Genomic DNA, 576,716 nt, shown 5'->3' with positions numbered 1-576,716 from the left:
GACACTAAAATCAAGAGAAGCATCAGAAGTTTTGGAGTTCTCACTGTTCTTGCCCCAGGGCCGCAGAGCCTCAGCTACCTGCTCCTCCCACAAGATCCAGATAACTCTCAGCCTGCCTGGAGAGGTCCTTATTCTTCCAGGCTCTCAGCCACCCTGGAGGAGTCCTTATTTTTCTAGGCCCCCAGGGGTTCTCAAGCCTAGACACATTAAAAATATCTGAGTATTTTTAAATAATCCCAATGCCTGAATCCCTCTCCTAGAGACTCCGATTTATTTATTTATTTATTTATTTATTTATTTATTTATTTATTTCCAGACAGGGTCTCGCTCTGTCACCCAGGCTGGAGTGCAGTGGTGTGATCTTGGCTCACTGCAACCTCCGCCTCCCAGGTTCAAGCAATTATCTTACCTCAGTCTCCCAAGTAGCTGGGATCGTAGGTGCCTGCAACTATGGCCGGAGAATTTTTTGTATTTTTGGTTGAGACGGGGTTTCGTCATGTTGGCCAGGCTGGTCTCAAACTCCTGACCTCAAGTGATCTCCCTACCTCAGCCTCCCAAAGTGCTGGCATTATAGGCCACTCCAGGAGATTCTAATGTGCAACCAAGATTGAGAACTCTTGAGCTGTCTGGCCTTCAGACTTTTAATTTTGCATTCCCTCTCAGCAAATCATGAAAAGCCATGTCCCCCGTCATCATAGTTTAAATAATTTAAAGTGGTTGCATGGAATATTATTTCTAACCTATTATACATAACTATGAACATTTTTAAACAAAGCCATTTTAAATTTATTTAAAAACATATCCAATGATATCTAAACATCATAGTGATTTGATATCTATTATCCATTTAAAAGTACATAAACAAGCTGGGTGCAGTGGCTCACGCCTGTACTCCCAGCACTTCGGGAGGCCGAGGCAAGTGGATTACTTGAGCAAGACTTCATCTCAAAAAATAAAAGAAAAAAGATACATAAACAAGCTCCTTTATAGTGGTCTAAAATTTGACACTACTTTTTTTCTCCTTGAACTCATATTTTTATTGCCTTTCCCTAACGTATTTTTATACTCCAATGCCTGTTGCCCATCCTGTTTTACTTCTCTGCCACAAAAATATCTACGTAAATTGAAAATTTTGTAAATAAGACGTTTTTCCTGCATCCTTAAGCCCTAAGTGTTAAAATATTTCTTCTTGGTCATGAATGTCACTAGTCATACCCATTAATCAGCATAACATAAAAATATCACAAGTTATTAAACATGAATATAATTTTTAAATAGGAAAAGTAAAATTGCATTTGAAATGAATTTCTCAAAGAGCTAGATTAAAGTGTTTGTGTTTTCCGATAAGCTCATGTATATGGGAATGAATGAGACAGAGTTAGGAACAATTTTATTTTTACCCTTAATTTTATAGATTCAGGAGCTGGGAAACATTTGGTTACATAAATAAGTAGGAGGAAAGAGAAAAATTTCTCTTATGTTAGTAACACTCAATTCTCTAAGCTGCTTCTAAAGTATCTGCCAAAAATCATATTTTCCATCCCTCAGTTGACAGTTCAATTAAGTACTCCTTCAATTTTGCTCAAGGCAAGGAACTAGAAACCATTTGACTTGCAGAAGGATTTGTTACTCAGTCATTAGAACCACTCATTTCTCTTACTCTCTAGGAAGTACACCAAAAAGCTTTACCAAGACTTGCCAAGTGATTCTTAATTATAACAGTTACTTTGGAAGCATGTTTTCATGCCTGGTATATTCAGAAAAGGTTGGAAAGCCTGAAATATCATTAATTCCAATTCTTGTTTATAACATAATTTTAAAATCTATACTTTTTAAACTACGTACTTGAACATGTGGGCTCACCCCACCCTGCCCTCCAGTTTCAGTCATTCAATGTACAGAAAATGTCTGCTGTGTAATCAAAATAGCAAGGCTGGGTCTCATTGTCAAAACAGACTTGCTTTCTGTTAGAAAATATACAGCTTTGCCAGGCACAGTGGCTCATGTCTGTAGCCCCAGCACTTTGGGAAGTTGAAGTGGGCAGATTGTTTGAACCCAGGAGTTCGAGACCAGCCTGGGCAACATAGTAAGACCCCCATTTCTTTCTTTCTCTCTTTTTTTTTTTTGAGACAGAGTCTTGCTCTGTCACTCAGGCTGGAGTGCAGTGGCACAACCTTGGCTCACTGCAACCTCTGCCTCCTGGGTTCAAGCAATTCTCCTGCCTCAGCCTCCCGAGTAGCTAGGATTACAGGCACCTGCCACCACGTGTGGCTAATTTTTATATTTTTAGTACGGACGGGGTTTCACCATGTTGACCAGTCTAGTCTCAAACTCCTGACCTCGCGATCTGCCCACCTTGGCCTCCCAATTTCTACAAAAATAACATTTAGCCAGGTGTGGTGGTGTGTGCTTGTAGTCCCAGCTACTCAGGAGGCTGAGGTGGGAGGATCACTTGAGCCCAGGAGGCCAAGGCTGTAGTGAGCTGCGATCTCGCCACTGCACTCCAGCCTGGGTGACAAAGTGAGATCCTGTCTTAAAAAAGAGAAAAAAAGTGTTCAACTTTATTTTTTAATGCAAATCTTTCTGTTGACTTGCATCCTCCGTGATGGCATCCTTGCATTTCTGACTGAGACAGGGAGTGCTGGGCCATGGAGCCCCACCATGAATGTCCGGGTGACAGCGTAATGGGGTCCAAGTGAAGGAAGGCTCAGCTCTGTCAGGGCAATGGCTTTGTGCCCATGGGATCCACCTTAGGAGGGCTGCGGTCTTTGACAGCCAGGGCAGGGGGTAGTTTATGGTGGAAGAAGGGACCCGTGTTTGGGTGGGTTCTCCAAGAAACAGATCCACAACGAGCTTACACACGCAGAGACTTGGCATGCAAAGATTTCATTAGAGGAATCAAGGATGAGAGAAAGCGAAGGTGGGGTGGCGGTGCTGAGGAAGGCTGGGACCAGTCAGATGGCAGTGTGAGTGCGAGGCTTCATGAAGGGGAGAGGGTGAAAGCATCCTAGGCTGCCGTGCACCCTCAGGAAGTTTCAGCAAGGCCACCAGGGAATTTGCGAGTCAAGGCTGGCCGTCAGAGGTGCCCTGAGTCTCCCAGGAGCAGATCTGCCTCAGTTTCCCAGTCACATTCAGCAGTTGGCTGAGAGCAGCTCATGGTGATGGAATCATGCACATTTGTGCCAATGGATTTCAGAGGGCAGGAACTGGGGCTCCTGAGTCAACTGAGCTCCCTGGAGCTGGAGTTCTGTGAGGAGTCTTCTCATAGCCACTCCGGGAAATGTTTGAATGAAACTTGGCATCACTTCTGCCGCCCTGGTCTTGAACAGATGTGAAACAAGAGCGTGACAACACGGACAAAACACCATGGTTCGTCCATTAGCCACAATATACTTAAGATGGAACCAATCATGGGCTTGTAGTATCTTGATTGAAGAAGGCCAAATGCCAATATTTCACATTGTTCTTGTTTGGCAGCTGGGATGTTTTTAATACCCCTGGGGCAACGTTCATGCTCAGATGCTGGAGAAGTGAAAGGGATCTCCTTATTCTGCACGGTGGGACCGAGGAGATTATAAACGGGCAGAAGGGAAAGGACTCCTTTTACATAAACTAGGACGTCCCTATGTAGAGGTTCCCATGGACATCCCAGAGGGGCAGTGTCAGTTCGGGTCAGTCTGCTTCTTAAGAAGGAGACACTAAGATGGAATTAGATACACAAGAGATTTATTGACTGGGGGACACATCTGTGAAAGGTAAAGAGAACGCCTTCAGAGTACAGCTCAGACCTGATACCTGTGGGAGGATGGAGGGGAGGAAAGTGGCATGGGGAGGAGGAATCTCAGGAAGCCCAGCAGATGGGGATCTTCAAGGCAAAGGAGCATTCACTCTGCTCAGTGATGGGCTGGGAGCAGCTTGAGGAGTGCAGTGGGGGTGCTGGGGGCTCAGTGTGAGGGCTGAAACGGATCAGAATATGCAGAACGCTGTACACCAGTTTCTCTCCGTGCGGCAGGTTGTCTTGAAGGGAGATCAGAGCAGCATACTTTGTGGCTGTACAGTGTTCCCTCCTGGGGACGTCTCTTTCCTCCCATTGCCTCCATCTCCCTCTCCCCACACTGTGCGGATCCTTAGTCTCTTCTCTCCTTCAGGCCTCAGCATCCCCTCTCCCTGGTCTGTCCGACTCTCCCGCACCCCAGCCTCCATTTGTGTCATGAAAATCTATGGGCCCCATCCAGGCGTACAGAAGTCACAGCTAGGAACACTCCTACCCGCTCTGCTGTGTGGGGGTGGAGGGGAGAGCCCTGAGCCCTGAGGATGGAGGCATGGAGAAAAGAAATTGGGATGGTCTTGACTCAAAGTAGCAGCTCACTTTTCTTTTCTCTTTCTGATTTTCCTTTGTCAGCCTTGGACAACTGAATATAAACTGGTCCTCTGGCACCGTGAGGGTTAATCTCTGCCATTAACCTCCCCTGGCCTGCAAGATATGTCCTTCCTGTAGGCACAACAGTGGGACACCACGTTGCTAATAGAGTCAGTAACCTGAATTGCATTACAAAAGGCTCCGGTAAATTAGCCTTGGGAAGTGCCCTGCCCACTTGCTGGGTATATTTTTCCTTGTATGTAGCAGGGGGAAGAGGGAAGGGCTGTCCAGCTCCCAAGCAACTCCTGAAACTCTGTCTTCCATTCAGAAGGCTGGACTTTGCATCACTCAACTTTGGTTCTTTTCACGTTCCCAATTCTAACCCTGAATAGATTCAATACAAAATAAACGGCACCCCAAATTAAAATAGTATATTATTTGTGCTTTACAGGAGTCTCAGAAATCACTTTCAATAATCTCTGTATAAAGTTTTAAAACCCTAAACTAGAGTTAAACTTGTGGAAAAGAAAGGAAGAAGTGAAGGGTTAACATCAATTCACAGTAGGTATTTTACTTTGTAATAATACTGCTGAATTTCTTTCTTTATAAAAAAAGCATGCATTTACAATCCTTGATGATCACAACTCCCTTGGTTATAAAATTAAGTTTATGACATGTATTACTGATAACTTTAAAATGAGGCATCTAGAGCCCAGAGTGATTAAGCAACTTTCTCAAGGTCACACAGGAAGTGATTAGGAAAGCTGGAACTACTGCTCTTTGGCCTTTTGGATCAGACCTCTGCTGAAAAAGAATCCTGAGTTTCAAGTCTGGAAGATGAGGAAGGAAGCCGTGATGTTTGGGGACAGAGTGTGCCTTCTATAGCTCAAGATAAAATTCTGTTCTAGGAAGCAGCTCAGATTTCTTCAATACCAAGATTTGATCCCAAGTCAATGACCAATAAAAGCTTATTATCTGCAACAATGTCAGACTCTGGCCCAAGAGTTTAATCTTTATAATCACATATTCTATACATTATTCAAGAAAGAAAGGTCCAGAAAAGCATCCCTAAAGACTCAAATATTCCAAGGAGCAAAAAATATAGACAAGACAAAGCTCCAAAGACTCCTAACGGTGGAAATAGCTGTCAGATGTTATGGGGAAGGGAGATGATGGGTTCCCACAGAGTATTAACAAACCATGAAGAAATCCCTTAGCCTTCGGACCTGGAGTTCTCAACCCTGGCCGCACATTAGAATCACCTGGGAAGGTTCTGAAACTCCCAATACCCAAGACATACCCAGGACCATTTCTATCAGAATCTTCCAGTGATGGAAGCCTGGCGTTGGAAAGTCTTTAAGGCTCCCAGCTGACTCAAATGTGTAGCCAAGGTTAAGAACCATGACTCTAGGACCTAACACGTAAGTGCTTAGTAAGTATTGTTGAATGAATAGACAGATGAATGAATATCAGCAACAGAACTGAAAAAAGAAGAAACAATTAAGAAACTAAATTTGAAGTTATTTACTCAGATGGCAGACCCTGAGGTCCTCACTCAAAATGCGTATGCTGTTCATGCAGAAGCAGTTCTATGAAATTTGGATGTCAAGATTCTCAGCTCACAACAGAGATGAGAAGAGAAGATTGTTCTCTGTGGAGCGGAGTCACCAACAGCAGCAGGAAGGACACATGTGACAGCCTGAAAGACAAGTAAGAAATGCAAATCCTACTGCTATGGTTGCACGTGTCCCCTCAAATTCGTGTGCTGGCAACTGAATCCCCAATGCTAGTGTTGAGAAGTGGGTGGTGTTAATCACCTTTAAGAGGTGATCAGGTCATGAGGCTCTGCCCTTATAAATGGATTAATGTCGTTAGGGTGGGAGAGGGTTAGTTATCACAGGAGTGGGTTCCTCATAAAAAGGATGAATTTGGCATCCTTCCCCTTTCTCTTTCTCACATGTACTCTATCGTCCTTCCACCTTCCACCATGGGATGACCAGCAAGGCCCTCACCAGATTGTAGCCTCTTTGACCTGGGTCTTCCCAGCCTCCATAACTGTGAGAGATAAATCTTTGTTCTTTATAAATTACCCAGTCTTTGGTATTCTATTATAACAACACAGACTAAGACACCTATAAAGCAGGAGACAGAACTCAACCAAGAGTTGTCTGGGGCTGTTTAATACCAGGGCAAACTGACCTACCCAGCCCAGTTTCCCTGGAGGCATCATTGTATTAGCAGAACAGTGCAGTTAATTGGTGTTTGGGTGCCTGCGTCACCCAGTGGAGGCAAAGTTCTGTTCTGTCTACGCTGTGTAAGAACTCACAGGAGGATGGGCAGAGCACTCGACTTCCTCAGCACTAGATGTCACAGACTGCCCTCACTAGAACTGCATCTGTTTTTGGAAGCCTGGGTGGGTTTAATAGTTGGTAAAAGCAGCACGTTAAAGTTGGCAGCAGAAACTGCCTCCTAGGAGAATCACTTCCTAAGAGGGGAATATGAAATTTCTCATTGAGGCAGCCTGTCCCCTTCTGTCCTTTTGTCAGGGAAAGTTTTTCTCTGGAAGAAAGAAAAGGTGGCGCTAGGGGTGCATAGACCTCTGCGGAGAGAAAACCTGAATTGGGCAAAGTGGTCCTATTACAGATTTCTTAGACTGAGGAATTAAGCTTTTTCTTGGTTTTGCAAATTCCGTGTCTCTTTTGGCAGACATTTATTATTAGAAGAGATCTGTACTTTCTCAGCAGGGAGTGACATTGCTCTGTGTCCTTAAGATACTGCCTGTTCTGGGGAGTCGGGTATGGTCTCCAACAAGCTGGAGACCTACATCTGTGTTTCCGTGGGAACAGGAGGCCTCTGCAGACTTGAACTTGACCTCACACTGAAGGAAAGTCTGTGTGAAGGAAGTGGACTATCCTAGTGGCAGTCATTTAAGTCTGAGTGCCCCAGAACACAGGGATATTGGGTACTTTCCGGTGCCACTTCATTTGTCCCACTCAAGGCCGTAATGCAAGCTCGGGGAGGAGGCAGTACCCCAAGAAAAGAGACCATCCTGCTGACAAGCCTACTAAGCTGATTCTAGGTCGGTAAATGAAAACTTGAAAGGTGAACTTCAGACTGGGGAAGGCCGCGGGGAAAGGGACTCATGTCTGTTTTTCTGGGCCCCAAGGCAGTGCAGGCAATGTGGGGCTGGCACTGCATCTGGAAGACAGTTAAGTGCCAAACATGGTGAGGAACTCTGGGGCTGGGTCCAGGCTGGAAGCTCAGGGCCACATCTCTTTGGAAGTATCAGCTGTTCTTTGGGTTGTATTTCCTTTTTTCTGGCCCCTGAACAATATATCAAGGAAGTTTGGCTGCAAGTAACTGCCTGGCCCCTAAGATGCTTTGGGGAGAATGGGGAAGGCAGGTCCCACATTGGAAGGGAGCATCAAAGATGACGAGAGAGTTGCTATGAGCAGGGGTCACCAGCAGAGGGCAGAGGGCAGAGGTGCCCAACGGAGGAGAGAGCGCTCAATGGCCGTGAGCGGCAAAGGGTGCAGTGGGATCGCAGTCAAAATGCAGGCTGAGGGGGACCTGGGCATGCGGGCGGCAGCGCCAGGGCGCTTACAGAACTCTTTAGAGAACAATCTGAAGGGCGCCAATCCCTGACAATTAGCAAGCCAGGATCGAGGCCCATATAATTCGAGTGTTTCATGGAAACAATCTCTAACTACAGTTGGCTCTTCAACATGTGGGAAACACTGGGGATTGAAGACTTGTGGTCAGAAATTCTATCCACCAGCTCCCAGCTGTGGGACTTCAGGCGGAGCACCCGCGCCTCCCAGTCTCAGCGCCTCACACGACAAACAGGTGCCTGACATTTACCCTCCAGACCTCTTGAGGTGGTTTTAAGTAGCAAAGGTGAGAAAGCTCACGTATATTTTGTAAATGGTAAAATACTTTGCAGACTTAACAAATTATTTTATCTTGGGAAGTTTTTCCAACTGAAATGATGAACCAGGTTAAACATTTTTTGACTTTTACCAGTGACCCTAACAGGCACTCCGGGGGATTCTATCTGGCAAGTGTGGGAAACACACATCTCTCCTGGTCCACTGGCCTCCCATGGAGGGAAGGACAGTCCCTAGGAGGCAGCCCATAGATCTGGGGAGGAGCTGTGGGGTGGCACACTCATCTCTGACTTACAGGAAAAACAGAGGCTGTCTGTAAAGCAAATAAAATGCAGAAAATGCAGCTCAGCATATAACCAAGATAACCAAGCAGAGAAAAATATTTTTTAAGTCACAAATTGGCAGTTTAAGGAATATTAACATTCTGAGGGAAAATTCAGGAGACAGTTGAATCCACAAGTTCTTACTCAATTAACTTTAATTGGCTAGTATCTGATAGGCAGCTGTTTGAGGCAGGGCACTATGGAAGTTATAATGTTAAACAGAAATAGATGTTGGCTTTGCCCTTAAGGAACCATATGTATGTATTTATTTATTTTTTTTAGAGACCGGGTCTTGCTCTGGCATCCACGCTGGAGTGCAGCAGCATCATTACAGCTCACTGCAGCCTCGAACTCATGGGCTCAAGCAGTCTTCCCACCTCAGCCTTCCAAGTAGCTGTGACTACAGGTGTGTACCATCATGCCCAATTAATTTTTAAAATTTTTGTAGAGACAGAGTCTTGCTATGTTGCCCAGATTGGTCTCAAACTCCTGGTCTCAAATGATCCTCCTGCCTCAGCCTCCCAAAGTGCTGAGATTACAGGAGGAGCTGCAATTTTGGGAAGAGAAAAATTTACATGTGCAAGAGCAGCAGTAGGCCAAACATGAGCCATGAGATCCTACACCTATGCCATCCAATATGGGAGCAGGCCATGAGCCACATGTGGCCAGTGAGCTCTAGAAATTCAGGCCACTTTGAGAGGTGCTGCACATGTAAAATACACTCGAGTCCAAAAGCTTGGTACAAAAAAAGAGAATGTAAAATGTCTCGTTAATCAATTTCACACTGATTACATGTTGGAGTGATATTTTTAGTATATTGGGTTAGATAAAATATATTAGTAAGTTTTTTTAAAAAAAATGCTTTTCAATAGATAAACATCAGTTATCTGATACATTTATTTATATGGGATCCTCCTACCCAAATAAGCTTTAATTAGATGTTGTTATGCTCCTGTTAAATTCAGTTCTGTGGAGTTTAGCACCATTGCCAAGAGCCTCTTCTTCCTCCTTTAGCGGCAGTTCTCAAAATGTAGTTAGAAGGCGGAGACTCTGTTTTCACCTGAATTTAATCTAAATCTGATTCCAATCAAGATCCAGATAAAATGCTTGTTACTTATCCCAGGAGCTAGTTTCCCAGATTCAGGGAGTAACATAAAACACCTGCCTAACAATAGCAGCATTCTAATATTTTGAATGCCCTGGGCCAGGGACACTTTTGTCACTATTCGGTTTCTGCCACCAATGAAAGCTTCTTCTCCTTAGCTACCTGGTATGGATGGTTGACTAACTGGTTGACTAACTGTCTAGAGTCTTTGAAGCTTCCTGAGGATGTGTACCACTCAGTCATACCTTCACTGTGCTTACAAGAGCACCTGTTGCGTATGTAGTTGATGCCCCACAAGTAGTTGTATTGATAAATTCTAAATGTTGCTATTCTTTAGAAAAGCTAAAGTCCAGCCCCTGAAAGAAGGCTGGAGGCTAATGTTTTCTCTTTCAAATGGTTAGTGATGAAAAGTGAGCCCTTTGGAGATTCTGATTTTATTCTGCTTATAAAAGCAGCGCTACACTTGAACTTCACTGGATAGGGCAGATTGTATGCAGGTCCTGATAAAATCCCTCCACACTTTCCCTCCTTTCTAGGCTGACCTGCCCTGCCTGCAGCCCACGAGCCACCCCCTTCTTTTCCCACGCATGGTCCAAAGCTACGAGCTCTCAGAGTTTTCCTTTTTGCAGCACGAGATGACACAAAGATAGGCTCTGGCAGCTGCAGGTATGTTCACCTCAGCAATTCTAGAAAATGCCTTGTAATTACAAAGCAGAAAGCACGCAGTCTGAGGGGGCTGGAGAACTAAGTCTTCACATAACAAAATCTGCTTCCCTTTGGCATTGTGTATCTTCCAGTGTGGTGGGGAGATGAGAATGCTTTGAATAGCTGACCAGATGAATTTTAAACCAGAATTGGTAAAAATTGCACTATTCGAGATTTTGAGCATTTTCTTGTGGATTTATTGGCCATTTGTGCATCTTTTGTGAAGTGTCTGTTGAGGTTTTTGTGCCATTTTAAATCGGGTTATTTGTCTTTTTATTGTTGGCTTGTATGCATTCTTTAAAACTTGAGATGTAATTAAAGCCTAAAAGCATTCTTTATATATTTTGGATACAAGTCATTTGTCAAATATATGTGTTCCAAGCATTTTTTTTCCCAGCCCAGTGGTTTGGCGTCTCTTTTCATGAGCTGAAATTTTACATTTTGATAAAATCCAATTTTTTTTATGGTTAGTGCTTTTTGTGTTCTGTCCAAGGACTCTGCCCACCCCAAGGTCATGAAGTTATTATGCTGTATTAGAATAATTTTGTGGCTGTAGTTATTACATTTAGGTGTATGTTCTATTTTGAATTAACTTTTATTAACGGAGTGAGATAGGGATTGGAGTTCAATTTTTTCCACACATGTATCCAGTTGTTCCAGCAATATTGTTAAAAAGACTTTCCTTTCCCCATTGAATTAGCGCCAACAACTGGAAGCAATCCAAATGTCCAGATATAGGTAAATGGATAAACACATTTTAGTCTTTTCAGTAAAATAATGGAATAATGAAATACATTCCATCATTGGATTCTAATTCCAATAATAGAATACATTCATGGAACAATGGAATATATTCAGCAGTTTTTTAAAGAGCAAACTATAAATACACGCAACAAACTGAATGAATCTCAAAGACATTATTTGAATGAAAGGAGCTAAAAGCAAAAGAGTTCTTACTGTATGCTTCTACATACGTGAAATCCTAAAACAGACACAACTGATTCTATAGTAACAGAAAGAAAATCAGCAGTTGCCTGATTGAGGGTAGGGATGGAAACTTTTCAGGCATGATGAAAATGTTCTATATCTTGTTTTGAGTATTGGTTACTTGCACATTTACAATTGTCAAAGTTTATTCATTTGAAACATCTAAGAGCTACACATTTCATTGTGTGTTAATTACACCTCCACTTAAAATATATTTAAAGAAAAAAAAAGGATCAGAATGTGAACCTTCCTAGACTGTACCCAATAAATAGCAAAATTCCTCTCTCTCCACAGATGCCTTGCTGTTGAAGGCTGGGAAAGGAAGATGAAACTGTGCAGAGCCCTTGACTTCTCCCTCTTCTTAAGACTGTGGGATAAATTTTTCAAAACATTGGCTAGGAGACTTGCATTCAAAACCAGCTGAGTAAATAATGGGGCTTTGGTGAGTTGTTTTTTCCCCTCCGTGTTTGGAAATTTGAGCCTGGTGTATCTTTTTCAAGCACATCTCATTTAGAGGATAATTTACATTTGCACAAAATCATGGCTACAGCCCATCTGCTCAACGATTATGTAAGATCCAACACTCATTAGAGTGTGACATGCATTGATCTTAGTGAGCATATGAACCTCTGTGCTTGGGATTCAAGTTCTTCTAAAATAACTTCCAGCACCAACCAGCTAGCATAGCCTGTTGTTTCTGACATTTTCCTTGAAACATGACAGTTAATATCCATTTGAAAGGAACTAAATTATTGGGGGGCTTTAAATTCCTAATGGCTCTAGCAGATTTTCTGGTAGAGTTAGGCAAGATTGTGTTGGCAGTTGTGAAAGGGTGGAGGCTAGAAGGAGAACTGTTTGTTATTTATACCTGATGGTTTTATCACCAGAGAGTATTTGCAATAATGAAACAGCTGGAGCAGTAACATGATTCATATTAATATATGCATGTAAATGGGTTAGGACTGGAATTAACATAATTTCTGTGCTCTGGTTTTCCCTTAGAAGTGGAGACTACTGGTTTATTTACAGTCTGCAATGAGCACAGCCAGGCAGTTCTGCTGCTGGACAGATGGCAGGGAAGGCCAGGCCATGTGCTGTGGATCAGGGGGTGAATGTGAACATGACAGTGGATGGCACAGCTCTGCAAAGGGGCTGGCCAGGAGCATGGAGCAAATGAAAACAAAGGTTCCTTTTGTCTCCCAGAGTTCTTAGCCCTTCCCATTTAGTCCCTTTGTCCTAGTTCCTCCTGCCAGGGCTTAGCAGAGAAGAGGAGTGGGGAGACACAGGGAGAGGTCAGGACCAGGGGTTCCAAGGCAGAACCTCGTGGGAGGAAGTGACCGGAGGAGGGGCTGTAGCCACTAGACTCAGGACACTGGCAGGAAGCAGAAGCTGTGACCAGGTGAGAAGGTGGGCTCAGAGACACTGGAGAGAAAGGACAGGTCAGGGAAATGGTCCACAGGCCAGTCAGCCTCTCAAAGCTGAGGGAGGTAGGTGGTGAGAGGGCCCAGGAAACACCCTGCTGTCAGGACAGAAATCTGGCCGGGGGACGGGAAGTTGGGTGTGATGCACCAGGAGACTTTGAAGCCTGTGATACCAAGAGGAAATCCTAGGCCATTTAGCAAAAAAACAGAATTTGGCCCCACGACATAGAGGCCTGTGGGAGAAAAGTGAATGCCTAAATAGAAAACAGGCCTAGGAGGCCGCTATTGGCTGGTCGTTTGTATTTTTTCCCTCTCTGTCTTCCATTACAATTCATCTCCTTCCCAGGCCAAGTTCACTCCCACAATAAGAGAGGCAGAGCCCCTGGTTGGAAGGGAAGAAGCCTCCATCCCCAGCCCATGTCTCTCTGTCTCATTTGTGTGTGTGTGTCTTGGGAGGAAGTGAATGGAGAAAGATACCGGAAGTGTTACAGGGATGGTTGTCACCCACGTGGGAACAGGGAGCAAGAGGGAAAGTCATTTGAGGGACTGCCCAGCTGTTCTCTACCATGGCTGCACCATTTACATTCCCACTAGCAATGTATAAGAATTACAATGTATCCCCATCCTCACCAACACTTTTTATTTTCTGTCTTTTTCATCTTAGCCATCCTCATGAGTGTAAAATTGTGAGTTTAATTTGTATTTTTCTAATGACTAATGATGCTGAGCATCTTTTCATGTGCTTACAGGCTATTTATATTTCTTAGAAGAAATGTCTGTTTAAACATTTTTAAATTGCCCATTTTTAAATTGTTTTTAAAAAATTGTTAAATTGTAAGAATTCCATGTATATTCTGGATACAAATTCCTTGTCAGTAGACAATGTGCAAGTATTTTCTTCCATTCTGTGGGTTGTCCTTGCACTTTCTTGGCAGTGTCCTTTGAAGCACACACATTTTTAATTTTGAAGGACTCCAACTTAACTATTTTTCTTTCGTTGCTTGTGCTTTAGGCATCACATCTAAGAAACCATTGGCTACTCCGACGTAATTAAGATTTATGTTCATGTTTTCTTCTGTTTTACAGTTTTGTCTTTTACATACAGGTCTATGATCCATTTTGTGTTAATTTTTGTATACAGTGTGAGAAAGAGTTGAAAATTCATTTTTTAGCCTGTGGTTATGAGTTGTCCTAGCACCATATGTTGCAAAGATTCTTCTTTCTCCATTGAATTGTCTTTGTGACCTTGTCAAAAATTAATTAACCATAAATATAAAGATTTATTTCTGGACTCTCAATCCTATTCCATTGTTCTATATATCTATCCTTAGGCCAGTATCTTCCAGAGGCAAAAGATCATCAGGGTGGCTTTTAGCAGTGGGAATCCCAGAAGAGCCCACACGGCACCCAGTGGAGAGTCGTTTCAGAGAGTACAGAGCCAGCTCCCATGATACCAGTGAAGGACCCTACAGGTACTAGAAGATTTCTGGATGTACCATGAAAAGGGGACAGGACTCAGAGGGGAATAGAGTAGACTTTTCTTCACTCCCCGTTACCAACAAGGCGCAGGCAAGCCTTTGCACTCAGCAGTAACTTGAGCACATGAGTTTTGCTCTAGACATTCTAAAGCATTGTTTAATGACAGAGGATATGTATAGGACTTGATTACAGTTTTGCTTTGACTCTGGCCATAAGTACTTTTCTGGCTACATCTTACTCTTGCACTTGTCCTGCCTCTGTCTTCCCAGCAGATCTCAGACTCTCTATCCCTGCCTCTCCCTGGCTCCGTGTTGCACTGGGGTCCACAGTTCAGCTCAGCCAGGGTGTGTGATGGCCAACTCTCCTCACGCCTCCAGCCATCCCCTGACCATCTCCACTCTGGTATTCCCAGATGCACTGACTTCCTGGGCTGTTGTAAGAAATTATCACAAACTTAGAGTCTTAAAACAACACAAATTTATTCTCTCACAGTTCTGGAAGTCAGAGTTTGAAATTAGTTTCATTGGACGAAAGTCAAAGTGTTGGTAGGGCTGGTTCCTTCTGGAAGCTCTAAGGGAGAATCTATTTCCTTGCCTTTTTTACTTCTAGATGCCACCTACATCCCTTGGCTCAGGTCCCCTTCCTCCATATTCAAAGTGGCCGTGAAGCATCTTGCTTCTATAGTTGTATGTCTTCTGTCTTATATGGTCAAATCTCCTTCTGCCTTCCTCTTATAAGGACACTTCTGATTACATTTAAGACTTGGATAATCCAGGATGATGTCTCTATCTCAAGCTCAACTTAATCACACCTGCAAAGTCCCTTTGCTATATAAGGTAACATTCACAGCTTCTGGGGACTAGGACAACAGGGCATTATTCAGCTTTCCACACCAGGTGGGATGCATGCAGCTGTACTGGCTAATGAGAACTGATGCCTGTTCTGACTGGTTGGGTTCTGTGCCAGGTGTCTATATTTTACTTCACACCAAGCAGTTGTCAAACATTTTGAATATGATCCTTGTTATCAGCCTTCTTTGTTAAAGAGATGAGTAGATATGAATCTGTAGAAGGCTGGGGAAACAGTGTGAAACTGATTGATGTCCTCCTGTAAAAAGAAAGGCAAGTGTGAGTCAAGAAAAGGAAAATCACACACTAGAAAAGTCCAGGGACAGGTCAGTCATACAGATCTGAAAATCTGAGATGGTTAAGAGAAAAGCCACAGGAAAGTGAAGAGCGAAGTGTCCTGGCCTGCTGAGTGGATAATAAACAACAGAGAGTTTCCTGCAGTTTCAATTTAACCTGAATCCCACGTAAAGATACAGCCTGGAGAGCCAACAAAGAAGGGATTGTTTCTGTGCAAGAAAGATATGGCAGAGCCTAGACCAGCCTGGAAACTGGACTCCAGATGAGACTGAACAGAATGAGCTAGAACTGAGATGCAAATATAGGACATTCATTTCCTACACAGGTCTCTGAACCTGTACGGCAACTCCTGGCCTCCTTTGGTGGCGTTGCCTCCCAGAGAGTAATCACTGGATCCATTGGTCACACAGAATCATTCCGGAGAATGGAGGTTCTGGGCCTCTTCCTATAATCATCGGACTCTTTGGGGGTGGGATTCTGGAATCTACATTTTAATAAGAACAGATAATTCTTAACATGCTAAAGTTCCCAGGCAGGAACACTGTGACTGTTATATATTGAAGAGACTTAGGAACATAGTCTTTTCATAGGATTCTGTACAAATGGTTTGAGTCAGCCATGAATGCGAGTGAAATAGTCATAACCATCATGGGACGAGACCACATAGTCATGTGAGACGTGGAGGTTTCTACCGCACTGGCCAACTGTGATTGATTGATGGTGGATACCTGGATCATGGTGTTGAGATACATGACGAGGCTTTGCCTGAACTGGGACAGGAAGAGAGCAACAATTCATTAGTAATGTCTGCCATGGCCATAGGTTGGGGATGGTGGTTGGTGGTGAACAAGTGCCTCCTATCTGCCGTTTTCTCCTAGAAAGACCTCACTGTACCTTCTCATTTTATGTTGAGATGAAATGTACATATGAAACACTGGATAGAAACATACATGTACAGTTTGAAGAACAAAAATAAAACAATTCTTTAAAAATTGTCTCTAGAGAGCTGGTTCCAACATCTCCTTGGGTAACACGTTGCATTGTCTCACAACTTGCTTAATGTCTAATTTAAATAAATCCCTTTTGGCACAGTTTAAGTCCAGTGCCTTTCATTCTATCCTCAAAGAAAAACAGAACAGCTGCTCCTGCTCTCCTATTCAATATGCTTCCCTATTTTAAAGAATTCAGTTCTTCAGAAAAAAATTAATGAGACTCTTCTATTTTAATGAGTTACTTGTTTGGTGGATTGGCACTTTTCCTCCCCCAAGCTCAACATTCTTGGTTACAGAAATGAATTAGAATAGAACATTGAGAGTAGAAGGAATTTAGATGTCATTCAATTCTCTGTTTTCACAGATGGGACAAGAGGCCCAGGGAAATGGAGGACCTGACTTGCTCACACAGCAGAATCAGAACTAAGACCCAACCATCCTACCTCTCAACTGAGAGTAACTTCTGCCAGATCACGGTATTTGGACACTTAGTGTGTTTTGAAGTTGGAGAAGAAATCCAAGACCAAACATGTACTGGGGTTTATTTTCCACCACCTCAGTGGCTTCCAGTCTCCAGCTTCTGAGTCTTTTTGTTTGTTTTTGTTTTTTTGAGACATGGTCTCACTTTGTCACCCAGGCTGTAGTGCAGTGGTGCGATCTCTGCTCACTGTAGCCTTGATCTCCCAGGTTCAAGTGATCCTCCTGCATCAGCCCCCAAGTAGCATGGACTACAGGCACATGCCACCATGCCTGGCTAATTTTTGTATTTTTAGTAGAGATGAGGTTTCACCAAGTTGCCCAGGCTGGTCTTGAACTCCTGGACTCAAATAATCTGCTTGTCTTGGTCTCTTAAAGTGCTAGGATTACAGGCGTGAGCCACTGCTCTGGGCCTGGCTTCTGAGTCTTTTTGCCAGAGGTCTTCAGACCCACACCTGGGGCAGGCCAAAAGCACTGGAGGCTTCATTCCCCAGGAGCAAAGCTTAAGCAGTGTGGGTCGGGAATGGGTGGATAAATGCCCCTGATTCGTCCCCACTTCCGTGATGTCATGATTCTGGGGTATGTGTTTTCTGGTGACTCAGAGGCTCCTTAGCAGATCTGATCCCCAGTGACTCTCTGGTTAATGTGCCCTTCATGAACTTCCCTCCTGCCCTCTCGCACTGCCCTACTTCCTCATTATGCTTTCTGAGATTATCTCTCAAATAAATTATTTATACTCAAATCCTTCCTTCAGGACCTTCTTCTGGGGAAAAGCAAACTAAGACCATACTTACAAGAAAAGAGGATACCAGGAAGCTCAACCAGAGCTGTGAAGCCAGAAGATTGCCTGTGAGTGGATTTCCAGTGCCGTAATCCTCAGGATCAGCTTCGCCACTCACAGAGCCAAGTACAAAGTGAAAATGGGGAGTCCCTGGTTGGGAAAGCACTAAGACTTTCAAGATGATGACAGCAGAGTATTAAACCACGGACAGAGGCCAGGCATGGTGGCCCACGCATGTAATCCCAGGACTCTGGGAGGCTGAAGCAGGCAGATCACTTGAGGCTAGGAGTTTGAAACCAGCCTGGCCAACATGGTGAAACCCTGTCTCTACTAAAAATACAAAAAATTAGCTGGGCATGGTGGCACATGCTTGTAGTCCCAGCTACTGGGAGGCTGAAGCAGGAGAATTGCTTGAACCAGGGAGGTGGAGGTTTCAGTGAGCCGAGATCACGCCACTACACACCAGCCTGGTGACAGAGCGAGACTCTGTCTCAAAAAACAAAAACAAAAACAAAAAACAAAAACAAACGAACAAACAAAAAACCACAGCAGAGCTGTCCTGGGTATGCAGCCTGCAGCCTGAGTGACTGCACAGGTTGCACAGCCAAGAAACTGGCCCCACTAATGTTTCTCTGTAAGAATTACTGTAACACTGATGACACCATCTGCTGAGTCACTACTGTGTGCCAGGCAATGTGCTCGACTCTAGATTGCATCATGAATACTGTAGGGGAAGAAAAGATGTTTTTCCTCGCTCACCACAAGGTTTGTGGCTGAGGCCCTTATAACAAGACAGATTAAACCACACAGATTTGTTTAGTGTAAGTTTCACATGACACAGAAGCCTTTAAAAATGCAGGCCCAGCCGGGTATCGTGGTGTATGCCTCTGTTCCCAGCTACTCAGGAGGCTGAGGTGAGAGGATCCTTTGAACCTGGGCGGTCAAGGCTGCAGTGAGCCGAGATCGCACAACTGCACTCTGATCTGGGGCACAGAGTGAGACCCTCTGTCAAAAAAAAAAAAAAAAAAAAAAAAAGAAAAGAAAATTCATCACTATCCAATGATAGTCACTGTAAATATTGTGTTTCCTTTCAGCCTTTGTTGTTGTGTTGTTACTGTGTACTCTTTTACATCTACCTTTATCAAAGCTAAGATGGTAGGCAGCCTTTTTCATTTAACAATAATGTTAAATTAGTATATTCCCATTTTATTCAAGTTTTTGAAGACCTTTTCGCATAGCAGCTTATTATGCAACATGTGAACAGTGATTTAACAATTCTCCCATTCAGACATGTGTAAATTTGTTTCTAATTTTTCAATGTATCAATGATTTACTGACGCAGCCTTGCACCCCCACTGCAGTGTAACACACTACCCTATGACCTTGTTTCTTTTAGCCTTGGTATAAATTTTTAAAAATTTTTTGGATAATTTTATAAGCAATTTATAATTTATAATTTTTATTTATTTATTTCAAGACAGGGTTTCACTCCTGTCACCCAGGCTGGAGTGCAGTGGTAAGATCACAGCTCACTGCAGCCTCCGCCTCCTGGGACCAAATGATCCTCCCACCTCGGCCTCCTGAGTAGTTGGAACCACCTGGCGTGTGCCACCACACCAGGCTAAGTTTTCTTTTTTGATTTTTTTTGGTAGAGATGAAGTCTCGCTATGTTGCTCAGGCTGGTCTTAAACTCCTGGGCTCAAGCGACCCTCGCACCTCAGCCTTCCAAAGTGCTAGGATTACGGGTGTGAGCCACCTTGCCTTGCCTGAAGGCATTTTTTTAAAGGCATGTCTCAGAGACGAGTTTTGAGTAATGGCCTAATGTGTTGGAACTGAGAATACATAACTTCACAAGGTGGCTATTCGAAAGAAAACCACAGATACCTGGATACAAAAGTTTTGAAATATGGATTTTTAAAAACCCGTCTATGACTTTGCCATCATCCCCATAGTTAATACTGTAAATGATCGATGACAGAAGAAAGCAGGATGTTCTGAGCAGGATCTTCAGTGTTTGTAAGGAAACCTGCAGGATGTGTGGCTGGGCTGAACTGTGCCCAAACATGCTTTGCTCAGTGCAGTTTAGAAATGGCTTGTGATGGTTGGGTACTGTGTTGCCCTCTTTGCTTTCTTAACACTTTAGAAAGCTTTGCACTGTGTGGTAATAAGTAGGTTTTTCTTCTTTGTCTCTCTCTCTCTTTTTTTCTTTTTGCAGTTGCATTTTGTTGTTGTTGTTGTTCCCTCATTTGTTTTTGTTATCTTGCATCCAAATACCCTTCCTCCTTGGCAACAATGGTAAAATATCAGGCAAGTAGGTGCTGCACCCCATGATGTGAGGAGAATGGAGGCAGAGGTTCCCTCTCACTACTCCCTGGTGATGAGAGATGAGCTTAGACCCGGCCAATCGTGTTCTCCACCCAAGACTCTGACTCTCAAGAAGTGATGCAAAGATACAGTGAAGACTGTCCCCAGCCAAGGCAGCATCACCTGAGGTCAGGAGTTCGAGACCAGCCTGGCCCATGCGGGAACGTCTGGGGGTAGGGCTGTGATGCAGTGGCAGTGGCCTAGCAGATGGTCCCTCCCTGTGGATTTTGGCAGTGTTCCCGGCTGCTGGTGCTCCTTTTATTCTCAACCCATTTCCCAAGCCATGCTCTTCAGTGTTCATTAATTCCATACATCCTTTCCATACATCATGTTTCCTACTTCAGTTTGCCAGAGTTGACTTGTGTTTGTTGTCACCAAGAAATCCGGACTCTGCTCCTTGTCAATTATGGAGTTTATTTTAATTTGTTTCTAAAACTTCTTTCTTTCTTTCTTTCTTTTTTTTTTTTTTTTTGAGACAGAGTCTCACTCTGTTGCCCAGGTTGGAGTGCAGTGGTGCAATCTTGGCTCACTGCAACCTCCGCCTCTCAGGTTCAAGAGATTCTCATGCCTTAGCCTCCCAAGTAGCTGGGACTACAGGTGTGTGCCACCACACCTGGTTAATTTTTGTATTTTTAGTAGAGATGGGGTTTTGCCATGTTGGCCAGGCTGGTCTCGAACTCCTGACCTCAGGTGATGTACCCACCTCAGCTCCCAAAGTGCTGGGCTTACAGGTGTGAGCCACCACGCCCGACAGCAAACACCATTTTTATGGGAAAATAAGATGGCCCAAAAGCACCTTGTTAAGGATCATAGTCTGGCATAAGCACAGCCTGTTTGTGAACTGGAAGCACTTGTCTTCACTGCCTTTTGTCAATACTAAATCCCATTCTGTCTTCATGGTTTTTTTCCACATGGTTTTTTCTTTTATCGAGATTTATTCTTAAAAAAGAAAAAAAACCCAAACCTTGTGACATCTTTGTGTCCACGTCCTTTGCCAAGAACTCTGTGCTCATGTTCTTCACTTCTATAAACTCAGCTTCCTGACTCCACTGCCAGACCCTTGCCCGGGACTTTGAACATAGAACCCCTATTCTTTCCAGCCCATGATGAGTTCTCAGAGAAACCATCAAATGCAGAATTTGATCTCCTTCCACCAAGTGTCCGCCCCATCCGCAAGCCAGGTGCTAGGCCTGACCTTGTCAGTCATGACCTCGTTTTGCCCAGGCCTAGCACAGCAGCACTGACCAAAGAGTCCTCTGTGTTCCACAGCGTACGAGTTTATTACCAACCAAGTATAGATGTTTCCTATGTCCTCCAGGGAAAGGTTCTCCAAGTATTGCTTTTACAGTAGGGTTTATCTGGAAGAGCAAATATGCAAGAACAATACATTCAGGAATATTCTGAAAGAAGAGTAATGGAAACGACTTGCCCTACTAGCAACTACAATTTGTTTATTTATTTATTTATTTATTTATTTTTTTTTTTTTGAGACGGAGTCTCGCTCTGTAGCCCAGGCTGGAGTGCAGTGGCCGGATCTCAGCTCACTGCAAGCTCCGCCTCCCGGGTTCCCGCCATTCTCCTGCCTCAGCCTCCCGCGTAGCTGGGACTACAGGCGCCCGCCACCTCGCCCGGCTAGTTTTTTGTATTTCTTAGTAGAGACGGGGTTTCACCGTGTTATCCAGGATGGTCTCGATCTCCTGACCTCGTGATCCGCCCGTCTCGGCCTCCCAAAGTGCTGGGATTACAGGCTTGAGCCACCGCGCCCGGCTAGCAACTACAATTTGTTAGAAAGCAAACTCATATCAAAATAGGGGTATTGTGGTAATAAACAGGGCAGTGGAACAGAGCTTCAGAATGGGAATTAGAACCAGCAGGGAAAGGTATGTTCTTTGATACATGGCATCAATGGACAGTTGACGAGCAGTTTGGAGAAAAAAGTTCAGCAGGCTCCAACATGGGAGGGTGATGTGCTTGATGTAAAGGTGCCAACCAATGTAGCCAAGGATAGAAAGTTTCTTTAATGGCAGGGGATACTGAAAAGTGTCTGAAAATCATGCCCACATATGAGGGCAGTACGTGCCCAGGTGGAGGCTCCCAGGCGCCTGAACTCCCCTTGAGAACACAGGGGCCTGGAATACCAATCTCCCAGTAAGAGAAGCGTGCACCCTCCTGTTCTTGGGGGTCTTTTTGGCCTACCTAGACTCTCCTGCCTGTTCTGCAGACCCTGGCTGTGTGTCTGGTATTCATCAGGTCTAAGCAACTTGTTCAAAACAGCTCCAGGACTCTCTTAAATGTTTGCCGCAAGGCAAGGTAAATTGAAGCTCGACTTCTCAAGATGTGACTGTCCTCTGGCAGGACCAGGCCTCAGGCTTGCTGGAGAGCGCTTCCTCCAGACTCCCATCTCACTCCTTATGTCAGAATATCTTCCAGCCAGACCAAAGCTTGATATATAATGAATACTGGCAATAATAGTACTAACGTAGAGAAAGCTCTGAGAAAAGCCTGAGTAACACATCTGAAAAATGGACAAAGGATATGAAAAATTCAAAGAGGGCAAAATACAAGTGCGAGTACATGCATGAGAGATGCTGTCATTCTCAAGTGATTACATAAATGCGTTTCTAAACAGTGACTCATCATGTTTTAATGATTAGACTGGCAAAGATTAAAAACATTGAGAATCTACAATGTTGGTGAGAGTGTGGTACATAGAAACTCTTATTTACTTTTGGAGAATGTTAGTAAAGTTATCTTCAAGAGGAATTTGGTTGAAACTATCAGAAGTTTAAGGGTACATTGCTGGTAGGAATTAAAAAATGGTACAACCATTTTGGAAACTAGATACTTTCTTATAAAGTTAAATATACACCTACCATATGAACCAACCAGTCATTACACTCATAGGTGCCCAAGGTCCATGAAAACAAATATCCACACAATACCATGTACAAAGATATTTGTAGCAGCTTTGTTCATTGTAGCTTAAAACCGAAAACAACCCAGAGGTCTGTCCACCAAAAAATGCACAAACAAATTGTGGCCCTTTGTCTGTCCATTCCATCCACTGGATACTACTCATCAATAAAAAGGAAGGAAGTACTAATATGTGCAACAACACATGAATCTCAAGGGAAGCCAGAAGCCAGAGCCCATGCTGTAGAACTCTTCTTTTTAGAAGATCTAGAAAATGGGCCAGGCACACTGGCTCATACCTGTAATCCCAGTGCTTTAGGATACCAGCCTGGGCAAGATAGCAAGACCTCATCTCCACTATAAATTTAAAAAATTTAGCCAGGTGTGTTGGCATGCACCTGTAGTCCCAACTACTTGGGAGACTGAGGTGGGAGGATTGCTTGAGCCCAGGAAGTCGAGGCTACAGTGAGCCGTAATTATACCACTGCACTCCAGCTTGGGCAACAGAGCAAGACCCTGCCTCATAAATATAAAAATAAAAATCTAGAAAACATAGGCCAATGTATAGTGGCAGAAAGCAGATCAGTGTTTGCCTGGAGCATGATATAAATGGGAGGATAGACTATGAATGGGAAAGAAGAATGGAAATATTATGTATGTTGATAATGCTAGCAGCTTTACAGGTGTATATATTAATATATATTCACAAATGTGTATACATAAACACAGGTATTACATACATATATGTTAAGATTCATTAAATTATACATTTTATATAGGCCCATTTATTTATGTAAATTATATTTCAACAAAATTGATTTTATAATTACATCAAAAAGATACCTGCATTGCTATGTTTATTGCAGCACTCTTCACAATAGCAAAGAGATGGAATCAACCTAAGTGTAGAACAATGGATGATTGGATAAAGAAAATGTGGTGTATATATACCCTGGAATGTTACCCGGCCATAAAAAAAATGAAATCATGTATTTCAAAGCAACATGTATGGAGCTGAAGGCCATTATCTTCAGAAATAACTCAGAAATGGAAAGTCAAATACCACATGTTCTCACATATAAGTGGGAGCTAAATAATGTGTATATATGGACACAGAGTTTGGAATAATAGACATTGGAGACTTTAAAGGGTGGGAGGGTGGGAGAGGTTGAGGGATGAGAAATTACATAATGAATACAATGTAAATACACTATTCAGGTAACAGTTACACTAGAAGCTCAGATTTTACCATTATGCAATATATCCATGTAACAAAATTTCCCTTGTACACCTCAATCTATAAAAAATTTTTTAAAATGGAAAAAAATGATTTAAAAAGTTCAAGAATGCATTCTCTTTGATCCAGCGATTCTAGTTCCAGGAATTTACCATACATAAATGCTCACACAACTGTGCAAATATGCAGGTGTAAGGATGTGCATTGCAGGATAGTTTGTAGTTGTGCAACTATTGAAAATGGCCAAACTATCCACCAAGAGGGCAGTAGATAAACAACCAAAGGTGAAAGAGCTGTTATAGCCTATCCTGTAAACCCCAAGAGGGCTGTCTCCAGACCTCACACAGTGCTGGGCATACTTCATGCAGAGATGTGGAAAGGGAATCAAGGTATACTAAGTAAAAAAAAGAAAAATCAACTTTTAACTTTTAGGAATAGATGAACCCACCTAGAATGGAACTATTTATGTTAGAGCCAGAGTTAATTTGGTGTCTTTAGGATTATGGGATAAGACTGAGGGTCTTGTAGGAAGACTTTGTTCTTGGGTGAGGCTGAGACATTCCTAGGAGTGTTGAAACAGGACGAGCTGCTGTTAGAGGCAGGGAGATCAAAGGAAGAGTTCAGATGCGGACGAGTGAGGACTAAGTTTCCACCATAGAGGGGCTTAGTCCACTGCAGTGCCCTGTGACAGGGGCCTCAGAAAGCCACAGCAACACACGTCTGTCGGAAAGGGAAAAGGGTCCATGCCCTACTCACTGGGACCTGGGACTTTTGCAGGTGGATCCTAACGAGGTTGGTTCAGGTAAAGGCAATGCGCACCAGGGGTTTGGCCTGCTTGGTTCCTATCCAGGTCGTCATTGGCTCCAGCAGGTCTCATCTAGGGGGCACAGCAGGGAGACCAGAAGCTGTCTGGTGTGAAAATCAGGCAGCACTGGGCATAGGGAGATATGGCGCTGAGCGGCAGTAAGGGAAACCGGAAGTAGGGTCAAGAGGGGGACAAGGACTGTTATCTGGGTTGCTGGAGGCACGAAGGACCGGGGCAGGGGCAGGTAGGCTCGATCCCAGGTTTATGGCTGTAGCCAGTTCTGAATGACAGGAGGGAAGCCTGCATGGGCAACCGGAGTGCACTCCTGGGCTGGGCTTGTTTCTTTACCAGAAAAGACTTGGGGTGGCCTAAACAAGTCCATTACAGCCAGACCATGGATTCCAGGCTTTAGGAAAACAATTTAATTTGATATTCTTTAGGTGTGGCTGAGGCATCTGATAGAATTTCTCCCCAGCCAGAAAGAAGCCAGGGCAGGGCTCAGCCTCCAAGTCAGGGACCTCAGCATTTCAGCAGCAGATGGAGAGGTGGGAAAGAGCAGAGGAAGCAAAGGCAGAATAACGTGCTGCACGAAGGAGTCTGTTTCCCAAGTCCCCAGGGTCAGAATGTCTTCTGCAACAGAAATGGGATTGCGGCCAGACTCAACTCCCCTCTCTCCATCTCTCCTCTCTTCCCCATCTCCTCTCGATGGGGAAGGCCCAAGCTGAGTGCAGAGCAAGCAACGAATCACTGCATGATGAGGAAGGATGGTGCCGCCACATCCAGCCTGGTCCTCTGGGCTTCCAGGCCTGGTCCTATAGTCATGAGGCTCTGGAGCCAAGGAGGGGAGGAGGTCTGTATTTCAAAGTCCTCTGTGCCCTTCATTTGCATGGAAGGTGATGGTTTGTGTTGTTGGGATCAAGTTATCATCACTAGGAAGGTGTGCTTAGCCATAAGGGTCATGGAGAAGCACTAACACGTGCCACTGGATTGACGGTCTTGGTGCTGGAAGAGAGTCCAGAAATTTTTTGGAAGGAAAAGTAGAAAAGTGATATCAAGTCAATGCTTATCCTTGGTCTGTGACTTTCAGAGATTTCCAGGAGCTGCTGTTTGTTGATTTGAGGTCTAGAGGCTGCTCTGGCCTGTAGTAAAGACAGACGCTGTAATTTTACCCCAGAGACCATGGGATGTTCCTAAAAGTAGTTATCCTTGGCTGGAGCACTAACTGGTATCAGGAAAGCTGGTAAACTTCTTGGATGGTGTACTGGGTTGAATAGTGACCCCCTCAAAATTCACGTTCATCTAGAACCTCAGAATGTGACTTTATTTGGAAACATCTTTGCAGAGGTGATCAAGTTAAGGTAAGGTCATATTTGATTAGGGTGGGCCCTAAAGCCAAGGGCTGGTGTCCTTATGAGGAAAGAGATATTTGGAGACACAAACACAGAGACACACAGAGAAGGAGGCAGTGGGACAACAGAGGCAGAGATTGGAGTGATGTGTCTGCAAGCCAAGGAAGTCCATGGATGGTTGGTTCCAGCAGACATTGAAAGGGGCAAGGAAGGATCCATTCCAAGTGTCTTAACAGAGTGCCTGGACTGGTTGGCACCTCGATTTCAGATTTCTAGCCTTCAGAACAGTGAGGAAATATGGCTGGGTGTGGTGGCTCACTCCTGTAATCCCAGCATTTTGGGAGGCCGAGGTGGGGAGGTCACTTCAGGCTAGGAGTACAAGACCAGACTGGCCAACATGGTGAAACTCTGTCTCTACTAAAAATACAAAAATTAGCCGGGCGTGGTGGTGCACACCTGTAATCCCAGCTACTTGGGAGGCTGAGGCACGAGAATCACTTGAATCCAGGAGACAGAGACTGCAGTTAAGTGCCACTGCACTCCAGCCTGGGTGACAGAGCAAGAGTCTGTCTCAAAAAAGAAAAAAAAAAAGAAGAAAGAAAGAAAATAAACTGCTGTTATTTTAAGCCACCCAGCTTGTGCCACTTAATGGCAAACCAAAGAAATGAATATACAATACATAATAATACTAATATTAATATATAATTCTGATACTACTTATTCTAATATATAATGATAACCCTAGTTCTTGTGGAAGGAGGTATGAAGGAGTACATCACATTACTTTCAAGGGCAAACAGTGGTGGAAAAAAGCTGAATTTTAAGTTACTAAATTTAGAGAATTAGTAGGAATTTGCGTCACACGAGGGTGTCTTTTACTGTCAGATCAGCAATTAGAGCAGAGGCTTGGGTCTGATAGACTTGGGGTCAGATGCCAGCTCCCTCACCACCTGTGTGGCCTTGGGGACATAGCTTCTCTGGGGGTCAGTTTTCTCATCTTTAAATCTAGAATAATGATAGTTTCATCTCAAAGTGTTGCTGCGAGAATTATATAAAACCAAAGTATGGCACATCATGGAGGGATCTGGCCCCTCAAAAATGTTTATACGTCCTGTTGCTATTATTGTTTTTAAGTTACAGACACAATGATTTTTTCTTCAATAAACTTGATTCAGTTGGCACACATGCACACAGAATCCATAGATCTTGACCAGGCCAGCACGTGGACACAGTCTTTCCAGAGCTCATGAGATGCCAAATCCCTTTATTGGGGTATTAAAGTCAGGTCCAGGAGATTCAATATTCAATCCACTCATCAAGGTCGTCTATGTAGACAGCCATTCACTACCTATAGACGCCCCTCAAGAAACAGATGCTTTCTAGTTTTCTGCCAAGAATGTTAACATCAGATTATTCCTAAGTATCATTCATTTCCATGCGAATCAGACAGAACGGTTATAAGTGGTTTGGGGCCACAGCTGGCTCTCAGTACTGCTTCAACTCACACTCTGAGAAGACACGACAGTTGACCGAGCCAGCTTCCACACCTCTCAAGAGGGATTGCTGGTTTATTCCAAGGGGCAGTAACGGGAGCATTTCTGCTTGCTGCGGCCCCTAAATGTGCAGCATTCTTTAGACCATCATACAGTGCTTCCCCCTCTCAACATTCAGAAACGTTGAGAAGGAAAGAGCCTCATCCTATTTTTTAGCTTCTTGTAGGTTGCAGTTGCTATCTTTTTTCTCCCCTGGGATATATTTTTCTCTTGCCCATTTTTTGTGCTGAATTTTCTAAACTCCTTTAGAATGCTTTTGCTGGTGAGTTACCTTTTGAATGAATCAAGTACTTTCACTTTCTCTATCCAGGAGGGTGGTTCACATTTGCTACCAGTCTCTTGGGAAGATCTGGGCTCAGGACATACCCCACAGATTACTGCAATACTTTCTAAACATTTGCATTTATCCTGTAACCACCGATTACTGTAACACTTTCTAAAGATTTACATTTATCCTGTACCTAGATATAATTTAAGGTCTGCTTACACTCTGGACTATAAATAGATTCGCACCTGTTGGGCTGGTTTCCAGGAAAGATGTAGGGCCCAGGCACCTAGTTCTCTCATTGGTTAAAATATAATTAGTTCCTTCTTCCTTCTTCCTTCTTCCTTCTTCCTTCTTCCTTCTCCTTCTCCTTCTCCTTCTCCTTCTCCTTTCTCCTTTCTCCTTTCTCCTTCTCCTTCTTCTTCAAGAGGTCTTGCTTTGTCACCCAGGCTGGAGTGCAGTGGTGTGATAATAGCTCACTGCAGCATTGGACTACTGGGCTCAAGCAATCCTCCTACATCAGTCTCCTAAGTAGCTGGGACTATAGGCACCTGCCACCATGCCCATCTAATTGTTTTATGTTTTTGTTTGGTTGGTTTTTCTTTTTGTAGCAATGGGGTCTTGCTATATTGTCTAGGCTGGTATTGAACTCCTGGGCTCAAGTGATCCCACCTCAGCCTCCCAAAGTGCTGAGATTATAGTTGCGAGTCACCATGACCAGTCCCCTTCTCCCTCTTTTTTTTCTTCTTAATTAAAAGTAATTTACATGATAGGCATTCTTGTACCCACTACCCAGATTTAACGTGTTAACACTTCACCTTATTGCTTCAAACATTGCAGATACAACTTGAGAACCCCTGCCCCTCCTCTTTCTTGTACCCTCAGAGGTAATTATCATCAATTATATTTTCCCAGAAATGTTTCTGTATTTTTGTTCCACTTAATGGCTGAGGGGCTGGGGAAATGGTATTATATTCATTGCCATTTCCTTCTTTCCATTTCTTTTGGGGACTCTGATTGTGCCTTTTTAATGAAAGGAAATACAAAGGGACTTCACAAAGTTCATGGAAAAATGGAATTAAAAGCTAAAAGTAAAAAAATATAAACTTTATTTCTCAACATTTGCTCCATCAAGTTGAAGACACTTGTAAGCAATGATACTAACAATTTAGTTTGCCCCTAAAAAATTGAGGGTCAATGCCAGGCATGGTGGGTCATGCCTGTAATTCCAGCACTTTGGGAGACTGAGGCAATATTGCTTGAAGGAATTCAGACCAACCTGAGATACATAGCAAGATCCCCATCTCTAAAAAAAAATAAAATAAATAGCCAGATGTGGTGCGTACCTATAGTCCCAGCTACTTGGGAAGCTAAGGCAGGAAGATCACTTGAGCCCAGGAGTTTGAGGTTGCAGTGAGCCATGATCATCCCACTGCACTCCAGCCTGGGTGATAGAATGAGACCTCATCTCAAAAAACAAAAAATCAAAACTGAAAGAATTTAAGCATGTCAGTGTAGTCTGTTTTACATTAGTAATTGAAGAAAAATGTTGTCTTTTAAAGTTTTTTTTTAAGATTAGGAAACAAAAAGAAGGCAGAAGAAGCCAAATCAGGATAGTGTGGTGGATGCCTAATGGTTTCCCATCAAAACTCTCACAAAATTGTCTTTGTTTGATGAGAGGAATGAGCAGGAGCACTGTCTTGGTGGGGAAGGGCTCTCCCAGGTGTTTTTCTGCTAAAGCTTTGGCGAACCTTCTCAAAACACCTCCTAACAAGCAGATGTCATCATTCTTTGGCCCTCCAGAAAGTCAACATGAGAAATGGCTTGAGCATTCCAAGAAACTCTTGCCATGACATTTGTTTTTGATGGATCCATTTTGGTTTTGACTGGGCCACTTCCATCTTTTGGTAGCCATTGATTTGATTGTGCTTTATCTTCAGGATTGTGCTGGCAAAGCCGTGTTTCATCTCTTGCTACAATTCTTCAATTAAATGCTTCAGGATCTGGATCTCACTTGTTTCAAATCTCCATTGAGAGCTCTGCCCTTGTCTGCAGCTGATCCAGGCACAATGGTTTTTGGCACTTATGGAATGGAAAGTTAGGTTAGCTCAACTTTAACTTTTCAGTCATAATTGTGTAAGCTGAACCAGTCCAGATACCTGTGGTGTTGGTTATTGTTTATACTCTTAATCATCAATACTCTTCAATCAGGGCATGAACAAGATGAATTTTTTCCTTGCAAATTGATGTGGATGGCCTGCCACTAGGGACTTCATCTTAAATGTTGTCTCATCCCTTCTTAAAGTGAGTTATCCATTTATAAACTGCTGATTTCTTCAGGGCACTGTCCCCATAAACTTTTCATAAAGCATCAATGATTTCACCATTCTTCCACCCAAGCTCCATCATAAACTCAATGTTTATTCTTGCTTCAATTATAGCAGGATTCATGTTGCTGTGATGGGAACTCTTTTCAAACTGATGTGCCTCAAACCAGATCCTGTCCAGCCATGTTACAACAAGTTAGTGTATGTTTATTTTGGTGCCAAAAAAAAATAATTGAAATCCATGCATTGTTTTTTCAGAATACACATTTTCTGTGAACCCCTTAAAGACCCCCTGTGGACCCTGAGTGTCACTTATTAAAGATGTGGCTTATTAGGGTCTCTGATCAAGTTGCAAATAGTCTAAATTTAATTTTAAAAGAAATAGGCTGGACGCAGTGACTCATGCCTGTAATCCCAGCACTTTGGGAGGCTAAGATGGGCAGATCACAAGGTCAGGAGATCGAGACTATCCCGGCTAACATGGTGAAACCCCGTCTCTACTTAAAATACAAAAAATTAGCCAGGCATGGTGGCAGGCAGCTGTAGTTCCAGCTCTTTGGGAGGCTGAGGCAGGAGAATGGCGTGAACCTGGGAGGCAGAGCTTGCAGTGACCCGAGATCCCACCACTGTACTCCAGCCTGGGTGACAGAGGGAGACTCCATCTCAAACAAAAAAAACAGAAGCAACAACTTGGGTTATAGTTGAAGGGTCCTTTTGACAGGTCCATCGAGCCCCTGAGTATTGCCTATTTTGCTTAAGGTCAAAGACTGAATTTATAATCTTAAATTAGCCTCTGAAAGGAGACTGAAGTCAATTTAAGCCCACAAGATTTTTCCATTGTAAATTGTTTGCTCAATGCTGTTTCAAGTGCCTGGGAGGAATACAAGAAAATGGCAAAGTGCTACTTAAATTAATTTTTTTAAATTTATTTATTATTATTATACTTTAAGTTGTAGGGTACATGTGCATAACGTGCAGGTTTGTTACATATGTATACTTGTGCCATGTTGGTGTGCTGCACCCATCAACTCGTCATTTACATCAGGTATAACTCCCAATGCAATCCCTCCCCCCTCCCCCCTCCCCATGATAGGCCCCCTTTTTTTTTTTTTTTTTTTTTTTGAGACGGAGTCTCGCTCTGTGCCCAGGCTGGAGTGCAGTGGTGTGATCTCGGCTCACTGCAAGCTCTGCCTCCTGGGTTCATGCCATTCTCCTGCCTCAGCCTCCCAAGTAGCTGGGACTGCAGGCGCCCACCGCCACACCTGGCTAATTTTTTCTGTGTGTGTGTTTTTAGTAGAGACGGGGTTTCACTGTGTTAGCCAGGATGGTCTCGATCTCCTGACCTTGTGATCTGCCTGCCTTGGCCTCCCAAAGTGCTGGGATTACAAGCGTGAGTCACCATGCCTAGCCTAAAAAAATTTGTTTTAAATTATTTTATTTTACATTCCAGGGTACATGTGCAGGATGTGCAGGTTTGTTACATAGGTAAATGTGTGACATGGCGGTGTGCTGCATCTATCAACCCATCACCTAGGTATTAAGCCCAGCAAGCATTAGCTATTTTCCTGATGCTCTCCCCCTCCCAGTCCCCAGAGTGTGCTGTTCTCCTCCCTGTGTCCATGTGTTCTCATTGTTCAGTTCCTATTTATAAGTGAGAACATGTGATGCTTGGTTTTCTGTTCCTGCATTAGTTTCTGAGGATAATGGCTTCCAGCTCTGTCCATGTCTCTGCAAAGGACATAATCTCATTCCTTTTCATGCCTGTATAGTATTCCATGGTAAATATGTACCACATTTTCTTTATCTAGTCTATCATTAAATGGGCATTTGGGTATTTGCTCTTGTGAATAATGCTGCAGTGAACATGCATGTATCTTTATAATAGAATTATTCATATTCCTTTGGGTATATACCCAGTAATGGAATTGCTGGGTCAAATGTTATTATTTCTGGTCCTAGGTCTTTGAGGAATTGCCACACTCTCTTCCACAATGGTTGAACTAATTCACATTCCCACCAACAGTGTAAAAGTGCTCCTATTTCTCTGCAGCCTCACCAGCATCTGTTGTTTCTTGACTTTTTAATAATTGCCATTCTGACTGGCATGAGATGGTATCTCATTGTGGTTTTGATTTGCATTACTCTAATGATCAGTGATGTTGAGCTTTTTTTCATGTTTGTTGGGCGCATGAATGTCTTCTTTTGAGAAGTGTCTGTTCATGTCCTTTGCCCACTTTTTAATGGTTTTTTTTTTTTCTTGAAAATTTGTTCAAGTTCCTTGTAGACTCTGGATATTAGACCTTTTACAGATGGATAGATTGCAAAAATGTTCTCCCATTCTGTAGGTTATCTGTTTGCTCTGATGATACTTTATTTTGCAGAAAGCACCAGTTTTTGGGGGATTGACATATCAATTAAAATGAAAACATTTTTTGTTAAGGACAGCCAGAGAGAAAGGTCGGGTTACCCACAAAGGGAAGCCCATCAGACTAACAGCGGATCTCTGGGCAGAAACTCTACAAGCCAGAAGAGAGTGGGGGCCAATATTCAACATTCTTAAAGAAAAGAATTTTCAACCCAGAATTTCATATCCAGCCAAACTAAGCTTCATAAGTGAAGGAGAAATAAAATCCTTTACAGACAAGCAAATGCTGAGAGATTTTGTCACCACCAGGCCTGCCCTACAGAGCTCCTGAAGGAAGCACTTAACATGGAAAGGAACAACCAGTACCAGCCACTGCAAAAACATGCATTGTAAAGACATTTGCAAAAAATAATTGTAAAGACCATTGATGCTAGGAAGAAACTGCATCAACTAACGAGCAAAATAACCAGCTAACATCATGACAGGATCAAATTCACACATAACAATATTAACCTTAAATGTAAATGGGCTAAATGCTCCAATTAAAGGACACAGATGGGCAAATTGGATAAAGAGTCAAGACCCATCAGTATGGTGTATTCAGGAGACCCATCTCACATGCAGAGACATGCATAGGCTCAAAATAAAGGGATGGAGGAAGATCTACCAAGCAAATGAAAAGCAGAAAAAGCAGGGGTTGCAATCCTAGTCTCTGATAAAACAGACTTTAAACCAACAAAGATCAAGAGGCAAAGAAGGCCATTACACAATGGTAAAGGGATCAATTCAACAGGAAGAGCTAACTATCCTAAATATATATGCACCCAATATAGGAGCACCCAGATTCATAAAGCAAGTCCTTAGAGACCTACAAAAAGACTTAGACTCCACACAACATAATGGGAGACTTTAACACCCCACTGTCAACATTAGACAGATCAACAAGACAGAAAGTTAACAAGGATATCCAGCACTTGAACTCAGTTCTGCACCAAGCGGACCTAATAGACATCTACAGAACTCTCCACCCCAAATCAAGAGAATATACATTCTTCTCAGCATCACATCACACTTATTCCAAAATTGACCGCATAGTTGGAAGTAAAGCACTCCTCAGCAAATGTGAAAGAACAGAAATTATAACAAACTGTTTCTCAGACCACAGTACAATCAAAGTAGAACTCAGGATTAAGAAACTCACTCAAAACCGCTCAACTACATGGAAACTGAACAACCTGCTCCTGAATGATTACTCGGTACATAACGAAATGAAGGCAGAAATAAAGATGTTCTTTGAAACCAATGAGAACAAAGACACAACATACCAGAATCTCTGGGACACATTTAAAGCAGTGTGTAGAGGGAAATTTACAGCACTAAATGCCCACAAGAGAAAGCAGGAAAAGATCTAAAATTGACCCCCTAATATCACAATTAAAAGAACTAGAGAAGCAAGAGCAAACATTCAAAAGCTAGCAGAAGGCAAGAAATAACTAAGATCAGAGCAGAACTGAAGGAGATAGAGACACAAAAACTCTTCAAAAAATCAGTGAATCCAGGAGCTAGTTTTTTGAAAAGATCAACAAAATTGATAGACCGCTAGCAAGACTAATAAAGAAGAAAAGAGAGAAGAATCAAATAGACGCAATAAAAAATGATAAAGGGGATATCATCACCGATCCCACAGAAATACAAACTACCATCAGAGAATACAATAAACACCTCCATGCAAATAAACTAGAAAATCTACATGAAATGGATAAATTCCTGGACAAATACACCCTCCCAAGACTAAACCAGGAAGAAGTTGAATCTCTCAATAGACCGATAACAGATTCTGAAGTTGAGGCAATAATTAATAACTTACGAACCAAAAAAAGTCCAGGACCAGACAGATTCGCAGCTGAATTCTACCAGAGGTACAAGGAGGAGCTGGTACCATTCCTTCTGAAACTCTTCCAACCAATAGAAAAAGAGGGAATCCTCCCTAACTCATTTTATGAGGCCAGCATCATCCTGATACCAAAGCCTGGCAGAGACAACAAAAAAAGAGAATTTTAGACCAATATCCATGATGAACATCGATGCAAAAATCCTCAATAAGATACTGGCAAACTGAATCCAGCAGCACATCAAAAAGCTTATCCACCATGATCAAGTGGGCTTCATCCCTGGGATGCAAGGCTGGTTCAACATATGCAAATCAATAAACGTAATCCATCATATAAACAGAACCAAAGACAAAAACCACAAGATTATCTCAATAGATGCAGAAAAGGCCTGTGACAAAATTCAGCAGCCCTTCATGCTAAAAACTCTCAATAAATTAGGTATTGATGGAACATATCTCAACATAATAAGAGCTATTTATGACAAACCAGCAGCCAATATCATACTGAATGGGCAAAACCTGGAAGCATTCCCTTTGAAAACTGGCACAAGACAGGAATGTCCTCTCTCACCACTCCTATTCAACGTAGTATTGGAAGTTCTGGCCAGAGCAATCAGGCAGGAGAAAGAAATAAAGGGTACTCAAATATGAAGAGAGGAAGTCAAATTATCCCTGTTTGCAGATGACATGATTGCATATCTAGAAAACCCCATTGTCTCAGCCCAAAATCTCCTTAAGTTGATAAGCAACTTCAGCAAAGTCTCAGGATACAAAATCAATGTGCAAAAATCACAAGCATTCTTATACACCATTAACAGACAAACAGAGAGCCAAATCATGAGTGAACTCCCATTCGCAATTGCTTCAATGCGAATAAAATACCTAGGAATCCAACTTACAAGGGATGTAAAGGACCTATTCAAGGAGAACTACAAACCACTGCTCAACAAAATAAAAGAGGACACAAACAAATGGAAGAACATTCCATGTTCATGGATAGGAAGAATCAATATCATGAAAATGGCCATACTGCCCAAGGTAATTTATAGATTAAATGCCATCCCCATCAAGCTACCAATGACTTTCTTCACAGAATTGGAAGAAACTACTTTAAAGTTCATATGGAACCAAAAAAGAGACCACATTGCCAAGTCAATCCTAAGCCAAAAGAACAAAGCTGGAGGCCTCACACTACCTGACTTCAAACTATACTATAAGGCTACAGTAACCAAAACAGCATGGTACTGGTACCAAAACAGAGATATAGACCAATGGAACAGAACAGAGCCCTCAGAAATAATACCACACATCTACAACCATCTGATCTTTGACAAACCTGACAAAGACAAGCAATGGGGAAAGGATTCCCTATTTAATAAATGGTGCTGGGGAAACTGGCTAGCCATATGTAGAAAGCTGAAACTGGATCCTTTCCTTACACCTTATGTAAAAATTAATTCAAGATGGATTAAAGACTTAAATGTTAGACTTAAAACCATAAAAAACCCAGAAGAAAACCTAGGCAATACCATTCAGGACATAGGCATGGGCAAGGACTTCATGTCTAAAACACCAAAAGCAATGGCAACAAAAGCCAAAATTGACAAATAGGATCTAATGAACTAAAGAGCTTCTGCACAGCAAAAGAAACTACCATCAGAGTGAACAGGCAACCTACAGAATGGGAGAAAATTTTTGCAATCTACTCATCTGACAAAGGGCTAATATCCAGAATCTACAAAGAACTCAAACAAATTTACAAGAAAAAAACAAACAACCCCATCAAAAAGTGGGTGAAGGATATGAACAGACACCCCTCAAAAGAAGACATTTATGCAGCCAACAGACACATGAAAAAATGCTCATCATCACTGGCCATCAGAGAAATGCAAATCAAAACTACAATGAGATACCATCTCACACCAGTTAGAATGGCAATCATTAAAAAGTCAGGAAACAACAGGTGCTGGAGAGGATGTGGAGAAATAGGAACACTTTTACACTGTTGGTGGGACTGTAAACTAGTTCAACCATTGTGGAAGACAGTGTGGCAATTCCTCAAGGATCTAGAACTAGAAATACCATTTGACCCAGCCATCCCATTACTGGGTATATACCCAAAGGATTATAAATCATGCTGCTATAAAGACACACACACACACATATGTTTATTGTGGCACTATTCACAATAGCAAAGACTTGGAACCAACCCAAATGTCCATCAATAATAGACTGGATTAAGAAAATGTGGTACATATACACCATGGAATACTATGCAGTCATAAAAAAGGATGAGTTCATGTCCTTTGTAAGGACATGGATGAAGCTGGAAACCATCATTCTCAGCAAACTATCGCAAGGGAAAAAACCAAACACCGCATGTTCCCACTCATAGGTGAGAACTGAACAATGAGAACACTTGGACACAGGAAGGGGAATATCACACGCCAAGGCCCATTGTGGGGTGTGGGGAGGGGGAAGGGATAGCATTAAGAGATATATCTAATGTAAATGATGAGTTAATGGGTGCAGCACACCAACATGGCACATGTATACATATGTAACAAACCTACACATTGTGCACATGTACCCTAGAACTTAAAGTATAATAAAAAAAAAATACATAAAATGAAAACATTTAAAAAAATAAATATATAAAATGAAAACATAATAATAAGAGACAGACCATAATCAAACTTGAAATTGCGTGGGGGAAAATCTGAGAGCCAAAGGAAGTAAGAAAAGAGTGAATTGGGGTGATATCAGGATACGAGAGAATAATGGCAGAGCAGAAACTTGGCAAAGCGGGAGGAACACGGTAAAGAATGATGAAAGTCATCCTGTAGGCTGGGTTTCACTTTTCTAAAAACTTTGCTTTGAATAATTCACACAGCACTCGACAGAGTGCCATTTTCGTTTTTAGACCACTTAATAAATATCGATTGTAATGGCAGAAAATGTAATTAAAAATTAAAATGCTATTGTTCTTGAGATACTGAGCCTAGCTTCCAAATATTATTTAGTTAAATGTTCTCACAGTCTTGGACACAACTTCAGCGTGACAGAGTGAAACCTTCAATATCACTTGAATAAGTGCTGAATAGAATTGTAAAGAAGAGCCACTAAAAGAACAAATTTCTCTCCATAGTGTATTTGCTTCTTTTACATGCATACTTTCAAGTAGGTATCAGAAGCCATCTTTTATATTTTAAAAGGCTCTCCTAGGAAATTTTCAGAAGAATCCAAATATCAACATATCCTCTAATTTTAATTCTTCCCCATTAGCAGCTTCTTCTGCTGTGATGGAAGCAAAGTTTTATGTATAGCCATTTTTTGTTTATATTCTCAGATTGTAAAGTAAATTTCAATAAATTCAATTTTTTTTTATTACTTCTTTTGATGAAATTAAAGGAGCGTTTCTTTGGGAAAATGCTATCAATATATAGATTTGCAAACTTTATGTGCAGCATGATAAGCTAAGGAGCTTACAGGCTGTTGCAAACCAATGTCTTTTAAATTAGCATTTTATTTCTTTACTTATTTGAGACAAGGTCTCACTCTGTCACCCGGGCTGGCATGCAGTGGCGCCATCTCAGCTCACTGTAACCTTGACGTGCTGGGCTCAAACGATCCTCACACCTCAGTCTCCCAGCTGGCTGGGACTACAGGCGTGCACCACCATGCCTGACTAATTTTTAAAATTTTTTGTAGAGATGGGATTTTGCCACGTTGCACAGATTGGTCTCAAACTCCTGGGCTCAAGCGACCCGCCCACCCTGGCCTCCCAGACTGCTGGGATTACAGGTGTGAGCCACCAAATTTTTTTGTATTAAAAATGATACATGGTGATTCTAGAAAAATTGACAATATGGAAATTTTTAAAAAGGAAAGCAGAAATCACCCGCAATGAATATGGATAACCACTGGTAGCATTTTAGTTTATTTCCTTTTAGTTCTTCCTATTATATATGTAAATTTTTAATAAAATTAGGATCCTATTGCATGTGCAGTTTTGTTTCCTGCTTTTTCCACTTTTTACTATGTCCTAATCATTACCTATGTTATTAAATATTATTTAAAAGTGATTTTTCAGTGTCTGTATAATATTTTCCAGTATGGACTTATAATTAATTTAAATATAATTGTATTATTGGATATTTAGGTTGTTCCTAACTATTTACTAAAAAATAAGGCATTTTCTTTACATAAATATCTTTACAGCAGCTCCGAATATTTCTATAACATACATGCCTAGAAGTGGGATTATAGAGGCAGACACTATGGACATTTTAAAGACTTGTTAAACTAAGTTCAACCTAATGCTGCTTCCTTAAATGTTTGAAGTTCCACCTAAAGGTTCCTCTGTACCTCGTGAACTACAACCTAAATGGAGTTGTAAGCAAACTGTAGCCTACTCTTGTGTCAATCACTGAGTTTTGGCCAATCAAATGTGGCCAACTGTTAAAACCATGTTCAAATACAGCAAACGCCAATCTGTAACTAATCTGGCTGTTTCTGTACCTCACTTCTGTTTTCTGAACGTAACTTGCCTTTTTCTATTCATAAATCTTCTGCCACGTGGCTGTGCTGGAGTCTCTGAGCCTCTTCTAGCTCAGGAGACTGCCTGATTCATGAATTGTTCTTTGCTCAATTAAACTGTTTTACATTTAATTCACCTAAAGCTTTTCTTTTAACATACTCTTAACAGTTATGGACAAATTGAATTCTACAAAAGATGTCCTAATTTGCTTTCCTACCAGCAGTTTATAAGATGTCTATTTTACTGCACCCTTGCCATCAACAAATACGATTTTTAAAATATTTTTCAAGCCAGAGCCTCGAGATGGATCCAAGAATCAGAGCTTCAGAGATTCAGTGCCCATATCAGCGGGTCCAAATGAGGTTGTGAAGGGCACCTGAGAGAGAAAACAGGCTGCAGACACACAGAAAGGTTTGAAATCATTCCTACAGGTACCATAATACCCTGCATGTCCACTGAGTTGTTTCATGGCCTAGCAGGCTGATGTGTGCCTGGGTGTGCTAGGCTAGCTTAAAGGTGCAGAGCAGAGGTAGGCACCTGTAGGAAAACAGCCTGTTGCATGGCAAGAGTGATGCCATCTTGAAGCAAAACCACCATAATGACCAATGTTTGACTCCGGCACACCAAGGCGTTCCTGTAGCAAAGTCAAGAAACAATACCTGTAGCTTGGATAACTCCTCATGAAGATGCTTATCTCACTTCCCCATTGGTCTTAAGTTTCGCAGGAGGATCTGAGATATGACTAGCTGCATGCTTTACCCTAAAAGTTTGCCATGTAAAGAATACTTTCTGGAGGGCCAGGGCAGGGATCCACTCTCTCATGGCCACCAGAGACATGGCTTCTACTCATAAGCCCCTATTAAATGTTTCTTTCGAAAAAAGTGGATTTATCAGCTTCCTTCTTCGGCCTCCTTCTTCAGCCTCCCAACTCCCTCAGCCTTTTGCAGTAGGTGTGCATAGACCTGCTCACCGTAGAACAGCACCAAAGGCATCTTTCTGACAGCTCTTCCCGATTTCTCTTTCCTCTGCCTTCTCTATACGTCCTGTTGGCACAACCTACTGACAACCCTACAACAACCAAGGGCCCAATCTCATGTCTGCTTCAAGCCCATCAAGCAAGAACAAGAGGGATATAAACAATTCCTGTTCCATCGGAAGTAAGCCTGGAATGAAGGCCCACTTCCATGCCCAGGAACCAGTGAGCCCCAAAATAAAACGGCATCTCCATGTCACATCTTGGATCACCTCCATTTCCAACCAGATTCAGAATCCAATGCTCAGGGATAAAGGAGGGTGTCCAGCAGTTTCCACCGGCCTCCCTTCCATTTCTCCCTTATTGTCTGTCCCTCCACCAGGGGTGTGGCCTGTACCAGCTTGTGAAGAGCTGATGGCTGAATGTCCAGGAATTTTCAGAGGCAATTGTTAAATATAGTTATTAAACAATTAAATTATGTAAACTTTCACTAAATAAATTATATTAAAACAAAGGTAATAAATACTCAAAACTCACCACTTTGTGATCTTACTACACTGTGCTGTCGTTGACATCTGTCAAATCTGTGCAGGGGAAATACATAATGCTGTGCTGCTGTGCAGCTCCAAGTTCAGTGACGTCAGGGTGGTAGCTTGAAATCGATGGTAGTAAAAGTATTTACACCATAGAAATTGGCCAATGCTATAAAATGGGGCTTGATTTACTGGTTTGTAGATTGTGTAGACTTAAGAAAATGATAAAGTGTTAAGAATGTGGATTAAAATTAAAAGTGTAGCACAAATGCAGCTGTTACATTCTGAATAGCAGTAAAAAATTGATGAAATAGTGTTTCAGTATTGAAAACTACTATCTAATTTGGGAAAGCAGTGGCTCCTGTCATGAAGAATTAGTGACATTCCAACATTCATCTTCATTGTTTCACTTTCATCTTACATGTTAAAGTACATGAAAACATCAACCAACATTCATCTCTTAACCACACTCATCCATCAATGATATGAGCAACTTCTTTACTGAATTGGATAGTTATTAAGCATTTATTCATAGTCTGATTTTATGACACTGTTGTCGATGATAGAATTATTAAAACTGATAATGGATTTTGAGGAAATTGCAAGTCAGAGTAATTTGAGGTATACACTGAAAACTAAGGTAAGTATGTTAGCTTAAAACTTTTTTCTGTAATTACATGAAGAAATTAACAAAATTTTACATTAATGCTCACTCAGTCTTATGACTTTTACTGTGTAACATAAAATTACTTTTTAGATTAAGATCCCTAAAATGCCAAAAATGACAGAGGGATCTTGTGGTAAAGCTGAAAGAGGTTTCAGTTTAATGAATATAATGTGTATAAGAGTGAGAAAGTCTGATGGTAGATCACATATTAGATTTAATGAAAGCAATTTATTGGGGAAATAGGTATCAGATTGGGATACAACTCCACTTACTCCATTTATCAAATGATCGTTGACACAAGCATAGGTTGACTATGAATATAAGAATTTGACAAAAAAAGCAAAACTTTCTGTGAGGATCAAATGGCCATATGGAATCTATAATAAAGAGCATTGTATATGTTACTATTACTGGTAAACTGTCTGCTACACATTCTCTTTTTTATTTTTTATTTTTTTTGTGACAGAGTCTCACTTTGTCACTCTGGCTGGAGTACAGTGGCGTGATCTCAGCTCATTGTAACATTCTCCTCCTGGGTTCAAGCGATTCTCATGCTCAGTCTCCTGAATAGCTGGGATTACAGTCATGAGACACCAGGCCCAGCTAAGTTTTTGTATTTTTAGTAGAGATGGGGTTTTGCTATGTTGGCCAGGCTGGTCTCGAACTCCTGTCCTCAACTGATCCACTTGCCTCGGACTCCCAAAGTGCTGGGATTACAGGCGTGAGCCACCGCGCCTGGCCTACACATTTTCTTTATATCAGAAAAATGTATAACAAACACATACACTTTTTTCCAGAGAGCTGGTTGTTAAACATTTACCGGCACCCCACTGCTCCCCATCCACTTCACCCTATGTTGACTGTCCTATCAGTTTGAATTTCTGTCTAGGTTCCTCTCCTCAGTTCTGATCACATTTCATCTTCCAGGCCATTGCCTTTACAGCAACACTTCAATGTCAATGCTATTCCATTTGGCAAAAGATCATGTGCATGTCTTGGCTCTGCACAGCATCCTTCCCCGGGCTGGACTAGGCTGCAGTGACCCCCAGGTGTCTGGCTGAGTTCCTATCACTGCAGAGAGCTCTTCCAAGACTCAGCCATTGCTTCCGAGTGTTGGGCTCTAGAACTTTTGACTAAATTTTAAAATAGTTGTACAAATGTCATATCATATTTTTTCCCCAGAAGGAGCTGCCAACTGTATATTCTCTAGCCTTGGGAATACTTATGTTTGATGCCTTAACTTTTTGAGAATGCTGAGTTCTGAACAGTGCATGATGAGTTTGCCTTATATGAGTGTTTTTGAGATTGAGCAGAGTCTGCTTAGCCCACATATGCAAATACATGCTGGTGTGAAGTGGTAATTTATAAGACCTTTTATTTTTTCTCCACTGGGCCAATAGGGCTTTGTCAAATTATTCCAACAGTGAAGTCTCGTGGGCCATGGTAGGAAATAATTTCTCTGCTGACCACAGTTGAGAAACCCTAAAGAAATGAGGGAGGTGGGCAGGAATAATCAGAGTTATCTCAATAACCTCCTCTTCTGCGTTAAATTTAGCAAAGATCATTGCTTTAGACAATCCAAACCTCTTTATTTTATTCCTTTTACACGGATTGATTTCCACGGTCATACATTCCCATGCTCAGTGCCAGAAAACTGATCACGTTGGTGTTTTTAGAATTAATTTGTGGGCCTCTAGAGACCTTCGACATTGTCTCCTTTGCTCAGGTAACACAGGAACTGGCTGAGATTTTGCAGCAGACAGATGTTGTCTGGAACATAAAACAAAATGCCTATGCTACAAAATAAATGCAAGGTTTGAACAAACAGAACAAACATTATTTTTACCATATATACAGCATGGGGGAATGAGGTAGCTCCATCTAGCTTTGGGACCAGAAACATTTCCTTTTATTTTTTATTTTTATTTTTATTTTTTTGAGACAGAGTCTCACTCTGTCGCACAGGCTGGAGTGCAGTGGTGCGATCTTGGCTCACTGCAACCTCCCCTCCTAGGTTCAAGCAATTCTCCCTGCCTCAGCCTCCTGAGTAGCTGGGATTACAGGCATGCACCACCGTGCCTGGCTAATTTTTGTATTTTTAGTAGAGATGGACTTTCACCATGTTGGCCAGGCTGGTCTCAAACTCCTGACCTCAGGTGATCCACCTGCCTCAGCCTCTCAAAGTGTTGGGATTACAGATGTGAGCCTCTGCGCCCAGCCAGCATTTTATTTTTGTTTGAAATTATTATATTAGCTCAGAATCATTTACTTTTTAAGAATAGTGTATATGAATCACCTTAGAGATCAATTGGGGGCATAATTGAACATCTTGAATACATTTATGCCCCTTAGAGATAATTGGTAGATACAAATTTGACTCCCTTTTCCCCTCAGTCTAAAATTTCATAGAGAACCTGAAGACCAGAAGGAGGGTAAAGTGTTGCTAATTTTTATCTTGTCTTAGTAATTGAATTAAGATGAACAAGACTCAAAATGCACCACAAGCTGTAAGATAAATACCTAGGAGGATAGAGTTTCAAAAAGAGAATTCTTGCAACAGTGTCATTAAGAAAATTAGCCTGATTGTAAATATTACCTATTGAATCTGTCCTTATGTAACTTTGTTAATCACACAAAGAGAGCCACACATCCATATTCAGAAGCTAAAAAGAGAAAACAGCATATGGCTGACAAAAGGCGTGTACCCAGTGAAAGATTTTTCAGAGAGCACATTCCCAGCAAACACAATGTCCTCCTAGCAGTTCCAAAAGGCTTAAAGTAAGGCGTCCTGGGGTCCAGGGCCAGGCAGCTGCAGGGGTGGGCCCTCCACCTGCCTTGGCTCTCCAGGGTGGGAGGCCACTGGCCTCTTTCCCACTTGCCCTGAATTCTTGCATCTTCCCCGGTTGCTTAGCTCCACTCAGCGTAGATGTGGCTAACCCCAGGACCTGCTGACGCTTGTCAAATACGTCACTACCTATTATCCTTTCTCATGAAGGAGAAATTTCCAGCACTTATTGTGGGGATAGGAAGTTAACAAACTGGCAGGTGAATGAACCTGCTGATTACGTGCTAACAATTAAGATTTTTTGTTCCTCTTCTCACATTTCTCATCTTATACTGACATGATACAAGGGTATGTCAGGGACTGGGTTTTCTGCCACTTCTCTGCCAGTTACAAACTATGATTCAGAATCTGTCCTCTTCCCTCCCCCGGCCCCCCACACATATGAGAGCTCGGTTTCCTCTTTTGTGAAATGAGGTAGGTAGGATTAAAGGATCCCTGGGGACAATCCCAGCTCTAACAGCTCAGGAACTGGGACTGCACCTCCACCTTAGAGGAGAATTCCTTTAGGGGGATTAAAACCAGCCCAGACATGTGGTCTCTACAGTAAGAACAATGAAAATGCTCGTTTCGGAACCCAAACCCCCATCCTGATGAGTTGTCACTCTCCTGTCGGGCCAGCATGCAGCATTTCCATAGGGCCCCTTCCTCCTTAGAGCACCTTCACTCCCTCATCCAATTACCTTTGCTTCGTATCTAAGTTCAATTAAAGTAATTAAAGCAGCTAGCAGATAGTTGATGAGGAAGAAAGACGAGCAAATTTTCCTGGAATAATTCTTTAAGGAGTGACATAAAAGACTGAGGATTGTGAAAAATAGAATTTTTCTTACTGGAATTCCCCAGTCTGGGAGCCCATGCACTTCCCAGAGGTTTCCCATGATTTTTATGGGTGCCACAAGGAAATTAACCAAGCAAGGATGCCCAGTTACTTCTCTATGCAAATGAAGAGCAGCTCATGCAAAAATAGCCATACCCCACTGTTCCAGTTATCTATGGCTGCCTAGAAAGCTAACCCAAAATATACTGACTTCCAAAGCAACCTTTCATTTTATTTCCCAATTATGTGTATCAGAAATTCAGGCTGAGTGTGACTCGGTGATTTGTCCATTCTACATGTCAGCCACAGAGGTCATTTAGTAACTTCTTGGATGAACTGGTCTGGAGAGCCCAAGATACCTCATCTTGTGCGTCTGCTGCCTTGCCAGGGATGGCTGAAAGGCTGAGCTCACCTGGAGCACCCGGGCTCTGGTGGCTTAACTCTGATAGTCAAATCCTATTTGGATTTTCTCTTTGCTACTTAGCCCAACCTCTCCCTCCTTCTCCCCGTTTTTCTTTTTGTATTTCTTTTAAATATTATGATGTCTATCCTAGTCGTCTTGGGCTGTATAACAAAAGTAGCATACCATGGCGGACGTAACAGCAAACATCTATTTCTCACAGTACTGGAGGTTGAGAAGCCCAAGATCAGGGTGCCAGCAGATTCGGTGTTTAATTTGAGCTTACCTCCAAGTTTGCATCCTCACATATTTCAGAGAAAGATCATCTCTCTAGTCTCTTCTTTATAAGGGCACTAATGTCATCAGAAGACTCTGCTCTTATGACCGAAGGCTCCAGCTCCTAATCCCGTCACACTGGGAATTAGGCTGCAACATGTGAATGAGGGGCAGATGGTACAAACATTCAGGCCACAGCAGGTGTTCTTTTTATCACAAAGTACTACATGCTTACTGTAGAGAATTAAAAATAAAGAAAATACAAGGAAGAAAATGACTCAGACTGTCACAATCTAGAAATAACCACAAGTAACGTCTTTCCATTCTTTCTTCTGTGTTCATGTACTTAGATTTCAAATTTAGATGATATTCAGTTCATGTCTTGCTTTTAAAATAAACAATCAATGACTGTTTTCTTAAGTGATCAAATATCCCTTGCAAACGCTGTCATTATTATTATTATCATTTTGAGATAGGGTCTTGCTGTGCCACCCAGACTGGAGTGCAGTGGCACCAGCATGACTCACCACAGCCTTGAACTCCTGGGCTCAAGTGTTTTCTACACTTCAGCCTCCTGAGTAGCTGAAACTGTAGGTGCATGTCACCATGCCCAATTAGTTATTTAAATTTTTAATAGAGAGAAGGTCTTGCTATGTTGCCCAGACTGGTGCTGAACTCCTGGACTCAAGCAATCCTCCTGCCTCAACCTCCCAAAATGCTGGGATTACAGGCATGAGCCATCATGCCCAGCTGCAAATGTTATTTTTAAATGCTCACATACTACTTCATTACATGGAGTGCCATAATTTATTTATCAGTTTCCTAACTGTAGTACACTTAGATTGTTTCCAAGTGCTGGCTTAGGTAAGTAATACTCCGAACACTCTTACACATCAAATTTTAAATTATTTCTTTAAGGGAGATTCTGACAAGAAGAAATCCTGGACGGCCGGGCGCGGTGGCTCACGCCTGTAATCCCAGCACTTTGGGAGGCCGAGACGGGCGGATCATGAGGTCAGGAGATCGAGACCATCCTGGTGAACATGGTGAAACCCCGTCTCTACTAAAAAAGTACAAAAAAACTACCCGGGCGAGGTGGCGGGCGCCTGTAGTCCCAGCTACTCGGGAGGCTGAGGCAGGAGAATGGCGTGAACCCGGGAGGCGGAGCTTGCAGTGAGCTGAGATCCGGCCACTGCACTCCCGCCTGGGCGACAGAGCGAGACTCCGTCTCAAAAAAAAAAAAAAAAGAAATCCTGGATGAATCCTCTCACCTTGAAAGTCTTCCTTCCTTTGACTTGTGAGTCACTTTTCCTCCAGGATCCCACTATCTTAGACAATTGCTTCCTAACATAAGCCTTCATGTTTTCTTCTGCATATGGCTGGTTGTTAAAGCCACGGAACCTGGTAAGATGTGCCAGGAGAGTTTAAAACTCTAAAAAAAGAAATAAAAAGATGGTTTTCAAATGGCAAAAATGCGTTTATAATAAACCCAAAGAAGTAAACGCAAAAGTTAGTAAAGACTAAAAGTTCAATAAAATGTCTGGTTATGAGAGCTATCTCCAAATTTCAGTTCCATACCAAAAAAGAGAAAATATAATTAAAATACTATGATGTTTTTAAAAGCAGGCAAAAATATAAAATGCTTGGGAACTGACCTAATGCAACTGGAGCAAAATACCATGTTCCTTAAAGGAGAGGGAAATACAGTAAACATGATAATTATCTCCAGTTACATGTCAGAGTTTTAACACTATTCCAGTTAAAATTCTAATAGCTTACTTTATTGAACTTAATACAATAAACCTAAAATTCATTCAGAAAAATACAGAGAATATTGATGCAAAGAACAGTGAGAGACAACTAGCTTTACCTGAAATTGATTTTATTATAATACCGAAGTTGGCAAAATGATATGATTGGTGAACATTTTGTAAGTAATGGAAGTACTTGCAAAGAAAAGGAAATTTTTAACACACTCAGATCAGGAGGGAGCCTATTCTATTTGTCCCTCTTAAATGAGAAAACATGTTATTTCATGATCTGGAAAGTTCTGGATGTTGTCATACCTCCGGGTCCTGGGGAGGCATAGCTACTTACTTTCAGGCAAGTGGGGTATAAACAAAATGGATAAAAACCTGCCTGTGGACCTTCCCTCTGGTGATGGGGAATCCTGTTTAACTCAGATAGCAGCATCTGAAGCAGGGTTGGTGACTAGCTCAGTGTTCGAGGCTTTGAGTTCCAAGATAAAGTGGCCACTACCCCTAGGAAAAGGTGGAGATTAGCAAAGCGGTTTGTAGAACATTTCTTAGGAGCTCAGGAAGGTAGAAAACAAGGATCTGTCTGTGGGTAACAAGGTGGGCCTCAGAGGAAAGTCATGCGACTGGAGTTCAAGTTCACAATGTTTCTACATTATGCCTCTTATGAGATTTCAGGGATAACCATGACCCTCAAGGACAGCTCTGGTGGTGAGCTATGGCTGGAAGAGGAGCTGGCCATCACTCACCAAGAACATCAAAGAAGCCACAGGCCTACCAGTTGTCTTCCTGGAGAAGTTGAGGGCAGGTGAGTGCCAGGTTTTTGGGAACCAGGTTGGATCACACCCATGCTGATCCCAGCAATAACCTGTGCCTACCAGAGGGCAGAACACCTCTCTTTATCTATTTTCTTTACTGTTTCGAAAGGGAGAGAAAAGTGGAGAAAATACACTCTGTACCCTTCCCCATCGCAACAGACATCTTTAAAAAAGGAATAGCTTCACCTGTCAGCATAGCACATATTTTAGGAGACCTACATTTCTTTATGTGTCAGATGTATTCTTAACACTGTGTGTGCAAACACATTTTTATAAGAGGGCATTTTCTTTTAAATACACACAGAAGAGTTGACTATATAAGGGAACCCTATGGTGAAACCATTTGTAAAGCAAATAATCACTTCCTGAGTAAATCTGTCTCTAAGTCTGGATTTTCATATTTTATATCAGATTTGCCTAAAGGAAGTGTTCTCTACAAATTTATCCTCTGTTCAAATTAGAATTTATCTGTAGCCATGCAACCTTCAGAATATAATTTCTATAATAAGTTACCAAATGCATATGACAGTCCAGCTCCATCAATAACTTTAGCTCTTTTTTGCCTTTTATTCATGCTTTAGAAGATATGGGTATCTGTCTTGGTTAGTCCAGGCTGCTATAACAAAGTACCACAGTCTGTGTGGCTTATAAACAACAGAAAATTATTTCTTACTAGAGACTGGGAAGTCCAAAACCAGGTGCCAGCATAGTTGGTTTCTTGTGGCGGCCACTTTTCAAGTTACAGACTGCCAACTTCTTGTTGGATCCTCACATGGCAAGAAAGAGAGTAACAGAGCTCTCGGGGGTCATTTTCATAAGGGCACTAATCCCATTCATGAGGGCTTTACCCTCATGTCCTAATCACCTCCCAAAGGCCTCACCTCCTAATACCATCACCTTGGCAGTTAGGACTTCAACATATGAGTTATAGGGAATGCAAGCATTCAGTCTATAGTAATATCTTATACAGAGAGGTATGTTTTGCTTCTTTGTAAAACCTCAGGACTTCATCCAGAAAAGAAGGATACAAATGGCCATTCATATGTGAAGAGAAGCTCAGTCTCACTAGTAATCAGAAAATGCAAATTAGCCAAAACCATGTACTATTTTTACTCATCATACTAGCAAGATATTCATAATATCCAATATTGAACAAGCTATGCAGAAAATGTATAAATTGTAACAGACTTTTTTGGAGGACAGTTGGGCAGTATCGGTAAATGTTTTAAATACACCTACCTTGTGACCCAGCAATTTCACTTCTATGAATTTTCCCTACAAACACGCTTGTGCCAGTGCACAAAGATGCATGTATAAGGATGTTCATTCTGGCACAGTTTGCAAAAACGAAAAAGCTGGGGCAACAAACATGTCTCACAGTAGAAAACTGATTTAGCAAATAATGTCCAGGTTGTGCACGGTGGCTCATGCTTGTAATCCCAGCACTTTGGGAGGCCGAAGCGGGCGAATCGCTTGAGGCCAGAAGTTTGAGAACAGCCTGCCCAACATGACAAAACCCTATCTCTACTAAAAACACAAAAATTAGCTGGGCATGGTGGCACATGCCTGTAGTTCCAGCTACTTGGGAGGCTGAGGTACAAGAATCACTTGAACCTGGGAGGCAGAGGTTGCAATGAGCCAAGATTGTGCCACTGCACTGCAGCCTAGGTGACAGAGTGAGACTCTGTCTCAAATAATAATAATAATAAATTATATCTATGCTACAGAATACTATCCAACAGTTATAAAGAACATGGAAATTGCAAATGTACTGATATGCAAAGATTTTCAGGACACAGTTTTTTTAAAAAAGCAGGTTGCAAAGCAATGTTTATAGTCTATCTGGTTTATCAAAAAAAGAATGAAAAAATCAGAACACTAAAATTATATAAGAAATACAGGCGGGACGCAGTGACTCACGCCTGTAATCCTAGCACTTTGAGAGGCTGAGGCCAGTGGATCATTTGAAGTCAGGAGCTCCAGACCAGCCTGGCCAACATGGCAATACCCCATCTCTACTAAAAATACAAAAATTAGCCAGGCGTGGTGGTGTGTACCTGTAATCCCAGCAACTCAGGAGGCTGAGGCACGAGAATCACTTGAACCTGGGAGATGGAGGTTGCAGTGAGCTGAGATCGCGCCACTGTATTCTAACCTGGGCAGCAGAGTGAGACTCCACCTCAAAAAAATAAAAATTAAAAAAAAAAAGAAATACAGGTGATGGACAGATAGATTTAGTTAAATGTAAACACATATTAAGAGGCTGATAAGAATACATCTTAAAATGCTAAGCGGTTAACCTTCGAAGACTGAGCAGAATGGAAGAAGTAGAACTATACTTTTTAATTCCATCTTTTATATTGCTTGATTTCTCATAAAGGGCTTATATTTGTGTCACAGTATATAATTGCATAAATTTTAATTTATATAAAATTTAGGACATTTGTTATATAATATGCAAAAGGGAAAAAATCACTACTAAAATACATGCTGGATGATGTACATACTAGGTGGAAAATACTGGAAACTCTGCCCTTGCACCAGATTCTTTCTCGTGATTGTAGGAAAGCTAATCTTCAGTTCTGAGAACCTTGCAGGAATTCTGTGCACTAAAGTTGCCAGGGGAAGAGAATGCTCTTTTTCACCTCTACTGTTCCATTACCTTAAGAAAAATGAGCCCCAGAGGATTGTACTCTTGCATACCTGGGGAGGCTTCCTGCCAACTGAGCAAGGTTTCCAGGTAAAAAAAAGGGCATTGGCTGGATGTAGGAGAGGGCAGAGAGCCTGTCTCTACTAGAACCCTGAAATGGTGTTGGGGAAACTGTTCGGTGGGCTGGACATGGGTTAAAGAGAGAATCATTGACCTTTTTTACTTCTTCACCCCCCTTTCCAACTTCCTTCCTACTTTGCAGTCCATAGGTTTCCAGCTTCTCCCTGTTCTTTCCCATGCCCAGTTTTCTCACAACCTCACAGTAAAAGCCTTGCCCAGCCAAGCCTTGCACTTGAGGACTTACCTTCCCCACCCTCCTCTCCATCATTTTTCTTCCCTCACTTACTACTAGTGTAAAGGGATTTCCTATAAGGGTGCTCTAGATAATCTAACAAGCCAATTCATGCTTAGATGTACTGATTTGAGCAGAGACAGCCTCCCATACCTCTACCTCCATATTTACTTAAGAATCACCTTTGGCTGCCCATCAACAGTAGATTGAATAAAGAACATGTGGTACATATACAACATGGAATACTATGCAGCCGTAAAAAGAACAAAATTATGTTCTTTGAAGCAACATGCATACAGCTGAAGGACATTGTCCTAAGAGAATTAATGTAGAAAAAGAAAACCAGGCTGGGCATGGTGGCTCACGCCTGTAATCCCAGCACTGTGGGAGGCCAAGGCGGGCAGATCACCTGAGGTCAGGAGTTTGAGACTAGCTTGGCTGACATGGTGAAACTCCGTCTCTACTAAAAATACAAAAACTAGCCAGGCGTGGTGGCACGCGGCTGTAATCCCAGATACTGGGGAGGCTGAGGCAGGAGAATCGCTTGTACCTGGGAGGTGGAGGTTGCAGTGAGCCGAGATTGCACCACTGCACTCCACCTGGGTGACAGAGTGAGGCTCTGTCTCAAAAACAAACAAACAAACAAACAAGAAAACCAAATATTGCATGTTCTCACTTATAAGTGGGAGGCAAACATTGAGTACACATGGACGTAATTATGGGAACAATAGACTCTGGGGACTACGAGAGGGAGGAAAGAAAGGGGTGGGGACAAAGATTGAAAAACTATTAGATTCTATGCTCACTACCTGGGCAATGGGATCAACCGTACCCCAAACTTCAGCATCATGCAATGTACCCATGTAACAAACCTGCACATGCACCCCCGAATCTAAAATAAGTTGAAATTATTAAAAAAAAAAAAAAGGCCAGGCGCGGTGGCTCAAGCCTGTAATCCCAGCGCTTGGGAGGCCGAGACGGGCGGATTACAAGGTCAGGAGATCGAGACCATCCTGGCTAACACGGCGAAACCCCGTCTCTACTAAAAACACAAAAAATTAGCCGGGCGAGGTGGCGGCGCCTGTGGTCCCAGCTACTCGGGAGGCTGAGGCAGGAGAATGGCGGGAACCCGGGAGGCGGAGCTTGCAGTGAGCTGAGATCTGGCCACTGCACTCCAGCCTGGGCGACAGAGCGAGACTCCGTCTCAAAAAAAAAAAAAAAAAGACACCGTTGGTATTAAGGGATTAGAAACACGGAGAGTGAGAATCTAAAGCAATAGACCTGCCCCACACGTTGGAATTGGAGTGTTCTCTGGGATGACCTGCCTATCCCTGAGATCCTATCAGAGAAGGAGAGAATCTGCTCCACCTTTCAAGTCATGTGACAGCAGAAAGACCACTTTCCACAGACCAAACTCACAACCACGTTCCTACATTTCAACGTCATGTCTGTTTTCTTGGGGCACATCAGTCTCATCACTTCTTCAATGAAGAGGATCAGGCCAGATAATCACTTCTAGCTCTGATGTCCCATCATTTTATTATTTGTTTCAAATCTTTTTTCTTCCTGACAGCATAGGAAAGATCATTTAGCCATTAGACCATTTAGCATAGGAAAGACCATTTGCTGTGGGAGGGAGTACAGTGTAATGGTTAACCGCCTAAGTTCAAATCCCATCCCTTCCCTTACTAGCTATGTGTCTTGGGCAGGTTCTTTGACCTCTCTGAATTTCAGCTGCCCCGTCTTTATAATGCAGCTAAGACAGTCATCCACCTCCTGAAACTGAGGAGAGCTGAAAGACAGAAGGAACTTATCACAGCATCTAGAACGAAAGAAAACCTCTGCGCTCTTGGATACAGCAGTCAGGATACATATCTCAGGGTTGAATCACTTTAATACTTACAGTTAGATAATATTTCACCACTTATAAAAGCATGCACACAAGCCCAAGTTCATTAGATTCCTTAAACACCACTTTGAGGATGGGTCAAATGCTGGGAAGCTGTGAAGCCAGAACACAGACACGTCATTCATTGTTCATTTATTCAAAACATTTGAAGGCCCACTCTCTGTTGGACAGTGTGCTACGTATAGGAGTAGAAAGATGAGTAAGGCCAGGTTAGAGGAGAAAGTAACAGCTTCCCACGGCAGAGCTACAAGGGTAAGCCTGTTACAGTGCAAAAGCTGGACTTTGGAGTCAACTGTCCCCTGCCTGAATCCTGGATCCAGCACTTAGTAGGGTATTACTGGGGCAAGTTACTAACAGCTCACTGCCTCAGTTTCCCCATCTTTAAGGTGCAGAGATGATGTTTACTTGAGGCTCAACAATGCAAGAGTGTTGTGAGACAATTTTGCTTGCTGACATGCAAAAGTACTTCACAACATCATCATGATGAATTCCCCATGGTCCAGGTTAGAGTCTTCAGCGTGGAAATCTTCAATCCCTGGTTTTCTGGGCAGCGTGAGACCCAGTTCTTAGCGGAGTCCTCATAATTAGCCAAGCCTATGGAGACTGATGGTAAACTTCCTTGGTAACTCATAATTCATGATGACAAATAAAATGACATATATCTAAAAATACTCAAGTCATGATGAAGAGTGCATGGTCCCCCACAGGCAAAGTAAAACTAAAAGCAAATGAGCTATGGGAATTGAGTGCTTAATGGCATCAGATCTATTCACTAAACATGTTTATCTCCACAACAGAGAAGTTGCTGCCCAGTGGCACACCCGGATGCTTGATGGAAGGGCACACCTCTGGGGTGGTGCTGGGTCAGACTGGCAGGGTATCCACACTTCTCCCGATGCTTGCTTTCTTTAGGCGCTCTATTAGCTCATCCCGCTTCTGATGGACACATTTTTCCCTCTGCTATGTCAACACCATCACTAGGATCTCATCCATCAGGTATATTACTAAGCAAGAAAAGAGACTCTGTCTTCTAAACAATTCAAATCAGACCTGGTACCTCTTCCACACAACAGTTCCTTACGTGTTTCTGCAAACTGTAAGAGTGCCTTCAGAGGACAACCTTTCTCCATCACCCCCCTAGGAGGCAGAAACACCGAACAGAAGCTACCAAAGTGACCAAACATGGTCCAAAGCTTTCACAGCTGGGAGTTCTGAGAGTTGGAACGGAGACTTTGCAGACACTGCAGCTGGGCCAGGGGAGATGGTATATTAACATATATCTGAGTATCGAAATATTTGAATTTTTCAAATCCCAGGATATAAAGGGTTCACTATGCATTTACATTCTCCCTTCCATGTATAAAACCAGATCTGCCCAAGATAATATTTATTTTAACACATCATTTGGAAATATCTGCTTCATTTCACTATCTCTGTTGAATGAAAATGTTATGTCATTTGGCCTTGAGCCTCAGCAGAGAGTGCCCTGTCATTACAAGGCTGTAAAAACGACCTCCTCTTCCTCCTCTCCACCCTGTGTTCCCTGGACATCTACCTGGTTCAGGTTTAAGTTCTGGGCTAGGTCAGTGACGTCTGAGAAGAGAGACTTCAGGGTGCCTCTTGCCCTCTTGTTAAGCAGAGCGTAGTATAAATACCTCAGCAGCATTCTGGACTGAATCTCTGTCAAAACAACCGCTACTGAGTAGTTTAATTTGTGGAAAGGAAATCTTATTAGGAAAAATAAAGTTCTTAGTGCCTTGCAATATTCTCACACTGTGGTAGGGCTCAGAGTGCTGGAGAAAGCACTTCGAGATCGAAAACCCAGCCCCATTATTAGTCATTCATTTGCTTTAGGACATGTGGGAGATAATGTGTTCCTTGGCTTTTGGGTCCAGGTGGGCAGCTCTGCCAGCAACAGCTTGGAAACACTTTAGAGCTGAGTGCTTTGTGGGCTGCGGCAGGGTGGTAAGGAGGCTCCCCTCCTGCCGAAGCTGCGAGGGCAGTTGGAATGGCGCTGCTTTTGCCTGGCAAAAGCAAATTTCCAGGCTTAGCTAAGCACGTTGTGCAACCTAGCCCTACTGAGTGCCTGTGGGAATGCCCTAAGATGCCCTGTGAGCATTCCTTTGTGCAACAGTGCATTTTCATTTTCCACCTAAGACTCTTTTGAGCCCAGTTCTTGTATCTAAGGGTCATATGGTGTCAGGGCCGTGAGGTTGGGTGGGGCCTGTGGGACACAAGTTAAAATCTAGAGTGGGTTCCTGTGCATTCTCAGCATATTCCATGCCAGACTATGGAGATGAACCCTCTGCAACAGGAGACACCATTACTTAGTAAGTGCACACGTAAATTAATCAGATAATCCGCGAATCATCAATATTTATTCAATTGTTAGTGGTAATAGAGGAGAACAATACTATCACTCACCTATTTTGGACACTTGGGTATCCAACAAATACTTTTCATTAGTTGATTATTATATAAATCAGTGGCTGATAATATAAATTCACTCATCATTTATCTTTAGGCTAGGGTTGCGTGATGTGATGTCCTCCCACAGTTGGCGTGCCATTTTTTTGAGACAAAGTCTCACTCTGCCGCCCAGGCTGGAGTGCAATGGCACTATCTCTCACCCAGGCTGGAGTGCAATGGCACAATCTTGGCTCACTGCAACCTCTGCCTCCCGGGTTCTCCTGCCTCAGCCTCCCAAGTAGCTGGGTTTACAGGCATGTGCTGCCATGCCTTGCTAATTTTTTGTATTTTTAGTGGAGATGGGATTTTGCCATGCTGTCCAGGCTGGTCTCAAACTCCTGACCTCAAGTGATCTACCTGCTTCAGCCTCCCAAAGTGTTGGGATTACAGGCATGAGCCACTGTGCCCAGCTGGTATGCTTTTTTAAAATATATTTTTATTTTTAATTTTTGCAGGTACATAGTAGGTGTATATGTTTATGGGGTGCATAGATGTTTTGATACAGGCATGCAATGCATAATAATCTCATCATGGAAGATGGGGCATCCATCCCTTTGTGTTACAGACAATCTGGTGTGCGGTTTTTTTGTTTTTGTTTTTGTTTTGTTTTGTTTTGTTTTGTTTTTGAGACAGAGTCTTGCTCTGTCGCCCAGGCTGGAGTGCAGTGGCATGATCTCGGCTCATTGCAACCTCCGCCTCCCAGGTTCAAGTGATTCTCCTGCCTCAGCTTCCCGAGTAGCTGGGATTACAGGCGTGTGCCACAATGCCTGGCTAATTTTTTGTATTTCCAGTAGAGACAGGGTTTCACCGTGTTATCCAGGATAGTCTCTATCTCCTGACCTTATTATGATCTGCCCGCCTCAGCCTCCCGAAGTGCTGGGATTACAGGCATGAGCCACCATGCCCGGCTGGTGTGCCCTTTTAAAAAGTATTTTGCTCAGGCTGTTGCTGAAATGAACTCGCATTTCTCAGGATGGTACACACCAATTAAGGGCATAGAAAAGTGGCCAGGAAGTGTGCTGCATCTGAAGAGTAATCGAATTTGAGAGCAACCTTTCTACAGCATGTGCTCCGCCCGCGGAATGCTCAGAGACCCCTTCTCCATGCAACATTTCTTAGACTGCCTTCCTGCCAATACCCCAGGGCACAAGCAGCTGGTTTTTCACCCACGCAGAAAATGGCTTTGCTTGCATTATTGTAGCACTTTGATTCCAAAATACACAAAAAATGTCTTTCATACATTTCTTATTATTGATTCCCCCAACAAGCAAGTAAAAGATGTGAAATCACATATTACTGTCCATCAAAAGACAGTGGTCACTGATTAGTGGAACAGTCTGAGGACAGTGCTGTCCAAGTGTCTATCCATGCCCCCTTGAAGGGGAGGATTGAAATCATGCTCCTCTAGTTTTTAGACATCTAGCCAGAGGAGGGAAGAGTGGTCAGAACCTTAACATGTCAACTCAGAATCCACCAGGACCATGGGAAGCCCAAGCCCTTCCAGGAAGCTTCCCTGAGCCCTTTGACCTCCCTGATGTCTGCCTTTCATGGTGTCCTACTGCACTTAGTGCTCTGCACCCCTTCTCAGATGGTGACCTCAGTCTCATCCTGTCCTATAACGTTTTCATGAGTGTTTGTCTTCATTCAGCCATGGGATACAACGTTAGATTGGGTGGTCAGCCCTTTCTGAGGGGTTGACATGGGGCTGATCCTTCAATGATTAATATCATCAGTTGGGATCCTTAGGAAACAGACTCTGGAATGGAGATTAGCACACAGGAGGTTCTCAAGGAGTGCTTGTGGGATCAACACCCATGGAATGGAGAGGAAGGAAGTGGCATTGGGAAGAGGGAGAAGTTGAGCCATGAAGGCCTCAGCCAACCCCGCAGGGGCTCTGGAGCTGAGATAGTCTTTTAGAGTTTCCCTGAGTTGGGGCAAGGGGACAGGCACATGCCCATGATATAATCAGTCATTGGATGGTGGCTCCTCCGAAAAGGAAGCATGACCTTGCGGGGGGCATCTGTCTTCGGCAGAGGCAATGCCAGAAGATGGCTCACAGCTGAAGGCTATCTGCTGGCAACACTTTGAGCATCTGGGAGCAACTCATTGTTCTTCATTTCTGCAGAGGAATCTCAGCATTGTGATATAGCAACCGTAGCAATGAAACACAAACATATAAAGGAAGAGTATTCCAGGTAGAGGAAACAGCAAACACAAAAGCCCTGTGTTGGAGCAAAAGGAACTTTCCATCTGAAGGTTTGCTCTCTGAAATAGACTTGACTTTAGACAGATGAACAGGAGAAAAGGCATACAAATTTATTAACCTGCAAGTGCACATAAGCCACACAACGTATGAAATTCAAAGAAGGGCCAGGTGGCTGACGTTTAAATATCTTCTTCATAGGGGAGAGGGAAGGGAGGATATAGGCAATTTTAGAGGAAGAGCAAATGATTTTGGGGGGAGATGAATGGGCTTGAATAATAGGCAATAGCGTGGGCTCTGGGTATGGAGTCTACTCTAGTCTTTCTTCCTGCAAAGATATTCGGTTGATGAGATATCTGGGGAAGGAATTCCCAATAATTGGATATCTTCTGGAGGATCTGGCATTTAGGTAGATAGGGGAACTTTAGGGAGAACCTCCTCTCCCCACCATATTTGCTGCTTCCCAGATGCACTCAGTTTGAAGTCCAAAGCGGCATATTTGACATATTTTGGGGTATCTATTTTTTTCTTTTTACTTTTTTTTTATATTTAGAAGGAGGGTCTTGTTCTGTTGCCCAGGCTATAGTGCAGTGGCCCCAGAACAACTCACTGCTGCTTCAAATTCCCAGGCTCAAGCAATCCTCCCACCTCAGCCTCCCAAAGTGCTGGGATTACAGGCATGAGCCACCGCACCTGGCCTGGGGTATCATTTTCTAAACCCCAATGCTACAACAAGAGTTAGCTTGGCATGTGCATGCAATGGGGGAAAAAACCCCAAATCTATCAATAGGAATGTCATAAAAGATAGGGAGTGAAGAGAAGGCAGGAGCTGATTGTCCATGAGTTCAGTATTTGTTCTAGTAGCAATGGGGAGTTTTTTGAGAATTTTAAGCAGAGGAGTAACAGGATTTATTTATACTTTCAAAGATTGCCCTGGCTGCTGGGTGTGCATGGGCCATAGGGGTGAGTGTACAGCAGGGAGACAGCAAGGCACAGTTGTAGCAGTCGGGGTATGAGGTTTCAGTAACTTGGTTGAGGGTTACAGCGGAGAAGCTGATGAGGAGTGGCTGAACTCAGGATTTATCTTGGGAGATAGAGCCAATAGGACTTGCCGATAGGTTGAATGTAGGCTACGAGAGGGAAAGAGAACTAAAGATGACTCCTAGGTTTGTGGCCTGCCCAACTGGAGAACTGGCTGGAGCGTTAGCTAAGATGGGGAAAACTGGGAAAGAAAGAGTCCGGGTGTGGGTACGTGTGGAACGGAAGAAAGATAGAGGGGCAAAGGAGGATTCAGGATTGTTTTGAACAAGGTAAGTCTGAGATGCCTGTCTTAGTTTTTGTTCCCAAGGACAAATTCTGAGACAAGAGTTTGAATGCCAGTTTATTTCATTAGTTTATTGCATTTATTGTTATGCAAACAATAATGGGTGATGTGGAAGTAAGACAGGGAAGAGAGGGCAGGCAACAAGCTGGTGACTTTATTTCAAAAGACACCAGTGTATATACCAGTGGAGTTTAATACCGCTGGGGAACTCTGGAAAACAGTATAGAGCATGTGCCTAACAGTGCTTCCCTGGGAAAGGCAAGGAAGCTGGGGTAATTATCAACCACTCCCGTCAGTGCTCCGGGATTAATTGATTCCTTGGGGTGACTGATTCCTTCTTCCATGTAGACTGGAGCACAACAGGCTCCAACAGCCAGAGGACATCTGAGGCAAAGAGGCAGGGGCTGGCAACTTGAAGCCAGGCTGGTGGGCACTGAGATGGCAAGGGCTGAAGGGATACCGGTGGGCAAGAAGAGCTTCATAGTTAAGGCCTGGTTAGGACACCAGATAACACAAGGAGAGGGGCTGGTATTCAGGGAGGTAAGGTGTAAGGGCCAATATCACAGTTCAGTCTGGGGTCACAAAGAAAAGACAAGCAGCAGGTGAGGCAGCAGTTATATCAGAGTGATGCCCACGGACAGAGCTTACGGGCACTGGCACATCTTTTGAAGACCCTGAGTCAATATTAAGAGTGGGCATCTCCAGTTCTAGAATCTTAGTGGATTGACTGAGATTGGGTGCATCAGCCAAGGATGTCAGAGTTACTTCTGTGGGGAACTTGCCTAAAGATTGATTAGGTGACTTTTCAAGGCTGCCAGCAGACCTGAGCTTCTAAGAATTCCTCTTTTACAAATGCAGAAATTGTGATGCAAGAAAGATAAGAAAGGCCAGGTGTGGTGGTTCACGCCTGTAATCCCAGCACTTTGGGAGGCCGAGGCGGGCAGATCACGAGGTCAGGAGATTGAGACCATCCTGGCTAACATGGTGAACCCCCATCACTACTAAAAATACAAAAAATTAGCCAGGCGTGGTGGCAGGTGCCTGTAGTCCCAGCTCCTTGGGAGGCTGAGGCAGGAGAACGGTGTGAACCCAGGAGGCGGAGATTGCTGTGAGCCGAGATTGCGCCACTGCACTCCAGCCTGGGTGACAGAGTGAGACTCCATCTCAAAGGAAAAAAAAAAGAAAGCTAAGAAAAACCCTTAGACTCTAAAAGTGTGCTGATGCCTCTAGCTAAAGAACACCACACACATGAAAGCTCATCTCAGTGACTTTTTCCACAAAGGAGATGTGAATATTTTATCAATATTCATGAAAAATAATTTTGTAGGGTAAGCATATCAAAATATGTCAAGCCTGAAGGTCACATTATCCAGAATTCTTTTTGTCTCATATTGTGCTTTAATGCGGCATCATCTTTCTGTCCAGCATAAGTGCCCCAGGCAATGGTAATCACTTCATTACTTAATTGAGGTCCTAAGTGGTCCTGTCTTCATTACAACCATAAATAAATGGAAGTGTTGGACTTTTCCTACAAGAACAGTTGAATTTTACTTCTCAGTCTTTCTTTCTTTCTTTCTTTCTTTCTTTCTTTCTTTCTTTCTTTCTTTCTTTCTTTCTTTCTTCCTTTCTTTCTTTCTCTTTCTTTCTTTCTCTTTCTCTCTCTCTTTCCCCTTCCTTTCTTTCTTTCTTTCTTTCTTTCTTTCTTTCTTTCTTTCTTTCTTTCTTTCTTTCTTTCTTTCTTTTTCTTTCTTTCTTTCTTTCTTTCTTTCTTTCTTTCTTTCTTTCTTTCTTTCTTTCTTTCTTTCTTCTTTTTGTTTTTTGAGACAGTCTTGCTCTGTCACCTGGGCTGGGGTACAGTGGCGTTATCTCAGCTCACTGCAACCTCCACCTCCTGGATTCAAGCGATTCTCCTGCTTCAGCCTTCTGAGTAGCTGGGACTACAGGCATGTACCACCACGCCTGGCTAATGTTTGTGTTTTTAGTACAGATGGGGCTTTTCCATGTTTGCCAGGATGGTCTTGAACTCCTGAGCTCAGGCGATCTGCCCACATTGGCCTCCCAAAGCATTGGGATTGCAGGCATGAGCCACCGTGCCCGGCCAGACTTCTCAATGTTTCATTTCCCACCCCAGGTCATCCTACCTTTTTGAGCTGGTAACTAAATTCAAGACATGAAGGCTTTTTAACCAAAAAGAACAAAAACTTTGCAATTTAAATATAATCAGCCTCCCATTTGGGAGATAATCTACAAACATCTTTGTGACACTCTGCGACAGCCTCTGTTGTCCTCTTGGCTCCAATCCCTACACTTAGCAGTTCATACTTGTGTCCTTTCATGGTTGTTTGGCTTAGCTTTACTCTTTTTTTTTTTTTTTTTTTTTTTTTTTTGAGACGGAGTCTGGCTCTGTCACCCAGGCTGGAGTGCAGTGGCGCGATCTCGGCTCACTGCAAGCTCCGCCTCACGGGTTTACGCCATTCTCCTGCCTCAGCCTCCCGAGTAGCTGGGACTACAGGCGCCCGCCACCTCGCCCGGCTAGTTTTTTGTATTTTTTAGTAGAGACGGGGTTTCACCGTGTTAGCCAGGATGGTCTCGATCTCCTGACCTCGTGATCCGCCCGTCTCGGCCTCCCAAAGTGCTGGGATTACAGGCTTGAGCCACCGCGCCCGGCCTGCTTTACTCTTAAAAAGTGTTTTTGGGCCAGGCACAGTGGCTCATGCCCGTAATCCCAGCAGCTTGGGAGGCCGAGGCAGGAGGACCACTTGAGCCCAGGAGTTTGAGACCAGCCTGGGCAACACAGTGAGACCCTATCTCTACAAAAAAATTAAAAATAATTAGCTAGGCATGGTGGTGCACGCCTGTAATCCTTACTGCGTGGGAGGTTGAGGCAGGAGAATTGCTGGAGCTCAGGAGGTCGAGGCTACAGTGAATTATGATCATGCCACTGCACTCCAGCCTGGGCAACAGAACAAGACCCTATCTTTGAAAGAAAAAAGTGTTTATGATCCTCCCCAAATAGACTCCATCTTTTCATTTCTCACTGAACTCCCAGACAGAGGTTCTGAAGCTCATGAGTCCTGCGAATTTATAAAACCGCTCCAAAGACTCCACAGATACCTCGAAATTATAGAAAATTTGATCTAGCTTTGCATTTGAGCCTCTCCAGGATAAAAGTCTTTCTACAGCTTCTCAAAGGAATAGGTAAACTAAAACCAGGCAAACTAAAACCAACTAAAAAAAAAAACACCCCAAAACTTTGTTGTTTTAAAATCCCCATTTTTAAAAAGGTTATGTAAAAATAATTTTTCTTTTTTCATTTTGTTTTCCTCTTTAAACCAGCTCTCCAGAGCCTCAGCCAGGCTGCCTCATCGTCGAATCATCCTGAAATAACTTCCACAAACCAAATAGCTCTCAGCTATACTCCAAACCCATGCAATGAAGTAGAAAATTACATTCCTCCCCCTCCAATTCTTAAAGTGGTTAATTTTTTCCTGGAATGGACATTATTAAGATTTCAAATTTGTTCTCATTGCTTTATAAACTGTAACCATGGATCCAGCTCTAATAAAGATGTCCCAGTGAGTTAATCATGCTAGGGAACAGAAAAACTCAGGGACAATCAGAATCACAGCCAGAAGGGGGCAATCCTTCTCACGTCATACCTAAGACTGCAGCTCCTGTCAGGCTGCATGTTCATGTGTAAGGCACCACAGGCCTCGTGGTGCCAGCTCACCAGCTCATCTTGGTGCCAGCTCACCAGGTCACGTGTTGACTTTACCAGTACATGTATGCTAATTAGTTATCATCCGATTGTCTGCCTCCCTAAAGGAATGAGGGCATCATCTCCTAGAATGTGTCTTCTAAGCTCTTCTCTTGACCCCGGAAAGAAATGGTGGACGTCATTGTTCTAGGGTGTTTCATTTTTGGAACATGAACTGCAGATGGGTTCGTGATTGGCCGAGAGGAGCCAGACCAAGAAGTTTGGCTATTTTGTCAAAGGCAATGGGAAGCCACTGAAGGTTTTAAGCAGAAAATAATGATCAGATTGGCACTTGAGAAGTATCAGTTTGGAGAACAAATTAGGAAGGCATAAGATCTGGAGGCACAGAAGCCAGGTGGAAGGCTGTTTCTCAGGCTAGAAAAGTGGTGGTCTGTTGTAGGTTATATGCAGTAGATTTGGAGAGAATGGGTTAGATACAGGGATGTTTATGAAATAGGAATTGACTGGCATTCTGGAGGGAATGCGAAGGGAGGCAGAAAGGAGTCACAGATGACATCTTTATTTGTAGATTGGGTTGGGGTAGATGGTAGTGTCAACTAATGAGACAGGAAACCTAGAGAATGAGCAGTTTATTTATGGGGGAAGAAAGATATGAGGAATTGAACTTGGGACATGCTGATCTGGACGTGCCTACAAACTATCCAAGAAAAAGTGTCCCACAGACAATTGGAGATGCAAAGCTTGGAGCTAAGGGAGAGGTCTGGGCTAGAAACACAGACCCATCCCCTCCATGGAGATGGTAGTTGATACCATGAGAGTGAAGATTACCCAGGGGTAGGGATGATGAAGACGGAACAGGGTCCGGGAGGAGGGAACGCTGAGGAAGACCAATATGAAGACATGATGAACAAAGAGGGGACTAGAAAGAAGTCAGAAAGGGGACTGGAAAGAAGTCAGCAGAAAGATGTGTTATCACAAAGGTAAGCCTTGAGGACATTATACTAAGTGAAAAGCCAGTCACAAAAGGACAAATACTGTATGAGTCCACTCACAGGAGGCATCTGGAACAGTCAAACTCATAGAAAGTAGAGGCCAGTTGCGGCTCATGCCAGTAATCCCAGCACTTTGGGAGACCAAGGTCGAGAATCACTTGAGGCCAAGAGTTCAAGACTAGCTTAGGCAACATAGTAAAACTCCATCTCTGCCAAAAACAAAAACTAAAAACCTTAGCCAGGTGTAGTAGTGCATGCCTGTAGTCTCAGCTACTCAGGAAGCTGAGGCAGGAGGATTGTTGGAGGTTGCAGTGAGCTGTGATCGTACCACTGCACTTCAGCATGAGCAACAGAGGGAGACCCAGTCTTGGAAAAAAGAAACAGAAAGTAGAATGGTGGCTGCCAGAGGTTAGGGGCAGCAGGCAATGGGGAATTGTTGTTTAATGGGTATGGAGTTTTGCAAGATAAAAAGAGTTCTGGAGACAGATGGTGGTGATGGGTTATGGCCACACAGCAATGGGGATATATGAAATGCCACTGGTCTGTGCACTTAAAGATGGTTATGATAATAAGTTTTATGTTTTGCGTATTTTACAACCTTTTAAAAATAAAAAGTGTATGCTACTGTGGGAGCCAAGAGAACAGAGCATTTGTGGGGGATGCAGTATAGTCAGGAAGCGTGCCAAAAGGCAAGCGTGATTAGAACTAAAACATGTTTATTTATTAATACTTTACCAATGTGGTGACCACTAATGTTCTTTTAAAAAGTAGTTTTCTAGGCATGGTGGAGACAGAAGTCAGGTTTCTATGGATTAAAGACTGGAGGGTTTCCAGTCAAGTTGGCCTTGGAAGTTCAGGACTTAAGGTCTTCCTCTTTGCTGAAATATGACAAAACATAAAAACATATAAAAACAAATGAAAACATAAAAATAGGCCAGTATAAATAGCACACACACACTTGCTGCAATAAAACCAAGCTACAAAGCTTTCCTGACTGTTCTTAAATATTCTCAACAGCATTATGGGGCAGTATTTCCTTGTCCTCAATACAAGACCTGAGCCAGTGGTGAAGTCAATTGTGAAAGGGGAGTGAGAGGAAATGAGAGAGAGAGAGAGACAGAGAGAGAGAGATAAATTATCCAAAATTCCATTGAAATTAAGCCAAAATTCCAAAATATATGAAAACAATTAACAAAGGCATCCAACAAAATCAACAGTCAAAAGATAAATTCATTCTACATGATTGCAATAATAAAATATTATTAAACTATTTAAAAAATATATATATTTAAGATCTACAGAGTAATAAATGAAGAACTTACATACCTAATAGAAATTTTGCAGGCAATAAAAGGAATAATGAAGAGAATCGTGAAAAGAAATAACCAAGAAGCAATATTTGAGGAGATGATGGCTGAGAATGTTCCATTATCACAAACAAGTCCTTAGATCAAAAGTGCTCTCCCCATGCCAGAAGGTTAAATAAAAATAAAATCCACCTAGAAATAACATAATGAAACAGCCGAATAAAAATTCCAGAGAGGAAATCTTAGAAGCTACCAGAGAAATAGCAGTCAGATTAGCTAAAAAGGAATAAGAATTAAACAGCCCCATGCTTCTCATCAGCAATAACAGAAGCTAGAAGACCATGAGGTGGTATCATCACAGTGTTGAGGGTAATATAAATCATTTTTCAAGTCATTATTCAAGAAGAAGGACAAAACTAAGACATCAGGAATGCACCAGCCACCAACATTCCCTATTAAAGGAGACACCTCAGCAGAGAATAATGTGAACCCAAAGCAACAGTGTGAGACACAACACGCAATTGTGTAGACAGACATCAATAAAATAGTTCAGAAAATCAGTGTTTTAAAAATTATCTTTCAGGTTTTAAAAAGGTGGAATTAAAACTCTAGAAACAATTACAAATATGTATAAGAAGGTTCATTGCAGTTTTATTCATAGTGGTTAAAACCCAGAAACAAGATAGGTGTATATTAATAGGTGAATGGAAAAATAACTTGTGATATATTCATACAATAAAATATTACTTAGCAAAAAGTACACAAAAGACTGATAGGTGAATTAATACGAACAAATTTTGCAGACATGTTGAATGAAAAAAGCCAGACCCAAAAGTCCACATCAATACTCCATTATTTCATTTATATAAAGTTTAAGAACAGGCAAAAGAAATTCATGGTGTCAACACAGGGGTTATACTTACAAGGGGAATATTTGTTGGGATGGATTACAGGAAGTCTGTGGAGTAATGTAAATGTTATATATCCTGGATTACAGGAAATCTGTGGAGTAATGTAAATGTTGTATATCCTTTTTTTTTTTTTTTTCTTTTTGGAAGACAGGCTCTCATTTACGATGGAGTGCAGTGGCACGATCGTAGCTTACTGCAGCCTGGACCTCCTGAGCTCAAGCGACTGTCAGGCCTCAGCCTCCCAAGTATACAGGCATGCACTACCTCGCCTGGTTAATTATTATTATTATTTGTAAATTTTTTGTAGAGACAGGGTCTTGCTATGTTGCCCAGGCTGGTTTCAAACTCTTGGACTTGAGTGATCCTCCCACTTTGGCCTCCCAACTTGCTGGGATTGCAGGTGTGCCCAGCCAATACCTTGGTTTTTACAGTTCATTGAACTTTATGCTGAATGTTTATGTACTTTATGTAAACTGTAGCTCAGTTTTTAAGAAACCTGCCAGCATTATAAAATTGTGGGAGAAATAATGGGTACGGTCAGTAAAAGTTCTGCAATTAATCATTTTAAACTCATGATCCCTAATAACCAAATAGTGGGAAGTAATTATGATGAAAGAGATAATGATGTAATGAGTAGAAGAAAATGCAAACAAACAAACAAACAAATCCTTCACTTTCATCCCTATCTTCAAAAGATAAGAAAGGATGTTGCATATATGAAGCAAGGTCAGGGATGCTAAACATAAGGAACATTTTGAAAACAACAACAACAGAAATTGTTAGAAATTAAAAATATAATTTTAAAAACTTCAAAGTATTAGAGAATAAAATAAAAGTCATTTATTGGAAATCAGAAAAAAAAAAAGGCAAAGACAAGAATAGGGAGAAAAACAACAAAATTAGAGGATCCATTTAAGAGATCTAACATCTGAATCAGGCATTCTTAACCTGGGGTCCCCAGACTCCTAAAAGGTCTGTGGAATGAGTTCGTTCATAAACCCATATGGTAAAATAATACATCTTTATTTTCCCTAACCCCTGACAAATACATAACATTTCCTCTTTTAAATGTCCAGGCAGCCAGGTGTAGTGGCTCATGCTTATACTACCAACACTTTGGGAGGCTGAGGTGGAAGGATCACTTGAGCCCAGGAGTTCAAGGCCACCCTGGGCAACATAGCAAGACCTCATCTTTACAAAAAGTAACAACATTAGTCAGGCGTGGTGCTGTCCCTGTAGTCCCAGTACTTGGGAGCCTGAGGCGGAAGGGTCACTTGAGCCCAGGAGTTCGAGGCTGCAGTGAGCTAAAATGGCATCACTGCACTTCAGCCTGGGAGACAGAGCAAGACCTTGTCTCTAAACAATAAATAAAAATAAGTAGGAATAAGTAAGCTGGGCGCGGTGATATTTGCCTGTAATCCCAGCTACTTGGGAGATTGAGGCAGGAGAATCGCTTGAACCTGAGACGGGGGGAGGTTGCAGTGAGCCGAGATCTCACCATTGCACTCCATCCTGGGTGACAGAATTAGACTCCATCTTAAAAAACAAAAACAAACAAACAAACAAAAAACAGTAAGTAAATACGTAAGCAACAAAGCACAACTTTACTGCAACTTTGTCACCAATAGAAATCACAGATATTTTACAATCATATTGCAGTTACAGATATCTTAAAATTAGTTTGCATTTAACTTTATTTTAAAATGGTAGTTTGTTAAACTTACTATTGTTTTGTTATTTAAAAACATATATAACTCTATAATGAATTTATTTCTTTTTTATTTTTATTTTTAAAAATTTATTTCTTAATGTTTTGTCAACTGTACCTCAAAAGAAGTGTTTGTCTTTGTAATCCTATGCATTTTATTTTGTGCATCTAAGAATATTATTGTGAGAAGGGGCTCATGATACAAAAACAAGAGCGTTTGATCTGAAAAATATAGTTCCAGGAGGAAAGTAAGATATCAGAGACAATTAATTTAATAAATGAAAGAAGAGGCAGGCCGGGCGCAGTGGCTCACGCCTGTAATCCCAGCACTTTGGGAGGCTGAGGCGGGCGGGTCATGAGGTCAGGAGATCGAGACCATCCTGGCTAACACAGTAAAACTCCGTCTTTACTAAAAATATAAAAAATTAGCCAGGTGTGGTGGCGGGCGCCTGTAGTCCCAGCTACTCAGGAGGCTGAGGCAGGAGAATGGCGTGAACCCAGGAGGCAGAGCTTGCAGTGAGCCGAGATCGCACCCCTGCTCTGGGAGACAGAGCGAGACTCCATCTCAAAAAAAAAAAAAAAAAAGAAGAGGAAAAATATATTCAGACTGAAGAATATGAATTTCCAGATTGAATGGGGCCACCCTGTGCTCCGCACAACAAATGAGAATCAAAGAAAGATCCCAGAAATCTTCCAAAGAGGAAATAAAGTGACATATAAAGCACTGGGAAACATGAGGCCATCAGAGTTCTCCTCACAGTATTGAAAGTCAGAAGACAATGAAGCAAAGCCTCTGAAATTCTAAAGGAAATCATTTCCAATTCAGAATTTTATACATAGCCAAATTATCTATCTTAACTGATAGTAACAGAAACACTTCAGCGGAATAAAATTTAAAAGAGTTTAATTGAGCAAAGAAAATCCACAAATTGGGCAGCCTCCGGAGCCAGGGTGGGTTCAGAGACGACTCCAGCACAGCCACGTGGTGGCAGAGGATTCATAGACAGTAAAAAGGAAAGTGAATTACAGAAAACAAAGTGAGCTACAGAAACAGCCAGGCTGGTTACAGCTCGGTGTTTGTCTTATTTGAACATGGTTCGAATAGTTGGCCACATTTAATTGGCCAAAACTCAGTGATTGGCACAAGAGTAGATGACAATCTGTTTACACTGCCAGTTGGGCTATAGTTCACCATGTAAGGAGAAACCTTTAGGCTGAATTTAAAGTATGTAAGAAGGCAGTTTTAGTCTAAACTTGATTTAACACTGTAGAGTAAGAAAAATTTCAGATAATCCAGGAGTCAAGAAATACGTCTCCTGTGAAAACATCGAAGCTTCTGCCCCAGCAAAATGAAAGAAGAAATCACAAAAGTGCAGACATGGGATTCAGCAAATGGGTAATCCAACATGGGGAAGAAGAGAAACAAATTCTCCAGGTTATGGTGAAAGTTGTCCCAGATCAACATCTGTACAGCAGACCTAGAGCGCAGGCAAGAGGATGGAGGATGTGCACACAACAAATGCAAATGATCATTTATTTGATGTGTTTCAACATATTGGGAGATTTCATCCCTGGCAGAAATTTGAGGATAAACGGTTACTTTTAAAATAAAACAAGGCTGGACACGGTGGCTCATACCTGTAATCCCAGCACTTTGGGAGGCTGAGGTGGGTGGATCACAAGGTCAGGAGTTCAAGACCAGCCTGGCCAAGATGGTGAAACCCTGTCTCTACTAAAAATACAAGAATTAGCTGGGTGTGGTGGCAGGTGCCTGTAATCCCAGGTACTCGAGAGGCTGAAGCAGAGAAGTACTTGAACCCAGGAAATGGAGGTTGCAGTGAGCCGAGATTGCTCCACTGCACTCCAGCCTAGGCGACAGAACAAGATTCTGTCTCTAAATAAATAAATAAATAAATAAAACCAAAAAAAAAAAAAAGAGAAAAAATTAAAAGTTGTAGTTTTAAAAATAATTTAGAAATATGGAGGTTAAATACCCAGAGAAAGAGCTAGAAGAGTGATTGATTATTACCTTTGGGAGAATGGAATAGAACAAGATTTCTCAACTTTGCTGCTATCAATATTTTAAAGTGGATAAATCTTTGTAGTTGGGGGACTGTCCTATCTTTGGCCTCTGTTCATTATATGGCAGTATATCCCCTACTCCCAGTCATGATAATCAAAAACGTCTCCAGACATTACAAATGTCCGGGCAGGGGATTGGGGAAGGCAAAATCACCCCTGGTTGAGAACTATTAGAAAAGGAGATAAGGAAGAGGAATGTTTTGGTTATAAGGCTACTTGATTCTTTAAGTTATGTTCATGTACTATTGTGATAAAACTAAAAATTAAATTTAAAGTCAATAGCATTCACAGAGATCAATGATAATTCATTAGAAAATATAATTTTAAAATAATACTGTTGACAATAGCAACAAAACTGTAAGTTACCTCAGGATAAATCTCAAACAAAAATGAACAAGACCATAATGAAAAGAATTATGCCCATCATTAACTGATACAAGAAAGCCTGAATCAGTGAAGATGTGGTTTGTTCATGTATGAGAAGACAGAACTTCATAAAGAAGGATACTCTTCCAAAAGTAATTTATATATTAAATTGAGTTCTAATAATAATTTCCACAGGATTTTTGCTGGATTTGACAAGCCGATTTTAAATTCATAAGAAAGAGAAAAGGGTTAGGAATATAGAACTAATGAAAGAGAATAGACAGATGATTCCACTCACACGGGGAATTGGTCAGCAGCAGAGATGGAATTACACATCCCTGGAGAACGAATGGCCTGCTCAATAAATGGCCTGGAAGAATCAGCTATCCGTATGAAAAGTAAAGTAGGCTCCCTATCACATACAGAAATCAATTCCAGCTATATTAAAAGCCTAAATCTGAAAAGCAAATTGTGGATAAAGACATAGGAGAATATTTTAAGAGACAAAAACACCCAGCCTGGCCAACATGGTGAACCCCTGTGTCTACTAAAAATACGAAAATTAGCTGGGCAGGGTGGCACATGCCTGTAGTCACAGCTACTCAGGAGGCTGAGGCACAAGAATCGCTTGAACCCAGGAGGCTGAGATCACACCACTGCACTCCAGCCTGAGTGACAGAGTGAGACTCAGTCTCAAAAAACAAAAACGAAAACAAAAACAAGGAAACAAAAACACAAATTTTAGTGGAAATTATCTATATATTTGACTAATTTGAAATTTAAAATTTCTTATAACCAAGGACATCAAACATAACATAGAAAAGACAAGGCGCAGCCAGGAGAGGTGGCTCATGCCTGTAATTCCAGCACTTTGGGAGGCTGAGACAGGCGGATCACCTGAGGTCAGGAGTTCAAGACCAGCCTGGCCAACATGGTGAAACCTTTTCTCTACTAAAAAAGAAAAAAAAAAAAAAACACACACACACACAAATTAGCCAGGCATCGTGGCACGCACCTGTAATCCCAGCTACTCCAGAGGCTGAGGCAGGAGAATCACTTGAACCCGGGAGGTGGAGGTGGCAGTGAGCCGAGACTGAGCCACTGCACTCAGTCTGGGCGACAGAGTGAGACTAGTCTCAGAAAAAAGAAAAACAAAAGAAAAAAAGAAAAAGAAAAACAAAAGAAAAAAAGAAAAAGAAAAAGAAAAGGCAAAGTGCTCTGAAAGAAGACACCTGAATGCATAGAAGTGACACAGGGTTAGTACTCAGTGCATTTAAGAACTTTTACCAATCAATAAGATAAGGATAAACTTAATTGAAAAGAAGTGAAAGGAATAAAGGAATAAGCAAGTAATTCTAAAAAGGGGAAATGTGCATAGTCAGTAAGCATATGGAATGGTGCTTATTCTCATTGGTCAACAGGAAAAAGCAAATTAAAATACCAATAATCTACCGTTTCTTACTTATCAGAGCCTTGATTTTGTTCTGATATTCATTATCTCCCCTAGTCTCAGATAAATCATGGTTCTGGGAAATATTTTCTCATGCTAAAAAAAAAAAAAAAAATTCCAGGCTGGGGTTTCATGCTAAATAAATAAAAAAAAAAAAAACAGAAAGATATCCAGGCCAGGCTCAGTGGTTCACGCCTATTATCTCAGCACTTTGGAAGGCTAAGGCGGGTGGATCACCTGAAGTCAGGAGTTCAAGACCAGCCTGGCCAACATGGTGAAACCCTGTCTGACATCGTTCAGCTTCGGAATTAACCAGCCCTGGGACTGCCCAATAAGACAGCATGTGTTGCAGGTGTGTGTGTGTGTGTGAGAGAGAGAGAGAGAAAGAGAAACAAGAAACAATTTCCTCTTTGTTGAAGACATTTTGAGTTGGGTTTTCTAATTTACATCAAAAAAATTTTTTTTTTTTGAGACGCAGTCTCGCTCTGTCGCCCAGGCTAGAGTGCAGTGGCACCATCCGGCTCACTGCAAGCTCTGCCTCCTGGGTTCACGCCATTCTCCTGCCTCAGCCTCCCGTGAAGCTGGGACTACAGGCGCCTGCCACCACGCCCGACTAATTTTTTGAATTTTTAGTAGAGATGGGGTTTCACTGTGTTAGCCAGGATGGTCTTGATCTTCTGACCTCGTGATCCACCCGCCTCGGCCTCCCAAAGTGCTGGAATTACAGGCCTAAGCCACTGTGCCCAGCCCCCTAAATCAACATTTCTAATACCACACGGTAACATTTAAATCATCCTAAGTGTCTCTGATGCTACACTGTGAACTGCTCAAGATAAGGAAAGCACCTTGTTCATCATTATTCTCTGCACTTCACACAGTGCTCAGCAGATGCTAAAAAATTATTTATTGAATAAAGGAGAGAATGCTCAGACTGGCTCTAGAAAATGTTGTAAAGTAAGTGAATTTTCTTGGTATTTCTCTTTCTTGGTCCCCTCTTCTCCTTTATCACTCCACACCCACATCCTCCCACCGCACCCACAAGGGCCCGGCAAATTCTTCTCATGCAAAATGACAGGAGATAAAAATCTTCCTTCTTTCTCTATGCCCCTTATTAAAAACACACCTCTTTTATTCCCATCCCCTTAGCCCCATTCATTGCAAAGTTAATATTACTAATTTAATTGCACCAAAATTAATTTCTTAGATTCCTTGTGAGATCACATTTCCATTTTTGCAGCTACCTGCAAAACCCCTCAACCAAACAGGAAGCCCATGGTGGGCGGATGGAGCCCAGTGGCAAAGTGAGTGGGTGAGATGTTGAGGAGTTTCAGGGTCTTCTTCTAGCACCTCCTAGCATCCACCATAGAGGCAGCCTTGCCTCTCACTGGCCGCCTTCCTGTAGAATCCATCCCAGCTGAAACTCATGAACCAGGGAGTGACACAGGCATCTCCATCAGAACCAGGTGGAGGAGGGAGTCAGGCAGCACTCACACTGCACCCGGAGGTGGAACACTAGTGTGTGAAGAGAGGAACATGAAATTCATTATTCACCTCAACTGGGCCAGCATTTGAACTGTGGCTAGCCTGTTGCCCAACTGCAGGTGGCACCACTCACAGGGAGTTTTATTTCCAGAGGAGCCCATCCCAGAAAACAGGGCGTTTACAGTGCCCCCGTAGTTATGTGAGGATACCATACTAGTTTGGATTCAACAAACAATTGAGATGAACATGGTGGCCTGGAGAAGATCTCTCTTCTGTTGGTGAGTGGGCGAACTCTCCAGAACCTTCCAATGCAGCCTCTTGCCCAAGAGTCTTTTTGTGGTGAGGCAGTAGAGAAATGAAAGCCATGCAGGTGGAGAGCAGAGACCAGAGGCAGGAAATGTCCCTCTAAGGCGTTGTTCTCAGCCTGCATACTGGAATCACCTGGGAAGCCTTCAAAAATACTGGTGCCTGGATGTGATGTAATTGATCTGGGGTGGGGTTGGGGGCAGCCTGGCCAGCCAGGATCTTGACACACTCTCAGGTGCACCAGTTAGTGGCTAGCGTTGCCACCACTGTTCCAAGCCTACTTTAGCAGGCACCCCAACTCCCACTCCCACCTACCCCAAACCTTGTCTGGCAATGGAAGTGTTTTTACTGTCACCTGAGTTTATGCTTTTTAATATTTCATGCTCTTTAGTGAATCTAGTAGCTAATGAGCACTCCTGTAGCACAAGTTAATGCTGTTTGTCCATTTTTTGATAGGAAGAAACCCAGCACTGAGAATGTAGGTGTTTATGTTTGGGATTTATAGCATGCCTTTCTTCTTTGGTGGTTATTTTGATTCTTAAAGTGAAAATGTTCTTTCTGCCTAGTCCCTAAGGACAGAGCAAGAAGGTAAGAATTTGAGTACTGTAAAAGGATATGGTAAACACTGACAAGGACTTTGAAAGTTGAAATTGTTAAACATTGAAATGGATTATCTTAGGAAAGTGTGGATCTTATTTTGTAGGGACCTTTATTTGGTATAGTTGAAGTTGTTCATATTTAAGGCAAGAGAATTAACAAAACTATCACGTAGATTTTTCCAAATCTGTGACTTGAAGGCTTCCACTGCCCTTCGTGTTTCTCTCTGAAACACATTTGGTAAGCAGCAGTCTATATGCACGTGTGTGTATTATATATAATAAAGGCAACCAATGAGTAGATTAAGGCTGGTTTGATGAACATAAAACACCTTATCTTTTTCTTCGATCCTCCCACCTCAGCCTCCCAAGTCGCTGGGACTGCAGGCGTGTGCCACCACACCCAGCTACTTTTTCTGTTTTCTGTAGAGATGGGGTCTCGGTATGTTGCCTAGGCTGGTCTCAAACTCCTGGGTTCAGGTGACCCTCTTGCCTCAGCCTCCCAAAGTGCTGGGATTACAGGTGTAAGTCATCTAAGTGTATTCATATAGGCCTGGATGTGCTTTTAATCCTGCAAGTATAGCCATCTACAGTGAATTCAGCATCCTTTCCTCAGGATGATGCCTTTACATCATAGGTGTCCAACCTTTTATGTTTCAAAACAGATTGACAAAATCCTAGCAGGGCACAGTGGTTCATACCTGTAATCCCAGCACTTTGGGAGGCTGAAGCAGGCAGCTCACTTGAGCTCAGGAGTTCAAGACTAGCCTGGGCAACATGGCAATACACAGTCTCTATCAAAAATACAAAACATTAGCTGGGCATGGTGGCATGCGCCTGTGGTCCCAGCTACTCAGGAGGCTGAGGTGGAAGGATCGCGTGAACCTGGGAGGCGGAGGTTGCAGTGAGCAGAGATTGTGCAACTGCACTACAGACTGGGTGACAGAGTAAGACCCCATCTCAAAAAAAAAAAAAAAAAAAAAAAAGGAAAAGAAAAGAAAAACAACCAAAGTCCTGTACAACTGCACACAACAGATACATTTAATTGAGTTAATTTTTATGTATAATAAAGGCAACCAATGAGTAGATTAAGGCTGGTTTGATGAACATAAAACACCTTATCTTTTTCTTTGAAAATAATGGCAAACTTACTGAAAGTTGCAAAAAGTAAAATAGCATAGAGAATTCTGGTATATCCTTTACTCAGATTTGCCTATTGTAAACATTTTGCTCACTTGCTTTAGCATTTGTGTGCACTGTATTTGTGTGTCTTTCTCTATATACACACACAGTATTTTTCAAAGGATTTGTGACTAGGTTACATATGTCATGACTGTTTACCCCTAAATACTTCAGTGTGTGTTTCCTAAGGGTAGAGATATTTTATTATGTGACCATAGTACAGTTACTAACTTGATAAATTTACATTGATTTAATAGTCTACCATCCTTGTTCCAGTTTTGTCAGTTGACCTAATATGTCCTTTATTACATTTCCCCCTCCACTATAGGATCCATTCTGGAGCCAGTTATTTCATTTCATTTTTGTGTCTCTTCAGCGTCCTTTAGTCTGGAGCATTTCCATAGTCGGTCTCTTATGCCATTGACATCTTTAAAGAACACAGTCCTCCCCTACCTCTCTGTCTCTTTGTTGTTGTTGTTGTTGTTAAAAAAAAAAAAAGAACGTTCAATTTTTATTTTATTATTTATTTAATTTATTTAATTAATTAATGTAGTATTATTTATTTATTTTGAGATAGGATATTGCTCTCTCTCCCAGGCTGGAGTGCAGTGGCGTGAACATGGCTTACTGTAGTCATGACCTTCCCGGCTCAAGTGATCCTCCCCGCTCAGCCTCCCAAGTCGCTGGGACTGCAGGCGTGTGCCACCACACCCAGCTGCTTTTTCTATTTTCTGTAGAGATGGGGTCCCAGTATGTTGCCCAGGCTGGTCTCAAACTCCTGGGCTCAAGTGATCCTCTTGCCTCAGGCTCCCAATGTGCTGGGACTACAGGTGTTAAGTCACCAAGCCCAGCTGACTTTTTTTCTGCAATAGGACAGTCTTCGTTGTGTGTTTGTCTGATGTTTGCTTCTATGTGATGAGATTGAGGTTCTGCACCCTCAGCCAGAATGCATAGGTGCTGTGGGGTCCTTCTCAGAGCATCGCATCTCGAGGTACATCTGATGCCCTCATCTGATGCCTGTCTGCCCCTTGTTGGGAATGTTAATTTTGAGCACTCGGCCTAGGTGTAGCCTGATTTTTCCATTAAAGAATGACTGCTTTCTTCCTCCCATTGTAACTAAGGTGCTATCTCTGGGGAGAAACTTCAAGACTATACAAACACTCTGCTCCATATCAAAATGTCCACCTATACTTAGCATCCTTTCATGATTCTCACCTGTTCCAATTTTTACCTAATGTTTACAAAGTGAGGATGTTTTAGCTCCAGCACCCTTTCCACATTTACCAGTTCATTTGTAGCCCTGGTAAACAAGACAGCCTTCCCTCGTTTTCTGTCTGTCTGCCTATCTATCTATCTATCTATCTATCTATCTATCTATCTATCTATCTATCTAAATTTGTGAATTCCTATTTTTAAGTTGTTTGTACATGGTTTTCATGCTCAATCATTTTGGTGCTCAGATTGTACCAGCTTTGGCTAGGGGAGCCCCTTCAGGCTGGCTCACATGTCCCCCTGCTCTGCCCCATCCTTGGTTGGAGCATTTCCTTACATTCTGGCCTAGAGGACTATCCCAGGCCAGTACTGCCTTTAAACCCAGGCCAGTTCCTGGTCCAGCATCTCAGGAGACTGAGTGCTTTAAAACCACTATCCTCTTAATTTTCAAAGTCCTCCTCTGGCTCCTGGCACTCACCGGGGCTAGCAGTTTCACCTGGCTGGGGTGCTCTGTCTCCCCTTTGGGGTACTCTGACCTCACTCTCTCCTCTCCTTGTTTCTTTCATGGGGTCACTCAAGATTGGGCTACCAGAAAGTGCTGACATGCTTATTTGGGGTGATTCTCCTTCATTTGGACCCAGGATTCATTCAGAGCTTTGAGCTACCTGCTGTCTTGACTCTTGGACTTGAGCCCCTATGTGCCTGGGGATCAGGACCCACCCATCCGTGTTCTGCTCTACAGCACATGGGCCTCACCATTTCAGCCAAGGGCTGGTGAGACCCTTGCTCTGTTCTCAGAGTTGGCCGAGCTGCAAGGCCTAGGGGAACAGTCTTATAAGGCTGCTCTCACTCTGACACTATTTGCAAGTTTAGGGTGTCCTAAAACCACCCTCAGTTCTGATGATTCACTAAAAGGGCTCACAGAACTTATTGAAAGCTGTTATACTCATTTGTGGTTTATAAAGAGGAAAAGGCACAGATTATCATCAGCCAAGGGGAGCGACATGCAGGCAGCATCTGGGAGGGGTATGAATGCAGAGCCCTGACTGTGCTCTCCCCATGGAATCATAGACAGTGCTGCCTTCCCTTGGCTGCAGTGTGTGCCAATACAGACTGAGGATTGCCAGCCACGGAGGCTTGCTCTGAGCCTTAGATGCCCACAGCTTTTATTGGGGCTCGTGCCTGTAAGACTGACCTTTAGTCTCCAGCTTTTCCCAGAGATCAGGCTAATACCTTTAGTCTCCAGTCCCTCCAGAGATTAGGACTGATGGAGTGGCCCAAAGTCTATCTCATAAATTACATATTTGGACTGTCTGGCAGCCAAAGCACCCAGGCAAACACAAATACTCCCTTCAGGCAGGACGTTCCAGGGTGATCCTGGAGATCACTTCCCAGTAGCTGATGGCGAAGGCCAGATCTCAACTTGGGTAAGGTAAATTCTCCTTCCATTTTGTCCTCTCTTGCCTTCTGGTAAGTCTGAAGCTGTCGTAGAAGAGAGATCGGCATTTCCTGCATAAGTGACACTGCCCTTCTCACACCACCCATGAGCCCCTCGTGTTTCCTTCGTGCTGTTGGTGGTCTCTGCAAGGCAAAGGTGCAGCCAATATTGAAAGAGTGCAAAGTCCGGGAATGCAGTGATTAAGGCCTAAGGAGGTCAACAAAAGACATGGTTGGAAGACACGCCATTTTACTTTTAGGCTATAAAATTCAGATGGTAAATTTAACATGCGCAGAATGCAAGTAGTAGTTGACATTTTTCTGCATCCTTTAGGCATTTGAGAACATCATTAACAAAGCACAGGAACAACATTTGATTGAGTCACCGGAAGCCAGCATTCACAGGTGGCTCAGTGGATGATACAACATCCAATGTGAGTAAATGGTACCAGGGAACTGCAGAGGCAAGAGTTCTATCGTTTCAATACTAACAGGATATGAAGAACTATGGCATTATGAGTAATAAGAGTTGCTCCCTTTTCTCTGGTACAAATTTAGCCAGGGACAGCACTTTTGACAATAAAGAACCGGAAGAGACAGTGCCTGGATGCTAGGAAGGGTCTTCATGGGTACAGTTTGAACAATGAACATAGGTAGGAAGCTCTTCTCTATCAGTCTAAATACATTGCTATCCCTTACCTGGTCTCGTGAATTTTGCAATACATTTTTAATCAAGTATTTTATATAGACAGAGAATTTACAGAAACTATTTGCCTGATGTCCCACACATGTAGGAGTAGCCACATTCTTGACCCATCTTGTACCCCAGTCCTGGAATCAGGCTTTTCTCCATGAAGCCTGTTTCGTGCTATCAGAGACCAAGCTCTAGGTATTGGGTGAACTTGGTGAACACAAAACTTTGAACTTAGGAGTCATAGTTAATAAGACCACATGATCATTGTGGTTTTTTATCACATTATTGTCTGTATTGAGTAATTGTCATTTTGGGCAGTCTAGCATGTGAGCCTCTCTTCCTCCTGCTAGTACCCCATCTGCTGTGGAGTGTACCTGTTGTGTACAGTTAGAGAGAAGTGGTAGCTCCATTGCTATGGGAATCAATGGGGCTACATGCTCCTTCTCCTTACTCTAACAGACTGTCTAACAGACTCTCCTTACTCTGACAGCCGTAGCCAACTGGAAGCTTTCCCCTAGGAATTTCAGTGTTGAGCCAGTGTCACAGGAATGTGGGTGAACCCAGTGGCAATAGTGTGCAGTAGAATTGTTGCTTGTGTTCCTACTGCCTCACCCTCTGAGCCCTTTTGGTTTCTGACCATTTCCCAAGATTCTTTTCATCTACTACCTGTTGATTTTCTAAGCCCCCAGTATTAATGCAATAAATGTCCAAAATCTTTTTGCGTAAGACAGTACTGGTTTTGTTTCTTAAAACAATGAATCCTGTCTGAATCAGCATATTATTTATTTCTGGGTTTTGGTTTTGGTTTTTGTTTTAGTTTTGGTTCTCTCTTTGGTTGTTTGGTATCAAGAATATCTCTATTCACTTAGTTAAATGTTTGCAAGTGGTAATAATTTAACAGCTTGTCTTGCAATCTCAGGATGTACTTCAAGTCCTCCTGAAGCTTAAGAGTAGAGTTATAGGAAATTTCCATTTCAAAGTCAAAGCATGTAGAGTATCTACCAACAGCTCAGAATCCTTAACTGGTGATTGTTTAATTTTGAGAGTGTTAATGAACAGCTTTCCCAGCCACTTAAAATTTTTTCTGTTTTTAGAAAATACTTTCCAAATACATCTTATACCAATACGAAATGTTCAGTGGCATAAGTAAAAATAAGTTCAAAAATCTCATTGCTCATTTCTGACACACTTATTCAAAGTTTCAACACAGCCAAGTTTTGCAAGAAAAACTTTAACTGAGTTAAAACAAAAGAAGTTTTAAACAAAATAAAGGGATAAACTTGATGTCATTCTCCTCGTTGGTACATTATCTGCATTTGTAAGCATAGTAATAAAGAGACTGAGGTCAGCACCAAACAGGTTAGCCTTTTGGCACAGGTAACACATTGCAGTCTCCATTATTATGTACATTTGTGTGCATCACATTGTTGTGTATATAAGTATGTGTTTTTACAGTTCTAAAAAATAGTTATTAATAAAATGGAAGAGGCCGGGTGCAGTGGTTCATACCTGTAATCCCAGCACTTTGGGAGACCGAGGCGTGTGGATCACCTGAGGTCAGGAGTTTGAGACCAGCCTGGCCAACTTGGAGAAACCCCGTCTCTACTAAAAATACAAAAATTAGCTGGGCATGATTGTGGGCGCCTGTCACCCCAGCTACTCAGGATGCTGAGGCAGGCGAATCGCTTGAGCCTGGGACGCAGAGGTTGCAGTGAGCAGAGATTGTGCCATTGCACTCCAGCCTGAGTGACAAGAGTGAAACTCCGTCTCAAAAAAAAAAAAAAAAAAAAAAAAAAGAATAAATAAAATAAAATTAAAATTAAAATAAATTATAAAATGGAAAAAAATAATATTTGAATTATTGGCTTCTATGCAGAATCCTTAAGAATCTGCTGGAAACCACATCCCTGCTGGTAATGTTCTGCTTCTCCTGTTTAATTTTTAAAATTGTGCTATTCTAGGCTTGGAGAAAATCCCACTTCCTTGCTGACATCTTCTCTATGCCCAGGCTAGAGGGAGCCTTCTCTCTTTAATAATCTCTTAAAGTGATTACTTTCCTTTCATGGCAGAAAAAGGGGAAAGACACGCCCTTCTCTGACTGTTCATCATTTTAACTTGTGATATATTTATTTTAGTTTATTGTCAACTACGTATATGCCTTGTTTTCCCAAACTAAAATGCATTTTATGCTCCTCAAAGGCATGAGCCAGGCCCTATACAAATATTTGCCACTCGATTAGGATTAAATTCTACTTTCGCCCTTCAGACCTATTTTTATCTACTTAGTACTGTGTTTTCCAAACATGTTACCTGCTACCTTTTACCAATTTTGCCTTATCTTCATACCACGTGTGCTATTTTTACTAGACACCTTTTTATTGCAAATAAACTCATTTTTAATCTAAATTCATTTAAAAGGAAGCTTTCAATAAATGGAAAGCCAGTATTGTTTGCCACAAATGGAAGGTAGCACAAAAATAAACATATTTTTAAAAAAACACAACAACATTGCTACTTACTGAACTCTAGCCAGCTACTGTTGCCTTTGGGTTTTGAGCCTAAGGGAAAAAGGGAGATCAGAGCGTGTTACAGAAATTCTTCCTTAGCTAATCAGAGAGGTTCAGAAAGAGTGTTGGAAAGGGAATACATTTCTTTCTCAGCATGGGATTCAATGTTATTTGCATTATCCACACCTAACTCAGACCGCCCGGGTATTGTGGGTGGCAGATACTCGATGAAAAGCACTCATAGAAGATGAGCTCTCGGAGCCTGAGAAACATGTCCTGTACTCAGCGTTCTTGCTTTGCGCGTCTGCACAACTCATTCTCCAAGAGCTTCCCCGCTCTCCCTTGCATATCTCCTCATGATCTGGGCCTTATTTTTCTTTTCTTTTTCTTTTTTTTCTCTTGGCTCACTGCAACCTCCGACTCCCTGGTTCAAGCCATTCTCCTGCCTCAGCCTCCAGAGTAGGTGGAACTACAGGTGAGCGCCACCATGCCCGGCTAATTTTTGTATATTTAGTAGAGATGGGGTTTCACCATGTCGGCCAGGATGGTCTTCATCTCCTGACCTTGTGATCCGCCCACCTCAGCCTCCCAAAGTGCTGGAATTACAGGCATGGGCCACCGTGCCTGGTCACTTTTCTTATCTATAAAATAGGAGAATTCTACCGGATGCCCTTTCCCGTGGCTTCCAGCCCTGACCTTATCAGGGTCTGTAATCACAAGATCACTGGCATTAAGTGTTCCAGATCCCTGTTTACCCCTAACCATCCAGCAATAGATCACTAGCCAGTGTTCACCACTGAAGTCGGATTGGTGGCTCATTCTTCTAATCCCAGCTACTCAGGAGGCTGAGGCAGGAGGATCGCTTGATCCTAGGAGTTCGAAGCTGCAGTGAGCTATGGTCATAAGTGTCACCCTCCAGCCTGGGTGACAGAATGAGACCCCTTCTCAAAAAAGAAACAGTACTCAGCACTGACTCACTCATCTTCACTGTGGAAGATGACACTATCCTGTCCCTTCCCAGAGGACCAAAGTTAAACCCTGGAGAGATCGTTTTTCCTTATGACAGGCAAAGTGCTCAAGGAGTATAGCGAGGTTTGAGCTTGGCTCTACCCCCAGAATTGCCACTGTTCTCCCAAGTGCCAATGACTTCTGACACCCTGTACATTTAATTTCCATAAAGGGAAGAGAATCATAGACAAGCTAAATATATTTTAGCGTGTAATCCCCGTTTAAGTTAGTTAAACGGCAACCGAGCTATAAAATTTTGCTGAAATCCTTAGAAATATATATATATTTTTTTCTTTAATTGAGACAGAGTCTCACTGTGTTGCCCAGGTAGGAGTGCAGTGGCACAATCACAGCTCACTGCCACCTCCACCTCCCAGGATCAAGCCATCCTCCCATCTCAGCCTCCTGAGTAGCTGGGATTACAGGTGAGTGCTACCAGGTCCAGCTAATTTGTCTTTTTTTGGTATTTTTTGTAGCAACAGGGTTTCGCCATGTTGCCCAGGTTCGTCTTGAACTCCTGGGCTCGAGCGATTTGTCGGCCTTGGCCTGCCAAAGTGCTAGTATTACAGGTCAGAGCCACCACACCTGTCCACCAGAAATAATTTTTTAAAAAACAGAATGTCAGGGACTAGTAGGATGAGTGGGAGTAAGAATATGCGGATTGTATTGCTGCTGGTCCTCCCCACTTCTGGCAACATGAACTTCTTGAAGTGCCAGCTTCCTTATCCTTCCTTGAGGGATTTGGGCTTCGCTAGAAGATTTCGTTTTCTCTCCTAGCAATTACCTTAAATATTTACAGAAACTCTTGGATCTGAGAAAAAAACTTACGAATCAAATTTGTATTTGGTCCTGAAACCACTAAGTAATACAAAATGCAAATAGGAGTTAAGATTTGGAAACTGGCCTTTATAGAGCAGTTCAAAAAATCTTACGGGATTTACATTTTTAAAATGAGAATTTCTTATAAAATGAGAGAATAGTCAGGCACAGAAGCTCACACCTATCAGCCCAGCACTTTGGGAAGCCAAGGGGGGAGGATCACTTGAGCTCAGGTGTTCAAGACCAGCCTAGGCAACGTAGACCCTGTCTCTATATTTTAAAAAAAGAAAAACAAGAAAGAAAGAAAAATGAGAGAATATATACTTCTTCAACATGATTCATATTAATATATAAAGTTATCATTTTAATGTAATGTCATTTCCAAACAAATATCTCATATTTCATTCTAAGCAATATTAATGATAAGAATGTTTGCCTGCAAATACATATTGAAACATTGACTGACAAAATATTGGCAACACATAATATTAATTAAGCCGGTAAGCTTGTTTGAGAATGCGTCATATTTCAAAACTAAACAGTTAGGCCAAGTCATCTGGTGAGTCATTTGTTTCTTTAAAATTCGGCCATGATGCAAGGGTTACCTACAGACTTTAGAGACAAACTCCAAAACTAACATGCTCATCATCCTAGGAACATTGTCACGTTTCAGCAAGAAGCAAACCTCTGGATCTCTTATACTAAACAAGCTTCTGGTGAGGGGTGAAGCTGGGGTTTCTATTTAGCCACTCCTACCATTATGGGAGCTGCAAGTCCAGGCGTGTACTGGTAGACCTCATGTTACAATCACTATTGAAGAAGGTGGTTAGAAAAGAGCAGAGTATGGTTTTATCTAAGTAAAATTTGTTCCTGCACAGGAACAAGCTCAGATCTACCTAAGAAATGAAACAGCCATTTTTTTTTCAACAGTCTTTTCTTGTGTGAACCCAAACTAAAACAATCCTCTGTTCTTTCTTGTAGCCATCAAACCAATTAATTAGAGCCAAAAAACTGATAAGAACTCTGTGTACTTTCTCTCCACTTGAAGGAAATCATACAAAACTATGCACAATCTCATTCACTCAGACCTGCGTTGGGTAGAAATTTCTTTGCTCTATCTATGCTGACAAGGTTTGCTAAGCAAACTAATAAGGTAAACAGCACAGAGGAAGGGGAGGGGGAAGAAATATTAACCACTAAGAGAAACAACTTTTAACCACTTTAAAGCATGTTCAAACCATCTACTTCCTTAAGAAATCACTAGCACACCGATATTTTTGTTCATTAAAGCAGATGAATTATGGAATTATTATTCTAATTACTAAAGAACTCTTCCCTTTACCAAAAATTTATGCAAAGTTCCTAGAGAGACATGACATTTGAATGGAATTCAAGTTATCAACTTTGAGCTACACACAATGGATGATGAATCTAGTTTAGATACTGAGTGACGGGCTCATGCATTTTAGATGAGGTGGCAAATTGCCATTGGGGATATTAAAAAGCTTCTAGAAACACTACAATGTCTGGGATTTCCTTCAAAGTAATCTGGTGGGAAGGAGAGGTGGAAAGAAGGAGATATTTAAAGATAAATAAGATTGGCCATGAGTTCATCAACATTGAAGCTGATGATGAATACTTGAGGGCTCATTACACTATACTTGATATTTCTAAAAATTGTCCACAAGAAAGCATTTAGAAATGAAAGAAGGAAGGAAGGAAGGAAGGAAGGAAGGAAGGAAGGAAGGAAGGAAGGAAGGAAGGAAGGAAGGAAAAGAAAGAAAGAAAGAAAGAAAGAAAGAAAGAAAGAAAGAAAGAAAGAAAGAAAGAAAGAAAAGAAAGAAAGAAAGGAAAGAAAGGAAAGAAAGGAAGAAAGAAAGAAAGGAAGAAAGAAAGAAAGAAAGAAAGAAAGAAAGAAAGAAAGAAAGAAAGAAAAGAAAGAGAGAGAGAGAGAGAGAGAGAGAGAAAGAAAGAGAGAGAGAGAGAAAAAGAGACTGAGCACCATGGCTCACACCCGTAATCCCAGCACTCTGGGAGGCCGAGATGGGAGGATCCATTGGAGCCAAGAGTTTGAAACCACCCTCAGCAATGTAGTGAGACCCTGTCTCTATCAAAAAAAAAATTAAAAATTAGGCAGCTGTGGTGGTGTGCACATTATTGCCAGCTACTTGGGAGGTGAGGTAGGAGGATCGCTTTTCCAGGCTGCAGTGAGTTATGATTGTGCTGTTTCTCTTTGGCCTGGCTGACAGAGCAAGACCCTCTCTCTAAAGAGGAAAGAAAAGAAAATAGCCCACAGAGGGCAACTAGGCAAGTGGTCAGGAAACTGGTAGGGACTACAGGGATGCAGGCAGCGCTATGGCTGAAGGGAAAGCTCGGGAAAGAGGGAGTAGAAGGCCAGCAGAGCAGGTGTGGGCCTATCTGGGGTCCTCTCCTTGTGTTGCAGTTTGCATTTTTGTCCCTCCATAGCAAGCAGGAAGGAACAGAAAATGCCTGCCAGAGCCTGCCCTGGGTCAAATTCTGATGAAGGCAAAAGCTGCCTGCAGTGTTCCCAATATGCTCAGCCTCTGCCTCTACCTCCCCACCAGCAATGCCATGTTTTCCTCCACGCATACCTCAAGCACACGGCTTTATCAAACCCCATTCAGAAACACTGTGTTCCCAGCACTGATGTTTTTAAAAAACGGTGACAGTGACTTCCTCATTTGCATTTCGTGTTTATGACCTTCTCCTATTGGCTCGACACATAGCAGGAGCACAGATTAGAGCAGCACTGCTATTACAACGAGAGAGCAAAGACAGAAGAGATCGAGATCGCATTCAGCTCCTGGCATTTAAAAGAGGATTTTGCCCAGAGATCCAGTATGACAAGCCAGCTTTGCTGAGATTTAAAAGCTGTGTAATTATGATTCACAGTTTCTTTTTATCTCCTCCCAGGGACGATCAAGAGCCAGGCCTGGCCACCTGCACTGTGGAGGTTTAGGTTAGAGATGGCCTCATCCAGCCCAGGGGAATGCAGGAGAACCAGGGAGCCAGGCAAATGCAGAGGGGAAGGCAGGTGCTCAGGTTCTCATCTTCCCTCCCTGCCCCCTCAAGGAGTCAGTTGGAGGCAGCTTTGGAAATATCTACAAATGTGCTAAAAAGCTGGAAGGCAGAGAGGCATCTGTCCTGCCTCCTGTCCATGGCTCTAGGCTGCCTCTCTCCACCAAGTTGGAGGTAGCTCCGTCAAAATGGAAGCAGCAGTACAATAGGACTAAGCAGATGGAGGAAGGATGGTGCTCCACGTGGTGAAGCTGGAAGTTCCCACCTGTATCTGAGGCTTTAGGGAACTCAGAAGACAGCTAGCATGAGGCTCAGTGGCTGGCCATAGGCCTTGCAATGGCCAGGGGTGAGGGGACCTCCCAGCCAAGGTCAAGTGGAGGAGGCAGCAGAAACTCAGTCAGGTCCATGGTGCAGGTAAAAGGAGAAGTTAGGCTTGGCGGAAGCATAGGCATCAAGCAACCAGCCTGGATGAAGCTGAGACAGCAGTGGGTCAGTTCCCAGAGCCGTGATGGCCAGCAGACAGGCAGAAGCAGGGGAGCAAGGAGCACCACTGCAGAGGCTGGGGGAGTTGGGAGGACCACCCAGATCCACCTCCTTTCCCCAGTACCTCAAGGGTTTCTGATCCAAACATGAAGTACCTTCCTGGAAAGAAAAAGAAGGGAGAGGGAGGAGAGCAAGGAGGATGGAAGAGAAGACAAAGGAGGAAAGGGAAGTGAAAGAGAGAAAAGAATGTTTCTGCGATGCTCATCATTTTTATATAAAGAAGCTGTTACAATTATGACATCATACTTAGATCAACAGATTAATCTGAAGCTTGTTAATTTTTTTTGTGTTATGTAGTAAGTGGGTCTCTTGAGGAAGACCCTACATTTTATCTGAACGTCTGGGTGTAGCATCGGGGACTTTGGGATCCTGCACATAGATTTTATGTGAATTTGAGTGCAGTTGTTGCCCCTTGCAGACATTTCAGCTTTATAATTGAGGAAAGAACAGCTGTGACACCTGGGGCCCCAGACACCCTGCTCTTGCTAACTATCTCCTCCGGGGTTCAGGGTGCTGCGTCTCACAGCTGCCGCCCCCCAGGAATAAACTGACTACCCACACACATGCCACTGATGTCACTCTAGCATCCTCTTTGTCTGGATCTCACCTACTGCCCCTTCATCCTCAATGGGTCTAAATGCTGCCCCTTACAGTGACCATGTCACAGCTAACATGGACTGCCACCTGCAAAGCGTCAGTCATAGGACCAAATGCTTTGCAACATCATCATCATCATCATCATCATCATCATCATCATCAGTTTTAATCTTCACATTTACCTTAGGTACCAATAAAATCAACATTTCCAAACGGGGAAATTAAGGCTTAGAGAGTTTAAACGGCTTGACCCCAAGTAGGAAGTGGCAGAGCTGGGCTTTGAACCCAGGTCATTCGGCTTTAGATCCCATGACTGTTAGCAGCTTCCACAGGCTATGCTACCACTAGGCAATATGGGGCTTAGGTCTGCCAGTGACTCTGTCTTCCTGTGCTTGGAACCCGGGCTTGGGTAGCCCCTTTGTCCAGGAACGTGACCTGCTGCCCACCCAGCTGCTCTCTTGTCCCGCAGCATTCGTTGTGGAGGTCCTTCCATGATACCCCTTCTTCTTCACCTCCCATGCATCACTCAGACCTCTGACATCACTTCCTTGTTGGTAGAGCCTTCTGTGAGTCCTCATGGCAGCAAGTCATTCCTTCCTGCATGTTCCCTTGGCACTTAGCCTGTAGGCAGTGCATTTCCCATGGAAACATAATGGCATATTTATAGGCCAGTCACCTGAGCTGAACTAGGAGCTCCTCGCAGGCAGGTGAATGCCATCTTCATCTCTGAGTTTCTAGACCGGAGAGGATGCAGCAGAGACCATGGGCTGCCTTGCTTAAGGCTCTTCCAACCCCTGACTAGCTTGTCTTTCAGTGCAGCAGAGGCCAAGAAGCAGAAAATGACAGGTGAAGCCAGGTCCCCATGTGTAATTTAGTTCCTGCCAATCAAATGCATTCATGTGAGACTGATTACAGACTGAGCTACAATGGGCAAAAGGCAAAGGGCAAGGCATTCATTTTGCTAGAGTGGATCTTGGTTTTTAAACTGTCACAGCAATCTCCTCAGTCAGACAGATCTATCTAGTGTGTAGTCCATTTATATTTGTAATGAAAAAAGAAAAAGAATGAATGTAATAAAACTGCCCTCTTAAAGGTTGTTAATAACCTCCAAGACTCAATTTCAATTTCCATCCACTTGACTTGTTAACCATGACTCTCTTACTTTTTCAAAGATACTAGGTTATGCATTGCCGCATATTTAGATCAGAAATTCTTTTAAATTTGTCAAGAATTCCAGCTGTTAGAAAGAGAGTGGGAAATAGCAATGGAGAAAGACAATGTAATCAAAAGGAAGGATTACTGCTGGGCAGCAAAATCCAAAAATGTCCACTGAAGGGTTGGGCATGGTGGCTCATGCCTGTAATCCCAGGATTTCAGAGGCCAAGGTGGGAGGATCACTTGAGGCCAGAAGTTCGAGACCAGCATGGGCAACATAGGGAGACATTGTCTCTACAACAAAAACTAAAGAGCTAGCTGGACATAGTGGCACACGCCTGTAGTCTCAGCTACATGGGAGGCTGAGACAGAAGATTGCTTGAGCCCAAGAGGTCAAGACTACAGTGAGCTATGATCTTGCCACTTGCATTCCAGCCTGGGAGACTGAATTATATCATGTCTCAAAAGAAAAAAAAAAAAAAAAAGGAAAGGAAAGGAAAAAAATCCACGGAATCCCTCAAATCAAACCAAAGAGGCAGGAATCCAGGCTTGCATGCAGCACTTGGCCTTATCTTTTACTTGTGTTCTTTACTACGTATCTCTCCACTTCTAGGATTCTGTGCATCTACAATATCTCTGATGTACCAGAAAACTGTAAAATGCACGGGAAAGCCCCTATGGGGAGCAGAGTGAAGAGTGAGTAGAAGTCCTGGTAGAATTTTATCAGTGAGGCAAAGGGAGGCTCAGGGATTGATTGGAGATCTAGTGAGTTGGCAACCAAAACTCAGGCAAGTCTCCTGACACCTGCTCCATTGTTCCTTTACTGTGTTCTTTATAATTGACTTCTCAGTAACAGCTGACAACGGCCATAGCAGGTGCCCCAGAACCAAAAAGCTGAGTCTCATGAAAACCTGCCCAGCTCCAGGGGCAGTCAGATGGGGACTGGGAATGATAGAGGATGGAAAGTTTTTCATCACAAGGGTTTTGGTGCATCGTGATGGGCAGTGGTGCGGAGGACGCATCAACAGTTGAAAGAAACTTAGTTTAAGAATTGTGTAGGCTGAAAGTGATTGGTCCTTGACAGCGCTATACCCACTGCTAAAAATAAAGTCTTAATTTTGAGGTGGTGCCAACAGTTTGCTGCACTAGGATGGCAGGGAGCGTCCTTCGGTTTAAATATTTACATTGCATTTTCGGCACCACTCTCAGCCTTACTGTAGCAGGCAACCACTTAGTGGGTGTTTGAAGATGACAATGCCCCCACACTCAGCCCTTCTTTAGCATTAATGGACAAGAGCAAGCTGTATGGCTTCTTAAATAAAACAGCAGCCTTTTGTGACCTCCCCTTTCACAGGCAGCACCAACTCAATTATTCACTCAGAATTGCAATGAACATTTCAGACATTACTCAAGTATTCATCATCCACCCCCACCCCCACAAATGATAGAAAGGGAAAATAATCAAAGACATTTAAATAATCACAATTTTTTAAAAGTATAAAGCAGAACAGACAGTTTTATTTTAGATCTTAAGTGAAAGTGGATTAAGGTTTTCCTTAGAAAACGTTTATTGGAGAATTTCGGGTGAATTTCAGTTTTGCCGCCTGGTGTCGAATCCTGCTTTTTAAACCTTGTCTCTGCAGAGTCACCCCCTTTTTCTCCAGTCCCACTCTCACTGCTGTTGGTCTGACCCTGTATGTCTGTGATTGTATAGACAACAACTGTCCCTAGGGAAGGCGTAGCATGGGAAAGTGTGGATGTCTCAGTGTCCCTCCTGAGATTCACTTCTATGACAACGACTGCATAGCCACCGCCATGGCCAAACCGCACCCATCTTGCAACACCCAGCCTCTTCCCAGGCCCTCCCATCAGCAACTGGGGCTGCCCATTCTCCATTCATGGCTTCCCCATTGCCTGGGTCTTTGCTCCAAGGTCTTTGCTTTTCTTACTAAGGACTTTGCTTTTCTTAGGTGCATCCACATTTTAAAAGCAGGATTCTTATCCAAATAAATAAAAGGGAACGATCCAGAAAATGTATTGAATTATAGAAGTAATGAGTTGGTATAAAAACGAAAGTTCAAATGTTGTAGAAGGTTCTTGTATAAAAATAAAATGCCCTCCTCCCTTTGCCCCTCCCAGTCTCACTCCTTAGGCAGCTATTAATACTTTTGACCATGTTTTTGGTAAATTATAAGAAAGTACCCCATAACTCTAAATAATATGATATGCCCTATTTCTTGATTTATCTCTTTAAATAGTATCTATCCACTTTTTACCATGAAACTGAAGAGTTTGGTTCATCTTCTCCCTTTTCCCTCCTTCATTCAATTTTTGTTTATTATATTTTTATCTTTTGGTCCTTCTATGAGTCAACTGTAAAAATAAATAAAGACCAATCACATGAGCAAAGTAAAGGCTATTTATTCTGAGCTTGCTGTAGCAAGGGAGTCAGCCACCCACCGTCACTTACATTTTGGCAGAGACTCAAAGGCAGGCAGAGGAGTAGGAAAGCTTTAGATTAGAGAACAAGAAAGGCTTCACCTACGGTTGGATTGAAGGCTGCTGGAGTGCAGAAGCTATAGGTGGACTAACTAGAAGTAGGGTGTCCTATGTGATTAGTTAGGGCTGCATATTTGGCCTCCTCTGGTTGGTCCTAAGTTGGAAGCAAGGATAAAAATTCGGGAAACTCTAACAAGTCCTGGCCATTTGGGGCTGACTTATGCTGGCTGGCTTCTGTGTTGTTTATGGTAGAAAAGGACATTGGTTTCCTGGGCAGGTCGCTGCAGATCATGGGTCAAAGTTCATCTACATATACATGGCCTGGCCATTGCCTGCTTGGATATTCAGTCTCTTACAACTTCGTAACTTTAAACAATAGAGTTAAACTTCTATTTCGTGATCTTCCAAATGTAAACAGTATTTCTCCCCATTCTGTAAGATACCCACCCCTACCACCAGCTAATCTCCCTCCCTCTACCTCTCAACTTCTTCCAGCCATACCATTATTTTTATATATGAAAATTTGCTATCATATTATCCCTTTGGCATATGTAAATATTCCATGATATGTCTATAGGTCAATTTTGAAAATCAAGAGCCAGTAAGCAGCATTTACAATATCATAATTGTATAATATAAATATAAGTAATAACATAATTTTTTAAATTTTATTTTATTTTAAGTTCTAGGATACATACATGTGCAGGACATGCGGGTTTGTTACATAGGTAAATGTTTCATGGTGGCTTGCTGCACCTATCAACCCATCACTAGGCATTAAGCCCCTCATGCATTAGTAATAACATAATTAAATCATATAAGTGTTATTTACTAGTTGAAAAAAGCAATGAGATTTCATCCATAATTGAACTTAGTGAAAGTAACTTTTTGTCTGTAAGCCTGTACCACTGGAAGCATAATATTTTAAACATCAATGTAAAATTGGTTCTCCTTTATGATACATTTTTTTTTTTCCTCAAAGGCCTACATGTCAGATAAACTGTCTTGGTCTTGAATATCTGAAAATGTCAGTGTTTCTATTTCACATCTGATTGATAGTCTGGTTGGATATTTAATTCTAAGTTCCAGGTGTAGGACTTTGAAGACATTGCTTGATTGACATCTACTATCCAATATTGTGGATCAAGTCATCTGATATCAATCTGATTTTCATTCTTTTGTAAGAAATTCACGTTTTTCTTTCCAGAAGCTCTCAGAATTGTCTTTTTATCCTGTTGTTCTAGAATTCCACGTGGATGTATCCTATGGACTAAATCTTTTTGTCCACCCACCTCACCCCAAGTTCACATGTGGAAATCCTAATGCCCAATGGGACACAATTTGGACGTAGTATTTGGGAGGTAATTAGGTCTTGCAGGTAGAGTCCTCCTTAGGAGATTAAGGCCCTTATTAGAGAAGACATTGGAGAGCTTGCTCTCTGCCATCTGCCATGTGAGGAATCAGTGAGAAGGCAGCTGTGTATGAACTAGAAGGAAGGCCTTCGCCAGGAGCTGACCATGCTGGCACCCTAAGCTCAGACTTCAAGAACCATGAGAAATACATGTTTGCTTTTTAAGCCACCCAGTCTTTGGTATTCAATTATAGCATCCCAAATTGGCAAAGACAAGGTATCCAGGAAATTATTTTGGATAAAGCCCTGAAATCCTCCTACCAGTTATTCCACCTGTGACCAAGGTTGGCTCTCTCACCAGCATTGCTATAATCTCCTCCCCTCAGACAAGGAATCTTCAGATATTAATTGGCAAGCTTGTCTTCTAACTCCACGCTTTGACTATGCCAATCCTATTTTAAGTAACTCTTTGAGAGACAGCTTGTTATATCAGAAGGAGAACCCTGTGTGATCTCAAGGGAAGGTTATTCAACCTCCTAAAACCTCAATTTTATTATCCATTGGATCAGCAGTCCCCAACCTTTTTGGCACCAAGGACTGGTTTTATGGAAGACAATTTTTCCACCGATGGGATGGCAAGGGAATGATGGTTTGTGGATGAAACTGTTCCAGCTCAGATCATCAGGCATTAGTTAGATTCTCATGAAGAGCACATAACCTAGATTCCTCGCACGTGCAGTACAATAGGGTTCGAGCTCCTGTGACTCTAATGCTGCTACTGATCTCTCAGGAGGCAGAGCTCAGGTGGTAATGCTTGCTCACCCCACTGCTCACCTCCTGCTATGCAGACAGGTTCCTAACAGACCACGGACCAGCACTGGTCCATGGCCCAGTGGCTGAGACTCCTGCGTTAGGTGGACATAACAGTACTACCTCTTAAGAAGTTTGTGAAGCATAAATTACAGTAAAATTTGAATACAACTCACCACAAATGATAGGAGTTATTAGGAGCTAACGAAGTGAGACAACATATAAATAGATATGTCTATATAGATGGTAACTGTGGTGTGTGTGTGTGTATGTGTGCGTAATAAGTGTTTGTAAACTACCATCATATACCCTTTCCCCAAAACAATGTACATATAAGAAGAAAAACTGGCCTTGTCCCTATATAAATGGAAGAAAACTTAAATACAGCATTTTTAAAGTGTAGAAGAAGCTTATTAGAGTGGTTTCCAAAAACATAAATGAGACCAGGCATGGTGGCTCATGCTTGAAATCCCAGCATTTTGGGAGGCCAAAGCTGGGAGGATTGCTTGAGCCCAGGAGGTCAAGGTGGCAGTGAGCCATGATAGCACCACTGCACTCCAGCCTGGGCAATGAAATGAAATACACACACACACACACACACACACACACACACACACACACACACAAAGATTGTGGAGCTCCAAAGCAGATATAAATGGACGACAGAACCACATACAGGCTAAGCCGCAGAAACTACTATCTGGGCCAAGTGTGAAAAGATAGTCTCTGGGAGGGTGTGCGGACCCTCTCTAGGAATAAAACAAGTGCAAGAAGATGAGGGAAGGGGGCGTTGAGAAAGAAAGTGACCTGGGAGAGCAATAACAACTTCTAAGCTGACAACAGCTAAGATAGGGAACATAGCATGTTTGTGTATGCACTTGTGTGTGTGTTTATCAGTATGTCACAGGCCATGTCAAGGGAGGAGAGAAAGAAAATAGCAATGAAAGCAGAATGCAGTAAAATAAACGATGGCAGATAAAATGTGAAATAGATTTGGTGTTTTTGAAACATTGTTGACAAAAAAAAAATGACTAGTAGCCTCTAAAAATTTTGTGTAAAGGAACATTTTCAGGCCGGGAGCAGTGGCTCAAGCCTATAATCTCAGCACTTTGAGAAGCTGAGGTGGGCAGATCACCTGAGGTCAGGAGTTCAAGACCAGCCTGGCCAACATAGTGAAACCCTGTCTCTACTAAAAATACAAAATTAGCCAGGTGTGATGGCACATGCCTATAATCCCAGCTACTTGGGAGGCTGAGGCAGGAGACTCATTTGAATCTGGGAGGCGGAGGTTGCAATAAACCAAGATTACACCACTGCACTCCAGCCTGGGCAACAGAGACTGTCAAAAAAAAAAAAAAAAAAAAAAAAAAGGAACATTTTCAGCATATACAGAATTATAGAGAACAGTTCACCACATATATTCACCACTCAGCTTCAAAAACTATCAACTCATGTCCTGTGTCAGCCATCATCCAATATTTGGTCTTTTGTGACTGGTTTATTTTTCTTAGTTTAATGTTATTGAGGTTCATCCATATCATAGCCTGTGTCTGCATTTTATTCCATTTTAATTGGTGAATAGTATTCCATTGTTTGGAGCTACCAAATTCTGTTTATCCATTCATCACTTGATAGATCTTTGGGCTGTGCCTGGTGTTCGGCTGTTATGAATAATGCTACTATGCACATTCATGTATAAGTCATTCCTGTGGACATATGTTTTCATTTCTCTTGGGTGGATTTTTTGGGTGGATTCTTGGGTAGATTTGTTGGGTATGTTTGTGTTTAACATTTCAACAAGCTGTCATGCTGTTTTCCAAAGTGGCTGTACTCTTCAATATTCCTGCCAGCCATCTATGAGGGTTGTAGTTTCTCTCTGTGCACTTTGCATTCTCTCTTTTATTGTAACCATCCTAGAGAGTGCAAAGTGGTATCTCAATGTGGTTTTAATTTTCGTATTTCTAATAATCGATGATGTTGAGCATATCTTAATGTGTTAATTAGCCATTCCTAAGCTGTCCTTGGTGAAATGTTCACTCAAGGATTTGGGTCATTTTAATTGGGTTAATTGTCTTCTTATGGAGTTGTAGAAGTTCTTTTTACATTCTTGATACAAGCCCTTTATCAGATATATGATTTGGAAATAGTTTCTCCCAGCCAGCGGTCCGTTTCCTTCATGATATTTTTTGAAGTCAAAGTTTTTTAATTTATTCAACTTCAATTTATCAATTTTTTTATGGCTCATGCTTTTAATGCTGAATCCAAGGATCCTTTGCCGAAAGGTCACAAAGATTTCCTCCTGTGTATTTTTCTAGAAGTTTTTACTTTTAGCTTCTACATTTTGGGCTATTATCCTTTGTGTATGGTGGAGGTACTTTTTTGTTGTTGTTTTTGGCATATGGATATATAATTGTGCCATTTGCTGAAAAGAAATCCCATGGAAATGTTTTGATACCTTTGTCAAAAATCAATCAACCATAAATGCCATGAATGCAAGGATTTAGTTCTAGACTCTAATCTGTTTCATTGACCTATTTGTCTATCTTTACATAAATACCACACTGCCTTAATTAACAGGGCTTTGTAGTAACTTTTGAAATGGGGCAGTATTGCTGGGTACCGTGGGTCATGCCTATAATCCCAGCACTTTGGGAGGCCGAGGTGGGCAGATTACGAGGTCAGGAGTTCAAGACCAGCCTGGCCAATATGGTGAAACCCTATTGTCTCTACTAAAAATACAAAAATTAGCCAGGTGTGGTGATGGGTGCCTGTAATCCCAGCTACTTGGGATTACTTGGGAGGCTGAGGCAGGAGAATTGTTTGAACCTGGGAGGCAGAGGTTGCAGTGAGCCAAGATCGTGCCATTGCACTCTAGGCTGGGTGACAGAGCAAGATTCCGACTCAAAAAAAGGAAAAAAGAAATGGAGTACTATAAGTTCTCTAATATTGTTGTTTTTTTTTTTTTTTCCAAAATTGTTGTTTTGTGATAAGTGATCATTTATACCAGAATTTCAACTTGCTTTTAAATTTGGATGCCTTCTCTGAGACAAGCACCGTGTCTATCATGATTGTAATTCAGTCTATTACCTCAAGCAGAGACATACATGTTCACAAATAGCATGGCCCTGGTTCAGCCCTAAAGTTCAAGAGCACACAAGTCATACATACAAGATGCCATGGCAGACAGGGCTAAGAACAACTCAATCTGCTGGAGTTCGTTTTAGGAGACTTCACGTAGGAGACGGAGGCTGAGAGGGGCCTTGAAAAATGGGTCATCTTCATTAAGATGAGCTGAAGAAACTGATCCAGGGCTGGGAAGGAAATGGGAAGAGGCAGCAGGGCTTGAAAGCAGATCGGGGGGTGATTTTGGAGAAGTGGCTAGGGGGAGATCACAAGACTGGAAAAGTAAGGTGTGCGCCTCAGGCTCAGAAACCTCAGGCAATATTTGGAGCAGCTGAGGGAAGCAGGGACCCAAGGGGGTGAAAAGGCAGCCAGGCCATTTTTCTGCTCTATGCAAAGGATACATCTTGCCAGGTGCAGTGGCTAATGCTTATAATCCCAGCATTTTGGAAGGCTGAGGTGGGAGGATTGCTTGAGCCCAGGACCTCAAGACCAGCCTGGATAACGTGGTAAGACTCCATCTCTACAAAAAATAAGAAAATTCACTAGGTATGGTGGTACATGCCTGTAGTCCCAGCTACTCGGGAGGCTGAGGCAGGAGGATCTCTTGAGCCCAGGAGGTGGAGTCTGCAGTGAGCTATGATCATCTCGCTGCACTCCAACCTAGGTGACAGGGTAAGACACTGTCAAAAAAAGAAAAAGAAAACAAAAACAAAAACACATTCTATGCCCCTAACCCTGTTCAATCCTCTCAAAGAACACTGTATTCTGGTAGGAAGGGGACAAGGAGGGAGCGTGAGCCACCCACACAAATCTTCTGCTCCTACAGGAAGAATAAATAAAACCCTACCAATGTGAGTCACCAATACCATCTTCAGCCGTAAATGACAAAGCATTTTTATTGTTCTTTACCCTGCATGCTTGAAACCTGGCAGGTCTGAGGATTAACACGAGCCACTGTCCTGCCTGAGCAGAGGATGATCTTTGCACCACCCTGGCAACTCCTATTAAAGCCTCAAAGCTTATGCCCTTCTCTTGCTCCTTTTCCAAGTTGGCTGCGTATTTTTAAAAACTTAACTTTGCCTCTAGAGCCTTCCTATCAAACACTGGTATGGGCCAAAATGACCACCATAAATGTGATGTCTCCTTTTTGCTAAATTTTCAGACTCTAATCTAAAATGGAATTGATTTGTGTAATGTCTGAACCCTTGAGACTATTTCTGCTTGGAATGGAGATTGACTCCTTTCACGTTTTGGGAATGGCAGGCTCCCAGAAATCCAACAGTGTCCTCGTCATAGATTCCTGCCAACATGGCTCTGCCTAATAAATACAAACCCAAGCACCGGAGACCATTGATCCCCATTTCAGCCTTCTGGGAGTCTCAGAACATATGTACAAGCAAAGCACCCACATCCTGGTGGCTCTGGGTGCATTGTGTTGAGATGGGATTTGAGTGAGATGTGTAGGGAGAGGAAGTGGGGCAAAGACAGAGAAATCCTTTCTCCATTTTTATCAGATCTGCTACCTTTTGCTCCCTTGGAGATTCTGAGAAGATATAGTTAAACATTTTTGAGTAGTCAAGAGTTACTGATACCCATGGTCAATTGGCCAACACACAGCCATGCCAGCCTCTTTCTCTCATGAGTGACATCCTGTAGCAAAGCTGAAAAAGTGAGTCCTTCCTCACCCAGCCTTCCTTGCAGCTAAAGACAGCTATGTGACCCAGTTCTAGCCAATGAGATATAAGAGGAAGGGTGACAGAGTCTTTTGCAAAAAAATGTTTACTGATAAAAGAAAAGAGGCATTTGAGGAAAAGTTATTTTGTTGTTAGTTCATGCCCCTCTCCCACTACTTCCTGTCTTGGAATTCTGTTGCAATGTCTGAAGCTGTAGCACCCATTCTGTAATCAAGAGGCCTCAAGCACAAAGATGAAAAACCAACACACGGAAGATGGTGGAGAAGAAAAGATAGAAAGAGCCCTGTTCTTTGATGCCATCCCTGAGCTGCTAGTCCAGTGCTGGTCTGGATTCCTCCAGACTTCTTGTTTGGTCAAATAACAAGATGCCATCATTGTTTAAGCCATGATTAACAGAGTTTTCTATGGCTGGCAGCCAAATATATTCAAGATAGTGTAGATTCTACTACTTTCTCTCTCCTAACCTCTGGAAGTTGCCTTTACTTACACTAAAATGTACAGAACTTTCCTGGTTCCTGCCCAGAAAATCAATTTAGTAAAAAGAATGGCTGGACTTCCAGTAAAATGCCCTAGCAATAGATGACTATTAGATGGATGATGATATAGTGGTGGTAGTGAAAAGGGCAGGTGCATGGCTCGGGGCCTCTGTGTGATAAGCAGCCCTTGCCTTGCCCTGACTGTTTCACGAGAGATACAGGAAGACCAGTGTTTTCTTTTTCTTGGTCCCTATCTGGTTAATGAGTGGGTTTAATAGTGACTACCCAGAAATATACACCCCGTGCGGAGCTGAAAATCAATACTTCTAGAGGGAAGGGAAGAGGAGTGAGGCAGGAAGGGAGGAGAGAAAGAAAGGAGGAAGGACGGGGGAGGGAATAAGGAAGGTGATAGGTTCAATACAACATTGAAGATATGGGGGACAGCCGGGGATAGAAGAGCTGTGGAACAACAAACAATACCAGGATTAAAATCAGAAGCTGAGGAGCAACATTTGGCTGATGTGGTAGTTGAAAGCAGCCACATGAAGGGGCAGGAGGGCTGTCTGAAGTGAAATTTGTCCTGCGGGGTTTGAGGATGAGAATAAAACAATGTCTTTTTTGTTTGTTTGTTTGTTTTGTTAACAGAGTCTTGCCCTGTCACCCAAGCTGGAGTGCAGTGGCATAATCACAGCACACTGCAAACTCTGCCTCCCAGGTTTAATCAATGCTCATGCCTCAGCCTCCCAAGTAGCTGGGATTACAGGTATGCACCACCAGGCCCAGCTAATTTTTGTATTTTTAGTAGAGACGGGGTTTCGCCATGTTGGCCAGGCTGGTCTTAAACTCCTGACCTCAGGTGATCTGCCCACCTTGGCCTCCCAGAGTACTGGGATTACAGGCGTGAGTCACTGCGCCCAGCCTAAAACAGTGTCTTAAAAACTAGTTCACAAAATCTTATTGCTTCAGGGTTCGAGGGCTTTGAAGAGAAAAGCTCTAGCTTGTTTGGGAACGAGGCAGGCAGAAGCAGAGAAAACAAATACCCTAAGAGAAAGTCAGCAGGTAAAATCTAAGCCCAGGAAGGAGCGGCAGTCCAGGGAAGCGAGTGCCTGCGAGGTGTACAGCTAGCAGGGTGTCCCCCAGAGTCTCAGCCATAGCGCCTCCCGCAACCTGTGTTTGGAGGGTGAATAGGTGGGTAATAGTGTAGCACCAGGAAAGGCAAAGTGCAAGCAGAGTTACAAACAACGTGGTCAATGATTCAGAGCTAAGGAGAAGACACTGAAAAATAAAATGGCATTAACTATGTCAGTGGCAGGCCAAGGGGGAGCTTTGGGGAGGGGGCCTAGCACCTCCATAGTCCCCACCACTTTGTTTTTTGTTTTGTTTTGTTTTTTGTTCTTTTTTTTTTTTAAGCCAGTGTCTTGCTCTGTCGCTCAGGCTGGAGTGCAGTGGCACAATCTCAGCTCACTGCAACCTCTGCCTCCCAGGCTCAAGCGATTCTCATGCCTCAGCCTCCCAAGTACCTGGGACTGCAGGCACCCACAACCACGTCCGGCTAATTTTTGTATTTTTAGTAGAGACGGGGTTTCACCATGTTGGTCAGGCTGGTCTCAAACTACTGACCTCAGGTGATCTGCCCGCCTTGGTCTCCCAAAGTGCTGTGATTACAGGCGTGACTCACCATGCCTGGCCACTTTATTTTGATATGGACAGTTGACTGATGTCTCACATCATGTAAAATGATCTATATATATTTGGCCTACAACCTTGAGGCACAGCTGGTTTTCTTGGAGCAACCTGTATTCCAATCTGTATGCCAGAGCTTCCGTAGAAAAATTCCACAGACTGGGTGTCTTAAACAACAGAAATAAACTTTCTCACTGTTCTAGAGGCTGCAAGTTCAAGAGTAATGTGTCAACCAGTTTGGTTTCTTCTGAGGTCACTCTCCTTGGCTTGCAGATGACCACTTTCTTGCTGCATCCTCACATTCCCTTTCCTCTGTGCACACACATGTCTGTGTCCTAACTTTTTCCTCTTACAAGGTCACCAGTTGTGTTGGACCAGTTGAGGTCACCATGTGACCTCATTTTACCTTAATGACCTCTGGAAAGGCCCTATCTACAAATCTAGTCACATTCTGAGGTAGCGGGGGTCAGGACTTAAACATGTGAACTGGGGCAGGACACAATTCAACCCATAACACCCCTCTAACAAGTTGCCACAAACAGTGTCTTAAAGCAACACAAATTATTCTTACCGTCCCGGAGAACTGTATTAGTCTGTTTTCATGCTGCTGGTAAAGACATACCCAAGACTGGGCAATTTAAGAAAGAAAGAGGTTTATTGGACTTACAGTTCCATATGGCTGGGGAGGCCTTACAATCACAGTGGAAGGCAAGGAGGAGCAAGTCACATCTTACATGGATGGCAGCAGGGAAAGAAAGAGAGCTTGTGTAGGGAAACTCCCATTTTTAAAACTATCAGATCTTGTGAGACTTACTATCACAAGAACAGCACAGGAAAGACCCACTCTCATAATTCGTTTATCTCTCACTGCATCCCTCCCACAATTATGGAATTCTGGGAGCTACAAGATGAGACTTGGATGGGGACACAGAGCCAAACCATATCAAGGACAGAAGTCCAAAATCAGTTTCACCAAGCCAAAATCAAGGTGTCAGCAGGGCTGCAGTGCTTCTGCAGGCTCTCAGGGAGATCTGCTTTCCTGGATTTTTCCAGCTTTGAGAAGTCTCCTGCATTATTTGACCTGGGACCCTTCTTCCATCTTTTAAGCCAGCAGTGGTTGGTCAAGTTTTTCTCACAATGTGTTACTCTAACACTCCTATTCTGTAGTCAAATCTCCCTCTGCCTCTCTCATTTAAGCATGACATTTAAGGCCCACCCAGAGAACCCAACATAATCTGCCCATCTCAAAATCCATAATTTAATCCCATCAGGAAAGTCCTTTTTGTCATAAAATAATATATTCACAAGTTCTGGGGATTCAGAAATGAAACTTTTGGAGGCCATTATTCAGCCTATCATGTGTCATAAATCCACATCTGCCCCCAACACCCCACAGCCAATCTGCTTCCTTCCCCTAAGGACCGTCCACACCTTCCAAAGGTGCCACTGGTGCATGTTCTTGAGGACTGACCCAAATGAGGACCTTCAGAACATGGCAGCCAAAGAGATCATGTTTAGAGCAGAGAGGTGTGGGTCCAATGACTCGGATGCTTACTTAAACCCCATTTGGCACTGTGCACACTGTAGCTGCACCCCTGAGCTGGCCTGGTGACACCAGAGCTGGTGCCGCTGGTGCTTTCCCCATCACGAAGAGAAGAATCTGATGAGTGTGTGTCGTGTTCTGGGGGGGTGAGGCTGAGACTAGTTAATAAACTCGATTCCTCTAGTTCTGTAATCCCCATATACCTTGTGAATTAAGTGGTTTAAGGAACTCCTTTAGGTCCCTGGAGCCCACTAAATGGCACTCTCCTGAAGACCCCGGAGATTAAAAAGTAATGAGGAAAAACAGTGAGGAGAGGGAGTTTGCTTGTCCCTAAAGAATCAGTCACACAGCTCAGCAGTCGAGCAGTCGTAATGGAACACCAAGAATGTAGCACTTTGCTGAGCCAGCATCCGCAAATCTGAGCTGAACTGCTTCTCCAGCAAAGACCAGTTCCCAAGGTCCATCCATCCACACACTTGTTTCAGGACCTCATTCCTAGGTGTGCCCAGGACCAAGGGCAAGCCACATGCATCTTTATGTTGATGAAACGATCCTATATGCATCTTTATGTTGATGAAATTGGGTGAAAATGAGAGAAGATTGGGAGATGCTGAAGGTAGAGGAATAGGCCCGTTTGCTTTTCTTTGATGATAGAGAACTTTTGAAATCAAATGTATATATAAAACCCCCATGTATTTTTTTAAAAGTCTCACCTAAGAGATACCTATGATCTTTTTCTATTTTAAAATATTTTAAACATTCAGAAAATTTTAGAGAATTATTAAACACAGATACACTCAGTCCAGCTGTCAGACCTTAACATTTTGCCATACACAATTCATCTCTCTCTTCTTTTTAATAAATAAAGTATAACAGAAGATTTTTGGAGTAGTTTAACTATTCTATATGATACTATACTAATGGATACATGTCATGATGCATTTGCCAAAACCCATTGATTATATGACATTAAGATTGATGCTAATGTAAATTATGGACTTTGAATGCTAATGATGAGTCAATATAGATTCATCAGTTACAACAAATGTACTACTCTGGGGCAGGATGTAGATAGTAGAGAAGGCTGTGAGTACCTGGGGGCAGGGAATATATGGGAAATCTCTGTACCTTCTACTCTATTGTTCTGTGAATCTAAAAATACTCAAAAATAAATTTTATTTAAAATATACATATAGACTGATCATGGTGGCTCACACCTAAAATTCGAGCACTTTGGGAGGCCGAGGCAGGAGGATCGCTTGAGCTCAGGAGTTGGAGGCTGCAGTATGATCATGCCATTGCACTCTAGCCTGGGCAACAGCGTGAGACCCTGTTTCAAAAAATAAAATAAGATAAAATAAAATTATATATATATATATTTATATATAGTGCATATACACACATATAAGACAGTTGAAGTACCTTGTTTACCTTTCTGTGATATCATATTCCCCTAGAAGTATCTGAATTTGAAGTTTATTATCCCTATTTCTGTCTTTATAATTTTACCTTATGTATAAATATCTGTAAATAATTAATTGTATGTATACATATACACTTATATTGTATATTTGTGTTTTATTTATTGTATAATTACGTTTTGCATCTTGTTAACTTTGTTTCAATGGTATACTGTACTTCACTGTATGACAAAACCACAGCTTATTTATCCACTTCCCTACTGAGGGAAATCTAGGTTGTTTCTAGCTTTTGTGCCATCGCCAACCACACTGCAAAAAACAATGTCGTACGTTTCTGCTTCTCTGACACAGACTCTTAGGAGTGAAAATGCTGGATTGTAGGAAATGCACATCTTCAGCATTAAAGATGTGACCAAATTCCTTTCCAAAGTGATTGTACCAATTTACAGTCCCACTACCAGTACATGATAATCACCGTTGCTCCACCAATAGACCAACACTTGCTGTTGGCACTCTTTTTAATATTTACCAATCTGTTCAAAATAGAATGGCAGTTGGTTTTAACAACCATTACCTTGGGTGTTAGTGAGAGTGAGCATCATTGCTATATGTTGACCACTCATGTTTCTTCTGTGAATTCCCTGTTCTTGTCCTTTGACCATTTTTCCCCATTGGGTTGTTTTCCTTTTTCTTATTGATTTGTAGGAGTTCTTTATATAATCTGGATATTAATCCTGTATTAATTATATTCATTTTAAATATTGTATTCTATTTTAAGGCTTGTTTGTTAATTTTATTGGTCCTTTGTTGCACAGAAGCGTTATTTTTTTATGCATTGAATTTTATCAGCAAGTTTATTTATTTATTTATTTATTTTTAATAATAGAGGTGGGGATTTTACTATGTTGCCCAGGCTGATCTTGAACGTCTGGCCTCAAGGGATCATCTTGCCTCAGCCTCCCAAAAGGCTGGGATTACAAGCATGAGCCACCTCTCCCAGCCATGTTTATATTTTTTTAAGGATTATTTAAGAAAGCCCTTTTGGCTAGCATGTCTTAATGATGTCCTTTTAATTTTGAAACGATTTTTGCTTTTTCACTTAGATGTGAACCTCCTTGGATTGATTTTGATGTAGGGTTAGGGATCTAGTTGTATTATTTTCCTTATGGAAAACCAATTGTCTCAGCATCATTTATTAATTTTAAAAAATATTTCTCCAGCACTATTTATTAATTTTTTAAAATCCCCCAATTACTTTAATGCTCTGCCTCTGCCATTTATCAAGTGGCCAGAGCGAGCCTATTTCCATGCTGATTCTGTTCCATTGGTCTATTTGCCTGTCCCTGCCATCACGTCTTTTATTTATTGCTGTGGCTTTTTAATGTCTTATCTGATAGAGCAAATCTCTCTACCTTGTTCTTCTACATTTGTCTTTCTTTTTTTGACCCTTGCTTTATCAAATAAATTTTGGAGTTGGTTTGTTAAGTTCCAGAGAGAGAAAAATTCTCTGTTGGGATTTTAAAATTAATTTGGGGAAATTTATCGATAAATTAGGGGAACTGTGATACCTCACAATACTGAGTCTTTGCCATACTATCTTACTCTTTAATTTTAAATTGTCTTTTTATCAACATGAGTCCATAATCCTTAACTGAAACTCTTAGGGTAAGCATGTTTCAGAATTCAGAAATTTTCAGATTTAAAAAAGGCAAAAGCCAATATTATATCTGTATAATATGTTACGTATTATCTCCCAGTGTCAATGCTATTTACAATTTTCCTCTTATTTTGGTTGAGCACATTCTCAGGTATAGTGCTGTGCAATAGAAATTCTGCAGTGATAGAAATGTTCTGTATCTGCACAATCAAATCAATGCTTGGGCTGGGCGCAGTGCTCACACCTGTAATCCCAACACTCTGGGAGGCTGAGGTGGGTGAATCACTTGAGCTTAGAAGTTGGAGATCAGTCTGACAAAAATGGTGAAACCCCATCTCTACTAAAAATACAGAAATTAGCTGGGCATGGTAGCATGCACCTGTAATCCCAGCTACTCGGGAGACTGAGGCACGAGAATCTCTTGAACCCAGGAGGTGGAGGCTGCAGTGAGCCAAGATCTCACCACTACACTCCAGTCTGGGCAACAGAGCAAGGCTGTCTCAAAACATAAACATAAAAATAAAAAATTTTGATGCTCACTAGCCACATGTGGCTATGGAGCATTTGAAACGTGGGTAATGTGACTAAGGAAAACAATTTTAAATTTCATTTAACTGTAATAAATGTAAATTTAAATAAGCATCTATGACAAATGCCTACCATATTAGACATCACGGCACTAGCAGTTTCCAGAGAAAGGGTTCATAGGAGGGAATGTTTTGAGTCCTTACACTCCAAAAATATATTTATTCTACCCTCACACTTAATTGATGGTTTGGCTGAGAATAAAATTCTAGGCTAAAAATAATTTTACCTTAAAATTGTGAAGGTATTGCTTCATATCTCCCTAGCTTCCAGTATTGCTTTCTGCTTTTTTTTTTTTTTTTTTTTTTTTTTGACAGGGTCTCTGTCACCCCCAGGCTAGAGTACAATGGTGTGATCATAGCTGGCTGCACCATTAACTCTTGGGCTCAAGTGATCCTCCTGCCTCAGCCTCTGGGGTAGCTAGGACCACATGTGCATGCCACCACACCCAGCTAATTTTTCTAAATTTTTTGTAGAGATGGGGATCTTGTTATATTGCCCAGGTTGGTCTCAAACTCCTGGGCTCAAACATACCTTCCACCTTGGCCTCCTAGAGTGCTGGGATTACAGGCATGAGCCACTGTAAGCAGCCTAGTATTGCTTTTGAGGGATCAAAAGAACATCCTAATTCCCTGTTGCAGGATTGTGATCTGCTTTTGGCCTCTGAAAGTTTTAAGGTTTTATCTTTGTCCCAAGCATTTTTGGGCTTCCTGATGCCATGCTTTGGTTGTGGGTTTATTCTCAATCAGTGTCCAGGGCATTTGGTGGGCCTTTTCAATCTGGAAATTCATATCCTTCAGTTCTGAGAAATTTTCTTGAATTATCTCATTGATGATTTCTTTCCTTTGTTATCTTCTGTTCTCTTTCTCTAGAACTTCTGTTATTCAAATGGTGGATAATTTTAATTTTCTTATATTTTTCTCCTCTTTCCATCTATTTGTTTTACTCTGCTTCCTGGGAAAATTTTCAGTTATATTTTCCCAGACTTTTTATTGAGTCTTAAATTTGTGTCCTCATATTTTGAATTTCTGACAGGTATTATTTTTGTTCCCCAAGAGTTCTCTTTTTATAACATTTTTTTCTTGTTTCATGGTTGTGATATTTTCTTACCTCTCTAAGAATATTGGTAGATTTTTAAATGTTTTCTTCTACCTGTTTCCTCCTTTTCTGTTTATCTGCACTGGTTTCTATACGTCTAGCTTGAGGCTTTCCTTGACAGCTGGTAATCCTTGGTTGTCAACTCATATACATAAGAGCTGGGAAAGGCAATGTTCTTAGAAAGCTCTGGGTATGTGCCTGGGGTTTGTCACCCATTAACCTCACTGTGGAATGATCTGGCTACACAATTTAGTTGAGAAACCTGGTGTCATCTGTGTCTTTAGGTGTTTCCTCCTTGCCTGGTGAGATTCTTCACAGCCCAATGGTTCCAGTCTCATGCCAGGGAGGCATTGGTCCAGCTGCTATTTTTCTGTTACTCCAGAGAAGAACGAGGACAGAGGGCTTCAGCATCCAGTACATATGGCTTACTAGGTCCTCCCTCCCCTTTTCATTCGATACTTCTGTACTTACTCCAGAGACTATCTTGAGTGGAAAAACCTTGAATCTTCTGCCAGCATGAGGGGATTGTAGGGGAAGATCTAGGGATCTGACTTTATTTTTTTTCTTTTCTTTTCTTTTTGAGACAGGCTGTCACTTTGTTGCCCAGGCTGGAGTGTAGTGATGCAACCATGACTCACTGCAGCCTCCACCTCCCAGGCTCAAGCAATCCTCCCATCTCACCCTCCTGAGTTCCTAGGACCACAGGCATGTGCCACCATGCCTGGCTAATTTTTAGAACTTTTTTGTAGAGATGGAGTCTCACCAAGTTGCCCAGGCTGGTCTCGAGCTGCTGGGCTCAAGTGATCCTGCCACCTCAGCCTATCAAAGTGCTGGGATTACAGATGTGAGCCACCATGCATGGACACTGATTTTTAAACAGCCTTTCAGATAAACCTCCGTTCTTTAGCAATCTTGTTTTATTCCATATTCTCAAAGGTGCCTGATGCCACCTATTTTGGGGTCATTGGGTCATTTCTTCTGTGTTAGAGACCAGGTCTCAATTTTCTCCAGTGCCAGCTTTGAATTCAGTTTTTTGTTTTGTTGTTTTGTTTTTTTGAGACAGTCTTGCTCTGTTGCCCAGACTGGAGTGCAGTGGCACAATCTTGGCTCACTGCAACCTCCGCCTCCCAGGTTCAAGAGTGAATTCAGTTTTTTCGGCTCTGCTAAGCCCATTTATAAGCATTTCTCCAATTTCCAAAATTTGGAAATTGTTATCTTCTATTGTTGTCTGTTATCTTCTCTTTCATGCTCTTCATCCTTATGGGTTTATGTCTTTTGAAAACAATCTCTTTATTGCCATTTTTGCAAAGTTTTGAGAGGAAGAAAAAGTCAATGCATTTGTTTCCCATTTTGTAAATGCCAGATGGCAAACCAGTTTCCTTTCTTCCTCCGCCCTGCAAAATTGGCTGATTCCACAGCACAGCATCTTTAAATGCACAAACATTATTATTAAACAGCTACTATGGGTCAGTCCTGTGCTTGTCACTAATCAGGGACAAATGAATAGACATTGAATAAAAGGTTGCTGCCTCATGAAAGTTCTAAAGCAAGACATTTAAGCTGACTGTTGGAGTCTCCTGACTCCTGAGGTCCCCCTGACTCTTGTCCACTACCCTACGTGGCCATGATTAGCTCTTCTGGGATAGTAGCCTGTTCCAGGTTCTGGGCTGGTAGGGATCAGACACATTTTATCTAAATCTTATTAGTACTCTGCTCTGACCAAGTGCTCCAATGAAAAAGTATAGACTTTTAATTCTTGCTCACCACAAATATTTCCCACAAACATCAAATGAAAGAAAAGGGCAGAAGCAAAGTATGTTAAATATAAGTCTATTGAGTCACTCTCATTAGTCACCCGGTTTTTTGTTTTTTTTTTTTTTCATTTCATTTCAAACCCTATTGAATTGACCTGAGTCTTTCTAAACCAAAGTAAGCCATAGGGTCCTAAGGATCCATTGTGTGTAATTAATATGAAATGTTGACGATTCACTTGTTGAAATGGCATATTCAATGTGACATAAAATATAAATGAACTTGAAACTAGATCGATGGCTGCAGACTATAGGCCTCTCTGAATGGGTGTTGTCTGAAGTCTATTTTTAATATATTTACTCTATATCAGGCAGTATTTAAGTACTTTACAAGTATTGTATTACCTGATTCAATCTCTGTAACATTATGAGAGAAGTACAACCAATATCCTCATTTTACATATTTAAAAAAGCAGGCCCAGAAAGGTTAAGTAACTGCTCAAGGTCACACAATTAGTAAGAGAAAGAGCTGGGTGCAGTGGCTCATGCCTATAATCCCAGCACTTTAGGAGGTTGTGAGGTGTGAGGCTCACTTGAGGCCAGGAGTTTGAGACCAGGCTGGGCAACATAGAGAGACCCTGCCTCTACAAAATAATTTAAAAATCAGCTGGGTGTGGATACACATGTCTGTAGTCTCAGCTCCTCAGGAGGCTGAGGTGGGAGGATCGCTTGAGCCCAGGAATTGGAAGCTGCAGTGAGTCATGATCATGCCACTGCACTCCAGCCAGATGATAGAGAGACCCTGTCTCTAAAAATAAAATAAAATAAAATAAAATAAAATAAAATAGCTGAGATTCAAACCTTAGCAGTCTAACTCCAAAGCCTAGAAATGTATGGACTCATGTGCATTACTCTAAGCTAATAGTTCTCAACTGGGGACAATTTTGTCCCCCAGGGAACCTTCGGCAATGTCTGGAGAAATTTTTGGTTGTCACAACTTGTGGGAGGGGATTCTACTTGCATCTAGTGGGTAAATACCAGAAATGCTGCTAAACATCCTATAATGCCCAGGATAGTTCCCCACAACAAAGTGTCTGGGCCAGATGTCAGTAGCACCAAGGATGGGAGAGCATGCTGGTGTGCTAGTCACTGATGCTCTTCTCCCAGTTTTACAAGTTCTTCTTCCAGGCATATGGTATAATTTGCATTTGTTAAAGTTGGTATAGGAATATATCTTGCTTTAGCCAATATAAAGTCGCTGCACTTCTGGACAAAAATTTTAAAAGCCAGGGCATAACACTCTGTATCCTTTTTTTGGACTTTGGCCACTTTGGAAATCTTGGAAACACAGAGATGGGACTTCCGTCTGCCTTCATCCTTATGTGAGGATAAAGCAGAACAGAACCTTAAGAATGACCCATGACAGAGAAGTTGCCTGAACTATAAATACGTTGTATTAATAGTTTTAAGCCATCGGGATTTGGAGTTGTTTCTGCAGCATGACTCAGGCTACCCTGACTGATGAGGACTCCATCCTCATATAAGTACATATGTCCCTGTCTCATGTAACCTGACTCAGGTCTTTCTACTCACTTCCCAGGTTCCTCACAAAGGTGAATGATTTCCTGCTATAAAGCCTGCGAGGCATCATTTTTCCAGTTAGAAGTGTTGCTTTGTCATTGGACTACATATATCTAGATACCATGATGATAATGGACTTGCTTCCCTTTTAATTTCATAGTAAGCCTCCGACGGAAGTTGCATAGTACTTGTTGTCATAACAACCATGCAACTCAGATTTTCCAAAGTAAAGCACATACTTGCTAGTCTCACTATACTTCAACCAGAATTATTGACATCAGAATTATTGAGGTCAGAATTATTAATATCATCAAACCTAGGATTACATGAACCTTAAATCCCAGAAGGTGTGGGCAGTCATTAGTCACAGTATTCAACTTTATTCACAAATGTCCTCAATGCTTAAGAAATCTAAGTGTTCTGGCTGGTTGCAGTGGCTCACACCTGCAATCCTAGCACTTTGGGAGGCCAAGGTGGGTGGATTGCCTGAGGTCAGGGGTTCAAGACCAGCCTGGCCAACATGGTAAAACCCTGTCTCTATTAAAAATACAAAAAAAAAAAAAATAGCCAGGTGTGGTGGCACACACCTGTAATCCCTGCTACTCAGAAGGCCGAGGCAGGGGAATGGCTTGAACCTGGGAGGCGGAGGTTGCAGTGAGCTGAGATTGCACCACTGCACTCTAGCCTGAGTGACAGAGCAAGACTCCATCTCAAACAAACAAACAAAAGAAAGAAAGAAAGGAAACCTAAGTGTTCTGACTTTACAATTTGTAGACCTTACTTCATATATCAAATGAATCTACCTAGTGATAAATTGGAATTTCACTGGAGTTTCACCCAGTATGATTGATGTGAAATGAATGTATGGCAAGCTGGCAACATAAATCAATAAATAATCCACATAACAGTGTATTGTTTCAACTAACGAAAAATCTCGATACTCAGTGTAAAATGTATCTAGATTATAAAATTGGTATCAAATGGATATACAAAATTTGTGGAATCCAGTAGCCATGGAAAGATAGTAGAAGAAAAAGACCATTGTTACTACTTCTCCATGGAAGAAAAGCTTCTGCCAGGGGTATCTCATTAAGGTTCTTAAAATGCCAGTCTTCTCCTCTCTCCAACCTCTACATAATTTTGTCATACTGTTCTTCTAGTTTGAAATGTCATCTTGTCTCCTCTCACCCAAATCCAGCAAATCCCCTCTTAATGTCAAGTTCATGTTTCTCCTCTTCTGTGAAGCCTTCCAAGCCAATACTACAACCTTTCTTTTCTTAGCATTTATAATATGGACCATGTATTTTAGTACTGGACTGTAAGTTCTTTAAGGGAAGAGTTCTTAGCATATAAATCTTTAATTTCCCCACAGCAAGATAACTTATATTCATTCATTCCACATATTGAGCATTTATATCCTGAGTTAGACCCAGACTGACAAAGGCACTGACATAGAGGAGCTCATGGTCTGATGGGGCTAACAGGTATGGAGGTGCATAAATACATTATGGCAAGTATATAAAAGAGCTAAGGCTGTCTTGTGGCTGCCTGAATTTTACTTGTGTTCCAAGCAGAGTTCTGTTGGGTCAAAGTGGGAACAGCATACAAAGTATGGTACACCACCCGGAAGCCTGATAAACATAACCAAGGGGTCCTGAAGCCAAAAAGCAAGAGCTGATGAGTGATCAGTGTCAAGAGGATAAAAGCCATCATAAAAAGTTACAGAAAGTCAAGGAAATACACCAGGAAAGGCAGGTCAAGGTGGAAGCAGGTCTGGGAGCTTACCTATACCTGTTCCAGTTACCGTGGCTGCATAACAAATTACTTTCAAAATTTAGTGACTTCAAACAACAGATTTAATTTTGCTCATGAGTCTGCAATTCAGACATGGCTTAGTGGGGATAGCTTGTCTCTGCTCTACTCAACATCATATGAGAGGGCTTGAAAGCTGGGAACTGGCATCATCCGAAGGCCCATTTACGAGCCTAGTGGTTGATGCTGTGGAGACTCAAACAGCTGGGGGCTGGAACAGCTTGGACTCCTGGAGCTGTCTCTTTGTCACAATGTGGCCTTTCCAGTGTGGTCTCTCCAGCATGGCACCATCAGGGTAGCCAGGGTAGCCATGGCACCATCAGGGTAGCCAGGTGCTGTAGCTGCACAGCAAATCACCACAAACTCAGTGGTAAACCATGCACACTCATGTCACAGGTCCTGTGGGTCAAGCTTAAGCCATATCTTTTAACTGGATCTTCTGCTTAAGGTGTCACAAGGCTGCCATTAAAGTATTGGCTGGGCTGCATTCTCATCTGGAGACTCAAATGGGGGAAACCTGCTTCTAAGCTTTTTCAGGTGTTTGGCAGAATTCATTTCCTTGTGTTGTAAGAGTGAAATGCCCAGCTTTTGCCTGGTTGTCGGCTGGAGGTCGTGCTCAGTTTCTGCCCAGATTCAAGGGAATGGACTATAGATCTCACCTTTCAGTGGAAGGAGTATCCATCATGTCATAGGAAAAGCATATGGGAGTGGGAATCTACTGATTTAGCTACCTTTGGAAAAGACAACCAGTCACTGTTTGCCCTTTGGCCACAACAATCCACATCACTCCCACATGCAAAATATATTTATTTCCTCTCCCTCCATCTTTGATTTGTCTACCGAGATATGGTGCAAGGGAGTGCTGCTATAAGTTAAGAGTCAAATGGAAAAGTTTTACTACTACAGTCTGGGAGAAAACATTTCAAAAGAGGATTTTTCACCTGAGTTGAATTCAGTTAGTGCTATATAGGAAGGAGTTTGTTGAATGAGTGATATTCACTTTAGCACCATTGTTTGTAAGGTCTGGTATTGCTCTCTGCTTTATTTCTGTCTGTTTTATCTCCCTGACAAGACTATATACTTTTAGAAAATACAGACATTGCATTTTGTGTCTTCTGTACTCCTTGAGTAGTGCTAGTCCCAAGGGAGAGACTCAGCTCGTTCCTACAAAATACATGAATTCCTCAATTCCCTGAGGCCCCAGTGTATAAATTACTGCCAATCCTTGGAAAAGTCTAACTTGAAAAGGCCTCTATTTGTCAAGTCCATGAATCACAACAGCCCTGTACATCAAGAAATGCAGTGTGATTTTTCAAGTGTCTGTATGTCCAGTGAAATTTCTTCCTTTTTGAATGTCTCCACAAGGAGAAGAAGGAAAAAAGACAAACATAACAAGGAATTTGACTGTGCTCACACAACATTTGGATAGCTAAGGGAAGGTTTAGTCTTGCAAAATGTCTTCAAGGACCTCCCTCCTCCCATCCCACCCCATCCCTAGTGGAGATAATTTGCAGTTTGAGGAGTTGAGCTGGTGAGGTGACTTAAAGAACAATTCCATTTGTTCATTGTACAGAAACATCTTAAAAGGGATGTTTAGAGTCTTAGATATCTTTAAAGAAGATTTCAAATAAAAGCTAGCCAACCCTCAGCAGAGCTTTGATGAAAAAATTTTCCCAGCTGCCATGGTGGCTTACGCCTGTAATCCAAGCACTTTAGGAGGCTGAGACAGGAGGACTGCTTGAGCCCAGGAGTTTGACATAAGCCTGGCAAAACCCCATCTCTACAAAAAAATACAAAAATTAACAAGGTGTGGTAGTGTGCATCTGTAGTCCCAGCTACTCGGGAGGCTGAGGTGGGGGGATCACTTGAGCCCAGGAGGTCAAGTCTGCAGTAAGCACTGCTGCATTCCATCCAGCCTAGGTGACAGAGCAAGATCTTGTCTTTCCTCAATGCATTCTACGTTCTCACTTGTGTTATTTTTTTAAAATCTCACCTCTCCCCAAAGTCACCTCTTCCCAGACCATTACAAAATACCCTTCTGGCTGAACGCAGTGGCTCATACCTGTAATCCCAGAATTTCAGAAGTTTGGGTGGGAGCTTGAGGCCAGGAGTTTGAGACCAGCCTGGCCAATATAGTGAGCTCTTGTCTCTACAAAGAAAAAAATAAATAAAGTTAGCCAGTCTTGGTGGTGCACACCTGTGGTCCTAGCTACTCCTGAGGCTGAGACAAGAGGATTGCTTCATCCCAGGAGTTCAAGCCTGCCGTGAGCTATGATTGCACCACTGCACTCCAGCTGGGGCAACAGAGTGAGATTCCATCTCTAAAACAAAATGAAAGCAATCAAAATATTCTCCTATATTTAACCATAAGTTCTCTTCTTTCTTCCTCTTAAATACGTAAAATCTACAGTAAGGAAAGAACTTGAATTTTATTCAGGTGAAAGTGGGAATGACGGCAAATTGCCTTAAGTTATATTCTCAAACTCAAGAGTGTCTAAGAATCATCTAGGCAGCTTGGTAAAATCACGGGTCCCTGACCCTACCCCAAACCCCTGAAGGAGAATGTGTGCATGAAGGACCTGAGGAATATGTGTTTGTTGTTGTTGTTTTTGAGATGGAGTCTCACTCTGTCGCCCAGGCTGGAGTGCAGTGGCACCATATTGGCTCACTGCAACCTCCTCCTCCTTGGTTCAAGTGATTCTCCTGCCTCAGCCTCCCGAGTAGCTTGGATTTCAGGTGTACACCACCACATTCAGCTAATTTTTATATTTTTAGTAGAAACAGCGTTTCACCATGTTGGGTAGGCTGGTCTCAAACTCCTGACCTCAAGTGATCCCCCTGCCTTGGCCTCCCAAAGTGCAGGGATTACAGGCGTAAGCCACAGCACCCAACCAGGGATATGTGTTTTTAATGAGCACTGATCTAGAGGTGGTCTTCTTCTCTGTGTTTTCCCAGGGTCACCACTAAGTCTGAGGGGAGTAGCTTCCAATGCTTGCATAGCTAATTTTCTTTTCCCTCCTCCACATCCCAAGTTTGCCTATGAGAAGAACAGAAAACAAAGGGTGAACTAATTGACAAGGATCCTTCCTGCTCTAACAGCTATGATTCTATTAATTATATCTGCCCACAATTCCCAGATGTTCATAGTCTCCCCAAAAGAAGGGATTTTTCTCTTGAAACCAAGCTAGGCAGCTACAAATATGTTCTAAATTTCACAGGCCCTGTTCCCTATGGAAACACTTCTGATTAAACCCAATTCCCAATTCAAATTAAAATTTAGCATTAGGGATTGAAATGAAAACTAAAGAGAATGATCTCAAAGTTGCTGATTTTTCTTCCCTCCCAGGGTCCTTAACACCATTGCGGTTTTGCTAATAACATCCTTTCCTGACTCATCTTGCATCCTGGGTAATCTTGGCCCTATAAGCATCCAGGGGATAAAAACACTTTTCACTGCCCCTCTGGTCAATAGCTTCTGTGCTGTCCACTATAGACCCATGTGTTACAGCTCCTGGGCAATCTCATCGACAGCACTGACCTCAATGGATCTGGCTGTTTCCTATTATTCCTGTGGTACAACAGCTCATTCATTCGTTCATTGTGCCAACTATTCAAAGGATGATGAGGGAAGGCTGGAATGGCAGACATGTCTCTGTTCTTCAGGAGTTCATAAGTACTCTATCCATAAGAATAGGGGGCATGGTTGGGGACCCACTCCTTTCATCGTGGGTAAAGATCAGGGACAAATGAGAAAGGAAAGCCAGGTTCAAGAAATTCGTTAACTGTTTCCATTTATTATATGGATCCTTAGTAATAAAATAGAGCATCAGTCTCATCATTTTGCAGATGATGAAACTGAGACTCAGAGAGATGGAGTAATTTGCCCAATATTACATAGCATGTATCTGCAGCCTCCTAATCCAGGACTGCTTCTGCTATAGCAACAGGCTAAGAGAAGCCAATAATTGGCTTATATTTGCCAGCTGTTTTCATCAAAATCTTCTTGGTTACCCAAAGGGAAAAATGGCTTTCTACATTTTGTGGTAGGTCAATCTAGAAAAGGAAGATGCTAATCATCACCAACCATAAAACAAGCAAGTAATAAGCCTTCCAGATTATCTCTTCCAACCATTCTCCTATAGATCTGGACCATGAGGCCTAGAGGGCTGGAGCTTCAGCTCTCAAAGCTATGTGGGAGAGGCAGAGAGATTGGATTCCAGGATCCCGATCCTTAGCAAATGACCACTACCACACTGCTGCATCTCTGAAAAACATATCTTGGTGTTGACCCAAAATACATTTAAAAGCTTTGTCACATTTTTTAAATGTCTGTATGTGTACGCCAATGATTGCACAATCAATACTGTGCTTTGATCTGTCACACTTTGGTCCTTAGTGCTGGTACATATCTCAATGGTGACAGGCGTGACATTCAAGGAAAAATGACTCAAAGATGCTTTAAAGTTTCCTAAGAAGATGCTCTATAGATGAATCGCTTTAGCATTACTTCAGAACTCAAGAACTTTAGCAGATTTCATATTTAATATAATGTCACCACTAGTTCAAAATCTCTATATCATAAGATAGAAAAGGGCACCACCGGTGCTGAAAATGTCACGTTGAAGAGAACAATGGAAAATACACAATCATCTACAGCCTTCTCACTCAGCGCAGTCAGGAACCAACAGCACTGGCACTACCAGGAGCTTGTTGGAAATGCACAATCTTGGGTTCATCCCACATCTGCTGAATCAAATCTTTATTTTCACAAGATCCCTGAGGACTTGCATGCAGGTAAGGTTTGAGAAGCACAGGTCGAAGGTATTTCTCTATCAATGAATGGAGCTATGGGTAAAGCTGATGAGAGGCCCAGAAACTCAGAGTTCTGATGTTCCTTGCATGGCCATTGAAAACTGTCCCTCGGGCCGGGCGCGGTGGCTCAAGCCTGTAATCCCAGCACTTTGGGAGGCCGAGACGGGCGGATCACGAGGTCAGGAGATCGAGACCATCCTGGCTAACACAGTGAAACCCCGTCTCTACTAAAAATACAAAAACTTAGCCGGGCGAGGTGGCGGGCGCCTGTAGTCCCAGCTACTCAGGAGGCTGAGGCAGGAGAATGGCGTGAACCCGGGAGGCGGAGCTTGCAGTGAGCTGAGATCCGGCCACTGCACTCCAGCCTGGGTGACAGAGCGAGACTCTGTCTCAAAAAAAAAAAAAAAAGAAAACTGTCCCTCACCTCTCTGGGTAGCAGCTGCCTCAAGTATAAACTGAGGCTCTGGTTGAAAAGGCTGTTGTCATAAGCTGCTGGCACAGAGCTTTTTTCAGTCCCAATTGTGTAGGGCAGTTTGTGTGATGAGAATTGAATGACCCGCATATCACACACTTGATATGCTCAATGAATGCTATTAATAAAATTGTGAATCACAAATGTTACTCCCATTTCCTTCCCAGCTCAGGGAAGAAACAGTATGCATGACATGATTCATTGAACGGGGCAGCCTACATCTAGTTTGCCTCCTGAGAATATCCTGAGCATCAGGCCAGTGTTGGCTTCGCCAGGAATCCTGACTCAGGTTTTCAAAACAAAATTGTTGCTGTTAAAAAGGTGACATGGGATTTTTCTGTTTCCTCATTACATTGCTTTAGTAATGCTTTAGTAATGCCTGAAGCTTCTTTAATCTGTAGGCTTTGGGCACCACCTTTAAAGTTTTGACTCACATTATCTATCCCAAAGTAAATAATGACTAAGGTGGTGGCAAAGTCAACACATTCTTTGAAAGACAATGAATCCGGGTGTTGAATGAAATCAAATGCCAGGAATATATACATTATTATTATGATGCTATTACACAACAGGCCTTGGAAGAATTCCCTTTCTCCAGGTAACAACTACCCCCATACCAGTTACTCTGAGTGAGGAAAGGCGTCTATGTTTGGCAAGGACTAAGGAATATTTGACTTCATGAATCAGTAACTATTCTCAAAGCTGCTATTGACCTCTGATCTGCAAATCTGTCAGCAAAGAGAGATTATGGTAACCATACCACTAGTAAAATGCAAACCTGTTGGTTAAACATTTGCTGAAAGCCCTGCTAGTGACCCCTGTTAAAGTGAACCAGATTTGGCCATGTGTTCTTGCAATGTTCTGGAACATCGGAGAAAAATAACTACCTGACCCAGCACAGCTTAGCTCCTGGAGAGCTAAGAGATTTCTTTGGGCCAGAAGGGTTGGCAGGGATCATCCCTTTCTCAGTCTTTCTCTTCTACCACTGGACCCAAGGTAGCGAGATCTGTTAGGAGGTTTTTGAATAATGATGACTGTTCTTAATCCTTCTGAAGATTCTCAAAATTAATTTCTTCTCAAGAGTGCTTCTACCCCCCACAAAGAAAAGGTGCAAGAATGTTTTTTCTTATTCCTTCATCTCCCTCAATGCCTATCATAGTGTTTGGCACACAGTAGGTCTTAAACACTTTAAAAATGAACAAAGTGTTCTTTCCACTGTGCTACACCTGTACATTGTACAATCATCTACTCGAACACTTGCCATACTGAATTATGTGGTTTATTTATATGGCTATTTCACTTTTTTATTTTTATTTCTCAAGATAGATTCTTGCTCTGTCACCCATGCTGGAGTGCAGTGGCACAATTATAGATCACTGTAATTGCAAACTCCTGGGCTTAAGTGATCCTCCCACCTCAGCCTCCCACAGTGTTGAGATTACAGGTATGAGCCACCATGCCAAGCCAGCTATTAATCTTTCTGTGTTATGTCTTTCAAAAGAAAGATTCTTTGTCCTATTCATCATTGTTTCTCCATCACTTGGTATAGAACCCAAGGGTTGTGGGCTTGGTTCATCCTTTTTGAGGAAGTGGGGTAGCAGATGATAGCAAGACAACCCTGGTTTATAAATACCTTAGTGATGGACTTAATCTCTTCTTTAAAAATAGAAGTGCAATAAGACCTTGACTAAAAGAGTAAGGTTCAGAATTTCCTCATAAAAGGTTCAGCTACATGTTAAAAGGAGAATTGGATTCCAAAGTTTAAAGTAATCTATGAAAGCCTTTATTAATATTTTCTGTGCACTGAAGGAAAATGAGCAGCTGAGAGCATACTAAATAAGAAGATACCAATGATGCATTACACATCTTTAATTAGTACTAATGCATGCTATGTAATTAATCCAATTTAGCATCCCTTCTCCACTGGAAACATCTCTCTTCCCTGCAGTCTCCACAGAATGGTATAAATGTGTCCTGATTTACTGCAAATAAGGTGCTTTCACTTCCTCACAGTGGTTCCCTGTCATGCAAATGCTTGCCACCTTCTGTTCTTATGAGCTGGGGCTGGTCCCTTGGGTCACCTGCAGGAGACCCAGATGATTTGGGGTAACTTTGGTTTCCTCTAATTGGCCTAGCTCAGAAGACATTTCTCAAGTTCCTTTTCCAAGATTATGCAGATTCAACTCCATCCCTGCTAACTTAAAAGTCCAACTACAGAGGCCACCCGTTCCCCACTCGTATCTCAGCTCCTGCCTCATACTAGACACCAGAGTACACTCCAACTTCTGGCCTCATTTTCCTTCAATATAATTAGCCCCACATAAATACCCTTCTTTATTTTCTACCACTAGTTCCCATTCTGAGAGTTGTAAATGATCTCAGCTTGAATTGCCCCTCTTTCATAATATTTCAAGTTGAGTTATTAACCAACTACCATCCTTATTCTCTAAAACCCAGGCAATATAACATGACAGTTGATGATATAGTGAATTGCTCGTTTGATCAGGGACTTCAGATAATACAGCATACAAAGTTGAGCAGTGACTATCTTTTGGATATAGTAGTTAAAAAAATCACTTCCATGCTTCAGAATGCAAAGCAATGTGCATATTGCATTACATACTCTGCTAAGATAAAAAAGAAGATGAAATTCCCTTTTCCACCCCAAAACGTATTCAGGAAGGAAGAGAAAAGAACAAAAATGACTATAGAAGAAGACAATAGCAGAGTCTAGATCAAGGACTAAAATTGGCTATAATCAATCTCACATGAAACAAAAACAAATGTGTGTTAATTGTTTCTTAGGAGCATGACCTTTTGGTTGCATATGGAGAGAAAAGTCTGGAAATCTGACCTTTGGCAGAAAAGATGAAAAACTGATCTAACACCATTTTTCTTTGAGAAAAGCTCTTCTCTATACTACATCTGAAGAGCAAAACTCGAACTCCCCTATGTCAGGGCCAGGGCTGTGACTAGTCATATAACTTTTCTGTGGGAATTTTTTTTTTTTAATTGCTTTCTTTCTTCTAGCCAGATGCAACCCCTCACCAGGCATGTGGTCTGCTAGATTGAACACAAGCCACATTTTAGCCCCTTTATCCCCTCAGCCAAAAACCTTTGAGCAGTGACTAAAATGCACCATCTTTCATAACAATCCTCATTAATGTCCTACTCAAATTCTTTCAATGTTTTTTTACTGCTCTCAAGATAAAATTCAGGTTTCATATTGCAGCCCCAATCTCACTCTCCTCACTTCTGGAACTCTGACAGACAAATGTGAGACTTTTTAATTCTGTGTTTTGTATCTTATCATGCCCCCTTTATATTTTTCATCTCTATGTGCTGCATTCTGCATAATTTCTCCAGCCCTGTCTTCCAGTTCATTAATTCTCTCATTAGCCATGCCTAATGCTTAATATACCCACTGAGTTTTAAATTTCAATCATTTAATTTTTTATCTCTGTAAATTCAAATTTTAAAATCTGCTATATCATTTTTATTATTTTCTATACCCTGAAGATATTTTCCAGCTTGTCTATTTGTTTATCTGTTTCTGAAGTAGTAGGTTTAGTATTGTAAGAAACCTTTTTTCTTCTTCTTCTTTTTTTTTTTTTTTTCTTTGAGACAGGATCTTGCTGTCACTCAGGCTGGAGTGCAGTGACATGATCACAACTCACTGCAGCCTTGACCTCCCTGGACTCAAGTGATCCTCCCACCTCAGCCTCCTGAGTAGCTGGGACTACAAGGGAGCACCACCATGCCCAGCTAATTTTTTAATTTTTTGTAGAGAGAGGGTTTCACCAATGTTGCCCAGGCTGGTATCAAACTTCTGGGCTCAAGCAATCCACTCGCCTTGGCCTTCCGAAGTGCTGGGATTACAGGCATGAGCCACCATGCCTGGCCTTAGGTAATTTCAATATCTAAAATTTTGTGGGTCTGTTCTGCTGTGGGTTGTTTGTTTTTCTTTTTAGTGTTTATTCATTCATTAATTTATTACTGTGAGCTATGCATTTTCCTTAGAAAATTATTTGAGGGAATTGCTTGAGGCTTCAGATGAAGGTGGGGTTCTCTGATATTTACATTTGCTTCTGCCAGGTTCCTGAAACTATTACCAGTCTCGGACAACTCTAAAATAAGTTTATAGCTTGAGGTTTTCTGGACCGCCTGAGTGATGTGAATTTGGGCTTCTAATCCATGAAAAGACTTGTTTTCCATTATAACGTCCTTGGGTCAGAGGATTAATTCCTCCTGTTGTGCTCAGGTGTGAGAAGACTTTCCTGGAAGGCAAGCCTTTTTCTGGTTCATCATTAGACATGAAGGGTATAGTCCTTTAGGACCTCAAGGTTTTGTGTGGAAGATCTTATATTAGATTCTTTGCCTGAGCAAGCCCTGGGCTTTGTTTTTTTGTGCTCCTTCATCCAAGGGACCTTGACAACTGAAGTTCAAGTTCAGAAAGCACTCTCCATGTTCTATATATTTTGGAGGGTTTCTCCCTTTATGTACATTTTTAAACTACTAGTTCTTTGTTATCATGTCAGCTCTAAATGCTTTCAAGAAGGAAATCTCAAAGTGAGACCTTGGGCAAGTTACTTAACCCAGCACTGCTCAGTTTGCTTCTCTGTAAAATGACAATAATAGCACTAGCTCAAAGAACTGTTGTGAAGAATATAAAAAAATGGCAAATGTGAAGTGCTTAGAACACTCATGGCACATAGTAAGCACTCATTTTGGGTTGACTTCTACTTTTTCAACCTGCAGTAAGCCCCTCACCACTGTCAGCTGCTCTTACTTGTCACTCTACTTTCCTTCTTGGCTTTTTGTCACAGTTGAACTTAATAGTGATCTCTGCAGCAATTATAGAACACCTGTCTTCTTTCCAGCTGGACTGTAATCTTCAGGAAGAAGGGACTGTAACTGTCTTATTCAATCCTGTACCCTAGTTTCTTCATATATGATATGACATGTGTTAGGTACTCAACAAACATTTGCGGAATGAGTGGTTATGTATATCTACATTTTTAAGAGAGCACAAGCAGAATGTGGACTCTCTTTAGGTGGAGAGGGCTCAGTGGGTAATTCCTAAGCAAATAAGTTCTGGAGTTGGGTCAGGTGCAAAGATACTAAGCTTTTATATCTCAGTTTTCTTTTCTATAAAATGGGGACAATAATAGCACCTACTCATAGGTGTCTAGTTAACAACTTGCCCAAGGTCTCATTTTGAGATTTCCTTGCTGATACTAAGGCTAGCTAGAGGTTTTGACTGCCCTCCTGGTGAAAACAACCAAAAAATATACCGGATTAAATTATACAATTTAAATAATAGGTTAAATAAGAAAAAACTACAAACCACTTAGTACAGTATCCAGCGTGTGGTAAGAACTCAATAAATGCTAGCTGGGCCTGGCACAGTGGCTCATGCCTGTAATCCCAGCAGTTTGGGAGGCCGAGGCGGGAGGATCTCCTGAAGTCAGGAGTTTGAGACCAACCTGGCCAACATGGTGAAACCGCATCTCTACTAAAAATACAAAAATTAGCCAGGTGTGGTGGTGGATGCCTGTAATCCCAACTATTTGGGAGGCTGAGGCAGGAGAATCGCTTGAACCCGGGAGGCAGCAATTGCAGTGAGCCAAGATTGTGCCTCTATACTCCAGCCTGGGCAACAGAGCGATACTCCGTCTCAAAAAGAAAGAAAGAAAAAGAAAAGAAAATAATAAAAATAAATGCTAGCTGCAATTATTTCTACTATTTTTTTTTTTTGGTTACTCATGAACACAGTCTACTTTTAAAAAGCACAGGCTAAAAAAAGAGGGGCTAGAGACTATCTGGAACAGTAAAGTATGTCGATGTTTTAGCTTTTCTTATTTCTGAAAATGTGTGTGATGTGTTTAGATGAGAACCAGAAAAAGGCTTTTCACTGTGTCTGTACTGTTATTCTTTTCATTCCATGGAGTGTTACTTTAGTACTTAACTAGAGAAAATGTACACACAGTTATAGAAAGAGCTCGGGGCTCCTCATAGCCCATCAGATTCCACCATTTGATTTACACTGAGTGAAATGGAGTATAAACATTTATAAAAGTCACCAGAGCAAAGGAATAAAGTGTCCTGAGGAGCACAAGGAAAGGAATCAACCTTTTAGATGGGAAATATGCTCACAAAGCATCTGGGCAGTAAAATGCAAACCACAGTATGTGCAGTTTGGAAATACTGTATTTGTTTTATATATCAGCCTTTACACAGGTCTTCCAAACTTGCAGACCTAGGCTTTAGTTGATTTCCACTCATGTAGGCCTTATTCATCATCATTTCACATATTGCCATCACTATATATTACCATCTTCCACTATGGCTTATACATCATGCTGCCTGGATCAGGGATGTTATGGAAGTGAGTTTGCTCCTTCAGTGGATTTCAGGCCAACTTTTCCCATCTCATGTCTAAAGTCAAAAAAAAAAAAAAAAAAGGAAATAATGTTGTCAAATGGGTAACACTTCCCTATACTGATGCTGCAGTATGGTAGTTATACGCATGGAAAAAAAGAAAAAAACTGCAACAAAACAAAACAAAAAAATGAAAACCTGTTTTGTTCCTAGTGAGATAACGTCCCTGGGCTGTGTCAGTCAGCCATGGCATAACTGCCAATGTGCTGTCAGTCACATCTGCAGGGAGAAAGAGCATGCCTTTGTTTATCTGCATGACTTGGCTATTTTTTAAGTCTCCTCAGGTTATTGTAACATGCTGGAAAGGCTGAGAACTGCTAACATAGACTCTCATTATTGTGGAGTAAATTTTAATAGCCCTTAGGCTTGACAAATCATTTTTCTAGCTGATAATAGGAGAGATATTATTATCCCCAACTTACAGATGGCAAAGCCAAGGCTCAAGTTATTTAAAGGTCTATTAGAGCTTAAGATTAATCACTGCTTAAGTACCAAATGAAATTAATGCCTTTGAGGAGAGCACACTTCCTTAACTTTTCCTTCATCTTAAATAAAGGGCCCTGGAATCAGATACGCCTAGAATAGGGAAGGACTTCAGCTGTAATGAGGAAACTGGGAATTAGAGAGCCAGAGCTTATCTTGCCCATCTTTATGTTCCCTGCACTCCCTTGTCCCATGAACTCAATAAATATTTGATACACTAAATGAAATGAGGCGACCAAGGTCACACAGCCCCCACACCTAGCTTCCAGTCACCAATGGCGCTATACCTGCTCCATACCTGCTCCCCCTGCAGAGGTCATCTGTTTCTGTGTAGCTGTGGAGACCATACCTCCTACCTTGTGTGGGTGAGTCAAGGTTTTAAATGGTCTGTCTCTTTCTTCCCAAAGTACACTTGTTTTGCTTTTCCAGCATATGCAATGATTTTTTTATTCCAGAACTATAGTAGCTGTCCACGACAGAAATACCTGTCACTAAGTCAGGGTCTGGAGTGCCCACACATCGCCCTCTCCTTCCATTATAACACTTTTTAAATATGTAAGAAAAGCAAGCTGGCTCACGCTTATAATCCCAGAACTTTGGGAGGCTGAGGTGAGAGGATAGCTTGAGCCCAGGAGTTTGAGGCCAGCCTGGGCAACATAGCAAGACCTCATCTCTACAAAAATACAAAAAAAAAAAAAATTGCTGGGCATGATGGTGCTGCCTGTAGTCCCAGCTACTCAGGAGGCTGGGTGGGAGAATAGCTTGAGTCCAGGAGGTTGAGGCTGCAGTGAGCCAAGATTGCACCACTGCACTCCAGCCTGGGCAACAGAGTGAGACCCTGGCTCTAAAATAAACAAATAAATGAAAATTAAAAAGAAAAAAAAGGAAAACAAGTTCATAAATACTCTTGGTTTTGTGCAGGAATTGTTTACTCATTCACACGGACCTGTCACTGCACCTGTTGCAAAGAGCCATGACCAGGAATATCTCTGCGGTTCTCTCATGTACTGTCAACTTTTTGGTTTCTTATGAATTGCGCTTCTCCTCAGGTTTCACATGTTATTCTGTTTCTCCAGCCCTGTCTGCGGGCAGTGTTATCTCTCATTCACACTTTTGGGCCCTTAGGCACTGTGCAACATCATCCACTGCTTCCTCCCATACCTACCACCACGTTCATCCCCTACCCAGTCCAACTAGTTCACCTCCGAAGGCGATGGGAGTGAAGCTGGCCTGGGGTTTTCACTGTAGTAGACTGGAGAGTCTCTGAAATTTGGGCCACAGGAAGAGTGAGGAGTGGGGCAGACAGAAACCAAAGACGAGGAGAGAGATGGAGACTGTTTCCTAAGCTGTGGGGAGCTGCCAGGGCTTTGGGAATGTAAGGAGAGCTAGAATATTCTGTTGCTGTTGTCCTTGAGTGCAGTGCCCTGGGTAGGAGAGCCATGGGGGCGTCATAGGTCTGGATGACCCTGCCACCATCAACTAGAGAAGAGTCAGCCTATCGAGGAATCCAAAAGAAAGTGGATTAGCAGGCTGTGCAGACAGACCAGTCTTGAAGAGAGGGAGGTCTCTCAACACCGAGATGGCATTCATGGACGGTGCGTGTGCCGCCACTCACCCTCCAACACAAACTCCCAGAAGATGACTACTGCCTTGGTGCTGGGCACACGAGCTCAGAATGTATGGGGGATGTATGTGGCATGGAGTGCAGACACTCTATTGTATAGACACGGAGATAAAAACAATCACGGTGCAGATTGCATTAGGAGTACGGAGTCAGGCTTGCTTGGGTTCTAATCCTGGCCATGTGACCTCAAGCTAGCTCCTTAATTTCTCCGGACCTCAGCTTCCTTCTCTGTAAAATACTGCCTGCTGTAGAGGGTGATTGCTGCTGCTATGATTTTATACAAAAATATATTAAATTCCCCAGGTATAGATTTTTGTATTTGGTACTAAGATAAACAAAAGAGATTTACAAAAAATACCACATTCTGCGCATGTAACAAAAACTCACATATACCCCATAAATAAGTAAAATATTATATATGAATTTAAAAAAGACAAAGTAAATGTTCTTTCACTGTCCATTTTGTTATCTGGAAATCCATAATAGAATATGAAGATATTTACTATTAACTATAACCCTTAAGAATACTTTCTGCCAGGTGTGTTGGCTCATGCCTGTAATCCCAGCACTTTGGGAGGCCAAGGTAAGAGGATCGCTTGAGATCAAGAGTTCAAGAGCAGCCTGGTCAACATAGTGATATCCCATCTCTACAAACATTTTAAAAAATTAGCCAGGCATGGTGGTACATGCCTGTAGTCTCAGCTACTCAGGAGGCTAAGTTGGGAGGACGCTTGAGACCAGGAAGTCAAGGCTGCATGCAGTGAGGCATAATTGCACAACTGCATGCCAGCCTGGGTGACAGAGCAGCTCTATCTCAAGAAAAAAAAAAAAACCTTTCTGAATTGTTAATATAAAGAGTAATGTAATCAGTATAGTTTACTAATTGTTATATTTCTACTGAATTCTCATTTTTAGAAAATTAATAATTTGAATATGTTATCTAATGTGTTTCTGCTTATCTAAGTGTTTAACCAGAAAGTCAAATTTTGGAGCTGTGCTGAAGAATTCATAGTTGCACATGTGGTATTATGTCCTAAATAAGTAAAAAATTGAGTGGGAGCAAGAACTGGTATCAGACCAGGGATTCTGGTCATCTCCCTGGAAGACTTACTGTGTACTGTGGCTTTGTGACTGATGGAGTGTGTATATGTATGTGTGAGTTGCTTAAGCTAGGATTCAGGAGATACGAATAAAATAAATTCAAAATGACCTTACGGCTACTAAATTTTAGAAGTAAGAGCTAAAATCCATAAATTTCAGGCACAATGGAGACAAATAAAATTTTGTAATATTTTTTATTTTACTACTTCAAAACACCCTTTAGTAACATGCTCTAATTAATCCTAAAATGACTCCTACATGAAGTTTACTATTATGATCTCTATTTCCTGCTGGGAGAATGGAAGATAGAGTGATTAAATTATATATTTAATTAGGATCCAAGAATTTTTTATATTAGTCCACAATTTTAACTAATAATTAGAAAATTATTTTGGTTTTTTAAAAAGTTGTTGAATAACATTTTTGACCATTATTTGTTTCAGAATGGCCTGATCATAAAAAGAATTCTAGCGTTTTCTTGTCTTAATAAAAAACTGTTGTCATGGAAATATTTCAGATCCCTCTATCCTCCAATTGGCTGAATCTGAACAGTACATAAACAAGCAGATTAACTGAGGCTCAGTGAAGTCTTTTATGGTGGAAGTGAGGTCTGGAACCAGCTGTATTACAAGCCTTTCCAAAGTCCATCTCCCAGGATAGGGAAGAGAGAATAAAAGAACTCTTTTGGAGGTTCAGCTGTACTAACAATGGCTTCTTATCCCAACTGGCTGAGTTCTCTCACACTATCTAAATCAAATACACTAAATCAATTACTGCTTCTTGTGCAGAAGTCTTGTCTATTTTGATTGGCAAATAAAAATGAAGTTGTTTACTAGGAATGCTGTGGTATGACAATATTTTCCAGGCAGTTTGGGCCTGGGGCTTGCATTTAATTTAATCAAGTGATTTTGTGAACTGATAGTGCCATTCATTTCAGTCAGGTTGGGGGACCTGACCAACGCATGACTTTATATTCACAACAAAAAATATTCTCCTTCATTCCCTCAATACAGGAACTCTGCATCAAATCGCATTCCATGAATTTGTTTCCATGCAGTGGTGTGGAAGAGCAATTATACAACTTAATTCAGAGCAGGAATGTTTTATATCCTGAATGAAGAAGAAAGGGGAGATTGGAGGTGCTACCTTAATGTGTGCCTGGATCCATCATTCCTGAACATACTGCTGTTTTATTTCATTCTGATGTGGTGTTTCTCCAAGCTTCTAAGCTCCTTTTGGCATATATCCTTTTGCAGAACTGGAAAAACTTGCAATGAGAAAAAATGAGTTGTGGGTGTTTTTTGTTTTGGTTTTTGTTTTGGTCGAAATGGGGTTTTAGCATATTGCCCAGGCTGGTCTGGAACTCCTGAGCTCAAGGGATCCGCTGGCCTCAGCCTCCCAAAGTGCTGGGATTACAGGCGTGAGCCACCACACCCAGTCTAAGAAATGGGTTTTGTTTTTAGATTTCCACAACCATACCAGAAGTGGCTGACATCCTGGGAGTGAGTGTGGAAACTTCAAGACTGGCTTTTGAGACCCTGAGTCTAGGAAGTGTATCTGGTGCTTCTTATGTTTTCATGCTGGCTTGTGTGGGAAGACAAGATATAAGACAAAAAGACACACATAGCTGCAGACACACACATACATCTGTATACACTTTGCTGGTTTAGAAGGCCTTGAGCTTTTGGGAGACTGAGGCCAGAGGATCACTTGAGCCCAGGAGTTTGAAATCAGCTTGTGCAACATAGTGAGACCCTATCTTTACAAAAAATCTTTTAAAAATTAGCTGGGCAAGGTGGTGCACAGCTGTGGTCCCAGCTACTTGTGAGGCTAAGGTAGGGGGATCTCTTGAGCCTGGGAGATGAAGGTTGCAGTAAGCTATGATCATGCCACTGCACTATAGCCTAGGCAAGATCCTGTTTTTTGTTTGTTTGTTTGTTTAAAAAAAAAAAAAAAAAAAAAAAAACAAGAAGAAAGCCTGGAGTAACATAGGAAAAGGATTATATTAATTCTTCAAGAGAGAGACAAGGACAGTTTGTCTAAACTTGGAGCACTTATAACTAATATGAAAAATCATTCATATAATTTCCTTTATAATGCTAGAGTTGAAGAACTAGAACAAATAGCTCATCCTATGAGGCCAGGCTGGTGGTGAATCAAGCCAGTATTCTGCCAGCAGCATGAAAGGGGTATGTCCTGGGACATCATAATTACCCTCATGCTAAAATGCTAAAACCTCAAAAGGTTAAAGGGCCCTAAGTGAAATGCCCAACACCTTGTGGCTCTTAATAAGGGTTTGCTGTAATGATAAATGATAAAAGCTATCTCTAAATCTGTTGCTCACTGACTTAACTAAACTTTTCCTAATTTATTTTCATGCTGAGGCTTTTATCTGGGACTAAGTTTCATAAGCTTGCAGTCCATGGTCTAAAGTATAAAATAACTTATTTTAAGCTTCAAAGGATGTTCTCAAACTTGGGTGTTCAAGAATTTAATGAACAGACTGAGCCTGTCCCTCATGTGTGTTTATGAATGGATAGGCTTGCTTTATTTTAACCTGATAAACCTGGAGACTCATCATTTTCAAGAGTTTGTCTCATGTGAAAACACATCTATATCAAGCTTTTACGCAATGCAGTTATTACATTTTGGGGAATGTGGTTGTATGTGTATTATTAAGCATATCCTAAAGTCTACCGAGTATTTGGAATTTATAAATACAGTCAGCCTTCAGAAATATCATCTAATTTATTCACATACCCACTTTGACAGGCAGGAAAGGGTAGGGTTATGTGAGTATCCTCATTTTCCTTACTGAAGTCCTGGAGGAAGGATCTACATAAGAGAGACATTCATTGCCTTCCGGTGAGTATCTTTGAGTCATAGAAGAGTTATTTGCCTTGAGGGGCCTTATATTGACTGAGAAATGGTGGGGGGGGGGGATGAGGCATGCTGACTTGAAGCAAGACAAAGACAATAAACTCATTGACTTTTGTGATCTTCAGGCCTGTTTTGCTGTCGAGAGAGTACATCAGAATACTGTTTGGAAGCCCCTTAGTAAGTGCAAACTGGATCAGAATTTCAGAATGACATTTGCCACATCAGTTGCCAACATAATAATCACTTATTGTGTGATTATTTAATAGGTACCTCTTATGTACAAGGCAGAAGCTCTAAGCCGGGGCTACAGTGGGAAACTTAATCTCCACAGTCCCTGCCTCCTGGAGCTTACACACTGATGTTCCAGGGCACAACAAAAACTAATATATATGTGCAGCTTAATCTCTATGCAAAGAGGTTCTTCTTTAACAACTACCAGTTTTCCCCTACAATCCCAGCAATTTGGGAAGCCAAGCCAGGAGGATCACTGAGGCTAGGAGTTTGAGACCAGCCTGAGCAACATAGTGAGACCCCTGCCTCTACAAAATATATATATATTTTAAATTAGCCAAGTGTGTTGGTTCATGCCTGTCATCTTAGCTACTCAGGAGGTTGAGGTGGGAGGATTGCTTGAATCCAGGAGTTTGAGAGCAGCTTTATCAACAAAGCGAGACTCTAGCTCTACAAAAAATTTTAAAAATTAGCCAGGCATGGTGGTGCACACCTGTAGTCTCAGGTGGGAGGATCACTTGAGCCCAGGAGGTTGAGGCTGCAGTGAGCCGAGATCACGTCACTACACTCCAGCCTGGGCGACATAGTGAGATCCTGTCTCCTAAAAGGACAAAAAAAAAAAACCAAAAAAACAAAAACAAAAACAAAAAACCCTGCCCCTCTGTGGTCTGATCTAAGGCCAACCTTTTCCCTTAACAATCTCAATTGGGAGATCCTGGGAGAGAAGAAGAAGTGGGGCCAGCAGGGGATGTGTTTATACCCTGTGGCTAAATGCTGCCTCTCCCACGCTCTCTCCTTGAACTCTACTCTTCATTTGTCTACTAGCAAACAAGACCAAGGACATCTCAAGTAACTCCTTGAGTGCATTAGAGCAGGCCAGAAGAGCTCAGAATCCAGGATTCCAGGAGCACATGATCATGGAGGGTGGGCGGGGGGAGCTATATCTGTGTTTCCTCTTTTGAGAAACTACAGGAATTGTGATAAGAGATAAAGAACTAGGACAGTGTCAATAGAGCAAGGGAGAAGGGTATAAAGAGAAGATAAACATCACGGGTATTTTTGTGGGGGATAAGGTAGGTGAAGTATCTAAAATGATTCCTTGCTTTCCATGCAACCGTAAAATAATGGAACTGATTCATAAGGAAACAGGTTTTGGGTATGGAAAATGCTTGATTTATTCTGGCTATGTTTGCATTCACGTGGAAATGTCTAATGATTGTTGATATATGAGTCTGGAGCTTCTAAGAAAAGCTTGGGCTGGAGATTACAAATTGGAGATCGCATACTTCTTGCTTCTCCCTATCGAACTTCTGTGATACCTGCCATTTATGGTTTTTCTTCTATCTCATTGGCCACTGCTTTTCATTTTCTTTCATGAATGCATCTTCTAACACCTTCATTTACATGTTCTTCAGGCACCAAAACCCTTCAAACCCATCTATCCAAAATTAAACCAAATCATCCTCCATACCACTCCCAGGCCACTGCTACTGGCCATCTACTGCTTCCATGCTCCCTGTCTCGAGAATGACATAATAATCTGCTTAGCCAGCTGATCCAGAAAACTGGAAAGAGTCCTCATTCTTCCTTCTCTCTTGTCTCCAACTAGCTCCTTATTCTTGAGAGCTTACCACTCAGATTACCTTTCAGATATTTCCTCCTCTTTCTGGATCTTCTATAGCGATCTTAGTTCAAAGTCCTTACCTGGGTCACTGCATCAGTCTATTGCTTTCACTGTCTTCAGTGGTGATCTTTCTAAAATGCAAATAGAATCTTATCATGCTGATATTGCCTTCTTAGGTAGGTCATTCCCATGTGGTGGTAAAGATGACCGCCAGTAACACTAGACTTGCAACCTATGTCATCATCTTTGGAACCTCAGTGGAAAAACCAAGCTATTTAAACCGTATTCCAGTAAAAAGTTCAGCGTATGACTCTTACTGACCCACTTGGGTCATGTGCCCGTTCCTGAACCCATTACTGTGGCTGGGGGTCTGGAGCTCTGATTGGCCATCCTTGGGTCCAGTACCTTTCTTCAGGGAATGGAGTCGGCCCCATCCAAATCAAATGGATGGAGAGAGAGGAAGGGTCGACTCCCTCTAAATAAAGAGCGATCTGGCTATGGAAGAAATAATGAATGAAGGGTGGGCCCAAATCACAGAGGTTTCAAAAATCTTTTATTTCACTTTTAAGAAAACCATTCCCCACATGTCTACCCTAACAGAGTCACATATGGCTCCTAAATTAGGCTTCTCACTCAGACTCTATGTGTCTGATTATACTACTTGTTCTATCTGGAGTTCATTTGGGGGATAGGTGCGTGGGAGAGAGAGGATAGTTTCAATTGAGGACATACTGAATTTGAAATGCCCAGGCATGGCTATGTGGTCAGCTAGATACATACACACTAACTTGGAGGTCTGGGACAGAGACATGTATTTCAGAGTCTCTGGTGAAGACATAGTGGTTAAAGACAGAAGAGAGAAGAATCTAGCAATGAGGTCCTCGGAGCTCGATGGACAGAGGAGAAGAGTCTATGATGGAAACCGAATAGAAGAAACCAAAAGGGTAGAAGGGAAAGCAGGCAAGTGTGGCATCAGTGAGTGTAGGGAATACAATAGAAAGTTTCCAGAGAAAAGGGATCTCTGTGGTGGATACCATTAAGAGAACAAATCAAATAAATAGTAAAAAGCATCCCCTGGCTGAAGTGGCATATGTATTTTCATTGAAGTTAATGAAAGAAATGTCAGGGGAGTATGAGAACCAGACTGAAGGTGAGGGGATAAATGGTAGTGAGGAAGTATAGACATTTGATTGTGAAGAGAAGAAGCAAAATAAGGTGATTATTAGAAGAGGATGTGAAGTACAAAGAGGGCTTTTTAAAATTTATTTTTTTAGGTTGGAAGTACATATCTTTATTTTCAGTTTTTAAAAATTTAATCTTTGCAAACTAGGGAGGCACAGCCTTCTATGTGAAATGAAGGTGAGTTCCCGGTTAGAAGAACATTTAAATGCTGATGGAAAGGATCCAGTGGGCAAGAGAGAGTATGCCTGGGAGAGAATGCGTTCTAGGTTTCCTTGGGATGACTGAGCTCTAATAGGAAAAGGACAAAAAAGGAAGGAGTACAGGGTGTGGATGAGGATGCTTTCTGGGTGTGGCTGTGGAGATCTGTGTGATGGTTTCTGTTTTCTCCTGGAACTAGGAAGCAGAGTGAACTGTTGAGAGTGCAGAGAAGGGGAGGGAGCTAGGGATGATGGAAGCCCAGGTGAAGTTGGCAGTTGGGAACTCACAGGGAGTGGAAACTGCTGAAATCCTTTACTTTCTTCAGTGAGTCTCGGCTACTCAGATTCAAGCTTGGATAAAGCAGAAACAGCAGAGGACAGAGGGAAAGGTCATTTGGGAGTAATTTCAAGAGAAAGACTGGAACACAAGACTGTGGAATAAAAGCTCTATAAGAAAGGTGGTGAAGTTAAAACCAAGAGATCTCAAAATTAGGAGAAAATGGAGGGGATCGTGCTTTTGGTGAAGTCAAAGACCATGTAACACTGGTTGGGGCATGAGGAATCTGTGGTGAGTAAGCTGCTATTTAAATCCTCCAGTTTGGGCTGGGCGTGGTGGCTCACGCCTGTAATCCCAGCACTGTGGGAGGTCAAGGTGGGTGGATCACGAGGTCAGAAGTTTGAGACCAGTCTGGCTAACATAGTGAAACCCCGTCTCTACTAAAAATACAAAAAATTAGCCAGGTGTGGTGATGGGCACCTGTAATCCCAGCTACTTAGGAGGCTGAGGCAGGAGAATCACGTGAACCAGGGAGGCAGAGGTTGCAGTGAGCCGAGATCACACCATTGCAGCCCAGGCAACAGTGCGAGACTCCGTCTCTAAATAAATAAATAAATAAATATCCCTGAGTTTGAAGGTAGAGCAGTTTGGAGTGTTGATAAGGTCCAAGGCATAGAGAAAGAGAGAGAAGGTCATTAGACATAAGGAGGTCAAGGACCTGAGAAGCCAGGAGGGTTCATTATATCATAGGTGGATTCTGTGCCAGAATTTGAGGTCGATAGAACCTCACGGTGAACCAAGTACCAGTCTTCACCCAGTATAGCTGTGTTGAGGGAGGGGGATCTGCGGATGCCAGTGGCAAGAAAGAAAAAGCATACATGACATGAGTCTCCAAGAAGTACCTTACAGTGTCAAACAAACTTTAACAATAAACTTAAAATTAAAAAGAAAGGAAATGAATTTTCAGGGTGCTGCAGTTTTAATATAGGGTAATCAATGCTATAAAATAACAGACAATTTCTGATTAAAAACATTTTTTTAGAAACAAGTGTTCTAGCCTGGAGCGCAGTGGCTATTCACAGGCTAAATCATGGCACTCTACAGCCTGGAACTCCTGGGCTCAAGTGACCCTTCTACTTCAGCCTCCCAAATAGCTGGGACTACAGGTGCACACCACCACACTTGGCCAAGATATCTGAGTTTTAAAAAAGTATGAGTTTGCATGATTATGAGAAATTTCTGCTATCAAAAAGCATAAGAGTTTTGCCGGGCACGGTGGCTCACACCTGCAATCCCAGCATTTTTTGAGGCCAAGACAGCTGGGTCACTTGAGCTCAGGAGTTCAAGATCAGCCTGGGCAACACTGTGAGACCCCGTCTCTACTAAAACACAAAAAATTAGCCAGACATGGTGGCATGGACCTGTAGTCCCAGCTACTCCGGAGGCTGAGGCAGGAGAATTGCTTGAACCCGGGAGGAGGAGATTGCAGTGAGCCGAGATGGTGCCACTGTGCTTCACCTGGGTGACACAGGGTGACTCTGCCTCAAAAAACAAACAAACAAAAAATAGGAGTTTTGTTTGTTGTATATTAATTGGAGTTGAGGCTTCAATTAGCAGATCTTGGGGACCATACAGAATAAGAGTCCATTAGCTAGCAGGGCTTACTGGAATGATCTATGAAAAGGTAACAAGGCCATTTCCCCAGGCTCAGTTTCAATCATGGGAGACAGAAGATGTCTCTAGCCATGGTCCAAAGATGTCTGGTTTTAGGATAAAGAGAAAGAAAGGAGGAGATACTATATTTGTAACAATTTATAACAGTAGTTGGTCTTAGAAGTCTTCATGCTGAAGCAGGCAGGAAAAATGTATTATTATAGAAGCCTTCATATTGACTGGGCATGATGGCTCATACCTGTAATCCCAGTGCTTTGGGAGGCCAAGGCCAGGGGATCGCTTGAGGCCAGGAGTTCAAAACCAGCTTGAGCAACATAGTGAGACCCTGTTTCTATTTTTTTTTTTAAGAAGAAGTTTTCATACTAAAAAGGTGGCAGCCTCCAGAAAAATTAGACTTTCTTAGCCATCACAGCCTTTCGGTGCCCAGAAATTTGCTTTCGTTTGGATGCTTTTGCCCATCTTAGAAAATTCTAAGATTGAGCAGGTGGCCTGGGTGGACAAGTCCAATGGAAGCGTCTCTGCCTCTCCCAAAATGCTTCTAAGGCCATTACTCTCCTTCCAATAAGCCATACTCACTGCTTCCTGGCAGATCTTCATTACAGCTGACCCCGGGGAATTCCAGAGGCAACCATGCTGGGGGAAGCAAAGGCTGAGCTCTCTGGGCATGAAACATAACACTGAAAGCTTTTTGTCCTAGTACAGGCGTGAGTCCTGATGTTTTTATTGCACCTTTACAGTTCAGAATTCACTTTCTGAAACTCCTGCTTTGTTTCCTGAGGATGGACTTCAGATTCCCTTAAAAATCTAGTAGGCACATTGGAAAACCCAGAAACAAATTATAATACAACCCCTAAATTAATTCAATATATTGCGATGAGTCATTGGATATGAAGGATTAAGAAATGTTGACAGCTGCTTCCATCTGATACCCTGAGATAAGGAGGCTCGTGGTGCCTAATATCTTACCTATTTTATGTAGAAACGCAATGTCTGGACAAATGCAATAATCTCTTCCTATTGTCTCATTCTCAGAGGTCTCCGCCTGGACTGGGCATCTGTTGCCCTTGTGTGTTCAGTGCCCTCATTTTATCTGGAGACCTTTTCTTCCCTCACGCTATATGATCTTTGTGGGGCTATCAGCTACTCTACCCTGTTCTCTTCTCCTCTTCTCTACTCTACCCTGTTCTCTACTCCTGGAGAAGAGAACAGGGTAGGAGTAGGCCGGTGACCCAGTCTGCACCTTCCTTGTTTGGTAGAATAATTTGGGAGGAACCGGTTCTTCCCAGCACCCCCAGCTTTATTAAGGCGTACTTAACAAAAAGCAGGTTTTGTTTGTTTGTTTATGTTTTTTTTTTTTTCAGGGAGTGGGGGTAGCTTTGGGTGCAAGTAGTCTCCTTATTTACTGTATGGAAAGAACCAGACTGCTGAATGAAGTCAAGCAGAAACACACGGAGCTGAGAGACAGAGCCCTGATGATATCAGCTGTATTTCTAGGCTCAGCCATGCTTTTCCACTTGTATACACATGGTAGCCCAGGATAAACGTGGTTCTGCACCTTGCTTTTTAAAAATTATTATTTAACTTGATATACCCTCAAGATTACTCTACATCAGTGCCGAGTGAGCGTCCTCATGGAGTTACACAGTGCTTCACTGGCTGGCTATACCAATAATTGATTCAACTACTTCTCTGTGGGTGGGCATTTAGGGTTGTTTCTAATCTTTTGCTATTTCAAATGCACATGTCACTTCATATTTTGCCAGTGCAGACAGTCTTAGAAGTGGGATTGCTGTATTAATTAGGAATTACCAGTGTAATTTGCTAGACACAGACAAATGTCTCTTCACAGGTGTTGCTTTGCATTCTCACCAGCAAGGTGTCTTGTTTCCCCACGAATTTGCCAACTAGGTATATTGTCAAACCTCTGGCTTTTTTTGATCTCCTGTATTTTAATCCTGTTCTCTTAAGTTTTCCCTTCTTGAAAAGGCAGAGAAGCAGCTCAGCTCCAGCCACAGTACCACCGTGATAAGATGGGAGCACTCCCAGGGAATATGTTCAAGAGACGTTGGTGAACAGAATCTAGAGTCTATGGAGGAATAATTTTGACATAGTCAGTGATACTGAAAGAATAGTTCATAGAACTAGAAGATTATTATTCCAAAAGGGGTAGGAGTGGAGGGCGGACAGTGAGCATGATGGGGGTTGCATTGGGGGATGGGCGTTGGAAAAATTGTAAGGAAAAACATAGATGTTTGTTTGCCACTATTAGCTGAAGGAGCTGGTTTTGTTACCTCAACTGCTAACTCATAAATTGTGAAGTCGCTACTGATCATTAAAGAGATTTTCCGGCCGGGCGCGGTGGCTCAAGCCTGTAATCCCAGCACTTTGGGAGGCCGAGACGGGCGGATCACTAGGTCAGGAGATCGAGACCATCCTGGCTAACAGGGTGAAACCCCGTCTCTACTAAAAAAAATACAAAAAGCTAGCCGGGCGACGTGGCGGGCGCCTATAGTCCCAGCTACTCGGGAGGCTGAGGCAGGAGAATGGCGTAAACCCCGGGAGGCGGAGCTTGCAGTGAGCTGAGATCCGGCCACTGCACTCCAGCCCGGGGACAGAGCGAGACTCCGTCTCAAAAAAAAAAAAAAAAAAAAAAAAAAAAAAGAGATTTTCCACTATGTGAATCCTCTTTCTCTTTTCCAATATGCACCCCTACCCACCCCTGGCACACACACAGCAGAAAGCAAATTCAATATTGTTGGAGACATCTTTGGAATTGCTAGTTGAGTCGTTTAATAACTTTTTCTGGGTCTTCCTGCTTTTAAACAAACCATAAATTTAGAGAAAATCATCTAGAAGCATGCTTTGAAATTTTATTAGTGGAGTACTAAAAGAGTTTTAAAATGAGAAGACACATTGGTCACCTTTTAAATTAAGTAGAGATTTTTCAGACTACTAAAGACATTGTTATTTTAAAAATAAATAATCACTAAACTTGTCAAAATTGTTTATTAAAGCTGCTATTTTAGAATGTCTACCCTAGAGTTGAAGGACATCATTTATTTTGCTTTTCGGAAAATAAAAATGCAAAGGAAGTAGGAAAAAACCCAAATCATTTCCCTTATCTTGCAAAAATTGAACTCATATAATTGAGCATTTCTGTGGCATCTAGAAAAGTATAGACTAATATTTGCCATCACACTTCTTGTAATTAGTTGAATAATGGCCTCCAAAGATATCCAGGTCTTCATCCTTGGAACCTGTGAATGTTATTATGTGGCAAAAGAGAGTTCGTATATGTAATTAAGGATCTTGAGGGGAGAGGGTATCCTAGATTATGTGGGTGTATTCCAAATATGATCATGTGTCCTTATTAGAGGGAGGCAGAAAGATATTTGACTGCAGACAGAAGAAAGAAGGCGATACCATGACTTCAGCAGAGAGAGAGCTCTGAAGATGGTACCAGCTTTAAGATGCAGGGAGGGGCTATTAGCCAGGGAATACAAGGAATCCAGCTCTAGAAGGCAAGGACACTGATTCTCCCCTACAATGTCCAGAGAGGGCCTTGTACCTTGGGCCGGTGACACTGATTTTGAATTTCTGGGCTCTAGATGCACAAAAGAAAAAAATTCTGTTCTTTTATGCCACCAAATGTGTGGTATTATGTTACAGGGGCCAGCCATATGAATTAATTAATGCTCTTCCCAATTTCTAGGAAATAGGAACTTGATGTTTGACTTTAAAGTTCAGTACATGTGTTAATAGAGATGAATTAGAATGTAAAGGTATTTAAAAAAAAAATTTTTTTTTTTTTAAATTTAAAAAACAAAAACAAAAAAAATTTAGGCTAGGCACTGTGGCTAACACCTGTAATCCCAGCACTTTGGGAGGCTGAGGCAGGTGGATCACTTGCCATCAGGAGTTTGAGGCCAGCCTGGCCAACATGGTCAAAACCCATCTCTACTAAAAACAAAAATTAGCCAGGCATGGTGGTGCATGCCTGTAGTCTCAGCTACTTGGGAGACTGAGGCGGGAGAATCGCTTGAACCCAGAAAGCAGAGAGGTTGCAGTGAGCCACGATCATGCCTCTGCACTCCAGCCTGGGCGACAGAGTGAGACTCTGTCTAAAAAAAAAACCAACCAACCAACAAACAAAAAACAAATTTGGCTGTGCCTCTTTTAGGAAAAAAGACTTAACTGCATTAAATCTCAAATGCATCATTAATAAAGAACATCACCTGAGTTTCCTCGGCTGGCATTGTGGTGGTCTAGCTGTACTGAAGAGTCTCCCTGTTATAAGCCAACCTAACTTTTTAAATGTGTTGCTAGGCTTGCAGTTCATAAGGGAATTCATCCCTTAAGGTCCCATATATTACTCAGCTTTGGCTGTGATAATGATGTACAGCAAAAATCTCAAAATCTGAATGTTTACAACAGTAAGCATTTATTTCTAATTTGCATTGTATGTTGGCAGCTGTTAAGCTGAATAACCCTGCTCCAGGCTCCAGGCCAGGTTCAGGTCTGTTTCATGGTTCTCCTCATTGATACTTAAGGAGCAATGCTCATCTAGGATGTGATGTTCTCATGGTGGAGGGCAGGAGCACAAAAGAGGTCGCAGAATCTTGCAAACCTCTTATGATGTCTGTTTTGAACCGGCCACACTGCCATTTCTGCTAAGAGTCCATTGGCCAAAATAGGTGCCATATTACTGGGGCAGGGACAGTTACTGGGGGTGAGGAAGTGAATATTTGCCAAATAGTAATACGGTCTATCACATTCCTCCAACCTGAAAAAAGTTAACTAAAACCAAAGAATGATGCCGTAAGCAGCAAGTAAATGCTATTAATATATGAATATTGCAGTTGAAGGGAGACTACCCCTCTGGCTGGTGGCTGAACCTGAGACTTCTGCACTAAATTGAGACTCTCAAATGGGGCTACAGTGGTCCTAGAGTGGTAGGGTCCCTGCTTCTTAGCAGAAAGAAACACAAATCCACTTTGGATTCCCATAGACTAAGACTAACCAAATAAAATCTCAACCAAATGAATTCCCAATCAACACACATGGAACGAAGTTACTATGAGTAAGAGTCAGCGGAAACAATGGAAGACACACCCCAAGCTTTTAGATATGAGAATTAACAAAATAGAAAATAACTAGTTATGAAATGTTTAATGAAATAAAATTTGGAGACATAAGAAACTCAAGAATTGAGAGGCTGATTTGAAAAATAATTAAATAAAACTTTTATTTATAATTCATTCATTAAATTTTTTGAGACACTCAGGCTAGAGTGTAGTGGTGTGATCATAGCTCAGACAACCTCAAACTGCCGGGCTCAAGTGATCCTCCTGCCTCAGCCTTCTGAGTAGCTAGGACTATAGGCATGCACCACCATGTCCAGCTAAAAACCTTGAGATACAATTACAGAGTCTAATTGTTGTATTAAAAAAACTCAACTGATGGGCCAAACAGAACATTAGACTAAACTAAATAGTTATTTATCAAAGTAGACGAGAGGTTTGAAGAAATCACCCAGAGTGTAGCAGACAGGGAAACAGAATATGAAAAAGGTTAAGAGATACAGAGAATAGAATGAGAATGTCTAACATGTAATTAATTGGAGCCCTGGAAGAACGGAATATAAACAATGGGGAAAACAGAATATATGAATAGATTAGTAGCTGAGCATTTTCCAGAAATAAGATTGAAATCCGAGATAGAAAAAACGAAAAGCACATTAGGTAGGATGGAGGAAAGGAAAGCTACGTGTAGACAAATTATAGAAAGTTTAGAACGCTGAAAACAAAAAGCAGCTAAAGATAAGGCAAATGACTTAAAAGGGACAATAATTAGACTAAGAGCTGACTGTTCATCATCAACAATGGAAGGCAGAAATCAGAGGAGGAACATCTTCAGAGTGCTGAGAATGAAACAGCATTATACCTGGGATAAGACTACCATTTTTTTCCTGAAGGGTTGTTCTGTCCCCCAGAACACGCCCCCGCCTCCGCCCCGCCAAAATAAGCTGATTATAAACCTGAGATTTCAGAGTGATAGGGGTTGGGTAAAACCAATCAAGGACACGAATCACATTAAGAACATTTATTTATATCCAGCCGTGTTCCACAACAGCTTTGAGTCTATTTCTTTTTTTTTTTTTTTTTAGTGTTGCAAGGAAATATTTATTGGGATTACACACAAAAATGTGAAGGTTCTGTATAAAAAGGGGAGTCCATTTTCAGTTCAAACCTTAAATAAACTAAATGTATTTTTTTTAAGTTTTTTATCCTTTTATTATTATTATTATTATACTTTAAGTTCTAGGGTACATGTGCATAATGGATAATTTCACCCTCTCTCATGGATGTGGATAGACATTTTCAGGTAAACAAAAACTGCAAGTTTATTACCAATGGATCTTTACTAAAGGAATTTAAAAGGATGTTCCTAGGAAGAAGGAAAATGATCCCAAAGAAACATCTAAGAAGCAACAAGGAATCCTTAGAAAAGAAACTGCAAACCATATTGGTAATGCTAGAAGAACTTGTATAATATAATAATAGCATCTAATTTGGTGGTTTTAAAAAAAAGACAGGAGCCAGGCATGGTGGCTCACACTCGTAATCCCAAAACTTTGGGAGGCCTAGGCAGGAGGATCGCTTGAAGCTAGGAGCTTGAGACCAGCCTGGGCAACATAGCAAGACCTTGTCTCTACAAAATATTTCTTAAAAATAAAGAAAAAACTAAAAAAAAAACCAACAACAACAAAAAAAAAAAACAAGGCAGAATAAAACTAGATCTTGATCAAAATAGTTTTTAAGCTTCCTGTTCAGATAGAGGATTAAGATACGAACTTTTGGTTTGCTACATTAGGCATTGTTAAAACAAAACAAAACAAAACAAAAGTCAGGCATATTAAATTTAACAGATTTTAATTGAGCAAAGAACAGTTTGAGAATCCAGCAACACTGTGCTTCCCTGGAACCAGAATAGGTTCAGAGACCCTGATGCTGCTGTGTGGCCAAAGATGGTTTATGGACAGAAAACAGGAAGTGACTTACAGAAAACAGAAGTGAGGTACAGAAATAGCTAGATTGGTAACTGCTCAGTGTTTGCCTTATTTGAGCACAATTTGAAGAGTTGGCCCCTTTGATTGGCCGAAAGTCAGTGATTGATACAAGAGTAAGTTAGTCTGTTTACACCTCTAGTTAGGTTATAGTTCATTATGTATGAAGAAATCTTTAGGCTGTTAAACTGAAGTTAACAGCATGCATGTAAAATGTCAAGTGTAACCAGTAAAAGAACAGAAATGCAGTGATTAACATCCCAACCAAGAGGAGGAAATAAATGCAATAAGAAAACAAAGAATACTATCATTACTCAATCAGAAGACTAATTAAAAGGCATAAAAAAGTACGTAGTAAAAATGTGAAAACAAAGCCAGGTATTTTAGAAATGATGATTTTTAAAAGGTAAATCACTATTAGTAATAAACTAATAAATGATATTTTATTAGTTTTAGAGCTCTGGAATAAATAGCACATAGGTATTCAAAACGTATTTCTTTTTTTTTTTTTTTTTTTTTTGAGACAGAGTCTTGCTTTGTTGCCCAGGCTGGAGTGCAGTGGCATGCTCTCGGCTCACTGCAAGCTCCACCTCCTGGGTTCACGTCATTCTCCTGCCTCAGCCTCCCGAGTAGCTGGGACTACAGGTGCCCACCACCACACCTGGCTAATTTTTTTTTGTATTTTTAGTGGAGATGGGGTTTCACCGTGTTAGCCAGGATGGTTTCGATCTCCTGACCTTGTGATCTGCCTGCCTCAGCCTCCCAAAGTGCTGGGATTACAGGCCAAAATGTATTTCTTAAAAAGCTTGGCTATTGATATGATTTGGATGTTTGTCCCCTTCATATCTCTTGTTGAAATGTGACTTGCAGTGTTGGAGGTGGGGCCTGGTGGGAGGTGACTGGATCATGAGGGTAGATCCCTCATGAACGGCTTAGCACCATCCCCTTGGTGATAAGTAAATTCTAGCTCGGTTAGTTCATGTGAGATCTGGTTATTTGAAAGTGTGTGGCACCTCCCCACCCACTCTTGCTCCTGCTCTCATCATGTGAAGTGCTAGCTGCTCATCGCCTTCCACCATGCTTGTGAGTTTCCTGAGGCCTCCCCAGAAGCAAATGCCAGCACCATGCTTCCTGTACAGCCTATAGAACCATGAGCCCATTAAACCTCTTTTCTTTATAAATTACCCAGCCTCAGGTCTTTCTTTTCTTTCTTTCCTTTCTTCCTTTCTTTCTCTTTCTCTTTCTTTCTTTTTTCAGGGTTTGGCTCCATTGCCCAGACTGGAGTGCAGTGGCGCAATCTTGGCACACCTCAGCCTCAGCCTCCCAGGCTCAAGGGATCCTCCTGTCTCAGCTCCCTGAGTAGCTGAGACAGCCCCAAGCCACCAGGCCCAGCTAATTCTTGTATTTTTTTGTTTTTAGAGACAAGGTCTCACTATGTTGCCCAGCTGGTCTCGAACTCCTGGACTTGAGGGATCCACCCACCTCGGCCTCCCAAAGTATTGGGATTACAGGTGTAATGTAAATACCACTGTGCTTGGCCTCAGGTATTTCTTCATTAATAGCACTGTAAGAATGGCCTAATATAGCTATTTTTATACAAAAAGATGAGCTATTTACAAGTCATTCTTTGCTACCCACCTCTGTATTTGTCAAAAATTTGAAGCATAATATAGCTTTCTTACATAATCATAAATGGCTTAAATTTGTTACATTTCTGTGCATCAAGGAATGGTACTGAGTTCCAAGATGATACCAGTTTTTACAGGTTCGTGGCCATCTTCAAAGTGTCTGCTTAATAGGCCTTCTTTTTAAAGAAGACAAATCATCACTGAAAATTGAAGAGAAAAATTGAGTGTTATTTATATGAAACTTAAACATGTGACATTATTCTTCTTTGGGTACTTCCCAGATGTGATTATGATCTACGTAGTTTTGCTAAGACAACTCAATAATTTGTAAAGAGGCTTAGCATTAAAATGTTCTCTATTTGTGATTACCCATTGTACTTTAAAATTGTTCTTGCTAATTTTTCGTTTCTGATGATCCAAGTGAAGAGTATTTGCCAAACACCCACAGTATCAAATCTAAGATGCTAAAGGCAGCCTGCAAAGGGAACAAAGGAAAATGAATTCTAGAGGAGACTCTACAAGTTAAGGTTCTACATAATTGTTGGGTAGGTGCAAAATGGACTGGAGGAAACATTGCTTTTGATACACCTGCTGAATAGTTTCCTTTAAGGGTTGTCCTCCCTCACCCCCAAAGAAATTGGATTACTCATCTGAGACTTGAGAGTAGATGATGGTTAAACTGATTGATGATGCTAGTCACCTAAGTATGTTTGTTTACCTCACTCCCCAAAAGGTTTGAGTGTGTTTATAACCTGTAATTTCCTCTAAGTTGAAAAAAAAAAAAGAATGAGAAAACAGAGTGGTGGAAAATATATAAGGAAAACGAATATAGGCTGGACTCAGTAGCTCATACCTGTAATCCCAACACTTTGGGAGGCCAAGGCGGGAGAATTACTTGAAGCTAAGAATTCGAGACCAGCCTGGGCAAGGGAGACCCCATCTCTACAAAAAATAAAAAACCTTAGCCAAGTACAGTGGTGTGCTCCTGTAGTCCCAGCTACTTGGGAGGCTGAGGTGGGAGGATCATTTGAGTCCTGGAGTTTGAGGGTACAGTGAGCTGTGACCATGCCACTGATCTCCAGTCTGGACAACAGAGCAAGACCTTGTCTCTCGGGAAAAAGGAAAAGGAAAAGGAAAAGAAAAAGAAAAGAAAAGGAAAAGAATAGTAATACAAATCTAGGCCAGATGTCTCTAAACTTGGCCGTGGTGCATTAGGATCACCTGGGGAACTTTTAAAGCTCCTGATGCCCACGTGGCACTCTGTACTAATTAAATCATAATGCTTAGGAGTGGGAGGCAGAGAGGAGCAGTAGTAAAATTTCCCAAATGTTTCTTTGTGTAGCAAAATTTGGAAACTACTGGCCTAAGCTGACGTTCTTAGCCTTAAATGCACATTAGCATCACCTGGGAGGCTGTTGAAACTACTGATGTCACAATCCATTAAATCACAGCCTCTGATGCTGGTTACTGGGCACTTAGTCGGTTTGAAAGCTCCCCAGGTGATTGCAATGTACGTGCAGCGTAGCGAACCACAGCACTGGGGAAAAGTTGGTATATAGTTACAAAAGGGATTCATTTTTTTTTTAAATGGGTTCTTTCATGGCTTAAGACTATGAAACTGGCTCAGAGCTTCCTGGTGGCCAAAGTAGATAGAAAAATACAGTCAGTTTTAATAATCTTGGTCATCTGCCATGCAAAAGCTTACCAGTTTCTTGAAAGCAAAAGAGCTTTTCTTCATAGATCTGAAATAAATGTCTAGTTTATTAGTCTTCTTACAGAGGATGTTGACGTAATGGATCACGATTTTATAAACACCCCACAATAAGTGACATATGGCAAGCTTCATATTATAGTTCCTAATAACCATCCCTCAGGGAAAGACAAGGACATGACCCCGAGTGCAGGGTTATAGGCTGTTGTGGTGGGTGTGTGGGAGTAGATGATAAAGGACAGGAAGATAAACTGCCACACCTCTACAGTTTCAAGATAACATAGCCTTACCCAAAGGCGAAGCCTGGAATTGTGTACCTTCAGGATGTGGAAGCAGCGTCCTGTGTAATTAGAAATTATAATTTTCTCAGCACATTTTAAGAATTGATTATTTATTTATGTATGTATTTATTTAGAGACACAGGGTCTTGCTCTGTCACCCAGGCTGGAGTGCAATGGCACGATCATAGCTCACTATAACCTTGAACTTCTGGGCTCAAGTGATCCTCTAGTCTCAGCCTCCTGAGTAGCTAGGACTATGGGCCCATGCCACCACACCTGGCTAATTTTTTAAATTTTTTTTATTTATTTTTTGTAGAGACAGGGGTCTCACTATATTGCCCAGGCTGGTCTCAAACTCCTGGTCTCAAATGATCCTCCTGCCTCTGCCTCCCAAAATGCTAGCATTATTATTCAATTACTTTTCTTCCTTTATAATATAAACTGTACACATTTTACAAAGGCTTGGCTAGTGAGGGTAGGTAGCACTGACTCCTATCCATGAGGGTCACAGGCTAGGGAAGGGCATCTGAGAATGTGTGTGTGTGTGTGTGTGTGTGTGTGTGTGTGTGAGAGAGAGAGAGAGAGAGAGAGCGCGAGAGAGCACGTGTACCTTTTGTTTATCAAAATACTTTAGGGTTTTTTGTTTGTTTGTTTGTTTTTTTGAGACGGAGTCCGGCTCTGTTGCCCAGGCTGGAGTGAGGTGACGCCATCTCGGCTCACTGCAAGCTCCGCCTCCTGGGTTCACGCCATTCTCCTGCCTCAGCCTCTTGAGTAGCTGGGACTACCGGCGCCCGCCACCACACCCGGCTAATTTTTTTGTCTTTTTTAGTAGAGACGGGGTTTCACCGTGTTAGCCAGGATGGTCTCGATCTCCTGACCTCGTGATCCACCCGCCTCGGCCTCCCAAAGGGCTGGGATTACAGGCGTGAGCCACTGCGCCTGGCCGTTTTTTTTTTTTGTTTTGTTTTTTTGTTTTTTGTTTTTGATACAGAGTCTTGCTCTGTGGTCCGGGCTGGAGTGCAGTGGCGCAATCTCAGCTCACTGCAACCTCCGCCTCCCAGGTTCAAGGGATTCTCATGCCTCAGCCTCCCCGAATAGCTGGGATTACAGGCGCCCGTCACCACGCCCGGCTAATTTTGTATTTTTAGTAGAGATGGAGTTTCACCATATTGGCCAGGCTGGTCTCGAACTCCCGATCTTGTGATCTGCCCTCCTAAACCTCCCAAAGTGCTGGGATTACAGATTTGAGCCACGGCGCCCGGCCTGAAGACTGCAGGTTTGAAAGGGGTGAAAAACCTCAGTACTGAAAGAATGGACAGAAATCTGACTTTTAAATAGTCCTCCATAAATAGTTTTCATTCGGGGTTTTGCGGCCTGTAAGTACTGTGGACTTCATGGCACAAGACTTCTAGAGAAGGCTTCTGAGTAGAGTGTTGACTCCATGGGGCTTAGTCTTCAAAGGAAACCCATTCTGCGGCACAGGTTTTAAGCCAGTCATGTTGCAGGGAGGCAAAGGAGAGCTTAAGGTAGGATGGGTGTGCTCTTTTGAAAACCAACTAGCAGGCAAACAGCAGATATTTAGTTATGTAGCTGGCAACGAGGAAGATGATTCTTTCAGGTCACGCGAGTTCTCTCTTAACTTCCTTGAATGAAAATCCTAAATGCATCCTGGTAATACCCAAGTAGGCACTTTGATGTTTCCTTTTCAAAGGCAAATGGAATGTTCTGCGTCTGTTTCTTTTTGAACTCACAACTGCACTTAACATCTAAATTTAAGGAAAGGCTTCCTGAAAAAGTAGACTGACGAATTTCTTTCACTTATTTAAAGTAGTCTCTTGCAGTCCTATAAATCGGAAGGATTAAATGAACTGCTTGCTAGAGAAACAGTAGCTGGGACGTGGGAAGAATCCTACGGTGGCTAATAAGACGTCTCGATCGTTTGCGTATGCAAAGGATAACCTTAAGCTTGAGTTTGATATTTCACGTTGCGGCTCAAAAATGAACTGCCTTTTATTCAAAGAACCATGCTGTATGTTTTCGTGTGGGTGGGTGTGTACTCGGGGCGGGCGCTATGTTGGTTTTGTTCCCTACAAGGTTGACACAGGCAATGGCGACTCGCGGCCACACTGGGGCAGCCTCTCCTCGGCTGGCGGCCGGGCCGGGCGGCTTGCTCCCGGGAGCTGACAATGTAGCCAAGTCCTGCTCGCCGGGGCTGCAAAGAATTTAAAGGGGTCTAGAAACATCCATCTTTTCCCCTTTTCCCAGTTAACAGCGAGCTCAGGGCTCTTGGTAAAAAGACCACCGGGAGGAAGAAACGCTCAGGGCGTTTTTGTTATTGTTCGCAAAAGCCTCTATCGCCCCCAAACGTCCAGCGCGCCCCCTCCCCTAAGCGGAGGGAAACTGGGAGGGGAGGGAGGGTCGGCGGCGCCGGCCAAGCGCGCCCGTACACGCCCCTGCGGACCCGCCTAGCGGCGGGGTGACCCCCACCGCGCCGCGCTGGAGGCCCCGGGCCGGGGTGGGCGTGGGGCTGAACTCCGCTACCCCCGCAGCCCGCGGCCCTCTCCCCAGCCCGGCTTGTGATTGGCTTGGGGGGCGCGTGCGCCCGCCCCGACGAGCGGGGAGGGTCCCCTCGCGGCGCCGGTGGGAGGAGGCGGAGGAGGGGGCGGAGAGAGCGGGGGCCCGGACGGCGCTAGCGAGGAGGCGGGCGAGCCGGGTCCCCGGGAGCGCGAGGAGGCTCGGAGAGGGGCGGAGAGCCGTGGGGCGGGAGGGAGGCGCGGGCCGCAGGGAGGGAAAGCCCGGCGGGCTCTGCGCCGCCGCCGCGCGCAGGGAGAGGCGCCGGGGCTGCCGCTGGGTGCTCGGCGCGCTCTCGGGAGCCGCCGGCCCGCTGGTCCCGTAGCCTTCCGGGAGGAAGCGGCGCCGGCAGCGGCCGGGGCGCGCGCTCGGGCACCCTCACCTGCCGGCGCCCGGCCGGTTCCCCGGCAGGGCGTGCGCAGGGCAGGGTGCGGGACCCGGGGGACCTGGAGGCAGAGGGGAGACCCGGCCGCCCGCGCCGCAGCATAGCAGCCGGGAGCGCCCCGGACCCCGCGCGGGTCGCCGGCTCCATGGCGACCGGGCTCGGGGAGCCGGTCTATGGACTTTCCGAAGACGAGGTGAGTGGCACCCCCTTCCTGCCCGGGACTCCCCAGGGAGTTCCTGTCCCGCGCCGGCAGGGGGAGGGGAAAGGGGCCGCCCCCGGGGTGCTCGTACCCGGCGTCTGCAGGAGCCCCAAAGCGGGAGGGCCCCGGAGCGGGATCGAGGGGAGCTTGGGTCCTTCCGCATCCCCCATCCTCCTCAAGCCGAGCGCATTGTTTGTAAATAAAGCGGCGCGACGCCCTTGGAGCTGGGGGTTCACTCCGCCGCTCCTCGCTTTTGGGAGGGGAGGGAGGGGGCACGCGCGCCTCTCTTCCCCCTTCGTCTCTTCCCCCTTCCTCTCCAAGCAGCGTCTCCTGGGGCTGTTGGGCAACTTTCCGCCTCTCGCCCCTGCAGCCCGGGAGTCCATGATGCATGTCACGTCTGGGTCGCGCGGCTGGAGACCCGGGGCTGCGGAGGAGCCGGATCATTTCCCCCTGGAACTTTCTGTCTCATGATTGTGTGGATCAGCAGGCGCTCAGAAGCCTGTGCGTGCTTATCCCGCCGGGAATGGGGGACACGCTGCGCGTGTCCCTCCCCTCGTTTTGCAAAGTCTACGGCTAGGATTGTGGATTTCGGAGCCTCGGTGGGGGAGGTGTTCAAGGCTGGTGGCAGGTGCTCCTGCAAACTTGGGGAGGAAGCTTGCAGCCCTGCCATTTTTTTCCTCCCGAGGATTCAAAGCCCGGCACCTCCGGGGTGGGTGGGGAGAGGAAAGCTCAATTGATCTCTTTTATTAATAAAGCGAATGAATAAGCCACGCCTTCCAGGCGGTCGGTTTCACTGGAAAGGGCTTTGTTTTTACCTTCACTCTCTCTTCCGTGCCTCCCACTCCCCCCTTTTGAAACAGTCCTTCTAAATCACTGCCTAGTCCTCTTTCGACCAGCCACCCTCGGCCCTTACTGGTATGTTGCTCTGCCAAAAAGGGGGGTGGGACCCTTGTCGCGGGCGCGGCGTGACAGGCAGGCTGGATGGAGCAGGTAGGAGTGGTTTGCCATCTGTCGGGGTGCGCGCTCAGGTCTGGCTACCCTTTCGAGAGGTGAATTTACAACCCAAGAAGCATTACTCAGCAGGGAGGTATTTCCTATCCTGGTTGTGCATTTCATGAAAAGTTGATGCCTGGAAATTCAGGCTTTCTCGATTTCTCTTTCTTTCCCTCCCTCCTTTCTTTTCAGAGGTTCTCTCTTTCTCTCGTGATGGGGGTGGGGTTGGAAGAAAGGCTATTATCTGAGACAGGCTCGCGTTATGGCTCCGCTCTCTGCAGCTCTCCTACTCTGGCATAGTGTGTGTGTGCCTGTGTGCTACGTAAGTGTGGAATGAAAGGTATTTTGGGGTGGGAAGGGTGTTTGGGGTATGAATTGTTTTGTTAGCGGTGCTAGGCAAAGCTTGATGTATTTATTTGATCAAAGAATGATCACAGTGCAAATAATGTGTGATTTGTGTGTTTGATTACTTTGCCTTGCTGTGCTTTTGTAAAATAATTTCCCGTTTTGTGTAACTACCTGGGGATAGGTGAAAAGTAGCATTGTTTCATTGACCCCGGGGGATTCTCCTCTCTCCCTCCTGGCTTCTCTCTTTGAGGAGCTTTCGCTTGCATCCTTTACTTCTCCATTTAATTAGTGGCAGTAGAGGGCAGGCCCTGAGCTCTTAGAGTTGCAGAGACACGGACATTCCTAAACAAAGGGGCTACTTGGGTTGACGTATTGCGGGGCCCGGGGGGGGGGGGCGTGGGGGTGAGGACAGCTGCATTTCATCCTAGGTTCTTTTAAAAAATGTTTTAATAACATGATTATTTGTAAAAACTCCCCGAAAAAAGGATTTTAAGAATGTTTTGAGAAGTGCAACTGGATAAATAAAACACGTTAATGTCACTGTTGTTTATGCTTTATTTACATTGGCAGTGAGTGTCAGAATCTACCTAGAGCACATCTTGCCACTTTTGTCTACAGGAGTCACTACTAATCATCATAACTGGTGTCTAGTGTGAAAGTGAAGCTTGGAATGTAAACAGAGTCCGAGTGTGTGTTGGCATGTGACTGGGTTCACTCCTGCATGTTGCTAGAAGGGAATTTGGGGCTGTATAGGAAATAGCAAGAGGTGAGGAAGACACCTTTTATTATCTATTTATTGCCATGTCGCTGGTAATATTTAGTTGCACACACATTGTATTACACAAGATGAGTCTCATCTGTCTTCCTTTTTCAACTTTCTCCTACCAGTGAAAAAATAAGCGAGGGCAGTTTTGATGACTTCACATTTCAGTGGTATTTGTTTTTCATGGGCGGTTTCATGCTGTCAGGTTGCCCTTCAGAGAATCAGGGAATGCCTTCGTAGAATATTAACGACAAATTGTTGAATTTGCACAGCTTGTTTTGTGTCCCTGAATTAGTATGTGTAAGAAAAACCAATGGAAGGTTTTAGCAGGCTCTGAAAGTAGAATGCCCGCTGAAGCAAACGGCAGGGTTTTTCTTCCAAGGCGTATTAAGTATGGGTGCACTTCAGCTCGTAGGCCTGGTGTGCTGCAGAATATCCCATATGAAGAGATTTTGACCGCTATTTAGACGAGTGACCTCATAAACCCTTTAGCAAAGTAGACACTCATACCTACCACATTTCTTCAAAGTAGATTTGTATTTTGATTTGAGATTGATGAAAAGCATGATAGGTTTGGAGTGCACCTAGTTATGTCCCAGCTCATAAAGACTGTTGAGCTCTCTGCACTGCTGTTGATGAAGCATTGCATGAACCCAGAAAATGGGGATGCCAAAGCAGAGGCTTTGGTGCTGTTCCTTGCATCATCAGCAGATGTCTGTCCCCTCTGTAGAAGGTAAGGGGTTGAGATGTGGGCTGTGTTTGTGTGAATGTATGTGCTATTTAATTTTTGCTGTGTGTTTCAGGCGGAGGTTTCTCTGGTGAGTTATAATTCATATTTATCCTGATTTAAATCATGTCATTTTAGGTAGCCAGATTTAAAACCGTCAGATGAAGTACTTTTGGTGTTGGAGGGATTAGCAGTTTACAGAACTTCTGATCCATGGCCCAAAATCACATTTGGTTTGGAATCAGAACACTTTTGACTAGTTTCTGCATCTGGCTTGAGTCCTTGGTGGATTTTTTGTTTTGTTTTATTTATTTATTTTTGTCAATCTGTAGTGCATTTTGGTATAGTTTACTTATGAATGTTACTGCTAACTTTCTGAAATCTTTAATCCATTTTAGAAAGGGATAATTTATTGAAAAGATTTTTCTACTGATCAAAATACTGGGATTGAATGGCAGCTTCTTATCACATTAGATATGACATTAAGTAATTTCATTAGTAGTTAAAATGAAGCAAATGGCATACAAATGAAGGCCAGGCTGACATAGGATAAATGACACCTTCTCTCCTTATCCTATACAAATACGATAGTTGGCTACTTTTGAATGCCTCTTCTATACCAATGGTAAAAATCCGGCTTAATTGAGGCCACATTCTAGCCTAGTCACAATCAGTGGCTTGCATTATGTCCTTTGAGATGTGGCAGATCTGCTTGTAGGTGCCAGTCACCACAGCTCCCTGCTGGCTTGCTGGCTTAGGGGTCTTTCTACTCATTTACATATAATTATCTACTTTATAATCAACCTTTGAGGTTAACTTTTGGCATGGATACCATATGTTTTTCACTTTAAGATACTGTCACTTTTAAGATGCGCCATGAGAGCAAAGTGCTGAGCCTTGTGCACATACTGTGTTGCTTAATTCTCATGAGAACTGTATGAGCTGGGCTGTGATTTACAGATGAGGAATGAAAGCTCAAAGAGGTTACGTGACCTGGATAAGGACACAAAACAAATAAGTTATGGAGCCAGGTATTTTGAAGAGAAAGGCCTAGTTTTTAACATGCTGAATAATCCTCCCTTTCTGCCAAATGCCTGGAAAGGTCTTAATATCTAGATTATTCAAGATAATGTAAGAGAAATAAACACCACTGGTTGCAAACTGATGGCTACTGGACCAGATTTGACCAGGAGCCGTGCTTAATGTGGTCTCCAGAGTGTTTTAAAGCTTGGAAATTTCATGAAAATGGTAAAAATCTGGCTTAATTGGGGCCACATTCTAACCTAGTTACAGTCAGTGGCTTGCATTATGTCCTTTGAGATGTGGCAGCTAGTTGTGCTATGGTTGCAGTCACGACTACTTTCTATTGTCTTAGGGGTCTTTCTACTCATTTACATATAATTATCCACTTCATAACAAACCTTTAAGGCTAACCTTTGGCGTGGATACCATATTTCTTTCACTTTAAGATGCTGTCACTTTTAAGATAATGCCACTATTTCATGTACCACTAAGAGAAAAAATTGCTGTCAAGTTACGACATACTGTTCATCTTATGAAGCATCCTTATTTCAGAGAAGTTGAAATATGAAAACAAGGATATTTTAGAATTGATGAATTACAGTGACTAGAAACCTGGGAAAACTCCAAGCCATCAGTTTCAATAGCTCCAATCATTCAATACTTTTAAGTCAACGAGTAGTCAGATTTCTGCTTTTCTATGTTTGAGAAAACTGCTAGGAAAAGAGAAGTGCTCTTAAATAGGCATTAGCAAAGAAGGAACTGGGGTCCTAGATGATAGCCAACTGGATAGCCATCTGTAAGTGATTAAGAATAGTTGTTAATTTTAAAAAGGGGGCCTGTGTGTATTTTCAAGAGATGACTTGGGAAACCCTATGTGCCATCTTTGCAGCTGTGCAAAACGGTGAGGACAAGATTGCTTTCAGAAATTGTGGTTTAGATTTTGCTTGGATCTCAAGGTGAATGCTGACAGGCTGTTTTCTGAAGAGAGAGAAGGCTTGCCCAGTCATGCCAAGTCCAAGGCCTGTGTCGGGTCTAGATGCTGGATGGTAGACTGTATACCCAGGACATATAGGTAATGTTTGAGAAACAAATCTTAAAAGGGCCTAGTTTTCATGGTGACATTTAAAATCAGTTTTTAAAATTCTTGAATATAACGTGTTGTTTTAAAATTTGATTCTAGGGACCGGGTGCAGTGTTCACTCCTGTAATCCTAGCATTTTGGGAGATGGAGGCAGGTGAATCACTTTAGCTCGGGAGTTTGAGGCCAGGCTGGGCAACATGGTGAAACCCCACCTCTACAAAAAATAGAAAAGTTAGCTAAACATGGCAGCATGTGCATGTGGTCCCAGCTACTTGAGAGGCTGAGGTGGGAGGATCACTTAAACCTGGAGGCAGAGGTTGCAGTGAGCCAAGATCATGCCACTGCACTCTAACCTGGGCAACAGAGTGAGACCCTGTTTCAAAAAAAAAAAAAAAAAAAAAAACTACTGAATATAATTTATTTTCTTCACAGATGTAGTGTGTGTGGAATTTGTAGACATTGACATTTTAATTTTCATTATATTTAGTTTTATTAAATCAGAATGTTATGATTGTTTATTTCATTATTGAACATCAGTTTCCTTAATTTAAGGAATAAAAATAATTGTGCTTAGGCCAGACATAGTGGCTTACATCTGTAATCCTAGCATGTTGAAGGCCAGGGCTGGTGGATCACTTGAGGTCAGGAGTTTGAGACCAGCCTGGCCAACATGGTGAAACCCTGTCTCTACAAAAACAAAAAAAGAAAAGAAAAGAAAAGAAAAAAAATTAGCTGGGCGTGGTGGTGGACACCTATAATCCCAGCTACTCTGGAGGCTGAGGCAGGAAAATAGCTTGAACCCTGGAAGCAGAGATTATAGTGAGCCGAGATCGCACACCATTGCACTCCAGATTGGGTGACAGAGTGAGACTCTGTCGCAATAATAATAATCCGGGGCAGTGGCTCATGCCTGTAATCCCAACACTTTGGGAGGCCGAGGCTGGAGGATCACCTGAGGTCAGGAGTTTGAGACCAGCCTGGCCAACATGGTGAAACTCTGTCTTTACTAAAAATACAAAAATTAGCTGGGCATGTTGGGAGGCAACTGTAATCCCAGTTACTCAGAAGGCTGAGGCAGGAGAATTGCCGGGAGGCAGAGAAGTTCAGGCCATTGCACTCCGGCCTGGGCAACAAGAGCGAAACTCAAAAAAAAGAATAGTAATAATTTTGCTCCAAGGGTGAGGACGGTGACAAATGGTGATCCTCAGATGACTGCAGTTTATTTGCCATTATAGAATGCAATTCAAATGAAAACCATTGCACAGTATTCAGGTGTTTCTTCAGTGCAGTGTGTGTCCACATCACCAGGAAGCTTACTTGGGAAAGCTTGTTTTGGGATTCTGGGGTACCTCAATATATCTGGTATATTTTCCCCAGAAAAATGAGTAATCTTCGGGGGCTGAAGTGGACAGATTGCTTGATGCCCAGGAGTTTAAGACCAGCCTGGGCAACGTGGTGAAACCCCGCCTCTACAAAAAATACAAAAACTTAGCTGGGTATGGTGGCATGTACCTGTGGTCGTGGCTGCTGGGGAGGCTGAGGTGGGAGGATGGCTTGAACCTGGGAGGTTGAGGCTGCAGTGAGCCATGATCATGCCACTGCACTCCAGCCTGGGTGACAGAGCAAGACACTGTCTCAGAAAACAAAGGCAAACAAGCCAAGATCACCCCAAAGAAGAATTCCCAACATATTAAAAGTCATTGAGTTTTGTACCCTTTAAATGGATGAATTGTGTTGTGTGTGAATTACATCTCAATAAAACTGTTTAAAAATATTAAGAATGATTGCCTAGCACCTTTGGGAGGCTGAGGCAGGCAGATCACGAGGTCAGGAGATCGAGACCATCCTGGCTAACATGGTGAAACCCTGTCTCTACTAAAAATACAAAAAATTAACCGGGTGTGGTGGCGGGCACCTGTAGTCCCAGCTACTCTGGAGGCTGAGGCAGGAGAATGGGGTGAACCCGGGAGGTGGAGCTTGCAGTGAGCTAAGATTGCACCACTGCACGCCAGCCTGGGCGACAGAGCGAGACTCCATATCAAAAATAAATAAATAAATAAATCAAAGAATGATTGAGTGTGACATTATTGCAGCAGTACCTTGGAGTTTCTGCTAAATTACTTTTGCACTCATTTCAAAAGGAAGCAACTGTGCTCATTGCTAATTTAATCACCTGTCTGCTTGTGCAGTGTTTAAAATGGCATCATGAAAACATGGCAGTGTGTGATAGATTAACAGCCAATTAAATTTTTTATTTTAAGTTACAAGATCTATATTAAACAGATTTTATTGTTGCCCTTAAATTTCCAGTCTTAGATGAGTAGCAGCAGTGAAAAAAAGAGATCCTAACTTAAAGAGTTTTCAAGCTTTTTGATGTTGCAGGTATTTGAATAAGTGGGTCTGTCTTACTGAAATATTTGTTAACTGGCGATAAAGCAAACTATGTGTTGATCTTTTGGTAGTCCATGCTAAGGAGGATTAGAATAATATATAAATAATATAATGGTGACAATAAGTATCAGGGCAGGAGGATTAAAGAAGGGTGGGAGAAGTATGACAAAATGTTACTTTCTGTTTTTACATTGTTTCTCTTCCAGGTCACAATATAAACAAATGTATTTCATTTTCAGACTATAGGTGGCAATGTTTGTACTCTTCACTGTTTAATGTTACTGTTGGCTTGGATGTTGCTTGTTGCTGGAATATGGAAATGAGAGCATAATTTAGAGTTGAGAATAAAGAAACTAGATTTAGAAAACTAGAAACTAGATTTAGATTTAGTAGAGACTTCCTAAATAGTCCTAGTTCTGCTGTGTGGACCCTCCCATAACTTTCTGTTACTGACTCTGAGAAGGAGCTGATAATTATGACAACTACTGATGTTTGATTAGCAGAGACATTCTTGATTCCTGATGCAAGATTGTGGCTGAAGTTTTAGCAGGACGTTTGGTGGTCGATGGTGTAAAGATCTGGGCCTCTTATTTCATGAATAGTAGAATCTCACTGTGATTGTAATACTTCGTGTTGAACCCAAGTGGTGATTATTGTAATGCCTTTAGGTGAGAAAAGCCTTATTATGTAAGTGTATCTGGGGTAACTAGCTTAAATTTGACACCCCAGTCGACTTTTTGTCCCTGACTTCAGTCCTGTATTGATTCAAAACTCACCAAGTTAAATGGCAAGGCTCTCAGATTCCCTTGCTGTCATCACATTCAGTGTTTGGTGACTTCTTGGCAGGCAGACATCTACCAAGAGATTTTGTATTCTTTTTATACCTCCTATTCACCAAAAGAAAAGGGCCATTCAAAAGTGAGTTTTTCTTTTCTTTTTTTTTTTTAAGTTTAAAAAGCTGTGATGTGGCCGCCTATGGTGGCTCATGCCTGTAATCCTATCTGTTTGGGAGGCCAGGGCAGGCAGATCACTTGAGGCTGGGAGTTCAAGACCAGCCTGACCAACATGGCAAAACCCCATTTCTACTAAAAATACAAAAATTAGCCGGGCGTGGTGGCATGCCCCTATAATCCCAGCTACTTGGGAGGCTGAGGCAGGAGAATCGCTTGAACCTGGGAAATGGAGGTTGTGGTGAGCCGAGATTGCGCCTCTGCACTCCAGCCTGGGTGACAGTGAAACTGTCTCAAAAAAAAAAAAAAAAAAAAAAAAAAAAAAAGCTGTGATGTGAAATCTATCCTGTGAAGGTGGAACTTGGAAGGGCTTGTAAGGATAGTGGTCCCATGAAGAGCATGAACAAAGCGAGGGAACTGTCCTTTTGCTGGTTTGGGTGATGTCCCATCACCCGTCACTTTGTTTGGGCTGCAGTGGACCAGTGATTTCCCAGGCACACTGAAGTGACATGTAGATGGCTTGTTTAAGTGGCTCCGGGATGTTTCCACCTCCTGTCTACCAGGCAGAGACCGTGTGCCCTGACTTGAGGGGACCCAGTGGTGTGGTGACGAGGGCCTGATTTGCATCTCCACCCCCTGGACTTACCTGTGTTAACAATTTTTTTTTTTTTTTTTTTTTTTTTTTTTTTGAGATGAAGTCTCACTGTGTCGCCCGGGCTGGAGTGCAGTGGCGTGATCTTGGCTCACTGCAAGCTCTGCCTCCCGGGTTCACGCCATTCTCCTGCCTCAGCCTCCTGAGTAGCTGGGACGACAGGCGCCCGCCACCACGCCCGGCTAATTTTTTTGTATTTTTAGTAGAGACAGGGTTTCACCGTGTTAGCCAGGGTGGTCTTGAACTCCTGGCCATGTGATCCGCTTGCCTCGGCCTCCCAAAGTGCTGGGATTACAGGTGTGAGCCACTGCGCCCGGCCAACAATTTTTACATTCTAATTAATTTCTAGTTTCCACCCTGAATCAAGGGTTAGCTCTTGGTCTCCTTGGGTGCAATTTTGGATCATGTCTTAGAATGTATATTTAAAAGCATGTAGTAAAGCTGGAATTCCCATTGTGGGTAAATGCTGAGATTGTTGTAACAGTGAGAAGTGCACTTGGGAACCATGGCCAATGCTTCTCTAGCTGACCGGAGGTCACACTGAGTTGCCTCTGTTGAACTTCTGTTATGAATGAATGTTGGAAAATGCAAAGCTAATCATTTTTTTTAACCTGATCTCTGTGACGTTAAGTTTTAGATTTATGTTTTGGCAAGTGAGTGTTGGATGTCACTAATGTGAGGAAGCCTGTGAGGGCAGACTTTGGGTCAGAGGTAATATAGGAGATGAAGACCCTTTCTATCAATTTTTCTTGTTTAATTGAAGATGTTTGTGTTGAATGGGTTAGTTTTATTTACATGTGTAAGTTCTTTTTGTCTTAATGCTAGAAGTTACTTTGGTTTTTCAGAAAATGCAAGTAATCCTAATCTATTTAGAGAATTACTTTGCTTAGTAAGCACTCAGTACTATTTAGTAATGGGGAAACATGTGTTTGTGTCCCACAGCGTGACAGGCTCCACAAACTTACTTACGAATCTCCTGACTACCCCGAGAACCTGAAGAATGGGACTTTGTGGAGAATCTTCTGCTTTCTTTGCTAGTCTCTATTTTTCCTTCTCAGTTATTAAGTGAGTTGTCTTTGGGTGTCCTCATCATGCTGACTTCATCTTGCCCAGTTTGTTTTGGGTAGAGGAAGGAGTGCAAGGTTTCAAGAAAAAGCAAAGCCTGTATAGCATGGTGAGACCCCATCTGTACTAAAAATAACCAGAATTATCTGGATATGGTGGCACATGCCTGTGGTCCCAGCTACTTGAGAGGTCCAGGTGGAAAGATCATTTGAGCACAGGAGTTCAAGGCTGCGATGAGTAATGACTGCACCACCGCACTCCAGTCTGGGCAACAGAAGGAGACATCATTTCAAAAGAAAAAGAAAAAAAGACAAATCAGTTCACTTCCTATTATTCTTCTTGCTCTTATTCCTTTTGTGCTTCGTGCATTGTGTGTGACAATTGGATGCAGCCATAACTCTTGTCAGTAACTTGGTTTTTAAGTTTCAAACTGTCTGTATTTCCTCCCCACTTGTTAACTCCAGAAGATAAATGAATGTGGCTTTTGGATTGAGCTACATTTACAGGGAGCTGAACTTCCCCTGTTGACTTTGAATTCTAGAGTATGCTTATGCTGATTCTTGAGAAATTGGCATGTGCCGTGCCTTTGGAATCAATACCTTAATTTTCAGTGAATATTATTTGTGTTATTACTAAAGAGAGCACTTTAAGCCAGGAGTAAGAGCTTTTCCTCCTTTCGAGAAGTGAGGTACAGAACAGTATACTGCAGCTGTGGAAGTGATGAGTGGGGTGGGGCAGTGTTGAAGAATAATACCATGAAGATGTCAGCAGTATCATATTAAATAGAAAAAGTAGGTTATAAGACAGTGGATGGAGTAGAACCCTATTGTGGGTAAAAGTGTTTACATGTAGAGAAGATGACTAGGGACTGGGCGCAGTGGCTCACGCCTATGATCTGAACCACTTTGGGAGATAGAGGTGGGAGGATCACTTGAACCCAGGAGTTCAAGACCAGCCTGGGCAACATAGTGAGACTCCGTCTCTACAAAACAAGAAAAAGGAAAAACTGACTAGGGATATATTCCAGCATGTTAATGGAGGTTATCTTTGAGCAAAGGGGATTATCGGTAGTTTTTTATTGTCTCTTGTTTTGCTTACATGTGTTTTCTTTTCTATATTTCTACAATAAATCTTTTTTTCTTAATATAAAAGTTTAAACCTGAGTTTAAAAATCCCCGAATGGCATGTACTTCAAGCTTCAAGTGAAAGGTTATAGTACTTGTTCAGTACAAATATTGATATGGTGTTTGTTCAGTGGAACATTTATTTATTTAGGATCCGCCTTGTGTTTTGTATCTAAGGATCACAAGGTCATTTTCATGTTAGGAGCTCACCACTACGTTGGGAGTTGGAGGGATAAAGTAAGGATTATTTTAAGAAAAAAATGACTAGTAAATTGTATTTCTTTTTCCCCACTTGCAGTTTGCAAAATAGATGTTTCATTTCTCTCCACTGTGGACACTTGAAGTTTGAATTTCTGTCCTTCTGTGCACTTCAGTTGCGTGAAAGTAATTTACATTGCTAGTAGTGTTTTGGGTTCTCTGAAATTTTTTGTGTGTGCTATGGAAATTGTCTCCTGTGATCAGACTCAAATCCGTTTCTCCTTATTTTTGTTTTCTTAGGTTTTGAATTAGAGACCTTCTCATTACTCTATTAGGTGTTGGATAGTTTGAGGTGTCAGAGTGATAGCTATGCATAGCAATACTCACCTGTGAGTGGTCAACTCTTCTCTGTTTCTTTCCACTGACTTGTGATATCCAGCCACTGTTGGGTGTGACCTAGAGTATATCTCTTCCCAAACAGAAGGGTGGAGTTGACAAACACCATGTTGCATTTAATCAGAGACTTGTCCTTGTCCCCCTCCCCCAGCCTTTTAATAATTCTGAATTCATGTTATAGTTGGTACGTGTTTAAAGTGTTGGTAGATTTCTTGTACTCACACCATCCTCCTCCACTCCTGTCACCCCCAAAAAGTGACAGCTGACAGTTGATGGCGTCTTAGAATTGTGAGGCTTGAGTTGGTCCTCCTCAATTCATGGTTTATGGTGGCCCATAAATTGTGAAAGATAATTGATAGTTGTCATGGGAACTGGTTGTGGTGTTTAGTTATGATGTCTCAATTAGGAAATGTTCACCTAGACAGTAAGGAAATGGACCAGCTCAGGGATGTCTTTAGGAACCAGGTTCATTGTTTTTTCTGCTTTCCCTTCTACAGCCTGGCTCTTTCCAGGGCTTCTTGGTCCTAGGCTGGCTGCCACTGACAGAGCTATGCATTTTTAAATTTTTTTACTTTTTTTCGAGACAGTTTTGCTCTGTCGCCCAAGCAAGAGTGCAGTGACACCATCTTGGTTCACTGCAACCTCCGCCTCCTGGGTTTAAGTATTCTCCTGCCCCAGCCTCCCGAGTAGCTGGGACTACAGGCATGTACCACCACACCCAGCTAATTTTTTTATTTTTAATGGAGATGGAGTTTCACCATGTTGGCCAGGTCGGTCTTGAACTCCTGACCTCAAGTGATCCGCCTGCCTTGGCCTCCCAAAGTGCTGAGATTATAGGTGTGAGCCACTGTGCCCAGCCAGAGCTATGCCTGTTTTTTGTTTGTTTGTTTGTTTTTGTTTTTAAGTATGTACTTGTAAAGGAAAGAGAAAGGCCTCCTGTGCCTTTCTCTTAAAATTAAGGAAATCTTCCCTTGTGTCTCAGGGCCCACAGAAGCTGAGATCTGTTCATCCTGCAACCAGTTGCCGTGGCAAGGAGGAGATAGAATTACCTTTTTTTCCTTACCTCTTGAGCTGGGGGTAAAGTAGGCATGGTGACCCTGCATTCCACACCTTGGATAGTATGTCCACCTTCAGAAATGCCCCTGGCTTCGTGAAACGCACATTCTCCCTTTCCTCAGGGAGGCAACCTGAATATGCATCTACGTATTGCAAGGATCTCTGGGTAATATTGCACCTGAAAGGAGGTTTTTTTTTTTTTTTTTTTTTTTTAATTATCTGGTCTCTGAAAACATTGAACCTACAATGGGCAAGAAAGAACAGGATGACTGCAATGAACCTTCTATTTGGAGAAGGAGAAAATAAGACACTCACGGTGGGGTAGCTGGCTGAACAGGAACAGCTGGGAGTGTTTGCTTTGGTCAGCCGGTCTGGCAGCTTGCCTCTGCTGAAGTCTGTCCAGGGTGAGAATCTCCCTTGGGCATTGTCCTCTGCAGCTGCACCTGGATGGGGTAGGCACTGGCAAAGTTCCTTTTCTTGGGTGCTGCTTGGCATTAGTCTGGGGCTTCAGGATTGGTTGTCTTCGGGTGGAATAGCCACAGGCTTGTTGCAGCCTTACTGAGAATGCCTTTGGCAAAACTGCTCCCAGGAAAACTCAGGCTCTGGGTTTTGCGTCTAGTCAATTCCATGGGCTGGTAATGGCAGCCAGTGATCTTACCTAGATGAAGTCTCTGGTTCTGGGAATTCCTGGGTCTTAACAGTAAGTCCCACAGCCCCGCTAATCCCCACCGCATCTGCCTTGAGGCAATTTAAAAATAGCCTAGAATGAAGAGCCACACAGTTTGGGTCTAACAGACAAGAGGGGCCATTTAACCCACTCTGCTTTTGCTCTCTGGCGTATCAAGAATGAGCAACTTCCCCACACTGGGATTCTGGGACTCTGAGTACCCACTTCCCTTCACTCAGCCAATCCAATTTCTTAAAGCAATTTTTAAAAAATAGTAGTAAGGCTGGGTGCAGTGGCTCACGCCTGTAATCCCAGCACTTTGGGAGGCTGAGGAGGGTGGATCACGAGGTCAGGAGATAGAGACCATCCTGGCCAACGTGATGAAACCCCGTCTCTACTAAAAATACAAAAATGAGCTGGGCATGGTGGCAGGAGCCTGTAATCCCAGCTACTCGGCAGGCTGAGGCAGGAGAATCGCTTGAACCCGAGAGATGGTGATTGCAGTGAGCCAAGATCGTGCCACTGCACTCCAGCCTGGCGACAGAGTGAGACTCCGTCTCAAAAAGGTGGTAAATTTACACATGACAAAATTAACTTTCTTAGCCACGTTAAAGTGTATGCTTTGGTGGTACTACATGCATGCACATTGTTGGGCGGCCATCACCCCCGTCTAGCCATAGAACTCTTTCATCTTGCAAAACTGGAAATGCCATACTCGTGAACCAGTACCTCCCCATTCCCAGCCATTCCAGTTTCTTGTACCACATCTTCTCTTTGATACAAAATCTTTGATAGGGTTTTGATTTAAGGCAACAGCAGTTGAATCTGATGAATTCAACAGAGAAGGAATCCACTGAAGGAATTTGGGGTAGCACAGGACTACTTGTCACACTGAAGAGACAGGCCTGGACAGGGGTCAGGGACCAATGAAGCCTGGGCATCCAGAATCATAGCTGTTAGCGCATTTTATTGTTTTTATGTAAGAGTCAGCTCAGAAGTCACTGTTCAAAGCTGGGCACTCTGTGTCTCCAACTATCCCTCTTCACATCCCAGACTCAGGCACCTTCCTGCATGGTTACTTCTACTGAATACTTCACTGACAGCAACGAAGGATTATTTGTTTATATTCCTGTCTCATATAGATTAGGCACCTCTTCAGAGCAACAGCCACATCCCAATGATTTATCTCCAGTCCCAAGCACCGAATCAGACCCCTTGATGGTTTACTCCATTCAAGTGATGATCTCAGGTTAGACAATCTTGAGGTCAGTTGGTCAAAGAAAAAACATCTTTTTAATGTATTTTTGAATTCTAATTTGTTTGTGCAATATAGATTACTCCTCCTATTTTCTTTTTCTTTCTTTTTTTTCCTTAAGAGATGGGATCGCAGTATGTTGGCCAGGCTGGCCTCTAACTCCTGGGCTCAAGCACTTCTCCCACCTTGGCTTCCTAAAGTTCAGGGATGACACGTGTGAGCCACCATGCTCAGCCCCTCCTCCTATTTTCTAGTCTGTGTCATTACCGAGAATTTTACTCTTTATTCTCTTTCCTCAAATTCTAAGTGAAAAGATTCCCCTCCTCTCTAGGCCCCAAGAGAGGCGAATGTGTTCCACAGAAGAAGGTCGCAGACTCATGTTTGATTGCTTTATACCATTTTTTCCCCAGAGGTTCTTGAAAGGGCAAAGAAGGTGTTGAAACTGCCACTACCAATACCGGAGCATCTGCTTGAAACCGATGTTTCTTTTGTGACTCCAGGATCCATGCTGCCTGGCTAAGAAGGGCAGTGTCCTCCTTGCCCAGGTGTTAAACCACAGCAGACCTAGAAAACTGAGATGTCACTCCTCCCCTGGAGTGACAGCAGCGTTAGGAAGTTTGGAATCTGCCAACCCACCTCATCCCGTCCATGAAATTGTCACTTGGCTAGATGTTGATGTAAATGTGCTGTACAAACAAACTCACCTCTTGTGGGACATGTTGACTCTGGTTAGTAACAGTGTATTCTTCAAAATTGCCAAGAGAGTAGATTTTAAATGTTCTTCGTATGCAAACTTCGTAAGTATGCGGGGTAATGCATAGGTTAACTAGCTCAAATTAACCATTCCACAGTGTGTACATATTTCAAAATAACATGTACATGATAAACAGATACAGTTTTCATCAATTAAAATAAACATTTTAAAAAACTAACATGAATCCTCACAATAGCCCTTTGAGGTAGGTGCTATCATTTTATAGGTAGGGAAACTGAGGTACAAGGAGGTTAAATAACTTGCCCAGGGTCACAGAACTACTTAGTAAGTGGCTGAGCCAGAACTTGAACAAGCAGTCCGCATGTAGATACCCCGAGTGGAACCATCACGCTGTGGTGTGTCAGGGAGTGCTTCAAGCAGGGGTTGGTCGGGTGGGGTTGGGGTGGGGAAGGCACAGCTGAGGCCTGAGTGGCCAGACCATAAAAGCCAAAGGAAGAAGTGGCTGGATGTAAACAGCTTTGTGGACCTCATCAAGGAGCTGGGACTATATTGTTTGAGGCACACGGAGAAACCTGTTGAGGTCTGGGCTTTTCTTATTAGTAAGTGTGTTGCCCAGACTGGTTTCGAACCCCTGGCCTCAGGCAATCCTCCCATCTCAGTCTTCTGAGTCGCTGGGATTACAGGCGCAAGCCGTTGGGCCTGGCAATCTGGGCTTTTCTAAAGCTCACTGTGCAGCTTTGGGGAGATTGGATTTGAGTTGGACAACCCTAGGCAGTTGCACGAGCTATCCAGGCAGAAATGGTGGTGATGATAGTGAAATGTGCCAGGGGATGAGGCAGGAGGTATTTAGGAGGCAGCTTCCATTGGATTTGGTTATGATTGATTAGGTACAGAAAAAGGGAGGTGTCTGGAATAATTGCTAGGTTTCTTCAGAGGACTAGGTAGATGGGAGGAGGGCAAGAAGCCTATCTCTATTAAATACTTAGTAAGGGGCTCTAAACTGGAGCCTGTCTTGCACCCTTCCTTCTCCCCTAGGGGACATTTGGCAATGCCTGGAGACTTTTTATTTTTTATTTATTTTTATTTTTTATTATTATTTTTTGAGACGGAGTTTCGCTCTTGTTGCCCAGGGTGGAGTGCAGTGGCGCGATCTCGGCTCACTACAACCTCCACCTCCTGGGTTCAAGCGATTCTCCTGCCTCAGCCTCCCGAGTAGCTGGGGTTACAGGTGCCTGCCACCACGCCCGGCTAATTGTATTTTTAGTAGAAATGGGGTTTCACCATGTTGGTCAGGCTGGTCTCGAGCTCCTGACCTCAGGTGATCCACCCGTCTCGGCCTCCCAAAGTGCTGGGATTACAGGCATGAGCCACTGTGCCCAGCTGCCTGGAGACATTTTTGACTGTCACAACTTAGGAGATGCGTCTGACCTCTAGAAGGTGGAGGCCAGAAATGCCGCAGAACATCTTACATGGCACAGTACGGCTCCCACGACGATGATCTCGCCCCAAATGCTGCCGAGGTTGAGAAACCCTGCTGTAGTGTAGTATCAGTTTTACAGGGTTATCTAATTGGATCCATGAACCAGTCATGTTAGATCCGAAAATATGATTTTTCCTGTTTTTCAGATAAAAAACTGAGGCTTAGACAGGATGAGTCACTTGGCCAAAGCTCTGCGGCTAGTAAGTGTTAGAGCCAGAATTTGAACGCAAGTCTTCCAGATGTCAAAATCTACTCCTTCCATTTACCCTGCTGCTTCATGCCTCACAGTGATGCCAAGGAAGATGCACATTGGACTATGGGTTTTTTTTTTCTTTCTGTCGTGGTGGCTCCAGACTAGAGGAGGCAGGAAGGAAGGTGGCTATTTATAGTTAGCTGTGCATAGGATCGATTTTTTGCAATCCTAAAGGACTTGCAGCGGGTAGTATGAAGAAATCTCCTTTAGACCTTGGCTTTCCCTTGCAGTTATAAATATGGGAACATTTACCATTCTTTCCTTTAAAAAAAATACTGTTATAATTAAGATAAGGTAAAATGTAAAACTTACAACTTAAAAACTTTATTCCCTGTGGATATTAACTATGGCAAGCTTCTCAAATTAATTACTGTCCCTTTGGGAAGAGATAAGAGGCAAAAGGAAATTTGGAAGATCACGTAGGACCACTCTGGATTTGGAGGTAGCTGAACTATTAAAAATATTTTGATTTGCTGGAGGTAAGGAGCCCTTTTGAGAATTAGTTTTAGTCGAGAATGATTAGAGGGCTAGAATGATATACAGCTCTAAATAGGAAGGTTTCTAATTCTTTCGGCTGCTCTCCACTTTTACTGGTTATTGTCCAGTTCTGGGAAGATTCTGCGTGTATGTAGCAGCCTCCCTTGGCGATCCATGATATTAGAGCTCTAGGGACAGAGTTCTCCCAGTTGAACTCTTCGTAATCTCTCACTATTGGTATTTTCAAAGTTATATGTGTGTTTTAAGATAGTCTTTGGATGGTGTATTTTAAGATAGTCTTTGGAAGGCTGCTTTGTTGAGATTGAGATAGTTGTTTTGCAGTTGTGATTTCTCTTTGTAAAAAGAAGTCTTTATGTCGGTCCCAGGTCTTATTTTTTGCTTGATCACCCAGTACCTGGGTGCACTTGGGCTGTTAGGACCATCTGGTGGGTGTGAGGTCTCTGTACTTCACCTATGGAGTCTGTTGTCCTGAAAGGTGCCAGCTCAGGTGGTGGTGCTTTGAGGGAAACTCGTTTGCTGCACCTTCCAGTCTGCTAGAAAATAGATGCTAAGAGGGGCATTTCGGGGTGGAATCTGATCTTGGAGCGTGGTAAGCAAACAGGGCCTCAAACTTTATGTTGTGAGAGACAAATATTGAGTTTGTGTTTTAATTATGGCACAGATTAATACAAAATCAGATGAAAAATGGAGAAAAGGAGAGCTTAAAACTTTGCTGCTTGTTGCTGTCATCTAAATGTAGTTGGTAGCCAGCCTAGGTGGGACCACAACATGGCACTCAAGCGCGGCTGCTGCTTTTCAGATCCTATGTTCATATTCACATGTGTATAGCATGAAAGTAGCAATGGAAAATTTTGACAAAGAAATCGAAGGGTTCGGCCAGGCGCGGTGGCTCATGCCTGTAATCCCAGCACTTTGGGAGGCTGAGGCAGGCAGATCACAAGGTCAGGAGATTGAGACCATCTTGGCTAACACGGTGAAACACCATCTCTGCTAAAAATATTAAAAATTAGCCAGGCCTTGTGACGGGCGCCTGTAATCCCAGCTACTCGGGAGGCCGAGGCAGGAGAATGGCATGAACCCGGAAGGCGGAACTTGCAGTGAACCTAGATGGCGCCACTGCACTCCAGCCTGGGCGACAGAGCGAGACTCTGTCTCAAAAAAAAAGAAAAAAGAAAAGAAAAAGAGAAAGAAATCGAAGGGTTGATTATTATTATTATTTGTTTTTTGAGACAGGGTCTCACTCTGTTGCCCAGGCTGGAGTGCAGTGGCATTATCATGGTTCACTGCAGCCTTGACCTCCCAAGTCCAAGTGATCCTCCCACCACAGCCTCCCAAGTAGCTGGGACTACAGGCACTTGCCACCATGCCCGGCTAATTTTTTATTTTTATTTTTTGTAGAGACAAGTTCTTGCTGTGTTGCCCAGGCTGGTCTCAATCTCCTGGGCTCAGGCAGTCATCCTGCCTCAGCATCCCAAATTGCTGGGTTTATTGTCATGAGCCACCACACCTGGCCAGGGTCAGTAAGTTAGAAGATCTCTTCTAAACTCAGCCCAATATTGAAGAGTAAACATAAAAATACATGTTTTGTCTATTATACTGATGTTACTGACTCAGTGCTTAACTGATTGTGCTTATATTTTTTTCTTCTCCAAAATTTCTCTTCAAGGAGCACGTTATTCTGATATTGCTTTTCTTGGGAAGAACAAGTAGTCATGAGATAGTACAGCTCCTTTTTTTTTTTTTTTTTTTTTTTTTTTTTTTTTTTAAGATGTGATCTTGCTCTGTCACCCAGGCTGGAGTGCAGTTGTGTGATCTTGGCTCACTGCAACCTCCACCTCCTGGGTTCAAGCGATTCTCCTGCCTCAGCCTCCTGAGTAGCTAGGACTACAGGCACTCGCCACCATGCCCGGCTAATTTTTGTATTTTTTGTAGAGACGAGATTTCATCATATTGGCCAGGCTCGTCTCAACTCCTGACCTTGTGATCCGCCCGCCTTGGCTTCCCAAAGTGCTGGGATTACAGGCGTGAGCCACTGCGCCCAGCTGTAGTGCAGTATTTTTAAGCTTGAATAAGGTGGACCCCCTTTAGAGAAAAAACATCAGTGAGAAGCCATGTTGCCTTATTTTTACTATAATATTTCTTAAAATACATCCAAATATAAAAAGAACAAGGATGTTTATAGCTGCTATATCACCATAGCTAACACTGTAACACCATAACAAACATACAAATTTGGTACAAATCTAATTCTCAAATGAATACCATTCAAATTAACAGCATGATTTTAATGTGACAGGTGATGCTATTTTATTAAAACTGTATCTATCATCTGTGCTCAGGAAGTCGTGGCTGCTAGGGTAAGTTTTCCTTTCCTGACCAATTATGTGCCAGTTGGTGGTAACATACACTGTTGTCCTTTGTTTCGTTTATTCAGACTTCTTTTGTACTATGTGCAAGAGCATGAAGACATCATTGACCTAAAGTTATGTTAGCTGGAGACACAGCAGAACTATTACTGTCATCTTGATCCTGAATACAAGGGCTGATGGAAGCCCCAGAAATCGTGGGGAAGTACTCATTTACATAAAGTGGTCATGTAGATGATCTAAAATTTGCCCGTTAGTGTATTAAGACCATAATTGCCTAAAGCTTCCCATGCCAGGAGTGGTCTTAGCTCTCAAAGAAGTCATAGCCTGGCCAGGCATGATGACTCATCCCTCTAATCTCTGCACTTTGGGAGGCGAGAGGATTGCTTGAGGCCAGGAGTTTGAGACCAGCCTGGGCAACATAGCTTGATCCCATTTCTTAAAAAATGGAAGTCATATTCAGGGAAGTCATATTCAGGGAGGGAAACCTTCCTGCTATAGTGGGGCCTCTTCAGATGGCTCATACATTTTGCTATGTATTGATACATACGTAGCAATACATAGCTCTGATTCTTCAGAATATAAATGACTATCACCTGACCCCAATACCTTAACTATATTGAGATTGTACATTAGATCTAAAACATCCTGTGCATTTCTTGCTGTTTAATCATGCACAGACCTTGCCTTTACTTTCAAAGACAGTTTGGTACTGAAAATTGCCCTGGTAAAGTAACACAATTTATTTAATCTCTGATCTTTCCAATCTTTAGCAACCTTTTTTTCATTGTCACCATCAGATGACCTTGCTGAGCTTCCAAGTGGCAATTGCTTTTGTTGTATTTTTTAAAGGCAAACAAAAATCAATTATTACTGGCTCTAGAGTGCCTGGCGAGGTGGAGCTCAGTTCTTTGTGCATTGCTTGCTGTGCTGCTGGTGTCTCAGCTGCCATGCTTCTAGTTGTATTACTTTCCTGTCTAGCTTTGGTATTCTTACCTTTAAAAATTTCTTTTTCCGTTTGCTTTTCTTAGCCAGCGATGACAGTAAAATAAGGAACGACTTGTTTATTGTTTAAAGAGATATGCTGGATGGTGTGCAGGCAGATGAGCATCGCCATTCAATGTGGCCTCTTGATAGAGTGCGTTTACTCTGAATCAGGTGCTTATAGGTCAGTGCATTTCTTGATCATCCTTACTCTGTCAAAGCTGCCTTGTTCGCCAGGTTAGTAGCCATACTAGTCTCATTACCTTACGGTAACACCTCATTCAAATGGCCTTAACCAAGTTGAACACTTAGCTTAGTCACTATGGTTGGCTTTGAACCTTTTCTAGAAGTTAAGTTTATTCCCTGGGAAAAAACATGTTTGCCACCACACAGAGTGCTGGCTGTACCGGGAACCCTGCTTCAAAGTCTACTACCCCAGTAGGGAAGGTAGAGGAAGGTATCGAATCACAGCTCACTGCTGAAATAAGTGTTTAGAGTCCCAAGGTGGCTGTAATGGCATATGCAGTTCCTAGTGTTTAAAGAATATTCAGAAATAATCAGTCATACTCTTTAATATTCATATCTCATAGAGTTAACATCAGGAAGGAAACTTGGCGGACTGAATAAAATAGCTGAAATTACTGCTGGATTTCTGTACAGTAGAAATGTATGCACGTTTTTCTCCCCCAATAGTCACTTAAGTTGCATATCCATTTCCTGTTACATCTCGTGACATTTTTTTGGGTAAACCCTTTTTGGAAGCCTCCATTTGCATAGAAGTTAGGTGGTTCTAAGTTTAACTTTGGACACGGTTCTAGGCACAGGGAAATTAAATAACTGGCTGAGTGAGAGCGATCTCATTGAATGCTGAGACTTGCTTGGGGGTTGGGTTTAGTTTTGTGAAGTTTGTAAATTTAGATCTGCTCCGTATTAGTCCATTTTTACACTCCTATAAAGACATACGTGAGACTGGGTAATTTAGAAAGAAAAGAGGTTTAATTGGCTCACGGTTCTGCAAGTTGAACAGGCTTCTGCTTCTGGGGAGGCCTTAGGAAACTTACAGTCATGAGGCAAGGTGAAGAGGAAGCAAGCATGTCTTACATGGAAGAATCAGGAGGAAGCGGGGTGGGGTGCCACACACTTTTGAATAACCAGGCACAGACTCACTATCATGAGAGCAACACTGAGGGGGAAATCCACCCCCATGATCTCATCTCCTTGTACCAGGCCCCTCCTCCAACACTGGGGATTGCAATTCCACATGAGATTTGGGTTGGGACACAAATCTAAACCATATAACCCTCATACACATCCACATTGTAATTCAGAATTTGTCATTTTAAAAATATTTTTTAATATTAGCTTCTCAATTGAAATGTTTCCAGCCCTGAACTCTCAAAGTGAACTTTAATGAGTTTTGATTTTTGCCAAGAAAGATCAACAGCAGAAGAAAGGAGAAGCATAACAGACCTGAGCTCCACGGGAGCAAACTGGAGAATTCGAGTACTGGTTTATGATTTTGATCAGTTAAGCAGAATGCAGTCCTAGTTTAAATAAGACTGGATAAAAGTCCAAATTCAAATACCATTCTTACAAATGTTTGAATTTAATTTTGTCAGTGTACATACATATCTAATACCATAGTGACCTCAGGCTTTGAAGAATGAAAAGCAAAAGAAATGATTTAGAGTCCTGGTCCAACCACTCAGCTATCTGATATCCTTTTGCTGTTCTCATTTAAGGGGTTATCAGGGAATGAGCTAATTTGACATTTCTGCCTAAAGTAATGGTTGGAGCTGGGTTGGGGTGAAGAGAGCTGCTCTGAGGAGGTGGTGTGGGGGGCCTGCGAGGACACACTTGGGTTACCTGGTACATCTGCAGTTTCCACGGAATTGGGTCTCACAACTGAGAAATAAAAGTGTGAGCTTGGAAGTAAGAGGAGTAGCTTAATGGGGACTTTGCCACACTTTTAGTGCTTCATAGCTGCACACATGTTGCTCTTTGTAATGCGTGATTTGTGTCCCAGTGGAGCACTTGAGGAGTGGGAGCTGGAGAAAGGAATGTTGTACAGTGTTGTGCAGATGTCAGTGAGATGAGGTGATCTGGGAAGCTGGCAGTCTTAGTTGGCCCGGGAATGCCAGGACTTGAGATGACAGCTGCTGGCAGCAGCAGGGAATGCAGGTGTGCCTGTGTCGAGGTTGGGAGTTGGGCTTTGAAGGGCTGGGACTTCCAGAAGGTGAAATGGAATTACACTGTTTGGGAGTAGGGTTACAGATTTTTTTGTTTGCTTTTGAGATAAGGTCTCCCTCTGTCACCCAGGCTGGAGTGCAACGGTCTGATCATAGCTCATTGCAGCCTCAACCTCCTAGACTCAAGCAGTCCTCCTTCCTCAGCCTCCTGAGTAGCTGGGACTACAGACATGTGCCACTTTTCTTAGAGATGAGGTATTGCTGTGTGGCCCAGACTGATCTGGAACTCCTAGAATTCTTAAACATGAAGGACAGAAACATCTCTGTTCTTAATCATGATTTGCTTTTAGTCTCAGCAGATGGAAAAATGACTTACTTGCAAAGTGAGAGAGCTAGATAAGGAAGGAAAGAATATGATTTTGTACCTCTCAGAGAAAAAAGTGAGCACATCTCTGCTGTCTTGGGTTGGTTATTATCCATTGATTCAAAATTGCTCTGCAGGAGACATTGGAGAAGCTTGAGAGATGTCAGCGGGTGGCCATGGCCCAGCCTTGACCCTCAGTGGGTGGGAATACTCTGTGAATGGGGCAAAGTGGAACCTCCAGGTCCTTCATGTTCATTTTGAAAAGAAGGATTCCTGGCCAGACATGGTGGCTCACGCCTGTAATCCCAGCACTTTGGGAGGCTGAGGCAGGCAGATCATTTGAGGTCAGGAGTTCAAGATCAGCCTGGCCAACATGTCAAAACCCATCTCTACTAAAAATATAAAAATTAGCTGGGTGTGATGATGTGCACCTGTAGTCCCAGCTACTCAGGAGGCTGAGACACGAGAATTGCTTGAACCTGGGAGGTGGATGTTGCAGTGAGCCAAGATCGCACCCCTATGCTCCAGCCCGGGTGACAGAGTGAGACTCTGTCTCCAAAAAAAAAAAAAAAAGAAAAGAAAATATGTGTTCTCCTGTGGCTCCCTGTTATACCCTCTTCTCTTGAATAGTTTATCAGAAGGGACGACCAGCTCCTTATGCCCTTCCTCAGCAAGTGTCAACAGTGTGTGAGTGCGGTTGTTAAAGCTTGATTTTCACAACTCTGCAAGTAGCTGAGCTCCACCAGTGTTAGAACTGAAATGGAGGTTATCTCACCAGGAACCAACTTTCAGATGTTGAAGCCAGTGGAAATTTAGTAGTGTGGGAAATTAAGAACTAAAAGTATTCCAGATTCTAATTATTTTGTCAGCTCAGTTTTAGGAAACAGTCCTAGGAATTCCCCTGGAAGAAAGTTTGACTGGGTAGAGGGCAGTGATTGTGAATTTTCTAGATCCTTTGTGGACTGCTTCTGTTGTTAAAAAAGCAGCAGTGTCTCAGCACATGAGTGGGAAGTGTTAATGCTGTAGCTGAGTGAAAGTGATACTCAGTTTAAAACAATGGTAAATATCCCACTGAAATTTCACCCCCGAGTATAGATTAGGCCCTTGAAATTCTGGATAGTGGATTAAGGACGTCTGAAAATCTCCTTCATCAAAGCAATGAGAACATCGGTGAAACCTATTAACTTCAAGTTTTTCAGAACCGTGGAAATTAGTTAAAGATTTCTAGCAATCTGAGGAATGATTGTTCAAGGAAAACACTGGGATCTCAGTAGGAACAGTGAACCTTGTGGTGTTTTAACCTGCTGCAGTCCCATTCCCTGCCTCTGACCACCTCTTTGGTGGCCTTGAAAACCGGCAGCCTCACAACCATGGCAGCTGTGAAACTCAGAAGTCTGTGAAACCACTGGAAGGGACAGAACAGAACTGGAGCTCTTCAAGGACCATCCTCAAAGAAATGTCTCAATTTGACTGTTCGGCAGCTTGCTTAAAAGGGCCTTTCTGAGGGCTTTGTTTCACCCAACACAGCTAAGCTCACATTGTGCAAACAGCTCTACCCACTGAGCATTTGTTGAAAACAATCAGTGGTAGTTGTTTAATCACAGCTGTCCGAGGTGATGTTGCTAATTGAGGCCAAATGGCTGACCAAAAAAATTTTTATTTTTAATTAAAAATTTTTTTTTTGTTTTTGAGACAGGATCTCTCTCTGTCACCTAGGCTGGAGTGCAGTGGTACAGTCGTGACTCACTGCAGCATCAACCTCCTGAACTTAAATGATTGATCCTCCTACCTCAGCCTCCCAAGTAGGTGGGACTGTAGGTGTGTGCCACCATGCCCAGCTAATGTTTTAATTTTTTTGTAGAGATGGAATCTCCCCGTGGTACCCAGGCTCAATTTTTTTTTAACTGGGAGTCTAGAAGGCTCTGAGCATTCTGAGAAGGCTGTAAGTTCTCTGCTGTGGCTCACCTTGAGGCTTTATGCAAGCCTCAAGGAAGATTAAGGTAGAGTGATAAACCATTCAGCAGAGCGTCGAAGGCATGCCCCAATACCCACACCCACGCACCCTCTCACCTACCCACCCACCCACCCACCCTACTATTAGTAAAGGCTGGAAAATGTATTAATCGAGGCCTATCAGGAAATCTCTGTCCAGTTACTAGCGAACCACTAAACTAAGAGTCTTAGTGGCCATACGTGGCAAGCAAAAAACAAAACAAACAGACTTTATAGAATTTGTTCCTGAGAATCACTAATCAGACAGCAACAAAACAAACCCTGGGGTGGGGGAAGAATTTGATTTTTAGGATTGACACATTGTATTAGATAAAATTTCTAGTCTTTAACAAAAATTAGAAGCTGTCTGAAGAAGCAGGAAGATATGTCCCTTATACAGGTTTAAACAAAACGAAAACCTCAATTTCTGCCTAGTTTCTAGGATAGAAACTGTCCTTGATGAAGCTCAGATGTTTGGTGTACTTATAACTTAAGTCACTATGAAAGTTATGGTCAAATAACTATAGGGAAGCATGTCTAAAGAATCACATGAAAATATGCTTGGGAGGTTGAAGCCAGGAGGATTGCTTGAGCCTAGGAGTTCGAGGCTGCAGTGAGCCATGGTCATGATCAGGCCACTGTACTCCAGCCTGGGTGACAGAGCAAGACTGTGTCTCTTAAAAAAAAAAAATTGGGTGACCAAACAGAGAATGTGAATACGGAAGCAGAGATTATAAAAAAAAGAACCCATAGAAATTCTGGAGTCGTAAACTCTAGTAACTGAAATGAAGAATTCACTGGACGGGCTTAGCAGCAGGTTTGAACTGGCAGAAGAATCAGTGAACTGGAAGACAGGTCATTTGAGATAGTTCAGTCTGAACAGCAAAAAGAAAAGAATAGAAAAATGAACAAAGCCTTAGAGACTTGTGTGACATCATCAACCATACCCATAATGGGAGTCCCAGAAGGGGAAAGAGATAAAGGGAGAAAGAAGGTATACTGTGAATAGTTGTGTATTTGTTTGTTCTCATGCTGCTAATAAAGACATACCTGGGACTGGGTAATTTATAAAGGAAAGAGGTTTAATTGACTCACAATTCCACGTGGCTGGGGAGGCCTCATAATCATGGCAGAAGGCAAATGAGGTGCAAAGTCATGTCTTCCATGGCAGCAGGCAAGAATGGGAGTTGTGCCGGGGAACTCCCATTTGTGAAGCCATCAGATCTCATGAGACTTGTTCACTACCATGAGAACAGTATGGGAGAAACTGCCCCCATGATTCAGTTATCTCCACCTTGCCCTGCCCTTGACATGTGGGGATTACAATTCAAGGTGCGATTTGGGTGGGGACACAGAGCGAAACCGAAACCGTTATCAAGTTGTAGGCCAACAAATTAGATAACCTAAATGGAATTTACACAAATTCATGTAGATGCAAATGGCCGTAACTGACTAAAGAATTTGAAAATCTGAATAGGCCAATAATAGATTAAGAGATTGAAATAGCAACCAAAAAACCTTCCACAAAAAAAAAAAAAAAAAAAAAAAAAAAAAACTGGGCCCACATGGTTTACTGGGTAAATTCACTGGGTGAATTCTATCAAGTATTATTATAAACTCTTTCAAAATTTTATAATTAACCTGATGCTGAACCAAAGACAACACAAGAAAACTATGGAACAATATCCCTTATAAATATAGAGGCCAAAATCCTCAGTCCAATACTAGCAAACTGAGTCCAGCAACATAAAAGAGGATTGTACACCATGTCAAAGTGGAATTTATCGCAGGAATGAAAACCTGGTTTACCAAAACCACTCAATGTAATAGGTCATATTAATAGAATAAAAGACAAAAACCACATGATCATCTCAGTAAATGCAGAAAAATCATTTGATAGTGTTCAGTACTTTTTCTTGATGAAAACATTCAACTAGTAATAGAAGGAAAATTCTAAATTCTAAAATTTGATAAAGACCATCTATGAAAAACTCACAGTTAACATCATACTTTATGATGAAAAATTGCATGCTTTCTCCTAAGATTATGAATGAGACAAGGATAGTCATTCTCACCACTTCTATTTAGCATTGTACTGGAGATTCTAGCTAGGACAATTAGTAAAAATAATAATATAAATAAATAAAACCTTTGAGATTGTAATGGAGATTGGAATAGAACTATAACTAGAAAACTATCTGTAGTTACAGTTGACATGATCTTGTATATAGAAAATCCTAATGCATCCACACACAGACACACACACACACACACAAAACTTGAACTAATAATTGACTTTGGCAAGCTTGTATGTACAAGAACATTGAAGCATCCAGAAATGAAATTAATAAAACAATTCCATGATACAGTAGTATCAAAAAGAAAATACTTGGGTATAAGTTAATAAGTTTATGATTTGTACACAAACTATGAAACATTCTTGAAGGAAAGTAAAGAACACCTAAAAAACAAAAGAAAGGACATTCCATGTTCACGGATTAGAAGACTTACATTGTTAATATGGCTAATGCTCCCCAAATTGAGCTGCAGATGGAGTGCAATACCTACAAAATCCCAGCTGGCTTTTTTTTTTTTCTCAGAAATTAACAAGTTTATTTTAAAACTCATGTGGAAAAGCAAGGGACCCAGAATAACCAAAACAATCTTGAAAAAGAACAAAGCTGGAAGACTCAGTTCTCAATTTCAAAGCTTTGCTACAAATCTACAGTTATCAAGATGGACAGCCGTAGAGATCAATGAAATTGAATTGAGAGTCCAGAAACAGACCCTTACCTTTACAGTCAGTTGTTTTTTTGACAGGGGTGTTAGGACATGAATGGATAAAGAAGATGTGGTATATCCATACAGTGGGATATTATTCAGCCATTAAAACACAAAGCTCAGATAAATGCATGGATGAACCTTGAAAACGTATGGTAGGTGAAAGAAATCAGATACAACAGGCCACACATTTATTTGAAATGTCCAGAATAAGCAAATTTGAGACAAGAAATAAATATTAATATTTGCTGGAGGCTGGTGGGAGGGGAGAATAGGGTGTGATGGTAATGGGTATAGAGTTTCTTTTGGGGTGATGACAATTTTCTGTGATTAGCTAATGGTGATAGATGCATAGTTTTGGAGATACATTAAAATCAATGAATTATACATGTCAGAGGGGCAAACTTTGTGGTATATGAAATCTCAATAAAACTTATTTTAAAACAATATATAGTTAAGAGCACATCCAGATACACCTAAGGTATTAGTAAAGCGGTGCATTAAGCTGAAATATCTGGCTTGTGCAAACTTGGGGCGTTTGTACCTTACGTAGAATTCCAAAATCCACATAGGATTTTCCCTGTCCACTGGACTGCCGCTGGCAGGGTCTGCTTCCCTATGCCTGGACTGAGGGAGCAGCACTGGAACATCCCTCAATTCCTGAATGAGGAAGTTGTTTAAAAGGGTAATGTGAGCTGTAGGGCCCGAGTGCTCATCTTATCTAACAGGCGAGCTTAAGTTTCCACTGATGTCAGACCTGCCAGATGTTTCTTCCCATTCTCTCTACTTGTATTCTGTCATTTTGCTCTTATCCTCCCAAAATCATGCTTTGTTTTTTTTTTTTTTTTAAAGACAGAGTCTCGCTCTGTCCCAGATTGGAGTACAGTGATGTGATCGCAGCTTACTGCAACCTCTGCTTCCCAGGTTCAAGCAATTCTCCTGCCTCAGCTTCCTGAGTAGCTGGGATTACAGGCACGTGTCACCACGCCTGGCTAATTTTTTGTATTTTTGATAGAGATGAGATTTGACCATGTGAGCCAGGATGGTCTCCATCTCCTGACCTTGTGATCTGCCCGCATCGGCCTCCTGGAGTGCTGGGATTACAGGCGTGAGGCAGTGTGCCTGGCCGCTAAGAATTTTTAAAATAAGTAACACAATGAAGAACAAAGCCGTAGAGATGATCTTGGGCAATTTGAGGATATCAAAAAGTGCCTGATTGATGGCCTGAGACACTAAAATTGAGTAAATGATTACAGAGTAAGGAATAATCATTTGTTTTGAAGAATAAAACAGATTCTGGTCTCTGGTGGTTGAGGGATACAACCGATGCTGTATATTAAGACAAGAAGATGAAACCCAAATGGCAGGGAAATGGAAGAGAAGACACAGGGGTATCCAGGCACAGGGTTGGCTGTGAAAGTTTTAATATGTAAAAGAGGATGGGCTCAAAGGAAGAGGACAGTGGAAAATACAAAAGAGGCATTGATAATTCAGGAGTGTGGCGTGTGAGAGAAACTTCTCCATAGGTGAAGAGTTGGATGGACAGTGGTTGTTAGGTCAAAATAATAATAATAATAACCCAGCACATATGTCAGATACCTGTTTGGGTTCATCTTACCCACTGTTGTCTTGAGAGGGAGCATGCTTTGAACAGATCCAATTTATGATGGAGTTTTAGGACCAGAGAGCATGATAGTAGCAGAGGCTTCTTATCCTAGAGAGCAGAAGGAAAGTCATTTTTTAGTTTGTTTTTTTAGACAGAGATTTGCACTGTCGCCTTCGCCTCCCGGACATTCAAACAGTTCTCCTGCCTCAGCCTCCCGAGTAGCTGGGATTACAGGCACATACCACCATGCCCGGCTAATTTTTGTGTTTTTTAAGTAAAGACAGGGTTTCTCCTTGTTGGCCAGGCTGGTCTTGAACTCCTGACCTTGTGATCCGCCCGCCTCAGCCCCACAAAGTGCTGGGATTACAGGCGTGAGCCACCGCACCCAGCCTTAGTTTGTTTTTGAGATAGGGTCTTGCTCGCTTCATCACCCAGGCTGGAGTACAGTGGTGCGATCATAGCTCACTGCATAGCTCATAGCTCTCAAACTTCTGGGCTCAAGGAATCCACCCACTTCAGCCTCCCAAAATGCTGGGATTACAGGTGTGAGCCACTGTATCTAGCTGGGAAGTACTTTTAAGAATTTTTTTTTTCAGGCTGGATGTGGCGCCTCATGCTTGTAATCCAAGCAGTTTGGAAGGCTGAGGCGGGAGGGTCACTTGAGAGAAGGAGCTCGAGACCAGCCTGGGCTAACATAGCAAGACCCCCATCTTTACAGAATTTTTTTTTTAATTAGCTGGTGGTGTTGGTGTGCACTCGTAGTCCCAGCTACTCGGGAGTGAGGCAGTAGGATCGCATGAGCCCAGGAAATTGAGGCTACAGTGAACCATGATTTCACCACTGCACTCCAGCCTGAGTGACAGAGCGAGACCCCTCCAGATGGTAGCTGGAGATCATGTTATTTTCTTATTGATTTTCCCCTGGCTTAGCAATACAAAGTGATCATTAGGTTGGCACAAAGCACGATGGAAAATAACCATTGTTGGCATCAAGAGAAATCTCACACCATTTGATAAATAGAGTGAACTAGATTACTGAAGAGCGATTTCCCTGGATCGCTTGAACCAGGGCTCAGTGAAAATGTTGCTGTTTGCTTTTTCTGTGGTCAGGATTTTTTGATAAATTGAGAAGCCCACAAATATGCAAGCTAGAAGATGTTGTATGTAGGATGTTAGTAATTTGAGTTGTATAAACTAATCTGGGGAGGCAGAGTGAGTAGCTAATGTCACATGAAGAGCAAACCCTTGATTTCATTCATAACACGTAATAGGACACCTTCCTTTCTAAAACTGGGTGCAGGAAAGGATTAAAAAACCTTTAGTGGCCAGGTGTGGTGGCTCAAGCCTATAATCCCAGCACTTTGGGAGGCCGAGATGGTCGGATCACGAGGTCAGGAGATCGAGACCATCCTGGCTAACACGGTGAAACCCTGTCTCTACTAAAAAATACAAAAAAATTTATTTTTTTTGAGGTGAGGTGGCGGGGCGCCTGTAGTCCCAGCTACTGGGGAGGCTGAGGCAGGAGAATGGCATAAACCTGGGAGGCGGAGCTTGGACTGAGCTGAGATCCCATCACTGCACTCCAGCCTGGGCGACAGAGCGAGACTCCGTCTCTAAAAACAACAACAACAACAACAACAACATCAACAACAAACCTTTAGTAGCTGATGAAAGATTCTGCCTCAGGCTTGGGCCTATTAACAAGAAAAACTAAAACAAAATTAGGCAAGGTGGTAAGTTTTGCTTTCTTTTAGTGGAATATTAGGATATGCAGCAAATAGTAGCAGGACCACAGAGCGAAAAGGGTCAAAAGACTTTTTAAAAATCCTGTTTGAGGTTTAGATCCATTTGATCTCAGTTTACCTGTTACCTTTGAGTAACAGGTAAACTGAGAGCTGAGTGAGGTGAGACTCTGTCAGTGTGGGGTTTGGGGGGCGGGGTTGGTGTTGGAACTCCTGTTTCAGTGGTTTTCAAATCCTGCAGATCCTCAGAATGGCTCCAGTTCCCACACCCCTAATGCTTTATTATGAAAAATTTCAAGCCTGCAGATAAAGAAAGTACAGTGAGCACCCGTATACCTACCATATGGATTCTACAATGAACATTTTAATATATCTGGTGGGTTTTTTTTTTTTTTTTTTGATGGAGTCTTGCTCTGTTGCCCAGGCTGGAGTGCAGTGGTATGATCTCAGCTCACTGCAACTGCTGCCTCCTGGATTCAAGCAATTCTCCTGCCTCAGCCTCCTGAGTAGCTGGGACTACAGGTGCGGGCCACTATACCTGGCCAATTTTTGTATTTTTAGTAGAGATGGAGTTTTGCTAACAGGCCAGGCTGGTCTTGAACTCCTGACTTCAGACGATCTGCCTGCCTCAGTCTCTGAAAGTGCTGGGATTACAGGCATGAGGCACCATACCCAGCCTCATACCTGCCTTTTTTTTTTGAGACAGGGTCTCACTTTGTTACTCAGTTTATAGTGCAGTGGTGTGATCTCTGCAGCCTTGACCTCCTGGACTCAAGTGATCCTCTGGCCTCAGCTTCCCCAGTAGCTGGAGCTACAGGCATGTGGTGCCATGCCCAGCTAATTTTTGTGTTTTTTGTAGAGATGGGTTTTTGCCATGTTGCCCAGGCTGGCCTGGAATTCTTGAGTTCAAGCAGTCTACCCACCTCGGCTTCCCAAAGTACTGGAATCTCTTTTTTTGGAATACATTTCAGAGTATGTGATAGACATTGGTACAGTTCAGTCCTAAACACTGAGTGTGCACATCATTAACTACAGTTTAATATTTGTTTTGTTTCTTGATCTTTTCCAGGGATTTTTTTCAAGATTAAATTCCAAGCACCATCATAGAGTTCCTGAGTTAGAAGGATGGGGCAGGCCCAGAAATCAGTACTTTGAAAAGCTCCCTAGTGCTTCTTGTGATGAATCGGGTTTGGGATCCTCTGCCCCAGGAAGTGCTTCTCGGTGACTTCATAGCTAATCCTCACCTGCAGTGCAGAGGTGGGCAGTTATCTTCAACTTGACCATAGAGCTCCATTTTTGGTTTTGCTGGAATCTTTTGTTTCAAACAGTGGTTCTCAACCAGGGGCAGTTTTGTGCCTCGGGAGACACTGGACAATGTTTGGGATGGTTTGGTTATCACACCAGGGGTTATCTAATGATGAGAGATCAGGGATGCTGCTGAGTATCCTGTAATGCACTGGACAGCCCCACAAGATGGGGAGTTATTTGGACTGAAATGCTAATAGTGCTGAGGCTGAGAAACGTGTGTGTGTGTATATATATATATATTTTTTTTTTCTGCCTAAAAGAAAATCGCTTGCTCCAAATGACTCCAGACAAACCAAAAATAAAAATAAAAAGTAAAAAATAAAATGACAACATGAAATGAATTTTAAAGAGCCAAATGAGACCTTTAGAGACAGTCTCATCACTGCCTACCTGGTTTTCATCAAATACAGATTTATGCTCCAGAAAGTACCTAATTTATTAAACTGATTTCTGAAAGCTTATTAGATGGTCAGTAATCTCAAACTCTGCGCGAATTCACTTGAAAATGTAATGTTGCTGGTGGCCTTTAATTTCTTTTGATTTATCTTAAATATTATATCAAAGAAAAATAGAACATGATGCTTTGGGATGAATGTAATGAACGCAGAGCAGGATTCTTTTGCAGGTAGCTGTGTTCCAGGCCCTGTCCTGCAGGGTGGCAGGGATGTGCTGAGCTGGATGAGGGGAGACCACAGAGGGCTTCTCTTGGTAGTCGCTCCATGTAGAATTTTCTGAGTGTCTTGATGGGGTTATTTTTCACAAAGGTCTCACTTGACTCCATAATGAATGGCTTTACCCATCTCTTGATTAAGATGCATTTCTAGTAATGCTGTGACTACTTAGTCCACATTTTACTAGTTTTTAGGAAAGCAATATGTACAATGGAGCAGAAAGAGAGCTTAAAAAAAAAGGTCAGGTCTTTTCTTGAGGTGAAAGTGATGTGGGGAGCCAGTGGGCGACAGGATTTGCTCCGGCCCTCCTAGGGAGGAGGAAGATGAAGGTGAAAAGTGCTATTGGTCAACGCATTTCCTACTTGGTTGATTTCAGGGACCTGATGAGACATTATGGTGGTGAAAACAGACTGCTGGATTGCATTGGGTGGAACTGGGCTTAGTCTCTGGATGGGTGTCAGTTCACTTCATCTCTGTCATTGAGGAAAAATAATACCTGTGTGGCTGTTGGAAGATTAAATGAGACTGTGAACGGGAACTGTGTGGATAAAATGTACCGTGTACTCCCAGTGCCAGAAGGTGCTCTTGTTACTTCTGGGTGTGGCGATGTGTGAAGACACCCATGCCTGCAGGGTGTGTGTGAGCTGCAGATAACTAGCAAGTCCTGCTGATGAGGCACCCTTCTTGGGAGTCTTGGCTCAGCTCCGGGGTTTAATTACGATGTATCCTTGGTCAAGTGGCTTAATGTCTCTGACCGTAATTTCTTTCATTTTTTCATATCTAAAATGAAAGAGGTACTTGGATATTCCTAAGGGTTCATCTTTAGGATTCTGTACTTCTGGTGTGGAGCTTTCTGGAAAAAGCCTTCTGGGAATCTGAAATGGCGGTAGTGATGGGTGTGGTAACAGCAGTGTGCATACACTTCCTTAGTAATTTCATGTAACAAACACAGTGTACTTACTGCCCCTAAGATCTTAAAAATACTCATTTTCAACTTTCATAACACCCTATAACTTAGGTACTGCTAGTATCCCCATTATACAGATGGGGAAATTGAGCCTCAGAGAGGTTGGTGATTTGCCGCAAGTCATAGCTGGGAAGTGGCAGACCTCGATGGCATGCAGGCACCCTGCCCTCTCTGGGATCTGAACGCTTGGCCACCTCCCCGCATGCACCACATGGGCTGTGGAGTTGGAGGCATTTGTGGGCTTCAAGAATGAGAGTTGGTGGGGAGTGTGTGTGAGGAACCGGAGGGGTCACTTCCCTGGGACTGGGATCGTGGAGGTTTTGATTTTGCTTTTCCCTTTTTAAACTGGGTGAGGTGTGAGCATGGGAACTCTATATGGAATGTGTCATTGGAGAGGGAGAGCAAGGACAATGAAGGTAGTCCCCAGGGAAATACAAGGAGCTGGCATTCAGTGTTCATGCAGAATTCTCTGTTTTAATAATAATACAAATAATAACATTAATGTTATTTTTGGAGACAGAGTCTCACTCTGTTGCCCAGGCTGGGGGGTAGTGGCATGATCATAGCTCACTGTATCCTTGAACTCCTGGGCTCAAGCCATCCTCCCACCTCCCTCAGCCTCCCAAGTAGTTACCATGCATAACATCATGCCTTGCTAAGTTTTAAAGTTTTTGTAGAGACTGGGTATCACTGTCTTGGCCAGGTTGGTCTCGAACTCCTGGCCTCAAGCAGTCCTCCCACCTCAGCCTCCCAAAGTGCTGGGATTAAAGGTGTGAGCCACCACACCCTGCCTAGGATTCTCTTTAGATGGGGAGCCCACCTGGGCGAGACGCCAGACACCTGGCTCTGGCATATGCACAGCGGTTTCACACGAGCATCTCTTACTCAGGTTTCAGAGTTCTGGTCAAAGCTTTAGATTTGCATCCACCCTTTGAGGTTTTTGGTTCTCACATGTTTGATAACCTGAAGCTTGTGGGTTTGATACGGGCAGTAAAGTGGGATTATTTCTGTTAGAGATCGTTATTCCCTCGAGACTTTTCTGGTCTGGAAAGGTGGGAGGCTTTACATTCATTAGCTGGAACCACCGTGTAGATCATTTGTTGGAAAAACTGTTAGGAAGAAGACAGATACTGCTATAGAGAGAAGGGCCAGATGAGCGAGAAGGCAAATATACTTCATTCCTGTACCTGCAGGCTTACTAGGGACGGATGCCCCCAGGTTGAGATGTGTAGCCTCACTTGACTGCTCTAAATAAGGAGCGAGAGAGTGGTACGTGTGTTAACCATCAAGATTAAGCAAGCAAGAAAAAGACAAAAGAAAGCCATTATTTAGTAACTGGTGGAGTGAGTTGGAGCCTGGGAGCTGCCCCAGGAAAACTGTTATTTCTTTGATCTTCCTGAAACCCTACCAGGAAGCCAGGGCAACAGTTCCCTACAGCAGCCCGGTCAAGCTTTTAAGAAAGCAGTTTCGGCCGGGCGCGGTGGCTCACGCCTGTAATCCCAGCACTTTGGGAGGCCGAGACGGGCGGATCACGAGGTCAGGAGATTGAGACCATGCTGGCTAACACGGTGAAACCCCGTCTCTACTAAAAAATACAAAAAAACTAGCCGGGTGAGGTGGCGGGCCCCTGTAGTCCCAGCTACTCGGGAGGCTGAGGCAGGAGAATGGCGGGAACCCGGGAGGCGGAGCTTGTAGTGAGCTGAGATCTGGCCACTGCACTCCAGCCTGGGCGACGGAGCGAGACTCCGTCTCAAAAAAAAAAAAAAAAAAAAATGCAAGCAGTTTTGTTGGGAGTGGGGAGAGGTAGAATTGGAAGGTGGTAGGGGGCTGGGGGTTATGAAAGGTGAGGGCCGGAGTCCTCAGCATCAGAACTCCAGAAATAAAAAGTTGTCTGGGTCTTTGAAAGCCTCCTGTGTGATAATGTTACAGTAATAGTGTTCTCTGCTACTTTCAATGAATAAAAAACCTAGGGTTTCTCAGCTACATTGTGCATTAAGGGACATTTGTGGTCTAGTTTTGGCACTTCATTTTTGTTTGGGAATATGCATTCCGAGTTTTAGACAACTAGCTTCCAAATGAAATTTTGGAACACAACCCATTTTTTAAAGCAGAGAATTTATTGTTATTTGTACAAAGGGACGTTTGAACACTTTAGGAAATCTGGATGCTGGAATTAACTCGGTCAAAACAAAGCGAAACACACAGAATCTCATATCTTTTCCTGCCCTGATGCTGAACTGCAGCCTTGATTTATGTTTTGTTTTTCCACTCTTGTTTCTGAACCTGTGTGGTGCAGGCTGAACCCTTGTCCCTGCTTCAGAGCACTTACCTTAATTATTATAGAAAAAAATTAAGAGTTGGCTGACTCTGTGCTGAACTTTCTGGTTTTCTTCCAGGCAGTTTCTCCATAACAAATGTGTTTTGCATAGAACTGAAATTGCCTATTTACCTCAGTGACACCATCCTTATAGTTGGTGGTAACTACCTAATCTAATAATCCCTCATTGTGCGTGATAGGGCTATTTATTGTATTTTAGAGTGAAATGATGCATTTTTTTTTTTTCATTTTAGAAAGGAATGGTACAGGAAATGATTGTAATCTAGGACTAAATGTAGTTTGCCATCTTTTTATTCTAATTGTTTGCTAATGAATTATTATTTTTTTTGGGCGGGGGATGGAGTCTTGCTCTTATCACCCAGACTGGAGTGCAATGGCATGATCTCAGCTCACTGCAACCGCTGCCTCCCGGGTTCAAGCGATTCTCCTGCCTCAGCCTCCTGAGTCACTGGGATTATAGGAGCCTGCCACAATGCCCTAATTTTTCTAATTTTTAGTAGAGACGGGGTTTCACCATGTTGGCCAGGCTGGGCTCGAACTCTTGACCTCGTGATCCACCCGCCTCTGCCTCCCAAAGTACTGGGATTACAGGCATGAGCCACCGTGCCCGGCCTTCTAATAAATATTCTTTTACACATTGAGATAGTACTGTTTATGCATTTGGTATGCTGCCTTTTAAATCTATAAGCATTTTCTTTTCTTAAAAAAAAGCTATGGGCCGGGTGCATTGGCTCACGCCTGTAATCCCAGCACTTTGGGGGGCTGAGACGAGTGGATCACCTGAGGTCAGGAGTTCAAGACCAGCCCGGCCAACATGGTGAAACCCTGTCCCTACTAAGAACACAAAAATTAGCCAGGCATGGTGGTGCATGCCTGTAGTCCCAGCTACTTGAGCGGCTGAGGCAGGAGAATTGCTTGAACCTGGGAAGCAGAGGTTGTAGTGAGTGGAGGTTGCAGTGAGCTAAGATTGCACCACTGCACTCCAGCCTGGGTGACAAGAGCAAGACTCTATCTCAAAAAAAAAAAAAAAAAAAAAGCTTTGGTAAGCATTGTACATGATTGTGAAGCATCCCATTATGTGGATGTTCACTTAGTTCTTTGATACATATTTTTGTGTTCTTGGGCTGTTTCTGATATTTCTATATTACAAATAAGGTGATGGGAAGCAGTTTTATTCATCAATCATTCTTTTTAAATGTCCCTTCCTATCAGTTTCTGTTAATCAGTCAAAAGCATATACGTTCTTAGCAGGAACTTAAATTCTTAGTAGGTATCTTAACAGGTTAAGATTTCTAAGGGTAGAGACGGTACCTGTTTTGTTAACCGGTGACTTAATAGCAGTTAATACCAGTAAAGGCTCAGTAAATGTTTATTGACCGAATGAACATAAAAGATCAGTAATCATAAAGAATGTCCCAGTTAGTGGTATATATACAGGAAGGAAGTGCTGCAGTGGTTCACAATAACATGACAGTAACTAATTGTGTAATGATTTAGCACCAGGTACTGATCTAAATGAATTATACATTGTTACATAGGATTTTGGAAGGGGAGGGAGTATACCTCTAAATCAGTTCATACTGTGGGACGGAAGTAAGACTTTAAATTTAGGTGGGCTCAAAAAACAGAAACAAATCAGGGGCTGGGTGCGGTGGCTCATGCCTGTAATCCCAGCACTTTGAGAGACCGAGGTGGGTGGATCACAAGGTCAGGAGATTGGAACCATCCTGGCTAATACAGTGAAACCCCGTCTCTACTAAAAATACAAAAAAATTAGCTGGGCGTGGTGGCGGGGCCTGTAGTCCCAGCTACTCAGGAGGCTGAGGCAGGAGAATGGCGTGCACCTGGGAGGCAGAGCTTGCAGTGAGCTGAGATAGCACCACTGCACTCCAGCCTGGGCGACAGAGGGAGACTCCGTCTCAAAAAAAAAAAAAAAAAACGGAAACAAATCAAATGTTCATCAGCTGGTGAATGGATAAACAAAATGTGGTATATCCATACCATGAAATACTATGCTGCCATAAAAGGGAATGAAGCATTCATACATATTGCAACACAGATGAACCTGGAAAACATTGTGGGAACTGAACGAATCCGGGCACAAAAGACCACATATTGTGTGATTACATGGAATGTTTGCAACGGGCAAATCCACAGAGGTGGAAAGTAGATTAGTGGTTGCATAGGGCTGGAAGAGGAAGGAAACGAGGACTAACTGCTAATGGGTACAGAATTTCTTTTTCCTCAAGTGATGAAATATTCTTAGATTGTGAGGATGCTTGGACGACTCTGGATATACTCAAAACTATTGTATACTTTAAATGGGTAAATTGCATATAAATTATATCTAAATAAAACCATGAAAAATGGGGTGAGCTTTAACATTGTAGAAGGAAGGATTGGGGTGGTGGTGTATTAGTTTTTGAGGGCTGCCATAGCAAAACACCACAGACTGGGTGGCTTAAACAATAGATATTTATTTTCTCACAGTTCTGGAGGCTAGAAGTCTAAAATCAAGGTGTCAGCAGGTTTGGTTTTCCCTGAAGCCTCTCTCCTTGGCTTGCAGGTGGCCACCTGGCAACCTTCTCACTATGTCTTGTTGTTGTTTTTTTGTTTTGTTTTGCTTTTTTTTTTGAGACAGGGTCTTCATCTCTCACCTAGGCTGGAATGCAGTGGTATGATCATGGCTCATTGCAGCCTCAGCTTCCTGGGCTCAAGAGATCCTCCCACCCCATCCTCCAGAGTAGCTGGGACTACAGGTGTGTCCCGCAGTGCCCAGCTAACTTTTGTATTTTTGGTAGAGACTGGGTCTTCCTGTGTTGCCCAGCCTGATCTTGAATTCCTGGGCTCAAGTGATCCTCCCATCTCAGCCCCTCAACATGCTAGGATTGCAGGTGTGAGCCACTGCACCCAGCCTGGTCTTGTCTTTGGGCACAGATACCTCCTGGTGTCTCATTGCGTGTCCACATTTCCTCATCAGTCATATTGGATTAGAGCCCAGTGTAATGGCCTCATTTTAACTTAATCACTTCTTTAAAGTCCCAGTCACAGTCCCATTCTGGGTACTGAAGGTTAAGGCTCCAACGTGAATTCTGGGGGAACATGGTTCAAGCCAGTGAGAAAAATGGCTATCTGTTAAGAGTGAGAACTGATATGAGTGGCGATGCATCAGTGAAGGTGTGTGGGCCACAGATGTGACGCAGCAGGAGGTGTGCACGGAGGTATGGGATGGGGTCAGTGTGGAGGGCTGTGTGCCAGGCAGCAGTGTGGACTTGGTCCTCTACCCAGTGTGGGGGGTCATTCTGGGGGCTGAACCCAGGGTGACACTGTAAAACCATGCTTCAGGAAAATTCATCTCTGCGCCCTGCAGGATGGACTGAGGAAGGAAGAGGCTGGAGGGAAATGAGTGTGCAAGATCATGAGGCAATCTCAGGGCAAGTAAAAGGATTGGAGGCCTTGCAAAAGCAAAGTGAACCCAAGCTTCAGAACGGAGGCATCTGAGATGATGTCACAGTTTTGAACCTTATTTATAGAAGAAAGAGGGTGAAATGGGGAAATTTGATAAATGAAAATATAGGTCCCATTGTTGGTAAGATACATGAAGTGTCATTAATTCTGTATTTAGTATGCTTTTCTTTATTTTAAACAGCTTTCATAACTTACTTCCAAACTATATTTTTGCAACCAATTCTTTTTCTCTGTCTATTAAAAAGAGAATCTTTTATTTTACACTAATTAACTGCTGATTCTCCTAAGAGAGTTTTCAGGAACCTAAACCTCAGAGTTAGATGGAGACAAGTGTCTTTGTTAATCATTTATGTTAGGTCAGATTGTACAATTTGTAACAGATTTTACAGCTGGTTCCGTGATTAAGGGATGGGTAGGATTCCTGCTAATTAATATTTTGAGTTTTACTTTGTTTTTAACCATTGAAACATGAGGGATGTACTCTTTGGTTTGGGTAGATTTTGCTTACAGATATTGAAGTTTCAGTTGTTGAATTTCATACATATTTTATTTTGACTTTTAATCCTTTAAAACATTTGACTCTAACTCCATTGAGCTCTGTAGAACATCTGTTATCCATATCTTTTGCCAGAAAATAAAGCTTTGATTGAACGCCTTGCCAGCTAATTTAAAGCTTCCCGAGATGCAAAATACTGTGTAAAATGTCCTACCTGTTGTGTCAGCAGGGAGAAAATAAGATGAGATTTTCATATTTGCTTGTGGATCCATAAGAAACTTGGAAAGAATTCTTAAGAAACTAGTGGTAGTGGTTCCCTGCAGGGTGGGGGCTCTGGATGTGGGTGTGGCGGGGGGTGGGAGAGACTGGCAGGTTGAGGAGCAGAGTGAGAGACGGATGTTTTTATGGTGTACATTCTGATATATATATTTTGAACTATTTGAATGTATTACTCATGTAGGAAAACAAACCTTTACTCTCCAAAAATATTAGGGAAAAACTTTCAAGTCCCTCGTTTTTAGCCTTTTCGTTGTTCTGATATTTCCACACAAGATAGACGGTCACATGTCTGATATATTTTTAAGTATCAACAAGGCTGGAAATTGACTTTCTTCACTATTTTCTATTCAAAAAAGTACTTTTGAATCCAAGAGAATTAGACGAATAATCTTGAAAAAGATTATGTTTTAGGGAAAAATATATTATTAATATGTTAGTTATCTAATGTTGTATAACAAATTGCCTCAAAATTTAGCATATGAAAACAATAAGCATTCATTATGTCACACATTCGTTCTTTCTTTTCAGTAAAAGTTAACCTGTTTCCATCTGAGTAGATTTCTCACTCTGTATCCTGCCAGTAATAATTTTGTACTGTTTCTGTGCCTTTCAGTCCAAGAGTCCAACCTGATGAGGTTCTGCTGGTGTAATTCTTTTAAAAGCGTTGCGGATGTCCTATGAATCTCATTGGAGTTCACTTTTTAAACATTGGACTTCTGTGGAGACTGCTGAGGGACAACACCCTTACTTCTTAGGGCCTTTGGTTTGCCAGTATTGTTCTCTGAGCCATTGCTTTGGATTTTTTCCTGACTTCTTAACAAAGGATTTTATAGGTGGGACTTTCAACACTCTGGAAATTGCCTTAGCTACATCAGCCATCTCCTTAGGTACATTTTCCATCTCCCGCACTATAGCAGGCAACAGCATTGCTAAACTTCCCATCAGGAAATAACAAAGAACTCCTTTTCCAGTTACCAGTAACATTTTCCTCTCTACACCATCATCCACAGCCTCCTGAAAGGCCCTCCAGGTTCTAGCTTTTCCAGGACTCTTCAGGGGTTTTCTAACTCTCTTTTTACAGTCTCTCTAGCTCCTGCCCATTGCCACATTCCAAAGTCACTCACACATTTTAGGATTTTTTTTTTTTCTTTTTAACAAGCATACCAATTCCAGTTACCAGAATCTTAGTTTTTGTTATATGTTGCAGTACAGATTGCCTCAAAGCTTAGTGGCTGAAAACAAGGAACATTACTGGCCAGGCACAGTGGCTCATGCCTGTAATCCCAGCACTTTGGGAGGCTGAGGCGGGCAGATCACCTGAGGTTGGGAGTTCGAGACCAGCTTGACCAACATGGAGAAACCCCATCTCCACTAAAAATACAAAATTAGCCGTGTGTGGTTGTGCATGCCTGTAGTCCCAGCTACTCAGGAGGCTAAGGCAGGAGAATCTCTTGAAGCCGGGAGGCAGGGGTTGCGGTGAGCTGAGATTGCACCATTGCACTCCAGCCTGGACTAAAGCGAAACTCCGTCTCCACACAAACCAACCAGCCAACAAAAATGAGCATTTACTGTCACACATACTTCCTGGGGGTCAGAGATCCCAGAATGTCTCCGCTGGGTGAGTATGTCTCAGGTTCTCCTGAGGCTGCAATCATTATGCCCGCTAGGGCTTGGGTGGGACTGGAGCACCTGCTTTTAAGTTGCCTCACTCACATACCTGGCAAGTTAGTGCCGTTGCTGGCAGGAAGCCTGCGTTTCTTGCCAGATGGACTTCTCTGAGGGCTGTGTGAATGCCTTCACTACAGGGCAGCTGGCTGCCCTCAGGACACATGATTCAAGAGACCAGGGGAAAGCTGCAGTGTCTTTTTATCACATAGTCCCAGAAGTAACACTCTGTCATTTCTGCAATATCCTGTGGGTTACATGTCAGCATTATTCATTGTGAGAGGCGACTACTGGATGGTGAGTCCAGGAGGCAAGAATTATTGGGGGCTATCATGGAGGTTTGATAACATAATTGGTATGAAATTCAGATACACCTCAGACTTGATTGTGGCATACCAGTGTGTTGTAAAACTTGTAAGAATGGCTTCTCTTTAAAAGACAAGCAGTCCATCCAGTGTCTTATTCTTATGTTAAAGTGGGATTGCTATTTTGTTACCCTTGGGCCTCTATATACAAAGCCTCTCATAGTAATAGATCTAACTGGGTTGAAGTTTAGTATTATGTGTAGGCCCTCTGCTTTTATTAATGGATTTTACTTTCGTGAAAGGAACATATAAACTTCATTATTGCATTTTTGTATAAATGCAGCTGGGGACATGGTTTTTATTACTCAATATCCATTTTGTAAATATTTAGAGAACTTTTTTTTGCACCATAAATCAGTATAAATAGAAGCTTGGTTTCCATTGTTGCCCTGGCTATGAGGAAGCTGAGAGTGAAATTTGTCATTCAAGTGTGGCAGTTATGTTGATCCTACTGACTGGTGTATTTGTATTCACCTTTACTTGGTATTTTGCTATGAGATGTTCCAGTTTACTTGTGGGAAGAAAAGCCAGGTATTCTTGAATTCAACAAATATTTATTGAATTCCACTTACTGGCCAGACACCACTCCATGTGCCCTGGATCTGGCACTGGACAGATAGATAAGGTCCCCACTCGCTTACAGCTTCCAACCTGCTCATAAGAAAATACGTTAGCTTTTGCTCCATAATGTGCAAGAATTGGCCTCAGAGAAAACCTAATTCGTATATATTGCCGTTCTACCCATTCAAATTTTATTTCCTAATTCTTTTTTTTTTTTTTTTGAGATGGAGTCTCGCTCTGTCGCCCAGGCTGGAGTGCAGTGGCGCGATCTCGGCTCAGTACAACCTTTACCTTCCGGGTTCAAGCGATTCTCCTGCCTCAGCCTCCTCAGTAGCTGGGATTACAGATGCACGCCACCACACCTGACTAATTTTTTGTATTTTTAGTAGAGATGGGATTTCGCCATGTTGGCCAGGCTGGTCTTGAGTTCCTGACCTCAGGTGATCCACAGGCCTCGGACTTCCAAAGAGCTGGGATTATAGGCGTGAACCACCACGCCTGGCCATATTTCATAATTCTGTCTTTCCATAGAAAGAATTGGCTGGGGCAAATGTAACTAATGTGAGTTACCGATTTCAGAGAAAGCTTTTGGAAGTGGTTGATAGGCACTGAATGGGATGGGGTGATGAGTGGTTTAAAATTACACTTGAACCTTTGGATTCAAATGATTTCAAATGCATCTCAGAAAAGTGAAAGGTGAATGGGAGAACTGCATCCATTGAGAGCAAGGGCTTGTCCGCTAGGGCTGTGGCTTAAACTAAGTGGATATTCTTTCCTGGCAGTTCTACAGGCCAGAAGCCTGAGATCAAGGCGTCATGAGGGTTGGTTTCTCTGAGGCTCCCAGTCAGTCATCTTCTCCCTGTGTCTTTATTTTGTGTCTGCGTCCAAATTTCATTTTCCTTTTTTTTTTTTTTTTTTTTGAGATGGCGTCTCACTCTGTTGCCCAGGCTGGAGTACAGTGGTGCTATCTCAGGTCACTGCAACCGCCATCTCCCGAGCTCAAGTGACTCTCCTGCCTCAGCCTCCCGAGTAGCTGGGATTACAGGCATGTGCCGTCATGCCTGTAATTTTTGTATTTTTAGTAGAGACGGGGTTTCACCATGTTGGTCAGGCTGGTCTTGAACTCTTCACCTTGTGATCCGCTCGCCTCATCCTCCCAAAGTACTGGGATTACAGGCGTGAGCCGCTGCGCCCGGCCTAAATTTCCTTTTCTTAGAGGGTGGACTTTATCTGTGATTCTTGGTTAGCCTCACCTTCATTCTTCTTCCTTTTGATGTTACGGTCTTGCTTACTGCTTTGGGGATGGATTTATTGAAACTGTGTGTGACTGGTTTAGGGACCCAGTAGGAGGTTTTACTGTAAGTGTAAATTAACACGTGCCTTGGGGGGACCTTAAAAGTTTTTGTCATTGGGCCGTGAGATCTGAGTGCAGCTGGTAGAACCTCCTTGTTTTCTTTGGTATGAGAACTCTTGGGCTTTTGTTGGTTCCTCTCGTTTTCTCTGATGTATTACCCTTTCACATCACAGTGATATTATCCAGATAACACCCATAATTTTTTTTTTTTTTTTAAACGGAGTTTTGCTCTGTTGCCCAGGCTGGAGTGCAGTGATGCGATCTTGGCTCACTACAACCTTCACCTCCTGGTTCAAGTGATTCTCCTGCCTCAGCCTCCCAAATAGCTGGTAATAGCTGGTACTACAGGTGTGTGCCACCACGCCTGGCTAATTTTTGTATTTTTAGTAGAGATGGAGATTCGCCATGTTGGCCAGACGGGTCTTGAATTTCTGACGTCAATTGATCCACCCACCTTGGCTTCCCAAAATTCTGGGATTACAGGTGTGAGCCGATGCACCCAGCCACACCTGTGATTTATTTTATTGCGTTTGAGGTTTCAGACTTTGTCACTTGTTCTTTCGGTAGAAGATTTTTCACAGAAGTATGTTGTTTCAAAAGCAACCTTCAAATAGTAGACTTAGCTTGGATGAGAATCTAAAAGTCTTTGAGTCCAACAACCAAGCAGGTCCCCTGTCCAGGAAGTGCCTTCTAGCTGATGTTTGAGTATTCCTCCTGACAGGGAACTCACTACCTCCTGAAGCACCTTACTTCACCCTTGGTATAGTAACAGAGATGAAAATATCCTTCTCTAATTTGAGGTGAAATCTGCCTTCTTGTCCGTTTTACACACTGACCTTCCTTCCACCATGCAAGCTGAGAGAGAGCCAGGTTGAGCCTGTGTTCCTACAGCCTTTCTCAGACCTGCTGCCACCTACCATATGCTTGCTCTTCCCTGGCTAGGTTCCAGTTGCTCTGTATCTTTCCTAAAGTGTGGTGACCAGAATTTGGCACAGTGAGGGAAGGCTCCAGAGCCCTTTAGTGTTATCAGGGTCACAAAGCTTAGGTTTTGGAGTCGCTCAGTTCCTGAGTTCATATGCACTTCTTTGTCCCTGGGCAAATGATTGAACCTTCTTGGACTCTCAGTTCCTCATGAATAAAATGAAGATGAAACGAGATGAGATGGGATGTGCACATTTCCTGATGGGGGCTGGTATGTGCTGGTGCCCAGTGCATCGTGGCTGCTGGCAGAATGGTGAATCGCCAGTACCTGCTCCCTTCACTGAATGCCTCCTCTGTGCCTGGCACCGTTGCTCAGTGCTTTCCATGGACTTACGCATTTCGTTTTCACTCCAACCTAGAGTATAAGTAAGTATTTGCTTTATCCCCATCTTACAAATGAGGCGTTTGATTCTCAAAAAGGTTTCATAGCTTGCCCATGTTCTAGCAGCTAGTGAGAGGAGGAGCCAGAGTTTTCATTTAGGTAGGAGTCCTCTAGAACCTGCTTTCTTAACTGCTGTGCTGTGATCTGCACTGTGGCATGAGAGTTTGTCTTAATGTAAATGCACATATAATAGCGTTATTCACGTTGCCTGAGACTGTAGAAGCTCCTTTGGCAACCAGATACCACAGGGGACTCATTCCATGCTTTTAGAAGACTCAAGCCGCTACATGCCCTGGGAACTGTGTTGCTTACCCACTGCCCTTCACTCTTGCTTTTGTAAGGGATGCCACATTCAGCCATTAAGTGTCATGTCTGGAACTCATGACTCTGTTATTCCACATATTAGGTTTTCTTTGTAGCTTCGTGTCAACTCCAAGCCAAGTAAATAAGCCCTGGAAGAACCAAGTTACAGATGTGAGTAAAAGAGGGGATGGCAGGGGGCAGAAGTTGGGGCAGGCCCTTTGACTTGTCACCAGCATCCTCCTTTTTTGGGGGAGATCCTTTCATCCGGACGCTGGCTGGAGGAGTTGGCAATGTAGGAGATAAAAGTGTAGATGCACCAACTGCACGTCTTGCTCTGTTTCCCATTTTACATGTAAGATGGGTGACGGCATGCTGCGTTCAGATCCCCATGTGTGTATTCAGGATTTGGGGTGGGGGATTGTGTATAGAAGGCAGGAAAGATTGCCCAGCAACTGTCATTTGAATTGAGGGTGGAAGTGGTTCTCAGGCATAGTATGCCCAGGCCCGGGGCATCCAAGGGGCAGAGCAGAGATCACAGATGCTGAACGGGTGGGGAAGGAGCACTAGGCAGGGCATCTCTGGTGAGACTTTGATCTGGGAGGTACGAAAGTTGTTTGAGGAATGTTGATAAACTGTTTAGAGTGAATGGAGATGAGTAGGAACCACCACCGTTCACGTACTGGCTCTGCAAGCCACTCAGCACAGCTCTGCACCTGCTGTTATGAAGGGGAAGACAAGCAGAAGAGAACGTTCTGATCTAGAAGAGTTCATGTAAGAGCATGAAGGCAATAGCACTTGAGATGTGTGCATACAAGCAGAGTTTCAGTTTATGTGGAATTTAAGATTCACAGATTAAAAGGTAAAATTCTTTCCCTGGTACCAAAAAAAAAATCCATGTATTCCCTCTTTTGACTGATGTTTCAACAGTTTTTGGACAGATTCTTTTTTAAGGTAAATGACCAGGGGCTTGTAATATGAGTGTCACTTAGGCAACGGGACATTTCAATGAAGGGGTGATGGAAATAGGTTCTTTTTGCAGATTGTGAGCTTTTGGGAGCATGGATTTTGCTAAATATACTGATTTTTAAGTTTTTTTTGACATGTAGCATGGTGCATTTCACATAGAAGATTTTCAAGAAGTACTCATTTTACAGGCATCTTCAATGATAGATGTTTGGTAAGAAATGCATAAGACAGCGTATTAATCACTCATTCTCACTCAGCCTCCCAAGCTATCATAGTTGGTTAGTAATAACATTTCAAAATTGTATTTGTCCCTTAGGCTACCAGAGAATACTGTTTAACAGGTTTTTCTTGAAAAGTAGGAGTAGGGAACTAGAGTTGTCTCTAGGTGGGGTTAAAAAAAAAATCTCCCACCCCACCCAAATTGAAGCTGGATACCTTGAATTCACTACTGTGCGCCTATTTGTGTTTCATGCTGAGCAGTTGAAACTTTCTCACGGAAAGAAGTGCGGTGCAGTTGGTGCTAGTCTTATATCTGCTACATGCTCATCTGTTGTCTGATGACAGAATGCAGAGGTCAAACGTTGCACAATTTACGCCGGAGGAGGAGAGTTCTCATCGACTCTCCAAACGTCAGAAATACTCTGTTCCACAGAATAAGGAAATTGAACTTTTCAGAAGAATGATACAGAACATCTAAAATAGGTTAAACTTGGAGGAATTATACTGTCCCTTATAAAGTTGGAGCCACTCTTTAAAAATGGCTACATGCCCCGCCGATTGCTAGAGCAGGACATGCAGTCCCAGCTCCAGGGGCTTCCAGAGTGATTGAGGCAGTGCTGTGGGCTGGTTTCCTGAAGCCTGACTCTTTTCTTTCCTCATTACACTGCCACAGGTGGTGGCAGATACAGCATGGATTGGCATAAGGCACTTTCCACTACCTGCGGAATAAAGGCCCAATTTCCTGGTGCAGCTTGCAGAGTCCTCCTCATCTGCTACCTTCTTGCCTTTGTGACGTCTCCTCCTGGGACTCTTGCACCCTTTTTTAAAAAAAAAATTTTCTTTTCTTTTTTTTTTTTTTTCGAGATAGGATCTCAGTCTGATACCCAGGCTGGAGTGCAGTGGCACGTTCATAGCTTATTACAGGCTTGACCTTCTGGGCTCACATGATCCTCCTGCCACAGCCTCCCAGATAGCTGGGACCACAGGCACATGCCACCCCACCTGGCTAATTTTTGTATTTTTTATGGAGACTGGATTTCTCCATGTTGCCCAGGCTGGTCTTGAGCTCCCAGGCTCAAGTGATCTGCCCGCCTCAGCCTCCCATAGTGTTGGGATTACAGGCATGAGCCACTGCGCCTGGCCACTCCCGCACCGTTACCTTTTACCACCCTGGCTGGCTGGACGACTGCACCCATTTCAACTGGCATTCTTGTGCCTGACTGTGCCCTGGCCATTTCCTGTGTCTGGAATACCCCCATTATCCCATGCTCAGCCCCAGTGGACTGTGCTCATTCGGAATCACACCTCAGAGCCCTTCCCCTTCTCCATGGACTCCACCCCTGCTGTGTAGATGGCCCCACCATCATTTTGCTGAGTGGAGTGCCTCTGCAAGGCACAGCATGGAGGAACCTGACTGCGTAGGTGGCTGCACCTTGAGGGCCTTACAAACCCCGCCGTTGAAGGTATGGCCTGGAAGACAGATGATTCCAAATTACAACTAAGAAATAGGTAGGCTGTACGACTTTATTGCCGTGAATGCCTCTAGGAAGAGCACTTTAAACAAAACAAAGAAGGGATTTCCCTGTTCATGGCCTGTGAGTTTAAAAACAAGCACCCCATGTCGTTAGCCCTTTGCTCACCACTGTGCTGACACATTAGAGGGTCTAGGTATGTGTCTAAGGTTTTGGATGCCTGTTGATTGTGTATTCACTTAGATTTTGGTGCTTTTCTAGATGTTTCACAAGATGATGTTAAGAGGTTCTCATTGTTTTATTCCTATATTCTTTCCTTCCGCTCCCAACTCACTCCAGTGTCACTCATCTGGGTTCTTCTGCTCCTGCATGGGCTGCTTGTCCAGTAGTATTTATTGAGCTACACACTGTGCTTGGCACCCAGGGCCATGGAGGCAGGCAAAGCGGGGGACATTTATTCAGCAGATTCTTACTGAGGGTCTGGGTGCCAGGTGCTTGCTCTGGGAAGGTGCAAATGACATGGATGATGGCTGAGCCTGAAAAATTCCCGGGTGAACAGATTGGGGGAAGCCAGGTCAGGCTGAAGGAGCGGCAAAAGCTGCTGCTTAAAGTTGTTGCTCCCACTGCATGGGGAATAATTGGATCTGTCTGCAACAGAGAGAGGCAGTGAGAGATGCACCGAGGCCTGGACAGGCGGATGGGACTGGAGTGCAGAGGGGCCTTGCACAGCTCAATCGGGACCGAAGGGCAGAGGGGCAGGGCAAAGAGAGAAGCTGTGGCCGCCTTGCTGGGTCCCATGGAATCCTTGACCGTCGGGGTTGCGGGCATCGATGGACACTGTGGAGCTTGGAATCTCACCAGGTGGAAACATCTCTGCCAGCCCTGTAATCATTTCCATAGTTTCTTCTAGTTCTCGTCATGAACATTTTCCAATATTTTTATTTGAGCATTAATAAAAGATGTGCCTGTATACTCAAAATTCTGCCAGAAAGCTTTGACTTCCATGGTCTAGAGCAACCTTGTCCAACCCACAAGCAAGTCACATGCAGCCAAGATGGCCTTGAATGTGGCCCAACAAAAATTCGTAAGCATTCTTAAAACATTATGAGCCTTTTGTGTGATTTTTTTTTTTTTGAAACTCATCAGCTATCGTTGGTGTTAGTGTTTTTTATGTGTGGCCCAAGACAATTCTTCTTCCAGTGTGGCCCAGGGAAGCCAGAACATTGGACACCCCTGATTAAGAGTTTTAGGCCTTAGGTTTTGGGAATGCCAACTGTTTACATGGAGAGGCACCTTCCATTAGGATGAGCATGCTTTTCCTCATGAACTCCTTGGTAGAACCTAATGTTAGTGTGTGGCTCTTGTCACTTTATGATTTTCTTCTGTACAGGGTACTTTATAACCAATAGCTCTTTCTGAAAATATGGGAAAATTGTTTTTGAATATTGCATCAATTACATTTTCAGGGTAGTTTGATAAAAGGCATTTTGTGGTCATCTTTATCTAAAATGAATCCTCCTGGCCTTAATGTGATTATGTTATGTTTTATGTTATGTTATGTTATGTTATGTTATGTTATAAACAGAGTCTTGCTCTGTCACCCAGGCTGGAGTGCAGTGGTGCGATCTCAGCTCACTGCAACCTCCACCTCCCAGATTCAAGCGATTCTCCTGCCTCAGCCTCCTGAGTAGCTGGGATTACAGGCGTGTGCCACAATGCCCGGCTAATTTTTGTATTTTTAGTAGAGATGGGGTTTCGCCATGTTGGCCAGGCTGATCTTAAACTCTTGACGTTAGATGATCTGCCTGCCTTGGCCTCCCAAAGGGCTGGGATTACAGGTATGAGCCACCCCTCCTAGTCTTAGTGTGATTTTGTATTTTATGTTATGAGTTTTGTTTTAAAAAAAAGAACATCAGTAAGTTCAGAGACCAACTCCATGCTTATTTGCTGTAATGAATTTTTCCCTTACATTGGAAAAACACAATTCCATCTGCCCTGAAGGCCCATAAATCACAGAATGCAGTGTGTTGGAATGTGAAATCTTTTCAGCTTTGCAGAATCTTTATCATTGTGCTAAATTGACATGTGGAAGAATGGCAGGTGGCAGTTAGAACTTAGGGCTTTCTATTTATTCTCTATCTATTTTGCATTAGCTAGTTAAGGTTCTGATCTTCAGAGCATTAAAGTCAGTGCTTCATACCATTTCATATCAAACTGTGGCATCCCAAGAGGCAAACCATTTGGAATTCTTCCTTAAGTTACAAAAAGAAAAAAAAAGTCAATGCATGAAGGCTGTTTTGTTCCCAAGACTTATGACACAGCCCTCCAGCTCTGTGACTTTTCATTCTGATGGGAAGGAAATGAGACCATTGTAAATGACTGTTCAAAATAATATTTTAATGCCAGCTCCATGCCGAGTGCTGTTAAGAACATGGAGAGAGCATTCCAGTGTTTGCCTCTGAATTTTTGCCCAGGCCATAGTTCGCAGTTGGCTAGCAGGCTGCAAGGGCCATTCCAAGTGGGAGAAGCATTCCATCCCCGGAACAAGTAAACAGAGAACCTAAAACAAACACATGTTTACTTGAAGTAATACAGCACCAGGCAAATTGTTCTACTTTTAATAAGTGAAGGACATCAGAAACAAAGGATCAGAACCCCCATGTTGCATTCTCAACTAATTATAGCACAATAGCAGGAATCCTTGGCCCTTTATCTGGAGTGAGTCAGAGAGTATATCATGCCTTATCTAAAGTTAATTGAGCCCAAGGCCCTTAACTTCTGAATAGACACATGCTGGAATCAGATGTACAGATGGAGTGGGAAGAGGTAAATGGTTTCAGATGCCAGCCTGGTATAGTTGCATGCTGGAGGGACTTAAAGGAAACAGTGAGAAGTATTTAAAAACTGTAGTTTACCAGGTGCGGTGGCTTGTGCTTATAATCCCAGCACTTTGGGAGGCTGAGGCTGAAGGATCAGTTGAACCCAGGGGTTCAAGACCAGCCTGGACAACATGGCTAGACCCCATCTCTACAAAAAATAAAAAATTGGCTGGACTTGGTGATGCACCTATAGTCCCAGCAACTTGGGAGGATTGCTTGAGCCTGGGAGGTCAAGGCTATAGTGAGCCATGATCACGCCATTGCACTCCAGCCTGAGCGACAGAGTGAGATTCTATCTCAAAACAGCAACAACAACAAAAACCAAAACTGTAGTTGCAGAGAATGGCTTTCCCTGCTTAGTTTTATCCAGATACTTGTTAGAATAGTGGAGAAGAATCTGGCAAGTGGCAGAGTGCAGGGCCACGGAAAGGGGGAGAGTTCATGCCTAAGGTCGCTGAGCAGCGGAGACTTGGAGAACTGAGAGGGGATCGCTCTCCTGTGTTTGTTGGAAGGGACAGAGCCTGTTGCCCAGCCTGCAGGTGTGGGAGGGACCCTGCCAGAAGTCCCTTTGGTCACCCTCTTCAGGCCTCACATTGCCCGATGAGGTTCAGACTCCCAGGCCTCTAAAGGGTAATAAGGCCTGTCTGTTCCTGCCTTCACTTTTCTTCTGTCAGTTTCTAAGCACTCTCAGCCTCCGGGCCTTTGATCGCGGAGCGCCCTCATATAGGGGCATTGTACTGAATGGTTAGGGGTGTGAATTCTCGAGGCCAACTACCTGAGTTTGAATCCTCGTTTGGCCACCTTCCAGCTGTGTGACCTCTCTATGCCTCAGTTTCCTCATCCATATGATAGGAGTAGTGGCAGAACCTATTTCATGGTGTTATTGAGCTGTACAGATGCTAGCTACTGCCATCATCATTGTCATTTCTTCATGTCTTTTAGACCCAAACTCTCACACTTTCTAGCATCATTTCTGGAGCCCCGCAAAAGGAATTGGTCTCTTTTCTTCTAGATTCCCTAAGAGGCACAGAGGGATACTAGGATGAGAAGACAGTGGTGGCTCACAGTCATCACTCTGTACTTACTAGGTTTGAAAATGTATCAAATTGCTGACGTCTCTGAGCACCAGTTTCCCAATGTGTTCAAGAAGGATGGTGATATCCAACCCATCTCACAGGGTTTTGTTAGTAAATGCTAAACCATGTGGTAAGTAAGCAAATGTTCTCAGTGAGCACCAGGTCACTATTATTATGTTGCTTGTCACAATGAGTTTTACTTGCCACCTTGTATTATACTTGTATGACTGTTTTTTCCAGCCCCACATTGGGACACATGAAATGATAGAGTTAAATGAACTCATTTGTAGATATTTAGAAATTGCAATAATCTTTGAATATCTGTACCTGTTTGCGTCCAAATTCTGGTTATTTCGACTTCCTTATACCCCAGTGCCTGTTTTTTTTTTTTTTTTTTTCTTAGAGACAAGTTTTTTCTCCTGCTCAGGCTGAAGTGCAGTGGTGCCATCGTAGCTCACTGCAATCCTGAACTCCTGGGCTCAAGCGAATCCCAGCGCCTTATAAGCAGGCTTCCTCAAGGCCTGTTGTCTTATTCATCTGTATCTTCCTCATAGCATCTAGGACAGTGCCTTGCTTATAATGGGCATTTGGCAAATGTTTGCTGAATGCATTTATCATTACTTAGTAATAAATACTAAACTATTTTTTAATGGGAAAATAGGCAGGTTTGGGTTCTCCTACACATGACCTACATTTGTTGAATGTCTGCTGTGTACCAGCCAGCAGCTTTCTTCCTTTAGTGCTATTTCCTGTTAGAGTGGGATAGTGATATTTCAGGTCATCTGATGACCATTTAGGCCAATCACGTGTTAATGGGAATTGAATTTATGCATTAAACACAACACCAGCGGGTGCTATCCACATTAAAACCAGGAAGTCTGCTTCATTGGTTCTCGAGTATATTGAAAGAGTTGGAAATCTGACCTGGGCATTTCAGGTAGACTCTAAGGGGTGTAAGACGGCCCTTTGGTTTAGAGACTTAGGATTGGTGTGAGTGACTGGCAGGGACTGCTTTAGTGCCCAGACGTTTAGTAGCACACATGCAATATAGGAAAACTCTTCAAGGAAAACCAACTCCAAATAAGATAGTAGGTAATGTTCCACTTCTCTTGCTTTATTTATATTCTGCTTGCTTTACAAAATAATCTGAGATAGCTAATCACTTTCATTTGGCCCCCCAAAATGAAAGTGATTATCATAGAACCAGAAAAGAAGGGATAAAATACTGATTTCAAGGACTCCTGAAGCCAGTGGCAGCTCTGAGTTTCCTGGCAGCCAAGACAAAGATAGAAGCATGCTGGGATGATGCATCCTCGGGCTCTGTAAAGGAAGCCCAGGTCCTGCCTGCTGCTTTGGGCTCAGGGAAATGGTTGCTGTTTTCCCTGCCTGGGGTGGGGAGGAGCACTTCCTTGGGCAATCGGTCATTAAGGCCTCTTAACATCATGACCGATTCTGAAATTACCTCTGAAAGTTGAGATTTATGTTATACTGTAGCTCTCAAGCCAGTTCCCTTAGAGGCCAGAGTAATGACAGTGTAATTTACCTGCCACCTGCTTGAGAGAGACAATTGGTGGTTAATGGACTTTCCCAAGGTGATAAATTGTTTTAGCAAACAGATCCAGAGGACAGTTCCTTTCCCTTGGTCTGTATATGCCTTTTGAATGCCAAGACCTTATCCTAAACTCAAGTTTCACGAATAGGATTAAAATACCCTTTGGGGACCTTTCTCACATTGAGAACAGAGGCTGGGCCACAGCTTGGCTAAAGCATTCCAGATTTCTCTTCTGAGCAAGAGATTTTGACTTTTTCATAAACCAGGCTCTCTCTAATAGGGGGCAAGGCCTTAAAAAAAAACAAACCAACCTGCAGAACCTGAGGAAACATCTTCCTCCTACTTACTTAGCTGGTGTAGGAGTTGATAGAAATGGATATTGGAGTGGGAGGCTCCTTTTAGGGGGCAGAAAAGAAAGAATGTTTTTATTTTTAATTAAAAAAATATTTTTTTTGAGACAGGGTCTTGCTCTGTCACCCAGGCTGGAGTGCAGTGGCGTGAATATGGCTCACTGCAGCCTTGACCTCCTTGCTCAAGTGACCCTCCAGCCTTGGCCTCCCGAGTGGCTGGGACCACAGGCCCCCACCACCATGCCTGGCTAATTTTTGTATTTTTTGTAGAGGTGGGGTCTTGCTGTGTTGCCCAGGCTGGTCTCAAAAGTCCTGGACTCAAGGGATCCTCCCTGCTTTGCCCCTCAAAGTGCTGGGATTATAGGCGTGAACCGCCGTGCCTGGATGAAAAAGACATAACTTGATTATGGGTTATGGAAGTTTGGCAACGGCTTCAAAAAATGTCAGCAGGGAATGGATGTCTTTTTCTTTCAGATGAAATTTCAGTATTCAACTGATACAGCCAACCAGGAGAAGGAAAAGGACTAAGTGGAAAGACTCAGATAAGTGGAATCGAACATCTCTGGGCTTAAAAGGAGCATCACTCCTGGCGTCTTCAGCATGGCCCAGCTGTGTTTCTCTGAGGGCGATGTCCTCTCAGGGTCTGTGAATGGCTGAACTCAGAACAAGGCTTTTGCAATCTGCGCCTTCTGAATACAGTTTTTGTTCTGTTGGTTTAATTTGCATTTGGTGTCTGGAGTGCCTGGTCATGGAAAGAGCCCGTTCTTTGTTTTGGGTAATGAGGGCTGAGGTTTCCAATAAGTATTTCTCAGTTCTGTCCGTGTCGAGTGTCATTTGAGTAACAAGTGACTGTTGCTCATTGCACTGGGCCTGCGAGCCTCCATTTGCACATTAGATTTTTGCATACCCCGCAATTAGTAAATTACAGAATGACATCATGAAATAGAAAACTGTATTCACAGATGGAAATGCTTTCCGTATTCTATGCATTTTTATTCTAGGGCAGATGCATTTTTAAACCTCTTTGGATGGTGGTTCTGCTTTTGTCAGTTACTTCATAGCAAATGTCAACTGTAAACCAAGAGAGAATGAGCCAGGATGGAGAACTGTTTTGTTTAATTGTGTCATGTTGGGTGCTTTTTGGAAAGTGGGTGAATTATTCATGAAGAAATGAATGGGGGTATTATTTTAAATTAGTGTAGAAGCAAATGGTTCACAACCTGTTTATGAAGACCCTAATGTTGATGTGGCTACCAAGAAGCTTTACCAGCAGGGGCCAATGTGTTATCTTCCTTGGTTGGTTGGTTTTTCTACATTCACTTAACTCCTAGCCTAATTTTATCTTTTTTTTTTTTTCCTGTTTTTCTTTCCCTAGATGTTGTTTTAAACTCTGATAAGTCATTTTCAGTGAAGGTCGGGTATGTAGTTTCCTTTCTTCTCATATTCTTCCGCCTCTATTACTGCCTGCATTTGAATACATTTCCATTGTATGAGAGGCAGTAATGGTACAGAGGGGTGGGAGGTGGTGACTGCTTGGAAAACTGTGGCTCACATGTCTCCAGAGACACAAGCCCTAGGAAGACTGATTAAAAATCAACTTTTAACTACTATAACGGCTCACTTTCCTGAAACTTGTTATGCCGTAACCCCACCTATTGAAGACATAATCAGAACCAGAAAGTGAACAAAATTGACCCTGGAAATATGTGGCAAAAATTCTGTGCAATAAATATAACACTTTTCTTTCAGTGAATTCTCTCTTAGGGCTCACTCACAGAACCAATTTTGAAATCAAATTTTCTTCCTTTTAAAATTACAGTTAACCCCCACCCCTATCTTCAGGTTCTCCCTCTGCAGATTCAACCAACTGCAAATTGAAGATATTCAGAAATTTAGAAAAATGAAAAATAGGTAACAATATAACAAAAAGTAATGCAAATGAACAATGCAGTATAACATTTCTGTAGCACCTGTGTTGTATTATGTATTATATGTAATCTAGTGATGATTTGAAGTATATGAGAGGGTTTGCACATAGGTTATATGCAAATCCTGTAGCATTTTATATCAGAGACTGGAGGATCTGTGATTTTGCCATCCTCAGATGTCCTGGAACCACTCCACCATCAACACTGAGGCACAACTGTATATAATATAAAATAAATAAAATATGTACTGTAAAATTGTAATCTTGAAAGTTTGACCCTGTGGCAGTTGCTATTTTCAGGCAGCTCAGCCTTTGTTTACATGCTCAAAACCAGCTTGTGATTTGGTTTCTAAGATCACGGCTGACTTGTTATCTGCGCTGGCTCATCATGGCAGTGGCTCAGTGTTACGGACACAGTGAGCGTTTGGTGTCGATAGTCCCAGAATGAACTGAGTAGAGTGGACGGGAGACTGACCCTTATCTATTGCTCTGTGTAGCAGTAATGCCACTAACTTGTTACAATGCTCTTTATCCTCGAACTATTTGCTATAGATAGTATGCTTAAATTACATATATTATATATATGTGAATATATTATTACATATACACATATATAGATGGTGCTGACTTTGCACAGTTCTGATATGCATGAATTTCAATTACCATGATTTAAATAATGCCAGTTCCCCAACAACTCTAGTCAAATCTCGGTTACCCCTGTGTGTTAACTGAATTGGGTAATTGCATAAAGTACACAAGCTTGTTTCTAGTGCTTCAGTATACAACTCACCATGTAAATAACAGATGCATGTCAGAATCCGTGGCCAATCACAGCACTTCTTTCAAAGCCTGTGGGTGGTTGGTCGGTGTACATGTTCCTTAGTTCATGCACAGACAGCAGAGTGTGTAGTTCTGTGGCCTTCTTGGCTCTCAGGGATAAACCAGTGTGACATTTGACAAAAATACCAGAAATCGAGAGGGAATTGGTGAACAAAGATAAAAGTGCAGCAAAGAAGCTGAAAGTGATAATGCTAAAAGTGAAACCAAAACCTGCATGGTATTATAGAAGAACTAGCTGGCTGTGGGAATATTGGCAGTACAGCTGTTGGAGAGGCCACCGGCGTAGCCCGAGGAGGAGAATGCAGGTTTATCCACATAAACAAGGAAAGTGGTTGTGAAGAAAAGAATAAAATTGTCCTAGAGGAAATGACCTTGGCAAAACAAACAAACTTCACATTAAAGGATCTCGGAACCATTTCCCAGCATAGAAAATGCAAAGGATGAAATGTATGCTTATTCAAACTTACGGCTCCTAGCAGCACTGTTCACAATAGTGGAAAGGTAGAAACAGCCCAGATATCCATCAGTGGGTGAATAGATTAACAAATGGATGAAGAGATTAAAAAATAGATTGTGGTGTATTCACACACTGGAATATTGATTTAAAAAGGGATGAAGTACTGATACCTGCTACAATGCGGATGAACCTCAAAGATACCATGCTAAGCGAAAGAAGCCAGATACAAAGGTCACATGTTATAAGGTTCTGTTTCTATGAACTACCTTGGTAAATCCATAGAGCAAGAACACAGATTTGTGGTTTGGTTTCTAAGATCACAGCAAGCTTATTTCTAAGATCAGGGGCTGGGGTGCGGTAGGGGAAGGAGGAACAACTGCTTAATGGGTGGAGATTCCTTCTGGGGCGACAGAAAATGTTTTGCAACCACATGGATGTGGTGGTTGTATAACATTGCGAGTGTACTAAATGTGCTTGTTTCAAATGGTTATATGAATTTCACCTTGATTTTAAAAATGTGACATTTCACCAAGTCATAGAAAAGATGCTTCTCTTGTATAAGTTATGTGACAAAAAGACAAGCACTTTTAAACATTTCTTGATAAGGTTTTTGTTTCCAGGGTTTTAAATGGCAGTGTGCTGAATATTTCACTATTTTTCACTTCCCTATACATTTGTAACTGACAGTAATAGATTTTTAATGCTTTGACACAATTTTTAAGAAGTTGTAAAACAATGGCCTTTTTTCCCTTTCATCACTAACATTGTTTTGCACAGTTTCAGCTTCTATGGGCATTTTTATGGTTTCATACTGAGTACTGCCCGTGCACATGTATTTCACTACACACCCCCAACCCCTGCCCCACTCCCGCCCCCACCAACACATCCCATACCCATTACAGCACATTGTTGCAGGGAGGATTCTGAGATGCGTCTTCTACAATAGAAAAAGGTGTTCTGGGCTTGCTGTGAAAAAGCAGAGGAAGTTAGAGGTGGGATATTCGCAGTGAAGTTGTTAGAACCTCAGCTTCTTCTAGGGAAGAGGGAAGGTAAAGTCAGCAGGCATTAGGGACCAGGGGAAGCCTGTAACTTATAAGGTATGGTAAATATTAGAGCAGCTTGTGGGATTGGCTAGCAGCTGTGTGGCCAGTAGCTAGAAGAACCAGTGGTCTGGACATGTCCTAGTTTTGGGAAATCTGACGGCAAGGAGAGCACTAGGACTGAAGGTATGATGCCTGAAGCCCAGAAATGCATAATGAGCTGTGACAACGCTGTTTCACTTGAGCTCATTGGATGCTTTCAAGGATTCAACCCATATCTCCCTGTTCTCCCTGCATTTTGACACAGGCCGTGCTTGCGTTGCGGCTCGGTTAGTGTATTCCCCTCTCCACCAGAGCATTGGGAGGGTCGGGAAATGTACCTTAGTCATTCTTGAGGCTCCTGTATCTGGCAGTGCCTAGCAGCGGCTTAATAAATACTTGTTAATGAACCTAATTATTATGAAATTAAGATTTTAATCTAAATCTTCTAAATGACTATGGGAATCTGTTTATTTTTGCTTAGGATCATTGGTAATGTTTTCTGGCCAAAGCTGCTTTTTTGTCTGAATTGTGTGTTTATTTTTCATTCCCATCTCTTATTTATACTGTGAAAATGATTAAGAAAAATAGGTGGTATGGCTCATGGTCTGTTGTCACGAGTCAATGAGTTGTTGTGAAGCCAACTCCACATGTAATGGTTCAAGCCCTCTGACTGCATCTTAGTTTTTAGTAAACTAAAATAGAATAACTCCAGATTTTCTCCATCACTGTTGCTTGCATTTTTCAGTGGTACTTTTTGGAAGGAATGAATATGAAAGCCAACCTGCAAAAGATCACTGGGTGGGGGTCATAGTCTGCGATGGTGACCGAATTATCTGGTCAAGCATATTTTTGCCGTTTCCAGGGGCCAGCCTTCAGCGTGATGAGATTCCAGAAATTGTTTTGAAAAAAGAAACCTTAGGTTACCCAGCAGCTAAATGATTACTGCATCAGCTAGCAGCTCCGAAAGGACCATTTAGCCCTGTAGAAACATCATTCCTGGGCAGGCCGTTGATGTGGAGAGTGAGAGGAGCAGCTGTTCTTTTACCTGAGGCCTTATCTGAGTAGCAGATGGTCCCCAGCTAGGCACGAGCCCTGTGTGGGGGACATCCATGCTGCCCAGGATCTTGGGACACTGCCCAGATCAACTGTCAGGCTGGGAGCCTGTGTCCAGAACTGTAGATGGCATTCACTTTGGGGTTGTGGAAGTTGGTTTGTACCTACCCTTAAGTCTTGCCCCTTCAATGCCAGCTCAGGCTTTTTAACCCTAGTAGAAGCTTACATATCTGTAGGTATTTAAGATAATTTGGAACCTACTGCTCTGTGGGAAGGTACCAAAAACGCCAAAAGCTGCGGCTCCTGGGGAGCTTTCAGGCTCCCCCTTGTTGAGAGTCTCCTGAGCGCAAAGCACTGTGGGTTTAAGGGAGGCCCTGCAGTAGTCAAAAGGGTGCCTGGTGAGGGGGAGCTGGTTCCCATACTTCTCACGTGTGACTTTGGGCAAGCCACTTGCCTCCTGCTGCTTCTCTTTTTCTCATCTGTTAAAAGGACTAGTGAAAGACCGTTCTCATAGGGTTGTTATGAAGATTAAATGATTTAAAGTATGCAGAGTGCTAAGAACAGTACCTGGCAGATGATTAAAAAGCTTGTTACAGAAATACACTACAATAACATTTTTGGTCACATTTAATCCTTGCAGAATGGGTGATTGTCATACCTATTTTGCATGAGAGACTCAACCACTCGCCCAGAGTCACAGTGCTAGAAAGGACTTGGGCCAGGATCTGAACCTGTCCCCTGAAATGTTCACCTTCTTTGCTTCTTGACACGGCGGGAGAATGATGAGGAAGTGGGCTAGTCTGCTAGGACTGCTGTAACAACTGCAGATGGGTGGCCAAAACCACAGACATTTATTTATTTATTTTATATAATCTTGGATGTTGGAAGTCGAAGATCAAATTGTTGACAGACGTGGGTTCTTTTGAGGCCTCCCTCCTTGGCTTGTAATTGGTCACCTTCTTGCTTCTTCACATGGTCTTCCCTCTGTGTGTGACTCTGTCCAAATTTCCTTTTTATAAGGACACAGCCATATTGGATTAGGCCTACCTGCTTGACCTCATCTTATTTACTCCCTTAAAAACCCTGACCTTATACAGTCACACTCCGAGGTACTGGGGATTAGGATTTCAATGTCTGAATTTTGGAGGGGAGAGGACACAATTCAGCCAATACCAGTCAATGATTAGTAATCAAACACAGGGATTGAATACCCAGATATTAAGGATTGCAATGAAGCCAGAATTTGGAAGGACTAGAATTGATGGAGGCAGGTGCTTGGTCTGGGTGATTTTTGAAAATGATTTTCGGGCCAGGTGAGGTGGCTCATTCCTTGTAATCCCAGCACTTTTGGAGGCCGAGGCTGGCAGATCACTTGAGGTCAGGAGTTTGAGACCAGTCTGGGTAACATGACGAAACCCCATCTCTACAAAAATTAAAAAATATCAGCCAGAAGTGGTGGCTTGTGCCTGTAGTCCCAGCTCCTCTGGGGGCTGAGGTGGGAGGATCACTGGAGCATGGAAGGTCAAGGCTGCAGTGAGCAAAGATCTTTGCCTCTGACCCCAACCTGGACAACAGAGCAAGACCCTGTCTCCCGGGGGGGAAAAAAAAAGCTTTCAACAAAGTCAGTCATGGACAAAGAGGAAAGGACTTTTTTCCTCCCTTGCAGCCATGACCTCCCAGGCGCATATGATCCTCCCACTCCAGCCTCCCAAGTAGTTGGGACTACAGGTATGCATGCCACTCTGCCCAGCTAATTTTTTTGTGTTTTTAGTAAAGATGGGGTTTTGCCATCTTGCCCCTGCTGGTCGTGAACTCCTGGGCTCAAGCAATCTTCCTGCCTTAGCCTCCCAAAGTACTGGGATTACAGGCATGAGCCACTGCACCGAGCTGGAAGGTACTTTTTGTGTGGTGAGAGGAGGATCCTCAGAATACGGAGATCTGGGATCCGCAGACCCATTGTGGGATGCACATTGATTTAGTTAGATTTTGAGTGAAGAGAGACTGTGTTAGCTTACTGCGTGATAAATGTTAGCCTTAGAAATCAGTATGTTATTTTGATAGGCATTTGAGTCATTTATTGAACTAATAACTGTGGGGTGCCTCATGTACTAAGCACCAAATCACAATACAGTTCTTATCAGGGGAGAGATCATTTGGGTCTCAGATCCCTAAAAGTAGCTTTTAACTCCAAAATTGTTTTAATCTATGTTTGTAGAGGAATATCATGAAAATATTTTGAAATTAAATTTCCTAAGTGTACCTTACCTTTATGCTGTTATTATTTTATTTCATTTTTATTTTCATTTTTGTGAGACAGGTTTCACTGTGTTGCCCAGGCTGGAGTGCAGCGGTGTGATCTCAGCTCACTGCAACCTCTGCCTCCCAGGTTCAAGCGATTTTCGTGTCTCAGCCCCCCGAGTAGCTGGGATTATAGGCGTCTGCCACCATGCCCAGCTAATTTTTTTATTTTTAGTAGAGACAGGGTTTCGCCATGTTGGCCAGGCTGGTCTCAAACTCCTGAGCTCAGGTGATTCACCCACCTCGGCCCCCCAAAGTGTTGAGATTACAGGCATGAGCCACTGTGCCTGGCCTACTGTTGTTATGGTATAATAGATACTGGATTTTGACTTAAGGCTATCTGGGTTTAAATCCTGGCTCTGTCACTTAATAATTTTGTCAGATATACCATATGACATAAATAGGCAGAGCTTCCATTTTATCACCTGTGAAAAGTGGATAACTGTACACATCACATTGGGTTGCCACATGCAGTAACGGATGTCTAGCATTGTGTCTTTCCCATGATAGGCACTTGTGATAATGCTATGCAAGAAGCTAGAAAGTTGAAAGTGGATAGTTGAAAGTGGAGGGAGGCCGGGCACAGTGGCTCACTCTTGTAATCCCAGCACTGTGGGAGGCTGAGGCGGGTGGATCACGAGGTCAGGAGATCGAGACCATCCTGGCTAACACAGTGAAACTCCGTCTCTACTAAAAATATATATAAAAAAATTAGCCGGGCATGGTGGCAAGCACCTGTAGTCCCAGCTACTCTGGAGGCTGAGGCAGGAGAATGGCATGAACCTGGGAGATGGAGCTTGCAGTGAGCTGAGATCGTGCCACTGCACTCCAGCCTGGGCGACAGAGCGAGACTCTGTCTCAAAAAAAACAAAAAGTGGAGGCAAATTAAGGGACTTCTTAAAATATTTTTATTTAATAGAAAAAATATATAGCAAGAAAATTTGGATCAATTCTTTCATGCATTCAACAACTGAAGTCTGAGAACAGCCGTGGTTAGGTGCTCCAAATTAGAATAAGGCAAGGCCTCTGCGCTCATTGAGCTTCCAGGCAGGCGGGAAGCCCGGAAGGGCATGGTAAGTGCTGCCATCCAATGTGTTCAGGTTGTCATGCAGGTATTGAAGAGGGCTACTTTTGAATTTATGCCGCGGGAAGAGTTTCACAGTTTCTGAATTTGTGCCCCAAGATGGGAGCAGGCACTTGCATTAACATTTGAATTAATCACCCAGAGAAGAGTGGAAAAGTTATTTCAGGTCATGGTAACAGCATGTGCAGAAGTCTAGAGGAATGGGAGAGGCTGCATGGCATGGATGGAAAAATAGCAGTTCAGGAATCCATTTGCTGTGGGGGTGGTGAGTGGAGGACTAGATTTGTAAAGGGGGACAGATCACACAGGCCTTGGGAACCACTAGGAGATTTTTTTTTTTTTTTTTTTTTTGAGACAGAGTCTCGCTCTGTCACCCAGGCTGGAGTGCAGTGGCACGATCTCAGCTCACTGCAGCTTACACCTCCCGGGTACAAGCAATCCTCCTGCCTCAGCCTCCCAAGTAACTGGGACTACAGGCATCTGCCACCGCATCTGGCTAATTTTGTATTTTTGGTAGAGACAGGGTTTCACCATGTTGGCCAGGCTGGTCTCAGACTCCTGACCTTGTGATCTTCCCGCCTCAGCCTTCCAAAGTGCTGGGATTACAGGCATTAGCCACCATACCTGGTTGACTAGGAAGCGATTTGATGATATTTACAGTTTTAGGAAGACCAGACTGATAGCAGCTTGGAGGCTGATTTGGAGAGAGGCAGAGCGGAAGGCAGGGTTGTTGAGGGTGGAAGTTTTAGAAAGATTTTGTGGTGATTCTGCTGAGACTGAAGTTCTGAACTTGGGCTGCCCTGCAGCAGCCCAGGAGGACAGATTGCAGAGCTTTGAGATAGTTCTCATCAAGATGGGTGTGTCTGGGGTGGGCATGACTAGGTTTCTAGCTTGGGTGTCCAAGTGGATAAAGAGCCTTTCATATGGAGGCTGTGGGCATGGGCAGGTTGAGTGTATGTCCTTCTTTCCCATAGGTAGCTGGCCAGCCATGGGAGTCAATCCACATGGGATGGAAGGATGGAGAATGCCGGCTCGTCTTTAAAGACTTGGTCCTGAAGAGCTTGCAATTTGGTATCTAGGGTGGTCATTAAGATCGGTCACACGTTTGGATCTTTAATCTCCAGAATAGAGGGTGGGATGCTCCCTGCTCCCTTGAGCCCAGGTATGGTCATGTGACCACCTGTGACTAGTCAGGCGGTGAGCAGATGAGATTCATGTGGCTCTTGAGCTAAGCATTTGAAGCCAGAGTGAGACTCTCTGGCCCTCATTATCTCAGCTGTGGTGCTTGGCATGTCCCAGAAGGCAGCCATGCTGTGGACCTGGGTCCCCGAGGGAGTGCTGTGCTACGTCTGCCCGTGATGGACCTGCCCTGAGAGAGAAGCCTTTGTTTCAGGCTCTTTAAGATGACATGGGGATTTTGGTGGTGTTTTTCTAGCCTAACCTAGCCTCTCCTGACTCAAGTTTTTGTGTAAGAGACCAAACCTTGCTCATTTTCTTTTCCTTAGCTACAAATCAGTTTTGAACTTACTTTTCTTCAGTATATGCCTGTGCATGTGTGTGCCTTTGTGCGCAGGCAGACAGATAAAGCTAGGACCAAAAGCATTTCTACTGTTACCATTATCCTTTTGTCCAAGGTATTTTTTAATGAATTAAATGTCAGAAACACACATGCTTTCTTAAAAAAGCAGCTTTATTAGGATGTAATTCACATACCTTATAATTCACTCACTTACAGTGTATAATTCAATTACTTTTATTATATTCAGCGTTGTGCAACCATCATTATGATGTTAATTTTTTTGTTTGTTCCTTTTTATTGAGACAGAGTCTCACTGTCACCCAGGCTGGAGAGCAGTGACACGATCTCGGCTTACTGCAGCCTCTGCCTCCTGCGTTCAAGCAATTCTCCTGGCTCAGCCTCCCAAGCAGCTGGGACTACAGGCTCATGCCACTATACCCAGCTAATTTTTGTATTTTTAGTAGAGACAGAGTTTCATATATTGATCAGGCTGGTCTCGAACTCCTGACCTCAGGTGATCCACCTGCCTCGGCCTCCCAAAGTGCTGGGATTACAGGTGTGAGCCACTGTGCCTGGCTGATGTTAATATTTTTATTACCCATAAAAGGAAGCCTGTACGATACAACCATCACCCCCCAATTCTCCCACACATCCCTCTCCCCATCCCTAGGCAGCCTCTAAACTACTTTGTGTCTCTGCATTTTGCCTGTTCTGGACATTTCATATAAACTGAGTCATGCCATATATGGTCCTTTGTGACTGGCTTCTTTCAATTAGTGTAGTGTTTTCCAGGGTCATCAATGTTATAGTAGGTATCAGCACTTCATTCCTTTTTATTGGTCAAATACTTGTCTGTTGTATGGGATACATTGTGTTATAAAACCGTATGGTTTCTAGAAATGGAAGCCATGCTGACCCCTGTAGAGTTTTGTTTACCCATTTATCCATTGATGAACATTTGGGTTGTTTCTGCTTTTTGCTGCTGTGAACCTCTATGTAGTACATTCCTGTACAGGTTTTGGGTGAATATGTTTTCATTTCTCTTGGGTTTATACCTAGGAATGGAACTGCCGTACTGTTTTCCAAAGGAGCTCACCTTTTGACATTCCCCCACAGCAGTGCCTGAGGGTTCTGGTGTATCTGCGTCCTCAACAACACATGTTGCCTGTCCAGTGATAGCCATCCTACTGGGTGTTCCTGCTGTTTTATGTCATTTAACACCAAACTTAGATCACATTTCTGCATTACTGACTTTGCACATACCGTCCCCAACTTGCAACTCGTGCTGTCATTAACTTGTGTACATTTATCCACATTTGGCTGTTTATGAGGATTTGTCCATGTCAACATGTATGTTTTGTGAGGACATTCTTACCTTCCATTACCAGACCTACATTCTCAGTTTAAGATTTGATATTTTTTCAGTGTTTAGGTTTTCAGTTGAATCAACTGACAGGTTTAGTGGCTTAAACTTTCAAACTTAAACTGAAATGACAGTCTTGTTTTAGAGCAAAAATTGCATCCTGTCTCTTAACTGAGGAACTTAGGTGGTGGTTCCTATTTGTCTTTATTTTTTATTTATTTATTTTTTGCCTGCTTCAGTTTGGTCAGTAAACAATCAAATGTATTTTCAGTATAGATAGATAGATAGATTTTTATTTTATTTTATTAATTTTTTTTTGAGACAGAGTCTCACTCCGTCGCCCAGGCTGGAGTGCAGTGGCACGATCTCGGTTCACTGCAACCTCCACTTCCTGGGTTCAAGTGATTCGCTTGCCTCAGCCTCCCATGTGCCACCACGCCCAGCTATTTTTTTGTATTTTTAGTAGAGATGGGGTTTCACCATGTTGGCCAGGCTTATCATGAACTCCTGAGCTTAGGTGATCCGCCTGCCTTGGCCTCCCAAAATGCTGGGATTACAGGTGTGAGCCACCACGCCTGGCCTAGTATATATACATTTTTAATATAATGTGAAACCATGTGGTTTCTACTATAGACTGAATGTTTGCGTCCTAACCCCCAATGGGATGGCATTAGGAGGTGGGGCCTTTGGGACGTGATTGGGTCCTGAGGGTACAGCCCTCATGAATGGGATTAGTGCCCTTATAAGAAGAGGCCCTTATAAGAAGGAGCTTATTTGCTCCTTCTACCATGTGAGAATATAACAAAGAAGGTGCTTTCTGTGAACCAGGAAGTGTCCCTAGTGAGACACTGAATCTGCCAGCACCTTGATCTTGGACTTCGCAGCCTCCAGAACTGTGAGAAATAAGTTTCGGTTATTTATAAGCCATGCAGTCTATAATAGTTTGTTAGAGGAACCTGAACTTAAAGGCAGTTTCTAAAGGGGAGCAATGCTGACCCTTCTGTGGTTTATATATTTGGTCAACACACTTTATTGAGTGACGAGTCTGAGTTTCATGCTTGATTGATGATAATTGGTGACAGAGTAGACAAGGTCCCTGCTGTCTAGTTGGGGCAATAGACCTTTAATGAATGAAGGCAGATGTGATTACAGATTGAACAAGGACCGTAGAAAGAAAGGGATTCCCAAGAGAGAATAAGAGGGACTTGTCATGTTGAGTTTGACTTTCTCTTTGGTGGGGGATGTGTCAGGAAGGACCTTTTTGAAGCAGGAAAAACTTTCAGCTGAGACCTAAAGGAAGGGGAGGAGCTTGCCTGGGAAGGACACTGTGGTGGCTAGAGGGGGTTTCCCAGGCGGGGACACTCTGGCAGGTTAGAGGAACTGAAATAAAGTCTGTGTTGGAGTGCAGAGACTGCTGGAAGAGGGGCCCATAGAGGCCAAAGTGGGAGGGCCGTATGGATAATTTGGACATTATTCAAGGTGGAGTGATATGTCATTGAAGGGTTTTAGCAGAGGGGAGGCAGTATCCAAGTTAAAAAAAAAAAAAAAAAAAGGAAAACCCACTCTAGTGCTGTGTGGCAGATGAATTGGGATTGGGGGCTTGGGGTTGGTGGCAAGAATGGATGCAGGGGGACAAGTTACGAACTGAGACAGGGACCTCATGGGTCTTCCTGCCCAAGACCCAGATGGGTGGGGGTGGGGTCTGCAGCTGGGGACATGGGGCTTCAGTGCCCACGTTTTCTGTCCTCTGTCCGCTGTGAGGGTATGTGCACTCTCATACCAGCCCCCAGGCACTTTGGCTCGCTTGCGTTGCTGGGAGAGATCTCCTTTAATTTTTGTGTGTGTTTTTAAAATACGAACGTAGCCCCTGGCAGAGACAAGGCAGAAACCACTTTTGAGTTTTTAGGTCCGTGCATTCTTAAACAACTCTCTGAGTGACCCGTCCTTCATTACAGTTTATCAACTGAATTAGAAAACGCGCTTTCACAAGTTTCTAGTACTTGGGCAAATTTGTTATTTACACTCAAGATGAAGTGTTGCTTCTAGTGACAGTTTTGCTGTTGGGCAGCATTTGTAGGGTAAAGGTGTTTTTGCTTTTGGAATCCTTTGGGAGTAAAATATATATATAATATATATACACACACACATATACATATACAGATATATAAAAATTAAAAAGCAGGAAGTCTGTGTGTGTGCCAGGGGATCTCAAACTCTTGGCCTCCAGCAGTCAGGAGATTTTTTAAAACCTTTATCTTTTACCCTCTTGCTTTTTAAAATCCAGTATGTCTTTCTATAGCACTTGACATACATGGGCAGAAGTCATTCTGGAACGTGAAGATGGGAGCATGGACTTTCTGGAGCATCCCAGGTGGGGTTCCTGTGGCTGCTGTAACACAGGACCACAGACCAGTGGCTGCAGACAGCATGGATTTGCTATTATATCTCATAGTCCTGTAGGGTAGAGTCTAACATGGGCTAAACTCAAGGTGTCGCCAGGGCTGTGTTCCTCCCGGAGGCTCTAGGAGAGGATCCCTTTGCCTTTCCCAGTTTCTGCAGGGCATCTACCAGCCTCAGCTCATTGTCGTCCCCTCCCTGCATTTGCAAAGCCAGCAGAGTAGCATCTCTGTGGCATTCCCACCTGGTCACATCTTCTCCTGGGATGCTCTCCTTCTGCCTCCCTTTGCGCTTTCATTGTGCCCTTGTGATTCTATTGTGTCCATCTGGATAATCCAGGATAATCTCCCTATTTTAAGGTCTGCTGATTAGCAACTTTAATTCCATCTGCAGCCTTAATACCCCTTTTCTGTGTAACCTGACCTAGTCACAGGTTCTGGGGATTAGGACTTGGGCATCTTGGGGGACCGTCATTCCACCTGCGGCAGTGGCAGGCTAAACCTTAGGCGTCTGATATTGTGAACCTGGCTCACTGGCCTTTATCTTCTTGCCGATCCTATTGGTATTCGCCTGAGATGTTTTTCTTTTCTTTCTTTTTTTCTTTTTGTTCTGTGCCCACAGTAGGTGCTTTAGAATCATGGAGTCCAGTTGCCTTCTGGGAATCCACTGTAGTAAGTGGCCGAGGTTTTTAAAGCAGCCCTAGGGGAGATGCAATTCCCTGCTTATGTTCAGGTTTTTCAGGAAGACGAGTCTGCTCAGGAAACATAGGAGGTTAGTTGCATTTTCCTCATTAATGCAGGATGTTAAAATACTCAGAGGGAACCCAGTAGTCCTCTCAAGATGAGTTTAAATTTCTTATACTTGGAGAAGTTGTTGAGAAATACTGGATTCTAATTTCCAGAACTCTGGTGGGGAAGGAGCCTGGGAACCTGGTCTGAATTGAGAATGGGGATTGAGGATTTTTGGACTTTTGAAAGACTGACTCGTGCTCTCCTGTTAGTTCTGTTGAACTGCTGCCTAAATGGAGGGAATGTGTGTCCTGTCTTGTGTTGTGCAGCAATGCAGTGGGGACACCTGGGACATGAGCCAAACGTTGACAGAGGGGAGCACTTCCAGGAATATTATTAATACAGAGTAAGTTTTAACTTCACCTTTTGTGCAAACTTGACATTATAGATGTTGGAATAGGATTATTTTTCCCTTGCTAAGAGGTTAGCAAAATCAATACAGTGTGTCTGACAGGCCCTAGAGAACACTCTACGTTTGTTAACTTTAAATTTGGGTTGGAAATTGATGTTGTCGGAGGAGCAAGGCATGTTTAGGCCTGATGATTTTTGGATAGCTTGACCAAACCCAGTACAGCCAACTTTTCCCCAAAACTCCTGTGTCCTTCTCAGTGGTTCCCGTGCCTGTGCAAGGACCCAGCACTCACCCCAGTGTGCCTCCTTGGGCTGTGGCTAACTTAGGCTGACATCCTGATAGAACGCAGTGACCACCTGGTCGTTTGATTACAGTGCTTCTTCCAGACAGCACGCTCAGAATTGCGTTTCTTACTCCAGTCTTCTTGCCCTGTAAGCATTTTCTGTGATCGCCAAATCAACCATAAAATCATTTAATTTTTTGGAAGTGGAAAATCAGACTTATTAAAATGCTGTGTTTTTGTTTTAAAGCTCAGAGGTATAGAGACCCATGAATTTTTTCCAATGCCTTCTCATAATGTGGTTTTGGTTTAGCTGCGGTTCTTCCAGGTGCAGATTTCTGAGCCCTCTGCAGATCTGCTGCGTCAGAATTTATGGCCTGGGTCTTAGGACTTTGCAATTTAAAATAACCCCTCCAGGTGAGGCTAATGCACCCTAAATTTGGGGCCAGCTCATGGGTTGTAAACTGTACTGCCCTACACAGCAGCAGCACAGTTTTAGGCTCAAAGGACTCAAACTTTTGAGTTTTTACTGGTCCAGTAAGTACATTTCACCAGAGAAATAACAAAAGTATTTGCAGAGGGAGACCAGAGCATCATCTTTGTTAGTGCAAAGGCTTAACATAGGGGAATGTGGCTTCTATGGCCAGGCCAGTGGGCTTCCTAACACAGCATATGGAATTAGGCAGACTTAACCTCCCCCGTGCCCGCCCCGGTCAGTGCCAGCATGGGCTTGAGCTGCGTCTTCACACTGATGGTCCATCCTTTGGACTGATCTCCTCATGGAGGATAAAATACAGCAAGGGGCGGGGCTTGGCTTGGCACAGCCAGTTCTTTACCCAAACTCCTGCCAACACTGGCCCTTCTTTCTTCCCCTGGTTGGAGTGCGTGAGGGTGGGGGAGGCAGGAAGAATATGCTGGACAGAGCTTCTTCCATCTAGAAGGGAATTTCAGGAGTAAGAAAGCAGCAGCTCCTAACACACCTAGGAGAAAGCAAATGCTTAGTAAACAGTTGAGGAATGAACTAAGAATTTTCAGACAGATTTTCCTCATCTGGAGCAATTGCAGAACCGCCTCTTCTTTGCTCGAGTGCTTTGTTTTTTACGGATTCATTTAAGGTCATGGTTCCAGACACTAATGTAAATCAGCACATATATTACTGAGGATGTAGAATACCTCCAGGCCCAGCTGCCTTGGAGCAGGAGAAACAGTTCATCCTCATTACCATCCAGAATATTTTATGTTCAAGATAATGCACAATCAATTTACTTTTTATCATATTCGACTTTGATTTGAGTACACTTTTGAGTTTGGATGTCAGCCACGTTGCTTCTGCGTGTTAATCTTTATTTACGGGAATAAATGGGAAGCAGTCAGCCATTTTTCATTCTTTACTGGGGAGCCACATTACAGTGGAAAAGGTAAAATTATAAGCTAATGAGACCAGAGGTCTGTATGTGGGAAAACCATCCTCATCCCTTCACAATTGTCTTTGAACCAGTTTCCCTGGGATTGTTTGAAATGTAGCAAACATGGCTCATGGTTACCCCAACAAACAGCTTTGACCGTGACACAGAGCGTATAGAATGTTTCCCGTCTTCCTTGTCAGTGCGGCCAGGAGAAGTCTTCCCTCTCCTAACCTCTGGGTAGTGCCTGTCTCTGCTGTATTCAGGCATTGCTTTCATTTTTTAGAACAGCTGCTCCAGTGTGGTTAGTGTGAATGACAGCCCAGCAGGAGGAATGGACTTGACACTGGAGACTGCACCACCCCACATTTCTTTGTCCCCTCAAGATGATTTAACTAGCTCCCTTCCCTTTTTCTTCATGCAATAACCCCAGAAGCTCGGCCGGCATTGCCAAGTTAGAGTGAACCTTAACCTGTGTATGACTCAGAATTCACATCTGCCGTGTCAGTGAACACACAGATCTCTTGGCGAACACATGGTTATCAAGATGCACATGCTCTTACGTATCCTGCCGGATTCTGGTAAGGCGCTGCTTGCGCAGTAACCACTTGTCAGGTGCTTATGATGCCTGTGACGTGAGGCTGTGGATGCAGAATTTGTGGTCTGAACGTTTATGAGTAGATAAAAATGGAAACTGAAATTGGTGAAGCAAACTTGTGGCTTTTCCTATTTTCTCATCTCGTTTGTAGTTATAACTAGAAGGTCTTCTTCATCAGTGATTGTGTTTAACAATTTGTTTACAAAATCCTATTTATTAAAATAAAAATCGTAAGAACTGCACTGCTGCTTTTCAGTGTTTGCCACTCTAGGGACCTGTATTCCTCCTCTCTCTTCTTCATCCTCCCTTTTCTTTTTTTTTGTTTCGTCGTCGTTGTTTGTGTGCGTGTGTGAGTGTGTGTATGTGGTGGGGTGGGGGTTGCCAAATCTTATGCACCGAATCTTTGAAAATGTCCTGAAATACTTATCAAATCACTAGAGCGAAGAGAAGCCCGTCTGATTTCTTCGTCTCCCAGCTGAGGAAGGACACACTTTCCCCCTCTCTCCAGGGAAGGCCTCTGTGTCCCAGCGGGGGGGGGGGGGGGGGGGAGCTGACGTCGCACTCAGTGCTGACATTTCTTGTTCCCTGGGTGAGCGCTGATTCCAGATCCTCTTCAGCCCCTCAAGCTGAACTGAGCTGCTCTTGAAGGTCCTGACCTTAACTCACACCACCTGCTACTACCTTTCTGGGTCTTGGATTTTGTCCTTACCCAGGTCCCAGGGTCATCCTAAAGGCTCTTGATAGCCCTGTGGCTGTGCTTGCTAATACACTGTCCTCGTATTTTGTCAGTGAAGTAAATGCAATAATGTTTCCTTCTCTTTAATCCAAACCACTGTCTTCATTGAAGATACTTCACCTCTAAGCTCTTAGTCTCTGCAATCTGCCCTCTCCAACCTTACCCCTCACACCCCACCTTCCTGTTGTCCCCATCTTTCCCTTCTGTTCTAGTCATTCTCGTGGGGTGCAGGGCGTGGAAGCCTGGGAGGGCTTTGCCGAAGTCCAGTTGCCTGCTCACTTTCCCAAGGGCCAGAGCAATGGGGGAGGTAGGAGGAGGTGTGGGCACCTGTATCCATTTGTGTTGAAAAAGGCACCCAGGCTATTGTGAGGTCCTTTCCTGCCCCCAGCCTGGTTTCTGGGCCTCCCTGGAGTCTCTCTGGTGTTTTGTGTTCCGGAATCGCTTATCAGCCTGGACTCCTTCAGCAGCAGCTGCTGCAGTGCCTTTGTAGTCATAGCACACACGTTTAACCCGATCCACTGACCTGCTGTCCCAGATGGCCCTGGTGTGTTCTCTCTGTCCTTAGCTGCAGAAATTGCTGGTGAATGTCACTAAGTTAAGCGGTGTAGCTTTATAACAAGTGGATGCAGCCAACTGGGGCTGGACGACCAAGAGTTTGCAGCCCCTGCCGTACCCTGTGTTACTGTTCAGTTCCCCTAGCTGTTGGTTTGGCCCAGTGGTTTTCAGTTTGGGCTGCACATTAGAATCACCTGGGGGAGGTTTAAAACCCTAGCTCTGTCCCCATGCCCTGGGGCTCACACCTGACTTCATTGGTCTGGGGCTGGCAGGCCTGGACATTGGTGGTTTGCTTAGAAGCTGCCCGGGTGGTTCTCATAGCAACCAGGGTCGAGCACCAAGGCCCGTTCTTATCTGGCTCCCCAGGCCCCCTTTAATCTCCCTCTGCAGCAGGTTGGCGCATATCGCATTGTGAAGCAAGCCATCTGATAATCCTCCTTAATCGTCTTTGAAGATCTTCCCTCTGCCTGTTGATCCTTTAAGGAAGAAGTCTCCTTGCCAGGATCGGCCTCTCTGGTCTCTGGATCTTTCCTCGCCTGCTCTCTTCAGAACCCATGAACCCTCTCTGGCTGCCTTGATGTCTGTCAGATTGGGCTGCCCAACTAGAAAGGTGGAAATCCATGTTGAGGCCGGACAGCAAGGATGGAGAGTGGCAGGGGGTGAAATGAAATGCACCAGGAAGAGTAAAGACAAGGCCTTCCGACGTCAGCCAAGAGCAGGTGTGGATTAGGCAGTCCTAAGTTTGAGTCCTGGCTCTGCTATTCATTGGCCAATTGTATTCTCCCTCCCTCTCTGATGAGGTTAATTCAGTTACCTCACTGGGTTTTGTGAGGATGGAATGAGGTAACAAAACATAAAATACTATCAGTACAATGCCCAGCCCATAATGAGTGTTTAGCAAATGTTCACCCTTTAAAAAATGTCCCGTCTGGGCGCGGTGGCTCATGCCTGTAATCCCAGCACTTTGGGAGGCCGAGACGGGTGGATCACGAGGTCAGGAGATTGAGACTATCCTGGCTAACACAGTGAAACCCCGTCTGTACTAAAAATACAAAAAAATTATCCGGGCGTGGTGGCGGGCGCCTGTAGTCCCAGCTACTCGGAGGTTGAGGCAGGAGAATGGCGTGAACCTGGGAGGTGGAGCTTGCAGTGAGCCGAGATGGCACCACTGCACTCCAACCTGGGTGACAGAGCGAGATTCCGTCTATTTAAAAAAAAAAAAAAAAAAAGTGCCTCTCTACCTTCACATACAGGAAAATTTTCTTTAGTCCAACAGATGTAATCCACCCCCTCACTCCCCCACCCCCAGTAGTATCTTTTCGTACTCGGGTGATTATTACCATATTCTGCTTGGGCTGTTTTTGTAAATTGCAGATAAGTTGAAGATACGGACTTAGGTAGGTTTTTAGATTTATAATGGATAATTAAGTGATGTTTTTCTATCAAGTGATGAAAATATCAACAGATATTTGTTAAAATTTAGTTTAGGCAAAGGAAGACAGGCCGTTTCAACAATATGATCTAAGTGTCTTCTCCTCTTTTTTTTGGTGGGGATAAAAGAGAGTAGAATGATATTAGAAAGATAGAGAATTGATGACCACACCTTAAATGCTAACATTTTAGTAGAGGACGAAACAAAGAAAAGATTCTCACGTATTATTAGGATCTTGGATGAGAGTGGGGTGTTATTTTAATTTTGGCCCATTATTGGAGGAAATTACTCTTTGGGGGTCCTGTTTTCCTCAGGAACTACCTATAGAATTCAGTGAGATGGATTTTAGAACCCTTGTGGATGCTGCTGGTTTGGAGATTCTGTCTGTAGCAAGTTTTGTTCCATTGTTAATCTTTTCTTTTCTTTCATTCATTCATTCCTTCATTCTTTTTTTGTGACAGGGTCTCTTTCTATCACCCAGGCTGGAGCAGTGGTGTGGCCCTGGCTCACTGCAGGCTCAAGCGATCCTCCCACTTCAACTGCCCAAGTAGCTGGGACCACAGGCGAGTTCCACTACAGCTGGCTAACTTACAAAAATTTTTTTGTAGAGATGAGTTCTCACTGTGCTGCCCAGGCTGGTCTCCAAGTCCTGGGCTCCAGTCATCATCCTGTGTTGGCTTTCAAAAGTGCTGGGATTGCAGGCATGAGCCACCATGCCTGGCCAACTATATGTTTCCTATGTTTATTATATTTTCTGATTTGTAATGTATTTTAAAATTATCCCAATAATATGTGAATGCAATCTTGAAGATACTCGGCATAACCTTTCGGCTAAAAAGTGAAGGTCTGCCATTTCTCTGCCTTGCCCCATTCCCTTCTCATGTCTTATTTTCCCCAGACATGGGCCACTGTTACCAGGTTGGTGTGAAGCCTTTGGGACCTTTTTCTCTGCACACCCATATACGTGTTTTTTCTATGTTTTTATAGTATTATTTCATTTTAAAAAATAAACTAGGTTTTTGAACTTGAGAAATTTTAACTCGTTCTGCTTAGAGCTTTGCTTTATTAAAAATCAGTGCCTGGGAGTTGTTCAAGTCTTTGGGCTGTGTCGCCCTCTAGTGGTAGCCCTTTGGCTTAAAGCTGCTATTTGGCCCTAGGGCTGGGGTGGAAGCGATGGTTTTGTGCCCACAACCAGATGGCAGTGTTGGCAGTCTTCAGTTGCTGACAAGTGTCTACAACGCAATCTGGGCGGGGGGCGGTGGCTCACGCCTGTAATCCCAGCCCTTTGGGAGGTCAAGGCGGGTGGATCACCTGAGGTCAGGAGTTCGAGACCAGTCTGGCCAAAATGATGAAACCCTGTCTCTACTAAAAATACAAATATTAGCCAGACGTGGTGGTGGGCGCCTGTAATTCCAGCTACTCAGGAGGCTGAGGTAGGAGAATCGCTTGAACCCAGGAGGTGGAGGTTCCAGTGAGCCGAAATTACGCCATTACACTCCAGCCTGGACAACAGGAGCGAAATTCTATCTAAAATAAGATAAAATAAATAAAATAAAATAAAATATAAAAATCTAGTGAGCCCTGGAGTGGTGTTTGCCTTGCTACCTCCAACTTGCCCTTTTTAAGAGACTTAAAATTTGTGGTAACTTTTCAAATGATGTGTATTTAGATACTGCTGAGTTAATGAGGCTATACCTGGCTGATTGATTGTTTGCTATCAAAGCAATTGTCAAGTAGTGTCCACTCGTCCCACTGATGGATATTTTTTCTTTTTTCTTTTCTTTTCTTTCTTTCTTTCTTTTTTTTTTTTTGAGACAGAGTCTTGCTCTGTTGCCCAGGCTGGAGTGCAATGGCACAATCTTGGCTCACTGCGATGTCTGCCTCCCAAGTTCAAGTGATTCTCCTGCCTCAGCCTCCTGAGTAGCTGGGATTACGGGTGTGTGCCACCATGCCTGGCTCATTTTTGTATTTTTAGTAGAGATGGGTTTTCACCATGATGGCCAGGCTAGTCTGGAACTCCTGACCTCAAGTGATCCACCAGCCTCAGCCTTCCAGAGTGCTGGGATTACAGGTGTGAGCCACTGCATCCAGCCCCACTGACTGTTTATATCTATTATGCTTTCTTTCCTCTGTGCCTTTTGGGTCCCCTGTCATGGCAGCGTCCTTACGTCCTACACCACCTCTGAATATTCCTGCACCTTCTCTTTCTAATGGAAGCCTGGCCGGCCCTTGAAGACACCGCCAGCCCTGCTGATCTCTTCACGGAGTATCCACTCAGCAACCTGACCTGTCCATTCTTGACCTCTTCTGGTCCAGCTGCCTTTCTGCACCTCATTCTAGTGACCTTTTTTAGATCTCATCCAAGTTAGCCTCCAGAACCCAGGTTAGCCTCCAGAACCCTGATCTCAGGCATCCCGCTCTGCGATCTTCCGTTCCTAGCCTTCCCACTTGAAATTGCCTTGGAAATCCCGGGCTTTGCCAATCTGCAGACCCACCACCTTTTCACCCCCTTTCCAGTGCTCTCAGGGAACTTGCTGCAGCCTGAACCTCATGGTCCCTTCCTGTAAACAGCCAAACTGCTTTGTACTCCCTGAGGAGACCCCAACTGCGGTTGGACACCCCACCCTGATTAAACCCACTTTCACAATTATTCCAAAACTGCCAGCTGGATTCACATCTCTTCAGATCGGCTCTCATCATTCATTGTATCAGGAATCTCATACTTTTCCAGCAGTTTCATCGGTTCAGAGAAAACTCTTTCACACCTTCTGCTCATCAGTTCTCCACACCTCCCATCATTCTCCTAGCTAATGACTTTGCTGCTTGTCTCATTGAGGAAAAAAGCCGCTCGGTCAGTGAGACCCCCTGTCTCGCCTCCGCCTTTCCACCTACTGCAGCAGAGGCTACCCCAGCTCCTGTCCCACTCAGGCCCCTCGCCAACCTCAAGGCATCTTCCTGCTTCCCAAGGATGTCACTCCTGCCGTTAACCCTTTTTCCTCCTGCATTATTCGTTTCTTCCTTTCTTCTGCATCCTTCCAAAGTAGCTTAAAAACAGGCCTTACGACGTTTCTTTTTAAAAATGTCCTTATCAGTGCCACGTCCCTCTTAGCCACTGGCCCTGTTGCGCCTCACTCCGTAGAAAGAAGTGATGTGTGGAGACTAGATCCTGCCCTCTCCAGCGCCTGCCTTCTGATTGCCCCTTCCAGTCTGGTAACTGTGTCTGTTCCTTCGCCAGTGACCAGGTAACAAGCTGTCCCTTCTGAGAGTGCCAGAGGGGTTTCCCGGGTGGGAGGCCGGATTTCAGTGCCAGCTGTGCTGTCCTGGGCGAGCCTGTTAGGGACCACATCTGGTCAGACTCGTGCGTGGCCTGCCCTCGTCTTCCTCCGCCTGCGGTGCATTCGAGAGCTTGACTCCTCCGCGAAGCCCTGTTTCTGTGTGGCATGTAGGCTGCTCTTCCCCAGCCTCCCCGATGGCTCCTCGTTGGTCTCCCTCTGGCTCCTCCTCTGCTTCTCCGCTTCCAAGTGCTGCAGGCTCTGGGGTTCTGCCCCCACACTCTGTTTCCCTTCTGCGCTCTGACTCCATCCGGCCCACTCTCTGTAAGTGGAATCTCACCTTGATGCTGCCAGCCCAGCCTCCTCACCTCTGCACTCCACCTTTAGAGAGTCACCTCTCTGTGTGGTATTTCCGCTGGAGGACCAAGATGATTCTCAACCTTAACATGGCCCGCGTGGGCCGCTGCTCTTCCTGCCAGATCTGTCCCCACCACCACATCCTGCTCACCGTCACTAAACGGTACCAGCTCTTACCCGGTTTCTCAGTAAAAAAACAACTATCGTCTTCCCTCACGTTCTTTATTCAGTAATAATCACAAACATGTATTGAGTGCTTACTGTGTGTGTGACACCATTCTAAGCATTTGAAAAAAGAGTGTGTTAACCTGCATGAGGAAGGCTATTAAAACCTATTTAATTAATGAATTAATGGATGGATGTGTGGATGAATGAATGTCACCCGAGCTGGAGTGCAGTGGTACAATCATAGCTCACTGCAGCCTCAAACTCCTGGGTTCAGGCAGTCCTCCCACCTCAGCCCTTTAAGTAGCTGGGACTACCGCTGCTTGCCACCAGCTAATTTATTAAAAAACATTTTGAGAGATGGGGGGGGGGGCGTCTCATGATGTTGCCAAAGCTGGCCTCGAACTTGTGGCCTCAAGTGATCCTCCCACTTTGACTTTATAGAGTGTGGGGATTACAGGTGTGAGGCATCACACCTGGCCTGTAATAACCTGTTTTGTGAATGAGAAGGGTCAGGCACAGTGAAGTTATATAATTTGCTCACAGAAATGTCCTGTGTTGGAGCTGAGACTTAAATCCAAGCAATGGGATTCTAAGCCTGGGCTCTAAACTGTAACACTGTCCTCTTACCCCGACCAGGAGGGGTGTGTGTGTGTGTGTGTGTGTGTGTGTTTTCTGAATCTGACCGGTTGAGTTCAGCAGGCTTTCATGTCATTCTGTCCGACCACTCCCTTCTTTGTTCACCTCCAGTCTTTTAGAATAGTCAGAGCGACGTGTTCATGGTAGAAATGAAATCACATCAGGTCCTCAGTGGCCCATCACATTTGGAACTAAAGCTCACCCTGGTCTCATGCCTCTGAGCCCTTATATGATCTCGAGTCACCACCCCACTGCCAGCCTCTCCTCTCTCTTCTGTGTGCCTCATGCAGCCCAGAAAATACAATGTGGACCACGAATGCCAGCCACCTAGGTACGGTAACTTTTCTAGTAGTCCCATTAAAAAGTAAACAGGTGAAATGAATTTTAATGCATTTTAGTTAACTCATGATATCAAAAATATTTCAGCATGTAATCAATATTCACACAAAGATTAATCAAGTATTTAATGGTCTTTTCTTTTGATCCGGGGTCTTGGAAGTTCGACCCACCACCTCTCAATTCAGGCAGCTACATCTCCAGTGCTTGGCAGCTGTTTGTGGCTACCCCATGCACAGGGCAGGTCCCGCCACCGGGGCATCCGTCTGCCTGGCGTACACACCAAACGGGTTCCAGTCTGGGGAAGCTGGCATCTGCTGTTGTTTCTTTTGGTCAGAACACCCTTCCCCTGCATCCTCACGGGGCTGCCTCCCTTTAGCCTTGGAGGGGACCATTGCTCCGAGAGGCCTGAACACTCCCCCTGCAGCTTTCTCCCCAGTCATTGTTGAGATAGAATTTACACCTCTTACAATTCACCCATTTAATGGGTGATGCAGCGCAGTGACTTTTAGTATATTCACACACATGTGCAGCCATCACCATAACCAATTTTAGAAAATTTTCATCAAGTGAAAGAGAAACCTTGTATGCTTTAGCTATGACTTTGTGATTCCCTGTTCTCCTGAGCCCCTGGAGAACCATGATCTACTTTGTCTCATAGGTGTGCTGATTCTGAATATTTTGCATAAATGGAATCATAGTTGGGCGTCTTTTGCTTGGGGCCTCTTTCACGTGGTGTGTTTCCACGGCCCGTCCTGTGTGATAGCATCCATCAGTACTTCATTCCTTTTTATGGCAGATAATAGCTCATTGTATGGATATACCACCTATTTTTTTAAAAAGTCCATTCCTGAATTCATGAGCATTTGGTTTGTTTCTACTTTTTGGTAGAATGATGCTGCCATGAACACTTGTGTGCAAGTTTTTGTGTGGACATAGGCTTAGGAGTGGAATAACCACAGAGTTATGGTAACTCTACATTTGAGCATTTGAGAGGCTGCTGGCCTGTTTTTCATCTGCACCATTTGCATTCCCAGCAGCATCAAGTGGGAGCTCCAGTCTTTCCATATCCTCCCCAGCACTCGGTTACCCTTTTCTGTTGCCTCTGTAGCACTTTCTAAAACATGAAATGAGCTTATTTCTTTGCAGGTGTCTCTTGCACCTGCAGTGTCAGTTCCCTGCGGACTCTCATTCTGCCTTGGTCACCCCCACCCCAGCACCCAGGGGTAAGGTGCCTGCCTGGGCGGCCCTGTCCTCACTTGAGGTTGACTGACCAGAGGACCCTTGTGATACTCTCTCTGGGTTTCTGTCTGCGTTCCTTTTGGGATAGGTGAGACTAGGGTGACAGCTGCTCGCTGCTTGGTCACCTTTTCCTCTGCTTATCTGTTCACGTTGTCTTGCTTTTCTCTGATAGCAAACCCTGTCTCCTGTCATCCTCCCTCCTGGCGGACCAGAGCTATACTGGCCCATAAGGGAGCGCTGGCCACACCAGGCTAGATTCCAGTTGAGCTTAAATAAAACAAATAGAAAGGTCCTCCGTGGTATTAGCCATATTGTAGGTGCTCCGTAGACACGTGCGGCTAGTGGCTGCCCACAGGACACTGCAGATGTGGATGTTCCCGTCACCACAGGACGACGTTCTGTGGGCAGTGCTGTATTTGTTTACCAACATAATTCTTTGGCTGTGTGAAGGTTCAGAATGATACCTTAGCCATTATGATTCATTTATTCATTTCAGGCTAGACACGGTGGCGGTGGCCCACACCTGTAACCTCCATACTTTGGGAGGCCGAGGCGGGAAGAGGCCAGGAGTTTGGGACCACCCTGGGCAACATGGCGAAACCTCACCATTATTTAAAAAAAAAAAAAAAAAAATCGGCCGGGCGCGGTGGCTCACGCCTGTCATCCCCGCACTTTGGGAGGCTGAGGCGGGTGGATCACGAGGTCAGGAGATCGAGACTATCCTGGCTAACACGGTGAAACCCCGTCTCTACTAAAAAATACAAAAAATTAGCCGGGCGTGGTGGCGGGCGCCTGCAGTCCCAGCTACTTGGAAGGCTGAGGCAGGAGAATGGCGTGAACCCAGGAGGCGGAGCTTGCAGTGAGCCGCGATTGTGCCACTGCACTCCAGCCTGGGTGACAGAGCAAGACTCCGTCTCAAAAAACAAACACACACACAAAAAAAGTCAACATTTATTTATTTATTTATTATTTATTTTTTTGAGACAGAGTCTTGCTTTGTCACCCAGGCTGGCACAATCTTGGCTCACTGCAAACCCCACCTCCCAGTTCAAGTGATTCTTGTGCCTCACCCCAGTGCCATCATGCCCGGCTAATTGTTTTGTTTGTTTGTTTTGTTTTGTTTTGTTTTGCTTTGCTTTGTTTTGTTTGAGGCAGGGTCTCACTATGTCGCCCAGGCTGGAATGCAGTGGCGCGATCTCAACTCACTGCAACCTCCGCCTCCAGGGTTCTAGCGATTCTCCTGCCTCAGCCTCCCAAGTGGCTAGGATTACAGGCTCCCTGCACTGCGCCCGGCTAATTTTTGTATTCTTAGTAGAGATGGGGTTTCACCACGTTGACCAGGCTGGTCTCTAACTCCTGGCCTCAGGTGATCCGCCTACCTCGGCCGGCCTCCCAACGTGTTCATTTATTTATTTTAGCATCCCTTGTGCCTGGTTGTAAAGTTCTTCTTATCCCAGGAAACTTAATAGGTCAAAGAACCCTCCCCTTGAGGCAGTTTGGATGGGGCTGGGTGAGAATTGGTATGTCTAGCTGCCCATATTGTGACCTCTGAGTCAATTATACAGGCATCTCAGCAACTTGAAGTTTTGAGTCCAAAAACAACAGATTCCATACCATAAACAGTGCAATGTAAGTCCTGTCCCTTGTCCCTCTTCCACTGGATACCCTTGTTCATGTTCTCTCTGGCAACTGCTTGTAGCAGGGACAGATGCTGGAAACCCTGGCGGGGCCACGTCTTTCTATGTTTTGTAGACAGCTACGGCTGGGTGATACTTGCTGTTTCTGTGTGTAAATGTTGGGATTTTTAAAAGCCCTTCCCCACTTAATGCGTTGTGGTTGAACAGCACATTTAAATGCCTGAAGCGTAAGATGAAGTCTCTTGGATGCAGAGGGCAGTGGTGGCTTTTATTTTTCCTGGTTGAACTTGGCCTTTGGATTGCTGACTGCGATCTCACTGTACTGTTAATGATTTTCTACCTACAGTAACCTGCTGTGCTGAGCACATCAAGTACAGTGCAGTTAGTTCCAAGCTATGAAGTGCCTGTCACGCATGTATAACAGGCAGACATCATTAGGAGGGGGCCTTGCATAGGGGTCACATTTTTCAGCATTTGTTTTCAAAATTGAAATCCAGATCATGCATTTGAGATTAAAATAAAAAAGCGGCCTGTGCTTTATCGTTTTCTTTAACTTACATGCCTGTCGGTCCAGCCCAGATTGCTGATAGAGGAAGCCCTGAACAAGTTGCCCAGCTGGTTGCCTGTGCTTCAAGACGCAAAAGGCTCACTGAGGCATCCGTGCCTACCCTTGGCTGCTGCTGCTCAGCCTGCTTAAGTCTCATCTGTTCTCAGTTATCAGTGGTGTGAGAAAAACACAACAGTGGATTCAGAAGGAGAAACCAAGTCATCTGTGTTTGGCCTCAGCGTATGGACTGCCCTGAAATTTGAGTACAGATGTGTTCATATCCTGGGATTAGATAAAAAGAGGGGAAACACACAGTGAATTCTTATGGCCTGTCATTTCAGTTGGCCATCTTCTGCCCCTCTGTTCTGGAAGCTTCTCCACTAAAATAGAGCACCCAACTTGGTTTTCTAGTTACTTTCTGGCCCATCTTGAGTTGGAGGAATCAAGTGTTTAAGAACTCTTGCTGCTGTTGGGTGGGGGAATCAACAAATGATTTCATTAAGCTGTGTGTTCTTAATAAACTTTGGGAAGATTTGTCGCAAACAAACTCAGGGACCTTGTGATCTTAGCAGTCATGGTTCATCTTGTCCACACGCTTAGCTTCATTGATTTGGTTGGTTGTGATCTAGCGGAACTGTGGCAGTGTTAGGCTCTGTTGGGATTTGGTTGTGATGTAGCGGAACTGTGGCGGTTTGGGCTCTGTTGGAGTTTGGTTGACTGTGATCTAGTGGAACTGTGGTGGTGTTGGGCTCTGTTGGAGTTTCGTTGTGATCTAGTGGAACTGTGATGGTTTGGGCTCTGTTGGAGTTTGCTTGACTTACTTGACTGACCTAGCGGAACTGTGGCAGTGTTGGACTCTGTTGGGGTTTGGTTGTGATCTAGTGTAACTGTGGCGGTATTGGGCTCTGTTGGAGTTTGGTTGTGATCTAGTGGAGCTGTGACGGTTTGGGCTCTGTTGGAGTTTGCATGACTATGATCTAGCAGAACTGTGGTAGTGTTGGGCTCTGTTGAGCTTTGGTTGTGATCTAGCGGAACTGTGGCAGTGTTGGGCTCTGTTGGGTTTAGTTGACTGTGATCTAGCAGAACTGTGGTGGTGTTGGGCTCTGTTGGGATTTGGTTGTGATCTAGCGGAACTGTGGCGGTGTTGGGCTCTGTTGGGGTTTGGCTGTGATCTAGCGGAACTGTGGCAGTGTTGGGCACTGTTGGGGTTTGGTTGTGATCTAGCGGAACTGTGGCGGTGTTGGGCTCTGTTGGATTTGGCTGTGATCTAGTGGAACTGTGGCGGTGTTGGGCTCTGTTGGGTTTAGTTGACTGTGATCTAGCAGAACTGTGGTGGTGTAGGGCTCTGTTGGGATTTGGTTGTGATCTAGTGGAACTGTGGCGGTGTTGAGCTCTCTTGGGTTTAGTTGACTGTGGTCTAGCAGAACTGTGGTGGTGTTGGGCTCTGTTGGGATTTGGTTGTGATCTAGCGGAACTGTGGCGGTGTTGAGCTCTCTTGGGTTTAGTTGACTGTGGTCTAGCAGAACTGTGGTGGTGGTGGGCTCTGTTGGGATTTGGTTGTGATCTAGCGGAACCGTGGCAGTGTTGGGCTCTGTTGGGGTTTGGTTGTGATCTAGCGGAACTGTGGCAGTGTTGGGCTCTGTTGGGGTTTGGTTGTGATCTAGCGGAACTGTGGCAGTGTTTGGCACTGTTGGGGTTTGGTTGTGATCTAGCAGAACTGTGGTGGTGTTGGGCTCTGTTGGGGTTTGGTTGACTGTGATCTAGTGGAACTGTGGCAGTGTTGGGCTCTGTTGGAGTTTGCTTGACTGTGACCTAGCAGAACTGTGGCAGTGTTTGGCACTGTTGGGGTTTGGTTGTGATCTGGCAGAACTGTGGTGGTGTTGGGCTCTGTTGGAGTTTGATTGTGATCTAGCGGAACTGTGGATGTGTTGGGCTCTGTTGGAGCTTGATTGTGATCTCGTGGAACTGTGGCAGTGTTGGGCTTTGTTGGGGTTTGGTTGTGATCTAGCAGAACTGTGGCGGTGTTGGGCTCTGTTGGGGTTTGGTTGACTGTGATCTAGTGGAACTGTGGCAGTGTTGAGCTCTGAGATTTGGTTGTGATCTAGTGGAACTGTGGCAGTGTTGGGCTTTGCTCGGATTTGGCTGTGATCTGGTGGAACTGTGGCGGTGTTGGGCTCTGTTGGGGTTTGGTTGACTGTGATCTAATGGAACTGTCGCAGTGTTGAGCTCTGGGATTTGGTTGTGATGTAGTGGAACTGTGGCGGTGATGGGCTCTGTTGGGGTTTGGTTGTGATCTAGTGAAACTGTGGCAGTGTTGGGCTCTGTTGGGGTTTGGTTGACTGTGATCTAGTAGAACTGTGGCGGTGTTGGGCTCTGTCGGGGTTTGGTTGTGATCTAGTGGAACTGTGGTGGTGTTGGGCTCTGTTGGGGTTTGGTTGACTGTGATCTAGTGGAACTGTGGTGGTGTTGGGCTCTGTCGGGATTTGGTTGTGATCTAGCAGAACTGTGGTGGTGTTGGGCTCTGTTGGGATTTGGGTGTGATCTAGCAGAACTGTGGCAGTATTGTACTCTGTCAGAATTTGGTTGTGATCTAGCGGAACTGTGATGGTGTTGGGCTCTTTGGGGTTTGGTTGTGATCTAGCAGAGCTGTGGTGGTGGATCCCAGGAGCTGCTGCTCCTTGTGTGCTTCAAAGTTGGATTTTGTGTTATTTTGCATGCAGATGCTTCTTGGAATCTTGCGTCGCTGTATACCTGTATACCTGGAAAGTTGTGGGAAGAACAATTTAGGGTTTTGAACCGGTTTTCTCAGCAAGTTTGATTATTTCGTTTGAGACATGTTCTGGTGTAAATATATTCTGAAAAGGTGAGATCAAACATCCACTTTTTATTCTAAAACAGGTCCCCTTACCCCTCTCTGCTAGTGCATTCTCTTTCCTTTACAGATCCTTCTCCTCCTTTCTGAAGTAGAGGAATTAAGCCCGAATAACTCAGAAAGTGACAGCGTTAACCTCAGGGGATGGAAACCACAGACCCAGGGCTGAGGGATCGAGTTTTAAGTTCTGTTATTCTCCATCAGTGCGTTCTAGTCTTTTGATCTTACCCTGACTGGTATTATTACTTGAAAGTTGTTGTTGTTTTGATGGTAGTGGTGGTGGTTTTTTGCCACCCACAGGAGAGAGGGGATTAGAAGAAAAAGACCAATAGAGTTACCTTGGGATGAATTAAATGTGAGTCTGCCACACAGGAATGGATCCAAGGGCTGCTGTATTTAAATAACTTAATTATTTTGCAGAGGTGAATTTAACCTAACGTGTACTACTGTGATGGAGTAAACCTTTTCCTGTTTAGAATATCACAAAAGGCACTTCAACAATTGAGGGTCTTCCTTTGAACCCTCCTGATGTCAGGTGGGGTAGTGGTACAGTTCCTTGCTCCAGAATGATCTTAGCAAGTTGATTAATCTCTCACATACCCCAGTTTCCTCATTCATAAGGTGGCATAATAATAGGACATAGAGTTACTGTGAAGTTTAGTGAGTTGATGAATGTATGATGCTTGGCAAATGGTAAGGGCTCAAGCCAGTCATCATTGCCTTTCTGAGCTTAGTGGGCCTTGGACCTGCTGAGGACTTTGAACTGAGCATTCCCTATTCTCTTTTTTGGTTTTTGTTTTTTTAAGGGGATGAGAGTGTGTGTGATAGAGTTGAGTTCATGAAAGTATTTTAAGAAAATTGTCAAAACAAAGTTCAAATGCAATGGATGCAAAGTGATTTTAACATATGGGGTAGCTGGAGATTTGAGATCAGACAAATCAATTAGGAGATCACCAAACCCAAATAGAGAACGTGAGTAACTCATACTTAGGAGATGAATGCTGGCTTTGAAGACCATAGCATACATTCTCAAACCAGATGGAGAGGCCTCTTTTCTCTGCAGATTTCAGTTATTCGTGGTGTTAAATGGCTTCTCTTCTCTTACTTGCCTGGCATGTGGAACTGAGTAAATTCTGTCAAAAGAACTCACTGAAGGAATGTATAACAGCTGGGAATTGGATGTCTTTTCAGATTGGGGAGAGCCTGTGTTTTGACTCTGATAGAATTCTTATGGTTTAATGTGCTTAAATATTACTGTTTAACATTTTGACGTTTTTGAGGACAGGGATAATTAGGAGAATGCACTTACAAGTTTCTATGCCAACTGTTTCCACTGCTCCCCTGTTTGCATGGTCCCAGGGTTTATACAAAGCTCTCTATAGCCCCACAGTGAATCTTGCCCCAGTGAGCGGGCTCTCATCTCCCTTCTATAGATGAGATTGGAGCTCAGAATAACATAGAGAAACCTGTGCATAGTTATTATGCCAGATTTAGTAGCTGGAATGGGACTGGAACCTAAATCTTTTTTCTTTAGGTAATATGTTCTTTGCATTAATGAGTTTGCGGGTTTTTCTGGGAGGTGGGAAATATATGTAAATAAGTAAAACTCCTAAATTGCAAGTTGATTTTTTTTCTTAATATAGTAATACTCATAATGTAGCAAACATATCATTTCCCCTCCATGCTTGCTAGACTGGCTTATGCGCACATCATAATGATAATGAAGGAGCTAACATAGCAAGCATTCATTCTCTGCTCATTCATAAGGCGGCATAATAATAGGACACAGAGTTGCCGTGAAGTTTAGTGAGTTAATGAATGTATGGTGCTTGGCAAATGGTAGATGCCCAAGCCAGTCCTAGTTGCCTTTCAGAGCTTAGTAATCATGGAATCATGCTCTAAAAACTTTATGAATATGAGCTCGCTTCATCCTCGTAACAACTCTAGGAGATAGGTGTTACTTTATCTCCACTTTAGGAATGAGAATGTGAGGTATGAAAGGAAGTGAACTTAATATTCTTTATTTTTATTTTTTGAGATGGAGTCTCACTCAGTGGCCCAAGGCTGGAGTGCAGAGGCATGATCCTGGCTCACTGCAACCTCCGTCTCCTGGGTTTGCGTGATTCTCCTACCTCAGCCTCCCGAGTAGCTGGGACTACAGGTGCGTGCCACCATGCCCGGCTATTTTTTGTATTTTTAGCAGAGATGGGGGTTTCACCATGTTGGCCAGACTGATCTCGAACTCCTGGCCTCAGGTGATCCATTCGCCTTGAGCTCCCAAAGTGCTGGGATTACAGGCATGAGCTACCGCAACTGGCCTAGTATTCTTAATTTGGCTGTCGGTTGTCACCCAAATCAATTAAAGCAATTCCATTTCCTAAGTGGAAATCAGAATTTCTTTTCTTTTTTTCCTCTTTTTTTTCCCCCTTCTATTTTTTCTTTTAATCTCTTTTTTTTTCTTTTGTCTTCAAGCAATTTTCATTTTTTTTGATATGCAGGGAACCTGAGGCGAATGAAGGGGAGGTACCTGGGACCTACTGACTGGTATTACAGTGGATATTCACAAAGGAAGACCTTTAGTACAATGTGAAGTAGAGAGGGAAAGGTTGATGGAGTAGGAGGGATTTAAGTAAAAACCTTTCAGGTCTAAGTTCAATGGAAAGCAAAGGAACGTTCTAGAAGGACGTTAGATTTTCCTTAGAGTGACATTACAGTTTCTGCAATTGGACTATACCCTTTAGTGCCTCAAATCAGGAGTTTCACATTTTCTTTTCTTTTTTTTTTTTTTGGTGGGGGGAGGAATTGCCTGCTCGTGTATTTCCATCTCCTTAAAGGCAAGCGCTGGCCACCTTATTTGGCTGATATTAGCCTCCATGGCATCAGCCTGTCCAGTGGAAGTCCTGAAACAGTGTATGATGAATGGATAAATGAATGAATGAATGAAATGAAATGAATGAGGGAAGAAATGAATATTGCGCTTCCAGAACGAGGAGAGAAGGGACGATGATGTGGCATATTGGCCCAACTAAGATATCTTAAGATCCATATTGACTTTGGCTTCATGTGGTAGTTTGGTGATACTCTTACTCAGGGAGTGTGCCTTTTAAGCTGTGGTCTGTGGTCAATGTGTGCACGTCTCTGAGAGCGCCGGTTGTGTTGTGTTTGTGACAGCTCCCATGTGTGGTTTGCCCTTGTATCTGATTGTAAATTAACCTTGACATGTAGGCCACCTGACCATGTATGGAGAGAGAAAAATCACTTTCTTCTCTACAAGCTACGTGAGTGCAGACTGAAGTTCCGAGTTGTGATCTCAGGCAGTCTGCAGAAACTAACCTTTGGCATACTTGGCCACAGCCAACTTCTTTCTAGTAAATTCCCACTGGTTCTTGGCTTTTCTTGTAGAATTAACACATTTGCAAAGTTTTCTTCATTGGTATTCCTGGTACATGGACTGGAATATTCTTCATCCCTTGATTTGTGGGATCGTTTTGTCTTTGGGCCACACTTGTCATGGGAGGAAAGTCACAGCCAGACTGGGTATGGAGAGAATGGAAGTGTCTCTCCTGCGGGGAGAGCCCAGGTTATTGAGATAGTCTTGGCCCATGTTTCTTGAAGAAGACATGGGATTTTGTTTTGCTCATTGATAGCCATACCCCTTGTGTGGTTGGCCAGGAAGCTGAACGCTTGCTCCCCCTTGTGGTTAAATATAAGTAGTTCTGCTGGCAAACCCAGTGGTCAATTACTGCATCTACTAGGGAATAAGAAGATTATAAATGTAAACTCAGCTTGAAACTTTTTGTGGCTTAGAGGTAAAGCAAGAAAATAATTAAGATAACAACTCACATGCTGAGGGTGTTTCATGTGTTATTATTGTGAACGTTAATAACAATTTGGGCTCTCTGGGAAGCTATTTCCTTCACTTAATCAGTTGGCAAAGAAAATACATCAGGGAAGATTGTTCACCCTGAGCCGAGAAAGTGGAGTTTCAAGTAAGAACCCTGCTCCTCGTCCTGCCCCTGAGTTGAGATCATCTGTTTGATTTAGCTACTGATAATTACAAATTGTCTGCTTGCTTGGGGACTGACACAAACACTTTTGTTTTGTTTACAAAGTGCCTCCTCTCCCCAGTGTTGGGTTTGGAGTAGGGCAAGAGTAACACAGAGGTTGCAGTCAGTGTCTTCAAGCGACTTTCATTTTGTTTGATATGTGGGGCTAATGAAAGGGAGGAACCCAGGAGCTACTAACTGTGACTACAGTGGATATTCACAAAAGGAAGACCTTCAGTACAGTCACAGGTAGTGAGAGGTTGATGGAGTAGGATGGATTTAAGTAAAACTTACCAAGTTTAAGGTCAAAGGAAAGTGAAGCAGCATTCCAGAAGGACCCAGAGAAGCCGAGCAAGTCAGGCCCTGGGATCTTGGGATTGAGAGGAGATGCCGGTTCAGACCCAGCACTGTTCTGGAACTTTCTTTTGGGTACTCTTTTGTTGTTTCATCAACTCCTTTAAAAGGTACAATCCAGAACTGAACATGTTATTCCACAAGTGGCCCAACCAGTGTTGTATACACTGGCTGGATAGGTTTTGCCACTAAAATGGAATAATAGTCTATTTTCCTAATTCCAAGGAAGGAAAATCAAGGAATAGATTTTTTTTTTTAAAGCATTTAAAGAATTTCTTCTGTAGACATTATCTTAAATTTTTGGTCCTTGCCATTGTATGTGTACCTTGAATCCAAGGGTAATGCGATATGCAGTCCAGCAAAAGCAGTCATTTTAAATGATTGAGCAATATTTAGTGACTTTCAAAAAGCAGAGAGCACAACTTGGCTACCATAGAAGCTTCACCATGATGGGTGCAGGGTTCCCTCAAGGCTGAAAGTTGTGTTCTGGTGATCTTGTGAGAGAAATGCATCCCGTGTGATTTACGTGGATTCATTTATTCTTTTAGAAAATTAGATAAAAACTGTATTGTAAGGCCCAACCCATCTAAAAAGACAATAGAAATGAGTTCTGTGTGTTTTTCAGCAGGGCCTCATGAGCACCACATATGAGTCCAGAATCTCTTGCAAGAACAGGAAGTTTCTGGAGGGCAGTGGAGAAGGGGAGTGAGGGCTCAGCTCTGTGAGGTCGAGGAGGGTGTGAGGACGAGCACCAGCGGGGGAGTGGGTTTGTTAGCTGGGAAAGGCCCTAAGGGCGAGGGAGAGAAGTTTGCGTTTGAGAGGATACCAGGGAGGAAAAGTCTTAGAGCCCAGGGTGTGTGTTCACTGCCTACTCTTCAGCGGCAATCGCTTCCACCTCTTTTGACTGATTCTTTCAACTCATCCTCCCGTCTGCAGAACATGATTTTGGTGCAGCTGCTTGAATTTTCAAACTTGATTTCCATTTTAGAAGTTAAGGATTTGCTTTTTTTCCACCCACACACCCTGTGCCCACCACATCAAATACAGGTCTCTCCTACTGTTGGTCAGCTCCGTGTTCTGTGTTGACCTCTGATACTCTGTAAACGCTCTTGACACATGAGCTGGATGGTACATATACCACCATTACTTTTCCTGCCCAACTTTGTCATTTTCTTCCTTGTATTTTATTTGTAAAGATTCCCCAGCTTGTCCCCAGTTGTGTCAGCCTCTTTTTAGTGTGCTCAGACCTATTAGGTATAAGGCCTGTCCGTATTCCTGAGGAAGTCTGGCTCAGAGCCGCCCAGGTGGTCTGACCTGGGCAGGGTCCGGGGTCTGCCATCACCCGGTCTGTGCTCTCCTGCCGCCCCGCTGAAGTCTTCCTTCACCTCTCTCGGACATTAGGGTTTCTCTTTGATGGCTCCTCTCTTTTTCTGGGTTTCTGATATTTTCTGGTTGAGTGGTGCTACTTTGTTCTAACCTATTTTTATTTCATTCAATAAATGTGATCCACTAAATGGATTTCATACTTACGGGTTGTGTGACTTGCACTTTGAAAGGCACTGGGCTAGATGACCACTTTGAGTGATGCTGAGGCATTGCTGGATGACTTCCTTCTTTCCTTCTTCCCTCCCCTCATCCTCTCCCCTCATCCTCTCCCCTCCCCTCGTCCTCTCCTCTCCCCTCCTCTTCTCCCCTCGTCCTCTTTCCTCATGAGGCATGTGCGCAGGTGCATCCCTGTTGTTTTGATCAAGTATGGCCTGAAAATCAAGCCATTTTAGTTAGTTTTGGATACGTTACGAAGTAATGTTGGAAGTAAGCATCTTCACCTGTCTCCCTTCCCTCTTTGGCTGAGGGACAGTGTCCTAGTCAGCTCCAGCTGCTGTGACAGAGTACCATGGGCTGGGTGGCTTAAATGAAAAACATTTAATGCTCGCAGTTTTGGAGGCTGGGAAGTCCATGATCAAAGTGCTGGCAGATCTGGTCTGGTGGGGACCTGCTTCCTGGTCTGCAGATGGCGGTCACCTTGTTGCATCCTTACATGATGAGAGAGAGAGCAAGCAAGCTCCATTGTGCCTTTTATGAGAGTGTTAATTTCATTCACGAGGGCACCATCCTCATGACCTGATCGCCTCGCAAAGGCTCCACCTCCCAATACCGCCATCTTGGGGATTAGGATTTCAACACATGAATTTTAGGGGGACACAAACATTCAGTCCCTGACAGGGTTAGGCACTGTGTGGCTGGCAATCACCAGGATGCCTGGAGCCCTGCCAGAACCGTGCTGGCTCATTTCAGCCACCCTGGATGAGTCATCCAGCCTAAGGCCCATGCCTGGGCATTCTGGGTCCTCAGTGCTCTGCCTTTATTTTACCCGATATAATCCTTCAAGCGAAAATGCTCATACTTATTTTTGGTTACTTAATATACTTGGCCATTTAACAATACAAATTAAACTTGTGTTATTCTGTTAGAAAACTGATAGATTGTTTTCTCTAGTCTTTGACTGCTGTGCATAGTCTAGGGCTGGACTGGGGAGGGGAGGATAATTTGGCCACAATAGGATTCCTTATTATCTGTCTCTTCCCCCGCAACCCCTCCCCGCACCTCCACCCCATACAGGAGACCCTCAGATACATTTCTGTCAGTACCCTCAGTTATATCATTTGGGGGACGTAATACTTGATGAATCAAAACTCTGTTTTGCTGGCAGAGAAAAAATTGGGCTGATACAATCAAGATAATCCTATCTTTAATGGATGCATGTTTGTTAAAAATAACCAAACAAAATACAGAAAAAAGCAAAGTAAAAATGGACAACCCCCTAACTCTGGTGTTGGTGGTTAGGAAGAAGAAGGGTGGAGGGTGTCTTTTTTCTGTGTTACATGATAACAACAAAAGTCACTCTTCACTCTGGGAGAGCCATAGCGATCTGGCTAAGTGGAGGCAGCTGTGCCCAAGGAGCCTAACTTCGGATCAGCTGTGTTCATCCTTGCTAACCTCCCAAAGGGAGGAAGCTCAGGAAACCACCGTAGAACCCCCTAAAAGGGGAGGGTGGCTACAGCTAAGCAGGTGGGGGCAGGCAGGAGTGGAGAGAGGCAAGGATGAGTCAGGCAGGTGGGATGGGGGCTTTGTAGGTTATGTTAAGGCTCCTAGACTTAGCATTTCGAGCAGGGATGTGACGTGATCAGATTTATATTTTGCTTGCATTGCTGATGGACATTGGTTCAGTGCTTGTTGTACTGGAAGGGTCAAGAATAGAGGCAGGGACCCAAATTTAGGGGGCTTCCCAGGGAATCCAGGGGAGAGGTATTGTGGCCTGGACTAGACTTGGAGCATCCAGAAGGGGACTGGAGCAATGACATCCCTATACCTAGTCCCAGAGGGCCTCGATCTAGCTAAGGACAGAGCATGCAGTCTGGCAGCTGCTGGGCTGATGACATGGCGGGGAGTGTATACCTGGGAAATTCTGGTGCAGAGATCAAGGAACTGCTCAAGCCTCCACCTATGAATTTGCCTTGTGATTAAAAATCATACTTCCTAAGGTTTATAGAAGCCCTCTGTTTGCCCCATAAAGGGCCACCAGCACAAGGAGATACCTAGTGTGTTCGCTTGTCATTTGATAAAAATGTAGACTGGTGCTGCCTGCTGTGAAAATGCCAATCGGGTTGCTTCCTTCATAGTAATCAGTGGATTCTTTTGTCCATTTCTGAGCAGAGGATTCCTTTCCATAGCGTGGTGTATCTTCAGTGTTTCTCTCAGAGGAGGAGTGGCTTTCTGGTATCATCTGTCCCATTGGTAACAGAGCTCTGACCTTTGTGTCGGCCTTGGCCACTTGCATGGCTCTGCTGGAGGTAAAGCTGGTGGAGTGGCCTTGTGGCATTTGCTCCGAGTTGTCGCTTGTTTTTCTGAGATTATCAGAGGCCTTAGAGGAAGCATTGCGGATTTCATTGTGCTCTGATAACCATCATGTTGTTGATAATATGGTTCTGATAAGAGTGATGGGGGATGGTGGAGTTTTGTGAGTTGACAGACCTGGGTTTGAGACCCAGCTCTCCAGTCAGAAGCCGGCACCAGGCCTGTTTCTCTTCTCTGAGTTTTAGTGTCCTCAGGCGGAGGGGAGGATAATATTAATAACACCTTCCTGATGTGGCTCCACTGGGCTGGCCACACCATGGGCACCCAGCACGGGGCAGCTGCCCTGGTTCATGTTAACCGTCAGCAGGGTTGGAGAGCTCCCGTTGGAGGTCATTACCTGGCAGGGGATGTGGTAGATAAAGCACCTTTTATTGTCCCTACACAAGGCAGCTATGGGGTAACACAATATTAGTTACTCAGATTAGAGAAAATATGAACTCTGGTTACAGTGTTATTGCAGACGGGCAAATATGGTTTGTCAAGATGACATAAAAAATAAAGTCATTTTGAGTTACAGAATAAAATCAAACAAGTTTCCTTTAATCACCAGGGCTGGGATGGAAATAAGGCAAAATGTTAACTCCTTTGAAAGACATTTTTTTTTTTTAAACTTTGTGTGATGATGGTTTACTCTGGTCTAGTCATTCCTACTATTCTGAAAGCAGGCTTTGAGTTCCTGGTTGTGTACAGGATTGTGTACAAACAATCAGGAATTCATCATTCATATGAAGAAGTTCTGTTTTTCCCTCTAGACTAGTGTCTTGAATACTTTTATGTACGTATATGTTATGTGACTAGTGTTAGGAATGCATGTATTATATATGTGCATGAATCTCATTTACATTGACTGGAGCTAAAAGGCGTATTTGAAAGGTATCCCTTGCCGGTCTCCAGTTTCTAAATTTCAAGTTAAAAATGGAAAATGATCTTAGAACCCATGCCTGTGGTTCATAAGCCTGGCTCAGCTCTTGCATTCCCAGCTACTGTCTGATGAAACTCACAGGAGCTGTGAAAACAACGCTCTCTGTTCTGTGAAAGCCAAGTAGGAGCTTAGTCACGGCAAACTTCAAAGCAGCGTAAGGGAGCAGGCTCTGTGGGTTTGTCTGCCACCCCCACCTTCCAAAATTGCTTGCTCTCTTGCTTGCTTGCTTTCTCTCTTTCTTTCTGTCTCTCTTTCTCTCTCTCTTTCTCTTCTTTCTCTCTTTCTTTCTCTTTCTGTTTCTCTTTTCTTTTCTCTCCCTTTCCTTTCCTTTTCCTTTTCCTTTCCGACGGAGTCTCGCTCTGTCACTGCAAGCTCCGCCTCCTGAGTTTACGCCATTCTCCTGCCTCAGCCTCCTGAGTAGCTGGGACTACAGGCGCCCGCCACCACGCCTGGCTAATTTTTTTTTTTTTTGTATTTTTAGTAGTGACAGGGCTTCACTGTGTTAGCCAGGATGGTCTCGATCTCCTGACGTCATGATCCACCCGCGTTGGCCTCCCAAAGTGCTGGGATTACAGGCGTGAGCCCCCGCGCCCAGCCCCAAAATTTCTAATTGAATTTTAACCTTCCACTTTTAAGTTCTGATCCTGATTTATAAAAACCTGTGTAATTTTCTTCAGCTTTCAGAAAGAATGTTTTGTATTTTCCGATGGGGGTGTTGGGGGAGCTGATACTGATAGAGATCCTCTGACATTTCATTGCCTGGCAAATAGGCTCCAACATGTTCCAGACCTCAGAGGATGGCTGAGGACAGCTTTCAACTCAAGCTAGATAAAAGAAGTTTTGGGAATCTTACCTTGCACTCTGTTTTGTAGTAACAACTGTGTTGAATATGTTTCTTGGCTGGGCGCGGTGGCTCAAGCCTGTAATCCCAGCATTTTGGGAGGCCGAGATGGGCGGATCACGAGGTCAGGAGATCGAGACCATCCTGGCTGACATGGTGAAACCCCGTCTCTACTAAAAAATACAAAAAAACTAGCTGGGCGAGGTGGCGGGCGCCTGTAGTCCCAGCTACTTGGGAGGCTGAGGCAGGAGAATGGTGTGAACCCGGGAGGCGGAGCTTGCAGTGAGCTGAAATCTGGCCCCTGCATTCCAGCCTGGGTGACAAGAGCAAGACTCCGTCTCAAAAAAAAAAAAAAAAAATGTTTCTCATTACTGGCTGAATGACCTGTATGTGTTCAGGAGGCGATCTCTCTATTTATACCATTTTAATGCCACATATTTAATGAGCATTCAGGCCCAGACTGTGAAGACTCTGGAAATGAGAATTTTATTTCCCATCTCCTGTGCTATAACAAAAGCAGCTTAAAAATTGCAGTTTACAAACCTCACCTTTTACCTTTTTTTTTTTCAGATTTTTAAATATTAATATTTTAGAAGGGTCTTTATCTCAGATATTGTTTATCAAGTCCTCAGTATCTGGACGCTGGCAGAGTCCTTAGCAATGGAGGGAGGGAGAAGGAGTCCAGCCTGCGTGATTGGATCAGTGTCGAACCTGTCCCACCTGTGGGGACGAGGCGGCATGTGGAGCAGACAGGTGCCTGTTGCAGGTCAGGAGAGCTGGCCCCAAATCCTGACTTGGAAGGAAATGGTACATATTGATGTCCTTTAGCGCCAGGTACTGGCCTAGCTACTTTATATGCATCTCTCAAGCCCCCTGGCATCACTTCAAGATAGACAACAAGGGGAATGCACATCATATCCCTGTTCACTGGTGGGGAAACTGAGGCTTAATGTGCCCAGGTACACACAGCTGATAAGTAACCCTGCACCCTCGATCTCACAGCATGACATTGGAATCCACCTCATTAGACAGAGCTCAGCTGCCTGTTCTCTCAAAAACGTTGAGTTGTATCAACTACAGTATCTGTAGTATTCCTAGAGATTTCTGTGATTCTCATAAGTATCTTTGAAAGGGGGCCATTTAGTTTATTTCCACATTTCTCCATTCTCTGCAGAAATGCTCGCAGGCTCTGGGACAAGCTGTAAAGCTGGCCGTGTTATGGTGTGTTGTAAACCCAGTGCCAGTAATGACGCAGAGTGCTGTGTAAAGATAAGAAAGCAAGCTCACTGAGGGAGAGCTCAGCAGGGTGTTTATGTTTCAGAAGCATAAACGCACGACCTGTGCCCATCCCGTGTTCTGTGTCCAGGTCCCCAGAGAGACCATGGATGGGATGGTGCAAGAAACCAGCAGGAAGCAGAATTAATCCTTCCTGCGGCCGGTGGTGTGACGGACAGGCCGCAGCTGTCGAAGGAAGGGAGAAGAGAGGGACTGAGGGCCAGCAGGAGGGTTTTACAGCTACGTGCTAGGTTGTCTCACATCTAGGAAAGAAGATTGTTCATATTCTATATAAATGGGCATTGTCCCTGTGGCCTGATATGAGATATCCAGAATATTGCTTTAGGTATTATTAAGTCCTAGGTTTCTGTTTTGATAGAAACTGCAGGTGCTTCAGTTAGTATTTTTGTTGTTGTTGTTGTAATGGCAGCTCAGATCTCTTTTGTTTTTGTACTCTTTGGCCAAGACAGAAAACATTCTGCCACACACATTACTTCATGACTCTGATTATATATTGAGAGCAGCATTTTTTTTTTAAAAAAGTCCAATTTAGTCTGTTAGGCCATTCTTGCATTGGTATAAAGAAACACCCAATACTGGATAATTTATAAAGAAAAATTTAATTGGCTCACGGCTCTGCACACTGTACCGGATGACACAGGACGCATGATGCTGACATCTGTGCGGCTACTGGGGAGGCCTCAGGAAGCTTCTAATTGTGGTGGAAGATGAAGGGGGAGCAGGCATCTCATGTGGCCAGAGCAGGAGCAAGGGGTTGCGTCACACACTTTTAAACAACCAAATCTCATGAGAACGCACCATTACCAGAATAGCACCAAGCCACGAGGGATCCGCCCCCATGACCCAAACACTTCCCACCAAGCCCCACCTCCAACACCAGGGATTACTGTCAACATGAGGTTTCGGGGACAAACATCCAAACTATGTCATAGCCTTAAGGGGGTCTTATGTCTTTGAAGCATTGTAGAGTTCAGAGAGTAGGACAGTTTGTCTACTGTATTTTAAAATACTAAATATCCTGATTATAAAAGTCAGTCCTGGAGAAAAATAAAACAAACAAACAAACCTGAAACCATAGAAGAAAAGAACAAAATAAAAATTACCCACAGTCTCCCTTGCGTGTACTGCACAGTTCATGTTTTCGTGTGTCTACACACCATTTAATGCAGGTGGACAGACTCAGAGGCAGGTGTGCCTTGCTAGTGCTATGTCTCCATCACCTGGCAGAGTCCCTGGTACAGCATAACCGCTCAGCAGTTGGGTGCTGAGTAAATATTAATACATGTGCATGTAGTACCAGTCAGGGCCCAACAGAGGGACCTCAGGTGAGGGGTTGCTCCACAGGTGTGGAGGATGGGAGAACAAGCTGGGGCGACCCTGAGAGAGCCCAGAGACAAGCTCTGCAGGAAGCAGGCACCACCACTGGGCGGGGTGACCTGAGCCCAAGGGACACCCTCTGCTGCTGATGCTACCTCTGCAGTGGGAAGACATCGGACCCCACTGCTGATGCCGGGACAGTGCTTCTCCTCCCCCTGAGGCTCTCCTACCAGGGCCCCATCTCATCAGGCCCCAGCTGGAAGCCAGCTGGAAAGGGAGTCGGGGAAGTTTCATTTGTGGGGTCCAAGTGTCAAGGGGCAGATAAGGGAAGGGTGGACTTGCAGCTGAGAAGATAGTAAATAACCAGACTACATGACAGTCTGAAGAATCAAATCTGCGATCAAATTCTACTCTGCTCTAAGGTGAACCTGTATTTAACTGTGAATGATATACCATGGGTATCTTCCTTGCTTGATAGATACAGCTCCACATAATTTTTCTCAATGAAACAGATTCTGGAGTAGGCAACGTTTTCGTGTTTTGTAAAATACACCAAATTGTGAGGATTGAATGAGATAATGTCTAAGTATTAGTACTTTACCCTAGCTGATTGACAGTATCCAGTGATAGTGATAATAAGGGTAATTACTACTCTAGCCAATTTTATCAATCCTGTGGATGTTTAAGGAATTGGGGTTTTTTTCCCCCTTGATGAATACTCCTGTAAATACATCTTTGCCTGCTTGTCTGAGTCTTTCTGTGGGTTTTTAGAAGTGGACTACGAGCAGCAAAGTCTCCGCTACTTAAGGCTCTTTGTATATTTTGCCAAATTGTGGTCTAGAAATACATCAGTTTCAGGCCGGGCGCGGTGGCTCAAGCCTGTAATCCCAGCACTTTGGGAGGCCGAGACGGGCGGATCACGAGGTCAGGAGATCGAGACCATCCTGGCGAACACGGTGAAACCCCGTCTCTACTAAAAAATACAAAAAAACTAGCCGGGCGAGGCGGCGGGCGCCTGTAGTCCTAGCTACTTTGGAGGCTGAGGCAGGAGAATGGCGTAAACCCGGGGGGCGGAGCTTGCAGTGAGCTGAGATCCGGCCACTGCACTCTAGCCCGGGCGACAGAGCCAGACTCCGTCTCAAAAAAAAAAAATAAAAAGAAATACATCAGTTTCCAGTCCTCCTTCCCTCAGACCACCTGTCCCTCACATTTTCACCAGTTCTGGGTCTTGTTATTCTTTTTACTCTTTGTCAATCAGGTGATTGAAAAATATACATTTTTAATTGGCATTTATTAGTGAGCCTGAGGATGTTTTTCACAGAGTCAAATGGAAACAGTTCTGCTTCATGATCAAGACCTTGGGGCCACATACTGGCTTGTTCGCCTGGATACATTTTCTGAATCTCTCTCAGAATCCTCTTTATCCCTGAAAAATGGGATTAGAAGTATTAATAGTAGCGCCCATCTCACAGGGTCATTGCAAGGACTAAAGAGAGGCTACATAGACATATTGAATCGGTGCTGGGCCCTAGAGCTTATTCGCCATTTGATGTGCTGATCCTCAGGAAGATGGGCAGGAGAGACCTGGACACAGCTCTGGAGTTGAGGTTTCCAGAAATGAGGTGGCGCGTGGTGGCCCAGTCCAGCATGGCTCTGGGTGTGAGCACAACGTGGACAGAGGTGTGTGGGGCTCAGGGAGTCATTTGTGGATTGAGGGTGCTATGTGGGTGTGGATCACGGTGATCCAGGATGATGCCGAATTTTGCCTGGGGAGGAAGATGGCAACCCAGGTTCCATGCCATCTTTAAAGAGAGGATGGTTACTGGGGTGTCCAGTGACCAGCCAAGTGGTCTGTAGATGATAGGGAGGACTCTTCACTACGTGGAGGCTGAGGTGGAAAGTCCCAGAGTAGGGTTCAGCCCTGGCCCTAAAATGTGCCAGAGAACGTGTAGCCTCCTGGAACCTGTCCTGTGTGCAGAGCCAAGCTTCAGTGTGACAAGGAATGGTGGGAGCAATTTGGAGAAGAATGAAGACTTGGTGCAGTGGCTAGGGAGGCAGGCAGGGTGAGGACGTGGAAGGGTGCAGAGCTGCTCAAGGTCACCTTCCTGAGCCTGTGACCAGTGTGGTCACTTGCTTCACACTCAGAAGGGCCCGGTGTTTGGTTTAATGCTCTTTTCTCACCATCTTAAAATTCTTGATAATTTTCGAACGAAGGGTTCATGTTTTCATTTTGCGTTGGGCCTGGAAATTATGTCGCTGGTGCTGAGGGAATGTGCAGAGCAGACATGGGCGGAGAACTGACGAGAAGGACACGTGGGTAAGGATGGGATTAGCTGGCCTCAGGTTGTTGAGCAGAGCCCATGTAAAGGTGTTGGGCCCAGGATGCGTTCTCAGGCTGTGGTGGGAGGCCTGATGATGGGAGATTTCTCTGGTTACAAACAGCATATGTAGCAGAGTGGTTCATAGCTTTGTGTGTCTGTGTGTGCATTGGTAAGTTTTTATTTTGAAACTAAAATTATTTCAAAATTAGAGAAAGGCTGTGAGAGTGCGGTTGAGCTGGCGTTGTTTCTGGAGCAGGGTTTCCCAATGCAGGCGGCACTGGTGACCGTGTGGCTTAGATCATTCTTTGTTGTGGGGGCTGTTCTGTGCCCCATGGGATGTTCCCTGCTCCCCTGGCCTCTGCCTACTAGATGCTGGGAGCACTTTCCCTGGTGTAATATTTAAAAATATCTCTCCATGTTGCCACATTTGGGGGGCAGAATCACTCCCCTCCCCGAATTGAGAAGCAGTATGATTGGAACACAGTGTCCTGTGTCTAAGCTCAGCTGCTTAGAGCTCCCTGAGCTTGGAGAAGATACTTGTTCTCTCTCCTAAGCTTCACTGTCCCTTTCTGTACATTGTCAGGACGGCTGTTAATGCCACTGCTCTGAATGTGCTCAGTTTTGCATAAACAGCAGCTAATGTTAAAATTTTAATCTCTGCTAATATAAGAGGCATCGAAGTATATGCGAGTTCAGTTTGCATACGGTGAGGAGGGAGACGGCCTCATGTTGTATGTGTGTATTTGCCAATTCTGTATTGTGGGGTTGATTGCTCTTGCCTTTGTTCAGTTGTCTCATTCTGTTTTCCATCGGGGCTTTGAATGCTCTTTTCATGCCTATGGCCTCTCTTTACTATGCCTTTTCTTCTCTGCCAGCACATCTCATCTGTTCTTCCAGGGCACCTCACTGTCCCCCAAAGCCGCAGTGACTGCTCTGTCCACAGAGCTTGGTTTCTGTGCTCTGGCTCTGCAATGTACTGTGGAAGGGGCCGGGCTCGGAATGGGGTTGCTGGTCAGGCCATGTGCCCAGGAGAAGGACACAGGACCCAAGGAGTCCACCCCTTTCTCCCCCTTTTTTTGGGTCATTGAAATATTTTCTTTCCAATTCTCCTAGCCCTGCTAGAGCTGCCATAACAAAATACCAGATTGGTGACTTCAACAACAGAAATTGATTCCACACAGTTCTTTTTTTTTTTTTTTTTTTTTTTTTTTTTTTTTTGAGGTGGAGTCTCACTCTGTCTCCCAGGCTGGAATTCAGTGGTATGATCTTGGCTCACTGTAACCTCTACTTCCCAGGTTTGAGCGATTCTCCTGCCTCGGCCTCCCAAGTAGCTGGGACTACAGGCACATGCCACTGTGTCTGGCTAATTTTTATATTTTTTAGTAGAGACAGGGTTTCACCATGTTGATCAGGCTGGTCTCAAACTCAAGTGATCTGCCTGCCTCAGCCTCCCAAAGTGCTGGGATTACAGGTGTGAGCCACTTAGCCTGGCCATGATCCCGCACAGTTCTGAAGGCCAGAAGTCAAGAGCAGGGGGCCGGTGGATTGTTTCTACCGAGGCCTCTGTTCTTGGCTTGCAGGTGGCCCCTTGCCGTGCCCTCACGTGGCCTTTGCTCTGTGTACACGCAAAGCCCTGGTGTCTCTGTGTCCAAATTTCCTCCTCTTAGAAGGACGCCGGTCAGATTGGATTAGGGCCCACCTGTATGACCTCATTTTACCGTAATAACCTCTTTCAAGTTTCTGTCTCCAAATACAGTCACGTTCCGGGGACTAGAGCCTCAACATGGAAGTTTTGGAGGGAGGCACACTTCCACCCGTAACACCAATGTCATGTTAAGCTTTGTGGGAGAATAGACCAATACGCGGTGGATTCTAGAATCTTAGAAGAAAAATGAATCCGTATATTTGATACTTTACGATTTCCTTATTTGCTCTAAGCAGTTGGTAAGAATTTCAGTGTCACTTGGCTGAATGATACACTCCTGGTGCTCCCAGACTTACGAGGAGCCTAATATTTTTGTCTTGGTTGAAACAATGCAGATCCTGAGTTTTGGATATGCTCACAGCCAGCTGTCTGATTACATAAACTGAAAGTGGCAGAGAGTAAGCTTTTGCACGGGGAAAACATGAAATATACAAGGGTTCCTTTAAGACAGAGTGTACTTGTGAACGATTACTGAAGGTGGAGGGTCCTGGACAACTGTTACCTTATGCGGCGTTATCTGGGTCAGATTCATTGCATTTCCTGAAGAGGTAACTCGGCAGTCCTCAGAGAGGCTGGACAGGTTCATAAGACACCTGTGATTTGATGTGAGCTGGTCACAGAGAAAGCCATTTCCAGAGAGGAACAACCGTGTAGTCTGCATTCCTGGGAGTCAATTTAAAAACTGCTCTCCTGTGACCTTGTCACCTGGCAGTGGAAAGTTACCCTGGGCTGCAGCCACGACTTCCGCATACTCTTCAGAACTTGCTCTGCCCTTGAGTTTTCCAGCTTTCCTTTAATGCACTAAACCTTTAATATTGTATTCTTCTAAATGAGACGTCTCACATTTGAGCAAGTAACACTCGGTAAGACTTTGCTTGGTGGGGGAGGAGGTTTTACCTTCCTGTGGCATTTGGAAGCTCTGCAAATCCACCCACAGCCGTGATTGTGTTATAGACCTCAAGATGCTGGAGCTGTAAATTCATCTTTAACATAATTGACCTGATTACTTCTTTCTTGAAGAATTTTGTTCAAACCTCAGGGTTTATTTAGGAACAAGTCTCACCAGGCCTGATTGGTTTTCCTAGGTAGAGATACAGCTTTGGGAAATAAATTAAGAAAATGAGTGGATTGAAATTGTAGGAACACCATGACCGTTGTGAATTTTTCTTATTTAGGGAAAAAAGTGTATCTATGAATATTTCTCTTACACTGTGTTGTGAGAAATGACCCTCTACTGTGGATGGTAATTTATTTCTGTGTAATTGCCTGAGTAAGGCTTTCTCTGACATTGAATACTAAGAAGAATTGTTAGGTTATTTTTGGAAGAATTATGGATTTTCCCTTAGGTTTTAGAATATTTTTTGTTTGCCTGTTAAGAGAATTTGATGAAGATCTCAATGTAATTAACCAAATAAAATGATATTCTGCATCCTGGGAAGGGGCGATGCCTTTCAGTTTTAAAGTCAATTCATCATTTACCTCCTATCTCTCTTGCTGGCCGAGCCATCAACCCTTCTGTTTTTCATAAATTTTGTTGTTGTTGTTGTTTTGAGATGGAGTTTTGCTCTTGTTGCCTAGGCTGGAGTGCAATGGCACAATCTCGGCCCACCACAACCTCCACCTCCTAGGTTCAAGCAATTCTCCTGCCTCAGCCTCCCAAATAGCTGGGACTACAGGCATGCGCCACCACGCCTGGCTAATTTTGTATTTTTAGTGGAGACGGAGTTTCTCCATGTTGGTCAGGCTGGTCTTGAACTCCCGACCTCAGGTGGTCTGCCCGCCTCGGCCTCCCAAAGTGTTGGGATTACAGGCATGAGCCACCACACCCGGCCTGTTTCTTTTAAATTTTAAACGTCTGGTTTGAAACTTTTGTTTCCTGTACTTAAAAGGAGACAGTTAAAAGCACTGTGATTCGGACTGACAGAATGTGTTTTAGATGTTAGATAGATCTAACCTTGAGTATTTATTTGCAGAGAAGTAACAGGGAGGACTAGGAATGACTTTTTCTTAGGAGGTGCCATGCATTCCTTCAGGTGACGGGTCCCTTCGTGAGCTGTAGTGGTCAGTCCCAGGACGGCCCACACTTGTTGGCTGTCTTTGCCATGGTGGCTGTGGTTGCTGGGTACTTAGCCAAGGGTTTTCCATACTGGGGGCCTTGGTCCATTGAGGGGGGGGGTGTTGTACCATGACCCCCTTCTCCTGCGATCTTGCCTCACTGGCCCAGGTAAATTGATGGACGTCCTTGACTCCTGTACCTCCAAAAGGACTTTGACAATGTTGGGAGTTTAGGCTACACCTCAACCAGGCAGAGATTGGGATCTAAAAGCCCTCTACAGGGGATTTCGTAACTTTCCTGAGTGTTGGGTTCTGGTGATTAACAATCTTGACTTTTTGGAGCCCTTCCTTTGCCAAACATCCATCCCTCAGGTGCTCACTTAAAATGATTCTTCACAATATGCCTATAGTTGGGTCTGCCTGGTACAGCATCCTGGGGTGGGGTTGAGGGGAAGACGTGTGCTGCTTCTGCCACAGACGGACCATGCATGGGAAGAAACTATTTGAGAAAGGCTCTCCAAGGGGCTGGTCGGCCTTGTCTGCCCACTCCCTCTACCTTTCTTTGTTCTGTTTCTTTCTCTTCAATGTTGGTCCATTTTCCTTTTTTCACTGTTGGGTGTTAGCTCATCATTGCTCTTATCTCCATATATTTGGATGTTTCCTGCATCATGGTGAGCTTCAGTAGCTTATGGATGAGTTAGTTGTTCTCATTCCAAAACGTAAATTTTTGGTGTTTAGTGGTTGCTCAATAAAGCTTGAGAAAGATGAAGGTGAGGGCCCAGAACTAGTGTAAAAATATGGATACTACCGTAGCATGGTAATTAAAGGGGTGATTGTGAAGATGAGGTAGCTGTGTGTGGACTTGTGTTCGCGTCTGTGTGTGTTTGTGTGTGTGTGTGTGTGTGTGTTGCCTGGAGAAGGTTTACCAGTGGTGCTGGACATGTGGGGTAGAGTGTTAATAGTGACTGAATTTGGAAATAATCTATGGGATTAAAGAGCAAGGAGGTAGCTGTGTAAGAGGATGGGGTGGGGTGGTGTGGGCGATGGAGCTCAAGGGCTCAAGGTGCAGGCCTGGACTGATGGCCACCAGGACCACCCCAGTGGCTTCAGGGTCAGGACAGGAAGGGAATGTGATTATTGCAGCAGGCAGTAGAGCAGTGTGAGTGTATTATTCATATATGTTTGATGAAATGGAATATCAAATAATCCCATAGGATAGAAAGGCACAGTTAGTGAGTTTGGGTTAAAAATTCGATGAGCTAAAGTGGTTGTACCTCCTATGAAAGCAATTTAATTTCTTATTATGAAAGCGTTGCTCATGTTCTTTGGAAAAATTAAAAAAAAAAAAAAAAACTCAGTCATTGTAGACAATTGTACTCAAGAAGAAAACACCCTGTACTGTCACAACCCTGAAGCACCTCTGTTAATGTGTGTGTGTCTTCTCACAGGGTGATTCTTGATCAGAATTACTGAAACAGCAAGGCTTGGGAACAAGAGGCATGAGAGCAGCACTCAGGACCTGTTCAGTTTTCTGCAAGATCCAGTTGCTCTTCCAGCATTGCTGGCTCCAAGAGAGTCAAATATTCAGGGCTTGCATACTGGGGAGGGAAAGGGGTTAGGGTTGGCGATACAGATCTGGGAGATCTACAGATACAGATCATATGCATGTGGAAATTTTGTTTGCCCTTCTCACACATTTCCATCCAAGTTTTCTTTGGGGAAGAGAGGATCCCTGCAGAGGAGTCCAGTTGCAAATGTGAAATCTTAAAAATGTATGCAAATAGTATCTTTCGTTCCATGATACTTCCTTGTTTGTTTGAGTAGAACACTGTGAAATTTCATTGTGCTTCAGAATCATCTGGGAGCTCACAAACATGGATTGCTGGACTCTGCTTCTGGAGATTCGGATTCTGGAAATCAGAAGTGGGGCTGGGGAATCTCCATTTCTTCCAGGTTGCCAGATGATGCTGATGCTGGTAGTCGGGAGTCTGTACTTTGAGAACCACTCTTCTACCTACCAAGACTTCCAGAAAAATCGGTACTTGGGAAGATGCCCTGTGCCAGTCCTGTGGTTTCTTAGGCACATCTTCCAGCATAGACACTTGCAGAGATCCTAGTACCTGTCCAGTGTGGGAAATCTCATGACAGGCATCAACATTCCGTGACGGTTGACAGCCACCTATGGGGTGGCTGATGCCTTTCCTTGTGTCTTCAGAGTTTTGGGGGAACGAGAGTCTAAATGAGTTGTTCCAGGTTATGGGAAGAGCCTGGCTTTGATGTTCAGACGTCTGGCCACAGGCTGCATCGCCCAGACTTCCCGTGGAATGGTTATCGTGAGTCCTGTTGTCCTGTAGGTGAATCGTTGATTCCTGTCTTTGCACAACCTCTCATTTGATGATAATTTTTTTAAAAAATGATTATTGGAAACAGAACAGTGACTTTGTAGAGGGACCCACAGTACAGTAGAAGCTTTGTGGAAGGATACAAAATGTATCTGAGGCACTGTAGTCTAAGAGATTTAAATTGGAAGTAGGAAGAGACTGACTTTTTTTTTTTTTTAAGACAGAGTCTTGCCCTGTGGCCCAGGCTAGAGTGCAGTGGCACAATCTTGGCTCACTGCAACCTCTGCCTCCCAGGTTCCAGCGATTCTCCTGCCTCAGCCTCCTGAGTAGCTGAGATTCCGTGTGTGAGCCGCCAGGTCCAGCTAATTTTTCTGTTTTTAGTAGATATGGGGTTTCACCATGTTGGCCACGCTGCTCTCGCAAACTCGTGACCTCAGTGATCCGCTTTGTTTCTTCTAGGGAGCATGTTTGAAGAGTCAAAGGAAAACCAAGTCTGTTGTTAGCTTTGTGAAACATTGTGGTTTTTTGTTTTTTGTTTTTTTCTTTTTTTTTTTAAGATGGAGTCTCACTCTGTGCCCCAGACTGGACTGGAGTGCAGTGGTGCAATCTCGGCTCACTGTAAGCTCTGCCTCTCGGATTCACGCCATTCTCCTGCCTCAGCCTCCAGAGTAGCTGGGACTGCAGGCACCCGCCACCAAGCCTAGCTAATTTTTTTGCAATTTTTAGTAGAGACGGGGTTTCTCTGTTAGCCATCCTGTTAGCCAGGATGGTCTTGATCTCCTGACCTCGTGATCCGTCCGCCTTGGCCTCCCAAAGTGCTGAGATTACAGGCCTGAGCCACCAACCATGGCCAGTGGCCTGAAACATTGTTAAAACCAAGTACCCTTGTGAAACACTGTTACAAAAACCAAGTACCTTTTTGAAACATACAAAAACCAAGTACCTTTGTGAAACATTGTTATAAAAACCAAGTACCAAGTGTGTGGCATTAAAGTCAAACATTAATTTCAAGTTACAGAAAGAAATAGCACTGAGTAGAGGTTGATCGATAAAAAATGAATAAAATATTCAATAGAAACTCCTTAAAAATAATGCGAGAAATGGACATGTGACATGGGCATTTAAAAAGTCTGTAAGGCCAAGAAAAGTTTCCTAGAAGGAACACTGTACCCGGGCAGTCCTGGCTTTGCAGGATTCCCTGGTAACTGAGCTCAGGCATCCTGCGAAGTGAGTACTGCCCAGATAGAACCTTCCACTTCTTTGGGTAGAATTTGATTTCAAAGAGAGAGAACTGTGGGGTGAGAAAGGAAGACTGGGACCCAAGGGGCCAAACCAGGTGACAATGACTGCTGTCACAAGTGGTGACAATGATAATACCTGCTGAGCCCAAACCACCCTTTGGACCCAGTGAAGCTCAGAAGTTGCTTCCAGTGCAGGAGTAGTTAAGCTCAACTGTTAGTCACAATATCCAGTTATTTGACGGGTATGATAGCTCACACCCACACTCCTAGCACTTTGGGAGGCCAAGGTGGGTGGACTGCCTGAGTTCAGGAGTTCGAGACCAGCCTGGGCAAGATGGCAAAACCCCATCTCTACTAAAAATACACAAAATTAGCCAGGCGTGATGGCAGGCACCTGTAATCCCAGCTACTTGGGAGGCTGAGGCACAAGAATCGCTTGAACCCAGGAGGCGGAGGTTGCAGTGGTCCAAGATCATGCCATTGCACTCCAGCCTGGGCAACAAGAGTGAGACTTCATCTCAAAGTAAATAAATACATACATACATACATACATACACACACACATACATACATACATACACACATACATAAATACATAAATAAATAGCAAAACAATCCAGTTATTCCTCAAATATTTATGAGCACCTCTTAATGTTTCAGTTACTATTGTGACATGAGAAAAATGTGTTTGTATATGTAAATAGAAAAACAAAAGTAATGTGGAAGCAATTACTTTTGTCATTTTGGAACTACCTTCTTCCCATATTAAGTTCGTATTATGACAATTCAAAAACAATCAAACTTCATAAGATATTACCTGTGAAAGGAGTAAGTATTTAAAAATGTATTTTAGATGGCCTTTTAGAAATCTGGTCCATGGACACAATCTGGCATCATGCAGTTGCCTTTAAAAGGAATATCCTCATGTTCTTGTTTGTTTTCTTTTTCCTCTCAAAGTGTTCTGTTGAAAATAACCCAACATTTGTCATTTTAGCTTTGATATTACTTAGTTATACATCCCTTTTGAAGCAGTACCCACCCACATAGTAATTGAGACTATCTTGTGTTTTGAAAAAAAAAAAAGTGAGACCATTTGACTTTGATAGTTTTAAGTAAAACAACAACAACAACAACAAAACGCTCCAAGTTAGACTCAGATGAAATCCATTGATCTTAGGTATTTTATGAGGAAACTGAAAAAAATAATATAACAAATTTCTATTTCGCTTTGTAAAAATTCATGATTCATAACACAAGGAAAATCCAGTAAGCTAAGGAGTATTTTTCAGTTGTTTATCTTGCTAATGAGTTTTTGATATGAGTTATTTCTTTGCAGTAAGGTGGCATGGATGGGTGATGAGGCTGAGCTGAAAAGTGAAATCTCATAATGGACATTTGCATGCTTTAAGGAAGGAAAGCTCTCGAAGCATGATTATGGCCAAGATGAGGCCGGTGACATGTTTGTCTCCTAAATGTGAAGCCAGCAATCTCGACCGTTTGTCTGGTATGCAGGTGCCTGGTAGATAAGTTAGGGTGAGCATCATTCATGGTGTGTGGTCAGTTGCAGGCCTTCAGCCACAGGCATGACAGAAGGGAAGTGAGGAATCAGGGAATCAGGGATGGGTTTGACTGCGGCATTGCTTTGGGAGTCTCTAGACATGATCAGTTGCACATGCACTGTTCTCCTTGTCACCGTGCCCACATCTACTGTCCTGTGGTTGAAGCCTGCAGCTCTCCCAAGTTGGTGGCACCGGGCTTCCTGACTTTTCGCTGTCTAATGAGACAGTGGAATTCTACCTGCAGCCCCCCTGCCAGCCAGGTGTATCTCTCCTCAGCCTTCCCAGCTGGTGATTGGTTTCTCAGTGCTGTTTTGGTTGCACTTTTGTGGATGACTCAAGCTGGTCCTTAGCCACTCCTTGAACCAGAAACCTCTTTTACTTTCTTATGTAGTTTTTCCCTTCCTGTTTTTGTATCCTAAAACTAGTCCAATGACCAGCCCATCATAGTAGAAGTGTTGGTGTTCTTCCTAAAAGGAGTTTTAAACATCTCTTGGAGAGTGGGTTAGCCACCATAAATTGTTTTGGGACTGAAGATTCGGACACCCCCTTCCTCAAATGCTATCTAGAGATGCTTTAATTTCTTTTTTTTTGAGACGGAGTCTCGCTCTGTCGCCCAGGCTGGAGTGCAGTGGCGTGATCTTGGCTCACTGCAAGCTCCACCTCCCAGGTTCACGCCATTCTCCTGCCTCAGCCTCATGAGTAGCTGGGACTATAGGCGCCCGCCACCGCACCGGCTAATTTTTTGTATTTTTAGTAGAGACAGGGTTTCACCGTGGTCTTGATCTCCTGACCTTGTGAACCACCTGCCTCGGCCTCCCAAAGTGCTGGGATTACAGGCATGAGCCACCGCGCCCGGCCGCTTTAATTTCATTTCAGTTGATTATTGCATCCCTGATATTTTGAAACTGTTGTGAGTAGAAAACATTCTGATTTTTGAACAATCTGCTTTTCACTATGAAATCAATGGGATTGTAATTATTCCTGTGCTTTGTCTTAGAGAAGTTGCATACATGCATCAGGTATTGTATGGTCTTGTGTGGTTCTTCTCAGATTGAGTTTTTGGCTCCTCGTGTGCAGGCCTTCTAAAATCACAATGTCCCTGAGTTGGGAAGGAACATCAGGGGCCTCTGGTTCATTATCCTCCCCCCCCCCACCGCCTCCCACGCCCCACATTTCTGGCCGCCTACCAGCCTTTGGTCCCTCCCCAGTGCTACCTGGCCAGCTCTCAGCCTCGGGAGGCCATCTGCTCTTGTTTGACCTGGGTTAATGACTGCCAGTTCCTTCACCTTAATATAACTCATCTGCTCTCCTGCGTGCTCACTCCTTGGGTGAGAGCTGCCCTCTGCAACCTCATAACGGAAAATGACTTCTGCCACCTTTTCCTTCTTCCCACTGAAAGAATCTGGTCTTTTCTAGCTCTCTATTATTTTTACAGCCAGATTAGGTTGATGGTGGCTCACACCTGTAAAAATCCCAGCACCGTAGGAGGCAGAGGTGGGCAGAGCTCTTGAGCCCCAGGAGTTTGAGTCCAACTTGGGCAACATGGGGAAATCTCTGCAAAAAATACAGAAAAAAAAAATAGCTGGGTATGGTAGCACACACCTGTAGTCCCAGCTACTTGGGAGGCTGAGGTGGGAGGATTGCTTGAGCCTGGGAGGTCAAAGCTGCAGTGAGCCTTACCACTCCGGTACACTCCAGCCTGGGCAACAGCAAGACCTTGTCTCAAAAAAAAAAAAAAAAAAAAAAAAAAATTGAAAAATAAGAAAAACCAGATTAAACATTCCTAAGTCATTCTTTTTGTGACTTTTGCCTCTTTATTAACTATCCTGGGCTACTTAAAATGAATTTTTGAGTTATGAATACATTTAGATGGTTTTAAATTCAAAGAAGTCTTTTTTTCTCAGTCACTTCCATCCCTAGCTAAACAGTTCTTGTCCCCAGAGTCAGGCAGTGTCACCAGTTTCCTGTGTCCATGCAGTTTGCTTTATGCATTTATATAAGCAAATATTCGTACACACACACACACACACACACACCCTTTCTATCTTATGGAAAGGCTGGCATATCCTCAGAATGTTTTCTCTAATCTATGAGTCTGTCTTTAATATTTAAACCTGTACATACAGAACACCATCATTCTTTCTTAAGGTTACATAGTGTTCTACAGTATGGAATTTGTCTTATTTACTTAAAGCAAAGCCCCAACCTCCCTCTTTAATCATGTCCCCTGGGTTTGTACATAATGCTGTCCCAGGGCGGAGTATGATGACATTACTTGCTCTGGACTTTTGGTAACACAGGTGGTTTATACTGTCATATTGTTGAGTCATAATGAATTAGAGGTAAAATCAAACCCCAAAGATTTCTTTCCCTACTCTTGACGTTCTCATTGTCATGTTTCTTGCATCCTGTGTTGTTTCAGGCATCCGAGTGTACATACCACTATAAAACCCCATCCTATGGGACTTGGCCCACCACCCAGTCTGATGAGATCTTTCAGGATTCTAATTTAGTCATCTGACATTTTATCCAGTTGTGTAGATCAGCTACAGATTGGATTAGCCTGCCATCGATATCCTCATCCAGATTTTCCTGGCTCAGAACGTTGCACAGAATGCAGCTAATAATAGAGCCCCATGACATAACCCTCTGACACTTTCCTGGAGTTTTCTGATTACACTTTGCTTTTTTTTTTTTTTTTTTTATGGAGCCACACACTGTTGCCCAGGCTGGAGTGCAGTGGCATGATCTCAGTTCACTGCAACCTTCACCTCCTGGGTTCAAGCAATTCTCCTGCCTCAGCCTCCAAGTAGCTGGGACTACAGGCACATGCCACTGCATCCGGCTACTTTTTTTTGTATTTTTATTATTATTTTGAGAAGCAGGCTTGCTCTGTCACCCAGGCTGGAGTGCAGTGGTGTGGTCTCAGCTCACTGACATGGCCGCCTCCTGGGTTCATGCGATTCTCCTGCCTCAGCCTCCCGAGTAGCTGGGATTACAGGCACATGCCACCACCCCTGACTCATTTATTTTGTATTTTTTAGTAGAGATGGGGTTTCGCCATTTTGCCCAGGCTGGCCTGTAACTCCTGACCTCAGGTGATCCACCCAGCTCGGCCTCCCAAAGTGCTGGGATTACTGGCGTGAACTATTGCAGTTGGCTGGATGATTACACTCTGGATAAGAGTTAGCAGCTGGGCGCAATATCCCACCCAGTCTTACCATGAGTTCATCTTCACATGATCATCTTGTCTAGAATAAATAGGAGTGTACTATTGGTGTTGCTGGCTGGTTGGCTGAAGTCTGCGTACCCTATCCAGGCAGCATATCTGGAGCTAGTAACCTTATCAAAAAAGGAAATAAGTTTGTCTGCGTGTCTTAGTCTTAGTGAACCTTAGCTGTAGATTATTCTCCTTTTCTAAATGCTCACAAACTATTTAGTAATTCTCTCTACAACTTTGGTTTGGATGGATGTCATGTATTCACTTCCCCTAAAATTATTTGGGTGCCCAGCTCTTTGCCGGAGTCTAGGAAGTCCGTGTTGAGCAGGGTGAGGGATTGCTCTGTGGCTCTCTGGCCAGGAACAGTTGCAGATATCCTTTATCCTTGTCATTCCCTGTGATCTGCCCTGCCTCTGCCCTCCAAGAGCTCCATCTCCAGGTGTGACAGCTAATTTTCAAAGCAATGACAGTAAAGGGCAAGAAGAGAGCTATAGGGTACTGTGGGGCTTGTTGGAGGAAGACTTAACTAGTCCAGGAGCCCTGGAAAGGCTTCAGATAATGTGATACTTAGGCTGATCCCTAAAGGACAAGTAGGAGATCTGAGCAAAATTAGCAAATTGGTGGTTCTGGTAGAGGAAAAAACTATCATACGCTCCGTCTGTGTAATTTATAGAATCATTTCTTTCTGAGTTGGGACATTTTCCCATCTCTGATCTTTCTAATTCCTCTGACATGACCAGCAGTTTCTCTCAGTCATTGCAGAACGTGACAGATGGCAGAACCAGTTGTAGAGCTTGGATATCAGGCCATCCTGGTTCCTCGATATTTCAGAGCCTTGGTTCTCCTAGTCACTTTCTTCCAGTGGCCAGTAAATGTTAGTGCAGGGGGCATCAAACTGTAGCTCAAGAGTGAATACTTAGTAGCAAGAACATCATAGCTACCCAGGAATGAGAAATAGTTATCTGATGAGGATTGGGCTAGTAGAAAATAAGGTATTGGCAGGAAAGAACCAAGAACTTATCTGTAAATGCATGGCTGAAGCATTTGGGAACATCCAGAGTTCCAGTGGAGGTGGTCACAGGAGGCAGGGTTGGGATTTGATTGCACAGGAGGCAGGGTTGGGATTTGATTGCAGAGGGGAAACCTTGTCAGTTCTGTGGCACTGTCAGGACAGAGCCTGGGAATGGCAGCTTAGAGCATAGTAAATAGAAGCCCAGAGAAGATTCTGTTTGGCAGTGCCCTTCAAAGGCCTGTCCAGGGTCCAGGAACTCCAGCACCTGGGAGCCAGCAGCAGGAAGTCTCCCTGTTCGTGGAGATGGGCACAGCATGTGTTTGAATAATCAAGCTCAGCCCTCCTTCTGAGTGCATGCTCCCCATGCAGCCTGCTGATTGGTGATAATTTGCTTACAGAGTGAAAATGCTAGTCATTGGTCCTGAGCCCTCAGATCCATAAAACAGGCCATTTTCTCATTTTAAAATTTACAACTCGTTGCTTATCTTGTGTTTCTTAAGAGTTTTGTTCAGGCCAGGTGCAGTGGCTCACACCTGTAATCCCAGCACTTTGGGAGGCTGAGGCAGGTAGATCATTTGAGGCCAGGAGTTGAGACCAGCCTGGCCAACATGGTGAAACTCCATCTCTACAAAAATTACCTGGGCGTGGTGGCACAGGCCTGTAATCTCAGCTACTTGGGAGGCTGAGGCACGAGAACCGCATGACCCCGGGAGGCAGAGGTTGCAGTGAGTTGAGCTCATGCCACCGCATTCCAGCCTGGGCAACAGACCGAGACTCTTGTCTCAAACAAAAAAGGTGGGGGGAGGGGAGGACTTTGTTCTTATGTGTCTTTAAGATGCTCGAAGCTATTCTGAGCCTACCCAGTGAGATCCAGATATGAAGCGACAGAACTCACCCCAGAAATGCCTTCTCGGGGGCCCTTGGCAGCTCCTACCTTGTGAAATCTAGACCTCTTCTAGTCCAAACTACACTTCCCATCCAGAAACCCAGAGCTGACTTTATGGAGAGAGGTCAGGGTTATGACTGCCATGAAAAAAATCTAGAATTTTAGATCCTGAGCTATAATTCTTGGCTTTCAACAGAGTGGCATTGTTTGTATGATCATTTTTAGAACTATAAACACCAGATAATGCTTGTCTTTGTCATCTTGGTGGAATTTAAAAATGTTTCCTGTCTTATGATTTAGAGATTCAGAACAAAAGAACCATTGATAAGTGGATTCTTTGAAGGCCTTTTTATGGGAGTTTTACCAGCTATTCTGGTAAAAGGAGAGTTTTTAATTAGCGGAAGAGAGTGACTGTGTCCTTTAAGCTGGAACTCTTGCCAGCTTATTTATATCATGGACCCTGCTCAGTGACAGCCTCCTCCCCTCCCCATAATCATTGAATTACTGCAGATTCTTGGCATGCGAAGATCTAACATTTTTAATTGAGAGTCACTCTAAAAATCTGTCCACACATGGAAGAATTTGCATTTTGACCGAGATGCACACTTGAGTCACGGTAGATGTGAGGCTCCTGGGGGTGAGCATGCCCATGACTATGAAACTGATCCCAGCCTCCACCCACAAGTAACCCTGAACCTGCCACACCCCATAAACCCACCTGCTTACCTGCCTCTTCTTCACTGATGCCTTTTATGGGCGAAATGACAGCGGAATACTGATACCTGCCAAGAACTCGGGAAAAACAGCTCAAGTGCTGTGGCCCTGCTCTGTTCACAAGTCAGAGACAGACGCATCAGATGTCACTGAAAGAAAGAAATGTCATGCCAGCACTTTTAAGGCGTGGATCAAAATACCCCTTCACACGCGTGCGGTTCAGTGCAAGCCATGTGGAATCAGCACTGGAATGGACAGAAATCCATTTGGGGCCTGAACGCAGTGCCTTTGGCATTGGTCTCCTGCAGCAGGAGGGTGTGGTCACGGCTCTCTGCCAGCCCCTCACTGGACAGATGTCCTTGTTAGAAGGCCTCCTCCTTCCGTATGCATCGCGGTTGGCTTCTCCCACAGAGCATCCTTGGGGACTGATGGATCACCACAGGGCCCCCAGAGGGAGTTTTCTAGATGGTCGGCCACTACCATTCCTTCAGCTCTTCTCCTTTAACTGAATTTCCATTTCTTTTTCCTACCAGCTCTTCCTCTCCGAAGATCTTCCAGTTCTCTTACAGGGACTGGGAGCCTTTATTGGGATTTTCTGTCTCCTTGCTTCCTGAGTACTCTACCTGGTAATGCTGTGCAAGATTTGCAACCTCGTTAGGATGCTGGCCTGTGCTGGACCCATCAGAGACTCCCAGATCTTTGTCACACTCTATCAAGCCACCTTCCCTACTGTTTATTTGCACAATGATTTTTAAAATGTCTTTGCAAGAATATATTTCTGCACTATTCAGTATTTGCTTTATTAGGTTTCATGTTAAGTGCCTATTAATTGATAGGCACTTAATTTGCATACCAGTCTTTAATATTGCAGGTGAAATAATGATGTTAGAGCATGTGGTTATAGTGAAGCCTGTATCATTTCCAGACAGTCATTTCCTGTGTCACTATAACTACTTCAGTGGAGTGACGCTGTAGCTGAATTCCAGTGTTCTCAATTGTTCTCAATTCCATAGTGTTCTCATGTGTTCTCAGTTATAATTGGGTGAAGTACAGGGGTCCCTCCCCTTCTTCTTTTCCTGCCTTCTTTCTTTCCTTTCACAAGGAGTTATTCAAATCCTGCTGCACTCTTGAGTTGTGTTAGTGCCCTTAGAGTGGGGTTTTGCTGTGGAACTTTCTGGATTATGGAATTGTTGTCTATCTGCACTGTCCAATACAGTGCTTGCTGGGAATGGGTGGAGATTGAGTACTCAAAATGTAGCTAGTGTGACCAAGGAATGGAATTTTAATTTTAATTAATTTTAGTTACATTTAAACAGCCTCACATGGCTAGTGGATACTTTATTGGACAGTGCAGCCTCAGGGTCTAGTTGAGGAAATAAGACTTAACCTGTGAGAGAGAAGAAAAAAAAGACTGTACTGCCTCATTACTTAAGTGCCAGAATACATGGTTGGTCTGAAGGCAGTCACGAGCCAGGCCTCCCACACTGGGTATATTTCTGATCTCTTGGTACTGAGCTCTGGTTTCTGACTTCTAACTGCCCTGCTGGCCCACTGGGAAGACAACCTCAAATCCAAGAAACCCCTATTCCTTTATTTCCCTTACCCTAAGTCCCACCGCTCCTCTTTATTTTCTACCAGCTATTAGCAGCAGCCCTCACTAATAAGAAAACTGCAAACTTGAGCACATTCCTTCTCTCTGGCCCTGTAAAACCAGTCTGTCACCCAGCCACATTCTTCCCCCAGCAGGAGCATTGGAACCAGTCCCCTGTCCTCCATGCTTATCTGCCAGATGGTGGAGAAGACCATGCAATTAGCATCCCTGTCCTCTCCCTTTCACATGCCCTCTGTGCTGTCATCCAGGGTGATGGCACCCCGAGCCACCACTCAACTGGTTACTGTGCTTGCCCTGCATCCTGCAGAGGATGGAGCCAGGTGCAGGCCACACTCACTTCTTGCACCTGCCCCCTGCTTCCCTGGCACACCAGCTGCTCCCAGGCCATCAACTTTCTCTTCTCCTCCCTCCTCTTTCCTCATTCTTGAAGGCCTGGCCCAAGCAGTCACTCATCTGCAGCTTTCTCCAACTTCCCCACCTTTCTCCCTCTCCCCACCCCTTGTGTGTATGTTACTTTCTTCCTTCTCCAAGTTCCTGAAGAATATTACTCATCACATTATTGAACGTATCTCTTATGTGGTTACTCTCCTTATACATAATAGAAAGTAAATCTTGCAGGCTTGAGCTCTGTGTGAGTCATTATTCCTTGTATGTTTTCAGCACAGAGCAGGCACTTGGGGTTGAGTCACTGTGTGGACTCATGCAGAGCGTTGGGGAATAGATGTTGGATGGGCAGGTACCAATGGAAGAAAAGAATTGGGTCCCTGTGCAGAGCACAGGCTGTTCTTACAGCAGCAGTGAAGCTGCTCATGGTGAGCCTTCAGTGGCAGGCCAGGCAGTTTTAATTAGATTCATTTGCTCCTGGGGAGGTCTCACCAGAGCAGTGGAGAGGGACATTTTAAGAAGACTGGACTAACGTGGTAGCAAGCAAATTTGGATGCAGACGCTGCCTCACACCACCAGCAGCTATACAGAGCATGGCACATAATAGGTACTCAGTAGGTTCTGAAAGAATGAACAAATGAGCTTAAGCCAACTGGTGTTGGACCATCCTGCCATTAGTGATAATGTGCATTGAGGCTGTGGAGTGGAGAACAGGGGTGAATTTAGAGTTATTTCAGTGGCACATGTAAGTATCTCAGCATCTCTTGATTGTCATTCTTTCTGGATTTTTTTAAATTTTATACTTATAAATGATCATGTATTTTAAGTTTTCTGAAGTAGCCTTGGTTTCACATTTTGACTGTATTTATTATGGTATCAGGTTCCATATTTCTTTAAAGGGATACTGCTGCTGCACTTATATTGAACAAGTCACCAAGCTCTGTTAATTTTGCCTGAAAAATGCCACTGCTTTGACATGGTAGAAAACACAGGCAATAGTCTATTTCTCTCTCCTGTTTTTTTCTTATTTTGAAGAATCACCCTAATACATAGGAAAATCTTGACTTAGCAAAGAGATAAATGAGACTCTAATTATCACATTGGGTTTTTCACAATGTATGTTAGTTATCTGCTGCTACATAACAAATTAGTTTTAGAGTTGGCAGCTTATAAAGCAACAAATGTTTATTATCTCACAGTTTCTGTGGGTCAAGAAATCAAAAGTGGCTTAACTGGGTGGTTCTGACATGTGCCTTTGCACAGTGACTGGCGTGTAGCTGGCAAGGGTCTCTTATGAGCCTGAGTCAGGATGTCAGCCGAGGCTGCTGTCATCTGAAGGCTTGACTGGAACAGAAGGACCCATTTCTAAAATGAGTCACTCACGTGGCTGGAGGCAAGAGGCCTCAGTTCCTTATCACAGAGATTTCTCCTTGGGGCTGACTGAGTGTCTGCACATCATAGCAGCAGCCGGCGTTCCCCAGAGTGAATGATACAAAAGAGAGGAGGAAGCCCGATGTCTTTATGACCTAATCTCCAAAGTCACACACTGTCACCTCTTCCGTATTTTATTAGAAAGGAGTCACTAAATCCGATACCCATGGGAAATGACCCACCTCATGAAAGAAATACTGAGAATGTGTGGACCTGTTTCATAACCACACAGCATCATTTCCTGAAGGTAGAGTCACCCTTGAGTGTTTAAATTAGAGTTCTGCTCTAGAAGTCTATCCCTGTATTTTTTCCCATTTATTAACCCTTTTTCTACTTGGCATAATAGCAGCCACTACCTAGTAGGAGTTGAGAGATTTAGGTTGCACAGAATCCCGCAGTCTTTTCAGAAACTCATATCCTTGGGGCGTCTGCTTGTTGACCGCATTGTAGGACTGAAACTTGACCGCGTGTTATGTGTTGGGCTGCCAGTGGCGATCAGAGATGCCAGTGAGTAGTCCGGTGAGTTAGGGCTGTTTGCCTCTGTCGGTGTCATCTGAGTTTGAACTGGACGTGCAGTCCTGGTGGGCTGCTTTCATTTCCACTCTAGGTCTTTGTTCTCACCACTCACGTCTTATGCCTCTGTTCCACCGCTGTAAGAGGGAACTGTGCACACACCTCGCCTCTGTCATTGACTGTAAGCTCCTGAGAGAGAGAGAATGTGTCTAGTTCAGTTTTGTGGCCCTCCTTTTTGCTAGCACAGTACATTGAACATAGTATCATTCTGCATTTCTGTTGAGTGTGTAATTAGATGGTCAGTGTGGAGAACTCAGGGATTTTAGGAGGGGGTGGCAGCAATATAAGGTTGTGGGACCCAACCTGAAGAGAGGGAAAGGTGTAGTGGGCAGGCGTTGGTGTGAGGAGGGAGAAGGTGAAGAGGATGCAACCTGGCAAGAGTTGGAAGTGACAGGAAGGCGTGTGGGGCGGGGAGGCGATAGGACAGTGTGTGTTTTTGGTTTTGGTTTTTTTAAATGCAGGCAGGGGAGGGATGAGTAGGCAGAGCATCGAGGATTTTTAGGACAGTGGAAATACTCTGTATGATACTATAATGGTGGATACATGTCATTATACATTTGTCCAAACTAACGGAGTGTACAACACCAGGAGTGAGCTCTAAGGTAAACGATGGGCTTTGGGTGATTTTGATGTGTGAATTGTAACAGGGGTACTACTCTGGTGCAGGATGTTGATCATGGGGGAGGCTGTGTGTTGTGGTAGGGGGTACGTAGGAAATCTCTGTGCCTTCTGTTTGATTTTGCTGTGACCCTAAAACTACTCTAAAAAGAGTAGTCTTAAAAATGCATGAAATAGGATCCTGTCTAAGGACTGCGGCAAGAGCAGGTAGGAATGGAAAGAGCTACTGTGGCTGCTGTGTAGCAAGCACACGATGGGCACGGTCCATATGCTGGCTTAGTTATTTTTTAAAGCAACTAAATTTAAGCAATGTATATATAACTTACATATTTATGTGGTCCAAAAAAATGTTGGTCATCTGTTTTAATCCAGAGAGTGTTTACCCTAAGCCTGCAAGTGTGATGGGTAATAGCTAGAACTAGAAAAGTACTTTAGAATATGGAAGGTAAATACATGAATGAATTTAGGCAAGAGTGACCGAACTGTGGAAGTCCCTGACTTAGAACTTACTGTCCACTTGGACAGCTGGTGTAAGTGATCCTGAGGTCACAGTGGCTCCCTGTGCAGGAAGAACACTATTTCCCAGCTCAGATATCATCTTTTTAGGAGAGTACTTTTTAGGAGAGTATCTGCCATTGTGGAAAATAAGGATAAAGGATAACAAGTTACCTCCTTAAGACAAAGTCATAGGAGAAATGGTAAATTCCAGTATCTTGAGTTTTGAGTTGGAACTCGAAATTTATTTTACCACAAGAGCACCGTTGATGGGTTATGTATTTTATAGGCTTTGTGGGTGGCCGTGGGAATCTAGTAACTGCTTATGCACAGTTTATATGAGTAGGCCTGCTGAATTTCCAGATGACGCTCTTGCAACTGAATCTTCAGGTTACCACCTGTTTCTCAGTTTGGACACTATTTATTTGTGTGCTGCTGTCACTTATGGCTTGGGCACCTTATCTTGTTTTGTGTCTTGATGAAGGATTAGAAAATTCAGTGTAAAAGAAAAACATATGTAAAGCTTATAGAATCACCCGTTACACAATAACAATGCAGAACAATAGATTAATAACAGGAAGAGACACTGAAAGTTCTCTTCAGCCTAGTTTCTACTCTGCTGTTTCTTCTCTTCATTGTACAATCTATGAATAATATTTTCATTGTCTAAGCAAAGCCACCTTAGCTAAATATTTAATTCTACTGGAGTCATAAACAGGGTTCAAAATATCACATAGATTTTATGAAAGTAATAAAATGCTTCAGAAAATACAATGGCTCAGCCTGGGGCCACTGCATCTGATGATTTGGTTACACACCTTGTCATGTGCTTCCTAACAGAATGACGATGGCTGCTTATCTGTGTTTAAGCTTGTCATTTTGAGGAAACAAAGATAAGACCTTTTTGCTGTGTCTCTAAAATGCATGTGTAAACTGTTTTTATAGAGTAATGCTTCAGAGAGGAGTAAAATTTCCTGCAACAGGTGCTTGTAAACACTGATTGCTCAGTAAAGGCCACCTCCCAGCTGTTGCCTACATGTTACATAAGAGAACCCCTTCACGTCTTCCATATTTGCAGCTCTGTACCTTTGTGAGTCACCTAAAAAATAACTCATAGGGTTGTTTATCTTTCTTTCTTTCTTTTTTCTTTGAGACAGGGTCTCACTCTGTCGCCCAGGCTGGAGTGCAATGGTGCAGTCTTGGCTCACTGCAACCTCCGCCTCCCTGGTTCAGGTGATTCTCCTGCCTCAGCCTCCTGAGTAGCTGGGACTACTGGCCTGCATCACCACGTCCAGCTAATTTTATATATTTTGTAGAGGCAGGGTTTTCACCATATTGGTCCAGCTGGTCTTGAACTCCTGACCTCAAGTAATCCACCCATCTTGGCCTCCTAAAGTGCTGGAATTACAGGCATGAGCCACTGCACCCGGCAGGTTTGTTTTTCTTATGACAAAATCAAGCCTGGATGGTGGTGTTAACAGTAAAGTTAAAATTTTCTTTTGTTTTCCTTAATATTTCTTTTTTTTTTTTTTCCAAACAAAAGTCTGGTTTCTAAACAAAAATATTTAATGATTCAAAAGGAAAAAATTCCAAATAAGCCCAAAGAAATGATTCATTTTCCAGAGGTAATTACTACTAACATCAACCTTTCCAGGTCTTTTTCTATGCAGCTATATCATTGACATTTTTTGAAAAATGAGATTACATTGTACTTGAGGGTAGACTGCTATAACAACTTTTGGTTTTGGATGGGAAAAAACAGAAAAAGTCTTATCTCCAACTCATTTCTGGAGAGGGTTAGCAGGTGGGGGGTGCTTGGCTCTACTCCCTTCATATGGTTTTTGCTTCTTTATCTCCAAGATCTTCCCCATTTCACGGAGAGACATTAATGAGAATGAAGGCTGCTGAATGGGAGGGGCTTATGGGGCCAGTTTGGAAGAGGCCTCATCACTTTTGGCCACGTTCCATTGGCCAGAACCTAGTCACATGACTGCACTTAACTGCAAGAAAGGCTGGGAAATGTAGTCAAGTTGCATGTCCAGGTAGAAAAGGGACCCTTTTCTGTGGAACAACTAGCATGTTTGTAACTCAATTGTATAAACCATTTTGAAACTTTTTTTAAAAAAAAAAAACCTTATTTCAGGCACATTTTTATATGATGAATCTGCTCACCTCTCCATTTGTAACCTATTAAAAGCTCTTGCCAGAATCTCTGCCCAATTGTTCTCCCTCCTTCTACCCTGTTCCCTCACAGCAGCCACAGTGGTTCTTTCAAAGACTGAAGCTACATTTTGTCACTCGCCTGCTTAAAACTTTACAGTGCTTCCTCCCACAGTGGTCGGGACAATGTCCACCCGCTCCTGAGGCTGGCCTCTGTGGTCCTTGACCCCACCAGGTCCCACGGTGCCCTACATGGACTCTGCCATCCTTCACCAGTTTAGCCCCGTCACACAGGGCTTGCTGTCAGCCCTTCCTGCAATTCCCAGCCCTGCCGCACCACTCGGCCTCCTTGCTTCGGTCTTCAGCTCTGGTGTCTTTTCGCCAAAGAAGCCTTTCCTGATCACTCAGCCGTAAATGTTCCTCTCCCCAGTTACTTTTTCCCTCTCCCTCTACTCAGTTGCTTTTGTTTAACTGTCATATCGTCTTTGGAGTACTTGCCAGCATCAGAAATTATCTTGCTTGCTGTTTGCATTACGTATTTTTAGTCTGTGTCCTGCCTACTAGATGGTGGGTTGCTTGAGGCAGGAACTCTGTCTTGTTTACATCTCAATCTCCAGATAATGTGTGTGGCACGTGATGGGTACTCAGTAAATACTTGTGGAATAAAGAAATGTCATTACAGGTTCTCTATGCATTAACATTTTTTAGAAATGGGGTGTTGCTATCGGGCGCAGTGGCTCACGCCTGTAATCGCAGCACTTTGGGAGGCTGAGGTGAGCGGATCACCTGAGGTCAGGAGTTCAAGACCAGCCTGGGCAACATGGTGAAACCCCATTTCTACTAAAAATACAAAAATTAGCCGGGCGTGGTGGCGTGCGCCTGTAATCTCAGCTACTCGGGATCCTGAAGCAGAAGAATCGCTTGAACCTGGGAGCCGGAGGTTGCAGTGAGCTGAGATCCAGCCACTGCACTCCAGCCTGGGTGATAGAGTGAGACTCTGTCTCAAAAAAAAAAAAAAAAAAGAAAAAGAAATAGGGTGATGCTGTGTTGCCCAGGCTAGACTGCAGCAGCTATCCACAGGCATGATCATAGCGCACTGCAGCCTTGAGCTCCTGGACTCAAGTGATCCTCCTGCTTCAGCCCCTCCCCGAGTAGCTGGTACTATAGGTACTTCAGATTTTGAAGCATGTGTAAAAAATACTCTAGCAGTGACATCATTTGAGCTGAGCAGGCCATGGAGGCATCAGATGATTAGCAGCAGGGTACAACTTGTTGTGAGAACCAGAAAAGAGCCTTGGCCTACATAACATCCTGTGCTAAAGAAAGAACCCTGACTCCCAGCCTGTGAGTGTTCCAGAGATGGGCAGAGCAGTCCTTGCAGCGTTTCAGGGAACAGGGAAGAACAGCTAACCCCTGATGCTTCTGTAAGCACTTTGGGACACCCTTTGCTATAGGAGGGTATTGTTTTAGTTATCCCTGACTTGCCTGGTATTACTTTATATCCCTTAATCCTCTCATGAAGACTGGCAAACACATTCAGTCCTGCCAACCTTGAAAGCAGGCCATGTTTGAAAGAACATTGGCACAAATGAGTTGAGAATGTCATCTTTACCATATTCATGTTCTTTACCGTATTATGAAGACACTGTGCTTGCCACATGGGCAGTCTTGTGTTGGGGATTTGTGGTTGGACGGATGGTTAGGTGAATAGAAGACTCCTGGAGTGTGAAGTATTTCAAGGATGTGTGTCCATTGCATGGATACATGTTCAATCTATGCAGCTAATTGACAAAGATCCACCATCCTATACCCTCCATGTTTTATTTTTGCCCTGCCGTTGTTCTCTTCGACATTATATAATCATTGAGGTTTTCTTGCCCTCGCTTATGTCTTGACTAAACATGTAGGGTAGATGAATTCCATATTACTTCTTTCTTGCTCTGTCAGCTATTGTGTTCTTGGGGACTCCATCCTGAGCCTTTTTTTTTTTTTTTTTTTGAGACTGAGTCTCACTCTGTCACCCAGGCTGGAGTACAGTGATGTGATCTTGGCTCACTGCATCCTCTGCCTCCCAGGTTCAAGCAATTCTCCTGCCTCAGCCTCCCGAGTAGCTGAGATTACAGGTGCATGCCACCATGCCTGGCTAAATTTTGTATTTTATTAGAGACAGGGTTTCACCATGTTGGTCAGGCTGATCTTGAACTCCTGGCCTTGTGATCCGCCTGCCTCAGCTTCCCAAAGTGCTGGGATTACAGGCATGAGCCACTGCACCCAGTCCTGAGCCATTTTTTCATTCTCATTCTTAGGCTAGGTTTCCTCAGACCTTGGTTGTAACTGCCAACTCTACACTGATAACTGCTGAGTGTCTAACTCAGACCAGATGTTTCTCCCCATTTAGTGATACATGTTTTCCATCCGATTGCTTCACAGACACCTTGGACACAGTCCTCTATTTCAATTTATGTTGACAGTCCATGATCCAAACTGGAAACCTGAGTTATCCTGGACTTCTGCCTACCACCTTCTCCTAAGCCATCTCACCTGTCCTAAATGTCATAGCCCTTAACTAGTTCTCTAAGCTGTCATAGGGTCCTGTACTGCTGGGCTGCTTGTTGCCTTCTGTAGAGCCTGGAGCATATTCATGTCTGTATTTCAAGGCCCCGGGCATAAGAGCTTCTTAGGAAATATTGGAATAAATGATGAAATGATGAATAAATGAACAAATGAACAGTTGATTGATTTCCAAGACACTTGGGGTGGTTTTCATTTAGAATGGTTTTTATTTCTTTTTACTGGAACTGAGGAGTTATTTTTGCTTGTTGATGCCAACATTTTAAAAGCACTATAATTTTGAAATGTTTTACCACATTAAATTCCTTTCTATTGCAGGTCACATACAAATATGTCAACTTCAGAGGAGGAATTATTTGTTATATTTATGCAAACTTGTGGCACTTGGACATTTATCTAGACGGTTTTACATGTGTGATTGTGTTCTTGGTACAGGTGGAAAACCTAACTTTAAATGGCAGGAGTAATTGATCTTAATGACCTACTTTGAATTAAACTTGTGCTTAATTAACTTGGATGCTGTAAGTTTAGTCTAGAGTCATCGACTTTTAGAGCTGGAATATTGCTTTTTGAACTTCAGTGTAAGGAATAATTGCTTACATTGAATTGATTTGTTCTGTATCCCAATACTGGACAGTAGAAATCAATGACTTTAATATTGGATGAGAGAGTGATTCGTTGAAGATCAGTTTTTTAACCTCTTTTTTTGTTCTCCTTCTCACAGGGAGAGTCCCGAATTCTCAGAGTAAAAGTTGTTTCTGGAATTGATCTCGCCAAAAAGGACATCTTTGGAGCCAGGTATGTTGGCTTTGTTTTTATTTCTGTGGATTTCTAAAAAACGACAAGCAGTTTTCAAATTCAGACACGCATCAAAATCACCTGGAGGACTTCTTAAGGCAAAGTTGGCTGGGCCCCACCTGCCGGGATTCTGATTTAGTAAGTGATGCTGGTCCAGCTGGTTCCAGGACCACATTTTGCACAGGGCTTCTGGACTTAGCATCACAACAGTAGTTAACAGACTTGTTTTTCACATGGGCTAATTTCGTGAGATTAGCTTCTGGTGTTGTCTTGTTAATACAGTTTGGGACTGTGGCTGTGCTTATTTTAATACTTTAAAAATATTTCTAAGTTAGGGAAACATGAAAGTGTCATTTTGTTTCTAGGAGAACTGGATATTCTTGACATGTATAATCTGAATTAAGAGATTTGGTGATTTGGGGTGAATGTGGTGATTTCTGTGGCATTTCTAGAAGCACCAGCAGGGAAGCAGCCAGATCTTTCTGTGTGTTTCGGCTTTTTTATTTTCAGTATTGCACCTGATATTCCTGTATCTTTAAATCAACCCTTTTGTTCCTGTTGGCTCTCAGTGATGTGTTGCATGAAGCTATTGGACTGAGAGCAGGGTGAGGGTGGAGCCACCTGGCACTAGAATTTAACCAGATTTTGGAGACTAAAGATCTTTTGAACTTTAGACCTAGAATGGACATGAGTGATGTTCAAGTCCACTGTTCCATTTTATGGTTGACAAAGCTGAAATGCAGAAAGGTTAAACCACCCGTGTAGGTCACGTGGGCCAGTGATGTTTGAGGACTGATGGGAACACTCCTCCTGCCTCTACCCAATATGTTTTCCTTTGTGGCACGGTGGCCTGAAAATACTGTGGGGTTTAACAATGAAGGGAGGTGACTGGTGAGGAGAGTTCCAGCCGCTGGATTCTCCCTGTCAGTCCCTTGTGCTGTGGCCCTTGGTGACCCCTAGATATCAGTGCTCCTGCCTGACACTGGAGACCCTCTATAAAGAGGCCCCTTTCTGGCCAGGTGCGGGGGCTCACGCCTGTAATCTCCAGCACTTTGGGAGGCCGAGGTGGGCGGATCATGAGGTCAAGCGATTGAGACCATCCTAGCTGACACGGTGAAACCCTGTCTCTACTAAAAATACAAAAAAGTGGCCGGGCATGGTGGTGGGCGCCTGTAGTCCCAGCTACTCAGGAGGCTGAGGCAGGAGAGTGGCATGAATCCGGGAGGCAGAGCTTGCAGTGAGCCCAGATCGTGCCATTGCACTCCAGCCCGGGCAACAGAGTGAGACTCTGTCTCAGGAAAAAAAAAAAAAAAAAAAAAAAAAAGCCCCTTTCTAGCTAGCTAGTTGTTCCATCCTGCACACCCCCACAGAAGCCTTTTGTTGCCATTAGTAAGCGCACCTCTATTTTCTCATCTGTGATAGATCATGCATGATTGAGTTTTGTCTATTAAAGCAATTGATAAGTTACTAGAATGGCACCAAAAGAAATTAGAAAAAAAATTGTTGCAAATGTCAGTGAAATCTTCTAAAAACCTGTGGTACTTAGAAGTGCCTCAAGTGACTAACGGAGGCTTAGGTCTCTGAGTGGTGTCACAAGGAACCTTATGCACGGGGACAGTGACATCAGCCTGTGCTGGTGGTAATGTCAGAGGGAAGCAAATCCTACCTGAAGGTGCTCTCTCGCTTGACCGTGAAGTCACACTGAGTGGCTCACCATGTGCCTGCATTCATGCAAGGGTAAGCCAGGTCTCTGGGCATGGGCAGAAGCATCCCTGCTTCCCTTCTCTTCCCTTTCAAAGCAACACTTTCAACTGTTTCCATGAGTCTGGGCTGTTCTTACCCAGCTAAATACTGTTTCCTGAAACTCAAAAATTTGCTCTCTACCAAAGCCCACCTTATGCCCTGCCTTTCTGTGAAGCCTTTCCAGAAAATTTCAAGAAAGAAAATTTGGTATTCCTATATCAAAGCCTGTGTGTCTTTCCTCTCCTAATCCTTCTTAGCTGCCATAGTAGGCGCAGTGTCATTTTAGCATTTGCAGATGCATTACCTGGTGGTTTCTAGTATTTCTTTCACTTGCCTCTATTACTAGATTAGAAATGTACTGGGGACAGACATCTTTTTAATATCTTTCTCCTACTACTTAACATATAGAGCACCAAGGAAAAAAAAACCAAAAATTATCTTTTAAAAATGTAAGCATTTGCATGCTGACTGGTAGTAGATTGTGCTCTTATGTTAAAAATATGTATTCTCACTCTTTCCAATGAAATTTAGAGTGTTGACGGAGGAAGTTGGATTTAGAAAATTTTGGTGATTTCTTTTTAAGCTTGATTGGGTTTTTATTTTGTTTTATCCAAACCTTTTCATTAAAAAAAACAACAACAAAATTGATTCACATTGTGTTTCTAAGCCAGTTAGGTAGATTTAATGTTGAATTTGTAGTGGAATTAGGTTCCAAATCTTAGAAGAGCAAATTTGAACCTTAAATTTTTACTGTTTAGATACTAACAGGTCGGGTCATTTCTAAGGGACATGGTGGAAAGGGATATTTATGATGTTAATTAGAAAGATAAATAATATTGTGGCCAAGTGGACCAAGTGCCAGAAAACGCATCAGAAACTCTGAACCCTGGTCTGGTGTTCATTTTCTTAGATTGATAAGTAGGCACACACATCCCTGCTTTCCTTCCTCCTTTGAAGTGCTGTAGTTCATCTGAGAGTCTGAGATGGAATTGTGAGGTGACAGTTGGGTTAATGCTATCTTGGCATATCCCTCTGGAGTGGCACTGCTTATTGCCTTAAAGTTTTGCCAGATGACCTGCATTCTCCCTCCGTGCTATCTTGGGCAAATCCCTTAAACCTACTCATGCCACCATATATTAGTGTACAACAAGGATAACAGTTTCTTTGTAACTGGCATGTGGGGAAGAATCCCAAAGTGACTTCTGTTGGCGGCAGCTCTGTCGTGTTTTAAGGTAGCAGTCACAGGGTAGAGGTTTGGTAGTGTCCTCTCTGGCATCCACCATCTCCTTCAGAGCCCTGGGCCACTGGCAGGCCTTTTCTCCAAGTCTCTTCTCTGAGTATTGCCCCCACCTCTGTGCCTGATCAGGCACCTCATTCTCCCTCTGCACCAAAAAGGCCGGGTAGGCATTGGAGCCCTTGCTATAGACAGGATAATGGGTGGAAGAGGAAGGGCATTTTCATGAGAGGCATTTCAGAGCCTTTAAAGTGGTACAAATCCTGTAGACACTGATGTGTTTAAAATCAGGGATTTGCATCTCTGGGACTCCAACTCCTTTGTTTCCAAGGGAGGTTCCCTGGGTCACTTGGCCTGAAGTTGGGAAGGAGTGGTGGTTGAGGGGCAGAATGTGATGTCTGGGGATGCGGGATGGTCAGGGGCGGGTGATGGTGGGAGGAGTGGAGCATGACAGCATGACATCTCTCCTTGCCCCTCCGAGGTGGTGATGGGAGCTGCCTACAGCTGCAGCTCAGAGGCGGGGTTTCTGGGGCCCTAGGTGTGGGCGGGGCCTCCCTCCTAGCTGGAGGTGGTCCCTTCACCCTTGAGAGGCCTGTGCCTGAAATGCCCTTGTCCTTTTCAGCCCTCTCTGCCCCAGTCCAGTGCTTAGGATCCAAGATCATTTTCAGCTCCTTCCAGCCAAGTCTCACTTTATTAAAGGAGCCTTTGTTCAGAGCGGATTGGATAACTGAGCTGTGACTCCACTTGAACGTCTGAGCAGTTGGCCTACGTGGGAAACGGCAGTGGCAGAGAAAGATGCTTCCCTTTGGACTGTACCTTGAGGACGAAAAAGGGCAGTCATATAATCTGTCATCTAAACTGGAACGCTTTTGTCTGGAATGAATGCGACATTGAATGGGACGTCAGGGCATAAGATGTAAATTGAGACTACGGTCACCCTAGGTCAGAGACTATTATCCATACCATGGGGAAAAAAATGGAATGTGATTTTTTTTTTCTCCCCAAAACAGCTTTTAAAAAAATGCTAAGAAAAAGAAAAAGCACCTTTTAAAAAAGCAAGCCTCACGTAAAATGCCACTAAGACATCAAAAGAGAAGTAAAACCCTGCTCAGAACAAGCCCATGTGGGATGGCCACAGCTCACCGTTGTGTGCCTGCATCCTGTTTCCGCTGTCCCCTTTCCCAGGGATGTACCCTGCGCTAACCTCACCCCGATCCGGTGACTCCTCCAGTGGCTCATCCTGTGTTCACCAGCTGGGTCCTCATCTCCTCCGTCACACAGGCTGCCGCTGTGTCCCCCAGCAGACCTCTCCCTGTCTCTGGGGTGCCCATGGCGCCTGGGAGATGCTGTGCGTAGTTCTATCAGTGAGGTTGACTTGTTGTTTTATACTTAGAATTGTTTCTTTCTCCTGAAATTAGATTTTCCTCTTCTGATAACTAGGATTCTAATTTTTTAATTTATTTTTATTTTCCGGGATCTATTATAGCACATAACAGGTCCTCAGGAAGTATTTACCAAAAGATTGCATGAAGTGGGCCTGTTCCTCCTCCGTCTCTCCTTCCCTCCCTTTCCTACCCCTTCGCTGGAAACTCACATTCACTAAATGTGCCATGAAGTCACTGCCTTTTGCCTTTGCCTGTGTTTTCCCCTCTGCCTGGCATCTGTTCACATCCTTTCTGGCAGCTGCCCTCTCATCTGTCAGGGCCCAGTTTGGGTGGCAACACTCCTGCTGAGGTCCCTGCTCCCCCCATCAGCCCAGCCCAAGAGGACAGAACACTGCTCCCCCCCATCAGCCCAGCCCAAGAGGACAGAACACTGCTGCCCCCCGTATCACACAGCCCAAGAGAACAGAACACTGCTGCTCCCGGGGCTGTAGCAGGTCTACAAGTTCCCTCCTCCTATGGCCCCTTGTCTTAGCGGACTTGGGAGGCTCGGAGGCTCCAGCCCTGTCTTATTGCTGTTTGCAGGTCCAGAAATCTTGGCACATGACAGTCGCCTGATAAATTGCCTTGAATTCATTAAGTGGAACACAATATGGTGTGCTGTGGTACCTGATGGCCAGCCTGGAGGAAGGGGTACTCTTTTCTCATTGTCATGGAGGTATCATTGGCTCTTCAGGCATCTCTCCTAAGCATCCAGGAGAGGTGCTTATTTCTCATTCTCACAAAGGCTCTTTGTGGACCAGCACAGGATGCCTGCCCAGGGGTTAGATGAAAAGTGAGCATAGAGAGAGGAGGTTAAGGGAAGCAAGCTCAAGACTGGGCTCAGAGAAAAGAATCTGGGGGAGTCAGTGGGGTGGCAGGCAGGGAACGGTCTCCATTTGATGCTGATGTTTGTGCAGAATGACTACTTTATACCCTACAAAAGGAGCACACTCTCTTCTTGTGGCAGGTCCCAGAAACTTCTACTTGGGGTACATGAGGCCCGGCTGGGATTGGGCACAGAAGGTCATGGCTCTGCACCTGACCCTCACCTTAGGGGTCAGGACAGAGCCAAGGACACGAGTGATGGGTTAGGGAGGACACAGGCACCATGGAGTGCCTTGGCCATCCTTCTGTAGAGGAGAGGTACAGGTGGCGAGGAAGGCACCAGGCAGCCGCTGGCAGGGTCAGGAACCAAGGCAGATCCAGGAAACAGGCCAAAACAGCAGCAGGAACCTCAGGCTCGGCAGACCACTGACTCTTCTGGATGTCTTTTAGACACTCTGGGGGGCGGGACAAGTCCTTGGTGTTTTGCCATGGTGAAGTGTGCAGTTCGGGTAGGCGAGTCGTGCTTTCTTAACATGCGTGTAAGGAAGGGAGGTGGTGAGTTTCAGCAGCTCGTGTTTCTTGAGCACTTGCTCTGTGCCAGGTGTGGTTTGAACTATTTACATGCGAGTTCATTGTGTCCTCCAAGCAAAGTCCTATGCACAGGCACTATTGTTCTTTTCCTTTTGCAGTTCAAGAAACGGAGGCAAGAAAGGTTTAGTAAGTTGTGGAACTAGGTATTGAGCCAGGGCCTAACTTCTTGATAGAAGTTAGTTAGAGGCTGTTACTCGAGCACTCACAGGTTGGCTGGCAACGTGTTTGGAACCCAATGTAATGTCATCAGATTCTACCTAAATTTTGTGAAGAGGGGATTTCCATTTGATACGTAAGAAAATTGAGCGGTTATCATCAGCCCAAGATGAAACAAGGGTATAGGGAATGATGGGACCCATGAGGTTCAGATTTCTGTGACTTCTGATGCTATGCTCAGTGATAGATCAATACTCTTCTTACGGATAAAAGTTCGAGAATTGAGTGGGACTAGGTGACTATTAGGGTTCCTCCAAAACCCTGAGATTTCATTTTTGGGGGCGGCACCTTTTTGTGTTAGCAGATTTAAAGAGCTGGCCATTGTATTTGATGGTAGCTGAGTAAGCTTTTTGAATTGGAGAATCATCAACTATCATTAGATTTAGAATAGGTATATTTGGCTAAGTAAGATCTTAAAGTTTTTCTTTTAAACTTAGGATAGCTTTTCAAATTTCAAACTGTTCTTTTTCAGTAAGCTCAAGACATTTAACCTTTTGTCATAGACTTAAAGCAGTCATTAAATAGGGTCATTTTAATGCAACTTTTAAAATCTAACTCCCCTCCCTTTTTCTCCTTAATTATGATCAGTGGCTTCATTTGAGGTTACCTAGGATGCATTTGAGACTCTAAAGCTGCTTTCTTAAAACTTAGCAATGTTGGCTGAGACAAACCAACTATAGAATCTCATGCTTTCATGAAGAAGTTTGCAAGACATTCATGCACAGCTCCTTCATTGTGTGTGATGAGCCATTGGCATCGAACCTGCTTGGGCTGCTATCAGGTTTTCTTTTGGAAGCTGGTGACTTGAAATTTAAAACACACATGGGCTCAAGAGTATTGGGGGACATGGCAGAAAGTCCTTCTGCCGCCTAGTGATTGAGAGTGATGGGGACCTAACTGTGGAAGGACAGCTTTTTGACACAGTTCACCTCAGTCCCCTTTACCTAGGTTTAAGTTGTTAACATTTTGCTGTATTTGCTCCATCTCTTTTTTCCCTGAAGTATTCAAAAGTGAATCACAGACATCATGCGTTTAGTCCCTAAATAACTTCAGCCCAAACCTCTAAAAAACAAGAACATATTTCTATATAACTGTAGTACTGTTCTCACAAAATTAAGACTAATTGCCTAATGGACTCTATTACCTGATCCATTATCTGAATTTCCCCAGCTGACCCTAAAATGCCTTTTACAGCTGAACTGTTTAAACCAGAATTCAATTGAGAATTCTGTATTGCATTTAATCGGTAGGTCTATTAAGACTCTCTTAAGCTAGAATAGTGATAAAAGCTTTTTACTCTTGGTCTCTTTTCAAGCTGGGGACCCCCAGCCAGCAACACCCTACCTGGGTCTCACTCTACCATGCTGGGGTGCCCCAGCTCACCTGTGTTATAGCTTGTACCCATGTTCGGTGGTTCCTGAGTTCTTGCATGGCACCCAGGAAGAATGAGGATATGCTGGACATTGAAGGGTGAGGAGGGCAGAGTGGAATTTTACTGAGCAATGGAATAGCTCTCGGTGGAGAGGGGCTGCAATCAGGTGCTTCTCTCCTTCCCATGTGGCTGGGCCTAGGGCTTTTTATGGGCTCAGAATAGTTGAGGGGCAGGCTGCAGGTAGTATTGGAAAAGGCAACATTTGATTCATTAAAAGGCATTATTCAGAAAGAATCAGTCAGGGGAAAGGTGGGCAAACAGGAACAGAAGTTCTTACTCTGAGTCGTGGGTTTCATCCAGGACCGGCAGTCCAATCTTTCAGCCTTCAGGCTGTTTTTGGTTCGAAGGTGCGGTTTCACCAGGGACCTGCCCCTATCTGCCGAGGCGTTTGGCTGCTTCCTATCACTGTCAATAGTCCCTCCCCTTCAATGACTTGTAGGGGGGTTGTTTCACTTACCACATTCCATCGTGTCCTGGTGGCATCATCAATGAGTGAAGGCGTTCTTTTCCTCGTGTTTCTTGTACGTACTGTATATTAGAAGTTGAACTAAAGGCTTGATCAAATTTGAGGCAGGAATGGGTGAGGCTGCGTGCAACTGGAGGGACACAATGACTGGTTCTGCCATAATCAGTGATTAAAATTGATCCCTGGGTTAATGTGGGGGCAGTCTCATCCCTCCACTGTCAAAAATTAACATTTTTCCCCCCCAGGTGACCAGCAAGCCATGAGGGAGGGGATGTTTTGGCACTATATACGTGCAAATTTTAAATATTGATTTACTTTACTTCCAAAGGATTGGAAATTTTGTTTTTTTCTTTCTTTGCCCTTCTTTGAAAACATTGTACAAAGTAAATCTCCTCCTTTTCCTGATGGAGAAACCTTGGAAAGAGGCTGAACATACGTTGAAGTCCCTTTGCTCAACTTTGTAAGCCCTTCAGGATCAGAGGTCACACCAAAGTTTGCAGACACTTGGTCCCTGTGGACCAGGCTGAATCCACACATGTGTTTATTTGGCCTTGGAACACTAAAACAAAAAACTACAAATCCTGAGCCAACATTTGGGAGATCCCATATTATAATACAAATCCAGGTTTGTATTATAATACAAAGGTCTTGGCAATCTAGCCACACTGGGCCTGCATCTGCATGAGTCTGCATGGCTAGAGGTGTGTGCTGGGCACACCCATTAGGTGGGGCTGCACCCTTTTGGCCACCAGGGACCGCACACCTCCTGTTGTTTTCATGCAGCTGGTTTCCCTTGCTGACACATGTTCCGTGAGGTCCCTCGAGGTACAGGCCGGCATTTGGACTTATCCTCTGCGCTGTTTCTTCGTTAGTATTTAGAGCTGACTTCTCCTCTTCCTCCCCCATTGAGGAGCAGCACCTTACTCTGTGCAGACTGTCTGTGATCGGCAGGCTCTTTGCAGAGCTACATTTCCCTCCCGAGGCCTTGCTGAGCAGCCTTTGCTGTCTAGGGCATTGCTGAGAATCACAACACCAACACTAATGGCCCTTGGGCCAAAAAGTGTTTGTCTTAAAATCCCTGCACCAAATAGCTTGTTCATTTACTCCTGTGAAAGCCCCAAAGGATCTACCTCTTAGGCTGTTTGTTCTAGTTGTATTCCTTCCACCCCACAAACGGAAATGACATTAAAGGATAGTAACTCTCTCCCTCAAATATAGATAAAAACCTCTTTATTCCCTAACAACCGCACAACTGTTTACATTTTTGTGTTTACCTCCTAGTCTTTGCATGAATGCATGCAGCATCCTTTAAAAATATGTCAATCCTAGCCTCCACACCACCCAGCCCACCAAGTTTCCCAGAGGGAAGCATTGGAAATGGCAGATGGGTAAATGCACAGGGCTGGCAAGTCTCCATTCTGCGAGAGGCTTGCTGTGCTCATATAGCCAGTGCCACAATAATGGATCTTTCTAATGATCTGGAATCACTGAGCAAAGACTGTGCCGTGTTCAGTATACACTAAGTGAGCATGCAGGGAATATATCATCAGTTTACAAACATTTCCACATAAGTTTTTCTCTCTCCCTCTCCAGTTTTGGTAAATAAAAGGGCAAACTAGACACACTCTCTCTCTCTCTCTCTCTCCCTCACTCCCTCTCTCTCCCTCTCCCTCCCTCTCCCTCTCTCTCTCTCCCTCTCCCTCCCTCTCCCTCCCTCTCCCCCGTCTCCCTCCCTCTCCCCCGTCTCCCTCCCTCTCCCCTGTCTCCCTCCCTCTCCCCCATCTCCCTCCCTCTCCCTCTCTGTCCCTGTCCCTTTCTCCTCCCTCCCTCCCTCCCTCCCTCCCTCCCTCCCTCCCTTCCTTCCTTCCTTCCCCCACTCATCTGTCTCCCCCCTACCCTTTTTTAAAAGAGACAGGAGTCTTGCTCTATTGCATAGGTTAGAGTGCAGTGGTGCAATCATAGCTCACTGTAACCTCAAACTCCTGAGCTCAAGCAGTCCTCCTGCCTCATCCTCCCCAGTAGCTGGGAGTACAGGCACACTACCATGCCCAGCTAATTTTTAAAAATTTTTATAGAGATGTTGTCTTGCTGTGTTGCCCAGGCGGGTCTCAAACTCCTAACCTCAAGTGACCCTCCCACCTTGGCCTCTCAAAGAGCTGGAATTGCAGGTGCAAACCACTGTGCCCAGCCAGACAGGTCACTTTTCTGTACCATTCTCTGATGTTGTGAGACTAGTGAGAGTTCCTACTGCGGAACCTTGTCCCTGACTCCTGATGCATGGATATTTGCTGTTACCAAAGACACCTCTGCTTTACCAAATGTTTTGTCAGAGTAGAAGGAAAACCATAAGACTTCCTGCCCTCATTTTCTTCAGTCTAGAATGATGCTGGGGTCACTGAGTCTGTAGGGCAGAGAATCTGATGTGTTTTTTAGGAAGCGGAAGGTGTCTGACGCAGTAGATGTTTGATAAATTTTGTTAATCTGGTCAGAGTGGAGCCTGAGAAAATTAAAAAATTAAAAAGCTGCTGAGGAGTGCTGGGGTCGCATTTTGACATAAATACAAAGGCACCAAAAGAGCCAAAAATATGAGGCCAGTCCTAGGGCTGGTGAAGTTTGGATCCCCTGCCTGACATCGTGTCCTGAGCCCCTGACACCTTCCTGCACCTCTCCCCCAGCCGCCGGCCCCTCCTCAGTCCTTCCTCTCCTTTATCCTCCGCTGTCTTTGCCTGTGCCCTCACTCCCGTGTCCTGACTCTGGGGTCTTTGTCTTAATGCATTCTGTTTGTCTCACTGTCTTCCTCTGTTTTCCTTTTCTTGTGGGGAGGAAGGGTAGAAAGAGTGAAAGAAGCTAAAGTATGAGGAAGGGAAGGTTGCCAACTGGAGATGAGTCAGAAATGAAAGCAGTTCTGAATGTGTAAGACAATGAGGAAAATATTTATTTTACAAAAATTGAACTACCAACCAAGCCTTCAGGAACACAGCCAGAAGGTGCTATGTAGGGAGAGGTGTGCATTAGGATGCTGGAGCGCGGCTGCTGGCGTTCCCACCCCAGGAGGAAGGGACTCGTTTCTCGGAACCCTGTTAATGGTTCTCCCCATTGTAGACAGTGAAAACTGGCTCTCCACCCCATCCTCAGTGGGTGCAGCCTTGGGGAGGCCGTGAGGCTGGTGATCTTGGGACCTACTATGCATGTGCGTTATTGAAGGTAACAATGTCCCTTCTACCCGAAAGTCATGCTTTTAAAAATGCACAGTCTTGAATCCATTTGGGAAACATCTTTGGATGTCCAGACCATTGTCTTTCTCAGATATGTATCACCTATGTTGTATTACTTCATTTTCTAAGAAACATTGTCATCGACTTTATAAAATTATTGAATAATTCTATTTGGAGGAGTAGCCTGGAAGCTAAGATTTTAAAGGTTGTTTATAAGTTAAGTGAACTGGCAAATTCTTAAATGGTAAATAAAACCTTTCCTACATGCTGTAGGTAGTTATCTAAATCAGGGCCTAGCAAGCCTTTTTATTTATTTCCCTATAAAAAGTCAGATACTAAGTGGTCGAGGTGTTGCAGGACGTATGGTCTCTGACATAGCACTAAAGCAGCCTTGGGTAATATATAAACCAATGGGCCTGTCTGTGAGCTGATGGTCCGTGGGCTGCAGCTTGCCAGCCTTTGATGTTGTAAGCCATTGATTTTTTACAACATATATATTTAGAACTGGGAGTGTCAGTGTTATTTTGTCATGACTTCCAGATTAAACTCTTTCATAGAGTTGCTAGTTGGTCAATGACAGACTAATTCTGCTAGTATTGACTTCCTGGGCCAGGGAATGGGGTTCCTAGATAGTGCAGTAGCTTTTTATTTATTTTCTTTTCCATTCAAGGGCAACATGCTTAAAATACAGCATATGAAGCTTTTGGATATCTACTGTAAATTTTAAGGTCTAAAAATGAATGCAATTGTAAAATGTTTTTGCCTTAGAGAAAATACTCTCACTGCTTTGTGTTATAAATACATGAAAGATAATGATGAATTAAATGCATACAAGCAGATGCAGACATAATTTAAATTAGTGTATTGCAGTTAAAATATTGCCCATTTTCCCTACGGAATATTCATTAGACTTATGACCTTAGTGTAAGTAATGTTTAGTAAGGAATCTGCAATGTGTAACTCCTCCATAAATTATTAAAAGGATTGGCATTCCTACTGTATAATATCAACACAAGGGATAGAAAATATACCTGGATTCTTAATGAATGTGTGCTAACATTCCTTCTGGCATAGGAATGTGTAGTAAATACACTTCAAGGGTTGTTCGCATTTTTATCCTTCATTGTTATAGGCACGTTATTGTGTGTCTCCTGTTGAAGAACTGACTGATCATTATTTTAAGCTTCTGTGACTTCTAGATGCTTAAAACTAGGCATTCATGGTAAGAAAGTAGAGAAACATTTGAAAGAAATACTGCGTTTCAAATTTGGGAGTGGCTGATAGAAAAACCAAACTAGGCTAGTCTTACAGCTTTATCACAGTTTTGGTTTTTTTCCTAGTAGGAAAATGATAGTATTGGTTGTATATTGTCTCAAAGCATTCTCTCTCTCTGACACTAACTCGAATCATGTGGGAGTTCATTGAGAACAGTGATTTTAACTTGGTTAGGTGATTTTAAACATTATTTCGCAACTCTGGAAAACAAAAGAGAAATTTTCAAATATTTTTCTTCCAGGGTGGTGTACTGGCTCTCTGGAGTGTGATTTCATCTTCTCTTTTTATTACATATGTAGTCAAACCATCATGTTCTTGAAAGGAGACTTCATCCACTAGATAGAGGGGCCATATAATTCTGCATCTTTTGTTTGTCCTTACATAGTTTCTTGGCTTGGAATGTCAAAATATCAGAAACTGTTCTTTCTCTGGAATCATCTGTCTCCGCAGTGGCCTCGCCATCTGTACTGGCATCCAAGCTACAGACCCAAGAGTCGTCCTTTACTCTCTCATCCTTCCGGCTGCTGTGTCTGGCTTTCGGTGTTTGTGTAGAGCAGGGATCTCCAACTCCTGTGGCGTGTTAGGAGGTGGGCCGCACAACAGGAGGTGAGCCATGGGAGGGCAGGCGAAGCTTCCTCTGTATTTACAGCCACTCCCCATCATTCACATTGCTGCGTGAGCTCCGCTTCCTGTCGGATCAGCCACTGGCATTACATTCTCATAGGAGCATGAACCCTATTGTGGAGCTTCTCATGTGAGGGATCTAGGTTGCATGCTCCTTATGAGAATCTCATGCCTGATGATCTGTCACTGTCTCCCATCACCCCCAGATGGGACCATCTAGTTGCAGGAAAACAAGCTCAGGCTCCCACTGATTTTGTATTATGATGAGTTGTATAATTATTTCATTATCTATTACAATGTAATAATAATAGAAATAAAATACCATAAATGTAATGCCCTTGAATCATCTCCAAACCATCCACCCCACTCCCCCAACCCCCGAACCAGCCTGGAGAAAAATTGTCTTCCACAAAACCAGTCCCTGGTGCCAAAAAGGTTGGGGACCGCTGGTGTAGAGGACTCCTCAAGCAGTGTCCATATCTGCCCTGCTCTCTCTATCCCTCTGCCTAGGTATAGAATTCTGTCTCTAAGACACAGACAGACCATGTTCCTGCCCGGGCAAACACTTCAGTGATTGTGCATTGCCCTGGGTGAACGGGGGCACAGGGGTCTTTGTGACACCCTGCAATGCATCCCTCTCTGAGCCACCGTGTGCTCCTCCTCCTCTGTGCCTTGCCGGTGCCCAGAACTGCTCCCTTCTCCCCCTTTGTACAACTGCCTTGCTCTCGTCCTTTCTCAGGTGGGTGCTGCTGATCTGTGTGTGTGACCTGGGTGCAGAGTTCTTGGCTCTGTGCCTGGCCCTGTGCAGGTCTCTGTGGTGGCACTTAACACATGGCGCTAAGATTCTCCCCGACAGGCCTTCAGCGCCCAAGGCCAGAACCGTGTCCTGTACATCCTGCTATAGTCCCACATCAGGCCAGGGGCACTGAGCTGAGGACTGCTCCCTACCCCCTTTCTGTGCTTGGCCGACTCAAGTGCCCGTTCTTCTGCCCCTCCTTGGCTTGGCCACCCCACCCCTTGGCTGAATCTCTCCTCCTTTTGTGCTTGTTCTCCAGGTGACTTATTCAGGCCTCTATTTTCATTACCCTCGCATTTCATTAATTTTCTTATTTATTTTATTCTGTAGGTTTAAGACATTCTTTAAAACATGCAGGTTCTGAATTTTAATAATATAAAAGTCCTCGGCCGGGCGCGGTGGCTCAAGCCTGTAATCCCAGCACTTTGGGAGGCCGAGACGGGCGGATCACAAGGTCGGGAGATCGAGACCAGCCTGGCTAATACGGTGAAACCCCGTCTCTACTAAAAAAATACAAAAAACTAGCCGGGTGAGGTGGCGGGCGCCTGTAGTCCCAGCTACTCGGGAGGCTGAGGCAGGAGAATGGCGTAGACCCGGGAGGCGGAGCTTGCAGTGAGCTGAGATGCGGCCACTGCACTCCAGCCTGGGCGACAGAGCGAGACTCTGTCTCAAATAAAAAAAAAAAAAAAAATAATAATAATAATAATAATAATATAAAAGTCCTCTATGAGTGCTCATCACATTACTTTTCTGTCCTCCCTACATTAAAGTTAGCGCTGATGCCTTTATGTTTAAGGAAAGCCTCCCCCAGAGGGGCTCTGCCCATGTCAGTTCATTCGAGGGTAGGTGTGCAGCCTCGGTCACCTGAAGGCCTCTTCCTGCTCTGGCTCTATCGAGGTGTATTGGGGGGGGTTACAGCACCCTCTGGTGGCCATATTGTCAGGTGCATTTTTGTTCTAGACAAATAAAATGATACACACATTGAATAGTCGATTGGAGTTCTTTTTCAGAGGACATCGTTAATTCACATTTTCTGTGTTTCAGCAGGTATTTAAGCCAGTCTCAAATAGTGACACTGATGCAGAGGAGAGAATGATTTTACTTTTAAGTATAGCTGGTTTTAAAGTAGATAATACATAGTGTTAAACTTTATTTCCGCGTTATTTCTTTCTTTTCTGTCAGAGAATTTCTTAAACTTGTAGAATCATTCAAATAAAATGCTAGTCACTAAAAAGGAATAATTAACTGGTAGTGGGAAAAATTAAATTCTTCAAATGAAGAGTACTGTATTCATTTCAATATGGTCCCATAGACAGAATGTTTGGGATTCATTTTTTGTTTTAAATGTTTATGAATCAGAACTTCACTCTTCCAGGTTTCTTTAAGAAAAGAGTTTATCTATCTATGAATTAATTAGCAGGGTCTCTCTGCTAATTAAGGCTGGAGTGCAGTGGTGCAGCTGTAGCTCACTACAGCCTTGAACTCCTGGTCTCAGGCAACCTTCCCACTTTAGACTCCCAAATAGCTAGGACAACAGGTGCATGCAACCATGCCTAGATGTTTTTTAACCTTTTTTTTTTTTTGTAGATACAGGGATCTTACTGTATTGCCCAGGCTGGTCTTGAACTCCTCAAGGCCTCAAGCGATCCTCCTGCCTTGGCCTAAGAAAGGAATTCCTCTTGTAGAAAAATATTGTTATATAAATAGTTGTCTATATCCATGCTATTTATGGGAACAGCTAAGGTTCATCTCAAAAGTATTTGTATTTGGCTTTGGAATAAAAAGAAATTTCCCCTTTCATAGGGTTCTGAGATTGTAGGAGATTGTAGTATTACAAAAGAGTTAGTGGAACAATCTGTGATGTGGAAGAGACTCAGAAGATGCGAGAGAGGTCTTTCACACTTTTTTTTCCTTGTATTGTCATCCCTTCTCTATCGCTAACTTTGTAGATGCTTGTAAGTAGCCTTGTTTTTCAGACTGATGATCGTGACCCTCAGAGAACCACAGCAGCAGCAATTTTTTTTTTTTTTTTTTTTTTTGAGACGGAGTCTAGCTCTGTCGCCCAGGCTGGAGTGCAGTGGCGCGATCTCGGCTCACTGCAAGCCCCGCCTCCCGGGTTCACGCCATTCTCCTGCCTCAGCCTCCCGAGTAGCTGGGAGTACAGGCGCCCGCCACCGCGCCCGGCTAATTTTTTTTTGTATTTTAGTAGAGACGGGGTTTCACGGTGTTAGCCAGGATGGTCTCGATCTCCTGAACTCGTGATCCGCCCGTCTCGGCCTCCCAAAGTGCTGGGATTACAGGCTTGAGCCACCGCGCCCGGCCAGCAGCAGCAATTTTTAATTTAAATTTTTAAAAATGCATGGTTGGGTGATTTTCTCTCTGGATGCTTGAGTTTTGTTTTTGATAAAAATTCTACCAGGGGCAGGGCAAAGAGTCCATTAAGTCTTGGTGCAGGAAACCTGGGCAGATTGCCTAAGTGGATACGCGCAGCAAAGAACTGAAAACAGAGTAGGGGGTGCTGAACATACCCACAGAGGAAAATGGGGTGGGGAATGTGTCTGCTCATTTTGTAATAAAGGCCTTCCTTTCCTTTAACATCTTTTAATGTTACAAATATTAACAAAAACCATGCATGTTTTCAGTGGGACAGAAAATGAGGGAGGCACTTAGGGAGAAAAAGTGTCAGTTGAGATGATGTTAAAGTTTATTTTCTTTGCAGTTGCAGACATTATGATTTATTCTCAGGGCTGTTAGGACAGTTCCTGCAGCTCTCTCTGGTGACCTAGGCATTGATACTTTTTTTTTTTTTTTTTTTGAAATGAAGTCTTGCTCTGTCTTCCAGGCTGGAGTGCAGTGGTACAATCTCGACTCACTGCAGCCTCCACCTCCCGGGTTCAAGAAATTCTCCTGTCTCAGCCTCTGAAGCTGCTGGGACTACAGGTGCCTGCCACCACACCCAGCTAATTTTTGCATTTTTAGCAGAGATGGGGTTTCATCATGTTGCCGAGGCTGGTCTCAAACTCCTGACCTCAAGTGATCCGCCCACCTCAGCCTCCCAAAGTGCTGGGATTACAGGCGTGAGCCACCGCGCCTGGCCTGTGCCTGTAATGTTCTGTGCACTATGCAGGGAGGTCCTGACTGCTCAGAGCTTAAATTCTGCATTCCTTTAAGTGTTTGGCCAACTGCAGGGGAAGCCACCTTGAAAGATACTCTCTCTTCTCCTTCACCGCTGGGTCCCTTGGCATAGGAGCCCTGGCTCAAGGAGGCTTCTTCCTGGTAACCTGGGTTGTCACTGGGACCACATCTTCCCATAGGAGTAATGCTCCAGGTTGGATGGGAGAAGCATCTAACAGCGGTAACTTCAGCACACCCTGAGAGTGACCCTTATGGCAGACATAGCTGACAGCAGTCACTAAAGAAATGAGGGTTGCCACGTGGAGGTTGCTGGGGGAGGGTGCTAAGTGAAGGTGCTGTATAAGCTGTATGCTTTTTACAAGCAGTTGAAGTTCTGCTGTCCAGGCCGGTGCCACGGGGCCACCCTGTAAATAAGTTCCTCCAAGTAAACCCTGTGCCTTGTTTGTTAGCTCTGGGTCTCTTCTTTGGCCTCTTCAACTTGCTGCTGTCCCTGTTGAAGTTCATGCAGGTCTGGCACAACACAGGAGTAGACAGTTACCTGTACTGTGCCAGCTGTCTTTGCTACAAACATTTGCCCAGAGAGTGGCATTTGTGCCGGTTCTTAAAATGTTTCTTGAGCTGTACGTTCACAGGCCATGTCCTCTTTCAACCTGCTTCATGGCTAGGTAGAATGAACACTCCGCCTGGGCCCTGAGCCAGCTGCTCACCTGCAGCACCCCCTCCTTGGAGATAGATGTTCATGTTGCATCTTACCGAGTTGATTGAGTATTCACTTCCAAGCTCCATGCTGCACGCACGGGCCTGTAAATAGCTTTTTCCTGTACTTGTGGGTGTCATTTCAGATCGCTTCATCGGATTTCAGTTACCCAAGTTTTATTTGGTTCACCATAAGTTTGCAAAAAAACACTTTTTGTTATCCTGAACATTGCAGGTGGAAACATGATTAATTTTGAATTATTTTTGTTTAACTTCTACCCTCTTTCCTATTTACAACCTATTTTGTTCATTTTAACTTCTGCTGTTAAAAGACTTCTAAGGCTGGGTGCAGTGGCTCATGCCTGTAATCCCAGCACTTTGGGAGGCCAAGGCGGGTGAATCACATGGTCAGGAGATCCAGATCATCCTGATTAGCACAATGAAACCCCGTCTCTACTAAAAATACAAAAACATTAGCCGGGCGTGGTGGCGGGCGCCTGTAGTCCCAGCTACTCGGGAGGCTGAGGCAGGAGAATGGCGTGAACCCGGGAGGCGGAGCTTGCAGAGATCACACCACTGCACTCCAGCCTGGGTGACAGAGTGAGACTCCCTCTCAAAAAGAAAAAAAAAAAAAGAAAGTGTTCTCCTAAGCACTGCTCACCCTTTTTCCCAAACAGGACCTAACCCTGTGAGGGAGAGCGAATTAGGCCATTTGTTTACAGTTTCATCAGCACCAGGCATGCACGCCATTAGTCATGGTCGTTGCTCTCAAGGCACTGTACTTGTAGCAGCAGGATGGTGCAAATGTGCAGCTGAACAGCTGGCACAGGTTCCTGGTTAGCATTTAGTGCTACAGGAATGACAGGGAGGCCTTAATTGTGATCGGACCGTGGGAGCTGGATTACCCCAGACTGTGGCTCACTTCTCTGTAAGCTTTTGGTAGGGAGCTTGGAATTAGCACCATTAGTAGAAACAGGTTTCAAAGGGAATGATACCTGTTCCATATGAAACACTTTAAAACTACTGATGTCCACACGTCTTAAGTTTTTAAAAAAGAAGCTTAAAGCAGTTTCATTTCATCAACCCCAAATTGGAGAAGCTATGAATGACCAGACTGATGAATGTCTTAAAATGTATGTATATTATATAAAATGTAAAAACAGACAAGCAGGAACATACTGCCACTTTCTATGACAGCTACCCTTAAACTATTGCTGTAGGGCAATTAAGTGGGTACAACCTCTAGCCATTTGGAAATATGTATCAAAATGACAAATACCTGGTCGGGCATGGTGGCTCATTCCTGTAATCCCAACACTTTGGGAGGCCTAGGCAGGTGGATCACCTGAGGTCAGGAGTTCGAGACCAGCCTGGCCAACATAGTGAGACCCCATCTCTACTAAAAATACAAAATTAGCCAGGTGTGGTGGTTCATGCCTGTAATCCCAGCTACTCGGGAGGCTAAGGCAGGAGAATTGCTTGAACCCAAGAGGCAGAGGTTGCAGTGAGCCAAGATCATGCCATTGCACTCCAGGCTGGGCAAAAAGAGTAAAACTCTGCCTCAAAAAATAATTATAATAAATAAATAAATAAAAAGTAAAAAATAAAATGATGAATGTGTGTACTCTTAGACCCAGCACTCCCAGTTCTGCCAGTTCATGCAACAGATACATATGCACATGCGTACAGAGAAGGATACATACACACACTTGTACAGAGAAGGATGCACAAGAACACGCATTCCCTAGTTGACGGAGTCACAGGAGATTAGAAACAACAGAAAAGGGTGCATTAAACAACAGTTTGAACCTGTGTTGAGACATCAGCGTCCCTTCTCCTTCTCTCCCACCCTCCCTCTGCCCTCTGCAGGTTTTATTCTCAGCCTGGTTTTCTCCATTGGATGTCAGCCCTAGGCTGGCATTTGCAGCAGAGAGATGGTGGCTCCTGCAGAGCTTACAGCCTGTATTTTATTGGGCTGTGTTGAGTTACCCCTGATGTGAGCAGGAGAATGGGATGTTCTGTAAACTGGCCTCTAGCCCATCATGAATTCGTGTTTTTTTTATAATGTGTGAGTCACACTCCCTTCTGTCTTCATTTCCTTTTCACACTCCCAGCAGATCATTCTCTCTTCTGATTGTCATTTTATAGATGAAGCAGCAGAGGCTGAGACCTACTGTATTTTGAGACACTGTAGCTTCATATGGCATAATTAAATCATAGTCATCAATCAGTCTTAGGAGGTAGGGATTATTACTGGCATTTTCCAGATAAGAAGAATGGAGGATGAGAAGGGTTAGGCATCTTGCTTAAGTCACAGCAGACTTAAGTGCCAGAGTTGGAGCTGCGTTCCGATGTGCTTGCATAGACTCTCTTCTCATGCTCACTGCACGCCAGTCACCTGGTATGCTGAGGCCCTGCCTCCAGGCCTTCGGATTCAGCTCGTCTGCAGCCCTGGCATTTCCAGCTCCCCAGGTGACTGGAATGAAAGCCAGAGCTGGGAGCCACTGGTCTACACCACCAGTAAATGATCGGGTTCTCACTTGATCATTTCATTAAGAATCTTGGTTTTCTGCTTTCGGTCTGAGAACTCTTGTTCATGCTCTCAGGCATGACTTCATGCAGGAAAGTGATCTTTGAAATTAATAGGTGCTTGGAAAGCCTTTAAGCAGCAGGCAGTGGACAAGGCCACTCAGTAGGAAGGGCCAGGCATGAAGCCTAGTGCACAGGCTTTTGAAGACCCCTCGGAGCGTCTTCAAAAAAACAGTGGGCTTCCTTTGTCTCTGTGGCTTCCAGACCTTGTTGGCCAGCAATTGTCTGCTTCAAATGAGCTGGCTCTAGAGGGGCCTGGAGAACCCAGAAAAACTTTGTGACAACCTGACAAGTTTATTTTAATCTTCTGGGCATTGGCTTTCTGCACTTATTGCTCACTGAGTCACTGAACCAGGCAGGTAGGGGACTGGAGGGCTGGGAATGGGTAAGAAGGGCAGCCTTTGGAAGGAAAATCAGCAGAGGGTGGGGACCGGGGAAGAAGTAGTAAGAAGGGAAACCTTTTTCTTAGATTCTTATAAATCAGAAGAACAATAAAGAAAAAATTTAAATCTAAAATATATATGATTAGGATTCAAATCCAGTATGCTTCATTACATATAAACCTTTGACTTAATATTTTCTGTAGTAGATGAAAATAGGACTTTTTTTGTTTCCCTTCTCTTCACATGTATTGAGTTTTTTTGTGTGTTCTGCATACATTTTAAGATTAATTATGAAAATCAAATTACCAGACACTTGAAATAGAAATATAAAATTAGTAATATTCAAAGATGATTAAATGCACGATTTCCTTTTCTCATAAAAAAAGAAGCAGATGGAACCTGTATTCTGAAAGCAAATATGGAAATCACATTAAAAATCAGAAAATCCTCACCACTGCCCCCACCCCCATGTGCATGTTGTTTATCTTTGGTCTGAGTTCAAGGGAGAGAGAATATGAATGTGCTGCTAGCTCAGGGAGCTTCAGTTCTTGCTTTCTGAAGAGCTGGGCATGTGCTTGAGTCTGTATTATTTCTTGTTTGCATTTTTCGCGACTTTGCCTCCATTTAATCCAGGGAAAACTTCATGGTAGGGATGTGAGATGTATTTTGAGGGCTGAAAGAAAGGCGTTTGAACCAAAGCAGGACAGTGTTCAGAATGTGGAAGCGAAGAGTCCTTGCAAGGGAATGTATGGCCAAAGCCTCTGTTCAGCGATAGTCCGGCTAAGACCAGGACCTGTGCCTGACGCCCGGGCCAACCCACAGGACAGTCCTCCAGCACCGCACTTCTCCTTTCATTAGACAGCTCTTCATTAGCCTACTGGAAGAAAAAAACAGAGATGAGTGAAAATGTGCATACAGAACGCAGGGCTCAAAGGGACCCTAGCACCAGTGGTTCTCAACCCTGTCCTGGCATTAGCATCACCTGGGAGCTCCAGCAACATATTGGCTGCCAAGACTTGGTCCAGAGCAAATGACTTCCTTGGCCTGGGGTGAGATGTGGGTGGCCAGGGTCAGGAACCACTGAGTGGGTCCACCTCTGCAGACTGGGAAACTGAGAATCTGGAGGCTGCTTGTTCCCTCAAGGACCTGAAGTGGCATGGGGAGGCAGGACTAGGCTTCGGGCTCCTGACTGTGTCCTAGCCTGTATTCCAGTGTGCCATGGGGCGCGTCCAATTTGAATCTGGCCCCGGTGCTCTTTGGAGCCCTGTGTTACTCTGGTCCCACAGCCCCTGCCCTTGACTTTCCATGTAACAGCATATTGGTGGCCAGGGCTTTGCACTAACCTACCTGCCTCCAACATTGTTTTTGAATAATGGAAGCTAAGCAGATGCATATTAATGCCTGCATTATGGAGAAGACTGTCTCTTCGCAAGTAATCTGTAGTTATTCGTCTTGAAAGTGAGTTAATTCATTGTTTTTCTAATGAAAGTGATTGCATGGCCTAATAGTCTTCCAGTCGGTCTGTGTGGCAAGGTAGAAGCTCGGAGTGGATTCTCAGCTCCTGTTGAGTGAGCTCGGAGTGGATTCTCAGCTCCTGTTGAGTGAGCTCGGAGTGGATTCTCAGCTCCGGTTGAGTGAGCTCGGAGTGGATTCTCAGCTCCGGTTGAGTGAGCTCGGAGTGGATTCTCAGCTCCTGTTGAGTGAGCTCGGAGTGGATTCTCAGCTCCTGTTGAGTGAGCTCGGAGTGGATTCTCAGCTCCGGTTGAGTGAGCTCGGAGTGGATTCTCAGCTCCTGTTGAGTGAGCTCGGAGTGGATTCTCAGCTCCGGTTGAGTGAGCTCGGAGTGGATTCTCAGCTCCTGTTGAGTGAGCTCGGAGTGGATTCTCAGCTCCTGTTGAGTGAGCTCGGAGTGGATTCTCAGCTCCGGTTGAGTGAGCTCGGAGTGGATTCTCAGCTCCGGTTGAGTGAGCTCGGAGTGGATTCTCAGCTCCTGTTGAGTGAGCTCGGAGTGGATTCTCAGCTCCTGTTGAGTGAGCTCGGAGTGGATTCTCAGCTCCGGTTGAGTGAGCTCGGAGTGGATTCTCAGCTCCTGTTGAGTGAGCTCGGAGTGGATTCTCAGCTCCTGTTGAGTGAGCTCGGAGTGGATTCTCAGCTCCGGTTGAGTGAGCTCGGAGTGGATTCTCAGCTCCTGTTGAGTGAGCTCGGAGTGGATTCTCAGCTCCTGTTGAGTGAGCTCGGAGTGGATTCTCAGCTCCGGCTGAGTGAGCTCGGAGTGGATTCTCAGCTCCTGTTGAGTACTGCTTTCCTGCATCAGAGATCTCCTCTCCCAGGCGGCTTTGTCATGAGCAGGATTCTGAACCAAGACCTTTTCTTCACCTGTCTCGGGTGCCCTCACCGTGGGCTTTGCAATCCCCTGACAGCTCAGAAAGCCTTTATCCTCATCCAATATTTGGTGAACAGCTGACACCTCCTGGGAATCTTTAAAATTGTTCTCTAAAGAAACCGTTCTGCCACAGGTGCCTATTTTTAGACTTTATAAAGCCCACGTCAGATTGTCGCTGCCTTTCTCTCTCTCTGCTAAGCCTGCTGTTTGAAAGGCAGCAACAGGATCTTTTATGTTTAAAAGTTCAGCCCCATCTGGTGCATTCCCCACTTGAACTCCGTAGCCCTGGTGTGCTCTGGGGTACATCTCTTCCAAAACCCAAACCACAGGTAGTGACCTTTACACCCCAGGAGTTGACATAATACACCTGGAGGAAGAAAATAACTTACAGACAATGAGCCTAGAGTATAAATGGCTATGTTTTAAAACCTTCGATTTGCTTTGGGCGTATTTAGCCTGTACGGCTAGACTGGTGTGAGTTTTGGGCTCTCTAGGGGGCTGTCCAAGTTCAGAATAAGTACATCTGCTGGCATCTAGCTTAAGGAGTTAGCAGCCCTCAAGTCCAATAACGAACGTGTAAATCAGAATTCAGGTGTGTTGAGGTGGGGCTTTGCACACATCCTGGTCAGCCCGGGGTGATTTCCTCTCTGGCCAGCGGTTTTGGCTTTTTTCTTTACATGAACTCATCTGTTGTAACTAATGGTCACTGACTGACTTCAGAGGTAGTGATAGCTCATAGTGAAGCCTGTGGCCCACAGCGGTGGTGGGCACACCTCGATCCCTTCGCCTTTCCTCCATCCCCACCTTTCTCTCCTTACTTCATCCCTTCCTCTTTCCACACTGGGCCATCCAGCAGAAGTCAAGTATCTTTTATTTCTTGCCTTTATTGAATGAGAGTTTTACGATTCATGTTATTAAATTTAAAGTAGGTAAATGGAAAATGGAATCTCTTATGTGGAATTCTCTAAAAAAGAATTAAAACTCCAGTAAAAGCAAACCAAGTACTCCAAATCGTTTTTAGGGAAAAAAGATATAATTAGAAAAGACTGGATGGAGAGGGTATGCAAACTATTAACATTATGTTAGGGTGGTAGGAGTATAAATTATATTTGCTTTTTCTGAATTTCTAAATTTTCTTCAATTAACATATTGTTTAAAGTATCAAATATGTAGAAAAAAGGGCATGCGTGCCTGTTGATCTAGCAAACACACTTCATTCAAAGGAGCTCTTCCTAAGGAAGTATTGAAGTTATATTTTATCCTTATGTATCCAAAGAGGGTATGCATGTATCATATACCTAAAAAATTAGCTATTAAGATGAAGCATTGCTTATAATGAAAAAGTTGAAGCACCTAAATTAGCTTAATAATGGTTTATCTTTATAATGGAATAGTATAAAGCCATTAGAAATGATGTTGCTGATAAGTATTTAATGTTATGGAAACATTTTCTAACATAGAATGAAAAGTAAGTTGTAGACTGGTTTGTGTAATTTGATCTCATCTTTTTATAGGAAACACATAATGCAGAAATATAGATGAAGGTCTGAAAGGGTATTAATGCCCTAATGTATTAGTAGCATTATCTCAGAGAAGCGGGCTCATGAGCATTTTCTTTTCTTGTAACCAAATATATATATGTGTTCATGTGTCTGTATACAGGATATGTATATACACTTGTGAAGAACCTGTATTGCATTTACTACTGGAAGGGTTTATTTTAGATTGAGATATTAAAGTTACCTCTTTGAGTGAGAACCTATGATTTATACTTCTTAGTTTACCTTTTACCTCCATTATTTAAATCCATCTTTTTCTACCTTCAAATAGAAGATGTAACAGTGATAAAAAGGCTGGGTATGGTGGCTTACACCTAAAATCCCAGCACTTTAGGAGGCCAGAGGTTCGAGACTATCCTGAACATAGTGAATGACATAGTGAGACCCCATACCTACAAAAAATTGTAAAAGGTTAGCCAGGCGTAGTGGTGTTCAGGAAGCTGAGGTGGGAGGATTGCTTGAGCCTGGGAGGTCAAGGCTGCAGTGAGTCGTGAATACACCACTGCACTTCAGCCTGGGTGGCAGGCAGAGTGAGACTCTGTCTCTGAAAATATAATATTTTAAGAGAGAAAAACAAAAACTAGTGATAAAAAGGGCTTAAAACAAACTGATTTTTAAGTGGACTATTGATAATTATAATGGCTGAAATTTTTAATTGCCATTTGTATCAATGAATAACCCCGCTGTCACTACATTTTCTGGTGTGTTTGGTGTGTCTGGTTCCTATAGGAGAGACAGTAATGCGATTTGACTGCCGTATTGCTGATTAGAAGCCTAATCTCTGTAATGGGAAGCTCAATAATGAAGCTTGTTCAGAACTGTGTTACAGTCAGTTAACGAAGCTCTGAGATCAAGGGCCTGGCTTTTGGTGGCCTCTACTTCAGAATCCAGAGGTTTGTTTCTATTTATTTGGGTTTTGCAGCTAAGTTCCCTGGACTCAGGTGACCTGCAGGTTGGCTCTGCTGTAATAGGTAAATTGCTAAAAAAAGACATTGGCCTTGGTATGTACAACTTAACATTTTATCGGCGACGTAGTCTTATTACAGAACAATCACATTAAGCTAGAACTTGGTGTATAACCAGCATAGATACTCCTACCACCCTCAGTGTATAACCAAAGTGCTAAATTGCATGCACAGATAACAGGCATATAATTGGTTATTTCAGAAAAGTTATACCTGGTGGGCAGTGAGAGGTGAGCCCTGATCTGAGAAACCCCAGTGCTTCAAGGGGAAGCAATCTGGGAAACTCCAGTGTTGGGACTGGGGTTCAATCTGGGAAACCCCAGTGCTGACAGGGTACGTGGTACAAGCTTGATAAAAACTTGCTTAATGTCACACTTGTAATCCCAGCACTTTGGGAGGCTGAGGCAGCTGGATTACTTGAGTTCAGGAGTTTGAGACCAGTCTGGGTAACACGGTGACACCCCATCTCTACAAAAAATACAGAAATTAGCCTGGTGTGGCAGCATGCCCCTGTAGTCCCAGCTGTTAAGGAGGCGCAGGTGGGAGAATGGCTTGAGCATGAGAGTTGGAGGTTGCAGTGAGCTGAGATCGCACCATTGCACTCCAGCCTGAGCTACAGAAAATAATAATAATTTTAAAAAACTTAATGATGATAGCATTTGAGTTGGCTTTTCAATCCTGGTCTCCTAAATATGTGAGCCTGGATCATTAAACTGTGTGACAAGGAGCTGTCATCTTAACATACAGACATTAAATGCATTGTTCAAGATCAGAAATGATTTCTTGGTTCTAAGGCACTATTGACTGTGTGTAAGGTGCCATCGTTAATTTGGTAACAAGGGGAGACAGTGGCAGGGAAGTTCCTGTTGCCTGTCGTGTGATAGGCTTGCTGATTTCTCAAAGGTTAAGATATTAAATTGTCTTAATCAAAGAGGGTATTTAAGGGCATCATTAGGGTTAGTTCTCAGGTCTCCTGACTCCTAGCTTCTCTAGTTTAGTGATTCGTGTTTGCCTTTTGACAGTTTACCACTCACTTTAATGGTTTTTACTAGCTCTCTTGACATGCTTTTCACTGCTTACATGGTTGGTTTCCTACCTAGCTGAACGCAAGCATCTGTGCCTTCTGCTGCGTTAGCTGGTGGTGATGCAGCCCACAGGTACTTGTCTCTTTCTTTCAGGAGAGTTCAGCAACCATCTATTTTATGTTGAAAGGCACTGTACTGGGAGATGAAGAACACGGAGTTCTAGGCCTCCAGGAATTTATCATCACTTGCTGATTTGAGCTGAGCCTGGCACTTGAACATGGGCTGTAGATTTCCAGATTTCCAGATGTAAAAAGAAAGAGAGAGAGATCCTTTAATGTGTAGACTTGTCTTTCTGCCTGCTTGCTTCACTTCTTATCATTTTAAATTGATATTTAAATATCAGTGGATATCCTGGTTTGATGTGATCATGTTCCAACACAGCACAATAGCCTGTATGGTTTTGGGCATGCACCTGTGGCAGTTGCAAATGTTTTTACAGTGAGGTGGCTAAGAGGAGAGTAAGGCCAGTGTATAGAGTGTGGATGAGGTCAGATGTGAGACTGTATTTCTTGATTTAAGTCATCTTATTTAGGAGCTATTTCTTTGGAATATTTTATATATGAGAATGTACATCTGATTGGAAGACAGAAGGTACTGAAATTTACCTCTTGAATTATTCTGGTATAAAATTAAACTAAATACCAGGCATATACTTAATTTCACAGACTTGCAAATAATATACTGGGGTAATGGAAGAGACAGGACCTTCTATGTGGTATGAAGTTCTGTGATAATTCCTATCTTCCTTTGTACCTAAAAGAGGCACCCTCTCCTGTCATACTGCAAACAGATGCCACTACTATGTGTAGACACATTTGCCAGCTGTGGCACAGCTGGTCACCCAGACCTCATCACAGCTGCCTATAAAACCCAGATTTATTCTCTTCCCCCTAGATCTTCTTTAGAAATTACTGGTATCATTTTAGGGAGTATCCTAGTGACACCACTTAAATAATGAATTTTCCAATTTCTTCTTTTTCCACGGCCTTCACGTCATCTGGTAAATATTCCCCCCAGGTTGGCATCTGCTTCTGAGACCCTGCTGGACATAGATATATTAACCAGGGATGGACGAAGGTCTTGGAAGATTGAAGTGATTAGGAACATTTCTTCCAGTATCTCCTGTTCATTGTTTTTGACTTCCCTGATTTCCAATATATTATCTACTCCGGCCACACAGAACAGCTTGCCTGAGCTCAGCTAAGTCTTGCTCTCCGGTCAGGGACCAGCTCAAAGGCTGTCCCTTTTTAAATTTATTTCCTGGGTCTTCACCTGGCCTCTTCCCTGCACTCGGTGGAGATGCCTGCCCCATGCTTTTCAGTAGCGTTGGCTCTTAGCTGCTCCGTTCTGGGGAAGGATTGGTTCTTTGTTTTCCTGTTCTCCATGTGTGTTGTGAATTTCATTCTTTGTCACTGTATCAGGTGAGGTGGGTAGGGAAGAGAACTTTTACGCTCCCTGCTGTTGTTAGTGGCCTGATTACGAGTCTGTGGGAAAGAGTGAAGGTTGGAAAGAAGATCTGGTGGGAAAGAACGAGAGTCGTCCTTGAGCAGCCAAACTAAGTCATCAGAAAGTTAATGTAATAAAGCAGGAATTCTAATGGGCTGCCTGCTACAGCGGAGATGGAAGGTGGTGTAGGGCTCCTGACTGTAAAATGCAGGAGCCACCAGCAGATGGTGATGCGACTTCTCAGCCCAGGTGGGACTCTGCATCTCCCCCTCCCATGGACAGTCACTTGATAAGTGTTGTGCCGGTCACCCATGCCCTGGTCATTCTTATCGTATGGAAGAATGGTAATATAAGTATGCTGTAAATTCCCATTGTAAGAAATAATTGCCTTTTAAAAGGAAGCATTCAAGAAAAAGACCTTTTGGCTCAATAAAGCCTTTCTTTTCCTCAATACTCTTGACTCTTAAAAGGGGCGTGTTCAAGGCCCCTTAAAAGGGGCCTTGAAATGGGAATTTACACGGAACTTTAAACAGAAGAAACCCCCTCCGCCTTGGGCTGCAACTTGTCCCTGGCAGGGTTTGGGCTGTGGGGTCATGGGATCTGTCTCTTTGACCATTGTATGCAAAAATGATTTTAAAATTGGCCTCCCTAACCTGTTGGAGACATTAGTTTAAAAAAAAAGAGAGAGTAAAGAGGAAAATATTTTGCTTTTGGGTATGCCCTGGATCCATTTTTAAAGTGACAGAAGGTGAAAGGGGTGACTGGTTGATTTAGGATAATACTTTTAGAGCCACGGGCAACTGTGAAAGGCAAGGAAATGTAAAAAGGGCCAAAGCACGTTGATTGCAGGACCTGTGGTCCCAAAGCAGCACGTGAAGGAGGTTTCAAGGCTGTTTCTAGAAACAAGAACCACGAAGGTGGCATAGGTCGAGAAGCTTGCTGGATGTCACGAAGCTAGTGGAGATGAGATCCAAAGCTAGTTTTGGCTGATGAGAATACAGGCTCATGCCTTGTATGTGAGGACAGTGGGACAGTTGTTTAAACGGAAGTATCTAGAGGAGTTTCCTTATTGCCTTGAATATATTTCTTTTTAACATTGCTATGGACATTTAGGAAAAGATGCCACTGATGCTCCAAAAGGGACATTCCATACACCTCAGATGGATCCTGGAGGCTCCAGGGTCACCTGGGCCGGGCCAGGTATACACAAGTCTCATGGCAAGCTGGCTGTTATAACTCCCCTGATGTTGTTTTGCTGCAAGGGCAGCATTGTAGGGCTGTGGTTTGAATTGCTTTTTTGTGTCTCTTGAATACACGAAGTTCCTCCTATAGTCATTGGCTCTGCTGCCTCTGATGAGGCACTTCCTTGTTCCCCACATTTGAATTTGCTCCCGATTCGAGAGAGGCAGGCATCAGCGGCAGCAGCTTCCAACCCAGACAGGCTTCAGTGGCGCGCGGGTGCCTGGGTGGGTGGCTGCGCGGGGCCCTACCTGGACGGGAGCGGCTGCAGAGCCCTCCCCACGCGGTGCCTCCCGCTCCAGGCTGTTGGTTACCTGGCAGGGAGCTGGCAGAGACCAGGATTTCTCTTCACCGCCGCCGTTGCTGTTGTTAGGGGAAACAGACCATCTGCATCTAGACCTGCCTCTCTCTCCTCTCCCTACTTCAGACGAGCTCTTCCTGCCTGGAATCTGGTAAGTCCCACCGAAGATTCCATTCCCCTTATTACTCGATTCGTGCCCACAGCATCAGGAGAAGGTTCTCTTACCGTGAATCCATTAGCTTTAACCCAAATGTGCAGGATTTGGGGAATTATTTGAACTTGCTTGCTTTCTTTTTAAAATGTCCATTAGACATTTTTTGCATGCTTCAAAATCAAAAGGCGGCACAGTGAAAACATTTTAATTATTTATGTATTTAACCTGTGTCATCTTGTTTGCAACCTCTTTTCTTCAGGGTGGTGCAGCGAAAAATTACACAGATATTGCTCTGGTGCTTCTCCCCCCCTTTTATGAATAAATTACTGCATTTGTCATCACTGTGTTCCTGAAATGTCAAAAATAGACACTGTAAAGGAATCTGTCATGTAGAGTTCAGAGATTTTCAAATTTCTGAGTTCAAAACCTCAGGTGAAGCGAGGACAGATCTTTTATTTAAAATTTGATTCTTTTTAGGCTTCACTGTGAATTAAGTTCAATTTAGAGCATAGCTAATGCAATCAGCCAGCTCATGATGGGACAACATACTTCTCTCTATTGTTTTAGATTCACCTCCTGGGATACACAAACCTTCTCATTTGTTTTATAACCTTTACAGGAAATACCTGGGGATGAGTCACATGACCCCTAACTTGAATTTTTACATGTATTCACACAGATCAAATGATTTTGCTCTTATATGGATAAACGTGCAGTTAGGAACTTTAAAAAATTATAAATGAGGTGCTTAATCTTTACTCATTGTCTTTTCCCACATTCTTCAGCCCTCAAACATACAAACTTTTATTTCCTTTAAGAGAAAATAAAACTGGCACTTAGTTTTAATTTACTCTAAGTTAAAGACTACCCATGTTATGTGCCACTAAAAATGACATAGAAATTAATCTGTCTTTCTCTTTGACCTAATCTTACTAGCCAGGGATATTGGGGCTCTACTGTTCTGTTCTCTCTCTCTCTCTCTTTTTTTTTTTTTTTTTACATCAGCCACAGGTAATACTCTCTGGTAAACATATAACTTGAGGAAAATTGAATTAGGTTAATGCTGGAATAGAAAACCAGGGCAGTGCCTGCTCTGTTTGGATGATTCTATATAAACAGTGAGAAAGTCTCAGGCTGCCGTAGACAAAGGCTGAGACGGGAGCTCCTGGTGATTTTTATGAGGGGGAAGAGGAGATGGTGAGGAGGAGGGCACCGAGCATGTGCAGCAACTTGAAGCATGTCGGAAAGAACATTTGCCAGAAATCTTCAAAACCGTGGCCGTTGGTCATGTGTGAAATGGAACTTCTGGCCCTGTTTGCTTGATGGCGACTTCTTGTTGTGCTTGAGAATTGTGTGGCATTGGGTCCTTGGATGTGGGAGGAACAGCAAAGTGGTTTAGTGAACAGGGAAGTGCCTTCCTTTTTGGGTGGGACTTGCCGTGGTAGAGCCTGGGCCATCACCTTAAAAGGAGATGTTTCTGTTGAGAGATGGAAAATTGGCAAGACAAATGCCATAAACTTTAACCTGTTTATAATTCTTTACCTGTAAACTGCTTTGCACGCAAGGTGATGGTTCTACCCCGTAAGGGACAAGGAAGAACGGCACATAAACCTGATGGAATGGAGTGTGGCCGTGGGTGGGAGCAGCTTTGCAAGAAGGAAATGGGGCCCCTTCCTGAGACACCCCCGTTTGCTTCTGCTCCTTCTTGCCATTGACGTGCCCTTCTCCTGAAATTACCCAAACCTGTGTTTGGCAACAAGAGGCTGCCCCTTGATCCAGATGCATTTTTCAGCTTGTAAACGCTCACCTCTTGCCAAGCGACCCAAGCACCTGGTTAATGATCTTAAATGTGAATGATCCTTTGCCTTGATTAACATTGAGCTGGGTTAGTATGCACAGGCCGAGCTCCATGGTCCTTCCGTGTGATCCCTTCCCTGCCAGCCACCTGCCCACCTGTAGGAACTGGGCATGGCCAGTTTTCTCTTTCTATGCTCTCTTTGCCTTGGATGGAATTTGGGCTGAGACCGATGGGGTGGAACCAAAGCTGTTCAGCAGAAGAGAGCAGCCACAGAGCAGCCTGTTGGGTGGAGGGCTTGAGGGTTCCTAAAACCCGAGGACCTTCTGGTGAGCCTTTCCCCTAACCCTGCTTGAGGGAAGGTGCTGCCCCACACTCTCTCCAGTGCGTGGGGGTGGGGGTGGCAGCGGCTGATTAAAGGCTCTCACCTGCAAGCGATGATGGCCTGGGTCTCTTCAGCACCGACCTGCCTTCTTCACCTTTCTGCTCGGACACCCCTTGGCACCCGTCCATAAAGGAAAGAGCTGCCTGGATGGCCTAGTAGCTGTAGGCTAGGTAATGTTAGCCCTTTCTTCTGACCTCGGTATGTGATGGTGGTATTTCTACCTGTTTATGTTGAGACCTTTGCAGAGATGAAAAAAAAGCTTTCAGAGCTGCAAAAATGAGAGGTGGCCCTTTTTTAAAATTTATTTTAAGAGACAACTTTTAAAATTGCTTTTTAAAAAATTTGGCTGGCACCATCCTGCAGCCTATCAGATTTCCCTTGAGAACTGTGGATTATTGGCTTATTTCTTGCCACCTCCAATCCCAAATTAAGCAGAGTGACATATGAGAAGCTGGGGACATCAGCCTAAAGCGTTTATCAGGCATGTCCTTCCCATCTGGATCTTTTCTCTCCCTGGCCCTAATTTTCTTTTAAGGAATGGGGTCTGTTTAAATTGCTGGTGGCAAAAGGATCCCTGGGCAGTGTTTCCATGGTCCTCTAAGGTGGAGTGTGGGGGAGCTGGGGACACACAGTAGTCATGGGTTATCCATCTTGGCCTCTTTCCCAGACCAAGTTCTGCCTCATGCTTATTGTTTTAGCTGCTAGTTATAGAATCTGATGTTTACCTTAGAATCCTAGGATAGAAAGGGTTAAGAATGATTTCTGATTTGAATTCCTTGTTTCTATGGAGTTCTTAAACCTATACATTACACTTATTATTTTACAAAGCACTAGTTCATAACAGTTGACAGGAACAACTATGATTTGGCTTCTTTGTTTTCTGTTTGTTTATTTGAGACGGAGTTTCGCTCTGTCACCCAGGTCTGGAGTGCAGTGGCGCAATCTCCGCTCATGGCAACCTCTGCCTCCCAGGTTCAAGCGATTCTCCTGCCTCAGCCTCCCAAGTAGCTGGGATTACAGGTGCCGGCTAATGTTTGTATTTTTAGTAGAGACGGGGTTTTGCCATGTTGGCCAGGCTGGTCTCGAACTCCTGACCTCAGGTGATCTGCCCGCCCCAGTTTCACAAAGTGCTGGGATTACAGGCGTGAGTCACCACATCCGGCCTATTTTTTAGTTTTCATATTGATTATATTTTCTAAAACACATACTCATTTATATAGTCTAATAAAAGGTTTTTAAAAATAGTTGTTTAATCCACGTTGACATCTTCTTACATTGCTGTAGAAATTTTGTTATATTTATCCATATTATGAATTGCTTCAAGCCAGTGGTTCTCAACCAGTGGCAGTTTTGCCTTCTCTCCCACAAGGGACATTTGACTCTTATCTGGGGACAGTTTTAGTTGTCATATTCGAGGGAGTGGGGTGTGAAGCTGGCAAGCATCTAGTGGGTAGAGGCCTGGGTGCTGGTCTATTTTCTACACTGCACAGGATGGCACCTGTCTCACAGCCTAAAGCGTCGGTACTGGCTGACCAAATACGAAATGCCGTGGAAGACCAGGTGTGGTGACTCACGCTTATAATCCCAGCCCTTTAGGAGGCTGGGGCATGAGGATTGCTTGAGCCCAGAAGTTTGAGACCATGTTTAAGTTTAAGTCCTCTAAAGTGGTGATTCCGAGGCTATGTAGATGAAGGCTGGTTTGTTGAAGAGCTGACTGGTATTTCATCCAACACCTGCATTTTTCTTTTGCTAAGGATGCCTTGAGAAACATTTTAGCCTTTTAGGCCTGAATTTGTTATTAGCTTAATAGCCTTCCTATGGGTGAATTTAAATGGAAAGAAAATTGCATCTTGCAACAAGAAAAAGAACATCAGGGAAAAACTGAGGAAATGGAAATAAAGTATGGGATTTTGTTAATAATAAATCAACTTTGATGCCTTAATTCTGAGACATGTCCTGAACCAATGTAGATCTTAATAATAGGGGAAACTGGCTTCGGGAGACATGGGGACTCTATCTTATCTTTGTAATAATTCTCTAAGTCTGAAACAAAGTTTATTTAAAAAGCACAAAATTGTTGCCATTTTGTTAACAGATATAGTAGTCAATCTTATTGTTTTCTTTTTCTTTGAAATAGGCTGCTGCAAAGGTATGTTCTTTGTTATCTCAGCTCTCTGCTCAGGGTAGCCATGAAATGGCTCTTTCAAAAATGTGCCCAGATACATTTGAACCATTTCAAACCATATTATGTGATTTTAATTTATTTTCTATTGCACTCACTAACTCATTTCTGGGTGGTGTATTTAAAAGACTAGACAGAATTTTCAGGTTTAAAAAGTTACATTAGCAGAAAATGTATTTGTAGGTACCAGTTGAAATACTGTCAACTGGAGATGCTACCAGCGATGTGCTAGTGGGACAATGGGACTTGTCCCATTTTTTGCTGGGTGACAGCTATCACAGGGAGGCTGGTGCCGTTTAACGCCTCTGATAATCAGAATAAGTCATGTGGCTTCTGGGCCCATAAAGCCACACAATACACATGCAGGACTATTTTAATTGATGATAAGTCATGAAATACACTGTTTTCATATTAAGATAATGTGGATACGTTATGGAACAAAGTTAAAAATTAGCATGAATTTTTAAAGTACTACTGGAGATTGTTGGCTTTAGGTTCGTGAACCCTGCCCCACACTCCTGTTAGTGGGGCTACCAGAAGGGCCAGTATGAAAAGCACTGGACTTGCAGATTAAAGAACTTGAGCTGGAATCAATTTGAGTCACTTCCCTTCGCTACAGGTGGGCAGAGTAGTTATCCTGCAATTTTGTTGTGAAAACAGAATGAGATAATATAAAATGTATTTGAATACAGTGAGGTCTGTACAGATGCTGAATCTATTACTTTGCGGTAGGAGTCAGATGTGGCCCCACTTCCCTACCTTCTTCCCTGCTTGTATCTTAGATCTTACATACATTGATATTCACTTTTGGTGGACTAAGGTTGTCTTCGTTGCAAACCTTGTATTCTTGTTCAGTGTGTGTATGTTAATATTAGATAAAGAAGATTAGGCTGGTGCATTGACTCACGTCTGTAATCCCAGCACTTTCAGAGGCTGAGGCGGGCGAATCACTTGAGGTCAGGAGTTCGAGGCCACCCTGGCCAACACGGTGAAACCCCATCTGTACTAAAAATACAAAAATTAGCCGGGCATGGTGGTGCCTGCCTGTAATCCCAGCTACTTGGGAAGCTGAGGCAGGAGAATCGCTTGAACCTAGGAAGCAGAGGTTGCAGTGAGCCGAGATCGTGCCACTGCACTCCAGCTTGGGTGACAGAGCGAGACCCTGTCTCAAAACAAAACAAAACAAAACAAAATAAAAACAGAAGATTATTTGGAAAGCTATTTTTAAATTATTCTTCAAACATATACTAAAATAGAGAAGATAACATGAGAACCAGCAGCATAATGAAACCCCATCACTCAGCTTCAACCATTGTTAACAGTTTGCTATCTTTATTGCTACTAAAGTCAGTTAAATATTTCTTGGCAGTCCTTTTTTATTTAGCATATACTATCAGGGATGATGATAAAAACAGATTTCAAAGTCAGGTGAAGTAATGTTTCCCTATATGAGTTCACCACTAACTTGATACATAGTATATGTTTATGTTTATGTTCTTATTACGTTCTTGTATTAAAGCCACCTTCCATCGCTGTCCCCTTATAGGTAACTGTCTTTATTTGTTCTGAGATTATCCCTCCTCCATTGCCCTTTTTGGAAAGAGTATGGATATATTTGTATTCTCACTTACTCATAAAGCAGCACGTGGTATATACTGTCCTGAGCCCTGTTTTTTTTTTCACTTAGCGCCGTATACTGGAACTCACTCAATGTCAGTATACGGAGAATTCCCTTTTCTTTTTATAACTTCCTGCTATGGACTGACGGAATTTCATTCCGTCAGTCCCCTATTGATGGACACTTGAGTTATTCCCAGACTTGACCATTGTTTTGCAAAAATAGCCCTGGGCATAAGTCATTTGGTATTTTTGTCGAGGCATTCCAGTAAAAATAAGTAAATTCTTCCTCTCTTGCCTTGAAGACGTGCAGCTCTTCAGTAACCTTTTATTCTCTCAAGCTCTGTCCTCATCTTTAATCCCTGATTTAAGAGGTGCAACTCTTCAGGCCACAAACCTTTCTTCCTGCCTCAGGTTTTTAAAACTACAAAGGAACCTAAGAGATCTCTCTTGTTTTACAGCTAAAGGACCTGAGACCAGGAAACAAAGGGAGAGCCAGCAGCCCAGGTCTCCCGTTCCCTGTCTGGCAGGTGATATTCTTTCTGTTAAACTCTCTTTCCCTCTGCCTGTTACTGGCCAGGCTGTCCTCCAGGACAGTGCTTCCCAAAGTGTGGTCCGTGGGCAGCAGCGTCCCTGGAGCTCATCAGAAATGCAGGATGTCAGGCCCTGCCTCAGAGGGGCTGAGATAGAGTCTACCAATTACTGGATGCCCTGGGTGACTCCTGCACAGTCAGGTTGGAGAAGCACTGGACTGGTGGCTTTCTCCAGAGGAGCATTCAACAGCGGTTCACAAACAGGGATGGCCATGCAGGTTCCTTTTCAACACGTGGATTTGCACTTCCTCTTGGTGCACTCCTCCAGCCTGCCTGTCCTGTTCCGCACCAGCCTCCCCCTGGAAGGGGTTCAGACTTGATCCTTTGGGTGGTAGGGTCTTTCTTGGATAGTGTTGCCTTCCATTCCTGCTGCGTACATTCAACACAGCCCTCATCCTTCTCCATTTGTCTCTGATACATCATACTCCTTTTGTCTGACAAGTGCCCTTGCTTTATTCATTTTCTCATCATTGATGTTAAGGGCCTAACATGCTTGCTAGTATATATGCCACCATGTAAGAGTTACTAGTTCGGGTTCTTTGCTTTACTGCTGCTGTGAGATGTGTCCGTGTGTGCACATCTACCTATGTTAATAACTGATAATATTGGGCCTCAGTGCATCCTTTTTTTTTTTTTTTTTTAAGAGAAAAGGTTTTACTTCGTCACCCGGGCTGAAGGACTGAGACGCAGTTGTAGCTCACTGCAGCCTTGAGCTCCTGGGCTCAAGTGATCCTCCCACCTTAACCTCCCGAGTAGCTGGGACTACAGGCGCACACCACCACACCGGCTAATTTTTTTTTATTTTTTGTAGAGACGGAGGCTTACTGTGTTGCCCAGGCTGGTCTAGAACTCTTGGCTTCAAGCCATCCTCCCACCTCAGCCTTCCAAAGTGCTGGGATGATAGGTGTGAGCCGCCGCGCCTGGCCCTCAATGCATACTTAGATATACTTAAATAAAAACTTAATTGCAAATTACTTCTTAAATTATCCACAAACTGACTTGGCAGTGAAAGTAACTACAAGTAGTGAAACCACTGTCATTATAAAAGTAAAATTCTTTATTGTTAGATTTAGTATTTCTAATCTCTTACATTTCAGTTTTGGAAGGTAAATTTTTGGGAAGTGGTGTTAATAATCTAAGTAAATCTAGATTCCAGTGTAGGAAAGATTTTAGCATAACAATATGGAATGTTGGTAAATGTATAGGGGTTTTCTTTTTAAGGACAGCTTTTTATACAGAAACAGATGATCTTTTTTTTTTTCTCCTAAACTATGTTAGCTATACCCAAATTAGTAAATGTTAAAATAACCATGACTGGTAAAAACGTTGTGCAATTTTTTTTTTTTTTTTTTTTTTACTTTTTATATAATTAAATGAAATTCTCCATTTGGTAGTTGATCTCTCAGATAAATTAAGTCTTGCCAGACTGTCTGAGAAGACTAGTGAATCAGACCCTAAAAACTTGCAGCATTTGAAAAATAACAACTGTGTACTGCAATTTATAAGGGCATAATTAGAGAAACTTTTTCAGCCTGAAGATTTGTACTAATCTTATCACCCTGGTTTTAGAGAACCCAGTTCAATCCAACTGCTGTGAAAAAGCCACTGCTTTTAGCCATAGAAAATAACCAGCTTCATAGAATGACTTACGATAAAAATTCAACCATTTTGACTCCAAAAACCTAGCTGGCCGGGCATGGTGGCTCACGCCTGTAATCCCAGCACTTTGTGAGGCCAAGGCGGGCGGATCATTTGAGGTCAGGAGTTTGAGACCTGCCTGGCCAACATGGTGAAACCCCGTCTCTACTAAAAATACAAAAATTACTCAGGCGTGGTGGTGTGTTCCTGTAATCCCAGTTACTCAGGAGGCTGAGGCAGGAGAATTGCTTGAACCTGGAAAGCGGAGGTTGCAGTGAGCTGAGGTTGTGCCACTGCACGACAGCCTGGGCAACAGAATGAGACTCTTTCTCCAAAAAAAAAAAAAAAAAATGCCTAGCTGACTTTATTCATAGATCTGTCTATACTTTGTAGGCACAAATACATTTACAAAATAATTAATGGTGATTTACTTATTCACAATAAGCAGTTATTTTGCTTTTGGTATATATGTGATAAGGTGGTTATGTGGAGGACATAAAGGAGTAAAGTAAATCCCTTAACTTCAAGATGCTTAGTCTAATAGAAACCTTGAAATTTCCACTGGACAAGGTTTTCTTGGGATTACTCCAATCAAATGAATGAGCAGGCGTCTAAGTAAATGAAAATCACTCTCGTCACTTTCCTTCACATTATGTTAACTGGTGACAGGTCACGACACATGGGAATTGCTTATGTTTCTGAGCTTTAGTCTTTTAAAAATAGATTTAAATATTCCATCATGTTCGTCACATTAGACATTCATTACATAAAAGGTTTTATATGTATTTTAGATCTTTCTGAGGGTCACCTATGTGAATGTTTAAAAAGAAGCAAGAAGGTGCTATAAAAAGCACTAGAGGTCAAATGGTTTGCGAGACAAAATGAAACTCCCCAATTCTGAAATCCAACAGAGTATGATGAAGAAAGGGAAAAAATAGATCAAAAAAATGGCAGGGGAGGAACTCGGCATCCTACCAGTGATAGAGCAGAATGTGGATCAGATCCAGACATCCAGTAGTTTGTGAGCAACTCCATATGGGATGTTTGGGTTGAGAGTTCAACTCATCAAATACATTTTATCAATAACCATAAGATATTCTAACATCGACCAAGTAGAGTAAGCAATGTAGAATCAATTAAAGGTATCATCTTTATTATGTCCTATTTGTGTTTCTTGCTTTTGAGGTTATTAGTCCTTTTAATTAACTCCTAATGAACTAATATAGTTTTGTGGTCACCAGCTTCTAGCTAGTACAGGCACAGTTGTGGGTTGGTAGGAGAATGAGCAGTAAAGCCATGAACTAACACGCCAAGTAATCTGTTGTGTTCACAAATGGCCAAAAGAATAACAGAGATTAAAGAAAGGTAAATATAGCCACCTGGCAAAAATATTTACCCTTTTTTAAATGATGGAGGTTATATATAGAAGAAATGTTTTTGGTAAAAATATTTGAAAGTTTGTTTTATAATCATAAGTAGCTTGGGCTATTTTGACTAGAGGGGTGTGTGTGTGTATGTGTGTGTATGTGGTTGGCGGGGAGAGAAGGAGGGAGGCAGGCAGCTGGTAGGGACTGTGGAGTGTGTCAGTTGGGAGAGGGAAATGAGATGATTAAGTTAGTAAGAATAGAAAACATGTAGGAAGGCGGATCTTGAAATTTCAGGGCTATTCATTAGTCATTAGTTGAAGATTTCACAGAGAAATGGTAGAAACTACCAGTAATTAAGAAATAGAATTACTGTTAAAAAAAAGGTCTCAAACCCTTTCCCCGGCATTCTGGTAGAATATAGTTTTGATCTGACCCAGGTCCAGGTCCTGTCTCATTTCCTTTCACACCCCTTTGGTTCTAGCCACGCTAGACTGCCTGGGTTGTCTGTCTATGCTCTGACGTTTGTTTTCCTCTGTGCTATTCTTCCGGCCTCAGAATCCTAGTGTCCTAGTGCCTCCTTCTGCGTATGTCTGAACTTTGCTTAGCTGATGAGACCAACTCTGTACAGATACCAACTCTGTACAATGGCTTCCTTAATTCCTTTCATTCCCCTTAATTGCGATAAAGCTATTTGCAGAGGAATGAAAGATGCTCCCCTTTGCACTGGGTACAGGATGCATTGAAACTTTCAGCATGGGGCGTGGTGGCCTGTAATCTCAGCACTTTGGGAGGCCAAGGCGGGCAGATCACCTGAGGTCAGGAGTTCAGGATCAGCCCGACAAACATGGTGAAACCCTGTCTCTACTAAAAATACAAAAATTAGCCATGCATGGTGGTGTATGCCTATAATTCCAGCTACTTGGGAGGTTGAGGAAGGAGAATCTATTGAACCCAGGAGACAGAGGTTGCAGTGAGCTGAGATCGCACCACTGCACTCCAGCCTGGGTGACATAGCGAGACTCCATCTCAGAACAACAACAACAAAAACCCCCAAACTTTCAGCAGGAGAGTAGCTTGGTTCAGCCCAGCAGCATCAGTTTGAAGATTATGCCAAGTTTTCCAGTCAAATGTGACCAGTTTATGGATCTGTGTTTGCACGGGGTCTGAACCTGCCCTCCTCAGGTATAAGCTCTTGGAGGACAGCCTGCTACTTAAGGTGCAGGAGAATTCATCTTTGCCGGACGTGGTAACATATCCATAGAGATCTGGCAACAGAACTGGCTCTTCTGATTAACAGAGCTGTATATCAAGAACTTAAGATATGTGGGAGAAATAATGTGCAAAAAATGGAAAGAGCACAAGTAAGAGAAGAGAAACCCGCAGCAGTGAGAAGTAACAGAAATGCTGGCTGAGGTTGGAGGCATTAAGTGTGTGGGTGTTTGTGGGAGGCATGATGGTCTCCTGTTCCTTGACCTCATTGGGCAAACATTACAGCACGAACATACAGGTAGGAATCAATTGCATTCCTTCTGGGTACCTTCACAGGCAGTTGGGGTATACCACTTGCTACAGTGTGATGGAATAAGGGACGATCCAAAGGCACTCAGTTCTCCCACCCATCCCGTGCACAAGAAAAAGCCCTTTGAGTTGTGTCTCCCGTGTTGTCCTTTGCACTGTGAAAACACACATTTGTTCTTACATCCACTCTTTTCTCTTTAAGCTTTAGCATACGGTTGTTTGCTAAGAATGGAATCAGATAGAATATTTTCACCAGGAAGTGAAATTTGAAGTGCTTGAAAAAGATACAAGGATATCTGGAAGTTCCAACCAGTGCTGTATTATATTTTAACCATGACAAGTAGCTGTATATCATGGAAGTTTGGAAAACAGAGATTGTTCCATTAGATTTTCACAGATGAAAACCAGAGTGCTGTATGGGGGTCAGGCAGAGGGAAATCAACCAAATACCTTATTTTAAAGATTTTTTGGTTTTTTTCTGGGAAATTGGAAAGAGTGCTTGTTTAAAGCCAATGCAGGGTCCTTGAAACTCTCTTACTTGCAGTTCTGGAGTTGTAGTTTCCTCCGTGAAGAATGGGTTAAGGCAGGCAGGGTCATGTGCACAGATGTGAGTGAGGGCGGATGGCCTACAGGGTTGTTACCTCTAGTGCAGCAGGAATATATGAAGGTACTTGGGCTGCCGGTCCTGTGCAGACCCAGCCAGTAGGCTTTAAGAGACTTGATAGCCGAGGGTCCCTGGGCCCCGTTCCACCTTTTTAACATTTCTGTGACTTAGTAGCGGCAGTGCCGTGCCCATTCCCCAGTGATGTTTGGTGTACAGTTAAACCCTTGGCCGTGCCTCTGCGCTCGCTCACCTGTGTCATCTGACATCTGGCTCTTGATCAGGATCTGAGGTTGCTTAGGCAGGATCCATTTTGCGTTTTTTGTTCGTGGAAGATGGAATTTTGGACCTTTCCCCCCAAAAGTTGACATAACTTAAAGAGAAGGGAGGTATATTAAGACCAGCGTGGCCAACATGGTGAAACCCCACCTCTACTAAAAATATTAAAAAAGCTGGCATGGTGGTGAGCACCTGTAGTCCCACCTACTCAGGAGGCTGAGACGGAGAATCGCTTGAACCCAGGGGGCGGAGCTTGCAGTGAGCCAAGGTCACACTACTGCGCTCCAGCCTGGGTGACAGTGAGACTCCGTCTCAACAACAACAACAACAAGAGCAGAGTGATATTATTATTTCCTTACTGGTCTCAGAAACCCTTGGGAACATTAAATGCTTCCCACTACCAAAGAGTTCCTGTTATAATGGGGGTTTAATATAATAGTAACATTTTTTTACTGGGGGAATTCACTAAGGGGAAAGTATTCAGGAACAAAGTGAAAAAATTAAATATAGGACATATGAACATTGTCATTTTGGTTCTGGTTCTTACAAGGACTTATGGTAGCAACCCAAATAGAAGTATTTGCTCTAACGGATAAATTATTAGCACGTTGATTGTTTACATGAGTCAGAGCCTCTAAAATTTGTTCCCATAACTAGGTTGAGCCTCCTTCTCAGCCTGTTGTCATAGAGTCTAAAAATGGAAACGTGAGTCTAAACTCTTCCAGATCATGAAAAGAATTCTGAATTAGTAGAGCATAAATGAATGTGATTTTATTCGAGTGTCATTTTCAAGTTCCCCAGGCCAGGTTGAGACCTTTTAAGTCATCTAAAATTCCCTGTAGTGAGGATTAAGAAAATAGTAGCAGCTTTGCTTCTGGCCTTAGACAGTTTTCTAATGAGGTCAGAGCCTCTCACCCTGGGAGAGGCAGATTCACTTTGCCCCTTCAGCATTGGATTTTGAGAATTGCTGTCTGAAGCTATCGCATAGACAAGGTCACTTCTTAAAAGGGTACATTTCTGAACCGGGAGAAGGAGTGGGTTCTGAATGACTGGCTCCTCTGATTAACAGAGCTGTATGTCAAGCTGTGCTGAAAATACTCCTCAGATATATTAGGCCACACTTCTGCATGAGCGAGCTCACGGTCGTGACATGGGAGTGAATCTTTGCTGATTCAGGATCCTGGGGTACCTTCGCTTTGGAACGCTGATTCTAGATATTTAATAGCAGTTTTTAAATTAGGCTAAATGTAGTCTGACTGCAGGATTCATTCTGGTGGGAATTTTTTGTTTGCTTGTTAGTTTTTTAAGCCTGAATATGAACCCAAACATTTTTCCCAAAATGTGAAATGAAGAGTGAAAACCTAACAATGGGATAAGAAAGATGATAGATAAGAGATTATTTAATGTTCAAACTCAGCCTGCACTCAGGAAATGGAAGAAATTCCTCCCCTTCCTCCTCCCCCTCCCCCTCCTCCTCCACCTCCCCCTCCTCCTCTTCCTCCTCCACCTCCTCCTCTTCCTCCTCCACCTCCACCTTCTCCTCCCCCACCTCTACCTCCTCTCCACCTCCTTATCCTCCTCCTGTCCTCCCTACTCCTCCTCTACCTCCTCCTCCTCTTCGTCCTCCTGCTGTGCTCCCTACTCCTCCACCTCCTCCTCCTCCTGCACCCCTACTTCCCCCCCTCCTCCACCCCTTCCTGCCCCCCTCCTCCTCCACTTCCTCCTCCTCTACCTCCACTTCCTCCTCTTTCTACACACCCCGCCCCCGCCCCCACTAGGGACAGTTTATTCTTCCCCCTCCTCTTTTAGAATGCCAACAACTAGTCTGTTAGTTCCATGGCTTACTTGCCTTGTGACTCATGACATTTTCATCTGAGGTATTTTTCTTTCTTGGTCTTTGTAAAAATTCTAAGCATCGTAGAGCATATCACCTGGAAAAAAGAACTATCATTATTTAATGAAGGTAAAAAGTAAAGAATTGAGTCTGCATCCTAAGAAATTAGAAAAAAGATCAACTAAGTCAACAAAAAAATATAAAAACTAGGATGGAGGAATTAGGAGATGATAAGATTTAAAAGTTAAGTAAATCCAATAGCTGGTTATTTGAAATGACCAATAAAGTAAACTCTCATTATCCTAACTCAGGAACAGAAAGAAATCATCCTTACTTAGAACTAGATAATAGGAATGAAAGGCTGGGCATGGTGGCTCACCCCTGTAATTCCATCACTTTGGGAGGCTAAGGCGGGAGGATCACCTGAGGTCGGGAGTTTGAGACCAGCCTGACCAACATGGAGAAACCCATCTCTACTAAAAAAAAAATACAAAATTAGCTGGGCATGGTGGCGAATGCCTGTAATTTCAGCTGCTCAGGAGGCTGAGGCAGGCAAATTGCCTGAACCTGGGAGGCAGAGATTGCGGTGAGCCAAGAGCACTCCATTGCACTCCAGTCTGGGCAACAAAAGCAAAACTTTGTCTCAAAAAAAAAAAAAAAAGAAAGAAAGAAAGAAATAGATGATAGGAATGAGAAAGGAGACACAGGAGGTATCAGTAGACTTTATAGAAAAACATGACATATAGCCCTGTGGCAACACATTTGAAAATATAGGGCTGACTGCTTAGGAAAATACAGATTACCGAAGTTGATCCAAGAAGCATGGAAAAGTTGAATAGACCAATTACTATAGAAGAGATAGGAAAGGTGAATAAAAGTTACCATTGCAAAAGGCACCAGGAATCCGTGGATTTCCAGCTGCGGTTTTTTGTTTTTGGTTTTTTGGTTGTTTTTTGTTTGTTTGTTTGTTTGTTTGTTTGAGATGGAGTCTCGCTCTTGTTGCCCGGGCTGGAGTGTAGTGGCGTGATCTTGGCTCACCGCAACCTCCACCTCCCGGGTTCAAGCGATTCTCCTGCCTCAGCCTCCCAAGTAGCTGGGATTACAGGCATGTGCCATCATGCCCAGCTAATTTTGCATTTTTAGTAGAGATGGAGTTTCTCCATGTTGGTCACGCTGGCTTGAAAAAATAGAAAATTTGAGTGTTTTTACTCTTTTAGGACATAGTAAAACATGGAAAGGTTCCCAGTTCATTTTATAAAACCAGCAAAATTTTAATTTAAAAATCTGATGAATTTTAAAAAGTCAATATTATTTATGAAAGTAAATGTAGAAATTTAAAATAATTTATTAACAAATAGACTTTTGAGTGCATCAAAACGCTAATGCACTATAATCAATAGTTATTTTCCAGTAATACCAGGGTGATTAAATATTAGAAACTCATCACTATCGTCAATTGTTACACAATCATATTGAAGGAGAGGAATATGTGAATAAGTTAGTAGAGGCTAGGAAGCTGTTTGAAAAAGTTTAGTAGCCATTCCTAATATAGTACAATCTGAGAAAGCGAACTAGGAATAAAAATAAATTACTTAAACATAAAGGCCATATGTATGTACACAAACACATACACACACACCACAGCAGATACTTCCTAAAAGACAAAACACTAAAGCTATTCAATTAAAATTAGGAATGAGAGAAGAATCTTATCTTTTACAATTGTTATTTAATATTAGAGCTTCTTGTGAGTGTAGTAAGACAATGAAATGTTCATATGTCTAGAAATCGCAAGAGCATCTAGTAAAAAATCTAAAATCAACAGAAACAATTGTCAAGGAGGCTGGATAAAAATTAGGTCTCTAGAAATGATCTTTTCTGTGTTTTGAAGACAAGCACCTAAAAATGGAAGTTAAGTATTTCTGTCACAATAGCAGCAGATAACCCAGGAAGACATTGAACTAATACCTGTAACCTTCTTAGTCAAGAATGTGAAATATAATCTAGAGAAATTAAAACACGTAATGCCTGAATATATCTTATTACAAAATTAATGAGTACAATTCTTGTGATTCCAGTTAGAATTTCCAAAGTGGTGGTGGGTTTTCTTTTTAATGGAATAAAATAATCCTGAAGTCTTTATAGAAGAATAAATAAGTACTACCTGAGAGGAGCCAAGAGAAATATGGAAAAGAAAACCAGTGAGGGCAGATTTGGCTTACAAGTGATGACAACATGCTAAGAATAAGAAGTCTTCGTGATCAAAGCAATGTGGTATTGATCCAGAATTACATAAATAGTTCAGTGGAACAGACTAGAGAATCTAGGACTGTGTCTCATTAAGAGAGTGAATGTATAACAAGATGATAGCTCAGTACTGTTGAGGATGGTACTGGCATAACCAGACCTTTATCTGGAGAGGGGGTTGGGGGACCAGCACAGACCTCTATCTTATATTATAACCAGTAATAAATCCCGGAATCTTCAAACACTTAAATGTAAACAAGCAATTCAACTTTTACAAGAAAATGTAAGAACCTATTTTGTATCATCTTGGAGTGAGGGAGAATGTTTAAGCAAAATTTGATATGCACAAGCCATAAAAAGAGGCACACTTTGAACATATATTTTCTTTTTGTTTATTTTTTGAGATGATCTCACTCTGTCAGGCTGGAGTGCAGTGGCGTGATCAGGGCTGACTGCAGCCTTGACCTCCCAGACACAGGTGATTCTCCCACCTCAGCCTCCCATGTAGCTGAGACTACAGGCAAGACCCACTGAATTAGTTCTCATGCTGCTAATAAAGACATACCTGAGACTGGGCAATTTAGAAAGGAAAGAGTTTTCACAGTTTCACGTGGCTAGGGAGGACTCACAGTCTTGGTTGAAGGTGGATGAGGAGCAAAGTCACATCTTACATGTGGCAGGCCAGAGGGTGTGTGCAGGGGAACTCCCCTTTATAACCATCAGATCACATGAGTTTTATTCACTACCATGAGAACAGCATGGGAAAAACCTGCCTCTATGGTTCGGTTACCTCCCACCTGGTCCCTCCCCTGACACGTGGGGATTATTACAGTTCAAGGTGGGATTTGTGTGGGGACACAGAGCTAAACCCTATCAGCTACCACACCTAGCTAATTTTTTGTGGAAACGGAGTTTTACCATATTGCCCAGGCTGGTCTTGAACTCCTGGGCTCAAATAATCTGTCCACCTCAATCTCCCAAAGTGCTGGGATTAACAGGCATGAGCCACCACGCCCAGCCTGAATATATATTTTAATATATTTTAAAACTTTTCTATGGCAGAAGTTATGTAATTAAGTCATGGATCAAGGAGGGATGTTTGAAACAGACATGGGGTTACTATCTATAATTTTTTAAAAACTTACAAATTGTTAAGAAAACCACAGAGGAAAAATGGACAAAGAATATTAATATGGAATCCACAGATAACAAATGCAGACAGCCAGCAAACCTATGAAAAATAGTTCATTTTTGCTAGGGAAGTGCAGATTAAAACAATGAGACATTACTTTAAACCCATTAGATTGGTAAAAATAGAGAAAAATAACACTTTTGATAGCAAGGCTGTAATAGAAGTGGTGAGTGGTAATATTTCTCATAATACTGATGGAAATGTGAATTATCATGGCCTTATTTGAAAAGCAGATGGGCAGTGTATATTAAAATAAAAAACTATTACACCTTTCTTGTAAGCAGCCTTTGTCCTCAGTTATCTGTCTTTGAGAAATAAAAGTATGTGCAAAGTCATATGTATAAGGATGTTTATTGTACCATTATAGTGGCAAAATACTGAAGACACGAAAGTCCATCAGTTGAAAAACGGCCAATTTATGGACTATTTGTACCATGTAATGTTATGAGAGAACTAGAGCTGTATCAGAGTTGGCTTTGGAGAAGCTTCTATGAGAACTTGATGAATGAGAAGCAATGTGTAGAAAAATATATAATATCCAGTTGTAAAAGACACATTCCTCCTGTGCCCACATGTGTAAATGTGTGAGTGTGGGGACAAGATGAAAATGTTCATTCTGTATGTTAAGCAGGGAGTGGGTGGAGGTTAATGTGGAATGGTGGGAGAGTGGGGGGGTGCAGGGATTTCCAAGTCACCCACCAGTGATGAGTGTTAACCACATCCCATTTTTTTCCTATAAAGGAAGCTGCAGTGCTGTGGTTTGAGGTTAAACATGCTGGCTCCTTCTCTTAGATCTTGATTTGGTTTTTTTGTTGTTGTTGTTGTTTTAATTCTAGTCTGTTCTTGTTTTGCTGCACTGATAATCCTCTTAGATTTTACGAGCATATTAATTGTGCATATTTAACATTCTTCTTTGGTTTATTCTGAGACCCCGTTTGCCTGCCCCTTTGGCATCGTCCGCGGTTCTTGGTGGTCTGCCGGTCTTCGTCTTTGTTCCTCCCGGTCACCTTTTGTTCACTGGAATGAGCCAGGTTGAGGCAATATGTAGGGCCTGGTGGGATGGGCCAGGAGGTGGCCTTTCAGGTGTGCTTGCTCTCTTGAGCTGCCTGCACTTCAGTCGTGGGACCACATTCCTGCTTCGGCCGGCATGAAATGCAAGGTAGCAATGGGAAAAGCAGAGAGGAAGTGAAGTTTCCTGATAAATCACCTGATTGCTGCCCCAGGGTTAGTCACTCTAGCCCCTTGAATTTCTTGACTCCATCTCTTAACTTGTTTCTTTTGAATTTCCAGCATCTGGAGAATACTGCTTGTATAGCAGCAGTCCCCTGGTTTTGTTTTTCTTTCAACCCAAGCCCATCCCACATCTGTTCCTTTGATGATACTGTGTCTTGTTTTCCCAAGATTCTTATGGATGTGATATTTAGTCTGAATCAGAGAAAGAGAGAGGTAGAAATGTACACTCAGAGGGCCACTTGGATGGAAACTTCTATTGATCACCCCAAGCCTTAGTGGGATCATCTTTAGAGCAAGGATAATAACAGTGCCTATCTGTTACTGTTAGGGTTACTGCGAAGATTAAAATAGGTGGTGCTCTTAAAAGACTTAGAACAGTGCTGTCATATAGTAAGGATTCTGTAAACATTAGCTACTCCGGTTTTGTGTGTGTGTTTTGTTGTTGTTGTCACTGTTGTTTTAAACGAGATCATGCTGGAAATACTAGATTGCAACAGAGCTTTGGGGTTTTTTCCCTAATTAATAGATCTAGGATGTTTTCTGATGGTTGTCATGTTTTTAAAACTCTGTGGTATTTCTTTTTCTTTTCTTTTCTTTTCTTTTTTTTATTTTGGTTGTTGTTGTTGAGACAGAGTCTCACTCTGTCACCCAGGCTGGAGTGCAGTGCAGTGACGCCATGTCAGCTCACTGCAACTTCTGCCTCCCGGGTTCAAGTGATTCTCCTTCCTCAGCCTCCCAAGTAGTTGGGACTATAGGCATGCACCACCATGCCTGGCTAATTTTTGTATTTTTTGTAGAGACAGGGTTTCACCATGTTGGCCAGGCTGGTCTGGAACTCCTAACCTCAAGTGATCCATCTGCCTTGGTGTCCCAAAGTGCTAGGACTACAGGCGTGAGCCACCACACCCAGCCTGGTGTTTCTTGATATATCTATGTGTGAGGGTTTCTGTAGCTAAATTCCCATAGTTGAATTCCTGGATCAAAGGACAAGAACATTTACAATGTTTATAGACATTGGGAAATTGCCTTCTGTAGTACTGCACTAGTTTCTTTTTTTTTTTTTTTTTTTTTTTTTTTTGAGACAGAGTCTTGCTACTAGTTTCTACTAGCTGTAGTGGTTGATGAGAGTACCACTTTTTCCCTAGTTCAATATTAACCCATTTTATCAGTCTTTTCATCTTTGACCTTATGGAAGGTAAAAACATCTCATTTTATGTCTTCAATCAGTGAGGCCAAGTATCTCTTCTTGTATTTATAGTTCAATTTTTATCCAGTGCCAACTCACATCCTTCTGTCAGTTTTTCCTTTGACCTATTAATTTTCATTAATTAATAGGAATTATTTGTACAATGGGCAGTTTAACTCCTCATCTGTTGTATGTTTTTCTCATTTGATTCATTGTGTATCTTGTATAGCACCTTTTAATCTTAACATTGTGCTTTTAAATGTCTTTTCTGTGTTGACTTGGAAAGCTAACAACTACTTACAGCATAATTTCCTTCTGTTAAAAACAAGAAGGGATTTTCCCACTCTAATTGTGAAGATTACACATTTTTCTAAGTCTGAAAAAAATTAGAAGAAAAAAAAACAGAAAAAAACAACAGAAAGAACATCAGTCACTCTTAATATTTTGGCATTTTCCTTTTAGTTGTCTTTTAGGAGAGAATGTATGTTTGTATTTAGCATCATAACATAGATATAGTCTATTTTGGTCATTTATTCCAATATGTAATATATAACAGTTTCTGAATGTACAATATTCTATTTAATCATATCTGTTGAGAGAAAGGTACTGGGAATATCTTTGTGCAAAACAAGAATTTTTTTTTTTTTTTTTAAGTTGGATTCTGTTCCTATGATACCTCCCTGGAAATGGGATTACTAAATCAAGGAATATTAGGATTTAAATACTTTTGGTACAGATTGCCAATTTGCTTTCCTAAAGTGTGATACTAGTTTATGTTGCCATCAGCGCAAAGACTCACTATGCTATCATCAGAAGAGAAGAGAGCTGCCCTGAAGATTTGGGGGAGGAGTGTTTGTAGAGAGGCATATGAAAGTGAGTTTGAGAGGTTTGAGAAGTAGCCAGGAGGTCAGTGGGGCTAGGGGTGGGAGAGAGTTCATGGGGGAGTGCTGGAGATGAAGGTAAAGGAGCCATGGCTCTTTAGGGCTGTGTGGGTGCCAGGGAATGTGCATTTCCTGCTTAAGGTTGTAGTAAGTCAGCCTGGAGAGTTGCAAGAAAGGAGTGGCTTGGTGTGATTTATTGTTGCAAGTGAGAGTGGCCCAGAGGCCAGTTAGGAGGCTGCTGCGGAGGCCTAAGTGAGAGAGGATGGTTTAAACACCAAAATGGTAACATTCAGAATGGAGAGGAGGAGATAGTGGGTCATTAAATGTGGGGATGGAGCCATTAGGATCTATTGATTGACTGGATGTGTAAGAGAGAAAGGGAAGAGCAGAACTGAGGAGATTTCCTATTGAACTGGCTGGGGGCCACTGAGATGGGACAGATGCGCTGGGGAGCAGTGCGAAGGTGGGATCACTGCTCCTTTTAGGTCTAAGACATCCCTTAGACCTCCAAGTGGAGGTGTGAAGATGATGGTAAAGGATAATGGAGCTCAAAAGAGGGCCAGAGTCATTTGCATTTAGATGGTCTTTATAGCCTAAGGGACTGGAAGATTTCACTAAGGTTGAGGTCTTTCTTTCCTGTGAAAATGTGATCAGGATCCTAAGTAACAGCCCTAAAAATTAAACATTAGGAACACAAGGTTTCATAAATTAGGAACTGTCTGTAAGCTGCCAGGTTCTAAATGCTTTGAGGATATAAATCTGGGTCTTGTCAAATGCTTTGAGCAGAAGAGGTGCATCATACTGTGTTTACTGAATGGTGTTTAAAGATTCAAGAGACCTTTCCCCCTTCTTGACGAAACAATTTGCCTTTCAGATGCTTTGATATAGTGAGTTGATTGTAGGACCTTATGAAGCATGCAAACCACACATTGTCCTTTTTTGTAAGGCATTGGAAGAAAAAGCGAACGTGAGTTAGGAGGGGTTTAAGACCGTGTGAGGAAATTCAAGCCTATGTTGTTATCACCAAACCTTGCCTGTGTTATGTAAAGATTTTTGCCTGTGTCATGTTATCTTTGTTTTGTTCAATTTATTCCTCCCCCTCCAAGTGTCCTAGTTTCTCCTCTACTGTAGCTGGTTTTGAACAAAATAGAGAAACTTGGGTCTCCTCCACCCTCAGCATCTGAATTCTTCTCATTTGGTTACTCACTGTGTTAAAATAAGTGATATAGTACATTCTTAGCAGTTTGTTTATTTTTAATTTTATTTTTTATGGAGAGAGGGTCTCGCTCTGTCACCCAGGAGTGCGGTGCCATGGTGCGATTGCAGCTCACTGCAGCGTTATGACTCTTGGGCTCAAGCGATCCTCCTGTCTTAGCCCCCTGAGTAGCTGGTATTACAGGTCCGTGCCACCATGCCCAGCTAATCTCAGCAATTTTTATTTTAGATATTGGAAAAGATAAAACATAAAGCATTAATCTACCTGGAGAGCCACATAGCCACAGGGATATAAATTGGTTACCATTTAATTTTATTTCTGTCCAGTCCTTTGGCTATATTTCTATTTATGTGCATGGAAATAGCTTATGAATTTGGAATCATACTATGATATTTTTTAGAATGATGCTTTTTAAACTATCTTATGGTAAGCATTTTATGATAGCTTATAATGTTATTTTAAAAAACATACTTTTCGAAGTCTGCAGAGTATGGATAAATTCATGATGACTTTTTAGAGGAAAATATCAAGATGATCTTACTAACAAATCCTAAGATTAAAAACAAGAGCAAACAAAATACAAAAACTGAACCATCTTTGAAATACTATGAAATTCAAATTTTATGTTCTTAATAAAATCCTGTTTTGAATGAAATCAGTCTTCATGCTTTTCTTATTCCTTTTGGCTGTGTTGCCTACAGTTGAGTTAACTGTTTTTATATACTTCCTTTGCTTTGCATTGGAACAAGCTGATCCATTGTGACCCTTTGTGGTATTTCATAAAACCACACCCTAAAAACCGCCCAGTCTTTTAAGTGTAGTCAACAGTATTGAGCAATTTTTTGAGTAATATTGTTGGAAGTGTTAGGTGCCATCCAACGATGGCTTATTACTTACGTTTAAGTGTAAGTAATATACAATTAAAGGAATGTCTTGACTTTTTAACTTCATTTTGAAATTTGAGTTTAGAAAAAAATCCAAGGGATAAGAGCAAGAATGAAAGTATCCTCTCCTACTGCCAGACTTCTGGGAGACCCACCCCTGGTCTTCCCAGGTGTCCCTTCAGTGACCTTGTTGGTCGGCGAGGGCTGTGGAAAGTTCTAGGGAGGCTGCTCGTCCCTCCTCTCCTTTTGCTTATTGCATTCTGCCCAGATTATAAAACTGAAGTATCTGTCTTAAGACACCAGCAACTTTTTCTTCATCAAATCCAGACCTATCAAATCCCCCACAACCAAGAATTACCCAGCCATAGAATGTCAGTAGTGCCCCGGTAAAAGAAAGCTGGTTTTAGACTTACTCTCGGAACCTGGCCATCTTCCATGGGTTATCCTGATATCTGCATCCTTGTCTCTTTTCACTATAGCCTGGTGATCATGGCGGCAGTTTTCATTTTGGGACACTGGTGAGGTTAGAATAGCTTCAGCCTTCCCTCAGTGAATAGTATTGTGGGGGCAGGGGTGGTAACACTGTGTTGGAGCTGGTGTGAGGGTTGAGTCCACTCTCTAGCCTCTGTCACTAGATCATGGCACTGCTTTGGTTGGGCCCTAATTTTCTCCTCTAGACAAAAGGAATTGAACTAAGACTTCCAGCATTCCCTCCAGGCTTACCATGTTTTCATTTGGTACTGATAGTCACTGACTCTTTTCCAGTTGCATTGTTAATGCAAGTTTGGCAGAAGCTGATTTCTCTGGGTTAGAGAAAATGACATAGGTGGCAGGGAGGTGGATGTACACCATTTGTTTGATCAGTTTGCCTAGAATGGAAGTGGCAGAATTGGAGTTGGAAAGATCAAATGTAGCCTTTTCTTCCTTCCAGAATGAGGTTTTTTCCATGCACTTTTTTGAGGCAGAACCTCATGGGACAAGGCAAAAGTGAGCATACTTAAGTGAAGTGTATGCTGATGGGGGAATGGTTATTAGAAATGTCAATTGTCTCAATTTTTTAATATCAATTTTCAGAGGGAGACAATTGTTTAATTAGTGTTGTAATTGTTTGCCAGGGCTGTCATAACAAAGTAGCACAGATTGGGCGGCTTAAATACTACGAATTTGTTTTCTCAGGGCTCTGGATGTCCAGAGCCTGTGATGAAGCAGGGTTGGCTTCTTCTGCGGCCTCTCTTCTTGACTTGCAGATGGCTTCTCTGGGTCTTCCCGGGTCTTCTGTGTACCTGTCTGTGTCCTAATCTCCTGTTCGTATAAGGGCACAGTCATATTGGATTGGAACCCACCTACTAACCTCATTTTAACTTAATTATCTCTTTAAATACCCTCTCTCTAAATACAGTCACAGTCTGAAGTGTTGAAGACTTCAACATAGGAATTTTGGGCAAATACAATTAAGCCCATCACAGTCAGGTAACATTTGGTAGGACATGTAGATGCTTTTTATCTTTAAGGGAATAGGCAAATTGTTAAAAATAAATAAAGAAAAACTTGTTCAACTTGTTTAGGTACATTTTCTTATAGTGTATTGTGGTTCTTATTTTTTTAACCTTCCAGCTAGTGTGTAAGTTGGAAACATTGTAGCTTAATTTGATAGTTTTAGACATAATCAAAGATGATGGAAATCCTGTTCTTAAATTTAGGCTATTCAGCACTTGTGTATCCTCAACTGCTGAAGACTAAAAACTTGAGATGTTCCTCTTCTTTTAAGAATTTGACTGAAAACGGGCTGGGCACCATGGCTCATGCCTATAATCCCAGCACTTTGGGAGGCCGAGGTGGGTGGATCACTTGAGGCCAGGAGTTCCAAACCAGCCTCGGCAACATGGCAGAACTCTAAAAATACAAAAATTAGCGGAGCGTGATGGCTCACACCTGTGGTCCCAGCTATTCAGGAGGCTGAGGCACAAGAATTGCTTGAACCCCAGAGGCAGAAACTGTGTGAGATTGCACCACTGCACTCCAGCCTGGGTGACAAAGCAAGACCCTGTCTCAAAAAAAAAAAAAAAAAAGACTGAAAATGGTTGACACTGTTCCCCTGTCTCCAGGAGGGTGAATGTTTCTATTTGAACCCTGGTGCCCACTTGCTCCTCTAAGCCTTCAGCAATCCTCCCAGCCTCTAGGGGAGATCCGTTCATCTTCCCCCCACCTCTGGAAATCCCAGTGTTTGAGCACTGTGGGGAAATGCAAGTCTAGTTTACAGGGTTTCTCAGCTGACATGCCAGGAACACTTCACAAGCGAGCATGCCACCAAATTTGAGTGCAAGTAGAAAGTGAGCTGTTTGCTACAACTGGGGACACTTCCTATTAGAGCCACATCTGCTGGGGCAGAGGGCTGCATGGGTTGGAGAGTAGGGTGTGACTTCTTCCAGCAAGAGGAAAGAGAAGTAGCATAGTGCCCGTCACAGGGAGAGAGCACATGTTTGACTTGTTCTTGGAATTTCCATAGAGTAAGGGTGGTCAGGTTGCCAGACTACCCCTCAAACGAGGACATGGTGCTGCTGGGTCCCAGGGTAGAGCCCCGCTAGCACCTTCAGGGCCCTGATTTACACCTGAGGGCACACAGCTGGAATCTGAAAACTGGGATGCAGAGTAGAGACTGCGGATTTACAGGGCGGGGCTGTCTCTCATCTGACACAGAATCCTCTGTTGATCCTTTTTGGGGCTGTAGTTCGTATCATAGTTATTTTTGTTCCTGCTTTTTTCCCCTCTTCAAGACTTTAAGCTTTTGGAGGGCCAGGAAGTTGTGTTGCCATCTGCCGAGTGTGGGGCCTCGAAGGCCAGAACCTCGGAATGTAGAAGCTGAGTTAGTTTGTGGAAGGGTGAAGGGCTGACCTCTACTGTTGGAGATGCCAAAATCTCTGATCTGGCTTTAAATAAGCAAAACAGCCCCACCAGACATAGTCATCCTCAAAACCTCGTGACCCCTGTTATTGCCCATCCTGTGTGGTAAGCCCACTGAGGACTTCACTTGGAGATGCTGCAGGAACAACTGCAGGGAACCTGGAGATAAGGCCCCGGGTGATGATGTAAGCTAATTGCTGAGCTGGGTGGAGTTACTTAACCTTATGGTAGGGGGTGGAGCTTGACGCAACTCCCTCTTCCACCAACAAGCATTTATTTCTACCTGTCATTAAAGTGAATCATCAGTATAAGTAGCGAGCTGGGTGCATTCCTTCTCAGTTGTGTTAAAACTTGCTGGTATTCCCCCGGTGTCAGCAGAGGTGTGTACAGACACCGCTTTAAAACTGGGAAGGAAGACGAGGCCAGGGAGCCGGAGGGTCACCGAGGTAGATTTCGAGCAGCGCTAGCCCAGCTGAACACTTTCCAGCCTTGTTTTTCATCAGCCTTGAGGAAAAGTATAGGTAAGAACAAAGACACCACTGTATGTTTGTTATATGAATGCGTAACATCTGTTCTTGGTGTGAGTTTGATGTTGGTGTAATACTGTTTTTATGTCAGCAGCATAGTTCTAGCACATACCAAGATTTTCCATTTTAAATGCTGTTTGGTGTTCGGAGTTAGCTCTAATTGGTCAATTTTACTCTCCTTATGTATAAAAAGAATGACAGGCAAAGAATGAGCCTTGAAAAGAATTGGGATCTGTGTTCTGATCCCCTATTCTTTGCTCCTTATCTTTTTGACTATTTAGAAAAATGTACAGCCTTTCTTTCAAAAACCAAAGCAATAATACTTTTATTTTTGAAAATAATGGAAAATAGAGACCACTGAAGTTCTATGAATGCTGTTTTCTGTTTTAGAAATCACAGGTTGAGGAGGAAACAGTTGTGTTTTCCTTCCTATTCTGTTTTGAGTCTCAGTATTTCTGACTTAGAAGCCTCCTGGAGAAGAGGGAGATACCAGCTCTACTTGGTTTCAAGTGAAATACCATGTTAGGCCATAAAATAGTTTGCTTGGAGAATAATTCATGTCTTATATCTGAATTTTTGTTTGGTAGCAACAGAAATCTTTTTGTTCCTTAGTATGAGTAATTTGGCTTACATGATTTAGACTAAATTTTATTATATTTTTTGTTTGGGAAAACAAAAGTCAAAGCCCAGAACATATTCAACTGAGTTTTTCCTTCAGGTTTTCTATCATTTTCCCACCCTTCCTATTCACACACGTAAATATGCTGAATGATTAACACGTGATTTTTGTTTCTTTACTGTCTCATTTTGTGGTGATTCATGAACTGTTAGTTAACTGGTTATAGTGTATCCATATGTTGGCAAAGCTTGAAATATATGAATGCAGGCCACACCTTCCTATTAATGAGCCAGGTTACTTTCAGTCAAGTATTTCTGATGTCATTAAGTGTTAAGATGGCTGGAATTCTAAGACAATAAAAATGTATCAACAATATGAAATATCAAAGCCTACAGTCAAATCTGAGTTATTCTTTAGTACTTATTTCATAGCTACTCTTTAATATTTATTCTTTAATACTTATTTCACATTGAAGAGTACTTTACACATGTTTGAATGAGATATTGCCAGTGAAAGAAACAAAAGGAAACAAATAACTCTGTAAGGGAAGAGGGATTTTAAAGTACGTTTGTGCTGGCCCCAGGCTGGTGAGTTTCATTAGTGTAATGACCAGGAAGAGAAGGAATGGCCACAGTGGTGGGTGCTGACCTTTTTTTTTTTTTTTTTACTTTTTTTAATGTCTGTAAGGAGCACAAGTTGAACTTTAATTCTTGTGGGAATCTAGTAAGATGATGGTGAAGTCAAGAAGAGAGGAAGAAGAAATGCTTTTTATTTAGTTAAGAGGAAGTAAACATCTGTACTAGTTACAGATGTTATGCCTTAACCTTTTTCATTCCTATCATTTTTATGAAAATTTATTGCAACTAAGTGTTGATTTAAAACAACACGTTTGGGACATTTTCTTATCACTGTGGAATATAATGAAAAGATATAAAATGAAGGCAGGTATGAAATTATATGAATTCTGCTACTTGAGTATAGAAGTTTTATTCCAAAGTGGTTTGTTTGGTGGGTGTGGTGATGGTGGGGGGCCTCTATGTACTTATTAAGGCAAGTGATGGGACAGGAGCTTTTGTGGTCTGACGGTTCTGTTGGGATGGGAGGCTTGTTTGGGATTTTTATGTTTCATTCCAGGCAATGTTTTTTTTTGTTTTGTTTTGTTTTGTTTTTGCCTGTACTTCTTAGGGTTTTACCAAGTCAATTTTCATGTGAAGCCATTTTCATATTGTTTCTTTCAACTTGATGGAAATCTTTTCCTTCTTATGTGCTTTGAGTTAAGTATGATGTAATGTGCTAGTAACATAGACGGGGCTTTCCTTTCTACAGGTGGGCTTGACGTGAGCCTGCCACTCACTCACCTTGAATCACGGAGGTTTCAGAGGCTGTTGGCCTTCAGGGCATGGCAGAAGCACGTGTTCTCAGCTGTTTTCTGAGTCTATCTTGACTGCCTTCCCAGTGGCCCAGAATTCCCCAGGGGTCACTCAACATACCCTCATCTACAGTAAATATTTGTGCTTCCTCTGTACCTGGCCTGGTTTTCTCAGTACCTAGGAGCACAGGTGGGCAGTGGGATGTGGGCAGGTGGTACCCAGATGCCCTCCCACAGGGGTCACAGGGAGCACCTGGGCACTTCCTGCCGAGACCCCCCTGCCCTTCAGACTAAGTGGAAACAGAGATCCGGGAGTCCAGTGGACTCTGGAGTTTCATAGAATACATGGAAAATGCACCGCTTTCAGTGATGTAAGCTGTCTTGTTCACTTCACTATTACTCATCTGGCCTGCAGCAGGCAAGAGGATCACATGCAATTATAAACAGCCTCCTCTGACTAAGGCCAGTGACTGGAAACCCTGTCATGTTATCAGAGGTCATTTGGTCATAGATTCTTGGGCAGAAGCCATTGAAAGTCCTGGGGGTGTGATCTTTGAGCCTTTGCCAATGCTAGGGTTTGACCCCTTTTAGCTCAATTAACTGGATCCAGGAGTTTATTCTGGCCAAGATCTGCCATGCTAAGTTGACAGGCTTGAGACTGGAAGGAAGTGTCTAACTTCATTAGAGGAAATGGTATGGCAGGCTTTAAGGCATTTTGATACACTTCACTTTTTCTCTCTTGCCCTGTTTTGTTGAGGTTTTCAGGGCTGTAATTGTACCTGAGGTTAATCAATGAGCGATCTATCTGAAAGGAATTTGTTCTCTTTGGACACTGTCCTGTATGGTATTATATTTGTGTAACTATTTAGTTTAACTCATTCAAAAGGCTATTTAAGTCACTTGCTCTGTTCATTACTTGAAAACAAGTTGTCTTCTCTTTATTCTTTTAGTCAGTTACCAAATATGTCTTAAGTGTCTCTTGTGCTAGACATTGAGGGGCACTTCCTTCTCCCTTTCACTTGTCTGTTTTTGTTGAGCTACATTTTTCCTTAAGGCTGATTGTTGGTTTCCTCTTGCTTTTGTTTTCATTTGATTTGTTTATTTATATTTAAATATGTACTTTAACAGTCTTGAAGCATTGGACTGAATGAGGATGGTGATCAGATTGGGAAAATGCCCCTTAATTTTGGTTTAAAAAATTAATTTTCATTAAATTATTTATGTATTGATAGGGGCCACCCACTCCAGGTGAGTGGTTTCACTGTGTGTATGGCAGAGGAATGCTCTGTGTCTGGAAAAAACAAGTAACTTACCTTGAAATATTAGGAAAGCTGAAGAGTACAAGTGTCAGAGAGAAGGGGGTATTGGCAGGGAAGAGAATGAGAAGACAAGACACAGTCAGGGCCCTGTCACCCATGTGGAACTGCGGGTCCCTGGAGAGATGATGCATTTATCCCTTTTTAGAGATAAAATTTGCCATGAAAATTTGATCTTGAGCATGACACAGAACTGAAAGCTTTGATGACAAAGCCAGCATCTCAGTTTAGCAATAACCAGGTTAGGGGAAAAAAACCCAGAAACTCAGCGGTGAGATTCAGCTCAGCAATGTGGGTGGGGCAACCCACTGTCCCGCTTGGGCGGGGAGCAGCCCCAGCCACTGCATCTGCCGGATCCTAGGTTTTATCTGCTTCACAATTCAATTTCCTTTTTGTTGCGCTTGTGCACATCTATATTTGGCTTTGCTTCTTATTTTTTAAGAGAGGGGAGAAGTGTGGGCAAGGTAAAATGCAGCTTGCAAGCTCCCAAATGGCAAGTGCACCAGTTAGAGTCTAAGTGGCCTCCCAACCTCACGGTGAAATTCATTTATTCAGCAAATATGGACCAAGCCCCTCAGGGACCACTGCTCGAGATACCAGTGCAAATAGAAGAGGCCAAGGGCACATGAGGACCTGAGCCAGTGGCCTGCACAGCCGTCTGTGACCACTTACCTCTCTGCTTGCAGGGAACTTCAGCCTGGTGGAGGAGACCCATAATAGCCAAGTCAACTGATAATAGAATTAGTAGTAGTGTTGGGAGACATAAGGAAATCAGGGTAAGGCCATCAGAATTGCATGGGTGGATCGTCTTTTGAAAGACAGCACAGTTTTGTTTTCTTCTGCCATGGTATCTCCTAACATTTTCCAGTGTGTCTATTTTTGGTTAATAGGAAAGTCGTGGCTAACACTTGGTTAGTGGCTAAAAGAAGAAAAAAAAAAAAACAACTTTTAGAAACCTTTAAAAATATCATTCTTGTAGAAAACTATAAACTCTTATGTCTAGAAGGGTAAGTGGTCATTGATCTTGGAGCAGAATGAATGGATATTTCCTGGAAAAAAAAATATATCCACTCATCAAAGAGACTCAAGTCTCTTCTCATCTAATCAATATTGGAAACTAGGAATATCCACGCCTATGAAATATCCTCAAAGAGAATTAATTATTCTGCCCTCTAAGAGGTATAGCAGTTTAGACAGAGAGAAGTAAAGGCCTGAAATTGCGACTGCACCATTGAGGGCAGAAGTGCCCTTTATCTCCCAGTTTTGTCGTTTGCCAAATGCAGTTGTGTGAGACTAAGTGACCTCCAATAGCAGAGCTCTGTGTTTTCTCCCCCACCCCCAAGTCAAAATTGATTATCGCAACCCATCAAACCAGGCCTGGCAAATGATTTTTTGCAACTATAGGATAAATCCTGAGGGGGAGGGATGAATGTGAACGCATATGCAGAGCAACACAGTCATGACACCATTCTATTACTTCTTAATTTCTTAAACTTAGCACCACTGAGAATAAAGCTGTCTTTTCTGAACTTTTCAAGTGAGCAGGAGCATGAGTTCCTGTGCTGTGCTTGGGGACAAGGAAGGCTTTGGGACCTACTGTGGTCTTAAGTCTGAGCAGTGCTGATAGCCTCGGCTCACCGAGTGCTGAGCGCTGTGCTAGAGGGTGTACAAACCTCGCATCTCATGAGGCCTCACTGCTACAGCTGATAGAGATGACATCCTGTTGTTTTTAGTTGCACATGGCAGAGCTGGAAAACAAACCAGGGTGTGTCAGACTCCAGAGCGCATGCCCTCCGTGATGCTGCTGTGTTACCCTAAGTCAAGTCAACCAAGGCATCCATTTAAAAAAAAAAAATCTGATCTTTGTCAGATATTCAATTGTTATATTTCTGTTAGAGTCTGCCTTTCCAGTGAGCCATAATATATTTCCTTCAAGCGGCTACTCACAGATTTCACAAAATCAGGTGCCTGCCCTGCAGCCTGTATCTGCCTCCACGTCCCCACATCAGTCCTCCTTGCTGTGCTTCTTGTCTCTTTAGTTTTTATCATCTTCTAACACTGTGAACTTTAGTAATTTATTCGGTATTGTTTGCTACCTGTCTCCCCTGGAAGGTAGGGAGTTTTGTCCGTTTTCTTCCCTGGCACATCTCAGATGCCTAAAACAACCATGCCAGACATGTAGTGAGAATTTGTTGAATGAAGAAATAGGAGAAGAGAAGCAGACCGCGGAGCCTTAGGAGGGTCTGTGTAAAGGAGTCTCCAGGCGGTCTTCCTGGGGGTGTCCTGAAGGACCGCGTGATCCTAATTTCGGTCAGTGTGGAGGCTGTGGTTTCTTCTGAGCTGTCAGTATTTGGAGGTGAGTTGTCCGCAGGTCACCTTACCCCACCTTTACGCATTAGTAAGATGGAATTCGCTGGGTGGCTCGTAGGACTGTGCGGTCAGTCTAATTACCAGACGTCTCTGCATGCTCTGTCTAAGGGCTGGAGTCTGCTTTCCTTGCTTCTCTTCTAGAAAGAGGTCCACCAGGGATTAGCCTTGTGCAGTTCCACCTGTTGCTCATTGACCCAGTGAGTGTTTTACCCACTGTGGGTTTTTCCTACCTAATTGCCCCTCTGGTTTTCAGTGTTCAACATGCTGCAGTTACATGTTCTGCTGTGGTTTTACTTAGCTTAATCCTTTATTAATTGCCTCTTGTTCAAACTCCCTAAGAGCAGATTATCCTTCTCTTTCAGCTTCTGCTCCATTGCTATTGAACTTCTTTTTTTCAGTCATGACATCAGAAAAATAACCAAGTGAGAGTTTGATGATAATAGCAAGTAAGGCTATTTTATTTCTATCCAATTTACCCCAAATTTAAGCAGTATTACACCTTAAAATAATAGAGCTGGCTCTTGCCCAGCATATGAAAGCTATATGCTTCATGACAGACAGATATTTTCCAGTATCTACTTACCATAAATCTCAAGATTTACCCTACCCCACTCCAGCCATTACCCCCTTTCCCATTTGCCTAACCTGCCCAAGGGCCATCTCAGTGCCCTGTAAAGCAATCTTTGTTGCAGACCCACTGCATGACTGGAATGTGATGCACACAAGTGACCAAGGCATGGCCCTGTTCACAAGGAGCTTCCAGACCGATAGCAGAAATGGACACAGAAGTAAACAACTGCACCACTGATAGGCTTCTGCCAACAGGAGTGGAGCTTGAGGGCCAGGAAGCCTTCCCAGAGGCACTGGAGCTTGTTTTAACATGATGTGCATGCCGGGTCGGGGCAGGGCGTTTCTAGCAGAGGAGAAAGCATGCTGTGCTCTGAGAACTAAAAGTCATAGTCGCTCCACTTGGCAACATGTATAAGGCACATGGAAGATGGCACTGGAGGGGCATGCAGGGGCCCGAGCTGGGCAGACCATGTATGCCACAATAGTTTGTTGTAGGTTACAAAGAACCAGTGCAGAGTGGATGAAGCTTAGGCTATTTGGTTAGTAATTTGGCTGCATTGACAAGATATGGAAAACAGGAGATTGGGACTTTCCGTGATTTTTATCCTCAAGGTGCTTAATCAATGAGGTTGGGATGGCCGGAGGGGCCCTCATTTGCTTGCCTGGTGCTCAAGCCTGAGGTCTTGGTCTTTAATAGTCAGGGAGGTGTGTGTGGAGGCAGGGTGTGAGCTCCCTCCAAGGAAAGCTGTTGCGTGAAAAGAGGCCCAGGATGAGCGTTGGGGAGTATCCACATACAACTTGATATTCCTAAGGTCTCAGTTCTTTATGGGAGAGCCCATGCACCCTTCCACACTTGGAATTCTTTGCAAAGTGAGTGGTATTCGAGCTTCTTTAGTCTTGCTACTCCCACCAGCTGTATTGGCATCACCAGGGAGCTTGTTAGAAATGCAGGTTCTTGAGGTGCAGCTCACACCTACCCAATCAGACTATATTTTAACCAGATCCCAGGCAATCCCTGTGCACATGAAGTGCTAGAACACTGCTCTGCGGTGAAACGACTTTGCTAACCATGGAAGAGGGTGATTTTTTTCCCCTTCTCCTTTTGTGTTTTTTTGTAGGACCTATTTACTTTTTAGAATTTTTTCAGAATTATAGACTGCAGAATATATACAGTGTCAATGCATTAGCAATTAATAAGTGATGTTTGGCTAGAATACATAGTTGTCTCCACGCAAATGCCATTTCTTACACTGAGATGGCACATGTCTGGTTAGGGTTTGGGCTCGCTTGTGAGGAGCCACGCAGCAGGCAGGCATGCTCCCAGGACGTTGGTTGCTGAGGTCTCAAACTGCTGCCCAGCATAGCGGATGGCACGGTGGCAAAGTCTCCCTGTGCACCCTCACATTGCCTGCAGTAATCTATCACACTTTTTGTCCCCTAAAGACCTAGTTTGGGGGGCACTCATGTCTCCGTTTGTGCTGATGCTCGCTGCATCCCCAGGTGGCACTTACTTAATATAATTGTCATTGCTCTTTAATATTATCTCATTCCACATCAGCTGCACAAAAATTTGAGGTTAATTACAACAAATGTTTTCTCAATCATTATTATTGAGAGCTGTTTAATAGTTTATTTGGTGTGTGAAGATTCATATCTAGATTGAGGCTTATACATCTTCATTTAAGGAAAGCTTTTTTGGGCCGGGCGCGGTGGCTTACGCCTGTAATCCCAACATTTTGGGAGGCTGAGGCGGGCGGATCACAAGGTCAGGAGATCAAGACTATCCTGGCCAACATGGTGAAAACCCATCTCTACTAAAAATACAAAAATTAGCTGGGCATGGTGGCGGGCACCTGTAGTCCCAGCTACTCGGGAGGCTGAGGCAAGAGAATTGCTTGAACCCAGGAGGCAGAGGTTGCAGTGAGCCGAGATCGTGCCACCACATTCCAGCCTGGACGACAGAGTGAGACTCTGTCTCAAAAAAAAAAAAAAAAAAAAAAAAAAAAAGCTTTTCAGGTTGGAAAAATATCAACAGCAGACATACAAAAGCATGAAAAATGACACTAAGAATGTAAGCAACTGGAAACAAAAATTATAATGGTGCATAGTGAGCTGAAGATTCATTTTTAAATGTGAACTCCACTTTCAATTTGTAAGTGATTACCAACAGCCTCATCAGGGTTTCTGGAATTAAATGTTTTATTATTTTCTCCCAAAGTTAGTCCTCAAACATTAGTATTTCTTGTGTCCTTTTGATTTGAATATTTGTTTTTAACTAAACACAAGGGTATCAGCTCTATAAGTCAGTTAATATGTTTATGCTTTTAGTTAATCAAAAGTGATTCATGATTTCAGTTTTTGGTGTCAGGTAATGTGCAGAAATGAGGTTCACTGTGAAACTTCTTCTTTTTTTTTTAAATCATTTTATTGTTTCTTTGAGTGTATGTGAGTGTACACTATGCAAAATGACCCTATGTTTCCTACATTATAGAGAGAGGAAAATGAAACAAGTTCAAGAAAATTTGTGGAAAATAAATTCTGCATCTAGTTATTCATTATCAGGTATGAGATTACAGGCATGAGCCACTGTGCCTGGTGACCTCATTTGAACTCACTTACCTCTGTGAGGACCCTGTTTCCAAAGAAGGTCAACATTCTGAGGTGTCATTGTCAGGTATGAGGTAAACACACTGAGAGTACCACATTTTGGCAACTCAAGACAGGACTATTTTCCAAACATGTAACCCTGGGAAGAAGGTAACCTATCATAGTGTTTGTTAAGAAGTCAAGCAACCAAGAAATGTTAATTGAAGGCCTGTTTTGTACAAGGTTGCATGGAAAAGACACACTAGCGTAAGACACGGACAGTGGCCCTGAGTGATGTGCAGCCGGTTTAGGCGAATTAAGATTTACATACTTGAAAAGGGACAAACAAGTCTGGACATGGTGACTCATACCTGTAATCCCAGCACTGAGGGAGGTGGAGGCAGGAGGATCCCTTGAGGCCAGGAGTTCACAACCGGCCTGGGCAACATGGGAAAACCCCTGTCTCTACAAAAGTTAAAAAAAATTAGCCATGTGTGGCGGCATGGCTATAGTCCCAACTACTCACAGGGGCTGAGGTGGGAGAATCGCTTGAGCCCAGGAGATCAAAGCTGCAGAGATTGCGCCGCTGCACTCCAGCCTGGGTGGCAAAGCGAGACCCTATCTCAAAAAAAAAAAAAAGAAAGGAACAAACAACACAGACACAACAGTCCATGGAAAAGGGAGTGGTCTAAGTATTCAGACTGTAGGAATTCAGAAAGTGGAGAGGCTGATTATTATGGGGTGCTTCATCCTGCAGAAATGAGGGAAAGAAGGTGCTGGCTGCCTAGAGCCTGGGAAGAATCAAAGATTTCCAAGGATATAGGGAAAAAGCGTGAAGGATGAGCAAATAGACACCAGTGCTGAACCCCCTGAAAACTGGGAAGATACTAGATTGACCTATTTGGAAAACCAAACAGATGTGGCTGTTATTGACAAGTGTTTTTTTGTTTTTGTTTTGTTTTGAGACAGAGTCTCGCTCAGTCGCCCAGGCTGGAGTGCCGTGAGTTGATCTTGGCTCCCTGCAACCTCCGCTTCCAGGTTCAAGCAGTTCTCCTACCCCAGCCTCCCAAGTAACTGGGATTACAGGCATGAGCCACCACGCCCAGCTAATTTTTTGTATTTTTAGTAGAGATGGGGCTTCACCATGTTGGCCAGGCTGGTCTCGAACTCCTGAGCTCAGATGATCCACTTGCCTCAGCTTCCCAGGGTGTTGAGATTACAGGCATGAGCCACTGTGCCTGGCCGACAAGTGGTTTAAATTGGATTCTCCATTTCCCACCTAATAGAAAGTCAGAAGCATAGGGCAAAAGTAAAGGAAGGACCCTGTGTTCTGCTGGTTAAATATTACAGAGGTCTGACTCCATGGCTATTACAGGAGAGGTGCATTTTCTTCTATGTAAAGTCTCTTAATGTGTCCCCTGTGCCTTTACCCCATGATTATTTCGCACATTTTTCTCCAGGGTCACAGGGACCGGGAGAAACGTACACCCATAAAACAATGTCATCTAGAGGCAAAGACTTGCAGTGCTCAAGCATGCGCCCTGTCGAGGTGGGGCAGGGTGTGTAGGAACAACACTCTACTAATTATTACAGAGCCTGCCCTGAGCTCTCTGTAGAAGTCCTTCGATATCCAGTCTAACACACACAGTAACTTAAGAGAGGATTTTTAAAAATCAAAAGGCCCTCAGCTTTGTATTGGATTTAACCCGGCTGAGATCCCTGAGATCCAAATATAATAACATGTCCTTTTTGGATGAATCAGACACAAGGAAAAATCTCCAGTGTGTGTCCAGCTTTAGAGATGTAGTAATGGATTCCAGAGTTCACACTGGTGGGCCAGCCAAGACTTTTCATGCTGATGTGGGCTTCATTCTTTCTATAAACTCCCTTTCTTCTTGACAGTGTGTGGGCCCAGGGGTTCCAAACATGGGTACCTGCCGTACATTGATCTGTGTAACTGGGGAAAATACACATCCTGTGGCACCCATGTGTCAGGATATAGGGGCATCACCGTAATATAGCCCTTTTTCTCTGGATTACAGTTTTTTCTTTCTGTGATCACACAATTGTTTTATCCTCGCTTAAAAATTTCATTTTAAGAAGCCTTTGGGGTATAGTGCAGCCCTCAGAATAACAGAAAAGTCAGGTGTCTGGTGGTTTGTTTGCACGTTTAATAGACTTGAAGATAAAATCTCTAAACATTTATTTTGCAAGTTGTTTTTCTGAGAGTTGAGGGGAAACTTTTGCCCTTTGGTCTCCCTGAGGAATTCTAGGATTTCACAGGTAGGCGTGTGTTTTGGACTGCAGGCTGAATGTGGTTGGCAGGGTGGCATGAGGAGGGCACATATTTTAAGCGTTCTTAGGGCAGGTCCATGATCCCTTACCTGCCATTCCAAAGTCCCAAAAGCCCTGAAAACCAAAGACATCTTTGTAGGTTTGTAGGAAATTGATTTGAGAGCAAAACCTGATGTGAACAGATTTGAGAGTATTCTAGGCATCATGTATAACACTTCATTCAACCCTTTGTGCCTCTTGCCTCACAGATACTAACATTCACTTATGGGCCCTCCCCCAGCCCCTACTGGGGATGCTATGCAATAATTGGAATAATCAAAATAATAATAATAATAATATTTGGAATAATCACTGAGTCATTGTATTAGTCCATTTTCATGCTGCTGGTAAAGATATACCCAAGACTGGGTCATTTATAAAGAAAAAGAGGTTTAATGTACTCAATTCCACATGGCTGGGGAGGCCTCACAATCATGGTAGAAGGCAAAAGGCACATCTTACATGGCGGCAGACAAGAGAGAAATGAAAGCCAAGGGAAAGGGGAAACCCTGTATAAAATCATCAGATCTCTTGAGACTTATTCACTATCACAAGGATGGGTAAAACTGCCCTCTCCCCATTCAATTATCTCCCACTGGGTCCCTCCCACAACACATGGGAATTTTAGGAGCTACAATTTAAGATGACATTTGGGTGGGAACACAGCCAAACCATACCAATCATCTTTCTAAAGTGAGAAAAAAAGTCAGAATTCTGTAACACATTTGTTCCCAAGGGTTTCCAAAAAAGGCTGGCTTTAATGGAGTATTAGTTTGCTAGGGCTGCCATGACAAAGCCCTGTGAACTAGGTGGCTAACAACAGAAATTTATTTTCTATCAGTTTTGGAGTCCAGAAATCTGAAATTAAGAGTCAGCAGGATTCTGCTGTCTCTGAGCCCTACAGGAATATCCTGTCTTGCTCTTCTAGCTTGTGAGGTTTGCCAGCAGTGCTCTGTGTTCCTTGGCCTGTAAATGACCATCTTCTTGTTGTGTCTTCACATCATCTTTCCTCTGTGCCTGTTTGTTTCTGTGTCTACCTTTCCCCTGTTCATAAGAACACCAGTCATATTGGATCAGGGCTCAACCTAATGACCTCATTTCATTCATTCATTCATTCATTCATTCATTCATTCATTCATACTTTTAAAAATGTTTTTTTCTTTTTTTTTCTTCCTTTCTCCCTCCCTTCCCCCCTTCTCCTTCCCCTTCCTCCCTCCTTCTCTCCCTCTCTCCCTCCGTTCCTCCCTCCCTCCCTCCTTTCCTTCCTCAGGGTCTTGCTCTGTCACCTAAGCTGGAGTACAGTGGCATGATCATGGCTCACTACAGCCTCAACCTCCCTGGCCTAAGCAATCCTCTCACCTCAGCCTCTTGAGTAGCTGGGACCATGGGTGTGTGCCACCATGCCTGGCTCAGTTTAAAAAAAAAAAAATTCGTGGAGATAGTGTCTCACTATGTTGCCCAGGCTGGTTTCAAACTACTGAGGTCAAGGGATCCTCCTGGTCTCAGCCTCCCAAAGGGGCGAGATTACAGGCATGAGCCACTGCCTGGTGACCTCATTTGAACTCGATTACCTCTGTGAAGACCCTGTTTCCAAAGAAGGTCACATTCTGAAATACTGGGAGGACATAGTTCCCCATCTTATGAGATAGAGAATGGGTCAAGATGAGCTGTTCCATTCTTTGTTTGTGTTCAGGCCAGTGCCAAGTTCAAGGTCTTTGCTTCAGGGCTTTCCTGGTGCCCCTGGGAATGTATGTCAGCAACAGCTGTGTCACTGAATGGGTGTCACCTGGGGCTGCCTGTTTAGATATTAGAAGCTGCCACATCCCCTGTTAACTCCATGTGAGGGAGGAATCCCTTCCGTCTGACAATTTTGCCTGTGAGAATCAAGTCAGATTTTGCATGTGAACTGAGCTGAGTGTAGAATAAGTTCCCAAGATACTTCTGGCACCATTGTTACTCCCCCACTGAGAAGCCTAGAATGTGTTCAAAGATTGTACAGGAAGGGCTTAGGACAGAGCTCGGCTCATACAAACACTCAGTGGCAAAGAGGTTGATGCTTAAGTACACAGGAAGTGTTTACCAGTGCACGTAATTGTACACCAGTGAGCTCCACCATGCAATTTACTGTCTGTCCGGTACACTGACCCTGTGGGGCCCACTCTCGGTGTGGCACTGCTAACAGGTTTTATTGTTGCTTACTCATTTGAATAGTGTCTCCTTTGGCTAGACCTTTGTCCTGAGCACTGGACACACATAGGTGCTCAGCGGCATCCCTCTCTGCAATGCAAAAGGAATACCGTGTGCCTGTGTATGCCCAGCTCTAGTCCTGGCATCCCAGGAGCATACGATGACAGAAGAAGTGAAGTCCTGGGAACCAGTGACTGCCAGAATTAATTAAAAGTAAGCGTCTTTTTTTCCCTGGTTAGTTAATCCGGGCTGAATTCCCTGAGTAGTTCCTGCCATTAGAACTTGCTCTCTTTTTCAGTTAGACACAGCTCAGTGTTGCCTCCATTTTGACATCATGATCATAGTTCCTGGGCTTGGCCAGAACTGTTTTCTTTTTGATCGCAAGGACATGGGTGAGACTGGTCAAGGAATTGACTTTCAGGGTTCCAAGGGAATAATTAGTTCAGAAGTCTGTCCCTATACTTGTTTTCCAGTGCAATCTGTGTCTCTGTGGGTGTTTTTTGTTTTTGTTTTTGTTTTTGTTTTTAAGGCTGTGTACTTTATAAATTGGAAATAGAAGGAGCCAATTTATTACAAAAAGAATAAAATATAATTAAACAATTAAAAGTATGTGTGTATAGCCGGGCATGGTGGCTCACATCTGTAATCCCAGCTACTTGGGAGGCTGAGGCAGGAGAATCGCTTGAACCCGGGAGGCAGAGGTTGCAGTGAACCGAGATTGTGCCACTGCACTCCAGCCTGGGCGAGAGAGTGAGACTCCATCTCAAAAATAAGTAAAAATAAAAATAAAAATGTGTCTTTGGCCAAGTGTAGGGGCTCACACCTGTGATCCCAGCAGTTTGGGAGGCAGAGACAGGAAGATCGCCTGAGGCTAGGAGTTTGAGACCAACCTGGGCAACATAGTGAGACCTCGTCTCTACAAAACATTTTTAAAATTTAGCCACGCATGATGGTGCATGTCTGTAGTCCCAGCTACTCAGGAGGCTGAGGTGGGAGGATTGTTTGAGCCTAGGAGGTTGAGGCTGCAGTGAGCCATGATCTTGCCACTGCACTCCAGCCTGGGTGACAGAGCAAGACCCTGTCTCAAAAAAAGAAAAAAAAAGAGAATGTTTTATGAAGTGCTGGTTGGCTTAACGTTTCTTCTTCTAACCATGAGGGAAGTAGGTGGGCTGTTCTGGTCACTCAGTGTCCTCCCAGACTCACTCTTGAGAGGAAACATTCACTGACTGACGTGATTGTATCTTGGAATTTTTTTCTTTGCCTCTTGGTTTCACAGCCATTCCTTTTCTTTCACACATCCATGAAAGGGAGGCTGTAAGATCCTCCTTGTCAGGGTTGTTGTAGGGATGAGCGATGATGTCTGTGAGGCACCAGGCACGGTGCTGGCACCCAGAAGCTGCTTAACGATCCTGGAAGTTATGACCATTGCTCATAGTTTTTCCTACATTTCAGATCATCCTTAAATAATTGTCATTGGCTGGGCGCTGCAGCTCACGCTTGTAATCCCAGCACTTTGGGAGGCCACGGTGGACGGATCACCTGAGGTCATGAGTTCAAGACTAGCCTAACCAACATGGAGAAACCCTGTCTCTACTAAAAATACAAAATTAGCCTGGCGTACAGGCGCATGACTGTAATCCCAGCTACTCGGGAGGCTGAGGCAAGAGAATCGCTTGAACCTGGGAGGCAGAGGTTATGGTGAGCCAAGATTGTGCCATTGCACTCCAACCTGGGCACCAAGCGCGAAACTCCATCTCAAATAATAATAATAACAACAACAATAATGATTGTCATTTATCAGCTTCTTTGAGCTCTTAATATATATAGCCAAGTTTCACAAAGGTACAATCTGCATTAGAAACACTGTTGTCCGATTTTGGTTCCTCTGGAGGAGGGGTAGATGGCCTCTTTGTGGGCAGGGTCTGTGTCTGTTTACCTCTATTCCCCGCCCCACACTTTGGTGCCCACCACAGTCCGTTGTGTATGGTGGACACTCCTTGACTATTCAAGGAATAAAATCCATTGTGAAACAGTTTCCAAAAAGGGAACAGTTTTTGTTTCCCTCTTTCCTTATAGCCTTAGGAGTTGCTATCTCTCTTGGCTCTATTATTAATAGCATAAAAGAAAGAGCTGGTTTCTTAACCTCTGGTAGTTGCACATATATGGAGAAAAGGCACAGTAGAATATGCTGGCAATAAAGACAAGTCACAGATTGTCATTTTCTTTGGTGACTGAATGGATATTTCGGTAATTTATAGGTGAAACTTTCCTTTTTGTAACTTCCACTGAACAACATTTTTACTACCAAAAGATAAGGGAACAAATTTTTTTAACAAACTATTTAAGCTTAAATATTTAAATATTTTTATTAGTCACCACATATTAGCAAAGTACATATTTTATTAGCACATATTTTATTAGTCAACACATGTATACACAGCTCTGATGATCTCTATGTAGATGCCTACATAGATAGCTATATAGTTATCATCAGAGCTATGTATATATGTGTTAGAGATAGATGCACATACAGTTGCTCCCTGGCTCCCAGGGGTCTCTGTGACCCAACCAAGGTTGGGACCCTCAAGTGACTAGTTATGGATGGCAAGGGGGCTGCAAGGCCAGAGTTGGTCCTGGCTAGAGATTTCAAGACTTGAGTGGCTGGGAAGGTTTTAGAATGCAGGTAAACCACTAGTTGCTCCAAACAACAAAACCATCATAACGGAAGTATCCAAAAGTGTGTTTTGCCGGCAGCTTCAGAGACTATGCCTGAGCAATAAAGTTTAATGTATTTTTTAGCTGCTTAGGTGAAGAATGCATTTGACTGTAATCTAAACCATTAATCTCTTATATTTGCTGGAAAATTGTACATACTTAATAGTGGCTCATTGCCAGTATTGGTGATTAGTGATGTATTTTAAAATACGCTTCTGCCTTTCAGTAAATCTTGGGCTGAAAGATATGTACATTTTGTTTTCAAAAATTTTCAGTAGTCATCTACTTAAGTCAATTTTCTGGGCAAACAAAATATTTGAAGCCCTTTAGGGTTTGTTATTGAGATGTGGGCTGGCCATGAAATTACAGGGTTCAGTACCTCATTTAAGTGTAACTATTATTAGTTTTTTTGTACCTTTTTTACACTCATAAAAGTAGTACTTGCTCACAGTAGAAACTTAATACAAACCATAAATGACAAAATAATTTGTAAACATCATCTAGAGAGAATGACTATTAACATTTTAGCCTTCTTTTCCTTAATTACTTTCATATATATGTATATTTGAATTAATCACATTTTTAGATCCTGCTTATTTCTTAATGTTATGCCATGATTTTCTCTTATGTTAAAATATTATTAGAAAACATGGTTTTAGTGGTTTATAATATTCTAGTATATGATTGTACCATAATTTATTTAATTGTTTCCCAATTATTGGCCTGGAAGTTTGCTTCTAATTTTTTCTTATTATATATGATGCTGTAATGAGTATCTTTTACCAGTAAATATTTTCCTGCCTCTCTGGTAAAGATTCCTTCTTTGGGATTCCTTCTTCGGGATTAATCCTTAGAAATAAATTTGATGAATCAAAGGGGGTCCACTCTTTGAATGCTTCTGATACTTTTGCCATGTTGTTTCCCAGAAAAGTTGTAATAATTATTCCTTCCGGTAGCAGAGTGTTAAATGTCTGCCTCTCTTTAGAAAGTATTACCTTTTTTTCAATCTTTGACAATTTGTTAGATAAAAACTTCAGTTTCAGTATTATTGCATGTATTCATGTATATTTTTCTTCTCACACATTCTAGATTTTTTCTATATTGTTTATAAATGTTTTGTAACTGTTAATTGCTTTATTGAGGATATACATTATTATGTAACACTTGATGGTAACAGTAAAAGTGGAAAAGAATGAGGAAACCTTCAACAAAACAAGTTGTCATGAACAAACTGGGTTTTGCAGTGCAACTTTCTCTGGGTTAGCTGAATCTTCAGTGTGTCAGGTAGTCAAAAGAAATTTGCTGTATGGTGCTGTGAAATATGCTGCATCCATGAGCCCTCTGCTCTTTACCCACAGGGAGCAAAGACACAGTCTTTGTGCAAGCGGTCCCAGCGCTGTATTGAGCATCTTCCTTTTACCGCAAAGAATTATTGCTTCCTTTGGTTAAGATTGGGATGCCCCTCAGGAGGCACAGTTGAAAAATGAAGACCTTTCTCGTTGTTCTTCTGATATCCAAGTATCTTGCAAGAACACCTCTGTAGCAGGTAGACAAGGCAGGGTGGCATTGCAATCTGGCTGCAGACTGAGTGTAATCCCCTTTGACGTTTTGCCCCTTGGAGGCAACTCCTGCCCTCCCCTCTCCCCTTACGACCCTGCCCCCTTAAAATATGTGGAGCTCAGCAGACTGTTTATGCTGATAAAAATGAGCAAAGAATAGGCGTGAAGGAACATGGAACACTTCAGTGAATCAAATGGAGAGGGTTAAGCATTACCCCAGTAATGATTGGGCAGGAGGACTGTCCTTGTGGAGTGTGTCCCAAAAGGGGTGAGCAATGGAGCAAACCCAGAAAATCTCATTCTCAACTCTCCCTGACAGATGACCTCGTCTGCACTGTCTTTTGCTTCATGGTGATGAAGGTGGAATAAGACCCTTGAATAATATTTCCATCTCTGAATTCTTTAAACCCACTTGAGATCAGTGCAGTCCTGCAGTCTCTCTATTAGAACTGGAGCAGAGGCCCAGAGGAGAGAACTGAATTTTCAGCACTGGATTCCATGTTGAGAATGAAAGAGACAATAATTGAAAAGCTTTTCTTTTGGAAATTTTGCAAAATCAGAGTGGGTTTTTGACCAGGATTTCTTGGTGACCTCTCCTGAGAGAGCAGGTTCCTGAGGATTTCCTGCTGAGTATCTTGGCATCTGTCAGACTCCTTATGACTTCATTTTAGTTCAGGGAGTCTGTTTCCTAGCCATTGATTTCATGCACAGTTCCTGGCATGTCTCATATCTCTAAAGCGATGTCACCCTTGTATTTTTTTTTCAGATGTAATCTTTTATGTGACAGTGAGGTGTCTTACTTGTAAGTAAACAGCTATAACCTCCCAAGTGGTTTTTCTTCTGGATTTTATTTACTCAGTGAAAAATACTGAGGAACCTGAGATCCTTCCGGGTGCATTTTGGTGTCTGCCCAATCTTGACGTGGATTTGGAGGCCAGGCTCAAGGCTCAAACTTCTTGTTGGAATAGCACTAAATCATTAGGATCCCCTGAGGACAGACAGTACCGGCCATCATTATTTGGTAGGCCCTTGCGCACTTACACACAAATGCATCGTCATGAACGTGGAGCAGAAGAGATTCTAGGGCTCCGTGTGTAACGGCATAATTTGTCAAGAGGCCCAAGACCTGGAGCTGGCATGGACTCCCTCTCCTCCTGACCCAACCCACCTACCTGCCACATCAGTTGGCCACCTTGTTCTTTTGAGTCCACCTTTGGATGAGCAGTCAATCCTTTTTGATTTATGCCACCTCTCCATTCAGAGCTTTCTTACTCTTGGGCACAGAGGCCTTCCAACGGGTCTCGCTGCTTGCTGTCTTACCTCCTTCTAATGAATATGATCATGATTCTTCTGTATTTAGACAACTCCACAATGAGGATGATGATGGTGGCAGCTAACATTTATGTGTGTATGTATGTATTTAGAGACGGATTCTGACTCTGTTGCCCAGGTGCAGTGGTGTAATCTTGGCTCACTGCAACCTCCGCCTCCTGGATTCAAGCGATTCTCATGCTTCAGCTCCCCAAGTAGCTGGGACTACAGATGCATGCCACCACACCCAGCTAATTTTTGTATTTTTAGTAGAGACAAGGTTTTACCATGTTGGCCAGGCTGGTCCAGAACTTCTGACCTCAAGTGATCTGCCCACCTTGGCCTCCCAAAGTGCTGAGATTACAGGCGCCTGCTTCCACGCCCAGCCAGCAACTAGCATTTATTAAGTGCTGACTATACTCCTGTCAAGCACTATTATAATTTGTCTTTCCAATGGCCTTTTTATAAGGGAAGTACCACTATTATACCCATTATGTAGATGGTAAAACTGAGGCACAGAAAGGCTATGTAAGTTTCCCAAAGTCATGTACTAATTGATGAAGAGCCAGGGTTTGAGCTCTGCAGGAATAGCAGACTCCTTGTGGCCATTGAGCCGGGACTCCCTCTCCAGCTGCCTTTTCTCCCTGAGCCCTCCTGACCGCAGCCATGCCAGGCTTTTTAATGTTCGGAACCCCAACTCCAGCCAATCACTGGACCTCTGCCTGTGATCTTTCTGCCTCGTGCCTCCCGGTTCTGTGTGTGCCTTCAGACTCCTATCTGGCAGTGGTATCTGGATGGACCAGTGCATAGAAATCACATGAGACACTCCATAAATGTAGACTCCTAGGTCCTGACCCCGGAGATTCTGATTAGCAGATCTGAGGTAGGGCCAGGTGCCCGGATTTGCACAGGAAGTCAGGGACCCCTGCTGCTGACTGCTGTTTTCCCGGATGCTTGGCACACTCTGTCACAATCATGTTTTCATTCCTCTGTGCTCCATTCAAATGGGTAGGGACAGTGTCTTTTGTTTCTGTAACCTGTCTCTTTTCTTGGCATATAGTAGGCACTCAGGAAATAGAAGGTTGCTTGAATCCTAGTACCAGTTTACTGTCTCCTTGGAAAGGCTGAAAGGAAAAATATGATGTCTAAGCAGCTTCACTAAGAGAAAACAAAAAGTTTGTAAAATAGAATTTGCCTCCTAATCTACGTGTTCTCGCACAGCATTGAGCTTCCTAGAGGGTCATATTCATGCTAGCCCTGAGTTGTATCAACAGCAGCCCCTAGAATGGTAACTTGATGCCACAAATGAATTCTGGTGAGCTTCATTGTGAGTAAGATTCCCAGTGTGACCATCTCTACCCAGATCCTGTGGGACCTCCATATGAATAATGAGGAGGCATGGAATATGTAGCATGCTGCAGTTGCCTGGCACCCAGTGTGTACTGTGAGGTCATCAGTGTCAAATCAGTCATTGTAGCAAGAGTTTGGAGTCAAAAGGAGCAACAGAGAACCTCAAACATCTCCTAAGAGAGGAAGCAAAGAACAGTTACCTTGGCTGTCATTTATGGGGCTTTTGTATTGTATGTTTGGAATGGTGCTGGGTACTAGTATTAATACATGATTTTCTCTGGTCTTTGCAAAACCTGCCTGAGTTAGGAATTGTCATTCCCATTTCATTCATGAGCAGGCTGAAGTTAAGAGTAGTTAAGTACCAGCTGAAAGGGAGGAGGAGCCTGAGAGCAATCTGGGCACCCGTTTCCCCCCTCCTCTTATTGATGAATAAATGAATGAGACAGGGTCTGACTCTGTCGCCCATCCTGGAGTGCAGTGGCACGATCTCGGCCCACTGCAGCCTCCACCTCCCAGGCTCAAGCAATCCTCCCACCTCAGCCTCTGTAGTGACTGTGACTACAGGTGCATGACACCACACGCAGCTAAAATTTTTTTATTTTTTTGTAGAGATAGGGTTTCGCCATGTTGCCCAGGCTGGTCTTGAACCCCTGGGTTCAAGCGATCTGCCTGCCTCAGCTTCCCAAATGGTTGAGACTGCAGGTGTGAGCCACTGCGCCCAGCCCTCTCCTTCCCTTGAGCTTACATCCTACTGTCCTGTAGCCAGCTCCAAGACGTTGGCCTTTGGTTCTGTCTTCAGGCTGAACTCTATTTCAGGAAGTTTCTTAGTCGATCTTTCATAGAGTTGATCATACCTTAGTACCTACCTGGATGAGCACTCAAGATGTTACGTATTCCCACCTGACTTCTTTATTACTGCTGGAAGATATGGTGTCCCACACCCAAGGATCCCACCCACAGTCCCCAGCTGCATGTGTCAATTACTGTGAGCTATTCAAGGGATACAGACTGAGGTAAATGAACCACCAGTGGAAGAATGTGGATGTTTTATTACAGGAAATGCTTAGCTCTTTATTGCAGTTATGTAATAGCCGGCAATCATGACAGCTGAGAGGCATAAAAATGAGAGGTAGCAGCAGAGTTTATGGCATTCTTTATAACTGGGGATTCTGTATGTGCATGTGTGTGCGTTCTGCACGCATCTCCACAGCACATTCTCTGGAGGTAACATGACCATCAGGCCTTGAGCTCTTTTATAAGCAACAGATTGTGGCTGGACATTGAAAATTTAGTTTCTGTAGCTAGAAAATACTCTTTTCAAATGCCATCTAGAACAGTAGTTCTCTGAGTGTGGTTCCTGGGTCAGGAGCCTTGGCATCAGTAGGAACGTGTCAGGAATGCAGATTCTTGGGTTCTACCTCGGACTGAATTCAGATTTTGGAGTGGGGCCCAGTTATCTGTGTTTTAATCACCCCCTCCATCAGGTGAATCTGATATGCTGAAGGCTGAGCCTCACTCCCCTGGAAAGTGACTCCTGTAAAATGGCAGGTGTTGGATCGTGTGAACAGTGGCTGTTTTACCTCCACTAATTACCTAGACGCTAGGAATAAGAATATGGATAAGACCTAAACTAAATTTTCTAGCTGAATTTTGTAAAGTCTGAACAAAATCTGTGTGCCTTTTAATCTTTCTTGTAATCTTTTCAGAATCTGTCTTTAAAATTATATATATTTTTTGGCTTCTAAGTAAACATTATTGACACTGGTTTTGATAGGAACTTTACTCCAAGTGTATTGACTTAGTAGATATGTTAAAAAGGTTATTGCTTAGTTTGTGGAAATAATACAAGCTGAGACTTTAACTGATATTTGCATTTTCATTTAGGTTCCACTGTTTTCTCTTTTGAATGAAAAGTATAATCCTATTAAATCTGAAATATTTTCTTACAGTGATCCGTACGTGAAACTTTCATTGTACGTAGCAGATGAGAATAGAGAACTTGCTTTGGTCCAGACAAAAACAATTAAAAAGGTAGGTGTCGATTTTAACCAAACTTCATTTAAGTCATAATTTAATCCAATTATGCACAGTCATGTGCTGCATAACGCCCTTTTGGGTCAAGGATGGAGTACTTACACAGTGATAGTCCCATGAGATTATAATGGAGCTGCCGTATACAAGTGCATCACTTTTATCTTTTTTCTTTTCTTTTTTTGAGATGGAGTCTCACTCTGTTGCCCAGGCTGGTGTGCAATGGCACGATCTCAGCTCACTGCAACCTCCACCTCCTTGGTTGAAGTGATTCTCCTGCCTCAGCCTCCCGAATAGCAGAGATTACAGGCTCCCACCACCATGCCTGGCCAATTTTTTTTTTTTTTTTTTTTTTTTTTTAGTAGAGATGGAGTTTCACCATGTTAGCCAGACTGGCCTTGAACTCCTGACCTCAGATGATCCACCTGCTTCGGTGGATGATCCACCTCCCAAAGTGCTGGGATTACAGGCATGAGCCACTGTGCCCAGCCCACTTTTTATCTTTTATACCGTATTTTCATTTTAAGCATCTTTCAGTATTAAATCTAGAAGTTTTCCAAGACTTTTCAGTACTAACCCAAGATAGCGATTCAGGTTTTTACTTAAATGCCTACAAAAACAGTATCCTAAAAATGTCATAAGTTGTAACATTTTTTCTTGCACAGAATACAGCAAAAACAAGGATTTGTTTTTGTCTTTGTATGTTTCACAAAGAAACTTAAAGTAATTTAAAATACATTTAATGAAATGGAGCTGTTTGTGGAATTGGTAGGCACATGAGGAATAGTTTAACTTGAAACAACTACTTCTAAAGGAAGCAAAATACTTGGTTAGCTACATGGAAACAGAGAAAATATATTAATAATAAAGCTATACATGTATGTATATATCTTATTTTCCTAATTTTTATGTACGTGATTTCATTAAAAATTTGTTTCCATAGGTATGTCTTTTAGTTATTTTTTATTTATTTTGAGAGGGAGTGTCACTCTGTCACCCAGGCTGGAGTGCAGTGGCACAATCTCGGCTCACCGCAACCTTTGCCTCCCACATTCAAGTGATTCTCCTGCCTCAGCTTCCTGAGTAGCTGGGATTATAAGTGTGCACCACTATGCCCGGCTAGTTTTTGTATTTTTAGTAGAGGCGGGGTTTTGCCATGTTGGCCAGGCTGGTCTGGTCTGGAACTCCTGACCCCAGGTGATCCGCCCGCCATAGCCTCCCGAGTGCTGGGAATGCAGACGTGAGCCACCATGCCTGGCTGATAAGTACGTCTTAATTTGCCTATCTGCATGTATTCATAGACATATGTAGTATATATATGTAAATATTTTTACCCTATATTTGGAGGCTTTATTCAAGATGCATGTTCTCTATTTAAAATACTTGGCTGGGTGCGGTGGCTGGTGGCTCTAATTCTAGCACTTTTGGAGGCCGAGGCTGGCAGATCAATTGAGCCTGGGAGGTTGAGGTTGCAGTGAGCCGTAATCATGCCACTGCACTCCAGACTGGGCGACAGAATGAGACCCTGTCTCAAAAAAAATAAAAAATAAAACAAAACAAACCCCTTTCATCTGTGCTTTAGTATTATTCATGGGTTACTATGATTTTTTTCCTTACCACCTTTAGAGGCGGGTGCTCAGGTAGTCTAACACTTTGCTGAACATTTTCTGGACAGCATGAGTGCTTCAAAAAAATTGTAACTGTCTTGCTGCCATGCAGGCGGCCAGGTCCTTTTGTGTAAGGAACCATAACTGCAGTGTGTCCTCCACTTGGCATTGGGACTGGCATTAAAAATCTGTTTTGCAAACAGGAGCCAGTATTTTGATTAGCAGGGAGGATGCCTGCGAGGGACGGAGGCCATTGTTCCCTGTGTTAGGCGTTGTTGCTGGTTCAGTTTCTAGGCGAGTGGGGGCTGTCTAGAAGGCTCACCAGGAAGGCAGCTGGGAAACTTGATTGCCTGCTGGATACGGAGCCAGGACCAAAGCCGGTGGTGATTGGGGCTATTGCAATGTATTTCCTTCGAAAGGGAGGTCCTCCTTCTCCCTCCCTTTCCACGGTTGAGGGTGTAGCCCCGTAGCTGGGTTTGCTCTGCTTCTCCTGCTGCCCACCTCCTGGTTCGTATGCCTTTGCTGCATTCGTCATCCTCCTCTCCTTGTGGTGTTGTGACTGGGGTTGGTTCTTCGTTCGTTTTGTGCTCTCCTGTCTTGTTGCTTTCCTCGCCTGTCATTTCCCATGTGCATTTCCAGGAAGCTACCCTCGGGGACTGCAGCCTGAGGCAGGCCAGGCCTGCTGCTCCACTCCCCTCCCCTCCCCTCGCTCATTACCATCCTTGGCTTCATTCACACAGGAGAAAAGCATGAACCCCATTATTTAGGATTGAATTCACTGTGGAGTTGTGGGTGGGGAAAGTGCTGAATTTTTTAAAAAGCCGGTTCAGTGTTGTGTGAGCTCTGTGTTTCCTATTTTTATGTTGCAATCTATTGATTTTTTTTCATCTCCCTGAACTGATCTATTAAAGGAAATAGATTGATGAAGATAAGTATCATTTTGACTAAAAATATCCGTCGCTGTTGGTGAAGTGATTTTTCAGTCTCCGATTTTTACATACAATTTTTAAGAGCTGTGTTTAAGAGGCTTATGCATGTGCAGATGCACAAACACACATGTACAGTCTTCCTTCCTAGAACGTGCGTCGTCTTAGTTTTGGGGGATATCTGGCAGTCCTTTCTTCTGTGCTGAGGACAAAGGTATCCTTGCCATCTCCTTGTGAGATGTATATTTAAGGAGATAGAAAGATGAACAGATGGATGAATGAAGAGGAAGACTGAAGACAAGTAGTTTTTAACCTTGTTATTTTTGGAGAAAAAAAAAATAATACACTTTTGGTTTATATTTGGTCTTTTTTTTTCTTGTTATAAAATCTGATCCTCAGTATTGCTCTCTATAAAATGTTAAGATTTCAATATTTATATAAACAATGAACGTGTTCAACTTTCCCCCACCTGCTTCATTACTCTGCAAAACAGATTTGTAGCAGGTAGAGGGAAGTCAACAAAGTTCATTTCCTTCTTGGTAGAATAATCATATCAATGCTAATTTCTTGAAGGAATTTTTTAGATTTTCACAATGACTCTTTCCAAGCCTCTGATGTTTTTCCTTCTGGTGATAGCAGCAGTTTAAGGTTTCATATCTATGAAGCATCTGTTTCATAAATACATTCCCTCCCCCTCCAGTTTGGTTTATATGCTAGTCTCAAATAATTGACTAAATGCTTCTCTTAGCTTTCTTTAATCAAAAAAATGTTTAAGCAAATATGTAGACTGTATTATACTAGTAACTGCTAATGTTTGAAAGCCTAAAAGATACTACAAGATAATTTCTTTTCCAGACGCTGAACCCAAAATGGAATGAAGAATTTTATTTCAGGGTAAGTTTTTCGTTGTTTGGTAATAATTGTTATTGATACATCCAGGTTGACTATCACAGTCAGTTCATCTTGAGGAAAAGCTCTTAAATTTTTAATGAGAAATTCCTTTTAGGATGGAAAAATAGGTAGCCTCCTAATGTGTCCCAAAATTTGAAAGACTAGAAGTAGTGGTCACATAATCCGGACTTGTTTCATTGAGGAGTGTTTTGGAGATGTCAAAAGAAAATTATCCAAACACCATGTTTCATCTTTTGAACTCAAACCTCTCTTTAAGAAACAAGATAAAATATCATTTATGGGAACGGTTTAATTCTGTGAGATGGGTTATGAAATATTTTAGAGTAAAACACTAGAGGCAACATGATTAAAAAGAAACATAAAACTTACCAATTATGTTCTAGTTAGGAAAATTTTGGTAATTGAAATATTGAGTGCATATATATGTGTATAATATAAAATTACTTCTGGAATCGAAATACGGTGGAATTAGGTAAGATTTCCTCAACCTTTTATATTTAATATTTAGAATAGGTATATGTCAAAATGACTGAAATATGTGAATTAGCAGAGATTTCTGCTTATTGAGCATTTGTGGTTGCTGTGTTTTACTACTGAAATTTTGGAAATATTAGACTGCTCAGCTATTTAATTGAAAGAAAGGGCTTTCTCTTCAAAACGAAGGTACCTTAATTATATAGTGGTGATATTAAAAACTGCTTGCCTCCAGAAATAATCCAGGTCTTCTGATTAGTGCAGATTTCCAAAGGCCAATATTGCCATGAGGTCCATTATAATTGGTCCTGATTTCTTCCTCTCAATCGCAGTAGTATTTTTTGTGCTCCAAACTTAGACTACTACATACAGCATCTGCTTTCTATTATGTTCAGAGCTGAAATATGGCACGGATATTTTCATACTTGGTGAAATCCTATGTACAGCCTCTACCAGATGTATTTGAAATTACCCTGTGGAGGACTGAAAAAAAAGCTAATAGGGGCTGATAGATGCTCTTGGCCTTTAGTTAACTCTCAAATACAGCTTTCCACTTGTGAACCTCTAAAGTGTTTAGACTCCTTTCAGTGGAACACTGGCCACAATTACATAAATGTTAGTACATCCCATACTTTTTTCAACTAATCTTGGCAGTAGGCACATTTAAGTTTTATTTTAGTTAGTTTTTCTTAAGGTTTTTTTTGTTTGTTTTGTTTTGTTTTTTTGAGATGGAGTCTCACTTTGTCACCAGGCTGGAGTGCAGTGGCGCGATCTCAGCTCACTGCAACTTCTGCCTCCTGGGTTCAAGTGATTCTTCTGCCTCAGCCTCTCCTGAGTAGCTGGGACTATAGGCATGTACCACCACGCCCGGCTAATTTTTGTATTTTCAGTAGAGACAAGGTTTCACCACGTTGGCCAGGATGGTCTCGATCTCCTGACCTCGTGATCCACCCGCCTCGGCCTCCCAAAGTGCTGGGATTACAGGTTCTTAGCATCTTTATATTTATTCATTTTATAAATCTTTGTTGGGTGCCTACCATGTGCTAGCTCCTGCCTGTAGCCTGTGGTCGCATTAGTGAGCAGTGCGACCCTTCATAGAGCTTCTAAACAGAGAGCAAACTCCGTCTGCTTGTTCTGTCGCTAGGCTGCAGGCAGACCACAGGACCAGAAGCACAAGTTGAGCTACCTGTGCTTGTATGGTCAAGTGTTATTTCATGGGTTCTCCACCATGAAGCAGCGAGGGCCTAGGTCACCTCCCTGGCTTTACCATTTAGAGCCTTAGTGACCCTGGAAAGGCCACCTGAGGACTCTCAGTCTCCCTGGGATCCTTTATCTCTTACATAGGAGAGAGAACGCTTGCTTGGAAGGGTTGTTTCCAGGATTTGCATGCAATTATGTAAATGAGAACATGTAGCTCTATGTCACACACATGGTTGGTGCTTAGTAAATCATACCTGAGTTTGGAAGATGATATGGGCCATTTTGGTGAGGTTTTGGTAAAGAAAAGGAAGCAAAAAGATATTGAAAGCCCAGTAGCTCTGACACTGCCCCACAGTTCCAGGTCTGTCTCATGGTTCACAGCCTAGGCTCTGGAGACAGGCAGCACAGACCTAGTGCAGGTCCTGGTTGCCCTACACATTAGCTGTGGGCTCATGGGCAAGTTACTTCACTGAACCTCAGGGTCTCGGCTCCTCATTTATAAAATTGCGTGATAGTTATATACCGTAGGATTGCTGTGAAGATTAAAGGAGATCATAGATTGTTGATATTCAGTAACAAGACAGTGCCTAAAAAATAAGCACACAGGCTGGGCACAGTGGCTCATGCCTGTAATCCCAGCACTTTGAGAGGCCAAGGCATGCAAATAGCTTGAGCCCAGGAGTTCAAAACCAGCCTGGGGAACATGGTGAAACCTCATCTCTACAAAAAAATACAAAAATTAGCCAGGCATGGTAGTCCAGGCTACTCAGGAGAGTGAAGCAGGAGGATCAATTGAGCCTGGAAGGTTGAGGCTGCAGTGAGCCATGATCATGCCACTGCAGACCAGCCTGGGCAACAAAACAAGACCCTGTCTCTGTCTGTCTGTCTGTCTCTCTCTCTCTCTCTACACAGACACACACACACACTTGTAAGCTATTACAATCTTCTTCATTATTTTTATCATTACTATTACTGCTATCAGGCCTAAGAAATATCCTCAGGAATAGACATTTTTTGATCTACAGTCATGAGAATGCCTTGTATAGAGGTTAGGAACTCTTTAAAGCTATTTACAACTATCCTTTCTTATTTTAGAAAAACAGCTAAGAGTCTTTTCTTCTTTGCTATGCCTAAATTCGGGGCAGTATAATATAGAAATCAGTAATAGGAAATTTGATTTAGTACACATAGAATTTCCAGAACAGTAGGATAATTGTTCACATTATACAATTGAGCTGGGCTCATTGTAAAGCAGTATTTTATTCTTTCTGTTCCTTACATCGCTATTCGAATGATTCCTGCTCATTTAAAAAACACTATTTATGTTCCTTATAGGTAAACCCATCTAATCACAGACTCCTATTTGAAGTATTTGACGAAAATAGACTGGTAAGTGGATGCCTGTATTTGAATTTTGCTTCATTTTGTATTAACTGGATTTTCAGAGCAGCATCTTTAAAACTTTTGTTTATGTTGCACTTATGACAGTATATGTGCCCAAAAAGAAGACTGTTTTTGTCCCACTACTAGTTTGACGTTCAAAATCCTAACAAATACTTCTATGTTGCTAGGATACAAAATGTATTTGTGTGTGTGTGTGTATTTTTATTGCAGTTAATGTTAACGAAAGTCACTGGTGATAGTATCAGCCCGTATGCTCATGCTCTAATGTTGGGAGTACAGAACGGTAGGCAGATCTCTAAAGAGGCCATCAAGAATGTAAACAAACTTTACTCAGTTTTTAAATGAAAGCCAGACCCTAATATTGGGATGCATTCAGTAGCAAATCTATGGTAATTCTCTCTGGAAAAATAACAATCTAATTAATCGTGTATAGCAAAAAGTGAATCTACATTTAGCAGGTAAAGTCAAGCTGTATTTTAAAAGTGGTTGCTTTCTCAAGAGAGAACCTTAGAACGTACCTTTACAGAACCAAAGATATGCCTGAGGCATATAACACATATAAAGTAACATTTTATATATAGATTGATATATATATAATATGTTTATGAAGATCGATACATAAATAACTGATATAATTATGATTTCATTTTGTTTTTATTTTTTACTTTTTTTAGAGAAAGGGTCTCCCTCTGTCACCCAGGTTGGAGTGCCGTGGTACAGTCATAGTTCACTGTAACCTCAAACCCTTGGGCTCAAACAGGCCTCCAGGATAACTAGGACTACAGGCATGAGCCACCGTGCCTGGCCAGATTTCATTTTAGAAATGGACTTTATGAAGCGCATTTTGCTTTCTTAACTAACTAAAACGTGTACATCAGGTAGCTGTGAACCAGGTGTTCCAACTATGAAAATGAGCACTACCATGTTAAGTCCCTAAGGTACCTTCAGAAGTGACGCTATAATTCAGTGCAGTCAGTCATTCTCAGATTTACCCTCCCTGAAACTTGTATGGTATGTTGACTGGTTCAAAGGTGTTCTTAAGAATCCTTTCTGCAGAATTCAGCTGAAACTCCAGATTTTTTAATAGCTGGATGTTAACAGAATATTTGAACTGGAGGAGCCTCATACAATAACTCATTTAACTCCTGTTCTTCTAGATGAGAAGAACCAGGTCTAGAGCCTTTACATAAACACATCAGTCAGTGGAGGTGCCAGGGGCTGACCTGCTGGCCTCCTAAGTCCCAGCCCAGTGGTGGTTTGATTGGTATTATTCTCCAAAAGAGAAAACAGATTCTGGCCTACCATCCTAGTATATTTTCCATTAAAGTAAGGGATGTTGGGTGATGAACAATCCTACAGTGTAACTAAACCACTTTTGTTGTATGCATAAAAGTACTTTCTTGTGAGATTGAATGAGAGATTCTGCTGAGGGTGCAGTTCTTGTCTCTCTATCTCTCATCCAGTGAGGACCAAGTGAGTTAGGCAGTATTGAGTAGTACAGCAGTACGTTCCTGGAGACACGGGTGTGTCTGTAGACTAATCCTTATTCTCCAATTATTGAGTATAATATCTCTTCTTTAACATGAGGAAGGGGTCAAATTTGAGGAAAAACGGCTTCTTGTTTGATGTGTTTTAGTTCATTATTTTCTTCTGTTAAGAGAAATTTACTGTTAAAAAATTGTTTCCCATTTCTGTATCTGAAATAATGACTGTAGTTGAGGTGATCTTGCCCTGGGTCTGAAATTATGCTTCCAAACCAAAACTTTTAAGAAATCTTGTATGAATACAAGCTGTATCTGAAAAATTGTGTTTTATAATATTGATGCCTAGTTTTGCCCCAGGCCATCTGCAGTGTGGTTACTATGCAAAGAATGCTGGTGTTGCTGTTTTGTTTTTCTTTGTTGGCTATTAACCCAGCGGAGACAATATGTGGCTATGGTAGTACTTGGAAGTTCTAGCATTACACAGACTAGCTTCCATTTCTCTCTAGAGGTCATTTTTGGCATTTAAAACACATGCTTTTAGAAAACAGATTTGGATGTATGTAAACACAGGGTTAATCCACCACACCCTGGATGCTAGGGCTATTGACAAAGTCATGCTTTGCAGATTTTAAAATAAACTTTTTGTCACTCTTGCAGCTTGGTATTTTCCCCTCCTATTTTTTCACCCCCTCTAAATAAACCTCTTTGTTAACTAATTGGTGTTTCTGGATCATAGAAAATAGTGAGTTTAAAATACAGCATATTTCCAAGCTAACTACAAATCTGAGGACAGTTTTTCGACTGTGCACCTTTCCTTCCATTTCTTAAGTCTTTTTTGGTCCTTTGCAAACATGGCAAGATTCCATATTTGTGTCCCAACTGTGGTAATATTGCTGACTTCGTACTGGAAAGCAGTCAGCTCTAGGCAGCATTTCTTCTGCATGGTATTTAAGTTAAATTATTACCACACACAAAAAAAATCCACATGCACTCCCTTCTTCAATTTTCCTTTTGTTTTTTGTTGTTATTGTTTGTTTTTTCGTTGACGTTTTCTTTCCTACCTGGCATATGGGAGACAATGTTTTCTCCAGCTGGGTTCCTTTTCTCTGGTACTTTGGTGTCTGCCAGTCATGTGTGAGCTACACACACGTATACACCTTTTAAATGAAAAATGCTGTGATAGCAGGAGGCCAACTGGGTGTGTAGCACGTCGCGCTCCCTCCCCTCCCTTTAGCTATTTTGTTACTTGTAGATCCTGGTCTAATTATTTAGCATTAAACGGACACTAACTCTGTGGGGTGTGTAATCGTATTTATAGTACTGTTTTATTAGTTTGCATTCCATCCTGGTAGTGTAGTGATGTCATAAATAACAGAAACATGGTATCCAATGCTTGGGAAGGGGTTTACCCGGTGGCCAAGCCATATTTTACTTGTCGTTATTCCATGTGTGGTGGGAGGTGGGGAAATACCGTGTGTGCTGTTAAACATGCCAGGTCCCTGCACAGGTTAGACAGAGTCCCAGCGCTGTGCTCCATTGGGAAAGAAATGCCCTGTGAATGTGATGTGGTTTAGATTTATAGCAGCGTGGCTTGCAGTGTGTTTGCTGCCTTAGTCAGCTGTGAGAGCGCCCTGCTGGGGCCACTCCTTTCTGATGGAAAAGCAGCAGCTGGGAAGGTGCTGTTTCAGGCTCTTGCCGTTTAAAAAAAAAGAGCGAGTGGGGGAAAACTCCTCTAAGTCCAGAAGCTGGCATTGGAGGGGGAGAGCGCGGTCATGTGGTTCTGGCCACCCTACCCTCTGTCACAGTGTGGATGAGAGCTTTTTGCTCTTATCCAATCATGCCTGGAATGCCGCTTGCCACTTGGGTTATTTCTGCTATCTGTCGCTCCTGGTGCCGCAGTGCTAACAGTTTGGCAGATGGGACACTTTTTCTTGGAGTTTGTGTCTTTGGTTTGTGACTTCTGGCAGTGCCGGGCCTGTTGTTGCCGCTCGCCCTCGCCCTCCTGGCCCCCCTGGTCACCATGGCCCATCGGCTTCGGTTTCATTTTGGCTCTGGTCGCAGCAACACAGCCCCCGAATCAGAGATCCTAGACCAGGAGAGAGAAGACGACTTCTTCATGGCATTCCACACCCTACCACGGAGGAGCAGCCCGCACCCCTTCGCCCAGAACGTAGGGGAGGATGGCGACGGAGGCCTGCAGGGAGGCGTGGGCGCGCTCAAGCGGAGCTCGTCCATGTTCATCCCGCAGCTCCTGACCAGCATCGACGCCCGCCCCACGTGCAGCTCCTCGGTGCAGATCTCCCTGCAGCGCAAGGCCGCGGACGGGGCCACGGATGGGTGCGGGCCGCCCGAGGGCGCCGACGATGGGCCTCCGTGCGCCACGCCGGACCCCGGGGACCAGGCCTCCGCCACCGCCACCGCCACCACGAGGGCCTCGCCCCAGAGCGGTTCCCGGGAGCCCTCGCCGAGGGACACCCCCGGGAACTCCCCTCCGAGGGCAGCCCGGGACCCGGGGCTCCAGGTCAACGGCACGTGCGGCGGCCGCCGCCGCGTGCGGTGCCCTGGCCCGGTGGACTGCCCCGAGGAGGCTGCCCCGGGCCTGCGCATCCAGCACCGCGCCTCCAGCGCCGACGTGCGCCAGGTGAGGCTGCTGCCCCTCGGCCCGGATGGCCAGGGCGGCCCAGCGGCGGCAGAGCCCAGGCGCTGGTCCCTGCAGCACGTTCCAGATGCTTCTGGAAGCTCCGGGAAGCGGTGTTTTGTCTTCCAGTTGCAGCAGCCCCAGCAAGGCGCTCTGGGGTCAGGCAGTGACCTCAACTTTGGCTTCACGGGCACAAAGGGGGACAGGTTGGTGAGGTATCCCCGCATTCGGCTGGAGAGGAGCACCTCGTACCCCACGCAGCCCCGAAGCGAAAGAGGGAGCCCCACGGAAGATCGGGGAGCCCCGGAGGCACCGCCTCGGGCTGGCAGGATGGCTCCCGAAATCCGCAGGACGAACTCCGCAGAGAGGACTCCGCAGGGCCAGGGGTGCACATTTAAGATCAGGCAGGATCAGAACGCGGGGCAGCAGCATTTTAGAATTCTTGTAACCCGGGGGCCGGAAGAAGCTCCCCAGAATCCCGAGGAGAAAAGCGCCAAAAGCCCTGTTTCCACGGGAGCTGACGCCACGGTAAGTTCACGGCTTGTTTACATGTGTTTACTGATTTCAACTTCGATGCTTACTCTGCGGCGTAACCAAAATAAACCTCACCCTCTGTCCCGGGAGTTTCCCTGCTTCAGGCCAGCGGATCTGAATGTTTGGCCGAGTTCTGGCACGATGATTTGTGGTCCAGAGTTTGGTGCGCAAAACACCATTTCTGCAAATGTCTTCTGTAGGTCCTCAAAGTCAACCAACTTTGTCTGTTTGGGAAATCCAAGCAGAATACCTTCCCCCTGCTTTTATTTTTCTGAATAGAAGAATTTTGAGTAAAATTTATTACTTTAATCTGCCAAAAACCAAGTCAGTGCCCCAACATGTTGATGGTGGAAATGCATTTAAAAAGCTGCTTGCAAATATAACCTGCGACAATACTTTAAAAACAATCAGTTCTCGGAAAGGTGAGGATATTGCAAAGGACCTGAGTTTCGTCTCTTAATAGTTAAAGAAGGTGAATGTAAAGTTTGGTGAAATATGATTATTTGTCATGGCCTTTTTGCTGAGGGGGTCAGGTCAGTCGTTGTTATATAATTCGCTTTGGGTTTTTTTGTTGTTTTTTATTTTTTTTGTCCCATTAAGTAATACTGAACGAGAGTAGTGTCACTTGTGGCATAGCGACATTACTGTCCCACAAGTGACACTACTGAGATACTAAGAGATGTGTTTTTAAAACAACTGGGTTATGGCCCAAGGCTAGGGGAAACTGACGGGGACTCATTAATGGTCAGATGGCATGCCGTGCAATTTAACACTGTCCACTTGAGTGTCCAAGCCGGGGATGCTGTATATAGAATAGTAAGTACCCTGTCTCCAGCTGTGGAAATAGACGCCTTAGAACAGATTCTGGCCTTCCTGTTTCTCTGTTCCTGATCGCTCCCTTTCAGTGAAATGGAGTACAGGGAGACAGCTGCACACTCCATCCGACCAGGCATATGATGACTCTGCAGCTTTCGTAGAGTGGGATGAAAAGTTTAATCAGTTCGGTTTCTTTTACTAGTAATCACTAGCCAGTGAGTGCTTTCTCTTAAAGAACAAGCTCCTTATATTTTGAATTGGATATTTTTTTCTCCTGAATTTCATGTGACTGCCAATTTGAGGATACGATTAGTAAATGTCTAGGGGACTTTTTGTTTGGATTTCACTTGTGAATAGTGATTTAGAAAAGTGAGTGTCTGAGTATTACTCTAGAATTGTATTGTCTTTTATTGCTTTGTGTTCAGAAATACGTTTCGTGTTTTAAGTAAACTTTATCACTCCTCTATCATTGGTTGTCATCATTTTGAAGATACAATCAGATGCTTAATGAAAATTTGTTTTTCTTCATCTCTTTCTTTCCATGTATCTCCTTTCTTTCATTATCTCAAACTCTTCTGTTGGAAAACAGCTAAGTGCTTTGCCTTGGTCGGAACCTATACCATATATTACACAATGGTACAAATTTTGACAGAGTTTTGATATTATAGTAGCCTTTAACCCCCACCCCAACAAGTTACCATCACGACAGTTGTAGGCTTTGTTCAGTAACACAATTCCATGCTGAACTTGGACCACTTAACACATGAAGATTGACAAAAATATATTTCCTAAAGTTTGATAACTGTTCAGTTGTATTATCAAAAACTGAAATCACTTTGCAGTTCAGCTATAGCGGACAAAGGGATTCATACAATTAAACTCAAAAAAGTTCCAACTCATTTGGTTTGAACTTTCAAATGTAATTAGAAAACAAATTGAATAAACTAAAACTTATGTGTACCTTGCTTAAAGGGGCTATTCTAACTTGCAAGGACTATGTAGTGAAAAACAAGTTTCTACACATTTGGAGAATATAAATTCTGGAATAAAGAGCTTTTCTTGGAGAGTAAGTTCCAACTAGTGAACAGTAGTTTGCATTTTCATATGTGTGTATTTTTGTGCACATACATAAATTAGTAAGTGGTTAGTAAGCTGATTTTCCTTTAAGCAGAATGATTTTTCTTCAAAAAACAAAACCAAAACTGGTCACATAACAAAACTGCCTGCTCCATTCAGCAACTTTGTACGCATTTCAGATGGACAGGGGTGTTAAGTTTAGGCAGCAGCTGCCACCGCCTTACTTATCTTGAAGGAAAACATTCACTTGGGCGTCTACAGTCTGGCTGCCACCAAGCTTTTTTGGCATTTCAAATATCCACTGCTTTGGTCTGAAGGACATTACATTATTAAGTTTACATGAAAAATTAGCTAGAATCTGTTGCAATTTGGTGTTGGAACGATATGGAAAGTCTTCCTGGGTTTGGAAATACCGCTCAGGATTGATTTGACAATGTGCTCATATTTCATAAGCTATACTTTAGACCTTATTACAAGATTAAGTTGTTGAGTACTTTTATCTGTGACTCCCAAACATATTGCCACGACTAAATCTAAAATGTAACATGACTCCAAAAAATGTTAACCAACTAAATTATTAGAAAAAATACAGAGGAAACCCTTGTGATGATACGTTTTCAACCTGGTCTGTCGCTGTCTGTAGACAAGAATTCATTCGTATAGTCATCACTTATAATCAGTTAAAAATTTTCAGAATTGTTGGAATTGACCAGTTCAGTCTGTGACAGTCATTAGCAGTCATTTAGTGAGTAACTTAGTTATTTTCTTATAAATTAGCTTTTGGGTTATTTGGTTTGGTTCCAAGCCTCTTAAACTGCATTATTCTGAGGAAGTCGGACCAACATTTACCAGCATTTGTGCCCCCTTTGTATGCCACTTTGTGCATAATAACTGTGAAACTCTGCATTTTACAAGCCTGAGGAGCCAGTTTTCTAATCTCATTGGTGTGACGAAGTACTCAAGGTCTACTGTGTATATAACATTACACCCGTTACTTGGAAAGTTTCAGGGATTATCTGAGTGTCTTGCTGACACAGTTTGTAATGTAAACAGAGGGAGGAGGGCCCACCCGGACAAAAGCAGTAATTCTAACACCTACTGCATATGCTGTTGAAGAAGAGAGTGTTCTTTCATCTCAAGCTGTCTGGACTTTCCTCTGTGTCCTCTCAGTGGACATATACTTCACAGAAGTAGTGTAGTAATCTCTTGTGATTAAAAATTCCTTTTATTGAACAACAAAGGAATATCTGAATTCATCTGGGGGCACTTTAGTTTGAGTGTCTTTTACAGAAGATGTTTTTAATATACGGACATTTTTTGACATTAATATTAGTTGATGTCCCTTTTTTACCCTAAAAATAACTCGAGTATCCAGTGTATTAACCACCCCTTTATTTTAAAACATAACAACACAGGAGGCTAAGGTTGGAGGATTGCTTGAGCCCGGTAGTTTGAGATTACTATGTTTCTGCCACTGCTCTACAGCCTGGGCAACAGAATGAGACCTTGTCTCAAAAAAATAAAAATAAAACATAATATTATAATGGATAAGAAAAACAAGTAGCATTCTTTTCATTGACTTGGTTTCTGATCGGATTCTATCAGCTTTCTTCTCTCATGTATAGTAATGCTGTCTCTTAATGTGGTTTTATATGAGAATAAACCAATCTATAGCTTTAAATGTCACCTGTTTTCAGGGATGTTTTGAAAAGTTGGATAGGCAGTGCACAAGGTTGACACTGATATGTTTGTAAACAGAAACTGTACGTGGCTTGCAGCGTAGCTCATGTTTCTGTAGTGCTTCACAATTTGAGGAATGTTTTGTTTATTTCACTTAATGTTTATGGCTGTCCCCTTGTGGAGGCATTATCTCACTTGACCCTCCCATGTGAAATAGTGTTATTTCACTGTTTCAGATGACAGGATGTGATACCGTTGTTAGGTGTAATAACATTATGTGCATATCATAGTGTATACTATGATATCACTTTGTGCACCTAAAATGGGAATGTGTATTTATGTGTGTGTGTGTATTTGTACAATTAAAAAGTATGTGTTAAGTCAAAAAGCAGTTTAATGCTTCCTGTGATGTGAGTTTTGTTGAAAAGTTTAGAGATGATAACTTCATTTGGTGCCTTGCAGCACTGTCCTGAAGGCGAAAGAAGGCTTCTTTGGGGACCCAAAGAGCCATCCTCTGCAGTTTACTAGTTTTTTGTCCTGGAGTACTTAGACTCCTCTCTAAGCCTATTCCTCATCAGTAAGTTTGAGGATAAAAATGTCCAGCTCGTAGGTTCATAGTTAGGTTTAAATGAAAGTGTCCATGGAAGTGCCTGATTCATGAACCAGATATCTGTAATATACAAGTCTTTCCCCTAGGAGATTAATTAGGTTAATTGTGAACGGTCATTTTTTGATCAGCATGGCATTTAACACAAGGTCAACATCCATTTATGGCATACCTGGAAATGTTTAATAACTAGCTTTGATGCTCTTTCTGCTGTCATCTCATCTTTCCTAAGTATTTGTCCCTAACACCAAATGCAGTCTTGGAAAATAATTGCTTCCTGAACTATGCATTATAGAAAAGGACTCTTAAGTATATTTACTGTGTTGATTTTGAAGCCTTATAACATTTTAGCTTGCATTTCTAGCATATTTTTTACCATGTCATTTTGCTGTAATATTTCCAGTGGTTGAGTTTACTCTTACTTTGGTATAGACTGAGACTTTCAAGAAACAATATAGTGTTATCTCTACAAAATTTCCACATTATGTGACTTTAAAATGAGAGAGATATTTGGGAGTATGTCTTATTTTAGATGCTGTCTTTTAGAGAGTTTTCGTAAATGGTGCAGCTGCTTCTCTTGGCTAAACCTGGTGGCAAAATTCCTAGTCATTGAAATAAATCTCTAATTTTATAATACATATTGATAAGAAACTTGCTATCTTTTCATCAAAGTTCACAGTACCAGAATAAATTTACTGTATGTAAAAACTACCTTAAAATATAGTAAATGTTGGATAGTTGATGGTTTCTGGATAGTTGGTGAATATTTCTGTATAGTTGAGGCAAATCTAAATGGTAATGCTACTTGTGCAACTTGCAATGATCTAGCATGTTTTTCAATAAAAATAATCAACTGCATATTACTGTGGGCGATACAGGTTAGCTATCCTAAATACGTTTACCTTTTTAATTCTTAATTATATTAAGCCATTTGCAAGAATGGGAAAAGGCAGGAAATTCGTAGGTGGTGTTGAAATTGCTGATTCTACACGTTGGTACCAGAATGTCTACATTTCCTCTGTAAATGTCAAAGGAAACTTGGGAAACCCACCTCAGAGTTGACTGGTGATTATTCGGACAGGTTATCATCCTGTCTGCAATCTTCTAGTTCTCTTAGTTCATACCAAGCAGCATGATATTCCATGTCCTGCACGAGGGAGAGCACCAAAACAGCCCTCACCTGCCGTATATGCCCCACTCTGGATCCAAAATTAAGAATGCCAAAGGATGGAATGTGTAAAATATTAGCAAAAGCAGGTATTACAGAATGTCTGTACATTTCCGGGCAGGTGGAGATTATTGAAAGTTTTTTTTTTTTTTTTTTTTGAAACTGTCACCTAGGCTGGAGTGCTGTGGCTCAATCTCGGCTCACTGTAAGCTCTGGTTCCCGGGTTCACACCATTCTCCTGCCTCAGCCTCCCAAGAAGCTGGGACTACAGGCGCCCGCCACCACGGCCGGCTAATTTTTTGTATTTTTTAGTAGAGACGGGGTTTCACCATGTTAGCCAGGATGGTCTCAATCTCCTGACCTCGTGATCCACCCACCTCGGCTTCCCAAAGTGCTGGGATTACAGGTGTGAGCCACCGTGCCCGGCCTTGAAAGATTTTTAGAAATAATCTTTGCTCACCACATTCCAGTGCCAGACCCTGGACTTTTGTCTCTATTTGTGATAAAATGGTTTTAAGAAATGCTGGCTGGGCGCAGATGCTCATGTCAAATCCTAGCACTTCGGGAGGCTGAAGCAGTTAGATCCCTTGAGCCCAGGAGTTCGAGACCAGCCTGAGCAACACGGCAAAGCCCGATCTCTACAAAAAATACAAAAGCCAGCCAGGCTTGGCGGCCTCTGTCTGTAATCCCAGCTACTTGAGAGGCTGAGGCGGAAGGATCTCTTGAACCCGGGAGGCAGAGGTTGCAGTGAACTGAGATCGTGCCACTGCACTCCAGCCTGGGCGACAGAGTGAAACTCTGTCTCAAAAAAAAAAAGAAGAAAAAGAAATAATCTTCTCTCAGTGTGCATGATGAATGCATAAAGTTCTCACTGGAGTTCTCCTTTGGAATCTCTTGATTATTCCCCTGTGGCTTCCTTGGGCCAATTAGGATACAGAGGAGGATAAACGAGTAACACAGTGAGATAGGTGGCCTGATGTGAGTGGGCCTGAAAGTTAGCCCCTGATGTCCTGGCTGGTTTCATGCCATGTCCCGAACGGGCACTTTCCTGGTCTCTAGGCATCACCATGTTTTGACAGGAAGTTTAGTTTTTTTCAGGATGGAGGATGGAATGGATTGTATTTCAAGAAACCTATTTTTTATGCCCTGACAATTTTAGAAACACTCACTTTTTTACTCACTTTTGAGTAAAGTGATAAATCTCTGTGAAGGGACAGGTCATGAAATCAAATAAAAGGATGGATCATAAATAGAGCTGGAAGGGGGCCCTCCTCTCTCTGATTTGACTTGTTGCTACACTTTAGTATTCAGAAACTTTGTATTGGTTCTCTTAAGTGCCTGCACAACCTCCCTATTTCTGGAAACCATTCGGTGTTTGTTTTAATGTTAAGCGTTATGCCACGTATCCAGTAAGCAGAGCAAATTCCTCCAGGTAGCAAGAGACTGGAATTTCCCCAGGCAGATCAGCTTTTCACAGGTTCCTAGAGTTTACACAGCCTTCTTTTGTGACTTAATTTTTATAGATGACAGTGAGTCAAGTGACTTTTACTTCCCTATATAATAACTTTGAGGAGCCTACTTTCAACCCACATCATCATTCATTATCTTGCTTACTTCTTTCTAGCAGGTTAAATGGGCTGGAGTTGTTACTAAGCATGTTAAATACTTTGAAATTCTAATCATTTCTGATAGCTTTAGTTTCTCTTTCTTCTTTTTTTTTTTTTTTTTTGTTGAGACGGAGTCTCGCTCTGTCGCCCGGGCTGGAGTGCAGTGGCCGGATCTCAGCTCACTGCAAGCTCCGCCTCCCGGGTTTACGCCATTCTCCTGCCTCAGCCTCCCATGTAGCTGGGACTACAGGCGCCCGCCACCTCGCCCGGCTAATTTTTTGTATTTTTTAGTAGAGACGGGGTTTCACCGTGTTAGCCAGGATGGTCTCGATCTCCTGACCTCGTGATCCGCCCGTCTCGGCCTCCCAAAGTGCTAGGATTACAGGCTTGAGCCACCGCGCCCGGCCAGTTTCTCTTTCTTCTATCGGTCAATCGAGAGCTGGTAGACTTTTAAAATACATTGAATGACTCGTACATGTCATAACTCATCCATTTTCTTGACATTTTCAAGCGTGATAGTCCTACTTCTTGGGCCCTTTTTTTTCTCTCTCATGTTCTTTTCAAATGCATGGCTAGGTAGTTACCTTGTGAAGGGAAACAACTGTTTTGGTCCAGATTTTTTAAATTGAGTTGAATAGAAAAGTTGGGGTGGAATCAGAAATCCTGAAATATAATAATGTGTATTAAGCTCCCACCAAACAATCTAGCACTTCTTTAAATCCAGGAGGTTTTCTTCCTAGGAGTTACATTGCAGAACTAACATGACTCTTGAACTTTGGAAGGAATTAGTCACAGTTGAACACTGAAAACGACCAGCATACCTCTGGTCTTCCCCTGTATGGTCTTCCTCATGAGTTAAAATGCATTAAGCATAGTATCTGTTCCATAGGACCTTACTGATTGTGCTTTTCCACTCGAATAAAAGAGATATAAAGTGGTAATAAAACTTTAAATATTTTAATTTAGTTTGAATATTTAAGTTGATTTAACCTCTTACTACAGTAATTATCTTTTTTGCTAACTTCTTATTACAGTAATTATCTGCTTTTATAAAATCCAAAAACGATGTTATACACATTAGCATGCATTATTAGGTGCCCAAATGCCAAGGCTAAGGACACAGCAATGCTAAGGACACAGTGTGCCTCATGCCTGCCTGCACCCTCGGTTGAAATTATATCAGCAAGAGAAGCTCCTGCGTTCTGCACTATGGCATTTTTCTCCAGCTAATGTATGCAGGGGTCAATTTTTTTTTTTTTTTTTTTTTTTTTTTTTGAGACGGAGTCTCGCTCTGGAGTGCAGTGGCCGGATCTCAGCTCACTGCAAGCTCCGCCTCCCGGGTTCACGCCATTCTCCTGCCTCAGCCTCCCGAGTAGCTGGGACTACAGGCGCCCGCCACCTCGCCCAGCTAGTTTTTTTGTATTTTTTAGTAGAGACGGGGTTTCACCGGGTTAGCCAGGATGGTCTCGATCTCCTGACCTCGTGATCCACCCGTCTCGGCCTCCCAAAGTGCTGGGATTGCAGGCTTGAGCCACCGCGCCCGGCCCGCAGGGGTCATTTTTAAATTTTAGATTCACAGATTTACAGAGCTGTGAGTTGCCTTGGAAATTATGCAGACCAGTTCCTTTAATTTTAAAGATGAGGAAAGTGAGAGCTTTACTTTTTAAAAGTTGATACATAATTGTTGTACCTATTTATGGGGGTACATGTGATATTTTGTTAACATGCATACAGTGTGTAATGATCAAATCATTACATACTGAAATATTTGAAATATCTGTCACTCCAGACATTTGTGGCTTCTGTGTGTTGAGAACATTCCAAATCTTCTCTTCTAGCTATTTTGAAACATGTAGTAACTTCTTGTTAACTATCGTGCTGAGAACAGGGACTACTGTGCTGTTGAACACTAGAACTTACTCCTCCATCTGACTGTATTTTCGTACCCATTTACCAACCCTGAGAGCTTTACTTTTGCAGTCATAGAGAATATTCTTTTTCTCTCTTGAGTATGCAATAATTAGTTTTGAATAGTCACTGCACGGGAAGCCCTGTCCTTCTTGGTGTTGGAAATGTAAATACTTAGGGAGCTTGGTTTATAGAGCTTTCAGTTTCGCGAACAGATGGGACAGCTGAGGTGAGGCCTACCTAGCAGAAGAAGCCTTACTCCCGATAGCAGGCACTAAGCAAGGCATTGGGTGACAATCGCTTATGCACAGGCTGGGAGGGACAGGAACAGTGTCATGGAGGGGCAGTACTGGAACTGGATGCTGAAAAGTGACCAGATTTGTCTCCGTGGGCCAGTGGGAGGAGCCTCATTGAAACACTGAAGGTAGATGTGCCTCCCGGGGATGTGGTGGTCATATTGACTCCGGATTGCGTTGTTCGTGATTAGCAGGTTTCAGCAAATTATTTTTCATGTGAAACATTGCTGAAGATTTCTTGGGTGTGGCTATCATCACAAACAATTCCTCTGTTTTCCCATCAAATGTGGAGTTGAATGAATTCCTTCCTTGCTGGCCTGCCTTCCACATAGCTGTTCTCTGAACACCTGCCAGGCCATGCTGAGGACAAGGAAATACCAAGGCACAGTTTCTGCCATTCAGTGGTGGTAGCGGAGACCCAGGAATGCAATGGATTGTTGTCACTTTCATTGTAACATCATAGTGTAGGATCATAACTGGAACAGAGAGGATTAAGCTTTCTTTTGGGGAATTGAGGGAGGGAGATGGGTTCTTGCTCTGTTGCCCAGGCTGGAGTATGGTGGCATTAAGATGGCTCACGGCGCCTCCATCAAGTGATCCTCCCACCTCAGACTCCTGCGTAGCTGGACCACAGGTACATGTCCCCACACTCAGCTATTTTTTAAATTTTTGTAGAGATGGGGATCTATGTTGCCCAGGCTGATGTCAAACCCCTGGCCTCAAGCGGTCCTCCTGCCTTGGCCTCCCAAAGTGCTGGGATTATAGGCATGAGCCACTGTATCCAACTGAGTAGGCTTTATTTATAGAGTATATAAAGAAACTGTTTATATATACGGTGGAGAATTTATCCTGAAGAAAAACTAAAGAAATGAATATTTTAAATACGTCCCTGCATTTCTGTTGGATATGACATTTATGTAAGAAAAATGCTAATCTGTACGATATGAGACATGTTAACTATATATAGTACGTATATTTAAATATTTTATGTATTTAGATTTAGCAACAAAAAAGAAATATAAATCATATTTCCTCCATTTGAATACATTGTATTCAATTATATGTGCATATAACCATTTGAAAAAATTATAACGTTGATTGGATCTACAACCTAAACCAAGTGCCAAATTAAATTCAGGATAAATAATTTCATATAAAATGTTTCGCATCATAGAATAAGAAGCAGTGAAAATTGAGTATCAGATCTGTGAAGGATGATACGTTTCTAACCTTAGAAGCAGAAAAGGAAATCACAGAAGTTGGACAGATTCAGTCATATAAAAGTATTAAATTCCTGAACCATGAAAAAAACTAAAATGAGGGAAACACCAGATGTTTTTCTTAGTGATTCATGTAAGTTCTCATATGTATATCTTTTCAGTGTCTAATTATGTGCATATTTTGGCCAGTGGGTTTGTATCTCTCTAGTAAAGTTCTAGTAAATACTGGAGAAGTACTGAGGTTCCCCCCTTCCGACCGTCTCCTCCGTTGCGAAGTAGGTCTTGTAGGTGAGTCACACAAAGGGATTAACAAGAAAGATAGTAATGTCCAGCTGCCAAGTTCTTCATTATACTGTTGTGTTATGCCAGTAGAGAATATATCAAATTGGAGAACTTGTGGTTGAAAATGATATACGCAGATTGTTGGTGGCAGTATTCATAGATGTGACTTTGGAATGATTTTTAAACACTTAAGTATTTTTAAATGATAAGACCAATTATAAGTACTAAGATTCTTGTGTTTTGAAATGTTGGAGTTAATCCAGACGAAGTTACAAATCTAAGCAGACACCTTATTAAGAGATCACTATTCTCTGCTTTTAAAGTGGACTTGCTTTCTATAAAGTTATGAAGAACAGATAGATAGGAATGTTTTAAGATTACTGGCTACTGTTAAAATAATCTGGTGACTGCAGTTATATCTGGGTCTAAGCCATTAGACTTTTTGGAAAATGGATGTTTTTCATCTTGCCTTCCGTATATTTGTCACCCAGAATTTTAAAATTTGGAAATTTCATTCATTCAGTCAAGATGTAGAATTGATCAATTGGCAATTTTGTTATTTTTCGCTTGTGAAAAACTCTAGGGTTACAGGAATATGCTCCTGAAGTTAACATGATTACTTTTAAAATGTCTCAATTCTAATGGTTAGGTATTAGTCCTCTGAGTTCAGATTGCCCCTTAACTTAGATCCTCATTTACAATTTACAGAAAATGATTCATATTTCATATTTTAAAATCATGTACTCTAAAACCCTATTATACTTGAAGTGAAGACCTGTTATGTTACCTTAAAGGGTAATAGTAGAATCTGTCATGAAAATATAACAGTTCCCGAGGAACTTTGTTTCTGTCTCCATGGACCACACTGGCTACTGTACTGGATGGAGGGCAAGGCGGGAGCTGAGAGGCCGTTGCAGAAGTGCATGTCGCCTTAGTATATGGCAGATCCTGGTTCCTGGCCTATGCTGTTTCCCTCCACACCCTTTCATTTCTCCGAATACCAGGAAAGATCATGAATTGTTTCGGGAGTTAGTCTTCCCTTTAGTACTTAGCCTGTCATTTTCATGTTGCAGTGCCTAGAAAATGGGAGGCTTTTCTCTTCCTTAAAGAAGTGTTATTTCAAGATGCTTTCTGCTGCCTGTGTCATGCCGGGGCGTGGGTGGATATATTTTTGCACTTTTGCACCAGCGAGTCTGCTTCTGATTTGCAGATTGCATTTATTATAAGGCGTATTGTCCATTGATGAATAATGTGTGGGCATTAAAGCAAAGCTGATACATAGCTTTTAAAATAGGTCATTTATCCTGCAAGCTTCACCCCCAGAGAGAGGCAGGCCCTTCAGAAGCATTGTCCAGGAGCAAGATTTGTGCGTGTTTCCCCCAGTTTTGGAGTTTCAGAGTCATCATTTTTTGCCCCTATTGTAGGGGCCGAGGGAAAGTTTGCCCTCTGCCTTCTGATGGTCCCCTGAAAAATCTGTCAAAAGCCCGATTAATAGGAGAAATGACATACAGATGTATTAATGTGCATGCAGAGTGATTACCTCAACCCCCCCAGTGGGGTTCAGAAGCTTCTATACCATCCTGAGGTTATAGGAAGAATGGGGCTGAGAGCCTGACCAAAAACAGGATACAGTGGCCAATCAGGTTATGGTGGCAAGAAAGAGTCTTAGAGGGAGAGAAGAGGAGGCCTGGCTAGCAGAGGTGGTCCTGTTACGTGGGTGAAACCTCCTAGGCAGCAGCCCTCCCAGAGAAGAGAAGGCAGATGTTTCTTTCAGACCTTTAAAGGTGTCAGACTCTCAGTGAATCTTCCCTAGATCTGGACAAGGGAGGGCCTTAGAGAAAGGCGGCCTCCATCAGCGCAGTTTCCTCCCCAGGCACAAATCTCCCCCCACAGACCTGCCCTCTGAGTTGCCATTCACAGTGTATCAAAGAGGCATATTCTGGGGTGAAATATGTTTATTCCCTTCACCTCCTAGTTTATCATGTGTTTCCTTAATGGGCTGAGGGCTTGACGGATGAGCGGATAGACAGACACAATCTTAGTTCATGGAAAAGGCAAGAATAGAGATGGGGGCGGAGAATTTTTAAGTTGCTTCTGATGAAATAGACACTCTTTGTCTCAGCTACTGAAAGTTTTCTTTAGAACGTGGATTTAAATAAAGAAATAGGCATCATGCTTTGTAATGAAGTCCTGTGGTCATCGTAAGTGGTCACAGCCAGTTTATCCTCAGGCTTCTTTAAGCGGACCAGTTAAGGTTTGTGCAGAGGTTCTGTGTTTGAGGGAGGAGAGGAAGTCCTCGGGGCGGAGGGGAGCCTTCCATGGGAGACAGTGCTCCTGGAAGCATTCTTTCAACCTGATAGCCATGCAAGGGTGATGGCACGGTATGGCCTTCAGTGACTCAGAACCTCCTGCCTTCCCACGCCTCAGCCCTGGAAGTCTGGTGATCTTCCTTGGCAGAAACCTCACTGGGGATCGTTTTTTCCTTTTGAACAAGTTTCTTACTTTGCCTAATGTGTTCCAATCTTCTGTCAGTGGCCAGGTGACATCTGTTGGAATGCTGGTGTGTGTTGCCAAGCAAAACAGATGCAAGAAGACTTGCCCAAAGTGGGGGAAGAGAGGGAGGAAAAGTGGGAGGTAGAGTGTGTTGGCTAGGGGAGATGGGATTGAGCAGTATTTATAGAACAGATATCAAAGATTGGATAAATCATGGCTTAAAACTCTCAGAAAAGCGTTCTGGGGTCTTGCAAATCTTTGCAAGCCTACTGAATGGCTCATTTTTGATTTCCCACCCTGCATTCAGAATGGTGTTTAAATGGCTCACTGCAGCAAAAAGGATTAGGTATTACCCTTGTGCTCAACACAAGTCTGTGGTCTGCAGATTTTTTACTTTATCATAGTTTATTGATATTTCTGTCAGTGAACAGGTTTAACTCTTAATGGAATAGAATCTACCAAGGATAATGCAGACTGGATAAAAAGAATTTCACTGAGTTTGATTATTTAGCACATTAAGGGGGACCTCTGGCCAGAAGTAGATGTATTGCTTGGGGGAGGAGGGCATGGTACCCAGGTGGTACTTCCAGGATTCTGATTTTCAGTCAGTGTTGAGAATAACTAATTTAAGAAGTTAATGCTACTGACAGCCTAAATCTGGGTTTCCTTGATAACCCTCAGTGTAAATACTGATTTAATACATTTTTGTCTCACCCATTTTTCCTTCATCACCCCAAATCTGTATTGTGTTCACATGGTTCCTCTTTCTGGACGTGGGAGATGTCCTTTTATGGCTCAGAGGTCCACAAAATAAATTTCCATTCAAGCAAGATTGTACAATACCTATGCATTAAGAGCATTCCAGTTGAATATTTGCAAAGTATGTATAAAAGAGCTTATCTCCTAAAATAACTGAAATGAAAGGATTAATTTTCTCTCAGTTTCTTACTGCAAGAAGTGAGTGAAAGTGGAATTCCAATTCTAGCCGTGGCGAGATCGGTCTATCCTGTTATATCTCATGTGCCAGTACCACTTTTCTCCGGGTAACTAAAGTGTCTCCCTGCTGTAAATAGTAACTGAATGCATGTTTGTGGCTTTTGGTAACTCCACTTCTTGAAAGTGTTGGCCAGTTGTCAAATTTTCATGAATTTCAGAGAAGTGGTTAATAGGTGGTTTCTTTATCACAGTATTTAAAGCAAAGTAGTAAAGAGGAAAAGGACTGAAAAGGTAACCTGGGTCAACTCATTTTTTAGGGTGCACAGGAGTATGGTAGCAGAGCCTGGACATCAGGTGGCCTGAAGCCCAAACCACCAGCTCCCCCAGCACAGGAGAGCGCAAACTGTAGCTCAGTCTTGGCCATCTGGGGTCTTCTGCAAATGAACTGCCCATGGTCTGGCCAGCAGTTCACACTGTTGTATTTCTGTCTTTCAGTAGAGCATTCTGAACATACCTGAATAATTTTTTGACACACTGTCACCTTCCTAGCCCTGGGTTATTTTATGACCTAGTCATTCTTTATTATAAATAAACATTTATCAACAGTGCTGTCTGGGCCTAATAGGGTGTATAGCCCGCTTTGTTTCTGCATTAAAGTCCTTAGACCACCATAATCTTTGAGATGTTTGCTGCTTGTTGTTTCTTTCTCATTTCTGTTGCTTATCAGTCACCATTTCTTGTGGCTCCAAGGATAGAGACCAGCTCCCTCTTCTAATTTGCTGCTTCTCATCTGCTTAAAGTTTAGGTGTTTAGTCAAGCTCACTAGCATTGTTTATAAAGCAAGAATAAATCGGTTGAGAGTGAGGACTTAGGGTAGTTACCTTTTTAATAATATATATGATCTATCTTTGGTTTTTCTCCCTCCTATCTGTGCTGATTTTACTCTCGTCCTCCTGGAACATCTCTGGAATCAGATAGATTTTTCTAAGACTCGGATGTAAGAATTCAGTGGGATAATATATACCAGCTGTTTAGCCTAGTGCTTGGCACATATTAATGCTTAATAAATATTAGCTCTTATTATTATTGCTTTTTCTCTGAAAGAGAAAATGTTAATTCTTCACAGATGTTTAGAAATTGGATATGTAGTGACCCTATCTACCGAATTAATATCAGCAAACACATTTTTAGTTCATCTTGATTTTTATCTTTATTGGATTATGCCTTTATCCCTTTAGGGTTAATGAGTTTCCTACTGTACTGTTATGGAAGAACCCTGAAAAAAAATTAATAAAATGTATCCTTAAAAAAGATTTTATGATTCACTTGACTACCAGGTGTCAGCAACTTTTATTCTTATTAAGTTAGAAGGACTTTGAAGGCTTTCGTGGTTTATTCTCTTCTTTTTTAAAAGCCAAACCAAGATCACTTTTTGGTAACGGCTACCTTTCCTCTGAATGTATTTCTCAAAAAGTTCTTTGTGGTTTTTATTAAACCCAAACAGTTGTTATAATTTAAAAGTTACCCTTTTAGAGTGAGATTAGCTAGAAAAGAAATGAAGGATTATTTTAAGTAACTCAGCAAGTAACCTTTTCCAGGAATCTTAGATTATAAATTACGAAAACCAAATTATAAACCAAGATGTGTGGTTGATTGTGGTTTAATAATTTTATCAACAGTTTTGCTGTTGTATGTACCAGTCGTATATTTTACTACTGAGTAGGAGACAAGTCTAAAAATTGAGTGAGTAGCTTTTCCCTCGCTGATTATCATGTTTGTTTGATCATTATATTAAAGTGCACCTTTTATTTTTCGTTTTGTATGTTTTCCCAACTTAATAATGAATGTGCTTCTCTCTAATCTCTGAATTTCAGGAGTCTATTAATAAAGTATGTGTAAAGAATTAGTTGCTAATTTTGGATGTGCCTGAAATGAGATTGTCAGCAAATTACAACTTCAAACCTAGGACTGCAATGTTATGGATTGGACCTCATCCTTGGTTATTGAAGATATATTCAAAATTTATGAAAAATCGAAAAACCTTGTTACTTCTGAATTTTTCCACATGTTAGACTTTCTTATACTTTTAAGATAGTAAAAGTGTTATTATATAAGATCATGGAAAGTTTGTCTTTCCAGACCTATTTTATGTTAGGATTTTACAATATTAAATTCGTAAGATAATAGTAAAGACTAGAAAACAAATCCTTACTGATAATGAATTTCCTCACTAAGTAGTAAATACAAATGAATATTTATTTGTAAACCTGGGTGAGTAGGTAATAGCTCTTCAGTGATATTGATGGAAGGAAATTAATAATATTTAATCCAAAGGCTGGGCATAGTGGCTCACACCTGTAATCCCATCACTTTGAGAGGCCAAGGCAGGTAGATGGCTTAAGCTCTGGAATTGAAGACCAGTCTGGGCAACATGGTAAAACCTTGTCTCTACAAAAAATGCACATATTGGCCAGCATGTGCCTGTAGTCCCAGCTACTCAGGAGGCTGAGGTAAGAGAATCACCTGAGCTTGGGGAAAACTGAGGCTGCAGTGAGCCGTGATTACACCACTGTACTCCAGCCTGGGTGACAGAGCGAGACCCTGTCTCAAAGAAAAAAAAAATTAATTCTGACCTTCCTCCAAAAAAGAATAAATTAAGTCCAGAAAGTTTGGTGATTCACTTGCTGTTGCTGCCTTTATAAACATAAAAGTCAGTAAGGCTAAGGGACACTTCAGAGTTCCTTCTGCAGTCCAGGTACTGTGCCAAGTTCTACAGATGCTAAGTAGTGCATAAGACAGATGTGGCCCCTGCCCTTGTGGAGACTGCAGACCATGGCTCTTTTTTATGAATGGTAGAGACACTCATAAGTCAAATACCTACTATTTTCATGAATGTGCCAAAGGAGGCAAACAGGAAGCTGAGACAGGAAATCATGGGGAGGCCTACTAAGGAAACCTCCGCCTCAGGAGTGGCCTGTAAGCTGAGGCCTGGGAAGAACCCCTGTGGACAGGGCCAGTGGAACCACCGTGCAAGCAGCCGCTCGCCCAAAGGTCCTGTGCTGGGAAGAGAGTCAGAGATACTGGAGGATCAGAAAGGGATCATCCAAGCAAGTGGAGGAGACAGTGGTCCAGGATGAGCTTAGGGGAAAGCAGGGGCCCCTGAATTGTTCACGTTGTAGAATACCGTCACACATCTGATATATACATAGCATGGAGGTACCCTCAGTAGATGCAAAACTCAAATGAGCTCAGCTGCTCTGAAGCCTGGGAAAAGAGTCAGCAATTTTTAAAATTATGACGTATCCACATTTTCACAGGAAAAAACAAAGACTAGTATCTAACATCTCCTTTAATATTTACAGAGGATCCCTCTCTCTCGTTGTTCCTCTTACAAATGATAGGAGGCCACTTTTGTTTTCCAAATTCTGTGCCAGGTATCTTGCCTTTCCTGAGATATAGACACAGTAGAGTCAGGAGTGTGTGTGAGGGCATGCAGACTTCTTTTTATGTCTTTAGAATCCTTCTTCACTTTTGAATCATGTGGTCCAGGAGTTTAAGGCCTTTTCGTTTGGTCTTTGCTGTTCATTTGTTGAACATAAAAACTGTGTTCATTATGCAGACACACTGTGTCGTTGACAATTTGGTGGTGTAGATTAAGGCATCGTGACCATGTAACAAGATGGGCAAATGCACTTACCCATTCAGTGAGCTCTAACCTACAAGGTGTTTTGCTTCAGATCAAAATGGTAGACTGCGGAACCTTCGGTGTGGATTTTAGGTCCATCTTGAAAACCATCGGTAGAGATTGTATCTGTGTATTCTTCTTTAATTAAAAATGGGAAGATGATGCAACAGAGCAAAGATGGCCATGGGTCCTTTTTATCTCTCTCCCATCCACACAGAGAGTTTATCTCCCCTCCCCTGGAGTCCAGGCTGGCCTTCTGGTTGCCTTGAAGTGATGCTGGGCCCTTTCTACGCATAGCCTTTCAAAGGACTGCAGCTTCCACTTCCTGCCTTTTAGAATAGCTTGCTTTGGGGGTCCAGCTGCCACCTAAAGGCCCTGAAGTGAGCCACTTAGAGAGAAGTTCCAACTTTCTAGCCATCTCCAAGTGTCAGGTGGGTGAGTGAAGTCGTCTTGGATGTTCCAGCCCATCACCATCCAACTGTAGTCACATAAGAGGCCACTGATCTGCCCAGTCTCCACATTCCTGAGAGATAGTAAGTGGCTGTCGTGTTGAGCTCTGAACTTGTCAACTGGTTTGTTAGTGACATATAACCAGAAGAGACAGTGTCCTTAACATTTAGTCCTAGGAGGTTTGAACTTTGCCTCCTCCTGTAGGTGAGCTCCCTGGAGTGTGGGATGGAGGAGTGCTTGGCCCAGTTGTTTTCCCGGAAGCTGGAGGAGGGCAGCCACGCACAGGATGTGTAGACCAAACAGTTCAGGGATGCACTTGGCTTAGACAGCTGATAAACAGCTGCACTGCCCCAAGGGAGTTGCAAGAGTAGGTGTTTTGTTGTCAGGAGTAGAATCATTCAACTTGAAGGACAGAAGATTTGTAGTTTAAGGAAATTCACTATATTCTTAAAAGTTATAGAAAGAGAAGAGCTCTTAGCCTAGACCTGCACCAAGATCCAGTACTTTTTAATCTGATTTAATAGGCAGATGATGAAGGACTTATTCCCAATAATAAAGAATGGTTCAGTAGGAGGTTGGTAGTCTTAATTGTCTTCCTTGTCAAATCCTAGTGAATTTCACATCAGATATTGTGTCCTGTGGGGCTCTGTCACCTTAGCACTTGGTAATAAGTTTTTTATGTAGTAGGTGCTCAGTAAATGGGTTGAGTTTCTATAATAATTTTATTTCTGTAGCATCTGATTTAACTAAGTTTGCTATAAAATGAAATCTGCTATTGCATTCAAAATCACAATAAGCAGTATCAATTGTAAATCATACCTACATATAGTTGACCCTTGAACAAAGTGGAGGCTGGGGTGTCAACACCCTAACACATAGTTGAAAATCTTTTGACTCCCCCACAATTTAACTAGTAGTAGCCTACTGTTGACAGAAGCCTTACTGATAACTTAAACAGTTGATTAGCACATATATTTTATGTTATAAAAATTGAAAACTGTATTCTCATCATAAAGCTAGAGAAAACATGTTTAAAATCATAAGGAAGAGAAAGTATATTTGCTGTTTATTAAGTGGAAATGGATCATTGTAAAGTCTACATCCTCACTGTCCTCACACTGAGTAGGCTGAGCAGGAAGAGGAGGGGTTGGTCTTGCTGTCACGGGTGGCAGAGGCAGAAGAAAATCCTCATATAATAAGTGAACTCATGCAGTTCAAACCCATCTCGTTCAAGGGTCAACTATACTTGAATGGATTTTTTTCCTTGTCGTGATTAACCACCCACACACATCTTACTAGACCAAAAAAGAAAATTTGACAAGCAAATAATCTCCCATTTCTTGGGTCATTTGAAGAGGTAACACGGGCCAGGTTATACGTCCTGAAGATGAGTGTGTGAAGTCCCCAGAGAGTCTGATACGAGGCCTTCTTGCAGGGAGTAGTGGTCTGGCTGCTGCATCAGCCTGCCCCTGACTCACCTGCACGTCTTGGGTGCTGCTGATGCCCAGGCCTCATGGCTGAGCACGGCACCCTTAGCATCCCTCACCCATTACCCCGCGGAGACTTGTGGGTTGGAGGCATTTCAGTTGGAGAAGGATGGAATGGCTGAGGGCAGGAAAACTTAACAAGCAGGAAGTCTGCACCCTGGCTGCACATGAAAATCCCCTGTGGGCATTGAAGGTAAGGGGAGCATTGAAGGTAGGGAGCGGTCAGGTCCCATTTCCTAAGCAGCTCTGCAGGCCCCTGAGCTTGGCAGTCATCTTTTTGGTGCCGTGTGGACTAGTGCCAGCAGGAACAACTGGATCGTTTAAGTCTTTGGCCTCTTCTCACACTTTAAACCAAATGGTTTATTAAATTCTCATTCAAGGTAATAGCAAAAAAAAAGAAAAAAAAAACTGGTTTCATGTTTAGGTCTTATTTCATACATAAAGTACTCGATTTAATGTTAATTTTCTTTTTGGGTTTTTGTTGTTGTTGTTGTTGTTGTTGTTGTTGTTTTCCGAGACGGAGTCTCACTCTGTCACCCAGGATAGAGTGCAGTGGCGCCATCTCAGCTCACTGCAACCTCTGCCTCCCAGGTTCAAGCGATTCTCCTGTCTTAGCCTCCTGAGTAGCTGGGATTACAGGCACCTGCCACCACACCCGGCTAATTTTTGTATTTTTGGTAGAGATGGGTTTTCACCATGTTGGCCAGGCTGGTCTTGAACTCCTGACCTCGGATAATCTGCCCACCTCGGCCTTTCAAAGTGCTGGGATTACAGGCGTGAGCCACCATGCCCAGCCCTAATGTTCATTTTCTGACAAATTCTATGAAACCTGGTGACTTAACTTTTCTGAATCTGTTTCCTTATTTGTAAAATGACAATACTTGCAATAGAGTTTATGTAAGGAATTAATGAGGGTAACTTTAAGATCTTCGTAAATGCTAATGTGTTTTACAATTGTGATCAGCTATAATAATATTATTATTATTATTATTATTATTAATAAAATGCTTACTAGGTGAAGTTAATAGCTCCCATCCATTCCCAGACTACTTAAGGAGGATTTTAAGCTGGAAACAGTGAAGGAAAGCCTCACGATGCACTGAGCAAAGCCTTCCATCTGAACTGGGCCTATTGCAGGGTCTGTAGCTGCTGGAATGCCTGTGTCCCTGGTTACGAGCTTTGATATAATCGTGCGAAGGCATTTTGGTGGAGTGGACCGTGTCCTGCTGTTGTTCAAACATTTCTGTGTAGAGAGACTTTGTTTTTCCCTTGGGGAGTATTTATATTTTAGTGCCAAGGCTCCGGGTTGGCTGTGCTACCCCTGGCTTTTCAGTGCCAGACATAGAGCCATGTCAGAAGGGGGACTGCGTGGCAGGTCTCAGGAAGAAGGGCCAAGGAAGAGGAGAAAAGGAATTTGGCTATGGATGGGGAATCCTGTGTATCTTGGCTTCTCTGAGCCAGCTGTGCCTCAGAACTTTGATTTGATCTTTGTACCCCATGGGTCGTGCCAGGTGAGGGGCACAATGGAGAAGAGAAAAAACAACGCTCTGCTGAAAACATAAGCAACAAATAAAATAGAGGATAGTAATCCTAGGATAATCCCCGAGGCAGCAGAGAAAGGCAGGCTCTGGCTTGTATGTCAGGAGCTCTCTTCCTGGGGGCTGGAGGGAGGGTAGTATAGTCCCAGATGAGAGCGTAGTGGGTTGTTTAGAGCCTGGTAGCGGTGAAAAGAAAAGTCCACCAGGCATCTTGTTCATGTGGTAAATCTTGACTTGTAATTGTGGCAGTCTCCCCAGGCCTCTCGGCAGCTAGGTGACAGTGGCGTGCTAGTTCATGGGTCACCTTCTCACCCTCTGGCTTGCTTCTCAGTGGGTATAAATGGTGTAATTAAAACCTGTGGTTTCAAACTTTGCTCCAAAATCTGTTTCTGGGGTTCCACAGATACTGACCTGAAATTTATTTTTATTATTTTTAACCAACTATGAAGATACTATACATTTAAAGATATAAAATGTTTCATATTAAAATAGCCTGTATGTTTTACGTTTTGAGATTCTGTTTATGCTGTTTTTTAAAGAAATGCATTGGCTAGGCTATGGTCAGAAATCACTTATCAGTGTTTTATATATGCCCAAGGGATTCCAACACAGGGTGTCCATGGTCCTCTTTGAGAAGACTTTGTCTTAAAGATATTGAATGATGCCTCATTAAAAACTGCCTCAGAAATATTTTCTCCTGGCTTGTTTTCTCCTTCCAGGTCATTGTTTGAGAAATATCCAAGATTCCTTCTTTTTCACAATTAAAAAAAAAAATTGAAGCACGTCCATAATCCCATGTAGTTCTTCGATAGAATTAAAGTTCACATAGGCATAAGAAACTCAGGAGTCTTTCTCTCCTCCGGAAATGCATGCCTTTCACAGTCAATGGTGTACAGTGTGGTCGGCTCTGGAGTTGGGCTCTGACCCTTCAGCATGGCCCTCGCTATCTGAAGATGAGAAACCCTGGAAGCCCCTTGTCTCTTTTTCATCTTCCACGTCTGTCTGGTGGCCAGGCCCTGCCGCTCCTGCCTCTTCGCTGCCACGGCTGTGGCCAGCCTCTTATTCGGAGGAGTTTCCTACCTGGTTAGAGACTTAACCACCTCCAGACGGACCCCTTCTAATCCATTTCCCACATTATAACTCAAAAGTGTGACGTTTACAAATCTTATTCTCTCCTGTTCTGCCAACACCCCATATGGTCCTCCATTACCAATCAGGTGAATCAACTTGCATTTCCCAGCATGTCCCCACACCCACAAACACTCCATGATACCGGGCCCGTCCCTGCCTTTATTCCTTGTGGCCCCTCTGTGCAGGAGCCTTCAGCCCCTTCACTCTGCCCCGTTCCTACCGCCATCATTGTGCCATCTATGTTTGCGTGTCTGTCTTCTCTGTCATATCTGTCTCAAACTAGGTTGAAAATTTTTTGAAGATGGAGATTTTCAGAATAAAATTGTTCACACAGTTATATATTTGATTATCTTTTTCTTTTTCTTTTTCTTTTTTCTTTTTTTTTTTTTTTTTTTTTTGAGATAGAGTCTCACTCTGTCGCCCAGGCTGGAGTGCAGTGGCGCAGTCTCGGCTCACTGCCACCTCTGTCTCCCAGGTTCAAGTGATTCCCCTGCCTCAGCCTCCCAAGTAGCCGGGATTACAGGTGTGTGCCAGCACACCCAGCTAATTTTTTTGTATTATAGTAGAGATGGAGTTTGCTCTGTTGGCCAGGCTGGTCTCAAACTCCTGGCCTCAAGTGATCTGCCCACTTTGGCCTCCCAAAGTGCTGGGATTACAACCATGAGCCACCGTGCCCAGCCGATTATACTTGTTTAATGCGTTAGTTAAGATGAGAGAGTCCAAAGTGATACAGCCCCCGCCCCCACAGAGCTTCCAGTCTAATGAGAGAGGCAGGTACTGAAAAGATAATGCACATAACAGAATGGACTGAACTAAGTAGTAGAAGTTCAGTTGAAGAGGAAGACACAAATGGATAAAAACTATGGATTCTCAGAATTGAGGATGCTGAAAGGCTGCATAGGATGAGAGGTGTGAACAAGGGTCCTGAAAAAGGCATAGGATTTATACTTGCAAAGAAGGACATTTCCAGCAAGAAGGCATAGAAATGAGAAAATCTCAGGAGAACAGGCCCGTCTTAGAAGTTCGGTACCCGATTGAGAGGAAAAGAAGTACCACTGGGGAAGTGTGTTTAAGCAGGTATGCAGATGTTCTTCCTGAGGCAGTGGTGTCAGTAGGATTTTTTGTTGAAGTGAGGTCTGGGATTTCTTTGTAAGCCGCCTGAGAGCTGGGACTTTGCATTGATCACCTTTTTGTTGCACATGCTCTGTGATGTAATTGGCACTGCATGATTTGACAAGAATGTGTTTTATGCTCTAAATCAGGAGTTAGCAAACTTTCTGTAAAGGGCCAGATAGTAAATATTTTGGCCTCTATTTAGTCCGTTCTGAATGTACGTTACACACAAGTTTCTAAAGTACATTCACAAATAAGCATTATACACTTAATTGTAACATACACGGATGTTGAGCAGAGAAAAAGCTCTCTGATTTTTGTGGTTCCTGCTCTAAGCTAGGCTAGGTGGTGGTGTCAGGGTTCCAACCCCTTCCATCCCTGAAGCACACTCAGCAAACCATCTAGTTTATAAGCCACACCGTGCTAGTAGGTACTGTATGTATTTTCTTGGGGGAGGGAGGGGTTATTTGTTTTGTTTTGGGGATGGGGTCTCACTATGTTTCCCAGGCTGGTCTCGAACTCCTGGGCTCACGTGATCCTTCTGCCTCGGCCTCCTGAGCAGCTACTGCACCTGGCTGCATCGCTTTCAAAGGCAGATGATGCATCTGGCCTTTCCCATTGCCTCCGAGTGTGTGGCCCATGCCACTGTCCAGTCCATGCCACTGTCTGTGTGTTCCATGCCACTATCCACCTGTGTAGGGAAGAGAGCACCAGGGGCTGGCCTGGTTAGGAGAGCTTTCTGGGCAGGTGTTGAGGGAGGCACACTTGAGCTGGACTTTGAAAAAAAAAGAAAGGAGAGCCATGGAGCAGACTGGGTGAGGCTGGGTGCAAAGACCAGATGTGGCAGGGATTTAGGAGGCAGAGCGAGCGCAAGCCTGGGCGTATTGGGCAGTTCTGTAGACTTGTTGGTTGTGCAGTGGATTCATGGAGCCTGTCAAGGAAGCTACCTGTGTGCTTCTACTAGGAAAGCACCGCCACAGAGAGAAGATGAGGGGCAGGGAAGCAGTATTGTGGGGAATTCAGAGAGAGGGCTGAATCTGAGAAGCATTATTTTAAAATTATGTTAAAAACATTTTTTCTGCTGTTTCCAACCATCATTACTATGTTCATTGTGGAAATATTAAGAAAGTCAGTATGGCATATAGTCGCATAACCAAGAAATTCATTCATTGTGACCTATTTGAGGGTCATTTAAAAATGACCGATGTAATTTAAAAGATTAATCAACAAAATGACTTATTTTATAATTAATTACTTTCCACTAATGTGACATTTCTCAAACTCTGCTGTATTTCCTTTTCTTCTTTTGTTTCCTGAGACAGATCTCACTCTGTTGCCCAGGCTGGAGTACAGTGGCGTGCGATCATGGCTCACTGCAGCCTTGAACCTCTGGGCTCAAGCGATCCTCCCGCCTCAGCCTCCTGAGTAGCTTGGACTACAGGCATGCACCATCATACCCAGCTAATCTTTTATTTTTTGTACATAAGGTGTCTCACTATGTTGCCCAAGCAGGTCTTGAACTCCTGAGCTCAAGCAGTCATCCCGCCCTGGCTTCCCAAACTGCTGAGATTACAAGTGTGAGCCACTGTGCCCAGCCTATATTTTCAAGTCTCTCTCTCTCTTTTTTTTTTTTTTTTTTTTTAAACTGGAAAGGATAGCTGAGATGGAAATAGAAGACTTCCAACAGAATACCTTAGCTTTACTGTGTAGTACAGGATGTAAAAACCTGTTGAAGTGGGTGGCCTTTTGTTATCGTTCTGTGTCTTTCTGCCCACCCTTTGGCACAATTCTCACCATATTTTCTGTCAACTGCTACCACATGGTCCCCTTCTTTATGTTATAAAGTCTCTTAATTATTAGGTAATTATTTATTGTCCTAGCTCTCCACACCTACCAAACAATATTAACAAAAGCACGGTATTACAAACGAGTCAATAACAACTTCCCAAACCTTGTGGCAGCTGTTTTGGAGGAAAAAGAAAAGAAAAAAAAAAAACTGCCCTTTTTTTTTTCTTAATGCATTACATCTGGTTGATCAGAACAGTTTTAAAACTATAAAATGTTGGCCAGGCGCGGTGGCTCACGCCTGTAATCCCAGGACTTTGGGAGGCCGAGGCAGGGGATCAAGAGGTCAGAAGATCGAGACCATCCTGGCTAACACTCTGAAATCCCATTTCTACTAAAAATACAAAAAATTAGCCGGGCGTGGTGGCGGGCGCCTGTAGTCCCAGCTACTCAGGAGGCTGAAGCAGGAGAATGGCGTGAACCCTGGAGGCAGAGCTTGTAGTGAGCTGAGATGGCACCACTGCACTCCAGCCTGGGCGACAGCGAGATTCCATCTCAAAAAAACAGAAAAAAAACTATAAAATGTTTAATAAACATTTTTAAATTAAAAGGTAAGATTGTATCTAGTTATTTATACAGTTATTTTTAAAAGTCAGGCTGGCAAAGGTCTCTCTGAATTTCACAAAATATCCGCGTGAGTGGTGCATAGTTTGTGCTGGCTTATTTCCATTTGTTCGTTGTGTTTATGGTAATCAGGAGCGTTTTCTAATTTGGTTAAAATGCTGTCATTAGCTGGTAAATGTAGTCCTGTCACCTCAAAGGAGGGACAAGAAGGAGCTCTTTCTAGAAAGCGAGGGATCGAATGACTCCTCATCCTCATATCTACTTCTCTATCTGATTTGAAGACACCGCTGAAATTTATACTGCGAGCAGTTTAAATAAATGTAGTAATTGATTGCAAAACGTGTTTGTAATGTCAGTGACTGAAATTAAATAAAAGATAAGTCAGTACCTTTTGGATCAATCCAGTTGACCTAAAAATAAAAAGTAGGCACCCACTGAACAGTTGAGTAAATGAACAAATGAATTTTGGCTTATGTCAGTGAGTTGGCCTGACTGGGCCTTGATCTACATGGCTTCTCTTGCACGTTTTGTTGCCCCAGCTGAGTTCGCGTGTTTTCAGTAAGCAGGGTAAATTAGTGGTATGGATGGGTATAACATTCTACATTTAATTTTGTTACTCTATATGAGCTCATGAAATGGACTTCCCTTTCCTAATAACATAGAGAAAAGAAAAACCTAAGGAAATATAGAGAACACATTCAATTTGAGAAATTCCCGTCTGTATCAGTCAAGGATAGGCTAGATCATATTGATCATGCTGCATAACAAACCACATCAGTGAATTCGCGCACAAAGGGTGATTTTCTTACTCACAATACACAAACAAGGTGTGTCAGCAAGAGAGCAGAATTCTCTGTCGTCACCAAGAGTCCCCAGGATGATGACAGCTAATCCCATTGTGCCTTCACCATCACTGCCATAGGTCAAAGGAATGTGGTAAATTGCACACTGCCTTATTTATTTATTTATTTACTTAGAGACAGGGTCTCGCTCTGTCACCCAGGCCGGAGTGCAGCAGCACGATCTCGGCTCACTGCAACCTCCACCTTCCGGGTTTAAGCAATTCTCCTGCCTCAGCCTCCTGAGTAGCTGGGACTACAGGTGCGTGCCACCATGCCCAGCTAATTTCTGTATTTTTAGTAGAGACAGGGTTTCCCCATGTTGGTCAGGCTGGTCTCAAGCTCCTGACCTCAGGTGATCCGCCCACCTCGGCCTCCCAAAGTACTGGAATTACAGGTGTGCGCCACCGCGCCCGGCCCATACACTGCCCTTTAAAGCCTGTGTTCGAAAGTGGCACACATCACTGCCGCTCATATTTTACTGGACAAAGCAAGTCACGTGGCCATGCCATTTCAGATTGGGAAGTACATTTTTACCATTACCCAGAGGAGGAGAGAGATGCAATGTTTGAGAACAGCACTAAAGACTACAGTATGATCCCTTAGTCCACCTTAATGATCCTGAGGCTTTGGGGCAATTAAAAAATCCTTACTCTTAAAAAAAGTCAGGCAGTAAGTCCTGAAGCCAGCTGCTGATGGTACACAACATACCCTTGTCTTGTGAGAAATCCCTTTTGAAAAGGTAACTTACCTGGCCACCCCATTATTGCTCATTGCTACAGGTTGAATTGTGTCCCCCAAAAAAGATATGAAATCCTATCAGTACCTCTGAATGTGCACTTATTTGAAAATAGGGTCTTTGCAGACCCTCTTGCAGATGGAGTCAAGTTAAGATGAGGTCATGAGGCCGGCCGCGGTGGCTCAACGCCTGTAATCCCAGCACTTTGGGAGGCCCAGGTGGGCGGATCACGAGGTCAGGAGATCGAGACCATCCTGGCTAACACGGTGAAACCCCATCTCTACTAAAAATACAAAAAATTAGCCGGTCATGTTGGCAGACGCCTATAGTCCCAGCTACTCAGGAGGCTGAGGCAGGAGAATGACGTGAACCCAGGAGGTGGAGCTTGCAGTGAGCCGAGATTGTGCCACTGCACTCCCACCTGGGCGACAGAGCAAGACTCCGTCTCAAAAAAAAAAAAAAAAAAGAGGTGATGAATGTGGACCCTAATCTGACTGGTAGCCATATAAAAAAGGGAAGATTTAGACTCACAGACAGACATGCACACCGGGGGAATGCCAGGGAAAGATGAAGGCAGAGATCAGGCGATGCTTCTACAAGGCAGGGAACTCCAAAGATTGCCAGCAATCCTCCAGAAGGCAGGGGAGACCATGGAATCTCCCTGCCCGTATCTTGATCTTGGACTTCCAGCCTCCAGAACTTTAAACAATTAATTTCCATTGTTTGAGCTACTCAAGTTTGTGGTACTTTGTTACAGCAGTCTTAGCAAACTAATATGCTAATCATATGTATTTTTATCATCTTCTTTGGGCCTAGCAAGGAGAACCACTTGGGAAATTGAAATGAGGACCCTCTCGGGAAAGTTTGATGAAATCCTGGCCAACATGATGTCTAATGCTGATTGCAGTGAAATTGAGTACTGTTGTTGATTTTTTTTTCCTCGAAGTAGCTTTTGAAAGTGAAGAGTAAAATGTGTTAGTGGGAGCTCAATATTAGCAAGAAGAGAAATAAGGGACTGTGCTAGCAAAATGAATAATCTGTCTTTATTATACTGTCGCAGGTGGTTATCAAGATACACTTTCTGTGAGACAGAAAGCTTTTTGGGGTGGAGTTGCTTTTGATGGTGGTAGCAGAGAGGGAGTTATACGAATAGAAGTGCTGGTAACTTCTGGTAATATCTTCATTGCACATGGGTACACCCAGTCTTATGGGCAACCTGATTTTATATCATCTTGTTCTTTTCAGTAAATGTTGTATATCAAATATTCAGTGTTCTTTGAAAAACTTTTTAGAAAATTGACGTTTGCAGACCGAAGCATATTGAATCACGTATCTGGATATTTTGTTTGATTATAAACCCATTTTTACACCATGGCCATAGAGAATGGTGCCATAGGTACTATCAGGAGTGATGTCATTAACCCCACAGGGCTATATGGAAAGCGGGTGGCTGGGACTGCTGTATGGTTGGCACTAGGCAGTGTGGCACACGGGCCAGCTCCTGTACTTTCCTGTTTGTGGCTCACGTGGGGCACTCCTGCTCTCCCCGTCCTCATCCATGATACATACTCTCTCTCATCTACATGCTCATAAATTTCAGCAGCAAGAACTGCATGATTTTTAAAATTCTGAGTAGATGCTTCCAGCAGAGGGTTTCCTGATTGATCACTGCCAGAGAAGGAGGTGCTAAATAGTTACCAAGTTACATGCTTTTTTCCCCGAATGAAGTACTTCCCCCTGCTGCTGCTTGTAAAGCCAGATTGTGTGTGTGCTCAGAACCCACATCTGGTGCCGGAAGCCTGAGGACTAGTGAGTGGTCATGTGGTTTATGGCCCCTATAAAAGGACCCATTCTGAAAGTCTACAAGAAGCTAACTCCACGATGAGATGATTTTGTGTGTGTGTGTGTGTGTGTGTGTGTGTGTGTGTGTGTGTGTGTGTGTGTGTGTTTGAGATAAGGTCTTGCTCTGTTGCCCAGGCTGGAGTGCAGTAGTGTGATCTTGGCTCACTGCAACCTCCACCTCCCAGGTTCAAGTGATTCTCCTGCCTCAGCCTCCCGAGTAGCTGGGATTACAGGCATGTGCCACCATACTTGGCTAATTTTTGTATTTTTAGTAGAGACGGGGTTTCACCATGTTGGCCAGGCTGGTCTCGTACCCCTGACTTCGAATGATCTACCGGCCTTGGGCTCCCAGATTGCTGGGATTACAGACAATGAGCCACCACACCTGGCCTACAGGTGTGTTTTGAAACATGCTGAATCCATATGAATCTAATGTATTCTGGATACTATTTTATGCCTAGTTTGGGTGTGCCGTGAAATTTAAAACTTCAAAGTTGTAGAATTCCTATTCAAGTCCAGACATGTTCTAATGGTGTCTTGGCTTTCTTTGTATGTGTGAGGAGTTATATTTATTTATTTATTTATTTTACTGCACCTTAAAAAAAAAAAAAAAAAGCAAGTAGCACCTGATTAATGTTTGTATGATCATCACAGTAAGTGTTTTTATTAAAGTTAGCAAATTCTGGTTAGATACATGTACTGTCCGGAAGTCCTGTGCTGTCCAAATTGTTGAGATACTTTACATGTCCAGATTGAGGAAGTACTTTAGACTTTATTTCTAACCACCAAAGAGGTGAATATATAGCAAGTATAACTTTTTGAAAAATTTTCTGTTCCAGAGGTGAAATAAATGCTACAAGTTGGTTCATCTTTTGCTAAAGAGTGGGTAATAACAGAAGTTAAACTCTGAAGAGAGGATTGTAGGCAAACATAATTATCCTGCTATTTGAAACTTAATTGCAAAATATCTTAAGGCTGTGATGTTACAGAACTCACTTTAAAGATTTAGTTTGAGATTTGAAGTGGCAAAATGATAGTTGAAAGAATCAGTGAGCCATTTCTTTGTAATTTTAGTTCATCTTTTATAGTTTTTATAGCTAAAATGAAAATTGGTCTGCAAATTGGTCTCCGGCTAGGGTTTTTTTTTTGTTGTTTTTTTTTTTTTTTCCTTAGAGGCAAAGTCTGGCTCTATCACCCACGCTGGAGTGCAGTAGCGCATTCTCAGCTCACTGCAGCCTCCACCTCCCAGCCTCAAGCCATCCTCCCACCTCAGCCTCGTGAGTCGCTGGGACTACAGGTGTGCACCACCATGCCCAGCTAATTTTTGTATTTTTTTGTAGAGATGGGGTTTTGCCATATTGCTCAGGCTGGTCTTGAACTCCTGAACTCAAGTGATCTGCCTGCGTCTGCCTCCCAAAATGCTGGAATTGCAGGTGTGAGCCATCATGCCCAGCTTGGTAGTTCTCAACACAAAAACTCAGCTTCTGGATTAATGGGGTCTTTCTCTATCACTGACTTAATCAGGGAATTGTGATTTTGGTTGCTTAGGGGGAGGGAAAGTGAAAAAATTTAATTCAAGGATTCTAAAATCTGCTTTGAGAAATAAAGAACTTGCTCGTCTTACATTGTTGCGTCCTTTTCTTAGGATATCATCGCATTGCTTGGAATTTAATATTTAAAGAGTTCTCACGTGCTTCTTTTTGCAGATATAATGGTTGGCACCAAACAGGTGTGTGTATTACCAACCCTTCCTTATGGGGAGCTTGGATTATTACTTCAGGCATCACTTTCTTGGTTTCCACTGAGGCTGTGCCTCTGCCTCACATCTTAAGAGGATTAATAGGGATTATTTTCCTTTAAGTAGATGACTACTTGCGTATACTGCTGACTTGAGTTTTTGTTTTTTCCTTGTTTATTCCCATCGTGTCATCACCCAGTGGAGCTATCTCCCAGTTTCTAAATTACTTTTCCCCAGGAGCACGCTCACAGGTGATGCGTGTCACTGCTGCAATCATGAAAACGACAGCAGCTTTAGAGCCGAAGGCATCATCTGCTCTAGATACTAACTCAGAGAAATGTGCGTTGCTCCTGAAGTTTTTCCTTGTGTATAACTTTTTATTTCACTTTGGTTTAGAAATTGTGTAAATTGGTCTGGATAGCAGTATGGTGAGGAAAACTAAATAGAAAATGTAAGCCGCTAGAAATACCATTTTGGATACAATGGATTCCAGCTTCACGTGACACACAGTGCATTTCATATAGAAGTCATGAACACTTAAATATTTGAAATATCATTATATGTGTCTGGCTTTGCCAGTGTCTGTGATGGGGAATTTAAGTTGGAAAGATGGCCTCTTGCACTCAAGAAATATACATGCTGTTTGACAAGGTAAGTGTGGCCAGGTGCAGTGGCTCATGCCTGTAATCTCAGCACTTTGGGAGGCCAAGGTGGGGCAATCACTTGAGCCCAGGAGTTCAAGAGTAGCCTTGGCAAAATGGTGGAACCCCATGTCTACAAAAAAAAAAAAAAAAGCAAAAATTAGCCAAGCACGATGGCACAAACCTGTACTTCCAGCTTCTCAGGAGGCTGAGGCAGGAGAATCGCCTGAGCCCAGAAGGTTGAGGCTACAATGAGCCAAGATCATGCCACAGCACCTCAGTGTGAATAACAGACTGAGTTCCTGTCTCAAAAATCAAAAAACAAAGTGAATCTTCATTTTTTGAATTCTATGGATATGAAGGCTAATATATGTGTACTCCCGTGTTAAAAAGTTACATGTGAAGTGCGTTGAAAACAACATGTGAAGACATGTCCTATTAATATTTTGCATTAGCAATGAGAGTAAATGTTGCTCTCAAATCTAGTCCAAACTCTGTTGCTTGCTTAAATAATGGGGGGTGGGAAGCTAAAACCTAACAAAAGCATAATAAATTATCAGTGACCTATATATAGTTAACCTGACAGCTATACATTTGGATTTTTGAGTTTGCACTGATTTAATTTTTCCTTTAAGTCTGTGAAAGTTTCCTTAGAATGTGACCATAGCAAAATTCCTCTGTAAATCTTGGTCATATGTAGAAATGTCTTAAAAGTATAATATCCTTGTATGGTTTGCCTTTTGATGTTTTAATCTCCGTAGGTAGCTTTCTTTCAATTGTTGGTCTTATGCAGAAGTCCTAAAGGCCAAGTGTGTTGGCTTCTCATGACTGTAATCTCAGCACTTTGGGAGGCCAAGGTGGGCAGATCACTTCAGGTCAGGAGTTCAAGACCAGCCTGGCCAGTATGGTGAAACCTAATCTCTATTAAAAATATAAAAATTAGCCAGGTATTATGGCAAACGCCTGTAATCCCAGCTACTCGGGAGGCTGAGGCAGGAGAATTGCTTGAACCAGGGAGGCAGAAGTTGCAGTGAGCTGAGATCGCACCACTGCACTCTGGACTAGATGATAGAATGAGGCTCCATCTCTGAATGAATGAATGAATGAATGAGAGAGAGAAAGAAAGAAGTCTTAGAGAAATCTTAAGAGGATGATTACTTGGGTAATTAATTTTTAGTTACCTGAGTTTTTTACTAACTTCAATTCTTACTCTTACTGTATTGGATAACTCCATTTAAGGTACCTAAAATTTCTTTAGGTTTATCTTAATTTCATAATGATCTTAATAGTGCTTCTTGTTTTTGCCCATCTTATTCTGTGCTCCTTAACTCTCCAGTCTTGCTGTGATCACATTATTGTTTTAAGACATGGTGGAGTCATCTTGGTGAACTCCAAGTTTCTTTCTTATAACTGGAGACATGTTTCTGTTTTTGTATTCCACTACACATTTGGAAAAAGTAAGTCTGCAAGTGGAAAGGGTGTTTGTGAAGATACCTAGTAATTTCCTGGGTTTTTTCTTGCTTTTGTGTCGTGTTCACGCATTCCACCTAGTATTATGTATTGAAGGTAACAGACAATAAATACTTGTTGGCTGAATGAATGTGTTAAATTTGCCCTAAGGTACTTAACAGAAAAACCCAAACTTTATTGTTATTTGTTCCAGGAAAAATGGCCTTTTAAGTTTCAAGTTTTTTTGTGAATACCTAAATTTTGCCATGTTATAGAAATTAATATAAGTTGGAACGGGCGCGGTGGATCATGAGGTCAGGAGACCGTCCTGGCTAATATGGTGAAACCCTGTCTCTACTAAAAATACAAAAAAAAAACATTAGCCAGGCATGGTGGCAGGCGCCTGTAGTCCCAGCTACTCGGGAGGCTGAGGCAGGAGAATGGTGTAAACCCGGGAGGCAGAGCTTGCAGTGAGCCGAGATCGCGCCACTGCACTCCAGCCTGGATGACAGAGCAAGTCTCCAAAAAAAAAAAAAAAAAAAAAAAAAAACACAAACACACACAAGAAAAAAGAAATTAATATAAATTATTCTGTTATTTTGTTTTGTTTTCCAGGAAGGTCAGGAGTTGACATCCTTAGCTAGTACTGTTTACTCTTCTAAATTGTCTATTAGGACAGGTTGGAAAACACACAAAAATCTACCATGCAAAATGTATATCCTTTCTTTTCTGGATTTTTCTTCCATTGAGGTTTTTCCCATGCCTTCAGTCAGGACTTTCCCTCAGACCGGGCTCTGGTACTACTCTATTCTAATAGAAAGCAATAGATAACAGAGATTATTTATAAAATCTATAGGATGAATGATCAGCTCTCATGCACTTAAACTAGCTCTTTCTAACTTGAATCTGGGAGAAATTCTAGACTAGTCCAGTGAATAAAACTGGCATTCTCACTCCTAGAACACAGATGTTGATATAACCACCAAACGGGTTCTTCCTGCCCATAGCACAAATAAAGACCATGGTATTGCAGTAAAGAAAGTTTAATCGACCTGAGGCTGGCCATGCCATGCGGGAGTGGGCATTATTATCAAATCAATCTCCTTGAAGGCTCGTAGATGAGAGGTTTTTCAAAGGCAGATTGGGAGAAGGGATGGGGATGGCTAGAAATGAGTGCTTGCTGCTGATTGGTTGGGGCAGAGAAGAAATCATAAGGAGTCTAAGCCGTCTTCCTGAGTGGAGTTGCTTCAGGGTGGGGCCACAGGAGTGGGGTTGGCAGGACCAGGTGGAGCCATGGGTGTCAAACATGCGAAAAATCTGAAAAGATATCTCAAGAGGCCAGTCTATCATAGTGATGTTATCTGTAGGACGTATCTTGTGACTAGTCTACACGTTAGCAGAATTCAGATTCCTCTCCTACCCCTAGCCTGATGCCCTTTAATTAGCTATACAAAGGCTGCTGAGTTTTGGGTTAGGCTTATTATCATTTAAACTATAAACTAAATATCCACCAAAGCTAGCCCAGCCCAAGCCCAGGAATAATCAAGGCAGCTTGAAAGCTAAAAGCAAGAGGAGACTGGGTTAGATCAGCTCACTGTTATAATTTTTGCAAAGGTGGTTTTATTGAAACCTGTTCTTTTTTGAAAGCTGGCTCTTTCTAACATTCAGATGCTTTTAATCAACCTGTTTTATGGAAGCAGGATATTGAAATTAAAGTAAATATTAGATGAACTTTATAGCCAGTTGTTTTCCTCATTCTTCAACTCTTTACCCTACAAATCTTATTTAAACAACATGTTCAGTAAGCTGTTATCTTGCTTACACAATGAATTGAACATTATGTTCTAAGGTACAGTTTGCTCACCTATGAAAAGAATTTAACCTCTTTTCTAAGTAGCTATACACAATTTTCATACCTTAAGTTCTTATTTAGACACACTTCAGAATATTAGAGCATTTTGCAAATAGATACACATTCTTACCTAATGTCAGTGTTTATAGACAGACACTCACCATGGGTGTATTTAAGTCTAGGGTGGTAAGGAATATAAATGTAATTTATTAAAAACCTGAACATAGCCAACTGTGAATTATTTGTGTTAATGTAAACGTCAAATGAGCACTGCAAACATTTGATGTTTGAATATTTGCCTGTAGAAGTACAGTGCTGTGTTCTATAGAATATAAGTAGATGCCACCCCAGTCCTCAGAGTTTCAGTGAGGTCATCATTGTATCAGTAAAGGTGCCAATTTAAGATGCTAACTTGACACTGGAAAAAATTTGCTGTCCTATTCTGAAAGATGAGTCTTATATAAAGGGTTTTTTAAATACTTTATTGAAACTGCCGTGTTCTTTTCAATTTTGGTAGCTCCCCTGCATTTAATGTAGTCATAAGCTTCTATATTAGTGGGTGTTTTGAGGGCATCCTGTGAAGACAATAAATTATATTATACTTATCTAGTCTGCAGTCTTTATCATGTTGATAAAATGGCCTTTACCAGTACAAAAACTGTTTCAGAATGTGTAAGTCTGTCTCAGCTGACTGAGGGCTTCATCATTTTCATGATAATCCCGGCAGCTTGAAATGTCAAACTGATAGCTGATCCATAGCACACAGTAGTGCTAATTGAGATAGGTTGGTGTGGAAAATTGAACTGAATTGAATATTAAACACCAGTAAGTGCTATGCTAGGTATTGGGACCGCAGTGATGAAGATGACATTGTCCTGACCCAGGAGGCGCTCCTTATGTGCATAAACTGCATTTGGAAATTTTCATGATTTGAGAGTCATCTATGGTGGCCAGTAGAGATTTTCCCAGAAGGCCAGGGATATATGGGGACATTTGATTGTTCTTTGACCATAATAATATAACCTTTTCCTTTGCCCAGAATGAACAACTGCAGGGTAACATTTACACAAAAGGAATTTAGTGTGCTTAGAGTGTTGATAATACTTGAGAAACTAGGAGAGCTGTTTTAAAGCACTTCTTTCTTTTTCTTTATTTTATTTATTTGTTTGTTTATTTATTTATTTATTTATTTTTGCTGGGCTCTTAGAATTTGGCATTGTTCAACTTTAACTTTGTCCTCATTTAACTTTATCCTGCTAAGGAGCTAAAAGGTCCATATGATCAAAAAGGCAGCTCTCAACCCAGCATGAAATTCCAGGCTCATTCATTTCTGTTTACCTGCTGCCAAATAATTCAGACAACTGCATGCTTGCTTTACAGATGAATAGAGGACAGCATGTTGTTCAGTAATTGCAGTTTAAATAGGATATGTAAGATAAATGCCCAAGAAGAAAGCTAGAGGAGCATACCACTTCTCTTCTAGTGTAGGCCTCCTGCCCATGGAGTCCATAGAGTAGAATTATGTTGCATGCGCTAGAGACCAGCCTCCCTCAGGATCACGAGTTCACCTCTGCACCACAGCTCTGGGCAGCGTGGAATTAGACAAATTAAAGTAGTTAAGTTCTGACTTTATGGAGCAGAATCTAAACTTTTGTTCATACTGCTTTTGTGTTCTTGGGCCATCTGAAAACCTTTTCTGTGTAAATATTTCTGCAATATGCGGTCTTACAGAGGTCTTGTCATGCATATTTCCCTTTGCTTCCTTCTGTGTCATGTTTTTTCAAGAAGAAAACATTCAGCTTTAGAGACAATGCAGTCATTGTGTTGTGGCTTTAATTCAGGTCATTGTCCTTTTGTGAGCTGCGTGTGTGTGCGTTGTGCGTGTGCCTGTGTGTTTTGCTTGGAGGAATAGTGAGTAAGAGAGCAGAGTCCATTTGCTTTTTCTAACAGAGGTTGGGGCAGATTCTCTCACAACCGTTAAAGAAAAAAGTAAGATACCAGCGATAATGATAATCAGTCATGCATATGTAATCGTGTGTAGTTCATACTTCAAATTCGTATACAGCTGAGCACGATCTTGAATGTTACAGGAAACAAGCTTTAAAGTCAAGTAACAGTAGAACTTTGCTAATTCATGCCTGACTAATTTGCCCACCCAGTAATTCCCACTGAAATTTTGCCATTCCTCTACCAACTTTCAGAAAAAATTTGATAGCAGGCTGTGGAGAAGTCTCATGTTACTTCTATGTCAAGGTATAAACAAAAAAGAGCACAGATACCTCCATTAGACCACATGAAGTGAAGAGAGAGAAAACATCTGCTGAAAAGCCGGGTTCTCTGTTTTTTTCCTGCTTTTTAATTGTAATCTTTGTTTATGCAACCCATGGAAACATGCATAAGTAACCCTGAGTAGTCTCTTAGTTTAAGAAAACCTATCATAAAATTTCTTGTTGTAAAATAAAATTCGAAAAGGAATAAGTTATGGAAATATAAGTATCACAGTGTTTATCTAAGACTTTTCATAGGATACAAGGTAGGCTGTTTTATGATTTGGTAATTGTTTTGTGGGGGAATTTTGTATAGTGAAAAAGAACAGTGAGTGATTTCACTGAATTTTATAGTTTAATGTTTTGTTTTGTTTTGTTTTGTTTTGTTTTGTTTTTTGAGACGGAGTCACGCTCTGTCACCTGGGCTGGAGTGCAGTGGCCGGATCTCAGCTCACTGCAAGCTCCGCCTCCCGGGTTCCCGCCATTCTCCTGCCTCAGCCTCCCGAGTAGCTGGGACTACAGGCGCCCGCCACCTCGCCCGGCTAGCTTTTTGTATTTTTTAAAAATATGGAATGCTTCACGAATTTGCGTGTCATCCTTGCGCAGGGGCCATGCTAATCTTCTCTGTATCGTTCCAATTTTAGTATATGTGCTGCCGAAGCAAGCACTAATGTTTTTTTTTTTAACTAAAATCTTTGGTTTGCTATTGCAGAATGAAAGAGAAAGGAAATTTTGGTTAATGTTAACTTTATTTCCAAAACCGTGTGAGGATGCTGACCAAATGTGCCTCAATAGTGCCACTGAGGGCTGTTGCCTTTTTTTTTCTTTGAGGTGCTAAGTGAAATGTGTTTTGAACCTTGAATGTTCACTATGCAGCATTCTCTGCATTACAGGTAGATACTGCAAACTTGCTTCAAAAAAACTAAAAAGTTCCAATAACTAATGGTTCATATTTTTTCCAGTTAGTAAATATCACAACAAGGTATTATAGTCATCCCATGTTCTCAGTATAGATTCAGCTTCACTTCTTACACCACACACCCAGAGGCATAAATGGAAGTACACAGACAAAAGGAAAGGCCTGAGTTTAAACATAGTTACCGTGTTAAGGGTTCCATGTTTTATTCTGAGAATTTAGGTATTTCTACTGCAGTACCACGAAGTCAATCTGCATGATACTTTAACTAGATCACTTGTAAAAATAAATGAATAAATGACCAGTGATGGTTCAGTGACAAGCGTGCCAGATGAGTCGTGAATGTTTTCACAAGTAAATTTGATAATAAACTGCTAAGTTTACTGTATACTCTGTGTGTAAATTAGCTCAGATTCAAGGTTTTTGCTCTAACAACTGAATGCTCAGTTGCATCTTTAAACTTTTTGTTGCGTGCGAGAGGCTGAGGGGCAGGTGGGAGGAAGTCAGCAGGATTGCTGATGCCCCTGCATGCTGCTGGGTTGCAGCCTTGGAGTATATGGCCTATGAGACATGGCATGTCTGATTTGATGGAAAAAGCAGCGGAGAACCAATGAACCAAGCTATTCTGTTTATTGACTTTTTAATATGTTTACTACAAGAATCTGGTTTTTAAAGTGCTTTTAAAATAAGGTTATAAACAGAAGTGTGTTTTGGACACAGCCTGCAGCAAGCATGCCTCTCGAGGTGTAAGATGAGTCAGCTACATATGCTCAGGGGCCCGTTCTACCAGCCACAGTAGCTGCAGAGGGTGAGAGCAACTGAAGCAAGAGAAGCTCTTAGTAATTAGGGGAAGGAAGCCTCCACTTGACACCTCATCACCACCAAGTATTTATTGAGTGTCTTTGGTGTCCGAGGCAGGAGAATGTCTTCTATGGATTCTACATATTTTAGGGTCACCAGAGTTATAAAATCCCTTGAAATCTATATGCACAAATTATAAATACATATGCAGCTTTTTATAAGTTCAAATTCTGCCTTAATTGCACTCATGAATCAGGGTCTTACCCCAGCATTGTATACCATTGATAGTCATGATTTCCTTAGTGAAATTAAGTAAATTGACTTTCAGAGACTTTATTTCTTATTCATCAAGTCCCCATGTAGCCATGAAAAAAGATATGTTTAATACTCATCTATTTGTATGATTAAAACAAAATATCCATAACTACTGACTATTCAATGATCAGATATTTTACTATAAATTAATATCATTATAAACTCCTAGACATTAGACTTCAGACATTCAGAGCCCACTCTGCTTGGCACAAAGCAGGCTCCAAATACATATTTATAGAATGAACGAACAAATGAAGGAAGAAACAAAGAAATGACTAATGCACCAATCATTTATCAGGAAGTTTAACAGGGAAATTCAACAACCAGATTTGTTTTGCTAATCTTACTAAAGTGCAACGTGTTTGTTGTAAAAATAGATCCATATTCGTCATTGAACTGGACGGTCTAAAATAGATCCAAACCCATTGTTTGATTATATTTCACAAATGTAAGGTGAAATAGATGATACTGTCTGTCCCTTGCTTGATGCTGTTGGCAAATCTCACTCTTGGCAAATGTGAAGCAGTTACCAGCGTGAAAGCTTGGAGGTTACTCCGAATGTATATGAACAACAGTGCTCTCTCACAACTGGGAGAGCGTCTAAAAATAGGTAGGCGATCCCTTATCTCGTTGCATTGAAAATTGTGTTTATATGAAGTGATATTATTAGAAATGATGTGTGAGAAAAGAATTTCTGCAACGTCTCCTACAAATTAGAGTGAGAAAATGTATCTCTATGGAGCTTTGAAGCAAAGGATTATTATTGCTGGACTGTGGACCGGAATTTTAGTCAAGTTTTTTTTTTAATGAAAAGAAACTTCATTTATGCAGGCATACAACTTTATGTCCTATAGAGACTTGTGATCTGCTCATAAAGTTAGCACCCTATTTTTCCTCTGGATGTCCACCGAGAAACCCACTGGTGTGATGGTCATTAAAAAAGAGAGTTGTGTCAGAATGCCCTAAAATCTTAGTGGCTTAACACATCCCAGGTTTATTTCTCATTCGTAACTACCTGTCAACATAGGTTGGCAGGCATTCGGATCCACATGGTCACACAGAGACCCAGGCCGACCGACCCACCCACACGGTCACACAGAGAACTAGGCTGACTGAAGTTTGCGCCGGAGCTTTTCACGGCCTCCACTCGGAGGTGAGACAGGTCACCTTTTCTCATCAGCTGAAACTAGTAAGATGGCCTTCCCTGATCACAAGGAGGCTGGGAAGTGTAGTCGTCTTTTCTCTGTGCCTCGAGAGGAGAGAGAAGTGAAAATTGGCGAGCAATATTTCTATATTAAAAGTGGTTAGAGTGTAGTGCAATGAATCTAGCACCATGAGTTCAGTTTTAAATGCACTGACTCCATTTGTCTAATTCTGTGTCAGTTGGCTGTTTTCTGACCCCTGAGAATAATTTAGTCTGGCTGATTCCCCCACTGTACCAATTGCCTGGCACACGACAAATGCATTTTTGCCTGTAAGACAATCTTTGCCTAGGAAAGACAGCCCTAATTTTTGTGTCTCGTATTTCCCAGTAAGCTAATCTGGAGTCTCAGTTTTTAAGACTGATACACAATTAGATGAAACTAAGGACAAAACATTTGCCACTTTTAACTGCTGATAAGTGAAACTGGGATTCCCCCCACCCCATGGATACAGTGAACATTTGCCAGCAGCTGGTAATGGCTAGTATAAAAATGTATTCAATTTTCCCTTTCCTTCCTCTCCTTCCACCCTTCCAGCTACCGCCACCCCCGCCCCCCACCCCGCCAAACACTTATGCTCTTTTAGAGAAAAGCAACCCCAGTTCTCTTACCTGGGATTATTAACTAGTATAAAAAGCACATTCCTATAAACGATCTGGCCTTTAATTACCTGTAACTCTGTAGGAAACCCCCTGGGAAAAGTAGCACAAAAGAAAACAGCTCTGGGGGTCTGTGAGAGGCACACAGTTCACACCCCTAAAGGACAGAGCGAGCACTCAAGCGCACAGCTTTGGGTGCCCTCTGAGGCGTGCAGGAGGGACTGGCTGGTGACAGTGGGTATCAACCATGGAAGTTCATGGAAGATTAAACCGCAAGTTCCCACGCTGGGCCAAGTGGCTGCCAGGACTCCTTGGAGGCGCTGACCCTGAGTGGTCCTTCCACCTCAGCGTCCGCTCTCACTGCTGCCTCTGTGGCTTCCCCTTTCCTTCCAAGTGGAGACCAGATGCCTCGAGGCGCTCCCCACCCCACCCCAGCCAGGTTGTCCTCTGCTGGGTGGCATTTTCCTTTGTGCTTTCTGGGGCTTTCACCACCCCACTGGGCATAACACTCCACAGGCTCCCCTGGGAGGGGTGCCCCCACCTCACCCGCTGCCTCACTTCTCAGCCCCTCTTCCCATCCAAGGGCTCCCTGGGCCACCCCCACCCTAGTCGCTCCTCTACTCTCTCATAGTACTTTATTTTTACCTTACTCCTGGCTCGCATTGCACTCTATCTTGTATTTATAGGTAGTTCTATATATGTCTCCTTTTGCATCCTTTTCTCAAAGCTTCTGTGAGGCCAGGGATGGTTTTATGCCTTTTCTCATCCCCTTATGTTCTAGTATAGTGCTTTACACATGATTAAATTCTCATCAGATGTTGAATGAATGAGCTTATTATGCATTACTTCTTAGTACAAGGAAGTATTTGGAATGTAAGCTCTGAAACGTTGATATTCTTTGGATGCTTGGATTACATACAATGTCCTAAATAAACTTTTGCCTGTTAAGTAGAAGTCAGTCTGGAAAGTGATACCTTTAGATCCATACAATGTTTATAAGGCACATGAATGGACAACCACACTGTTTTTTGCTCTTTTATGTGTTTAGGTTGCTGACAGCCCAAAATATATTAGCTTGCCTTTGGGCTAGGATATACCTAAAGTTGTATTTTTCTCTCACATCATTTTCCTGGGTTTTTATCATATCCAACTTCGTAATGTCCAGGAATTTGAGATTAATTCCTCAAACCTGTCAAATAATACAAGAGGAAACTTATATAATACAGAGCAAACTTGGTTAGTCAGTAGCTGCTACAGGCCATACATGGATTTGTTTCTTCAGGTGGGAGGATAATTGTGTCCATGGACTCTTCTTCATTAACTGACGGATCAAATTATTTTATGAAGCCATGATGAGAAAGGGCTTGTGTTCTTGGGAAAATCAATGCCAATGTAGTTAATGCACCGATCTAGCTGGTTTTTAATTTAAAGAGCAAATTATCTTCTGGAATAGTAATAAATCCCCCTTTGGAATACCAAGAAGACATCAGCTCTTGGATATGGGCTAATTACCATATGCTTCGATGTCGTAAAAAGGCACAGCAATTTTAATAACCCAGGTTGTGTACAAGAAAAAGCTCTTGCTTCTGAAGAATCCATCAACCGTGCGCTATCATCACGTAATAATAAACTGCTGTTTACTTAATGCTGTTTTTTATTTAAAGTTTTAATTAACATAACCTAGTCTTTGCAAAACATCTGATTACCTTTGACTCATATGTTTTCTGGTGTATAATAATGGGTTCTCATGAGTTGTTTATTTTATAAGATCTCCTGTTTACTCAGAGTAAGGAAGAATTTTTTTTGAGGTAAGGTCTTGCTCTGTCGCTGAGGCTGGAATGAGTGGTGCTGTCTCAACTCACCACAGCCTCTACCTCCTGGGCTCAAGCAATCCTCCCACTTCGCCGGGACCACAGGCACATGCCACCATGCCTGACTCATTATTCTATTTTTTGTAGAGATGGGTTCTCATTATGTTGCCTAGGCTGATCTCGAACTCCTGGGCTCAAGTGATCCTTCCACCTTGGCCTCCCAAAGTGCTGGGATTACAGGCCTGAACCACCGTGCCCAACCAGGAAATTTTGGTATTAGGAAGTTTTCCACATACCTTTTGTCTTTGGTGCCATGAACACCTATTTTTTCTAATTTTTATACCAACCTTTCACTTTGACACATGGGAAATCTGATAAGGAATCAGTATCACGGAAATACACATCACAGTTTCTGCTTGCCACTTTCTTCCAAAATAAACCCAAGGATTCCCCTTTTCCACCACCAACTTAATTTAGATAACCAAGATAAATGAGAAGGTTTTCACACTCCATGGTGGGATTTCTTATCAAGGCTATTGAATTTGGTTTGGCACTGACTAATTTTGGTATCCATGTTTTTTTAGAGTAAGTTGTAGCTAGGGTGGTGGGGTGATGGGGAAACTCTCAATGAATGGCTCTAAATTCAGTATTTTATTCTTTAACCAGGCAGCTGTTCACACACATTTCTTGGGAAGTGGCTAAATAAAAATATGGCAGCTCTGAAATGAACAGAAACTGTTGCTCTTTCAAAAACCAGCAGCTACAAATATGTGATTTTTGTTCTACAAATACTTATTTTTCTGTGCTATTCTCATTGTTTTTATTCCGTTAAACTCCCAGACCACGTTGATTTTTTTCCTTTTATTTTTTGAGCTCATAGGTAAAAGGAGTTGAAGTGATTTTCTTTTTTTATTACTATTATTTTTTGTAGAGACAGGGGTTCTTGCTATGTTATAGCCCAGGCTGGTCTTGAACTCCTGGCCTCAGGCAATCCTCCTGCCTCAGCCTCCCAAAGTGCACCCAGTCTCAAGTTTTTTTTCACATTATATATTTGTGTTCTTCCTGTTTTTAACTAATGGTCTCCATGATTTAGGCTATATTAAAATAACAATAAAAACACAGGAGATACAACAGAATTCATTTGGTTGGCCACTGGAGCTTTTTTTCCTTTTTCTTTTTAAATTGACTTTGTTTTTTTGGAGCAGTTTTAGGTTCAGAGCGTAATAGAGAGGAAGACACAGAAATTTCCCATATATTTCCCCCATACGGGCACAGCCTCCCTCATCATCAGCATCCTTCACCAGTGTGGTACGTTTGTTATGGTTGATGAGCCGACATTGGCACATCATCACCTCAAGTCCATAGTTTACACTAGGGTTTGTTCTTGGTGTTGTACACGCTGTGGGTTTGGACATGTATCCACTATTATAGTGTCATACAGAATAATTTCACTGCCCTAAAAATCCTCTGTGCTTCATCTGTTTATCCCTCCCATGCCCATAAACCCTGGCAACCACTCATCCTTTTACTGATTTTTACAGTTCTGCCTCTTCCAGGATATCATGCAGTTGGTGGAATAATGCAGTGTGTAACCTTTTCACAGTGGCTTCTTTTACTTAGTAATATGCTTTTAAGGTTCCTCCGTGCCTCTTCGTGGCCTGATAGATCATTTCTTTTTAGTGCTGGGATGATATTCCACTGTCTGGAAATGCCGCCGCTTAGTCAGTCATTCATGTACTGAAGGACATCTGTGTTGCTCCCAACTTTTGGCAATTATGAATAAAGCTGCTATGAGCTTTTAAAAGAATAGTTTAAATGAAATTTCAATACTTTAATATTTGAAATAGTTTAGTTGATCCTATAGCCTCAGAAAGCACAGTTTTCTGAGCTGGGTGTCATGTTGAGTAGTAGTAGAGTGCCGTGCTGTGTGCTCAGGTGCTGTGCTGTGAGAAGGAATGATAGGAGCAGATTCTGTATAAGCAGATACACGACCACTCACAGCTGCGCTTTGGCACCCAGGGCAGGCGAATAAAAAGGGGGCAAGATTTTTTTAGGGGAAATTCCTGGCAGAAAGTAGAGATTTTCTTCAGAATGTACAGATTTATTTTGGGGGGGGGGTGGTTAGGGGCAACAGTTGTTTTAAGCAGACTTTTGAAGGAGTTTGGTTTGGTGAGTGAAACAGTATTTCATTTTTGATTGCCTTTGTTTTTCCAGCAAGAAAGCTACTCCTGGTGTGTGGGCACAGACCAAAAGGATTTGGGCAAGACAGAGGGAGCTTGTGTGTGCCCCCAGACCGCAGTCATACCACAGTTGTCAGATCTCTTCGGGGCAGACCTTCAGACAGTCTCCTAATCTCTCTTGTGGAATTTAAGTTTGACCCACAGGTAGCATTTTTAATTTTGGTGGTGCCCACATGTTCATAAGGAACCTTAAGACACTATTAGTTAAGAAGGAGATTGCCCTATGCACTTCAGCCTTGCAAGAGCTTCCTAGTTGATCCAGGGATGAGGTGTATCTATCACTCAGTCCTCCAGGTCTTTTCTTCCTAAAGCAGGCTTTGGAGTAAAGCTAGATTGGTCTTTGCCTATGTCTGAGTTTCCCAGTGTCTGGTGTACCAAACTACTACCAGTTCGGCTGAAAACAGCAGACATTTGTCCTCTGACAGGTTTGGAGGCCACTTCAAAGTAGGTGTCACTGGACTGAAGTCAGGATGTCCGCAGGGCTGCACTCCCTCCAGAGCCTCTAGGAACGCATCTGCCGCTTGCTCCCTCCAGCTTCTGTGGGCTGCCAGCAGGCTCCAGCCTCGGTCGCTAGGGCTGCCTTGCCTCCTCTGCTGTGTCGGATCTCCTTCTGCATCTCTCTTAGAAGGACACTTGTGGGCCGGGTACAGTGGCTCACACCTGTAATCCCAGCACTTTGGGAGGCCAAGGCAGGTGGATCACTTGAGGTCAGGAGTTTGAGACCAGCCTGACCAACATGGTGAAACCCTGTCTCTACTAAAAATACAAAAATTAGCCGGGCGTGGTGGTACATGCCTGTAATTTCAGCTATTTGGGAGGCTGAGGCAGGAGAGCTGCTTGAACCTGGGAGGTGGAGGTTGCATTGAGCTGAGATCGTGCCATTGCACTCCAGCCTGGGCAACAGAGCAAGACTCTGCCTCAACATAAAAAATAATCATTATTACTGGGTGTGTTGGCACTCATCTGTAATCCCAGCTACTTGGGAGGCTGAGGCACAAGAATCACTTGAACCCAGGAGGTGGAGGTTGCAGTGAGCCGAGATCACACCGGTACACTTAGAGACAGAGTGAGATTCTGTCTCTAAATGGATAAATAAATAAATAGAAATAAACAAGGACACTTGTGATTGCATTTAGGGCCCAGGACAATCCCCCATTTCAGAACCTTTCATTTAATCACATCTGCAAAGGCATTTTCATGTAAGGTAACACTGATAGGTTTCAGGGGTCAGGACCTAATAAATTTTGTGAGCCAGTATTCAGCCTGCTGTCTCCCAGTTTCAACAAGGGTGGGGCAGCTTATGGATGAAAGTGTCAAAAAATTCAGATTCTGTCCTACAGGGCTCATCTTACCCTGCAGCTGAGTTGAGTGATTATTGAGAACTTACTACGTGTTGATGCTGTTGCTTAGCACTGTGGGAGATACAGAGATACATAAAACTCTGCTTGCCCCAAGGTTGCTTGTGGTTTTGTTGGAAGAGAAGACGTGTGTGTAAAATTAGTCATAAGAAAAAGGTCGTGTTTGATCCTGAGAGCCAGATAGTGGTCCCAGCAGTGAGCATCCAAGCCCGTATCTCCCAAATAGGAGACTTTGTAGGCTGAAAACTGGCTCACAGATTTATTAGGTCCTGACCCCTGGAACTTGTCAGCATTGCCTTACATGAAAATGCCTCTGCAGATGTGATTAAATGAAGGATCCTGATATGGGGCGTTGTCCTGAATGAGCTGGGTGGACCCCAAATGCAGTCAACAAGTGTCCTTGTAAGCCCCTGCGCCTGTTCTCTTGGTAGGTATCTCTGTGTGTTGGAACGTTTGACCAGAGACAGATTTCGGTGATCATATCCATATTTGACTGTTTCCTGTTCCATAATTTTTCACTGTCTCCGAGTCTTTTCCTGGGAGCCCCCTCTTACAAGTGCACCTTTCTGTGTTGATTATTCTTCCCTGTTATGCTTTGATGATCCCTTTTTCTATTCTTCAGTGGCTTTTTCTCCAATAAAATAGCAATTTAAATTCTTGAAGGGAAACAATTTAAAAATGATGTCTCAGGGTTAACAAGTATGATTAGAGTCATCTAAATCAGTGATACTAATTGAGAATAAAATCAAGGAGACTTACATTTACAGTAGATGAATCTCTGATAATATGCTATACCGTTTTGGGTAATTTAAATCTGTGCTAGTTCACCCTGTCTACATGAATGTCATATCTTAGTGTAAATTATAGAAATATCCCTATAAAAGAAAAAAACAATTTTTTTTCTGTATATGTTTTAAGGGAACCTGAATTTCTTTGGGTTGTAATGCATGATACTGATAGTATTCTGGGAATTCCTGATGTTCAGCCTATCCCTGGAACCCTGGTTATCTTAGTAAAATCTGCAGCAACAATATGGAAGACAATCCTGAATTTTCCACTGCACAATTAGGGCTTGATTCACCATATGACTTGGGCAAATTACTTAACATTTTGAAACCACACTTTTCTGATTTTCGAAATAAGACTAATAATGGTTTCTGCCTTAGGATTATTGAGATGATTAAATGAAATAACGCATGTGCAGTGTTTAGAACACTGCCTTAACGTTTGTCTTTTCCTTCTCTCTCCCCGTTTTTCCTTTAAAAAAAAAAAAAAACGACATGTTTGTGGTCTGGGTGAGTTTATGGGCTCCCTTTAGTGCAGCACTTCTAAGTAATCACTGTTCTCTCGGGTTCATTCCATTGAGCACATGATGACAAACATTTCTGGGGATATCATGTCACCTTGGATATAGAACAGGCTCCTAAATTACATTTTGTATGACAATATCTCACTGTATTTTTGTTCTCTTGAATTGCAGCGTAGCATATTATTTCTTCCAGCAAAAAGCAAAATTAAATAAATAAGTGATTAAGTTGCTGGCTGTAGCTAATACTGATTCATGACATGACTGAGGATTACTTAGCCATCACGTTGAATTGATGACAGTTGCCTTCTAAATATTATCTTTAGTCACATCCCTCGAATGTTTGCAGTGACTTTCACTCCTCAACTAGAATATGCACATTTACATACACATGTGATAAGGCTGAAGAAGGCTTGTGGCTCAACACGGTTTGGTCTTGTACGCACAGTAACCATTCTGTAGTTTGTGATTCTGTTTTATTAGAAATTCTCACTTGACTTTCAAGAGAATAAAAGAGGATTCCTCCTACACAAAGCTGCTAATTGTTCGCACACTGTGTGCATCCCGCATGATAAGCGATTTGAGAAGGTGCCACATCGGTGCCTTTATCCGAGTGTCACCTCCTGTCTTCAGTTCCCTTTGCAGGGTGAGGGGAGAGGGAGATGCTTGAGCTTGGCTGAAACAAATGTGTTTTTGTCCCCTTGACTTCTTGAATTGCAGCTTAGCATATGAATAGCAGTGATACATTTCTTGGCTGCTAGACATCAAGGTATTTCTTTGACAGATTGATGCCTGAAAAGAAAAATACAGTATGTACTAATGAATCAAAACATTTTTTAGTACCTTTGTGTACACTAAATGTATTTTAGTGTCTATTTGGAGCTAGTTGCCATTTACTGTGGGTTTGAAATGCCCTAAGTTACCGTCTATGGAGGGGTAGAATCAATTCACCCACACATTGACAGCTTTTACAGAGAGGTCCTGTAACAGATATGAGTAAGTTGAATTTCATAAATAGATAGGCAGTTTCCTCCCCAATCTTGGTCCCTTTGGGAGATGAATTGGGGTTGGGGTAATGGAGAGTTTCAAAAAGGCTTTCTGGTATCCTTTTTAAAAAATAAAATTTTAAGAGCTTCCCAGTCAGCTGTTCGCAGTTTTTCTCAAGATAGTATCCAAAGTAAGGCTCAAATTTATAGTTTATCCTCCAAATGCCTAAATGGTCCATTTATGATCTGCCAGATGTTACAATGACTAGCTCCTCAAGGAATGATCAAGAATGTGCCAATGTCTGGGCAAGATTTTGATCCAGCAAAAAGAAAAAAAAATAAGAATTGGAGGTTTTACTTTGAAAAGTAAAATCAGCCACATTCGTGACTTCAGAGACTGTACATCTTGTCATGGATGAAAATTTAGATCTTGGCTCCACTGCTTACTCACAGTGTACCCTGGACAAGTTACTAGGCCTTTCTATGTTTTACTATGCTCGTTTGTAACACAGGGATAGATAGCATCTACCTTATAAGGTTGTTGTGAGGATTAAGTGAACTAACTTGTGCAAAGCTCTTAGAATAGTGCTGGGCACAGAGTGGTGAGTGCCTTGTATATGCTAATAGTTGTTGATTTATAGCTTAAAATTAATTGTTTGACGCAAATAGGAGGGTTACCACCCAGGCTTAAATGGAAGTTTTGCAGCACTTTGTACTCTTGAGGATGTATTTGGATTTAATACTACGTTCCATCTAGTGCACCAGTCCTCTCCCAGGCTCATCCTCCTGAACACCTCTCAGTGTTATCCCCACTTCGTAATTGTTATCCCCGCTTTGCAAATGCAGAAGCTGGTCTCAGAGAAGTTAAATAACTACACCAAGTCACCATCCAAAAAGATGCGGGGCCAGGAATAGAGCAAAAGACAGAATACGGAGCCACTCTCATTTTGCTGTCTTTCCCAGCACTCAGTTCTCAGAATTATTCAGGAATGGGAGCAGAGAAACTCTGTAGAGGCCATGCTTGGAGTTTTTTGCACATGGCAGTCAGAGAGTCCCAGCCCAGTTCAGTGCAGTATTACCGAATTCCAGTATATGCTGAGCTCTGTTAGGTGCAGGGGGTTCCAGGATGAATGAGTCTGTGGCCCAGTGGGCAGGGTTTGCCCCTGTGTGCATCTCTGTCTGCTTTACTAGATTTGCTCCTCAGTTTCTAAATTGAAAGTATGTGCATATTGCTTGATTTACAGATTATTAGATAATTTTTTTCAGTTAAACTTTGTCCAAAATAGACACTAAAGACAAAGGAAACTGGTATTATTACAGCAAGGTATATCTCATAAGCTCTGAAAACTGTACACGTGTAAAGAATCTTCAAGTTGCCGAGTCTTAGCCCCACGTTTTATACAGCACAGAAATACAGCACAGAAAGTTTACGTGATTTCCCTTGGGTTCCATAGTGTGTTAGGCACCAGGTTCCTTTAACAGTCTCAGTACTCTTTCCTTTCAACTATGGAAGAAGAGCTCAAATGATTAAATCGATAAAAGAATGACAACCTATAGAGCTCATTTAAGTGTCTGAATATATCAGTTTAGCCCCGAGTATCTGAACTCCTGGGCCATTGCTATTCACTCATCCCTTCTCCTCCTCATGTTCTAGTAAAATTCAGCCCCTGAATATAGTCATTGGAAGTTGAATTTTAATGAAATTGGGTGCTTTGATCAATGGGAAGGTTAGAATTTTGTGGGAATCGTCTATATAGCTGTGACTATGTAGGCCAGCTCCTAAGTACCCCCTGCAATGTGTCACTCTCTCTAGTTTTCTTTCCAGGAAGGTACCCTGTAGAATAACAGTTTAACAGTTTAATTTACCTCTCAGCCATCTGCTCTCTTCTAGGCCTTATGCTAGTTTAGTGCATATCTTCATGATTCCTCTAATAATGCATTGGATTATCAACTATTATCTCCACTTGAGAGACACTCAGGAGGCTGGGGAGCTTACTCAGGGTCAGAGTGAGCGCAGCCGAACAGTTCTGCCAGGATCCCTGTGACTGTTGGAGCAGCCTGTGCTTTTCAAGCAGTTGTCTGTGAATCATAAGATAGAAACGTGGTGGGTATTTCTGCAGCCTTAGTTCTAGCCATTGAAATATCATGGAGTTGAATGCAGAATACCTATTAATGTTTAGGATGACCAGGAAACTGTGCCCAGGCCCCAAGCCCAGCTCTGTCATCAGAGGTGAGTTACCACTGGTGCCATGCCCTTTGGTTCCCTACAGGCACCCTATAGAGGTGCCCACCAGTGTGCACTCGGAAGTGCAATGGGACACATCATATTCCCTTGTTGCCCCTGCCCCAGTGGTTGGGGGATTCACTGAGAACCTCAGCATGGTGAGAGAATGTCACTGAAGCTCCTGGATCCATGCTGGTTGGTGTCCCAGTTACTTTGTAGATTCCAGAATCTTTTGTAGTCTAGCCTGAGGAGATTACTATAGATGACACAATTTTCTTTGGGATTGTAGGCTTTATGTTTCATACAACCGGTATATACATAAATCGCCTCATGAGCGTATCATGTCTGTACGTTGGTGAATAACCTCCCACTAGATAATGTTTTAAAGGAGAAAAAAAAGAAGTCATTTCTAAAATTCCAAGAGAGTGTCCCCATTTTGAAGTTAGACCAAGGTTTTTAGCCTTATTTAGTCTTGCATGTTGCTCCTTATGCTACCTTTTATTGCTTCATGAAGTTATTTTTTAAGGGATACTTTCTAACATTCCATCCCACTTTTTAAAGCTCTTTCATATACTTTGTCCTCACAGAATAGAACAGGGTTTCTCAAATTGCGCACACTGAACTCTGCAACACAACAGTTCCTTCATTGGAGACTAGATGAATTGAACCACTGGCTTTCTGAAAATAACTGTATGCTTTCCAGTTGGCCAGCCTTGGCAGGGACCCACTACTCCTCCTGTTTCTCAACAATTTAAAATATTCACTAACAGTAGCTTAATAACATTCAATAGTAACTTGCAGCAGCCTTTCATATACCCTAACATCTGAGATATCTACCAGTTTATGAAATAGAACGTGCAGATGGTCCTAGCCCCGTTTTCCAGATGAGGACCCTCGTCCAGGGAAGGATTGGTGCCCATTTAGCTAGCTCTTTCCCAACAAGCAACAGTACCCAAGGCTCCATGCCCCAGGCCTGGGAGGACCCCTTCCATGGCGTACTTCAGATCTCCACCTGTGACTTTGAACACATGCATCAAGATGATGAACTTCTTGGAGATAGTGCTTTCCTTGTCTCTTCTACCTTGTAGTCATCAGTAGAGAGCAGGCCGTGCAACAGAAGTGGATTTGAGAACTGGGACTAGGGTGAGACAAGAGAGGCATCAGAGTGCAAAAGTGAAGTAGACACTTGCCATCAGCACTGGGCAGCCCTGCTCCTGGGGCCTTACTTAACTCATCCTGGTGGGTTTTCCAAATGGCGGGGGTGCACAACCACTTGCAAGCATGGGCACTTGAATTGTAGCCCGTGTACACAGTGATTCTTGGAAAAAGTTATGAGTAATGAATGGAACTTTTCTCTCCCAGGTTGATCTTGTGTTTTGAGACATAAAGAGTCAAAGGTCAGTGCCTAGGATGCTCATTCTTACTGTCTTTGGTAGTTTGATTGTTGAAGGCTTTTGATGCGACATTGAAGTTAATATTGGGGGCATTTTGCTCCTCTGGGATTTTCTCTAAAGCACCCTCACATTTCCCCTGTCATGTTCCTGGACTTTCCTGGCTTGGATGCTAGCCCCACTGTGTGTCCCCATTTATAGCCCTGTGTGGCCTGGCTCCTTGTTCTGGAAACTGTGTAGCTTTTGCTCTTGATCTTAAACACAACTCAGTCGTGCAAGAAGCTCTGCCTTAGGTCTCAGCTTCTTGGGGATTTCCCTGGCAGCCACGTAGTGAACTATGTCACACTCTCTGTTTTACCCATTAATTAGGAAATACTCTGGTACATGCAGCTTTGCTTGCTGATCTTTTTTTAAGTACTCTGGGGGCAAAAGGAAAAGCAGCTGGAGGATAAGGACATAACTTTCTTCAAATTAAGCCATCCTGACCCGTGGTAGAGATTAGCCACTAAGAAACAGTGGAAACAAATAACTCTTTCACTCTTGAGTGTTAGAGTGAAAGAGAGTCTGGTTCAAATCCTAGTCCTGCCACTTTCTAGTTACAGAAACTTACATTACTTTTATTTTGATGTTTCAAGGAGATCGGAGTTAAAGAAAAATGAGCACCAGATTACTAGAACATTCTTATAGAGTTGCCCAAGAATGGAATGGACACCTTCCAGAGTGGAGGGGAGGGAGGAGGATTGGACAGTAGTCCTCAACTGGGAGCACTTCTTCCCCCTGCCCCCACACCTGACTCCCAGGGACATTTGACAGTTGTGGATTGCACAAAACTGAGGGGTGACAGTTGCTGCTATATCTAGCGAGCAGAAGCCAGAGATGCTTCCAAATTCCTTACGAAGCACAGGACGGCCCTTGCAGAAAGAATTATCTAGCTCCAAATGTTAATAATGCTGACTTTGAGATACGCTAGTCAGAAGTAACATTTATTGGCTAGGGGCAGTGGCTTATACCTGTAATCCCAACACTTTGGGAAGCCAACGTGGGAGGATCACTTAAGCCCAGGATTTTGAGACCACCTGGTCAAAACCCTATCTCTACCAAAAAAAAAATTATATCTATCTATATTAGCCTGATGTGGTAGTACATGCCTGTAGTCTTAGCTACTCAGGAAGCTGAAGTGGGAGGAGTGCTTGGACCCAGGAGTTTGAAGCTACAGTGAGCTATGTTTGTGACACTGCAGTTCAGCCTGGGCAACATAACAAGACTCTGTCTCAGTTAAAAAAGAAAGAACATTTGTTGAATCTAACTGTCCCATTTAGTATCAATGACTGTGCAAGATAAAGTGGTTTTTATGCTCACTTTGGATGAGATTGACCTTTGGTGATTGAGAAACCTTCCTTTGGTTGTTCAGCTGCTTCTAGATAGACATGGGATTTTAAACTAGCCATCTATATGTCTAAAACCCATCCCCTTTCCACAAACCCATTAGGTAGGTAGCTCCCTATCACTGATGATGTTCAGAGCTAAGCAGGGTGAGCACCCACTTGAAAGCAGGGATGGATGAGGATACAAGCCTAAGATATATGTTGCACTAAATGACTTTTGAGGTCCCGCCTAAGGATCACATTCTCTGATTCTATTTTGAAATGGGATTTGTTTTTTTAGCCCCAGTATTAGAGTGGCAGCCAGATATCCCTTCGCCGTGACTAGTGAAATCCCTGTGCTTTGTACACCTGTGAATCTTACTCCTATTAATATCCCAGCCCTATCAGGCCAGAGCACTGGGGTTCCAAACAGGGGCAGCCAGAAATGCACCATCTTCTGCATCTCATCTGCATTCCGGGCCCAGGCAGTTATTTTTACCTCCATGTGTAAATGGGTCCAGTGATTTCTCATTTAGGAGAACAGCAGAGGCACAAGTGAGGAGAGCTGGAGAAGGAGGGGAACCTATTGTATACTCTGAGATTGCAATTTAGTATTAGTTTGCTGATCAGTGTCACTCCACTAGTTTAATAAGTAATTATAGTTTCTCTTTTGTAAACAAGGAAAACAGGTAGCTTCACCCAGTGGTTGTCAGCCCTGGCCAAAAATTAGAATAAGGTAGAGTGCTTTTAAATCACACCTACAACTGAGCCCCTCCCCCAGAAATTTAATTTTCTGAGGTGAGGCCTGAGTACAGTGATTTGAGAACTTCGCAGGGATTCTGGTGTCTAAGCAGCCCGGTGTCTTAAGATTCTGGTTAACGGCACATCTCAGTGCTGCGCATTCTGCCCCAGTACCTGCTGGTGTTACTCTGTCACCAAGAGACTAGAAAAAGAGTGAGTTGGGCCCTGTTTCTCAGCGTGTCTTCAGTGGATTGTAGGGAGGAGGCCCATATTCTGTGCCTAAACAAGCACCTGCTAGACTCTAAAATCTAGTTAATGGAAGTTTCTCCTCATCCTTGGACATCCTTGTTTTATATGGTATATTTCAAAATATGTATAATCTTTTGCTTAATTTGTTTTACAGAGCTTTGAAGTTTTCCTCTACACACTCTTCTCATCAACCTGATGTGTGGAAAGAAGGAATTTTTCTTTTCCATTGTTGTCATCTAAAATTGTTATGTGGTGTGGGGCGGGGTGGGGAGGGAGCGGGGGGACTTGGCTTTAACTACTTCGGAGTTTTCAGGGAAATGTTTTTATAACAACCTAGTTAATGACTTGACTTTATGATAGATTCCGTTCCTTCATTCATTTTGTCCTCCAGAGACTTTTATACCCAGCAAAGTGGACCATGGTGTATGATTCAAGAAGGGTGAGGAGTACGTCTTTCTTTGGAAAGGCAGGGATGGAAGGTTGTGGTTTAGTTTAGAAAGGGGAAGCAGGAAAGGAGAGCCGCAGAAGGTAAGCACTATTCTCAGGCCAGATCGGTTTCAAGGAAGAGGACATATGGAAGGATCTAGAAAATGATTTCTTTAGAATTGCCCATGTCCGGGTCCCCTGGAAAGTCTTTGTATATCCCTAGAGCTGTGCATGCTCCAGTTTGAAGAGCTCTGCTTTAAAAGATATCGGGTGTGGGCGGGGGGGTAGGGCATGGGGGGAGTGAAGTAAAAAAATAAAAAGTATTCTGTTCCATTTGTTTTTTCTTTCAAACTTACATGTTACTCATTTCGTTTTTCTATTAAAATATAGATGAGGGAAGAAGGGCACATGGCAAGATTTGGCAAGTGTAATTCATGAGGGAATATGGAGTTGGGGATGACAACATAGCATACTAGGATTTTTGAGCAGGGATTGGGGGAGCCTGTTCATGTTTTCCTTACAACTCTGGTGCATGAAGTACAGCTTCTCCATCACGATGGAAGACTGCCTGGGTTCATGTTTTGGCCACTCCCCACTAGCTCTGTGACCTTGGGCAAGTTTCTTTCTTCTTTTTTTTTGAAATGGAATTTCATTCTTGTCGCCTAGGCAGTCTGTGAGGCAGGAAGCACACTGGCAGGACTCCAGCTTTGCGGAGAGTTCCTGCCTTCCTTTTTTTCCTTTTTGTCCAATAAGTCCCGTTTTTCTCACCCTTTAAATTGTGAGCCTAATTTTTTGTGGTCATGTGACGAGGACCCCTCTTTAGCTGAACTAAGGAGAAGTCCTGCAACAGATCTAACTAGGATGCCAATGCTTGCATTGAGGCTGTTTAATGGAGACTTTATGAAAAGTTCGCTAGTGTCCTTGCATAAACCTATATGACTCTAGTTCAGAGCCTTCAGTAATTACAATTCAAGAATAAAACCACACAGCACTTCTATTGCCATGTAATTTGTTGTTGCTGGCTTGTGACATTCCACATATCCCAACTATGAGCCAGCCAGGCAGTGGGATGGACTGTGAGGTTCAGATGCCCTGAGATATGTGAGGAAGAGCTTTTAGCAATAAATATGAAAATGAAATCAAAGTAAAAACTGGCATTGAACTGCTGGTGTACTTAGGGTTACTTTTACCCAAATCCAAATCATTTCTTGACACCGCATGGTTACTAAGAGTGTCTGTCATTCAGTATTTGAGATTAAGATCTGTTCTTTGGTAGTTAAGTTCAGAGAAAAAATATAGGATCTAGAAGTATCATTGCTATTTTTTCCTTGATACGTTTAATCTGGTATTAAAATTGCTTGCAGAAGATTTGATTTTAAAAGAGTAGAAAAGTGACACTTATCCTGGTAAAATTATCCTGAAATCTTGAGAAATTAAGACAAATTGCACCATAAAACCAGAAGCACAAAATTAAACAATATTATAAAGAGAACCCAGTGACACATTTTCCTTCTAAATTGACTTTCAAATTAACTTTTAAATTAAGTTCAATCTCATATCAGTTTGCTTTGTAAGAAGTAGAATATATGTAAATGTTTGCCTTATTTTTAGTATATTATATTCATTAAAATGTTTCAGTTTATTCAGCAAATACATTTAGCATTTCTTTCACAAGAAAGACAGTGGAGGAACAATTAATAATAGGACGCCAGTAATACCTGAGGGGTTTCTACATCTGCATTTTTTGCAAAAATAAAATAACCTTGTAAGAAGCTGTCAGTGGCATTGTGCAGCTGGACAGCTTTGGAGTAGATGTAACAGATAACTGTGATGCCAGGCTGTGCCCCAGAACCTGTAAGCATGACAAGCTCTGGCTTCTTCCCTCCTCTGAAAAAGTACAACATTCAAGAGGCAGTTGTTTCCCCTAGATCTGTAACCAAGCATGTCTGGGTGAAAGGGGAAGACATGTCTTCACAGAGAGGAGAATAAAGGCGGTGACTGTCGGGGTGACAGGCAGTATGGACTGTGCTGCAGGCAGCTTCCGTGCCTGGATGGTGGGATAGCCAGTCCTGCGCTCAGTGCGAGTCTCAGGCAGTGACTTGGCCACGCCTTCCTTGGGCTACTTCTTCCTCCGCCGTCCTCCACGTTTGCTTTGTGTCAGTGTCAAGTCAGTAATGCTGGTCTGCAGCTCCCAGCCCTCCTGATGGGCACTGCACTGAGGCCTTAGTGGGCATTACCTGATGCCCTCATCACCCAGCGAACAAACACCTGCTGACACGAAGCATCCCTGAGCGGAACCCTTATGCGGGAACACCACTCCTTCCGTGTCCTGAGTGGGCCGCACCCTTGTGGTGCTCAACTGGGTGACTTCACGCTGTCCTCAGCGCTGTCCTTAGTGCTCTCTCTCCAGTCAGCTCTCCTGCTCAGACACCTTTTTGGGACACAGTCCTTGCCAGTTATTCCCTGTTTAATGTCCTCATGCATCTTCGCTTGCCCCAGGAGACTGTCCTCTTGAGAGAGCAAGCCATATGGGACCCTGAGGCCCGGCCTCAGCTTCCCTCCCCACCACGCCTCATTGGTGACATGGACCTTTTGGTCAGCGAGCCCTCAGCCGGGTGCTCCCGTGCTGGCCACTCCTGTCCTCCCTGCTCCGTCCTCCCTGCATACTCCTGCCTCAGGACCCTGCTTGGAGTTATGTCCTGCATGGTCATCCCTGGCCTTCCCTTGGCAGAATCTGCCACTCCCCCAAGGTGTCCCTGCAGCATTCTGCTCGTGCCTCTGCTACGTGGCAGAACTGTGTTGTCCTGTCCTGTCCAGAGCTCCAAAGCCCCCAGACCCTGTGGCTGCTGAGCACTTGAACCGTGGACAGTCCAGATGAGAATGTACAGGGAGAGATGCCTCCTGCCTGTGGCTGAGCCCTGCCTGAAGGAGCTGAGGAGGAAAAGCTCCTAAGCACAACAGTGCTGCTTACCTGGGCATCTAGTTGGCAGAGTCCTATCCCAGTGTTCGCACCCCCAGTTTCCTGGGTCTTAAGTTCAGATTATCAAGTGCTCCTATTGCAAAAAAAAAAAAAAAGTAATTCTTGTGGCCATTAGTTGACCCCACCCCTGGGATATGCTTATATTTGGAGTGGGGCAGAGAACTGAGTGGGCTTGAACCACCTCCACCCACCCAGAGGGAGGTGGGGACATCAGGCACACCTCATCCCCTGATGTCGTAGCTGAGTACCTGGAGCCACCAGGACTCCCTCTGAGCCCTCAAAGGAGTGTCTTCTCACCGCCCCGATTATACTGGTCTAGTTATGCTTTGGGGTTAAAGCCAGGTGCTATTGCAGGGCTGCTGCAATCTCTGCAAGCACAGTTGTTCTTCGCTTGCGCTCACTCTCGCTCTCACTCTTGCTCTCTCGCTCTCTCTCTCTCTCCAACTTCAGTTGAATTTTTTAAACTTCAGTAATAAGTGTTCCTCAACATAGATGGCCTTCCTGGTTGTAGGTGCAGCCAGCAGGGTTGAGTTCTGCTGCCTTCCAGCATGGTTTTCCTCGGACCTGTAAAAGTCCTGCAGATTTGTTCTGACACTTTGTTGACATGGAGGTCTTGTTTATTGTTATAAATAAGAACCAGTGTCTCTAGGACACACCATACTCTGTATAACAGAATGGCAGATTTTGTCCCTTACTTCTTAAAAACTAAATGGCAGAGGAGCTGGCCATGTAAAAGCCCTGTGTGTGTTTACCAAAAAGTACTTGAATTTTGTTTGGGTTTTATGTTCTGGTGCATACGAAGTGAATTTTGCTAGGGTATGTGCATTCAGAGAATATGTCATCACACTTTTTTCTTTATTTGAATACCACTTGGCTCTTATTTAAGGTAATTTCAGTGACATATTTTGAATCTATTCACCTTGAAAGGCAGAGGCACCGCCCAGGTGCAGAAACGTTCCTTGGGTTATGCAATGCCTAGTGTGGGTGGAACCACACTCACATTTTACCTCTTCCTGAACCACAGCCCTGCTCTGAGTGTGTGATAGAAGCTGATGTACCTGATAAGTGGAAGGAGGAAAAGGAACATTCTTCCTTCCTTTTCTCTGTAATGCCAAAGCTGGCGTCGTGCTTTGCTGAGGGCCTCTGTCAGCACTGGGGCCAGCCTGCGGAGGCCCGTGCTTGGAATGGAGCAGCTCATGGGGTAGCTGCACTCACTAGTCTGCTGGGAAAGCCCAGGTTGTTTTTCTGGCTTCGTGTTGGAGGCAGCTGTGATATTTACCTCGACCTGTAACATACAAACATCTGATCATATGCTGTCTTTGCTTTATGCTTACATTCTGTTATTGTCTGATCTATGTTCTAAATTCTCTACAGTTCTCTTCCATTTGTCTTAAGAAACTCTAAACTTCTTTTTTTTGAAATCACTACGAGGTGGCGGGCGCCTGTGGTCCCAGTTACTTGGGAGGCTGAGGCAGGAGAATGGCGTAAACCCGGGAGGTGGAGCTTGCAGTGAGCTGAGATCCAGCCACAGCACTCCAGCCTGGGCGACAGAGCGAGACTCCGTCTCAACAAAAAAAAAGAAAAAAGAAAAAAAGAAACCCCAGACAGTTGGTAATAGTGGATGGTTTTCATTTTCTGTAGTTGAGTGGCTTTCTAATTCTTTTGATGGCACACAAAAAGAAATTAACCTTAGATCACAACTTAGTACACACATTTATATATGTATATAACTGAGATGAGTTCCTCAAAATAGTACATACCTGTGTTTTATGTGAGGCACTGATATTTTCTGTTCTATATTATGCTTAACTTTAAAAAATACTTCCTGTGTCCCATTTGTGGGATTGTAACTCATAACTTAAAAATATTACCTTGGTACATAGCTCCAGGAATACACATGGGTCATTTTACCAAGAATCACCAATTCTTTTGCTCTGTTACCCGAGCTGGAGTGTGGTGGCACAATCATAGCTCCTTGCACCCTCAACCCCCTGGGCTCCCAGCTGGAGGTCTTTAGGACCCCAGTGTGACCTGTGGGTAGCCCTTCCTTCTTTTAATGCTTGTCTTTCTGCACAGTCAGATGCTCTCCCTTTGAGCTTCCATGTGAAGTTCACTGTGCACCCAACCCTGCTACCACCGCCTCTGTCTTGAAAGGAATAGGGTGAGGTGGTCATTGGTGTATAGTAAGATTTGAATCACGTCCTCCAAGTACAGTTCTACCCTAAAGATAAGAGTTCCTGTGGTTTTGGTTTTTTTGTTTGTTTGTTTGTTTGTTTTTTGAATGGATGTGTTCTTTGAGAAATTGAGTCTTGAGTATTTTGTGAGGACATCTAAGCCTGGCGTCCACGTCAGTGCTGACAGCTTTGACCTAGTGTGCACTCACATCTGGGGAAATGCCCGCAGGCTATAATCTCTTCTACTGGAGTGATTATAATAGTCCCCGGGCTTCAGGTCCTGGTGGCATCCACCCTCGGTGGCAGCATACCCCTCTGCATGAACAGGGCGCCCAGTTGTCCCCTTCTTCTTACTTAATAGTGAGTTTTAAAGGGGAGGGCGGCAGTCCTGAATGTAGTTCATCAGTATTTACCGCACAAGCTCTAAAAGAGACAGTGTTTTATTTGTGTATGTAACTTTTCCAATATCAGAATATGAATTTTTGTTTCACCTGATAGGACACGTTTCAGGGGCTCCATTCTACATTGTCATTTCACTGGGAAAATATTTGATGGCTCATTAGAAGGGAGCATTTATTATTTTGTTACTAAAGGGCACATTTTCAGCCTTGAGAGTTGTATGGCAAGTAACAGCTTGGAAATTGACAGCATTTTACCACTTAAAAATAACCACAAGAAATACCAGCGTTCACCATACGGGTTGAAGTTAATTTGGTTTTGTAGGCTCTTATAGTTAACTTGATGCTGGATGGAAATAATTTTGTATTGGAAATCATTAAAAATTGATTTGATTAATGCTTTTATAATGTTGGTACGAGATGTTGCACTGTGGTGGTGATGACCTAAGGGTGCTGGGATGGCCTCAAACGTTGTCCCTCCAGGGCCCACAGGCAGAATCCTGCACACTAGCACACCTCCCAGTTCCTCTTACATCAAACAGAGGTGTTCCTTCAGCGTGCCTGCTCCTCCCCGTGGCATAAAGGCACCGGGGGGTTCTCTGATCCCGTTAGATCTCCTCTGCGGTGGTGAAGACATTTTTGTTTGTTTGTTTGTTTGTTTTTGAGATGGAGTCTTGCCCTGTCTCCCAGGCTGGAGTGCAAGTGATGGGATTTCAACTCATTGCAACCTCTGCCTCGGTTCAAGCGATTCTCCTGCCTCAGCCTCCCAAGTAGCTGGGACAACAGGCACTAGCCACCACTCCCGGCTAATTTTGTATTTTTAGTAGAGACGGGATTTCGCCATATTGACCAGAGTGATCTTGAACTCCTGACCTCAAGTGATCTGCCCGTCTCAGCCTTTCAAAGTGTTGGGATTACAAGCGCGAGCCACCATGCCTGGCCATTTTTGTTTTTAATCAGTGTAGTATCCCTAACCTAAATATTTTACATGGCCTGAACTTTCTGTAGTTTTGGCAACAATGGAACCTTTGAAACCTAGATCTCTCAACCAACTGCATCTTCCATTGACTGGTGAAACACTAGTTTAAGCCAGTTCATTTTGACCATGTGCATTTCTGTACTTGATCCCTATTTTGTTTCAAAAATAATTTCCATCTCTTCATGTAAACGAATAAGAGCCTTCTGTTTCCTTTAATGGCGAATTGCCTCATCTTTTACTGTTTTAAAAAATTTTTTTAACATAATGAGAACATGTGATAAAAGGTATAACTGAAGTTTCCTGGCTTTGCAGTACCTCAGGGAATTCGGTAAACTGTGTTCCATTTGAGGAAAGGAACAGTTGGAGTAGGAGGTAGTGTAAAGATAACATAGCAAATAAGCATTTTACCAGAACCCTCTGAAGTCTCATCAGACTGTGCCATCATCAGAATCCTTCCCTTCTCATCCACACTGTTTAAAGCCAGCATCCAGTGGGAAGCCCAGAGCTGGTACCGCCTTGCTTTCCTGCCAGTTGCTGACATACGGCACACAGTGCCAGTTAAGGGCACAGGCTGATGGGCACCTCAGCCGCACACCTCTCTGGTTTCCCATCTGTAAAATGGGCACAATCATTGTACCTGCCTCTGAAGGTTATTGCGAGGACTAGACGCAGCCTTGGCACAGAACCCACAGACAGGGAGCACTGTGTAAAGACCGGCTGCCAGCCGTTAGTACTGGGTGCCTGTCTTTTGGTGTCTGGGCAAAGCTTTAACCTGTTTTATCAGTTTGGAACTCAAATGTCTCCCTGGCAAAACAACATGGGCATGTAGATATTTTGTGAAGTTTCATTGAAATGCACTTAGGTTAATGGTTCAGGGGCAGCCTTTCAAAGCTATCAGGTTGTGAAACAGCTTTGAATAAGATTGTCTTGTCCTTCTGCTGATTGTCTTTTCTTTCCCATGTTAGCAGCCGTAGCAGCAGGAGGAGAGGTGGCAAGTGGCCACACTACTCTGCTCACATTAAGCAGACAATTGATGGTCAATATTCAGTGAATTTCCTTTTTTTAATAGTACAGTTAACTGATATTTATATTAGCTTTAAAATTATAGCAAAAGCAGCCCAGGCGTGGTGACTCACGCCTGTAATCCTAGCACTTCGGGAGGTCGAGGCAGGCAGATCGTTGGAGGTCAGGAGTTCGAGACCAGCCTGGCCAGCGTGGTGAAACCCCATCTCTGCTAAACATACAAAAATTAGCTGGGCGTGGTGGTGTATGCCTGTAGTCCCAATTACTCAGGAGTTTGAGGCAGGAGAATCGCTTGAACCCAGGAGGCGGAGGTTGCAGTGAGCTGAGATTGCACCACTGCACTCCAGCCTGGGTGACAGAGCGAGAGACTCCATCTAAAAAAAAAAAAAAAAAAAGTGCAATCAGCCAAATAGAGAACTAACAGGCACACTGCCTAACTCCTTGTGTAACTGTCATTGGTGTGTGTCACTGGGGCAGCGTGATTAGGTCTGAGAGCTGGAGAGCAAGGCTGTCATTATTCTCAAGGCCTTCTGCTGACTGCTGCTCTTGGTAAGACATACAGAATCTATGGGCACTCTCTTTACCGCTTTATGCTAGATGAGGCCTCTCCATGTTGAGTTGTAGCAGATACAGCTAAGAAAGTAAAAGAAATGAAAATCTCATCAAAAGGATTGGGACTAGTCTCATTCTTCATGCATACCTAAACCGTGGTAACTTTGATTTTTTTGTTATCCTGTATGGATTGTTTAGAGGAGACAGATGGCTTTCCAGTTCATCAAATTTTTTCAATTATCTAAAAGGAATTCCTAAGCTTGGAGCGAGTCATTTCAATAAATCTCATTCATATTTACCTGCTGCTTCCTTTTAAATGGAAGAAGAGAATGCTTTTCAAGTACACTTGAAAAGTAGCATCTGTGAATTAGAAACTTTCTCTGTAAACTAGCAGAGGAGCAATAAGAGGCCAGGATTCAGCACGAGGTAGGCTGGATTCCTTCTTGGGTGGCTCAAGCTAGCTATGGGGCTGGTCTGATCACATCTAAAGAACTGCCAGACTTTTGTGCATTTTGAATGTGGTGGAACCAGCTGCATATTTTTATATGAGAGCAGCAAAGTCATTGTGTCCCAGTTTGTTTCTTGGGTCATCTGAACATCAGAGGCCACGCCACAAGCACCGTAACTGAGGGACATAGTGTGACTGTGGTCTGTTGGACACCCTGTGGTCCAGGCCAGTGACCCCTGGAGCTGAATCATGACTTCCCAGATGACTCCCAGAGCCTGAGAGGGAACTAGCGTGTGTCTCCAAATGATTTTTCACCTGGGCCTCTTTGAAGTCGGGAGAGATACGTGCAGTATGGTAGATGTGGAGAGGGAGAGGCATGGTGTGTCCAAAAATTAGCAGGACCTGATCCATAAACGTGGATTCTGAAGCAGTGCACTTACTAAATCAAAAAGCAGTGTACTTGCTGGATTTAAAAAGTGTGTGTATTTTTTTGTGAGATGCAGTTTGTAGGATGCATTCATCACTAGGCCATACACTGTTTCCGCTGGCTCTCAGCTCTCAAGAAGCTCTTTAGTTTTTAGCATTGGATCAGTAAACACTTGTTAAAATGTTCCTAGCATTTCTTTGCCATCTTCTCTTTCAGCTGGACCCAGCTGTGCCCTCAAACCCTCTGTGGCCCTGCCTGTCTCTTCCCTCACTGATCATGTTCTCCCAGCTTCTACAGAGGCTTCCTTAGCATTCTGCTTGGTAGCAGACACCAAACAGAATCTCAGCTAGCTCAGTCCAGGCGCACGGGCTCCTGGTCTCCTGGGGCGTGGTTACTCGTGTCTCCTCGGGGCCTTCCGCCCTCCACATTCCAGTGCCAGGCCCTGGACCTTCGTCTCTATTCATGATAAAACATTTTTAGGAAATGCTGACGCTTGGTGAAGAGATGGAAACACTAACTCTTTGTTCTCTTCCTAACAGACACGAGACGACTTCCTGGGCCAGGTGGACGTGCCCCTTAGTCACCTTCCGGTAAGGACAGTCTCATGTTTGCTGCTGCGCGCTGGGGCGGGGGTTTCTAACTGTTTGTAGTCAGCGTATTTTCAGAGTGGTATTTCTTCACTACAGTGGAGAAGGCTGAAATGAAGCATGTGTGCTGTGGCCCTAGTCCTTTGTGGGAAGTGGTCCTGTCAAGGGGATGGAGGAGAAGCTGGCTGTAAGAGTCAAGGGTGCCTGCGTCGTGCACATGCGTTCCCATCCACCAGCTCTTCTCTTTTCTGCACTTCAGCTGCTCCACCTTTGTGTATCACATCTTATAAAACAGACACCTCCTTCACTCAGGCCTCCCTTCTTGTCGCTTACTGTCTCTGCTTCCTAATGCATCCTCCGGGTCCCATCAGATGTTTGCGCTCTTTGTCTGGAACTGCGCATGCCGTTTCTCTTGGATACCTCTGCACAAGCCATAATAGCATTTCCCAGATTTTGGTGTCTGGCTTTCTCAGACAGCATGGAGACAAAAGAAGAGCCTGTTCATTCTGAGTGAACTTGTCAGCTGGAAACACCCACCCTCGCTGGAACACGCACCGAGTTCGCATGTGTGGCGCTGCCATTTCTCTCTGCTCCAAGTAGCAGAGCAGTCGAGGCTGTTGACTAGTGACGGGCATGAGAGCTGTCACCCGAAACAGGAGGCCGGGCAGACAGAATGTGGGGGTAGGACCTGGAGAAAGGTGGATCCCTAGCTCCTATTCCAGCTTCAGTTTTCCAGCTTGTCCCAGCCTTCCTCCTGGCCTTCCTCCCTGGGCAGCATGGCGTGATAGAAGTAGCAGCTGAGAGAGGAAAGGCGAATGTTTCTGCCTTACAAGGGCATTGTGTTATTTTTTTAAATGCTTTGTGTGAGCAAGTAGCATAACTAGTCTATAAACTAAAGTGACTTAACGCCCTAGCATTAAGCTTCCTGCTGTGTGGAAATTACGGCTGTTTCCATATGTTAAATACCAAGAAAGATTGTATCTTACCAAGGAAGCTTTGAAGATGTGTTGTGAAGGAAGGTGATAGCAATAATTGACTCTTACTCACTCAGGGGAGCTGTTAAGGAAGAAAGGTTGCAAGGTTCCAAAGGACTGGAAATGAAAGTGATATTCTTAAAATAGCTTGTTTGTTTCTTTATAAAAATCTGAAGCTCCAGGGTGCTACGGGAGGGGCCTGCGTGGGGCTTCTGCGTGAGACCTATTCCATGAGCCATCAGAAACCTGACTATTCTTTTCAGGTCACATTAGGAGAACGTGACTATTTCACCTTTTGTGAGGAAAGGCGTCACATACTTCTACATTTTCTGTGTATGTTCTTCAAACTGAAGCTGTGATCCTCTCACACTTTTGGACAGTGTTGGTTGATGGGCCAGCTCTTCTCTGGACATCTCCAGCGACCCTTTCCCTAATGTAAAAACCACATATTAGCCAAGGGAAATTATTTTCTGAGAGGCACATATTCTAATATTCTCTAAGAGGCCAAAGTGACATGTTTAAAAACCTTGCTCCGACAAGCTCTTGTTTGAGTGAGTGAGTGGTGCTTGGTGTTAAAAGGTTGAGCAGGGCTCCCAGAAAATAGAAAAAGGTTTGTCCTCCGAGACCAAGTCAGCAGAAAGAATAGTTTAGCTTTGGATTCTGAGTGGAGGCAGCGTCAGTGAGCCTCCAAAGAAGGAAGCAGTGCGGAGGTGCAAGGCGGGAATAGAAGCCAGCCGATTACAGAGGGTGGAGCCATGAATGCCAGAGAGGACCGAGTGCGTCTAGTTACTCGTGTGCCCAGAGGGTAACTTGCAGTGGAGTGCTTCACCTCCATACTTAAAACTCACTAGCTGTTTGCAGCCAACTACAGTCAGGGAGATGGACCACAAAAAAAACAAAAGGAGAGGTGTGAAGGTATATTATTTATTCATGTGGCGGTAGAACCCAAGTAGCATGTTCTGAATGCACGTGGCGGTATTTCAAGTGTTCTCGTGTGCGTGTTTGGTCGTGTGTAGAGGACGCTCGTGGGGAAATGACAGTGGCATTCTTTTTTGTGTGATAGCACACAAGTGTGAGTGGAGAGGGTGGGAGCATACGAGTATTTTGTGGAGTGAATTATGGATGCTATGTTCTTGATTAGTATATGACCATTGTCAAGGTGGATTATTTACAGTCTACAGATTCAAAATTTGTCAAAACCGCCAAAGTTTAGATAAAAGGAAATAGGCAGACCAGGCACAGTGGCTCGTGCCTGTAATCCCAGCACTTTGGGAGGCCAAGGCAGGAGTTCGAGACCAGCCTGGGCAACATGGCAAGACCCTGTCTCTCTAGAGAAACGTAAAGATTAACCCAGCATGGTGGCACATGCCTGTTGTCCCAACTGTTTGGGAGGTTGAGGTGGGAGGATCACTTGAGCATGGGAGGTCATTACTACACTGAGCCATGGTTGTACCACCGCACTCCAGCCTTGGAGACAGAGAAAGCTCTCCTTTTGCTTTTACATTGAGAGACCAAGAGCAAACTTAGCTTTAATTGTACCATCGTTGACTTTTTTCAACTACCGTTTTCACATTTGTCTGTTACACTCAGTGCATCGTTGCCTAAAAGTTCATATGATATTTGATAACTTGTATCTATTAGTTATTTAGAGGTAAAGAGAACTGCGAGATCTGTATTAACACAGAGTGAGATTTCTGGCAGGTGTCTGTTGCACCTGCCTCTTGACTTGTCAGCTCTGTCTCCCCTTCCCCTGGAGCCCTCAGCAACCGACCTTTGCCCAGCCACAAAATATCTTTGTCCCTGGGAAAGGCAGTGGGGCAAAGAGAGCTATTTTAAAACATTAAGTTTTTCTAAATCCCAGTCATGTGCCACTTAAGACAACCATGGCTCACTCAGGAATTTAAATTTTCATAGATGAGGCGTTTTCAGGGTGGTGGTATTATTTGATGCCCTGCCTGTGCTTGAAGGTAGCTCAGCTGATCAACATCCTTTTACCCCCCTTGTATACGTTTATGGCTGGTAGCAGGTAGCAGGCTGATGGTTCCCTCTCATGAGTGCAGAATTCAAAGTCATGGAGTTAGGAGGGACTTAAGAGACACTGATTCGCTCCCAGTATATTCCAGGTGAAAAAGCCTGGGCCCATAGAGGGAGGGCACTTGCCCAGCAATAAGCAGGTCATTGGTGGTGCTGGATCTGACCCTGGGTGTCCAGCATCATTGTGAGCCTGTGGTGTGGTCAAGGATGTGGGCATGGGGTGGATTCGCCCAAGGCTTACATGCTTGTGGTGGTTGCATCCAGGTTTCGAGTCTAGGGACCCGCAGGGCTCTCTCCTTCCGTTTGCCTGCAGAATCCTTTATTTCACTCCATTCCATAGTGAGTACACCTAGGCTGAAAGCAACTACTCTCTTTCAAGATGAAAGTACTGTGTATCCAGATTTTCTTCTGAGTGCTTTTACCCTGGAACAGGGGCAACATTGTGGCTATTGGGGCCAATAGCACTGTTTGCAGCAGTCTGTTGAAGATGGCTTTCCCCCAGGAGCACCCTCAGTGCCATCCTGGGAGTCTCCACTCGCCTCTGCTCCAGGGAACAGGATCAGGTTGGAACCTGGATGAATGCCAAGAAGAATCTTGTAGTTATCTATAAGATCATCTTCTAATTCAGGCTAGAGAATTTCCATGAAGGTGAACTTTCATTTTTAATGCCCTAACTGTTACTGCTTGGCATTGAGTTGGCAGTACTGACAAGTGGCATGAACATGTAGAATTGGCCAGTGAACATGGCCAGTGTTTGCTGAGTGTGCCAGGTGCCCTTGAGAACTTTATGGAAACCAACTCAGTTGATTGGTTTGATCCTCACAACAGCCCTGTAAGATACGGTTACAGCCCCATTTTATAGATGAGGACACTGAGGCGAAGAGAGGTAAGGAACTTGCCCTTAGCCACTCGGCTCTGTAAGTAACAAAGCCAGGACACAAACCTGGGATATCTGCCTTTTGACCTGTGTGGCATCAGTCATTCAAGCTGCACAGGGCATGGACAGACTCACGTTCAGAGTCCCTCCAAGCTCCATGGTTTTCCCCCTTCACTCTCTTGCATGTTCTCTGCTGCTCTTAGATGGCTCATGCCCACTGGTGATCCTGTAGGCTTTGTCATACTGTTTGATTTCCTATATTTAAACTGTCCTTTCTCCCAATTCTCCACCTCTCAAAGCCTTCCCGTCACCCTGTATCTGACTCCACATCCAAAATCATTTTGATTTCCAAGTCAGTCAGCGTCTTCACTGTACCCCAAGTCTCACAGAATGTCACCTCTCTATGTCAGTGAATTTGTTCTGCCTTAGCTTCTAGTGGATTGTTGACACAATGGCTCTTCCCTTGTAATTGTAACCATAAGCGCCGGTATACCATGTATCCACATGTCATTCACATAATATTGCTCTCAAATTATTCATTGGTTGACAGGGCATGGTGGCTTATACCTGTAATCCCAGCACTTTGGGAGGCCAAGGCAGGAGGATTTTTTTGAGCTCAGGAGTTTGAGACCAGCCTGGGCAACATAGGAAGACCCCCATGTCTATAAAAAATAAAAATATTAGCCAGGCATAGTGCACACACCTGTGGTCCCAGCTACTTCGGAGGCTGAGGTGGGAGGATCACTTGAGCCCAGGAGGTCGAGGCTGCAGTGAGCTGTGATTGTGCCCCTGTATTCCAGCCTGGACAGCAGAAGAAGACCTGTCTCTAAATTAAATAAATAAATGTTGGCTAAATAAATGAAAAAAGGAAGGAAAACCAGCAGTAGTTTTCTTAATAAATTTTCCATTTATTTCCTTATATATATTTACAAACCTTTTGGTAGAAAATATTTTCAAAATGTATGCTTATTACTGCCTCATAAGAACAGTCTAGAAAATATAATTTACTTCATTCAATGATAGTGAATTTTGAGAACCTCCATAGTTTACTACAGATCAGTTGAACTGAGTGCTTACATGAGTACCTACTTTGTGCCAGGCAATATTCTTGGCACCAACGATCCAATGGTGAGCAAATTCAAGTCTCTGTTCTCATGGGCTCACATTCTGGAAGTGATGGATGATAAACTAATACGTCAACAAATGAACACGCACTTTCAGACAGTGATATGAGGAAGCTACAGCAGGACGATAGGCTAGGGGGGTGATAAGGGTGGCTGATGGTGGGAACTCTGAGGATGTGACCTGGGATCTCCTACTTGGATGCCAGGAGGAAACAGCCATGCCATCTGGAGTCAGAGTTGTCCAGCAGAGGGACCTGCCTATGCATCGGCCCTTCTGCAGGACATACAATCTGCATCCATGGCAGATGAGGACAGGATGGTTGGGAGTACAAGGAAGGAAGAGAGAGACTGGTTCCCAATGAGGTTAAAGGTGATTCAAAGCCAGATTATAGTTGGCCTTCTAGGTCACAGGAAAGAATTTCCAGTTTATTATGAGAGGAGTAGGAACCCACTGAGAGTTTAAAGCAGAGAATGACATAAACAGATAACATTTCAAATAGAAGCGCATACGTACATACACATGTGTGCATGCATGCACACACAAACCTGATACAGTAAATCACTGGACTGTGGTTTTTCTCTTACTATAAAAGTATTTGAAATTGTGTTTAATTGAAGGGTCTAGGTATTTGAGGTTTTACTGCATATATAGTATTTTAAGATTAATGAAATAGTCACACTTATTTTTCCAGTTTCCTGCTTTGGTAGGCCAACCAACTTCGCACAATCAAATGAACACCGATTTCTTTAAAAATGAACAAATACCCTACTTGTACTCATAGCCTCATGAACTAAACCTCAGTGGAAGGTCGATTGGTGCTGCTTCCTGGGGTGATCTCTGTGCAGGAGATAGTCTTTCAATTCTCTTAGGCTGATGATGTGAGATTTTAATGCAAAAAACAAAGTTGCCCTCAAAGATTAAATCTTGTATATTCTTCTGTTTACTCCACTCGTATGTGTCTCGAGTCACAGGCATATAGCAGGGTACCCACCAGTGACCGCTGGTTCTCCGAAGTTAATCAGCTCTGTGCGACTGAGGCCACACCCTGCAGTTAGAAATTATACTTGGCAGTGACAGCTATAATTTTGTCATTTGTCTGTGGCTGGGGCTGGCTTCTAAAACCCGGTGTGGATAGTGACATCTAGTGGATCTCCAGTAGATCAGTTCCGTGGACCGTCAGGTACCAGGTGAAGAACCACATTCAGTGGTGCCACATTCTAAAATCCAAAATATATTCTCTGTGATCCAGTTGGGTGTATCTAAAACATGAAGTTATCGGGAATATTGAAACTTAATTTATTGTTTTTTCCCCACAGACCGAAGATCCAACCATGGAGCGACCCTATACGTTTAAGGACTTTCTCCTCAGACCAAGAAGGTGAGGCTTGTGGGTAAGGGTGGGGGGGGTGCCTGTCCTGCGTGCTGTGGGTGTGGGTGGGTGGGGATGCCTGCCCTGCGTGCTGTGGGTGTGGGTGGGTGGGGGTGCCTGCCCTGCGTGCTGTGGGTATAGGTGGGGGTGCCTGCCCTGCGTGCTGTGGGTATAGGTGGGGGTGCCTGCCCTGCGTGCTGTGGGTATAGGTGGGGGTGCCTGCCCTGCGTGCTGTGGATGTGGGTGGGTGGGGGTGCCTGCCCTGCGTGCTGTGGGTGTGGGTGGGTGGGGATGCCTGCCCTGCGTGCTGTGGGTGTGGGTGGGTGGGGGTGCCTGCCCTGCGTGCTGTGGGTATAGGTGGGGGTGCCTGCCCTGCGTGCTGTGGTGGTTGGCTGTTGCTGAAGACGATTTTAAGTGTAGCCTTTCAAGTCACACCCCTTCTTACCAATTTTCTTCCGTTATGCATTCAGTCATAAGTCTCGAGTTAAGGGATTTTTGCGACTGAAAATGGCCTATATGCCGAAAAATGGAGGTCAAGATGAAGAAAACAGCGACCAGAGGGACGACATGGAGGTACGTGGATGGCGTCAGGCCTCTCTCCTTGCCTCGAGATCATATGCATGTTTTGCTTTCAAACTTTATAATGGAAGGAAATAAAAGTTTAGAAAGCTTAAATATAAAAAAAGTACGTATGTCCGCAAATTAGTCATTGATAGTCTACCAGTGCATTTATTTGTTTGGGTTAAAGATGAACTTTTTGTGTTACAGCACGAATCTTCGGAGAGATTTCTCTTTAGACAATACCATGCCCATTCCCCAATGTTAGCCCCCCAGCTCCGTGGAAGTCTCCTCACACATTGAATTCTGTTATTGCTGTGGACTTTCAGCTCTTTGTAAATTCCTTTTAGCCATTGAAGTCGCTTCAAAGTGGGTGAAGGAATTCAGAAAATCACTTTTTTCCAAGTTTCTTACTCATTTGGCCACAGGTGACAGCCTGCAGTAGAAAAACCCTCCTCTAGAAATGCCATTCTGGAATGAGCTGACCAGAGGACGTCCCTTTTTTCCTTGCCGACAGAGCTGCCCGTATTTACCTTGTCACAGACTGATGCTGTGGGTCGTAGCGTACCTTTTCAGCACACGCCTCGGACAGTGCTGTTTTGTTAGACAAATTCTCATATTCTCAAAGTGTCCATTCAATGAGACCTCTCTAGGGCTTATTCTCACATCTGTTTGCAGCTGTTGCATGTATGTGATATGTGAATACTGTGTGGTGGAGAAGTTACCCGAACACCCCTCCGCCTCAGCGATCATATTTCCAGGCATTATTTCATTTCCAAGCCTTCATCTCTATATATACATGAAGAGGAATAATGTGGGTGGTAGAAATTTATGAATGTTAACATTTCTTAAGCACGTCAACAGATTTTCATCTCAAATCCAAGGAATTTTTTGCACTCTTCTTGCCTTCCAACTGCAGTAACCAGTGAATTACTTAATTTTCCAGTGATTTTAGCAGAGGATGTTAGGAAGCAAATACGTAATGCCTAAAATATGTGCTGTAAAAATGGAACTCGAATTTTGGTACCATGAAACCCATTGGTGTGGACACAGCCAGTGTAGAGGGCCTGAGTAGAAAGCGGCAGCTTTCAGACTCCTGGCTCCTGCGGTTGTTCGGGATGCAAAGAGGAGGCTTCTCTCTCAAAGCCCGCCTCCCTGGGGAGCAACAGGGCTCCGGGCCTCTGGTCCCCTGTGCCATGATTTCTGTTAGAACACAGGTGCAGCGCAGCTCATCTTCCCTGCTCCCTTTACCTCATGGAGGTGTTGAAAAGATGACAGCTGTAATGTGACCCGCATCATTGGCAGGGCTTTGTACAGCCTTGGAGGCCCTCAAGTCAAAATAACAAACATGACATATAGGAAGAGTATGATGTGACTTAAGTAGTGTCACCAGCTGTGCAGATCCAAATCATGTTGTCCTGCAATGTAGTCATCTTAGAGGGCAGCACAATTAATTGGCCATTACTCAAAATATTTTTGAGGTGTTTCTAGAATGGATTTTTTTTTTTTTGGCCTTCAACTGGGAATTTACTCAAATGTGTCCCCGAAGCCATGGCTAGAGCCAGAGAGCCCCAGAGCAAGGAGACGGGCACACAGGGCTTCTCCTTGCTGCCCTTGTGATGACCTCTTCCTCACAGCCGAAGAACCAACCTCAAAATCATCCCTCTCACTTTATTCCACAGCATGGATGGGAAGTTGTTGACTCAAATGACTCGGCTTCTCAGCACCAAGAGGAGCTTCCTCCTCCTCCTCTGCCTCCCGGGTGGGAAGAAAAAGTGGACAATTTAGGCCGAACTTACTATGTCAACCACAACAACCGGACCACTCAGTGGCACCGACCAAGCCTGATGTGAGTACCGTGTGATGGTCGGGAACACATGCACTGCACAGCTAGAGACAAATATGGCGGCCCTCTGGGACAAGGCTGGGAAAGAAATCATATGTCAATAAGAGTAGATGGTGGTGTGGTACGAGGTTCCTCTCCATTTATGTAAAGCATGCAAGAGCAGTCAGACCTTGTATATTGTAAGCAATTGCCTTTGAGTCACATGCTGCTATTTTCAATGTGAGCTGATTTATTTTCTATGTATTCTTTTATGTCGATTTCTGAAATACAAAGCAGAGGTTGTTTTTCTTAGACCTGTCTTACATTTGTTGATTATATTGTTTTCTTCTTCATGTTTCTCTCCCAACTGACCCAGAACAGAACCAGCAAGCAAATTGGCTTTGCAATTTTCTGTTTTCTCTAAGTTTTTGGATTTTTACTCTCTTCAAAGTGTTGATTTGGAAACCTCAGAAAAAAATTTTTTCTTTTTTTAAGGAAATGTTACCTTCTTAATATAATCAGAAACACATGGCAGAGTTGCAAAATCAGAATTAGTAATTACTGTGTATTTTAATCCCTCACCAGCCTCAGGGATGCAGTAAACCAATTCCTGTTTTGTTCCCTCAGCAATTTGCAGTTTGATTGATAGCAAATAAACACTGGTTAAAACTCATGAACTTTAAAAATGGTTTTGTAGCAGCTTGTTTTTAAATCATTTTATATAGCAAGATCTAAGTCTATTGATAATACATCAAAGGGCAAAAACAAAGTCTTAAGGAAAAGGAATTTTATCCTAGAAATTATGAGCTGCCTAGCAGCCAAGACAAGGAGGAAATTATCGATGAACTATATAACTTTCAGTATGTAATAAAAGCAAGTCTACAGGGTAGTGTAATTTTCTTGTCTACTCGAACTTTGAAAGAAATTGGCTAATAATACATTTTAGACAACAAGCAGTATGAGGTATCATGTTCTTAAAAACCTTTTATCTTTAGAAATTGCAAAGATACTCTACATATGACTGTGGTTGGGGAGGGTGGCCAAGTCTTCTGGTCTAGGTGTTGTTTAATTTAGAGATAAAGCTTACAGAATCTGGAACAACAAATAGCTGTCTTCCCTGAGCCCCCAGGTGGGTTCTCATGAATATCAGCCGTTCGTGATCAGCTTTAGACGACCCAGCGTGGGCATTCGCTCAAGACAGCACAATAGTCTCAGGACAGCAAAAATATCAGAGCAGCTGCGTAATGCTGAACTATCTTTTGTTAAAATTTTTTCCCATGGAAATAGTTTGGTGGATTCTTTTTGTTTTTTATATTATTGCTTACTATTTCCTTTTGATTCATGCCCATAGCTATTAGAATTGTTGTAATCCATCGTAGCTATTTGTAGTAAAAACGAATTTGGACCCACCTTGGGCTTGGTTACATGTAGTGACTAGAAGAATCTTGGCAGCAGTATCCTAAGCAAAGCACCATTATCTACCTTTGCTCAACAGCATGAGAAAGAAGTACCTGAAAAGGTAGGTCCTCATGTGACCTCTGCAGAAAAGTGGCTAGGAGCAACTCACAAAGGGAAAAATCCTGACAGCTAATACATATATGGAAAAATATTCAACTTCATAAATAAGGATCATGCAAATTGGAGTTTGTATTTTGGGGACAAATGGGGAGAATTGCTACTTTCTCTACCTCACTGAGTTGTGAAACTAATGAGGGAATTCTGGAGAAAACACTTCCTACATTTTTAAATATATATTATTTTTTTGATGGCTCTACAGGTGTATACATGTCCCCACACTCATCAAGGGGTGTACATTAAACATGAACAGCTTTTTAGTGTGTTGAGAAGACCTCGAAAAGGGGTTTAAAAGAGAAACCATCTTTGGTGACAGTGTCCCAGAAACTAAAACAAAAGGTATAACTTGCTGGCTCTTCACTAGTCTAGAGCAACAAGGGAAAAATGCAGTTCTTTTTCAGTTGTTGTTTGTTTGAGACAGAGTCTCAGTCTATCACCCGCAGTGGTGCCATCTCAGCTCACTGCAACCTCCACCTCCCAGGTTCAAGCGATTCTTCTGCCTCGGCCTCCTGAGTAGCTGGGATTCCAGGCGCCCACCACCATGCCCAGCTAATGTTTGTATTTTTATAAAGATGGAAAGTTTCACCATGTTGGTCAAGCTGATCTCAAACTCCGCTCACCTGAGCTGCCTAGCAGCCAAGACAAAGCCTCCCAAAGTGCTAGGATTACAGGTGTGGGCCACCGTGCCTGGCCAAAAAATGCAGCTCTGAATCCAAGTTCGGGTTCACATGTAGTTTTGGGAGAAGGCAGAGGCGTAACTGCCCTATCAGTGAGGCAGCAATGTCAAAGGGAGAGGCTGAACCAGAAAGGACACAGCAGGACTTGGCAGAACCTGAGGAGCTCCTGCTTCCAACGGGCATGACTTCTAGAAGGCAAGAGGAAAGTTAGTTAAGGAACAAGAGTTTCCACCACAACCTGTGCTGGCAGGCTCTTTATTGGGATATAGTATAAGTTCATTTCAGAATGTGTGAGAAAACTGTAAAATTTGTGTTTTAGAAAGAGTCTATAATGAGTGTTCTTGATAAGTAGTATATTTCAATTAGTCTGAAATAAAGATTTCAACTTTTGAGATACTAACTTGTGACATAATTTTTGTTAATGGGATAGACTGTCTTATTGAAAGTGTCTGTGAGAGTTTTCCCTGAAAAACTTTTTGGCATTTAAACTTGTACACTAAAAGCCTCTGACTAGTATTTTCCCCCAAAGTATGATTATGATTGCCTATAATTTACTGCAAAAAAAAAAGTTAGTGTGGTTTTTTTTTTTTGAGAAGGAGTCGCACTCTGCTCCCCTGGCTGGAGTACAGTGTTGCAATCTCAGCTCATTGCAACCTCCACCTCCCGGGCTCAGGTGATTCTCCTTCTTCAGCCTCCTGAGTAGCGGAGACTACAGGCACACGCCACCACACTCGGCTAATTGTTGTATTTTTAGTAGAGACGGGGTTTCACCATGTTGGCCAGGCACGTCTCGAGCTCTTGACCTCAAGGGATTCACCCGCTTTGGCCTCCCAAAGTGCTGGCATTACAGGCATGAGCCACCACGCCCAGCCCAAAAAAGTTTTCCAAATTGAATCAAAACTTTTAGATCCTGAATTGAGAGCATCACATGACAAAAAATAGGGTATGATGTTGCAGTGTTCAGACCCCAGCTGACTAGAGAGGTTATCTCCTGATGTTATTAGGATTTTTAAAGTAGGGTAAAGGGGGGAAATGCAGTGTCACAATTTTGAGATTCTGTCAAAATGAGCTAGAAAGCAGCTGAAAAAAATTCATGTTGGATCAGGTATACTTCCCTCCAGATGACAGCTTTGAATTTGTACCTTTTGTAGTCTTTGGTCAAATTGCTGGTGACCAAAAGTAGCTGCCTTATGATTGCTGGATTTCTAGAAGGATTGGGACTGCCCAGCTGCTGTGTGAACTCACCTGTCACCTCTGCTCCCAGAGGCCTGACTTGTCACTTGGGCATATGGGCGGAGGACTTTGATTTCTGTTTTTTATTAAACACTAAGGTATATTTTGAAATGTATACCTGAAAGATGCTCAGAACGGTGTGACTGATGCATTTTAAAACTGCATGTATTTGATTGCAATGAACCTTAACCTATTTTAGGCATGATATGGTGGGAGAATTCTCACACTGGATGACCAGCTAAGTTGTCAGTGTTTGATGCTGACACTTCAGTGGGCATCTGGCCCTCCATGAGCATTGGACTGTCATGAAGGGCCCGATCTCAACCGCTTCTCTTCTTCTCCTTCCCCCTTTCCCACGTGCTCAGGGACGTGTCCTCCGAGTCGGACAATAACATCAGACAGATCAACCAGGAGGCAGCGCACCGTCGCTTCCGCTCCCGCAGGCATATCAGTGAGGACTTGGAGCCCGAGCCTTCTGAGGGCGGGGATGTCCCCGAGGTACGATGTCACCAGAATGCTGCAAAGCCCGGCAGCTCCTTCTTCCCATGTTCTCCAGTTTGATTTTATATCATAGTTTCTTCTCTCGGTAAACATTGTTGAGAATGTAAAGATTACAGTGACGCAGTGAATTAATTACCAGCTGGATATTAATGAACTTGAAAGTGACTATAAAAGTCGTATTTGACAAGGATATGTAGTTCTATATTGATAGAAATGGAAATAACATTATTTTTATTATTTTTTTTTTTCAAGACAGTGTCTTGCTCTGTCTCCCAGGCTGGAGTGCAGTGGTGCAATCTCAGCTCACTGCAAGCTCTGCCTCCTGGATTCAAGCAATTCTCCTGCCTCAGCCTCCTGAGTAGCTGGTATTACAGGCACACATCACCATACCTGGCTAGTTTTTGTATTTGTAGTAGATATGGGTTTCACCATGTTGACCAGGATGGTCTCAATCTCCTGACCTTGTGATCCGCTCACTGCCTTAGCCTCCCGAAGTGCTGGGATTACAGACACATGCCATCACACTGGCTAATTTTTTTTCTTTTCTTTTTTTTTTTTTTTTTTTTGTATTTTTTGTAGAGACGGGGTTTCACCATGTTGGCCAGGCTGGTCTTGAACTCCTGACCTCATAATCCACCCACCTCGGCCTTCCAAAGTGCTGGGATTACAGGTGTGAGCCACTGCGTCCAGCCCACATTATTTTTCAGTATGAAAATCTTAAGATATTTTTACTTTGTAATTTATTTTTCACCAGGGTCTAACCATGTCTTATTAAATGACAACTTGTTTTTATGATAGTTGAGCTATCGAATGAGCCCTGTAACTTGTTTGGGTATCATATGCATATTTTTATTGAGTCGCTTTGACACTTGAAAGAGATTTGTTACCATGAAAATATAAATTTAGGTGAATAGAAATGTGTAATTTTCCCTTTAAATAGTTACGGTATGTTACTTAAAACGTTATGAAATAAACAACAGATTAGCCATAATCTTCCATGCTGTCTTATCAGCTCTGTTTATGTACTAAAAATCCATTCTTCTTAGACATTGTGTTAGGAAGGTCATTTACAATGCAGTGATTCAACTTGGAAAAGCAAAAGTATTGATTCCATAATACGTTCACTCTAAGTTATTTTATACCATTGTTTAATTACAGCATATAGCTTCTATACTGCTGTCATGGTGAATCCTCAGTGGTTAAAAGTAAAGAAAATCCATGACAGGGTGCAGCACAGCAACATGGCACAAGTATACATATGTAACAAACCTGCACGTTATGCACATGTACCCTAGAACTTAAAGTATAATAATAATAAAAAATAAATTTAAAAAAAAAAAAAAAGAAAATTCATGACAATTGTTTGTAAACTCCAGAGAAACAAGTGTGTGTGTTTGGTTTTTTGCCCACACATACAGTAACAAGTGCTGGAAATCAGTCACTGTTCAGAGAGGCAGTGTTATAAAGTGGGTAAGAGCACAGCCTCTGTCTGGAACCAGGCCTCTTTGATTCACATCATGGCCCTACCACTTGCTAGCTGTTACCTTGGGCAAGTTATTCTCTGTGCCTCAGTTTCCTCATCTGTTAATTGGGGGAGGAGTCATATCTTCCTCATGATGATTGTGAAGGTTGTGTGCCTCATGAGAGGCACTTAGTAGGTGTTAATTGTAGTTACCACCATGGCTATTGTTGTTACATAGCTTTGTTGGGGAGCTGGGTGGATCCCCAGTTCCTAGCATTTACCCCAGTGTCTCTTTCTCTGAAAGCCTTGGGAGACCATTTCAGAGGAAGTGAATATCGCTGGAGACTCTCTCGGTCTGGCTCTGCCCCCACCACCGGCCTCCCCAGGATCTCGGACCAGCCCTCAGGAGTTGTCAGAGGAACTGAGCAGAAGGCTTCAGATCACTCCAGATTCCAATGGGGAACAGTTCAGCTCTTTGGTTGTAAGTAGTGGCCTTGTTTGAAAGAAAAGCTGAGCAATGTTTTATTGTTTTTTGTTGCTTTAGGAGAATCTCTTATGTAAATAGTGACCAAGGGTCTTCCAGCTCCCAGCTAACTCTGACATTTTCCAAAGTTCCTCCTTCCCTAGGAGAAGCAGGGCTACACTAAAATTAGCCCAAGCAGGTGAGAATCTTTCTTGATTTGGAAGGCAGCTTTGCTCACCCCTATACCACTAACACTTTCTTGGTTTATAAAGAACGCAAAGAAGTAAAACTTCATGATGTCTGTAATTATTAGCTTTGACCTTGTAGAATTCCTTTCCCAGCCAAAAGGCTCATGAAAATAGTACCTTTATCACAAAGGTAGTCTTTCACAGTAACAGTTAAAAGCCATCAGGCCTAATCAGTCCTCTTAAGTCATATTCTTCAGGATTTATCATTCTCATTTAGCTAATAAGGGCATGATGCTTAAGTGGCTCATCCAAAACAAGGTTTGAATGGGAGATAGAAGACATCTCCTAAGTCCCAGAATATGAACCTTGAGAAAGGTTGTGAAATTGTGGCACTGTCATCAAGGTAGCATTTTAACTGGGGCTCTCCACCATCAGAAACATACTTTCTAGAAGCTTCAGATGGGCTTAATGCCTGAGCCCAATGGAATCAGTCCCAAAGACTTCCATGTTTGACAATACAAAACTGTGCAGAAATAACCCATAGAAAATCCCTGCTTATGCTTAGAATTTAGAGCAAATGAAGTCTCAGTGTTTCTCAAGAAACTGAACTTAAAGGTGTGCAATAAGGCCGGGCGCGGTGGCTCAAGGCTGTAATCCCAGCACTTTGGGAGGCTGAGATGGGCGGATCACGAGGTCAGGAGATCGAGACCATCCTGGCTAACACGGTGAAACCCCGTCTCTACTAAAAACTACAAAAAACTAGCCAGGTGAGGTGGCGGGTGCCTGTAGTCCCAGCTACCCGGGAGGCTGAGGCAGGAGAATGGCGTAAACCTGGGAGGCGGAGCTTACAGTGAGCTGAGATCTAGCCACTGCACTCCAGCCTGGGCAACAGAGCGAGGCTCCATCTCAAAAAAAAAAAAAGGTGTGCAATAGTAGATGATGGTAGTCACTCCACTGAAAATAGCATCCTAAACAAAGTAATCATTACTGTGACCATAACCAACAGAAATGATAGCACTGCATGCAATGTAAAAGCAAGTAAGTACTCACAAATTGTTACTTTTGATTACGGTGTTTTTATTTTAAAAGACACTATAGGCCTCTATTACATGAATTGCATTTGTCATTCAGTTAATGTGATTTCACATTAAAATTCTGTGACTTTTTCAAAAAGAGATGTGTCGCCAAGATGAAAATGTAGTACTAAATGGACAGGATAAAAGAGATTGCATATATATGGGATATTTGAATTGGTAAAACTGTTGTTATAGAAACAACATAAACAATGAAGCCCTGTTTTTAAAACCTGTAAAACCAAGGAGGTACCACAGAATCCATGGCAGTAACACACCTTTAGTAAACCAAGTAAACATCGTAATTTTCTTCAGCATTAGTAGTAAGTTAGCAATTCTAGTTCTTTGAATGGAGAGCTCCTGCATTTAATTATTCTAGATGCATGAAATATCCTTAAGACCCAAATACAATATCGTATTATTTTCACATCGTGTTCACTGTTAAATGAGAGTCAAATAGGATATTTGCTTATCGGGATTACTCTGTATTCAAGGGCAAGAACTTGAGCTTTGGCTGGGCGCAGTGGCTCATGCTTGTAGTGCCAGCACTTTGAGAGGCTGAAGCAGGTAGATCACCTGAGGTCAGGAGTTCAAGACCAGCCTGGCCAACATGGTGAAACCCTGTCTCTACTAAAAATGCAAAACTTAGCTGAGTGTGGTGAGGTGCACCTGTAGTTCCAGCTACTCAGGAGGCCGAGGCACAAAAATTTCTTGAACGCGGGAGGCAGAGGTTGCAGTGAGCCAAGATCACGCCACTGCACTCCAGCCTGAGCAACAGTGACGCTTTTATTAAAGACTGACTCTTTCACAGTAACCAGTGTGGAAAGATGTGAATTGTCCCCCATCCCTACCACAGAGTCTTGTTGTACCATTTACTTATCACAAAATATTAAAAATGAGTGAATACTAGAAATTGATACCATGGATAAACTTGCTGATAAGGAGACTCTGGCTTCTGTGTGTGACCTGCTGCTAATCTTCATTCCTGTCAGTTAGGCTTCATTTAACCACATAGACTAATACAAACAAGTGAGAGGAATATTAGACACTACACACTGCATCTTTTTTTATTTTAGCTTGATCTCACTATTTTTAATTATTCCTGTCTTTACTACTTGAAGTCCGCTTAGAAGCTGAAATTGGCTGAGCATGGAGGCTCACGCCTGTAATCCCAGTACTTTGGGAGGCCGAGGTGCGTGAATCACCTGAGGTCAGGAGGTCGAGACCAGCCTGACCAATATGGGGAAACCCATCTCTACTAAAAATATAAAAAATTAGCCGAGTGTAATGGTGGGGGCTTGTAGTCCCAGCTACTCAGGAGGCTGAGACAGGAGAATCGCTGGAACCTAGGAGGCAGAGGTTGCAGTGAGCTGAGATCACGCCACTGCACTCCAGCCTGGGCAGTAGAACAAGACTCGGTCTCAAGAAAAAAAGAAGCAGCAGCAGCAGCTAAAATTATAAATACCAGATCTTTCAGAAGTAGGCCAAGATGATGTCTGAGCTCCTCTGAATATAGGATGCAACTGACTCTTTGTCAATTGTAATAATCAATAAATGTGGGTAGCCACATATCACTGTTTCTTCCTCTTTTTCCCTCTATTCACGTCACATTAAAATTTACCTGGAGGGTGCATCTTAAAGCAAACTACAAGACTGCTAGCTTCTTCCTGTTTGTAAAGCAGCATTGGAGTGTTGCAGAGTCCTGTTGAGTCTCCTTCCGAAAGTTTTGGTCTCCTCTTATTTTTGCCATTAATTCTAAGGACCAATCAAAATTCCAGTCTGCTTAACTGAAAATTAAAGTGGAAGATGACTTTTTCAAGGATGACTGTCCTTGCTCTGAAAAGATGTTTCGTTTAATTACCTTCTAATATCGAAGAGCGGTGAATATGGTTGAGTGATGTATTTGTTAAACCAATGAAAGTTGCTTTTAAGAATATATTTCTTGATGCTTCCTGTCTTTTCTTCTTCCAGCAAAGAGAACCCTCCTCAAGGTTGAGGTCATGCAGTGTCACCGATGCAGTTGCAGAACAGGGCCATCTACCACCGGTAACCCATGCTAATTTCCAGTCATCAGTTAACTTTTTGGGCTTTCATTTACAATCATCTGGGCTGCTGCAAAAAGAGTTTTTCCTGTGTAAATTTATTTACCATATAAATGAGATGTTTTTAAATTTCCTGGCAAATTGCCCTAGGAAAGTGGATTTCCAGTACAGAGAATTGTTACCGCCACCCATCTCTAAAATGCTGGAACCTTCACTGCTTTAGTTTTTCACCCAAATTTATACCAATTTTGATTTGCTCACTTAAACTTCTTGGTACATTCGTAATTCCTTTTATTTTACTGAGTTACTATAGTTATGCTCCAGTGATCTGTACTTTGAAAACAGGAGTCCCTTTAACCGGGAAGAACTCTTCTGGGCGACCATCCACATGTTCCTTTCTCTTCCTAATGACCTGAAGTCTGAACTCTACAGAGCCTCTGTACCTTCTCTTTAAAGGCAGCTCTGCTCACCAGGAATTGGCTATAATTCTTTCCAACTCTCTCATCATTTTAATAGCTATCAGCAAACGTAGAAGTGTAGGGAATTTTGTAACATCTGATGTATGTAAAAATAAATATTCAAGTTGGAAGCTAGACTAGAACTGCCTTGAGAGATGTTTGATGTACACATTAAAAATAAGAAATTTTACATAAATTTGTTTCTTCTTTTGGAGGTGAAAATATGTGGTTTTAACGTATTCAATTTGATATTTTACCTTGACAGTTTTTGTCTGTTGCTCTAAAACCTTGATCATTTTTAAGACTAATAATGTATTATGTATGAATTTGAAGGGGGAAAAGTGCATTTAAGGTTTTTGAAATTACAGTGTCTTCCCTCTCGTGTATGTTTTTTCTTGACTTCAAAGGATATTTCGGCCTAGGTTTTCATTTTTTATGTTTGAGAAAAAATTAATGAGTATACTAGTCAAGGAAGCAGCCAAAATAATCGAGTCATTTGTGACTTACGCTGGAGAGACTTAATAATAAGCTTGAGAAGAGCATCTTTTCTGGGATGGTTTCAGTACAGGGCCCCACAAACAAAACAGTTAACTGAGATGGATTGGTGGGATCCTTCTCAGCCTCATGATCTGTGATTTTCCTTGAACGAATGGCATTTTCTCTCCTTTTCAAAATCAATGTCAATTTTATTTCCCAAAGAGCTCACTTTCCTGGAAACTGGTGATTCCTCCCTCTTTCTTTGTACTTTGTGATGCTGTAAACTCACTGATCACCAGTGGCCTCTTGAGTTTTGAGTGTTGGCGGATTTTAGAATCTGCTAATTATTTGATAATGGGGGGCAAAACCAGACCAGCTTTCCATTTTTCTCTAAGGCAGCTCACTCTTTTGAGGTTGTCATTGTTTACCCAGATCAAGGATGAGCCACCTCGGGTGGCATAGGGGTCAGCTTCCTTTGTGCTACTGGTCATCAGCGACTGCTTGGCTTTGTCTGGACAGAGTGGGTTTCAGGGATTCTGATCTCATGTCACCTGCCTTACAGCGCTGCCACAACAGTGGTCCCTGATTCAGACAGCCGTGGGTCATCCCCTAAGTGCATTTTACTGATGTAAATTATCATTCACAGCCCAGTGCCCCAGCTAGGAGAGCACGTTCATCAACTGTCACGGGTGGTGAGGAACCAACGGTAATGATCCACTTTATCAGACATCAATGGCAAGAGGCTGTGGGGCAGTTTTAATATTTCATGTAGTGGTGAATATACGCTCTTTTTAAAAATAAGATTAGCTCCTTTGTGCTACAAAGCTGCACACATTTCTTATTTTAAGCTTCTCATTTTGGGATTATTTAAAGGTACTGGGTAAGATAGAATGATTTTTTAGTTCCACATAATTTTCTCAGGAATACTATCAGGCTTTGGTTAAGTGCGTTTAACTTTACCATTTAGAAGATATTTTTGGCTTTAAGTGTTTGTACTCCTGATAAGTTTTTCCTTTTCCTTAGAATGCGTGGTAAAAATAATTTGGTTGGAAGATAATCAGAGAAGCCACAGGAATTGCATGAGACTGAGTGTGATTTCTGGGTGTTCCCAGGGCCATTCTCTTTTCTGTATCTCCCCTACCACATTTCTAACAGGGGGTTAGACTTTTCTTGTCTCCAGAATGCACCAGTGACCCTTTCTCTGCCACCAGGGGGTCTCCTCACAGGAATGAACAAGTTTCCATAATACCAGGGGAGCATAATTAAGATATCTAAGTGATCTAGAAAAATTGATGTTTCTGTAAGCCAACCATTCTTACTCATTATTTTGAATAATTTATGGTATTCTTGTTTGTGGGTGACTTAGATTTGACCATGTATTTTAATTGCCTGTTTTCTACTTGATCCCTGAAGTTAGGCTAGCTTGTAGTTTATGCTTTGCACTGCAGTAGCTGTTTAAAGAATTTCCTTATTGTTTCACCTGTGCTGTATTTTGCTGTAACTGCTCATTACTTGTGGATAGCTTTACGTATACAATTGCTGATTTTCTAAAAGATGTTGATGACTTCAATTTAATGCTCAGCATTGTACAGGGGAAATTCAAACTGGCAACAGTCAGCCCCGGAACACTCAGCTCAGGTTAAGGTATTGAGCTACGGTGGTTTACGTGAGTCATGTGTTGAGTGAGGCAGCCTCCAGTAGAATTCAAGAAATTCTACATGAACTATTTCCCACTGTGCATTTACAATTTCTGTGGGAGTAGTGGAGCTTCGAGGGGGACAAGATCATTTTGTGAAGTAATTTTAGTAGAATTCAGTGCTGATGAACATCATCTGTATATCACCTATTTTTGTATTTTGTTGGCCTTGCAACCTGCTTGTAGCTTTGGAGAGTTGTGGTAGCTGATGTAGTAAATGAAGTGTGAATGGAATTATTGCAGTACCAGGCTCCATGGCAAGGGTCACCTGGCAGGACAAGGTGACCCCTCTGAATGAGATCACGGGTGGCACTTTAGACTGCCCTTTTCTTGCCTTCTTGCCTGCACTCTCCCCTCCCCGTCACTGAGTTTCAGCATGGGTTGGGTTTTTTCTTCCCGCAGGCTTGGCAATATTCGTTCCTAAGTGTTTCATCTACTCTGGTAGAAGAGATAGATCTCCCTACCTAGTTAGGTTTGAAAGGATCACATCCGTTTCTCTTCAGCTGTATCCTGCATGTTTCTCTTCCACAGGTTAATTTATGGTATTCTTGTTTGTATGGTATTCTCTTCCATCCTTTGTCATAAGTGCCCTTGACTTTCTGTCTTGCAATTCTGTCTCTTCACCCTGTGTTTCCCTCTTCGGTATCCACTCTGTTCCTCTGCCCGTCACTCACACTGAAGTGTATTGTCCTGGGCTGGAGCCACCGTGAGATTATATCATCTCACTCCGCATGTGCTGTCTCAGACATACGGCTGCGTACACAGAGGTACACATTGTGCCACTTTATTTTTTTAAAATGGGATGTCGTATATACATTACTCAGCAACTTGATTTTTACTTATGGTCATTCTTCTGGGACATATTAATAATTACACAATATTCAGTGATGTGAAGGCACTAGGATGTTAATTTCCCAAAATTCAAGGACTTTCCGCTCCCCCTACCCTGCCCTTTTGACTCCATACGCTGTGCTGAAGTAACCGTCCTGGTATAGCTTTCTTTCTATGATAGTGCTTTCATTCCTGTAGTCTAATAAACAGGCACTGATTCTCAGCCAAGAAACCACAGCCCTTTGATTTAAGGCAAATAAATGCACAGTGGTGTCACTTTCTGGCAGACTAAGCCAGGGCCCTCCCCATGAGATAAAAGGAGAGGGATATCACAGTCTTTTCAGTCTTTGTTGTATATATTCTAAAAATACACAAGGCCACCAGTACAGGGTTGGTGCAAGTCTTGGCAAATCTGTGATGGTCAGCATCAAAGTGGTTATTTTTAAAAGCATATTGAAACTTCTGCAGCTTACAATCATGTTCTTTATTTTAATGAAAGAGCCACTAGGAAGTTCTAGCTAATGGCTTTTGGGCATCACAAAGCAGTAGTGTATTCAGTCTACGATGAAAAGCTGTGAAATGTTAAGCTAAGTCACAATTTCTAACTGGTTTCTTGATTACTTTTTTGTTAAGCTAGTGTGGAACATGCTCACAAGCATAGAACAGCAGGAGGCTGGTTTTGGCTTCGTGGCGGGCCCTTCCATGGTCTGTCTGTAGAAGCTGAGTCCTGCCCCCTCAACTAGCCACGCAGGGTGGGAGGCAGTGTGAGTTACAAATGAAATCATCAGCACAGGTTGTTCTTTGTGGTCATTTGGAAAGAACACTGTAAAGAAACATCTCCAAATGGCCCTCTCACATAAATGTAACTAAATTACAGGTTGCCAGTTCAGTTCTCAATAGAAGAGAGAATGAACATTTTAATCAAATTCAGTGTTCTGTACTACACGCGTAATTTTCCACAAACTGATTAGTGCTGTTCACTGTGGCTGTATGAAAGTAACCTGTATGGCCGGGTGCAGTGGCTCACACCGGTAATCCCAGCGCTTTGAGAGGCCGAAGCGGGTGGATCACCTGAAGTCAGCAGTTCGAGACCAGCCTGACCAACATGGTGAAACCCCCCTGCTACTAAAAATACAAAAATTAGCTGGGCATGGTGGCGCGCATGTGTAATCCCAGCTACTCGGGAGGCTGAGACAGGAGAATCACTTGAACGTGGGAGGCAGAGGTTGCAGTGAGTGGAGATTGCGCCACTGTACTCCAGCCTGGGTGACAGAGCGAGACTATGTCTCAAAAAAAAAAAAAAAAAAAAGGAAAAAAACAAAGTAACCTGGTTGTTAGAATTCATACAGCTTTAGGATTCAGTTCTGAGATGATCTATGACACATCCAAGTGTGTTCAGTTTATCAGTTGCCTCCTCAGTGTCCTTTCCAGAGATTCAGTAACTGCAAAAATATCCTTAAGGTTTCCAGAGCTGAGTTTTCCAGAGGCAGGACGGGGGGAGTTGTGGGGGAGTTGTGGGAGGGAAGGGGCCCGGGAGAGGGGGAGGTGGATCACGGGAAGGGGAGGGCTCTGGGAAGAGGGACCTGAGAATGTAACAAATTCCATTTAGTATTTGATTGATTGGATAAACAATAGTAAGTCAAAACTTGATAGCACATACTTTGCCAGATACACTAATTGACCACGAACTTAGGTTACAGCTTAGCTCAGCAGAGGAGTCCATTGAAGTGCCCAGATCCACGTAGCCCTTTGTGTTGGCATCACTGCTAGAGGGGAGGGGAGGAAGGAGCTTCACTAGGACTGCGTGCTAATTCCTTGATGTTTAATATTCATGAAAGGATTAAGTCAGTGTTGATGTTTCTTCTGCTCCTGCTGAGTCTCCACACCTGGATCCAGAATGCTCTATGATCTGAGTCTCTCTGTCTTTATAAACTATCTTTATGGAGCTTTAGGACTTTATCTCGGGAAATGTTAAGGAAATGGTTGCTACATTTTTAGCAGAAAGTTTTCTTACGCATAATCTAAAATCAGCTGCTTCATGATCTTACACAGGTGATCCTTCTCTGAATTGTGCTTTTAAGCCTGTGAGGTTAGCATATTGCTTCTCTGTAGATGGGGTTTCCAAATTACTTGGCAGCATCCTTGTTGGTGCCCTCTCTAATTTGAGATCCTGGGGTCCACCAAGGAACTCCAAGTGATCATCTTCACCAAGACACATTGTTGGTAGTGCAGGGAAGAGGTGGCATAAGCACAGGAAGAAGTTGGGTTCAGAGGAAATTTGTATCCTCAGCCTAATAGCAAGAAAATGACACCTGCTAAAATATCTGGAGGGACAGGAGAAGATCCTGGCTTGAGAAAGGAGGAGTACTCTAAAAGAAGCAGCTTCCTTTTGTAAACCTCACATGAGAGGTTATTCCTAAGGCATGGGTTCCTATACTTTTAGATTGTCCTAGGAGCCGTGGTGTAGCTGTGGTCGGCTTCTGGTTTCTGAGCTTTTCCCCACTTAGAGCTGTTTTGCAGGCACAGACCTTACATGCATCACCTATGCGTTCAAGCCTTCCTGGGACAGCTCTGATCTCCAGCATCTGTCCCAGTGCCTCCATACATCATCAACACATCCTTGTTTTTCAGCGTTTCTCCATCCACACTGCATTTCTTAGACTGTTTCTCAGGGATCTTCTAGTGATCAAATGTGGACTGTCTAAATACAGTCACTCTATGTTGGACAGGTCTCTAAATCCAAAGACTGCCAAGCTGTGTTCGCCTTCAAAGAAACACACTTCTATCAGCGGACTTGGGTGCACACAGCCTCGGGTGTGAGGCTGGGTGCTGGGAGACTTCCTGAGCTGGGGCACACAGATGTCCTGGGTGGTACTCCAGATTATATGCTACTGTGTGACCGTCAGCATCCTAGAGAAGGGGCTGTGTGTTGGGATTTTAAAATTTTGCCCCAAAAGGTACAGTGTAAGGGTCCTAAGCTGATGGAGAAATTTAGGACTAAGCTAGAAGAGCACCCCATGGGAGCTACATCGAGGAGAAACTCAGAGCATCCCTCTCATACACAGTGACACTGGGCAGTTTGAAATACCTTTAAGCTCTACCCGGTTTGGCAGTGGAATTTAGTAGCCAGAACAGATGATAATGTTTTTCCCTTCCCCTATGATCACCTTAGCAGCAACCCTTTACATTTAAGACTACGGGGGTGTTAGAACCAAGTTCTGTAAGAATTTGGATCTGCAACTGTGTGGGGTTCATTCCACAGTAGATTTGAAGCTATTGGAAATCTATTGCTGTTTTCTAGACACTTGGAAGTATTTTCTATGTAAATAGAACTAATTAACTTTGTCTAGAGAAAATAATTATCTGGGTGTACATTATTTTATTAAACTGATCAGAAATCAAATGCAAGGTATTAAATAATAATGATTTCTTGCACAAACAGCCATCAGTGGCCTATGTACATACCACGCCGGGTCTGCCTTCAGGCTGGGAAGAAAGAAAAGATGCTAAGGGGCGCACATACTATGTCAATCATAACAATCGAACCACAACTTGGACTCGACCTATCATGCAGGTACGAAGATCGCCATCCAACTTAAAACCGCAGGCCATAGAAGCCGAAATGTACATGACCGACCTCCCTCCCTGGTGTTTATATATTGTTCTGAAAGAGTCATATTTGTAAAAAGCTGTCTCACAAAGAAAATGCATTACTTTAAATACAATAATAGCCTAAGGAAGAATTTGCTTTCCAAATCAGTTTATCACTGAATACATTTTTAAAATGTGAAGTGAAAGATATTTTCAAAGTAAGAGCCTATTACAGTGTGTAGCTTCTTCCCTGCCCCACCCCTCACCCCCTGCCTTTAATCTGAGGCTAGTTTTTATGCTGGGCTAGTGATTCATTTTTATTTCCCTTGAATGTGTTTCCCCATCCTTTCCCCCATCATTATGTTTAATTATTTCCTCCACGCTTTAAATAGGCCAGACCTCTTATTATTGCTGTTTGCGTTGTTGTTTGGGTTCGCGCTCCTAATCACACACACAGGGAGATCCTCCTATGAAGCTAACTTGTTTTTGCCTCCAAAATAGCTTGCAGAAGATGGTGCGTCTGGATCAGCCACAAACAGTAACAACCATCTAATCGAGCCTCAGATCCGCCGGCCTCGTAGCCTCAGCTCGCCAACAGTAACTTTATCTGCCCCGCTGGAGGTGAGACGGCTACCTCATCTAACTGGACTCACTCTGTCCTGTGACTCCCATTCTTTCTTCTCTCTTAACTCTGCCTTCAGTTTGGCAGCCACCTCCTCTCTCTGATCAGTCGTTGTGTTGGTGGTGAAGGGTGTTCTTGTGCAGCCTTTCTACCTGCTTCTCTGTCTCGCCCAGTTAACATTCCTGGACTCTCTCACCTGATTCTCATTCTCATTTGGCTAAGGCCGCAGTGACTTGTGCTGGACGTGGGCACTCTCTTTTCAGGACTTCCACCGTTCTTGTTGTGTTTCGCTTCTTTTTGCCTGTTACCTCATTAGAATTGCATAATCTGTCTTTCAAATACCAAGTGCTGATATTGAGTTTTTAAACATAGCTATTGCTTTGATCATTTTTTTTCTTTCGACTGTAGGGTCTTTCATTCTATGGGCATACATGTTTCTGATGCATATTTGCATATCTGCATCGTGGCTGGGCATCTGCTTGTGCTCCCTGTCGTGTTTGTATTGTTTTGGTGCCATCCTTTAACATCACAAATGTCAGAGTTAGAGAAGCCAAAGAGCAAAGGTTTGAGGTCCTAAGCTTGACTGTGTCTTAGAGACAACTGTAGGCTTCTCCATGCCCTGGTTCCAGATGCCAATAAGTGGGAATGGATGCTGTCTTTTCCACACACTGATATGAATGTCATGGGTAACAACTGTGAGATTCCAGATCATTGTCTTTATTGATGTAGGTTTTTCTCTTCTGTGCTCTAAAACTTGCCAATCTATTCTTCATTAGACTGTGAGCTCATTAAGAGCAAGGGCACGTTTTTCTCTACTCTGTAAAATCTCCATCCATAATGCTTAGTACAGAACAGTATTTTTGGTACATACTGAGTAGCTACCAAAGGATGGTGATTATAAGTACTTAATATTGTTGTGTGTTTATCCAACAGAGGAAATGTAAAGTTAGATTGATTTAAAAGTAAATGAATGACAGAAAACAGGTTTTGGGAATCTTCCCTCTTGTCCGCCTCCAAAGAGAAGCCTCCTACAATACCCAGGTACATTTTGGCACATTGGAATCGCAGCTGCTGAAGAGTTCTAATGCTAATTGTTATTCTTTAGGGTGCCAAGGACTCACCCGTACGTCGGGCTGTGAAAGACACCCTTTCTAACCCACAGTCCCCACAGCCATCACCTTACAACTCCCCCAAACCACAACACAAAGTCACACAGAGCTTCTTGCCACCCGGCTGGGAAATGAGGATAGCGCCAAACGGCCGGCCCTTCTTCATTGATCATAACACAAAGACCACAACCTGGGTAAGGCTGCTGCTTTTATTTGGCTCCGTTTTCATCGTGAAGTCTGGCATTAATTCCTTGATTTCCTTACTCAGTGTTTGTAGTTCTTGCAGAGGAATTAGATTGACTGTAAAGGGTGTTTCCAGAGGGTCTCCTCAGCCTGCATCTGGCCCCTGCACAAATGGGTGGGTGGGAGTGGGTGGGCATAGGCTGATAGCTGTCTTTGGTAGTGGTGCTGGGACTGCCTTTTCTCCTGGGAAACTCTAGTTTAGACAGTTCACCATGCTGGATGGAAAGGTACTGTTCTGTGCTGTTAAGATTTTGTTAATTGATCCCATCTTACAAAATAAGGAGTTATAATCATTTTCAAATAGGAGTTATAATCATTTTCAAATAATTTTTTCTTTTGTCAGTTTCTTTTTGCACTTTTATTGGCATTACCCACCTTCTTTTGATTTGTCACTTTAGTTTTTACTGTTCACATCAGATCAGTATTCACACGTCTGAGCTACATTTCCGTGCCCTTAATCATGGGATAGGGGATGTATGGAGTGACTTTGGTTGTAAATCTGATACTCCTTTTTGTGATCATTTTGTCAAAATTGATTTTTCTTACCATGCAACTGTTTCATGTACTCCTGAATTGTACCCAAGAAAGAATCTGTACATTGTATTATCTTGAGCAAAATGAGATTAATCAGAGGTGAATATGCATATCTTTGTATTTCTCTGTCAGTTCTTTATTTCTTGAGCTGAATCAGTGGGTGGCTTTTTCAATGTAGTATATAGTTCTTTTGAAAATCAGTTGGTATTTTTCTGCTGTATAATCTCTATACCTGTAATTAAACTGAAATTGGTTCCCTTATTTCTGGCTATTTTTGATGCTGCAGATGGGTTTTCTTCCTGTTATGTCCCCATCGAATTGTCTAGCTAGAGTTAACTCAGAGTTTAACTTGGTCCTGCTATTATCTGTGCTACTTGTTCAAAACTGATGTTATGGGAATACTGGTTGAATTTTGGTGATTGTCATTGGCCCTAGCTCTTTGGTCTTGGATCAACAATAAACATACACCATTAATTCCCATTTCTAGTGATAGACATTAGGTGTGTCCATTTGATAGGCCAGCAGTCTTAGATTCAAGAACAAGCCCTGCTCAAGGGGATTTGGGCTGTCATTTTATGCCTTGCCCATTGGGTGGTATCAGTTCAGTCCAGCAGGTCTAGAGGGCGTGCTCCTAGAATCCTTTGACTCGTCGGACACTGTGTCTTCAAGGGCATTCTTGGCATTTGGGGCAGGGACATTTGTGCCTTCAGTTGCAGACCATTTAACTACCTTGGCTCCTGCCACCAGATGCTGATGGTCACCACCACCCCCACCCCAACATAGTGATGACCAGAAATGCCCTACACATTTCAAAACAGCCCTAAGTGAGAACCACTCTAAGAGCTCTTTCTATTTTGAAATAAGGGAATGGCCTGCCAAGAGAATTTCTCATTTAGATCTGGTAACATTCATTTGGTAAACTGATAACTGCTTCTAAGGCATATAATAACATGTAGGTTTGACTCCCCTACTAGTCTGCAGATAATGTTACAGATTTGCAGGTGAGCCAAGAGTAAGAGACAGGCAGCTCGTTGGAAAATACAGTTATGAAGGGGTTTTTTTTTTTTAATGTCTTTTTTCTTATTACCATGGGACCCCTGGCTGTCCTGCCAGTGTTCTCATTTACTATAGCACTGCTGTAATTTCAAGTCCTTAGCCAGAAACTGGCTCCAGAAATAAGGGCTAACGAATATAAAAGTAGATGGATTAGTGTAAGGAGCCACTGTGGCTTGCCAACATAAGCTATGATTTTAGTAATTTCAACTAGCTTAGTAATCAAATCCCCTAACCTTTTCACAGCCTTTCAAGCCACAACGGCAGTATAATTGCAGCTGGGCAGATTGTATTTTAAATAAAACAGCACTCGCTTTATTTATTGCTTGCAACGTTGCTGAATGAAACCCATTTTTAATTTCCAGTTGTCCCTTTTTACCCAGATACTTGTTATTGACTAATTTACTGATTTAAAATTATAATCTGTTAGAACAACATTTTGTTACTGCTGCTAGTGTGGAAAATCCTCAAGGTAACAACTGGAAATTCCACAAGTTACTCCCCTTCTTGAGCAAATTCAGATGTGCTGACACAGCTGCTTTACTGCTTCTAAACAAAGGCCTAGGCAGGATTCTCCCTGCGGGAGACACACTCTAAATTGCCTGTTCATTTTGACAAAAGATGAAGAGCCAGAGAGACGCATAAAGATAATTTGCAGCTTAAAAATCTGTCTTGAGTTGGTTTTGGGGTTTGCTTTGATTTTTATTTTTAATTTATTTATTTTTCCATAGAGGTCGTACTAATTTTTATTTTCACCAACAGTGTATAAGCATTCTCATTTTGAAAGAGGAAGAGAACAAATGAGAGAACAGCATAGCTATCCTTAGATTTGAGCATTAGAATAGAAAAAGGAAAAAAACTGGTAGTACAGGTTGAAAATGATGAAAATAACACTGCTTCCCCCATCAGCCTGGGCACTATTGATTCTTACACCAACCAGAAGCGTGAAAAGTATCAGGACATTTCCCCTCTATACATTGAGAAATTTAAAAAATTTATTGAAATATGTCATAAAATATGACCTTTTACAGACAGACACACAGATAAAGGCAGTATGCCATCAGTGTTTGGATAAAGTTTGGCCTTATTCTTTTTTTTTTTTTTTTTTTTTTGAGACAGAGTCTCACTCTCACCCAAGTTGGAGTGTAATAGTGCAATCTCAGCTCGCTGCAACCTCTGTCTCCCGGGTTCAAGCAATTCTCTTGCCTCACCCTCCTGAGTAGCTGGGATTACAGGCCCATGCCACCACACCAGCTAATTTTTGTTTTGTTTTGTTTTGTTTTGGTACAGACGGGTTTCACTGTATTGGCCAGGCTGGTCTCGAACTCCTGACCTCAAGTGATCCTACCGCCTCGGCCTCCCAAAGTGCTGGGATTATGGGCATGAGACACCCTGCCGGGCCAAGTTTAGCCTCATTCAAACAAACAAACAATGATTGGCTTTGTTCCCCGCCTGGGTCAGGCCTTTCAGGGAATGCATGCAGGAGACTAGGGGCTTGGGAGGGATGTGCCGAGGATCCTCAGCAGCTCAGAGCACGTGTATACAGGTTGAGTATCCCTAGTTTAAAGATTCAAAATCCAACTTATCCAAAGTCTGAAACTTTGTGAGCACTGACATGACACTCAGGCAATAAATGCTTGTTGGAGCATTTCAGATTCTCAGATGAGGGATGCTGAACTGGTAAGTATAACTGCAAATATTTTGAAATTCAAAGCCCCTGTGGTCCCAAGCATTACGGGTGAGGGATCCTAAACCCGTGTTAGTGTATATATGCCTTTCACAGGATGAAGCATGGGCTTATTTTTGTAGCAAGAAAGATTACACCCTAGTTAAGTTGCAGATTTGTTTTCCATCCAAGTTCAAAGTAATGAAACTCATTACCCTAGGCATGGTTGCTGGTCTCTTCCAGGATGGAAAAGATAAAGAAAAGAGGCACATTTTTTTAAATCCCTGTGTTTTATATATTTTGAATTAGGAAAGCCCTTTTTAAAAAGATACTGCTCTTTGCATCCTGTTTAAAAACACTTTGAACTTGATGGAGGGAAGCAATTTTATATTACACATGAAAGAGTTCCCGTATGACACTGAAGAAAGGAAGAAACAACCAAGCATGCTTTATGCATTGGATCATTTATTTTCATGGCATCTGAGACCTCGTTAGTATCCTACCTTCTCATCAGCCTGAAGTTGTCCATAGCTAATAGAGAGCCTTGACCACCACTTCACGTGCCCTGTCAACTAAAGAGAGATGCCTGCCTCCTTGAGTGGCTCGGTGGGAGTGGGGGTTCGGGGGTGACCACTAGCCTTAGCCCTCAGAGCTGATTCATGGCAGCTGCTGCCATTATTTTTATTATTGTTGATATAATGAAATAATATTATAAGCCTCAAGGCCTCTGGCCCTCACAGTCTGTGAAGTCTGGGTTTCCACGCAAGGCCACTTTAGCAGACCTTTGAAATTCAGCTGACTTTATACTTCATGCTCTGCCCCTCACTGCCCCCCTGACACTTTTCTCTAATTTCAGCTTCTTTTTGCTCCCCTCCACCTTTAAATCACCAGGCTTTTACCAATAGGGCTGATTGTCTTTCACGGCAGCATACGTGCGATTCCAAGGCCAGACTGGCCTTGTGTGTGGCATTCAGAAACCCTGCCCTCTTTCATGTAATAGCCGTCCTTAGCTTTCTGTAAACCTGGTGTGGTCATTGGCTAGGTGGAAACCCAAGGATCCCCCGCTGGTTGTGGCGTTACCTGGTCCAGATCAGAGTTAGCATTGAGTGGGTAGCTTTTGAGAAATTCAGTGCTTTCAGTTTTTCCTCTGTTTGTAGTTAACCAGTCACAAATGTTTACCAGATTATCAGCTTCTTGGACCTTCTCAATCCTAAATCTGCTTAGCGTATTTCTTTATGTTCTGTGTATGTCAGTATACTGCAGAATACTGAATTATTTTGTGCCTCTGCTTAGCCTTTTAGAAAAATATATTGGGTTCAGGGTCAGTATGTATCACAAACTGCTAACATGATTTCTTTCTTCATTTAAAAGTTCACCTAACTAGCAAGAAGCAAAGGTTGATTTTTGTTATTTATGGTCTTTTTTGATTCTTGCCAGTTCCCAAGATCTATGATTATGATTCAGTGATACTATGACTTACATGGTTGACTTAGGAAGCAGAAAAATCTAGTAATTTGGCAGCAGCAAAGGCCCTATTACAAAATTAAATGAAGCTGATATCAAATGTCTTAACAGTTTACTTTTTTTAACCTTAAGCTTATTTGGTTGACAGTGTGTTTTTTTTTTTAATGTAAAGATATGGATTCTCCTTTTTATTTTTTTTTTTGGAGGCAAGACTCTCTGCGTCACCCAGACTGGAGTACAGTGGCACGGTCACAGTTTACGGCTCGCTGCAGCCTTGACCTCCTAGGCTCAGGTGATCCTCCCACCTCAGCCTTTCAGGTAGCTAAGGTAGGCATGCACCACCACACTCAGCTCATTGTTTGTGTTTTTTGCAGAGATAGGGTTTTGCTTTGTTGCCCAGAATGGTCTCGAACTCCTGGGCTCAAGTAGTCTTCCTGCCTTGGCCTCCCAAAGTGCTGAGATTACGAGTGTGAGCCACCACATCTGGCCTTAACAGCGCATTTCTTTTTCTTTTTCTTTTTCTTTTTCTTTTTTTTTTTTTTTTTTTGAGATGGAGTCTTACTCTGCTGCCCAGCCTGGAGTTCAGTGGCACAATCTTGGCTCACTGCAACCTCTACCTTCCAGGTTCAAGCAGTTCTCCTACCTCAACCTCCCGAGTAGCTGGGACTACAGGTGCACGCCACCACACCCGGTTAATTTTTGTATTTTTAGTAGGAATGGAGTTTCACCATGTTGGCCAGGCTGGTCTCAAACTCGTGACCTCAAATGATGTGCCTACCTGAGCCTCCCGAAGTGCTAGGATTGCAGGCGTGAACCACCGCAACCAGCCTACACTGCATTTTAACGGGGTCTCCATAAGTAAGAGTCAGCTCCTGGACTCTGGGTCATAACCTTTGGGCAACTTCTTGTTCTCTCTGAAACTCCATTTCCTCATCTAAAGAAACAGAACATATGCCCAACCTCCTAACAAGGGTCTGTTGCAATATCATACATCTGACCATGCCTTGTAAATCATGCAGCCTGACCCAAGATGTCAGAGTACATGTTTCTCTTTTGTTGATTCTCTGTGGTATCTTATGAAGCCTATGCTTTAAGAAAAATGTTTTGTAAACTTTTAAATATTAAGGCATAAATGAGAACTTAATCTGCAGAACTTGGTCAAGAATCTCAGTAAAGTCGTATCATAACTTTGTGACTTTGCCTGAGGAAGGCGGCCCTCCCTGGAGTAGCCACGTGACTTCACGGACCAGATTCACATTCTCTGCTGAGTTCAGGAAGGAATGGAGGGGAACACAAGTGCTGAAGCGGGGTGTGGCAGAGGGGCCTATTCCCTAACGTGTTAGGCTGGCTCCCCTCGCCGGGGGCGCAGGACCCATGGAGAGATTTCGAAACCATTGTCCCCACTCCCTCTTTGTGCTACATTCACTGGCACCCTCCATTCTGGTTTCCCTAGTAACATCACTGCTGGGGCTCTCTTCCCTTTCCCCTTCTCAAGGTCTTGGGGGAAATGATTAACGTTTCATGTAAATATTCTGACTCTCCTCCTTCCACCAAGTACAAGAAGGAAGAGTACAGCCTGTCTCAAGAGACGGTCAGCCAGGCTTCCTGTACAAAGCAGAGATGGGACCTATCTCACGCTCCAGGCGTGGACAGTCTGGTTGCCTTGAAACAAACAGCTCAAGAAGAAGAGCACCCAGTAACTGCACACAGATACTTCCACTTAGCGTCTACTGTCTTTTACATTTTTCTTGCAGGAAGATCCACGTTTGAAATTTCCAGTGCATATGCGGTCAAAGACATCTTTAAACCCCAATGACCTTGGTCCCCTTCCTGTGAGTACACTGGAGACACATGGAATGGTCTGAAAGTGTTTGTTCCTTTATCCGCTCTATGTTGATGGAGAGGCCCTGTGGACCTTCTCTATCTCCAGGCTTCGTGGATCTCATTGGTTTGTGTTTCTTAATAGAATTTAAGTGTTTAGCTGAACTGTAATCGTACATTATAGTTCATGTGATATCCAGTACTTATGAAAGAGGTTTCTGAATTGTTAACTTCTAGTGGAAGATAGAACTTGTCCACAGGATGCTCAAGAGACATTCTCTGCAGGTGACAATTTAAGTGGCACTCACTTATTTTGTAACTTAGCAACCACTGAGTTCCAGCCATATTGCTGATTAAATCATCAGAACCAAAGTAATGAAAATAGTATGGCAGAAGAAGGTCTAGTTAGTCATAGAAAGTTTCTATAAGTCATTTAACCTGCAGATTTTTTAAGTTTTTTTCTCCCTTGTTGGTGACGGCTCAGTAGGAGTTGAGCTGTATACTTAAAATTGGATTTTGAATGAAACCTTCACATACATCCTCCTCAACAACTCACTCTCAATTTGAAAAAGCCGTAGGGGGTGACAGGGCAGTGGATGGACTCCAAGGCTGTTTTTAAATGGGAATTTTTGTGGTTGTTTTCCAAGTGTAAGAACCTTTTTGTTGCCTGGTATATTAGGGCAACATTTGAGGCTGCGAAGGTTAAGGTTCAATCATTATTCATTAGGTTATACAGGTATCCCACACCAAATCTGTTTGGTTCCTGGGTTCAAATAGAAAGAACCAGAGCGTGAGTTTAGAAAACAAAAGAAAGCATTTTTTCTGAATCTGTTGGATTCCTGAGGTTCAGATAGCAAATACGGATAGTTTAGATAATGAGGGCATACCAGCTTTATCTTGAAAAAATTCTCCAAATCCGTTTAGTTCCTGAGCTTGACTAGTAAAAGTTCATGGTAGATAATACCAATATTAGATCATCAACTGCCTGGACAATATAAATACAGTAACCGTGTCTAACATTTTTATATTAACCCCCTCTTCCCTTCCTTTAATACTTAGTATTTATTTAATTAAATGGTACTCAACTTCAAACTCCCCTGTTCCGTGGAATGCTACAGTTTCCCTTTGAAGCTTTTGAGCTGGCAGCCCATTTCCTGTTCTTCATACACTCAGCACATCTGAGACCTGAGCATGTGATAAAGGGTGTTGCTAGACATTGTCAGGAGTTAACTTGAAGTGTTCATATTTAGTTCATGCTCAATGCATAAATGTACCCTAGCAGAAAAGAGAACAAAGGTGTCCTGTGGTTTTTAAATGTTGCCTTTGATTTTGGAACTCCTAGCTAATGTTTGTATTTTCTGTCTCCCTTCCTTCCCCGGATACTAGCCTGGCTGGGAAGAAAGAATTCACCTGGATGGCCGAACGTTTTATATTGATCATAGTAAGTAGGCGCTGTTATGGACACACAGGTGTTGCGGGTTAGAGGGAAGGGAGTAATTCAGACATCATAGTGAAAGCTTTGTCATTTTACTCTTTATCTAGGTAGCCAGGTGTTATGTGGAGAAAATGATACCAGAGAATCAGTGCCTTCATACGGTACTGTGCATTCACCCCAAGTTTGCTTAAAGTAGCCCATCAAGCTTTCACGCAATCTGATCTTGTGACCTATTAACATGGTTTTTTTTTAATTTGTAAACCACATTTTGATTGTTGATCCCTTGACTTTTGCACATTTAATAAATACACTCTGGTAATAGAAAATAAGATTAGAAATGATGATTTAGTCAAAAATCTGTGAACAGTGCTTGAAGCAGCATGTAAGTTTTTTAAGACACTGCCTTCAAGGGTCCTATGGCAGGATGCCCTCTCTGACCTTATTTTCTATTCACAGCATGTTTCCTTGCACCCACAACACTAATACATATGTATTTTCTAGAAATTGTAGTATGTTTGCTATAGATATTTGCTCCAGCACCTATGAATAAATGTGTGGTTTCTCATTCCAACTAAAAGTTCAACTAATATAAGTTTGCTTTTTAGCCAGTGGGATTTTTTTTTCTCATTGTTTTTGGAGGTGCCATGTTCTTCATGGAATCATATTTCTATGTCCCTTAAAATTTCTGAAAAAGTATATTAAAAAGAAGCCTTCAAATAGATGTCAGGTTTCAACCGTGTGTGCCATTTGGTAGTATCTTGGTCTTTGCTTTCATTTGGTTCATGAACAGAAAGTCCCACCAGGTTTCCCGGGCTTCACACTTTCATAACTAAATGAAAGCACATTGATGAGCCACCTCCTGAGAAGTCTGGCCGCAAGTAATCCTCACACGTGTAGGACTGGTCACTATCTCACAGGCATAGTACGTTTTTCAGATGTTACTAGGAGGCAGAGTACATTGTGAACAGAATTTCACCTTCAGGCCCTGGGAGTTCAGGGCTTATTATAAATGGAATTAAGCAAGAGTACCAGCAGTTTACAATTCAACTAAAAGTAGAAGTCGTAGGTGTATTTAAAGGGTGGGCTACCCTTTGTTTAAACCAGGTATTTCAAGGTGCAGAGACTTAGTTTTTGTCTTTTATCAAAAAAAAAGGCAGATTTGCCAACTTTCCAGAATTTCATAGTAAACATAAAGTATTTTTCCGGCTTTCATGTATGTGTATACCCTACTTTTTTCCTTAAAATGCTATTTATTATTTTATTCTCAAGAGAATTTACTAAAATGAGAGACAGGCCACACCTCTTTTTCCAACGAAAAACAAAATAATAGCTTTCGGCTTGGTACAGTAGCTTATGCCTGTAATCCCAGCACTTCGGGAGGCGGAGGTGGGAGGATCAGTTGAGGTCAGGAGTTCGAGGTTAGCCTGGCCAAGGTGCTGAAACCCCGTCTCTACTAAAAACACAAGTAAAAACTAGCTGGGTGTGGTGGTGTGCACCTGCAATCCCAGCTACTCGGATGGCTGAGGCAGGAGAATCGCTTGAACCTGGGAGGTGGAGATTGCGGTGAGACAAGATTATACCACTGCACTCCAGCCTGGGCGACAGAGGAGACTGTCTCAAAAAAAAAAAAAGAAAGTTTCCTTTGTAGTATTTTTTATACATCACAATTCCAGTTTTCAGACAGGTGTGAATAATACTGATCATTTTACTAAAACAGGTCTTCACTGGTAACACATCTTGGTCTGTGTGACACATGGAGAGCATTGCACACAATATTGTGATGGTTTTCCGGCTGGAGATCTGGCTTAGGTCAACCTAAAAAGAATGTTGTGAATGTGTTTAGTATACTGCAAGGAGCCAAAAACAGAAAAACACGATTGCAAAGGGCTATCCTAGCGCGCATTAAAATAGTAAAAATCACCGACTGTTTCACTATTGATGTCATAGACCTAGTATAATCTATAGGAGATGCTTGATACATGGTGACTTGAAATCAGGTTCGTGGAGGGTCAGTGGTGAACTCTTAGGAAGTTGCTGTGCTTGATCAGAAAGTGAAGTGAACTCACCTGAGGAGCGGTAGGTGCCCCCCCCCCAACCCCCCACCCCCACCGGCCTGAGACCGGCCCAACTCTGGCTTACTGGAAGGTAGAAGAAGGTAGCTACCTGCTAGATGCCTGGGCTTTTGCTTACTTCTGATCAGTTCTGCAGTTACTCCAGCGCTCTGCCCAAACATTTCCTCATTTCTCTTGACTAGAACAGCATCCCCGAGGCTCCGTGTATACTCTGTACAGAGCCTGATGCAACTAAGCTGTGCCAATATGATACTTGTGGCCATTGACTTAGAGATTAAAATTTATTTTGCCTTTGCATAACCGTATTGAAAGATTCTGTTAAAGAGATACAGCATAAATTAAGTGACCAAAAACCATTTAAGAAAAGGATTTATGAGTGCTGCCTCCTTAGCTGTTCATGCTACCTTTCTACCATAATTCATCAAGATTTACTCAATGGAAAGCTGTAGCACAGTACACATCAATGAAACAGTTCAAGTCATTGGCCTTTCCACAAAATTCAGTGTGTGAAAACTGCAGAATACCTGTCTTTTGAAGAGGCTTTATCAGGCTGACACATACATTCCAAATGGGTTGAATTACCTGGAAGATAACATTTAGAAATGTCCTTTCCATCAGAATAAAGCCTCTTTTTCTAAACAATCTTCTAGCAAAACTCAGCATCTGATTCTGCTGTCATAATGCCTACAGGACAGGAACCAGGTTATGCCTGCGTATGCCACAATGCTGTGAACGCCGTTAACTTGTAAATTGCTTAGAGTCCTCCTGTCTTCCAGCATACCTGGCACGTGGGTCCACGTGGAATTACAGATGAGATGACGAGACGCACTTGTCTTTTCAATAATTGATTATTTCTGCTTTGTAAGTTTTTCCTGAGGAGTTAGACATTTTCAAGAATAACAATACTCAGCCCTCTTAAAGATTTAATTTCAAAAGCAACGAATGATCGAGACTAACCTCTTTGGACTCCTTGATTCCTTTGGTTACTGTCTATGGAATGGCTCCTGGCTCTCAGGCCTAGGGTGGGAGGTTAAGGAAAAGTCTTGAACTGAATCTCTATATCTTGTAGGAATGATGTCATTCTTCTTAAAGACCAGACAGGCCCAGCAGCTGAGTAATTGGTCACAGGTATCCTGTCTACAACATTAGGAGAGAAAATTGAATTCCAGTGACTTTGTAAAGTCCTATTTTAGTCTTTCCTATCAACAGTCTTACTGGACCTGTTCATCGTGACTAAACTGAGTTTCTCATCCTTCCACTTCCTTCTTGTCCTTTTATTTGAAATATAATATCTCAAAGAGGAAAAGCAAGTTTAAACTCCAAAGTTCTTAAAAAAAAAAAAAAAGAATAACTGGCTACCCCATACTTTCATACACTGACCATACTTCACTGCAGAATTCTCCATCATAACCATGTAAAAACTTGTGTTGTTCCAAAAGCTTAGGCTGTTTTTAAAGGGACTTTGTTTTCACCATCAGCTTCATTCAGTCATTAAAAAAAATAATGCACTAAGTTCCTGTTACCTGGTCTTAAGGGACTGGTCTTAAGTGGTAGAGAGGGGGTTGCAAAGATGAATAACACACAGTCCCTGTCCTCGAGGAGCTTAAGTCCAATGGGAAGTAGCGGGAGATATTTCAAGTATCAGAGGAGTGGATCAGTTGTTACACAGAAACAGAAGAGGCAAGGACTGCATCTGCTTGGGAGGTGGTTGGGCACAGGGATGGGCCCTGAGGGAATGGGTCACTTTTTAGATGGTTGACAAACACTGAGTAGGATTGAGGCAGGCAAAGCCCTGGGAAGAGTGATCCTAGGATGTGTGGAGGTGTGTGAATATGTGCAGATGCTGCCACGTTCTGAGAAACGCAGCATTGCTCCAAACAGCTAGTGTGCCGCAGGGGCCAGCGTGGCACGCAGGCCAAGCCAAAGGGTGTCTGCCAGGTGTGGGGACTCAGGCTCAAGCCACAGGCAGTGGGGAGCTCCCAGGGGATTTCCCAGAGGGGAGGGATGGGATCGAAATCGTTCTTTAGAGAGATCCTTTTGGCAGAGCTGTAGAGGATTTCTTGAACCAGGGGGTTTGAGACAATTCCCAGTGATGCCCAGAGAACAGTTCAGAAAAAAAATGAGCTCTCTAGCAAGAAGCTTATCAGGGAGAGAGAGGATTGGTCCAGGGCCACCAGAGTGAATGACACGGCCAGGTTCCTGATTGGGACAGTGAGTGGATTGTGATACTGCACGTTGGAATGAAGGTAACGTTACCAATTTTGGTGTTGGGTGATGAGAGGTTTGGTTTTGGTAGAGTGGAGCTGAAGTGCTTATGGGAAACCCAGGTGCAGATGTCCAGGATGGAGCATGAAGTTCGGGTCTGGTCTGAGGACTTGCGAATCCCCATGAGTCAGGAGTTGTTAATTTATTTTTTGCTTTGATGACAATATCCATTGATACGGTTATAATCCAAGTTGGTGTTTTAAGGCAGTTTTTACTCAGCTGTATTCCGTTTCCTTTATTTGGTTTTCTTTTCTCTTGTTTTCCATCACAATAGCAGCTTTTACTTTCCAAAGTCTTCCATGAAAGGTAAGGGACCCAAAAATGCCTTTTGCTTCCATCGAGATTCTCTCAAACAGTTGAGATTTTTCATGTAAATTTTCTGACAGCATGGAAACAAAAGATTCTGGAATCATCACTTGCTTTGGTAGCTTTTTTTTTTTTCCTTAGCTTTTCGTCTGCTTTTATTAAAATAATGATAAGGCTTTTTAAAATTCCTGATGTGGTCGTTAAAACAGAATTCACTAATTATTCTTATCAGCCCACTTACAGTGTATCCAGAAAATAAACAGAATCAATATTCTTCCCCCGCACCCGCCCCACCGAGCCCCCGAGACAGGGTCTTGCTCTGTAGATCAGGCTGGAGCATAGTGGCACAATCATAGCTCACTGCAGCCTCCCCCTGGGCTCAAGCGATCTTCCCACCTCAGCCTCCCAAGTAGCTAGGACTACAGGTGTACACCACCACACCTGGCTAATTTCTTTTTTTAACCTTTTGTAGAGATGGGTCCTCACTATGTTTCCCAGGTTGGGCCTGAACTCCTGGCTTCAAGTGATCCTCCTGCCTCAGCCCCCCAAAGTATTGGGATTACAGGCATGAGCCACTGCTCCTGGCCACCCTTTACTTTTTGAATACTTTTGTTCTTCTTCTTTTTTTTTTTTTTTTTTTACTAACCTAGAGATCCAAAAACTCCAGAGAACCTACTCTCCCCAGTCTGCCCCTCCGTACTTTTCATGTGAGTCCACCGCATTCTCCCTCCCTCCACTCCACCCCAGTATACACACAGGAATCCATAAGGTCTTTTTAATTATGCACGGTTACAAACCCTGAGTGATATCACCTACACAAGTAATGGTATAGATAGCATTGAACAATCTTGTTCACATTAACTCACTTGGAAGAAAGCAAACCACCTTTTGCCAACATGACCAAACAGAAACCATGCTCCGTAATCTTCCTCTGCTGCATCTAATTCTCTTTTTTGGACTGCCTCAGCTGCTTTGATTTTTGTGTGCATATGAGTGACGCATGTAATAGATTATTCATTTGTTCGATGCAGGATTCTTAATTGAAAGCAGTTTTTCAACACCATAAGTAAAGAGAAAAGTATTTGAAATGAGAAGAAAATCCTGTGTTTGTTAGCCTTTTGGGAAGCTAAGACTTCTTAAATGCCTTTTTTCAATTAAGTGAAAATCAAGATCAAGTTATAAATCCTTGAAAGAACAGGGGTTTATAATTCCCATTTTAGCAAGTTGTTTGCCCAAAACAGTATGAATTGCTGGTTTCTCTTTAGTTGTGCGTTTTTGATTGAGTGGTTTTAACTAAACAGTATGTGAGAGGGGTTGCCGTATAGAGTATAGTTACCTGCTAACTCTGAAATACTGATTTGTCTTTAGAACACAGGGTGGGGGACTGGACAGCTTTCGAAGAATCCAGAAATACTTCTTTCTAAAGCTTTCTTTACATAGAATAGATATGAACTAATGTTCTGATTTTTTTTTTTTTTTTAAACATTTTCAGATAGCAAAATTACTCAGTGGGAAGACCCGAGACTGCAGAACCCAGCTATTACTGGTCCGGTCAGTATTTTCAAATTCTGCCTCTTCAGTATAAGACTTTGGTTACATGTTTACATGTTTTTTTGTGTATTACTGATAACAATGGTGTCAAGGGACTGGTGTGATTGAGTAGTTGACTAGAAATGGAGTACTTTGCTGCCATCTCCTTCTTACTGAAGTTTCCAGGTGAGGTACAGCTGCATGTGCCTTTTCAGACGGATTTCATTATAAAGGAAAAGAAAATAGCTTGATAATGACAGCAGAATTAAACATTTTTTCTTCTCCTTTATAAAAGTGTGGATCATAAGTATAATAAAAATTTCCTCCCTTCCTTTTTATATGAAGCAAAACCAAGCCCTATCTTCATAGAGTGTTATCATTTCTTTAGGCCAGGAGTAATAAATGCATGCCAGTAAGTTTAAATCTTTTACAACTTTCAAAAATCTGTAGAAGTTTTGGTGAGATTGTAGCTAAGTTCAGGAGCTGTTTTGAACTCTGCTGACCCACAGTGTTCTCATGGTCCCCTCATACATGCCGGGTAGAAAAAGAATCAATTCTGATGCAGGCGTGATGACCTCTGAAAACACCGCAGCACTCTTGTTCATAAGGCGATGTGAGAACCCCACTCCCCGGGGCATCAGGAGACACTTGGTAGCTCACACTTGTTGACAAGTCTGTAGAATGGGACCACACTCATCAGCAGAGAGCACACCACCAGCTTTTGTCAGTGGCTGTATGAGTGCAGGGAGGTAATTTGGAATTACAGGAGATGTACTGCGATCAGCAGAAGATTGCAAATTTGGGATTCTTAGACTAGAGGAGCAGAAGTAACTGAAGTTTGTTATATCACATGCTGGGCTAAGAGGCCAGTTGGTAGATTTAAAATTCCAATTTCATTGCTTTAATCTGATTCCATTCAAATTATGTTTTGAATTAGTAAGATACGTCCATTTGAAAACTTAAAAGATGTTACATTGCAAATGTGCCCTGGTAACTGACTCCCATTAGTTATTTGTTGGATTTGTTCAGTCACTTGGGTACTATTTCCTAGGCAAAGTGCCCAGTAATACCTGGGTAAAAACAGTCAACTTTTTTCTCTATGTGCCTTAAACACTGCCTTACTCTGATGATTCCTTTTGATATATATATTCACAGTCACAGTTGTTTGTTAGAATATTATATTCTCTTCTACATCATTAGAACAAGGTAAATTCAAGAAACTATTCTTTTTAAGTGGCAGAAGACTTTTGACATAACTTTGAAGCCTTTTCAAATATTTTTATCACTTATCAGTTACCGACCGTCACTCAAACACTGCTAGTCCTTATTAAATCTTACTGAAAATTGCTTAGCATCATAAAGCCAAGTAGATTTGCCCCCAAGAAAGAGCTCTCTGTTTTCTATTAATAGAAGAGCCTTGTTTACTCCTTCGTTTATGTTATTATTATTCATTATATTGCTTTCAATAGGAGAATGTGTATTTAAGTAATTATCAACTTAGTGTAGACATTTGGACTTTGCTGTCATTCAGTTCTAAATATTTGGCAGTTTTCATTTGATTTTTCTTCTTGACTTATAAATTATTTAAAATATGCTTTTTAGTTTCTAAGAGTATGGGAGGATTGTGCCTATTCTTTTTTTAATTGAGTTTTAATTTTATCGCATTATGGTCAGAGAATATTGTCTATAGAATGTTTATTATTGGAAGTTGAAGCTTGATCATTTTTTGTAAATGTTCTTTTTCTGTTTAAAAAGAACGTGTATCGTGTCTCTGGTTGAATATAGAGTTCTTTATGTGTCCGTTAGGTGAAGCCTGTGGTGTTCAAATTATCTACATTCTCTTTGCTGTTTTGCTGTTGGATCTAATCAGGATAGTTGTGTGGGTCTCCGTGGTGATTGTTGCTCTGTCGATGTTGTCTGAGATGTATGTAACTACATTCTCTTTCTCTCTTTGTTCGTATTTGCTTAGCATATCTTTTCTCTCGCGTGATATTTTACCTTCTTTCTTGCCTTTTATTCAATTGATAGAGTACTCTCTCTTTTATTTTCTCTATGTGCTTGCAGGCTGTACTTTCTATTTCTATTCTTTTAGCTCTCACATTAAACTTTGTAACCAACATACTTGACTTAGGGTTAAAATGAATCACTGTCTACTCTCCTTGCCATCAGGACCTCAGGGAACTTGAATGTCATTCTTCCCACTCCCATTTGCCACGTCATTGTTGGGTGGAATATTAAAACTACCTTGTCTTTAAACTTTCCTAATAGGCACATAGTCATTAATATATTTTATTTTTTTTCTCCCTACTGTCCATACTGATTTAATTTTACCAAATGTAAACAAATTTCTTTGCCCACCATTGGTTCTCCCACCATGGTTCTTCCATCCATTTTTTTTCTGGGGTGAGTTTTGATCTTAGTGAAGTCTAGTACAGTTTATAGTTCTTAGTGTGTGGTCTGCGGACCAGAGTATCAGTATTACCTGAGAGCTTGTTAGAAATGCAGGTTTTCAGTTCCTACCCCAGACCTACTGAATCAGCACCTCTGGGGGTGGGACAGCAGTCTTTGTTTTAACAGCTCTCCCAGGATTCCGGTGCCCCCTCAGGTTTGAGCACTTCTGCCCAGCAGCACTGCCAGTGACAGTCTGAGAGTGGTAATGTCTCTTAGTCTTTGACTCAGAAGGTCTCATTTGACCTCTCTATTGAAAGTTCAGCTGATGATAGAAATCTTGGTTAAATTATTTTCCTTCAGTGCTTTGGAGATTCTCCTGCATGTCTTCTGGCCTCCATAAGTGATGATAACAGGTTTGCTGTCAATCTCATTGTCATTTCTGTGTAGGTAAATGGCTCTGTTCTCTGGTGATTTTGAATTTTTATTTGTGTCTTAGATGTTTTACAATTTCACTATCATCATGTACCTATGTGTGGAGTCCTCTTAATTTATCTTGCTTTGGACTCAGGCTTCTTCAATATGGGGATTGTGTCTTTCCTCTGTTCTGGAAAATTCTCACCTATTATTTCTTCACATATTGCATTTTTCCAATTCTCTGTCAGTATCTGTTTCTGTAACTCCTGTTGGACATTTACTTCTCTTTCACATTGTCTGTTTTATCTCTTTTGTGTTTTCTGTCTCTCTCTCTCTCACTGCTGTATTGTGAGTTATTACTTAGCTCTTCCAGTTAATTCTTTAAGCTTTTTCGTAATCTGTTTATCAGTTCATTGTGTTTATTATTTCAGTGACTAAATGTAATCGCTCAAAGTTTTATTTGGTCGTTTAAAATTTGCTTTTGTCTTCATAGTTATTCTGTCCTGTTCTCTTTATCTCTTTATTTATTTTTTGATGCTTTCATCTCTTTGTTATTTTTAAGATATTTATTTCTTAGCCTCTTTCAGATTATTCTATTATCTCTGATCCTAGGAGCATTAAATCTCCCACTACGTCTATAGACTCTCCTTAAGAGTGTAGATTATTGCCTAGTTCAGTTTATAATTTATGTGTGTGTGTGTGTGTGTGTGTGTGTGTGTATACATGCATGCAAGAGGGAGAGAGAGAGTGTGAGCAAGCTCATTTTTTTTTCCTATGAGGCTTTTGTAAGTCCTGACCTGTATTTACTGTTAACTTCTTAGCTTGGGTTCATGCACCCCCAGTCAGTATAACTGTGGACCTCATACCCACTTTGGCACAGGCTTGGAGTATGGATTTATTACAGGTCTGTTTCTTTTTGTTTTTCTCCCATTTATGGTCCTGGACAGAAGGTAAGCTTCCTTGCAACTTCCCTGGTCCGGTGGGTAGAGTTTTATTGTCCCCTTTCCAGATGTTAGGTTTTAAACAATGACTGTTCTTTTCTCCGTCATGTAGACCAAAGGCCAAGTTCTGTGTCCCCACGGGAGATTAAAACCAAAGATTAAAATCAGTGCCCACTGATTTCGCTAATTGTGAATCTTTCTGGTTACCTAGTACCTAGAGTTTCTCTTCCCACGTTTTAAAAATATCAGTGCTAAGTAGGCCTAGCATTTCTACATGTTTTTAGGGAAAGGGGACCCTTTCTGTGGCAGCTCAGTGTTCAGCATTCCTGTAAGTTAGCATGCTCTGTGTATAACAAGTATCACTAGTAATAGCATTTAGTAAGTGCTGTTGGCGCATGTTGCTGTCATGAACACTATCTCATGTTGTGTAACACCTTCATTTTTCCAGTAACTTTATAATCAGCTGATTTGAAACTCGCAGCCATCCCCTCAGGTAGGCAGGGCAAATGTCGTTATTTCCAATTTGTCAGAAGCTCGGAAAGCTGATTCTGTTGCTGACAGTCCTTGCAAGGGTCGGAATCAGGACCAGAGCCCCAGATGCACTGGTGTCACTGATGTCCCCACACCGGGCACGAGCCCTTCTGTGCAAGGAGCTCCAGTGTCACCTGGACAGTAATGATGTGAAAACATTTAGAATCGACTTACACAATAAGGCAGATTTTCATTCTGTACCCAAAACATGAACACAGATTTAATGCAGAGCAAAAGGGCTTTAATCAACAGACATGTTCATTTTTCACATAGACCTATTTTACAAGCTAAATTGTAAGCCAGAAAATGACATTCCAGATTTTCAAGTGAGAACAAATGATTTGGTCTACTTAAAAAAAAAAAAAAAAAAAAAAAGGTACATGTAATCTCTTCAGAAGCTGCGCTGGGAGGATGTTTGTCCTGGTACATTTTTAGAAACTTTTCAGGAAGAGAATGTAGAAACTTACTCTTCTTCTTCTATCATGAGAACTACCTCTGGAGAGGAAAGATAATGAGTACAGGAGGAAGACAGTGATTTTTCAGCTTTCACACATCATTCCCCAGAAGGAGAAAGGCCTGAAATATCTCGACGTTTCCACCCACACCTCCTCAGCCCCTGCCAGGAGACAGAGTAGGTGAGGGAATGGACATCACAGGCCGAGGGCCACATGTTGAAATCTGCTCCTTGGGGAAGCTGTCATTTAAGACAGTCGAACTTGCATACATAGTGATGACTGTTTAAGCTTTTTTTCCAGCATTTTCAGGAGTAGGGGGAACTGTGATGTAACCATGATGTTTGGAGAACCCTCATGAAAACAGGAACAAACAAAAAATAATTGCTGGGAATCACAGACTTTCAGAAATAGAAGAGCCGAGTCACGTCTGTTCATCCAGTCAAATCCTTCCACTTAACAGTGAAGAAACTGCTTAGTAGAGAGAGTGTGTTGCAGAGCCAGCTGATGAGATCTACCCGAGAGTTCAGGCGTTCTAACGCTGGCAGGGGCAATGGAAGGAAGTCACTTTTTTGGTTCCTATGGGGTCTTTTTTTTCCCCTCATGGCACTACCACGGTTTATTCATTGATTTCCAATTACCTGTTGCTCTCAGCGGCTTGTGAGCTCCAGGAGGGAACTGGGAAAGCTACCTTTGCTTTATGTACTGTTATGTTTCTGGCACCTAAAATGCCTTGCACAGAGTAGGTGCTCAAGAAGTATCGGTTGAATGGATCAGAATGAACACCAGAAAGTGGGAAATAAACTAGAGAGGAAGTCTTAGTTTGTGACGCGATGTACTGTTGGTAGAGCAGAAAACGTGATCTCTTTATTGGCTTATGTTGGAACATTGTATTCTTTTTCTTATTTCGGTGGTTGTCCAGTTATTAACAAATTTATACCTTGCCTAGACTCAGAATTGCTATGTGATTTCATCAGACTAAACACTGCCTAAAATAAATAGCATGTGAGGTCAAATCTGTTGTTCAGTGGAAAATCAAAGAAGACTGGCTTAAAAAGACCATAGGCAGTATAAATTGTCTATGGATTGCTCCTAAGCTATATAAAGATGGTGTATTTATTGCTCTTGAATTACAGAGCGAAACACTGACATGTTCATTTTCTGGAAGAGTGGTGGTTTGTGTTGTTTCGGGTTAGTTTTTTATATAAACATGTCTTAAAACTATAAAGAAGGGAAGTTCGTGTTCTTCATTTCTTCTCTTTCTGGTCAAGATAAGTATGGTAAAAGTGTAAGGTTTGGAGTCTGGAGATATCAGACTAAGCATCAGTATATTTTGTTAACTTAGGCCAAAATGATAACAGCAGAAGTATTCTCTGCTGAAATTCATACTAGTGTCTAAAAAGCAATGAGTTGTTTTCGAGGCTGTCATAGTTAATATCTCTGTATATACAAAAACCAGTCCTTTTAGCTTCATAAAAATATCGTTAGGCTTTTTCAGTAGCCAAAAGTCAGGGCTCTGACTCTTAAGATACTATAAGCCACTTTACAACATAGGAAATAAAGATTATTTAAATGACTACATTAAGATGTTACTCCTTTGCCTGAAGAGAAATCACAACTTTTGAATGAGCATAGTTAATTCCTGAGCCCTCAACTGTGGTACCATCACTCTGTTTCATAGATAAAGCATTTGAGATTTCAGAAATCCTTGCCCAAGACCACTAAATATTAAGGGACAAACCTTCTGACTCCTAAATTGAGGATTTTTTGAGAATGCCATCTGCCTGATTTTATACTCCTTGATAGGAGTGTCAGTTCACTTCCCTTTCTGCTCATTGTACTTCCCCACAAAAATTTGTTAAATCATAATTAGACTTTTCCAAATGCCAACATAGGTCGTTCTGGGGTTGTATGTTAAAAGTATCTAGCCAATAACTGTCACCTAAACCACAGCAAAAAAGAAAAACAGAAGCACCCTGACTCACATTCTGACAAAAGTCACTTGGAAACCATGTTTAGTTTGTGCAGCATATCCCTAAATGGTTTCCCAAATGCAGTATAGCTGTTTTCAGGGGTGAAAGCCACACTCAAAGCTGATTAGTCCTCATCAGTTCTAGGACTTTCCCCTGTGCTGTGTAGACATGATCTGATTTTTCCATGGATAATCTGAGAAGTGAGAATTTACGGTTTATGATTCATGAAATTCTCTTGAATGTTGCCTAAGTATACATAGAATTTCAAGTGTATTGTTTGCATTATCTATATTCATAAATTTATCTTCCAGGCTGTTCCTTACTCCAGAGAGTTTAAGCAGAAATATGACTACTTCAGGAAGAAATTAAAGAAACCTGTGAGTAATCATGCCTTCCAAAAATGCTTTGTGTTAGTCATTTGTAAGTTACCACAGTTACTTCAGTGAGAACAACTTGGTTGTTACTTTTAGATGAATGCTAAAAATATTACCTTCCTTTTCTCACTGCACTTTGATCCTCCTGGTTCTGAAATCTGAATTTTCTTTTTAACAGAAATGGTAAGTGAAGATTAACTCAGTATTACGTATCAAATCACCTGAAGGGTAATTTCGTATGTAATACATAAAAAGACAGGAACGATGTTTATGGGATAGGAAATAATTCAGAACCCTAGTCGCAAAATCTGGGGAAACCCATTCAGTTATGCACAGTTATCATATTTAATAAACCTGGATCCCAGTTAGAAAAATGTTCAGGTCCTTCCTTGCAAATGCAAAAGCTTAGTTTCAGCTACAATATTTATAATATAAAGTTATATTTAATTACAGTAATTGGCAGTACTAGGTGCAAATGTAATTTTCTGCTTATAATTATCCCTGGCAGTTTCAAACCTAGAAACTCTAAAAATTTTTATGGGCAGTGTTTTAAATTATAACATTAGATTTTCTAATGACGCACCACCCCCAAATTGTTCAACATTGCATCTTCTGTTTTACTTTCCAATTCCTCCTTAGCAGTTTTCTCTTTGGTTTTCTCCATCACTATGGTTACATCTCTAGGGAGGGGAGAGAATCAGCTGCAGCTCAGACCCCCTCCGGTGGCCTGGGCTCTGTTGCCATTTCTCCCTGCCTCCTCCCCTCAGCCGGTTCCTCCTGCCCAGGACGTCTCTGGATGGGGCACAATCTCTGATCTCATTTAGGAGTTTTGGTCTCTGTTCCAAAGTCCTGATTCAAGAGCTCATGGATAACTACTATTGAAATGATTATTTGCCTTCAAAACTCAGATGAATACTAAAAATTCCACAATTTTCTTTGTGAGTCACGTCCCCTGGTAATGATAATGACTTTGTGGTCATCACCCAGGCTCTCTGACTCTCACATAGCAGTGTCTGCTACCCGGAAACCATCTCTGCAGTTTCATTCTTACAGCCAGACCAAGCCTGGATTGCCTCTTTGCAGGAGGCAGCTGCCGCAGCCTTGGTCAAGTGTTTTGTTGTTTTCACGTCAGCGAACCATGCTTTGGGCTGCTTTCCCCACACTTGGCATAATCAGGGTCCCGCTCCCCATGGCTGCAAAATGGACTTGAGGCACCGTGGATTATATCTACCACCTCGCGGCCCTGCCAGAGTTGAGCATGGCCCCAGCCTGGCCAGGTGGGGATTATTACAGGTTTTGATTACCTGGGCTAAAGTCTCTTGAGAGAAGCAACAGGTACAGTTGACTGCCTTTCAGTTGCCATATGCCGGAGGAGTGCCCACAGTTGTTTATTAAAGGGGGTGAGGAGGCTGTTCTCCTTCGCAGCAGAGTTTCTGACTTTCCTGAGCATCGCTAGCGGATGCCGTGTGTCCATCGTGACACAGCGAGGCTTTCTGTCTGCAAGGGAAAACCCCTGAAGGAGAGGCTCCCAATTGGAACCATTTGTCACTGCCCGTTTCTTTGAGGACTGCCAACTTTCCTACCCTTGGTTGTTGTTTTTATTAGAAAACAAAACGTGTATTTACTGTGTGTGTTTTCTTTTGTCTTTTGTGTAGGCTGATATCCCCAATAGGTTTGAAATGAAACTTCACAGAAATAACATATTTGAAGAGTCCTATCGGAGAATTATGTCCGTGAAAAGACCAGATGTCCTAAAAGCTAGACTGTGGATTGAGTTTGAATCAGAGAAAGGTCTTGACTACGGGGGTGTGGCCAGAGAATGGTTCTTCTTACTGTCCAAAGAGATGTTCAACCCCTACTACGGCCTCTTTGAGTACTCTGCCACGTAAGTATATGGCCACACCCAGAGTGTGTCCCCCACTGAGACAGTTGTATGAATTTAAACAGAATGAAAGAATAAGCAGCTCACCAGTTCAAGATGCAGTAAGTCTGTTGAGTTTATTCTCTCCTCACCCCACAGCCCCTTGCAAGTCTAGAACAGGTTCTGACTCTACCTGGTGAAAGAGTGTACTCTGTGAACATCTAACATTGATTTTTTTTTTCTTATCTAATGGGTTCATGGAGTTGAAATTGAAAACATGGATAATTGTGGTAAGGAATAGGAGGCGATTTTCATTTGCAGTGTTCAAAAGGAGGACTTGTCAGTGTTAGAATTCGAAAACAAAAAGGTGTTTTTTGAACAAGAGTTGTTTCCGAGGTCTCTGGGTAAAGGCAAATTGTAAGGACTTTGAGGACCTAGGACCATGCCCTGCTCCTGTAAGGAAAGAATCAGGTTTCCCCTTGCATTAGGATTTCATCATTGCCAGGCTTGGAAACTGAGGCAGACTAAATTGCTTTCTGAGCAACCAAAGATCGGCTACTTCCAGGCCAGCCATTCCTTCTTCTGAATCCTCCAAGGGTTAGGCTGGACCCAAGCCCTCAGTAGAATAGTCATTGACCTTGCTGAAGGGTATTTATCATCACTTTAACCCTGGGCCCTAAGGGGACGTGGGTTCTCCCACATCTCCCACGTGGTACCAATCTCCTGGGGGCTCATTTGGAAGGCAACCTCAGTGCATTCTTCTCAGTTGCTCTAGCCAAGAATTGCCCAATTGGTCTGTTGTTGTTATTACTGAGTCCCATGAGAAAGCCCACTATGGACAATTTATCCAACTACTGAAGGTGGAGGGCAGGGTGGGGAGAGACAAGATCTTTACCTCTCCTCCACATTTTCAAAGATACCCCCCTGGAGGAAACTGTCTGTGACCCCAGTTTGAAAACCACTGATCCACATAATTGTGAACCAAGCAAGGTCATTTGGACAAATCTAAACACTTGCAGGTTTGCATCATTGAGAGAGCCATATCCTGTTCCTAATCCCCTTGAGGCCTTTTCAGAGCAGAGTAGTGGTCAGAAGACAGACCAAGGGTTGGGCCCATAGCAGACATCTTATGGCCAAGCCAAAAGCCTCTGGAAGGAATTAACCTTCCTTTATCACAGACACGACCTAAAGTACCCACATCAGTGGGAATGCCTGCACAGCCCCTTTATTATGTGGAGTTTCTTATCTCCCCAAGATACTTGGCTGAACCATATGAAATAGACACTTTGTGGATCAGAAACAGTCAAACATCAGCAGTTTCTTATGGTTTAATTGACTTTAGAGTACACATGCATCAGCTTCCATGGTGGGTCATGGTTGAGCAGGTGGTAAGTCAGGTCCTCTAGCCCACACCTTTTCCCACTAGGTACAGAATGCTTGCAAGGACACTGTAGAAATTGAGTGACAGGTGGCAAAGAAATATGCAAAATCTTGCATTTGAAAGTGTGATTGGTCTTTTCTTCTCTTTCTCCTCAAAAGGGACAACTACACTCTTCAGATCAACCCTAATTCAGGCCTCTGTAATGAAGATCATTTGTCCTACTTCACTTTTATTGGAAGAGTTGCTGGTCTGGCCGTATTTCATGGAAAGCTCTTAGATGGTAAGTCTTGAAGTAATAAAAATAGGTCAGTGCCGCTTGTGGTTTGCTGGTAGGTGTCTTATCTTTTGCATCATGAGTTTTTAAGCAAAAGCTTCACTGGTTTACTCATAAAGTATTTTTATGTTTCTCCCATAATGGATGTGCTTTTCTCTGGTAGCTTATTTTGGGCACTGAAGACATAATGTCTACACACAGTTAAAAACAAAAGTTTTTTTTTTTAACTTCATTGTAAAGCACAGAACATTATGTATTTATACATTTGTATGTTTTCTGGAATAACTTTACTGAAAGCAAGATTTGATAACAGATGGAAAAACTAATTGAAAAGTTAGTTAAAATGATCTCATCCATCTAATATTGTGTGATTATTGCATTTGTCCCCAAATTATTTTTTTAATTTGAAGGGACTAAATAATTTCAAAATAATGTTACCACTCAGCTAAGACATTAACCCTGAAACAAATAACACAAAATAATTTCATTCTTATTTAAAGCATGTAAATCATGGAAGAATTTCAAGGTACCTTGAAAGTTAGAAGTCAAACCCTCTACCTGGCATTATCTATAGGCTTGGAGACTTCTAAAAGATTTGGCCAATTCAAAATAGCGTCCTTAAGAAAACACTACAGAAATCATCAGTAAGGAAAAAGCATCAGAAATATTTTTTAAGAGCTTGGAGGTAGAGTGGTTGAGGATGGGAAGAGGGAGAGTAGAATTTGAGATTAACATTGCAATAACTTACAAGAAAGATATTTCCAAGGGAACTGTGTTCATTGCATTTATGGAGCCCTAGCTATTCTAATAAATAATTTGTATACCCTCTGTACTTTTCCCATGAATATGTTTTTACTGTTAATTGGTAGCTGATATTGATGCTCTGGTTGTAATGCTTTATTTGGTGGGAGGGTGACAGTAAACACTTTTTTTCCTCTAGAAGGAAACTAAACCACATACTCTTTCCATGTATGTATAGTGTGAATATATTTTAATTTCCAGCTTTGTAGTCTTGCCACAGATTATTTCAGCCTGCTCAAATTCACTCTAACTTTCTCAGAAGGTCAGTTTAGTCACCATATGCAAGTGAGAAGATGCTGTTAGTTGCTACAGCGTCTTTAATACTCTCTATAACAGGGGGTATTAGAGAAGCACAAGATATGATCCTGACCTTAGTCAGCTTATATTTTAGTGGGGGGAAAAGAGATGAGAACAAAACCAGAAGAATCACAGTGATAGTGTCCGAGCAGAAGGGAACACATTGAGTCCTCAGAAGAGAAAGTGACTTGGCCGGCGGCTCGGGGAATCTTTCCCAGGAAGAGCTACACCTCGGAGGTGGGGTAGCATTTGAGCATTCAGAGGCTGGGATCATTTCAGATGAGTGAGGACTGGCCCAGAGTCCAGGCTCTGTGGAAGGAGATGGGCAGAAGCAAGAACCAGGGTCTCTAGGAGCTGGCTAAAGTGACCCCCATGAGAGTGATCACGATATAAACCTGGAATTGCACATTTAAGAGTCCACGTGCACATAGATGGGTCTAGTCAGCAGTGTCTTCAAATTTCCCACAGATGGGAATGTCCCTGTCGGCAGGGCTCATTCTGCACATCTGTCCACTGCGCCCCCTGGTCGGCTTCATGCTTTTACTTCCCCAGACACTGGAGTCTGTTGGAGCCTTTATGGGGCCACGCTGAGCCGGGGAGAGTTGGCCTGTGCTGCAGAGGGTTGGTGCCTGGTGGGCGGATAAAGGAGCAGAAGCAGGAGCCTGGGGTGCCAGGTCTGGTGTGGTCAGGGCCCCCTTTGAGGAGGCGTGTGATGCCTTTAGATCAGGTCAAATGGAGGCCCCTGCAGGATGCCTGCATGGGGGGAGGTCGACCTCGCTGCTGTTGCCTACCTGAGGCCTCTGCCGTCCCTCCCCGGGAGGTTACACAGGCCCTCTCCGTGGCCTCCCCCATTTCCAACCTGTCCCCTTCCTGTGCTTTCTCCCCATCGCTGCCCGAGCAATGATAACAAAAGACAGATGGAATTTCACCTGGTCTTTCATTGACTCACCACTGCCCTCAGAGAGCACCCCAACTCTCCAGCACCCCATGTGGGCTGTGCACTGCCGGCCCCTCCTCTGGCCTGTCTACCTGCCCTGGCAAACTGCTGGCGAGTCCCCAGGCTTGTGGCTCTGCTTAGTGTACCCTTTTCTTCCCCAGTTCCTATGCCTGATTTGCACTGTGGACTCTGCTTGACCTTGAAGCTCATCTGTCACCTTCCAGAGGCCTTTCTGGCCCCACTCTGCTGCGCCATCTCTCTCAGCGCAGCCGCCCTCCTCTTGCCACTCTCCCCCGATCTCGCCGCCTCACTCGTGCAATACTGCAGAAGGCCGTTGGTTACTCCATCCTGGTTTCTCATTTACATTGAAAGCCAGTTAATCTTTTCTTTCATGCTCTGATAACGTAGCAGTATCAAAGACCTGAAATTAAACCCAGTGTTTACCGTATTTTAGGTTTCTTCATTAGACCATTTTACAAGATGATGTTGGGAAAGCAGATAACCCTGAATGACATGGAATCTGTGGTGAGTAAATGCAGGTCACACACTGGCCATCACCAGGCACTTGTGTCTTATGGGAAGGTATTGGAGAGCCATGTTTGTAGTCTCAGCCACTTCTATGGGTGTTGCATTCCATGTGAACAACAGGAGACATTTAATTGCTTGAAAAGTTCATTGATCTGTCTAATTCTTGTAATAAGTAAATATTATTGTTCACATTTCCTGGGACCATGGTACCTAGGGTGGATACATCCAAATCCCAGTTGCCTCTGCTTACCCGGCACAGGACTCGTGTGAACTTACTAAATCCAAGAGACAGCTGAAGATCTATGGTAGCCTGTGTTTCCCATAAAAACTGCTGCTACTGAATGTTTAGAGCTTCATCCACTCTCCCTCTGTTTCCTGACCTCATAAAAATGGTAGAGGCAAAGGTCAAAACAATAGGAAGAATATCAGGCAGACATCCTAGACATGGATGAGTGACGCCACAGGTCAGACAAGTGAACACTCGAGACGTTCTCCAAGTAGTGATTTGGGTTTTCATGTTGCATTTAACATTAATTTTACCTAGACCATTTTAGAGTTGGAAGGATTTTTTTTTTTTTTTTTGAGACGAAGTCTTGCTCTGTCGCCCAGGCTGGAGTACAATGGCGCGATCTTGGCTCACTGCAACCTCCGCCTCCCGGGTTCAAGCGATTCCCCTGCCTCAGCCCCTCAAGTAGCTGGGATTACAGGCACACGCCACCATGCCCGGCTAATTTTTTTTTTTTTTTTTTTTGTACTTTAGTAGAGACAAGGTTTCACCATGTTGGCCAGGATGGTCTCGATCTCCTGACCTCGTGATCCTCCTGCCTCATTCTCCCAAAGTGCTGGGTTACAGGCATGAGCCACCACGCCCGGCCAGGATTTTCTACAAAACAAAAATTGATGTTCTTCTTATAATATACTTCCGCTTCTCTTTTTCTTTTAATGTACCTATACCCCACATCTACCTCCAGAGTGTATGCGTGTTTGCCCACACACCAGCACACACATGGGCCACTGGGAAGCGTGTTTGTCCATTTGGGGCATTTGCAGCACATTTGTGTTTGCTCACTTGAGTTAAAAAGCCCCTGCATGACGTCACCTGGCTGTGATACCAGCTATATCTTGGGCACGGTTGGGTAGATGAGCTGTGTCCTCGGCCCTGACCAGTGCTGACTTAGTGTTTCTGTTCCTCCTCGTATGAAAGGAGAGGAAGAGGCCAGCAGTGCCCTTGAATCCGCCGCTGGTTTGCCAGTCATGGTGGGTTGGGTGCACACCTGTGATTCCAGTCTCCATTTTCACCTTGTATTTGTGCTTTCTGCTGCTTCATCATACAGTGATGAAGAGCATAGCATACATCATACATCATAAAGAGCATAGCAATTTCTCTTAATGTCTAATTTTATACCACATGCTGACAGTTAGTGCCTAAAATACAGTGCATGTATTATTTTTACCCTCTTCACAGCCTGTCGTGTCCCCAGCAGGAGAGACCGTGGAGGGAACAGGGACAGGCGCTTAGGCCTGTGACTGCTCCTCTGGATTCTGAAACCAGAGCGGCCACCCTTTTTGCTGACATTAACCTGGAGAGTGATCAAAGTGCAGGAAAGAGGATAACTTAAAACTATTGGTGTTTCTTAGTTGGAACATTATTTTACTTATTTATTTTTTTGGAGATGGAATCTTATTCTGTTTGCCAGGCTGGAGTGCAGTGGCACAACCATAGTTCACTGCAGCCTCCATCTCCTGGCACAAGCAATCCTCCTGTCTCAGCCTCCCAAGTAGCTAGGACCACAGGCAAACACCACCATCCCTAGCTAATTTTTTATTTTTTTGTAGACATGGCGTCTTGCTATGTTGCTTAGGCTGGTCTTGAACTCCAAGCCTCAAGCCCTCCTCCTGCCTCAGCCTCCCAAAGCCAAGGATTACAGGATTATAGGCATGAGCCACCAAGCCCAGCCTAGAACATTCTTTATCCTTCCTATTTTCCTCAGATATTTTCACTCTTTTTAAAAACTTTATTTATTTTTTATAAAGACAGGGTCTCACTATGTTGCCCAGGCTGGTCTCTTTAACTCCTGGACTCAAGTGATCCTCCCACCTTGGCCTCCCAAAGTGCTGGAATTACAGCCATGGTATTTTCACTCTAAAATGATAGAAAGTATATTGACCAGCCTGGCCAACGTGGCCAAACCCCCATCTCTACTAAAAATACAAAAATTAACCAGGTGTGGTGGCACACATCCGTAATCCTAGCTACTCAGGAGGCTAAGGCGGGAGAATCAGTGGAACCCAGGAGGCAAAGGTTGCAGTGAGCCAAGGTCACGCCATTGCACTCCAGCCTGGGTGACAAGAGCGAAACTCCATCTCAAAAAAAAGAAAAAAAGAAAGTACACTGATGTCTGTATGTTAAATTTTGTAGACCAATACAGCAGCTCCATGCATCATCCAGAGTAGATACCTTCCACTGTGCATCACCAAGGACAGGATTTAACTGCAAGCCCATTACAACTAAAGCAGTTGGTTTGTTTATATTTCAAATTAAAGAGGAAGGTTTGATTTAGGTGGAGCAGGAAACATTGCATTAGTGACGTATTTCTTGAGCATCCTGCACAGAATTACATTAGAATGTAATTATTTAAAGAAGTCAAACAAGTTTGTATTTCGGGGGAAAAAATGCTGAATTTTCACTCCTGTGTCATTCTGTAGGATAGTGAATATTACAACTCTTTGAAATGGATCCTGGAGAATGACCCTACTGAGCTGGACCTCATGTTCTGCATAGATGAAGAAAACTTTGGACAGGTACGTGTGGGTAACCCTGGGAACTCTTCTTTAGCTTTCAAGGGGCACTTTCTTCTTGACAGGTTGTAACACAACTTTGCTGGACAATCGGAAACAACCAGCAGGAGCTGCAGGTGTTGATTTTCATCTCATTGCAGCAGCACCTTCTTGTCATGCCAGGAAGCCACACTCCAATTACAACCATTTCTCTCTTCCAGCAAAGTTACAGAAATTCCAAGAGGCCTTGGGGGCCTGAGCCGGCACCTCTTCTAATCCAAAGCAAATGTGAATGTTTCATTTGTACCTCCGTTTTAGAATTTAGGTACTTAAAAAAATAGTGCGATTGTTGACTTAGCAATGTAAATACATCACCAGGAGTGGATGATGCTGGAAGGGCCATTGGTTTTTCTCTCTGTTTTATGGTTCTGTTGTCATGGCGACATTTGTCTTGTGGGGCTCAGCGTGGCATGCTCAGGTTTTTCTACCATTCCATCTGCTTTGCCCCCACGCTGTTACTCAGGCTGGATTAATCCTCAAAGTCAATTTCAGACTGGTCAGCAGGGATTTGGATGGGCCACTAAAAGTGGATTTCAAAGATAAAGTTGCCTGCTTGGAATTCTCATCATCCTAAGGATCTATACGATGTATCTGTCTCAAATCTGAAGCCTTTGCTTCGTCTGCCACTCAGTAATAATGGTGCAGCTTGGGAGGTGTTCTCAGGATATTCTCCGACCCTGGTACCTGTCCTTCCACAAAAGCCCCGCGGTATTTCCCATCTCTCAGACTAAATCTCCATGGCTATGAAATTAATTAGACCATAGAACTAATTGTGATGGTTGCCCTCTGAAAAATGAAATAGACGTGTTCTTTATTGCTAGATGTCAAAGATTGCTAGAGAATCTTTGAGAAAAGTAGTGGATGCCACTAGATATAAAGGATTTAATGACTGAGGGTAAAAATGGTTGGATAAGAAAATAATCACATGAATATCACAATCACTTGTTATTCCCATGTCCTGTGTTTGAGCCAGGAAACTTCAGTCTCTAGTGTGAGTCCTGGCATGGGTGGAACTTGGGGAGTCCATAGTGCCCCTCAGTGGCTGGGCGAGGCTCAGAGAAGGACTTCAGGCACCAGAGGCAAGAGACCTTGTGGCTTAGTGTAAATGATCAAGTCCTTTAAAAATCTCCTTTTTTCCCGCCTCCCCTTCCGCCCCCCCGTGTTATGCTTTATGCCTAAGAATCCTTACAGACAGACGGACACTGTTCTCCTGCACGGGGACCTTGTGATGGAGCAGGGAGGGGTCTTTTCAGCTGCTGCCCCTCTGGGTCTCCAGCAGCCTCCCCAGGACCAAGAACACTGGCTGTCTCCAGCCCTGTCTGCCTCCTTCCTCTGCTGCCTTTGACATGAATGGCTCACTCCCCCCAGAGACGCCTGCAAGGCACAATGCCTTTCACTCGGGGCTCTCACCCCTCCCCGCTGGTCTGCAGTCCCCTGGAAGTGCATGGTCCTCTGCTGGCCCTGTGGATGCAGGTGTCATCCTGCCAGCTGTCCTGCACCCGCTGTTTTTTTGTCTTACCCTTGCCATCTGGATGTCCTCATCCTGCCCTTGGCTCCAGTTGCTTCCGTCTCCGTTCACCACCAGCCTCTTATCTCAGGCCCACATCTGCCTTCCAGCCTCCAGAATTCCCTGGTCTAACGGCCTCCTCATCTGCTTCTCCTGAGAGGCTCACAGGTCCCAGTGCTAAAGCCACTTTTTCCTCCCCAGCCCCCACATCGGTTATGGTCTCATCAGTGCCACCACTGTCGCCTCCCACCTGACCCTTGGGCATCCCCTCAGAATCTCCCTCTCTCCTCATGCCATCTCCCTGTGCCCAGGTTTGCTGTGCCCTGTGACTCCCCGTCCTTGACACGTCCCTGTCTGTGCTCTCCCCTGGCCCATCCCCCGATCACTTCTTGATGGCTGTTCTCACAGCCTCCTGTCAGCCACTCCCTTTCCTGCTTTGCTGCTCTCTACCCTGTTCTCCAGTGCCCCCACTCCAGGTGTGAGCCCCTTATGGAATATTTCTGAAATACAGCCCTGAAAATGTCCTTCTTCTACTTGGCCATCTTGTGACCTTCAGCATAAACGAAAACTTGTTAGCATGATCCAGACCTGCCCCCCTCTGGCATTACCCTCTGACTCCTTTCTGTCAACCTGTCAGCAAACAGTGTGCCTTCAACAATGTCCCCAGAGATGCCTCAGTGCCACATTGCTGCCTCGACAGTGCCGACTCTGTACCGATGCACTCTCGTCTCTCCCCCATCACCTCTTTCCCTACTGTCCTCGAGGTATTGACTGACGTACTGTGTGCTGTACGCCTCCTGAGGTCTTCTGGGTCTCTCCAGTGCTAAGCATGTAGTTGATGCCTACTAAGTGCTTATTGAGCAAACGAATGAGGAGTGCTAATCTGGCTTATTGAAAATGTGAATAAGGTTCTAAGTGATAGAAATCCTAAGTGTGAGAAAACAAAATCAGTTGAGTCATAGTGGCCTTTTTTAAAAAGCCGGACCTATTGAAGGGTCTGAAACTGCCAATTTTCAAACAATTAGACATGGTTAGTCACCCTGGAAGTATCTTCCTTTCATTTTTAACATATGAAGGAAGGAGTGGAAGTAAAGAACTAAGGAAGATTTAAAATCAGTCTTGTGTGTTAAATGCATTAAAAAAGTCTTTTTGTGGATCCACTCATAGAAAACCATATGACCAAATTAACCCAATTCAGAAAACTATTCACAATGCCACAGTCAGAAGCAAATGATCTGGGAAACCTTCCTAATTACATTGAAGTGTAATTGTTTCCACCTCATAAATGGAAATCAAACACAGGGTGTTGGAGTTTTTAAGCAGGCCTCTAATGAAACTTCGGATGATCGTTCAGGCTAGATCTTCATTAAAAACAGTTCTCAGACCTCCTCGTTTAAATGTTGTGAATTCTTCTGACTTTGGGGTAGGATCAAGTAGAGTAATGCACTAATCAAAATAGACCCACGAGATGAGTAAGATAAGAATTAGGTGCCCAGTTTGTTAAATTACTGCCTTGCCTTTTTAAGAGAGCTATCCTTTTAACAGGGAACTCGTGTATTTATTTTGCACTCTGGGAAGGAATTTAGAGCGAGTTAAGCAGCTGCGTATGGATCTCATCTCCCGTATCCAGTCCATCAGCGAGCCTTGTTCACACACCTGTGAAACCTTTCTCACTTCTATGCATTCTCCCGATCTCTTCTCTAAGTCACACCCAAGTCCAAGCTCCCATCTTCCCCACTAGACCCCCGACTGGTCTCTACGTCCAGTTTGGCTCCCTATAATGGCAGAGTGGTCTTTTTGGAATATAAAAATGAGCGTGTCCTTCCTATGCCAGAAACCTTCAGGGGTTTCCCCTGCCCTTGAGCTAAAGACCCCAACCTTACTTTGTCCCACAAGGTCCTGCATGGCCTGGCTCTCCCCGCTCCTCCTCCAGACTCACTGTGAATCAGTGTGTTTAGCGCCTGTCTCTGCTGCGCAGCTTCCTCCCGGTGATGGCAGCCGCATCCCTGCCCTGTGCTCACTCACTGTCATGTACTTCCCACCAGCACATTGCCTGGTGCATGGTGGGTACCCATAGTTGTTGATGTGGAAATCTAGGCATTAGCACGATGCCCGGACAAGCCTCTCGCTTCTTTGGCCCTCTGCAAAACTGTTGACTCTGACCCAGAAGGAAGCCCATTCCTCCCCAATGCCAAACAGTCAAGTCGCTTCCGCAGTGGGGCAAAGCGAGTGCAGTTGCTATGGGTTGAAACAGACACGCAGTCAGCCTTCCACGGTGTTTCAAGCTTTTTTTTTTTAATTTCACAGTTAGAAATATCAGACCATGAAGTTTGGTAGCTGTTCCTTCATGTAATGAAGCTGCAGCTGTTGCCATTATTTTGCAATTTGTTTTCTTTCTGATCGGTAAGAATCTGGGACTGCTGGCTTCTAGGGCCTAATAATATGAAAGTTTCCACTAAGGAAATGTCAGCATTTGAACTATGATCCCGTGCCAAGCAGGAAGAATAAACCATACCCGCATTCACTGCTGTGCACACATACCCGCCCCCACCAGGAGGAGGGACCCTTTTAGGGCTGTAACAAGTGAAAATTCTTGATTGCAAGTTCAGCAGAACATCATCTGATTTGGTTATGGGTTTGTTTGTTTTTTGAGACAGTCTCGCTCTGTCACCCAGGCTGGAGTGCAATGGCAGGATATTGGCTCACTGCAACCTCTGCCTCCCGGTTTCAAGCAATTCTCATGCCTCAGCCTCCTGAGTAGCTGAGACCACAGGTGCACGCCATCATGCCCGGCAAATTTTTGTATTTTTAGTAGACAGGGTTTCACCATGTTGGCCAGACTGGTCTCAAACTTCTCACCTCAGGTGATCCACCTGCCTTGGCCTCTCCAAGTGTTGGGATTACAGGCGTGAGCCTTTTTGTATTTTTAGTGGAGACAGGACTTCTCCATATTGGCCAGGCTGGTCTCAAACTCCTGGCCTCAAGTGATCTGCCAACCTCAGCCTCCCGAAGTGCTGGGCTTATAGGTATGAGCCACCATGCCTGGCCTGATTTGGTTGTTTTGAAGAGGTACCAGAAGTTTCGAGAGGCTGTGCAGTAGTTGGAGGGAAAGCATGGGCAGCAGCCATATAGGAAGGTTCTTTAGGATCAGGCCTGGATCAGGTTGAGCCAGTCTCCATAGGAATGATCACCCCAAGGGGACAAAAATGGATTCTTAGAGGAGATAATCTCAGACATTAAAGTGGTTTGTGGCCCTCCCAAAAGCCACAGCACATACCACAGGTGTACTGTGGATCTCTCTGTTAAGATTTCATGGAGAGAGATGGGCCATTGGCAGAAAGAATCTAAAAAGGCTTTTTAGGGGGCAATAATGAATTAAAACGTGGAGAAACACTTGGCGGGAGGCAGTGAGTGACAAGGCAGAAACGGTCAATATGAGGGATAGGGCAGAGCACGTCCTGGCTGAAGTCAGAAGGAGCCAGACCAAGAGCCCAGAGCTGGAGGTGGCTCCCGGGAGGGCTGAGGCCCCGGCCCCTCCAGGCCAGTCAGGGACACAGAGGGATGACACCTGTGGAGACGGGAAGTCGGAAGGCTGGTGTGGACTCACTGCCTCCCTGCTGTTGGTAGTTGCGCTGATGTCTGCTGGAGAGGCTGGAGAGGATGAGGAAGGCCTAGTTGGTGGAGTGATGGGGGTGCAGGGCACTGACTGCCCCTGAGGCCATGCCCTGCAGGATTTGTGAGCACCCATCGATGGGAGTTTGCCCAGCAGTGCTCAGTTTCCAAGAATGGAGTCTGACAAGCAGACAAGCCTTGTTCCGCCGAGTTCAGCATATTCGATGTGATCCAAGCTGTTTCTCAGCAGCTTCCCAGGCAGCACAAAGCATCTATGGAGAGTCAGGGAGATGTATGGGAATCGGGTTGTTAACTGGCAAAGGCAGGGAGTCTCCCAGAGGTTCCTCTGATCTCTGTGAGGAAGAGAGCCAAGTTTATGCTGGGGCCAGTAGACTTAAAGAGGAATTTTTCTACTGCAGTGTTTTCCCGTGAGCCCTTGCTGAGCACCTGCTGTGGCTGGGCACTATGTTCTTTGTGTGGGGTCCTCCAGGAGCCCAGGCACAGGAGGGTGATGGCCCAGAAAGCCCTGGGAGGGCGGGGTGTGCGTTTCGTGGCTGAAGGTGACAAGAATCCACCCCACAGAGGAGGCTCTGCAGACTGCTTGCCAGGCAGTGGGTCCCCTGGGTGCCAACACCAGCTCCTTCTGCAGTTTGGTGTTTCTCCTTGGTCACCTTGCTGGTTCTCTGCCTCCTCCGGGATGCTGTCCACCCTCATGATGCGGCCAGGGTGCTGCCGCAGCACCTGTAGGAGATGTGCAGGGCGGAAAGCAGCCCCTGTGTGACGCTGCCCCGCCTTCTCCTGCTTACGGCTGACACTGTCACGGTGCCACCTGGCATTCGGTGCTGATGACATACAGTCCCTCCCCTCCTGTGGTGGCAATAGCTGACATTAAGAAGGGGCAGATTTGGGGGAAAGGAGAACACAGGCTGTAGTTAGAGTGAAGGTCAGGCAGGAATGGAGGCCCGCGGGGAATCTGTGTGCCCGGAGGCGAGCGTTAGAATCAGACAGGCTTGGCGTGGTCCCCGCTTCTCCAACTCCCATGGAGCCTCGTGCCCAACCAGCAAGGGCTTGGGGACACCGGCCAGTGGCAGTGAGGCAGTGTAGCGGGCTGGACGATATACCTGCACTGCAGGAGACGGTCTCACGATCAGCCCCTGACAGCCGGTCTCAAAAGTGGAATTTGAAGAGTGGTCATTGCTTCTAATGAAAGTGTCGCCTGTAACTCATGAAAGTGTCACCTGCAACAAACCCTAGAAGGATGCATTTCTGTACCACTGAGGGGTCGAGCCGGGAGGAACCAAAATCTGGGGACTTGCCCCCTAACTTAGTAGCTTAGAGAGCAGAATTATAAACCCTTCGTCCTGTGGCCCTCCTTGGGCCCTCCCCTCACTCTCCCACAGAGAAACCCAGGGTCAGAATCAACCGTGAGACTTGACGGCTGCCCACAGGATGATTTACTGCTGTGACCTCATTTAGCATGGTAGTATGGGCCCATTTTTTCGTTTCTTTCAAAAATTACTAGTTTATCTGATTATAAAATATTAACCTTAAAAATAAAGCCAGTATAGGCCGGGCACGGTGGCTCAGGCCTGTAACCCCAGCACTTTGGGAGGCCGAGGTGGGTGGATCACAAGGTCAGGAGATCGAGACCACGGTGAAACCCCGTCTCTACTAAAAATACAAAAAAATTAGCCAGGCGCGGTGGCGGGCGCCTGTAGTCCCAGCTACTCAGGAGGCTGAGGCAGGAGAATGGCATGAACCCGGGAGGCGGAGCTTGCAGTGAGCCGAGATCTGGCCACTGCACTCCAGCCTGGGCGACAGAGCGAGACTCCGTCTCAAAAAATAAAATAAAATAAAATAAAATAAAAAATAAAGCCAGTGTAATAAAAATATGTAAAATAAATAAATGTCACTTATTCCCAGTATCTCAAGAAAACTCAGGATTAAAACTTTTATTTACATTTTCCAGAATTATTCTTTGTAAGCACAAACACAGATTTTTTTACAGAAGTGAAATTCTACGCTGCATACATTTTCTTTATTATTAATTAATTAATTATTTTGAAACGGAGTCTCGCTCTGTTGCCCAGGCTGGAGTGCAATGGCGTGATCTCGGCTCACTGCAACCTCTGCCCCCCGGGTTCAAGCGATTCTCCTGCCCGAGCCTCCTGAGTAGCTGGGATTACAGGCGTGAGCCACCACTCCCAACTAATTTTTGTATTTTAGTAAAGATGGGTTTTCACCATGTTGGCCAGGCTGGTCTTGAACTCCTGACCTTGTGATCTGCCTACCTCAGTCTCCTAAAATTTTTATTATTATACTTTAAGTTCTGGGATACATGTGCACAATGTGCAGGTTTGTTACATAGGTATACACATGCCATAGTGGTTTGCTGCACCCATCAACCCATCATCTACATTAGGTATTTCTCTTTTTTTTGAGACAACTCTTAATGCTATCCCTCCCCTAGCCCTCTACCCCATGACAGGCCCCGGTGTGTGATGTTCCCCTTCCTGTATCCATGAGTTCTCATCGTTCAACTCCCACTTATGAGTGAAGCTGGAAACCATCATTCTCAGCAAACTACACAGGAACAGAAAACCATTTTCAAGTTAATATATCACACATACCTTTTCATGTCACTAAGTATCAGTCTATAGCATTCTAATAACTATGCGAATTTTATTTTGTAGACGTGCCGTTTATTTTTATCCATGCCCTGTTGGTAGACGTTTAGGCTATTTCAGTATTTTCTATGTAAACATATAATTATGTATAACCATGGAATACTCATATAGATAGATAGATAGATAGATAGATAGATAGATAGATAGATAGATAGATAGATAGATATCTGTGAGAAGGGATATGTAGTTTTTAAATTGGGATGCCTATTGCCAAATTATAATATCTTCAGAAAAAGATTGAAGCAATTAGACTCCCTCCCACAGTGAAAGTGAGAACCAGTTCCCTGCATTCGGCGACACTGGCTTATTTTCTCTTTGGGTGCTGCTTTTGGAGGAAGCAGAGTGTTCTCCTCCTTAGCCCTCCCCTCCCCACTTTGTCTGTGGCTGACCCGCTCATTCAGTAGCTCTCTGGAAATCACAGCTTTCAGGCAACACCAAGGAAGGCTCTATGATCAAAGAAAGAGGGCCGGATGAGTGCTGGAAGGAGTGTATTACAGGGATCGTGGATGCTTATGTACTTCACCTCCCTCCCTTTCCCTGCGCAGGGGGAAAGGGTGGGAGAAAGATTCCGCCTGGGTGTAGCCGGGCTGTACCAAAAGCCTTCTCAATAGCAATGCCTGGGCTGGGATTTATTAACTTGTCATTGATGTGCATCTGATAAGAAAACTGTTACTGAAGGAACAACAAGGCTTTCTGGGGAGGAATAAATGGGGAAAAAAAGAAAAGCCAACCTGGGTTATTAACACGTAGAACAAAAGGTATGAATGAGCACTGTCCGCGCACCTCTGAGAACAGCCACGAACTGCGGTGTTTCACTGTGGAAACATCCCCACCCCACCCCCGAGTGGAAACCGTTTGGCATCCTCCATCCCCGACACGGCTTGTACGGGGCAGGAGCAGATGACCCCTGGGAGAACATGGAATGCACTGGGAGGATGGCAGCTGGAAAGGGAAATGGAGAAATGAAGGACGTCAGCAGAACCGGAAACGCAGCAACAGGATTAAAATTCACATTGGGCACAGTGAAGACTTCAGTTGACTTTGCAGAAATGGAAAGTGTAGTGGAAAAATGAGATTCCTTCCTGAATAAAGAGAAAAAGAGAATGTAGAGGGACTGGATGGATGATGAATGTGTTTTACGTTGAAAAGCCATCTCAGTGTGAATGGGAACAAGAGCCAGTGCATGGAGAAGCCGCATGAGAGACACAGGTGCGAGTGCTCGGGTCGGAGGGGCTCAGGATCTCTTGGGTGCAGGTGGCAGGACCAAGGAACCCCTGGAGGCAGCCTCTGCCAGAGCACAGCATTTATCACAGCGTGGAACCTCTATCCCTCCTGGGTACCACCCTAACACTTACTCTAGAAAACCCTCTCCCCCTGCTTGGTTTACTCTGCAGGCAGAGGAAAAGAGACTTACAGGGAATCCCACCAAAATAGTGGCATGGCTTTCTTTCAGTAGGAGAGGTGTAGGTGGTATATTTTTCCACCTTTTTTTCCCCAAAATTTCTACAATGAGAAAAAAAAATTTATTTTAAAATAATAGGCCTTTCTCCCTTCCCTCACACTGGTTACTGCTATATAGGGCATGATGGTAAGCTAGATCTGGGTCAGAGCATAGGAGAAAGGGCTGCCCTGATTGCAGCTGCTTTATTCATGATGGTGGGTGGCACTAAGGGAGGAAGCTTCGGGGCAGATGAGCAAGGAGAAGGCGTCCTATGCAAATAAATGTCTTCAAAAACCAGATAAATCTGTCTCTTCAGCCTGGATCCTTAAGCTTCTTTCTTGTCTTTAAGTATCTGTTTGCATTTTTGAAAGAAATACCATGCATCCTTTTTTATAACTAGAAAATATTCAGAAACAGAATGCATTAGAATTTGGATTTCTGGAGTCTTGATGGGTGTACCCTGTTCTTTTCTCTATTAAACATAATTAGTGTCCTGATAAATGAATAGCAGATGAAAAAATGTTGCTCTTCATTATTGCTAATACATGAAGAATAATTAAAAGTCATAAGTAACCATAAAACAATTCGCCTTTAATGATAGCATCTTTAACTGTGTAACATCCTAGCAATTTGAAAGCCTCATTGGACATTCTCTTGTGCACAGAGCCCATCTGCTGGGAAATATTTCTGAATACATGTTGTCTTCCTTTTATAGTAAGACATTGTTACTCTATAATAATATGCAAGATAACTTCGTGATAAGTAATTGTTGTTTTATCTTTGTAATTACAGACATATCAAGTGGATTTGAAGCCCAATGGGTCAGAAATAATGGTCACAAATGAAAACAAAAGGGAATATATCGAGTACGTATACACATATTTACTGCCTTTTTTTTTTTTTTAATAAATTGAGCAGCATGTTTGGTCACTGTCCCTTGCTGAAACAGCTCATGTATTTATTATGGGCATGAGTTTATTGGTCAGTTTTCAACAATATGAGTTCTTTTTTGGCTTGGGCTCATGGGAAGTTGAATATGGGATGGGATGGAAAGTCTGTCTTGTATCATGACTCCATTGAGCTGCCTATAAAGGAGCAGAGGAGGGAGAAAAGGTCTATATTATTGAGTAATATGGCAGATACTCTTTTGGAATATGTGGATATCAACTAAGATTTAGAATTGCAACAGAGGGCCACGGTGTCAGTGACCAGCGGAGCAAAATTAGGAACCAACGAAGAAAAAATACTTTGTCTCTCTCCCAACAACTTTTCCATAACAGAAGTGTATAGAAATAATTAAAATGGATAGGAAGAATTCAGCATGTGCAACCCTACGGAATTGTTTCTGGTATTTGTAATATTCTTAATTCAATCTCAGTCTCAGAGTGGAACAAAACGTTGAGTCCTTTTGGAAGTCTAGCTCTTAAGTGATTCTAAGACATTTGTACCAGGCAGAAGTTTTTGCTCTGTTGGGCACATTACATTTTCTTTTTTAGTGTATATGTGTGCTTCAAATGCATAACTCTGGGATCTTCCAAGGAGATCCCCTTGTGCAGGGGTGAGGTGAGCACTGCAGTGTGCAGTTTGTGGCTCCCTTGTGGGTCGCCGCAGTGGCCTGAGTTCCTTGTTTGCATTCAGTGCTTCATTTCAACAGGCTGGGCTCCCTCCTTTCTTCTCATTTGGAATTGGTCAGAGGTCTTGAATTCAGACAGCTCTTGAATTGACTGTGGGTCTTAGCACCTTTCAGTGTGATCTGCAAAGGAAAACCTACTGTCCTTCCTAATTAGGAAGAAACGGAGCCTGTTAGAGTCTCTAGTCAGAGATCCCGGCAAGGACTGGAACTATTACATGGCAGACTTTTTTCCACTCTCAAGTTGAAAGTGAGAGTGGAAAATTCAAGTTATGCTGAATACATAGGCTAGAAATAAGATACATCAGTTCTTACCTGGCCACATTAATTGGCACGCTTGTTCTGAATTTGAACAATCTTAGCTGATGACACCCTGGCAGACACCATTGTCTTCCTTCAGAAAGTACAGACTGTGTGGGATTTAAAAAATATTCTAGCCCAGGGTGACCCAGGTCTCAAGTCTGAGGACTCTGACATGTGTGGTATGTGTCTTGCACCATTCTTTGTGGTTCTTTTAGGGTTCAAACGTAGTGGGAGTCAGGGCCAGGCAGGGTTCCAGCTAGCTTTACTTTTAAAAGTGTAATCGAAATCACCAGCTGCTCCCTGATACCTCTGCTCCCCTGGTGCCAGAAGAATGCTGTTGAGCTGATCACTGTAGCCCAGGAGGTGCCGCCTGAGAGGCTGCACAATGGTTGTGCTGCAGGCTGGTCCTCAGGGCCGTTACCATGGTTACAGTGGTACCACTCCAAAGGTGAGAGCCCTTCAGAATGATGGAATGCCTCAGATGACACCCAGAGTAGATTTGCCTTGTGATCAGTTATGCTGTGCATTGAACACTGTCACAGGGAACTTGGTTTTGGTGAACTTCAGTTGCATAAGGAGGTCTTACCATTCATCTTCTAAATTTTGGCATTAAATTATGAGTGCAAATCATTTTGCTGATAAAGCTTGTATGTTATTGTTGAATATTAGCACATTGGATACGAGAATGAAATATTAGATAACTAAATGCATTGTCCTGAGTACTCTTTACAAATACATATACATATATGTGGTGTGTAGATGGGTGTGTGCATCTTATACACATATACCTGTGTGTTCATACCCCATGAACTTTCCCCTTTTCTCTATGTTGTCACATTTTAAAGCAGTTGAAGCATTTAAAGCATTTTAAAGCAGTTAAACATTTAAAGCAGTTTAGGTCAGCCAAACCTTGATGTGGGGGAAGCTAATTATTCTTTTGAAATCTCCAGTGAGATTTTAGGTTTTTCACAGGTGTTCCAGGGAGTCTTGAAAGAAGCCATGAATAAACTAAACAGTGGGGGCGCAGAGGAGACCCTCCCCTCTGCTCTGCTGTCACGGGTGGAGGAGAAGCACTCCCTGTTGTGAAGAAAGCAGTGAGTGCTAGTGATGACAGAGGTGGCTCAATATTGTCCTCTTTTCTCCTGCAGCTTAGTCATCCAGTGGAGATTTGTGAACAGGGTCCAGAAGCAGATGAACGCCTTCTTGGAGGTGAGCCTTGCTGGCCAGGGTTCTCTGCCGTGTGCCTCTGGTCCTGGGTCGAGCGGGGATCGCGCTTCTCCTTTGGCTGGTGTGGTGGAGCTGATCATGCACTGAGAGACAGGGGCGAGGCTGGGGACCCCGCAGGAAGGCTGGGATCGCACAGCTCACGCCGCTGGCCAGTCTCCAGCACGAGAGTGTTCAGCTGCCGTGCCGCTACCTCTTTTTCCTTTTCACGGGTTCTCCTGCTTGACTTCTTATTTTCATATTTGTCCTGTTTAAAGAGGACATTTTACAAACTTGATCTAGAACCATTGTCTTGAAGTTTCAGGTGGTACCCAAGAGAAGGCTGTCTTTTGCTGCAGTGACAGTTTCCAAGAAGCCCGAGGGCTCAGAGCTGAATGATAAAGCACAGTCCCCGCAGTGCCTCACCACCCTCCATGGATCACTGCTGCCTGGGTTTTTTGTTGTTGTTGTTGTTGAGACAGAGTCTCGCTCTGTCACCCAGGCGAGAGTGTAGTGGCGTGATCTTGGCTCACTGCAGCCTCTGCCTCCCAGGTTCAAGCAGTTCTCCTGCGTCAGCCCCCGAGTAGCTGGGACTACAGGCATGTGCCACCACGCCCGGCTAATTTTTGTATTTTTAGTAGAGACAGGGTTTCCCCATGTTGGCCAGGATGATCTTGATCTCCTGACCTCATGATCCACCCACCTCGGCCTTCCAAAGTGCTGGAATTACCGGCATGAACCACCGCGCCCAGCCCTGGGCATTTTTTTTTTAATCCCCTGCCCTTTTTCTTTGTGGCTATATTAGTAATCCATTGCAGATTATTTTCTATACAGATACATGGAAAACACATTTTCTTAAGCTTAGTTTTTATTTTATATCCAGCCACCTCTTGACAACTTTTACCCTGATACAGAGCAAAGCAGGCACTGCCCAGATCCAACTTTTTAATATGAGGGATGCTCCCAGGCCCCTAGCAGAGGGTGAAGGATTCATCATTTTAAACAGTATTCCACTTGGACCAAAAGTGAAATTCTTTCTTAAATCTGATAGTATCCATTACCTCAGAGATCACACAGGAAACGGCCTCGCGTCCACGTGACTGGTGTTCTCTGCACTGAGGCAGAGCTCTTGGGGCAATTATTTCCCTTCACTCAGGCACCTACACAGGATGAGTGAAGCCCGGGCAGCACACTCAGAAACAACTCAGGGCCTTAGGAACTTAAAATGGGGGGGCAGAATGTCAGGTTTCGTTCTTTATTTAGATAAGAAATCCCAGGAAGCAGATTCCTGGGCCCCACCACAGGCAGTCCACACCTTCAGAAACACGACTTTGGCAGTGCGCAGGGCCCAGCAGAGCTGAGCTCGTCCTAGATCACGCCATAGTTAGTGGTAACCTGGGAACTGGAGCGTGGTTTTCTGGGCGCACAGTCTGCACCCATCACCCGCCTCCCTCTGTGTTTCTTCTCCATGCCTCCCGGGCGTTATTTTTAAGTGTGTCTCTTACACATCTGTGGCCTGTGCATTTTAGGGCGCACTGACTCACAGCAGTGTTATAAATGGCTTTTGGAATCCACCTGCCTACAGTAGCCAGTATTCTCATCAGGTTTCAAAAATTACTCTACTACTCGAATCTTCTAGATTCTATGATTTTTCAAAACTTTTGTAGTGACTGTGCTGTTTTTACTGGAACTATAGTTACTTGATACTGTCTCTGACGTAGGAATCGTCAGGAGAGATTGCATTTTTTTCTGGCTTACGAGAAAAGTTTGTTTTTCCTGTGAATTTGTTTTTTTTTTTCTTCAAGGCAATAGGTGTTTAAGATGATTTTTTTTTTTCTTTCAGGGATTCACAGAACTGCTTCCTATTGATTTGATTAAAATTTTTGATGAAAATGAGCTGGAGGTTTGTATTATAAACATTATTTTATGTAAAGTGGATTTTTTAAAGTATTTCTCATTACAAGTAATATTTTAATATACTTGGATCCATAATGTCCTAGAGGTTAACTTTAGATGAATTCTATTACCTGTCTCTTATGGGGCTTGTTTGCCCATGTGGTTCTATTACATGTCTCTTATGGGGCTTGTTTGCCAATGTGGGAGTAAGAACAGCAAAAATAATCCGCTGTAGTTGCCTTGCCCATGAGAGGGTGGTTCTGGAACATGCCTGGTGAATAGAGACCACTGAGCAGAGCTGGGATCATGGCCCTAGCACCAGGCGAGGCAAATCGCCACAACAAGTAGAAACAAGGTTTGCAGTAGCCCTTTGGACAGCAGCAACCTGCTTACACTCCCAGACTGGCCAAGTGTCCTCTGCTGCATCCCCATCCACCCCCACCGTGGCAGCCAAATGGGGGTCTTGGCCACAAGGTGGCCATAAGCATCTACTTGGGCCTGTAGAACAGATGTCTCGTTGAACTTGAAGTGGTGTATGTTGAGTGAGGAAAAATACCAGAAGGCAACAAGGTAGTAGCAAAAGGTAGTTTAATGATTGTTTAGTTCAGCTTCTTGGTGTGACATAGATGAGCATGAGCAACAGCCATTTTAAAAACAAAGGAATATCTCGCCCTTTGTTGTGTCAAGAGAAACAGGAGGAAGACTGTGTCTGTTGAGAAGCTGTTGGTGGGACTTGGCTGTTTGCCCCATCCACATCCATTGAGCGTTTTCCGTAGACTGGCTTTCTATACTTTTATCTCAAAACGGAAAGTTCAAGATCGATATGTCTGTGGAAATCATATACCTCAAGCCTTTCCTCTTATAGGTGGGAAAGTGAGGCAGGGAGCAGCTGGGTTTACCCAGCAAGGTTTTGGCACAGTCAGGCCTAGGAACTGTATTTCCAGGCTTCTGGCTTAGTTCTGTTTCCATTTCATTCTGGTACCTTTGCAGGAATTTCTTCCATTCGTCCACAGGAAACCTCCCCTGATGGAGAGTTGAGTAATAAGAACAGCAAACCTTAGACTAAATGCTAACTCGAAGACCCAGTTATGCCTTAGTATTGGCATATGTTTGCCGTTCTTAGGCCTCTGGACAGATCAGATGAGGTGATTTGTCATCACTGGAATTGACTAGCCCGGAGGAGAGAAGTTCTTGCTGTCATAAGCACTAATTCTTTTGTGGGTAGGGAGATGCTTTCAGATAAGAGGAATAACCTCTCAGGAGGAGAAGCAGCCATGTAATGCGCAGATGCTGCTGGAGCATGAGAAAATCCACGGGTCCCATGTGTAAGACTAGAGGGGTAGAGAGGACGACTGTGGCATTTTTATATCCAATATAACATACCGTGGCTTGCACAGGGTTCGAATTGAGCCACCCTTGTGACTGCTGCCTCTGTGATCGCTATGGCAGGTGGAGCCTGGAACAGGTGTCTGCCTTCCTCTGTTATGATTTGGTAGCTTACCTTCACGGCACAGTGACCACATGCTGGCACTGAGGGCGGTCATTTCTCAGTGTGTGATCTCGCAGCTTTCACATCCTGCTTTTACATCTGGTAAATTTTCTTCCTAGTTGCTCATGTGCGGCCTTGGTGACGTGGACGTGAATGACTGGAGACAGCATTCTATTTACAAGAACGGCTACTGTCCAAACCACCCTGTCATTCAGTGGTTCTGGAAGGTAATGAACTCCAGGGCCTGACCCTGCCCCTTGTCCTCCACCTGAGGCAGGATTGAGAGCTGTGTGGTGCCCTCCGTGTGGTCTGACTTCAGGACTGATGCTGGCTTTGGGGTCTGTTAGAGCTTGGACTGCTGGGGGAGGGAAGAGGCAAACTGAGCCAGCAGCCCCGTGGCAGCTCCTCTGTAACTGGAGCAGACAGCTAGACTTGAATGAAGTTGGTCACTGCAAAAGCACACTGGCCTTCCTTGACCACCTCGTGAAAGTGACTTTTATTTGAGGGACTGGTCCTCCAAAGTGTAAATAGAAATGGAGGGCTCCTCAGGGCAGAAACAGGCTTCAGGGTTGGCTTTGCAAAGTGCCACTTTCTGTTAAGAAGTCATTCTCTCAATTTTTAAAATACATTCCAACAAATATTTTGATCTGTGTATCTTTCAACCAAAGATAACACAACTTTGATTTACTATCTTAGGGCCAGTGTTTGTATCCTGTTCAGCTTAGGAGGGAAGTAAAATAGGAATGGATGAGTCCAAGTCCAAGGGAGATGCAGTAAACAAACTTAAAAAAAGAACAGTTATCCCCAAAAAGACTGATTATTTACTTCACCCAAAAAGGAATCATTTAACTTTTTCAAATTTCTTTTATTTTTTTTTATTTATTTTTTAAAGATAGGGTCTCACTATGTTGCCCAGGCTGGTTTCAAATTCTTGGGCTTAAGCAGTCCTCCTACCTCGGCCCCTCAAAGTGCTGGGATTACAGGCATGAGCCACCATTCCCAGCCTTTTTCACATTTCTAAATGCCTATTACTACTATTTCAAATGCCAGCAGGAATAGAGATGAAAAAAGCAGAGTCCTGGGCGTGGTGGCTCAGGCCTATAATCCCAGCACTTTGGGAGGCCGAGGTGGGTGGATCACGAGGTCAGGAGATCGAGACCATCCTGGCTAACACGGTGAAACCCCGTCTCTACTAAAAAATACAAAAAATTAGCCGGGCGCGGTGGTGGGCACCTGTAGTCCCAGCTACTCAGGAGGCTGAGGCAGGAGAATGGCATGAACCCGGGAGGCGGAGCTTGCAGTGAGCCGAGATCGCACCACTGCATTCCAGCCTGGGCGACAAAGCGAGACTCGTGTCAAAAAAAAAAAAAAAAAAAAAAATGCAGAGTCTTCAAATCCTAGTCCAGGTCTCACTTGGCTTGTTTTAAATAGTCCCAGTGACATTACCAGTAAAGCCACCTGGATTCCTGTAATAATGCAGTTATGTAAGATACACAGATTGTTTTAGAACCCCATCTTTGCCTTTGTTTTTTTGTTTTGTTTTGTTTGGCTTTTTTTTTTTTTTTTTCATTTGATAAAATGATGTCTTCTAGGGAACATGTCTACAGTCTGAAATCCCATCTCATAACCTGGCTTCCCCTTGTGATGACAAATCTTAAATACTGTATATTTATCATTGGCTTAGGGGGAACTGGTAAGCCTCGAACACAGAAACATGAGCTCGGTGCCATCAGAGCGTTTGCTTTTTATATCGTTTATTTTGGCCTATTGGCAGAAGAAGAAAGAGATGGACGTTGTGATCACTCAGTCTCTTAGATTAGAGAGGCCAGCTCATATTGTGGCCATAAAAAAAAACTACTCAGTTTTCAGTGTCAACTGTCTAGGTCTTACATTACAGTATAAATAAGATTAAGCTCTGCCTGCCTGCATGACAGCAGCATGTGCCGTGGGTCACGTGGGGGATATAACGAGCTTCTGCCTCTGTTCATAGGCTGTGCTACTCATGGACGCCGAAAAGCGTATCCGGTTACTGCAGTTTGTCACGGGGACATCGCGAGTACCTATGAATGGATTTGCCGAACTTTATGGTGAGCAGGATACCATGAGGTTCTGTTGTCCTCCTGGGAATTTCCAGCCAGGCATGAACTCTGGCCCAAGAACCCTGCTGCCCAGGCCTCTGCAGAAAGCTAAGTTTCAGGACAGTGTGCCATGCATAGGTTGCATGAAAGTTCAGTTAAAGTGCTGTTAGCTGTACTTTATATAGACAACATGGTGCTTCTACCTCGAGGGATTGGGGGGCGGTTTGTGAAGAGATCCATAAGGCTGCTCTTTTTTTTTTTCCTGGTTTAGTTTTTTAGAAAATCATTAGACACTAGGGTTTGCAGGGTCATTTATATGGTGTAAACCGATCTATGAAGTCACCTCCAGTAGGCAGAATTTTTCCATGTTTACTATAGATTTAAAAAAATCACTCTCTACTTTGCATACTGAAGGTCACATTTCATTCGCCCTCCCACCTCCAAAACTAGTTTGAAGTTTAAATTGCCAGGGTCCAGCTGAGAGGCTGTAGCTGCCTGCCTTTCCACATAACTGTTGTGGTTGTTAAACTTAGTGCAATTCCATTCTGGAGACAATGCGATCTTTCTGGGAGGTTGTGCAGACCTCTGGCTTCCCTCAACATTAAATATCAATGTTGCAGCAGAAGAGAGTGTCTTGGACCTCACCCTTGGGGGCAAACCCTGCCCTGACAGTAGCTGGACTGCAGACCACACCATAGCTTCATTCTTCTACCCCAAGTACTCTTAACATTTCTTTTTCTTTCTTGTCTAGGTTCCAATGGTCCTCAGCTGTTTACAATAGAGCAATGGGGCAGTCCTGAGAAACTGCCCAGAGCTCACACATGGTGAGTGGCAAAAACACACGCACGTCAACAGCAGTATTTGAACTACTTAGCTGGGTGTGGTGCTGGGCTCGGGGCTATAGATTGCTCTGTTTCCTGTTTGTAAGTAGCTTAGAGAACTAAAGGACAGTGATGTGGATGAAAATAGGAATTGTACAGTAGTGCTATTAAGACGTAATGCGGACCAGGCGTGGTGGCTCACGTCTGTAATCCCAGAACTTTAGGAGGCTGAGGCGAGCGGATCACGAAGTCAGGAGATCGAGAGCATCCTGGCTAACACAGTGAAACCCCATCTCTACTAAAAATACAAAAAAATTAGCCAGGCGTGGTGGCGGGTGCCTGTAGTCCCAGCTACTTGGGAGGCTGAGGCAGGAGAATGATGTGAACCCGGGAGACGGAGCTTGCAGTGAGCCAAGATTGTGCCACTCACTGCACTCCAGCCTGGGTGACACAGCAAGACTCTGTCTCAAAAAAAAAAAAAAAAAAGACGTAATGCACTCAGTATGTTTGGCACGTAAAGGGCTCAGGCGTCCCTGCCATGGGGAATTTCTCCCCTGAGCCCAGTCTTTCCCTCATTATTCTAGGTAATGCAGCTTTCGCTGTTCACCATACATGTATAAGGCAGCTCTCAGCCTCTATAAACACATTGGGTTTTAACTCCAATCTTAAATTGGTTGAGAAATTAGGACAAAATACCCTGTGGAAACATCCTTTTTCAAAGGCCTTCTATGCCCATGAATAACCCGTAATTCCCTGGAATTGAGCAGTAATGTGACTGGTTGGAGGAGAGTAAGAGGGCTGACACGTGGCCGGGGATGCCCAGGCGTGGAGCGTGGCTGCCCTCAGAAGGCCCTCTCAGGAGACACAGTGAGGCAGAAGGGTCCGGTTGTTTCCTGAAGAGTTGCGTGAAACCCAGCGCAAATGCAGACTGGACAGGATCGATTTCTTGAAGCCGGGTTCAGGGAGCTCTTGCTAACTCAAACTCCCATGTCCCTCATGTTGGTTTTTCTGCATTAAAAAAAGCCTTCATTTCTTGCTCCTGGGGAAGCAGCGGAAGTGGGCCTTCTGGAGAACGGTGAGCAGCGTAGCCCTGTGTTTCTCATGCAACGGGGTCTGCAAAGCCTGCTCTGGCCTTACCGAGCTAACACAAGCGACCGCACACTCCCTGCAGGAAACGCCCTCCCTTAAACTAGCAGTGCTGGCCAGGAGAGAATTCTCATGCAGATGTGTTTGCGAAAACACATTTTCGACTGTGAAAGGTTTTTTACCTCCGTCGGATACCCTTGCCTCTCCAGAAAAGTGGGGTTTTTTTTCCATTCATACCATTCACATGAGTCTCCAAATGGAAAGAATGTGATCATTGCCTGTCAGAGCCTTGAAAGCAAGCTGACTCCAGCCTAAAATTGATGAATATCCAGAGCAGTCGTTGTCCATGGTTCTCTGGCTTTATTCTAAGGGAAGAATGCTCGAGTAGTTCAGAGCTTTTATCCAAACAGTGTCTGAGTCATACGTGGTTTTCTGGATTCTACTGGCCTCCATATGAAAGGCACTGGCGTTGAGCCAAGCCCCAGGACTGTGGGTGGTGATGCGGAACTGAGGCTTATAGTACTAACCAGGATGAAGATTAGGAAAAGCGAAATTATTGGGCACAGTCATCTATGGTCAGGCACTGCTTAATCTTTATGGCAGCCTTATGAGATATGTTATTCCCTTGGGCTGTCAGAAGGCTGGTGCAGGGCTTACCTGAGTCACAGATTCCCAGGATTTGAACTCAGGTCTACCAGAATTAGAGCCTGCACCCTTAACCACTACACCAGATACACTGTCTCTGTTGATATAGCCACTTTCTTTTTAGACTTTTCCAAGGAAACCAGATTAGTGAGCCAATTTCGTGTTCATTCAACCCATGTTTCTCCATGACTTCAGGGACACATGTCTTACTGTTGAGCTGTTTTTTTTATTTCGGAGCCCACATGATTCTGCCCCAAGTAGAACTTCCCAGATAAGACCTCTGAACTCAATGGTTCTCAACCGCAGCTGCATGTTGGAACCATCTAGAGAACTTTAAAGAAATCACTCATGCCTGGGATTTGGACTTCATTGGTCTGGTGTGTGACCCGGGCAGTGGGATTTTCAAAGCTCCCCAGATGATTCTTATAGGCTGGCAGGGCTCTTCCCTAGGAAGGGCAAAGGTCTACCTACAGGAGGGGAACCGCCCAGCTGGCTCTTACCAGAACTTATCTTCCTCTTTATGTGTCATGGAAATAAAGCAACTATGTAGTTTTCCCAATGATGTTCTCTCCAGACTAACTTGACCTGGATGGTGGGGACTGGCAGTTGCAAGCAACACTGGCTAGCGTGAGTGGAACCGTTCTGCTGTTTCTTCGAAATGGCTTTCCTCCCTACCTGACCCTGCCTGTATTTTGACATAGGAAACAGGAACTTCACTGGCTGTTTCATGGCAACAGTTCCGCCCTAAAATTTCGCCATACATAGGTTTGATTTCTTCCATGTATTATGATACACAATTAAAGTTCAAAATAAAAATCTGATTTCCTAGAAGAGCAGAAGCTGAAGGATCTGGTTCTCTGTGATGAGGGTGCCTTTCATTAAGCTTTCCAATGAGTGTCTGACATTCAAAGGACGTCATTTCATTGTTCTGTAAAAGGTCACTACTCAGACATTTAAAATTACTCTTCATTAAGAATCACAGGCTCACCTGCCCTTTTAGGAAGACTCCAAACAAAAATCATCTCATTCAGCCCGTGCATCTTCCACATGAGGACGCTGAAGCCCTCTGAGGACAATGAGCTCCTTAAGGTCACCCAGCTCATTAGTGCAGACCAAAGCCAGGTTCGTGTGTCCTGACCTCTGAAATGATAGGAACTCACACTCACCAAGCACTCAGTTCATTCTGGGGATGGTGCTAAGCACTTGATGTGGTTGACTCATACCATCATCACAGTGGTCCTAAGAGGTGTGTGATGTTATGACCCACTTTTTTACAGATAACATGGAGATGCAAAGTGATGAAGCATTAAGCAGCATGATTCAGAACCTCAGATCTTGACCTCCCGTCTTTGCCTCTCTCTTCATCATTCCAGTGTTTCTCAAACCTGAATAATCTATGAACCTTTTTTAAAGGGAAAAAATGGTCACAGATCTCAAGAATGGGCCTGAGACCCCGATAGGAATTGCAGGCCCAGGACTGTGGAACCCCAGCTGAAAAGCCTGAAGCCACTTTCCGTGAAAGCCTCTTTTAAATGCCATCTGTAGATGTGAAGTCCTGTCTTTATCAATATGATAACAGAAAGTGAAAGCCCTCTATTAGTACTTACTCTTTTAGGATTCCTGGGTTTCTGAGAACCCCAGTTTGACAAGCACAGTGTTATTCTCTTGTCTTTTAGTGTTTAGGGGCTGTTGGAGAATCCAAGTGGAACTCCGTGGGACTTACTCAACATTTAGGGGTTGTTAAAGGGCCCTCTACAGTATTTGTTTCTTTTCTGTGGCTGTGACATTGGTTAGCTTTTAGTGTATGTGCAAGTGCTGCTGAAGCGAGCGCGTGAATGGTTAGCTTTTAAAACCTAGGAGATTACTTTGCTCATTCTTGGAATCACACATCAATACCTGGAGGGGGCGGTTTTAAACACAGACAGTGTGAGCACTCACGGCAGAGACAGCACAAGTGCACTTCAAGAGCTGGGCTTTGGAGCACCCCGGGGCTGTACCTGGCCTCGTGTGACCTTGGGCAAGTTACCTAACCTCGCTGTGTCTCAAGCTCCCCCTCTCTGTGAAATAGGGATGAAGCATTAGCTGCCTTACAAGGTGATTGCCAGGGTTCATAACATTGAGACAAGGCTGGTGGGGCATGGTGAGCACTCCGTGAACTTGAGCTCTTATGTCATAATGAGCTGTGGCCAGTGTGCATGCCATTTTCATGACAGATACACATCAGCAACCACACCCCAACACATACACACACACACACAGAGGTGCAGGTTCTGTGGCTAGAGGCTCTGGTCTTGAGCCCCATGTAGACATTCAGTAAATGTTGAAAGGTGTTCACACTGATACCATCTCTTGAGTAATTGAGCATTTGCTGTATGCCAGGCCCACTGATCCGATCCACTTGGCACCCCTGTATGCAGTTTCCCCATGTCACGGAAGGACAGAGGCCATCTATTTGTCTGAAAGCCCTCACTATTGCCAGGGTGATTTGCAGTCGCCACCCCCATCTGAAGCCTCCAGATATGTAGGGACTTTTTCTAAATGCAACTTTGCATAGCAAATGTCAATTTTGCCTGACTTTGATCAGAGGAGGTAGCTTAGCACTGGTATTTCGGAGCCCCAGACAGCCTGGGTTCTATTTGTGGGTCTGCCGTATGACAAAGACTGTGACCTCAGGAACCTTGTCTCTGCTCCAGGAGCTCCTGTGCAGAGTAGAGATAACATGACCTGCTTCATAGGGTTGTGATGAAAATGAAGTGAGTTAATAGAAAAGCACTTGGCTTGAGGCCTAGTGTGGAATAAGTAATAGTGTTAGAGACACACACAGTCTTAATTCGTGGGTAACTCCAAAAGCATCAACTCTGTGGTCCAAGGGTTTGGAAATCTTGCCAGTTACTTTGCTTTTCATTTCCCTTCCCACCAGGATTGTTCTAAGATCTGCATCTGACTATAGCAAAGGTTTCATGGACCATTCAAAATGTTCTTTTCTCTGTAAATTACAAGAGCTTACTTAGTGTAGATGTTTCATAGCTAGAGGTTTTGGGTTTTTTTTTTTCCCCCAGGTAATCAAAATTGTTGGTTAAGGCTTTTTTATTCTGTTACTCAAACACCATGCCCTACTAACCAGATCTAGGAAGTGCTGTTGTGGCTTTTCACCTATACTTTTTGTTCCTTTTGCAGCTTTAATCGCCTTGACTTACCTCCATATGAAACCTTTGAAGATTTACGAGAGAAACTTCTCATGGCCGTGGAAAATGCTCAAGGATTTGAAGGGGTGGATTAAGCACCCTCTGCCTCGGGGGTGGTTGTTCTTCAAGCAAGTTCTGCTTGCACTTTTGCATTTGCCTAACAGACTTTTGCAGAGGCGACGGCAGAGAGCAGCTGCAGGCATGGTCCCTGGAGCCGAGCCTTCGCCATGCACTCGTCCAAGATCGGATGTGGGAACCTGGTCCCAGCTTGAGTTTCTGCATTTCCCACCACAAATTATCAACTGGTTGATGTGTACACTAATTACATTTCAGGAGGACTTACGCTATTTATGTTGTGCCTCTGCAGGCAAAGCCCTTAATAAATATTTTACATCCTTTCTAATGACAATGAATGGAATTAATCACTCTACAGGTATAGTATTACAACTCATGTTTACTTTTTAAAATGATTTAGACCGATTTTCAGATTTTATTTCGTTATGATTAAAGGTGTCTCATGTACTTGGAAAAGTGAGCATTTTTTTTTTGTATTTCACTTTCATACCAGGCTTAATGTCAATGACATTTTTATTTTTTAAGTCTCTGACACCTCCACCCTCTACTTTATTAGAATTGGAAGGCAAGTTTTTGTCCAAAAACCTTCTACAGACAAGTACTTTGAGAGAATTTCCAATATAATATTAGACATAATAATTTTTTCCATACTCAGAATGAAAAACTGGATATTACGTTTTTGTTTTGGGGTTTTTTTGTACAAATTTAGCTAATAGCTACAGGCTGAGAGAATTGTAACATAGCATGACAAATTTTGTGTTGACTTGAAAGGAATCACACCATTATTCCTTAGAAGTAATTACATGTGCTGTAACACATTTGAGACAGGGTTGGACTCCCATTTCTCATCAGAGAAATTATTTAGCCCTTCCTGGCGCTGTACAGTCATCTTTTATTCTATTTCCTCTTTGCTGTTTGTAGTAGAGACATTTTGAATGAAACTTGGCACTGCTTGATTCAAAACTGTGGAAACCAGATCTGTTTAGTCTCCTGTTTGTATGCGTTTGCTAATGGTAGCTAAATAACCAGTTTTTGTTGTAAATGCACCAATTCTGAAGGCACTTTATGTACTACATGGAGGTCATGTCTGGTTTTGTTTTTATTTTTTTATCATGAACATTAAATGTGATGATGATTTCTTTTCCCCGCACACATCTTTCCGGTGCAATATCTATCCATTGTGAATCTGGCTGCTGGTGTATAAAAACCTGGATGTAAAGCTGAGCCTACAGACCTGTCCTCACCAACTGTTTTGTGATTTCTACTCAACTACAAAGATTTATTTAATGTACACTTAATCTAACTGAGTTTCGTTACCAATGACCTGTTGCATGCTTCGATACCGTGTACTGCCTGAGTTGTGTCTGTTGTGCGCTAGATTAAAAGTGAGACAGAGACTTGACTTGATCCTCTGAGCTCAAGCTGTTGAGCTGGTAGTGGCAGAGGACTGAGGGTACCTGCATAGTTTGATTCTTTTCCACGTGTAAGTCTCCATTGCAGAATTGTCGTGCTTTGAGAAAACACCTGAGGCAGTGTGGGAGTTGAACGACCCGACTGTCCTTTTTAACCTGTGTTATCCTAGACCCTGTCGGGGCAGTTAGGGGACGCTAGAGATTTGATCTCATGCCAGTCATCAATAGGACAAAAGAGTTGTGGTTTGGGGATGTCTGTTTGTTACATAAAAAGGACCTCTCGGTGTAAGAAATTGCCATTTTTACCGTGCCCTGGGTGGCATGTGAGAAGCCATGGAAGGTTGTCGTCGTAAATGAGTTGTCTAAAGGTGCAGAGGCCTGAGGTTTCTAAAAGAAGGTAGATTTCTACAGAGCTGAGTGTTGGTTCCTTTTTCTTATTGGTTGAAAAGTACCTGGTAGTGATCAGAAAACTTAGATGCTATGTAACTTAAAAAAAAAAAATCCTACTCATTGGTTTTGACTGTTGGTGAGACGTTTCCCCTACAGTTAACATAACAAATGTCTCAGTGGTAAAAAATCCCCTTTTTGTAAGCCCCTGTAGTCTAGAGTCAGTTTTCTTTTTAAGAATCATGCCAGAGCCTGAGTTGAGCAGTACACTTTCTTGGTTTTTGAGAGTAATCGTGTAATTGTAGAGGGAGAAATCCAGTTCTAGCCTAAGAACTGGGATACTTCTGTCATCTTGTAAACTGTGTATTGAAAAAAACAGAATAGTCACTAAATGCATATTAAGTCAAGTATTGGAAAGTATAAAAGAAAAATCATTCTGACAATTTCTAAGCCAGAAGCAAACAAGAATTACTGAAATCCACCCCATGAATTCTTGGAAGGCAGTAATTGTGAGTGACACCTCAGTTCATCAACCCCTTAATAATACCAGCTTGATTTAAATGACAACTAAATATTGCTGAAGTGGGGTTTTAGTATTTTTTTTAAAAAAGCAAAACAAGATTCACTAGTCCTCAGCAATTCTCGAAGTTTCTCTCTTTGCCTAAAATGGTCATAGATCTTGATTCTTCTGAATCATGATGACCACACCCCGTCATCTTCACAGCATAATTGCAGGTGGCAGGAAAGACAGTGTGCTCTGTGCTGGGTGAGGAGCAGTTGCTGGGCCATTCCTTGGGCCCCGACCTGCCCTGTGCTCTGTGCTGGGTGAGGAGCGGTTGCTGGGCCATTCCTTGGGCCCCGACCTGCCCTGTGAGTAGCCCTGGGGCAGAGAGGGCAGTGTTGCCTATCCCAGAGGTCGCAGCAGCCACACTGCTCTGCAGGCCGGGCTCTCTTTATAGCCAGAGAAATCACCTTAATGCAGTTTCTTGAGTTGTCTGCTGAAGCTGTAATTATTATGGGCCACTTACATGAGGCCGAGAAGTACGTGCCAGAGTTCACGCACTGCCTGTTGCAGGTTTCTTAACATCAGTTATCACAGCTGCCTGTGTGTCCCGACTATTTCCATTCCTGCCCCTTGTTGGCCCGAGGAAGGACGTGGAAAGAGCGCCTGGCGGAATGAAGGTCCAACAGCCTGTGCCTCTCCGCCGCTGGTCCCAGAGCCGGCAGCAATGAGGCCTTCATTTTCTGTGTTACAGTGTACTCCCAGCTTCAGTGCTCTTTTCCTTTTTGCCTGAAATGTTTATGCTTCTCTGTAGCCAGTCCTCTGACAAATCACAAGAACAAAGGTAAGACACTTGACTTTTGTTTCCAGGACCCTTCAGCAGGTGACATCAGCTATTCCCTAAATTCAGACAACGAGGGATACAGAGCGACTTGGCGTGTATTATTTCTCCCATGTAAGGGCAAAGGGACAGATTCTTATTAATATTTTTGAGACAGAGTCTCGCTCTGTAGCTCAGGCTGGAGTTCAGTGGCTCAATCTCAGCTCGCTATAACTTCTGCCTCCCAGCTTCAAGCGGTTCTTCTGCCTCAGCCTCACCGAATAGCTGGGATTACAGGCACCCGCCACCAGGCCTGGCTAATTTTTGTATTTTTAGTAGAGATGGTTTCACCATGCTGGCCAGGCTGGTCTTGAACTCCTGACCTCAGGTGATCCTCCTACCTCAGCCTTCCAAAGTGCTGGGATTACAGGCATGAGCCACCGCACCCGGCCTCACAGTGACAGATTCTGAGAAACAGCGTGCAAAACATTTGAACCATTTTCTACATCTCCCATTGTTGCATAGACAGTGTGCACCGCTGCTAACTTGCCAGAGCCACAGTGGCCCTCTTGAAAGCCAGGTTCATACATGGCAACTTTTTAATTGTTCTAACAGTTACCCATTAACAGTCGACTCCTGTATTTCTAAGAGTCTTGTACTCACCTCCGAAATTTAAAAACGTATAAAGAGAGCCTGGGTTAATCAGTTCTGCAGCCCCTACCCACTGTGCTAATTCTCCTCTTCTCTCTCCTCCTTACCCTGCCCCTGCACCCCTGTACTTACAGGGAGAGGTGGGAGGTGCTGTCTGGTATCATTTTCTGCCTTGCCAGTAGGGGGTGCCGCTGTGCAGGGTAACTGCCTGGCCTGCTCCCTTCCTGACCTTCCCCGAGCCCGAAGATCACGCGCTACCTCTGTCATTCAGGCATTGGGGTACATCCTGATAAGTCATGTCAGAACTGCCAATTTCAGGACTCAGATGTGTTTTTAAAAAACAAATCCTTATAAACTCCACTTTGTACTTTAGATTTTAAAACTGGGGGAAAAAATGTGATATTCTTTGGACCACTTTTTTAATTTATATAAGCCTTAATGAACAGTGTCTATACATTTGCATACGCACACCCCCACCCCAGAGTGTTCTCAGTATGTCAGAGAAAATGCTGTAGCATTCAGACAGGAGCTTGGAGAATGTTTTCTAGAAATGGGGTAGCTTCCTGTTGGCATGAAATTTTCCAAGCAAACCTCCCATTAAACATCCGTCGTTTGTTAAAGATGTTCCATTCAAAGCAACACGTTTCAAAGGCATGTCTTTCTGTTCGTTGGCTTTCTGTGTGTAAGGAGTAGCATTGCTGTTGGCACCTAACCTTGCGTGCACTGCATTCTCAACCCCGTACCAGTGCATCAGAAGCCTTCCTCGTGACCGTACCTCTGTATAACTCCGTGTCTGCAGGTATCTGTGTTCCTAGGTAAGCCAGTTTTCCCCTTCCACTCGGACTAATTTCACCTAGATTGTCACGGTTTCCTTCATGTTAACTTTGTGTGACTTTGTTCTTCCTTTACTACTATGTATGTAATATATATACATATATACGTACATATGCTGTCCAAATATATTTGTATATATTTGTATAGCATTTTTACACCTTTATTGAGTAATCTGGTTTCAAAAGGGGGTGAGAGCTTAGTCCCTTCTACAGTTTTCTCCAAGCTGTGTCCTCCGAATTTCGACCCTTGGAGCCTGAGAAAACTGTGGGAAGATGATGTGAATTTGCTGTTATTTCTTAATTCAGGATCTATCATCAAATGAAACATGAAAAAAGCAGTGACTTTTAAGGTGAAAAGTTTCAAGCATTCCAAATAAATTCTCAATGTTTCATAACTTTTTATTATAAACCCACCACCTAATAGGAAGCCAAGTACTATTTGATACAGTGGTAAAAACCAAACTACCTTGAATTTTTTTTAAGACAACTTATGAATAATGCTCATTTTCACAATCAGAATAGCTTTAAACTATGGTTGAATTTGATACACACAGGAAAAGTTTTCTTGAAGAACAAATCCTTTTCGCTTTTCTTTTTTCTTGAGAGATCTAAAGAGACACTGTAGATTGTTTTCCTGACAGCAAAAGACTAATGTGACAAAATGAAGTCATTGTAAAGAAGCGATGCAACTTGTCAAATATTTAATAAAGAATTATGGAAGCTGGAACATTTTCTACATCAAGTATTATGGGTTGTTTGATTTAAAACTTCTTTGTGAATGCACCAACTTAATTGTTTCAGAGGGGTTTAAATGCCTGCAGATTTATAGTGCGTTCATTTCCTTCATCTCCCTAAAAGCTCCACCCTTTTAAAAACATTAAAGTCTGGCAGGGCATGGTGGCTCACGCCTGTAATCCCAGCCCTTTGGGAGGCTGAGGTGGGCGGATCACTGAGGTCAGGCATTCGAGACCAGCCTGACCAACATGGTGAAACCCCATCTCTACTAAAAATACAAAAAATATCTCTATATTAGCCAGATGTGGTAGCGCATACCTGTAATCCCAGCTACTCAGGAGGCTGAGGCAGGAGAATCACTTGAACCCGGGAGGCAGAGGTTGCAGTGAGCCGAGATCATGCCATTGCACTCCAGCCTGGGCGACAGAGCGAGACTCTGTTTCAAAAAAAAAAAAAAGTTAAAGTCTGCCCAAAACACATAGCTTAAGCCTACTAAAAGGATGCACATTTATTCTTATCCTTCTACTGTTTTGTTCTTTTATTAAACTTGAGAATTACTGATTTTATGTAACATTTGTATAATCCATGTTAGTCTGTTCCTCAAAAGGCATCCTTGTATGCCTGGCCCTCAACTTGTGTGAGAGTTAATGAGATTCAATAATGAATCTCCAAGTTGCTTCTCAGAAAGGTGCTGTCAAAATCCCGACCGTCAGGAGATCAAGACCATCCTGGCTAATACGGTGAAACCCCGTCTCTACTAAAAATACAAAAAATTAGCCGGGCGTGGTGGCGGGCGCCTGTAGTCCCAGCTACTCGGGAGGCTGAGGCAGGAGAATGGCGTGAACCTGGGAGGCGGAGCTTGCAGTGAGCCGAGATCGCGCCACTGCACTCCAGCCTGGGCGACAGAGCGAGACTCCGTCTCAAAAAAAAAAAAAAAAAAAATCCTGACCGTGTGTCACTGCCCTGTGCAAACCCGGTGGCATTTTTCCTCATGCCATTTCATTCCGCTCAGATCATGTCAGACTCCTGGAGAATTTTCCCTTTTTCTTTAGTACTGAGCTTCCTCTTGATGTGCTTAACCCATCCCGTTGGGGCAGAGGAGGAGATAGCGGGGAAGCAGGACATCATTTAGTTTCTTGCAGTTTGTCTTTTTCCATTAACAGTAGATGGCATCTTGCCAGGAAGCTGTTGGCAGTGCCTGGAATTCCTGCCTCCTCCAGAGTTACGAGTACACATGGGAGGCACAATTGGACAGAGCCACTGTGAATATTTGTATGTTCTTTCTTAAAACCACACATGGTGGAACGAATTATATCAATGACACAGTCACTAGATTAATAAGCTTTTAACCTGCTCTGAAATCCAAGACTCATTAGGCACTTGTGAGATGGTGAAGCTCCTGGTAAAAGTGTTTGCGGTGAGCACAGGTGTCCTGAATTCTGACGCTAGCTTTCCCGGGGTTGGCCCTCAGAGCTGTGTTCAAAGGGGTTCCTGAGGTAAGAACGCAGAAACCACTTTCTGGGAGAGAACACTTCTCAAAACAGCTTCCAGAGAGCTCAGGCTGTAGAATCCCTAAGGAATCAGTTATAGAACTTGAATGGGCTGGAAAAACTTTGAGCATGAGTTTACTGACGACCCAAGACACAGTCCTCGGTAAGTAGGCCGCAGTGCCCAGCTGTCACCCAGTGGGAGCTCAAGAGAGCAAGAAGGGAGAGTCCCTGTTGGGAACCTTTTAGGGCTGAACTTAGGCCAGACTGGGAAAAAGGTCAGTCTCCCCAATTAGCCTGTTGCTGTGTTCCTTCCTGCCCAGCCCCCTTCACCGTGCCCCGTGCTGCTCGTATGCCTCCTCCGCTTTCCTCTGCAAAGTTCCCAGCTGGGCTGCAAGTCTCGGGTACCTGGAGTGTTGACAGCATGGAGCCCTCCTGTCACCTCCAGGCATAGTCGCCCTCACTTCCCAGGGGCCTCCTGGGGACAAGGCGTCCTGAGCCCTCGGTGCTTCCAGGTGAAGGTCAGAGACTGTCCCTGTGTCACCTTCTCCCAGGCCCACTCAAAGCACAGACTCCCACAAGCGGTTGTGGCTCTTCCAGGTCCTCTGCTGGTCTTACGGCCTTGGTGTTTGAACTGGTTGCGATAACTTCATCCTTTTCTTGGCCAGGTGTCCCCAGAAACTACCTTTTCAGATGTGCCTTTTCCCAGGGCTCCAGGCCCCTCCCTCGCAGCTCTGCAGCCTTGCTGCACAGCTCCCCTTTGGAACCGTGAGGGAAGACCGTGTTTCCTCCACACATTTTTGCCCACTCCCCACGTCAGTTCTTGGAGTAAGCCTTTTTTCCTCTCCGAGGAAAGGGCTTACTTGCAGACAAATGAGTTTGGAAGGGGTGTACGGTACTAGAGCAAGCGCACCTCCAAATAGAGCAGGCTGAAACGGAATAAGGCCGAGAGGGATGGGTGAGAGCCACATTCCTGTGATTAAAGGCAGATTCGGGTGGTGTCTAAGCAATACCCTTCCTAGGGAGTTTTAAATACTGTTGCTGGAATCAGGGAGTCGAGTTCTCAATCCTGTTTGGCCTTGTCCAGACTGAGTACCAAGGCTAAAGGCGGAAGGTTCTGCGCTGCGGAGTGCCCAGTTGTCAGCGGCTCGAATCACGTGATCGCGGAATATGTGGCCCTGCAGGGCCGGCCTTGCTTTGTCTAACGCTCTCCTTTTCCATGTGAGTCCCGGGGTTCTTGCCCTTGATCAGTCCAGATATGACCAGTACTGTGGGCCTGGAGGGCCAGGTTTTGTTCTCATGTGTGGCCCTGGACTCTGCTGGGGCAGCCCTGCCTCCTCTCTACAGACCCAGAACAGCCGCCCCTGTGGGCGCTTCTCCCAGCTAGAAACCTGAGAGCTGATGGGCGACAGTGGTCAGCTTCCTACTGCCCCCGTGGGCCGTGGAAGTGGGTGGGACCTCATTCACCCCACCACCTCCACCCAGTGGCTTGTCTGCAGCAGAGGGGCTACTCAACACTGAGCTCAGGAAGGGAGGCCAGGAAGCTGCACGAACGGCCCAGCTTGGGCAGTTGGGGGCAGCGGGGAATGGACAGACCACCCTGGCCTGGAGGTAACCCCAGCAGAGACACAGCCGGCAGGGTTCCATCCTTCTGCTTCCCAGTTCAGGCAAAAAAAAAACCCAGGTTTTCCCAGGAAATCTGCAAGCACATTAAGCTGGTCTCTCCTTTAAAAAAGTGCAAGGATGGAGACAGTCCTACCTGTCCTGAGCAGGATGGGCCCTGTGCCAAGCGACCAAGCAGTAGCAGGCTGCCACTATAGGTGGGGAAGGAGCCAAGGAGTCCCAAGAGGAGTTGACAGCAAGACAATTTAAAGAGTGTAAGTAGGCCAGGCAGGGTGGCTCACACCTGTAATGCCAGCACTTTGGGAGGCCAAGGTGGGCAAATCAACTGAGAGGTCAGGAGTTCGAGACCAGCCTGGCCAACAGGTTGAAACCCCATCTCTACTCAAATTATAAAAATTAGCCTGGTCTGGTGGCATGCGCCTGTCGTCTCAGCTACTCGGGAGGCTGAGGCAGGAGAATCGCTTAAACCCAGGAGGCTGAGGTTGCAGTGAGCCGAGATTGCATCACTGCACTCCAGCCTAGGTGACGGAGCAAGAGACTCTGTCTCAAAAAAAAAATAATAAACAGCGTAATCAACCTCCTGTGACACATCATCCCAGCATGGGAGTGTATCTTCGCAAACATTCGCAAGAAATTTTGTCTTTCAGGACAGGGACCGGAGCCCACCATGCCCTCTGGGTTATGCCTTGTCTTCCTCAAAATTGAGGAGAAGCCCTTGACCTTGCCTTGATCAAGGCAAAATTGAGGAGAAGCCCTTGATCACTGAGCTGGAGCAAGACCCAAAAAGCTGGAGCAAAGAAGCAGTAGGTGGGAATTAGGGCCCTCGCACCCCGGAGCATGCTACACTCTTCAGTCCTCAATCTTTGAACAGTGAACCCCGGCATGTGGAGCTGGGGGAGCTGGCCCTGAAGGCCGAGATAAGCCTGCACTCCACAGGTGCGGGCCCAGGACTGCCCACACCTGTTAGATGGGCACAAACAGGGGGCCTTCGCTGCTCGGCACCAATCTTCTCTTGCACTGGGGCCCTGTTTCCATGCAGTGCCAGGGGCTTCAATTGTTAGCTCTTTCAGTGTAATTTGCCTCTTTTGGTTTAAAATAGTCTTTGGGGAATAAGTATTCAATTTCTAGATCAAACTCCTTGTTGAGGCTCTTTCCTCCAGAGGTCCCTGGTGGATCCTCATGGGACAGGCTGGGCCGGGCTCTCTCCTTGGGCCTAGGGTGTCGTCCTCTGTCCCCTGAATGGGGTTGCAAGTACTCCAGGGCCATCCTCCAAGGACACCTTGATGGCCTCTGTGATGCTCACCCAAGCCCCAGCTGGTCGATCAGCCCCGAGGCCCTCAGCCATGGCGTCACCCTTCCCTCGCCACAGCCCCCCTTTGTGGCACTCCAGTAGGGCCCTCAGCCCTTTCTGCCTCTCTGAGCTGCTTACCTGCACCTGAGTGAGCGGCCTCCAAGCCACCTGCCAGCGCCTCCCACGGGGCTGGGAAATACCTAGTGGCACCCAAAAGAAAAGGGAAGGAGTTGGTAACAGTAAGCCAAGCTGCCGTAGAGAGTTTATCTTCAGCCTTCAGCATCCTTTTACAGAGACAACTTCCCCTAGGGACAGTGGCCTTCAGTTTACTCTCTTACAATATTTCCACACCAGCCTAAAGAGGTAGATGTTATTAGCACCAATTTACATACAAGGAAACAGACTAGGAGGTTAGGAGACTCGCAGAGTGGTTCTCTGAACCCAGGTTGTCTGGTTCAAAGGCATCATTTAGCCACCAACCCTACTGCCCATTCCCTGCCCCTGCATCAAAACCTCCTGTCGGAGAAACCAGAGTGTCGAGACAGAAGAAATCATCGATTACACTGAAGGCAGCACGCTAAAGGGGAGAGAGAAGATTGGAAATTGGTCGTTAGATGTGACCATCTGGAGATCTGCCATCCTACTGCCCACACATCCTGGTGAACAATAAACTCATTTGTACTAAGATGTGAATGACTGATAGGCTAAACACGTGACCCTTCCAGAAGAATTTTTATTTTAACAAATACCAAAGGTGATGCTTGGTTTATATCAAAAGGAATCAAGGTCAAATTCATGGCATTTATGTCCCAGAAAATTGGGGAGGTTTTTGAGGGTAGGGGGCCTACTTAAGTTTACAAAATCCACTGACGCCAGTGAAATATGGGACCCCAGCACAGTGTGAAAAGACAGCCTGATCTCCGGGACAGTCCTAGTTTCAGCACCGCCTTTCTGGCTGCCACAGGGCAGAACCCCCAGCCTCCCTCCAGCCTCCCCCACACCACAAAACAAGCATCTCATAGTTTCCAGGGAGCGTCCAGGGACAACATAAACTTCCCTTTGTCCGACAGAGTTGAAGGACTAAAGAGACCAGAGACTGAGGACTGGATTTTCTACTCCCAGGAACTCTTTGATGAAGCTCTGAGATGCTGAATTGTTTAGAGTTTCTGTTATTAAAGGATTTTAGATATTAAGTTGTAACATACAGTCATGCACCGCATAAAGGCATTTAGGTCAGCAATGGACCCCACATACGATGGTGGTCCCGTGAGATGATAATGGAGCTGAAAAATTCCTATTGCCTAGTCATATTGCCTAGTGACGTCATAGCCTTCGCAACACATCACCCTTTCTATGTTTAGCTACGTTTAGATGCACAAACCCTTACCATTGTGCTACAATTGCCTGAACAGAACAGTCACATGCTGTACAGGTTTGTAGTCTTGGAGCAATAGGCTGGGCCATATAGCCTAGGTGTGTAGCAGGCTGTGCCATCCAGGTTTGTGTGAGTACACTCTGATGTTTGCACAATGATGAAATCGCCTAACGACGCATTTCTCAGAATGTGTCCCAGTTGTTAAGCAACACATGACTGTATTTAATATTGTTTATAGCAGAAAGTTTGAGTTTGGGATTTGTCTTTTGAATTCTCGTTATGTAGCTCTCTTAGCAATTCTACGACTCTGCCACTGGGGTCATCATGCTCCCTCACAGTCCCTCTCACCATGACCTCAACCCCCATCCTGGCCCCCTCTTGCCTCCTCTGCATTCTATATTTACTTAGAAGATCCTTGCTTGTTCATCTGTTGAGGTTGTCAGGGGGACATGCCCTCCCCAATGCAATGAGTGTTTAAACAACAATCAGGCCTTTGAACCCCAGGCTCCAGTTAAAAAGTAACAGGCTAGATACTGAATCAATAGGAGGCAAATATTAGCTACAGAGGCTGAGAGAGACCGAGTTGGGAAACACTTACTGCTGGTGACATGCAAACAGCAATGGCCATCCCCACCTGAGGTCCAGGAAGCCCTGGGAGCCCTGTGACCTTGGGCCTGTCATTGTCCTGCTCTACATGTTGAACATTGAAGCCACCAGCCCTTAATTAGCTTCTAGACCTCCCTCAGTCTGGACTTCTGCAATATCCCACTAAAGGGTGTCCATTGATTTTTCCCCTTCCCAGCCATCTTACACTCGTGTGAACCTGCTTCCAGCAAAGCTCTGATCTTGTCAATCTGCTGCTGGAAAATTTTCCATGACTCCCCATTGCACTGCTGACTGGTGCTCAAGGGCATCTACCTGCTCATCAGGACATGTGGGCAGTAGGATGGCAGATCTCTGGGTGGTCACATCTAACCACCAATTCCCAATCTTCTTTCTCCCCTGCAGTGTGCTGCCTTCAGTGTTATCGATGATTTCTTCTGTCTTGATGCTGCATCTTTGGTTTCCATGACATTTAAATCTTCTGGTTACTCTCTCACTCTTGAAATACTCCTACTTTTTTTTTCTCCTCCCCTAAAGGTAGGTGTTCCCCAATAATTTGTTCTCGGTGAGCTCTCTCTTCCTCTCTCTCTCTCTCTCTCTCTGTGTCTGTCTCTTTCTCCTCTTCCTCCTCCTCCTCCTCTCATGGCTTAAGTTAGTACCTCCATGTGGACAATTCCCAAGTCTATCTCTAGCCCCAGCTTCTCTCCAGACCTTTGTCTCCAAAAGCCCAATGGACTCATCATAGGACATTCCTCAAGTCACCCTAACTGTAAATGTCCCAATCTGAACTCACACTCCTTTTAAACCTCTCCTCCTCTGTGTTTCCAAATCTCTGGGAGTTGTTCTCTTGTATCTTCCAGGCATCCACATTGGAACTTCCTCAGTGACCTTTCACATGGTTTTGCTCCCCAGGTTGAAAGAGTGACAAAGTTCAGTTTTCTATTCATGCATTCACTCATTCGTTCAACAAATATGCATTGAGTGCCTGCCATGTACCAAGCACTTGTAGGGGTTAGTAATACAGCAATGAAAACAAAACAAAAGAAAGACCACTTCCATCATAAGATATATATTCTAGTGGAGGCAACTAAATGAGAAACATATAAATAAGTACAATATATGGTGTGTTAAATGTTGATGAAGCCAGGGGAAAAAATAAAGCAGACAAAGGATCTAGGTAGTATGGGAGGGTGCAATTTTGGATGGAGTGAGTTAGGATGAAGAATGCCAGGAGGTGAGTGAGCGAGCCATGAGGCTTCGGGCAGAGAAACAGCAACTCCAGAGGTCTTAAGGAGGAACAGGAAACAAGATAGAGCCTCTTTGGGACTATACCAAGGTGAGCCATCTGTTAGCCAAGTGAAGGATCAAGTAGAAAGTAGGAGGAACGTGGATGTCAAGGAGGTCCAGGCCGGAGCTAAAGCATCATCAGCATGTACATGGTGTTTAAAGCTGTGACACTGAAAAGGAGGGGTCCAAGGATGAGAGCATGAGATGGATCCAGGAAAGGAGGAGTGGTCAGAGAAGTGAGAGGAAAACCAGGAGACAGTGGTGACCCGGGAGAGATTGGGCTGGGAGCAGAGAGTATATTTATGAAGAAGGGCAGATCAAGTGTGGTATGGCCTGCTGGTAGGTCAGCAAGATGAGGACTGAGAAGCCATCACTGGAATTATCAATGTGGATGTCATTGGTGGCCTTAATAGGAGAGATTTTGCTGGAATTTGGGGGCAAAACCCTCACTAGAGGAAGAAGGGGAGGAGGAACTGGAGACAGGGACACCCATGACAGCTCAGGCATCTGGATTCTCCGCTTCATTTCCACCCCCTCTCCACCTTGCTTGCCTCTGTAACTGCTGCCCAAGTTACGACAATAATGTCCTGACTGTACCTTCCACTTGCTCCCTTCCCATTTCCCAGTCCAGTTTGCACTGGTGCAGCCCAACTCCAATATCTACATTCTCCTGCAGAAATCCTTCAAAGGCTTGCCTGTATTGACCAATGAAAATGAAACTAAAATCTACACTCCTTATGAGTAAGCTCATTCAAGGTCAGGCTCCTAACTCACGTTTTCTCTATGCTCCTATAGTCTCATCAAGGGAACTGTTCCATCCCCATGCAGCCCTTGCATTGCTACCTTCTTGCCTTTGCTCCCACCACTCTCTCTACTCCAAATCTAGCCAACCTTCAGGACCCATCTCAAATATCACCTCCTCCATGAAGCCCTGCCTGATTCACCCTACCAAATGAAGTTCCAACCCTACTCTGAGTTTACAGTACTTTTTTCCTTTCTGTCTCTTATTGTGGTTATTTGCATGACTATCTCCATCCTATACATCACCCGAAGCACCTGAAAGTGTGGGGCTAAATCAATGCTCTCTGTACCTTGGATGCTCAATAAAATTGGATTACAGTAAACTAGGTGGTGCTGGGGAATAGGTGGGGGTGTTGCTGGCTATAGGGAAGTTCGGGGTTGTCTGTGGATTTGTGTTTGAGGATCTTTGCTGTTTCCTGCCTGTGTGTGTTCCTGAATAAACAGTCAGACACTGGCCAGGCTGCCGAGGATTGCCCACCTCACAACCCTGATGGAGCGGCCGGGTTGACTGTAAGGCAGTCATGTGGGGCTGGGCACAGAGGCTCACACCTGTAATCCCAGTACTTTAGGAGGCCAAGGTGGGAGTATTACCTGAGCCTAAGAGTTCAAGACCAGCCTAGGCAACATAGTGAGACCCCCCATCTCTACAAAAAGATGTTAAAAACTAAAAAATTAGCCAGGCATGGTGGTACTTGCTTGTAGTCCCAGCTATTCCAGAGGCTGAGGCAGGAGGATTGCTCAAGCCCAGGAGTTGGAGGCTGCAGTGGGCCATGATCACACCACTGCACTTCAGCTGAGGGATAGAGCACAACCTTGTTTCTAAAAACAGAAACAAAAGTCATTTGGAGTCTCTGGCAAGAGAGCAAGAGAGGAGGCCATGCGACAGTCGCGAACACACTGAAACTGCAGAAAATGATCTGAGACAGTCACGCCGCCTTGGCCTGAGTGTTGCAGTGCCTGTTGGCTCCCCTTGTTTCCTGTGAAGTAGCAAATGAATGAGCTACCTTTTTGCTCTGCCTCTCATATTTGTCTTCCAATTTCCAAGCTTCCTGGTATCCGCAACAATTTAGTTCTCCAGAGATGCCAGTTTCCCTGGAGGCCTCCAGGCATCCGAGCCACACTTGGCTGTCTATGCAGAGGTGCCTGGCAAACGACTCCTGGTGGCTGCTTAGCAATCTTCTTTAGGTTTTCACTGAGGACACGATTAAGCGACCTTGTGTTTGGGAAAGGAGGCAGCCCTGGAGGAGGTGAGCCTGCCCTGCTTCTTGGTGTGGGACTGAGAAACTGCAAATGAGAATAACAACCCCCACTTTGGGATCCTCGCAGCTCAGAATGGCGGGAACATTTCAGACACTCAGAGGTGGATTTCCCAAAGATCATGACGGGAGAGCACCCGAAATGTATGGAGGGAAAGGTTGCAAAATGGTCGATGGGTCCCAACTCATCTTTATTTGTCTTTCCTATGAATTTTTAAATGGGAAATTTTCACCTAAAAATCAAATTTTCTGGCTTCTTTTTAAACATCAGAAGACACCTCAAAGGGCAGAAGATGGATGTAAAAACAACAACAAAACTTAGAACATCCATCAGCTGGAGCTGAATAGGTGAATAGGCGCTTCCCTTTTTAGATGGGGCGTGGACCTCCCAGTTGGCCACATGCACTCCATGCTGTCACGTCCGGCCCGCATCACTCATTATCTGCCTGGCCCATGCAAGTGTTTGAGTTTGCAACCTCTCTACCTGGTCATAGGAAATTAGGATCAATGTGAGATTTGAATGTAAGTTATCCAAATAATCATTCCATTTCTCTTAGAATGTGGCCGTTCCCTCTCCTTGTCACAATACATCCCAAGGTCTTGGGGCCTATTAACTCATACATCAGGCACTCAACTTCTTATAACTTCCTGAGTCTCTCCATCCCCCTTCTTCTAATAGCTCAATTGGGTTGGGAGCTGCCAACGTGCCTTTCCCAGTTTCCCGTCCTGGAGTTCTTGCCTTCTTCCAGCCTAGGAGGGCTGGGCCTAGCGGAGCATTTCCCCCTTTTGATATTGGATGAGTCAAGCTTTATCATACATAACAAGAAGAAAAAGAGAATCTCAGAGATGAAGTCTTCAACTTATTCTCCCAATCTCAGAAAATTCTCTTATCAAAGACATTCTAATGCCCTAGAAATGCTTCCTCTTTTTCAAAACCCTGCCCAAAGAGCTGTTTAAAACATCATCTTCCCAGGAAGTCCTATTTACCCCAATTTGGGAACAGCCTACCCAAATTTCAGGCCTGGTTCTAAGGAGGCAAAACCAAACAACCATGTGAAATTAATTCCACAAATCCTACATGAAGATTATGGGGTGGGGGTGGGGAATGTGACAGAGAATGGGGAAGACAAATGCAATTTCTTCTGCAAGAAAGAATTCATTCATTCAAGAAACAATCGCTGATCATTGTTTGCACCAAGGATTGTGCTAAATTCATAGTCTTTGCTATTAGGATTTCCATTTAATGTCGAGAAAGAAACTAATCAGAGTAAAATGTGCCACAGATGTGGGATTCAAAAGTCTTTGGTCTAGATGTATTATGTAAGGCAGGTTTGTTTATTTTTGTTTTAGGAAAGTGATACATTGTATATACCATCCATTATGTAACATCCTCAGCAGAGTTTGAGGCAGCACCTTGTCAGCAAACCCATTAATTTTCTACAGCAAACATATGAATAGTCACACTAAGTGGAATAAATAAAGACTATCAATAGCATGTCAGTTCAGGTCAGGTTTTTGCCATACATGTGGTTCTTGCCACAAACCAGGTTGCTTCATATTTACAAAAAATGAGTCTTGGAATTGAAGACAAGGGCTTGTGTCCTTTCCCAGAGGTTCATGGCCAGGTAAAGAAGGGTTCATGGAGGAGACGTTGCTCAAGCTGAAACTTGAAAGATCAACTGGACAAGGTGCAGAAGAACTTTCCAGGCTGATGAGCCACAACACACAAGACCACAATCTGCAAGGATTCTAGCAACCCACCGGGCAACTAGGGCCAATCCTGAGGGACACAGGGTCCTGCTGCTCCCAGAGGGTCGGGGATATCCAGGCACAACAGAGACCATGTGGTACTGACTACCTGTGTCAGCATCACCCAAGTCTGGGCCCTCACCATAAGCATCCAGGGAACCAAGTCCTGCAAATTGCATTTAAACAAGTTCTCCAGCAGATTTATCCCTGCTAAACTTTGAGAACCACCAATTTTTTTTTGACACATCCTAAGTGTCAGGCATTGTTCTACATTGTTTTAGAAATATGAGCACATTTAATCCTCCTAACAGTCTTACTAGGTAGATGAATTATTCCCATTTTTCAGACGGAGAAATTAAGATACCAAGAGGATTAAAAAACTCATCCAAGATCCCAAAGCTGTGAGAGATAGACCAGGTGGTCTGGTTGCAGTGTTTATGCTTTTAACCTGAACACTGCCTTTATACTGCTTCGGGCACCCGTCCCAAGTGACAACCTCCCTCCACCTACAGCAACAGTGAACCTGGGGCCTTGCTTCCTCCGCAGTCCCGGCTGTGTTCGCTGAAGGTGCAGATCCAGCCCCATGTGTCCCGACCCACAGGGACCAGGGCCCCTGTACAGAGCAGTCCTCAGGAGGAGTGAAAGTTTGATCTTTCACCCCTGGGGTTGGAAGTGACAGAGAGAGGTTGACAACAGTTTGTGATAAGCCTGTTAGCCTTGGGTTCAAAGCCCATGTTGCTCTCGTTTTTATCTATGTTGTTGATATCTGATTCAATAGCTTCTGTTTGAGGAGGAAAAGCCAGAAAGCAGGGGCAGGGGTTGGAGTCTGCTGACCGGATGGTCAGGCCTGGAGAGCAGTGTGCTCTCTTCTTGTGTCAATTCCAAAAGGCAGGGTTTGGAAACAAAGTCAACAGAGAGCTTCTCTTCATCTCCACATAAACAGCCGTTCAGCAGTGTTTGGGGAGTTGGGCAATGCTAGATGGAGCTGGGTCAGGGGAGAAGTCAACTTTGACTTGTAGGTCTTCTAAGCTGGCCTAGGTTTCCGTATTTCTATCAGCTTGCCTCCAGCTCACGTCAAAAGGAAAAAATGCTCCAGGCTTTTGTGTAGCCCCACCCACCTACCATGGAATTAGTACAGACATGGGAGAATGTTCTGAAACATCCTATCTTCTCCACTCACACTGGGTACCTACCATTGGTGTGCGCAATCTCTCACCAAGCAACCTCTTTTTGATGGCCGCAGAGTTCTTTCTTGCTCAAGGACAACTGCTTTCTAGCATAAGCCAATTCTGAAAGGACTGGAATTAGGCCCAGGGTGAGGGGTAGGCATAGCAACCATCTACTCTGAGAAGTTTAAAAATAGAGAGGGAACATTAGAGATTATTTGCTCCAAATCCCTTGCTTCATAGATGAGGAAACTAAAACTCTGAGAGGAGAGATTTCTTGCCAAAATTACCCAGTTAGCAAATAGTGGGGATAAATTGAAGCCCATTCACTCAACCTCCAGTACTATGGTGGGTTGAGTTTTTCCCATCACACTATTTGACCTCTTATCATTTGTCTTCAGAACTTTGCAGTTCATATTCTTAATCATCCATTGAACCTCTTCTTCATTCGTTCTGGAGTATCCTCTAGAGACAAGTGATAGACTGGCACCTGGGAGGAACTGATAGCAGAATCCATTCCTTCCTTGGAGAGGCCTCCTTCCCTTCTCCCTTCAGAGCTCTCTCCTGGCTTTGGAGGGAAGGGAGCAGAGGTGTCTGAGCCCTGTCACAATCCTCATGTCCCCTCATCTGTCACCTGTGCAGGCAGCTCCCAGCAAAAGCCTTTGCCGACTGAAGCCACTGAAGTAAAAAGAATGACCTCTGCCTTGAGCACCTCTAAAGGAGAAGAAGCAAATGGGTTGAGGGAGTTACAGAATCTAAAGCAGGTGCATATGGGAGCCGGTTCAGTGGGAAGAGTTTTTCCCCTAAAAGGACCAGAACCCACAATGTGTTCAGTCGCAGCTCTACTGATAGGAGTTTCATTGATCTGCTAAACGTGTGATGTGCTGTCAGAACGCCCCAGACAGCTTCCTGAATCACTGAGAGGGTTTCCGAGAGTCAATGGAACAAAAAATTAGAAAAGAAATGGTGTTCTGTTGAGATTCTTACACCCCCTTGAAATGCAATCTGTCATTCAAAACGATTCACTCACCAACAAGAAAGACTAAAAATATTTAAGCATGACATTGCCTTCATTAAATAGTCATTTTGTCACACATGGCTGGAAATTGAGTTTTCTGAAAGATTATTGGGAATTGTCTGCCTCTGCTGCTCGGTATTTGTGGCTTCAAAATGAACTCGAGCATGGGGGACACGGGGCACATGTTCAGAACAGATCTCAGAACTAAGTCCAAGCCATCAATTCATGCATTAGGTTGGTGCAAAAGTAACTGAGGTTTTTGACATTACTTTTAAATTAAAAGTAATGCACCAACCTAATATTAGCAGTAGCAATTGGATTCAACTACTTTGACAAAAATGCAAAGGGCCTGGTGGTGGTGCCTGCCCTCAGCGTGCTCCACGGAGGGCACCCTCCTGTCCCGCCATGAGTGAAGCTGCTCTATTGCAAGCTCTGGAAAGTAACTGAGTCATTGAGTTTGCCTCTAGGTGATTCGGGTGCATCAGGCTTCACAGTGGTTTCACAGATGGTATCACCCAGGACCCATCTGTGAATTTAGAGACCCTCATTCTGTGAGTCAAACCCACGGTGTTTCCGACCCAGGTCCATTTCACAGGCAAGAGCTGACCCTCCCACTCTGTGATACAAGCCCTCAACTGCCTTGTGTCTAATCTCTCTTGACTGTCCTTTAATGACAACTTGGGCAGATCCTGCAACTTTCTGTAGTTAGAGTATGTCCAGTTTTCTGTAAATTCCAACCTTGTTAATGTCCAAGGAGCCAGAACTTGACCTGAAAGGGAACAGGAAGGAGGATTCTGCCCCCAAAGGATGGGGAAGGAGGAGGAAGCCACCAAAAGGACAAGAGTGAGGCGCTGGAAGAGACGCCCTATCTGGAGAACAGAGTACAGAGAACACATTTCCCTTAGGGTGAGGTAGGCCTGACCCTCATGAGCCATGCTGAGACAGCTGAGCCCAGACCCCCAACAAGGTAGGGCAGCCTGGCTATTGGGCACACAACTTCAAAAGAGTTTGAGTCTGAGGGCAGGACAAGTCTTCAAGAGGCAGAGGATGTGTTCAAACTATGAAAATATGAGGCTCAACTCTGAATAATATATCCCCAAATTGATTCAAACAAGAGACACCACTCAAGGTCAACGTGGGAAGCTGCCTGACAGCACTGTTTTTGAACTAGCAAAAGACTGAACCAATCCGAGGAAAAGTTTAAACCAATGATGGCCCCTTTTTAGAGCCGGTTGTCATGGCACCTGGAAGGAGTTGATTGAGAAGTCTCAATCCATGGAGTGTAAACATAAAGTTTCTTTTCTGCCCCCTAAATTGCCTTTGTGCCCCCTAATTTGCCTTTCAACTGCCTTGTGTCTAATCTCTCTTGACTGTCCTTTAATGACAACTTGGGCAGATCCTGCAACTTTCTGTAGTTGGAGTATGTCCAGTTCTCTGTAAATTCCAACCTTGTTAATGTTCAAAAGCCTCCCCTCCCCAGCAGCTGCCGAGAGGTCGCCTGGGCTGAGCTCTGGGGTCTCTCCTGATGTTGGGGGCAAAGAGGGAAGCCAGATGGCTGAGTTCTTCCACTTGCTGGTGGCCTGTTGGAGGAAGGAGCTCCCTGGTATCTACTTTAGTGAGGACGGTTCTGTGGGATCCTGGTGGTCTCTGAGGTGGTGGGTGTGGCTTTCATGGGAGCAGTGTTTGGCTCCACCCCAGGCCCTCTGTCACTGGAGACCTGCCACAGGAAGGCGCCTGGTCTCCTTTTGGTCCAGCCTGGGGAATGCCAGCTCCCGAGGCCCACTTTAGGCACTCCTGCAGCACTCTGGAAAAGCTCCCCTAGATCCTCTTGGTTCTGCTGAGGCCCCAGAACTGGGATGGCAGGGCCATCTCTGGCTTCCCAGCTGTAGCGTCCTACACCCCACAGATCCCTTCTGCCCTCTAGCGCAGGCAGCCAGCAGGTACCCAGCCTCTATGGCCACACAAGCTTCCTCTTGGCTGTCTCACCGCCCTTCTTCCGTAGTGCGCGCTGGCGTGGACCCTCGATTCCGCAGCTCAGCGAGCATCCGGCTGGAAGGCCCGCTGTCTCCCCTTCTAGCAAGACTCCATGAGTGACTCTCCAGGATCCCTCTCCCAGCCACCTACATGATGGGAAGCTTTTTGGGAGGAAAGCAAGTCACTTCTCCCCAGGCACAGAGCAGTCCCCACAGCTGACTTTCCACCTCCTCCCAGGCCTAGTGTGCTCCCCACAGAAACCTGCCTGGGTGATTGATGCATAAGGGAGGTTTCCAAGGCCTCGTAAGTTATTTGCGGAGGCGATGGCGGCCTCAGGTCAGGGCTCTCTGTAGAATGCAGGAACACCTAGCATTTTTTGTTTACATCATCGACCCTTGGCTATAATTCCAGAACAAGGGGAAAAGTCCCACATCACGTCCTATTACTCATCCAAAAATAAAGAATAAAGGAACTCTATGTGTACTGACACAAAATGACCTCAACGATAGATTGTGAAATGTTAAAAGCCAGGTTTGGAACACCATATGTAATGGCCCCAATTTGTAGGAAAAGGTAGGCTACAATCTACACATATGTGTCCACGGTCGTAGTCTGTCTCTGAAAAGGCACAGGAAATGGGTAACAGTGGCTGCTTTGGGGGATGGGGCCTGGGGTCCCACTTTTCACTTTAGGCTTCCTTCGATGGAGGGTTCAGAGCAGGCACCAGCTGCAATAACAAGCTGGGAAGACAGAGAGAAGGACCAATTAGAGCTGCCTTTACATCCATGAAGCAAAGGCAAAGAATGGATGATAGAGGGAAAAGGTGGCATATGTGAAGCAAAGGAAGAGGGGCCTTGGTGCCCACGAAAGGAGATGCTATGATCAACCCCACTTTGCAGATGAGGAAACTTCAGTCAGAAGCTGATTTGGTCGGTGTAGGTGGCACAGGGGACCAGGCTCCATTTTTTTTTTTTTAATTCCAAGTGTGCTTCTTTTTTCTGCATATGCTCCCAGAAGTCTAGTGCCCTAGATAATAATAATAATGGTACTTTTGCACATGCATATGAGAAGCCCCTGACATATGTGTCATCTCAATCCATCCTCTCACCAACTGTTGCTCTTAGTCCTGTTTGCACCTTCACTCTACAGAAGGGGAAACAGGTTCAGAGATGTTGGGTGACTTTGGTAGGGTCACAGAATTTGAGATCGGTTGAGCAAGAATTGAGTCCTGGGTTCATCAGCTCCACCTCCCTGCCCTGAAGGGGCCAGCACATCCTCTGGCCCACCAGAGAATTCTGCCCGGTGACAAGTACCGTGACCATTGGCTCAGCATCCTCTCTGAAGTTTCTGACTTCAAATGCTGCAAGCTGAAATGCAAAAGGGAGAATTTAAGTTTAAAACAAACTAGTTTTGACACAGTAAACTCTTCAGATATGGAATTTACTTCTAAGATAAATAGTAAAACCCTACATTGCGGCATAGGAAAGAAGGAGCTTCCCTGAAAGTTTCATCAGATAATAAAGTATCTCACTTCAAGTGCTCAGTATATTACATAAAACACTCTTCTAATTTTTCTTCCCAATTGCATGGACTTGTCCCACCTACTAGGCAAGTATGGGAATAAACCATGAGCATCTTGAGACCTGGCTTTACATTCTTCACCTACATTTTTCAACAACCCAGGACAAGGCCTGGCAAACAAGGGCCTCAAAAATGTTGGATAGATGAATGTATGGAGGAATGGATGCATGGTTGAATGGATGGATGGATGGATGCATGCATGGATGGATGGATGGATGGATGGATGGATGGATGGATGCATGGATGCATGGATGCATGGATGGATGGATGCATGGATGGATGAATGAATAGATGCAAGGATGGATGGATGGATGCATGGATGGATGGATGCATGCATGGATGGATGGATGCATGCATGGATGGATGGATGCATGGATACATGGATGGATGGATGCATGGATGTGTGGATGCCTGGATGTATGGATGAATGGATGCATAAATGGATGGATGCATGGATGAATGGATGCATGGATGCATGGATGTGTGGATGCATGGATGTGTGGATGCATGGATGTATGGATGAATGGGTGCATGGATGAATGGGTGCATGGATGAATGGATGCATAGATGGATGCATGCATGGGTGGATGCATGAATGATTGCATGCATGGATAGATGCATGGATGTGTGGATGCATGGATAGATGGATGCATGGATGAATGGATGGATGGACAGATAGACGGATAGGGAAATGGGTGTATGGATGAGTAAATGAATAAATTTTTCCTGCATGCCCACTTCTATATAAGCCCCATTGGGAATATAACATTTAACCCCTTGAGTGTTCTGGGTACCCTCACCCATCATAAAAGCTTTGAGATTTTCCTCCCCATTATGCCCTTAGGGAGCTGTCAAGTTTAAAAGAAACACAGTTGCCAAAAACTAAGGATAAATCATCTGCTTTCTTTATTCTTAAGTGTTAACCTCTTCCTGGTTAATGATCCCTCTGGTCCATGACATTGCAGGGATCCTATCTATTTGGCTTACTCTTGTATCTCCAGCACCTAGCAGAATGACTGGAACACAAGAGACACCCAATCAATAGTTACTCAATGAATGAATGCACTCACGTCTCTCTCCCACTGAGGACCTCCTTCACCTGCTTATCCACTCTGGCTTACCAATTACAGAGAACATCAGAGGTCATCAGCAAGGTGGAATCTATTCACTGTGGTTCAACCTTGTCTCCCAAACTGTATGGTAGGCATCTCTACTTCTGATGTATCCCTTAGAGCACGGTACAGCACTGGGAGCATAACTGATAATCAACACATGCTTGTAAGTAGCATGAATGGCCTCCCTACTGTCCTTAGAGCCCTGCTCTGTTCATGACAGCCCCTGCTCTGTTCATGAGCCCCGGCTCCTCACCCCACCTCTGTTTAAGAGCTCTGGATGTCTCTGTTCTCATGTGTTTAAGTGTATTGGCATCTGTTCTCTATCTGGCTGTTGCTCATATGAAATCTATTTATTTCCTTTACTAGTGACCACTAAACATTATTGAGCGTGTATGCCTATCCAAAAAAAATGGACTGTCACTCCCAATATATGTATATGTTTACTTATAAGTTTTACAGATGCTTGAATATGTTTTATACATTAACATCACACATAAAATACAGACACTAAAAAGGATGAAATAAATACTGAGGTTCTAACACTTTCTTGCAGCTCCCCAGAAGACCCCCTGCATCCCTCCAGGAGGGCTTGGAACCCATCTGGAGACTCCTGGCCAAGAGTGCAGGAGCACCACTCACTCAGCTCCTCTGTCTGTGGGCTACTTGTGCCTGCGTAAGGTGAGGAAGATAATAGCAATAAAAACAACGTTAAAAGCAGCTGCCATTTCTTAAGTATTTATTATGAGCCAGGCACTGGGCTAAGACTTTTAAGCCAATTATTCTCATTTAAGTGGGTACCATAATATTTCATAATATATTCATATATTCATAGATTGTAGCTTATTTACCTATATGGTGAGGAAAAATGGCAGTGTTTGAGAATCCTCATATTTCTTTTTTTTTTTTTTTTGCCACTGAGATGGTATTTTAACTTCTGTCTCTCTCCATCTACAAGTTTCATCTATGTTGTTCTCTGGGGCCTCAAAGATCAGCCATTGGCCAGGCGTGGTGGCTCACACCTGTAATCCTAGCACTTTAGGAGGCCGAGGCAGGTGGATCACTTAAGCCCAGGAGTTCCAGATCAGCCTGGGCACCATGGCAAGACCACATCTCTACAAAAAACACAAAAAATTAGCCGAGCACCTGTAGTCCCAGCTACTCGGGAGGCTGAGGTGGGAGGGTCACCTGAGACTTGGGAAGTTGAGGCTGCTGTGAGCCATGATCATGCTGCTGCACTCCAGCCTGGGTGACAGAGTGAGATCCTGTCTCAAAAGAAAAAAAGATATCAGCCATCATTGCTAATATTGCCTACATGGAACTGCTTCTCCATTAGGCTTGAGTAATAGCAAAGACAAGGCTTAGTGTTTTGTACAAGGAACATTATGTCTCCTCTTTGATTCTGGAAGAAGAATGAGGAAGAAAAAATGAAGGAAGAGCTGACATTTCAGGCCGAAAGAAGGACATTCCCTGTAAAGAACAACTGGTAGCCATAGCTGGTAGATACTAGAGAAGGCAATCCCGGAACCTGATAGTACTTTGCCCTTGGGCATGATGGGTGAAAGGGATACTGGTTGAAGCCAGGAAGACCCCAGATTAGCCATGGAAAAGTAAGATTTCTCCAAGAGGCTTCCCCCATCTCGCTTTGCACACCCTCACATGGGTACTCTTGCATGCCATGGCTCAAGTGATTGTGGGCTGGATGGAACGCTCTGCCACACACAGGTTTAATGCTTTGCAGCATTTCCTTTCACTAAATCCTCATGATAGCACTGCAAAATGCCTAAAAATATTCCCATTTTACAGATGAGGAGAGTGACATTAGTAACATGAAATGCTTTCAGGAGGCTTGCTTAGCTCCTGAGGAGCCAGACTGGGATTCAAGTCCACATCTGTTTATTCCAATGGTTCTCACTACGTAATGGATGTGAGCATGAAGCAGGCTGAGTCGGTTGTGTCAACGGAACCTATCAGCAGATAGGGATGCAAGTTTTATTCACTGTCTCCTAAAACGTGTTCATTTTCTAGTTCTTTTCAAGTTCTATGCCAGTTCTATCCCGCACCCCAACCCCCACATCAGCAGGCGCTGAACTGTAGATGAAATTTGTAGATGGAGAAAGACAGAAGAAGTGGGCACTTTTTTAGAACAGGTATTCCAGGAATGGGTATGGGAAAGACAATCATACATTCCCATCAACTTGCTTTCCAAACAATGAATTTCTAATGGTGAAATTTCAGGCACCAAGTTAGAATATATGTTGAGGGCAAGGGAGGGGAGAGAAGGAAGGGGAAAATGTTTCTTGGGTTTTCAAGTTGCTCTAGAAAAACGGCACAATTGTTTGTAAGATCAACCTGTAACAAACACATGTTCTCCCTCCCTCCCTCCCTCCTTTAAGCCTTCCTCCTTTCCTTCCCAGACTATGAGCTTTCATGTATACAGTAGCCATTATTTTGCACTGGCTGCTATTTTCACTAGGAAACATGTGGGAACTACATTCTTTTTTTTTCCCTTTGAGATGGAGTCTCGCTCTGTCTCCCAGACTGAAGTGCAATGGTGTAATCTTGGCTCACCGCAACCTCTGCCTCCTGGGTTCAGGTGATTCTTGTGCCTCAGCCTCCTGAGTAGCTGGGATTACAAGTGGCTGTCCCACCATTCCCAGCTAATTTTTATATTTTTAGTAGAGACATGGTTTTGCTATGTTGGCCAGGCCGGTCTTGAACTCCTGACCTCAAGCGATCCGCCCAACTTGGCCTCCCAAAGTGCTGGGATTACAGGCATGAGCCTATGCGTTCGGCTGCCAATAAACATTTTTAAAGGTACAGTTTTAGTGGTAATAAAAGAAATGAATGATAAAGTGAGATGCCACTTTTATTTATCAGATAGGAAGATATTAAAAAGATAAAATAGTTTGGGCACAGTGGTTCATGCCTATAGTCCCAGCACTTTGGGAGGCTGAGATGGGAGAATCACTTCAGCCCAGGAATTCAAGACCAACCTAGAGAGACACTGCCTCTACCAAATTAAAAAATAAAAGCAACTCAGCATGGTGGTGTGCACCTGTAGTACCAGCTACTTGGGAGGCTGAGGCGGGAGGATCATTGAACCCAGCAAGTTGAGGCTGTAGTGAGCTATGACTGCACCACTGCATTCCAGCCTGGGTGACAGAGCAAGACTCTATCTCAAAATAATAATAACCATAATGACCAGCAAGGGTGCAATGTGGAGCACATCACTGATTAAAGTACAAATCAGTATTGATTTTTTTCCATAGCAACTTATATATACACAGGTACACGTCAATATATGTTCGTAAATATATATATTCTTTTCACATAAAATTAAGAAGCGACCAGAAGGAGAAACACCACCATAGTGATGTGATGGAACAGTGTAAGTGCTTGTGCTTGCTTCTACTTTATTCTAAGCTTCCAGAAATCAGAAAAAAAAAATACTTTCAAAATAGGAAATGTTATAAAGCATTTCAAAGCAAAACAAAAAGTCCTATATGCCAGCAGCCCCACAAAGAGAGGTTTTGAGTGCCATGCTATATTTTGAGTACAGCTGCTCAAAGCACATCGAAGGAATTTCTCACATTAGTTAGACATTAGATAGATATGAAATTAGCTAATACATTAGCTAAGACAAAAATTAGCTGGGTGTAGTTGTACATGCCTGTAATCCCAGCTGCTCGGGAGGCTGAGGCATGAGAATCGCTTGAACCTGGAAGGAGGAGGTTGCAGTGAGCTGAGATCATGCCACTGCACTCCAGCTTTCTTTTTTGAATGATCTTTTCATATTTTTGCCCATTTTTCTACTGAGAGTTTAGTATTTTTTTTCTAACTAATGTCTGAAAAAAATGATTATGGGGGATTCTATTTCCTTTCCTAGAAATGTGTAGAGAATTCCCCCATAACAGTGAAAACTTTGCTGTGAATTACTCTCTTTTGGATTAGAAGGACCTAAGGGCCAGAACTTGGAGGAAGTGGGTTTAGTCTTGGAAATCCCAACGTGGAGTTTCTCTATCTTGGAGTCAGGAAAACCCAGCTGTGACCTCCAGGTCTGGAATGTACGAGACACCCAATGCCACTGACTGTCCCATGGATGTCCCAGCCACAGAGTTCACTCACTGAGGCGTCGTCTCCTCCTCCACCATAATGATGGCTCAGTCACTCTCTCTGTCCGTTCTGCCCCCACTGCCAACTGCCCAAGCCCTGGCATGTCTCAACATTCAAACCGCTGGAGAGAAAGGACCTGACCGGTTCAGCTAGGCATCATTGTCCAAACTAAGTGTTCTCAAAAACCACTCTTCAATACAAACATTAGCCAATCACCTGGGGCTAGAGGAACTGAATGAGGCCACTGGGGAGGGCTCCTTTCTTTCTGGAAGCCTGAGACTAAGATGGTTTCCCTCAAAAGAGATTGGGAAGATGAGAGGTACACCTGCCCATTTACAAAGAGTGGCTGGGTCCCAGATGGAGACCATGGCTTAAGGACTTTTCCCCTAGGGTGTGGGAGTCCTTGAGCAAATGACTTAGCTTCTCTTCTGGAAGAGTCTACTTTCTCATTGATAAAGTGAGAATCTTAATTAAGCCTTTTTCATAGCATTATGAGGATTTCATGGGTAATGTACATTCAGCACTTATCACAATGCCTGGCACATATGAGACACACACTAAACCCTAACGGTTCTCACTATGTAATGGATGTGAGCATGAAGCAGGCTGAGTCGGTTGTGTCAACGGAACCTATCAGCAGATAGGGATGCAAGTTTTATTCACTGTCTCCTAAAACGTGTTCATTTTCTCCTCCAGATCTTTGCTAACACCTAGACAGGGCGAAATATAACTGATACTCTGAAAAATGTTTTTTAAAGTGAGAGTCTGCATTCCCTCTGAGTGAGTGAGAGCTCACTCAGAAGCAGCATATTCTCTGAATCTAACAAGTCTCAAGTCCATCTCATCCCTGCTATTATAACCAACTATTGTATATTGTTGATAATATTATTGTTGGGCTTTCTCAATGGTTCAGTCAGGCCTGAATTCCAAAAATTAGCTAATAGCAAACACTAGCGTCTTTCCAGACCCAATAAACATTATTTTGACATTCTAATAATAATAAGGATGCACTTATCACACATACTTTTTTAAATACGTGAAAACAAATTGCAGACCAGGTGTAGTGGCTCATGCCTGTAATCCCAACACTTTGGAAGGCCGAGGTGGGAGGATTGCCTGAGCCTAGGAGTTCAAGACCAGCCTGGGCAACATAGCAAGATCCCATTTCTATAACAAATTTAAAACTTAATGGATCATCATGGGACACATCTGCAGTCTCAGCTACTCAGGAGGCAGAGAATGGAGGATCACCTGAACCCAGGAGTTAGAGATTACAGTGAGCTGTGATTACACTACTGCATTCCAGCCTAGGGGACAGAGTGAGACTCTGTCTCTAACAAACAAACAAAAACAACAACAACAACAACAACAAACAACAATGGGCCGGGCGCAGTGGCTCACACCTGTAACCCTACCACTTTGGGAAACTGAGGCGGGTGGATTGCTTGAGACCAAGAGTTCAAGAACAACCTAGGCAACAGTGAAATCCCATATCTACATATATATATGTATATCTACATATATATATATATATATACACACACAAAAAAAATTAGCCAGGCATGGTGGTGCGTACCTGTAAACCCAACTACTCTGGAGGCTGAGGCGGGAGAATCGCTTGAGCCTGGGAGGCAGAGGTTGCAGTGAGCCTAGATCGCAGCACTGCCCTCCAGCCTGGGAGAATGCGTGAGACTCTGTCTCAAAAAAATAAATAAATAAATAAATAAAGGCCGGACTTGGTGGCTCACGCCTGTAATCCCAGCACTTTGGGGGGCCAAGATGGGTGGATCACTTGAGGTCAGGAGTTCGAGACCAGCCTGGCCAACATGGAGAAACTCTGTCTCTACTAAAAATACAAAAATTAGCCAGACATAATGCTGCACACCTGTAATCCCAGGAGGCTACTCAGGAGGCTGAGGCAGGAGAATTGCTGGAACCTGAGAGGTGGAGATTGCAGTGAGCCGAAATCACGCCACTGCACTCCAGCCTGGGTGACAGAGCGAGACTCTGTCTCAAAAATACATAAAATAAAATAAAACAAAAAGAGAAGAAAGTCCTGCACACAAATGCAGCTTATAGATCTGTATCAGGCGCTAATGGTTAACACACTGATGATATCCAGTATTGACATGTTTACTTGGAATCATATTTTATTATTTTAGCAAGAGTTATAATTTGTCTTCTAATCAAGCTATTTAAATGGCTTCCTGCATTCTGCCAAAATATTTCCTAAAATTCCACCAGTACAAATTAAGTCCTTTGTGTTCATATTTTCCCATCTAGGGGCTCCTCTTTCAAAATGCCTGAAGAAGGGAGAGCATGATGTTTCTAGGTCTTAAAACTCAAACCCTCTGCAGCCAAACTTATCTTCTACTTTAAACCAGCTTTTCTCCAGCATCTACCAAGTAGAAGCAATGAAATCCAGAACCATAGCATGCCCCCTCTGTCACTCCCTCTTCATCCTCTACAACCAAGTCCTGAAATGCACCCACTGCCCTTCCTTCCTTCCCATGGCCCTCCCCACCCCCACATCTGCTAATTACTGCCCCATGGCAGTCAGGGAGAGCCTCCTAAAACACAAATGTAGTCATGTTGCTCCCCTGCTTCGACACCTTTCATGCTTCTCACTGCTCCCAGGACAGAGTCCAACCTGCAGCGTGGCCCGCCAGGACTCGCAGGAGCTCTCCCAGCGTCCCAGCCCAGCTGCACGCTGTACGCTTCCATTCCAGCCCCCACTCCAGTGTCATCAGTCACTCTGTCTCCCATGCCACACTCTCTCATCACAGGCCTCTGGCATCTTGTTTCCTCCTCCTAGGACACAGCCTCCTCTTTTCACAGGCTAGCTGCAACGACTACTTCCTTGTCTTGGCTCAGGCATCACTTCCTACAGGAAGCCTTCTTAGACCTTTAAGTGCCTTGCTATGTGCTCCCATAGTATTTATCACATGGTTACTAATGCCTCTTTATACTTCACTTGTATTTCTCTTTCTCAGCAGGTTAGGGATTGCATCAGTTTCATTCATGAGTATCTCCAGAACTTAGAATGGTACTTGGCACGCAATTACTATTGAATGATTAACACATTAACAACTTACTAGGCCAGATCCTTTGTCCTAGACTAGCAGTTCTTAACTATAATGAACCATTGTCAAAAAAAAAAAAAAAAATCTGCAGACTTCCCCACATAATAGCAGGTTATACTTTTAAAATCAATTGATTACGAAAATGCCTAATGACCAAAAGTTATATTGAATTCAGTATAACATTGAAAGAAATTTATATTTTATCAGAGGTAACAGTACCCACATATACTCAAACGCTTGGCACACAAGTGGAATTTTCAGGCCTCGGCAGTCTCTCTGAGGCATCCCTCCCCCATGGTGCAGCCTGCGGGGAATGAGGTTCTAAGGTGGGAGAGAGCCTTAAAGGGGCCAGGGCCTCAGCTTTTCCTAATTCACAATTTTACCTAGTGATGGACCTGTATTTGAGGAGGAATGAAAACCAAGAATGACACTGAAAAGGGGAATAAGAACGTCATTAGTATCTGGAAAGTAAATTGGTTTTCCCAGAACACATAGGTTTTATTCTAGTGGCTAACCAGTGTTAAAAACTAAAGCTGATGCAGGTAATTAGTCATCTCCATATGCCCCAATTCCTGGGCGTGGAGGGATGCCCAGGAGCCTGGTGGGAATCGGGGCTGTAGGCTGTATTCTTACAGAGTATGGGGTTCTCACGACTGCTGCTCAGACCTGTGGATCTTTTTCATTTCTTTTCACTTTGGGCCCTTACCCCCCACCCCCAACAAACCCACATTGCAAGGCAGCTCAGAATGGACGCTGTGCCAGCTGGTGTGGCTCTTTTGAAGGAGAGCTTACAAGAGGCACTCATGAACCCTCGTCCAACCTTTCCACCAGATCTCCTGTCCCGCTATGATCATCGCTCATGTGGACTTCACTAAAGCCTCTTCACTTCCACTCTTACCCTTCTCCACCCTCCTCTTCTCACTGATCCTTTCAGAATACAAATAACACCCTCCAATAGCTCCTGGGATAAAGACAGACCCCCACCTTTGTCCCCAGGGTCCCACAGCACAGCACCTTGCCTACCCTACTACATGGTCTCATCGCGGGCCTTCTCCCACCCCTGCCTCTGCTCCAACCACTCAGACTCATCTTTCGTTCCCCATTTCAGGCCTTCACAGATGCTGTCCCCTCTACCAGATAGATCTCCAGCCCTGTCCCTTTGCCTAGACAATTCCTATCCCTCATCCAGAGCTCAGGCCCAACCACACTTCTTGGAGGAATCTTTTCATGACTCCACTACTAGCTCAGGCCCCTTCATTGTATCCACCTAGCACCCCAGGCACCTATACTGCAGCACTCCGAGCTGATCCTGCTCCCTACCAGGATCAAGTTAAAGCTCCCCTAACTCCCACTCAGTCTGGCCTCTGGACTGTGGAGCGTCAAAGCCCTCTGCCTCCAAGTGGAGATCACTTGTTGGTGCTTATAGCTTCAACATGACCTTTAACATCAAGCCAGCCGGGCTTTCGAGCAGAAATTTTAGTCCTTTCATGTCTTGCTGCACTTGTCCTCAGCTTTGGGAAGAGACACAAAGTCTTCCTGCGTCTGTTGCTAGGTTCAGAGGCTGTGGAGCTCTGCTTCTGGTCATGCTTCCAAGCAATGAAAGAACAGTAAGATGAAACCCCAAATGCAAAAGTCAGCCCTCCCTACCTCCCAACCACCAGCCCACTCCTCAAAGGAACTCCCAGCAATTATGCTGTTTGTATCCCTCCAGGAAAAAAAAAGAAAAAGTATGCTATTCCCACCAAATAAGTGCATGTACAAATAAACACATGCACATAAGTATATATTCAATTTTCTTTTCTTTCTTTCTTTTTTTAAAATTTTATTTATTTATTTATTTATTTTTTGACAGAGTCTTGCTCTATTGTCCAGGCTGGAGTGCAGTGGTGTGATCTCACCTCACTGCAGCCTCCACCTCCGGGGCTCAAGTGATTCTCCTGCCTCAGCCTCCTGAGTAGCTTGGATTACAGGCATGAGCCACCATGCCCAGCTAATTTTTGTACTTTTAGTAGAGACAGGGTTTCACCATGTTGGCCAGGCTAGTCTCGAATTCCTGACCTCGTGATTCACCCGCCTCAGCCTCCCACAGTGTTGGGATTACAGGTGTGAGCCACCAGGCCCAGCCTAATCTTTTATTTATATCCAATGTATTCTGATATATTTTTGACTTGGAAGTCATGGGGTTAATCATCATCCTTAACTCCAGTTCCTGATCTTGTCTTTTTCTTTTTCTGTTTAAATATCGGCACAGTATTACATTGGATGGCTGTATTATTTACTAAACCAGTCTACCATACAAATATTTAGTTTGCTTCAGTTTTCTCTTACAAACAATGCAGTAATGAATATTCTCAAGTACATGTCTTAGTGTACTTTTGTGAATATATCTATAAATTCTCAGTAACGGAATTGCTGGGTCAAGAGGAATGCACATTTCCAGTTTTGATAGGTATTGTAAGGTAGACCACTTACCACTTCTGGTAACGTTGATAGTGTTGAAGAGTGGCAGATCGCCCACAGCAGGGCCAATAGCAAATATTAACAAGCTTCTAAGTTTCACTTATCTGTTAATGGAGAATAGATATCTCATCTACATTTACAAATTAGGAGTGAAGTTAACTATATTTTCATGTGTTTATTTTTATGTAAACTTCACATTCACATCATTTCCAGATTTCCATCTTGAGTTATTCAATGTGATTGCATTCTCTATTGCTAATTTTTCCTTGGATTTTTTGTTTTTTGTCTTTTGACTTTATTTATTTGAATCATCTAATATTCAGAATTTTTTTTTTTTTAGACGGAGTCTCACTCTGTTGCCCAGGGGCTGGAGTGTAGTGGTGCGATCTCGGCTCACTGCAACCTCCGCCTCCCAGTTTCAAGTGGTTCTCCTGCCTCAGCCTCCTGAGTAGCTGGGATTACAGGTGCCCGCCACCACATCCAGCTAATTTTTTGTATTTTGTTAGTAGAAACAGGGTTTCACCATGTTGGCCATGCAGGTCTCAAACTCCTGACCTCATGTTTTGCCACCTTGGCCTCCCAAAGTGCTGGGATTACAGGTGTGAGCTACCGCACCCAGCCCAGAAATTCTTTATTTTAGGCTTTTCATGCTTAAGAATGCATTTCCTGGCCCAAAATTATATCCATTTTAAAATCAATTTTAAAGTTCTGCACAATTGCCACAGGCTGTCTTGAAGATTATGCTGAATTTCTACAGCCCCTAACCCCCATTGAGACATCATAGCTTCAACAAAATGCGGACAGTTGATCTGCCTTTTGCCGGTCCTAGCTGAAATTTCCCCCTACTCACAAATTCAGCCAAAAAAAGAAAAGCCAATATACTTGAGGTTAATCCAATTGATTTTTCCCCCTGGTTCCAAATTATTGCCTGGGTTATTGATTTTTTTTTTAAACATCTTTATACAATCTGGATTGAAGAAGACATCCCATCAATTCAGACATCCAGTTCTAATTAAAATCTTGCTCTTAAAACATGAGAATCTATTTGAATGCTTTTTCTAAAGCTTTCAGAGAAACTGATTTCCTTGATTGCCTTTGGCCTTCTGTGTGCAGCACCATCAGTTGACCGATTCCTAAGAGTAGCTGGGATTTTTCTGATGGCTTATGAACTAGCTTATACTTTATGTGTGTGTGATGCAGGGGAGAGATGGGCAGAATGGGGGTGAGCTGCACAGATGACTATTAAAGGGAACTGCAGCAGTGTAAGCCTGAAGAAATTCAGTATTTCTAAAACCCCCAACATCATGGGACTTCTCTCCCTGATTTTTAAGTAGGAGTACTTAGAGTTTTGCTGTTTATAACCCTCTCACATAAATTAGCCCATTGCTGTTTTACATAGCCATATTTAGGGATATCAGGTAATTCTGTTGGCAACTTTTTATGCAGACAAATGGAGGCTCAAGAGATGAAGAGCTCAGTCCAAGGTTGTATAGTTAGGTAGAGCTGAGCTGGGGTGCAAATCTCTGTCTTTTAACTCAGTCTACTCTTCCTTCCCTAGGTCTCACTGTCCTACCTGGTTGACATTGCTTTTCATGTAATAAAAGAGCTAAGATCGAATGCAATACTTTTTTTTTTTTGAGACAGCGTCTGGTTCTGTTGCCCAGGCTGGAGTGCAGTGGTGCAATCTCGGCTCACTGCAACCTCTGCCTCCCAGGCTCAAGCAATTCTCCTGCCTCAGCTTCCAAGTAGCTGAGACAACAGGTGCATGGCACCATGACTGGCTAATTTTTGTATTTTTTGTAGAGACAGAATCTCATTATGTCACCCAGGCTGTTCTAGAACTCCTGAGCTCAAGTGATCCATTTGCCTCAGCCTCCCAAAGTGCTAGGATTATAGGCATGAACCACTGCGCCCAGCCAAATGCAGTACTTTTATCAAAATAATCAACTGTTCAAAGAATGTTGTAATTATAAGGAAGCTGACCTTTAAACTCAAAAATGAGCTGAGCTAGGTCAGTGTATTAGCACAGCGTCTTGCACACTCCTGGGATACACTGGGGACAAGGTTCCAAATAAAATGCAGGATATCTAGTCAAATTTGCATTTCAAATAAACAATGAATAATTTTTAGCATAAGTTTGCCTCAAGTATTGCAAATATTGCATGGGACATACTTATACTAAAAAATGTATTTTATTTTATATATTTTTTGAGCCAGGGTCTCACTCTGTCACCCAGGCTGGAGTGCAGTTACATGATCACAGCTTACTGCAGGGACCTTCCAGGCTCAAGTGATCCTCCCACCACAGCCACCTGAATAGCTGGGACCACAGGTGTGTGCCATTTCACCAGGCTAATTTTTTTTTTTAATTTTTTGTAGCGACGAGGCTGTGCTGTGTTGCCCAGACTGGTCTCAATCTCCTGGACTGAAGAGAATCTGCTGCCTCAGCCTCCTAATGTGCTAGGATTACAGGTGTGAGCCACCATACCCAGCCAAAAAGTTCTTTGTCATTTATTTGAAATTAATATTTAACTGGTATCCAGTATTTTCATTTGCTGTTAGGGTGTTGCAAAAGTAATTGTGGTTTTTGCCATTACTTTCAAAGACAATTTGGAAATCCTCACTGTAGGATATAATAAATTCCTCTTTAAAGGTTTTAGCCTGTAAATTATTAAGTACAATGAGTTCTGAGATCCACTCCAAAGAATCAATGTATCAGTATGTTCAGCTCCCCTGTTCTTTGTTCTTCATCTTAAAGTTTAACTTCCTTGTTCTCTTCGTCTCCTTGCCCCTAGTTTCAGTAAACAACCCCCCCACCCAGCCCCCATCACCCGCTCTGTCCTGAGTCACCCCTGGTCACCTGCTCTGACCTGAGTCATCCTGAGTCACCTGTTCTATAACCGTCCTTCCTGCCAAACTACTCACCCCGCCACTCTGGCTCATGCCCCTGCTGTCTTTAAAATAGCCAATCGGAATTAGCTTAGACTGTGCAGTCTAACCCTAGTCAATAGGGGAACGATACAGCCATAGGGGCTACTTGGGTCAGGGATAAGAACCCCTTCCCCTCCCTCGTTCAGGTGTGTTCTCACCATTGCTCCATCTGCGAGGCACGCCCTTCTATAGAAGTAAAATTGCCTTGCTGAGAAAATTGCATTTTATGCTCGAGTGTTATTTTTTTTGCAGCGTCAAAAATTTATTTCTAACATAACTGAGGAGAGACAGTTTGTCAGTGAATATAACAAGATTTGTGACACTGTTGGTCTGAGGAGGTATTAGCTGAGTTGTGGCAGTAACTTCACAATACAGAAATGAGAAATATCACTTAAGATCTCACAGGCAATGAGTACTTTTGCCTGTTTTTCTTGGTACCAAGTAAAAAAAGTTAATAATGCAATATGTATTAAAGTCTTTTTAAAGTAACCAAAGATGTGCAAAATTATTTATCTATAAAGATGGTCTTTGCATCATTGTTTATATTCTGAAAAAATAGGAAGTACTCAGTTTACTTCAAAAGAGTGTTTGGTGAATAATAAATTCAGTCATTGGAACACAGTGAAATAAAGTGGAATCCAAAGTTCTTTTTAAGAGTGTTGATAGATATAGATATTCCTTGACATAACAGTATGTTGAGGATAAAATACTGAATGGAAAATGCAGGTTGCTAAAAATTATCATATTTTTACAAAACAATTACATTTTGTTTAGTAAAGCACACTCCCTACCCTCCACCCACGCTTTAACATCTCTGAAATTAGGATGCCTTTAGGATTTAATGGCATCTTCAATTGTTGTGTACAGGCGGCAGACATGATGTAACTGTCATCTGTGTGCATGTGAACACTTGGTAATTGCTGGTCATGGTATTACCTAAATTGAACTATCTACATTTTGGTACAACACATTTGACTTTACCATTTAAAAGATCTTCAAAAGCAAGAGAAAGAGACAAAGGGTGCCCAAATAGAAAGAGAGGAAGTCAAACCGTCTTGCCTGCAGATGACCTGTTCCTACATCTAGAAAACCCCATCATCTCAGCTCAAAAGCTTCTTAAGCTGATAAGCAACTTCAGCAAAGTCTCAGGATACAAAATCAATGGCAAAAGTCACAAGCATCCCTATACACCAACAACAGACAAGCAGAGAACCAAATCAGGAATGAACTCCCATTCACAATTACTACAAAGAGAATAAAATACCTAGGAATACAGCTTATAAGGGATGTGAAGGCACTCTTCAAAGAGGACTACAAACCACTGCTCAACATCCTGATAATCAGAGAAATGCAAATCAAAACCACAATAAGATACCATCTCAAGCCAATCAGAATGGCCATTATTAAATAGTCAAGAAGCAGCAGATACTGGCAAGGCTATGGAGAGATAGGAATGCTTTTACACTGTTGGGTAGGAATGTAAACTAGTTCAACCATTGTGGAAGACAATGTGGCGATTCCTCAAAGACCTAGAACCAGAAATACCATTTGACCCAGTAATCCCAATACTGGGTGTATATCCAAAGGACTATAAATCATTCAATCATAAAGATACATGTGCATGTATGTTTATTGCAGTACTATTCACAACAGCAAAGACATGGAATCAACCCAAATGCCCATCAATAACAGACTGGAAAAAGAAAATGTGGTACATATACACCATGAAATACTACGCAGCTATAAAAAGAAATGAGTTCATGTCCTTTGCAGGGACATGGATGGAGCTGGAAGCCATCATCCTCAGCAAACTAACGCAGGAACAGAAAACCAAACACTGCACATTCTCACTTGTAAGTGGGAGCCGAAAAATGAGAACACATGGACATATAGAGGGAAACAACATACACTGGGACCTGTCAGTGTGGGGAGGGGGTGGGGGTGCGGGAGGATGATCATCAGGAAAAATAGCTAACACATGCTGGACTTAATACTTAGGTGATGGCTTGATGGGTGCAGTAAACCACCATGCCACACATTTTCCTATGTAATAAACCTGAACATCCTGCACATGTACCCCGGAACTTAAAATCAAATTTAAAAAATAAAAAAAAGGTCTTTAAAAAATCACACTACGATTCAGTATCAAAATGAAAGTTATTTCATATGCAGAAAGGCATGAAAGCAAAGTGGAAGGAACTAAATTTGATTTTGGTGATACAAATTTTCTTTTTGTCTTGGAGAAAGGATCAAGGAAATCAGAAAAGACACAAACAAATCAAAAAACATTTTATGCTCATGGATAAGAAGAATCAATATCAGGAAAATTAAGTATCTCTCCCAGTTCTTCCTGTGTAGTATCTGCCTGATGATAATAATAGTAATAATAGCATTTATTGAGTTCTTACTATGTGCCAGGGACATGTATTTCATGTATATGTCTCATTGAATACTTACCATAGTCATGGAAGGTAAGTATTATTACCTGAACTTTACAAATTAGGAAATTTAGGCTCAAGTTCACCCATTAAGGAAGAGGCAGAAACAGGATTCAAACTCCAGGTTCTATGGCTACAAACCTCCTTTTCTTACCCACTAGTCACAGTACATTTCTCTGAGCAAAGACCCCTGACTACCATCTATCCTTATCTTTCCAATCCTTCTACTTTTATTTTATTCCTATTCCTGGGGCTGGCCCCCTCTGTCCCCTTCCAACCTATATACCACGTAGACCATCAAAGAGCTGCTGCATGGTTCCCCCCTCGTCTCCTGTGTGACTCCCACCATCCTGTATCCTTTTGTCTTCCATAACTCCCTGGGTCTCCCGTAACCCCCTGTGTCTCCTATGATCTGTGCCTCCCACATCCCCTGTGCCTCTCACTATTTCCTGGCCTACAGTAGGGCATTCTGCTGGTCTGACTCCTATAATTCCCTTTGCTTCCCACAATCCCCTGTGCCACTCATGATTCTCTGTGCCTCCCACAATCTCCTATGTGCACAGTTAGCAGATAGTGTCCCCTAAGTACCCCCTTGGGTCCACTGGTTCTCCATGGCTGACTGAATTGGCCCTTCTCCTTAGCCCGGCCACCAAGGGACAGTGGGACCTGCGCTAGTGAACTCCTGGGTAGGACCTAAGCTTAAAACCAGGTTCTACGACTGCCTTCAGTAGAGGCATGGCTGAGGTGCTGTCTCAGTCCCTGCTCTGTCCCCAAGTCCCATCTCTGGCATTCACTGACTTGTTTGTTTGTGTATTTCTCAAACACGCCGTGAGTGAATGATTCTGAAGTCTTATCTCCTCAATCCCATGCTGAGCTCCTTCGGGCCTTGCCCCTTGTCTGATGTGAGCAGTCAGTAGCATCTATGTCTTGTGCTCAGCGTAAACACTGCCAGACTGGAGTTGCGTCTTACCCACACTAATCCCCTGGCCTGACATTTGGACCTTAGGAGGTGATGCAGAAATTGAAGTGGGGCAAGACTAAAAGAGGGACAAAGGGGACAGCATGCTACTCTCTCAGGAGTCAGGTGTGACCTTAAGACCATTGATCAAAGAACTAGTTTGGCATCCGGCTCAGTAAATTCCAGAGGAATCGGTGACTATATGATGGAAGACAAACCGCACACCAATTCTATTCTCTGCCTGGGTCTATAACAAAAGTGAAACAGAATGCAGTTGCTCCCAGGACAGAAAGCAAGTTAATTAAGTTAATGTTCAAACAATTCTGTATAATAAACACTTTTAATTCAGGATAAATCTTAGTTGAGTCTATCAGTGGTTAAATGTGCAGGTAGAGGACATTGAAGAGGAAATGACAAGCATACAGAAAGTTTTGTTGGAAGGAGCTAGTGGACAGATCTGGGGGGTACCCAGGTTGGAGGGGAGTGCAGTAAATGCCCCCCTGTGCAAGACAGTGGGGGGAAAGCAATGGGGTGGGGGACAAGGGGAAGAAAGTGACCTGTACCGAATGATAAGGGAGTGGTTCGTGAGAAAACTCTCCATCAAAGTGGGGACTATGAGAATCACACTCAGAGGGACAGGCACACAAGCCCCGATGCATCAGAGAAACAACACCCAAGACTTACAGCTGAACTTCCCAGCCTAACACTGGACTTACAGGAAGACAAAGGAAACATTATTACAGTGACCCAGGGGCTCAGAATTTCCTGCCAAGTCCCATTTCAAAAACCCTAAGCAAGGAGCTATGTTGCTTTGTGAACTATTTCACAGAGCTGACCTTAGCTTGCAAGAAAATTATAGCAGAGACCACTAACTTGGGGTGTGTTTGAGATTGTCCAGAGTATGTGGCTCCTTTAACCCTTAAACATCCTAGGTGACTTTGAGATTACCCTGAAAAGCCTCATGAGGCTCCTGGGGATCTGGGGAGAGTGGAGGGAGAATTATGTGATACTAGCCCAAATCCTGGTGGAGAGCTACCTAGGATAGAGCATGAACAAATGATTGAATGCATCCAGTAAGTCCTTTCTTCGAGTGGCTTTTCACAAAATGACTTTGCTTTTTCCAAATGAGGTCTCTGATGATCAGGGAAGAGGGGTGCAGTCAGAATTCCTTTATTTTAAAAAAAAATTTGTATTTTAGAGACAGGATCTCTCACTCTGTCACCCAGGCTGGAGCGTAATGGCATGACCATAACTCACTACAGCCTCAGGCTCCTGGGCTCAAGCAATCTTCCTTCTTCAGTCTTCAGAGTAGCTGCGACTACAGGCACTCACCACCATGTGCAGCCCAGAATTCCTTTTACTTTTAGTTTCGTAGAGATGAGGTCTCACTATGTTACCTAGGCTGGTCTTAAACTCCTGGGCTCAAGTGATCCTCCTGCCTCAGCCTCCCAAAGTGCTGGATTACAGGCGTGAACCACCCTACCCAGACCAGAATTCCTTTAAAGTCATGAAGAGTTAGAAGAAGAACTAAGGTTGGCCCCTGTCTTCTGAGGATCTGTGGGCTGTGGCTCAATCTTTGGCCTGGGCATTGGGTCTTGTTGTGTGAAGGACTCTGTATTCACAAGGTAGCTCTCACTTCTCCTTCTCAGGACAGGAGGCCCAGAATCTTGCTGCTACAGAGCTCTGTTCTCAGGGGTCCTGCACGAGCTCTGGCAGAGATCTGCTCTCTCCTTCAGTGTTCTTATGCTCACTTTGAGCAAAAATGCTCAAGGTGATCAATTGGTGATTTGTAGAGCACAATGATGGAACAGCTGGGGAAGAACACGGACAAGTGGAAAGAGGAGAGGCTCTAAAGTTCGGCAATGGAGCCCAGAGTTTTGAATTCCTCTTGGAAGAGTGAGGTCCCGGGCACTGGAACCTGGCTTCCTTAGCATGCGTGTGGCAGGGAGAGCTGCAGCGGGCAGTGAGTTGCCTTTAGAAAAGTGTCCTTCCTGGCTTGACACATGGTACCAGCTGTGCCTTGACCTGTTTGTTTGTTTGTTTATTTGAGACGGAGTCTCGCTCTGTGGCCTAGGCTGGAGCACAGTGGCATGATCTCGGCTCACTGCAAGCTCCACCTCCCTGGTTCACGCCATTCTCCTGCCTCAGCCTCCCGAGTAGCTGGGACTACAGGTGCCTGCCACCACGCCCGGCTAATTTTTTTGTATTTTTAGTAGAGACAGTGTTTCACCGTGTTAGCCAGGATGGTCTCAATCTCCTGACCTAGTGATCCACCCGCCTTGGCCTCCCAAAGTGCTGGGATTACAGGCATGAACCACTGTGCCCGGTCAACCTATTTATTTATTTTAAAATCGGAATAAGAATAATCAAAGATGTTTTCAGGATTTAATAATAATAACACTTAGTGGTGTTTACCCTGGGCTGGACACTATTCTAAGTTTATGTATATTAATTCATATAATCCTCATAGTGACCTTAGGAAGCAGGTACTACTATTAATACAAATTTATAAATGGAGGCACAGATAGTTAAGTACCTTGTTCAAGTTCCTACAACTAGTGAGTGGCAGAGCTGGGGTCTGAACCTAGACAATCTAGCTCCAAGGTCGATGCTGTTAACAACTAGCCAGTTGTTTGTCAAATACAAAGGGGGGCAGAGAGTAAGAGGCATTCAAGTTATATTTCAATCATTTTCAAACAAATAATTTTCCCCACATTTTAACATCTCTATAATCTGCATACAGGTTTTTGCTATGTTAGCCAGGCTGGTCTCGAAATCCTGACCACAGATGATCTGCCCGCCTCTGCCTCCCAAAGTGCTGGGATTACAGGCGTGAGCCACTGCACCTGGCTGGTTTACTTTTTAACCTCCTCTCCTTTTTTCTCAAACCCTGCCTCCGTGGGGCCTTGTTTAATCACACTATCTGGAGTCTCTTCCCAAACCTCGCTATCTGCTTCTCTGCTTTTCTTTATTTTGTGGATTGATTGTCTGCTGCTTCTGGATGTGAGCTCTAGGAGGGAAGGCATTTTAGTCTGGTTGTGTTTCTTATTTGTTAGTTTTGCTGCTGTGCACCCGGTATCTAGAATAGATATCAGACACCACAGACATGGTGGCCCCCAACAAGTAGTTCTTAAATGAATGAATAAATGAATGAGGAATGAGGACTCGCTGGAGATTCTTGTTTGGTGTTTAAAGAAGGTTCACTCTGAGATTATTTGCTCATCCTTAGAAGCGGGAGGCCGTGGAGAGAGAGAGACGAGGTGGAAGGTCCACGGCCCTGCATTCTAGGCCTTTGCTCATTAGAAATCCAAGGGCAGTGGCCAATCTCTGGAAAAACTATGACAGAAAATAACATTTGACAGAATGCCAGAGACCATCTAGATAAATTTTGTCAATTAAAAAAAAATGAGGAAAGAAAAAAACAAATGCAAGCACGAATTTTTACTAAATCCTAGGTTTAAAAAAAAACAAACTGCTATTAAAGAGAATTGGGGCATAATTGGGAAATCTGAAACTAAGCTAAATGGGCCGGGATGGTGGCTCACCTGTAATCACCAGTAATTCTAGCACTTTGGGAGGCCGAGGCAGGTTGATCACCTGAGGCCAGGAGTTCGAGACCAGGCTGGCCAACATGGGGAAACCCTGTCTCTACTAAAAAATACAAAAATGGCCGGGCGCGGTGGCTCAAGCCTGTAATCCCAGCACTTTGGGAGGCCAAGACGGGCGGACTCTGGCTAACATGGTGAAATCCCGTCTCTACTAAAAAATACAAAAAATTAGCCGGGTGTGGTGGCCCGCGCCTGTAGTCCCAGCTACTCGGGAGGCTGAGGCAGGAGAATGGCGTAAACCCGGGAGGCGGAGCTTGCAGTGAGCTGAGATCCGGCCATTGCGCTCCAACCTGGATGACAGAGCGAGACTCCGTCTCAAAAAAAAAAAAAAAAAAAAAAATTAGCCAGGCATGGTGGTGGGCACCTGTGATCCCAGCTACTTGGGAGGTTGAGGCAGGAGAATCACTTGAACCCAGAGGCAGAGGTTGCAGTGAGCTGAGATCACGCCACTGCACTCCAGTCTGGGTGACAGAGTGAGACTCCATCTCAAGGGAAAAAAACAAAGAAAAAGGAAATAAGCTAAATAGTAGGTGCTATTAGAGAATTACTGTAAACTCAGCTCTGATAATGGTACTCAGGTTAAGTAGAATACTCCTAAATTCTTTGGGGATGTGTGCTGAAGTGTTTAGGGAAGAAATATCACCATGTGCACAATTTATTTTCAGCTGCCTTCTAAGAGCAGGCGCGGCTTATTCACGTGATGGCTCTCTCCCATGATCGCTGCCATCAAGCCCCTGCCCCTCCGCACCACCAGTGTTCTGGACGTGTTTCCGGCCATAAGAAGAGGAACTTTCGTGGGAGAAGGTGATGCGTGTGTGAATGCAGAGATGAAACCAGGACTCGCTGTCAACATTCCATTTTCACTTGGGTCCTGACTTGTGACCTTGAGTTGAAAGTGATTTTGATTCTCTTAATAACAAATCTGAGGCTGCAGCAACCCAGCTTCCTTCCAGCCCCGCTGGGCTTGGCCTGGTCCCTGCACATGGCAGATTAACCTCCTTTGTTCTCTTTACTGGTAGAGTAAATAACCAGTTAGTCCGTACAGCCCATGCCCTTTGTCATTTCTCTATATCCAACTTTTTTTTTCTATTTACTTTTTTCTTATTTTTAGAGATAGTGGCCTCGCTATGTTGTCCAGGCTGCAGTCAAATTCCTGGGCTCAAGGGACTCTCTTGCCTCAGTTAACTGAGCTATTCACGATTAAAGATGAATTCATCTCTAGTGTCACTTGAGGTTTCAGAGCAAATGACGAGCAAGTATTCTCAGCTTTACTACACAGAGAGCAAACTAAAGCCTCAGAAATATGAAGTTATTTTTGTCCAAAGGCAAAAATCCAAATGGCAAAGAGTCTTGAATGAGACCCAGGATCCCCAGTCCCCAAACTTCAGCATTCCTCATGGCAAAAGTTTGACATTCTTCATTGGAAATTATCAATTTCTTTTTTTCCATTTGACGAAGTCTGCAGCCTATGGCAGGAAAATGAGAAAATCATGGAGCAAATCACCCACAATGATTGGAGCCTGCTTCCAGCTGCAGCTACTGGAAAGGTACCTGATTTTGGTTTTCACTGTTGGTGAAGCCCAATTTTGCAGCCTGTATCTGAATATACACATTAGGGATCTAGACTTTCTAAGTTAAACTTCAACCTTCCAAGACTCACATCTACCTTATTTTTTAAAAAGGCACTCACCTTTATTTCTTAAAAAATAAAAAGTCACTTTTTTTTTCTTTCCAGGACAGAGTCTTATTCTAGTGCCCAGGCTGCAGTGCAGTGGCACGATCTCGGCCTACTGTAACCTCCACCTCCCAGGCTCAAGCAATCCTCCTGCCTCAGCCTCCTAAGTAGCTGGGACTACAGGTACATGCCACCATGTCCAGCTAATTTTTGTAGTTTTTGTAGAGACAGGATCTCACTGTGTTGCTCAGGCTGCTCTCAAACTCCTGAGCTCAATCAATCTGCCCACCTCGGCCTACCAAAGTGCTAGGATTATAGGTCTGAGCCACGGTGTCTGGCCAAAAAATCACTTTTAAAGGCAGCTGAGGTAGAGTTGTGTGATTTGCCAGAAGTTTGATAAACATTCATCCTGTCTCTGAAATTCAGAATCCTTGCAAGTACCGTGGCTGGGAATGTAAAGAAAATCATCTGAAAGCTGAACATCTGTCTTCATCCCGGTTTTCTAAATGAAGGGAAAACCATCTCAGCAAAAATGCTGATGAGAGGGACCCGGACAATGTGGGACGAGGCCTGGGGGTGGAAGGGATTTGTCCTGCCCTTTGAAAGAACGTCTTTGAAAGAATATCTTTGAAAGAATGTCTTTCTTTCAAAGGGCAGGACAACGGGGAGCTCTGAGGAATCTGTTTCACTTTAAAGGAGAAAAAACAACAGTGTTCTCTTAAAAAAAAAAAAAAAGGCACTCACCTTTATTTCTTAAAAAATGAAAAGTCACTTATTTTTTCTTTCCCAGAGTCTTATTCTAGGGTCCAGGCTGAAAAAAAGTACTGTGCACTTTTCAGAATTTCTTTTCAGAATCAGGATGGCTGAAATCAGGTGAAGCAACTTAAAAACTGCATAGCAAGTTTGCAAAGGCAGTGCCAACACTGCAGTGCCAGAAATGCGACCATAAAAAAAAAAAAAATCCCATTGACACCATATTTATCTACTAACGCTGGGAAGCACAGGACTTTGGCGATTTCCAGACGGCCCTCGGGATGTTTTTCTCGCCTCGGGGTGCCCTGTTTGGGCTTTTCCCATAGGAACTGGAGACCCATCCCCCAGCCCTGTTGGAGGGCCCTGACTTCTGTAGGACCAAGTGTGCAGGATCTCTCGGGTGGTCATAGGCAACCTGAAGGAACTTAGTCCCCCCAGGAACCTAGGGAGCATGCCAGGAACAAACAGTGGTACCCACTCCCTGGGCTCATTTCTTGAGTTCAGCTCTTCGGCAAGAAAAAAAAAGGCCGTTAGTATATTTTGTTTTTCATTTTTACCTGAAAAGAAATATGACAACTAACAGGAAGTATGACACTAGCAGGATGACAATACCTGCTAGTGAAATTAAGGCCACCCAGCTCCTCAGATCATCATCAACTGGAATGACCAGACCTCACTTCAGGTTGCATTTGTGTTTACTAGAGAGAGCAACGAGGAGTTTCCTTTTAAAGAATAAGAAAGCAGAATAGCAATGTGGTGAAACCACATCTCTACAAAAAAGTACAAAAATTAGCCAGGTGTGGGCACCTGTAGTCCTAGCTACTTGGGGGGCTGAGGCAGGGGGATCATTTGAGTCCAGAAGGTCGAGGCTACAGTGAGCTGTGATCACGTCACTGCACTCCAGCCTGGGTGACAGTGAGATCTTGCCTTAGAAAAAAAAAAAAAAAGAAGAAGAAGAAAGAAAGGGAGGGAGGGAAGGAAGGAAGGAAGGAAGGAAGGAAGGAAGGAAGGAAGGAGATAGAAAGAGAAAGAGAGATTGAGAAGGAAAGAAAAAGAAAGAAAGAAGAAAGAAAGAAAGAAAGAAAGAAAGAAAGAAAGAAAGAAAGAAAGAAAGAAAGAAAGAAAGAAAGGAAAACAAAGAAAGAAAAACAAAATAACAAAACGACCCTGAGAAGGAAAAGAAATAATCAGAGCATAAAAAATAATCGCTGACGGCTGGACATGGTGGCTCATGCCTGTAATCCCAGCACTTTGGGAGGCCAAGGCGGGAAGATCAACTGAGGTCAGGAATTTGGGACCAGCCTGGCCAACATGGCAAAACCCTGTCTTTACTAAAAGTACAAAAATTAGCCGGGCGTGGTGGGCACCTGTAGTCCCAGCTACTCAGGAGGCTGAGGCAGGAGAATTGCTTGAACCCGGGAGGCAGAGGTTGCAGTGAGCTGAGCTCGCACCACTGCACTCCAGCCTGGGTGACAGAGTGAGACTCCATGTCAAAAAAATAAATAAATAAAAAATAAAAAGCAATAATAATAGCCGACAACAGAATACAGCTAGGCCGAGCAGCAGCCTCCTCTGCTGTCCGTGCGCTCGCATGTTGCCTGCTTCACTGCCTGACTGTGGGCTCTGTTTGTCTTGGTCCCCGTGGCATTACCAGAGCTTAGCAGATAAGGAGGAGCTTCATACATAATTGTTGGCGTGAACAAAGGAATGCATGGTAACCATGCATTCAGAAATGACCAGTTCAAGAGGAGAATGAGATTGGCTTCCAAATATTGGTCAAGAGCTCTACAAAGCACGAGCTAAGGATCTTAGTAGGCTCCTGTGACCGGTGACTCTTCTGGCTCTAGAAATCTGGGGAGGTGACCAGGTCATACATGGCAGTCTTCCTGTGAGGAACGTTAAACTGGTTGGAACTTGGGGTTCTGAGGGGAAGATGTACTCACCAGTTGACCTGCCTGTTCTGCCTCGGTGGCCTCCATGGCTGCCTGCTGGCTGCACGCCCCCACTCAGCAGAGGAATGGACTTTCCAATCTTGCTGAGTCTGTTTGACCAAAGGTGATGCTGACTTAGTGGCCTAAGGTCGTGCCCTCCCTCCCCCACTGAATCGATAAATAATGCGACTTATCAGAAAGAGAAAGAATTGTTTACTTTTAAACCCTGGATCCCATAAAGGGAGAGGGGAGAAGCCTAAAGCCACAGAAGCTGTAGAAGGCGCCATCCTGCCTGTCACAGGAAGGCCCCTGGACTGAGAGGACCGGAGCTGACTGGGGGTAAGTGCGGCTCTCCCTGGGCGCCGGCCGACCCCCCTGAGTGATCAGGCTGTCCTTTGGGGTGGCCGCTGACTGAGAAATGATGGGAGGCTGCTGACCCCAGTGTCGAAAGAGATGCCACCCAGCACCTGAGCAGCAGGAGGTGTTGAACACACCGTCACTTTGTCTTCCATAATTTTTCTGATTCTTCAGAAAGCCTGAGGGAAACTGGAGACTTTCTTTAGAGAGAGTAACAAATGGTTTCCGTTTAAAGAAAAATAACAAAATGGCTTAAGGAGGAAAAGAAATGATCACCCTGCAGAGGGAGAGAGGATGAGGCTGGGGAGGAGCTGAGGGCTCAGGGACGGTGTGGGCTTTTATTTCTGCCCTTGGAGTGGCTGGACATTAAGCCAGTTCTTGTTTTTACGATGGCGTGATTGAACAATAACACCAAACCTTCACACAAAATGCCGGCATTAGAGTCATTCCTTTGGCATGCCTCTGTCCAAGTCATGTTGTTCCCTCGACAGCACTAAAAATAGCCGGACACCTGTGCAGAAATGAAACAGCTCCTTAGGAATCCCCAAGTCTCAGCAATTCTCTTTAAAAGGAGTCCATGGAGGCCCCAACTTGGCCAAAAATGTACCCAGTGATTCCTTCTTCCCCACTGGTTGGTGAGAAACACAGGCAATTACAGGTGCCTGAATAGGGAACGTCCCAGATTTCCCTTCTTTTTTTTTTTTTTTTTTTTAATTTATTTATTATTATTATACTTTAAGTTGTAGGGTACATGTGCATAACGTGCAGGTTTGTTACATATGTATACTTGTGCCATGTTGCTGTGCTGCACCCATCAACTCGTCATTTACATCAGGTATAACTCCCAATCCAGATTTCCCTTCTAGATGGATTTCAGTGAGGAAAGAAATGCTGCTTTGCTCCCTGTTGACAAGAACGTTCTATTTTAAAATTTCCATGCACTTTCAAAATGACAACTCAGAAGTATAATACTGACTTCCTTTGTCATGCAGACTAACAGCCTAAAAGAATCAAATGAATGCATTTAACGCATCTATTTTAAATGGCAGTAAACGTGAATTCAGAGTAAAAAGCGTCTCCATTTATCTTTCACTTTTTGAGAAATCTTTTTTTTTTTTTTTTTGGTACTGATGGGTTAGGTTTGCAGCAAGGTGACGCTCCATAGTCCCCAAAGCACCCAAACCCCAGCGGGGTTGGCCCTAGAATGCTCTTAGCCCCTGGGAACAACATATTAAAGCAAAGACAAGCTGCTCGTGCCCAGATCTGACCTGAGAAAGAATAGGGAGTGTTGCGATATTCCTGGTACTTGTGAATCTAAGACGTCATGCTGGGAGCTGTGGGGCATACAGAATGCGTACAGAGTGATGAATTTGCTGGAGGGTCTGGCTTTGTAAAGGCTTCCTCCTTAATGAGCTTTTTTTCTCACTTATGAAAAGAAATGCAGGGCATTAAAAGAGTAGCAAACCAAATCTAGCCTGTTTTTCATACTCACAGGTCCAATGGGAAAGCTGCATTCTGAATTGGCCACAGCAGCTAGAGATGCCTAGAGTTTTCATCATGGTTGGGAAGACGAGGGCAGGAACATGACAACGCACAGAAATTTTGTGTGTGTATTTTCTTTAGAAATGGGATCTCAAACAACTGGGCTCAAGGGATCCTCCTGCCTAAGACTCCTGAGTAGCTGAGACTCCAGGAGAAATTCAGGATTAATAGACAGCCATTCAGGAATGGCTAGCACTCAGCCTTTCTCAGGGAGATCTCAGGAAGTAAGGCATAAAGAGAGATGGTGGGAGATTTATGTGGATGGGATCAGGGGCCCGGGGAAGCTAAACAGAATCCCTCAAGGCCTTTTCTACACTGTGGAAAATTGTGCTGGCATTTGGACAAGTCACCCTGATTAATATCCAACATCTTTGCCTTAAGCATTATATTTTCAAAGGAAATAATGTGTTAATACATCCCAACTTGTGTATAATGTTTCTGTTTGTTATTAGCTCGTACTATTTAAGTTCAGTTGTTAAATTTGAAAATACTAGAACATTAAAAATTTGCAAAATGAGAAATGATTATGCGAATTTTTAAAGTATTCAGAAGTGGATCCTGGCATTAACCACTTTTAATTTATTTTACTAGCGATATATTATTGGATGACTTTTTTTTTTTTAAAAAAAAAGAAGCCTTCTGCTTGCTTGTTTAAACTGCTTTATAAATTGATAGTTTAACTACTTCTGCAGAAACAAAAAAGTAATAAAAGATGATGGCCATTTTAGCAACGTTTAAAATTTGCTCACAAGACAAAATGATTGGCACTCAGTATGTGTTTAGTGATAGATGCAATAATACCGTAAAATTATTATACTGCATAATAAAGTATTTCACTAACAATTTGCTAAAAAATTAGCCTGAGGCCTGCCACTCAGCACAGCACTAACTTTTCATGCTTGTGACAAATTGTCTGTGAGTAGGGTGGGCTCCAACCTTCCCAATTTCAGGAGAGTATTTTGCAAGAAGGAATTTGTATTGAGAGTCCAGAAAGAAAATTGCTTAACATTTTTTAAATTCTCATTTTTCTCATTTAAAAAGTGCCACATGAATCATAAATTAACAAACGCACACAAAAGGAGAAAATAAAAAGAAACCATAATTTCTCTACTGAAAGATAACCATGGTTAACATCTGGTGTTTTGGCCTCAGGCATGTATGCATTTTTTTTCACAGAAAGGGACTCATACTGTGTATATTGTTTTATAAACTGCTTTTTAATTCAATAACATATATTGAACTTCTCTCCAAGTCTACCAGACTTTTCTACAGAATCAATTTAAATGATCATGGTATATCGTAAATATATTACTCTTCTCCTATAGCTGGACGTTTAGGTTGGTTCCAATGTTTACCCTTATAAACAATGCCACTATGAGCAACCTTATAGGTAAATCTTTTTACAAATTTTTGACATTTTCCTGGAGATAGATTTCTGGGCCATAGAAATCGAGGTTGATTTGGGGCGGGGGAGTTGGTAAGATTTACCTGTAAAGGTTGATTTGGGGGGTGGGGAGCTGGTAAGATTTACCTGTAATGCATTAACTTCCTGAACTCTTTTCATCTTCCATCTGTTCCTTCCGTTTTCTGTCTTTTGCAGATCATTCAAAGCCAAAAGCCAACAGAGCCCCTATGGAGAAGTAGGGGATGCTCAGATGCTGCTATGGAGCCCTGAGAAGTGAAATGGACCCAAGCCCTTGCCCAGGATAAAGCGCTCCAAGTGCGTCCTCTGGGGACCCTTTTAACCAGTGCATTGTTCACCTCTCACTGTTTCTTCCCAACAGAACTAAGAGACTTCTAGAGCTTCTTGTGATAGTCAGCGATAGCCCTGGTATGACCAGGAGGTGGGGATTTCTGTTCTAGGTCCCTCAGCAAAGATTAAGCAGGCCAAGCCTGGCTACTGCGTTAGAGGCGCTGTAGGGAAAGGGAAGGACAAAATGGGCCACCACACACCTGCGTCCACTGCTGGGCAGCACCCAGAGTGCTGGCGGTTTGTGGCAGCGACTGGGGCCACCTAGAACAGTTCTAGGGTTCGTAGTCATTCTCTCTGAGTCATGGAAGACTGCCCAGGAGGCGAGTCCCACCTAAGAGAGTATGTCTAAATTTAGGCCACTGGCATGTCCTGCTGCCTTGCAAATGACGACATTTCATGAAAGAAAGCCAGGGCCACCGACAGGAATCAAGGAAATCAGTCACTTAGTGGAAGATAACGAATCCACAAAGTGAAAAGGGGAAAGAAAAAAAAGAGGCAACTTCAACACTCCAACCCCATGGGAGCAGACCGACTTTCAGCTTTTGCAGGGGGATGATCACAGCCTGAAGAGGGTGATTTCATGATCTACATGAGAATAAGGTGCATGTTTTTTTCTGAAAAATACAGAAGGGTTCATTTTCAGCTGTTAAAGATGGGTCAGTTTTAGGGCTAAAGCAAGGCTCTGGTCAGATGTTAACAACTCAGTTATCCTGGGGAAAAAATAACTGGCTCCCAACTCTCCCTTTTCAGCATTTGCAGGAAAAGAAGGAGTAGATAAATGCTTTATTTCCTCTCATTTTCCATGGTGGGCAGGAGTTCACATAACGATTAGAAACCATTTTTAACAGGAAAGCCAAGTAAATCCTGTAGGGATTTATTTGGAGCTCCCTTTTTGCTAGAAAATGAGTATCATGAACTAAAAATGGACTCATTTCCTCTCTCTCCATCTACCTCCCTTTCTTCTCTCCCCTCATCTCCCACCCACTGCTATGGTGGAAAATGACTGTGGTCAAGAAGATTGAACATTTGAGCAAGACCAGGTGCCTTTATATCCAATAGATGCACGGAGAGTAGATCACAACACATCTAACTGCTGTATCCCCATATAAAATAATTTTAATTTCCTAGACTGCAGAATTGATCACATTTACTGATGATGGATTGGGAAGTATGTGAGGAGGTAAGAGTTGGAGAGTGTTCATTCATTCGGTCAGATTATTCTCATTTATAATGTGGTCTTCCCCTAAATATTTATTTCCGGAAATCTATTCCCTCTAGAGATTCTTTCTCTCTCAGCCATTTTAGAAAATGTTTGTAAACAGAGTTCCTGTCCATTTTCACAGGACGTTTTTGCAGAAGGGGTTTGTTGGGTGGCAGTGGAACACAGGCAGTGGACCCCTTTACTACTACTCTACTGTTCCAGAACGTAGAAGCCTCTCATCTGTGAGTCTTCAGCTCTTCCCATTGCTCAAGATGCTTGCACCTGTGATGCTTCTTTTCTCTGCTCAGGTCACAATATGTGGAGCTGACAAGGTTCCCCTATTGTCAGTGACAATGGTGGAATGTGGAGGTGAAGTTGACACCTTCGTGGCTGCAGATTTTCCTTAGCAGAGCTGTGGAGTGTGACAATGGTGTTTGTGTCTAAACTATCAAACGCCATTATCACACTAAATAGCTACTACTAGGCAATCCTTCCCTCGATAAATGTCCTGGCATCGTTTGCTTTGAGCAAGAAGGTTCATCTAATTGTTCCCAATCTTGTGTACTTACTGAATAAAGTCTGGTTCTCTTGCACTCATAACCAATATGATTAGCTGAACCCTGCCTCTCACATGCTGTTGTTACATACCTTAGCTGGTGATGAATTTTCTTGTTCTCCCAAGTCAATAACAAGATTGCAGACCAGGCGCGGTGGCTCACGCCTGTAATCCCAGCACTTTGGGAGGCCAAGGCAGGCGGATCACTTGAGCTCAGGAGTTCAAGTCCAGCCTGAGCAACATGGTGAAACCGTGTCTCTACAAAAACTACAAAAATTAGCCAGGCATGGTGGAATGTGCCTGTAATCCCAGCTACTTGAGAGGTTGAGGTGGGAGGATCAGTTGAGCCCATGAGGTCGAGGCTGTAGTGAGCTGTGATGGCACCACTGTACTCCAGCCTGTGTGATAGAGCAAGATCCTGTCTCAAAAAATGAAAATAAAAAGATTGCAGAGTCCCTCAGAGCACCCAACACAAGGCCAGGCACCAGGTAATCATTCAACCCATGCTTATAGAGTTAAAATGAATAGTTAGGGAAGTGTTAGATGCAGAAGGCTAAGACTGGGCTAAATCTATGTTATGCAGACCGCAAGCTTATAGGTACAAAATTAAGGTGTATGGGTCCTTCTCTTTTCATCTTTAAAAAATCCAACTTTCTAATAAACCTACACATGGCTTCAGTGACCTTTCAGAAATTCTAGAACATGTTTGATTTCTACTGATTTCAATCAATTACTAGGCTGATTACTGAATTCGTACACTAGGTCTTTCTTCCTCTTGCGTCAGTGAATTACCATCAGAAAATTTTTTATGAACCATGTGTGAGCTGCCATGGCAAATCTGGGACCCATGCAGTTTCTGGGACATTTGGCCCAGTCAGGTGCTCTGGTTAGGAACCCATTCTGTCTCTGAGAGGCATCTAAAGTCAGGAGTAGGTTTCATCTGTGCTGGACTAAAGCTTCCCTCCTCAGACTTGGCTAAATGGAGTAGTACCTGTTCAATCAAATTGACAGGGTTAAATCAACCATCAGAAACAAATTCAATCATTCAACCATTCACTTATGAAATAAATATGTGCAGAGGCTACCATGTGCCTGACACTGTCCTAGGCATTGAGGACACTTTTAAATTAAATGTACCTGATGTTATTTCCAGAGATGGGCATCCACTGGCTCACATTGTATTTCGGGACCATTGTAATTCTTCCAAATGGGAGCGAAATTAGCAAAACTTTGTGAAATAATTCTGAGTCCCTTGCTGGAAAGCCTCACTTGAATGCAGCCCACACATTTATGATACACTACAAAGGCTTCAAGGTCATGAGATGCCTCTGTCCAAAGAAGAGGAAGGGCACCCTTGCCTTCCCCGCATCTCTTACCACCTGTCATTTCTTCCCTCCTGGCATCATCTACTGTCAAAAGGAGAATCAGACTCCCTGAAATAACTGAGACACTGACATTCCTTTTTATGTGCATTTTTCTGGCGAAGGCTGTAATTGAACAGGCATTAATAGAGGGCTGTACACAGATCATGCTCATGCACACTGTGTTAGTCCGTTTCACGCTGCTGACAAAGACATGCCCAAGACTGGGAAGAAAAAGACGTTTAATTGGACTTATAGTTCCACATGCCTGGGGAGGCCTCAGAATCATGGCGTGAGACAAAAGGCACTTCTTACATGGCAGCAGCAATAGAAAATGAGGAAAAAGCAAAAGGGGAAACCCCCGATAAACCCATTAGATCTCATGAGACTTATTCACTATCATGAGAATAGCACGGGAAAGACTGACCCCCATGATTCAATTACCTTTCCCTGGGTCCCTCCCACAGCACGTGGGAATTCTGGGTGATACAATTCAAGGTGAGATCTGGATGGGGACACAGCCAAACTGTATCACACGCATTTCATTTGATCCATACAATACAGGGCAAAGATGATGAGTTTGACAAACAGAGTCTAAAGGGTTCTGGAATCATCTGGTCCTCCAATCACAACTCAACATGGATCTCTTATGTCTAAAGTTCTGGCCAGGCACGGTGGCTCACGCCTGTAATCTCTGCACCTTGGGGGGCCAAGGTGGATGGATCATGAGGTCAGGAGATCGAGACCATCCTGGCTAGCATGGTGAAACCCCATCTCTACTAAAAATACAAAAAAAATTAGCTGGGCGTGGTGGCGGGTGCCTGTAGTCCCAGCTACTCGGGAGGCTGAGGCAGGAGAATGGCATGAACCCAGGAGGCAGAGCTTGCAGTGAGCCGAGATCGCACCACTGCACTCCAGCCTGGGTGACAGTGCAAGACTCCATCTCAGAAAAAACAAAAAAAAAAAGTCTAAAGTTCTATCCTTTACCTGCAGCCTTCTTTGGCCTGGTTATTCTGTGAAATCTCATGCTTCACAGTTGAATCTGTGGAAAGGCTGGGTCAATAATACGATCAATATCCTCATCTCCCCATCTGCTTTGTCAATGGATTCTGAGGGAAAACCTGTAAATTAGAGAGGGATGAGCCACGTAAGAATCTCTCTTTGTGAGTGTTCATCATGCGGAGAAAGCTGAAAATTGCAAAACCCTGTAATCATGAAATGAAAGAGAAGGAACATCTAAGTGGTAGCTTTGGGGTCAGGAAGAGGGTGGACAAACTGTCCCAATACCAAGCAGCCATCTACATGACCCAGCCACTTTATGTGGCACCAAATAACCCAGAGTCTTGAGGTTCTGAACTGTTCCTATACTCGGGGACAATGTGAGGACTGGGTCTTCCATATTCCTTCTTTTCACTCCCACTCACTCTGACATTTTTCTCAGGTGGAATTAAACAGGGAGCCCAGTGAACAGCATTCTGTGTCTTTTCTGCTAGGCTGGCTCATTTAATGGCTTATTATAATTGCTGCCTGGATTCGTTTTGCATTCGGGGTTGGAGACCTGTCATTTCTGTAGATCTCTAAGGAGCACACATAGAAGACAAAGCTTCCCTCTCCCTTTTCTACCTCTAATTACAATCCTGCTGCTCCAAATCTCTGATGATGGCATCCTTCCTCAGACTAGCTTTTATCTCCCCTTCCCTCCCCAGGATGATTACTGCCAGTCATTTCCAATAAAGCATTCCTGGGGACAGCTATTGACTCTGAATATGGTTTGCAAGATGAAAGGGTTCACTTGGATGTGCAGTTAAAAATCACACTCGTGCTGGGGAGGCAGCAGAGAACACAGTCACCTTGACATGTTTTCTTCCCCAGGAGATAAGCCACTTGAGTCTAGCTTTGCTTTGTGGATGACACCATGGAGTACCGATGAATCCTTTCATCTTAGTACAATGTGTACTTTGAATGTGAAAGTTGCCACTTGCAGGCTGTCCAGTGTTCCATCCAGCCCCAGAGGAAGTTTTGTGAAACAACATAGCAATTAGCATATATCAATGGCTTATCTACATATTTTTCTGAACTCTTCTTAAAACTATACTTTCTGATTCAATACTTCATCGAGTCAGAAGACAAAGGAATGCTAGAACTGGAAAGCAGCCTAGTCTTTGTTCTGATGAGAAAATCGAAGCCTAGGTCTTCTAGAATTTACTGGACAGGTCCACGTTCACACTCCCCTCCCCTGCCTCATCAGCCATTCCCTGAGCAGACATAGGTTGTGTGTTTCTATGTGCCAGGTGTTCTACTGGGATCTGGGGATCCAAAGAAGAATGAGGTCAGGTCCTTTCCCTGAGCTATTCTCAGTGTAGGAGTTGGACAGAGGCTTAAACAAAGACATGTATGCCTCCATGTACTAGATGCCGGCATAGAGGCAGGGACAGCGTGCCAAGAGGCTTTAATTATGCCCTTCTTTTCTTTCCAGGTGAAGAAACACAGAGTCTTTGATGTTATGATCCTTTTTGTTATTGTTGGGAAAACTTTCCTTCTGGTTTATTTTGGTGATTCAACTTCTAACAGGTTATGGATAAAGGGTGTTTCTTTGTTTTGGGAGACAATGCTATGACAGCATTGTCTCCCAACATCTTCCTGCTTTTGCTTTGCCACTTGCCAGCATAATGAGCAGTTCAGCATCTGTTGAGGGACTGGGAGTGGATGGTATACTTTCCAGTGATGTTGTGGAGAATTTTAATTTCTCCAAGGATCTGGGAGAAATGTGAGCTGGTTGTTCTTCAAAATGCAGGCTGGGTTAATGCTGTTTACTCCGTTGCTGCCTCATAAAAAGCCTCCTCCAAGGTCACCTCACTGCTCCTCAGTTTCCTCTCCTTTGGGCCACGCTCAAGAAAGCTGCTCAGTGTAAATCCATGGCAGAAGCCCCCAGGTCTTGTGAAGAGGTAGCAAAATGGGGGCATCTGCTTTCTTCTATTCAATATCCAAGTTTCTAAAAGGAAGAAAAGGGAGAATTCAAAGCACAAGCAAGTTCACAAAAATGTAGATGGTTACTGAGGATCCTAAAGGGCCTGATCACAATTCCTCCCTTAATTTAGGAAGCCAAGTGCTTCCTAACGTGCTCTGGAAAAAAGATGTATGTGACACTAATGTGCACTTAGGATATCTAAACACTGTGCATAGGATGCAAAAATGAGTCAGATTCTGGCATTCACTCCTGCACACATTCATTCACTCAATCAACGTTCAATCGTGCATTCCTACTGTGTGCCAGGCATCATGCTAGTCACTGAGAATTCACAGAGGTGATGCTCTCCCCAGAACCTAGTTGCTTCTGGCTCAGTGAAGATACACACAGTTAAATGAGTCATGGCTGGGTTGAGCTGCAGGTTCTTTGAAGTAGATATGGGGTGTACCATGGGACCCAAAGGAAAAAGACACCATCTATGGTTTGTGAGAAAGGCATGACTATTACTAAGAGGTGAGCACTATGGCACTTGTGGTGACCCTGGCAGCCCTCCAATGAAGGAGAACTGTGTGACCTTGGCAAGCAAAGTTAAAAGTTTTCACCTTGACAGAGGTTGAGTTACATTCAAGTTTCCAGAGTGTTCCCCAGCAATTCCCTCCAGACAGCAACTGAGCTATGAATCTGGAATTTATTTGGTAGAGACTTTTCTCTCTCAAAAATGCAGCCAAACACCGAAGAAAAAGATCACCTTTTAATTAAAAGAAGCACATTGTACTATTTGGCAAGTGACGGGGGGCAGGTGTGTGTGTCTGTGTGTTAACGCACATGCATGTGAAGAATTTTAATTTCTCCAAGGAGCCGGGTAAGATGCCTTTATTGTTTAATTCAGCTGGAACTGTCTCTTTTCTTTTTTTGAACCAGGGAAAAGCCAGTGCTGACCTGCACCTGGGACTGAAGCGAGCATTCTCCTATTTACCTTTGAGCCTGAGGCTATACTTTCCTTGGGAGACTGCCCTCTGTACTAGGCTAGGCCCCTGCACACCACCACATCAATGGTTCAAAAGGATTTTAGGCTTGCTCCCCAAGTATTCCAAATGGATTGAATAAAGGGTTTCCCCGATAGCAAAAATCCAGCTTTAAATCTGATAAAGCGGTTTTTTGTTTGTTTTTTTTTGTTTGTTTGTTTGTTTGTTTGTTTTTTGTAAGACAGGGTTTTGCTCTGTCACCCAGGCTGGAGTGCAGTGGTACGATCTTGGCTCAGTGTGGCCTTGACCTAATTCGGGCTCAAGCGATCCTCTTACCTCAGCCTCCTGAGTAGCTGGGACTAGGGGCATGCACCACCCGTCTGACTAATTTTTAATTTTTTTTGTAGGGACAGGGTCTCACCATGTTGTCGAGGCTTGTCTTGAACTCCTGGGTTTAAGTGATCCGCCCATTTCAGCCTCCCAAAGTGCTGAGATTACAGTTGTGAGTCACCACGCCTGGCCAAAGCACATTTTTAAAGGATTGAGGTGAGAGGGAAAGGAGTGGAAGTGATTGTTCTGTTGAGTGTCTATTGACCCATTAAATACACCAGACAAGAACTGATCTTGTTCTACCCAAAGAACAAGTCCCTTCCTTTTCACTTTTTGGCACATTTAGCGCAGTCAAGAGCTAATTAGAGTCTTTTCTGATTCTCAGGGCTGCCTGTCTTCCCTGTGGCACATCCTGTTCTGTTTTTCTTCTTGGCTTCCAATTGCAGCTGGATACAAAGAAGTCAGAGGTGATTTCCCACTCGTTTGGATGTGCCAGCTACTATATTTCTAAATGTCTAGTCCCCCCCACTGACAATCTGTGCCTGAGATTTTTCTGGTCTCTGCGTAAGTTCAGGATATCTCAGATGGGGCCTTTGCTCAGCAAATAGTGGATAATATTGCTGGGTTGGGTGAAACATGGACACAGGAGCTCTACGTGTCCCCAAGGAAGTAGCTCCAAATAGCCACCCCAAAATGCAGATGGTATATTAGGAAATTTTGTTTGCCAAGACAATTTTTTTCTTAGATTGTCTCAAATAATTCATTCTCATGACAGTATTTCTTAAATACCTGCTATGTACAAGGCACTGAGCTGGGGTAAGCTTTTTAGAAGAGGCCACATGGCAGGGGGAGAGAAATCACATGGAAACTCACAAATAGTCATAAGGCAGGACTTCATGGAAAATGCACAGGCAGTCAGTACTCAGGAGCGTGTTAGAGATGGGGGCATCTGGTCACCCCAAGTCTGTAGCAATCAAGCTGGCCTCCACCATGATGGTGATTCATTTGCTCCATTTCTCTGTTCTTTCTGCTACCCTGGCTGCCTCCATCCTTGCCGACTATTTCTGCTCATTCTACTGCTGCCTACTCATGTCCTCTGCTAATCCTGGGGTCCATGGCCCCTGCTGCCTCATGGCCTCTGCCTGCCTCCTTTTGGTGTCCTTTCAGTTTCTTCTTATGCTGCAAGTGCCTTCCTCCCTCCCTGCATCTCTATTTGGATTCCTGAGCCTGATCATTGATGGTCTCAGTTAAGCTCCGTGTTCCCAATGGGAAGAGCTTCCACTGCGGGCCACACGACACACACTGCTGCTCAACCTTTAGGGCAGGAAAACACAAAGGGGTGATGTACAAGAGAGATGCATGCAGGAAGTAATATGTCAACTTTACAGGGACCCCGAGCTGTCCATTCTCCAGGTAAAAAGGTAGGAAAGAGGCCTGGCGCAGTGGCTCACGCCTGTCATCCCAACACTTTGGGAGGCCAAGGTGGGTAGATTGCCTGAGCTCAGGAGTTTCGAAACCATCCTGGGCAACATGATGCCACTTCCGAGTAGCTGGGAATACAGGCATGCACCACTGTGCCCAGCTACATTTTTTGTATTTAGTAGAGCAAGGTTTTCCTACCCTAAAGATTGAGTTGCAGCATGTGTCGTGTGGCGGAGGCAGGAGAATCGCTTGAGCCCAGGAGGTGGAGGTTACAGGGAGCCAAGTTCGTGCCACTGCACTCCAGCTTGAGTGACAGAGTGAGACTCTGTCTCAAAAAAAAAAAAAAAAAAAAAAAGTAGGGAAAAATTCTCAGGCAAAGGAAACGCATGTATGAAGTTTCCCAGTGGGAAGTTACCAACTGTCCTTCTTTGCCCGAACTATCCCAGCTGAGCCCTGGAAGTCTTAGGTCCTGGAAAACTTTAGTTCCAGGCAAATTGGGATGCTGATCACCTGGAACTCAGCAGTGCTCGTTCACTTACCTGTCATGCATGGCTGCTTGCACGCTCCAATGCAGAGTTGAGCAGTTATGCCAGGGACCATGTAGTCCCCAAAGCCTAAAATTTACTCTCTGTCTCTTTAAAAAACGTTTGCTGAACACTGAGCAGGACCAAGGAAGAGTAGATAAGTTATCTGTTAAGGCGAGGGGGTATAACTAGTTATAACGGTCACAAGAGTGTTGACTATGACTTTGTCCATTTATTTTCCCATTGGAAGTGATTTTTTTTTTAGACAGGGTCTTGCTCTGTTGCCCAGGCTGGAGTGCAGTGGGACAATCTTGGCTCAGTGTAGCATCGACCTCCTGGGCTCAAGCAATCCTCCTGCCTCAGCCTCCCAAGTAGCTAGGATTATAGGCGCAACACCATGCCTGGTCAGTGTTTTTATTTTTTGTATAGATGAGATCTCACTATGTTGCCCAGGCTGGTCTTGAACTCCTGGCCTCAAGCAATCCTCCTGCCTCAGCCTTCCAAAGCCCTGGGATTACAGGCATGAGCCACTGGGACCCATTTTTAAAACCTAAATTAGAGGCCGGGCGCGGTGGCTCAAGCCTGTAATCCCAGCACTTTGGGAGGCCGAGACGGGCGGATCATGAGGTCAGGAGATCGAGACCATCCTGGCTAACACGGTGAAACCCTGTCTCTACTAAAAAATACAAAAAACTAGCCGGGCGAGGTGGCGGGCGCCTGTAGTCCCAGCTACTCGGGAGGCTGAGGCAGGAGAATGGTCTAAACCCGGGAGGCGGAGCTTGCAGTGAGCCGAGATCCGGCCACTGCACCCCAGCCTGGGCGACAGAGCAAGACTCTGTCTCAAAAAAAAAAAAAAAAAAAAAAAAAAAACCTAAATTAGATTATGTCACTCTCCTGCTCAAAATCTTTTAATGGTTTCCAGCTCACTGGGAATAAAATTCAAGGATCCCCTTTATCCTCTGAGACAGACCTCGCCTCCTCCTGTTCCTCTTGCTCACTTCATGCCACCCTCATCCCCGTTGTTCCTCAAACATGCAGAGCGCATTCCTATCTCAGGACCTTTGTGCTTGTTGTTCCCTTTATCTGGACCGTTTCCCCAGATATACGCATGCCACTTCATTCACGTTTCTATTCAAAGTTTTCCTTTCAGAGAAGCCTTCCCCATCATTGCAGCACTTTTTGCTTCCTGACATCATTTATTTGTCGATTTTCTTTGTCTACACTAGTAGGTCAGACACAAGAGGACAAGGATGTTGTTGTATCCCCAGCTCACAGAACAGTGCCAATCACAATATTGGTTGGATAAATGAATGGTTGGAAACGGCAGGAATTTTTTGCGTGTCTCCAGGCTATGTCCCCACTCATTGGACCATATTATTGTTAATCAATATTTCATTTTAGCCAATATCCATCCTGTTACAATTACGTGGCTGTCTCTGTCACCAGCTGGCCTTGTTTCCTGCCAAACACCTTGTCCTTAATTGTCTCAACAGCTGCCCTGTGCATTTCTCATGCCAGATGCCAGCCTGAAATGCTGCCATTTCTCTGCCTGAAAAATCCTCAGGATGATTCTTCAAACCCCTGAAATGGACAATGACATTTCATGCATAGATGCACTTTTCTAGGGGGAGGGTCCAGAGCCGTCACCCAGTTTGCAAGAGGGTCCTCCACCCTCCAAAGGCCGAGGTGCTCTGATTTTAAACAACAGCAGTCCATTTGCCTAAACCATGTTAATCTTTCTATCTGTGTGGCAGGCCCTCCTGGGGTGCCTTCCACTGGCTGATGCCTTGTGATTTCTTCTGTTCTTCATACCTGAGCTGCTTTCACCAGGATGCTCTCTGTGCACCTCTGGAAGCTTCCTCTCTTCTGCCACATTCTGAAATCTTAGGCTAAATACCACACTCCCCTACAGCAAGCAGGGTCCCTAGTGGTTGCCCCCACATGGCTGTTTTATTCCAGGCAGTGAAATGGGCTGGGTTGAACCCCCTGCAACTGAAGCAACATCATTTGTCTGCGGTAATACCAGAGGTTCGTTGTCTCACGCAAGGAAATCGAAGATGCGGACACACAAAGAGTGGCTTTAAGAGCAGAGTGTTTAATGGGCAAAAGAGAAAAGCTCCCCCATGCAGAGGGAGGGGGTTTCTGAATGGGTCTCCCCGGTTTGGGGCAAGATGTGGTTGGTTTCATAAACGAGCTTGAAGAGGTGGTGTCTGATTTACATAGGGTGTAGTGGATTGGTTGGACCAGGTGTGCCATTTACACAGGGCACCAAGAGGCTGGCCCTCCCACCCTAATCTTTTATTATGTAAATGAGGTCTTTACCTGGCCAGCACTGTATTGACTGCACACATGATGACAAAGGAAAGGGAAGAGGAAACCTCCGTGTTGAATATGCCTGTCTTCCAGGTATCCCTTTTCTATTGGCATAGCTGCTGGCATCACGTGTGCAAGCTTCCAGCTTGCTTATCTAGGCTTGCAGCTTGATTTTTCAGGCTGCTTTTCATGAAAAGGATACCCTTACCGAGGATTCCCTTACCCCTCATTAACTCCTAAATAATTTCTTTCTAGCTCCTGTATCACAGGGACACTTTTTTGGCTCCTGTAACGCAGAGACGCGTTTCTGGGAAGAGCTGCCTGCCAGCCTCCGGCAGAATGGCGTCAAGTGTGTCATTCTTAATGAACCCAAGGCCTGGTTTACTGTTCGGTGACGTGTCTGTGCTGCGAGATTCATTTCCTGCCAAGGTCCTCTGCTCATTTCTCAAAGCCATTCAGGCGAGGCTGCCCAACTGGGGAGACTCAGGGTTCTCCTTTTACTCGGAGGAAATGTCAGAAGTCCGTCCTTTCTAAAAGTCACTGGCAGGGGGGAAACTTGGACAGTGCCGTTGCCTCAGCTGTGAGAGGATTTTCCTTTCCAGGAGGAGAATTATTCCAATGAAGCTCACCTGCAAACGCAGCTGCTGGCCTTCTTCTAGTGATGTGTGGAAGGTTAGGAAGAGAGAGGCCAGGGCAGAGCTGGGGTTCCAGCTGGGAAATGTAAGGATATAACTAAGCTTCTGGTAGGAGGGGTCAGCTGTGGGCTGTATTCAGGTTCCAAGGGACCTAGCCAGGAAGGGGTGCCCCTGGGCCTCTTTGGCTAGACCATCCCAGCTCATCCTCCCCTACAGCAGAGGCCCAACCTGCCCAAAGCCACCCTTTTTCTTTTCTTTTTTTTTGAGATGGAGTTTTGCTCTTGTTGCCCAGGCTGGAGTGCAATGGCGTGATCTCAGCTCACCGTAACCTCCACCTCCCAGGTTCAAGCGAATCTCCTGCCTCAGCCTCCCTAGTAGCTGGGATTACAGACATGTGCCACCACGCCCGGCTAATTTTGTATTTTTACAAATACAAAATTTAGAGACAGAGTTTCTCCATGTTGGTCAGGCTGGTCTCGAACTCTCAACCTCAGGTGATCCACCCGCTTCGGACTCCCAAAGTGCTGGGATTACAGGCGTGAGCCACCATGCCCGGTAAGCCACCCTCTTTCTTTCATGCAGGAGAATTCTTACTGCATACGCACCGTGTGCAGCGTCCTGGGCCTACGGAGATAAAATGTGTTCCTGTCTTTAGGAGACTAGAGATTCAACTAGGTAATTACACCCAAATGTGAGGAGATGGAAGTGCCAGGGGCCCTGAGGGCAGAGGCTTGGGGGCCCAAAGGAAGACTTCCTGGAGGAGGTGACATCCAAGTGGAGACTTGGAAGACAAGTGGAAATTCTTATATTCAGACCTAAAGGAGGGAAGAGTCCTGGCTTAGTTTCTCAAGTGCCACTGCCTAAAATTCTTTTAAAAGGGAACAAGTTTTTTGCTGTTTTTAATAGCAGGTAAACAGTAAAGCAAAGCAAACAGCCTTGGAGACCTAGAGGAGGGTGGGAGAGCGGGACGAGAACACAGAAGGAAGATGTGGAAGGCAAAAAAGAAAAAAAAAAAAAACCCACAACCCCAGGAAAGTGACCAGCAGCACCAGCAGCACCTGGTTGGGGGCGGGGCGGGGAGTGGCTGTGAAAAATGCAGATTACCTGGGCCACCCCAGACCCATTAAATCAGAAGCTGTGGGGATGGGGCCTGCAATCTGTGTGTTAACAAATCCTCCAGGTGATTCTGATGCCTGCTCAAGTTTAGAGCCGCTGGGCTGTAAGCCTGGGACACGGCAGTTCTCATTAGTGTTTAATGAGAGTGATGAGGGAATCAATTAGCCAATTACTCTACCTTGGAAAAGAGGAGCAGTGTGTTCTCAGCCTTGGCTGCACATTAGAAGCACCTTGAGAGCTTTTAAAAATCCCAAGGCCTGGGCCATGCCCCAGACCAATTACATAAGAATCTCTAAAGGGGACCCAGGCACTGACATTTTTAAAGCACATTAGGTGATTCTAATGTGCAGCCAACACCGAGCACCACTGCAGTAAAAGAAGACATTGGGTTGGACATAGTGGCTCACACCTGGAATCCCAGCACTTTGGGAGGTCGAGGCAGGCAGATCACTTGAGGTTAGAAGTTCAAGACCAGCCTGGCCAACATGGTGAAACCCCATCTCTACTAAAAATACAAAAATTAGCCAGACATGGTGGTGTATCCCTGTAATCCCAGCTACTCAGGAGACTGAGGCAGGAGAATTGCTTGAACTCAGGAGGGGGAGGTTGCAGTGAGCTGAGATTGCGCCATTGCACTCCAGCCTGGGCAACAGAGCAAGACTCTGTCTCAATAAACAAAGAATTAGCATGGTGTGGTGGCTACTATGCACTTGTAGTCCCAGCTACTTGAGAGGCTGAGATGGGAGGATTGCTTGAGCACAGGGAGGTTGAGGCTGCAGCCATGATCACACTACTGCACTCTAATCTGGGCGACAGAGGAGACCTTGTCTCAGAAAAAGGAAAAAAAAAAGCATCAGCAATACACTCTGTTTTGAATGGCTTAGATAACTTTATTTTTTAAAATATATTTATTTCAGTAGCTTTTGGGGTACAATTGGTTTTTGGTTATATGAATGAATTGTACAGTGGTGAAGTCTGAGACTTTAGCACAACCATCACCTGAGTAATGTACAGTGTACCCAATATGGAGTTTTTTCTCCTTCACCCTCCCACCCTCCTTCTGAGTCTCCAAAGTCCATTATATCACTGTGTGCCTTTGCTTACCCATAGCTTAGCTCCCACTTATTAGTGAGAACATGTGGTATTTGGTTTTCCACTCCTGACTTACTTCACTTAGAATAATGGCCTCCAGCTGCATCCAGTTGCTGCAAAAGTCATTATATTTCATTCTTTCTTATGGCTGAGTAGTATTCCTTGATGTATATATACCAAATTTTCTTTATCTTTGGTCGATGGGCACTTAGGTTGGTTCCATATCTTTGCAATTGTGAATTGTACGGCAATCAACATACATGTGCAGGTGTCTTTTTGATATAGTGACTTATTTTTCTTTGGGTAGATACCCAGTAGTGGGATTGCTGGATGGAATGGTAGATCTACTTTTAGAGAACTTTATTTTAAACAGGAATGGCATACATAGAAGTGCATATCAAGTAACAAGTGATTCAGAGAAAATAGAGCTGCTTTTTTAAAATATATATATCTTATAATAAAAAATCTGAAAGCTGAGAGCCTAGAACTGGAACAGCAGCCTCACAATGTCTTCAGCAATCTGGGCTCCTTCTAGGTGACCACTCTAGAAGGGTGGCCCTCAGAGCCACAATGTAACTACTAGAGCTAACCCATTCATGTCCCAGGAAGGAAAAACTTAAAGAATGAGGGTCAAAAAAGAGTAGCTGCTCTCTTGTTTAATCTTCTCTAAGGAATGCTCCTGGAAGCCCCAACCAGAGACTTACGCTGAGAGCTCATTGGTCAGGACTGTGACACATGACTACCCTCAACTGCAAGGGAGTCTGGGAAATGCAATATTGTAATGAGCACCTTGCCATTGAGAGCAATATTGGGTTCTGTTATTAAGGAA

At 43.4% G+C, this 576,716-nt stretch overlaps 1 protein-coding gene, 5 long non-coding RNA genes and 2 other non-coding genes across 51 annotated transcripts; 3 read left to right on the top strand and 5 right to left on the bottom strand.

Moving 5' to 3' along the window:
- Nucleotides 1–147,952: 147,952 nt before the first annotated feature.
- Nucleotides 147,953–515,468, top strand: NEDD4L (NEDD4 like E3 ubiquitin protein ligase). Of its 43 annotated transcripts, none has more exons than XM_077974720.1 (33): nt 147,953–148,286; nt 275,148–275,221; nt 353,309–353,390; nt 356,779–356,817; nt 359,845–359,898; nt 404,899–405,024; nt 429,289–429,339; nt 435,663–435,724; nt 436,186–436,288; nt 437,956–438,122; nt 441,949–442,081; nt 443,851–444,027; nt 447,242–447,316; nt 448,894–448,953; nt 454,217–454,348; nt 454,867–454,986; nt 456,093–456,290; nt 462,811–462,888; nt 464,264–464,318; nt 464,420–464,473; nt 470,448–470,506; nt 477,499–477,564; nt 479,217–479,446; nt 480,962–481,083; nt 483,567–483,637; nt 486,347–486,442; nt 496,518–496,591; nt 498,807–498,867; nt 500,705–500,764; nt 502,366–502,473; nt 504,237–504,333; nt 505,076–505,148; nt 510,054–515,468. In XM_077974720.1, exons 1-33 carry the CDS (start codon nt 148,239–148,241, stop codon nt 510,154–510,156), a joined length of 3,108 nt encoding a protein of 1,035 aa, XP_077830846.1. In that variant the 5' UTR covers nt 147,953–148,238; the 3' UTR covers nt 510,157–515,468. The 43 variants fall into 43 exon arrangements, with proteins under 43 accessions (XP_077830846.1, XP_077830848.1, XP_077830851.1 ...); XM_077974719.1 differs by lacking the exon at nt 147,953–148,286 and adding an exon at nt 149,525–149,607; XM_077974722.1 differs by lacking the exon at nt 404,899–405,024.
- On the bottom strand, nt 253,495–258,149 carry LOC144336384 (uncharacterized). The gene is made up of 2 exons (XR_013408121.1): nt 258,006–258,149; nt 253,495–256,402 (listed from the first exon to the last, which is right to left on the bottom strand). It is a non-coding gene; the product is annotated as an uncharacterized LOC144336384 (long non-coding RNA).
- LOC144336608 (U6 spliceosomal RNA) lies at nt 402,401–402,507 on the bottom strand. Its single transcript, XR_013408508.1, has one exon. It is a non-coding gene; the product is annotated as a U6 spliceosomal RNA (small nuclear RNA).
- Nucleotides 515,469–515,783: 315 nt separating the features above from the next.
- On the bottom strand, nt 515,784–522,637 carry LOC114673866 (uncharacterized). The gene is made up of 3 exons (XR_013408119.1): nt 522,515–522,637; nt 520,016–520,077; nt 515,784–515,912 (listed from the first exon to the last, which is right to left on the bottom strand). It is a non-coding gene; the product is annotated as an uncharacterized LOC114673866 (long non-coding RNA).
- A 3,876-nt stretch (nt 522,638–526,513) lies between these two features.
- Nucleotides 526,514–536,156, bottom strand: LOC144336379 (uncharacterized). Its single transcript, XR_013408109.1, has 2 exons — nt 534,946–536,156; nt 526,514–532,473 (listed from the first exon to the last, which is right to left on the bottom strand). It is a non-coding gene; the product is annotated as an uncharacterized LOC144336379 (long non-coding RNA).
- A 17,876-nt stretch (nt 536,157–554,032) lies between these two features.
- On the bottom strand, nt 554,033–557,915 carry LOC106994529 (uncharacterized). The gene is made up of 2 exons (XR_001441137.3): nt 557,765–557,915; nt 554,033–554,859 (listed from the first exon to the last, which is right to left on the bottom strand). It is a non-coding gene; the product is annotated as an uncharacterized LOC106994529 (long non-coding RNA).
- A 48-nt stretch (nt 557,916–557,963) lies between these two features.
- On the top strand, nt 557,964–562,026 carry LOC144336377 (uncharacterized). 2 transcript variants are annotated; one of them, XR_013408107.1, is made up of 3 exons: nt 558,016–558,091; nt 559,604–559,715; nt 561,252–562,026. It is a non-coding gene; the product is annotated as an uncharacterized LOC144336377 (long non-coding RNA). The 2 variants fall into 2 exon arrangements; XR_013408108.1 differs by lacking the exon at nt 559,604–559,715 and having other exon boundaries at nt 557,964–558,091.
- A 980-nt stretch (nt 562,027–563,006) lies between these two features.
- Nucleotides 563,007–563,091, top strand: MIR122A (microRNA mir-122a). Its single transcript, NR_032395.1, has one exon. It is a non-coding gene; the product is annotated as a microRNA mir-122a (primary transcript).
- Nucleotides 563,092–576,716: the final 13,625 nt, after the last annotated feature.

This window comes from Macaca mulatta, chromosome 18 (assembly GCF_049350105.2).
Source record: "Macaca mulatta isolate MMU2019108-1 chromosome 18, T2T-MMU8v2.0, whole genome shotgun sequence".
NCBI classification, from domain to species: Eukaryota; Metazoa; Chordata; class Mammalia; order Primates; family Cercopithecidae; genus Macaca; species Macaca mulatta.
This window is presented reverse-complemented; position numbering and strand designations above follow the sequence as displayed.

Coding starts and splice junctions, on each gene's coding strand:
- NEDD4L (XM_015122069.3), top strand. CDS start 363,418: ATGGCCCATCGGCTTCGGTTTCATTTTGGCTCTGGTCGCAGCAACACA. Junction 447,317..448,893: donor AACAGGGCCATCTACCACCG/GTAACCCATGCT, acceptor TATCATTCACAG/CCCAGTGCCCCAGCTAGGAG. Junction 496,592..498,806: donor AACAAAAGGGAATATATCGA/GTACGTATACAC, acceptor TTTCTCCTGCAG/CTTAGTCATCCAGTGGAGAT.